Source organism: Anabas testudineus, chromosome 5, assembly GCF_900324465.2.
Source record: "Anabas testudineus chromosome 5, fAnaTes1.2, whole genome shotgun sequence".
NCBI classification, from domain to species: domain Eukaryota; kingdom Metazoa; phylum Chordata; class Actinopteri; order Anabantiformes; family Anabantidae; genus Anabas; species Anabas testudineus.
In genome coordinates, this window is record NC_046614.1 from 26,189,169 (window position 1) to 26,701,234 (window position 512,066).

The 512,066-nt window shown below is 43.5% G+C and overlaps 29 protein-coding genes, 2 long non-coding RNA genes and 3 pseudogenes across 68 annotated transcripts in view; 21 read left to right on the plus strand and 13 right to left on the minus strand.

The window, feature by feature from the left end:
* The window catches only part of LOC113155072, a 36,446-nt gene extending 29,355 nt beyond the window's left edge, over positions 1–7,091 (minus strand). Inside the window, exons 1-2 of the long non-coding RNA XR_003298098.1 lie at positions 7,044–7,091; positions 6,364–6,545 (exon numbers count right to left, since the gene is read on the minus strand). This is a non-coding gene — a long non-coding RNA (uncharacterized LOC113155072). The remainder of the gene's footprint in view (positions 1–6,363; positions 6,546–7,043) is intronic.
* Positions 7,092–10,767: 3,676 nt separating this feature from the next.
* LOC113153560 lies at positions 10,768–19,331 on the plus strand (annotated as a pseudogene).
* Positions 19,332–41,391: 22,060 nt separating this feature from the next.
* On the plus strand, positions 41,392–61,041 carry LOC117152806 (NLR family CARD domain-containing protein 3-like). Its single transcript, XM_033325995.1, is given in 12 exon segments — positions 41,392–41,901; positions 43,271–43,400; positions 43,508–43,624; positions 43,932–44,054; positions 46,739–46,817; positions 46,980–47,208; positions 51,860–51,960; positions 51,962–53,679; positions 54,909–55,082; positions 55,294–55,467; positions 60,284–60,330; positions 60,490–61,041. Coding segments are annotated over 11 exon segments (3,369 nt in total). The 5' UTR covers positions 41,392–41,901; positions 43,271–43,311; the 3' UTR covers positions 61,008–61,041.
* Positions 61,042–73,758: 12,717 nt separating this feature from the next.
* LOC113155156 (E3 ubiquitin-protein ligase RNF123) lies at positions 73,759–182,239 on the minus strand. Of its 4 annotated transcripts, none has more exons than XM_026349710.1 (40): positions 182,036–182,235; positions 181,212–181,325; positions 179,812–179,896; positions 176,032–176,111; positions 175,180–175,277; positions 175,033–175,087; positions 174,511–174,596; positions 174,245–174,331; positions 173,828–173,895; positions 173,628–173,753; positions 172,820–172,934; positions 172,396–172,500; positions 171,856–171,981; positions 171,536–171,628; positions 171,198–171,271; positions 170,951–171,068; positions 170,746–170,845; positions 165,810–165,871; positions 164,835–164,906; positions 164,374–164,494; positions 163,534–163,635; positions 157,782–157,882; positions 156,689–156,881; positions 154,208–154,353; positions 152,399–152,482; positions 149,840–149,947; positions 149,566–149,743; positions 148,974–149,048; positions 148,190–148,277; positions 147,742–147,829; positions 146,127–146,211; positions 139,850–139,989; positions 139,007–139,063; positions 138,560–138,691; positions 137,779–137,854; positions 137,307–137,391; positions 99,203–99,417; positions 88,134–88,228; positions 74,996–75,081; positions 73,759–74,116 (listed from the first exon to the last, which is right to left on the minus strand). In XM_026349710.1, exons 2-40 carry the CDS (start codon positions 181,291–181,293, stop codon positions 74,017–74,019), a joined length of 3,987 nt encoding a protein of 1,328 aa, XP_026205495.1. In that variant the 5' UTR covers positions 181,294–181,325; positions 182,036–182,235; the 3' UTR covers positions 73,759–74,016. The 4 variants fall into 4 exon arrangements, 3 of the variants coding, with proteins under 3 accessions (XP_026205495.1, XP_026205494.1, XP_033181885.1); XM_026349709.1 differs by having other exon boundaries at positions 181,212–181,328; XR_003298108.1 differs by lacking the exons at positions 73,759–74,116; positions 74,996–75,081; positions 88,134–88,228 and adding an exon at positions 122,509–122,657 and having other exon boundaries at positions 99,285–99,417; positions 181,212–181,328; positions 182,036–182,239.
* On the plus strand, positions 74,130–77,838 carry LOC113155286. Its single transcript, XR_003298116.1, has 3 exons — positions 74,130–74,501; positions 74,940–75,103; positions 77,213–77,838. It is a non-coding gene; the product is annotated as an uncharacterized LOC113155286 (long non-coding RNA).
* amigo3 (adhesion molecule with Ig-like domain 3) lies at positions 109,044–114,112 on the plus strand. Its single transcript, XM_026349770.1, has one exon. It carries the CDS (start codon positions 110,889–110,891, stop codon positions 112,548–112,550), a length of 1,662 nt encoding a protein of 553 aa, XP_026205555.1. The 5' UTR covers positions 109,044–110,888; the 3' UTR covers positions 112,551–114,112.
* A 2,723-nt stretch (positions 182,240–184,962) lies between the features above and the next one.
* On the plus strand, positions 184,963–192,153 carry aldh4a1 (aldehyde dehydrogenase 4 family, member A1). The gene is made up of 15 exons (XM_026349769.1): positions 184,963–185,130; positions 187,201–187,294; positions 187,375–187,467; positions 187,563–187,610; positions 187,698–187,853; positions 188,737–188,886; positions 189,062–189,136; positions 189,220–189,407; positions 189,529–189,602; positions 189,985–190,181; positions 190,527–190,574; positions 190,657–190,809; positions 190,962–191,083; positions 191,312–191,430; positions 191,532–192,153. The coding sequence occupies exons 1-15, from the start codon at positions 185,090–185,092 to the stop codon at positions 191,642–191,644; spliced, it is 1,671 nt and encodes a 556-aa protein (XP_026205554.1). The 5' UTR covers positions 184,963–185,089; the 3' UTR covers positions 191,645–192,153.
* Positions 192,154–200,478: 8,325 nt separating this feature from the next.
* Positions 200,479–201,823, plus strand: LOC113155260 (achaete-scute homolog 5-like). Its single transcript, XM_026349890.1, has one exon. It carries the CDS (start codon positions 201,175–201,177, stop codon positions 201,697–201,699), a length of 525 nt encoding a protein of 174 aa, XP_026205675.1. The 5' UTR covers positions 200,479–201,174; the 3' UTR covers positions 201,700–201,823.
* Positions 201,824–202,360: 537 nt separating this feature from the next.
* On the minus strand, positions 202,361–209,125 carry LOC113155187 (protein phosphatase 1 regulatory subunit 15B). Its single transcript, XM_026349759.1, has 2 exons — positions 206,544–209,125; positions 202,361–204,661 (listed from the first exon to the last, which is right to left on the minus strand). Exons 1-2 carry the CDS (start codon positions 208,383–208,385, stop codon positions 204,449–204,451), a joined length of 2,055 nt encoding a protein of 684 aa, XP_026205544.1. The 5' UTR covers positions 208,386–209,125; the 3' UTR covers positions 202,361–204,448.
* A 795-nt stretch (positions 209,126–209,920) lies between these two features.
* On the minus strand, positions 209,921–242,110 carry pik3c2b (phosphatidylinositol-4-phosphate 3-kinase, catalytic subunit type 2 beta). 2 transcript variants are annotated; one of them, XM_026349703.2, is made up of 33 exons: positions 241,805–242,110; positions 237,122–238,065; positions 235,970–236,070; positions 235,495–235,655; positions 234,465–234,585; positions 232,726–232,837; positions 230,663–230,742; positions 230,488–230,551; positions 229,176–229,322; positions 229,052–229,085; positions 228,164–228,359; positions 224,991–225,113; positions 224,691–224,858; positions 223,779–223,893; positions 223,223–223,365; positions 222,415–222,603; positions 222,237–222,330; positions 221,824–221,918; positions 221,527–221,707; positions 220,992–221,099; positions 220,774–220,866; positions 220,540–220,669; positions 219,103–219,239; positions 218,836–219,005; positions 218,571–218,727; positions 218,160–218,269; positions 217,600–217,798; positions 217,146–217,270; positions 216,908–217,025; positions 214,263–214,338; positions 213,975–214,081; positions 213,440–213,565; positions 209,921–212,309 (listed from the first exon to the last, which is right to left on the minus strand). In XM_026349703.2, the coding sequence occupies exons 2-33, from the start codon at positions 237,977–237,979 to the stop codon at positions 212,118–212,120; spliced, it is 4,830 nt and encodes a 1,609-aa protein (XP_026205488.1). In that variant the 5' UTR covers positions 237,980–238,065; positions 241,805–242,110; the 3' UTR covers positions 209,921–212,117. The 2 variants fall into 2 exon arrangements, with proteins under 2 accessions (XP_026205488.1, XP_026205487.1); XM_026349702.2 differs by having other exon boundaries at positions 213,440–213,568.
* A 1,924-nt stretch (positions 242,111–244,034) lies between these two features.
* On the minus strand, positions 244,035–249,769 carry LOC117152852 (annotated as a pseudogene).
* si:ch211-236d3.4 (protein FAM107B) lies at positions 249,169–261,836 on the minus strand. The gene is made up of 5 exons (XM_026349887.1): positions 261,144–261,836; positions 256,439–256,514; positions 252,231–252,432; positions 250,984–251,143; positions 249,169–249,983 (listed from the first exon to the last, which is right to left on the minus strand). The coding sequence occupies exons 1-5, from the start codon at positions 261,165–261,167 to the stop codon at positions 249,867–249,869; spliced, it is 579 nt and encodes a 192-aa protein (XP_026205672.1). The 5' UTR covers positions 261,168–261,836; the 3' UTR covers positions 249,169–249,866.
* Positions 261,837–262,358: 522 nt separating this feature from the next.
* Positions 262,359–266,886, minus strand: mkrn2 (makorin, ring finger protein, 2). The gene is made up of 10 exons (XM_026349809.1): positions 266,778–266,886; positions 266,170–266,298; positions 265,974–266,104; positions 265,400–265,525; positions 265,106–265,281; positions 264,849–264,914; positions 264,241–264,389; positions 263,280–263,390; positions 262,766–262,910; positions 262,359–262,680 (listed from the first exon to the last, which is right to left on the minus strand). The coding sequence occupies exons 1-10, from the start codon at positions 266,801–266,803 to the stop codon at positions 262,522–262,524; spliced, it is 1,218 nt and encodes a 405-aa protein (XP_026205594.1). The 5' UTR covers positions 266,804–266,886; the 3' UTR covers positions 262,359–262,521.
* Positions 266,173–272,967, plus strand: LOC113155240 (MKRN2 opposite strand protein). 5 transcript variants are annotated; one of them, XM_026349857.2, is made up of 8 exons: positions 266,173–266,305; positions 268,257–268,566; positions 269,024–269,070; positions 269,240–269,408; positions 269,490–270,972; positions 271,054–271,103; positions 272,017–272,185; positions 272,252–272,967. In XM_026349857.2, exons 5-8 carry the CDS (start codon positions 270,758–270,760, stop codon positions 272,532–272,534), a joined length of 717 nt encoding a protein of 238 aa, XP_026205642.1. In that variant the 5' UTR covers positions 266,173–266,305; positions 268,257–268,566; positions 269,024–269,070; positions 269,240–269,408; positions 269,490–270,757; the 3' UTR covers positions 272,535–272,967. The 5 variants fall into 5 exon arrangements, with proteins under 5 accessions (XP_026205642.1, XP_026205641.1, XP_033181856.1 ...); XM_026349856.2 differs by having other exon boundaries at positions 269,490–269,639; positions 270,834–270,972; positions 272,017–272,967; XM_033325965.1 differs by having other exon boundaries at positions 269,240–269,639; positions 270,834–270,972; positions 272,017–272,967.
* tsen2 (TSEN2 tRNA splicing endonuclease subunit) lies at positions 272,621–284,228 on the plus strand. 5 transcript variants are annotated; one of them, XM_033325963.1, is made up of 14 exons: positions 272,621–272,707; positions 272,969–273,134; positions 273,740–273,911; positions 277,941–278,007; positions 278,098–278,137; positions 278,225–278,470; positions 278,815–278,989; positions 279,724–279,798; positions 279,989–280,039; positions 280,212–280,356; positions 281,109–281,145; positions 283,661–283,772; positions 283,850–283,939; positions 284,012–284,228. In XM_033325963.1, the coding sequence occupies exons 3-14, from the start codon at positions 273,741–273,743 to the stop codon at positions 284,069–284,071; spliced, it is 1,269 nt and encodes a 422-aa protein (XP_033181854.1). In that variant the 5' UTR covers positions 272,621–272,707; positions 272,969–273,134; position 273,740; the 3' UTR covers positions 284,072–284,228. The 5 variants fall into 5 exon arrangements, with proteins under 5 accessions (XP_033181854.1, XP_026205589.1, XP_033181852.1 ...); XM_026349805.2 differs by lacking the exons at positions 272,621–272,707; positions 272,969–273,134 and adding exons at positions 273,403–273,481; positions 273,562–273,626; XM_026349804.2 differs by lacking the exons at positions 272,621–272,707; positions 272,969–273,134 and adding an exon at positions 273,390–273,626.
* Positions 284,229–284,334: 106 nt separating this feature from the next.
* LOC113155205 lies at positions 284,335–286,631 on the plus strand (annotated as a pseudogene).
* A 254-nt stretch (positions 286,632–286,885) lies between these two features.
* On the plus strand, positions 286,886–296,180 carry LOC113155200 (RNA-binding protein 39-like). 3 transcript variants are annotated; one of them, XM_026349777.1, is made up of 15 exons: positions 286,886–287,036; positions 289,322–289,416; positions 291,874–291,923; positions 292,086–292,256; positions 292,411–292,464; positions 292,549–292,669; positions 292,920–293,072; positions 293,147–293,293; positions 293,380–293,445; positions 293,602–293,806; positions 293,882–293,968; positions 294,331–294,454; positions 295,349–295,451; positions 295,685–295,763; positions 295,846–296,180. In XM_026349777.1, exons 2-15 carry the CDS (start codon positions 289,366–289,368, stop codon positions 295,947–295,949), a joined length of 1,515 nt encoding a protein of 504 aa, XP_026205562.1. In that variant the 5' UTR covers positions 286,886–287,036; positions 289,322–289,365; the 3' UTR covers positions 295,950–296,180. The 3 variants fall into 3 exon arrangements, with proteins under 3 accessions (XP_026205562.1, XP_026205563.1, XP_026205564.1); XM_026349778.1 differs by having other exon boundaries at positions 292,552–292,669; XM_026349779.1 differs by lacking the exon at positions 286,886–287,036 and adding an exon at positions 289,763–289,827.
* Positions 296,181–297,249: 1,069 nt separating this feature from the next.
* Positions 297,250–301,814, plus strand: cnbpb (CCHC-type zinc finger, nucleic acid binding protein b). 2 transcript variants are annotated; one of them, XM_026349862.1, is made up of 5 exons: positions 297,250–297,713; positions 299,134–299,249; positions 299,595–299,660; positions 300,208–300,406; positions 300,914–301,814. In XM_026349862.1, exons 1-5 carry the CDS (start codon positions 297,478–297,480, stop codon positions 301,029–301,031), a joined length of 735 nt encoding a protein of 244 aa, XP_026205647.1. In that variant the 5' UTR covers positions 297,250–297,477; the 3' UTR covers positions 301,032–301,814. The 2 variants fall into 2 exon arrangements, with proteins under 2 accessions (XP_026205647.1, XP_026205648.1); XM_026349863.1 differs by having other exon boundaries at positions 297,605–298,947.
* Positions 301,815–303,782: 1,968 nt separating this feature from the next.
* isy1 (ISY1 splicing factor homolog) lies at positions 303,783–307,547 on the plus strand. The gene is given in 12 exon segments (XM_026349838.1): positions 303,783–303,929; positions 304,487–304,509; positions 304,943–304,994; positions 305,412–305,477; positions 305,563–305,605; positions 305,679–305,779; positions 305,781–305,792; positions 305,898–306,015; positions 306,099–306,221; positions 306,459–306,580; positions 307,108–307,197; positions 307,339–307,547. Coding segments are annotated over 12 exon segments (861 nt in total). The 5' UTR covers positions 303,783–303,926; the 3' UTR covers positions 307,447–307,547.
* zgc:77375 (uncharacterized protein LOC402927 homolog) lies at positions 307,384–315,294 on the plus strand. 2 transcript variants are annotated; one of them, XM_026349812.1, is made up of 10 exons: positions 307,384–307,467; positions 307,614–309,297; positions 310,147–310,338; positions 311,043–311,155; positions 311,737–311,830; positions 312,091–312,124; positions 313,269–313,440; positions 313,569–313,745; positions 314,367–314,544; positions 314,880–315,294. In XM_026349812.1, exons 2-10 carry the CDS (start codon positions 309,241–309,243, stop codon positions 315,060–315,062), a joined length of 1,200 nt encoding a protein of 399 aa, XP_026205597.1. In that variant the 5' UTR covers positions 307,384–307,467; positions 307,614–309,240; the 3' UTR covers positions 315,063–315,294. The 2 variants fall into 2 exon arrangements, with proteins under 2 accessions (XP_026205597.1, XP_026205598.1); XM_026349813.1 differs by lacking the exon at positions 307,384–307,467 and having other exon boundaries at positions 307,624–307,753; positions 309,203–309,297.
* A 920-nt stretch (positions 315,295–316,214) lies between these two features.
* pcif1 (PDX1 C-terminal inhibiting factor 1) lies at positions 316,215–327,656 on the plus strand. 2 transcript variants are annotated; one of them, XM_026349753.1, is made up of 17 exons: positions 316,215–316,307; positions 318,433–318,585; positions 318,682–318,806; positions 319,158–319,283; positions 320,837–320,970; positions 321,054–321,208; positions 321,464–321,611; positions 321,685–321,768; positions 321,853–321,952; positions 322,038–322,197; positions 322,359–322,528; positions 322,814–322,900; positions 322,990–323,174; positions 323,280–323,373; positions 323,634–323,809; positions 324,098–324,437; positions 324,561–327,656. In XM_026349753.1, the coding sequence occupies exons 2-17, from the start codon at positions 318,465–318,467 to the stop codon at positions 324,582–324,584; spliced, it is 2,229 nt and encodes a 742-aa protein (XP_026205538.1). In that variant the 5' UTR covers positions 316,215–316,307; positions 318,433–318,464; the 3' UTR covers positions 324,585–327,656. The 2 variants fall into 2 exon arrangements, with proteins under 2 accessions (XP_026205538.1, XP_026205539.1); XM_026349754.1 differs by having other exon boundaries at positions 316,221–316,307; positions 318,437–318,585.
* Positions 327,657–328,308: 652 nt separating this feature from the next.
* LOC113155227 (deoxynucleotidyltransferase terminal-interacting protein 1) lies at positions 328,309–336,553 on the plus strand. Its single transcript, XM_026349834.2, has 13 exons — positions 328,309–328,727; positions 329,054–329,124; positions 329,222–329,318; positions 330,501–330,599; positions 330,687–330,746; positions 332,516–332,572; positions 332,653–332,711; positions 332,792–332,834; positions 333,157–333,215; positions 334,466–334,526; positions 334,881–334,952; positions 335,268–335,323; positions 335,405–336,553. The coding sequence occupies exons 1-13, from the start codon at positions 328,653–328,655 to the stop codon at positions 335,511–335,513; spliced, it is 918 nt and encodes a 305-aa protein (XP_026205619.1). The 5' UTR covers positions 328,309–328,652; the 3' UTR covers positions 335,514–336,553.
* A 435-nt stretch (positions 336,554–336,988) lies between these two features.
* Positions 336,989–338,422, minus strand: LOC113155276 (DNA-directed RNA polymerase II subunit RPB11-a). Its single transcript, XM_026349904.1, has 3 exons — positions 338,204–338,422; positions 337,628–337,736; positions 336,989–337,183 (listed from the first exon to the last, which is right to left on the minus strand). The coding sequence occupies exons 1-3, from the start codon at positions 338,344–338,346 to the stop codon at positions 337,082–337,084; spliced, it is 354 nt and encodes a 117-aa protein (XP_026205689.1). The 5' UTR covers positions 338,347–338,422; the 3' UTR covers positions 336,989–337,081.
* Positions 338,423–348,214: 9,792 nt separating this feature from the next.
* On the plus strand, positions 348,215–351,367 carry ube2c (ubiquitin-conjugating enzyme E2C). Of its 3 annotated transcripts, none has more exons than XM_026349888.2 (7): positions 348,215–348,370; positions 348,782–348,902; positions 349,255–349,282; positions 349,759–349,845; positions 350,001–350,205; positions 350,947–351,006; positions 351,220–351,367. In XM_026349888.2, exons 2-7 carry the CDS (start codon positions 348,796–348,798, stop codon positions 351,255–351,257), a joined length of 525 nt encoding a protein of 174 aa, XP_026205673.1. In that variant the 5' UTR covers positions 348,215–348,370; positions 348,782–348,795; the 3' UTR covers positions 351,258–351,367. The 3 variants fall into 3 exon arrangements, with proteins under 3 accessions (XP_026205673.1, XP_026205674.1, XP_033181896.1); XM_026349889.2 differs by having other exon boundaries at positions 348,282–348,370; positions 348,794–348,902; XM_033326005.1 differs by having other exon boundaries at positions 348,296–348,383.
* A 116-nt stretch (positions 351,368–351,483) lies between these two features.
* Positions 351,484–356,742, minus strand: zgc:109913 (regulator of G-protein signaling 9-binding protein). Its single transcript, XM_026349871.1, has 5 exons — positions 356,687–356,742; positions 356,096–356,312; positions 355,449–355,652; positions 352,416–352,558; positions 351,484–352,281 (listed from the first exon to the last, which is right to left on the minus strand). The coding sequence occupies exons 2-5, from the start codon at positions 356,295–356,297 to the stop codon at positions 352,117–352,119; spliced, it is 714 nt and encodes a 237-aa protein (XP_026205656.1). The 5' UTR covers positions 356,298–356,312; positions 356,687–356,742; the 3' UTR covers positions 351,484–352,116.
* A 2,604-nt stretch (positions 356,743–359,346) lies between these two features.
* LOC113155279 (E3 ubiquitin-protein ligase RNF182) lies at positions 359,347–367,568 on the minus strand. Its single transcript, XM_026349906.2, has 7 exons — positions 365,687–367,568; positions 363,679–363,829; positions 363,435–363,588; positions 363,010–363,077; positions 361,279–361,390; positions 360,983–361,206; positions 359,347–360,897 (listed from the first exon to the last, which is right to left on the minus strand). The coding sequence occupies exons 2-7, from the start codon at positions 363,724–363,726 to the stop codon at positions 360,715–360,717; spliced, it is 789 nt and encodes a 262-aa protein (XP_026205691.1). The 5' UTR covers positions 363,727–363,829; positions 365,687–367,568; the 3' UTR covers positions 359,347–360,714.
* A 119-nt stretch (positions 367,569–367,687) lies between these two features.
* snrpb (small nuclear ribonucleoprotein polypeptides B and B1) lies at positions 367,688–370,952 on the plus strand. Its single transcript, XM_026349866.1, has 7 exons — positions 367,688–367,826; positions 368,588–368,739; positions 369,711–369,822; positions 369,932–370,084; positions 370,163–370,292; positions 370,604–370,735; positions 370,817–370,952. Exons 1-7 carry the CDS (start codon positions 367,824–367,826, stop codon positions 370,855–370,857), a joined length of 723 nt encoding a protein of 240 aa, XP_026205651.1. The 5' UTR covers positions 367,688–367,823; the 3' UTR covers positions 370,858–370,952.
* Positions 370,953–371,835: 883 nt separating this feature from the next.
* ctsa (cathepsin A) lies at positions 371,836–379,630 on the plus strand. Of its 2 annotated transcripts, XM_026349790.1 has the most exons (14): positions 371,836–371,940; positions 373,301–373,464; positions 373,674–373,785; positions 373,863–373,913; positions 374,004–374,090; positions 374,163–374,318; positions 374,529–374,705; positions 374,813–374,904; positions 375,377–375,455; positions 375,536–375,684; positions 376,320–376,395; positions 377,747–377,836; positions 378,467–378,568; positions 378,722–379,630. In XM_026349790.1, exons 2-14 carry the CDS (start codon positions 373,301–373,303, stop codon positions 378,803–378,805), a joined length of 1,419 nt encoding a protein of 472 aa, XP_026205575.1. In that variant the 5' UTR covers positions 371,836–371,940; the 3' UTR covers positions 378,806–379,630. The 2 variants fall into 2 exon arrangements, with proteins under 2 accessions (XP_026205575.1, XP_026205573.1); XM_026349788.1 differs by lacking the exon at positions 371,836–371,940 and having other exon boundaries at positions 373,262–373,464.
* A 2,096-nt stretch (positions 379,631–381,726) lies between these two features.
* LOC113155155 (ral GTPase-activating protein subunit beta-like) lies at positions 381,727–398,677 on the plus strand. Of its 4 annotated transcripts, none has more exons than XM_026349704.1 (31): positions 381,727–381,898; positions 382,148–382,350; positions 382,885–383,051; positions 383,165–383,339; positions 383,420–383,551; positions 384,004–384,125; positions 386,090–386,167; positions 386,271–386,315; positions 386,446–386,493; positions 386,587–386,738; positions 386,862–387,030; positions 387,172–387,301; positions 390,778–390,945; positions 391,056–391,176; positions 391,280–391,415; positions 391,499–391,572; positions 391,647–391,713; positions 391,803–391,936; positions 392,013–392,195; positions 392,279–392,427; positions 394,002–394,171; positions 394,382–394,485; positions 395,517–395,672; positions 395,861–396,046; positions 396,133–396,291; positions 396,376–396,499; positions 396,570–396,716; positions 396,856–396,987; positions 397,526–397,580; positions 397,659–397,801; positions 398,267–398,677. In XM_026349704.1, exons 1-31 carry the CDS (start codon positions 381,743–381,745, stop codon positions 398,437–398,439), a joined length of 4,158 nt encoding a protein of 1,385 aa, XP_026205489.1. In that variant the 5' UTR covers positions 381,727–381,742; the 3' UTR covers positions 398,440–398,677. The 4 variants fall into 4 exon arrangements, with proteins under 4 accessions (XP_026205489.1, XP_026205491.1, XP_026205492.1 ...); XM_026349706.1 differs by having other exon boundaries at positions 397,662–397,801; positions 398,267–398,676; XM_026349707.1 differs by having other exon boundaries at positions 397,659–397,767; positions 398,267–398,393.
* A 139-nt stretch (positions 398,678–398,816) lies between these two features.
* LOC113155175 (potassium voltage-gated channel subfamily KQT member 2-like) lies at positions 398,817–430,664 on the plus strand. 5 transcript variants are annotated; one of them, XM_026349741.1, is made up of 19 exons: positions 398,817–399,370; positions 411,008–411,158; positions 411,469–411,559; positions 412,239–412,365; positions 412,662–412,837; positions 414,859–414,984; positions 415,618–415,728; positions 415,827–415,922; positions 417,000–417,094; positions 418,937–419,005; positions 420,998–421,027; positions 422,057–422,136; positions 422,476–422,709; positions 424,292–424,339; positions 425,428–425,536; positions 427,231–427,362; positions 427,437–427,557; positions 427,646–427,821; positions 428,650–430,664. In XM_026349741.1, the coding sequence occupies exons 1-19, from the start codon at positions 399,238–399,240 to the stop codon at positions 429,272–429,274; spliced, it is 2,730 nt and encodes a 909-aa protein (XP_026205526.1). In that variant the 5' UTR covers positions 398,817–399,237; the 3' UTR covers positions 429,275–430,664. The 5 variants fall into 5 exon arrangements, 4 of the variants coding, with proteins under 4 accessions (XP_026205526.1, XP_026205527.1, XP_026205528.1 ...); XR_003298109.1 differs by lacking the exons at positions 427,646–427,821; positions 428,650–430,664 and adding an exon at positions 425,686–425,711 and having other exon boundaries at positions 427,437–427,554; XM_026349742.1 differs by lacking the exon at positions 424,292–424,339.
* A 170-nt stretch (positions 430,665–430,834) lies between these two features.
* Positions 430,835–440,827, minus strand: ddx27 (DEAD (Asp-Glu-Ala-Asp) box polypeptide 27). 3 transcript variants are annotated; one of them, XM_026349750.2, is made up of 21 exons: positions 440,598–440,827; positions 438,680–438,829; positions 436,921–436,980; positions 436,637–436,835; positions 436,389–436,429; positions 436,216–436,302; positions 435,744–435,849; positions 435,487–435,660; positions 435,201–435,351; positions 434,458–434,557; positions 434,243–434,384; positions 433,986–434,139; positions 433,802–433,883; positions 432,860–433,037; positions 432,593–432,699; positions 432,281–432,371; positions 432,102–432,196; positions 431,653–431,773; positions 431,483–431,579; positions 431,044–431,103; positions 430,835–430,955 (listed from the first exon to the last, which is right to left on the minus strand). In XM_026349750.2, exons 1-21 carry the CDS (start codon positions 440,679–440,681, stop codon positions 430,937–430,939), a joined length of 2,298 nt encoding a protein of 765 aa, XP_026205535.1. In that variant the 5' UTR covers positions 440,682–440,827; the 3' UTR covers positions 430,835–430,936. The 3 variants fall into 3 exon arrangements, with proteins under 3 accessions (XP_026205535.1, XP_026205534.1, XP_026205533.1); XM_026349749.2 differs by having other exon boundaries at positions 431,483–431,576; positions 436,377–436,429; XM_026349748.2 differs by having other exon boundaries at positions 436,377–436,429.
* Positions 440,828–442,639: 1,812 nt separating this feature from the next.
* Positions 442,640–464,343, plus strand: pltp (phospholipid transfer protein). 6 transcript variants are annotated; one of them, XM_026349785.1, is made up of 15 exons: positions 442,640–442,830; positions 449,875–450,010; positions 452,291–452,390; positions 452,489–452,617; positions 452,703–452,858; positions 453,016–453,079; positions 456,680–456,835; positions 456,921–457,097; positions 457,870–457,929; positions 459,183–459,347; positions 459,433–459,500; positions 462,519–462,561; positions 462,687–462,750; positions 462,844–462,920; positions 463,041–464,343. In XM_026349785.1, the coding sequence occupies exons 2-15, from the start codon at positions 449,896–449,898 to the stop codon at positions 463,131–463,133; spliced, it is 1,467 nt and encodes a 488-aa protein (XP_026205570.1). In that variant the 5' UTR covers positions 442,640–442,830; positions 449,875–449,895; the 3' UTR covers positions 463,134–464,343. The 6 variants fall into 6 exon arrangements, with proteins under 6 accessions (XP_026205570.1, XP_026205567.1, XP_026205571.1 ...); XM_026349782.1 differs by lacking the exon at positions 442,640–442,830 and adding an exon at positions 446,256–448,339; XM_026349786.1 differs by lacking the exon at positions 442,640–442,830 and adding an exon at positions 446,256–446,545.
* A 2,593-nt stretch (positions 464,344–466,936) lies between these two features.
* On the minus strand, positions 466,937–486,892 carry khk (ketohexokinase). Of its 4 annotated transcripts, XM_026349825.1 has the most exons (9): positions 486,694–486,892; positions 484,910–485,026; positions 482,572–482,706; positions 482,273–482,407; positions 477,666–477,738; positions 473,551–473,697; positions 472,225–472,313; positions 471,999–472,156; positions 466,937–467,667 (listed from the first exon to the last, which is right to left on the minus strand). In XM_026349825.1, exons 1-9 carry the CDS (start codon positions 486,789–486,791, stop codon positions 467,573–467,575), a joined length of 1,047 nt encoding a protein of 348 aa, XP_026205610.1. In that variant the 5' UTR covers positions 486,792–486,892; the 3' UTR covers positions 466,937–467,572. The 4 variants fall into 4 exon arrangements, with proteins under 4 accessions (XP_026205610.1, XP_026205611.1, XP_026205612.1 ...); XM_026349826.1 differs by lacking the exon at positions 482,572–482,706; XM_026349827.1 differs by lacking the exon at positions 482,273–482,407.
* Positions 486,893–492,213: 5,321 nt separating this feature from the next.
* Positions 492,214–493,449, minus strand: LOC117152853 (extensin-like). Its single transcript, XM_033325984.1, has 2 exons — positions 493,306–493,449; positions 492,214–492,702 (listed from the first exon to the last, which is right to left on the minus strand). Exons 1-2 carry the CDS (start codon positions 493,447–493,449, stop codon positions 492,214–492,216), a joined length of 633 nt encoding a protein of 210 aa, XP_033181875.1.
* Between the last annotated feature and the right edge of the window lie 18,617 nt (positions 493,450–512,066).

Consider the following 512,066-nt stretch of genomic DNA (forward strand, 5'->3'; position numbering starts at 1 on the left):
ATTTAACTTCTAATTTCTTTTTCCATCCCCTCTCTCTGCAGAAAGTCCCTCACCTCTTCTGCTGCCCTGAGCTGGATTATCTTCCCTTTCTGACACAAAAAGAAGCCCGGTAATGACAAATATTTCAATATTTGAACGTTTAATTTGAGATAAGCACAACCTCGTGGCAAGGCAATTAAAAAGTGTGAATGGAAATGAATGGTTTATCTGAACAAGGCATCAAGGGCGGCTGAAAAGTGACAGAGCTGCAGAGCTGAAAGGCGACATCATCACCAGATGAGGAACAAAAGCCAGGGATTTGACACGGTGACAATAAAAGCTGCGTACACATGCAATGGAAGTTATTGCTGTATAGTGGTTCTTTGGCTCCCCACCATCAGCGTTTTTACACTTGATGAGGTTCTCTGTGCTATCTGCTGAGAGATAGCAGGTGTCAATGGAAACCAATTTAAGGCGTCCAGAGCAAAGCAAGTTATTAACCTGGCTACCAAAGAACTGCATCTCTCTCTCACTCTGTCCTCCTCTTCTCTGCATTAGAAGTAAAGAAAGAGAGAGACAACAAAGGAAGAGCGAGAAGCTCAACCACTGGTTGAAAAGGAGAGTAATCATTAGATGGTTTTGCTTTTTAAATGCTCAAGTTAATACCAAAAAACTTGAAGTTTCCCAGAGGAGATGAACACAGCAGAGTGAAAGATGCACATTTCATTTTTACACATTTCATGTCCACATGTCTCCAGAACAGACATTTTTCTGCCTTTTAGCTTCAACAGTGAGGATCAGTCAAGAACTGCTACGCGGGTTGATCCGAGCTTCAATGCTAGGAACAGGTAAGCTGACAACTCCAGGGAGTTCCTGCAAAAGAGCAGATGCAAGCTCCTGCAAACTCAGCCCAGAACTTCATCAGAGCGAAAAAAAAGTACGGGTTTTTAGATTGGACAAGTCAATCACCAGACCTGAACAGGGATTTCACCTGCTGAAGAAGGAGAAACCCCCAAAACAAACTGACAAAACTACTTAAGGAGGCTGAAGCAAGAGTCTGGAAAAGAAATTTAAACAGAGAAACATCAGTTTGGTGACGGGTGCGTTACCAGCTATTAAAAACAAACATTAGGTTTTTATTTCGAACCATCTGTTTCAACAATTTCACTCACTTCTGTAGTGGTTAATGTATTAAGGTGTACATGTACCTGATTCATTATCAGCAGCACTGGGTAGCTGAGCGTCCAGGTAAACTCAGGCCAGATATGGTTCAGACAAGTAGCTACTGTTGAAGGACTGGTGTCTGGATCAGAGCCAAAAACACCTGATCAGAATGTCCCTAATTGTATTTTTTAATTGAACAGGTTTTTATACATTAAGCAGCTCGTTACAGACCAGAAGAACCAGACATTTGCACTTTTGATCTCATAATTAGCAGGAGACGGAGACCATCCTCTGGTCCCGGCCCAGTTCTTTAGTCCTCACCAGAGTCTGAATGTGAAACTGTGCCCAACTGCCCAAATCAAGCAGGTTAGATATGAGAGCATCCATCCTGACCTCGTCCCTACACAGACTGAGGCTCTACAAAAACAACATCAAGCTGACAGACATCGTTTCCTGCCTGTAGGGGTCATAAACATGGTTTCATGCTTATTCACAAACAACTGATGCCCTCACGTCTCCAGAAAGGAGTAGAAACGAATGCAGCTCCAAACTCTACTCTACAATTTCAATTAAATTCATATGAATGCTAGTTGGCTGTTGTCTGTTTCCTACAGCTCACGGCGAAGAGTTGAAACATTCAGAAGCATTTTCACAGGTTCACGTTTATTTAGAGCCAAACCAACGAGTTTTAGAGCTCAATCAATCTTACTACTTTAAATGTCCAACCTGAAACAGCTGTAATTCTCCTATGGCCTCAGCAGTCGGTGCTGTCGCTTTCAATGTCTCACAACATCCCAAAAACCTTGAAAACCCGAAACAAAAGCCACACCACATAAAGCACCACAACCTCCACTCTTTCTGCTATTAACATCAAAATTGACGGATTCTCCCACTGTGCAGTATCCAGCGCGGCGACGCCTCACACTCCCTCTAAAAGCCTTTAAATCTTACAACAAAACCACAGCATCAGCCAACCCCATTTGGGCCCAAACACTCTATTTCTTTGTTGTTATTAACATGAATATTGACAGATTCTCCCAGCGAGGTGCATCCAGCTCGCCGGCGGCCGCGGCCCCCTCATCCATTCTCCTATCCTCACAGCGCACACATCATCTGTTTTGGGCTCCAGGGCGATACATCACTGTGGCGGGGCAGAGAAAAGCTCTTTAAGTTGCATAAACACAATGTCGCCCAGCACCCACCGGCTGCCGGTGATGGATGGGGACCACACGCTGCAAAGAGAGAGTAGGATTCTTTAGGAGCTCATGACGGAGCAGCACCACCCATCTGTCATTATGCTGCACTTTTAACTGGAGAGGCTGCTCTGGTCACTGACGCAGAACAATGCAGGTCATTTGTCTTTACAGCCCAACTGGGAACGGACAGTAACTAAGTACATTTACTTAAGTACTTAGTAGTAGTTGTGCAGTTAGGATCTTTGTCATGTCTCGAATGTCTGTGACCAAGTCAATCATCATCAGGTGAGGGCTGGAGGGGGGAGGATCCCAAAGAGTGCATCACCTGACTTGAATATCACATGCTGCAGGGAAAAACAAGCAGGAAGTGAACAGTTTTAAAACACTAAAGTTGGATGAATAATTAGTTATTACTACACGTCCAATGTCGTCGACCCGCTGACAACACACTTAAATGTGGATTGTTTCATTTCAAATCCACCGTGTTGATGAACAAAACCATGTACCGAATATGGACCACATCTCAAAGCTGGTACCATAACCATCAGCAAACCACAGGGCTCCACCTGAGCTCCACCTGAGCTCCTCACAGTGAACATTAGGAAGAGAGGAATGTCACAAACACTGTTTCCTTTGCAACATGGTGATGATCCACAAAAAGGGATCATATATACATATATACACACACACACACACACACACACACACAGGTGCTGGTCATATAATTAGAATATCTTCCAAAAGTTGATGTATTTCACTAACTCCATTCCAGAAGTTTAATGTATACATTTATTCCACACAGACTGATATACTTCAAGTGTTTATTTCTCTTAATTTTATATTATAACTGACAACTAAAGAAAAACCCAAATTCAGTATCTCAGAAAATTAGAATATTACTTAAGACCTATACAAAGAAAGGATCTTTAGAAATCTTGGCCAACTGAAAAGTTTGAGCATGAAAAGTATGAGCATGTACAGCACTCAGTACTTAATTGTGGCTCCTTTTGCCTGAATTACTGCAGCAGTGCGGCGTGGCATGGAGTCGATCAGTCTGCGGCACTGCTCAGGTATTATGAGAGCCCAGGTCGCTCTGATAGTGGCCTTCAGCTCTTCTGTATTGTTGGGTCTGGCATATCACATCTTCCTCTTCACAATATCCCCATGGCTTTCCTATGGGGTTAAGGTCCAGCGAGTTTGCTGGTCAGTTAAGAACAGGAATACCATGCTCCTTAAACCAGGTACTGGTAGATTTGACACTGTCTGCAGGTGCCAAGTCCAGTTGGAAAATGAAAATGAAATCATCTCCATAAAGTTGGTCAGCAGGAGGAAGCAGGAAGTGCTCTAAAACGTCCTGGTATAGAGCTGCGTTGACCTTTGCCCTCAGAAAACACAGTGGAGCGCCAGCAGATGACATGGCACCCCAAACCATAACTTTACACTGGACCTCAAGCAACGTGGATTCTGTTCTTCTCCTCTCTTCCTCCAGACTCTAGGACCCTGAAAATTTACTTTGATCAGAGAACATAACTTTGGACCACTCAGCAGCAGTCCAGTCCTTTTTGTCTTTGGCCCAGGCGAGATGCTTCAGACGCTGTCTGTTGTTCAAGAGTGGCTCGACACAAGGACTGCGACAGCTGAAACCCATGTCTTACATACGTCTGTGTGTTGTGGTTCTTGAAGCACTGACTCCAGCTTCAGTCCACTCTTTGTGAATCTCCCCCGCATTTTTGAATGGGTTTTGCTTCACAATTCTCTCCAGGGTGCGGTTATCCATATTGCTTGTACACTTTTTTCTACCACATCTTTTCCTTCCCTTCGCCTCTCTATTAATGTGCTTGGACACAGAGCTCTGTGAACAGCCAGCCTCTTTTGCAATGACCTTTTGTGTCTTTGTCCTTAGTCTTTCCCATGATTGTGTAGCCTACAGAACTAGACTGAGAGACAGTTTAAAGGCCTTTGCAGGTGTTTTGAGTTGATGATTAGAGCTGATTAGAGTGTATAAAAATAATTTCTTTGTATTGATCTTAAGTAATATTCTAATATACTGAATTTGGGTTTTTCATTAGTTGTCAGTTATAATATAAAATTAAGAGAAATAAACACTTGAAGTATATCAGTCTGTGGAATGAATGTAAACATTATACAAGTTTCACGTATTGAATTGAATTATATATATATATATATATATATATATATATATATATATATATATATATATATATATATATATATATATATATATACATACAAGTTATACAAGTTTCATGTCTTGAATTGAATATATATATATATATACACATATGAAAATATCTGAAGCCAAATCAGACAAGCTCATCAGCAGTTTGTCTCTTCCAACATCAGAGAGATTTCAGAAAGAATCCTGAGACTAGGCTCTCGAGGCTCCGTCCAAAGATGTAACGCCGTCTCCTCCGTAAACAGACAGAACACGGTGTTTTCAGAGCTAAGTGTCCATTCTCTGCGCTTACTCATGTAAACATTCATAGGTCAGTAAGTGTGTCGCCCTTTTCTCTTCTTCCATTTCCAGAAGATTCAGCCATCATGAGGAGCTGCAGTTACCATGACAACACAAACCCCAGAGGTGCATGGTGTATGCTTTTGTAACTTATAACACTGTGATATTCATATATAGTGTTTATGTGAGTGCAGCAGTTAATAAAGAGCGTGCTGCAGCTGGCAGAGTATCAGGTGGGAATATGTTGAATTGGTTGATGGTAAAACTGAGCAGGTTTCAAATGGTTTAATGCAGATGAATAACAGAAAAAATGTAACTACTGTCAATATTTCATCTTAGGATTACTCACCAGCTTCACGTGTACTGAATCCTCTGTGTTTGTCTTCACTTGTGTATGAAACATTTAAAGACACATTTTGGTGCAATAACTGTGGTGGGGCACAAAGAATCTTTTATCACTAGAGAAACAGCACAGTTGGTGCTGTAAACACAACAGTTTCATCAGACATGAACTCTGTCTCTGTCCTCACACAGCCCGTCTTCCTCCACAAACATCCTGAGTGTGCAGGAGCTGCCGGTGACTCAGCAGGTGTAGAAACAACATGAATGAAAAGTAATGTCTGCTAACAGAGTTTCACCTGTTCAATTCTCCACAGCGCTACAGAAGTTATCACGTGGTCAGATTAACAGTTTGACACTTTACGTACAGTGTGTGAGAGCACACATGAATAATCCTCCTTTCACACAGCAGAAAGTGGCAAATTCAAAAGAGGATTTACAGCAGAGATTACAACAGCAGGAGCCGCACTCTTTCCTAATTAACAGGAATAAAATCATATCTGATTAGTGGTGAAAAAACACTGAAAGAACCGAATTCTCTCTTTTTGTTTAAAACTCTTATGTAGCTGAGCAACAACAAGAAACCTGTTCGTTTGTCATTTTTAACAGCAACAGCAACAAATCTGCGTCGGCTCAGCGAGGCGAGCTGCTCAACGTTTTATCATCTTAGCTATGAACCACATCAGAAGTCAATCATTCCACTGCTGCAGCCACACAACTGTTCACTAGAACCCACAGCAGCAGCAAGTTAAACTTGAGTGTTTCAATATCAGATCGGTCGATAAAAACCACTGTGGATCAACAACCACAGTAAAATCAACAGTTCCTCCCCAAACGTCCAGTGTTCCTTCAATCAACCAGTTAACTTCCAGCTGAACTCTTCAAATACAACAAGTGAGCAAACAGAAATGAAATCTGTCCCAGCCTACCGCCCTGTCACTGTCAGACAAGCAGCAGGATCCACTCCAATCTTCAGGCTCACTAATAATGATAAATGTTAAACTGACGTGACCCTGTGTCGACCATGAACCGAGGCCTCAACAGCCCGGGATCAGCATGGGAAAATGTGATGCTGTCCATAGTCAACAGGTGTAAGAACACAAGGTGAATCACAGCTTGGTGCATACAGAGCTGCGCAGGTGCAGAGTGACAGTGTTGACCCCTGTCCAACAGTAAGCAGCACACTTCAGGGGTCATGAACCCACCTACCTTCCTTTGAACTGGACGTTCTCATATTTTCCTGTTTTCACGTGTCCCGCTGCAGGAGCCCTGTAGATGGTGGCGATGAGCTGGTGGAGTCACCAAAGTGTCACCGCGTCCCCCAGAAGATCTTCTTCCATTCATACAGAGCAGCTGGTCCGACCCCAGGGGCCTGATGCGCAGGGACCAGCCTGAAATGAATAAAACTTTTAATTTAAAGCCTTAATTCAGCAAACACCATTAACAGCTCTGTTTGCAGCCAATTACCACTGAATTACAGATGGAGGACGTCCTCCGATGACTCACTGTAGAAATACTGTTCACAAGTAAACAGTGACAACAATTTGTAAAATATCCAATAAATCAATTAATTACAATCTAATTTGAATATTGTACTAAATAATGGTGAACTGATATACTTTAAAAACTGAATTTACTGTGTCACAGTTCAATTGTTGGTTAAATGTTCAGTCTGTATCTATAAAGTCAGTAAGTACAGAAATTAATAAATAAATAAATCAGGGTTCTACTGGCGTTAGCACGATGCTAGCTCTATATTGATAATCCCATTGACATGCTAACTCGATTAGCGCCGTGATGTTTTTGTTTGTTCGTGGTTATAGAACAATGTCCAGCTGAAGGGAGAATCTAGCACAGAAGTATTTCAACAAATATCTCATCGTACTTACAGATAAACGTTCACTGAACTGACAGAGAGAGGCACAGGTGAGCAGGTGAACAGGTAACTAACTACGGTGCGTCACAACGGACAAAAGACATTTTAGCAAACACAGCTTCTCCCTGAACTTTTAAAATTTGTAACATAATCTGAGGGTTTAGAATAAAGACAGGTGTTTTAATCCTCACAGTAGTTCTTACTTCTCACCACTAATGATTAAACCTCAGCTGTTCTAATAATTCTCCTGCTAATTTCTCTAATTTTCACATTAAGTGTAAAAAAAACTTCTTCTTCTTTGATTGAAGTTTTATTCTGTGGTTGCCTAGCAGCCAACATGGAGTCTCTCACTGTCACTTTTGTCCTGACCATCATCATCATCATCATTTGTCTCTTCTCCCTCCTCTCTGCCTCCTGTCAACCTGCAGTCCGCCCACCAGGTGTCTCTGTCGCCTTCCTTTCCCTTTCCCTGCTGCACACCTGGTCTGCACTGAGCCATCACCTGCAGCTGCAGCATTAAAGCCCTGTTTGCCTGCTCTGGCTGCTCCTCCTGTTTTGCTCAGGTCATTTTTTCACCACCTCATCTCCGTGTGAAGAGAGACACTTTCTACACATCATTTTTCACAGTAGCTGAAGCTGCAGCACGTGTTTCACTGAACTGAAGAAAAACCAAATGTGCTGATACCAACATGAAATAAATATGTTTTGTTCTCCAGTGTCTGTGGGGAACATTTCCTCTCTTCGCCCTTCCTCATGTTTGCATTGTTTTTCTGTGAGTGCTGCAGTGAAGTGACACACTGATCTGTTTCCCTGTGTGAATATTTTAGAGCTTTCCTCATCTCCCACATTAAAGTAGACACTGTGGTTTCTACTTTGTCCTTATTTCCTCTTTACATCTCTTCACTTTGTTGCCTCTGAACTCACTTTAAAAACATCCAGAGTCTTCGCTCGATTCTCCAGCCGATCTTTTCTCTTATATTTTACATTTATATTTTATTTTTTATAAGGGTCAAAAGGAAAAATGTTCTGAGGAGAAGACGTTTGGGGGGTAAAGGTGTTTCAGTGAATCCGAATCACATTACTCGGGCAAGAAAAGGGTGAGTTCCAGTTCCTCAGTCAGCCACTGCAAAGTGAAAATCATCCTACATTTACATATGCAGTATTAATACCAGAGCCTGTGGTGGAGGAGCCAAGTAGGGCAGCATCTTCACAGGCTGATCCATGGTTATAGGTTCCATACGGGAGCAGGTCTCGACCGGCCCGTCTTACAGGACACACACGATCAAACACACAGTGAAGTTCTCTCAGTCCAAATTAACCCCATTTACAAGTTGTGAAGTAAAGAGTCAGCGTTACAGATATCCTTCCGCGGTGAGGAACTACTTTAAGCAGAAACTGTCCGACTGCTGCTGAGTAGACACAGATTTTTCTATTCAGTGTGAAGAACTTGTTCCATCTCTATAATTATATAGATGTATCTGTAGCTCTGTATGTGCAGAACCTGAAGATCATGCTGTGTTTAGGTTCCAGTAGTCCACTTGTCTAATGGTCCACCCAGTAAACATGTATTCTTTATGCTGAAGTGCTGATGAGATGGCGGTGGTTGGATGGAGCCACGGATCGTTTGACTCTATTTATTGTCTGAATCACACGCACACGCCAACACACTTCTCTCTGAACATGTATGATGTGCTTCAGTGAGTTCAGTGTGATAAAGGGCTCTGAAACAGGACATGAGCTATCAACCTTTCCTACCTGCAGCCTGAGGTCAGTGCATTAACCCCCGGTCAGAGCTGCAGAGTGCGGTTCACATGTCTCATGTCACACTGATCATAAAATATGTTCCTGTCAGTCCATCGTGAGAACAGGCTGTTGATGGGCGACATGGAGGAAGTAAACACATCACTTCTTCTTTAGCTTGTGAGGATTTCAGTCTGGTGTCATTATGTCCTCCACTAAATGTGGTCAGATTGACAAAACTCACATAGAGTCCAGTTTATTAGGAACCAGTCAGTCGGTTCAATGAATCAGTCCAGATGTTTCTCAGTGTTGATCGTGATCATCAATGTACGACTGTACAATAAAAAGCTGAAATCAATAACAACGAGCTGCAGTTGATTATGTGCAGTAAATAAATTATATGTGACTGTTCAGTTCAGTTCCATCCGTTGTCAGTTGCAGTATTTAGTTTCCTGCATGCTCATCATATTGTTGCACATGGTCCATCCTTCCTCCCACTGTCCTGTTCATGTCTGTGCTTCTGATTGGTGGCTGTGTATGTCATGGACCTAACACTGATTGTGAACACGTACATGCTGTTTTACACCTCTAACGTAGACCACATGCCTTTTTCATAGACAGTTAAACACATTCTTGGTTACTGTGTCTGCAGACTTTGGATTTACTTTACACATTGAGGACTGTGTAACAGCAACATGTCTGTTTAACTGTCTTTTCTGCTTAAGCTTGTCAATGTTAGAAACACCTGACGTTCACCTTTGTTAAGTCCGAATTTAGAGCAGAACGAGCATCAACTTTTCAAGTAGTCGCTTGGTGTACGTTAGAGCTGCTTCATGTTTCACAATGGTTGAAGTGTGTTTATGGAACCACCAGTCCAGCTCTGGTGGTTCTGTATTTGGATCTGAGGCTGTTTTCAGGATCTTACCCCAGCATCATGACAGCACACTAACCGGCAGCTCATGGTTGAATCCGTGTGTTACGTTACAGTTGAGAAGCACGTGGTGAACATGTTCCAATAAGACGAGCTAAAATACAGAGTGGTGATTAGATATGGAGTTATAGATAGATGTTGTGCAGATTGCTGGTGTGGATTAAGTCACGTCACTAATCAAACTAATAGAACCCATGTGGCTACAGGACTTAGTCACATCACACTAGCACAAATTCTGCCTCCGTGCATTAGAGTAAAAGGCGACTTAACTCAGGAAAGTCTTACGACTTATCTGTGTTTTAGAGAAACAACACCCAGGAGGTTTGTGTGTTCTGCAGAAACCCCCCACCACCACCACCTCTGTCTCTGCCTCTTTCTGTGTAAATGAGTGTACGTCAGTGAGGAACCGAGATAGTCACAGTTATCTGGGGAACAGATGGCCAGTGTTTGACAACAATTGGTGATCTGTGGGATTTTCTGCTGCTTTAAAGCAGATTTACAGAATGAGAGAAGACGTTCGAAACCAGGCTCGTCCCTTATTTACAGTTTCTGTCAGCAGCCCGTATCTGTTCAGCCTGTCCTCCAGCTTCTCATGGGTCAGTACAAGAAGGTGGACTCCAAATTATAGTCAGTATCTGCAGATGCACATTATCTGTGGCATTTTTTATATATATATTATATTTATTTATTATATAACCAACGTGGTGCAAACTTTTTCTCCGCTTTACTTATTTTATTTGTGATTTTTTAATTAGTGGTCCGACCTGAGCAGACACCTCATGTAAGTTTGAGCAGTTCATTTAAAATTAGGTGAGTTGAGGTGAAATGGTGGAGTCACAGGCTCGTAGCAGCACGATGGTAGAACAGCCTGCGTCATCATTGCTGAAAGACACTCAGGTAAAACACTGCACCAACACACAGCTGAGTGGAAAAGACTCACACAAGATGATCATCCAGAGCCAGCTTCAACCAGGACAGAGAGGAAATGTGAGAACTGTTGAAGTAGTCCAAGCCCTGAATCCAGAGTGACAGAAGGGTTGGTTTGAGGGTGTACACAAAGGTCAGGATGGACTTTGAAAGCCAAAGGGTCATGCTGGTGCAGAAGTACAGAGATGGAACAGAGTCCGGATCAAGGAACCAGGCAGGAAAAATTAAGCCGAGGAGTCGCAACAAAACTAGTCTGACAGCGTGAGGAGAAAACTAAACCTGGTATATAAAGGCAAAAAAATCCCAGCAAGTAGACAGAGCCCAAGATTTCAGTCCAGATAATATTTTTATTATCGTGACAGTTCAGCCACTTTAATAAACTTGACCATAACCGACATCTGTGAACATCTACCCGATGTCCAGAATAACACTATTACACTGACCTGCAGCCACAGCTCATGTACAGGACCGGGTATGTCCTCTGTGTAGGACCCAGCACACGAGCACCTCTGCTCAAACATCTCCACAGAAAAACTGTCCAGCTCAGGCAGCAGTCCGTGATGACAAAACACCTGTTCCCTGCTCGGCCCATATAAGACCCCACGCTGAGCCGCTGTACAGGGAACAGGAGCTGATGTGTTCTGGTCCAGGCTTTGATCTGCTGTGTCCACATGTTCTGACTGCAAAACAGGGACCTGACAAACCGACGGCATATTCACAGCTGGACTACAGCAGCACAGGGAGTATACTGGGCCAGTAAATTTACATTTTCATGTTTTTAAAGACATAATCAAATTTATTTTATTATTTTCACACATTCAAACTTAGTTTTCTGACACAAATTAAAAGGAAAAGGACAAAGCGTTGGATAGCAGTTATTAACAACTTTATACATTTTTATGAAACCAAAAATGATGTAGTAGGTACGTCAAAAAAGATTTGTGACACTCGGCTATAACTTAACAGGATCTTTTTAACTGTTTCACTATGTGCAGCACACTAAATATGACCACTTGTTAGATTATAATTAGGACTGAACCACAGATGAAAATCAGGAGAATCATAAGGTAGGTGGGCACTCAGGGTGGATACATGGATCAACAAAACATCAGAGGAGTTTGCTTCCTGTTTCAATCATCACTTCATCAACCAACCTGTGACAAAGGCAGATAATGACTCACGGAAAATAACTGGTGTTAAAGTATTATTAAAGTATCACGTAGTTGCACTGTGAAACAGATCAGCTGTTTCTGCACACTGACAGGCCCTGAGGTACTCCGGGGACAGATGTTCGGTATTTTGAGGGCAGGCTGGACAGACAGCTTATGTATGACGGAGTTCAGCAGCAGTACTGCAGTGTATATATGACATCTATAGCTATTCATCCAGTTATTGGTGATTTCACAAACACTGTCGTTACTAAAACACATTTTAACCTTTTTAGTTTGTCGTGTTGAACAAGGTGCTGACAAACAAAAGGATGTGGAGGTACTTTAAGTGTTGGTACCACCAACCACACCGACTAAAATAACAGCTTATTTCCTACTTCCAGGGAGGCACCGACATCACAGGACTCCTGTGAAAATAAACAATAATTATTGTTAAATCCATTTTTATTTTAGGTAGAGATCTATCAAAGGTGTGTCTCCAGATCGGTTCAGTGCATACTTGAGTTATCAGTACTACATTTTTTAAAGCAGAAAGTGATTTATGCACCGTCTATGTCCGGGGTTTTCAAAACCGGTCCTCAAGGACCCCCTGCTAGTCTTCCTACTATGTATCTATATATCTATCTGACTACCTGGACTAGGTGTGTTCAATTCAGAAGTGTGTGATGGTGTAATACATGAACACAGCCAGGTAAAGGATGTTAATAAAATATTAAAAAACAACATACATCTGAAGTTATATTCTGGAATTCTAATGAAAAATGGGACCTTTACTCCCAGTATCAAGTATTAATTATATTAATTATTAATATTAAGTATCAAGCATATGAATAATTAATCCAGTGTGTTTTTATCAGCATTAAGTTGCTATGGAAAACGACTAGCCCTCTATTATAGAAACCAAGCTAAATGAAGTTCAAAATCATCATAAAATATTATCAAAATACAAAATATATAACCTACTTAGAGCCAAGCTAACATTATGCTCCACTACTTTGAATGTATAGTGTTACCAACCAAAATTCCTATTGCTTACCGTGTTTAGCATGAGCCACAGTCACAGCCTCGCATAATGAAACCAGTGAGCCTCAAACTCCCAGGGGGACAAGAAGGACACTTTAACACTAAAAGGGGCTCCTGGTCACACAAATGTAAAAGCCCCCACCTCCACCTCTATACAGGAGGAACTACTGTGTTAGACTATGTCTGTATGAGACACTTCGGCTTGATGTATTTTCTCCCAGCATTGTTGAGGTGAATGTTCTGATCACACAACCCAGAATAAATCTTGTTGTACATTAGATTGTTTCTTGTCATCATCTCAAATTTCATTTAAATGTTGTCCTCTGAAAATCAGGTGTTCTTCACTTATTTGTTGTCAGTGACATGATCAATCCACAATGGCTGTGATATTAACATTTGGTTTCATGGCTCCAAATGATTCAGATTCTATGTTCCAGTTACTTAAAGCTACTAATTAGAGTTTGTTCATTAGGATTTAGTGGCCACATCATACCGTTGTCTGTCTGTTTAATTTAGCTTCATCTCCCTTCAATGTAATTTCATGGCTGACAAAGTCTAACTGTGTCGCCGTCAGTGTTTTTATGACTTGTTTATGTCACAATAGTTTTCTGATGATACAAAACCCAGTGAAGCCTCCACAGACCTGAGTGATGAGAGGAGACAGAGATCAGGTGAAAAACAAAGTGATGAAGAGAGAAGAGTCTCTGATTTATGGACCAAATTAACAGTCAGAGTTCGTTCATTCTGTTAAATGCTGCAGTCCACACATTCTGCAGACTCACAGTTGTTCTATAAAGTGAAAGCACACACAGTCCACAGTCCCTGAACTCAGACAGAAACTATTTTCCTTCCAAAGTGGAGGTTTTGCTGTGAGGTTACACAAGTTAGCAATTTTTGTCGGGAAGCGAGAAAGAGGGGTCAGGGGCACTAAAACGATTTCTCTTTATTTATTTATTAGGGTTATCTTCCACAAACTAGCCTGCACAGAGAAAATGAAGTTTCTTCCTCACCAATAAAAAACATGAGCTTCTGCAATCTTTCACAAAACTTTTTTTAGCCTTGAGGACAGAGAAAAGACATCAGGTGTAAAACTTTGTTAACCTGAGCTGTCAAACAGCTCCTGGAAACTGTGCTGAGGTTTAAGAGAGATACAGACGACTGTGTCGTCACATAAATGCACAATGTGTGTGTTCACCTGAGCTGCAGCTAATAACTTATTCCATTCCTCGTCAATCTAGAGTTCCTAGAAGAGGAAGAGGAGGAGGCCAGGATGGCTGCACTGAGGGAGGAAGAGGAGCACAAGAGTCAGGTGCATGTACTGTTGTAACAGCCTGAACAGGTCAGCTTGGTTTATCCAGCTTGTTCTCCAAGTACCACCTGGGAGAGGGGCCAGTTTAACCCTCAGCCACATCTCCTCATTCGTCAGTATTAATCTACAGTAGGTAATACGTGTGATGAAAAGTTAGTTGCTGTTGTTACCGGATGTAAACGTGTCACTAATGTTCATTGGTGTTTTTCAGTTATATAAAATTGTGGCTCTTGTAGCACCATTATATTACTTTTTAGTTGGGTCAAATACTGAACTACCTAAAATGAATTTACTCACAGATATCACTAGTTCATCTCATATTATACCAAGTACTTTATCCAAGTTTCTAAAAATACCTGGTCAAGTTAACATCTCCATGTGTTTCACATGCACACACCTGAAAAGTCAGGTTTTGTAGTCCAAGTTAGCAAAATAAGCCAAACTCTCCTCGTTAGCCTGTTGGCATTGGGGTCAAGTATAAGTCTCTATACTTTTAATTACATCCAAAGCCTTTAATATAAGCAAGGTAGAATTTAACGCTGGCTTTATTTTACAAACCAGCAAAGGTGCCATCACCACGCCCACAAACCAAGATGGCTGTTGTTGAACTGGCCTCTTGATTGACTTGATGTTTCGAGGGACACTGTTGTGTGGTCTCTTCATCCATGTGGGCTTCAAAGTCGTCATCCAAGAAAAGCTACAGTACATCAAAGCCAGACTTAGGTCGGTCTTTTGGTCTAATGAGACCAGACGCGGGCTTTTTGAGCACACGGATGCTGCTTTTGTTTGTCGAAGGAAGGAAGAGGCCTTTAACCCTATTCCACAGTTAAACATGGTGGGGGCAGCGTAATGCTAAGGGGCTGTTGAGCTGCTTCAGGCACAGGGAGCCTTATTCAGGTGCATGCGATCATGAAGAAAGAAGATTAGGTTGACATTTTGAATAATAAAATGAAGAAATCTGCAGCCAGATTGGCCCTAGGTCACCGCTGGGTCGTCCAGCAGAACAATGACACAAAGCATTCGTCCAAGTTGGTCAAAACTTTTTGATTGACAGCAGAATTAAAATCCTGGTATGGCCCTCTTACAGCATAGATCTCAGTCCTATTAAATATCTGTGTCTGAAGTGATAATGTCCGTGCTCGAAAACCACACAATCTGGATGAGCTGGAACCATTTACCACTGAAGAACGGGCTAAGATCCCTCAAGGGACATGTTTGATACCAGCGTTGAACTGTCATAAGACCTGCTGCTAACTGAGTATCATCCTACTACTACATAATACTACCAGGACAAGCTCAGCAACACCACAGACACCAGAAAGCTGTTCTCAACTTTCAAATCTCTACTCTATCCACCCCCACCTCCACCACCCACCTGTCTCACAGCTGACGACTTTGCCTCCTTTTTTACCAACAAGGTGGCAGCCATCAGCTCCCAGTTCACTCCTCCTGACAATGACATTCTGCTTACTAAACCTGACGATGCATCTCACTTCACTTTTTCAACACTGTCAGAGGACGATGTATCCACCCTCCTCCTCTCCAATCGCCCGACCACCTGCTCTCTGGATCCGATCACCTCTAGTCTTCTTCAAGCTATCGCACCAACACTAATACCAGCCATTACACAGATCATCAACACCTCTCTCACAACAGGCACCTTTCCCACCTCGTTCAAGCAGGCCCAGATTACTCCACTGTTGAAGAAGCCTTCTCTGGATCCCTCCCTTGTGGAGAACTACAGACCGGTCTCTCTTCTTTCATTCCTGGCCAAGACTCTGGAACGTGCAGCCTTCAATCAACTCTCTGACTTTCTTTCCCGGAATAACCTCCTTGATGTCAATCAGTCTGGCTTCAAGAGTGGTCACTCCACAGAGACGGCACTTCTGACTGTTGTGGATTCCCTACGGGTGGCAAAAGCTGCAGGTAACTCTTCTGTCCTTATTCTATTAGATCTATCTGCAGCCTTTGACACTGTGAACCATCAGATTCTCATGACTGCACTCTCAGACCTGGGCATCTCTGGATCAGCTCTAGTCTGGCTTCGGTCATACTTGTCCGAACGAACCTTTAAGGTATCCTGGCAGGGCCGTGTCTCTGACTCTCATAACCTCTCCACCGGTGTACCGCAGGGCTCAGTCCTTGGTCCTCTTCTTTTTTCAATCTATACTTCTTCTCTAGGCTCTATCATCCATTCTCATGGCTTTTCTTATCACTGCTATGCAGATGACACACAGCTCTTCCTGTCTTTTCCGCCGGATGACTCAACTGTCTCATCTCGCATCTCTGCCTGTCTCTCTGACATCTCTGCCTGGATGAGAAAAAGACACCTTCAACTCAACATACCCAAAACTGAACTTCTAGTCTTCCCTGCCAGACCTTCAACTCAACACAACATCAGCATTAACATTGGATCTGCAGTGATTGCCCCTACTAAGTCAGCCAGAAACCTGGGGGTCATCATTGACGACCAGCTGACCTTCACAGATCACATCGCCACAGTCGCTAGGTCGTGTAGATATGCCCTCCACAATATCAGAAAGATCAGACCCTATCTGACGGAGTACACAACCCAACTCATTGTACAGGCGTTGATCTTATCTCGCCTGGATTACTGCAATGCACTACTGATGGGTTTACCGGCATCCACGACCAAACCCCTCCAGATGATCCTAAATGCGGCAGTACGCCTCATTTTTAATCAACCAAAAAGGTCTCATGTCACACACGCTCTTCAGATCTTTGCACTGGCTTCCTGTGGCTGCAAGGATCAGGTTCAAAGCTCTGTCTCTTGCCTACAGAGTGGTTAACTCCACAGCTCCATCTTATCTCAATTCAATCGTTCAGGTCTACATCCCCTCCCGTCCACTGCGCTCAACCAGGGAACGTCGTCTGGTGGTACCAGCACCACACAGTCGACACCAAGGAAAACTGTTCAGCTCAGTGATCCCACGATGGTGGAATGAGCTGCATATCTCTGCACGCTCAGCCACCTCACTTGCAATCTTTAAAAAACTGCTGAAAACAGAACTCTTCTGCATCTCCTTGCACTAAAAAAAAAAAAAAATTTACCCTTCATCTTTGAAAAGAAACACTTTTGATAGCATGCTTTGATGTTGTTTCTTCTTGACTAGATTTTGTTGCTTGCTTGTCCCACTTGTAATGTTTGGTAAAAGGTCTGATGATAAGTAATGTAAATGTCATAAGAGGTTGTTGTCAGTTGGGAGTCAGAAAGGTTACACTATTAGATTGATTACTTTACATTTTGGCATGATGTAATAACTCCTTGCCAAGAACCTGTGGTCAACTCAACAGCATTTTAGTTTTTCAATGCAGTACAGTAGGAAAATATTTTGATCAAACTTCCTGGATGTTGTGTCTTTGTTCTTTTGGAAACTATAAAACATGTTTACTTATTGGTTGTTTGCACAGAAACATTAAGAGTTGTGTTTGCTTTCATGAAGAGAGTCATTTAGATCTCATCATTCATTTAGAACTTTATGGTGTTGGCATCAGTGTTTTCTTCTTTTCTATTACTCTCTTATTTAAAACAATAGATAATTAATAGTAAAAAATAATTTGCTCTCGTTTTGCCATTTTCTTACTTCTTAGTGATGTCATCATGATTTAGAGACTTGATCATCACTTGAAACTACTCACTTCTGAAAGTCTCTCAGACAAAGCAGGAAGCTAGTTGTTCCTGTTCAGTTCAGACGCAGAGGTCTTCAAGGTCAGAACCACCTCTAAACCGGGTCTTAAAGAACCTGTGTGAGTCCTTGATACTGCACAGAGACCAGAGAGAGAGTTCAGATCAGAGATCTTCAGAGACTCTCTGCAGTCTGCACTCTGAGAAACTCAGACTCTACTGTCTGGACCATCAGCAGCCAGTTTGTCTCGTCTGCAGAGATTCAGAAAAACACACCAACCACAGGTTCAGACCCATCGATGAAGCAGCTCAGGATCACAGAGGGAATCTGCAGAGATCCCTGAAGACTTTACAGGACAAACTGGAGCAGTGTCAGAAAGTCAAAGTGCAGTTTGATCAAACAGCTGAACACATCAAGGTCCAGGCCCGACACACAGAGAGGCAGATTAAGGAGCAGTTTAAGAAGCTTCACCAGTTCCTAGAAGAGGAAGAGGAGGGCCAGGATGGCTGCACTGAGGGAGGAAGAGGAGCACAAGAGTCAGAGGATGAAGGAGAAGATGGAGGCTCTGAGCAGAGAGATAGCAGCTCTTTCATATACCGTCAGAGCCACAGAGGAGGAGCTGAGAGCTGGAGACGTCTCATTCCTCAACAACTACAAGGCTGCAGTGGAAAGAGTCCAGCAGCGCCCCCTGCTGGAGGATCCACAGCTGCCCTCAGGAGCTCTGATAGACCAGGTCAAACACCTGGGAAACCTGACCTTCAACGTCTGGACCAAGATGAAGGATGTGGTCTCCTACACTCCTGTGGTTCTGGATCCAAACACTGCTCATCCAGAACTGAACCTGTCTGAAGATCTGACCAGTGTGAGACGAGGAGAGAAACAGCAGCTTCCTGAAAATCCAGAGAGGTTTGATGAATATTTCTGGTCTGTTCTGGGCTCTGAGGGTTTTAACTCAGGGACTCACAGCTGGGATGTTGAGGTTGGAGACAGTTCATACTGGGAACTGGGTGTAGCAGCAGAGTCTGTCCAGAGGAAGGGAAGCATACAGTATGGATTATGGATAGTGTGGTTCCATGAAGGTAAATATTTAGCACAGTCATCACCAGCTCCATGCGTTGATGTCTCAGTGCAGAAGAAGATCCAGAGGATCAGAGTGAATCTGGACTGGACCAGAGGAAAACTGTCGTTCTCTGACCCTGATACTAACACACACATACACACCTTCGCACACACCTTCACTGAGAGGATGTTTCCGTACTTTAACACTGGTGATAACATCCCAGTGAAGATTAAACCAGAGAAGTGAGCGAGGACCAGAGCAGGTACTGATAAACTGGATCATTACATTTGAATCTGTCTAAAACATTGTAAATGATTGTTTATGTCAATACACATGAGATTATTAAAACATGATTTCCAGTTTGATAAGATGAAGATTCTGTTCATCATTTGTCTTAAGAAAGAAAAAGTTTTAAATGATTTCAGTCCTGATGACGGACGTGTGTTCCTGTTAACTGCTCTATTTTCTGTGTAAACCAATAAATGTGTAAATGGGTTTCATGTGATTTATCATCCTCATGGTTTAGTTCCTCTGTCTGTGGAAATCCAGCCACAGCTGAGTCACTCTGACGTATCACTGGGTCACAGATTCACTTCCACTTTATAAATTCTGTTTTCCCAGTTTCTGATCTCTTAGTTCTTACACATCAAACTCTCGGGGTCCTATTTAATGTTAATATTGTAAAAGTCTTAATTTTAAATAATTTAAAAATAACAACTCAGTTTTTTTACTGAATAACCCACATGGAGCTGAATGAAATCAGTCTTTATCCATGGGGTCTGGTCTGGGACAACCTGAGAGAACCACTAAACTGTGAGACACCACCTACTGTCAATGACTCACACACTCCCAACTAAGAACTCCTCTGGTTTCCAAAGACTAGTTAACCTACTAGTTAACCTACTAGTTAACCTAGCCTGCCTGTTGAAAGAAAGAAAAGAAGTTGGGTGAAACCAACAGAAGCAAAAGGTGAATATGCTAATGTTGCACAGACAGATCTGAGGTACATCCAAATTCCCTTTTCCATAAAGCGCCAGTCTCCCGAGGCAGCATGGGGCTCCCAGCCACTTTTTAATCTGTGGAGTTCGTGGAACTGACATTTTTGGTTCTAATTCTGTTTTCTATGTTTTCTATATAAAAACAGGAAACATGCAGTTTGTGGAAGCAGCTCAGACAGATTTTTGGTCTTGGATCCTCTTTCTGTGGTTTTCTACAGAAACCATCAGTGACTTATTTTCAGACACAATAAACCCGATTTATTCCGTTTCTTCTTCAGAACGTTTTATATATAACAAAATGCCTTTTTTTAAACAATGTACTATGCATTTTAAAACAGTCTGTGTAAATCTTGTTGCCTTCAGTGCAGGGTGATGGTGGCTCTGCACACTGCTTTAAATATGATAGGAGAAAGGTGGAGTGAGACAAACTGTGCATGTGCAAAATCCCTTCCTGAACCCAGGTGGGGGCCATAGACACAATCCATCACGCGTATCTTTCATCCACACCCAGCAGGAAAGTCACAGTTAAAAAACCCAACTCAACTGGCATTGAGGAGGTTGTCAGAGGTGTGATTATCACAGATAAATAAATCCTGGACGACGGGGGGGGGGGTGGGGGGGGGGGGTGGGTTGACTATGACAATTAGAGGGAATTGTGATGCAACTACAAGGCTGCAGTGGAAAGAGTCCAGCAGCGCCCCCTGCTGGAGGATCCACAGCTGACCTCAGGAGCTCTGATAGACCAGGTGAAACACCTGGGAAACCTGACCTTCAACGTCTGGATGAAGGGTAGAGTGTGTCCAGCAGAAAGAAAACTTGTGGTCTGGATTATGGATGATATGGTTCAGTGAAGGTAAATACTCAGCGTTGTCTCCACCTGCTTCATCCTCTTCAGGTGCAGAAGAAGATCCAGAGGATCAGAGTGAATCTGGACTGGACCAGAGGGAAACTGTCGTTCTCTGATCCTGATACTAACACACACATACACACCTCCTTGTACTGTATGTTATCCATCTATAATTAGTGACAAAGTTTGGGCCACATCTCTTTGGAGGAATCTGTGGAACAGTATTTCTGCCATCTCTTATTTTAAAGTATTATTGATACTTTATTAATTTAGCTCCATTTAAGCTACTCTGGGTTTGGGGTACAGTGTCTTGTCCTAGTGTGGCTAGGAGAAAGCAGGATTTCAGGGAGACACAGCATCACAATAAAATGAAACACAGATTTTAGAGAACATGCACAAAGACAGAACAGTTTACAGAGACAAAGTAAAGTGTGTTAAAACGAGGCAAGAGTAATAATTAAAGAATATAAATGTCTTGAAAATTTTAACCTTAACAAAAATGGGATTCTGTGACAGACTGTCCCTAAAGTGGTTTCTCAGTGAATATCACATCATTAACTGAATGTGGCAGTGACTGTAAGCATCAACATTTACACACTGTTTGGGTAAATCGAGTGAGGCATGTGTGACCTGTCGCTCAGCAGTCGGTCTGAAACACAGATTCTGCTGAGGCTGCATGATAACCAGAGCTGCAACTTATTTTTAGATGGTGTCATATTCTGTACAGATTGTATAACATGTCTTTCACATATTTTATTGTTAAAAAAAAAACAGTGAACCAGGTTCAGGCAGCAGGTCAATATGGTTGGTCTGTGACTGGTTCTAAAAAGTAGCTCATGCTGTGACAACACAGTTTAAGGTTTGGTTCTGGTTAGGGAAAGACCATAGATTGAATTGGTTCTGACTTATAGTTATAACCTTGTTCATTGACAGGTGAGAAGGAGAACAAGGAAGAGACAGAAAGTCCAGAGACATCTGGTGGTAGAATGGAGGAACTGGCAGATGTGGAGACACGTTGACTGATCGGATTGGTTCACAGCCTGGCACTGGCTCTGGTCTTTTCTAGATACCAAGAGGTCAACAGAGAAATATTATTAATTCTTTAGTAATGGTAGCATGAATCCTTTAGAACCAGAACCAACCAGCAGAAACATCTGTTCTATTAGCAGCTGTTTGTGTCACATCACTCAAACCTGAAACCTCATTCCTACTGCAGGTTAAAACTAGCTCATTCCTGCAGGCGGGAAGAAGTTTTGTTCTAACTTCCAGCTCATGTTTCAACACTGCTGAAGTGAAACTAATACAAGACGTTCTGGGATTTTTATGAAACTGTTCAGGTGAGAAGAAGATACGAGAAAACGGTTCCAGCAGACTGAGTTCTGTAGGTGAGCAGGTTTCTGCTGAGTCTGTGCAGGAGGCACAGCGGGGACGTCTCTCCGTGAATCATTTGCTGAATATGTCTGTGGAGGAAGAAATGTGTATTTCCTGTAAATGCCAATATTCAGAGGTGATGGAACAATCTCAGGAGGAGAAGTTAGTAAGGATAAATCTGTGATGGCAGCACTTTATCACGTCATCTTCCTCCAACCTGCCTCGAGAAGCAGCAGCATGAAAAACAAACTTCAATCCCAAGCAGATCGAAATCGCTCCATTTTCCTGTTTCCTTCGGCGGGTGCATGATTCTACCCCAGGGGCCAGATGTGTTAACGAGTACGCACAAAAACTACGGGTACAACACAAGAACCGTCCACGGTGTACAGACAGTTTTCAGGACTACAAGATAAATCTTCCTCATGTTCCCTGTTCATGTTTCTCTGATGAAGTCAGGAGTAGAACCACCACACTTTACACTCATTCATTACTCCATTTGTCAAATACTGTATCACTCAACAGCAGCCGTACATAGATTGGTCATAGTTTGGAACATATGATTTTTGACCTTTGGCACGTGTCATGATTCATTATCGACCCGTTTAATGAAATGTTAATGAACTGATTTTCTGTTAAATCTAGTTTCAAAGCTACGGTGCAGTTTTTGTTCTGTAAATAGAGTCAGATTCAGATCTCAGAGCTGACAGGATGGTCAAACTCTGTATTTATCTGACTTGTGAATTCCCGCAGGACATTTTCTTTCAGTTTTCGGAGATAAAATCTTCCCCTGAACTCAAACTTTGTCTCAGACTGCTGAGGAGGCTGTTTGTCGCCACGTCTCCTTCCTCCCTCGCCTCTTTTGCTCTTTTTGGCTTTTCTGGGCTTTTGCTCTAAAGTGTCTGACTTTGTGATGGTGTGTGTGGGTGGAGGAGACGAGCTGTTTGTGCTCTGCTCCCTTGAATCAAAAATGAGGGGAAGGCTGTGCTTTAATCATATTTCACGCCGACCTCACTTATCTCACTCGCCCGTTGTTTAAGGCCTGTCACTGCGGATGTATCGGCCTCCGCCTGACGGCTACAGTATGGAGAGTTCAGACATGCAGAATTCACAGCCCGTTCTGTATTCATGTCTTCACACACACAGGGAACAAATTATGTAGTCAAGTAAAAAATAGCTGAGGGGACGACAGCCTGTTCAAATCTGCAGCCATGGGACTATGGGACGTAAAGAAGTCAGAATGTGTTAACATTTTGTCGGGAAATGCCAAGGTCTAACATTTGTCACATTTGTGAAGACAGCAGGCAGTCGGGCCAGTGTTTAATTTGTTCTGTGACAGTGCACAGCTGAAGGTTGCAGCCAAGGGCGTCTGACCTGAAGGATGCTGCTGAGCAGCCTTGGAACGAAAAGTGGAGGAGAGGACAACAAGCGATGGTGCTTTAAACAAGCAGATAGCACACGTCTCCTCTGTGGCCCGGTCGGTAACAGGAAACAGGAGGAAAGAGGATTTTATTTCTTAACTGATCATTTTCATTCACGGATGAAATAAGGATCAGTTTCACCTGTTTGAAAACACAATGAAACAACCTGGAAGTCACAATAAATGGGAACTGGACGCTGTGGAGTCGGGCCTCTCTCCAGGTCTGCACAGTAGAGAGCAGGTCATGTAGCTCAGGTCTGTCTGTAGCAACTGAATATTGCTCGACGTTAGCCCTTTAATTCCATTGGGTGCAGATCTGCAACATTGAATCTCTGTTCACACTGGGCAGCACCATCCACAGTGGTGAGGTAAAATCGTTCTGCTCCACCAGTCAGTGACGTTGTTGTGTAAGAATAGTGGATTCAGCCAGCCTCAGTTTGTGCCCCCCGTCACTGACCGCACATTCAAGTCACAGTGAGCTGCTGCAGGTCGGCTGTGGATTCCAGCTGCACCATTTCCACATTCTGTGATGCAGTTCAGACCAGGTCATCGACTGTGAAGCTGATGCTGTTCACACACGTTGTCATGGCTTCGGCCCGGCCTTGGTTTTCCTCCCTCACTTTCCCTCTGGACTCCGCCCACCAGCCCCTTCTCTCCCTCTGCTCACAGCAATCAGCTGAACATTGGACTCACCTGTGTTCCCCTCTGGCTACAAAAACTCTCCTCAGTCCTTTTTCCCCTGTCAGATCGTCATCATTTCTCGACCTGTTCTTAGCCTGTTTCCCATGCCTGCTCAACCCTGCCTGCTCCTGCTCGTCCTCCTCAGCCCTGTCTGCTTCCCCCCTGGATTCTCTGGAATATGTTCCACCCTCTGAATTCTGGACATTATTACCTGTTTTTCTCAGTGAGTGTTTTCCTGCCATCGTGCAGTGGTTTAGTTTTGTGCTTTGGTTCCTGATTTGTTACTTTGTTCCACGCCATTTTGGTAGTTTTCTGTTGTCACTTTGTCTTCGTGTGTCCGTGCCTGTTTTTGTAGTGTCAGTTGACACCCCCTTTCACACCTTAATTCGTTTGCTTTGGTCCGAATCAGTTGGTGACTTTGTGACATTGGAGCAGTTTCTCTTCGGTTCGGTTTCGTTTCACATCGAGTAAAAATCCAAACGAACCAAAACACGTCACTTCAAACCACGTGAGAACGTCCTCTCCGTTAATTGGTCAGATTGTTTCTGCCGCGGGAACAAAAAAGGTAAATACAGGAAGAAGGTGAAGTGTTGTTCTACTGTACGTTTGTGTGACAGGAGAGAGAAGATTTTTAACTATAAATGTTAACACAGATTGGTCCTTGATCCCGTTGATTGTTTTTTACGTTACATCGCCTGCAGAGTCTTTAGACCTGGTCTCTGTGAGACACTTCACCTCCTCACGTCTCCACATTTGTCCTCCATTAATCAAACAGCATGTTTTTGGTGGACAAACAAAAAAGAGGAAAATCTACAAACTACCCAAAGTCTTCAAATCATGAGATTCATAACGTTTGGTCCCGTTTTGGTTCGGTACGCGTTCTCACCAGGAGGAGATGATGCGGCTCGAGACCACCTCATTTTGAGGGTCTCGTGTTCATACCGGACAAAACAAACCGCACTAAGAGGGAAAACGAACTTGAGTCCGATTTAATCAAACTAAATTCTGTAGGTGTGAAAGCAACCTTAGTTTCTGTTTTTTTTTTTTTTTGTAGTTTCACCCAATAAATCCTGTTTTCATTCCTGCCTCGTTCCCCTCCTTAACCGTGACGTTTCTCATCAAGGAAACTGAGAAAGTTTAAAATAAGTGAAACGGTCACCAGAGGCTGATGAATCAGCTTCAAACCTCCAAGGCAGCAAGAATAAGTGTGTGAACCCTTTTGACTTAATAACTGGTTGACCCTTCTTTGGCAGCAATAACCTCAACCAAACGTTTCCTGTAGTTGCAGATCAGACCTGCACAACCATCTGAAGTAATTTTGGCTCACTCCTCTTCACAAAACTGTTTCAGTGTAGAAATATTCTTGGGATGTCTGGTTTGAATCACTCTCTTAAGGTCATGCCACAGCATTTCAATCGGGTTGAGGTCAGCACTCTGACTGGGCCACTCCAGAAGGTGTATTTTGTTCTGTTGAAGTTATTCTTTTGTTGAATTACTTGTATGCTTTGGATCATTGTGCTGTTGCATCACCCATCCTCTGTGGAGCTTCAGTTGGAGACAGATGGTCTTACCTTTTCCTGCAAAATGTCTTGATAAACTCTGGAATTCATTTTTCCATCAATGACAACAAGCCGTCCAGGCAAAGCAGCCCCAAACCATGATGCTCCCTGCACCATGTTTTACAGTGGGGATGAGGTTTTGATGTTTGTGCTGTGGCTTTTTTCCTCCACACATAATGATGTGTGTTTTTTCCAAACAACTCAGTTTTGGTTTCATCTGTCCACAGAATATTTTCCAGTAGTGCTGTGGAACATCCAGGTGCTCTTTTGTAAACTTCAAACATGCTGCAATCTTTTTTTTTTGGACAGCAATGTCTTCCTCCATGGTGTCCTCCCATGTACTCCATTTGTTTGATGTTTTCCTTATTGTAGATGTGTCAACACAAATGTTAGCATGTGCCAGAGATTTCTGTAAGTCTTTAGCTGACACTCTAGGATTCTTCTTTACCTCGTTCAGCATTCTGCGCTGTGCTCTTGCAGTATCCAATATCATCACACTGATTGGACTCAAGGTTGGCTCAGTCCTGGCTCCAATTAGCTTTTGGAGAGAGGGGTTATACTTTACATACATACTTTTTCTACCCTGCACTGTGAATGTTTACATGTTATGTTCAATAAAAACATGAAAACACATAATGTTTGTGTACTATTATTCTCAGCAGACTGTGTTTTTCTATTGTTGTGAGATAGATGAAGATCAGAGCACATTTTATGATCAATTTATGTAAAACTCCATGTGATCCCAAAGGGTTCACATAGATTTTCTTGCCACTGTATGTTTAGGATCATTACAGGCTGTTTGTTCACAGGCTGGACCATCACCCTATATTTGATTCTCTCCAACAATAATTTTCTCTAAACACTAATGACTGATAGTCCATCACTGCTCAGCTAGGATTTTTTAATCAGGCTGCTCAGTTTTATTTCCTGTGTTGCTAATAATGATGGCGAAAGCCATTTGTCACAGCAGGTTTACCTGTGCTGGAGGAAAAAGGATGTTTTAAAATAAAAGATTGCCATGTTGATCTCAGCTGACCACCAATCCTCCACTCAGCAGCTGAAAAGCTGTGGCACAGACAGGCCACTGAAATCCATACGTTTCAAATGAGACAGCCGTCGTTCCCTGAGATGAATGTCTCGATGGTGGTAATACACCAAGGCTTGATGTTCCTGTCAGAAAAATGAACAACTGAAGAAAGAAACAAGTTTATATGATCTCTGAGTGCACTAAGGTGCACAAGCTGCCCGTGGAACCAAACTCATGAATCCACACTCTGAGTTCACAGCTGTGCTGATCAGACCATAGGAAAATTAAACCCTGTTCTGTGATACAGATGTTTCTGTCACAAAAATAGGGAGGCTCAAGGCAGGGGTGAACGGAAAGCACATTAATTAACAGGTAAACTCAAAAACCAGGAAACTAAGGGGGGTGTCACAAAACTGACAAAACACCAAAACAAAGTGACAACATGACGACCTAAACACAGCGGGGTACCAGGTAGTAACAGAAACCAGGGATGAAAGTACAACTGAAAACCAGTCCCGAATTCAGGGGGCAAAGTCCAGGGGCAGAGAACAGGGCAGGGGAGGATGGCAGGCAGCAACCATGACAGTTTCCAGTGTGATGGTGAAATGTTGTACAGGTGTTGACCAACTGCAGGTATTGATAAAAAAAAAATACAGGAAGTGACTTAGAGGACTTCACTAATCCCAGGGACAGTGTTTCAGTTGAGTCTGTTTTAACCTTGATCTCAGCAGTCGTAATGGCAGGTATTACAGGGTGGCTGTGGCAAATGGGGTGGCTGTGGCTCAACAGGTAGAGCAGTTGTCTGCCAAACATAAGATCGGGGGTTCAATTCCCTGCTCCTTCTGCCACATGCCAATGTGTCACACACAGCAAGATACTGTGTGTGAATGAGGTGAATAAGATGCAGTGTAAAGTGCTTTGACTCTCAGTTAGGCAGAAAAGTGCTATATAAGTGCAGAACATATGATGCAAACAGTTTGAGGTGTGTTCATGCTGGCTGCTAGTGAAATGTTTCAGTCTGGACAATACATGTTTTCAAGAACCTCACCGTTCATGTTGGCTTGCTACACCCATTAAGTACATCGTCCCACAGGTCTCAGGTGAGCTTCCACCACTCACAGCGAGTGCTGGTTCCAGTGTTTGTGCAGAGGATCACCAATAAAGTAAAATATGTACCTGAGCTATCATTTTGAGTTTTTATGACGACTCAGATTATGTTACAGTTGGTTTGGATGTTACTCTACACGCTGTCAGACAGCTACTGTGTTTTTAAAAACATGTCCTACGCTGCACAGTAACAGCGATATGTGTTTGTGTTCACTACAAAAGTGTGTTTCTGGTTCTCAGCATGGCTGTAGTTTGTTCCCTCGTATTTTCTACACGTCTTAAAATGATCATGTGCTTTTTAGAGGAACAGGAGGTCACGGTGCCAACATTTACTCCTTCATCTAAATAACTGAAAGTGAGCAGCAGGACAGGGTCTCCTCAGACCACCAAGGTAAAATCTTCACTTCCCTCCTCGTCTCACACTGGTCAGATCTTCAGACAGGATCAGTCCTGGTCCAGCAGTGTTTGGATCCAGAACCACAGAGTGTAGGAGACCATGTCCTTCATCTTGGTCCAGATGTTGAAGGTCAGGTTTCCCAGGTGTTTGACCTGGTCTATCAGAGCTGCTCTCTCTGCTCAGAGTCTCCGTCCTCTCCATCATCTGACTCTTCCTTCCTCAGTGGATCACTGGATTATTTAGGGAGCTGGAGTCTTATCCCCCATGGACCCTGCATGAAGCGATTGTATTTCTGGTTGGAAGTCAAAGAGCTGTATAGAGAATCAACATGAATGTTCCCGTTCAACCTGAGGTTCTTACATACTTCATGTCTCATGAGCTGCAGGATGGACTCCATGGCCAGAGATCAGACAGGACAGAACTGGGTAGTCAGTCTTTATTTATATTGACAGAACACAGTAAACCAATGAATGAATGGAACAGTCACTAGATGCAAGGAGATGACGTCGGGTGATTATGGTGGACTGGGTGAAAACCGGAAGTGACATTGTGACCAAGATGGCCGGCCAACAGAGAGCACATGGACAGAATGGAGGACAATGTCAAAAACCAGGACGGCTGACCAACAGAGAGCACAAGAGTCACACAAGCACCACGAAGAAATAGTCCACAGGGCTAACTCAGAGGTCGAGGGTAATCCGGGTCATACACAAGAAGGCAGTTCAGGGATAAATCCAACAGGCAAAATCCACAACAGTAAAACAATCCAGGTCGACACACAGGGAGATCCAAACGGAAACAGAGCAGGGAAGGGAACAACGAGGGAGAACACAGAGCAGAGGGAAAACTCATTGAACCAAAGGGATAGCCTGGAAGCAGGGTCAGGTCAGGCTGGTCCAGTGAGGGGGAATCCAGGGAATCCAGGGTAGACAGGGTGAAAGGGGTACAGGTCCAGGAAAGGGAATCAGGCAGGTCCAGGTACAGGTCTGGTACTGTGAGCAGGGGGAATGACAGGGAATAAACAGAACTCACAGTACCAGGGGGTCAGGCAAGAGACGGGGTCCAGAACAGGCAGACTCAGAGAAATCCAAACAAACAGTCCAAGGAAACGTGCGGGATGGTGTCCAGGTAAAGAGAACAAACTATCCAGCAGGGAAAACAGGTGAGCAGGCCGGTATTTATAGTGTGGGGGAGACCAGGTGTGGTCAATTAGGTAAGTGAAGGCAATCAGACTGGGAAGAGGAAACAGGAAGTCGCCAAAATAAAAGCATGGGGGAAACACCAGCGGCAACGAGGCTGGAATCATGACATCATGTGACCGAAGGTAAAATCAAGTATCAATATGTAATATAGTTAAAGTGTATGCTGGTTAAATCCAACTAAAAGGGGCAATTCACCACCTGCTGGTAAAATATCGCACCTACATTTGGTAGTAAATGCAAGTTTTACCAGCACTACGAGGCTGATAGTAGCGGCTTGTTACTTGTTTTCGTTGTGATTTTGTTCGACTTGTGAACCATTTTGTGTGTTTTAGCTTGAAATGTCGAAGCTTTAGCCTAAGCTAGTTAGCTAACTATAATGGTGCTATCTCTCCAGATGGAGCGCACATGAGCAGATTGCCCACAACACATGATCCATTCTGCCTTTCTTGTGAAACTACAGGTATGTCTTTGTATATTGCTTGATAATGATTATATTGTAAATATGTGTTTAAGATTCTATTTGTTATCTGGCTCAGTTACATGTTTTAAGTGAAGCTGTAACTTGTTGAAGTGTTTCATATTGTTAATGAAAATGGTAAATGAGAAAGGTAACAGTCCAGTGTACTGTAAGCTACACTCTAGGTATATATACCACCTTCCATGTGGGAGACTGCGGTTCGAGACTTTACCACTGAGACTTTCTTTGGTTTAATCTTCACTGAGTGGTTACCCCAGGTGTTAAAGTACAGAAACATCCTCTCAGTGAACGTGTGTGTGAAGGTGTGTATGTTAGTATCAGGGTCAGAGAACAACAGTTTCCCTCTGCTTCTTAAACTGCTCCTTAATCTGGGCCTGGACCCTAATGTGTTTGATCAAACTGCACTTTAACTTTCTTCCGAACGTTGTCTTGTGACAGGTTGGTTTGCACGACCCCACTCTCAGCTGTAACAGCACAACAGTACAAATACCAGGACGGTGTCAGGACGGTAGGCTACAGAATACGTCCATAATTAAACTATTAATGCAGGAATCGAGCACATAGTCGTCACCCCATCAGCAGTGAGTCTTCAGTTCCGATAAATGTACTCTCACTTAGTAACTGAATGGAACATATTCTTCTGTAAAATATATCACACCAACAATAAAAAGCCGCATTCACTGCACTTTGGACTCTCTTTACAAGGACTGTGACAGAGTGAATTGTGGGTTTTATGGGTCATACGTCAGTACACGTGTTCAGAAGTGCCAGTCCATCTTTCCTGTGAGATATTCACTGTTAATTATAGTTATATATCTGTGCTCAGGAGTCTATTGTCTCTCATAATCTGTCCATAAGAACTGAACATCAACCAGTCCCTCACCAACCTGAGTTTGTTGGAGCGTCACTGACCATGAGCTGTAAGTTCAGTCACTGCTGATCGGACTCTTTGTTCTCTCAAATCTAGTTTTACAGTGAGGGTTTCCAACAATGCTCTGATAACTGATTGATTTGACTGACAGATGATTTTTTAGCACATCCTTTCTTCTAGATGCCTACTGTTATCTTATGGTTTCATGTATTTGTCTTGGGTGTGCAACTGATTCCTTGCAGCATCTGTGTCACATTAATCCTTCATTTCATTTACAGTCATGGTTGTCCGCTCTTGATGTGGAAGCTAGTCTAAGCAGGGAACATTTTGTCCTCGTAGTTGTTGTGAGAATCATGACTGACAGTCGATGGCGACTAAAACCTGCAAATGTTCTGGTCTAGATCCTGAGACTCTGAAAAGACCTCCTCCCCCAGCATGCTGCAAAATGCTGCTCAAGGTTGATTGGGCCACATTATTTACCAGTGTGTCTCCTGAGGTGCGAAAGTAGCTTTGAACTGTGTCCCTGACATCTGGATTTGGACATGAAGTGAAAAGATGATGCACACTGCATCTTATTTTGTCCTCAACTATCAAACTGGAAGTAAAATGTGTTCCATCAATAGCTTGTGATTATTAGCATGTTTGAGTAAAAAGCATTTGTGATTGTGTCTGGTCCTGCTGTTTTGGTCTTTGGTTCTGCTTCTATTCAGCCACCAGGTGTCCTCATTCTCCTTCCCTGTACCTGACCGACCTGCTCACCTGCCCCCCCCCCCCCCTCCTGCTGTCTCTGCCCAGTCTTCCCTCGATACCGTTAGTGGCTTTCAAACAGCCATATTATGCAGTTTGTGGTTTCATGTTACAAATACAGTACAGTGCTCTCTCAACATGCTGTACACATTCAATTCAATTTTATTTTATTATTTTATTTTATTTGTATTGCACCAAATCCCAACAGAAATCATCTCAAGGCTCTTAACAGTGTTTAAGACCTTACAGAGTATAATTATACATAGAAAACCCAACAATCTCATTTGAGCAAGCTACATAGATGGTGTCCCTCCCTCCCTGTAAGAATTACAACCTAAACCAGCAGCTGGGTTAGGGTTACCCTATCCCTAACCCTAACCCAAACCAAACGTTCACCTCCACTTTCATATCATCAACTTACTCAGCTGTTAATTATCCTCATTAGTTAATTACATTAAATACAATTTACAGTTTCTGTGTTACAAACGAGTAAGAAACAAATAGGTTTAATAAACTAAACACCCGGTCCAAAATAGGGGACATGGGGAACCAAACAGGACAGAGGGAAACTAAACAAGCACAGATATTAATGAAGCAAAGTAACAACGAAAAGCCACATACTAATAATTAGACATAAAGTAACAACATCAAGGCTCTAACGACAAAAAGACGAACCAACAAACAACTAAATACAAACAAAACACTGCTTCAAGGCAGGTGAAACAGCACCAACATACAAAATGTATGTACAAGGAACAAAAACCACAACCAAACTGGACACTGAGTCCAACGGGAAGAAAACAACAAATGAACGAAGGAGGTTCAGGTTTTACTGTTCAGGACCCAGCGTATGATTCCCACATGCTGCAGGTCACTTGACACGTGCAGCTAGTTTTTAAATGAGGAAAATAGAAGGTTGATCTTTTCTTTGGTATGAGCCTTTAATATAAGCCGTTAGAGCTCTGATGAAATAAATGTGTTCACTCAGTATTGTTGTTATAATAGAGGAGCAGAGTGAGGAGAAGATGCTGTGGTGACGGGGAGGGGTACAGATCCCAAAGAGGGAGGTACGTGGGTCCACGAGGTCCGCAGAGCCTGAACCAGGATCCTCCATAATAGGCAGCAAAGGCGCACACGCACACACACACACACACACACACACACACACACACACACACACACACCCTTCCATTTCTAAACTGAAACCTCCATTTTTTAATTCATTATTCATTTTTTTTTATTGCTGGTGTGAAAGGTAACAAGTCAAACCTCATTTGCGGGCTCATTTGCGGGCTCTGCTGGAAATGTTGGGGGTTCTGTGTATTTTGATAAATAATATCTGGATGAAATGCAAATCCTTCTGGAATTAAGCAAAGGTGAAGCTTTATTTTGGAGATGATGAGGTGCAGAGAGGTTCATTCAGATGATTAAGGACAGGAAACCGTCTACTGTGTAGTCTGTGTGAAAATCATGGCAGCTTTAATACAGGTTTACTTCACGTCTGTTCCGTTGTTTCCTCCTCTTTGAGCTTTTATCTTGTAAAAGCACAATTTGCATCTTGTCTACAGACAAATCAGCTTCCTGTAACACGCTGTGGGGTTCAGACTCTTATAAAGTTAGAAGCAGTTTAATCTGAGTCTGACTTGATGATCAGCAGCTGCAGCTGAGACACACTGATCGCGTGGGGTGTGTGCTCAGCCCCGTTCTATACTCCCTCTACACCTGCACTGCACACCTGCACGAGTTCACTGGAGCTGATCACTGCGCATCCAGATAGTTTGAATAGGACAATTTGACTGAATGGAAACAAATATAACCTTAAACAACAGCAGAAGTCAAGTTCCAGTAACTGGAACTGACTGAATCCGTCCTATTTACCTTTTATAGGAATTAAAAAAACATATTTAACACAAACGCTGTTTTTCTGCTATTCACACAAAGATCATCACGATCAAAGATCAAGCAGCTGCTGATCTACAAACCTGTCTGTGTGTTTATAACTACTGTGCTAATAAGAAGCTTTAAACACATATGCTGGGTCTGTCCTTCCCGCATTACATTAAACACCCCCTCCCCACCATCACCAACAGCCCCCGTGTTGTTTTAATGTAAAGTAAATGTGTTTGTGAAAGCAGTCTTACATCAGACTGAAGTGTTCGACTCTCTGCTGCTGTGTTGAGAGCTCCTTCATCACAGTGAGAGGTTAATCACAGGCTGCTGCAGTCAGACACAACACACACACACACACACACACACAAAGCAATTACGATGCTGCCATATCCAAGGCTGAGGTGTGCGATTCATGATCAGAGAGGTGCTGAGAGACTCAGCAGCAACACTCTGTCTCTCTCTGTGCTCAGGACATTGGACAGAGAATCAGACAAACAGGACAGTGTCTAACACCTCAACCACCAAATGTTCTTTTTTTTATTCTACTAAAGGCAAAAAGACCAACACAGGAGAGAAACAACATCTTCTTAGATGTCATGTGCAACAAAGGTGATAAGGAACAGATGTGAACCACTTCATCAACCTGCTGCTGCTGCTTGTGCTTCCTGACAGAGCTCAGTGTGATATCTGCTGTTCCTTCCACCTACAGGACAAATAATAATTCAGTTGGCAGCTTTAAACATGCACCTTACAAGTCCGTCCTCCGTGTAGCGTATTAATAAAGTTCATCTTATCCAGTAAATCTGGACAATGTGCATAGTGGAGTCAATAATACTGAAATACAGAAATGGAAGACTGTTCTCCTGTAATCCAGTGGTCAACTCCTTGGACCTTTAATGCTGATACAGCATTGCTATCAGCAGTTCTCATTGTTACAACAGTAACTTCAGACTGAACAAAACTATTATTATTATTTTAAAAATCACTCAATTTCGAACCAATTGACGTCTTGGTGGCTCTGGACAAGATTCACCTCCGACTTTAGTTAAAGGTCCACTTCCTCTGAGTCTGTCCTCATTGGTCCAACTAAACCCGGTATAAAAGAAACTCCAGCCAGTACAGGTTGTTTAACAGTAACCATAGGGATATAACAAGCTGCTGCACAGTCTCTGGCAGAGAGACTCTGGCAGAGACTTCACCTGGGTGTGATGCTGCCCCACAAGGATGGAAAATGAAGGACCACAGACCAACACTCAGTGGTCTCTTATGAGAGACGGCAAAAATACACAGAAGTAAAAATGCAAGTACTTGACTAAAAACTACCTCCACTGCAAGTAGAAGTACCACTTCAAATTCTTTACTCCAGTTGAGGTACAAAGTATTGTAAAGTGTACTTTAAGTCCACAAATAGCAGTGTTGCAATAGGACGGTGATTTGTCCACAGGAGTGTTTGAGCCTGGTTCCACATTAATTCACATCAATTAGTATTAGAATGAAAATATACTTCATGTACAGAGAGTAAAGTTACAAAGCACCTTAAATGATAGCACTACAAATTCAATTAAACATTTTTATTTGAAAAGACTCCAGTAAAGTACTTAGTTACATTCCAGCACTGCTGATGTAGAGGTGTACCTAATAAAGTGACCAGTGTGTGTTACAGTAGCTTATGTGACACTGAGTAATACTGTGTTATTGTACTACGGTGTATGTGGCTGATACTCTCTACACTGAGGATTCAGAGTCCCGAACATTTAATTGTGTGTCAGTCAAAGCTTCAGCTCTGAATGAGCGTATTGATTCGTGAGGAGCTTCCTGGCAGGGATTCAGTGAGAGATGGAGCAGAGTGACAGACTCAGAGCGTCTCTGATAACAGAGTCCGAGTCTCTGGAGAGTCAGACAGACGCTACACCAGATCCACTTCAGGATAAATTCACACAGGTGATGACTGGTGGGATTCTGACACCGGGTCGGACTTCCAGGTGGTCCAGACCTGTAGAGTCCTGAACAGACTGACTCTCCTCACTGAGATCAACGGGTGGTCTTCATGAGTCTGAGAGTTTGCTGTTCGTCCTGAGCCAGAGTCACAGACAGGTCCGATCCTTCATCAGCTCCTGGTCGAACATGTTCGATTTATCTTCCAGATAAAGAGTTGACTGCTGTTGTTTCTGGGACTGGGACAGTTTGATGTTACACAGATCTGGGCCCAGTTCACAGTAATGGTCCCAGTCTAGAGGAAGGTTCACTGGTGTCTGAGTGTATCAGTCTGCTCCACAAACCCTGATCTCTCTTTCCTCTGTCCCACACACCAAGTAGTTCAGTTCTGTCTATTTGAAGCTTCTGCTGAGACCAGTTTGTCTTTACACACTGCTTCAGCTTCAATTAATAAAGTACGAAGCCAGAGTTTAAACTCACTGCTCCTGGTTTAGAGAAATGAACAAAGTACATCTACTTAAATACTACACAGTATGTATAGTGCTGTAAGTATTTTCTTTTAGCAACACTTAATACCTTTACTCCGCCACAATTCAGAGAGGAATGATAAACTTTTTACCCACTTTTCCTAAATAAAATCTAAAATGTTTGAATCTTTATTTACCTGAAAATTAACGTCATTATTTTGTGTGAATGTCAAACTGTAATGTAACTGTTGATATTTAAATGTGCAGCCTGAGCTCAGCAGATCATCACAGGGCGCCCTTAAAACGCAAACACACAACAAACCTGAGGACTCACCTGCTGCTGCAATACAGGTGAGACAGAAACCAGTGAAGCAGCATCATCTGACACACAGTACAGCTGGAGGACTTCAGTGATACAGGGAGACTCAACTCAATTCAATTTAAAAAGTACCAAAATACCAACAGAAGTCATCTAAAGGCACTTTACAGTGTTTAAGGTTTAAGACCTTATAAATATAACTGTATATAGATTTATAGAGAAAACCCAACAACCCCACTGAGCAGCACCAGGAGACAGTGGAGAGGAAAAACTGCCTTTAGAGGAAGAAACCTCCAGCGGAACCAGGCTCAGGGTGGGCGGCCATCTGCCTCGACCGGTTGGGGTGAGTGGAAAAGAGAAGAGAGAAACAAACAGCAGGCAATAAGACAACAGCAAGCAGCTAAAACAGCTCCAAGGAGGAGGATACCTACAGAGGAGAGGAGGAAACACAACTACAGAGAAACAGGACAGTATAAAAACTGTAGAGAAGGATGAGACATCATCTTCATATCTTCTGATAAACCATTACATTTCTTCCCTTTGTCTGTTCTATCATTATATTTTATTTTATATTTTAACTGTTCTATGACGACTGAATCAGCAGAAATAAATCTATATATATATATTTGTAGACAAACACAAAAATGTGTGGTTAGAAGAAGAACCAAATATATATACAAATATTTATAATATAAAGACGTATCCGATCAATCTGGTCAGACCCAGTTGTGCAGGTAAAGTGATAAGTTTGTGTCACAGCTCATCGATCCACTACAGAAACGGATCAGCAGAGCGATTCTTTCTTTACCTAGCTGACACTGAGGAAACTGCAAATCCTCTAGAGGCTCCTTCAGCTGAAGCCCAAACTTTTTAGTTCATTATGTGGAGTTTGGGACAAACCTCTGAGCTCAGATGCTCCTCTCCTGCAGCCGGTGCAAAGAAACATGAAACAGTGTTTTCAGTGAAAGAATTTCGGATTAAATCATAATTAATGAAAAGCTGAGAGTCGAGATTCGACTCCTGTTATTAAATCAAACTCTACTGTTCAACTTCAACACATTTATTTTACACAAAACAGTCAGACAGCAGTCCGACCTGTGACTGGTTTCTTGGTGCCTGGGTTGGGAATCACTGGTCATCCAGGTGTGCAGCAGACATGTCTTCCTCTGTGGCCACAGTAAAACCAGCTTCCTGAGTCACGGTGTGAGGAGGTGGTGTCGGGTCCCTGCTGTGATCTGTGGTCGACACCTGTTCTCATGTTTCTGTTCCTGTCCACGTCAGAGATACGTCAGCAGCTCTGTCCGTCTGTCTGTGTTCACACTGTGTAAGATAAGATAAGATAAGATAAGATATTCTTTATTGATCCCACATTGGGGAAATTCAATTGCTACAGCAGGTCAGTGCAAAAAGAACAACAGTAATGTGCAAAAAGAATGAAAGGGTGTGCAAAAATACTAAAGTAATAAACATTTTACGAGAATCTACAACTATATACACTATTACGACTTAACATATATAATATGTTATGCGTAATAATAAAATAAATAAAGTAAAAAACAATACAGTCAGGTGGGCTATGGATGCATGATAACCGGTTTTGTACATGTATATTTAAACTGTGGCATTGTACAGTCTAACAGCTGTTGGAATGAATGACCTGCGGAACCGCTCCTTCCTACATGGAGGGTGTAACAGTCTGCAACTGAAGGAGCTGCTCAGTGCCTCCACTGTCCGATGTAGTGGGTGAGTGGTGTTGTCCATGATGGATGTTAGCTTGGCCAACATCCTCCTTTCACCCACTTCCTCCACAGAGTCCAGTGGACAGCCCAGGACAGAACTGGCCCTCCTGACCAAACTGGCCCTCCTGACCATTCTGGACTCATCACCTCTGTTAGACGTTAAGACAGTTCTAATGGTCCACGTTCATCAAGCATCACTTGTTGTTACTATGGTAACAACAGTGGTTGAGCTGCTGCTGTGTTAGATCAGCTGGTGCATCAGTTTCCAGTGCAGCCAAACAAACCAGATAATGTGGTTATGACTGTGGTGTTATATCCCCATGGTTACTGTTAAACAACCTGTACTGGCTGTGGTAACTAAGACGGGAGTAAAGGAGGAGCTCAGGTGACGTAGTTATATGGTTTAGTGTCCTCATACCTAATGCTAACCACCTCACTGATCCACACTAACGACCTGTGTTCCTGTTCAGGCTGCAGGACAAATGAAACCTTACAGTTTGAGTTCATGCGGCACATAGAGCTTTCCACTCACCATCAGGACGTACTGTACCTAATGACAAGTCAGCTTCCAGCTTGGTGGTTCGAATTGAATCAGATTCTGTCTTCTGTTAGGAGAAGAAATGCAAAAATGAAAACACATTAAACTCAATGACACACACACAGGACAGGGCTGATTAGAAGACGTTAGCTGCAAACGTGCGTGTAGATACTGTACAGAGAGGAGAAATTGAGAAACACAAACAGTGCTGCTGCTGCTGCTGCTTCTGCTGCTCATAAATCATTCAGAGAAGAGACAAGGCCTCGGTGAAGCACAACAGCTCCACCTGGTGTCAGACCAGAGACGCTCAGTCAGGTCAGTGATCAGACACTTTGTGTTTTATCAGCTCAGAAATATTGTTGTTGACTTTGGTGAGGACCAGGTCACATTTCAGGACCAATTTATGCAGAAAACCAGGAAACTGCAAACAGTGTATATGTCAGAACATAAACACTCTGGAATCACACAACTGGTCTGTGCTTCACACGAGAATCACACACTGTGTAGAATCAGAAAGAAGAGCTGGATTCAAACTCCAGATGTCATTCATGACAACATGCTGTTTAATAATAAAAGAGACGACTGCACAGCAAAACTCCATCACCGTTAATAATACATCCATCGGCTCCAGTGGCTGTAGTTTTATTTACCATCACTCATAACAGGAAATACAGAACTTACTTCATCTCACCACAGCTACAATTATATGTTCACTGTGTTGCTGCATAAAACATTCAATTCTGTTTCCTGTGGCTTTGGTGAGAGGAGTAGTTCAGCTCAGATGATGTGTTACAAGCAGAGCGCACAATTCTACTACTGCTAACAGACAGACAAGCAGCATATTTGTGCATATTACACAGACTATAGAAAAGATGAGTAGTGCAGCCGTGGATCAGACGATCTAGAATCTGTTTGATTAGAAATTCACTTTCTGTACACATCAGTACAGACGTTCACAACAGCTATAATCAGTTCTACCTTCAGCATTACCCCAGCTGTCGTGTCATTGATTTAGGAAAACCTCACTGATATTAAGAATTGTTCTGCAGGACACAAGACACAATCCTTTAGACAAACAACATAAAACAAAGTGGAACCTACAGAACAAGATTTGCTCGTGTCCTCAGGAAACCACGTTTAAAAAGAGTTTCTGATGCAGGAAATGGGTCAGAATCCCTCTTAGAAACACAATCAAAGGATGTAATGCACCAGCAAACAAATAATTATAACAACCAATATGAACTAATGTGACATTAAAAGGGAACAATGGTGAAGGTGCAAAAGCATAGAACACAAAAGGTACAGATGAGACTGTGGCACAGAGAACTACGTCGCTCTGAACAGAGGGAAAAAGGCAGATACAAAAATAATCTAATGAAAACACTCATTAAAAACACTGTGTGAGGCACAGAACTAGAACTAAACAAAGACAGGTGAGGACAAGGTGAACAAAGACTAAGAACAAAAACTACAACCCTGGAGTGAGTAAAACCACAATCGACAGCCACAGAACAGAAGCTTCTTTACAGCCAACTTCAACCGGAAACAGCTGCGGTCTGAGAGTCCAGGCGTAGAAAGACGTGAGCACACAGGAGCAAACAGGCAGGGGGAGTGTAAGAGGGGCTTCTATACTAACTGAGGGAGAGGGGGGCAGCCTTTCTATTACAGATCAATGTGCGTCTGTCCCCATCTTTTGTAGCATTGGAGTACTGTGGGCTTAAATCTGGTTCTGCAAAAAAAAATTATATGGTTCTTTTGAATTACTACTCACAATAAGTTAAATAAATAAATGAATGAATAAATACATATGTAAATATAGAGAGTAATAAGCAGGCCTAGATAATGAATTATAATATAGGTACACGCACCATTATGTTAACCATTATGTGGCGGCTGGTTAGTGTAGTGGTAACATCACCGCCTCCCATGTGGGAGACTGGGGTTCAAATCCTAGCTATGGCTACCTCCAGTAGGGGTCCTTAGGCAAGACCTCCTCACGCTGCCCTGCCTACCCTTGTAACTTGTAATGACTTGTAAGTCGCTTTGGATAAAAGCGTCTGCTAAATGTAATGTAACCAGCACTCACTGTTTTGTTTCCACATCAACTACGTCTTCCAGTGTTCAGCTGTCAGAGAATTCACTTTAAATAAGATGTTGACATTCTCTCCCTCTATTTTTAAAACTCTGTTCTGGTCAGATTTGGTCAATCCTGGTCCTCAAGAACCACTGTTCCCTTTGTTTTCCAACTATCTGACTATTAGGTGAAGATCCGAGATGAAACTGAGTCAACCGCTTTGGTCACCTCTTGAAAGATTTGATCAGGTCCACTTGGTTATCTAGATCATAGCTCAGGTTGTCAGTGGTGGACAGAACTTTCTAATTTGCCCTGACTCTGTGGCCGTCCTCACCATCTTAACATTGAAAGATATTTTGTGTAAAATATTGCGAGTGCAGTTTTGTGGGTTGAAGGGAGATGTGGAAGTAGACAAACAGGCAGAGCAGGAAATACTGAAAGAGTCAATAGATCTGCAACAACCATTAAGTTAAAGAAGAATCCAATTAGGACATTTAAATTTAAACCACACATTTAAAATAAGATGCAAGCATCTTTCGGCTGTAGGTGGGCATCGGGTCACAGAATCAGTAACATGGTATCATGGATCATCAGAAGTATGATCAGGGAAGGCAGCAAAAAAAGGAAGGTCTTAGAAGGTCTGCATACAAGACTTTGAACCAAGAACAAAACTGGGAATTCCTGGAGGGCTGAGCAGAGATGTGTTCCAGTATCTAGAACAGACTGAAATGTGTTCCAGTATCAATGTGTTCCAGTGAAGAAGTCCTAGAACTGGAATAACAGGTAGATCAGAAGCTATGAGCCACACTCAGCAGCAGGAGGCGCTGGTTGCCAACCGCCTTTAAAAACCTAGGAGAGGAAGAAGAGTCATTTCCAGCCTTAGGTTTTCCTTTCACTTTGAGAAGTGGTCATGCTGCGGTGAAGGTGAACTCAGCGACTCAGTCAGTGTTTTCCTCTTTCTGCTGCTGTTCACACCAACTGTTACTTAGATAGTTTGTTCCAGTAGAAACAGCAGAAACGTGCCGCTCGCAGTCAGTGGATGGTGCTAGTTAATAATAACGATGAAGTGAGTTTATTAGTTGAGCTACAGCAGCTGTTTGAAACAGGAAGTGAACCGTCCTTTGTCTGGTTTTCATCACATTAACCATCAAAACTGAAATGTGTAAATAGTCTTTTGACGAGAAAGATAAGAAACGGTGCAAAGATGCTGAAAGAAAAGGACAGGGCAGAATGAAAAACAGATCACTATGTGTCTGTGTATGTAAATAACATCTAAAAACTGGACACTAGGGGAGAACGGTTGTCACATTGATTATAACTCGGTCCCTAGAGGGCGCTGTTAAAAAATGTTACCCCAGTTACCTATTGTGACATTTCTGCAGCAAGACACTTTATACTAAGGTGAGAGAACTTTTAGTTTTTTTCATGGCAAAATGGACATTTTAAGCAATGTGAAAAATTTCATCTAGTTTATAAGACAATAAGTTCATAAAAAAACTATTATTACCAGTTAAAAGCCTGAAGTGTTAGCTATATTATACATAGTTGTTTTCTATGCTACACTACAAAATGTAGCTGTAGCATAGAAAAGCTTTGATGTTAGCAAAAAAGTCCAGTTGGGGATGCTTCGTCTCCCCTACAGTGTGTTAAATGTACAGATTTGAATGTTGTGCATTCTGTTCCACTTTTAAACCCCTCACATCAGTCAAGTTTTTCCTTTTAATTTGAATCTTTTTTGACTTTTTCCTCTTCTGAATGTTAGATATAGGAACAGTGTGTTACATTTATTTACATTTATTATTTAGATTCATTAAGTGACACTTGGAGGGGCATGACTGGGAGGAACGGCCTCCCTGATCTGAACCTGAGTTGGGTTTTGTTATTGGACTTCTGTGCTAGTCACAGTTTGTCCATAACAAACATGGAGATTGATGGTGTGTCATCTGACCTCCAACCAAATGTCTTGGACACTTGAGTGAAGAGAGAGGCTGACCTTTTAATTGGATCCAGCTCACCAACTCCAGTGGTGAAGGAGAAAGCTGGACAGACTTGGCAGAGCTGAAGATGTTGAGGTTCTCTTTGGGAGTGACGAGGATGGACAGGATCAGGAATAGGTCCATCAGAGGGATAGACCATGTCAGATGTTTTGGAGATAAAGTCAGAGGCCAGATTGAGGTTTGGACATGTTCAGAGGGGAGATTGGGAACATATTGGTGAACGGATGTTGAGGTTGGAGCTGCCAGACAGGAGGTGTAGAGGAAGACTAAAGAGGAGATTTATGGATGTAAAGAGAGAAGACATGAAGTTAGTTGGTGTGAAAGAAGAGGATGCAGAGGACAGGGTTAAATGGAGGCAGATGTTCCTGGATTTAGTTAAAATAGAGTTTTACCTAAGCCGCAGTAACCCCAGAAAGGAAAAGAAGAAGAAGCTATAAGCTATAAATGTTTCTGTTTCATGAGATGCACAATTTCTTTTTCTTTTTCTTAGATGTAAGTGTAGAGAAAGTTGTAGAAGAGTTCTGTTTTTGATTGAAATTGAGAGTGAGGCAACCGAGCATGCAGAGGTGGGTAGATCACTCCACCATAATAGAACCAGCCAGTGCAGAGATATAAAGAGTGGTGTATCATGTCCTTTTTGACTGATGAAAAGTTAGACCTGCTGCTGCATTTTGGATCACCTGGAGGGATGTGATGGTGCAGCTGGTAAGACATTGCAGTAGTTGAGAGTTTTCATTGCAGATAAATGATTCCTGTTTCTGCTCCTCATGAAGGTAGAAAGTGTGTGAGCTGATGTGGATGTGAATTCAGCAGCATGGATCAGTGTGAGGACAGAGAGGAGGGAGTCTGTCCTAATAAAACCACTTTCTGTGGGGACCATGAGAGTCAGACCAAAGCTCAGAGGTGAGATCTATAACTGTCCATGACTCTTCTCCATGTCAGAGCTCGGCACCAGCAATCACAGCTCCATCATAATTTACACTCAAAGCTCTGTGTGTGTTGTGTTGAAGACCAGAGCAGCAGCAGAGACCAGCCTTTCCTGAACCTGAACTCAGCTGTGTGTCTTTAAAGAGTGGCTGGTCAAATGATCACCTCATTGACTTTAAAGAACAACAACCTGCAAACAGGTAAGATGTAAATAATACTTAAAAAAGTGATTTCTGAAGAAATTACAAAGCTGAGACACTGTTCACTTAGAAGTAGCGAAAAGTTTAATTTAGAGGTATTAAATCTAAAAGGAAAAACAAGGCAGGTGACAAGATAAAGGAAGACTGATACTAACCGATTTAAAGGTTAATGCTGAATTGCCAAATCACAATTTTAACCTCGAGAAACAAGAACACCCCAACATCTGGACTGTGATGAACTGATCCAAAATAAGAATAATTCTGGTGGTCTGTCCCGTAATACTTGTAATTCTTCTCTGTCTGTTAGGATATGTGATAAACTAGACTCTGCTGAAACTGAACCTGAATCCAGTTGTGTGTCCTTCAAAAGTGACTGGTCAAATGATCACCTCATAGATTTTACTGGACAACTACCTTCTGCAGCAAAGGGGTAAGTAATACTATATAAAACTCATAAGTTTAATCAATTAACCTTAACTCTTCACAACTGTGTGATTTCTCGGGGCCTGATAGCCAAGAATCATGGAGTCACATTTAATCCTTGACTCTCTTTTGAACAGCACATTAAAGATATCTCTAAGATTGCCTTCTCTGTCCATGGAAGATACAAAGACCCTAATTCATGCCTTTCTGTCATCCAGACTTGAGTATTGTAATGTTCTGTTTTCAGGTTTGCCCCAATCTAGCACTAAAAGTCTACAAATAGTCCAGAATGCTGCTGCTAGAATTTTAACTAAATCCCAAAAAATCTGACCATAATTCTCCAGTCTTAGCTTCCCTCCACTGGCTCCCTATCAAAGTCCAATCAGATTTTAAGGTGCTTCTGATGACATATACACTTTTAAATGTAAGAGTTTCTTCCACCTCACACCCTTTGCTCTCTGAATGCTCTCGTCTGTCCCCAGAGTTAAAAAGAAGTCGGCAGGCTGCAGGACCTTTCCTACCATGCCCCTCTACTTTGGAATAACCTGCACCTGCAGACAGTCTCAGACTCTAGAGATTTTTAAATAAAAACATAAAATGTATTTATATGCCCTAACCTTCAATTAGTGTCAGAGATTCATACCTGTCACCGGTACTTGATTGGTGGGTGGGCTTCAGTTTCAATTAACTAATAAACGCAGTATTCCAGTGTAGCCCAAACAGTCCTGCCCACTGGTTTATAGCATTTACTCTGGCAATAACTGCTTTATCTAACCCACATTGGTTGGCTGTGTGCCTCTCTCCCTTGTGCCTTTTTGTCCGTCCAGTTCCACATCAAGGGAGGAAGTTGAATGTTCCAGGTCCTATTGGGTGGTTGCACCATTAAGTTGCTGGCAATCTCCCTGATCGTGTCCTGTCTGTTGCTTGTTATTGTATATCCTCTTCTCTCTACTGTCCACTCACCCCAACTGGTCGCCCACCGTAAGCCTGGTTCTGCCGGAGGTTTCTTCTGTTAGAAGGAGTTTTTCCTCTCCTCTGTCCCCCAGTGCTTGCTCAAGAGGGATTTTTGGGTTCTCTCTATAAATTTATAAGGTTCTGATCTTATTAAGTAAAGAACCTTGAGATTATTTTGTTGTGATTTGGCGCTATATAAATAAACTTGAATTGAACTGACCTTGAATTATGTCCTTTGGGAACTTAAAACTGGTCCCTGTAGCCCCCAAAATGTGCTTGTACACTGTCATGCTGAAAAAATGAAGTGTCATGATTCCAGCCTCGTTGCTGCTGGTGTTTTCCCCCGTGCTTTTATTTTGGCATCTTCCAGTTTCCTCTCCCCAGTCTGATTACATGCACTCACCTGATTGGTTACACCTGGTTTCCCCCACAGTATAAATACCGGCCTGCTCACCTGTTTCCACTGCCAGATAGTTTGTTCTCAACTCCCGGACACTGTCCCGCATTTCCTTGGACTGTTTTGTTTGGATTTTTTGGACTCTTCTCGGACTTGCCTGACCCCCCCTGGTAATGTGAGTTCTGTTTATTCCCTGTCTTTCCCCCTGCTCACCGTGCCAGAACTGTACCTGGACCTGCACCCCTTTACCCTGGATTCCCCCTCGTTGCACCAGCCTGACCTGACCCTGCTTCCCCTCTGGTTCAGTGAGTTTTCCCTCTGTTCTGTTTTTTTTCCCTTGTTTTTCCCTTCTCTGCTCTGACTGCTTGGACCGCTTTTGTGCTTCGACCTGCATTGTCCTTCCGTTGTGGATTTTGCCTGCCGGACCTTTCTCTGAACTGCCTTATCGTGTATGACCTGGACTACCCTCGACCTCTGAGTTTAGCCTTTGTCTGGACTGCCTTGTTCTTCACCATAGACTGTTCACCCACACTGTGTTTTGGACTTTAGTTTTTGTCACGTTCAGTGACTGTCATTGTACTTCTGCAATACTCTGTTTACACTCCTGGACACTCTACACGGGTTGCCACCGTTAACCATCTCCATTGTCCTCCATTTTGTTCCATGTGCTCGCCGTTAGTCGGCCATCTTGGTTTTCTCGTCACTTCCGGTTTCAACCCAGACCACCATACTCACCCTGCCTCATCTCCTCCCATCTAGTGACTGTTTCATTCCATTCATTGGTTTGCTGTTGTTCAGCCATTTTAAATAAAGATTGACGACTCAGTTCTGTCTTGTCTGCTCTCTGGCCATGGAGTCCTTCATCCAGCACAGGGGTGGCCAACCCTGGTCCTCAAGAGCCTCAGCCCTGCTTGTTTTCCAACTATCTCTGCATTTCCTGCTTCTGATTGGCTGAACACACCTGATCCATGTAATCAGCAGAGGGTAGGGCAGAAATAGTTGGAAAACAAAGAGGCCTGAGGTTCTTGAGGACCAGGGTTGGCCACCCCTGATCCAGCACATGACACAAGTGTGTAAGTCGAGACATCCCTACAAAATCAGAAGCAGTCAGAATCTCAGGACAAATCTTATTATTTCCCAGGTCATTGTTGAGCATATCTATCTATCTCTTCTGATGACCCAAAATACAGCAATACAGCAGCACATCTAATAATAATAATAGGCTAAAAGAACATGTCACAACACAGTTGATACAGTATCTCTCCACTGGCTTCCAAACAGCCATTTGTCTCTGTGTGGACAGACGTACTGTGAGCTAATTCTTGATGATTCCTCCACAGAGTGGACCAGGAGAGCTCAGAGGTTCCCAGTGGTCAGTCTGCCCAGCACCATCCAACACAGCTTGACTCCATATTTCTGGTCTGTACATGTCCAACTTCTACTTTTCCATCTGTTGTGTTCATAATAATCTCCATGCTGCACTTTTTTAGACCAGTGGATTGTCAGTCTGTCCAACATGGATCTGATGTTTGGCTCCATGAGTTCAGTTGGATTGTGTCATTCATATAGTTTCTGTTCCAGCTGCTGGAGGAGAACATTGTCACTTTTGTGAAGAACGAGCTTAAAAAGATCCAGAAGGTTCTGAGTCCAGATTACCCAGAATTGTCAGAGATTCAGAGGGAGGATGAGGAGGTGTTGGACAGTGAGGATGAAGAGCAGAGGAGGAGCAGCAGAGAGTCATTCCTGAAGATCACCATTAACTTCTTAAGGAGAATGAACCAGGATGAGCTGGCTGACTGTCTGCAGAGCAGTAAGAGGATTTCTTTAAGGGCATAGTCACACGAAGTCAACATGAATGACCAGCTAGTACTTCAGCTAGTACACCTGTGTAAGAAGAAATAAATCTCCATACCAGGAGTTGTCATAGTCTATATTCATCATTCAATACAGGGAAGCAGAAGATCTGGAACAGTAGATAAAGTGGCAAGAAGAAATATGTGAACCTTTTGGAGTGTCATGGTTTTCTGCATTGATTTGTCATAAAAAATGAGATCTGATCTTTATCTAAGTCAAAAGTCTTAACAAATATAACTTATCTAAAATAATAACACAGAAAATCTGATCTTTTATGTCTTTATTAGGAACAACCATAAAAACCTCATAGTGACAGTGGAAATGATCTTAAAATAAAAGTCAGGTGTACATAGCTTGACAAAAGTCAGTTTGGAGGTGTGGAAAAAATTCTAAATACTTTTTGAGTTTGCCTCGGTATTTATACTGGGGGGGGGGGGGGGGGATGAATTTCCAAGTGTATCAACAAATTTTACGGGATAATGTGAGAATGTCTGTACATCAGCTGAAACTCTGTAGAAGTTGTGTAATGCTACAGGACAATGACCAAAAACACAGCAACAAATCCACAACAGAATATCTTCAGAAAAACTAAATCCATCCTTTGGAGTGGCCAAGTCAGAGCCCAGACCTCAACCCAACCTCATGCTGTGAAACGATTTGAAGAGAGCCATACAAAACTTATTAATTCCAAGGGTTCAAAAACATTTTCCGCTATATGAGGTTTTTACGATTGTCTAAATAAAGACATGAAACATCAGAATTTTTTTTTTTTATTTTACACACCTTTATATTTTTAATACTCTTGACTTAGATGAAGATCAGATCACATTTTATGACAAACTAATGCAGAAAACCATTACATTCCAAAAGGTTCACATTACTTTCAACATCACGCAGCTAAACAGCCAGCCTGGGTGGTCTCTCTCACCAACATCAAAAATCAAGCCAACGGACACTCACTGACAGACGCTCACCAGTGGTCCAACTTTGGTCAGTGGCGGTGGAAGTTGAAATAGGAAGAAAAAGCAAGGTCTGTAGTTTTCAAGGAGGAAGGGAGACAGGCTCTGAGTGGTCAGGAGGTGTTTTCAGATGACTGGACAACTACAACTAATGTGATCAGGGAGACATGTAGGGGGACAAGGAGACTAGGTGGTGGAATGAGGAATTTCAGTTGGTATACAGAGAAGGAGGAAGTGGGACACTGAGAGGACTGCAGAGAGTAGAGAGGAATACAGGGAAATGCAGCATAAGGTGAAGGTAGAGGTGTCTAAGGCCAAAGGGGATATGACGATCTGTATGATAGGTTGGACAGTAAGGAGGGAGCGGTGGATTTGTACAGGTTGGAGAGGTAAAGAGACAGAGATGAGAAGGATGTGCAGCAGGTTAAAGATAGGGATGGAAATGTATTCATAGGTGCCAGGAGTGCGATAGGAGGTTGGAAGGAGTAGATGGATAGAGAGATAGTTAGGTAGGTAGGTAGGTAGGTAGATACTTTATTCATCCCAGTGGGAAATTCACAAATTCCAGCAGTTACAACTTCAATAAAAAACACAAACAAATACAACTCACAATAAAAGTAACGTGAACACAGTTCACACTCAGTAGTAAATTTTAAAGAGATGTAATAAGGTGTAAAACAGATTGTTAAGGAGCAACCTACAGTGTTTGTAGTATAGTTCAAAGTCGGCATTGTCTTATCCCCCCACCCCCCGGACTTAAAGAGCTGTACGGCATAGTGGAGGAAAGATCTTCTGAGTCTCTGTGGAGCAGGACAGTGACCACAGTGTGTCGCTGAAGCTGCTCCTCTGACTGGAAATAATGTGCAGTGGATGAAGTGGATTATCCATAATCGCTCTGCCACAGATGTTAGACTGTCCAACTCTTGACCAGCTTATCCAGTCGTGAGGAGTCCTTCTTCTTCATGCTGCTTCCCCAACACACCATCGCATAGTAGAGGGTACTCACCACAACAGTCTGATAGAACATCTGCAACATCTTTTTGCAGATGTTGAAGGACGCCAGTCTTCTTAGGAAGTACAAGCAGCTCTGTCCTCTTCTGCAGTGTCAGTGTTAGACCTCCAGTCCAGTTTCTCATCCAGCTGCACTCCCAGGTATTTTTGTCTTTACCAACTCCACACAGTCAGCATTGATGGTCACAGTAACCTAATCACAAGTACTGAGGTCTGCTTGTCGGGTAGTCCGTAATCCATGCCACAAGATGTGGGCTCACTCCCATCCGCTGTCAGTTTGTCTCTGAGGAGTAACCTCCTGTCCAGGTGAGTGAGGAATCGGTATAGGAAGTAGATAATGGCATCCTCCACACCCACTTTCTCCTGGTACGCAAACTGTAGAGGGTCGAGTGCATGGCAGACCTGTGGCCTGATGTGGTGTAGCAGCACCCTCTCCATGGTCTTCGTTACATGTGATGTCAGGGCAACTGGCCTGAAGTCATTCAACTCTCCAGGGCATGGTCTCTTAGGGACTTGAATGACACAGGATGTTTTCCATAGACGCGGGACAGAAGGAACATGAGGGTGGAGGATGTTAGGTGCAGTCTGGTGAGGTGTAAATGAGCTGAAGTGGTCAAACCTGTTAAACAAGTTGTTCAACTGGTTTGCTCTCCCCACATCTCTTTCAATGGTTTCCCTCTGCTTTGAGCTGCATCCTGTGATCATCTTTATCTCATCCCACACCTCCTTCATGCTGTTGTTCTGCAGCTTCTGCTCCAGCTCCTTCTTGTACTGCTCCTTCGCCGCCTTGAACTAGACTTTGAGTTTCCTCTGCACAAGCTTCAGCTCCTGCTGATTACCATCCTTAAAGGCCGTCTTCTTCTGGTTTAGAAGACCCTTGATGTCATTGGTCATCCAGGGCTTATTGTTTGCGTAGCAGCGCACTATTCTTACTGGAACAAGCCTCCCTCTTGGTTTGTAGTGAGGCTGAAGCTAAACAAGGTTGTAGTCTGATTTCCCCAGTGCAGGCAGTGCGGAGGCACTACTGTATATGCATCACTGACATTAGCATACAGTAAATCAATAGTTCAGTTTCCCCTGGTGTAGGAGTCCATGTCCTGGGTGATAGCAGGTAATGTAGTGTCCAGAGTGACATGGTTAAAGTCCCCACAGATTAACACCAGCGCCTCGGGTGCTGTGTTTGTAGTTCAGCAACAGCAGAATGGATTAAATCACATGCTACCTCCACATCGGTTCAGGTACATAGCTAGTCCTCCTCCTTTCCGCTTCCTGCAGGCTTTGGTGTCTCTGTCTGCCCTGACTGTACTGAAGCGGGGTAGCTCCACGTTAGCATCCGGAATGCTCACCTCACCGGGTAAACAGGGAACCTCACCAGATCTTTGTTCTTGGGTCGAGCAGGTGATTCCTCGTATAAACGAGTCTTAGCGTTTTAAGATCCATATCCATGGGATAGAAAATCAGAAAAACAAAAGAAATACCCAAAAAAGTACACAGTACTAGCAATTAACAGCTATAACCCAAAAAAGAGCCAGGTACACACGTAGCTGCTGGATAGGCTGCCACTTGCGGCAGCGCCAAAATGGCCCTGAGTACTTTGAAGAGTTGATGAATGAGGAAGATGAAAAAGATTGAAGGGTCCACCGTTGTAGAGCAAGAAGTAGCAAAGATTAGAGTTTAGTGAGGGGGGGCATTGAAGAGGATGAAGGGCAGTTAGTCCTGATGACATACCTGTGGAGGTATGGAAATGTCTAGGAGAGGTGGCAGTAGGGTTTGTTTCACTAGATCTTGGAGAGTAAGAGGATGAACGAGGAATGGAGGAGAAGTGTACTGGTGTTCATTTTTAAGAACAAGAGAGATGTGCACAGCTGCTGCAACTACAGACGAATAAAGCTGATGAGCCATACAATAAAGCTGTGGGGAAAAAGTAGTGGAAGTTAGGCAGAGGTAAGCATTTGTGAGCAGAAATATGGTTTCATACCTAGAAGGACAGACAACAACAGGACTCCTTGGGAGTGACGAGGATGGACAGGATTGATACGAGTCCATCAGAGGAGAGATTGTGAACATATGGGTGAACGGATGCTGAGGTTGGAGCTGTCAGGCAGGAGGTGTAGAGGACCAAAGAGGAGATTTATGGATGTAGTGAGAGGACATGAAGATGCAGAGGATAGGGTTAAATGGAGGCAGATGATTAGCTGTGGTGAAACCTGAAAGGGAACGGCCCAAAGGAAAAGAATATGATGAATACTTTACCCAGGATCACCCTTTAGTGAAACCAACCTATTTCCCCAAGATCATCTGGCCAGACTATCTCCTGTTGTGTTTTCAGCACCGCACAATGTGCAGACCTGATTTTCGTGACATTGTTTGGAGTGCATATGTGAAAACAGTATCCGACAATGTAGCACAGCTTTGTTCTGAGTAATCTTTCTTGATAGGCCCTCTCTCTTTCAGATCAGAGTCGGGTACTTTTTTTGGATCTATACTGTACGTGTCTGCTTTCTTGGTGATGACTGTTTGGTGTTGATTTTTGTGTCGGTTTCTTTGTGCAGCACCTATAAACATTTGTTGGATCTTTGTGTCTCACATTGTGTTTGCTTTCATACTCTAAACAATCGTTTTTATGTGCTCATTAAGGGAATTTTGCTGGAGGTTGTCAACGTAAACTTAAATCTAATTTGAAGAAGAAGTTCCAGTGTGTGTTTGAGGGGATAGCTAAAGCAGGAAACCCAGTCACTTCTGAACCAGATCTACACAGAGCTCTACATCACAGAGGGAGGGACTGGAGAGGTCAATGATGAACACGAGGTCAGACAGATTGAAACAGCATCCAGGAAACCAGACAGACCAGAAACAACCATCAGACATGAAGACATCTTTAAAGGCTCACCTGGAAGAAAGGAACCAATCAGAACAGTGATGACAAAGGGAGTGGCTGGCATTGGGAAAACAGTCTTAACACAGAAGTTCACTCTGGACTGGGCTGAAGACAAAGCCAACCAGGACATACAGTTCACATTTCCATTGACCTTCAGAGAGCTGAATGTGTTGAAAGAGAAAAAGTTCAGCTTGGTGGAACTTGTTCATCACTTCTTTACTGAAACCAAAGAAGCAGGAATCTGCAGGTTTGAAGAGTTCCAGGTTGTGTTCATCTTTGATGGTCTGGATGAGTGTCGACTTCCTCTGGACTTCCACAACAATCCGGTCCTGACTGATGTTACAGAGTCCACCTCAGTGGATGTGCTGCTGACAAACCTGATCAGGGGGAACCTGCTTCCCTCTGCTCACCTCTGGATAACCACACGACCTGCAGCAGCCAATCAGATCCCTCCTGAGTGTGTTGACATGGTGACAGAGGTCAGAGGGTTCACTGACCCACAGAAGGAGGAGTACTTCAGGAAGAGGTTCAGAGATGAGGAGCAGGCCAGAAGAATCATCTCCCACATCAAGACATCACGAAGCCTCCACATCATGTGTCACATCCCAGTCTTCTGCTGGATCACTGCTACAGTTCTGGAGGATGTGTTGAAAACCAGAGAGGGAGGAGAGCTGCCCAAGACCCTGACTGAGATGTACATCCACTTCCTGGTGGTTCAGTCCAAAATGAAGAACATCAAGTATGATGGAGGAGCTGAGACAGATCCACACTGGAGTCCAGAGAGCAGGGAGATGATTGAGTCTCTGGGAAAACTGGCTTTTGAGCAGCTGCAGAAAGGAAACCTGATCTTCTATGAATCCGACCTGACAGAGTGTGGCATCGATATCAGAGCAGCCTCAGTGTACTCAGGAGTGTTCACACAGATCTTTAAAGAGGAGAGAGGACTGTACCAGGACAAGGTGTTCTGCTTCGTCCATCTGAGTGTTCAGGAGTTTCTGGCTGCTCTTCATGTCCATCTGACCTTCATCAACTCTGGAGTCAATCTGATGTCAGAACAAGAATCACTACCCCAAGAGTTAAAAACAGAAAAACAAACCAAAGATGAAGACAAATCTTCAGAGACAAACTTGTACCAGAGTGCGGTGAACAACGCCTTACAGAGTCCAAATGGACACTTGGATTTGTTCCTCCGCTTTCTTCTGGGTCTTTCCCTGCAGACCAATCAGACTTTCTTGCGAGGCCTCCTGACAAAGACAGGAAGTAGTTCAGAGACCAATCAAGAGACAGTCGAGTTTATCAAGAATAAAATCAGCGGGAATCTATCTGCGGAGAAAAGCATCAACCTGTTCCACTGTCTGAATGAACTGAATGATGGTTCTCTAGTGGAGGAGATCCAACAGTACCTGAGATCAGGAAGTCTCTCCACAGATCAACTGTCTCCTGCTCAGTGGTCAGCTCTGGTCTTCATCTTACTGTCATCAGAAAAAGATCTGGACGTGTTTGACCTGAAGAAATACTCTGCTTCAGAGGAGACTCTTCTGAAGCTGCTGACAGTGGTGAAAGCCTCCAACAAAGCTGTGTAAGTATTCATGTATTTGGATTTATACATATACAACTTTATTTCAAGAGATTTTTTTACTTTTTTAAAAAATAGTAAAAATTTAAATCTGTGATGCATTAATTCACTTGAACCTTTATCTGACAAAAGTACATAAAAAAAACAGTGTTTTCACTGACCACATCTGTACAGACTTATACTCTAAGACTCTTTTTGTATGTGTTTTTCTCTATATATATTATATATATCTTTCTTCTATCTAAGGTACAATACATCCAGCCGCACATATGCATTACAGTTTACACTCATATCTCTTGACTTATATTTTAATGACTGTCCAAACAGATTTTTGTACCAGATGTAATGAAATCCCTTCCAGGTGTTTTTGACATTGCCAAAAATGGGACATACATGAGGTCACAGTGAACTTGAACTTTTACTTTTGAACCTAAATCTAATGAGCTCATCCCTAACGCCAAGGGACAGTTTGTGCCAAATTTGAATATATTCCCTCAAGGAATCAATAAAACATCACATTTACAATAATTAGATGGACATAAGATGACTGTGACTTATATTGACTGTTGCTCACAAAAGTGTAAGCAATTCATCAGAGTCCGAGGTGAGTCCAACTAATTTTAAATGAATTCCTTCAAAGCATTCTTCAAATATCACATTCATAAGAATGGGTCACAAAAACTGGACGAATGTGAAGTCAGTGTGACCTTTCGCAACTAAAATCTAATCAGTTCATCATTTAGTTGATGAAGATGAACTGATAGATGACAGATAGAGAACCCAAAAATATAATGCCTCTAGCCGTGGCTGTTACCAGCACAGAGGTATAAAAACTGGAAATAAGTTGGTGTAATGGTGCATTGGTGCATACATTATGGTTGACTTGCATATGTGTGAAAATACAATTGACACAGAGGCATAAATAGGATTCTGGGGAGATAACGGCTGCATCTTCTCCCAGGAAGTCAGTGGATATTTCAGAAGTTAAATGCACGTCAGTGAAACACTGAAAATGTTTTCTTTGTACTTTTGTCAAACAAAAAGGGCACAAATCACAAATGAGTTATTAGGAAATATAAATACAAAATATAAAATTAGAAATATAATTTAGAAATAGTCCCAACTCTCCTGAAAATAAGGATTTGTTTGGATTTACTAATTATTAAATAGCAATTCTGCTATTGTTTCACCAGGAGAGAAAACTGATTTTTCCTGTTTTAATTCCTCCCCAGACTGAGTGGCTGTAACCTTTCAGTGAGAAGTTGTGAAGCTCTGTCCTCAGTTCTTAGCTCCCAGTCATCTTGTCTCAGAGAACTGGACCTGAGTAACAACAACTTGCAAGATTCAGGAGTGAGGCTGCTTTCTGCTGGACTGAAGAATCCACACTGTACATTAGAAATTCTGAGGTCAGGATTAATCCAACTTTTCAATTGGTGACTGAAGTTAAAATTTGATTTACATTACATACATACAGAGCTAACCACAAGTATGTTTTAGTCACATTCCCAAACATACCTCACATATATTTAACCTGGACCAAAACCCAGAACAAAAAACAAAGAACAAACATGCCAAGTGTTCCAAAGGTTTCCTGTGTGTTTTTTGGTCTGTCTGCAGACTGTCAGGCTGTCTGATCACAGAGGAAGGCTGTGCTACTCTAGCTTCAGCTCTGAGCTCCAACCCCTCCCATCTGAGAGAGCTGGACCTGAGCTACAATAATCCTGGAGAGTCAGGAGTGAAGCTGCTCTCTGCTGGACTGGAGGCACCACACTGGAGACTGAATACTCTCAGGTATGGAGAGGTCTACTGGAGCCACAGACAGACTTTTATTATATTATTATTTTACAGTGTATGTGTGTAGTATGTGTGCTATGTGTGTAGCCACTATGTGTGTGTGTGGTATATATAGGTGTGTGTGTGTATATAGAATTATACAGACTATATGTATATATATGTGTGTGTGTGTATATATATGTGTGTGTGTGTGTGTATATATATGTGTGTGTGTGTGTATATATATGTGTGTGTGTGTGTATATATATGTGTGTGTGTGTGTGTGTGTGTATATATGTGTGTGTGTGTGTATATGTGTGTGTGTGGTATATATATGTGTGTGTGTGTATATATGTGTGTGTGTGTGTATATATGTGTGTGTGTGTGTATATATATGTGTGTGTGTGTATATATAGTGTGTGTGGTATCTATATGTGTGTGTGTGTATATATATGTGTGTGTGTGTGTATATATATGTGTGTGTGTGTGTATATATGTGTGTGTGTGTGTATATGTATATATATGTGTGTGTGTGTGTGTATATGTATATATATGTGTGTGTGTGTGTATATGTATATATGTGTGTGTGTGTGTGTGTGTATATGTATATATATATGTGTGTGTGTGTGTGTGTGTATATGTATATATATATGTGTGTGTGTGTGTGTGTGTATATGTATATATATATGTGTGTGTGTGTGTGTATATGTATATATATATGTGTGTGTGTGTGTGTGTGTATATGTATATATATATGTGTGTGTGTGTGTGTGTGTATATGTATATATATATGTGTGTGTGTGTGTGTGTGTGTGTGTGTATATGTATATATATGTGTATGTGTGTGTATATGTATATATATATGTGTGTGTATTGAATTAATAAATTTGAGCTTTCAAGCAGTTAGATGGTAAAATTAACATCACGTCCATACTAAACACTAATCATTGGAACAATTTGACCAAGACAAATAGTTACATCAGCCTCCATTTCCAGAGAAGCAGAGCAGCGCAAACTGGTTGTCAGAAAACTGTGGACAAACTCTCCTCTTTCCACTCAACCCAACTGGTCGAGGCAAATGGCCACCCACCCTGAGCCTTGGTCTCCTGGATGTTTCCTCCATTAAAGGGAATTTGCTTCTCCACTGTCTCTTAGTGCTGCTCAGTAGTTGGTTTTGTATATATTTCGGTATACATTTATATACAGTCAATAGTATAAATGTTTTTGTCCTTCAGGAACTGCTACTTAACTATCCCCTGAAAGGTTTGGCCAAACTGTGTTTTTGTACTCCTTGATTTTATGATAAGTTGGCATCAGGCCACACATCAAAAGTCACCTCATGTTCATCCAGTTCTTGTGGAAGCAGCCCTGCAGCCCATTCAGCCCATGATTGCTGCAGCCCAGGGGAGGCAAAATGTTTTGTGGACAATCAGCAGACCTGTGTCCTGTTTGCCAGCAGTAAGGACACCTTTCCTCTGCGGATGGGCCCTCATGTGACCAAGTCCACCCTGACCACATCTGTAACATACATTGAAACTAGGCAGTCATGCCTGTAAACTATGATGTATACAGTGGCTTGTGAAAGTATTCATACCCTTTGAACTTTTCCACATTTTCTCACATTATGACCACAAACATAAATATATTTTATTGGAATGTTATGTGAAAGACCAACACAAAGTGGCATACAATTGTGAAGTAGAAAATAAAAAACTGAAAAGTGCAGTGTGCAAAAGTATTCAGCCCCCTTTTCTCTGAGTGCATCCAGTTGCCTGTAGAAGTTGCCTGATGGTTGCTGACTGATTGAATGATCTAATGACTGAATAGAATCCACCTGTGTGTAATTTTAATCTCGGTTCAAATACAGCTGTTCTGTGACAGCCTCTGTGGTTTAAGAGAATATTGGGGAGCAAACAGCATCATGAAGTCCAAGGAAGACACCAGACAGGTCGGGGATAAAGTTGTGGAAAAATTTAAAGCACGGTTAGGGTATAAAAAGATTTGAACATCTCACAGACCACTGTTCAGTCCATCATCTGCAAATGGAAAGAGTATGGCACAACTGCAAACCTACTGAGACATGGTCGTCCACCTAAACTAACAGGCTCAACAAGGAGAGCACTGATCAGAGATGCAGCCAAGAGGCCCATGGGGACTCTGGATGAACTGCAGAGATCTACAACTCAGGTGGGGGAACCTGTCCATAGGACAACTATCAGTCGTGCACTGCACAAATCTGGGCTCTATGGAAGAGTGGCAAGAAGAAAAGCCAATGTTAAAAGAAAACCACAAGAAGTCCTGTTTGCAGTTTGCCAGAAGCCATGTGAGTGACCCAGCAAACGTGTAGAAGAAGGTGCTCTGGTCCGATGAGACCAAAATTGAACTTTTTGGCCTAAATGCAAAACGCTATGTGAGGCGAAAACGTAACACTGCACATCATTCTGAACACACCATACCCACTGTCAAACATGGTGGTGGCAGCATCATCATGCTCTGGGGCTGCTTCTCTTCAGCAGGGACAGGGAAGCTGGTCAGAGTTGATAGGAAGATGGATGCAGCCAAATACAATTCAATTCAATTTTATTTGTATAGCGCCAATTTACAACAGAAGTTATCTCAAGGCACTTTACAGTGTTTAAGGTTTAAGACCTTACAGAATATAACTGTATATAGATTTATAGAGAAAACCCAACAATCCCATTTGAGCAAGCTTTGGGCAACAGTGGAGAGGAAAAACTCCCTTTAGAGGAAGAAACCTCCAGCAGAACCAGGCTCATAGTGGGCGGCCATCTGCCTCGACCGGTTGGGGTGAGTGGAAAGAGAAGAGAGAAAAGAACAGCAGGCAATAAAGACAACAACAAGCATCAAGAACATTGGGCAGATGAACTGGATTCTGGAGATGTACAGCTCCAGGCCGAGGATACCTGCAGAAAAGGACAGAGAGAGGGAGACAGAGAGGAGGAAACACAACTACAGGAGAGAGAAGACACAAAGTTAATGACATGCAATGGTGGACTTGCATTGATACAGGAGAAAGGAGAGAGGAGAGGAGCTCAGACTAAGCTATATCAGCATAACTAAGAGATGGTTCAGAGTCACCTGATCCATCTCTAACTATAAGCTTTATAAAAAAGGAAAGTTTTAAGTCTAGTCTTAAATGTAGAGAGGGTGTCTGCCTCCCGAACCTGAACTGGGAGCTGGTTCCACAGGAGAGGGGCTTGGTAGCTAAAGGCTCTGCCTCCCATTCTACATTTGGAAACTCTAGGAACCACAAGTAAACCTGCAGTCTGAGAATGTAGAGTTCTGCTTGGAAGATATGGAACTATGAGGTCTTTAAGATAAGATGGAGCCTGATTATTAAGGGATTTATAAGTTAGGAGAAGAATTTTAAATTCAATTCTGGATTTAACAGGGAGCCAATGGAGAGAAGCTAACGTTGGAGAAATATGATCTCTCTTGCTAATTCCAGTCAGAACTCTGGCTGCAGCATTTTGGATTAACTGGAGGCTCTTTAATGAGTTATTGGGACAAACTATTAATAATGAATTACAATAGTCCAGTCTGGAAGTAACAAATGCATGGACTAGTTTTTCAGCATCACTTTGGGACAGGATGCTCCTAATTTTAACTTTAATGTTTCTTAGGTGAAAAAAGGCAGTTCTAGAGATTTCTTTTATGTATGAAGTGAAGGAGATATCCTGATCAAAGATAACTCCGAGGTTTCTTACAGTATTACTTGAGGCCAGAACTAAGTCATCAATGGTGAGAATGTGTTTAGACATAGTGTCTCTGAGATTTTTAGGCCCAAACAGTATAAATACAGGGCAATCTTGGAGGAAAACCTGTTGGATGTTGGAGTCTGCTAAACACTTCTAATCTGACTCAGCTTGAATTGTTTTGCAAGGAACAATGGGTGAAGATTTCAGTCTCTAGATGTGCAAAGCTGGTGGAGACATACCCCAAAAGACTTGCAGCTGTGATTGAAGACAGTATGGACTCAGGGGGGCTGAATACTGCACACTGCACTTTTCAGTTTTTTATTTCTACTTCACAATTGTATGCCACTTTGTGTTGGTCTTTCACATAACATTCCAATAAAATATATTTGTTTGTGGTCATAAAATGTGGAAAAATGTGGAAAAGTTCAAGGGTTATGAATACTTTCACAAGCCACTGTATATGCGGCTGAATTTAGTCTGAGCCTTCCTCAGGTATGAGAGAAATAAATACAAAGTATGTCACTGGCCATCATCTGGATTAAGAAGGTCTGTGCCAGATTTTGGGGAACCAGGACAATCCTAACTCAGAGCAACTGAGGTTGTGAAGACTTCCACAACTTAGTTCTGAATGCAGAACTACAATTCACCAAATAACACCTCCACGCTGAAAACAGTCCACAGTGTTTTATTCATTGCTGCTGTCTCCTAAACACTTCTCTCACAGTCAATTGAAAGCATCAGCTTTGCAGCAGAAAATCATCCATCTGATCATTATCTGAAAAGTTACTAAATAAACATGTTAAATCAATAAAAGCAGAAAACAGCACACATTGGAAATACATAGAACAGCAACATTCAATATCTAAACTATTTTATCTAACCATCAGCTTAGTGATCATCTACTTAAAACTTGATACCAAAAATTATTGACATTGACTTTTTAGACTTTCTATGACCAAAACAACGAGCTTGTGAATTTTACAGCATGTACACACGGTCAGTAGGCCACTGAAATAAACAACTGCATCACAAAATTTGCAATATGAGAGCCATGTAATGTCCATGTGTGCATGCTGAAAGAGAATGTGCTGCTCTGACCCCCTTCCTCCTTTCAGGGTGGAGCCTGGTGGAGTCCAATGGTTGAGACCAGGTCTGAGGAAGTGTAAGTGTGTTTTTAATGAGACTGATGAAAACAAAGCAGCAACATTCAACCATCTTCAAACTGTCACATCACTCCTTCAAATCCCTGATGTCATGAGTCCTCATCAAACTGATGATAGATTAATAACTGCAGCTGGATTGTGTCTTGTTCTCTCATCAGATTTCTGTCAACTCACCATCGATCCAAACACAATATTCAGAAACCTCAAACTGTCTGACAACAACAGGAAGGTGGCACGTGTGGAGGAGGATCAGTCATATCCTGATCATCCAGACAGATTTGACCCTTGTCCTCAGCTGCTGTGTAGTAATGGTCTGACTGGTCGCTGTTACTGGGAGGTGGAGTGGAAAGGAGGGGTTTTTGTATCTGTGAGTTACAGAGGAATCAGAAGGAAAGGAGACAGCGATGACTGTATACTTGGATGGAACGATCAGTCCTGGAGACTGAGCTGCTCTGATGGTGGTTACTCTGTGTGGCACAATATGAAAGGAACGCCCATCTCGTCTTCTGTCTCTAGCAGAGCAGCAGTGTACCTGGACTGTCCTGCTGGGACTCTGTCCTTCTACAGAGTCTCCTCTGACAAACTGATCCACCTCCACACCTTCAACACCACGTTCACTGAACCTCTTTATGCTGGTTTTAGAGTGTGGTTTGGTGCCTGGTTTTCTCTGTGTTGAGATTAGCATCATTTATTTTTATTTTACCACATTTGTCATAATTTATCACAGATTACTTACGATAGTTACAGTTGCATTCAAATGATTGAATCCCCAATGCAATTTGGGTGTAGTGGAAGAAATTACAATATTTCATTGTAAAGATTGAACATTGTCAATAGCTCAACCCAGAAGCTTGTACGTTTGTACTAAGCCTGTGTGCCAGCTTGAAGGGCAGTGGGACATAGTGTCAGACATCATTTACGCAACAGAAACCCTGTAAACGTTCTGTTTCTTCAAACCTACAGCTGCTGTGTTTAGTGTTTGAAAATAAATTGTTCAAAGACCGAAGGACAGATATGGTCCTTTCTATACTACACAACACAAGGTCGAGTCAGACTACATTTATTGCATAGAGCTAGAAACTACTACTACTACCATGAGACAAATGTGGCAAGATGTTGAAAACATACCATTCTTAGTAATGTAGCAGAACGTACTGTATGTGTTAAAAGTTTATAGTGATGGAATGGAAAAGGGAATGTGTTGTTAAAGTAGTGTAGTATAGTAAAATCAACAGAGAAGACTTAATAAATAATAATAAATTGTGAAAACGTGTAGTCATGAACATGAAGTGCATGAAGTGTGCAAAAAAATATAACTTAAACCAGTCAAAGGTGAATGCTTTGGAATTAGCAGACTGTAAAAAAAAAAAGTTACCTACATTTGAAATTTGATAATTTCAACTACCTCAGCCTCCCTGGGAAAGTCTATTCCAGAGTGCTGGAGAGGAGAGTTAGGCCGCTAGTCGAACCTCGGATCCAGAAGGAAACAATGCGGTTTTCGTCTGGTCGTGGACACTGGACAGCTCCATACTCTTGCTAGGGTGCTCGAGGGTTCATGGGAGTTCGCCCATCCAGTCTACATGTGTTTTGTAGACTTGGAGAAGGCGTTTGACCGTGTCCCTCGTGGCATCCTGTGGGGGGTACTCCGGGAATACGGGATTCGGGACCCTTTGTTAAGGGCCATTCGGTCCTTGTATGACCGGAGTAGGAGCTTGGTTCGCATTGCCGGTAGTAAGTCAGACTTGTTCCCAGTGCATGTTGGACTCCGACAGGGCTGCCCTTTGTCACCGATCCTGTTCATTATTTTTATGGACAGGATTTCTAGGCGCAGCCAGGGGTCGGAGGGAATCCGGTTTGGGAATCACAGGATTTCATCTCTGCTTTTTGCAGATGATGTTGTCCTGTTGGCCTCATCAGACCGGGACCTCCAGCAGGCACTGGGGCGGTTTGCAGCCGAGTGTGAAGGGGCTGGGATGAGAATCAGCACCTCCAAGTCCGAGGCCATGGTTCTCAACCGGAAAAAGGTGGCTTGCACCCTCCAGGTTGGGGGGGAGATCCTCCCTCAAGTGGAGGAGTTTAAGTATCTTGGGGTCTTGTTCACGAGTGAGGGAAATAGGGAGCGTGAGATTGACAGACGGATTGGTGCATCGGCAGCAGTAATGCGGTCGGTGTACCGGTCCGTCGTGGTGAAAAAGGAGCTGAGCCGAAAGGCAACACTCTCGATTTACCAGTCAGTCTACGTTCCTACCCTCACCTATGGTCATGAGCTTTGGGTCATGACCGAAAGGACAAGGTCGCGGATACAAGCGGCCGAAATGAGTTTCCTCCGCAGAGTGGCTGGGCGCACCCTTAGAGATAGGGTGAGGAGCTCAGTCACCCGGGAGGAGCTCGGAGTAGAGCCGCTGCTCCTCTGCATCGAGAGGGGCCAGTTGAGGTGGCTTGGGCATCTGTTTCGGATGCCCCCGGGACGCCTCGTAGGGGAGGTTTTCCGGTCCTGTCCCACCGGGAGGAGGCCCCGGGGAAGACCCAGGACACGGTGGAGGGACTATGTCTCTCGGCTGGCCTGGGAACGCCTCGGTGTCCGCCCGGAAGAGCTGGAGGAGGTGTCTAGGGAGAGGGAAGTCTGGGCATCTCTGCTTAAGCTGCTCCCCCCGCGACCCGGCCCCGGATAAGCGGAAGAAAATGGATGGATGGATGGATGGATAATTTCAACTACATTTTTATGTATTTTGTGTTTTTCTTGCAGAAAGTACCTTCATACAGAAATGTCTGGTATTAAAAAAAAAGACTTGTTTTAATATTATATTATTGTGAAGGAGTCATGTTGAGTTCAGTTCAGGTTTGTTCATTTCAAGTTTGTTATTCATACATGTAATGTAAAAGATGAATGTGTTAAACTTTGTGTAAACCATCTCTTAGTTAGTGCTTTCTTGGAGTGTCTTAATGAACCTGTAAGTTGTCTTTTGGTATAAGTCTGTCACACAAATCGTGGTGACGGTCTGAAGGAGGCTGTCAGGCTAAAGCAACAGATAGTTCCCGTAGGCCAGGCGAGCTGCAGCTCGTGAATGCAGTCATGAATGCAAAAACGTTGGTGTGGGAGACGTTTAGATTAGTAAAGGTAATCATTTGGATTTAATATGAAAGAGATGAGTTTAAACTAAATCAATACGTCCAGTTTTTTGTTCCCTCTTAGTATTCAGAGAAAATCAACAAGACAAACCAAATCTGAACCAAAACATTGTTAATTAACTGAATATTTTTTCATGAGCAGAAAATGTGGGTTCTTCTCACAGGCTTCACTAAGATCCCTCCAACAATTGGAGCATGCAGACGTGTCATATTGAACCTGTGAATTTGAACTATTAAAATTCACCTTGGGTGACACTATGATGTACCGGTTAGCACCGTCGCCCTAGTGTTATTCTTGTGTCTCGTGTATTGTTGTGTAGATAATGTTACTCAATGTTCAAATGTTTTTGTGTGTAATGGCTGCTGCAACACCAAAATTTCCCCTTGGGGATCAATAAAGTATCATCTATATATATCATCTCTATCACTTATCTATCTATCTATCTATCTATCTATCCATCTATCTATCTATCTATCCAAAAGAGCCTGCATCCAAATCTGGGTCTGCCAGGACCTGTGGTCAGAGATCTTAAAGGGACAGTCCAGCTGAGTTTCATCAGCATAGCAATGAAAAGAGACACCATGTTTACAAATAATATGTCCCAAAGGAAGTATATACAAACCTGAAGACCAAACGTCACTAATAGGAGGTTTCACTACGGGAACCATCCAGGACCGTTGTTCTACCCCACCCCGTTTCAAGTTTTCCTTTCACTTTGTGAGCTGGCAGTGCTGCAGTGAATGAGCTCCATGTGTTGAAAAGCAGAGCTGCCCAAGACCATGACTGAGATATAGATCCACTACCTGGTGGTTCAGACCAAACTGAAGAACATCAAGTATGATGGAGGAGCTGAGACAGATCCACACTGGAGTCAGGAGAGCAGGAAGATGATTGATTTGAGCAGCTGCAGAAAGGAAACCTGATCTTCTATGAATCCGACCTGACAGAGTGTGGTATCGATATCAGAGCAGCCTCAGTGTACTCAGGAGTGTTCACACAGATCTTTACAGAGGAGAGAGGACTGTACCAGGACAAGGTGTTCTGCTTCATCCATCTGAGTGTTCAGGAGTTTCTGGCTGCTCTTCATGTCCATCTGACCTTCAAGACCTTTCAGAGTCCACATGGACCTGTTCCTGAGCTTCCTCCTGGGCCTTTCACTGCAGACCAATCGGTTTCTCTTAGGTAGACAGAAAATGGATCAATAACAAATCAGGAAACAGTCCAATACATCTAGAAGAAGATGAAAGAGACTTCCTCAGCAGAGAAAAGCATCAACCTGTTCCACTGTCTGAATGAACTGAATGATGGTTCTCTAGTGGAGGAGATCCAACAGTACCTGAGATCAGGAAGTCTCTCCACAGACCAACTGTCTCCTGCTCAGTGGTCAACTCTGGTCTTCATCTTCATCGTCATCCAGGAAAGTTGTGTAAGTGTAAAGATAGTGGAATTTATTCATCATTAGATCCACAGCTACTGTATTTCAACAACAGAGTGACAATTTGTTTTCTTGCTTTACAAATTAACACAAATGTTTGTCATTTTTCAGACTGAGTAGCTGTAACCTCTCAGAGAGAAGCTGTAAAGCTCTGTCCTCAGTTCTCAGCTCCCAGTCCTCTAGTCTGAGAGAACTGGACCTGTGTAACTACAACCTGCAGGATTCAGGAGTGAAGCTGCTGTCTGCTGGACTGGAGTCCTCACTGTGAAGGGGAAACTCTCAGGGTAGGATTAGTCTCAGAGACGGGACTTTTTCTTTTCTTGATAATGTTGTTGTTTAAGATCAAGTGGCAAGAAAAATGTTATGGCACTGCATCAGTTTCTGTTCTCACTGTGGAGTCATGTTGATGAACACTGCACCAGAAAGTTGTTTTCTCACAGCTGCCAGGTCTATCCATCCATCCATCCATCCATTTTCTTCCACTTATCCGGGGCCGGGTCGCGGGGGGAGCAGCTTAAGCAGAGATGCCCAGACTTCCCTCTCCCTAGATACCTCCTCCAGCTCTTCCGGGGGAACACCGAGGTGTTCTCAGGCCAGCCGAGAGACATAGTTCCTCCAACGTGTCCTGGGTCTTCCCCGGGACCTCCGCAGCTGGCAGGTCTAGCTTTAGTTAAATGAGGCTCATGCTAATGCTAAACTTCAAAAGTGAAGAGCGCCACTAAATCTCTGGTGCTAATGTCCTGGATCAGCTGATCTGATTAAACCTGCTTCAAACATCGTCAACACAGAGTGATGAAGTGATACTTCCTGCTCTGAGTATAAATGATTTTTACTGGTCACAGTAATGGCTGAAAGATCTACTGCGCACGTCCATTATGAACCTATGAAACTAAAAGTGATTTGAAAATTCTGCTACATAAACTGGATCCTTCTGGATCCCGCTGGACTTGTTTTCAGATTCAGATTGAGTTGTTTTTAAGACTGATAGTTGTCGGGAGGGGGGGGTTGTGGGTTCAGGAGAAACAGTATTCTGTCATCAGCATATAGACTTATTTTATAATGTACGTTTTTCGTTATTCTAGTCATTTCTAGTTTCATACTCGAGACAATCTCTTCACTTCCTATACACTCTTCCTAGACACTTCTTCCTTCGGGATTATTCCTACAGCGTTCCCTCACCATGGTAGAACCGTTTGAATCCACCTCTGATGTTCCTTACTGTACTGCCCCTCTCCCTTTACCTGTAACAGCGCCAACATTCACGACTCCTACTTTCACCTCCACTCCACTCTCTTATCCTTTCTCCTGTCTCTCCTCCAACACGTCTTCCTCTTCTCTTTCTCTTACTTTGCCCAACAGGAGCACAGTTTCCACCGATACCCTGTATGTCACCAACCCAGACCTCAACTAAGTAGTATGGAACGAGTTTGTGAGCCACATGTCAGATTTGGTCCCCACCAAATGGTCTCCTGACCACTGAACACTGGCTTGTGCAACCAAATTGTAATTTGTGGTTACTGTCATGGTTTTAAAGTTGAATTCAGTCAAATCCAAAATCCCCTGATAGATTTAAACATGTTTAAATGTTTTGATCCATTGACTGGATTTTCATCAGTAGTTCCGTAAATCAGTCCATGAACAGTGTGATACAAGTTCAGGTCACCAGGTGGAGACAGACTTCTGTCAGAAACCGTCATTCACAGTTATTCTGTCGTCATCTGTTCTTTACAGCACTTTAATTCCTAAGTCTTCATGTCGCCGTGCTGATGTGACACAGAATATTATAAGTTACTGTTTCACAAATCATTTATAGCTCACAGCTCCTCGTTCATCTCTAAGTGAAAATGTCAGAGTGAGATTAGAACAAACTCAGATCATTGTCAAAGAACGTTTTTTTAAATAAAGTTCAAATGTGCAGAGAATCCAGGGAACTGAAATCAACAGTGACTCCATCAGCGTACGTCTGAGATTTCATTTCCTCCAACACGTTTCTCTTGGAAACTTGTGAACATTTGTTCCCACCGCCCTGTTCTGTTAATGAATGACGCCCAAAGCAAATGTTTTCCTGGAAATCCAGAAAATAATTCAGCTTAACTAGTCAGATGGGTTTAAAGCAATTCCTTCTAGCTCAGAGCACAAACAGCTGCTCTGCTCTAAACTCACCTTTTGTGGTTTGTACCAGCAGGAAGCTCGGTTCACTTCAAATCTTAAAAACACATTTAATTTCATATCAGAAATAGGTTTAAATATCCTGTTTTCTGCCTCTTCGGTAGGGACATTAAAACCGCTTTACTTCAACTAAACACCAATTACATTCCTCCTGTTTTGACGTCTCAGTGTTGTTCTTACTCGACACGAACATCCGAGGATGTTAATATCACAGGTTTTCAGTTGGTTCATCCACCAACACAAACTGAAATCTGAAAACAAGTCCAGCGGGATCCAGAAGGATCCAATTTATGTAGCAGAATTTTCAAATCACTTTTAGTTTCATAGGTTCATAATGGACGTGCGCTAAACCAGCCAATATGTTTTTAAGCAGCAGCCACAAGCTCCCTGCAGCAGTTTAGATAACAAATCCAACCGTCTGGGTGGGTTTGCAGCAGGTCTGAGCTGCACCAACTCTCCCCTGCATCTTTCTCTTTGACCTATTTATTCTTTGTCTGACACACAAACACAGCAGGGTGCCAGTGTGCTGTTCAGCTCGTCCATCGATCAGGGAGAAACAGAAAAGGCTCCTGTTCCACTATAAATACACTTGGTGCTCTCAGTGTCCTTGTACTGTCCTCCTCCTCATCATCATCTTTCTGTCCTGCTGCAGTTATTTCTGTCCTGATCTATAAACTCAGCCTGGTGTCAGGTTGCAGGACAGACCAGCAGGTCACACACACACACACACACACACACACACACACACAGTGACAGTTACAAACGGCATTTTCTGTCTGTCGGCTGCTTTTACACCTGAGGTACATAAAGTTGAACGTATGTCCACACATACTGTGTGATGCGGTGGAGCCCCTCCCACAAAAGCACACACACAAACACAATGTGTGAAAATGTGTGGATCCATTAATCTCAGTCGGTGGGTTGAACTGTCCTTGGGAAACAAGCTGAACTCCGAACTGCTTCCAGACCAGCAGGTAGCAGCTGTAGTTACTTGAAAACTGATGTTTGTTGAACACAGAGTGAAGAAGAGCAGGCCCGTTGAACTTGACCCTTTATTTAAAAAGAAAGATAAATAACAATTCTATATATAGTTGAACTGAAGAAGAAAGAAATTCTTTTCAATTTTTGTCTTTGTAATTTGTATTTGTAAAAACACTCTGGATCATTCCAGAATCAGCAGGTTTCCTCAGGTTGTGAGGAGATTATCAATCGGAGCAAAAAGGATCTAATGCCATCTAATGCCCCTGAGCATTAGATGGCAGAAACCACTGCTGAGTGTGAATGGCCTTCGAAGCCTCAGGCAGCACTGCATGTCATCATACTTTGGAAAACACACAGTCCACAGAACCTGAAACTTTCAGAACCTGAAACTCTGCAGACTTTCCTAAAGTTCACAATCAGTGTTCAGGGGCGTGAGGCCCCGAATGAAGGCACCAATAAAGACGATGATCTGGGCTTGATGTGCTGTGTTGTCGTAGCGAAGGAAACTTGGAGCAAAGATGATCAGACTGAACCCAAAGTGCTCCAGTTCTCAGACCTACTGCTTTGTCACCAGCTTCTTGAAGCTTCCTGCTGCTGATAAACACTGATGGACACAGAGTAGAACACGAGCACCTGATGGTTCCCATCGGAGAAATTCACCATGTCCACTTTTACCTTCTTTTGCTGAACATTTACAGAAAAACAAGAATAAATATTTATTTCTGTTAAAGTAGGACTGAAGGCTGACTGAGGCTGAACAATCAAATCACTTCAGATCAGTAAACGCACGTCTCCACAGGCTGCATGTGAGACCTGCACAGGTGGTGAGCATGGACAAAGAAAGGTCTAAGTCATCAAGAATCTAAATGTACAAACTAACCTCAGACAACACACTACTGGGACGTTCTGGTTCAGGATAAATAATTTACTGCAGGTATATGGTCTTTATAGTGCCTTTATAGTTCCGTTCATCATCCCAGAATAAGAAAAAGAGGAAACCAAAGATAAATATGTGGTAACAAACTAATTTAGGTTTCAAAGCTAAAACTAAAAAACCAAAACCAAATTTTATTTTTGCATTTACTTTAAATTTTCATTTCATTTCCTTTTTCCTGTTTTCTACTTTCGGATAAAACATCAAACTATGCTGTTTATTAGAACAGAAAATAAAACAGAAAAAAAAGTTCAATTTAAAATGCTTAAATAGAAAATTTTGAACTGAAATGTGTGAAATATGATGAGTTATAAATAATAAATAAATATAACTAAAACGTTCCTAAAGTTCCCAATCAGTGACACCAACATCCCATAATAACAAGTCGTCTTCCCTTCTTTTTATTAAACATAGTCATCAGTGCTGCGGTAACGAGGAGGACTGGAAACATCTCAGGAACGTGGAACTGTTCCTTTACAGAGCCCAAACTATGAAAAATCCACTTCCTGGTACATGTATGTGACTCTATGGGTCCTGTGGACACACACCAGCTATGTTAGAAGTGCACTCACCTTTTTTTGTATTCTGGTTTTGAAGAAACCAGGTCCTGATTAGTCCACTCAAAGTCTGCTCTTGTAATAACATATGATCGAGCCTCAGGGACCCAATCCCTGCTCAGGCTCGGTCCAAACCAAACCCATGACGTTGTCGTTCTCAGTGTGAAAACAACAAAACAGCAGCAGCAGAGCACAAAGCACGGACACTGCTCAGCTTTTGGGTGTACGGACCATCTCCATCCTCCCAGGCTCTGAACATCTGTGGATCCATTTGTTTTTGAAGGAGCGGTTCTGTATATGTGTGTCTATGTAAAGGTCCAACCAGTTTTGGATGCTGGGTTCATTTAAGTACTGAATAAACCAGTTGGCACATTTCCAGACTTCCTGCTCACTATGATCTCCACAACTTTACAGCATAAAATGGGCGCTTTAAAGATAAAGATAATAATGAAATACTATAAAAATAAAGAGAAGCCGACAGCTGAGCACACACACTCACTCAGATGTGTAGAGAGTGTTCTCTACACATCTGAGTGAGTGTGTGTTTAAAGTCGGGATCATCATCTTTACAGTACATCACTTTTCTGCAGGGTCACAGATGGACTGAGACAACAGGCCTCTGGACACAGACTCTGTGGTTCCAGCAGAGGCCGTCTGAACCACAGAGTCACACGAGGCCCATGTACAGATATGATGATGAAGTACGAGTGTCCACAGAAGTAAAGCTGAAGAGGTGGACTGATTTGTTGATCTAAATCTCGTCACACACGAGTATGACTTTATACTGTGGAGTCCCAGAGTGCTGCTGTCTCTCCTCGACTTCATCCTGTTGGATGTTACATCTGTGTGTGTGACTCTGAAACTCAGAATGTAACTGAGCGGTTCCTTTTCACAGTATCACTCAGTTCATTCAGATGTACAGTGGCAAGAAAAAGTATGTGAACCTTTTGTAAACTTTAGTTTTCTGCATTAATTTCTCATAAAATTTGATCTGATCTTCATCTAAGAGTATTAACAAATATAATTACCTATAAATAATAAAATAATAACAAAAAAATCTGGTCTTTCATGTCTTTATTAAGAACAACCATAAAAATTTCAGTGTGATTGGAAAAAAAGTATGTGAACCCTTGGAAAAATGACCTCATGAAAGCTAATTGGAGTCAGATAACATAAGTTAAAAAAAAATGTTTGTAGATTGTTGGTTTACATGAAGCTGGAAAGGGTTACAAAGTGATGTCAAAGACTTGAAATTCACCAGTCTACAGTTCAACAATCTACAGATGGAGTCACTTTGGGACTGTAGCTTTTCTACCAAGAAGTGGGTGTGGACAAATTAATACAGAAAACTATGAAATTCCAAAAGGTTCATATACTTTTTCTTGTAGAAATCTAAACCATTTCCAGTAACTGCTGCTCTGTAAGCCTGTTACCACAGTTTCTTTGTCTCATGCAGACATCTGACCCATGATTATATTTTCCCCTCAGTGTGTTCCTCGTCTTGGCTAAAGTTTCAGTTTGAGCTGATGTGGTCTGTAGTGAAGCTGACTGCAGTCAGGATGTTCATGTGGTGGGTATTTATTTAACAAACATCCTGTCTGCAGTTTCTGGACTGGTTTCTAACTCTCACTGCATCTTCACCGGCGTGCCGCAGGGTTCAGTTCTCGGTGCTCTACTCTTTTCCATCTATACTACATCCATAGGTTCCATCATCCAGCCACATGGTTTTTCCTGTCATTGCTATGTGACGACGCACAGCTCTTCCTGTCTTTTCCACCAGATGACTCCATTGTCTCACTACACATCTCTGCTTGGATGAGACAGAGGCATCTTCAGCTCAACCTCTCCAAGACATAAGTTCTTGTCTTCCCAGCCGGTCCTTCAATACAACACGACTTCAGCATCAACAAGGGGTCCAGTAATTGTTCCCACTAAGTGTTCCAGAACCTTGGGGTGATCATTGATCATCAGCTGAGCTGAGACTGTACAACACATCTCATTGTTCAGGCTCTGGTTGTGTCTCAGCTTCACTACTGCAGTGTCTTACTGACGGTGTTACCAGCTGCACCATCAAACCTCCAGATGATCCAAAATGCAGCAGCACGTCTCATGTTTGATCAGTAAAAAGGACACGTTACACCACTTTTCAGATCTCTGCACTGGCTTCATGTAGCTGCTGCATCAGGTTCAAAGTCCTGACTCTTACCTACAAAGTGGTCAGATCAACAGCACCGGTACCTGAACTCCCTCATCCAGGTCTACAATCCCTCCCGCTCAAGGTGCTCTGCCAGTGAACAACGTCTTGTGGTCCCCTCACCTCAAAAGATCCCAAAACCTTTCAGCTCTGTGGTTCTACAATGGTGGAATGATCTAGCCACCTCTGCACGCTCAGCTGTTTCAGTCTCAGTTTTCAAATCTGAAATCTTTCTCTGCACTGAAAACCCTTTAGATATCTATATATCTATAGATATATTGCTAAAATCATTTAAGTTCATTTTTTTCCTCATTACTGTTCACAGAGCACCCATACTGACAGAAAAATACAGAAATTTTGAAATTTTTGCAGATTTATTAAAAAAGAAAAACTGAAATAGCACATGGTCATAAGTATCTAGAACATTTGCTCAGTATTTAGTAGAAGCACTCTTTTGATATAATACAGACATGAGTCTTTTTGGGAAAGATGCAAGTTTTTCACACCTGGATTTGGGGATCCTCTGCCATTCCTCCTTGCAGATCCTCTCTAGTTCTGTCAGGTTGGATGGTAAACGTTGGTGGACAGCCATTTTCAGGTCACTCCAGAGATGCTCAAATGGGTTTAACGGGCCACTCTGCCATAAAGACCCGACTGGTGGAGGGCTGCAGTGATGGTTGACTTCCTATAACTTTCTCCCATCTCCCGACTGCATCTCTGGAGCTCAGCCACAGTGACCTTTGGGTTCTTCTTTACGTCTCTCACCAAGGCTCTTTTCCCCCCCGATAGCTCAGTTTTGCCAGACGGCCAGCTCTAGGAAGGGTTCTGGTCGTCCTAAACGTCTTCCATTTAAGGATTATGGAGGCTTGTCTGCTCTTAGGAACCTTAAGTGCAGCAGAAATTTTTTTGTAACCTTGGTCAGATCTGTGTCTTGCCACAATTCAGTCTCTGAGCTCTTCAGGCAGTACCTTTGACCTCATGATTCTCATTTGCTCCGACATGCACTATGAGCTTTAAGGTCTTATATAGACAGGTGTGTGGCTTTCCTAATCAAGTCCAATCAGTATAATCAAAGACAGCTGGACTCAAATAAAGGTGTAGAACCATCTCAAGGATGATCAGAAGAAATGGACAGCTCCTTAGTTAAATATCAGTGTTACAGCAAAGGGTCTGAATACTTGTTACCATGTGCTATTTCAGTTTTTCTTTTTTAATAAATCAAATTAAATTAATTATAAATTAATAAATTTCTGTGTTTTTCTGTCAATATGGGTGCTGTGTGAACATTAATGAGGAAAAAAACTTAAATGATTTTAGCAAATGACTGCAATATAACAAAGAGTGAAAAATTTAAGGGGGTCTGAATATTTTATATATATATATAGAGAGAGAGAGAGAGAGAGAGAGAGAGAGAGAGAGAGAGAGAGAGAGACACATATATAGATAGATAGATAGATAGATAGATAGATAGATATATAGATAGATATATAGATATATAGATATATACATATATAGAGAGAGATCGATAGATAGATAGATAGATATATAGATATATCTATCTATATATCTATAGATAGATATATAGATATATACATATATATATAGAGAGAGATAGATAGATAGATAGATAGATATATAGATATATCTATCTATATATCTATATATCTATCTATAGATATATATATATATATCTATAGATAGATATATAGATTTACAGATAGATATATAGATATATAGATAGATATATATATCTATCTATCTATCTATCTATCTATCTCTCTCTCTATATATATGTATATATCTATATATCTATCTATAGATATATAGATATATAGATAGATATATAGATATATAGATAGATGTATCTATCTATTAAACTTTTACAGACTTCAAACCAACAACTGCTGCAGGTTACAGGACTCTTCTGTGTGAGGCGTTCACAGGTTGTCGTTTCTACATCTGGTCCCAGATGTAGAAACAGTAAAGTTCAGTAATGTTCCCCTGACAAAAACACACACACTCAACAATCAGGAAGTGAACAAGTGTGTCAACTCTGAGCTGAAACTGTGTCTTTATTATCTGAACACAGTAACAGGACACGTGTGGGTCACGCTGCTAAACCTCTGTCTTCATTCATCTGTTCAGTGGATTACACACACACAGTACAGTACCGACCTCTGAGAGAAATCTTTGGGTTGTTGATATGTCATCTGATGTACGAAGGACTTCACGTTATCTACACAGGCTTTTTTTCTATATGTTCTTTGTGTGTGTGTGTGTGTGCGTTAGAAGGCGGCCGGCTTGCTGTAGTCCTCGACCCCGGTGATGGTGGCTTTGCAGAAGAAACAGTCCTTGTTGTTCATCAGGTGCTGGTTGATGCAGGCTCTGCAGAGACGACACAGACAGAGGCTGTGATGAAAACTCACAGAGTCAAATACACAAAACCAACTATGTTAAGAAATACAACAGATAAAGCAGAGTAGGTAAAGACAGAGAGTGTTGATCAGAGGGTTGTGTTACTGCAGGAAATGAATAAAGACACTAATTCCATGATTCCACCATCGAGATTGGATTGAAAAATTTCAGTGAACTTCTTCTTTGTTCTGTCCTACTGCTAAAATCCACGGACGAGTCAGTCCAGGTCTGCCTGTATCAGATCATCATCATCACCTTCAGGAACTGTCCCTTCCTGTTTTCTCTCCTTTTGGTTAAATGTGAGCTTCTTCATCTACTACACAATGAGGGGCTGTAGAAGAGTTCGGCCTTACAGGTGATCATCAACTGTTCAAATCCTCTGCTTTATTCAGTATTTAATCTTTTCTGGTTGTTTGTTGACAGAAACTAAATCAAGTGTTCGCTTGGTATTTCATAGTCATTCATTTTAATCAACCTACGTCTTGCTTTATTTATTGCTCATTGATTTAGTGATTATTAAAACACTAGGACCTGACGGCTGTGTAATAGTAATAAGAGAAGTTCTGAAATTCGCAGCGTAGATGCCGAGCAGAGAGAGAATCTTGTATGTTTCTGTTTAACTTTCTGACTGAGGCCGTGAACCAATTATAGTCGATGACTTGTCTTTGATCTGATGAATTCCTTATTTAATCAGTCAACTGCTAATATCTGTAATTATTATTTATTATTAATGTTTTGTAGCCGATGCTGTTTCTCCTTTATAATAAAAATAATACTTCCCTGCACGTCACAGACGTGACGTGTGTGTGTGTGTCTATGTGTTAGGTGGAGAATCGTGTGTGGACTCACTTGCAGGACTTGTGGGAGCAGGGCTTGAAGATGGCAGAGATGGAGTGAGCGTAGCAGATGGGGCAGAGGTCTTCTTCACTGGTCGGCTACGAGACAGCAACAAAACAGGTGGGTTTAGAAGCTGCTGCTTCTTCTCTCAGAGTCAGATGTTCACCACTCAGTATAAATACATAATATACAGTGATGACGGTCACAGCTGGGTCACGGTACTCTACACACTCCGGTATGATCCGTACATGTATGTTTTTTCTATTACCTACTGATTTAAACGCTAACTGGAATCAGGAGCTGACAAACCTGAAATGACTTAGAGCTACTAGAACTTACCACTGAGTACTTACTAATAATAATGGAGTAATGTTTCAGAAATAATCAAATATGTAGCTAGCTCCAAAGATTAATAAAGTAAAATCATGGTAGTTACTAAAGTAATTACTTGTTAACCTCCTATTACCTGGTTGTTACTTCAGTAACTACTGTGACATTAGTTTAGAGAGGAAAAATAATTGTGTCCTACAGGATAACCTGTTTCCATCTGTTGAAACTCAGTAGAACCTGAAGCAGCAGGACAAATCATCAGAGGAGCTGTGGCATTAGTTCAGAGCCATTCACACACTCAGTGTCTGGTCTGAGAATAGTCCAAAGTTCCTCCTGGACACTGTGCAGGTCTGATCCACAGCTACAGGAAGCTGGTTTGAGGTTCAACCCGTTATTAAAGCCAAGCTTTCACTTTCTTTATCCACCGCCACACTTTCACACCGCACATGGTGTACTGTGCACTGTACTTAGATCCCTGTGTTTTACCTAAATGTTGAACTGCTCCTTTAACCATTTCAGTATTTTCCCGCAGCCACTGCATTAAAACAGTCGCATGTCATCTTCTCCTCCCTGCATGAAGTAGGAAAAACTCCCCCACCAACTGTCCTATTAGCATGTTTAGCCCCGGTGCATTATGGGAGGTCTGAGCTAACACCACAGGTGCAGAAGGAAACACTTCGGCTGAGGAAGTCAACATCACACTCGCTGCCTTCTTCCCTGCTCGCTTCATCCCATCTGTTCACTTCATATGTTTTCACTTTACAACCTCTCCTCATTTCCTGCTCCTCCACCCGTCATCACTCCTTCCTCCCACTTCGTCACCAAAATAATCTCCAGCTGCAGAACACCTGAGGGTCAACCTGCCGGTTCCCTCCTCCACTTGCTGCAGCGTTCTCTCACCTCCAGCTGATTCTCTAATTCTTTGTGCCACGTCGGAAAGCTCTGCCCCGGTATTTTCGTTCCTCCTGAGATCTGCGTCTGATCCCAGCCCACCACCGCCCCAGAGGAACAATTTAGAGGCTGCTGAACACACCCCTCACACTGTGCATCTAAAGGTTCACCACTGTTAACTCAGTCTGATGCATTTCTGTGCATTTTAATCAACAATGCACCATCACAGCACTGTAACTGCAACTTTCACAGATGACCCAGTCTAAACAGACGACTTTTGATTTTAGGAAGAATCAGACATTTCCCCTGTTTTATCAACCTTCAGTGCAACAGTAAAAATCTCTGGATACTTGACAATAAACCGACTTTTGAGTTGGAGGGAACGTTCAGCGTAAACTTCAAAGGTCAGATGTTTCGATCTTAGCTGGTTCCAGCCGTCACTACATTTAGTTTAGAGTTTAGGTTGCTCCTGCGTGGTCGTAGATATAATCCAACATTACTTGATCCTTCACTAATAAAGGATCTTGAATGACAAACAGAATCCTCTTCTTTATGACACCAGTTTTACTTTCAGATGGCACACATCACAGATCTAACCAAACATTCAGTCTGTAGAACAACCTACAGCCAAGTTAGTTCACTTACTTGATGTTACCTCAAGTGGTGGTAAAGAAATTAAAGCTCGATAAACACGGTGAAAAGAAGCTACTTTGGCTTTTTAAAGTTCACACTGAACATTTTCTTTTTCATCATCCCGGAACCAGGCAGAACCCAAACACAGGTCTGGAACAAGCAGCGAATAAATTAGGGAAAAAGACCAGAAACAAACCTGCTGACAGAAATGTCTAGTTTCACATTCAGTAACAGAAGGTGCAGAGAGGAAATACACTGCTGCTTTCTGTGAGCCGACACACAATTAAAAAGGAAAATGGATTGAAGATTAGTGAAATGAATTCAGTTTTATATTCAACTTCAGTTACGTCAGTTCCATCTGTGTCACGATTTCAGCATCTTCTTCCAAGAACGAGGAAGTTGGAAGATGAATTTTGGCCTTCACTGCTCCTCTGACTGTGAAGTTTGACAGACCTGAACTTGTTCCCTGACAGTTGAACCGCTGCAGGTTTCACAGCGTTTCAGACTCTTAACATCGTCCAGCTGAGTTAGTGATGTTTTCCAACAGATACTCAGTGCTGCCCAGGATTGTGTCGCAGCCCCTGGTCACCTTCCAGACTAACATCCAGAATCCAAACATCTGCATCTGAACAACAAGCTGCTCCACACAGGGTATAAATGAGTTGTACTAAAACCAGGTGAAGAAATTAGTCAGAGTCTGCAGGTCTAATAAAGGCCTCAGGTGGTTTCAGAAAGTCTTGAATATGCTGCTTTTTTCTCCTTCATTTACTCGTCTCCTTCCTGACAGACGACCGCTGTGTGATAAACGTCGGGGCACCGACCTCATTTTAAAAGCACATTGAAATGTTGTGACCTGAGGCTCAAATAAGAAAATGAATAAATGTGCAGCTGTTACTGTTTCATTTTGTTTCCTGTCTGACCAACATCTTTACAGTTTGCTACAAAAACCAGCAAACGTTTGATATTTTACTCCACTATTATTCTTTATTATCTTTATTATGCATTCATTTTATTTATTACGTCATTAGAAATTCTCTTGCTGGTGTGTGTGTGTCTATCTGTGATAAAAATGTGTGACAGTCCACTTTGATCATACTGGTTTTACTGGTTTTAATTAACAGGTCATTAAACATGTAACTGCACAAACTGTGATTTCAAGTTAGAGACACATTTCTTAAATCTCTGGAAAACGTTTTCATCTAAGTAAATGTTTTTTCTCTTCTCTCTCAGTTTAACATATAGTGACAGGAGAAACCACTACAGAATCACCAGTATACCTGACATTTGCTCTAACCACGGTAACCTCACCAAATCAGCTAAAACCTAAAGATTTCTCACTTTAAATTAGAAATTCAGTTTTATTCACCGTTACACTCTGGTCTGCTCCATATTTGCTAACCACAGCTGCAGCTGTAAGATTTCTGTAGCTGCTCGAGTTGCCTCAGCACCAACAAACACACAGAGGAAACAGCAGGAGGAGGATTTCCAAAGGAAGCATCCAAATTAAACAGGCTCAGAAAACTGCACAACATTAACGTGTTAGAGGAACCTGAAGTCAGAAACACTGATGTCAGTGATTCTCCAACCAGAGCAGCAAATGATCAGTGGAGCCGAAACTACAGAAGGCGATATATTCACATTTCAAATATGAGCAGTGTGGTCCCAAAACAAACATCACACGGTTTACACACATACATACACAGGTGAAATCATCATTCAATCCAGATCCTGCTGTCAAACACAAATAACTGGACTTTTATAAGTTTCCAACACTGTTCGGGGCTTTTACATCACAGTGTTCACACAGACACACACATACATTTTCATATGGCAGTCACTGTGACACTACTGTCTCATAGACCGTGTTAATCTACTCTGTTTCTATTTTTAATTTATCACCTGTTCTGCCTCGCCCTAACCACCCCAGCAACCTGCCTTGCTCTAACCCTAACCATCGCAGCTAACTGCCTCACTCTTACTCTAACCATACGATAATGATGATGTATATTTTATATATTTTAGTTGATCTGGCAACAGAGCACAGATTTAGTAAACACCCCTAACCTTTAACTCCCCCTAAAAACAAACTAAACTATTCTCTCTCCCCTGTTTATGCTTCACTGCTCGTCCTTTGTCTGTCACTGTCTGAGTCTTCAGGCTACGACTGGATCTTTGCCAAACAGAGACTGAAACTTTAATCCCCTGCCTGACGCTCCGCCTGAGCTCCTCTGATGCTTCAAGGAAATTAGGAACCTTTAAACTTGTCTTCTACAGATCCCACACTGAAGTTTATACCAGAGAGGTCTGTGGATAAAGGTTAATGTTGTTACTTTACCCTAAACCACAACCTTTCCTAAACCTAACTTAGTAGTGTTTGTACCTAAACCTGTTGATGGAGTCCACCAACCCACGTCTATGCTTAGTTTCTGCTGCTGAACTTTAGGCACCAGTTGAAGAGAAGATGCCTTTACTGCTGCAAGTGTATGAGAAGAAATATTAACCAGCTACAAGCTGTCAGCTCAACAGAAGAATCACTGATTCAGTGACTGCAGCAGCAGCAGAAGCCAGGAGGAGTCAGAAAGGTAAAGTAGATACAGACAGAAAGCTCCACTCTCCTCTTCACTGCTCCTGTTGAAGTACAGACTTCATCATGAGCCTGAAAGACAAATTGTGTCCTACAACAGTTTGCATCTTCAGCAATGTTCTCATAGCAGGAAAATATAAATATAAACCTGGAGAGTTATGGCTGCAGAGCAGGCACAGCTGAGTTCAGACAAACCGATGAGAGCAGGAAAAACATAAATATCTAACACAATCTGTCACAAGAAGCAAGCCAGGAAGGTCAGTGTGTGTACGGATGTGTGTCTGCAGGCTGCATGTCGGGGCCAAAAACTCCTGATGCCAGACGAGTTGCGAGGCGAAGAAACCAGAGGACGGTCAGGGAGCCAGCCATCATCTGAACCCTGAAATACCGGGGAGGAGAGAATAATGTGTGTGGTGTCAGGGTGAGCTGAAGAATGCCAGAAATAAAGACGTGTGACAGCTTGTGTGGGAGAGAAGGGCAAAATTCAACAGCAGGGTGAAGGAAGGAAAACTGAGAGATAGCGACAGAGGGTTGGAAAGAGACGAGGGACAGGGAGGTTTTTACAGGAGGAATCATCGCAGGATGAAAGGGCATCTGCATTATTCACCAGATCATTTCAGTCATTCATTTATTCTAGAAAAATGTGAGAAAAGACATTTACACACTTTAGACTGCTCATATTGTGCAAAGAGAGAAACAGAAGAAGACCAAACCAGGGAGGAAACGTCATCAGGGATGATCACACTGCTGTTCTACTGTCATCATCAGTGTCAATGTTGATAAATGAGGTGAAGAACGTTGAGTGTGTCGTCTGGAAAAGGTTGAAGGTTTAATCAAATGTGAAGAAAAAAAACAAAGAACCAAATTCCTATGAAAATGAGCGGATTCCTCTTATCCCTCTAATAACCAGGATCGGTCTGCCTGTTCCATCAACAGTGGACAGTAAACACACAGTCTGAGAGTGTGACCACAGAGGATTTAACATTCAGTGAGTTCCCAAGTTGATTCCATTTCTTACAACTAATTTACAGTGTGAACGTCTTCTTGCTTCTATAACACACACACACAGAGACACACAGCAGCGTACAGTGTGGTAATCAGAGGTCATGTGGAGCTGCAGTCACAGCTCACTTCCTCTCAGGCCTCTTTTTTTGTGGAAATAAAGAAAATTAGACTGTCTCTTAGAAGTGTAATTACTCCAGACGTCAGCGCTGCAGATATCCCACCCCGCCCCCCACTCTGCTTCATATGCTTTAGTAAAATTATTAACTACTTCAACATGTAAACTTCTCAACTCTGTGGACGTCTAGTCTCCTTCTGTTGGTTTGTCTTGTTTAAAAAGAGAGTTCAACGTCATCATTCGCCAATAAATAAGGTTCATGTAACAGTCTCAGTCTCGAAGGCTGAAAGATTTCAGGCTCTTGATGATCTTTGTTTCATTCACATCTGCTGATTTTGTGTTTGGTGGATTTCCAGCCATCAGGGCAGAGATCTACTGTGTCACAGCACAGTAAATCCAAACTTTATAATTGACCTTTCACACATTTTAGAGTAAATCTACTCATGTTACATCACATTACATTGACACAGGGCCGTGCATGTGTAAGATGATGGGGGGTGGTTCACAGATGTAGCAGCAGCAGGACGTCCTTTCTCTGACCTCACAGTTCACAACCTGTGTCCAGATGACAGGAGGGAGCTGATGGGAGCTGAACGCTGCACTGAACCAGAAGAAAATCACAGCTGATGCTTCACTAATGGCTTTCTGTCCGTGGTACAGCTCCTACTGCAGACCAACACCTCACCTGACAGGTAAACTGCCTTCCACTGCTGTCTAAACTAAACTCCAGTTCTCTGATCAACAAGTCAGACCTGGTCGGCCAAACATGTTTTAACCCTGAACTGAAGTCAGTTTAGCTGTGAGAGGACTGATCCACTTCTATTTCAGTTTCAGGACAGACTCTGTTTAAACTGGGCTGCGTTCAGGTGCTACCACGTGTTAACAGTGAACACATCACACACAAAACACTACGACAGTGAACACAAAACACTATGATGATTTATTTTAACGCTGGTCCGTAAACATGCTAAGATCGTGTCCAGGTGAAAATTGATGCGTAAATCTCAGCAGCTTTAACACAAAGGTCAACACCAGCGAGCAGAAGCAGAAGCTTCTGAACAACACACACATCACCTCCTGTTTATCTATAAGCAAGCGAAGAAGGTGTGTGTACAACTGTTAATCGTCTATGGAAACACTGAGAGGTACTCAACCAGTCTGATAGCTTTTCAAACAGTCCTGTGATTTAACAGCAGACTGCTGCTGAAGAGGGGGGCACCAGGTACTGGGGACACTTAGTATTAGCATTAACAGCAGCACAGGCCCAGGAGCTGTAGACCTGTTCAGTAATCCACACAGGTCCACTTTTAATTATGATACTGGGATACAGGAGGATTATTGTTACATCCAGCTGGGACGTAAACATATAAAGTGCTGAATTACAATAGGAACTAGGGGGAATGGGTACAGCAGTAGTTGGTCCAACAACACTGTCCCCCCCCACCCCCCCCCCCCCCCCTTAGAAAAGACCAGTGTGGTCCTGGTGGACTGAACGTCACCACATGAAGTAAAATAGTAACAGACCATGTTCCTCTACGCTGGCACCAACTATGTTTCAGTACTGGTTTATGTCTACGCCTGTCAGGACCCAGACTCTAACCATTCTACCATTAACTTTAAACTGTGACATACTGAGGACCAGACAAACATTAGTGTTAATCTTCATCTTCTCCCAAAAAGGAACCCTTCAACATCTTCCCCCTCCCTGATGAAGGGTCGATGGACTGCCAATGAAAGAGCTCTTGAAATTCACTGATAAATGTTTAACAGTCAGATAAGACGTTTAGTTGCACAAAACCTGAACAGTCACGAAAGAGAAGCTTGTTCTGGGTCCAACACAGCTGCATGGGTTCAGGAAAACAGACACTGGGTGTAACCATTACCAGGCAGTTCAATTACTGTCTTTAATTGTCCTCAGTAAGATCAGATCAGCTGATCTTACTGAGGACGGCCGGAGTAAAGGATCAAACTTTGTCCGGGACTTTAAACATTCCAGAGGAGATCAGAAGAAGGACAACGAGGGGATGTAGAGGAGGCAAAAAACAGCAAAAAGGAAATAAGGAACGGAGAAGAGCGATGCGCAGAGAGAAGGTGAGAAGATTCAAACCTCATCTCCCCTCTCTGATTATGGGTAATGTGAGATCACTGGACAATAAGATGGACGAACTGACAGCTCTGGTGAGGATGGAGAAAATCTTTACAGAGTGTAGTTTGATGTGTTTCACAGAGACATGGCTGCATGATGGTATTCCTGACTCCAGTGTTAATATAGACGGTTTTAACACCGTGCGCTGGGACAGGAGGCGAGAGGAGAGCGGTAAGAGGAGAGGAGGGGGGCTCGCCGTTCTCATTAACAACAGGTGGTGCCATCCTGGTCATGTCACTGTGAAAGAGCGTGTATGCAGCCCTGATATTGAACTTTTGGCTGTGGGACTTCGTCCATATTATTTGCCCAGAGAGTTTTCACACACCATATTAATCGCCGCTTACGTTCCTCCATCCGCTAACGCCGCTGCTGCGTGTGACGTCATTCAGACGGTCACCTCCAACCTGCAGACCAGACACCCTGACGCCTTCTTTATGATCTCTGGAGACTTTAATCACGCCACCCTCAATAAGACACTTCCTACCTTTACCCAGTTTGTGAGCTGCCCCACCAGGGAGGAGAGGACATTGGACCTGATGTATGCTAATGTTAAAGATGCCTACAGCTCCACTGCCCTCCCCCCTCTGGGAAAGTCGGATCACAACCTGGTACATCTCCTCCCACAATACACACCTTTGGTTCAGAGGCAGCCTCCCACCATTAAAACTGTAAAGAGGTGGACAGAGGGGGCACACCTTGCCCTGCAGGGATGCTTTGAAGAGACAGACTGGAAGACTCTCTGTGAACCTCACGGTGAGGACATTGATGGACTGACGGACTGCATCTCTGACTACATTAATTTCTGTGTGGACACCCAGGTACCCACAAAAACCATTTGCTGCTTCCCAAACAATAAGCCCTGGGTCACTAAGGACATTAAAGCCATCCTGAATGACAAAAAGAAGGCATTCAGATCAGGAGACAGGGAGGCAGCAAAGAGGGTCCAGAGACTGCTGTCTGTCAAGATCAGGGAGGGGAAGGAGACGTACAGGAAAGAACTGGAACAACGCCTTCAACAGAACAACACCAGGGAGGTTTGGAGGGGCATGAGGACCATCACTGGCTACAAGTCCAGCAGCCAGGAGAATGTGGGGACTGTGGACCGAGCCAATGAATTGAATAATTTCTTCAATCGATTCCAGGCTGATCCACAGAGCCCACTTCAGTTCACTAACTGCTCCTCAGTCCCTCCCCCACACGACTCAGCCACCACCCTAACAATCTCAGCTGAGCAGGTGAGAAGAGAGCTGAACAGGCTTCATCCCACAAAGGCTGCAGGTCCTGATGGGGTCAGCCCAAGGGTGCTGAAAGCCTGTGCTCCTCAGCTATGTGTTGTTCTCCAACACATCTTCAACCTCAGCCTACAACTTGAGAGAGTTCCTCTAGGGTGGAAAAAGTCGTGCCTTGTTCCAGTGAATAAGACGCCACGTCCCAGAGTCCTCAATGACTTCAGACCTGTGGCTCTGACATCACACATCATGAAGGCTTTTGAGAGGCTGATCCTGGAGTCCCTCCGACCTCTGGTCAAACCCTCACTTGACCCCCTCCAGTTTGCTTACCAACCCCATATTGGAGTGGATGACGCCATCATACACCTTCTCCATCGCACCTACACCCACCTGGACAAGCCTGGGGGCTTAGTGAGGATCATGTTTTTTGATTTCTCCAGTGCATTCAACACCATCCGGCCTGCACTGCTGGGAGAGAAATTAAAAAACATGCAAGTCAACACTCCCCTGATTTCCTGGATCATGGACTACCTCACCAACCGGCCACAGTACGTCCGCCTGCAGAACTGTGTGTCTGACACTGTGATCAGTAGCACAGGTGCTCCACAGGGGACAGTTCTGTCTCCATTCCTCTTCACCCTGTATACCTCAGACTTCAGGTACAACTCAGAGTCCTGTCATCTTCAGAAGTTCTCTGATGACTCTGCAGTTGTAGGATGTATTAAGGGTGGAGATGTCACAGAGTACCGTGGAGTGGTGGACAGTTTTGTGAACTGGTGTGGACTCAACCATCTGCAACTTAACATCAACAAAACAAAGGAGCTGGTGATGGACTTCAGGAAATCTGGGAGTCCTGTCATCCCTCTCTCTATACAGGGGGAGGAGGTGGAGGTCGTGTCCGAGTACAAATACCTGGGAGTGTACTTGGACAACAAACTGGACTGGACCAAAAACTCATCAGCATTGTACAGAAAGGCTCAGAGCCGGATGTACTTCCTGAGGAGACTCAGGTCCTTCAACGTCTGCAGCACCATGCTGCGGATGTTTTATGAGTCTGTAGTGGCCAGTGTCATCTTTTATGCTGTGGTCTGCTGGGGCAGCAACATAAAGGTGGCAGACACTAACAGACTAAACAAACTGATTAGGAGGGCTGGCTCTGTTCTGGGGGTGGAGCTGGACCCTCTACATGTTGTTGCTGAAAGGAGGATGCTGTCCAAACTCCTCTCAATCTTGGACAATCCCTCCCACCCACTGCACAGCGTGTTGGTTGGACAGAGGAGCACGTTCAGCCAAAGATTTATTAACATTAAATGTTCCACCGAGCGCCACAGGAGATCCTATCTACCTGTGGCAATCAATCTGTACAATTCCTCCCCCCTCTGTAAGGTGTGGGGGAAGTGATACTGTCCCAATTTCATTTATCTATTTACATATTCTGTATATATATTTTTTTTCGGTATTGATGTTATTGTGTATTTATGTTTGTGTATTTATGTTGGTGTTGGATCTTTCCTGGTTGTGGTTCCTTTTCTTTCTGTCTGTTTTGAGAAAAATGGTAATGAGGCAAAACAATTTCCCTCTGGGATCAATAAAGTTTTTTGAATCTTGAATCTTGAATCTTGAATCTAATCAGGGAAGATTTCTATGACCAATGCAGCTTTCAGCAGGGCCTGACCTTCACTGATCAACACACAGCAACAGCAAATTCAACACAACACTAAATAACATAAACACAGACACAGCAGCCTGCCGGTGACCAGAGTCCAAGATCGTCACACAGCAGATAGAAGCATGTAGACACTATCAAGTTACAGAAATGTTAAAATTCATAGAAAATGTCCAGTAAACTGAAATAAGCAGAACTGCAGAGAGAGAAGATAGAAACATCTTATATGTGATGAGTGAAATTATTTTACTATAGGATACAGATCTGTGGTTTAAGGGACACACCTGAAGATCTGACAGAGAGAAAACCCCATAGACAACACACTGAGCCACTGATTGCTAACAGCTAGAAGTTCTGGCAACAGAAAAACCTGCAAATCCTGCAAGAACAGAAATTCTCATGTTCCTGTTACTAAACAAACATAGACAGAGAACGTCAGCTTGTACTGTGGATATCATGGACGTATTAAGTAGAACTTGATTTGTGTGCTGAAGGTGTGAACGTCGTTGACAGTAAAGTCTACACCTTTAGCCTAAATGAGCATTTTCATCTTTATCACCTGACATGGGAAAAAGAAACTGACGAGAGGAAGTCGTGGAGGCTGGTTTTTACTCTGTAAATGACTACTTAATTTGTAGTAAAGTAAACTTTTAATAAACTACTCAAAAACATACAAGTACACAAAACAGTGAAGAGAATAATTGCTTAGTTCCGTTTCTGGTTCAGTCACTGACATCATTGGTAAATATCAATTGTGTTTAGTTCAAAAAGAAAACAGAGTTTAATTCCCATTGCTCGTGCTGTTTCTCAGAGTGGACAGAGGAAACATTCCCATCAAGAGACACAACCTTCCATCAGAGAATATCTTATCTCTGCAGAGAACCATTAGTGGGTTTGTGGAAACACAGCTCAGGCTGTGGGCTCACTGCACTGATTCTATGTCCAACTTTGGTTTATTTTCTTCAACCTCATCACCAGTTCGTCTTACAGGGACTAATAACCGATTGTCCACAATTGGTCACTACAGTACCACTAATTACACTGTTGAAGAACTTTGTGTTATTGGTCCTTTAAGCATGATGAAGCAAAAACAGTGATTTATGGATCTCTCCTCTCTCCTTCCTCTCACTCCCTTATCAATAATAAATCCTCTCTCTGGCCAGTTCAGCTCTGTGGTGGAGTCTACAGGGAAAAGTAAAAGATCTGGTTTCTGCTGCGGAGAAAAAGAGCAAAACTGACAGGGAGAGGAAATGGGTTTCTCTCTGACCAGGTCCACTCTCAAGGGCAATGATATCAGTTTGTCCAAACCACCAAACTTCAACTGGGCCTCAAGAAGCAGCATTTTTATATACTTCTCATAAATGTGCTGTCTTACCTTTGATCAGCACGTCCATATCAGATCAATCTATCTTTACAAATAGGCTATGTACCACAGGCTTTTAAGGTTGCTGTAGTCAAACCTCTACTCAAAAATTCTACTCTGGACTCAGGGCTTTTAGTGAATTATAGACCAATATCCAATCTACCATTTATCTCTAAAATTCTTGAAAAGCTAGTTTCTAAACAATTATATGACCACCTGCACAGTAATAACTTGTATGAAGATTTCCAGTCAGGATTTAGAGTACATCATAGTACAGAAACAGCACTGGTAAAGGTTACTAATGATCTTCTATTGGCATCAGACAATGGACTACTCTCTATACTCGTCATGTTAGATCTTAGTGCTGCATTTGACACTATAGATCACAACATTTTATTACACAGACTGGAACATGTCATTGGACTCAAAGGAACAGCACTAGAGTGGTTTGAATCGTATCTATCAGATAGATTCCAGTTTGTACACGTTAATGATGAGTCTTGCACAGCATGCACACAAATGTTAGTTTTACAGGGTGCAGGATAATGTCTGCACTCATGCCAGTCAAGTAATAAAAAATGTTTGCAGATAAATCTGTAACTACAGGGGGATCATTTCACACGTGACTGAAAATTAAAGCATGTGTATAGATAGACATATAAATATAGACAGTTTAAAGTTTAATAGTGTTTATCCTGCAGCCAGAGTTCTGACTGGAATTAGCAAGAGAGATCAGATGTCTCCTACGTTTGCTTCTCTCCATTGGCTCCCTGTAAAATCCAGAATTGAATTTAAAATCCTTCTCCTCACTTATAAATCACTTAATAATCAGGCTCCATCTTATCTTAAAGCACCTCCTCCTGTGGAACCAGCTCCCAGTTCAGGTTCTGGAGGCCGATAGTGGAAAAGAAAAATTCGCTTTAGAGGAAGAAACCTCCAGCAGAACCAGAGTCAAGGTGGGTGGCCATCTGCCTTGACTGGTTGGCGTGAGTGGAAAGAGAAGAGAGAAAGGAACAGCAAAAAGACCACAATATGATCAGTAAGATCAGCCAGCTTCTCTTTTGTTCCGACAGCCGATAACACCACACACTCTCCTCCCAGACTCTAGTAACAGTCTGAAGAATGAGCTTTTCTTTCTTTTTGTTTCAGCACAGAAAACTTCACAGGATCAACAGTTCTAATACTTACAGCTATGCTGGCTGCAGCCTGTTTGGATTCTTCTGTGAGAAACGCCAACATCAGCTCCACCTTCTGTTTTTCCTCCTCGCTGATGTAGTCGGTGTCTGTTGGCAGGAAACACACAAAACACCTGTGAACACACCGTGCAGTGTGAAGGCAACATGTTCTGTAATTAGGTTTGCTGCCACAGAACAGATACAGGTGTAATTATCTCTTAGCAACAAGGCAAAAAAACTAAAATCCACATTTAACACTTTTCTGTATATTAACTAACAAAATCATTCAGTTTTTACCTAGTTTGCTTTTCTTTACGTTCACAGAATAATGCTCAAAACTGAATTTTACAGTTTCTTTTTTCATTGGCTGTGTTTGTACTGTAAGCAATGTTTTTCTTCTAAGTATTCTTAGCATGAATAAACAAAGAAATCTGCACTTTGAATCTAATCATGACTGATGTAAACTGATCCGAGGTCTGATACAGATTCTACACGAGGTGGAAACACTGTGCTCCTGTTACAGCTGAAGCTCCAAACACAGACCACAAAGGTAAAGCTGAAATACAAAATGTTTGGGACTGCTATTTAATGACATCTTTCAACCACAAAACTACACCAACAATAATTTTTCCACCACAGTATCGGATTCTGTTCAGAATAGTTCTTTTTAGTTCACTGAGACTGGCACATTTTCTACAGCTGCAGTCAAACAGTTTGGAACAACATGAGAACAACCAGGGTCTCAACACCACTTAACCTTTTTCACCAGATTTCAACATGTTCAACCTGTCTCTGAAGACTCTCAGACGTGGGTCAAGTCCAGGTCATGATTTACCTAGAGGGGCAGTGTAAAGAGCAACTGGAAATACTTGTGCTCTTATATCAGTCAGGTGCATAAAACTCAATGTCATACAAGCATGAAGTTGCTGAAAACAAAAGAACAAGCAGAAAACGTACAGGAACCCCAGGCACTGTATCTTGAGGCACTGACACGCTTGTACTAGGATGTGGATGGTTCTGGTTTTTGATGATATATTCTGAAGGTGGTTCTGATGTGGTTGGTGTTAGAACATGTAAGGGCGAACAACAGGATGGAGTAGGTTTACTGTACTGTCTCTGAGGAAGTTTGTCAGTGCTACACTGCATCATCTGTGGTCACAGAAGAAAAACGTCTTGGAAGTTGTTGGAGACCATGAAGAAGAATTTTGGTAATCGCAGGATGACCACGGTAAAGAGTCCACTTTATAGCCTTAATGGAAGATGTGGAAATGGAGGACATTGGGGAATCATTGTCCATTTCCCTGCTGGACACTGAGGTCGGTGATGTGGTCAGAAGGAGCCACTTAACCTCCCTGACTGATGGCAGGATACTGGAACAGTGGAAAAACTCATTCAATCCACATTCAATCCACTCAACAGCACACAGACTCCTGCTCCTTGATTTGTCCTGTTCAGGATTCACAAGATACAACTCTGGGCTTTGAAGGTCGGACTCACTGGAACGCTGTATAGTAAGAAGGTAAAGGTCAGGCTCTGCTTTTGTTACCACTGTCCTCCAGTTCCAGGAGCTAAACTGTGGCACGTCTCAGGACACAGTACTAGATCTACTTCCAGGTACTCACAGGGGATGTGGTGGTAGCCTGCAGCGCTGTTGCCCACGGCTGGTTAGACAGATGCATTATTCACATCCCAAGTGCTGATATAACAAGTTTTATAAGCAAGTTGGTTTAGTGGCTGAAGATGGAGAAGTGAGGAAAGATGTGCCGAGACATCACACATCAGCAGGTTTGTTTCCTGTTCTCCTTGTTAAATGGATGTGACTACTTTATAAGAACAAGACAAACACATTAAACTGAGTCTACAAAATGCTTTTCCCCAAAACAGTTGATTCCTTTTTGTTTTCTGATGTGTTGCTGGAGCTGTTCCACCATTTCTTAAACTTTTTAATGAATCTGGTTAAATACCTGTAAACATCAGTGAACTGTGTTTCAGTTCTTCCACACTTTAATGTGTATAAACTTCTCCACATTGTAAAACAAACCACAAATGAACGTCCACCAACCTCTGAAGAGATAATAGGACATTAAAATAATCATCTTTAGAATTAGAACTGGAAGCAGCCTTGATTACTGTATACGAGGCAGCTACAGTTGTTACAGCACCCGTTCATCTGTCTGACATTTCTGCTGCTGCCTTTTGTTTAAACTGAATCTTATTTTCCAGATTTCTGCACTGAATCTGTTCTCAGTTCAGTGGTGTTCTCAGATTCTGCTTCAGCTTCATAACTTTGAGTAGCAGAAATAAATTCAAAGGCTCTTCCTCACATCAATAAAAGCAGATGTTCTGTAATCTCTGTCTAGCAGCTCTAACTTCCCTCTGTTTAGCCTGCCCCCCTCCCTCCATATTCCTGCAGATTGTCATGTGTAACGATTGTAATCTCTCACTGCAGATCAACATGGCAGCTCTCCAACAGGCCAATATCACAGTCTAGAGCGGTGCTACCACTCCTCCACTGAAAGAGGATCTGTCTGACTGTAGGAGAGAGGTGGAAGGAGGGAGGGTTAGAGAGGGGGAAATGGAAAGACAGATCGAAAACCATGAAGTGAGAGAGTGAATGTGGAGAGTAGAGAGAGAAGGCAAGAGAAGAATAGATGCAGCAGAGGAGAGAGAAAGTTAAAAGGAAAACTGGAACAGAAAAACAAAGTCACTTTCTGCAGCTGGTTAACACAACCTGTTTCAGATGGGAGATTTTCACCTGTTCATCAGTAACTGTAATTACTACACAGTTTTAAGAAAAATGTCACAAGAAGAGACAACTTAGATTTGTGCAAATTTTAAAAAGGAAAATCCACAGCTCGAAGCTGTGATAGGAGCTAAATACTAAAATGCTGATGTTTAGCAGGTGTAATGTTTTCCATGTGAGATTTGACTTAAAGTACAGCTGAGGTTAATGGAAATGTCTGATGGGTCATTAACTAAAGTACAGGGCAAATACTGTATCTGAAAACGAGGCTAAAGGAAAATAGGGGAACGCCAACGTCTGAGCCACATTTCACCATAATCCACTGAACAGTTGTGGAGACTGTTCAGTATGGACCAAAGTCGAGCTCAGACACATCTGTAACATCAGGACAGAGAGGACTGAACTCTGTGGGTGTTTTTAGACAGCAGAGCTTGCAACAGGAACACAGCTTTTATTTTCTCTACAAAGAACAAATAAATACTTGATGGGGGATTGCTTTAAGTTGTGGATGCAAATGGAGCTGCATTACTCATGTCGTAATGACTTCAGCTCTCTACAACAGAAAAACAGACTGAGTTGAATTTTTAAGTGCAGTAACAAAGTGGCTGCAGAATAAACACATAACGAACATGAACTACCTCCCTTCTCCTGTAGACCTGTACTGACCGAGTATTACCTGTGTGGAAATGAACAAGTCTTTTCTCCTTCATTTCTGTATCAGGTGAATAATAATGTTTTTTATTGTCAGCTGTATTTAAGCTACAAAAGACAAGAATAAGAAACATCTTCAAGGTCGACAACTCTGCACCTGCAGAAAACTTCAGCAAGGAGGAAATTAACATCTGTGATTTAACTTCAGCAGAATTTTAAGTATGTCTGAAGGTTCCACTGAAGAGGAGCAATCCTGTGAATTATCCTCAACAAATCAAGAAAGTTGTTTTATTCAGAGAAGTAATTCCCTGCTGCTAGTGATCTGCTAATATTCTGGCCAATAACATTCTGACTGTGCTGATTGTCTATTTTACAGATTCTAATTACTAATTATAATCAGTAAATAAATTCTGACCGACTCAGCAGTGTAGAAAGAAATTTAATTATTCTGCACCAATAATTAGAATACTTTTTTTTTAATTTAAGGTACATTTAGGTATAAATACATTTGTTCTACTTCTCTTACTTTTTGAGTACAAGACTACAAACAAGGCGTTGTGTCCTTTATGCTTATTTTATGTCTTTGTTTCTTGTCTTTTGTCTTCGATTAGTCCATTTCCATCTATTTGTAGTTATCTGTAGTTATGCTATCTTATTATTGTTATTTTTCCTCTCTTTCTTTGTCTATTTGTATTCATTTGTCTCTTTTCTGTATCTTTGTGCATTTGATTTTGTGTATATTTCTTATTGTTTTGTCTCTTTTTGGTTCATTTTCACCTTGTTGTGTTATTTGTTGTTTCATTTTCTCTTTTTCTGTTCATGTTGTGTCCTTTAACTGAACTCTGGGACTTCTAAACTAAATAATAGCCTATTAACACTCACTTCACACAGCAACCTCTGACCTCTTGGGCCCCTGAGTCTATGCCCTGCAGGCCGTTAAATAATCCATCAATGCAAGACGGCAAACAGGAAGTCCCTAATGGCTGCTGGTCAGTGTTGAGCTGATCAAGTCATGTACAGATAACATGCGCATGAACAAAACCCAACTGTTCCCGTGCACCAGGGTTCACCAGGTGTGTTTTTACACCTGCACTGTTGCAGCCTGTGTGTGTGTATAAAGGTTTTTTGTTTTCCCACGCTACAGACACTTACTCGTTAACACCAACTCCCACACACAGTCGTCTGGGTCATTCTGAGGATCTACACCGTTCCCAGCTGCTCTCTAATCTTCAGTAACTGCTACAGAGGATTCTTCTGAATGTTTGGACCAGATTTGTCCAAACAGACAAACACAGACACTGTGTCCACTGAGGTGATCATGGCCCCAATGGGCACAGAGTGGTTCTATAACAGATGTCACTGTATGGTAGCAGACCTCCTGCAGAAGGAGACGGGGAGTAACTGTGGTTATAAAGACTTAAATCCAAAGCATGTGCTGCATCATTTATAGAAAAACTAAATGTGCTTAAAAACAATAATGAATAATTAAATAGTGATCAATATTAGGCACATCATCACCCTAATGGGCAGAGTGGTTTTGTACATCTGTAACAGATGTTACTGCACAGCAGCAGTAAATGTACACACTCCAAGTATAAAGTACAGATGGAGTTCTGATCCAGTTCCAAATCCCACGGAATGTGTTCTCGTTATTATTAACGCCTCATCAGGGTTAGGGACCATCTACTTACATGTAACATCACGTATCGTACTGCGGAAAACAGACAAAGGGCAAGTAACAGTATTGCACCGACTGGTAACATGTTTAAATCAGACTCTGTAAATTTGAAAATGCAAGAGGTCATTGTTGTGTCTACAAATAAAATTCAACTGAATTGACTTGAATTCTGCATGTGTGGGTGGATTTGTGAGTGTTGTCATGTATTTTGTGTGTGTGTGTGTGTGTGTGTGTCAGTGTGTTTAAACATCTGATGGAGGAAGAAGCTGTTGCAGAGTCTGGCTGTGTGAGCGTGACGAGTGGGGGGGGGGATCAGGAGGAATTCATTACTAAAAGCAGAGGTGGAATGTAACTAAATACAGTTACTACAGTTACTTCGTTGTTTAGTGTAATTTTGATGATACGTTTGTTCTGTCTTATGTAAAAGTAAAGTAGTTGTAGTATTTTAGTTCTTCTGGTGTTGGTTTTCTACTTTTAGTTGAGAATATGAGAACTTCTCTAAAAATACTAGAAAAACTTCCTGATACGTCAACAGCAGCAGCTGCTTCACTGTTATCACGTCCAATAATATCCAGTCTACTGGTCGCAGCTCATCTGTAGCCTTTATTTACTGTAATAAACCATCTGTAGATTCGGCAGGTGATCTTAATAAGACAGGGGAAACTTCTGTGTGTGAAATATTCCCCTCTCTTTTTCCCCCTCTGCCTCTCTGCTTCTAAAAACAGAGCTGGACTCTACTACATCAGTGTCTCATCCATAAAACATTGAGCGCTGGAGGGACGTGAGTTCTCCACCAACACACACACACACACACACATCAACACAAACCAACAAGGCTTTGACAATAATCAGGATCCCTTTCTGAGGTGTGTCACAGCACAGACTCAGGTTTTCTTCACAGTGACAAAAACAGAAAGGTCACAAACACGTTTCTTAATGATTACTGATGTAACAGTCGCTGGATGATGTCGCTGAACAAAACTCAACTCAAAACATGCTTCTTTCGCTCAGAACTTAGACTGATCCCAAGCTCAGTACATCTGTTAGCCTAGCCTAGCTTCAAGGGATAGTAATTTTTAGTACAGGTGTACCTTAATGATTAGTTCCTCAGACAGGTATTCTTCTATTTATACCACAGTCAAAACATGATGGTGACCTCTTCAGCAGGGAGGCGACAAACAGGAGGAAGAGGAGGAGGAGGAAAAGAAGAAGAGAGTTTTCAAGTTTGTTGTATTTGTCTGAACAACATGAAATCTGGTCCTTGTTTTACTAAACTCTGAGTTAATGACTAAGTATCAGATCAGTAGATACCAAATATTGAAGGAAGCCTGAATTGATGTGAAGAGGATCTGGTAGCTGGATTTTCTTACTGAACAGAAACAGAGGAAAAGACGGGAGCCGAGTAACTAATGAATAAATAACAAAGATAAGAGAAGAAGGGAAGAAGAGAAGCAAAAATGACAAATATCAGATAAGAGGACGGACCACAGACAGATAAGAAGCAAAAGAACAAAGACATTAACAACTGTAGGACAAAGAAGAGGCTGCAGACAATATAAACCCTCAGCAGAACTTGTCACTGACACAGAAAATAGACCATGTGCCATTCAGTGAGATTTCAGAAGGAATCAGCTGGAGAACAGACACAGACTTTACATCCCATAATTAAACAAAGACGGATAAAAATCCTGCATGTGAAGAAGTCTGTTGGTCCATTAACAGTATGAAGTGTAGATTAGAGCTGAACACGACTCGCTGGCGCAAATCCAACTGTGATAATGAAGCGGGAGAAAAGAGAAGGTGCTCTCCAACCATTCTTCACTTCTGTGCACGTGGTCAATGTGCACAGAAATGTTTCATGTAGTTTGACATGTAAAAATAACATGTGGGCAAAAACAGTCAGAAATACATCAGAAATGAAATAAAGTGACTTTTCTAATATGAACAAGGATCATACAGAAAAAATCTATCAATCATTCACTGATTTGGAAACTACAATCTACAATAGAGTTATAAGGAGCTGGAGTTTCATGGTGGGTTACACAGCACACAGCTAATTCTAAGTATTCTCACTGTCTGAGGAAACCTTTACATCATGAACTCTGACCTCCACTCAGTCTCACACAGAACAATAATCGACAGGTCTATTCAAAGAGGAAAAGAGGAATGACTTTTCCTGCTCTTATTTCTTGTATTCTAACATATCTGCAGGAAACATTTCCCAGTACGTTGAATTCAGTCCACAGTGATCAGAGCTGAACAGTTTCACACGTTTCCCACAGTCAGAACTCTGTGTGACAAACCAGGTGTTCAGTGTTTAAACTGAGGAAACCTCAGGAATCCTTCAAATCCTCCAAGTGGTCATGGAAACAGCTTCTGTTGCCATAGCAACAGAGGAGGATGCATCAGTGACCCGGTCAGTGCCTCTAGCAAAAGCTGAACTCGGGGTCACCTGGTGTGTTTTATCTACAGCTGTCAGGGACCGAATGAGCTGACATCACATGGACAGGATTCAGGAAATACAGAACAGACACAGACACAGACAGAGGAGGATGCTGTGCAAACTCCTCTCAGTCCCTCCCAACCACTACACAGTGTGTTGCTGGACAGAGGAGCTTGTTCAACCAGAAACTGATCAACATCAAGTTCTCCACAGAGAACCACAGACTACAACTGGATCAGGAACCGTTTCCTGACTATTACAGATCATTAGAATGGTTCTTGTGGCGCTGGGATGAATAAAGATTCTTTAAACCTTGAATATTGACTGTGACTGAACTGTTCCATCCACCTGTCTGTCACAGTGAAACCAGATGAAACTGAGGATAACGTTAATTCTGCAGGAATATTTTGAACTGTGTTACTGTGTGAATATGTTGTTACTGTTGTGTTTAATTCTTAATCATCCATGTCACTGTGTCACTGTCATGTCTCTGTTGGATACATGATACATATTTGTAGGACAGGAGATGTTAGTGTATTTACACTCTTAAAAATGTGTGAGCTTTTCCTTTACTCAAATGTGCTACAACTCTATCTAGTAAATATAAAAATATTAGAAAATGTATTAATAATAATAATAAAAATACATTTATTTATACAGCATAACATATGTTACAAAGTGCTTCACAGAAGAGACAAAAACACATGTAGCCCAACAAGACCAACTTGAGCAAGCACTAGGCAAACAGTCCCCTAGAGAAAGAATCCTCCTGCAGAACCAGGCTCAAGTTAGACGGCCATCTGCCGACCGGTTGGGGTGTAGGAAACAATAAACAATAATACAAACAAAACCTACAACAACTACAACATCAGTCCTTTAGAAAACCAGTTCTAAAGGAAAGACATTCATCTAAGTTAATGGGAAGTCGTCTCTGTTTTAAGAAGATCAGAAAAGACTCTCCAGTAAGATCTGTTTTAAGGACAGATTTAAAAGATGTTAGTGAATTGAGTCAGCTGAGTGACATGATGCTCAAAGTTTAGTTTACTATCACTATCACTAACGACTTTTTGCAGTGGGCTCTTAATTATCTAAAAGAGAATCCGTGCAGGGCAAAATTTGTTTGGCAATATGTTGTGGACTGATAACAACTATTTCTGTTTTGTTAGAATTTTTGAGCCATCCAATTTTTTATCTCAGTTATACTCGTTTAAGGAACTCAGTCCTCCGTGGTCAGAGATCTTAAAGGGACAGTAAAACAGAGTGTCATCAGCATAGCAATGGAAAGAAACACCGTGTTTACAAATTATATGTCTTAAAGAGAGCATGTACAAAGAGAATAAGATTGGCCCCAGCACTGAACCTTGTGGGATTCCGTACTTTACAGGAGAAAAGGATTATATTAAATATGCAATTATTAACGCAAAACGATCTATTGGACGGGTATGAAGAAGACCAGTCTAGTGCAGTACCTTTTATTCCAGCCCAGTGCTTTAGCCCGTCCAAGAAAAAGTGGTGGTCTACTGTGTCAAAAGCAGCACTAAGATCAAGGAGGACAAGAATAGAGCACATACCAGCATCAGAGGCCAACAGAATATCATTAGTTAGTTAGTTAGTAGGGCGGCCTCTGTGCTGTGGTGTTTGTGAAAACCAGACTGGAATTCGTCAAAAATGTTAAAGTTGTCTGCAGTTAGAAATAAGTGTTTAGACACGTACTTTTCTAAAATCGTTGATATGAAGGGTAGTTTGGAAAAAGTTTTTTTCAAAAGAGGTTGCACAAATGGACAGAGTGGACAGAGAAGTATTGAAAATATTAAAGAGAGAGGGAGCAAGCGAATCAATGATCGAGATTAAGAACTTTGTTGGAATGACGTCAACTGCGCAGGAAGATAGTTTCATACTTGAGACAATTCGTAGTAGCTCAAATACGGACATGGGAGGAAACCAACTTAAAGTGCATTCTCTAAAAGGGTGTGAAACTATGACTGGTGAGGAGTTGGGGATAACAGAAGCTCTGATTAATTCTTTCAGCCGGGATGCTGGGAGGGGTTGGGTTTACTAACCGTTTACTAACTTGTCAACAGTCTGAAATAAAAACTTAGGCAGTGAGCAGTGATCAGGTCTGAGAAGTATTTAGCTCTTGCATTCTTTACTGTCGTATTGTAGTGGAGTAATGCTTCTTTCACAGCTTCATAATGCACTTGAAGTCCAGTTTTCTTCCATCTCCGCTCAGCTTTCCTACACTCAGCTTTACAGCTACGTATGCTGACATCTATCCAAGGCTGTTTGTTGGTGTCTTTACGGGACACATTTGCAGTTTTTAAGGGAGCAGCAGCCTCTAGCGTAGAGGCACAATTATTATTGAAAATGCGAACGATATCATCAACATGTGATGTGCAAGACGTACCCTGCTTCAACATAGAAAAGGTGCTAGTGAACTTTGCTGCTGACTGGCTGTTAAGTAGATGGCGTTTAACTGTGATATTTCGAGGTACAGTGGTTGGATGGAGACAAGTCAAAATAAACATAATTATGATCAGAGATGGATCCTCTAACTCAATGGAATTTAGAGTCAATCCTAAAGTAAATATCAAGTCAAGGGTGGGGCCCTGGTTATGAGTGGGGCCTTTTGACGTTGAACCAGGTTAAAAGATTCCGTAAGACTAATAAAATCTGTTTTATTAAAGTAAGTATTAAAGTCTCCAGCGATAATTACCTTAACCTACCTAACAACAACGTCAGCAACATACTCGGAGAATTCTGATAAAGAGTTACTGTGTGCTTTTGGTGGGCGGTAGATGAACAGTGCAACAAACAGGAAGTAATGGAAGTAGATGGCAGCAGTGAGAACTGAGCCTGGTTCACTGCTCATGTTCTCATCTCTGATGTACAAGCTAAACACTGGGACTGTGATGTGACGCTGCCGCTGCTGCTCTAAACTAAATTAAAGTGAAGAAATCACATCAAGAAAAAACAGAATCATCCCAACTACTTATTCACTGCTGAACATCTGTGACTGTCCTGATGAGGCGGCTGGTTTGGTCGTCTGACAAGTTGCTGTGTGTGTATCAGAAATAAATGTGGAGCTGAACTTTGACTCCTGTTTCAGAGACACACAGAGCACGTGTGACCTCTACACAGTCGGTTTCATTTGCTTCTTTCGGATGAAACCAACGGATGGTCGTTCACTTCGTCAGCTGTTTGTTTCTTTAACTAAGCGAGACGGTGTCTGGAGGCTTTTCTGTCACTGATCTGTTAACAATGACTGTGTGCCGGTGTTCACCTGAACGCTCATGTGTCTGTTTGCATTAACGCTGTTTTTTTCTTTAACTGTCATATGCAGAAAAAAATAAGACTAAACAATAAATCGCACAAGTCTCCATGAAGTGTTAAGATTTGGACTGGAGGAGACCCCCTTTACGTCCTGATCTACACTCATTAGAGCTTTACTCTCCTAAGTATGCAGAGGTTACAGTCAGTCGCCAACACCTGGAGACACAAACTCAACATATTATTTGCTTGTGAAACAACCATTGACCCAGTTTCTCAGGTCCAGTGGGTTTTACTCACAGGCGTGCAGAGAGAAGTGCTTGCGTTCTGGGTTTCCAGCTGAAAGGACGGGAGGGGTCACGGACGAGCCCAGAGACGTGACTACAGGACGGGCGGTGGTGGAGGCGACTGCTGCTGTGACGCTGGAGGACTCTCCTCCCTCTCCCAACAAGTGCTGGATGGAGTGAAGCTGAAAACAGGGATCAGACAGCAGGACGGAGGCAGCTCGAGAGACCCTGTGAGGGGGGAGAAAGGACAAGGGAACACTGCTTTAAAAGAGCATCAGCCTGCAGCAACTGGACAATGGACACAACAGAGCAGTCCACTCCACATGTGATATAAAAATGAATTAAATAATCACCGCCAGTCCGCACATGGATGAACAAACTACTTCTTACTTTCTGTGACAGACCAAGCTGGGTCATCTGTGTACAGGGTTTCAGAAGGGGCAAAAGAACGGGCCGCTCTGTGTCAGTTACTGGTTTTAGGTTCAGGTTTTTATGTTTCATTCTGACATATTCCGAGGATCTGCAACTTTTTATAGTGAATGTTTCTCATAGTTTCTTCACTGTGTCACTGGAGTTCTGGACTGTGGGTCTGACTTTACACTGAACAAAAAACACGTATCGTCTGATCAAGAACAGAAAAACAACAAAAACAGAGCTTGGACACTAATCACTAACACTAATCTTCAGTTGAACCTGTGATAAATCTAAAAATAAGACCATCAAAATACTAGTTCCACTGGCAAATAGGCTGGTTTTACTTCCTACAGTGACTTTTGAGGACTTGAGAGAAAACACAACTGAAAAATGCAGATGCAGCTTTTTCTACAGTTAAAGTAATAACATAGTTATGTCTAATATCACAGTGAGAGCATGTCTGAGTGGATTCAGGGAAGTGAGGTGTGACGACACAGAACGTGTTCTTTATACATGAGAAGTGTTTAAGAGCAAACATCGTAAAACCACCAGCAGGAATCAGACTCAGCAGGTGTGATCTAATGGTGTCCGTTATCAGTGTGTCAACATCGCACCAGCTGTGAGCAGCATTAGCGTTACCCAGCAGCAGTCGAGCGACCAGAACCAGACCGACATAGGATTTCTCCTGAATTTCTTTCTACGCTGCAGCTTTCTATTTTCACGTCTCAGTGCTGCTTTTTACACGATCACAGTTTGACTCAGGCTCAATCTTCTAACAACACACAAGCACCATGATCATCAGCCCATCGTGTCCGAGCATCCCTCTCTCTGTCTGATCCATCCAGCTAATCAAAACCCACCTCGGCTTTCTGCTTTCCCCTGCAGCGCCACTCAATCCAACCTCTCTGCATCAATCTTTCATAGCGGGACTTTCCACAACAGCCAACTCCCACTCACTCTGTCTCTGAAAAACCAATCTACTCTCTATGTGCTCCTCTCTGTTTTACTCTTCTTAGCGCTCGTACTCTGCTCTTTCCTGCTATTTTTAGCCGCTTTTCATGACGACCTGCTACAGTCAAAGTCAGACAAATAAACACAACTGATTCCAGTGGGGTTTGTCACAACTGTAGTTACAAATTAACAGGCACTTTTTAATACTGGTGAGTGGTTTGTTCTAATTCTTTATCCACACTGCACAGGCTCCGAACGGGGGCCCAGGGCCACTGTAAAAACTGGGTGTGTTTTCGCTTCAGTTCACTGTGTGCATTCACACGGTTTGTGTCGCTGTGTGAAAACTCACAGCAAACCAGAATACATCACTACACGTCACGTGACAGCGTTCTTGTTTGTTCTTTGCTGAAATGAATCGGTGACGTAAACTAGAACTTCTTTGTGGACTGGTGAATACAACGAAGTGGCCTTCGTTCACAACTGTGGTGGTTGTTTAATCAGCACTAGATCAACAGCACAGTACTGAAAACACTTGAAGAAAACACTTGTGCTGCTTACAGCTGGGACAGATCCAGGCTGGATCACTTTCCCACCACAAACAAAGAGGGTCTCTGTTCAGATGTTTTTGCTGTGTTCTTATATTAGTGTTATATAAGGAGAATCATTAAAATACAGTACATTTTTTTCAGCATTTTTTTCAGTGTTTCTTTCAGCATCTGAGGTAGAGTAAAAGCCAACAGTCAAGAGATTTGACTAAAATGTTTGTCATAACTTCACCCTTAAATCAATGTCCTGCGACTGGTGATGTTTACATCATAGGATTAACATGGAAAATCACTTGCATGTGATAGAAGTGTACTGTCAGCTCTGAAAGGACGCATACAGCTTGAAGGTTGTAGCCAAGACAAAAAAAAAGAGGTATATCAGTATATCACACCCACCTACACACACACCCACCTACACACACACACACACACACACACACACACACACACACACACACAGACACACAGACACACACTGTTGGCTGAAAGATGTCTCTTCCTACCCACCATCTCTCTCAGATTCTGCACAAGAAAAAAAAGCAAACACACACCTGAAAAACAGAGACTCCTCACAGCTCAGCTCACTGAGCAGAATCATGGCGACAAGAAAATATCGGCTGAGGTTGTGTCAAAAATCACTGACACTGCTCAGGCCCCACCAGGATATCACCCACTCTCTGGTTTATTGTGGCCGAATATGATTTAAAAAAAAAAAAGATTTTTTCAGATGCTCTATTTGTTTTGTGACTTGTTGGAAGTGAAAACAGCAAAAAGAGATGTAGTCCTGATCGATCTGGAGTCTGCAGCCTCTGTTCCGGTGATTAGTCTCTGTGGTCCCTGGGTTCCAGTCTTTCCAAGTATGTACTGCATTTTTTGCAGTGCAACACAAACTAGTTCTGGTTCATTGCTGGTTCAACTTGCAAACCTTCTAAGAACCACTTTACTTTACCACAGATCAGAGAGCCACTGTAGATCTACATCGCTATGTTGCAATATACACCTGCATATGTCTCCAAAGTCACAGCAACAGTAACGCTAAGGTTGTTGGTTCACTGACTGTCAGAACTGGTTTGGTGGAAGAAAAGGTACCAGAAGTTCTAGGAGTCTCATAAATTCTAAACAAAATCCCTGAAACGGAACATTTCTACTCTTCTTGTCATTCGTCTTGTCGCTGCAAATAAGAATCTACGTTTGTCTACTCATGTCTGAAGTCAGAAAACCATAGTTTACTACAATCATGTTGGGAAATCTGTTATGACAACTTAAATATGTGCCATGCAAAAATAAACAGCTTTAAATGGATGGTTACTGTACATTAGTACACCCAAATATCAGACTCTGTATCTACCTGTCTGAGACTAAAGCTTCGAACATCTAAATATAGAGCTTCCCGTATTGAGGAAGGTTCAGTGGAACACTGGAATAAAATCTGTCTTTGTCTCTTCCTTTCAATGCCCTCTTGCTGTCAGATGGCATTTTTCATTTTCCGCCTCTTTTTTTCTTCATTTCTGTTTCCTCCATCCATCACTTTTTCTTTGTCCTCCAACCCTCCAACTCCTCCTCTGTTTGTGAGGAGTAAAAATGAAACTGTCCAAACTCTGAGACACAGACAATTAACCATAAAATAGCTTATTTATGGCTTCATGCATACAATTGTCGTATTTATGATATAAAATTATGAGATGTACAATATTAATAAAATGTTGATAACATCTGATTCTCAGTCACCCAAGTCTTGGTTATTGGTCCGTTTGGCTGCTCTTTTGTCTAAATGACTCCTTTATATGGCTTAAAAGCTGTAATAAAATAAATTCCACCTCTTGGAAATATTCACTGGCTGATATGTCATCTGTGTCCTTCACAGCATGAATCCAGAGGGACTGATGTAAAACATGGTGACATTTTCCTGTAAAATCTCCTCTGACCTTCTCATTATAGCAGCCATCACACTTCACGCAGAGAGACTCTTCTCCTCTGTCCTCCACTGACCTCTCATTTGTTTCCACAGAGCAAGTAAAGTCATAAATCCATCAGCAGCTGGATCCAACCCGGACTCATCCAAACACAGAGAAAAGAGGGAAAAATTAAAAGTGAACATCCTGTGAGTCGTCGTGATAAAAATGATTGTAAAGAGGAGCAGCGTGAGTCACAGCGTGTGGCTGGAAAATGTCAATGACTGTGTCGTTGTCAGAGGCCTGTGTTTCAAGTCAACACGAGTCCATTGTGTTCCCTCTTTAATTAGGAACTAACAAAAGGCCAAGTGTTTGGACTGACAAGGAAAATTATACACGGGCAAATTACTTCATCATGAATGAAGAATAATCTGCAGGGAAATTACTTTGAAAGACAAAAGACAAACCCTGTCCAATGTTTCAGCACATGATGGATGACCACCGGTCAAAGAGGCTTTAAACTGGACACACGCCTGCATTAGTGTTAGCTAACATTTGGCTGGAAGTTAGTCAGTCAACATCCTGTTCAACAGCAAATCCATCAATGAAAAACACATCAACTGATTGTTATGTCTGTATGTATATCATGTAAACTTCCATCGTTTCTTTGCTTGTGTAAAGCTGCTTTGTGACAATGACAATTGTTAAAAGCTCTATAAAAATAAAATTGAATTGAATTGAATTGAATTTTTCAAAGATCAGGTCAAATCAATTCAAGATAATTAACCTGTGGTAATTTAAGGAGAACTTGGTTCTGCAGCCTGGACTCTGAAATGTGAAGACATCACCTCAAACTCTCAGTGATCATTAAGAAAATAATGAGATAATAATAATCATCAAATGTTTCACCACAGACAGAGGAGACCTGCTTGTGAACACGGTGAAGAATTTAGCAGATATAGATCAGATATTTCCCTCAGGAGGTGGTGAAGACTAAAAACTGAGCTCAAGGAGGAAATGCCGGAGGCAGACAAACACCAGTCGAGATTATCTGAAGTGCTGAGTACATCATCGTCATCAACTTTATAGAGAAACAAAATCAGCTGTTGCAGATTTTAGCCCGAGCAGACATCTATGACCTGGATGTCATAACAAAACTACCATTTAAAAACAACTGAGTTTAATGTTTATTCTGGAATATTACAGCAATAACAGCAGTCAGTCCACCTACATTTTCGTGTGTAACTGCAGGAGTCCAGGACTGCAGCTCCCTGCAAACGGCATGGATGGACTCTTATGTACAACAGCTCTAGATTAATTTGTCAGAGCTCACTCGATCATTCTAAATTACCGTATTTTCCGCACTATAAGGCGCACCTAAAAGTCTTAAATTTTCTCAAAAGCCGACAGTGCGCCTTATTATCCGGTGCGCCTTATATATGGATCAATATCGAGTCAGTCACGCAGTAGAACAGGTGAATAGACGTTTAACATTAACGAATCAATGGTGCGGAAGTGGAGGCAGCAACAAGATGGCTAAGTAAAGAAGACTAAACAGAGTTTAGAGGGAACAAAGTGAGATGGCCACACTCGGAGGACAAACTCCTATCTATTCTTTATGTAACTGAAAGAAACTAAATGAACAAATAATACACATCGTTACACATTTGGTATGTTACACTCGCACACGCTAGCTTGACTTGAATGAAGCTAATTACAATAACACACACGTAATTTATCACATGTAACAGGTAACAACTAACAAACTTCTAATGACAATAAACATGTTAATACTTACAAAGACAAATGCTTTCCAAGGCACAAACGTATAAAGCACACTCAGCATAGACATGAACCAGTTCCTTTTACTGTGGAAACTAAACTAGCTTAATTTACCGACGGAGAAAATACATCAAAGCTGTACTATTGAACAGAGAGTGGAAAGAGCGCTCACTCTGCAACTAATTATCTTAACAAAGATCAACTAAAATACACAACTCTCACTCTGATAAATTTTTAAGAACAATACTATAATACTTTTTAGCTGCCTTTGTCACAACTTATTGTTATTCATTTATCACTTGAACTGAAAGGCATGATGGCAAGCTGTTAATAAAGTTTGACCGACCTCTCTGTGTGAGGATCCGCCGAGTTATTTTGAAGGTCCCGTTTCCGGGCGGAATGGTGTTCATGCAGCAGCTTGGTATTCGTTAAACCGATTGATTGCACCTGTTGTGCACCGGACAAACTCATGACAAACTAGTGTGGAGGACTTAAAGTACTCGATGGCTGAGGATTCTGCTACATGGATTATTGCTTTGGAGTATGGACTGTGGTACTTTTTCCCGGTTTGTGTTTTGTTGAATGCCGGTGTTTTTCGTTGGATTATTTTGGATTTCCTATTGGATTTGGATTATCTATGTTTCAAGGACTTTTCGCCAGGTATTAATATTGACTCCTTTTGTGTTTTTCTAAAGAAAAGACTGCTCAGCTGATGCTTGCGCTGTAGCTTTGTTTGTGTTCCGCAATAAACACACTGAACTGAGTAGATTGCTTCGGCCTTATTATTGGTCCTACTAACTCCTGACACTCTGACTGTGTCAACAAAACAGAGTGTCAGGAGTTAGTTTCCTTTAGCGCAGCTCCATCTAATGTTGCATAACTAACGCCAGCCTCTACTGTAGCGTCTATTCTATGCGCCTTATTATGCGGTGCACCTTATATATGAAAAAAGTTTTAAAGTAGGCCATTCATTAAAGGTGCGCCTTATAATGCAGTGCGCCTTATAGTGCGGAAAATACGGTAATTTCATTAATTAATTCATCTAAACCATCAGCATGTCTCTTAGACCCCATCCCCATATTTTGTACAGCCTTCAACCTTAAACACTGTAAAGTGCCTTTAGACTACGTCTGTTGGGATTTGGCACTGTACAAATAAAATTGAATTAAGTTGAATATGTTTCTACATCAGTGCAGCTGCTCCCTACTGAACTAAATGGGCAGAAAGACAACACAGTTTTTACATGTTTATTTGTTTTAACCATTACAATCCCAGTTTCCTCCTTTCAGGTTAGAAAACACAGTCTGTGTGAGCAGGACTGAACAGTATGCTACTCCATCCTTCTCTAGCAACACTGAAGAGGATTTAAATAAATTCCAGCGGCCTGTAAGTCTCAGACTCGGTCCATAATCCTGCGTCTGTTTCTCCACCGCTAAAGGTTACAGAAAGGTTAGACAGTGAATAATTATGCAAATAAGGAACGTCAAGATATTTATTCAGAAAATATTCTGTCTTCATAAACCGTTGGAGCATCTGTTGATGCAAAGAGCAGCTTGTTAGTGTATTTTCAATCACCGTGGGGGGGGGGCACAATTTGAATATCAATTGCTAATGATGTGAACGAGACGTGGAAAACGACAACCTACATGTGTAGCGATGCTGTTTGTGAGCTAACAAATTAACGAGACTAAAGAGGTTCGGACAGAGACACCAGAAAGTGAAATATTATCTAAACAAATTTACAGTCAGGCGGGAGTTCATCATAGTCACTGGAGGAGGTGGAATAGGAGATAATTGGAATTGGAAGAATAAAGTATAAGGAAAAAGTATAGGGGCACAAATTATACAACCAAAGAGACCAGGTGTGTTACCTGTGTAAATGTTGGGATGCTTGGGAAATACCAACAAAGGAAAGGCCCAAAGTAAATATACAACCAATCAATATTTGCAGATGGTATGGTTTTAAACATATTACCTTCATGCTGCCTCTTTCCAATGCAGTTTATTATCTCTCAGTTCAGGCAGCAGAACTAACAGCAGTGTGTGCAAACCTTACAATACACTAAACATCAAACCAGAAACCCACTCCCTTCTGCAATGAGCTCTGCTCTTCATGGGAAGATTGGTGTAAATACCCTCTGATGCAGTGTGCGTGCCATCCTGAGAAGAGCCAAGTAGATGACAGATTAGCTCTTCCCTGGACCATCTTTCCATTTTTTGACAGATCCACAATTGGGTCTCTGTTGCTGCAATTTCAGCAAGATAGCAGCTAACTTCTTCTGGGGGGTCCTAAGGAGAGTATAGGCTGGTCCCATCCCAACCAGTATTACATCCATAAATCTCCTCTTTAGTCTTCCTCTACACCTCCTGCCTGGCAGCTCCAACCTCAGCATCCGTCCACCGATACGTTCCCAATCTCCCCTCTGAACAAGTCCAAACCACCTCAATCTGGCTTCTGACTTTATCTCTACCGTCTGACATGGTCTGTCCCTCCGATGGACTCATTCCTGATCTTCAGTTCTGCCTTCTGTCTTTTCTTCATTGCCGCTGTCTCTGAGCTGTACAGCATCTCTGGTCTCTCCCCCATCTTGAACACCTTTCTTTCATTCTTACTTCTTTCCCTCTGCTCGCTGTCACCTTACTGTTCCACTTGGCTCCCTCTCATTCACACACACATGTATTCTGTCTTGCTGCATCTAACCTTTGTTGCTCTGCTTTCCATAGCACACCTCCACCTCTAACATACTTCTCTGCCACTCCAGACTTCCTCATACAAACCACAGCTCCTTTCTCAGCATCCTGTTAGACGTTTTCTCTAGATCTACAAAGACACAGTACAACTTTCTTTGCCTATCTCTATACTTCTCCATTAGCATCCTCAAAGCAAATACTGCATCTGTTGTTAACTTCCACTACTCTATGGCTCATCAGCTTTATTCGTCTGTAGTTGCCACAGCTCTTCACGTCTACCTTGTTCCTAAAAATTGGCACCAGTACACTTCTCCTCCATTTCTCTCGCTCTCCAAAATCTTGTTATACAAACTAGTCAGAAACTATACTGCCACCTCTCCTAGACACTTCTATACCCCCACAGGTATGTTATCAGGACCAGTTGCCTTTCCACTCTTCATCATCTTCAATGCCCTCCTCAGTTCACTCTTCATAATCTTAATCTTTGCTACTTCCTGCTTCACAACAGTCACCTCTTCTACTCTTCGTTCTCTTTCACAAAACTCAAAGTGGTGCTAAAGTGATAGTCTGAGGATCTCGAAAGTAATTATAGCTCATCCTAACAAAAAATTATCATTACCATATTTTATCATAATACATCCAATAGCTGTAACTTTCAGTCTGCCATAATAAAGCCACAACATACAAAGCATTGAAAAAGACAAGAATAGTAGTATAACTGTACACATACAACTGTAGTATAGTGTTTACCATGAAGAGAATGAAAGAGAAGAGAACGAAAGACAAGAGAAGATAATGAAAGAGAAGAGGATGAAAGAGAAGAGAAGATAATGAAAGAGAAGAGAAGATAATGAAAGAGAAGAGAATGAAAGAGAAGAGAAGATAATGAAAGACAAGAGAAGATAATGAAAGAGAAAAGATAATGAAAGAGAAGAGAAGAGAATGAAAGAGAAAAGAGAATGAAAGAGAAGAGAAGATAATGAAAGACAAGAGAAGATAATGAAAGAGAAAAGATAATGAAAGAGAAGAGAAGAGAATGAAAGAGAAGAGAATGAAAGAGAAGATAATGAAAGACAAGAGAAGAGAATGAAAAAAGAGAAGAGAAGAGAAATACTGAAGAGAAGATAATCAAGAGAAGACACGAGTAATGCAATAGAAGAGAAGAGAAGAGAAATACTGAAAGAGAAGCATAATGCAAGAGCAGAACGGGAGATCCAAGAGAAGACGAGATGAAAGAGAAGAGAATGAAACAGAAGAGAATGAAAGAGAAGAGGATGAAAGAGAAGAGAAGAGAATGAAAGAGAAGAGAATGAAAGAGAAGAGAAGAGAAGAGAAAATAATGAAAGAGAAGAGAATGAAAGAGAAGAACGGAGAATCAAAGAGAAGAACGGAGAATGAAAGAGAAGAGAATGAAAGAGAAGAGAATGAAAGAGAAGAGAAGAGAAGAGAAAATAATGAAAGAGAAGAGAATGAAAGAGAAGAGAATGAAAGAGAAGAGAAGAGAAGAGAAGAGAAGAGAAGAGAAGAGAAGAGAAGAGAAGAGAAGAGAAGACTTTCTCGATTCCATCTGTCTGTCCAATCAAATTACCTCCAGAATCACCCTCATTAAGCTCCTCCTGTGTAAACATGAGAGAGAGAGACAGAACAATACAGAAAAAAGAGAGACCGTGTCAAACGAGGGGAGAACAGAGATGTGGCAATGAAAACAAAGTGTGAGTGTGAGAGACAGGAACAGAAATAGAGAGGTGAGTGGAGCAGTGAAAAAGAAGAACAGGAGGAGGAGGTTGGGAGATGGGCGGAGGATGCTGAGGAGAGAGAGCGAGCGGAGGGGGAGGAGGATTAAGCTCGACTGGATGAGAGGTGGAGCTGGGAAAGCACCAGAAGCAGCAGCCACGGCTCGGCAGGCAGCAGAGGCTAAAACAGCTCGACCTCCTCTGCACTCACATCAGGAAATAACCTGGACTTGCACCCTCCAGCATCTGCAGTGGACTAATGACAACTTTCCACTTTGTACCGGTGCTTTGTTTTCTTCTTTTTCTGAACCTCTGATCAGAGGACAGAAAAATAAAGAAAAGAAGACAAAGAGCTAGATGATCCATGTTTGGGATTTGACAAGATGAACTAAACAAACCTTCTAAAAAATCTCCCACTGCTGGAGGAAAAAAGGAGAAAGAAGAGGAACAGTTCTGCACAGAGGAAAGAGACAGAGCAACAGAGCGGTGAAAATGAGAGTGTGAAACCTTTAAGTAGTTACCACTGCCTGCGTATGAAGTGGAGTGGAGTGGACAGGATGCTGACTTGTTTGAAAATGTGATCTATGACTTGGGGTGGGCGTTAGACGACTGGGGCCGTAATTCACAAAACCCAACTTGCCGTGAAAACAAAAGAGAAGCTACAACAAAGAGAGAGAGAGAGAGAGTGAACCCGTGGATGAGCCGGTCTGTTCACTAAATAACTTTCATTTCTCCAGCTGAAGGCAGAGTTCCACTTTTTACAGGTTCAAACAAGACACCTTACAGACTAATTGAGGATCTAAAATCAGCAAAGGCCAGTACCTCAGTACAGAGGTGCTGTTATGGGATATATGCACTATCCAGCTCAATGTTCTGCTCAGCTGCTTTTATTTCCTCATGTTTTTCTTGGAATTAAGACCAACGGCAAAGAAGAATGTTTTTTTTCCTCGTGATTCCACTTTTCCAAACAGCTGGATAGGTTTTAAGAAGACAAAACTTTTTTAATTTACATTGATTTATCCATCAGTGTCTCCATCATCTTTTAACCTGGGTGGATTTTGGCTGTGCTCCACCTCCTTCTGCTTTAAGCAGAAGGAATCTGTTTTAAGAAGCCACTTTTATTTCTGTTTTTTTTTTTTGGCCACTCCAGATTACAGCCATGTTAGCAGGTGGATGGAATTGCAATCTCCCCAATCGACATTTGGGTCAGACCACATAAACAATCTGATCAGAGCACAAGCTGAAAGCATAAACGCAAGCAAACAACTGAGCATGTATTACGGTGACATTTTCTCTGTGCCCTGTAGCTTAAAGGCAGCAGATCAAATAAGGCTTCCGTCTTAAATGTGTCAAGAAAGTGAGCAGAGACTGAGGGGTTCAAACATTTACACTGGCAGATTTGCCTGGAGACAGAACACAAGCGAAGGGAAAAGACTTCACTTCCATAAGTGAGAAAAGGCCTGGTACAAGACAACAATGAAAAACATGCGTATACAAGATCATGTATTAGTTTGTCAGGAGTCTATTTATGTCTGGTGCAAGTTACGTCAAAATGAGATGAATCACACAACATGAAGGATGTAAATAACAAAGTAAAGAAGGGAAAAGTAACAGAGCACTGAGCTGGGTCAAACACAGGAAACTGTAAACACATTCTTGGCTGCTGATGCCCACAGCCTGCTCCTGGCATCATGTCGTATGTTGGTGGTAAAACTGGTTTTCCGCAGGGCGTGGTGGCACCAGCACTTAGATCAGCATCACCGTCATGGTGCACTGTGGTTGTGCTGCTAGTTTGTCTCCAGCTCCACCAGATGTGCTTCATTCAGGCCACCATCTGCCCATCTCAGGGCTCGTCACATGCAGGACAATGTCTCTGTGCCGCAGACATCATCAGCTGCTCCGGCCTGGATCTAGAGCAGGTCCCCGGAGAAATGCCCATTTCCGCTGTCACTCTGGATCTCAGCCACAACCGGATTGATCAGTTAAAGGGGGGTGCGTTTGAAGGACTTTACAGATTGGAGACATTACGGTTAGCACACAACCGGTTGGCTACCATTGACATGGGGGCATTTCAAAACACCTCCGGGGCACTGCTACAACACCTGGACCTGTCGTCCAATCAGCTTCATGCTTTGAAGCCACACTATTTCCAAGATTTGCCTGGACTGGAGGAACTGCTGTTATTTAACAACCGCATCGTACAGGTGGAGAGCAGAGCCTTGGCTGGACTGGGAAACCTACGAAAGGCCTACCTAAGTCACAACCGTCTTACTCACTTCCCCTTCTTCTCCATCCAAGAGCACAGTCACCCTCACCTCAGCATGCTGGACCTGTCCTCAAACCGCCTGCTCAAACTCCCCCTGGAGGATATTTCAAACTTACCCACTTTAGTACAGAGAGGACTCTACCTTCACAACAACTCCCTAGAGTGTGAGTGCTCAATGTACACACTCTTCAGACACTGGGAACAGAGGGGCTACGCCTCAGTGAGTGACTTCAGACAAGAGCACACCTGTCGGGTCTATGGGATTCAGAAAGGTACTGTGCGCTTCTTTCAGCATGCACGCTACTTTGAAAAATGCAACTCGACAGGAATGAGCGAGCAGCTGAGAGAGCAGGAGAGTAGCGTTTCAGTGAAGGCAGGGAAGGCATTGCTGCTGCACTGTGTGACCACTCTCACCAGCCACAGTGTCACTTTTCTCTGGGTGTCACCAAATCAGGAGTATGTGGCGCCGCCAGGGAACAATGGGTCTTTAAAGATGTTCACTAACGGCAGCTTGGAGATCGTGGCAGCACGTGAAGAGGACTCTGGTGTCTACTGGTGTATGGCTCTGGACCAGCAGCAGCAGCGTAACGAGACCCGGGAGGTCAATGTGACTGTGGTGCTGCACCATGACAGCGAGCCTCATGAGTCGTTCAACACCGGGTTCACTACACTGCTGGGCTGTGTGGTAAGCCTGGTGCTGGTCCTTATGTACCTCTACCTGACGCCCTGCCGCTGCCCTCCCTGTCCCAAGGCCCCGACTTCGGCCACAGCCACCGCAAGTCTTGGGAACGAGACTGGGCTGGGGAGCGCCCAGTCCTCCATCCTCAGCCCGACCCCTCCAGCAACCACTGAGGGCCCGGGCCGTAAGGTCAGTACCAACAAGCATGTGGTCTTTCTGGAGCCAATCAGAGAGCAGCAGAATGGCAGACTCAGGGCAGGGCCGGGAACTGGGGCGGTGCATGGACACCTGGGTACAGGTTTACTGCTAGGGCCAGAGCAGCACCCAAAGATCCACAATCAGTTGCCGCACAGGGTGGGAGAAACAGACTCCATCCTGTTGTCAGACACAGCCATCACGTTACCATAGCAACGGGACAAACCACAAGGGGCACTGTCTGGCACCATCACCACCATTTCCTCACCCGATTCCTCCTCACCACCTCCCTCTGCACCCTGTGTCCCACCTGTGCAGAGAAGTAATCCAGTAGATGTCTGTAGAGATTCTCAGTCACACAGGTCATGGTTATCCCAGAGGTGCTGCTCAGTGAATACTGGACCTTCATTGGTTCTGGCGACTGGTTTCATGAGACCACAGCATTTAAAAGCCTGGGGCCCCGAACCAGACCTAGACCTGATCAAGACATTTGGATGATAAGTTAAACATAACAAAGTCCAGTTGCTCCTGAACAGTCCGTGTGGGACAGAAATCCAGAACTGACCAAGAGCTTTTCAAACCTTCTCTGCTCTGAGGCTGTTCAACTGCCTAATAAAACAGATCAAGTGCAATTCTCAAAGATTGAAAACTGTTAACCAAATTACTAGACAGCCTGCCCACTAAGCCCTACAGCCATGAACCAATGCACTGTGACAGGGTGGGCTCTCTCAGATGTACAGGGTTGGAATGGTGCAGGACAGAAAAGAGCAAACCAAGATGTAGGCAGGACTGTGCAGCTATCAGATCTACAACAGACCAAAGACAGACAGACAGAGAACTTGTGAGAGAGCTGTGAAAACTCTCTTCTCTCAAGTCTGAGAGGTGTTTCAGATGAGGTTTAAAGAGAAAAAGGATGTCAGGAATGCAGGAGGTGGAGAGTGTGATCCTACGACCACGCTGAGCATGGACTGCTACTGAGAACCAAGTGCAATAGGCTCTCCCTTTAAGCACGGCTTGTACCTTTAATAAACATTTGCTACAGATGCCTTCTAGTCTCACACAGAGATGTATAATGCAGAAAAGATCTTTTCGTAGAGCTTTTTAGCATTCCTGTTTTGTTCTTCCCCCAGAGTCGGTGTGTCAGCTGATTAGAGCCAAATAAATCTGCATAGTGTAGCTCTGTCAAAATGTGAAATGCTTTAGAGTAGACATGCTAGAGATGAAGAGCTTTTAGCAAGTAAAAATAGAAACTTTGATTCTGAACTCCTGTACCCACCCCCACCCCCCCTCCAATCCTTGCTCCCCATCTCCCCTGGAACTTGATTACTGTCATCATCAGTCAGAACAGAAGTCGAGCATCAGGAAAACAAAAGGGAAATAAATTAATTAAATACCTCTGAACCATCGACTGAAATTATTTATGGAGCAGGAGCAGAACCATTGTTCAGGGAGACAGTGGAACTTTTTAAAGGTTTATCAATAAGCGTTTTATTTCTCACTTTGTCTGGAAAATAAATGTGAAAATGAATCTGTGACAAAGAAAAGATTTGTCTTCGTGTGGTGACTGACAATGACAATCAGGGCAGTTGGTGTTTTTATTGTCTTCACTGTATTCACTGCATCTTCCTCCCCCTCCTGGCACGGCCTCCCTCTCCTCCTCATCTCCTGTCCTCTGTGTGTTAATAAACCTCTGTATCTGGACTGTTCAGGTGAACGTCTGCCTTCTTATTGTGACTCAGACAAGAATTCTGCTGCATAATAATGTGACCAGTATGTTTGTGTGTGCATGTGTCCACCTGCACCACTACAGTCTCCACATATTCAACCAGGTGAAGAATCACAGTTTCCATCTCGTTCAACCTCGACTGTTTAATCATCACAACAACAAATGCAGTTTGATCTGTTTTCTTGGTGAAGAAGCTAGAGCTAAAAGCACCGAGATACTCAGTTGTTCTGTCTGTGGTAAACAAGTTCTGTCGTTGAGGTTTTAAAAGAGAAACTGCTGCAAATCAGACGTAGGCCGACAATATGATGCTGAATAGTCCAGGAAGGATTTAAGGGACTTGTCACAGGAGAGTAGCAGCTTACTACAGCATAAAAACCAGACTCCAAAATAAATTGGGCAGGAATAAATACACTGACATGGACTTCCAACCAGTAACACTTCTGCTGTTCAATTTTTACAATCTGAGATTCATGTCTATATGTGAGAGTTCAGCTGGGACCCCAATACACTGGAGATAAATTACTTTTTGTTTGTGTCCAGCAGTGTAAGAATATCTGCAATATTTACTGCTGTGGACAGATCCTAAACCAGAACAATTAAAGACAGCAAATAACCTAAACCAAAACATTTAGATTTAAGGTCGTCAAACTGAACCAACCTCATTCTATTTTCTGATCAAATCAACGTAAATCTTTTTATTACAGTTGAGTTGAAGACTCCAGAAGAAATTAACATTGATCAGTAGTGTTTGACTTACTAAGGTTCAGGTCCTACTATCTACTACTACTACCTACTACTAATAAAGTAATAAACACGTAGAGTCCAGGACCAGTGAGTGAGTCGAGGGTGAGGTGCTACGACAGGAGGTTGTAAGAGATAAAAAGACATAAAAGAAGGAAAAGCAGCAGAGGTGATGATGTTTCCAGAAACTACAGACACACAGCAGCAGCTCAGTCAGTCACAGATCAGCACTGGAAACATCAACACCTCTGTGTTTGCTGATATTTCTGCCACATCACAACCAGCACCGACCCGTCACTGCTGTCTCCATCTCTTTCATCATCACACTCCTGCAGAGCCACAACTCTCACTGCACTATGAGGTTCCGGTGCTGCCCCCCACCCCCCAAACAGACCATTTCAGTACCGCGATGGGGGAATGAGACAAAGGCTGCTTCGTCCTGCCTCATTTCAGAGCTGAACGTGCAGAAGGAGTCGATCCTTCTCCAGGCACGACACCGATATTCTTACCAAGCTTCTATCTGGAAATTCTCCATTTTCCAGTAATAAACTCATCTCGTCTGGTTATGGAAATTTTTTACTGGCAACAAACACAGAGAAACTAGAAGAGCATTTCACAATATGAGGCATTTATTTCCTGGGGATCGATAATAGAAGTCTGTGGTGTTTCTGCTAAAGATTCATATAGCAAGAATAATATTGTCCACAGATGTTTGTTCTCCAGCTCAGTTCTGGTCACATCAGTCTCAACACTTCACTGTGAGTTTTAGCAGTTACTTAGGGCAGGAACATCAAACTGCAACGCCAACTGATACAGAGTTAAACGGTGTCTGGAAATGTCGTACTGCACTTTCATTCCAACGCCACTTTCTAGTAACAGCTGGTTCTGGGAGTTTTCCACATATTAGCAATTAGCAAGGAAATAACAAAAATGAGATGAGGTTTATGACAATGAACTGATAACATGGTCTGGTTTAACATTGGTCATTTAGTTTTGGGTTTCTGGTTCCTCGGTGTCTGCTCATCTTTAGAACGACTTTGTTTAAGCTAGTTGTACCTATTCAACAGCCAGGAGAATTAGGACATTTAGCATTAAGAGTCAATAACGTCACCATGAGAATGAAAGTGTGTTTAGTTGCAGTGAGAAGTTCTGGTCTTGGTTTCTATCTCTGTCTGGTCTGGTTCCAAGGGTAGCAGGGACTTCTCACAACTGATGAAGTAGTCACAATTAAAACTTATAAGCTCATAAGCATTTTTCTGGAAATGATAAACGTGAGTTGAACAAGTTTCTATCCTCCACCATGACAGGTGGGCAGGATCCTATAAAGCCAGTCTACAAACCAAACCACACGTATGTTCTGAGTTAGCTGGTCTGTGATTTTCATTTCTGGCCCCAGTGACAACAAAACAAAAGAGAACATCCGTGTCCCACAACACAACATGAGATTCTCCAAAATTGTGCAGTCTGCTGTTGGCGTGTTTGTAGAACGCAGCCGTAAAACCTGCTCAGTGAAGGTCGGAGCTACGTCACTGTAACTCTGTAACTTTCTCTGTGATCCATCATTTCAGCTCAGCTGCTACAATAACCTGCTTCTATCTGATCTGAATTTCCTAACTTGACCGTTAGGAAGTTCTGATTTTATCAGAGTTCGGGAACAGCTGCACATTAACCCGTCACGTCTCCTGCTCTAACAAGGAGAAAAATGTGGAACAAAGGACAAGCACAGTTTGTACACCGATTTACTAAATCTAATTCTAGAGCCGCTGGAGTCTTGATGACTGTCAGGCGACACCCAGCTCAGTCTCAGCACGTCGGCTGTGATGCAGTTCTGTTGTTGAAGGGAGATGAAGAAGCTGAGATGTTTTGTTCTCAAGTAGTTTGAGACTGTGCTCCTGTAAAACATCAAGGTTTTGTACTGTGATTAACAGTAACATATTCTGGCTCGACAAAGAACCGTAATAATTATAGAATGTTTGTGACGCTGTAAACCACGTGTTTATTATAGTAACTGTGACATTAAACCAGCATCTCCTCACTAAACCTAACCTCGACGTGAGGAAACAATTGTATTTAAGTTGTTATCTCCGGTTACGCTGAGCTGTGTGTGTCTGAGCATTGGGAGAGGACCGAGAATAAAATCTAAATGGGTAATGGACTGTGAGACGGAGGAAATGAGTCTGGCCCACATGGATTCTGCGCGCGTTTGTTAGCTGCAGAATTCTGGTGCGAAACAGGAAGATGAGCAGATAAACAGAGGGAGGAGATCAAGCACCAGGTCGACATTTCCCACTAAACTGCTGCAGCCTGCTTTCTTATCGCTCCATGGGTTTCAAATGTCAGCATCTATCTAATCACATGCTGCATTAAATCTATTCCAAACACATTTAGTGAAACGTCTCATGAAGGCAGAGGCTCACTTCAGACACTAAACAAACACGGTCCCCAACAGCATTGTAGTGTTCGAGTCCTAGTTAATGCTGCAGACCTCAGCTGAGTTCTGAAAGGTTTCTTACTACACAGAGACAGTCTGATATGAAGTCACAGTGAACACATGATGTTCATTGGGATCATCAGGCTGAGAACGCAGACACACTGTTAAGAGGTTTCTCTCAGATGAAAACACACAGTAGCGTAGAACAAACACATGATGTAATGTCACCGCCAGCGTCTGCTTCACCGAGTCCTGTTTGCATCATCACAGCCACAAACGTGTCTCCTGTTATGTAAGAGTCCAACACAACCTTTATATGCAGACACACAAACAAAGAAGAGCACGGATACGTAGCACAAACCCACCCCCCAGTATACATGGATCATTAATCTCCCCGTGGTCATTTCCTGTGTAGCCTTCATGCTATTATTCAAATCAACACGATATCGCTGCACATCACAAAAGATCCTGAGCAGCCATAAATTACCAGAGCAAAGTGCTGATCATTATGCAGACGGCAGAAGGTGGTTGAGACAGGGAAGAAGAAAAGGCCATTATTGTGAAGTACGACAGCCCACACGGCAACGATGCCGAAGGACAGAGGTAGGAAGTAAAGAGGCGGAGGGAGGTGGAGCACTGCAGGTATTTCACACTTCATTAAGAAGGTCTGCATACATCAGTCAAATTATTTACAGCATGGAAAAACAGATATTCGAAGCTCATCTGTGTCCGAAACCACAGAAAACCACAGGTTACAGCTGGAGAACATCCCAACAATTAGTGATCCAGTGGTAGGTGTCTGCTCACGGCTGATTCAGCTGCTTCATCATTTTACTGGATGTAATCAAAAACTGAATGAGGCTCAAGAGAGTTGCTCTCAATACTTAGACACCCTAAAAACCTGCTTCCTTCCAACTGGACATTTCACTGAGAATCAGTGAAATGTGAGAATCACTCCAATCTGTGGACTATGGGAGAGATTAAAAGAGGAAACACAAATGTTCCATCAGTTTGGAGCAGAAACTGGCGCAGCGTCTGTATCTGTAAATACGCAGCAGTTAGCAGCCATCTCTGACATGGTTAGATCTATGGATCTATGGATGCTATCCCTCTTTTACCAGCTGCCCTGAAGAAACATGGGTGAAATGCTGTGAGCAGTTTGTGGATCTGAGAGCTGTAAAACCAGCCTGACTTGACAAACTGAAGAGCAATTAATTACTAATTTACATTCAGGGTGAGTTAAAGGATAAAATTACTAGTTAGTCAGAATGATTTCAACCAGATCCAAACAGAGATTCTGTGTAAAGACACAGGTAAGGGAAGATAATTCACATACAGTGGAAAGAAAAACTGTGAACTTTTTGGAATTTCATGGTTTTCTGCATAATTTGTCATAAAAAGTCACAACAATACAAAAACACAGTCTGCTGAAAATAATAGTACACAAACATATTTTTTCATGTTTTTATTGAACATAACATGTAAACATTCACAGCGCATGGTGGAAAAAGTATGTGAACCTTTGGACTTAATAACTGGTTGATTTTTTGATTGAATTTCTTGTATGCTTTGGGTCATTGTCCTGTTGCATCACCCATCCTCTGTGGTGTCTAGTTGGCGGACAGATGGTCTCACGTTTTCCTGCAAAATGTCTTGATAAACTCTGGAATTAACTTTTCCATCAATGACAACAACCCGTCCAGGCCCTAAGGCATCAAAGCAGCCCCAAACCATGATGCTCCCTCCACCATGTTTTACAGTGGGGATGAGGTTTTGATGTTGGTGTGCTGTGCCTTTTTTTTTCTCCACACATAGTGTTGTGTGTTTTTTCCAAACAACTCAATTTTGGTTTCATCTGTCCACAGAATATTTTACCAGTAATGCTGTGGAACATCCAGGTGCTCTTTTGTAAACTTCAAACGTGCTGCGATATTTTTTTTGGACAGCAATGTCTTCCTCTGTGGTGGCCTCCCCTGTACTCCATTCTTGTTTGATGTTTTCCTTATTGTAGATGTGTCAACACAAATGTTAGCATGTACCAGAGATTTCTGTAAGTCTTTAGCTGACACTCTAGGATTCTTCTTTACCTCATTAAGCATTTTGCGCTGTGCTCTTGCAGTCATCTTTACAGGACGACCACGCCCAGGGAGAGTAGCAACAGTGCTGAACTTTCTCCATTTGTAAACAGTCTGTCTTACCGTGGACAGATGATTATCAAGGCTTTTGAAGATACTTCTTTAACCCTTTACAGATTAATGCAAGTCAACAATTCTTGAAGTTAGTAGGTCTTCTGAGAGATCCTCTCTGCGAGGCATGGGTCACATCAGGCAGTGCTTCTTGAAACCAGTAAACCCAAAACTGGTGTGTGTTTTTAAAGGGCAGGACAGCTTTCAGCAACACATCCAATATCATCACACTGATTGGACTCAAGGTTGGCTCACTCCTGGCTCCAATTAGCTCTTGGAGAAGTCATTAGGCTAGGGGTTCACATACTTTTTCCACCCTGCACTGTGAATATTTACATGTTATGTTCAATAAAAACATGAAAACATATAATGTTTGTGCACTAATATTTTAAGCAGACTGTGTTTTTTATTGTTGTGAGTTAGATAAAGTTCAGAGCACATTTTATGACAAATTAATGCAGTAAATCATGAAATTCCAAAAGGTTCACAAAGTTTTTCTTGCCACTGTAAGACAGAAGTTCAAACCCTGCTCACTTTCTCAGCTCAGTTCATAATAATCCTCATAGTCTAATACTGTACGTAACAGTTCTGTTGAATGTGATTTTGTTCACATTTGGTTATTCTTACATAGAATAGCAGATAATTTTCTGTCTCTACCATCTTTCTGTAACCTGAACCAGAAACTGTGACAATCCAAAGAGAACAAGAAACATAAAATAAAAGACGACAGACTTCACTGAAAGGAGAGGATGGTTTGCCTGCTACAGCCTCACAGAGGCAAGTTGGGAGGAACAAACCCAAATAAGACCTCTATAGAAACTAACATCCTATTAGTTGGTTGAATATTCTGCAGTAGTTTAAATGACTCAGTTGAAAGGGTTAAAGTGAGGCGAAGTAGACGATGTTCTCAAAGTGATGCACTAATGTGAAACAGAGGAGCAGAGCACACGTTAAATATTTAAGAGGTGTTCCCTCATGCTCGGCTTCCACTTCCAAACCAGTCAGCGTTTGACAGAAACTCGTGAAACAGAACAAAACGGTTCTGTTTGCGACTTTATTGCATAGTTAATTAGATTTATGTCAGAGAGTAATATGTGTTTTTAAAATAAGCATAAAAATTATTCCAATTTCAATCCCTTCAACCCATCAACAGTAAAGATGTATAAATAGTTTATTGGTGTATGAACAGGAACTGGATTTCTAACTGGTTCCATTTGCCTTGTGGGCAACGCTACGTTTTGACATTTAGGAAGAATGGGAGGAATAAAAAAAAGACATGACCTCTGGCTCCAGCTATGTCCCTGAGGAGGAGACAAGAGAAGCATCGTTTTAAAACCAACTACAGTAAAGTCTCTTCAGATCACCAGGTTCAGTCAGGAGAACAGCAAACACGGCAGCAGACTGAAGACTGTCCGATGATACAGCTCTGCTACAGAAGATGAAACTGACGAGTTGCCGTGAGCGACTGTAGCAAAAGTGCAGCTCCATACACAACACGCTTTTACAACAGGCGCGCCCTCCTCTTCTTTGATTACGTAACATTTGACTTATGGCAGAACATCTTTATGCTTAAATCACATTTTCACCTGGTTGTCCTTCATCGATACTGTTCTACCTCCTCACACATACTGTGCATGTTTATTTCTGTAAACACCAGCACAAAGGTAAAGCCTGACAGTCCAAGTGTGCAGTAAAACTTAATGACGTTCAGTACGGCATAAAGTCAAGAGCTGCACAGTCGACGTCCATCTGCTGAGAAAACTATTCAAACTATGACTGATTGAACTGCGACTCGAGCCATGTTTGGTTTTTCTCGACAAAATCCACATAAACAGACCAGATAAATATGTTTCTGCAGCCACGAGATGATTTGAGTGTGGAGAAGATGGAGGTCAGAAAAGGTAATGAGGAAGACTCACGCGGAACAATTACGAAAAGATGGTGGAGAGCTGACGCTGAGCAGCTGTTATTGTTGTCGTGTCTTAAATAAAGTCCCCGTCAGGTTCCAGCAGCTTGTTGTAAGACAGGAAGACAGAACATGAAGATGTGAAGAAAGCTCCTTTTTTCCTTTGCGAGGAGTTAGTGCTGTATAACAGGTCAGTTCCAGGTCTGTAAATCCAGTCCCGTTCCTCCGTCTGTGTTCAGGAACCAAGCTGAAACTTGAGAAAATAGTTTTGTCCTGTAGTATTAAAACTTCACTCAGTTGGATCAGGAGCTATTTTTAAAAAGCACAGCACTGTTTTCAATGATAACTAACAGACCTTAAACAACAAGTTTGAATTTTGCATGTTAAACATCCATGTCGACCACTAGTCTGTCGGCTGATGACCTGCTGTTTTTCTTCCTACATTACTGGCACTTGTCAATAAGAAGACCTGCTCGATTTAAATTCTGGCTAAAACATTTCATTCACAGTATATTCATGTTTCTTACATTTAACATTTGCGGTTCTTGTTAAAACTCAAATCCTGTTTTGATGTTAAAGTGAGCAGTGATTTAAATTCTGACCTGAGCAGACAGAGTTTGTGAAGTTAATAAAAAATGAAGCACACTAATAAAAACCACGGGACAGAGAAACGACAAACCTGCTTTAAGAAAGATCTGATGCTGCTCTCTACTAAAACGCACCACATCAATTATTCATATACTCCACAGTGTAAATAAAGCAACGCAGAAACTGTGAACTTAAGACTTTCAGTTTGATCTTTAGTAGATACTGTTTTCTAAAACACGTGAGGATGATATGACTGAAACAAGAACAGCTTGTCCAGTCATGATGAAATGACTGTGTGTGTGTGTGTGTGTGTGTTTGTGTGTGTAGAGAGAAGGTGATTTAAGGAATTTCTGTTTTAATAGTTAAATGTATTTATAATATATATTTATATAAGATCAACTGCTGGTCAATAGTTTAAACCACAAAACACTGTTTATCTGTCAAATATAAATGTGCAGGTCTAAAACACAGCAGGAAGAACTGCAGAGGTCACATCTGATCCCAGGACCACAGAGAGTTCAACATTGGAGCAGCCTGCCCCTTCCTCTGCTTCATCACGACTGAAACTGCTGTGACAGATTAGTGGTGTGTACCTGACATAGCGGAGCTGTGATATCCCATAATGACAGTCCATCAGCGTTTCTGGAACTCGCTCAGATCATTTATAGACGTCTACAGATGGTGTTAGCGTTTAGCGCGTCTCCACCTCGGTCCTCTAATACCCACACAGACACCATCACATCTACAGCGAGTCAGGAGACAAAGTACAGAAATCAGACTTTTCATTTTCTGTTCTCTTAATGACGTTCGTCTGGAGCTGCAGCGCTAATCTAACGAGGGTCCGTGGACCCGGTGCTGAGGTGTTAAAGACCTCTTGTGAGGAACAACCGCAGCCCAGATGAAACTTGGATCTGGTTCCAGATCTTCTACAGTTTCTACAGGAAATCCTCTGGTGGCTGTTTTGTTACCTGAATAATCATTTTAGTGATTTTTAAGAAGCTGAGGATTTGCTGCTAATAAACAGAGATTCTGAATCATGGAATAAAATCACCAATCATCCATTCAGCTGATAAAGGGCCCATCGGTGAATATCTGCAGAATTATGGAATTAGAGAAGAGAATTTATATTAAAACCAGTAAGAAATCACTCAGTTCTTTCTGTGACTCGTGTCCTGCAGCTCAGTGAATCAAACAAATGTGAAACGGGTCAATGAATGAATTACTCTGAGAGGTATTAATGAGGCTGGATGTGATCAGACCCCAGTGTTCATTTATTTAGCATCTTAGCTTGTTTTCTGGCTCCATCTGTGCAGTGACGGCTGAGCCAAGTTCTTGTTGACTAGGTGCCAAACTCATCATCATCATCATCATCATCATCATCATCGCTGAGCTGCACAGACGCCACTGAGGACGTATGAACTTATTAAACATAATGATCTGATTGTTTGATTCACAGGGAACCTGGACGAACTGAAATCCTGTAACTACACCATTTTTTTAATGAGCTTGTTCTTAAGATGACTGATTATAACATTTAACCACAACTGTGGTTTAAACCAGACGATGAGAGAAAGACAAGAGTCATAAAGGTCTTAATTACAGGCCAAACTGACAAATCCAAATCAGAGCATCAACATCTGATGAGTCCATGAACTCCAGCACTCAGACCGAACCCCAGGAACAAACAGACACAAGCTTCTAACGGCAAACAGTAACATGAGCTCAGTCCTGAACACGTCCTGCAGCTTTTTAAGACGTCAGACACCCGTTCACAGCCTCCTCCCCGTTTACTGTTCACATATTGTTCAAAAATCAACAATCACAGAGTTGATGGTTTCAACATTAGCGTAAATCTAAAAAGTTGTTTTATAAAAAAGTTGTTGTTGTTGACTCTTTCATTTTTACTGACAGTATCGCTCCACCTGTTTCTCATCTGACTCTCACTCTCCTCCCTCCTTTTCCTTATTTCCTTCCCTTGTTTTAATCCCCCCCCCGCCCCATGTTGTTTTTCTTCCCCTCAGATCTGTCTGCCCAACATTTACTCTCTGCTTTCACACTGATCTCCACTTCCTCCACATTCTCCTCTTTCTCCATGTTTTTCCTCAGAACTTCATTCAGACTGTCGGCGTCTCCCACCCTCCATCATCCATCCATCCGGACTCCATTTACCCCGAACCCTCGTTTCCATGGTAACAGAGACCACCACAAGCTGAGGAAATCTGCTCCAGATTCAAACATGACAACATGCACACGCATGTACAGACTGATAAACATCCAGTCGGACACTCTGGGACTGATTGTGACACTGAGCCATAGGGACGAGGAGACAAAGACCATAACAGAACCAGAACTGAACCACTCACTGTGTTAGTAACACTAACTATTGTTAGTTAACCAGCATTAACCACTGTTAGTTAACCAGCATTAATCACTGTTAGTTAACCAGCATTAACCACTGTTAGTTAACCAGCATTAACCACTGTTAGTTAACCAGCATTAACCACTGTTAGTTAACCAGCATTAACCACTGTTAGTTAACCAGCATTAATCACTGTTAGTTAACCAGCATTAACCACTGTTAGTTAACCAGCATTAATCACTGTTAGTCAGCGTTAACCACTGTTAGTCAGCGGTAACCAGTGTTAAACACTGTTGACCACTGTTAGTCAGCGTTAACCAGTGTTAGTCAGTGTTAACCAGTGTTAAACACTGTTAGTTGGTGTTAACCACTGTTATTCACTGTTAACCACTGTTAACCACTGTTAGTCAGCGTGAACCACTGTTAGTCAGTGTTAACCAGTGTTAAACACTGTTGACCACTGTTGGTCAGCGTTAACCAGTGTTGAACACTGTTAGTCAGTGTTAACCAGTGTTAAACACTGTTGACCACTGTTAGTCAGCGTTAACCACTGTTAGTTAGCGTTAACCAGTGTTAACCACTGTTAGTCAGCGTTAACCACTGTTAGTCAGCGTTAACCAGTGTTAACCACTGTTGGTCAGCGTTAACCAGTGTTAACCACTGTTAGTCAGTGTTAACCACTGTTAGTCAGCGTTAACCACTGTTAGTCAGCGTTAACCAGTGTTAACCACTGTTGGTCAGCGTTAACCACTGTTAGTCAGCGTTAACCACTGTTAGTCAGCGTTAACCAGTGTTAACCACTGTTGGTCAGTGTTAACCAGTGTTAACCACTGTTAGTCAGCGTTAACCACTGTTAGTCAGTGTTAACCACTGTTAGTCAGCGTTAACCACTGTTAGTCAGCGTTAACCAGTGTTAACCACTGTTGGTCAGCGTTAACCACTGTTAGTCAGCGTTAACCACTGTTAGTCAGTGTTAACCAGTGTTAAACACTGTTGACCACTGTTAGTCAGTGTTAACCAGTGTTAAACACTGTTAGTCAGCGTTAACCACTGTTAGTCAGTGTTAACCAGTGTTAACCACTGTTAGTCAGCGTTAACCACTGTTAGTCAGTGTTAACCACTGTTAGTCAGCGTTAACCACTGTTAGTCAGCGTTAACCACTGTTAGTCAGCGTTAACCACTGTTAGTCAGCGTTAACCACTGTTAGTCAGCGTTAACCAGTGTTAACCACTGTTAGTCAGCGTTAACCAGTGTTAACCACTGTTAGTCAGTGTTAGACACTGTTAACCACTGTTAGTCAGCGTTAACCACTGTTAGTCAGCGTTAACCAGTGTTAAACACTGTTGACCACTGTTAGTCAGCGTTAACCAGTGTTAAACACTGTTAACCACTGTTAGTCAGCGTTAACCACTGTTAGTCAGCGTTAACCACTGTTAGTCAGCGGTAACCAGCGTTGAACACTGTTGACCACTGTTAGTCAGCGTTAACCAGTGTTAAACACTGTTAGTCAGCGTTAACCACTGTTAGTCAGCGTTAACCACTGTTAGTCAGCGGTAACCAGCACTGAACACTGTTGACCAGTGTTAGTCAGCGTTAACCACTGTTAGTCAGCGTTAACCAGTGTTAAACACTGTTGACCACTGTTAGTCAGCGTTAACCAGTGTTAGTCAGCGGTAACCAGCGTTGAACACTGTTGACCACTGTTAGTCAGCGTTAACCAGTGTTAGTCAGCGGTAACCACTATTGATCAGCGGTAACCACTGTTAGTCAGCATTAACCACTGTTAGTCAGTGTTAACCAGTGTTAAACACTGTTAACCACTGTTAGTCAGCGTGAACCACTGTTAGTCAGCGGTAACCACTGTTAGTCAGCGGTAACCAGTGTTAAACACTGTTGACAACTGTTAGTCAGCGTTAACCACTGTTAGTCAGCGGTAACCACTATTAGTCAACGGTAACCACTGTTAGTCAGCATTAACAACTGTTAGTCAGCGTTAACCACTGTTAGTCAGCGGTAACCAGCGTTGAACACTGTTAACCACTGTTAGTCAGCGTTAACCACTGTTAGTCAGCGGTAACCACTATTAGTCAACGGTAACCACTGTTAGTCAGCATTAACCACTGTTAGTCAGTGTTAACCAGTGTTAAACACTGTTGACCACTGTTAGTCAGTGTTAAACACTGTTGACCACTGTTAGTCAGTGTTAACCAGTGTTAACCACTGTTATTCAGTGTTAAACACTGTTAACCACTGTTAGTCAGCGTTAACCAGTGTTAAACACTGTTGACCACTGTTAGTCAGCGTTAACCACTGTTAGTCAGCGGTAACCACTATTAGTCAACGGTAACCACTGTTAGTCAGCATTAACCACTGTTAGTCAGTGTTAACCAATGTTAAACACTGTTGACCACTGTTAGTCAGTGTTAAACACTGTTGACCACTGTTAGTCAGTATTAACCAGTGTTAAACACTGTTATTCAGTGTTAAACACTGTTAACCAGTGTTAGTCAGCGTTAACCAGTGTTAAACACTGTTGACCACTGTTAGTCAGTGTTAACCAGTGTTAAACACTGTTGACCACTGTTAGTCAGCGTTAACCACTGTTAGTCAGTGTTAAACACTGTTAACCACTGTTAGTCAGCGTGAACCGCTGTTAGTCAGTGTTAACCAGTGTTAAACACTGTTAACCGCTGTTAGTCAGTGTTAACCACTGTTAGTGTTAACCAGTGTTAACCACTGTTAGTCAGCGTTAACCACTGTTAGTCAGTGTTAAACACTGTTAACCACTGTTAGTCAGCGTGAACCGCTGTTAGTCAGTGTTAACCAGTGTTAAACACTGTTAACCACTGTTAGTCAGCGTTAACCACTGTTAGTCAGTGTTAACCAGTGTTAAACACTATTAACCACTGTTAGTCAGCGTGAACCACTGTTAGTCAGTGTTAACCAGTGTTAAACACTGTTAACCACTGTTAGTCAGCGTTAACCACTGTTAGTCAGTGTTAACCAGTGTTAAACACTGTTAACCACTGTTAGTCAGCGTGAACCACTGTTAGTCAGCGTTAACCACTGTTAGTCAGTGTTAACCACTGTTAACCACTGTTATTCAGTGTTAAACACTGTTAACCACTGTTAGTCAGCGTTAACCACTGTTAGTCAGCGTTAACCAGTGTTAAACACTGTTGACCACTGTTAGTCAGCGTTAACCAGTGTTAAACACTGTTGACCACTGTTAGTCAGCGTTAACCAGTGTTAAACACTGTTGAACACTGTTAGTCAGCGTTAACCAGTGTTAAACACTGTTAACCACTGTTAGTCAGTGTTAACCAGTGTTAACCACTGTTATTCAGTGTTAAACACTGTTAACCACTGTTAGTCAGCGTTAACCACTGTTAGTCAGCGTTAACCAGTGTTAAACACTGTTGACCACTGTTAGTCAGTGTTAACCACTGTTAGTCAGCGTGAACCACTGTTAGTCAGCGTTAACCAGTGTTAAACACTGTTGACCACTGTTGGTCAGCGTGAACCAGTGTTAGTCAGCGTTAACCAGTGTTAGTCAGTGTTAAACACTGTTGACCACTGTTAGTCAGCGTTAACCACTGTTAGTCAGCGGTAACCAGTGTTAAACACTGTTGACCACTGTTAGTCAGCGTTAACCAGTGTTAAACACTGTTGACCACTGTTAGTCAGCGTTAACCACTGTTATTCAGTGTTAAACACTGTTAACCACTGTTAGTCAGCGTGAACCACTGTTAGTCAGTGTTAAACACTGTTAACCACTGTTAGTCAGCGTGAACCACTGTTAGTCAGTGTTAAACACTGTTAACCACTGTTAGTCAGCGTGAACCGCTGTTAGTCAGCGTGAACCGCTGTTAGTCAGTGTTAACCAGTGTTAAACACTGTTGAACACTGTTAGTCAGCGTTAAACACTGCTGACCACGCTGCTCCAGCTACCAACGATACAGACAACACGTGTCCCTAAACGCAGAGCAGAAAAGTCCACACACCTGCCGTTTGTGGACTCCTGCCTGGTCTCTGCAGACCCTGATCCATCAACTGATTTCATGTCCCTGAGCCTCAGTCACATACACAAGGATCTGTGTCTTATTAGCTGCACTGTGTCACAGTTACACTTTGACTCAGAGAAAACATGTATGTACTGTACATCTGTAAATCAAACTGTAAGAACAAGTGTTTCATTCCACAATCATCGTTTCAACAAAAACTAATCACTTCTTACAGATTTATTTTGTCAGGTGGATTTGAGTCTCGTCACCTGTTGAGCACGCTCTGTTTCAATGCTAACATGCTAACAGGAAGTTAGCACTGACAGTGGATCACTGATGTTTAAAATGTAGAACAATAAAGGAGAGAACTGACTGATGAGGAACACAAACATATGTATACGTTATTTACACAGATTTCATGAAATTATTTAATATCTGTGACTAAAAAAGACATAATCAGATAAAGGTCTGGTTCAGAATAAAATTACTTTATGTTTTGTGTGAACACGTGTCACCATCACACTGTAATATACTTCATTTGAACCACTGTAATATTCAGCAGCTGTGTTAATAAAATCTGTTTGTTCACTGTCTGTCTTCTGGTTTATTGAAGATTATTGAAGTGTTACTGTCACTGCTCAGAGACAAGGACCTAAGTTTAGTTTAATGATTATTAATCTAGGTCCATAGTAAAGTTCTGTGGCTCCACAAAGAAACGTGTTGCTGTTGAACTGAACTTTATTATCAGTTATGAAGTACCTAAGTACATTTACTCAAGTACTGCACTGTACTGTATTTTCTTTTCACATTACTCCACTACACTAACTTAAACACAACACTTTTTTTACCATTTTAACTCAGATCCTTAGTAGGATCCACAGTAGTTTGGACTTAAAGCACACTTTACAGCATGTACTGAAGAGCTACTACTGTTTGTAGTGTAGTTCTCTTTTACGTAAGTTCTTGCACTCTAGTACTGAGTTTGTATATTTCTACCACTTATGTGCAGTACACAAAGAGATGTGTTAATTAGCCTTAATGATGTAAATGTGGTAGACAAAATAATACACATTGTGCTACTGTTAAGGTGTGGAGAACTGGGTCATGTTTGGGCTGAGTCTCATGCAGCCTTTAATCTAGCCCATTATACAGCAGAGGTGCTGTGATGAATTCAATAGGAGACAGCAGGAGCAGAACATAACGACTCAAGTCTGCAGCTGTTACAGGACCTGCAGGACGGACGAAGACAGAACCTGCCGTATCAACCAAACAATAAAACCACAGGCAGGAGGTTCAGACACAAGAATCCACCTGAAGTCCTTCCTGGAACCAGGCCTGATCTGTCCATCTATTATTGCAGGTAATGCAGCTGCTGCAGATGATTCAAGCCAAACTGACCCTGAATGTTAACATGCTCATAAACCAGTGGGCCAACAGTGACGTATCAAGTACGTCTGTACACTGTGGTCAATTGATAATGTTTAGAATAAAACCAGGGAGCTGAATATTTAATGTCTAGAAGCCTTTTACTGCTGAATTCTGCGTAAAGCTCAAATAACTGAAAACATACTTGTGTATTACAGATAGTACACCTGTGTATTTGTACTTAATATTTTAAATGGTGGTGTGGAGAATGAAGGGTTAGGTTGTGGAGAGGCTCAGAGATGCTCAGATGATTTTTTTTTAGTTCTGCTCATTAATAAAAAGATGTGACAGAAGGCAGCAGTGATGCAACGTGAGAGAAATCACCACGCTAACAGTGAACTGTGTGTGGAGCCATGAAGCATCAACACAGGACTGAACACAGGAACCTGCTGGAGAAGCCGGAGTAGATCTGTCTCCACGTCGTTCAGCTGCTCTCACATATCTGGTATGTTCTAAAATAAACTGAACGTCAGAACATGAGACATGAACATGAGAACAATTTATCTCCCCCCCTCCCTTCAGCAGGGAAGCAATGCTCACACACAGACCAATAAAAATTGTGGTGTGGTGAAAGAAACAACGTCCCCAGAGCTCAGGCCTCTCATGATCCAAAGCTGCTAAGCTAATTAGCCTCGGCCTCAATCTAATCTGTGGAAGGCTGTGAGCTGCATCCTGGGTCTTTCAGCCGAGGTAATGGACAATAATTAGCACCATTGATTTTCTACACGGGGAGGGGGGGGGGGGGGGGGGGTCTGGTAATAGTCCTGATCCTGATGTGGACAGAGCGAACAGAGGGAGACAGGCAGGTGATGAACACGTGAAATCCACCGCTAATACCAGACTGAACAGAGAGAGAAGCTACGGGCTGGAAGCTGAGAGACAGACTAACACCTGGAAAATCCTTCAACACTTATCAGAAGAAGAAAGCTCTGACTGCAGCAGAGCCGCACTAACTGAGGGACTTTTATTTTTATATCCCACCTGGTTTCATTATGAGAACATTTTTTATCAGTTTGAGCAGAGCAGGTGTTCAGGAAAGAGAAAATCCAGTTAGATGGTTCTACCAGAGATTTACTGGGACACTAAACTAAACTGGAACAAGCACAAGTGGCCAAAAGCTTCAGTAAAGACATGAAACGGGTTCAGAACACAGCTGGAGGCTGTTCAGAAGGCGACCGTTGGTCCATTCACTTCATTAGTGTGAAGAGCAGCAAAGAAGAAAAACGCACAATTAAACCCTGGACAGAGGCGGCGGACGTGTCCGCGGGTAGTTCATTAAAATGCAGAGCTTTGGTGTTCTCTGCAGCACCTGATTCACTTTCTGTCCCCTGTGGTCAGTCAATAAAAACTAAAGATGGTTCACAATATTTCTGGTTTTCACAGTTTATTTGTTATTTAAACTGTCTTACAGCAAACAGACAAAGATAAGCTCCAAACTACAGCAGGCAATGTGCCATTAGCATCACAGCACATTGCCTCACCGACACATCTCCCTTGGCCAGTGCACCAGCTCATTTCTGCAGTAAACTCATGAATGTGTTAAAGACACGTTACAGGACAAAGTACACTAACCACCAAGAAACAAACTGACATCAGATCTGTTGTCCAACAGGGGACTTGAATCTATGTGGGTTTAACTGCAGCACAGATTTTTGTTTCTCTGTCAGACACAGTCGCATCTCGTCACAATCAACACACAGCTGAGAATGGAGCAGGTGATGAGAAGTTTAACTCCACCCAACAGTGCCGTCAGGGTGTGTTAACCAAACTGGAGCAGGCTGGTTTCATGTGGTCATAAAGTAGGTGGAGCTGATCTAAACACCAACAGCAGATAGAAAAATAACTGGGTCTGCAGCTGGTGTCGAGTTACAGTCCAGCCCGTCCTGCTCTATTTACATAGTTCCTTGTGGAGTCAGCAGGTTCAGATAAGACACAGAACGATGCTAATGTGCTCAGTAAACAGCTCTGTGTGTGGACACTAATGGTGCAGTATGAGGCAGGACCTAACCCTAACCCTAACCCAGGATAAGTTCTAGACGGAGTTCGATCACGGGCGGAGCGGTTAGGCACCACGCTGATGTTCTCTGAGAGTCCAACCCCACAAACACAGAGCACAGACGCACATTAAACCTGATTCATCAGGTTTTGCTATCTAAAGTTTAAATTAATTCTATAACTGCTGCTTTTTATGTGCTGGTGGTTTGATTTAAAGAAACAGTTCGTCATTTAGTCAAATGTCTACACCTCAGAGAGCAGCACAGACCTGATTTACTGGTTGGATCCATTTCTTTCTGTAGACTAACACTGATGATGGATGTCTGTCAGAGTTTAAAGGTCCAGCTGACCCAGCTCAAAGTTCGTTTGTGGGGAGAGCAGGTGAGAGTGCAGGTCTGGGTTCAGTGTAGGGTTTAGGGTTTAGTCAGTGCTGATCTCCCTTAAATTCAGCTCTAATTAGTGTGATGATGAAATCAGACAAGTTCAAACCAACCTCCTTTCTGCCGTGCTCCTTCACTCTGATTAACTTATCTACACCTTTCAGTGATGAACAGACATTCGTTTAGCGTTTCATCAACTGACAGTGAATTCACCTGATGCTGGTGCACTCGGCTCAGTTCATGTTGTCGGCTGTCAGTGTTTTTTCATTATAGTTTTATAGAGTGTTAATTTCATCAGTGAAAACTTTAACGAGAAATAAGTTGACGTTTCATCAGCTAACACAACGTATATATTATAGTCGACCTGAATCTTCCTCTAGAAGTTGACAAAAGAATCACACTATGCTAATGTTAGCAACCATTTAGCTTCTGAACAGGACGTCGGTCCAAACGTGACACAATCAGCTCCTGAACTGAACACCTGTGAACATGGAAATGCAACAACAAATGTAAAACTAAGAAATGATTCAAATTTAAAGACTAATATTAAGAACTACCACATTTTTAAACAGTCAGCGGATTTAACATGCTGTGTGATCAGTGGTAACAACTGAGGAGGAGCACCGTCCGTCTGTCTGGAAGTTTAATTAATGGCCTGGGATGGACGCCGTTTGCAGCAGCGCAGCAGAATAGTGCAGTGATGGGATTCCACAGGAAGGCTCCCTGCCCATTAATGGACTCTGTGCAAGCAGTAACGTAATTGTTGAAATGAATAAAAGCATTAGTGTCCTCCGCAGCAGGCTGAGCTGGCTCCTGCAGGGCGAGGCCGGCGGAAACACTCACTGTGTAAACACAGGCACACACTCGTGTTCTGTGTCATTACACACGATGTGAAAACCTGCAGCTCACAGGTGAGAATCAACAAACTTACAGAATGAAATACATTTAATTAACGTAATTAAAGGACCACATGAACACATGAACCAATCCTCTGAGCTCTCACTTATTCAAACCTGAGCTCCACGTCTCTTTAACTCTCCAAATACTAATGTTCAACGCTGCATCTTCGCACAAACACTCAGGTCAGAAGAAGTCGATCAGAGGTAAAAGGTTTAGTCTGTGAATCCAATGTTTCCTGCTGGTTTTCTGGAAACATGTTGGAATGAAACAAACACGATAAAACAGCATCGGAGGAGCTGGAGGAGGATTTACAGGGACGTCGGCAGCTTTTTGTTGGTTTTAGTTTCAGAACTAAAGACTAAAAGCTGTTTCAGCCCAACAAAAAAGAAAAATAGAAAAAAGAAATCATGACTCATTAAAGTTGAAACATTAAACAACACATGGATGTGAAAGCAGGTTGGTGTGTGGGGCGTCAGTAGATGGCTGGTGGTCCTAACTAGATCTGGATCCAGACAAACATGGGTAATATGAAAGAGAAACATGTAGCAGCTTTTTCAGTTTTTATTCTACGTCTGTTCTTCCATCATTTAAATAAACGGCTGAGGGATCAGTTGCTGTTGGACCAGACTCTGGTATGATCCAGTCGTCATGTTTGCTGCAGGTCGTCCATAAAGTGAAGCTGGACCTGTCTCTGTCCCTCTGTGCCAGAAAATCACTTCTTCAGGACTCACGGCCCACGTCATGTTTTTCTCATATGTAAATTTGTTCTGCTCTTTTTCAAGTGCAGTTTGACTGAAGGTGGCCACGGTCCACAACTCTCATCAGTCTTATTCAGAAACACACACACAACAATAACAGCTATAATCAGAACTTTAACATCTGGGAGACTCCTCGTCTCCTGTTTCTCCCTCAGTCACATGTTCAGACTGAAAGCAGCAGAACCCCGAGTCTGGCTGTCACTCAGCAGCGGCGACAGAAAGTCACAGTCTGACACCGTGAAAGATAACTAGGTGGATTTTGTTCATCTGGAAGGAGACAAACCAACCTCCAGGCTCCACGCTCCAAACTGTGAATTCAGATATGAATGAGTCGGACACCAGCAGATGCTAATTTACCAAGAAGCAGCAACAGTGGAAGCTCAAACATCGTCCAGAGCAGTTTAATTGGCTCATCTGTCAGCGTGGAGACGTCGACTTCAGCTGAATGTTTGTGAAGCATTTTTCATGAGCAGTCAATCACACAGGAAAGGTCGGTGCTCTGCCTCCCGTTACTGTGGCCTTGCTGCTCTACTCGAGGTTGTTAAACTTGCGTGATAAGATTCAGGTAAAGTGGCACCAAGTCCTTGCTGGTCTAAAACCAGGAACTGCTTATGTACAGGGCTGGACTGTCATGACCAGCAGGACCAGGTATACTTAATGTGTTGTAAAGACAAAAATCAGCGTCTCGTGTATTAGATTTGTTTACCTGTTCCGCAGCATAGCTGATGCAGGTTAATTAGCTGAAATGACACCACTGTTCATATCTCCGACTTCCTGCAGCTGCTGCATCAGCTTCAAAGCTCAGACTCTCACCTTCCTGATCCAGCTCTACATGTTCTACTGTCCCTGAGTCTGGTCCCTACACCACACAGAAAAAGATCCAGATCCTAACTCAACTTCACTATTCAAAACACATCTGATAAAGGTGAGACATTTCTTCTCCTGACACTTTACTTTCAGTGAACTCCCTCATTGGACGTTACTTTGGATAAAAACAGATAAATAAGAGTCAATCAGCTTTTTAAAGGTGAGTCTGAGAAAGTCAGAATATTGTAACAAGAGACTAAATATTATAAGAATAAAGTTGAGACTTAAAATTGGTTAAATTAAATTTAAAATGTTAATTTACACAACATAACACACACAGAAAGTTAAACAAAAGCTGTCCCACAAGAAATCTGAGAGACACAGTGGGACGCCACGGCACGCCGGAGCAGCTTCATATATTTCCATGGATCACGATCGTTGTGCTGTGACTCAGAGATAAGCAGCAGGATTTCAAAGTGCTGATCCAAAGATTTTAAGCAGCGAAGAACAGGGACAGACAATCAATCAACTTCCTGTTGTGGCCCGAGAACAACAGTGGAATACTAAACATGTGTCTGCTGCAAATACGAGCTGAAGGTGTGACGCAGGAGATAAACACAGACTCCGCGCTGAGCAGTGGACGGGACAAAGCTGAGAAAAACCTTTAAGAAGTTCAATGAAGCAGGTGAGGCCTGGGGGCTGTGTCCGTCTCCCAGATCAACCAGCTCAGCAACTCAGTAATGACTGCTGGTTGAAGACAGTGAGGACGACCACAGAGGGCAAGAGGTGACTGAGAGAAAAGAGAAGCTGCCTCTTCCTCCCCTCATTGGAAAAACGAGCTTCACGGCATTAACTAATTACGTACATCACTGCACATTAAGTTAAAAAACACAAAGAGACCCAGAGAGTAAAGACGAGACGCTGCAGAGTCCAGAAACAGGTTCAGTAATATGGCTCAGTGAAAACATCACTCCTGTCCTTAAAGCTCCTGATACCTTCTTCTGTTTCAATCATGCATCTTGTTAGTTTCATATTGATGAAATACTACAGATTAAACTGTAGAATCAAACACACCGAGGTCTCAGTCCAGTCCTTTAACATGCTCTGACATCTGCTTGTCTTTACTGTAACTGAGGATTAAATCTGTCTGTGACCCTGTAAAATAACCGGAGCTATTTGATCCAGATCCTGGAGGTCCTGGTCTCAACAGATCAAGTTTATCAGCTTCAGTTACTGTGTGACAGAGTGGAGCTCCTAGGACAACAGACAGACTCCATTTGTCCTCAGGCTCATAACAGCATCTGAACCTGAACCTGTTACAGGTGCTGGGACTGCTCTGTTTGTCCAAACCAAAGTGTTTGACTGATCCTGACTAATGGGAGTTGTTATATAATCAATTCAATTTAATTCAATTCAATTTTATTTGTATAGCGCCAATTTACAACAGAAGTTATCTCAAGGCACTTTACAGTGTAAGGTTTAAGACCTTACAGAAAATATTTATACAAAAAATTATAGAGAAAACCCAACAATCCCATTTGAGCAAGCTTTAGGCAAGAGTGGAGAGGAAAAACTCCCTTTAGAGGAATCACAAACTAAATCTGTCTTCGTTTGTCACAGAGAAGCAGAACCTCGTCTGGGCCAAGTTCATATCTAACATTAAGCTGTTTCCTGAACCATGTTGATCACACCACGAGCTTGTGTGACCTGTTGTGGATGAATAATAATTATTTCTTTTCATGATTCTACTTAAAGTCTAACTTAAAGTCGGCACAGCGAACCACAAACCATCAACTCTGAGACCTCTAAACAGGCACCGGGAGACATTTGGGGGCGAACCACACACAGGCTGTCCACAGGCTTTTCAGTGTGACTAAGTACCGGATGTTCTAGTCTGAAGTCCAGCATTAGGAGAACTTATGTGGTACCGTCCACCTCTTCAGGAGAAACTAGAGGACTTCATGAGGACCTGGTCCCATCCATCAGATGGAGGAATCTGCTGGACGCTGCTGTCGTACAGACTGTAAAACTGACGGAGATTCCAATTTGTATAATTAAAGTGTGGACCCCAGAGGAGCAGCTGTAACATTTGAAGCTTCCAAGCTTCAGTTTATCTTTAAAGAAGCACAGGCTGCAGACGAATTTTGGATTTTTTAATATCATCATAATTAACACTGCAAGATGGAGCTTATTTTCTTTCTTGACTCATGTTAGAGTCGAGCACTGAGCTGAAGAACTAACAAACACTTTAGAACAAGTAAGAAAATCCCTGACGCACGAGTCTAGAGCTGAACCACAAACGTTCACGTCAGAGTCTAACTTCTAACATCAGGTCTCAGGAACCTCTGACAGCAACGACTTCCACTGGTCACTGTAACGTCTCTGATCCCCGACAGTCACAACTAATAAAAACCAGCATTACACCGACACAGTGCTAGTTTCTGCTTTCACTGCTGCAAACATGTAAGAAGGAAACAGCTCAGCTTATTGATGAGTCCAAGTCGAAGGTTTTTCTGTTCTTCACTGTGTCCCGTTCTGTGAGAATCAAACATCAGCTGCTGCTCCGGCACCAGTTTTACCAGAATTACAAAAATATTTCTGCTTTTCTTTGAAAAAAAATTATTTTACCCTTCTAAATCATTACTGGAAATAAAGCAGCCAACAACACAACAATATATGATTTTTAAAGAACAACCTCTGCAGTCACGTCTCCGAGCAGCTGAGTGCGGGAGTCAAACACAAAGTGGAGATGAGACGTCTTACCCCTGTCTGTCTCCATCCACCAGGATTCGAACCAGGATTCCTGTAACAGCTACCAGAATGGGGTAGTGGTCAACACTCTCCAGCCCTGCAACACAGACAGATTTACACCATTACCCATGAGATGCTGCACTGACAACATCCTGCAGGTCATGAACAGAGATTATTTTAGTTAGGCTACAGAAACGCTGGACAGCTGAGGACACAGTGACGATACTGCCAAGAGTTTATAAGTGAAGTGAATCCAAAACAGTAAAATCACCCAAATGTCTGTTTTAATTATTACAGTGACCTGAGGGAACAGAGTTACAGCAGTTACACTGAAAAGTTAACTGGTGTCTGATAATAAAATACTGTAGGTCAAAATAAGGTGAAAAATATTTCAGTGTAATGTGTAGATGATGTTATTATAGTCTTATTATCAACTGTAATCAATAACTGACCAGGTTGAGGTTAGGGGGTGGGTCAGGGTTACCTGGCAGTCTCAGGTTGACGACTCGATCAAACAGGTTCTTCTCTGCAGTCACTCGGTTCAGCACCTGGTTCAACAGCTGCACAGGAAACACACACACACACAACACACAGCATTTACAGGTAAGACGGGCGCCCCTGATTGGTCAGTTCAAATATAAGCAGCTCTCTGCTAAAGTAAGGCCGTCTGTATTGATAACAGCTGAAGACTCCTAAGTGCCCCCTCAAAACCAGAAGGAACAAAGGAAGCCTCCTCCTCCGTTGTTCTGGCCTGGTGATGATCCTTAGTGTGCACACGGCCTGACAGTGAAACATACATCCGACACTTGTTGCATGAGACTAGAAGCAGCGTAAAGCTACACTGAGCACAAAAAAACAAAGTCCTCCAGCAGCCCTGCTTCTCCCTGCTTCTCCCTGCTTCTCCCTGCTTCTCCCTGCTTCTCCCTGCTTCTCCCTGCTCACAGGTCAGGACTCGTGTTCATTAAACGTCTTTATTTCTTCTCAAGGAAAAGACTTAACTAAATAAACAGTGAATAACAGAACAGATTTATTCTATTGACGTATTTTACTGTACCGTCACGTTGATTTCAGAACAGAACCAGATGTAAACAGGCTGTGCGGTGACTGTACAAACCGTTTCTGTTTAAAGCAGCTGATTTGTCTAATTAAAAATAAAGAATAACACAGAAACAGCCCCGTGGCTTTTGTCCCACAACAGCTCAATAAGGGGATCATTTTCCTTTAATCCATCACACACCGGTTTCCTGGATCCTGATCTGAATTACCTGAGCGAGTCGTCTGAGGAGCAGCTCTGCAGAGGGACGGGACCAGTCCAGGAAGATCTCAGGTACCAGAGTGACGGTCATCTCCAGAACACGCAGCAGACTGACGGACAAGTCGAAGCAGGTGGCACACACCTAGAACAAGGTTCTGCATCAGAAACAGAGCAGCTGATACCTGCGGGAGGCAGGTGAGTCCCCAGCACAAGTCACAGGAGAATTAGATCGAGGTACTCGGGGATCGTTTGGAAGCAAGAAACTCAAACCTCCATAAAGTCGCTGTATTTCCTAACTAACTATTTAACAGGTCACATGATCAGATGCTTAGGTCTCAGTTGGGACTGGACTCTGGATTAGAACTAGACTTGGAGCATGTTGGTCTGGAATTGGGATGTGCTGCTCTTGGAACTAGACTTGGGACTCTCGACCGACCTGTGCAGTTTTTGTTCTTACCTTCAGCTGACGAGTGTCCACGAAGTTCCTCTCTGGACGCTCTGCCGCCTGCTGGATCTGACAGAGACAAGCACAAGTATTAGCTTGAGTATTCCTGTGTATCTGTGTACACAGAGTTTTAACATTTAGACAAACTCTGATACAGCTCAGGTCGAGTGTGTTGACTCCTGTTAACCCTGTAGTCGGATGTGACTGTTTTATCCACCGAAGTGTTATTGTGGACTTGGATTTAATTTAGGAGTATTTATGTAGTTTTAGTGCGTTTCAGCCACGACACCAACTGCTTTACACTGAGATATCTCGGCTATCATAATCAACACCACCATCACGTTCATATTGGGAGTTTTAAATTTAATATCTCTGTGAGAACTTAAAAATGTTGCAGTACTTTGTTCCAAATATAAGCATGTTGTTAATGTGTTCGTACGAAACATCTGTTGCTCTTTAACACGTCTGTAACTGTAAGTATTATTCTGTGGTGTTCCTGCTCAGTATTTTCTGCTCCTCTCTGGCCTGTTGAAGGAACAATAAAAGACGCTGCTGTGGTTAAAGCCCCGGATGTTCCCACAAGAATATGAATTAGAAAACCAAGTGCTGTTAAGATGGATGATCCACAGCGTCTTACTGCGGATTTTTCTAAATGCCAAAATAATCTTATTAGAAGAAAACAAACAATATGCCTTCCTCCATTTTTAAATGTGAGCTGCATCATGCATCGTTAGGCCGCCCATCAGAACTGCAGCGACTAACCCATGTGTTAGCGAAGACCCAGACGTCTCCACAGAGGACAAACATGTCAGAAGCAGCCCTTTGCTCACAGAGGAGTCTCCCCCTCTCTCTCACCTCTTGGATCATGCCGATGAACTCGGAGAACGCCCAGTTGAGCTGGTTCAGGACACTGTTGAGGAAAGAGGCGGCCATGTCTTTGTCCATACTCAGCAGCTCTGCCATGTGTCTCTGCAGCAGCAGTGACGGACACGGCTCTAAAACAAGAAGAACCTAAACATTATGAAGCCATTGCTGCCTCTGGTTCAAAAAAATAAGAAAAGCTCAGCAGAAAACTTTATAATGAATCTGTCACTGGGTGGAAAAGCTGCTGAACTGTGTCAGGAGATGAACTGCAACCTGTGTTCACATCCACAAACAATCATTACCACAGACGCACAAAGTAAAAATGCACCACAATGAACCGACTTCAACATCTTACTGAGAGAAGATGAAAATAAATTTGATCACAGAGTCAGGAGAAAATGAAAAAACTGGACAGATGTTAATTAGGTGGTCCAACCCCCCTGAGATCCGCTGTGCTCCACACACAGCTGCAGCTCAGAGTGAAGACCGCTGATCAAACTAAAACCCAGCAGGAGAAATTTAGTCTCATGCTGCAAAAGCTGGAAAGATGAACAGCTGGAGCGACCATGACTGCAAGTTCTACAGATTTCTGTCAGTTACAGTCAAACCTCAGTCACTCAGCTTCTCTCCTCTTTTACCTGCAGTTAGAAAACAAACACTGGTTCCTGTAGAGCTCAGCCCCACCTCAGCAAAAATACACTTTTTATTACATGTAATAAAATCTACATGAAGAATCCACCACTGAAAACTCCTGCTTAGAAGATGAATTTGTTTTCACTCTGTCTTCCATTAGGTGTGTGTTAAATTCTCTTAGTGGAGATGGAAGATGTACGACTGGAGGAACACATTATTCACTCAATCATCATTTTCAGGAGACAGGAATCACTCGCGACACACAGCAGCTTCACTTTCAAACATTTATGAGTAATGACAGAAAAGTCCTCTGGTTACACGCTGACCACAGGTGGAACTGAACATAGGAAGTGTTGATTTATTCATGATTAAAGCAAAGATTACTTGTTCCTAGGGGAGGTTTACAAATGTACCTTACTGCAATTCTGTCGTTAACCTGGGCTGCGACTGATCCGGTACGGAAGTCGTGCTGATAATTCACGTTTGGTTTTGCATGTTTTACGTTGGATGGCCTTCCTGACCCAACCCTCTGCATTTATCAGATTTGGGACGGGAACATGATGACACCGTGCCCCCTTGTGGTTGCATTTTTACTGCAGTTCTGTAATGGTAAAATGTTTCAGTTTAACTTGTTAGTGTTGGAACTTGCTGCTCTTCTATGCTGTGGTCTGCTAGGGCGGCAACATGAAGGTGGCAGGCACCAACAGGCTGAACAAACTGAGCACGTTCAGTCAAAGACCCATTAACATTAAATGCTCCACAGAGAACCACAGGAGGTCCTTTCTGCCTTTCAATTCCTCCGCCCTATGTAAGGGGTGGGGGAACTAACAATATAATTGTATATATTACAATGTATATATTATCCTCAGTTTGATCAATAGGGTAATTAAAAGGAAAGGTGACGTAACACTGCTGTGTGTGATGTGAATGATCCAGTCACGTCCCATAGCTACTGTAATTCAGAGGTGTCCATTAACACAGAGACTAAAGGCAAAAGACAAGGGCGTAAGATCAAACAGAAAAGATCTAATCTACCACAGGTTGAAGGTGAATTTAACAGTAAAAATGTTTGAAAGAAAGAACAGGCGGAAAAGAGGACAGAGGAGGGAGGACAAACAAAGACAATTAGAAGAGGTGAAAAAAGTCTCTGGAGTTTCAGGCTCCGTGGAGTCCAGAGCTGATGAAGTCTAATAATCTGCATAGCTGTCATCCTCCTTTTTCTTCTCTGCAGCCCACAACAATAACATGGCTCCATCTGCTCTGTTTTTCACGTCTATTATCTGGAGATCACAAAGTGTCAGCTGCCGGAAAAGCTCCTCTGTCCTGTACTGCAGTAACCACAGTCAGTTATAGGATTAATCCAAAGAAACCGATATCAGACTGTTTGGTAACTGAAGAATCAAGTCAATGATCAAGCCACAGATGTTTTCTCTACTACTGCATGTTTCACGGTGAACTGAATATTTTCACTTATACATCCTTGTGCCAACCTCACACTGCACTCTGGTAATGTTGCACTGTTTTCTGCCAACGTTACATAGCAATCTGCCATGTTTACACTGGATCCTGAAGGTGTTTCTCCATATTCTGGCAGCTTTACTGCATCAGATTCTGTGACCTTCACAGAATCTGAGCTTGATATGGTTTAATTTGAAGTTAATTACTGACATTAGTGTCTGCATCAGAGCCGTCTGGTGATTGGTCCCTAAAGTACATTTAACAACTGTGGTATCTCCACTATTCTCTTCTAGTATATAGTTTGTTACCGAGGGAAATGCATGAATACAAATTAATGAATAATTAGATATCTGTACATAGCGTGTGAATATTTGTGTCCATTCAACCACTAACATAATAAATCATTATTTAATAGATTTAACAAAAGAAAGGAGGATATGGGGGCACAGAAAAAAAAATCTATCACAGGGCTGTGTCGATAAGGGGAATGTGGGGAACTTCTCCTGGGAGAGTGGGTCGGAAAATGTACTTATTACACAAACTACTGATGTAGACTGAGGAGATGAAGGAACACTGAACAAAAAGTGGGAGTGATGGATAATAACTTACTTTGGAAACTAGCAATGGACAGATCCCCTGAAAGGCATGGAAATGAGAAGGCACACGGATGAAAGTCAATTAACATGCAGGAGAGACGAGAAGAGAGAGAGAGAAAGCAGAAAATCACAATTAAGTGGAAAAAGAAACAGCTTTGAACCAAAGAGGACAATGACACACAAAACAGGCTTATAAAGGAAAATTAATTACTAAAGCAAAACACGGTGGAGAAGATGTGGCCCATGGGCAGGAAGAGCTTAGCTTAGCTTCACGTGGAACGTACATTTAGTCATTTATAAGACACCTTTATTCAAAGCGACTTACTGTGAGGTACAAGGTAAAGACAGGTTAAGTGTAAGGAGCTCTTGCCTAGACCCTTACTGGAGGTAGGACACAGCTTTGAACCCCGGGCGAAGATCTTAACAATACACAATCCACCCCACATTTCCAATAAAACCTTTAACTGTTCGTGAACCTTTTTTATCAGATTTCTGCAGTTTGGGACATTTGGGACCTTATACTATAACTAGCTGAAGACACTGAAACACGCTGCTGCTGTCATTTTATTTAATTTAGAAAGGCGACTCAATTCACACAGCACGTTTCTGTGTTTACATCTTAGTCTTTGTCATGTTACTGTCATCTAAAACAAAGTCGGACACACAGACACTGAGGATTAAAGCCATAAATCAAACAGAGATATAGTAAAAATAAACCTGCTGCAGACAGGTAGCCATGGCCTCTATTTATTTATGGAAATTCATGAAAGATGTTGTGAAATGAAACTGGAGCACTCACAAAAAAACAGGAAGGTAGAAAAAAAGGTAGATAGAGAAACAAAGACAGAAAAAAATAGATGAAGGACAGAGAGGAAGAGAAAGTGAGACTGTCCATTTTGACAAAAATCAGAGAGAGAGACAGGCAGAAGAGAGAGACAGAAAAATAGATGGACAGAGAGGAAGAGAAAGTGAGACTGTCCATCTTAACAAAAATCTGAGAGAGAGACAGGCACAGGAGAGACACAGAAAAATAGATGAAGGACAGAGAGGAAGAAAGTGAGACTGTCCATTTTACAAAATAAAGAGAGAGAAGAGACGGAGAAGAGAGACAGAAAGAATAGATTGAAGGACAGAGAGGAAGAGAAAGTGAGACTGTCCATTTTAACAAAAATCAGAGAGAGAGACAGGCAGAGGAGAGAGACAGAAAAATAGATGAAGGACAGAGAGGAAGAGAAAGTGAGACTGTCCATTTTAACAAAAATCAGAGAGAGAGACAGGCAGAAGAGAGAGACAGGCAGAAGAGAGAGACAGGCAGAAGAGAGAGACAGAAAAATAGATGAAGGACAGAGAGGAAGAGAAAGTGAGACTGTCCATTTTAACAAAAATCAGAGAGAGAGAGACAGGCAGAGGAGAGAGACAGAAAAATAGATGAAGGACAGAGAGGAAGAGAAAGTGAGACTGTCCAAAACGTTAAATAAACAGCCTGTTACACTAAGAAGCAACGAAAAACTGGTTCAATCAAACAACAGAAAGGATTTAAAATGGACACAAACGTGTTAACGGCCATTTTAAATCCTGTGAGAATTGGTGTGGTTCACTATATGTTAGGAACATTATATAACATTACATATACATATGTAGGTAGGAACCATCGCGCACACACAGGTGTTCCTAGCTAACAGTTTTTGAGCGCTTCGCTGCTCATTGATGCGCTCTGTGTTTTCACGGTTTGCTCTTCATCCGCCATGCCAGGTCTGTTTGTTGGTAAATTGTTGAATTTATGGAAAGTATACGTATTGTGTTATGGACTATCGACGTCAAAGACTGGACCCTTTGTATGTCATGTTAAAACAATCCACCAAAACAGCAGAGCAACGCTTGGACAATATATTTAAATATGACTGCGTCAATTACTATTTTTTCCCGTCCGCAGCTCCTCAGTGGGGCTCAGGCTTCGGTGCTACAGCAACAGCGCTGGAGGTGTCAGGGGAGGATTAGAGATTACAGTGTCTGCCCTGTGACAGAGTCCGTTCTTATGTACGACCTTTACAAACAGAACATAAAGTGACTTCCTGTCTATGCCATGCAGAGTCTCCTTGTCCTTAAACCCTTAAAAACATTGTAATGATGCTGAAAACAGTAAAAACGATCTAACCTAGCCAGCAAAATAATGTTATCTCGCAAGCAAGACCACGTATACTGTCTGTTCCTCTATCATCCTGTGTGCAGTTAAAATCACCACCCACAAACAGAAAAACCTCAGAGTTGCACGTGTTCAGTTTGTTGGTTGAACACTAGGTTGAACTGTCCACACTGAGCTAATAGCAGCCTCCTTTTACCACTTCTTCTACTGTGTATGAAGAGGGAATGAACCTAGAAGAGAATAATACACCCACCCCCGCATTGTTGGTACCATCATGACAGGAGGACCTGTCCCCCCCATTCTCAGTTCCAGTCTGCAGTGTTGCCCACATCACTATGAGTCTCCTGCACCAAAAGTACATCAAGACATTTCAGTCGTATCAGTTCGTACACTGTAGCTCTCTTCTTCATCTCCCTGGACCCATTTAAGTTTAAAGAGCCAATCTTAAAGTTATTCATGAAGAGAAGAAAGAGGCTCACAACAACAACAAGTGGGACAATGAATGAGTTAAACCTCATCGTTCGCTCTGCTGTCGTCATGAGGATGAAGGTCTCGTTTAACTTTGAGCACTAGTTTTTTAAGTCTGTAATCCTCCTGGTCAGTAAAAACACCATCCTCATTGGACCTCAGGTAGGACATGGCTAAGTCATAAAAGCCTTTCTTTTTGCTAAAATGCTCCTCTAGTTTTACACCCTTCATGTTTTTGGTGTCTTGCAAGAACTGTTTAATCAGTCTGGCGGAGTAGGCCATCTTTTCATGTGAGGCAGGTTTTGTCCCCTCTGAGGCCAGACTGAAGTCAGAGTCACAATCGTCACTGTGCTCACACTGAGAAGAGGTCAAAGCTGAGTCAACATCTCTAGCGATTTGACTCTTCTTAGCTTGAACCGCACTGCTCACACCTTTAGTTTTCCTTTTCTGTTTCAGGACTGGTTTGATCGCTCTCATATTACTCATGTCTGCATCCTCCAGGTCCGTTCCCTGGAGTGGAGCAGTTTGTTGTTCACCGTTTGTGTCTAGAACCAAATCAAGAGTCGCACTAATCAACCCAGTGTCTACGCTGTGGTCTTTATCCTGCATAGATTAGTTAGCTTTATCCACCTGGTCCATGGAGATCACCATAGCACTGTTCAATCTGGCAGCAGACTTAATGCTGCTGTGTCCAACAACTCGCCAAACTGAGGTTTCCTCCACCGTATATAGGATATTTTAATACCGAAGACTGGTCGACTGAAAAACACACAAAAAACGGAAAAAAAAAACTGTTCTATGTACACACAACTGACAGAGACGATCACAACCCAACAAATATTTACAACATTCCCAAATGTGAGAAAGTTAGAAACAACAACCGGTCAACACACTCACTCCCAGCATGCACTCCGAGAGAGAGAGAGAGAGAGAGAGAGAGAGAGAGAGAGAGAGAGAGAGAGACACCTACTCTGCAGACTGGGCAGGTTGGCGTCCTCAGGTTTGGTTTTCAGGAGGTGGGGCAGCCGAGTGTATCTGTAGCCAAAACCACAGCCCTGAAAAACAGCAGCACTGAGTTCAGACATGCGTTAGAGAAGACACATGACAATGTTACGTTAACTGAGGCTGACGGGCGACAGAAATAAACTCAGGATATTTCACAGAGTTGAAACAAGACCCGTCGCCCCAGTCTGAGGTCCAGAGCGCTCTGGAACAGGTTTTCATAAAGCATGTCTTTGTACATTGCTGCATTTATCTTTGTCTCGAAACTAGTCTCCCAGAGTCCTGGTGGTTCCAAACGTCTTCCATTTATGGCTTATTGAGACCACTGTGCTCATTGGAACCTTCAATGTTGCAGCAATGGTTCTGTACCCTTCCCCAGATCTGTTTCTTGATACAGTCTTGTCTCAGAGTTCTACAGACAATTCGTTGGATTTCATGGTCTGGTTTGACATGTACTAGTAACTGTAGGACCTTATACAGACAGGTGTATGCCTTTTCAAATCATGTCCAATCAACTGAATTTCCCACAAATGGACTCAACAAGTTGTAGAAACATCTCAAGGAAACACCAGAGCTCAATTGGGGGTGTCATGGCAAAGACTGTTTATCCTTATGTACATGTGATCTTTTTATTTATTTTTTTGTTAATAAAATTTGCAAAGACGATGTGTTTGATTGTGTTTTGAAGAAGCATTTCAAGTAAAAACATCACTTCAAACAACACTTCAACTACCTCAACAACCAGTTTCCACTAAATTCAGATTTTGAATCAATTCCTTCATCCTCCAGGAACTGTCTGTATGCACTAGCCCCCAGGACCCACTGCGCCAATGTAGGGTCTGACAATTCATCCAAGGATTTCATCCACATACCTAATTTTGTGGTCCCTGCACATCACCATAAAAAGATCCCAGGCTCGTTTCAGCTCAGTGGTTTCACGATGGTGAAAGGACAACAGCTCTTCCTAGAGTACTTTACTTTAAAGTTCTTCTCTTTGATTTACATGTTTTACCTTGTTCCTCACTTGAACAAAGGAGCAGATACTGGTCCTGTTGATGGTTTAAGTGAAGCCCTGTCTAGCTCTCCTAGACTGACTGTCTACTGGAATCTTTTCTGTGCCCTTGAGACTGTGCTGGGAGACACAGCAAACCTTCTGACAATGGTACATTCTGATGTGCCATCCTGGAGGAGTTGGACTGACTGTTTAAGCTCTGTAGGGTCCAGGTATCACCTCATGCCACCTGTAGTGACACTGACCCTAGCCAAATGCAAAAACTAGTAAAAACGGTCAGAAAAGATGAGGAAGTGTCCTCTACCTGCAAAACTATTCCTGTTTAGGGGGTTGTCTCATTGTTGCCCCTCTAGTTCACCTGTTGTTAAGCAGCTGAAACTGATTAACAACCCCCTCTGCTACCTAACTGACCTGATCAATACCCCAGAAGTTTAACTAATTTTGTGTTAATGGAATTACCAACAGGTGACCTGATGTCGAACACTTTTAATGTGGATTTCTAGTTAGGGTTAGTGTAGGTGTGATGTTAAGGAAATACATCTTTTAGAAGCAGTAACGTGTACGTGCTCACCCTCCACAGTCTGACCAGTATCCAGTTGGTCTGAGCCCAGGGTCTCTGTTCATAAGGGGCCAAAAGATTCCTCATCATGGCAACACGTCTGAAATCACAACATCATCGCAGCTGGATATGAGGAGGGGTACTTCACTGCACTAAAAATACATGTACAACCACACACATATAGTACCAGAAGTACACAGATAAGGTTAAGGGTTAGAGACTGGACTGAATGACGCGAGCTATGAGAAGTCCAAGTCTGCTGTCCTGAGCCAGCTGGTGGTTTTAATTCAAGACAACAAAGTTTAAGTAAGACAACAGAAAGAGATGAAGCTGAGACTGACCCTTCTCCATAGAACCTGGACAGCTGATAAGTTCCTTTAAAACCACATCATCTAACTGAGTGTATGAGAGAACCAGTAAGGATGATATGGTCTGACCAATCAGAGGAATGAACACTCACTGTTCCTCTGGGATCCTCTCCACTGCCCTAAGGGATTGTGGGTAGCAGACATAGCTGGCCAGGGCCTGCATCAAAGAGTCTTTGATATCTGAGAGGAAGACAATACATTTTACTGTCAGTGTACACGGCAGCAGAACATAGAGACACGCAACACGGCAGCAGAACATAGAGACACGCAACACGGCAGCAGAAGATAGAGACACGCAACACGGCAGCAGAACATAGAGACACGCAACACGGCAGCAGAACATAGAGACACGCAACACGGCAGCAGAACATAGAGACACGCAACACGGCAGCAGAACATAGAGACACGCAACATAGAGACAGGCAACACAGCATTAGTAAAGAAAAGAGCAGAGAAAAACAACACACATGTAGAGCGATCTGTACTGCACAGCACACAGAAAGAAAAGACATTTACAATGAGATTCTAATTTCATTCAAAGCAGCGACACAAAAACAGGAAAACCACATGATAATGATGTTGTCATCCGTTCACTTCCCTCACATTTGTGAACTAGTTGTCAGACAAAACCAGAGTTCAGAGAACCAACTGATCCTGAGCATCCTGGTACCAATGTTAAGACCACTGAGATAGGTCTGAAGACACATTATCTGTTTTTATCAGTTAACAAAAATAATCCTGCTGAAGGAGTTTTACCGACATTACATCTCCTTCCTCATCCAGCCGTGATCTACAGTACTACAGTAATCTACTGTAAATAGTATGAAGACACAACAGAAACAGGACGACGCTCCTCTGTCTCTCAGTGTGTGTTACCTGTTCCAACTATCCGTGGGTCTGCAAAGTGCTTAGCGAGGATAGCAGCCAGCTGAGTTAACGTTTCTTCGTAGCCTGAGGAGAAGAAGCAGAAAAAAAGTTGTGCTCCAGTTGTGTCGACCTGGATTCTGCTTCAATTGACACTGAGGAGCTGAAACAGCAGGTTGAGTCTTCATTTATAATGTCCATGTTCACATTCAAACTGACTGACTGCCACTAGACTAACTTCTGATGTGATACTATAGAAAAACTTCTTCTCATCATGTTGTTGTTGAGACATGGTTCATGAGGTGACGTCTCCTCTTCTGTAAACTGTTGAATTCTGCAGGACTGGACCCTAAATAAGCTGAGCTGTGAACTGGTTCAGAAGATGGTACTGAAGCAGATTTGTTCACATCACTAATGTACTGCTGTTACTGTTTTCATTGTGCACTGGCTGTCAGGACGTTTTCCTGCTAGATCTGTCCATTTTCAAACCCTGTGGACATTAACGCTTGTACAGGTACTAGATAAAGCGACACTGACTGTGATGCTGACTGGCTTCTCCCAACATGAGCACTGAGCTACAGGGAGGTTTTCAGTGTGTTTTCACCTGGCAGCTCCTCCATGCTGTTCACAGGGCTGAAGTAGTTCTTCAGGGCGCTGTAAGCGTTCATGGCTACGTTGAGGTAGAACTCTGGAGCGAAGGCAAACAAAGAGCCGGTGTTGTCGGCGTGTTCAATGGTTCTAATACAAACACACAGCAGCCAGTACACGTCCAACATCTTTTCCTGCACACAGACAAAGACAGAGTGAGAAAAAAAACAGAAGAGAAGAGAAGAGACGAAGAAATGACCGAATACACAGGAAGCAAGGAGCTGGATCACCTTGGAGTAGATGGTAGCATTGATCCAGGCTAATCTCCTGCTCAGGTGGTTCAGCTTCTCCGCAAAGACCTTCTGGCTTTTCTGCAGCTCCTCCTGGATGTCTGGTCTCTGGAGGACAGAAAACCCACAAACCATGAGCCTCTGAGTTTTTATTTTCTCTGTATGTCTGCAGCCATAGGCCCAGCAGCTAGTCATATCCTGTTCATTTTGCTGGTGACACTCATGTCCTGGGTAAAGCTGCAGCTAGAAGCAAGATGTTAGATCACACCGTAACTCTAGATGGCCTTTCCGTTACATCTAGTGCAACAGTCAAAGACCGTGGTGTGATTCTAGATTCCAGTCTTTCATTTGAAGCTCATGTAGATAATGTCACCAGGACAGCTTTCTTTCACCTCAGAAATATTGCCAAGATAAGGAATATTTTGTCACTAAATGATGCAGAAAAATTAGTCCATGCTTTCATCACCTCTAGGTTGGACTACTGTAATGCCTTACTGTCTGGCTGTTCAACCAGGTGCATAAACAAGCTTCAGTTAGTTCAGAATGCAGCAGCGAGAGTCCTCACTCGAACCAGAAGATACGATCCCATCTCGCCTATCTTATCTACACTTCATTGGCTCCCCGTGAAATTTCGCATTGATTTTAAAATACTACTTTTGACATTTAAAGCATTAAATGGTCTTGCGCCGCATTATCTAAGTGAACTGCTAGTGTCTTATGATCCACCACGCCTACTTCGCTCAAAGGATGCTGGCTGCCTGTCAGTACCTCGTATCCTAAAAACTACAGCTGGGGGCAGAGCTTTTTCTTACAAAGCCCCAAAGTTATGGAATAGCCTTCCAAATAGCGTTCGGGACTCAGACACAGTCTCAGTGTTTAAGTCTAGGCTGAAAACCTACCTATTTAGTCAAGCATTTGAGTAAATAGATCTGGGAAGGACTCATGGACGTAGAGCATTATGGTGAACTGGTATGTTTAGATGCTGTCTTCCCAACTCTCACTGATCACTCAGGTTTGTTGATGGTGAAGTGTTTGGTTGCTCTACATCCCAGTGCACCCTCATGTCTGTGTTTTCTTCTGAACCCACCCTTTTAGTTAGGCTGTCATAATTAGTCCTGCCGGAGTCCCTGCTGCACTACACTAAATATACATTCACCTCAAACTTTATCTGACTGTGAATACAACTAACTGCAATCTCTCCTCTTTTATTCAATTCAATTCAATTCAATTTTATTTGTAGAGCGCTTTTTACAATTGACATTGTCACAAAGCAGCTTTACACAACCAAAGAACAGTACATGAACAGTGTATGTGTATGAGTCATAATAATGTGATTGTCCCTGACGAGCAAGCCGAGGGCGACAGTGGCAAGGAAAAACTCCCTGAGAAGGCAACAGGAAGAAACCTTGAGAGGAACCAGACTCAACAGGGAACCATCCTCATATGGGTGATTACATGCTGTGTAGGCAGCAGTCCAGTATAACAGTTAAAACCTGTTCTCTCTCTTTCCCTCTCCCTCTCTCTTTTCCCTCTTCCTGTCTCTCTGTCGAGCTACACGTCATTCCACCCTTTGCCCTCTGGACCTGTCTGACTCGTCCTGATGCCCAACTTCTGGCTGGAGATCTCGTCGCCTGGATCCACCGTCTGCCCAATGGGATGCGTTTGGAGACTGGATTGGTCACAAGCTACTATGATGTCGGTCCCGGCCTCGGCGGACGTCGGAAGCTGTTTCTTGGAGGTCTCGACTCAACGCTCGATAGTCAAGGAATGGAACTAGTCTGCCTGCAATAACTAACTGGACTCCACATTACCTTAAAGACATTAACTGTTATACTGGACTGCTGCCTACACAGCATGTAATCACCCATATGAGGATGGGTTCCCTGTTGAGTCTGGTTCCTCTCAAGGTTTCTTCCTGTTGCCTTCTCAGGGAGTTTTTCCTTGCCACTGTCGCCCTCGGCTTGCTCATCAGGGACAATCACATTATTATGACTCATACACATACACTGTTCATGTACTGTTCTTTGGTTGTGTAAAGCTGCTTTGTGACAATGTCAATTGTAAAAAGCGCTCTACAAATAAAATTGAATTGAATTGAATTAAGCTAATAAGACGAGCTACAGTAACGAGCTGACGGGGGTGTTGACTGGACCCTGGCCAATTATCTTGAGCAGCTACAAACAAAAGGAAACAATTTTAATTTAACAAGTAGAACAAATAAGCACCAACAAACTGAGCTGAACAAACTTCAGTTAAACATGATCAGCTGAATTCTCTCTGGATTATTTAGTGCGTAACTCAGATTACACCTTAACTGTTTACTTTTTCTCCAACTCGTCCGGGTGAATTATTTGTTTTTGTTCTGAGAAGCTGGATGTTCTTCCTGTGTAAAGTGAAGCTGTTTGACTGAAGTGTAGTGATTTAATGCATTTACTTGTTCACATTTTGCAGGAGTCGATTTTTCTTCTTCTCGTTCCCACCCATCTTAGTCCAGGTGTGTAAAAGCTCCCTCTTCAGGATTCAGTTCATGTTAGCTCTTGCTAACCAGACGGTTCTTACCTTTGCTGGGCAGCGAGCGATCTTCTCCTCTGTGTCCTTCAGAGCCACAGCGTATTCGTGGACGTCGTCGGAAACCACAACCATCTGGAAGGAACACGAAAAAACACTTTTTTCAGGCCTGAACTTTCGGTCAACAAAACACTGCTCATTCATTGACGCTCCTTCAGATTTTTAACCTGAACATTTGATTCAGATTCTAACAAACCAAGTCGTCTTTTTCTTTTACTCTGCCGTAATCACAGCTGGCTACGGTGCTTCAGTGATGATTATACAGTAACCAACTACATCTCAGGTTCAGGTTTCTTTTACAGGAACCAGGTGATAACGTTTAACACACTAAGCTTTCCTGGTGTGGTGGAAAATATTTCAGTAAATGAAAATATGAACAAATATTTGTTATTTCAAACAAATAATCAATATTCAAACTGTATTGATTGTTTGAATCTGTTCATTCAAACAGTCTATAAACTCTGTTTCCTAAGTAGGAAAGGTCAGACTAAACTAACTGTCTGACCTATTGCTGCCCTGTTCACCAATCAATTAACTAAGCCAATCAATAAAAATGGAGTAAAATCACAACACTGAGTCGTCTTCAAATGAATTTAAACTGTTTTAGAGAAAACAGAGCCCAATCGACAGTGACATCAGGAATCCAACAAACATAAATATCAACCTGTCAGAAAGTCTCATTAAACAGAAGAAATCGAACAGCATCAATAATCTCTGTTGAACCTGATCCTGAAAACCGGTTACTGATCTGGAAACAGCTTCACCAGCAGTCTGAGGAGAGGCAATAAACCAATAAAAAATCTTTTAAAGGCTGCGGTTCTTAAATCAGGAGAGACGCGGTAACAACAGAGACGTGGAGAGGCCGGGCTGTCAGAGGACAATCAGTCAGAGTGTAAAATATTTTATTTTGCCTGTGTACAAAGATCCTAAAATTCCAGTTAATATTTACAACCAGCAAGTCCAGACGTCACTTGGTCACAATGTTCAGAATTATTAATTATTAATGATAAACTAACAGGTAATTTTAATCCTTAGTAAACCAGAGTCTGTAGGGAAGATGCTTCACTTTGTTATCCCTTTGTAAAATTGAGAGTCCAGAAAATCCATCTGCACTCTAAAGGATCCCATCATGTCAATGTCAGAGTCCAATTCTCCCAGTTCCTCTTTATCTAAAGCTGATCAGCTTCGTTGAAATCAGGACCTTCAGGATCTGGATCACCACAGTGAATCAGATTCAGTAGGAACCAGCTGTTTTTTCAGGGTCAGGTTTAATCCACAGTTAAGTACTGGTCTGGATTTACAGAACCAGGTTGTGACTGTGCAGTAATGAGTCCTCATAGTAAACAATGTGGTTTCTGCAGCTGTGTAACAAAAAGACTCCTCATCTTCCACCGATACATTGAGCGTCACCCTGAGTCCAGTTGTTCCTGATGTTGGGGGTCAGAGAGCTTCCGTCTATCACAGCTGTCAGTGAACACTGGGGGCAGCTGCAGACAGACCCATAACCTCATGTTGTTATCCTCAGCCTCACTGAGTGAGTGATTTCAGACCCGTCAGCAGGCGACTTCTCGATCACATGACTGCCTCTGTGTGAAGGTCACATTCTTACAAATTCCTAAAATAGGCAGCATCAACCTTACTGAATCTCTGTCCCTGTTCAGACCTGCTCAGGTGTCTGAAGGCACAGATCTGATACCTGCTGTTACTCTACTCGGTTAAACTGTTTCCCTGATGCTCACTGACCTCAGATTGTCCTCCAACACCCTACAAGTCAAGACACTTGTGCGAAGATAAACTCACCTTTCCCAGCTGCTGATGAACACTCAGGTTGTACATCATGACGATACCATCAACTATCTCCAGCAGGGACTTGTCTGCAAATGACTGATCCGGCTCCTCCAGCGGCCGGCCCAACAGCAGGCCGTCGTTCCCGTGACTCCCCTCGACTTCAGGAGAGAAGACAAAAACATTAGAACAAAACTCTGAGCCCACAGGTGCAGAGGCCAGTGGGTTGGATCCACAGCTGGCAGGAGGGTTTTCATTGTCATTTTTCTGCTCTCCTGTTGGATAACTAGCACCACACTGTTTTTTTCTAAAAAAGTCAATAGGCTGTTATGGGACTCTGAGCTGAACACCGGTCTACAAAACTGAACACAGGACTGAGTATAGATCGGCAATCCCAGCAGGAGAAGACATATCATCAAAATCCTTACTTAGAAATGATAAATGTCATGAATGTGTGTCACACAGCTGTTTCCAGCTATGTGCAGATCACAGATCTAAGTACACACTGGTGTCGACCAGAGAACGGTCGAGGAGATCTGTCTTTAAAGTGTTCCACTGTTTAACTCAGTGTGCAGAGATATTATCTGTAGCTTGTGTTTCTGTTTCTGATGCTCTGTTACTTTTTACTGATTGATATTGGTCTCTTCATTATGTCGAAGTACTAAGTACTAGATATGAGGAAGAAGAATTTACAGCTGATTTGTGATTCAGAAATTATTGTTTCAGTGTTTTATTCACAAAAAAAGGTAAACTTCAGGTGTAGAGGAATGTTAATAGATAAACTACAGTGGCAAGAAAAAGTATGTGAACCCTTGGGATTAGGTATAGTTTTGCATGAATCGGTCATAAAATGTGCTCTGATCTTTATCTAACTCACAACAATACAAAAACACAGTCTGCTGAAAATAATAGTACACAAATATTATATTTTTTCCATGTTTTTATTCAACATAACATGTACAACAGCAATAACCTCAACCAAATGTTTCCTGTAGTTACAGATCAGACCTGCACAATGATCTGGAGTCATTTTGGATCACTCCTCTTCACAAAACTGTTTCAGTGTAGAAATATTCTTGGGATGTCTGGTGTAAATCGCTCTCTTAAGGTCATGCCACGGCATTCCAATCAGATTGAGGTCAGGACTCTGACTGGGCCACTCCAGAAGGTATATTTTGTTCTGTTGAATCCATTATTTTGTTGAATTTCTTGTATGCTTTGGATCATTGTCCTGTTGCATCACCCATCCTCTGTGGTGTCTAGTTGGCGGACAGATGGTCTTACGTTTTCCTGCAAAATGTCTTGATAAACTCTGGAATTCCTTTTTCCATCAATGACAACAATCCTGTCCAGGCCCTGAGGCAGCAAAGCAGCCCCAAACCATGATGCTCCCTCCACCATGTTTTACAGTGGGGATGAGGTTTTGATGTTGGTGTGCTGTGCCTTTTTTTCTCCACACATAGTGTTGTGTGTTTTTTCCAAACAACTAAATTTTGGTTTTATCTGTCCACAGAATATTTTCCAGTAGTGCTGTGGAACATCTTTTGCAAACTTCAAATGTGCTTTTTTTTGGACAGCAATGTCTTCCTCCGTGGTGTCCTCCCATGTACCCCATTCTTGTTTGATTTTTTCCTTATTGTAGATGTGACAACACAAATGTTAGCATGTGCCAGAGATTTCTGTAAGTCTTTAGCTGACACTCTAGGATTCTTCTTTACCTCATTCAGCATTCTGCGCTGTGCTCTTGCAGTCATCTTTACAGGACGACCACGCCCAGGGAGAGTAGCAACAGTGCTGAACTTTCTCCATTTGTAGACGGTCTGTCTTACCGTGGACAGATGAACATCAAGGCTTTTGAAGATACTTCTTTAACCCTTTACAGATTAATGCAAGTCAACAATTCTTGAAGTTAGTAGGTCTTCTGAGAGATCCTCTCTGCGAGGCATGGGTCACATCAGGCAGTGCTTCTTGAAACCAGTAAACCCAAAACTGGTGTGTGTTTTTAAAGTGCAGGACAGCTTTCAGCAACACATCCAATATCATCACACTGATTGGACTCAAGGTTGGCTCACTCCTGGCTCCAATTAGCTCTTGGAGAAGTCATTAGGAAGTCACCCTGCACTGTGAATGTTTACATGTTATGTTCAATAAAAACATTAGAACATATAATGTTTGTGTACTATTATTTTCAGCAGAAAAAGTGTTTTTGTATTGTAGAGTTAGATGAAGATCAGAGCACATTTTATGACCATTTCATGCAAAACTCCACGTAATCCCAAAGGGTTCACATACTTTTTCTTGCCACTGTAGTTTATCTATTAACATTCATCTACACCTGAAGTTTAACTATTTTTGTGACTAAAACACTGAAACAATAATTTCTGAATCACAAATCAGCTGTAAATTCTTGTTCCTCAAATATAGAAAAATATCTTTGCAGGACAAAGAACCGGTTTTCTGTCCTCAGAGGACCAGGTGGTGTCACTAACTACTTACTGTCCTCCTCAGTCCTCTGCTCCACAGCCAGGGTCCGGACCTTCACTTTCTCAGGCTGAGTGAGAGGTCGTCTGGGAGTCATTAGACTGACAGCAGCCGTGCTCAGAAACCGGTTGGCCCGACCCAGAGTGGGAGAACTCAACCAGCTGGGCCTCGCCAGAGCTCCACCCATTGCTGCTGCACCAAACGGCCTCTGATGTTACGAACATGTATTAGTATGAATCATCAAGGACGACTGTCAAAATCAAACTATCCAGAGATATCTTCCTGATGACCTATTATAAACATTTTCACTTTTTTGTTTTTTCTGTACACTGCCTGGATTTGACTAAGCTAGTAGATTGAGAAATTATTGGGTTGAATCAAGCAAAGAAAAAATCTAAGGAGAACAATGAAACTACTAAAACTGGGTTAAGAACTGTCCAATGGAGGAAGCTCATGTGGTCTGATAAGTCCAGATTTACCCCGTTCCAGAGTGAAGGAGCATCAGGGTAAGAATAGAGGAGGTGAAGTGATGCTCCCATCATGTCTAGTGTCTACTGTACAAGACTGTGGGGGTAGTGCTATGATCTGGGGTTGCTGCAGTTGGTCAGGTCCAGGTTCAGCAGCGTTATGAGTCTGAAGAATGAGGTCAGCTGACTACCCGAATATACTGAATGACCAGGTTATTCCATCAGTGGAGTTTTATGTAAGGGCATATTCTAAGACGACAGTGTCAGGATTCATCGGGTTCAAACTGTGAAAGAGTGGTTCAGAGAGCAGGACTCATCATTTTCACACATGGATTGGCCACCACAGAGTCCAGACCTTAACCACAATGAGAATCTTTGGGTTGTGCTGGAGACGACTTTGTGCAGCGTCCAACTCTCCATCATCAAAACAAGATCTTGGTAAAAAATTAACGGAACGCTGGACGGAAAATAAATGTTGTGACATTGCAGAAGTTTATTGACGATGCTACAGTGAATGTGCTGTAATTTAAGCTAAAGTCAACGAAATATTAGAGTGTGAATGTTTTATTGGACGGGCAGGGTTTTCCCTAAATGGAACAACGTGCATTTGTATAAACATCCACACAGAAAAAGAATCGAACCTGTGCTGCTCCACTCTCCTCGTCCTCGTCCAGGTCGTCCATAGACGTGGCCTGGATCTCTGCTGGGTCAATGATGATGTTAGCTTTACTGGCCAAGTCATCTGGAGGACAAAAGACAAAACATCATCTTAAAAAAAAAAAAAAAACCCAGGTTTCAGCTTCAGTTACACTGGTTTTATTTTACTAGACATGCTGCTGGATTACAGCACCAAAAAAAGAACAAAAAGAAACATGACAAAAAGATAGGAACCGATTCTTCAGTCTAGACCTCTTCCAGGTCACATTCAGCCTCGACAGGCAACAAATACCATGTCATCATCAGAGCAGAAACATTTTGGACATTAAGACGTAGTGGTTCTCACCATTTCCTTACATATTAAGGACTAAACAAATCTTTTAAAAACATATTTTAAGAGAAATGTAATAATAACTTCTTAAAGCCTAGACCAGCTAAGGTGTTTACTTCCTGCCTCTCTCCTGTTCTTCATGCAGATGGAAAAAGCTGCCTGGCATTCAACCAAATTGATCAGTGAGCTAATCAATAAATGAAGTCAGGTTTGCTTGACGACAGATGACACGACTTCATGGGCTGCCGATTTACTGAGTTAATGATGGGGGCGTAAATCAAGCCCTGATTTAATGCAGGTGGGGAGATGCAGACTGGACACAAATACTGATGAGAAGGAAGGAAAAGAGAGACAGAGAGAGAAACATGAATAAATAAAAAGGAGGCAGAGAGAGGAAGAGTAGTGGGAGGAAACGGTCTCAAAATTAAATTGGAGAATTGAAGATACAGACTGTAGTCAGTTTGTGTCTCGCTAAATGTTATGACATTTTTGTGTCTCTGAAGTTTTTCTAAGATCTACATTTACTGAAGTCAAGTCCATCACCACCATAGGGAAACATTAGGTGACTTCACCATGAGCTACAAGAGGGAAGTAAGATTACAAGGATACAACAGTCCCTGTGGAACGTGAAGCAGATTTAGTGTCTGTACAGTTGGTGTTCTCTCAATGAAGAAAATAATCAGCATCGACCAATAGTACAGGACTGATGAACTGGTTAGAACCCACACTGAGCTCCAGCTGCTCAGACACAAACACGTCCTGAAAGTTAGAGGGTATTTTTCTTCTTATGGACAACAACTCAGTAGCAGTAATGAGGTAGTCGGGGTTGTTCTGCATGAAACTATCTATTTAACAACTCTGCTGCAGTCACATCACACTTAACAGAAAGTTCCTGACGTGCTCGGAGCAGCCGGGCAGTTTTATAAGACCAAAATAACCTGGACTCTGTTAGGGGAACATGCAGATAATAAAAAACATCTTAACAGACGTCAGAGCAGCTGCAGAGGTATCAGTCGGACTTTTTTGGGCTGGAAAACAATAAATCCAGTAAAGTAACAGTAAACTCCAGTTTACTTTACTAGACAAATGGAAAATATTACCCTGTCCTCTTCAAACAACACAAAGTGAATACATACAGTAGTTTAATTATTTATTCGAAATCTCAATTTGTCTGTCATTTATGGAATTATTAAGACCAGCTCAGTGTGAATTCAGTTCTGTGTAGACCCCCCTTTGGCAGCAGAACACCTGAGCTCAGTCTTTCTGGTCTTGGACACTTGGATGTTAAGGTCTTCCTGACAGATCCGGTCTCTATCAGACTGGATGAGAAGTATCCGGGGAGAGGTCTGAAGATCTACTTCAGGGGGTTAAGGTCTGGACTCTGGTTGGACCACTCAGTCCAGTGTGGTCTTAACTGTTTACTTCAGGTCAGTGTCGTACAGAAAGATGATGAACTATATGAACCATCATCGCTGGGTACTTTATCAACCAAGCCCTGAAGTAGCAGTGAGCCAGAGGCCTTCTGGAAATTCAACAGCTGCATTTGTGGACCTGCTCCTTCGCAGCGTTGTGACAAAGCGGACCCATTTCAAAGACTCCTTCAAATGCAGCCTTCTTTCCCCAGACCACAAACGATGCACCAAAGCTACATTCTTTGTACACCAGTGCCGTAAGCTGCATCCTTCGAAGACAGCAGCCACTGAACTGAGACACAGCTAATCTGTCATGTTGTTTACATCCAGGGGGCTGAGGGGACCCCACAGTATACAGCATTCACAGTCCCTCTGATCCTCCTCCTCAGAAAAGCTGCCCTTAAAAGAAACATCTTCCAGTGGTTGTGTGGATCAGATGGTTTCAAAATCTTCAACAGTTAAGTGACGTTTGAAGGACACGTCGTGAAACATCAGCGTCCTCTATCCAGCTCTAAATAAAACTGACAACCGGCTTCAGCTGTGAGGAAAAATCGAAATGAATGAGCTGCTGCAGCAGGTAACTGATTCCAGCCGTGCCACTCGGTCTTCTTTGGTACCGAATGAGCAGCAGATTGTCTGCAGAGGGAATATCAATCCACATTACACACGTGTCTCCTACATCTGCTGACGACTGGAAAACACAGCGCTGCGGATTTTCACATCAACAGGAAAGTGTGGAAGCACAGCAGAGCTTCTGCCTGAGAACATTCATCCAGGTTTTATTTTAGTTTAGTTTAATATTTTTGCAGCTGCTTCAATAAAACCTGTTGATTGTAAAAATACACTAATACTTTTTAGTGTATTTGTACAGTTCAGAATAGTTTGTGTTTATAGAGTTAAAAACATAAATAAATCAGAATGATGAAAGTTTAAACTTCCATTATTTCATAGTGGTAGTTTTATTATCAACTTTAACAGGGAATAAATCCACTCATCATGAGCCTTTCACCATTTCAAACATGTAAAGAGGAGTTTCTGATGAGCATAAAGCGATTCCTCCCTCTAGTGAAGCTCGACTGTGTCACTGAGGAGATAGAGGTCAAATCATCTCCACACATGAGTTCTCTGTCTCTCTCTGTCACAATGTCCTACTGAACAGTCCTCATGAGACAAATGTCTTTGGTCTTCACCAACCGACTTTATCTCATCATTAGGCTGATTTCAGGTTTGTAACACACACACACACACACACACCTGCTCATCGCATTCACCAAAGAAAAAATAAAATGCAATAATGACTTTAATAAATGCCTTACTCTCTCAGACTGAGCATTTACTTTTGGGATCATTGTGAGACCCAGATCTCCTCGGTAGCTGGATACAGCACACAGTACAGGTGTGTCTGATCAGAAAAGAAAATACAGGAAGAAGGTGAAGTGTTGTTCTACTGTACGTTTGTGTGACAGTAGAGAGATAAGTTCACTCTGAATGTTAACACAGGTTGTTCATCCTGTTGATTATTGTTTATTATTATTATTATTGTTAAATTAGACCTGGTGTCTGTGAGACACTTCACCTCCTCACGTCTCCACGTTTGTCCTACATTTATCAGACAGCATGTTTTTGGTGGACAAACAAAAGAAATAGAAATCTACAAACTATCCAAAGTCCTCAAATCATGCGATTCATAGCGTTTGGTCCCGTTTTAGTTCAGTACGCCTTCTCACCAGAAGGATCGCACCAGAGTTCGCCAAGTGATTCGGATCAAGACCACCTCATTTAGGGGGTCTCGGTGCGGTTGTTTTGGTGCAAACCCGAGTGTGATTACCGTGTTCACACTGGACAATACAAACCAAGAGGGAAAACGAACTTAAGTTTGATTTAATTAAACTAAATCCTGTAGGTGTGAAAGCAACCCTTAGGCACCATTTGCTTTGTTCTTTTATGACTTTTATTTATTATTTTTACATTAGGAACACATAAAGTGGTTTCTTGGCTTCTGCCTTTCCACAAAAAACATTTCTGGTCCAGCTTCTTTAGGCTGTGGAAGGACCAACTTGGCATCCACATGAAGCTGCCAGATGCTGAACCAGGTCCTTGCTGGGCTTCTGATCTGTCACAGAAGAAACTCTGGGAAACTTCTCATCAGATCTTCCACTTCTGTTTTTGATCTTTCCAGATTTCTCTACAGAGGTTACTCTTATTATTTCTCACTTTAGCCACATAATGTTAAAAAAAAGCATGTTTATTCTGATATTTTTGTGTTTTTATCACTGTGAACATATTTCCTATGAACACTAGCTGTATTCTAATCAAGTGACTACAATATAAATAGGCATATAGTTATAATAGCACTGCCAAACCAAAGAAAAATGTAATGGTGCCCAAGACTTTTGCACAGTACTGTATGCCACATAGCACAAAATGACAACTAACTAAACTTACAGTGGCAAGAAAAACTTTGTGAACCTTTTGGAATTTCATGGTTTTCTGCATAATTTGTCATAAAATGTGCTCTGATCTTCATCTAACTCACAACAATACAAAAACACAGTCTGCTGAAAATAATAGTACACAAACATATGTTTTCATGTTTTTATTGAACATAACATGTAAACATTCACAGTGCAGGGTGGAAAAAGTATATTGGACTTAATAACTGGTTGACACTCCTTTGGCAGCAATAACCTCAACCAAATGTTTCCTGTAGTTACAGATCAGACCTGCACAACAATCTGGAGTAATTTTGGACCACTCCTCTTCACAAAACTGTTTCAGTGTAGCAATATTCTTGGGATGTCTGGTGTGAATGGCTCTCTTAAGGTCATGCCACAGCATTTCAATCGGGTTGAGGTCAGGACTCTGACCGGGCCACTCCAGAAGGTGTATTTTGTTCTGTTGAATGCATTCTTTTGTTGAATTACTTGTATGCTTTGGATCATTGTCCTGTTGCATCACCCATCCTCTGCGGCGCTTCAGTTGGCGGACAGATGGTCTTACGTTTTCAAAATATCTTGATAAACTCTGGAATTCATTTTTCCATCAATGACAATTCAACTCAATTTTGGTTTCATCTGTCCACAGATATTTTGCCAGTAGTGCTGTGGAACATCCAGGTGCTCTTTTGCAAACTTCAAACATGCTCCAATATTTTTTTCAGACAGCAATGGCTTCCTCCGTGGTGATGGAGGCATGGTTCACATGAGGCAGTGCTTCTTGAAACCAGTAAACCCAAAACTGGTGTGTGTTTTTAAAGGGCAGGACAGCTTTCAGCAGCACATCCAATATCATCACACTGATTGGACTCAAGGTTTGCTCACTCCTGGCTCCAATTAGCTCTTGGAGAAGTCATTAGGCTAGGGGTTCACATACTTTTTCCATCCTGCATTGTGAATGTTTACATGTTATGTTCAATAAAAACATGAAAACATAAAATGTTTATGTACTAATATTTTAAGCAGACTGTGTTTTTCTATTGTTGTTGCTATAAGTTTTTCTTGCCACTGTAATCTTGAAAAATTAGCGCTAAGTGTAGGACTGACTGGATCTTTATTTGTAGGAGGTTTAGGTTTCTAATGATGTGGGAGCTACTTTTATCCTTTTATCCAGGGTATTTTGTGAACACAACCCTGGAGACCAGGAACAGACAAAGTTTAGGACTAAATCCTCACAACATGCTAAACTCTCTGACTGATACTCAACAGCTTCAGCTGCTCAGCATTTCTATCTTTTTCTAGTTTCTATAGTCAGAGCTGAATAAATCCCCGTCAACATGTAGAGACTATTCATATCATGTATTTATGGGCGGCTGCTGACTCCAGTTCACGTTAGCAATGATGGAAAAATATAAATTAAATAACTCATAACTCTTTTTTTCTAACAACAGACAACAGAAATTTCCCCAAGGGGTTCAATGAAGTATTCATTATTATTATTATTATTATTATTATGAGAAATCCTTGTTGAAACCTATTTGATTACACATGTACCAACCTTTGAGTGTTTTCTTCAAGTGGGAGAGGAGGCCCCCCAATCTCTGCAGGTCAAAGTAGTCCACTTTCCCATTGTAGAAGAGTTGGGGAGGGACGTAGGCATCTGGAGGCAGAACAGCCAGAAGGGGAGAGTACAGGTCAGGACAAATGAGGAGACGGTTTGCACAAACAAATGCAGGAAGGTGAAAAAGTGACGAGAACGGAGCAGAGTAGAGAGGAGTAACGGAGCAGAGGGCAGGAAACAAGTGGAGCAGAGATAACGGGGGACAGGGGAGGGAGATTAACTAACCTTGGTTATAATTCAAGAGCAGTAAATCATCATTACTCACACATACAAACAGACACAGGCAGTCACTGGTTTAAACATGCTGGTCTTTTCACAGAGGGAATGAAGTGAAGGAGATTTCCAACAATCGATAACTCTGAGATTCCTCGGTTACATGAGGCCAATGCTAAGTCATCGAGGATAAGAATGTGATTAGACATAAGTGAGAAGTGACTTATTGAGACGTCTACGTGTTGGTTTCAGTGTTTGGTTTTTAGTTGGACTTGATTATAAAATCAAGGCAGCGTTTCTTGTGTACCGACCCCCCTGCCACTACCCACTAACCACAGAAACCAGGTTCCTGTTTACATGACAGTTTAATCAGCTTACTACTTGAGTGCAGGTAAACTCACTCACTTAGTTTCTCATGCAGTGATGCCTGAAGTCTCAGAGGTGGCAAATAGTAAGACATTTAAGAGGAAAGTCTAAAATGTATAAAATGACTGAACATCATCACCCGAACTGGTCTAATACTGGTTTGTGTTCGAGTATGAGGAGTCCTGCCTTGCCCTGTACCTTCACTGCTGATGCTGCCCGGACTCTTCCTGTTGCCTTCGTCCCAGCAGAGTCTCACAGCCGTTATGAGGCGGTGCAGGAAACACACCATGTACTCTGGAGGACACAGCGCTGTAGGATGCTGCTTAAACACACGAAACATATGTGTTTTCATACGTCTATATTTTCATTTAACAACCTGCACAAACAGTTCTATACAGGGAGGGCAGATCTGAACCTGGAGTCCATAAATTTCCTACAAACGAAATTAAACTATCAGCAAATCAGACCATAAAGATTATCAATGAGAAGCTCGGTATAGTCACATATACCGGTACATGATGTACACCGTGCTGCTCTCTGAATATATGAGGGCAGAAGTCTGAAAACAAAAAAAGGAGTTGTACCTGAGTAAAAGTACTCAGTTACTCCACACTGCTGCAGACTGGTTATCAGCTCTTGGTGCTAACAGCTGTTCTTACCCCTCTGTTGCTGGCATTTTCTTGGAGAAACTTCCTGAACTTATTGAGGAAGATGTACCGTGAGGCCTCCCCCTGAAACAGAATAATTCATCAGGATGAACAAATACAGTGTGTGAGCAGAGTTACAACAGAAGCAGAAGAGAAAGAGACGCAATTATCTGTGTTGACTCTGACAAATGTTAATTAAACATCAGCAGCACAAACACCATCACGGGGGAAACGTCCCAGGGTGTTTTAATTAACTCTGTCACTGAGGAGTGGAGAACTCCATCAGCTAGACTCGAGCATCTTCACCATTTAATCAGACTCCAACCAAGCAGAGACAATAACACGGTACAGTGCAGCACCCTAAACTTCAACACTTATCACTAACACACAGCTGAGGTCAGACGTAACATCCATTCATTCACACTCTGCATCTCTGCAGCCAGAAGTCAAGCAGCTGAGCCAGGTTTGTGGGCCTGTTAGTACAAAACTGCTTAATCTGTTCAGCCCACAAATGTTTTACTGGACTCAAGTCAGGGATTTGCGATGTCACGCCAAAACGTCTACTTTACTTTGTTGGTCTTAAGTCGGTTTGTTTTAACTGTGGAGCACTTCTTCAGATCACTGTCCTGCTGAAACATCCATGTGGTTTCAAGCTTTTATTTCCTGGTTGAAGTTTCAAAACAGCCTGATAAATCTTCTTCATGATGCCTTCAGTTTTTTGAAGTGAACTGGTCCATACTGTCCCCTCTTCGTATATCACGCTGATCATTAAGCCTCAACAGTTATGACCAGAAAACGTTCCTCCATAACGTGAGATCTCAGTCACACCGCTCATCTTCCTCTTTGGGCCGTGATGATACAGGCTCCGTTGTGAATCAAAAGTAAAACAAACTGTGACAATGGTGGGTAAACAGCAGGAGATCTGGATCTCCAGTCATTCAGCCTGTGGATAAATAACATAATACACATAAATACAAGTGTACATACCGTAGCTTTGTCTTTGTTATTGAGCAGCAGCCTCAGGATCTGAACCTGCAGCTCTTCTACCACTGTGAGGAAAACAGAGACACCAAGTCCACAGGGACAAGAGTTTTACTTTCACTGATCTGGGAGTTCAATCGGTGCTGCGCAGATGTAAATCAGGTTTTTGTTTCGTTAGCCATCAAATCATCACCTAAAAATGCAAATAGGAACTTTAACATTACAAAGGTAACCTCCAAAAGTATTGGAACAGTGAGTTTAGTTCCTTTATTTTTGCTGTGGACTTTTGGATTTGACATCAAAAGATGAAGATGAGACAAGAGATCAATGTTTCAACTTTTATTTCCAGGTGTTTACGTCTGAAGATAGCACCTTTTGTTTGAACCCACCAATTTTTCATGTGAGCAAAAGTATTGGAACAACACTGGAACAATAGTTTAAAGTGAATAATATTTAGTTACAAATTCTTTTGTTTGCAATAACCGTATTCAGCCTGTGTCCCACTGACATCACCAAACTTTACATTCTTCTTTTGTGATGCCTTTCTAGGATTTCACGGCAGCCTCTTTCAGTTGTTGTTTGTTTTTGGGGTGACTCCCTTTAGTCTCCTCTTTAGTGGGTAATATGCTGTATAGGATTGGAGTCTGAACAGACCTGGTACGGTCTAAATCCTTCCACTTCTTTTCCCTGATGAACTCCTTTGTGTTTTGGGTCATTATCTTGCTGCATGATGAACAATCTGCCAATCAGTTTGGTTGCATCCTTCTTTAAATCATCAGACAAAATGTTTCCATAGACTTCACGGTTCATGTTGCTGCTGCTATGATGTGTTACGTCATCAATAAAGATTAACAAGCCTGTCCCAGAAAAAGCCATGCAGCCCAAGCCATGACATGACCTCCACTGTGTTTCACACATGAGCTTGTATCTTTGGAGTCATGAGCAGATCCTGTCTTCAAACTTTAATCTCTCCATCACTTTGGTAAAGATTCATCTTTGTCTCATCCTTCTTCTTCTCTTTCGGCTTTTCCCATCAGGGGTCGCCACAGCGAATCATCCTTTTCCACCTCACTCTATCATGAACATCTTCTACCCTAACATTAGCCAACCTCATGTCCTCTGTTAAGACATCCATATATCTCCTCTTTGGTCGTCCTCTTGCCCTCCTGCCTGGCAGCTCCATCTCCAACATCCTTCTACCAATATACTCACTATCCCTCCTCTGAACATGTCCAAACCATCTCAGTCTGGCCTCTCTGACTTTGTCGCTAACACAGGCAACGTGAGCCGTCCCTCTGATGTACTCGTTCCTTATTCTGTCTAACCTGGTCACTCCTAAGGAGAACCTCAACATCTTCATCTCTGCTACCTCCATCTCAGCCTCTTGTCTCTTTCTCACTGCTACCGTCTCTAACCCATAGAGCAGAGCTGGTCTCACCACTGTCTTGTAGACCTTTCCTTTGAGTCTTGCTGACACTCTTCTGTCACACAACACTCCTGACACTTTCCTCCACCCGCTCCAACCTGCCTGCACTCTCCTCTTCACCTCTTTTCCACACTCTCCATCACACTGAACTGTTGACCCCAAGTACTTAAACTCCTGTACCTTCTTCACCTCAGCCCCCTGTAACCTAACGCTTCTACCTTGATCCCTCTCGTTCAGACACATGTATTCTGTCTTACTACGACTGACCTTCATGCCTCTTCTTTCCAGAGCAAACCTCCACCTCTCCAGCTGTTCCTCTACCTGCTCTCTACTCTCACTGCAAATCACAATGTCATCCGCAAACATCATTGTCCAGGGAGATTCCTGTCTGACCTCATCTGTCAGCCTGTCCATCAACATAGCAAACAAGAAGGGACTCAAAGCTGATCCTTGGTGTAGTCCCACCTCCACCTTGAACTCCTCTGTCTGACCTACAGCACATCTCACCACCGTCATACTTCTCTCATACATGTCCTGAACTACTCTGACGTACTTCTCTGCCACTCCCGACGACCTCATACAGTACCACAGCTCCTCCCTCGGCACCCTGTCATACGCCTTCTCTAAATCTACAAAGACACAATGCAGCTCCTTCTGACCATCTCTGTACTTTTCCATCAACATTCTCAAAGCAAAAATGGCATCAGTGGTGCTCTTACGGGGCATGAAACCATACTGCTGCTCACAAATCTCCACCTTCTTCCTAAGCCTGGCTTCCACTATTCTTTCCCACAGCTTCATTGTGTGGCTCATCAACTTTATTCCTCTGTAGTTGCTGCAGTTCTGCGTGTCACACTTGTTCTTAAAGATCGGAACCAGAACACTTCTCCTCCATTCCTCAGGCATCTTCTCACTCTCTAGAATCCTATTGAACAAACTGGTTAGAAACTCCACTGCTGCCTCTCCTAAGCACTTCCACACCTCCACAGGTATGTCATCAGGACCAACAGCCTTTCCACTCTTCATCCTTTTCAGAGCCTTCCTAACCTCATCCTTTCCAATCTCTGCTATTTCCTGCTCCACAACATCAACATCTTCCTCTCTTCTTTCCCTGTCATTTTCCTCATTCATCAGATCCTCAAAATACTCCTTCCATCTTTTCTGCACACTCTCCTGGGTTGTTAGCACCTTTCCATCTCTGTCCTTAATCACCCTTACCTGTTGCACATCCTTCCCATCTCTATCTCTCTGTCTGGCTAGCCTGTACAAGTCCTTCTCTCCTTCCTTTGTGTCTAACCTGTCATACAGCTCATCGTAAGCTTTCTGTTTGGCCTTTGCCACCTCCCTCTTCACTCTACGCTGTGCTTCCTTGTACTCCTGTCTACTTTCCTCAGTCCTTTCTACATCCCACTTCCTTCTAGCTAACCTCTTCCTCTGGACACATTCCTGTACTTCCTCATTCCACCACCAAGTGTCTTTACCTTCTTTCCTCTTTCCAGATGACACACCTAGCACCTTCCTACCTGTTTCCCTGATAACCTCTGCTGTAGTTTCCCAGTCATCTGGAAGCTCATCCTGACCACCCAGAACCTGTCTCAACTTCTGTCTGAATTCCTCACAAGTTTCTTCATTCTTTAGCTTCCACCACTTGGTCTTCTTCTCTGTCTTCCCTCTCTTCTTCTTCCTGACCTCCAGAGTCATCTTACACACCACCATGCGGTGCTGTCTGGCTACACTCTCTCCTACCACCACTTTGCAGTCACTAACCTCTCTCAAATGACCTCGTCTACATAGGATGTAGTCCACCTGCGTACTCCTACCTCCACTTCTGTATGTCACTCTATGTTCCTCTCGCTTCTGGAAGTAAGTGTTGACTACAGCCATTTCCATCCTCTTAGCAAAGTCCACCACCATCTGTCCTTCCAGATTCCTTTCCTTCACACCAAACCTGCCCATCACCTGCTCATCACCTCTGTTGCCCTCACCAACATGCCCATTGAAGTCTGCTCCAACAACAACTCTCTCTCCTCTGGGGATACTCTCTATGACCTCATCAAACTCACTCCAGAATCTCTCCTTCTCTTCTAACTCACAGCCAACCTGTGGCGCATACCCACTGACTACATTCATCATCACCCCTTCAATTTCTAGCTTTATGCTCATCACCCTGTCTGAGACTCTTTTCACCTCTAGAACATTGTTCACAAACTCCCCCTTCAAGATCACTCCTACCCCGTTTCTCTTCCTATCAACACCATGGTAGAACAGTTTGTATCCTCCTCCGATACTACGTGCCTTGCTGCCCTTCCACCTTGTCTCCTGCACACACAGAACATCTACCTTCCTTCTCTCCATCATGTCTGCCAGCTCTCTGCCTTTCCCTGTCATCGTACCAACGTTAAGAGTCCCTATTCTCAAATCTATGTCCCTGCCTTTTCCCTTCTCTCTCTGACCACGAACTCTTCTGCCTCCCCTCTTTCTTCGACCAACAGAAGTCAAATTTCCACCGGCACCCTGTAGGTTAACAGCATCGGTGGCGGTCGTTGTTAACCCGGGCCTCGACCAATCCGGTATGAAAGTCTTGTGAATGATTCGCATGGTTATTTTGGCAATTTTTACGCCGGATGCCCTTCCTGACGCAACCCTCTCTATTTATCCGGGCTTGGGACCGGCACAGAAGTCACTGGCTTGCAACCCCTATGGCTAGATTTCATCTTTGTCTCATCAGTCATTAAAATTTTGAGGCTCATTTCTGTACTTCTTGGTAAATTCCAGCCTGACCTTTCTATTCTGTTTATTAATGAGTGGTTTGCCTCTTCTGATGTTGTCTGTACATTTGTTCATGAAGTCTTCTGCAAACAGTAGATTGTGATACATTCACTCTTGCCCTCTGGAGCAGTTGACTTTACAGCTCTCACAGCATTTCTGTCATCAGCTGCTGTTGTCTTCCTTATTCTATTCCACCTGTTCAACGTCTGTTACTTAGTGCTCCAGTGGTTTCTTTCTTCTTCCGAACTTCCCAAATGGTTGGACCAGGCATGACCAAGTATGTTTGTGCAACGGCTCTGAATGATTTTAAATCTTCTCTCAGCTCCACGATTGCTCATTTTTCACCAATAGACAGCTCTCTGGTTTTCATGTTGGTTACACCTCTGAACTACAAATGCAGTCTGAACAGGCAAAACCCAAATCTGAAACTGAGCATAGACATTCAGTGCTATTTATTGTTTGACAAATCAATGTAATGGGACATACCTGTTCATCACATGTTCCAATACTTTTGCTCACATGGAAAATTGGTGGGTTCAAACATAAGGTGCCATCTTAAGACGTAAACACCTGTCCACAACAATAACAATACAGCAACTGAACTCACTGTTACACTGTTACTGTTGTTTATTTTTAAGTCGGTTCCAGGAGCCCATGTGTACAGTGCGTTGTACACATGGGTTAATGATCCTGCTCATAAATAGGTGGATGAAGACGCTCAAACTAAAAGTAACCTTCAACTCTGACCTTCAATTCTCTTTTTGAGTCTCTGACAACCTCTCTCGTAGGCTCGACGTCTCAGTCGTTCATCTGAACTTTCGTCTTTGGGCTCCCACTCATCTTTACCCTGGACAGAAAGACAACAAACAGATCTGTCAGCTGCAGCCTCCACAACAAAGCCAAAGACCCAACATAATGAACATGCAAAGACCCAGACAGACACGTGTTTTACCTCTTTGTCAAAGTGCGTCGGCCACCAAGTGGTGGGGATGAGCTCCTCGAGCCCTGCCTCCCTCACCCTCAGAGGAGTCTTGATGTAGAAAAACACGACGGAGCGCAGAACGTCAAACGTGATCTTTTGTTAAGGAGACAACTTTCAACCACTAAATGCGAGTTTAAACATAACGTCATTAAATCGTTACGAGGTTTCTCCACTTTACAGGTGGATTTCAGAGGCTTCACTAGCACCATCAGGATATAAGACGTTGTTCAGCAGGTACTTTCTGGACTTCTCATGATGCAGGATGGCTGTGGTCAGACGCAGATAGTGGATCTGAAATTGAAATCAACACCAATATAAATCAGCAGCTGGGTGGAAACTTTAAGGGGTCTACCCATAATCTACATTCAGAATAACATTACAAGCACCAACATAACATCAGAAAATCTGTGAACCCTGAACCAAAGCAGGTGTTAGGTCCAGGACCATAGGGCTCCCTTGATTTTCTTATACAGGAACACGGGACAGGTCCCGTGCATCAGAGCCTAACTAAATTTAGTGGGTGTGAGCAGCCAGTTGAGGTAAATCTAGTCCTACCTGGAAGCCCAGGTCAGGGATGATGGGGGAGAAGCGGTAGGCCCTCAGCAGGGACATCATCAGCTGCTTCAGACACTCGTTCACTTCATGGTCCTACAGACAAACAGGGGACACAGGGATCAGCTGAATGCAGGTCAAAGCTCTAATCTAGTGCTAATCCTTTACATTCCCCCTTGCTCTGGGGACTTAACAGTGTCTCAGTGTGAGGTGAAGGGACACAGAGCAGGTTCCCATGACGTAAACCTCAGGGTGTGGTTAAAGGTTTAGAAGGTCAGAGTAATGAAGTTGATGTAACGTTCTCTGAAGTTAAATCAAATTACCTCCATCAGCAGCCAGAAAAGATCCAGAAGCTGTTGAATGAGTGGATGTTCATTGACCGACCCTCCCCCTTCCAAAATCCCCAACAGGAAGTTCATCAGCACATCCTCCACCAGGTAAACTTTACACTGAAAGGACATTCAGACAGACAATCAAATACAACAAATGTCTCATTTTAACCAGGCAGGTTACGTTGGAAAGGCTTGTGACAGGAAACAGGAACCAGGTGTGAGCAAAATTTGGGCACCACTTCACAAATAACATCTTCTGCTGATCTTTATTTAAGTTGGGAATCTATCATGTGGTGGAGCCGTGCTGCAGGAAACACAGCAACACTAAAAAACAGCCAGTGTCTAAACACTGAAGCTGAAAAGACTGGGTTTTACAGCAGGATAAGGATCCTATATACAGTGACTGTATATAGGATATATGTGATTAACTGGTAGATAAATGTAGATTATGAAAATCTGTCCTATTCCCCGTTTCTCTGACGTCACAGTAAAGCGGCACTGTCACGAACGCAGAACTATGATGTGTTTCACCATGAGTGGAGCGAAGTGGTTGAAGACGTGAGCCAGAGTGATGAGGACCGTGGGTTCTCCATGAAGCCTCCACACTGCACAGTCTCTGTCCACCAGCCGCTCCTCCTGCAGCATCAACACACACATACACACACACACACACACACACACACACACACACACACAGTAAGTTCAGAAACGGCGTCCTCTGAAACTCTGGCTTTGTTCCCACATGAGGGACACAGCTGTTGAAAACTGTTGATTAGAAATATGAGGGCAGATTAATTAATTAGCTGTTCTCTACAAACAAACAAGGTCAAAACTGCAATTACGATTTGATTAATCTGAAAAAGCATGTACTGGTTTCGTTTCAGATGAGCCAATCAAAAATAGTCACAAACCAAACAGAAACACTGTTTATCAATGCTGCATGTTTAACTCCAACCTGTGTATCGATGGAGGTGGACAGGACGTTCTTGATGTAGCCCAGGAGTTTGTGAGCTTTCATCAGGTCTGCAGTCGGTGGGTTCTGGAGGGGCAGGTAGCCCTCCACAGGGTACGTGAACCAAAATCAAGTTAAAGAAAACAACAACATGATTAATCTGCATCAGCTGACTCACAGACACCAGTGTGAAGGTTGAGAAACTGACTTCATTCATCCAGAACTAGTTGCACATACATGCTCCAGTTTAGAAGGAGACAGAACAGCCTATCAGAACATTTACGAAGGACAAAGAAGCACAATACCTCAGTAGACTGAGGTATTAATAATAATATATATGGCACAGATGATAAGAGAAATACACTATATCTTCTTCTTCTGTCAACAAATTGGTTGTTTGTATGTTCAATAAAACAGTTTCTTTATATTTTTGCTCCTGTTGATAAAAATCCTTCATCCACCAGCTGACAAACGTGTTAGGAGGCACCAGTTTCCTGTTTATGAAGGTGAACGTTGTTTGTTTCTTTTTTTTTTTTTAAATCCATGCTGGTTAAAGCCTTTCCTTATTTTTGGATATCTGACCTGCTTTTCCAGCCTGACGTTTGTCTTTATGCTTCTTACATTTAACATTAAAGCAAAATACAGCTACAGCTGTCTTTGCACGCTCTCAATAAACAAGCCTCTCACCTGTCGGTGTCTGCTCTCCTACCTGGTCACCAAAAGACCAAATAGCTGTACAAATACAGCATCAGGGTCAGGAGACAGCAGGAGAGTCTGTACCCGAGTGTCTCCTGTGGGCTGGAAAGGATATCTGAGAGGTCTGCTGCCAAAGTTGAAAGCCACCGACTCCTTAAAGGAGAGGCTGATGGCGGGAAAGTAAGCTACACCTGGACCCATCTTGATGTTGATGAAGGCAGTCCCCAGAGACTGGCCGTTGCTGAGGACGTGCAAACACACACAGGTCAACAGCTGCAGCAACTCACTGAACAAGGAGTTTAGTTTGTTACTTACAGACAGAACGTGATGGTTCCCTCATCCAGGTCTATCAGACAGCTGACGATGTCTCCAGCCGCCCATGACTGACAACACAGAGAGTGGGTTTAACATCAACCTTACAGCAATTCAATTCAATTCAATTCAATTTTATTTGTAGAGCGCTTTTTACAATTGACATTGTCACAAAGCAGCTTTACACAACCAAAGAGCAGTACATGAACAGTGTATGTGTATGAGTCATAATAATCAGATTGTCCCTGATGAGCAAGCCGAGGGCGACAGTGGCAAGAAAAAACTCCCTGAGAAGGCAACAGGAAGAAACCTTGAGAGGAACCAGACTCAACAGGGAACCCATCCTCATATGGGTGATTACATGCTGTGTTAAAATCTTTGATTTTAATTTGAAAATCCAGGTGTGTCAGCCAGTGTCACCTTTCCATAGTTCGTGGTGGTCACATTCCACTTTCTTACTCTGTTTCCATCATAAGCGTACGAGTCAGGAGTGTCGCCGACTCCCTCCTGAGGAGCAAACACACAACCAAAGATAAACCCCATCATCTACAGAGTGACAACAAAACTCTGAGTAGAACCAGGTTCAGGTTTAGGATTTGAGGGGACAGACATTCAGTTCTGAGGTTGAGGTTAGGAAGGGGGCTGTGGAATTACAGAAAGACCAGCGTGTGCATTTGTGCGTTTACCTCCTGGTTGAAGCGACAGTTGAGAGTACACCACCCAATCTGCATCAGCCCCTGGGAGGAGATCAGCACCTCGTAAGCCCATTTCCCTGCAAACAAACAAAATAAACTCTGTTAAATACTAAACACGTCCTTTTTTTTGTCGATTATAAGAAAACTGAAGTGAAACTCGCACATTTTCTCTGGAGGTATTTGTGGTTTACAGGAGTTTCTGTGAGATCAGCTTAAATGATTCACATTCTGGATGTTATTCATGATTATTAATAAAAAGCAGATATAAGCATGAGACACGGTTCCTGTTCAGTCAAGTTTACCTTTGTACTCCGACCACTGACTAAACCGTTTTCAGTCACGTTAAACACAGACACTATACAAGTTCAGACTCTGACACCTCATTTTTGATGGTTTCAACAGTTAGATAAAAAATGATGCAATGTTAACTTTTACCTTTAATCTAATTTGGTCTCGATATTCACAGTATTTGTATACTTAATATTTAATGGCTGTAAGATGTGTTCTACTCACCTTTATAAACACATGTGGTGGCTCTGATGGAGCTGAAGTTGCTATGGCCGATGACCTAAAGCCAGAAGATTAAAAATCATTTGATACAGAAACATGATGTTTCAAGTCTCTGCTGCACAACTGTGAAAGTTTGAGATGTTGGCTCACCCCTAACAGGTCGTCGTCTACAAACAGGAGTCCTTCAAAACCGCTGGTGTGATCCAGGACGACTGGCTGGGGGCCCAGTCGACCCTCAGTAGCCTCATCTGCACATCCAGAGACATTCAGACATTAGGTATTTATCTGTCTTCGTGCCTTCACAGACACTGTGGTACACATCCTCTCACACAGACTGAATATAGCTGCATCTTTCTCACTGAGCTTTTCAGATGTCTTATTTATCGTGTCTTTATCAGACAGCAGCAGAGAGATGAGCTAACCCCGAGTCAGACCAGGACATACACTGTTCATGGTCGGCACTAACCCTAATATAATGTCAGCGGTTTGGTTTTAAACTGAGCTGGTGAAAATGGACACTGGTGCCATTCAGCATTGTTAATCTAAACCTGAAGGTAGTGAATAAGTTTCATACTAACAGTGATTAATTAAACCTAATTCTAATTCTTAAGAAATCATTACAATCAGTTTAGTTCCTGCTCTTCTGCTGGAACAAACGTCATTGAGTTTTTTTTTAATCAGAGAGTCAAATTAAAGCTTCAAGACCTGAGGAGGGCTGCGTGAAGGTGTTTGGTTTAACACAACATTGGGATATGACACAAAAAACTACTACATGCTAGTCCTCACCAGAGTCCCTTTAAAAGACACCAGAAACAAGTTTAGGCCACTTACTAACAGCAGGTGAAAATTAAACACGTCATAAAAATCATCACAGAATAGTCTCAAACCACCTGGTGTTGGTGTAGCACGGGGGGACACCAGGTTGGTACAATTTATACAGAACAATAATTCACAAGGAACAGGCAGAGAAAAGTACATTTGTATTTGTGGGTGCAGCTTTACCTCGACTGTCCTCAGTGGGTTCTCCCTCTGACAACAGTCTCTCCAGGTGAGAACCCAGATCCTGGAAACCCAGAGGTTTCCTATGTGAGACAAACAGAAACACATGCAGGGTTAGAGAGCCAGTAAACAATCACATTCACTTTTCTTTTCTTAAATTTTTTAATATTCTTATGTCCCCCACTTTTCCTTTAAGCTGCATTTAAAGCACAAATGTCTTGAAAAAAAAAACTTAATGAGGAATTTTAGATTTTTTTTAAACCAGAAACTGTTTAGTAGATCTGAGAAGGTTCAAAACCTTACACACTAAAATCTCAATTTTCAACTACCAAACTCACACAGACAATTACTTGATAATACTGCAGCCTCACTCTGAATAATACTCAATACCATTATTCCTCTGAAAAAGTATATGTACAACTGCTCTAAATTCATTTGTCAGTCCTCCCCGTAGATCATTCTGAATTAATTTCAGTAATTAATTCATTTAAACCTTCAACATGTCTCTTAGATCCCATCCCGACTAGACTGCTCAAATATGTCTTCCCTTCTATCCTAATTCCCTAATCTATCCTTACTAACAGGCTAAATACCATGGACCTTTATGGTTGCTGAAACCTCTACTCAAAAAGCTACTCTGGACCCCGGGTGTTTTAGTAAATTATAGCCCAATATCCAATCTACCATTTATCTCTAAAAGTCTGGAAAAGGTAGTTTCTAAGCAATTGTACGACCACCTGAGCAGCAATAACCTGTATGAAGATTTCCAGTCAGGATTTAGAGTGCATCATAGTATAGAAACAGCACTGGTAAAGGTCATTAATGATCTTCTATTAGCATCAGACAATGGACTACTCTCTATATTCGTCATGTTAGATCTTAGTGCTGCATTCAACACTATAGATCACAACATTTTATTACACAGACTGGAACATGTCATTAGGGTTAAAGGAACAGAACTAGGCTGGTTTAAATCTTATCAGATAGATTTCAGTTTGTACATGTTAATGATCAATCTTCTATGCACACCAAAGTTAGCTACGGAGTTCCACAGGGTTCTGTGCTTGGACCGATTCTTTTCACTCTATATATATGTCCCCCTTAGGCAATATTATCAGGAAACACTATAAATTTCCATTGCTATGCAGATGATACCCAGCTATACTTATTATTACTATTTATCTATCCAATGGAAGGAGGTCATGTGGTCTGATGAGTCCAGATTTACCCTGTTCCAGAGTGATGGGAGCATCAGAGTAAGAAGAGAGACGGGTGAAGTGATGCACCCATCATGCCTAGTGCCTATCGTACAAGCCAGTGCTATGATCTGGGGTTGCTGCAGTTGGTCTGGTCTAGGTTCAGCAACGTTATGAGTCCCAATAATTAGGTCAGCTGACTAGCTGAATATACTGAATGACCAGGTTATTCCATCAATGTTTTTCTTCCCTGATGTCACGGACATATTCCAAGATGACAAAACCAGGATTCATTGGGCTCATATTGTGAAAGACTGGTTCAGGGAGCAGGATATCATTTTCACACATGGATTGGCTCCATCTTATCTTGAAGACCTCATAGTTCCATATTTTCCCAGCAGAACTCTCTGTTCTCAGACTGCAGGTTTACTTGTGGTTCCTAGAGTTTCCAATTGTACAATGGGAGGAAGAGATTTTAGCTATGAAGCCCCTCTCCTGTGGAACCAGCTCCCAGTTCAGGTTCTGGAGGCAGACATCCTCTCTACATTTAAGACTAGACTTCAAACTTTCCTTTTTTATAAAGCTTATAGTTAGAGATGGATCAGATGACTCTGAACCATCTCTTAGTTCTGCTTCTATAGGTTAGTCTGCTGGGGGAACTCTACTGATAAACTGAGCTCCTCTCCTCTCTCCTTTCTCCTCTATCCATTCAAATGCCACCATTGCACATCATTAACTTTGTGTCTTCTCTCTCCTGTAGTTGTGTTTCCTCCTCTCTGTCTCCCTCTCTCTCTGTTCTCCTCTGCAGGTATCCTCCTCCTTGGAGCTGTATATCTCCAGAGTCCAGTTACTGGTTCTACCAACCTGTCCAGTGTTTCTGCTGCTCGTGGTTGTCGTTTTTGTTTTTGTTGCCTGCTGTTCTTTTCTCTCTCCACTGTCCACTCACACCAACCGGTAGAGGCAGATAGCCACCCACCCTGAGCCTGTTTCTGCTGGAGGTTTCTTCCTCTAAAGGGAGTTTTTCCTCTCCACTGTCTCCTGGTGCTGCTCAGTGGAGTTTTGTGGTTTTCTATATAATTCTGTTGCATTTTGTAAGATCTTAAACTTTAAACTGTAAAGTGCCTTGAGATGATTTCTTTTGTGATTTGGTGTAAAACAAATAAAATTGAGTTGAACTACCTGCACTGTAAAGGTAGAAAGTGAAACTTCAAAATAAAATCTCCAGAAATGTGCTCATTTCAAAATTAAGCTGTTTTTTATACTTTTTAATTTATTGTTGTGTCACCTCAAATTAAATCTGTGACTCGTGACTCACCAGTTGTTGTACTGAACTAAATGTCTGCTGGTGACTGGGTCACAGTGTTCTGTAATAAGTTCATGACGTTTTTTCAGTGTCTCCAGGTTTTATTTTTACACTGGAGCTGTGTTGTTTGGCCCCGAGACTTCGTCAGCCGGTGAAACTCGAGCGGCTGTCAGACCCTGACCAAGAGCAAGAGAAGCCTGCTGTCTATGTTTAGAGCTGCTGAGGGTAACATGAGGCACTGAAACACTACTCCAGGTCAGTGTATGACAAACATACACACACAGAGAGAGGCTTTAGCAACTGCGACTGAGATTTCCACAGACTTCATATAACAACAGCAATATCCAGATCCAGACCATCAAACTGTTGTGAAGGAGCAGCTTTTCTCTCCTGACGTGAAGCTGTAACAGCCTGAGAACTGTTGGTGCAGAGCAAACAACTAAAAGTGTGTATGTAAATTGTTTTTGCTTCTTCTTATTATTATTAGTTTTTGTTGACTGCTCTTCTTTTCTCTCTCTCACCACTCACCCCAACCGGTCGAGGCAGATGGCCGCCCACCCTGAGCCTGGTTCTGCTGGAGGTTTCTTCCTCTATAGGAAGTTTTTCCTCTCCACTGTCTCCTGGTGCTGCTCAGTGGGGTTGTTGGGTTTTCTTTATAATTCTATATACAGTTATATTTTAATATTTTAAATGCCTTGAGATTACTTTTGTTGGGATTTGGCGCTATACAAATAACATTTGATTGAATTGAATAATCCTTTAGAAACTGTGAATGGTTAATGTACCATTCTGTTTTTAAATGGTAAATGTTCTGCACTTACATAGCACTTTTCTAACTGGTACTCAAAGCGCTTTACACTGCATCTCGTTCACCCATTCGCGAGCACACACACTCACACTCCGATGGCAGAGCTGCTATGCAGCTGATCTGACTCACCGGGAGCAACTTGGGGTTCAGTATCCTGCCCAAGGACACTTTGGCATGTGACATGGCAAAGTGAATAAATTATTCACATTCGTTTTTGTTAAGTTACAGTTTGAAACCAAGATTTGTTAAAGGAAATTAATTTGGATTTTCACAATAAAACCCTAAAAAAGGATTTTGTTCTTTAAATCAGATTCCTGAACAAAAAACGTCATATGACTGATCCATTATTAAAACTGTTGTAAGATGCAGCCCCAGAAATTATCCAAACACACTTCTCATTACTGCGTTGGAATTTTACCAGTGTTTGAGTAAAATCAATCTAACTTGGGTGATGCAAGTGTCAGGTAAGAGGTTACCTGAGGGAAACCAGAGCAGGACCCTGCTTGGTGGAAGGAAACACATGATGCAGGTAGTCACTCAGCAGCTTCTCATTCACTACACCTGAAAAACAGCAAACACATCAGAAGCTGAGGAGAAACATGTGACCCGTTGGAGATTCAGTAAAATCTTTAATAAGCCTGCCCTAGGCCTCTCTGATCTGGAGAGTACCTTATTTAGTTCAGTGGGGTTAGATCTTTAAGATAAGATACTTTTTTTATTGTCATTGCAACATCGTACAACAAGATAGAGGTGCCAACCAGTCTGTGGCATATATAAAATTAAAAAAAAAAAGGAAAATAAAATTGAATAAACAATTAGAAACTGTATAAAAAAACATCAAGTAAACAAAAGAACCTTGCTTAAATAGAGCAGACACTGCCTATACCCATACAAGTAAGCATTCTGTCACAGTTCCGTTCTATAGTCCGTTCTTTACAGTGTTTAATGTAGTTATTGGTACTTAAACGTTTTTATCCTGTAGCAATAGGCCACTTAAAAATCAACTGCTGGCCTCTGTTTCATGTGTGTTCTTGGTCACTGTGCTGCTGGAGGACCCATTCTGCTCTAAACACCTCAGTATCGTCCTGATTTTGTGATGCCAGAGACAGATTCTAAAACATGAGCCAAAGACCAGCTGGGACCTACCTAACTGGAAAGACTGGATGAGTCGAACTTAGTTTCAAATGTCACAGACTTCTAGACTTTGCACAGACCTTAAAAAGCTTTGGACAATGGACTGCAGGATAAAAGTTCTGTTATTAAATCAACAGAAATATTCATGGACAGAAACTGGCTACTTGTGATGTTTATACAGAACCATGTGTCCTGGAAAGACCTTCGGACGGATCAACACAGACTGACGCAGACTGGAACAGACTGATGGATCAGTTGTCCAGATCACATTCAGAAACAGAAATAACCATGTATACAAAACACACTACACTATTTTACACACATTAACACATTTGCTCAGTGTTCTCTGATAAAGTCTGATCAGCCTGCAGAGTGTGTTACAGGGCCCAGCTTGGTTCTGTCGTCTAATTACAGTGTGATAAATATGAAGTGATCAGAGACAGAACTACAATGAACCAGAAACAGTTTGACTTTGTCCCTTTAACATGTTCCGAAAAACACATAAAATCAAAATGGAAGTAAACACGACATTACAGAAGCAACAGTCCTATAAAATAATCAACTAAAACATTATCAGTTTTTTTCAGAACCTGTCTAAACTGTGACTGAACTATGGACTTCACAGAAACCCTGGTCCACAGGATCAGGATTCAGCTGCCTTTATAAGAAGATTGTTTCTAGTACAACCCCAGACAGATGTGAGAGCATCTCACCCCTCTCTCATGTAAAGTCCTGTATGTACCTGTGGCTTTGGGTTTGTCTGTGTCTGAAGACAGTCTGTAGTTACGGCGGGTCAGGGCCGTGCCGCCTCCTCTAGAGCTCATTGTGTCAGACTGGAGCCAACTGGTCCCAGATACTGCTAGGAAACACACATTGAGAACCTGGGTCAGTCAGTCGGTCATTAAGTAGTAATCATTTGTAGTAGTGCCATTCCTACATTGGAAAATACACAAGTATTACCAGCCCAAACATTATACCTCCTACTAGGTGGGAGCTTTTGATAGTAAGACAGTAACTATTTGAATCTGATAACAGCTGAAGTTTTTGTACTAATTTTATCTGCATGAACCTGTAATACTTTAATAACTAGATGAAGCTTAAAGATACTCATGTACTTTTACTGAAACTTTTACCACATGAAACTAAAAATATTTGTGTACTCTTACTACATGAAAAGGATAATATTAGTACACTTTTACTGCATGGAGCTGATAATACGTGTGTACTGTTACTGCAGTAAGTGTATATTCCAGAGTTTTTACACTTGCAATTATATTAGTTGATTTAATCAATCAAACCAAATTAACCACAGCTGTTAGCTGTTAGCTGCTAGCTCTCTCCGGTAGCACCACTACAGAGCAGTACCGGTACCGGTACCATTGGCTTGTCGTTATATAATCCGTTTATGTGAATTAAAAACACCAGTAACGTTTTTAAATAACCCTCAGCGTCTCTGTAACATGTCAGTGTTAGCTCTCTGGCTAACGGCTCACTGACACACACACACTGTTTTCCCTCGCTAAGCTAGCAGCTAGCAGCTAACGACGGGCTGACAGTAATACTTACCGCGTCCTTTGGTCTAAAGGAGCCCGTCCTTTAGCTGTAACCCCTTGGTATGTCCGATTTTCCAAGCGGTAAAAAGAAAATGTGATGTTCAAGATGCTGTCGTGAAACAAAAGCTCATTTCTCCCAAAACAGACTCAGCTCCTGTCAACGCCTCTCACGGTACGGAGCCGCAACTGGGACAAAATAGGTCTTGGCAGCAAATCGCGAAGTCCAAAACTGTCACCGATTGGAAGGAGGAATGTTAAAGACTGTTAAAAAGCTGCCTTATTAAAAGTCTTTATAACAGAACTCCTCCAAACCTTAACCTGCACTTAAGAAAACCTATGAAACCTCATGAAACTAAAACATCTCTTCCTACAGCACTTTACTGTAAAGTTCTTCTCCTTGGCTTTGGATAAAGGCGTCTGCCAAAAGACTAAATGTAAAACAGTGATATTTAGCTTCTAATGGTCAGTGTTTAATCATTTCTGTGTATTACAAGTATCAGATGTGTAGTTAAAGTTTTGCCAGTATTTAAATGGTTCTCTCTCAGGAGCCTCTGATGCCTCAGGTAGGACATTTGAACGCCTCATACTGATGCTCCTGGGCCCGGTAGAGCTGTTCGGTACCGTTCGGTAGTGGTGGAGAAACTGAAGCTTTCTGGACCGCTGAACCAGTACGAAGCAGTTGAAAAAGGTTTGGTTTTTTGGAGCATTTAACACAGTCACAAATGGAAACATCTGCAGTCCAATTCTCAATAATAAAAGGAAAGAGACGACCCAGTTAGGCAGAATGAAAGCAGCTGCTCCAGGTGTTATTTTGTTCATTAAATTCTACTATCTACTAACTACTATCTACTATTACCTACTATCTACTATTACCTACTATCTACTATTACCTACTATCTACTATTACTTACTATCTACTATCTATTATTACCTACTACCTACTATCTACTACTATCTACTACTACCTACTATCTACTACCACTCTGAATGAGCAGAACGAGAATATACCTGATAGTACAAACCAGATTCTTCTACTTTGAAAGGTCGATACTATGTCGAGTCGTCTACTTCGAGTGTAACTTCACTACTGTTCTGGACCCGATTAACATAAGGACCAGTTCATGTTTACTGCGGTGGGTGATGGAACTGGCACCTGATTCTGAACCTCTGTGCGACTCCTCGACCCTTCACTCAACAATAAGAAAACCAACGTATGTACAAGTTGACCTCTGACCCTGATTCCTCCAGTAGAAACACAGGAAGAAGAACTAATGTCCTCAAGGGGTTCTTGGTCCTTGGTAAACATTTCCGCGGTGGAAACGGGCCTGTAAACACTTTTTAAAAAACAGTCCAGCTCCAATCGATAAATATCTCCTCAAGTACTGTGAAATGTGCAGGACACAGTTTCCTCTTTGTGAAAGAGTCGGTTTCACAGTTTTCCTTCAGTCAGATCAGGAGGTACAGGCGTAAAACCACGACACCACAAACTGTAACTGCTTAGATCATTCCACAGTCTTGGTGTTGATGTAGTCCTGGTGTGTGGATCAGGTCTACACATCGCTGTCGATTCTCGTCTTCATGAAACCGTTGATCTGAGGTTTAGTGTCCTGGTGCAGTTCAACTTGACGATTTCAGAAACCCAAACGTTCTGGAGAGGAACCAGAACTGCAGGTTCACTGGTGAACGGACGTTTGGCTCCATCTACTGATCACAGTTGATGTGTGCAAGACAGGAAGACAGACAGACAGAAAACTGACAGACAGATAGACAAACAGAAAGATATACAGACAGACAAATTGACAGACGACAGACAGACTGACTGACAAACAGAGAGAGAGACATATCGATAAACAGATAGACAGGCAGATAAACAAACAGAAAGATAGATAGACAGACAGATGAAGAGACAGACAGACTGACTGACTGACAGATAGACAGATAGATAGACTGACAGATCTGTAAACAGACAGACAGATAGACAGATTTATAACAGTCTCCCTGACAGACAGAGAGAGAGACAGACAGATTGATAGATGACAGAATGACTGACTGACTGACAGACAGAGAGACAGATCAATAAACAGATAGACTGACAGACATAGATAGATAAATAGACGACAGTGTAATGTGAAGATCGCCACCTTCCATCCAGGCTCCTCAGGAAAGACCCAACACTTTTGGGGCTCACAACTCAATCAGCACAGTTTAGTGATTATCAATTATTAAAATGTACTGATCGTGATTTGTTGGCGCCTGTGACCTGCTTCTTTTTATCAGGTAACAATTCACCACATTGGGCTGAAAACAAAACTAGACACTCTAGAGGCCCTGAGCCGTAAATGATTTAATGATTTAGTAAACAGGTCTACAGAGTCCAGGTCCTGGGTCAGGTCCTGAATGACTCAGATTAAAGATGCTAAATGACAGTAAAGAGACAAACAGCTGGAGCTGAAATACGAGTTCAAAACAACACACGACTCTTGAATCGAACACAATTGTGTCATTGTTAGTTCAGGGGCCTGAAAAAGAAGCCTGAGTCCACTTCTGAACTCAGAACCCGTTCTGAGAGTCCATCCCAGAGCCCAACACGGGTCAAAGATCAACACGCTTTAGGTCACGTCTCGTTCCAAATGTTCACATCTGCTCTGTGATTGGCTGAACATGTTTCCCTGCTCGCTGATTGGCCAGTCACAGACCCGCCTGCGGAGCGTTCTATTTCTCATGGACGGGGGGGTTAGACAGACATGCTTTGTAAATAAAGTTTCAGATTTTATAAAATTCAAACAAACACCTCGATAATTATCACAACAGGTGTAACACGCTGCTACATCACCGCATCTGACTAATCAGAACATTAAAGTTAATCAATAACCCCCCCTCTCTCGGCCGCCGACCCCCCTGTGATGAGTGAGTCCGGTTCGCCCTGCAGCTGTTCCAGGTTCTCTCCGCTCCTGGATCACAGACTGTCTGATCGCTTATCGATCAGGTATCGATCAGTGCGTCAGGTGTGCGTCAGGTGTGTTAGACGATTTATCGGCTTCACCTGTTCTCAGGCCGTGGTAGGAACATGCTCCGTGTGAGGGCGGCAGTGTGTCGGTCCTGGAGGGGGTAGGTGGTCCCAGAGCTGCACGAGAAGAGATACGAGACTTTACAGCAACTGGCTAATAAGCTAATGACGCTAATGTTAGGCTAATGTTAAGCTACTGTTAGGCTATTAAAGCTAATGTTAGGCTATTTAAGCTAATGTTAAGCTAATGTTAGGCTATTAAAGCTAATGTTAAGCTACTGTTAGGCTATTAAAGCTAATGTTAGGCTATTAAAGCTAATGTTAAGCTAATGTTAGGCTATTAAAGCTAATGTTAGGCTAATGTTAAGCTACTGTTAGGCTATTAAAGCTAATGTTAGGCTATTTAAGCTAATGTTAAGCTAATGTTAGGCTATTAAAGCTACTGTTAGGCTATTAAAGCTAATGTTAGGCTATTTAAGCTAATGTTAAGCTAATGTTAGGCTATTAAAGCTAATGTTAGGCTCATGTTAGGCTAATGTTAAGCTCATGTTAAGCTAATGTTAAGCTAATGTTAGGCTATTAAAGCTAATGTTAGGCTAATGTTAACCAGGTAACTTATTTCTATTTGATCTGCAGCTTCAAACACTGCAGCTGTTCACCTGGTTTATGTAATGGTTCTTCAGGGTACACCTGGACTAGCAACTTGTTAGTTTCATATGATGAACTTGTGAAAGTCTTCAGTCATTCATCTTTCTCTCCATCAGCTGTGCACTCTGATCCATCAGAGCAATAATCGATTAGTGATCAAACCTCACTTATAAAAGTTCACTCTGAGTCTAGAAATGTCTCAGAAATCATTATGATAAAAAATTCCCTATGTAACAGTGAGAAACTGCTTAGTCACAGAACCAGAACCAGCACGTGATTCTGAGAAAGAAAAAACGTCTGCTGGACTGTGACACCTGGAAAAACACCCGGAGCTTCCATATGTTTGTTGCTCTCTGTTGGTGTCCGGCTCCATCAGAGCCAGAAGGAGTACTTTTACTTTTAGTAATTGAGGTATTCTTCAGCTAACACTCTTACTTGAGTAATTGCTGCTATAGGATATAGGATATTTATTTTCGTCTGTTCAGTTTCTTTGTTTCATCTGTTTTTAGTCGTCATGCTTGTTGACCAGCTCTTTGAACTGGATGAACCTGGTGCACAGCTAAAGTTTGGTTGCCCCCTCCCTCCTGCCGACTGTCATCAGCTCAGTGACCTTCAGTTCCCACAGTTTACACAGCTCGAGTTAATCATACGTGGAAAAGATCCTGCTGTTCTTCAGCTGGAACAAGTTCTTTACCAGCACAGAAACCAGTTCAGACTGTAAATGAAAGAGAACTGGTTCCTGATCTGAAGGTTGATCGGTGAACAGATTCAGTTCAGTATTTTTCTCTAATGCAACAAGCTGCAACATATCCCAGCTGGGTCAGACTGGTCGGACTGAAACTGTCCACACACCGGGACATTTTATTCTCTGTTTATGTGATTAAATTGTCTCTGAATAAGTTTCCTGGAGGAAACAAAGTCAAATGTTGTTTTGTAGTTTAGTGTCAGTAACAACTGGTCCTCAGGTCAGTGCAGAGCAGCTCAGTAACATGGACGTGGATCCTGTAAAACCTGATCTGTGCTGACAGTAACTGTAATAATCAGAATAAAAGAAATGGGGAGGGAGAGATTACAACAACAAAGACCAAAGTTTGTTCATCAGTGAAAGATGAAAGGTGAAAGAAACAGCGCTGACGTCAGAAACATAATAACGACTCGCAGCAGGTGAAAATGAGACGACAGAAGATTTTAAAAAGAGATCTTGTGATCCCACCGCCCTGCCGGGAGCAAATCCAGCTCTTTTTGGGATCACTGTGTGGATTGTGTTGAAACGTGAAGAAATATGCAGCTCAGGTTCTTCATGATATTTTTCTCTTTTAGTTTCTGCTACTTCAGACCAGAACAGACAGAAACAACCAAAGAGGATTTATCCCAACATGAATTTATGTCCTGTCACTGATGAGGAGCTGCAGTCTGAGCTCTGGCTGTCGGATGAAGGACTTAGTCTGAGCTGGTTTACCTCGAGCCCCCAGGCAGAGTTTCTGTGGAAGGGGTCTCTGAAGCTGCTGTGTTTATCTTTAAAGGTTTCGAACGTCCCCCTGTGCACCTGTGGACGTGCAGAATGAGCCTGTCCTGGGCTTCACAGAGGGCAGTCCAGAGAGGACGGAGCTGCTGAAGGTGAGAAGCAGTGTGGGGTCCTGAACTCCTGAACTGGGACTCGAGCTTTAGCTCATTGTCTTCATGTGGACTTTGTTTAGGCCTTGGACAGCATGAAAGGGAGGATGGAGGAGATCCCGTGTGTAGTTGGAGACGAACACGTGTGGACGAAAGACATCAGATATCAGCTGTGTGTGAGTCACCGGGGGCTGGGGGGGGTCTCTGATCAGACACTAGTAACATGAAACTTCAGGATTTTCATCTGTCCTCCGTGTGTTTCTCCTCACAGCCGTTCAACCACGCACACAAAGTGGCAAAGTTCTGCTACGCTGACAAGGTGAGTTTGACTTGTTACCTGATGATGTCAGGTGGTCGCTGTAAACACAGTAAGGTTTATTCACCTGCTGATGTCGCTGTGATGCAGGAGCTGATCAACAAAGCTATCCTGGCGTCTGTGGCAGCGAGGAGGGAGTGGGACCTAAAGCCAGTCCAGGACAGAGCCCAGATCCTCTTCAAGGCGGCCGACATCATCAGTGGCCCCAAGAGAGCAGAAATCCTCGCCAAGACCATGATCGGACAGGTACAGAAGAGTTAATAGTTAGTTTATCACACATTCAATTCAATTCAATTTTATTTGTAGAGCGCTTTTTACAATTGACATTGTCACAAAGCAGCTTTACACAACCAAAGAACAGTACATGAACAGTGTATGTGTATGAGTCATAATAATGTGATTGTCCCTGATGAGCAAGCCGAGGGCGACAGTGGCAAGGAAAAACTCCCTGAGAAGGCAACAGGAAGAAACCTTGAGAGGAACCAGACTCAACAGGGAACCCATCCTCATATGGGTGATTACATGCTGTGTAGGCAGCAGTGCAGTATAACAGTTAATGTCTTTAAGGTAATGTGGAGTCCAGTTAGTTATTGCAGGCAGACTTGTTCCATTCCTTGACTATCGAGCGTTGAGTCGAGACCTCCAAGAAACAGCTTCCGACGTCCGCCGAGGCCGGGACCGACATCATAGTAGCTTGTGACCAATCCAGTCTCCAAACGCATCCCAAAGGGCAAACGGTGGATCCAGGCGACGAGATCTCCAGCCAGAAGTTGGGCATCAGGACGAGTCAGACAGGTCCAGAGGGCAAAGGGTGGAATGACGTGTAGCTCGACAGAGAGACAGGAAGAGGGAAAAGAGAGAGGGAGAGGGAAAGAGAGAGAAGAGGAGAGATTGCAGTTAGTTGTATTCACATTCAGCTCAAAGGTCTTGGTCTTGGCACCGGACCATCCTGTGAGAACGTGGAGACTCTTCTAGAAAATAACACGAGGAAAATGATGCAGATGTATTTAAAAAAGACTCGGAGGGAGAAAAGAAAACCTCCTCAGACCCTCAAATGAGGAAAAACTAAACACAAAAACAACCAAACCGTGGATTTGGTGAAGTGTCGATGACCTGGTTTCTGTTCCAGGGTAAGACGGTGATCCAGGCGGAGATCGACGCTGCTGCAGAGCTGATCGACTTCTTCCGATTTAACGCCAAACACGCCATTGAGCTGGAGAAAAAACAGCCGATCGATGCCGGGGGGAGCACCAACACCATGATCTACCGCGGACTGGAGGTAATGTCTCACACTGGTGTTCACGTCTTTTCCTGTGCCGGATGTCAATGAACCTCAGTGATGTGACTAAAATCTGTCTTTGTCTCTAGTTCAGCGTGACCATGATGAATTTGCATCGCTTCTCTCGTCTTTAATGTTGATTAGGGTCCAAAAATGTGTCCGCTTTGTTCCTCAGGGTTTTGTCGCAGCTGTGGCTCCGTTTAACTTCACTGCTATCGGTGGAAACCTGGCAGGTACGCCGGCTGTGATGGTGAGTGACAACATGTTACTGTGACCACAGTAAATAACAAGGGGTGGAGTGTTTGCAACTGTGCAGCTGTTGGTGTGTTGCAGGGGAATGTGGTTCTGTGGAAGCCCAGTGACACAGCCGTGTCTGCGAGCTATGCTGTCTACAGAGTCCTGAGGGAATGTGGTCTGCCCCCAAACATCATCCAGTTTCTCCCGGCCAACGGGCCCGTGTTTGGAGACACCGTCACCTCCTCGGAGCACCTGGCGGGAATCAACTTCACCGGCAGCGTCCCGTAAGCAGCTTCGCAACGCCAGTGTTCCTCCCTTTTATTTCTTTTTCATACACACAAGTTTGTCCACTAACCTGCTGGTCGGTGCACAGACGTGACTTTCATTAACATCGGTTGTTTTCAGAACATTCAAGCATCTTTGGAAACAAGTCGGTCAGAACCTGGACACCTACAGAACCTTCCCCCGACTGGCAGGAGGTGAGCAGCACATCTGAGACACAGTGGGTTCTTCACACATATCCACCCGGTGATGCACAGTAACTCGCAGTATCCATCACAAACGTGGTTTCAAAGGAAAGGTTTGATGTTCTCTCCTTAAAATTTCCACGTCTGATGAAAGGCTGCAGGTCCAAACGTTGTTCTGAAACTGTGACGACGACACAGTTTAGAGTCTCGTATTTCAGCCAAACTTTAGGACAAACTGGATCCAGATCAGTGTTCCAGACTGTGACGAGTGTCAGAAGTTGAAAGTCTGTGAATCACAGATAAAACCAAATAGCAGTTAAAGGTCCTGATAAAGTTATGTTTGATGATTAACTCGGACGTCACAGACTTAACTCTGACTCCTTTCTATTTCCAGAGTGCGGCGGGAAAAACTTCCACTTTGTCCACAGGTCTGCAGACACTCACAGCGTGGTGACGGGGACGATTCGCTCTGCGTTTGAGTACGGAGGTCAGAAGTGTTCTGCCTGCTCCAGGATGTACGTACCAGACAGCATGTGGCCGCAGATCAAACAGGAACTGCTGGACATTCACAGACAAATCAAAGTGGGAGATGTGAGTCCACAGAGAGACGGAGAGACTCAGAGAATTATCTGTAACCAGGAGCAAAGTGATGAGTCACTTCCAGTTTGTTTTTATGTGTTAAACTGTGATTTGAGCAGTAAATTGTGTTAAATAACATCATGTTTGTGAGATCAGAGTCAGAATCTGGAACCACAGAATTTTTGAAATCAAGGCTGGAAAAACAACAAATCATTTCCGGATGATGGACTAATCATCATAGTTGCAGAAAACAATGCTATCGTGCTAACAGTGGTGACTTTGCTGACTGAAGACATGTCAAGGCTTCTGGAACTGGACGTACACTTTGATTAATGAGGTCTTCTCTTCTTTCTTCAGCCTGTTAAAGACTTCGGCACCTTTTTCTCAGCGGTGATCGATGATAAGGTACCGTCGGTCGTTCACGTCCTGTGTTTCTAGCTGTGGATAAAGTTTATCTCTGAAGTCGCTCATTCTGTTTCTCCTGTAGTCGTTCGCTCGGATAAAGAAGTGGCTCGATCACGCCAAGTCTTCTCCAAACCTGAAAATCATCGCTGGAGGGAAGTGTGACGATAAGACGGGCTACTTCGTGGAGCCGACCATCGTCGAGACCACAGACCCGCGAGACGCCATCATGAACGAGGTACAGATGTTGAACGCTACGGTTTTCACTGCAGCAGGATGTGTGTCAGAGTTTTTCAGGTGTGTCTCTATGTAAATGCATCAGGCCTAAACCCAGGTGTACCCAGGTCCACATGTGTTCCCTGTCCCTAACCTGCTGTTCTGTGTTTTCAGGAAATTTTTGGACCTGTTCTGAGCGTCTATGTTTATCCTGAGAACAGCTACAGAGAGGTTCTGCAGCTTATCGACAGCACATCTCCGTACGCTCTCACAGGAGCTGTGTTTGCTCAGGACAGGTACAACGCGCTTGTCCACACACTGGTGGTTCTCTGGGACCTGCAGGGCTCAGGTTTATCAAGTCTCTTTCTTTTTCTGGACTCTTGGTCTGGATGAGAAGTAGAGCGTTTATCCAGACTTGAGATGCAGGTTTACCTGATGCCCTCAGGTTCCTCATCTCTGTTATAGACTCAGACTGTAGAGGAGCTCAGGTGTGCAGATGGTTTTTTGTCTCCTGTTTTTTGCAGGAATGTTCTGGATGAAGCAGCTAAAGTCTTGAGAAACGCTGCAGGAAACTACTACATCAACGATAAGTCCACCGGATCCATCGTAGCTCAGCAGCCGTTTGGTGGTGCCAGAGCTTCAGGTGAGACGTGTTACCTGTACTCCTCTGTCTCCACCTTTCTCCAGCTGGGTTGGCCTGTCTCTGTCTCCACCTGTCCTCACCTGTCCTCTCGTCTTCATCAGGGACCAACGACAAACCCGGAGGTCCACACTACGTCTTGAGGTGGACGTCCCCGCAGGTGGTGAAGCAGACCTATGTCCCCCTCGGAGACTGGAGGTACCCCTACATGGACTGAGTCCTGCTGGTCCGATCAGGGCCCCCTTTCGTCCTTCTGCTGATTCTCTAATCCCGACAGAGTCCCGTCCCTCTGACAGAACCTTTGCACTGAACCTGGACATGAATGTAGGAGGTCGTCTTCCATCCGCAGCCTGGTCGCCTGATCCAGTCTGAGTCCAGCTGCTGCTGCAGGAAAATGTCTGCACACTGATCTGTATCGATCGTCCACATCATGGTCGATTGATGGACCGCGTCCCATTTTTTTAGTCTAAATGGAAAAAATCTGGAAAATAAAAACTAATGAAAGCTGCAGAATCATGAGAATGAAAAGAATCAGTTCAAAGATGATGTTACAGTAAAAACAGTTTTTATGTGAACGAGCTGTAGATGAATTAAACTGAGAGTCGTGAGTTTTACTCCTGGATCTTAACTGTCAATGTTGTTTTAGGTCAATATCAGTGTTTGTGTTTCATAGATTTTCTTTGATTTAACAATTTCATTAAAATACCAGATGATTTAACACCAAAACAGATGTTTTTGATGTGTTTCCTTTTCGTTCTCTGGTAAATAAAGGTTTGCTGCGGTTTAAAGTAGCTGAGTTTCAAGCCCACATGTAGTCTTCCAGTCACATTAAAGCTGTTTAAAGCTCTGATGACAAACTCTGTTTCCTTCCTGCCTCAGCAACTCTGTAAATTCAGAAGCATTAAATTATTATTAAAACTGGTTCTGTTGTTTCCGACCTTTGACCTCTGAAAGAACCTTTATTGCTTATTAAACAACTGTCACTGTTTGGTAATTTATAGAGAAAAAGTCCCTTTGAAAGTACTCCATTGAAGTACTTTTACTCAGGTCGACGCACAAAGTACACGCTCCAAAACATATTTAAAGTAGAAGAACATCTGATAAAACGTGTTTCCTATAATAGACTCAGGTGGAGCTCTTACAGGTCACTCTGTACGAAGGACGAAGGAGGTTTTCTGATAGACAGGAAAAGGCCGTCAAAGAAAAAACATTGTCAGGAATCTTTTTTCAGCTCCAGTCGGCAACAGCAGCTACGTTCACCATTCACAGAACCCGAACATGGACCTGGGCCCAAACCCGGCTCACTAACTTGACACAGGCCTGTTTACCTGGAATCAGATGTGTCCAGTGAAAACGGACAGTTGCAGGTACAAAGCTAGAAATAATCCAATAAAATAACGTCAGGTACAAAATAAAAAATAATCCTATAAAATAACTTCAGGTACAAAATTAAAAATAATCCTATAAAATAACTTCAGTTACAAAACTAGAAACATCAGCACAACAAAATAATGTGACAAGACAGAAGCAGAAAGTGACCTCTGATGGGTCCAACGTGTGAACCCACCATATGGGGTACTGAAGTACATTTGAAGTACTAGATGTAGACAGAAGAAGTTGACATGATGATCTGAACTAAAGAACTCATTGTTCTTTATGGCAGAAAGAGACAGTAGCGGACCTACGCTCCCCTCGTGATCAAAGGGACCACTGTGGAGAGAGTGGGCAGCTTCAAGTCTCTAGGAGTGAACATCTCCGAGGTGGACTGGGATTTCACCAGCAGTCCTGAAGATGTAATGTATGAAGGTTACAATACCAGGGCCCTTCAAATGGCAGCTGCTGAATGCCATTTGAATGCCATCCTGTGCCTGAAGGGGGCACTGTGCAGGTGGAGGTATGCTGATGACGTAATGAAGTTGGTTAGATATGTTAAATATGTGAAAATGTGTCTGCTGTGTTAAGAGTTCATGTTGAAGAACTGGAAACAGGGACATCAACATTAGAAACATGGCCAAAATGTTTTCTTGTCAGTTTTATTGTTTCAAAAAATGTCACCTGACCAGATTGTTGCAACCAGAAAAGAAAACGCCAGGAATCATGAGACAGTTTTGGTGAACTGTCAGGTCAACATCAACTCATAAAAGATACACAAAACAACATAGCTCAACCCAAGGCCTCACTGTGTGTTAACTGCATATAAAAAGAAAGTCAGGGTGGAGACGTCACAGAGTACCAGGGGCTGGTGGACAGTTTGTGGACTGTTTTGGACTAAACCATCTTAAACTCAACATCAGTAAAACAAAGGAGTTGGTGATGGTGGAGGTCGTGTCCGAGTACAAATACCTGGGAGTGTACCTGTACAACAAACTGGACTGGACTAAGAACTCAGCAGCACTGTACAAAAAGGCTCAGAGCTGGATGTACTTTCTGAGGAGACTCAACGTCTGCAGCACCATGCTGAGGATGTTTTATGAGTCTGTGGTTCCAGTGTCATCTTCTATGCTGTGGTCTGCTGGGGCGGCAACATGAAGGTGGCAGAAACCAACAGGCTGAACAAACTACAAGGAGGGCTGGCTCTGTTCTGGGGGTGGAGCTGGACCCTCTACATGTTGTGGCTGAGAGAAGGATGCTGTCCAAACTCCTCTCTATCTTGGACAATCCCTCCCATCCACTGCACAGTGTGTTGGACACAGGAGCACGTTCAGCCAGAGACTGAACCACAGGTGATCCTTTCTACCTGAAACCATTAAACTGCACAACTCCTCCCCCCTCTGTAGGGGATGGGAGAACTGACAATTTATTGTCATATATCTGCTGTCATTCCATCTTGGACTATTATTGACCCATTTTCAATCATCTTAAACATTCTGTGTATATACTGACTTTTCTGTATTTGTGTTGATGTGGATCTTTCCTGGTTGTGGTTCTCTTTCTTTCTGTCTTTGTTTAGAACAACTGTAATGAGGCAAAACAATTTTCCTTTGGGATTAATAAAAAAAAAAGTTTTTTGAATCTTGATTATTCACAGGTTTTCTCTGACAATACTGATTACATGTGTCACTGTAGCCGGAAGCTTTAGAACATATTTCATATTTTTCTGTAGTTTTCTCCACTTGAACCAGTGGGAATGTAGGAACTGTAAGGAGAACAGTAGGAGTGGGAAACACAAGACTCACTCCAGCTTTTTGTGATGACCACACATCAGAAAACTGAGCCCAGTGAATTTATTTACTGGATCATCAGTGATGTCTGCACAGCATTTATCTGACAGCAGTAGTTACTTCTTAAATTTAGGACCCCTGTGGATCAGTTGGTAAAATGGTTGTCCATGAACCCACAAGGATTAATAATATATTCTATTATTATGATTATTAATAATAATGATTTCCCTCCAAACATTTCACACAGAGCCACTTATAGTTTGAGGAGTAAAGTTTAAATACTGCATTAATATTAACGATCTGAACATAAACTACCAGGCACAGACTGGTTATAGATTACAAAAAGAACAACAGAACAACAACAGAGAGCAAGATGTCAATTGACCTGAAAAGAAACTGTCCACTGCCCGGTCAGTTTTATCATGATAACAAACATCAACAAAGCAGCCGTGGGAGACATGAGGCTCTGGACTGGTTCTTCCACAGGTCCTGTGAACCTCAGAGAAGCAGAGCTTCATCCAGATTCTAGTGTCTTCTCTCATTTCGTGGGTCTGCTGCGCGTCAAGTCTCTGCACGCTGACATGTTGCTTTTACCAGATTAAGATCCTCAGTTCATCTTTGATGTTGCACTTAAACAACAGAGGGAACAACACACTCCTGCATGTGCATGCCTTTATTAAAGCACACACACTCTGATAAACCACAACAAATAGATGTGTGTGTGTCTGCAGCAGCTTCCTCCTGCAGGAACACACACAGACAGAGATTAGAGGAGGAAACATCGGATCCAAACACGTTCAGCTGGACGTCACACTGGACCTGAAGCCCGACGTGAACACCACGGAAGTAAAACTAAACTGTCACATGTTCACATTTAACCGGAACCTGAGCCAGACCGTGCTAAACCGAGTCACAGGTTTCCTCAGAAGCTGCTGGATACAGTTTTCCTTCCTGTTTGTCCTGAATAGAAGCTTCTCCATAAACGTCCAGCACATGTTGCTCTGGTCCATGTTTATTTTTAGCAGCTGTAAGAAGCTGACACTGAACCATGACCACACGTGATCTGTGCAAAGAAGTGAACCCTTATCTGAGTGTTCTGACCACAGCGGCGGACTCAGATCAGATATGAAGCAGTTCCAAGACCACATATGGAAACGGACCAGATCAGATATGAAGAAACCTGATTTGGTTTGTTCACAGTGCACAGAAATAAAATCAGACACGAGTCACTTCAGCTGTGATGTGATACTGAGGACAGACTTTAGTCCCCTGCTGACAGATCAGGTGGTTTTTTAAACTAAGCTACTTGTTTCACTGTGTAGGTAAAAAGAGTTTTGGCACAAACACATAATTATTCAGAGATGCTGCCATCGTGCAACTGACGCTGACAACACGGGGCTTAAAATACATGTTTCCATCAATAGAGTCTGGCATGTGTATGTCAGGCGGCTTGTTTTCATTCTCCAGGTGCCGACCGACAACTTCTCCTCAGAGTTAAAAACCAAAAACAGACCCGACGCTCTTGCTGGTCTCAGGTCTTAAAAACAGAGTGACCCCTCTCTACAGCCCGGCGAAATCTCCTAAATGTTTACAACATAGATCAAGTCGACTTTTGAAATAAGTCGGTCTCAAATCACAGGTCCCAAAAAAAAGATGAGTTTCAAGTCAAAAGTAGTCACTAAGGAAAAATAGGTTCAGGTTCAGAGTCTGTAGTGAATTCAACATGTCCAGTTCAAATGTAAAACTAAGGCACATTTTGTTTTAGTCAGCGATTGAACCCGTTTGTCAGTATGACCCTTTAAAAATAGGATATTAAAGAACGAGTGTGGAAACCATGTCTACTGCCTTATCACACAGGTGGTATCAGAGAGTCTGAGACAGCAGCTCAGGTATCAGGTGTGTGTGTGTGTGTGTGTGTGTGTGTAAACAGTCATCAGAGTGTGTTGTGTGATGAGAGGCTGACAGGAAGGGTGTGTGTCGCTGATGCCTTTCATCTGGAAGTACAGGATTTAGGAAGAGGAAACTGCAAACACTCATTTTTACCTGAGTCTGCGCTCTTTGATGTTTCACAACCTCAGGACTCGGAACCCTGAGAGCAGATTTAACCCCCCCCCCCAGTTTGTGTTGTTTTTTTAACAGTTTGTTGTGTGTTTGTGTTGTTTGTTGTGTGTTTGTGTTGTTTTTTTAACAGTTTGTTGTGTGTTTGTGTTGTTTGTTGTGTGTTTGTGTTGTTTTTTTAACAGTTTGTTGTGTGTTTGTGTTGTTTGTTGTGTGTTTGTGTTGTTTGTTGTGTGTTTGTGTTGTTTTTTAACAGTTTGTTGTGTGTTTGTGTTGTTTGTTGTGTGTTTGTGTTGTTTTTTAACAGTTTGTTGTGTGTTTGTGTTGTTTTTTAACAGTTTGTTGTGTGTTTGTGTTGTTTTTTAACAGTTTGTTGTGTGTTTGTGTTGTTTGTTGTGTGTTTGTGTTGTTTGTTGTCTGTTGTTTTTTAACAGTTTGTTGTTTGTTGTGTGTTTGTGTTGTTTTTTAACTGTTTGTTGTGTGTTTGTGTTGTTTGTTTGTGTTGTTTGTTTGTGTTGTTTGTGTTGTTTGTTGTGTGTTTGTGTTGTTTTTTTAACAGTTTGTTGTGTGTTTGTGTTGTTTGTTGTGTGTTTGTGTGTTTGTGTTGTTTGTTGTGTGTTTGTGTTGTTTTTTTAACAGTTTGTTGTGTGTTTGTGTTGTTTTTTTAACAGTTTGTTGTGTGTTTGTGTTGTTTTTTAACAGTTTGTTGTGTGTTTGTGTTGTTTTTTAACAGTTTGTTGTGTGTTTGTGTTGTTTTTTAACAGTTTGTTGTGTGTTTGTGTTGTTTGTTGTGTGTTTGTGTTGTTTGTTGTGTGTTGTTTTTTAACAGTTTGTTGTGTGTTTGTGTTGTTTGTGTTGTTTTTTAACTGTTTGTTGTGTCTTTGTGTTGTTTGTTTGTGTTGTTTGTGTTGTTTGTTGTGTGTTTGTGTTGTTTTTTTAACAGTTTGTTGTGTGTTTGTGTTGTTTGTTGTGTGTTGTTTTTTAACAGTTTGTTGTGTGTTTGTGTTGTTTGTTGTGTGTTTGTGTTGTTTTTTTTAACAGTTTGTTGTGTGTTTGTGTTGTTTTTTAACAGTTTGTTGTGTGTTTGTGTTGTTTTTTAACAGTTTGTTGTGTGTTTGTTTTGTTTGTTGTGTGATGTTTTTTAACAGTTTGTTGTGTGTTTGTGTTGTTTGTTGTGTGTTTGTGTTGTTTTTTAACTGTTTGTTGTGTGTTTGTGTTGTTTGTTGTGTGTTTGTGTTGTTTGTTGTGTGTTTGTGTTGTTTGTTGTGTGTTGTTTTTTAACAGTTTGTTGTGTGTTTGTGTTGTTTGTTGTGTGTTTGTGTGTTTGTGTTGTTTGTTGTGTGTTTGTGTGTTTGTGTTGTTTGTTGTGTGTTTGTGTTGTTTTTTTTTTAACAGTTTGTTGTGTGTTTGTGTTGTTTTTTAACAGTTTGTTGTGTGTTTGTGTTGTTTTTTTTAACAGTTTGTTGTGTGTTTGTGTTGTTTCTTTAACACTTTGTGTTGTTTTTTAACAGTTTGTTGTGTGTTTGTGTTGTTTTTTAACAGTTTGTTGTGTGTTTGTGTTGTTTGTTGTGTGTTTGTGTTGTTTTTTTAACAGTTTGTTGTGTGTTTGTGTTGTTTTATAACAGTTTGTTGTGTGTTTGTGTTGGTTTTTTAACAGTTTGTTGTGTGTTTGTGTTGTTTTTTAACAGTTTGTTGTGTGTTTGTGTTGTTTGTTGTGTGTTTGTGTTGTTTTTTTAACAGTTTGTTGTGTGTTTGTGTTGTTTGTTGTGTGTTTGTGTTGTTTTTTAACAGTTTGTTGTGTGTTTGTGGTTGTTTTTTAACAGTTTGTTGTGTGTTTGTGTTGTTTTTTAACAGTTTGTTGTGTGTTTGTGTTGTTTTTTAACAGTTTGTTGTGTGTTTGTGTTGTTTGTTGTGTGTTTGTGTTGTTTTTTTAACAGTTTGTTGTGTGTTTGTGTTGTTTGTTGTGTGTTTGTGTTGTTTTTTTAACAGTTTGTTGTGTGCTTGTGTTTCCTACTCATTTCTTGTTTTGTTTTTGGTTCTGATTTTAAATCAAGTTTATTAAATATTAAGTGTTTAAGTGTTTAACACACACTTGCGTGATTTGAAATACTTGTTTACCTCCACTTAGGTACATTTAGTCAGGACTAAGAAGGTGCGGTGTTGATGAACAGTACAGGACAATTTATGGTCTGTGATGTCTCCACCTGGGCACCCAGGTAAAAACCGAGTACATGAATGTATGTATGGAACACTTCATGAACTATAAGGACTTCACCAGAAATGCAGAAAGTAAGGGATTAAAAGCCTCCTGCCACTAAAACTGACCAGTTTCTGTAGAGTTCCAACAGTTAAATTTACTTTGTTATGATTTTATCATGTCTCTTCAGGTAAAGTGCCCCCTCCTCCTCCTCCTGCTTTTACACTGATAAATTATGTTTGAGTGTTTTGTTAACATCAGTTAGTTGGTCTGTGTCTGTCCCGCTGGTGACGCTCGCTTCACGTTAAAAATGTGAAGGTTAAGAAATCCATCACCAAATGTCATATTTAATATTCCTGAGACTTGATGCTGTCTGTCTGTGCACTTCTCTCATTACCTGGGGTCCCATCACACACCTGGGAGGCGGAGCTTTAGCAGGTAACAGCAGGTAAATCCTGAGCTTTTCATTGTGCAGCTTCAGTCAGAGTCAGAGGAGGAGACGCTGCAGCTGCATCAGAAGGTGAGACAAAGACAAACAGCTTGTATTACCTTTGTACTTCTTACAGACAGTTTGTCCTGTACATAAATCGAAGTCAATACTAAAGTAAAACTCTAAGTACTTGGCTACTATTAGAAATATCACCTCAAACTCAAGTTCTTAACTTAAGAGATCCTCTTACATCCTGATCAGCGAATAGAGTTTGGTTAAAACGTTTGAACAGACATAAGAACACAGACTCTAACTAACTCACTAACACAACATAAGGGTCCATCTCATATATCATATATGTATATAATATTCATCTCTACACGTCAGCCTGTGTGCGCTTCAGTGTTCCCACCGTTTACGCTGCACAGTGGAGCTCTGTAAAACTGGTGCACTTTGATCTAACAGAGTAGAACCGGACTCAGTGTACTTCAGTTAATACTGATAGAGTTTATCTGAGTGTGTAGATGTATCAGATAGTAGTGGTGGAAGAAGTAGTCACATTGTTTACTTAAATAAAAGTAAGTGTAGAAATACTCTCAGTCAACATATTACTTCCTCTTTACACTGAATGTCTCAATCACATCAGTAAATATTATCGATTCTAATTATTGATCATTAATGTGTCGCTTTATTCTAATATTACATTTACATGTATTCATCTAGCAGACGCTTTTACCCAATGCGACTTACAAGTAGGGTACACTGGTAGGCAGGGTGAGCATGAGGAGGTCTCGCCTAAGGACCCCTACTGGGGTGAATATTATAACTAATTACAATTTTCTTTACTTTAAATGCTGCTGAGTAGTTTGTTTCCCCCCAGGATCAATAAAGTCTGATGGTTCTACTGTGTTTAGTTTGATTAATGTGAATCTGAAAAGTAACCAGAGATAAGCAGTGACTAAAAGTACATTAGACACGCAGTGAAGTTCAAGTGTGCAGAACATAATAAATGTACTTAGTTACTTTCTACCACCGGCGCCCACGACAGAATAACGACAACAGACAGACGACAGAACTCTTCATCATCTTCCTTTGCACTTAAAAAACAAAAACTTTTCTACTCTTTCATTCTCACATCTCTTAAAACAGAAACACTTCTTTAAATATCACTTTGATGTTGTTTCTTCTTGACTTAGATTCTGTTTTCTTGCCTTGTTCCTCACTTGTAAGTCGCGTTGGATAAAAGCTAAATGACTAAATGTAAATGTAATAAAAACGTAACGTTGACTGTTGCTCTCTGCTCAAACCGAGCTACATGATGTACGTTTACGTCCCCTCGGTCAGATTTCAGAGGAAGACTGGACGTCACAAAGAATATTCAACAAGCAGCATCAGTATTTCCAGCAGCCCGGCTGTGACCCAGCAGAACGTGTTCCTCAACCAGTTTACCACTCAGGACAAAATCAGAAACGAACCCCAGTCTGGAACGAACCGTTCTCATGCCTGTTGTCACTGATATCAACAGCGTGGACAAGATACTATGAACACCTGGTTCAGAACCACCTGGACCTGTTATAGAAACGCCTGAACTAAGTCTTTACGTCTCGTCCACCTGCGGCTGAACTAGAAAACTGTAGACCTGGTCTAAAGGACGAGGAAAAGGCGTCTGCATGTTTTAGTGCATGTCTATTGTGTTTTGGGGGGGGACACTGAACAGATTCTGGTGGTTCTGATCCGACTGAACTGGACCTAGCGTCTCAGGTTGTGTGTTTTTCCTCCACAGGTCAGCAGGACTCCGAGTGTCGAGTGATGATGAAGCTTCCCTGAGGTCACTGGGCTCTTTAGAGGACTGGTTCTGTTTAGACCAGGACACCCGTTCAGGCGTCGTCAGTCCAGGTCACATGATGAGCTCCACCTTCTCTGCTCAAATCATCGACCAGCGTTTCCGTCTGTCTCCCTCTTCTGGACTCTCCGAGGGAGACCGCAGCATCTCTCAGCACCCAGACTCTCGGTCCGGCTCTGTCCCTTTTGTCCTCTACCCCCCGACCATGGATCCTGCCGGCTTTGGCCTGTACAAAGGTCCTCTGAGGGGCCCTGGCCCCGGGCTCCTGCCCTACCTGACTCCCTTCCACCACCACGGACACTTCAGCGTCTACGAGTGTTCGTTCGAGCCGGCGTTCATCCAGAAACGAAACGAGCGGGAGCGTCAGAGGGTGAAGTGCGTAAACCAGGGCTACGCCAAACTGAGGGACCACCTGCCGGGTCAGAGCGCCGACAAGAGGCTCAGCAAGGTGGAGACGCTGAGGGCCGCCATCAGCTACATCAAATACCTGCAGGGACTGGTGGAGCTGGAGGACGCGAGGGCACCCAAAACCTCATGTCCTGGACGGGACCGTGGAGAAGAGTCTGGGGGGTTCACATGTTAAACGCACACTCAGTCTTCATGTTGCACCAGCTGACATGCCCACAGAGGGTCCACCCAAACCAGGGGGTGGGGGGGGCCCTTCGGGTGCTCTGTGAGCCCCCTGAAACTGAGGTAGAACCTGATTCTCTTCTTTCTGCAGAGTCAGTCCAGAAACCACAAACCAAAGACAGACTCTCAGTCAGTTCAGGGGACATGTGGGGGTGCTCTGTGAGCCCCCTGAAACTGAGGTAGAACCTGATTCTCTTCTATTCAGCAGAGTCAGTCCAGAACCACAAACCAAAGACAGACTCTCAGTTCAGTCAGGGGACATGTGGACGGTCAAAGTGGTTTTTTGTCTTTGATTAATCACGAAGACATCGGTTCCTAAAGCCGGTCCAGTGAGACTGATGGGGACTAGTCCACAGTGTCTGTTCAGTAAAATTCCCTGCAGAGCTGAAGTGAAGGAAAGAAAAGACGTCAGCATTAAAAAGGCTGCAGCCGTTTTTAAATGAACTGAAAACCGTCATTTAAAAATGAATTCTGTAGTAAATCAGAGGATTTGTCTCTTTAAAACTATTGAATGACTTCATCTCAGACATTTTCAGACCTGGAGACACAGATTCATTCAATATTCATGTCAATAATAGAAACTGTTGAGCAGAAAAAGCAGATGACCCAGTGTGTGATCATTAAATATTGATTTTATTTGAATATTTCTCATATTTAGTTTGTGAGGAATTGAAGCAGAATGAGTTACCCACCAAACGAAGCATTAGAAAAATAAAAAGCTTTGTTTCACTAAAATTACACCAAACTCCTTCAGATTTTGAACTAAAATCGTGGCGTTCCCGTCGACTGCATTTAATTCAACACTGTGAGGTGATTCATCTGTTGTTAACATTAAACATGGGGGAGACACTTTCTCTCTCTGACTCGGCTGCTGTGGGGGAGAGGATCATGCAAATACTTTACACTGGAAACATCTGGCTGGGAACCCCCCTCTGATTCAGAGTCTGTTGAACTGAACATCCTGCACTTGTGACCACATTAAAGGAAAAGTCTGCTGAATTTTCAGCCTGTGGAGCCTCAATGTTTAACTGACAGACAAATATTAATACGCAGGACTCGAGACTTCGTCCAAGACAAAAACAAAGATCACGTCTGTGATGAGATCACCTCTGATTTAAAGAACATTTTAAGGTTATTGTGCAGATGATTTAAACCAAATCAAGCTGATTCCAGTTTCAGTCCAACAGTCAGCAGCTCAGAGAGTTCATCAATTAAAGGGAATTTTATTTGAATACACAGTGATACTACCATCATACTGACCAGAAGCAGAATACTCTGAGTAATGATTATTAGTAATTAGTCTGAGCAGTTACAAGGAACATTTTTACCTTAACTTGTGACAATCACCCAGATTCCTCCTCCTGTCAGACTGTAACACGTCAGAAATCTTTGGCTTTTAGGACTAAAACGAAAATGCAAACCAAATGTGAAACTGGATTCTTCAGGTTTTACTTCAGTGTGGGGGGGTTGTTTGACTTTTCAGACAGGAGCTGCCGTTTCCATCAAAAACAAACAAATCAATTAACAAAGCTCACTGAGTTTCACGTCAGTCGATCAATCAGACTCAACAATTCAGGATTTTAATCTTTAGTTTTAAACAAAAACTACTGAAGATGACGAGTTTCTGATTTTTTTTTTTTTGTCCTCTGATTCATTCGTAATAAAAATACGGTTTTTGGGCATAAAAACAAACACTAGAAAAACATTTTGGGGCTTTGCAGGTTATTATTCCAATTTTTCACCATTTTCTAAAACTGGAGACCAAACGACAGCCTCAGCTCGATTCATTTCGATTTTTTTATTGTTTGTCAGTTTTGGGGTATGACGTCCTGGTAATCATGCTTATAATTAATGTTATCAGCAGCTCATTCGTGGATCACAGGCTGGAAACAGATCACTGAAGTAACGAGCAAATTAATGATCTTAATTTCAGATCAGAAGACAAAGTGTTGAGATGGTCAGTGAAGACGACGGCAGATAAAACCGAGAGCTCAGACATCCAGGGTTCTGTCTTTGAGTCAAAGCTTCTTAAAACTGAAAATTTCTCTGCCCAGCTGATAGAAGGTTTAAGGACAAACCACACTTTCAATAATCAACTGACGGTTAATTCTACTTTTACATTTCTTAAATATTTTTGCTTAAAGATGTGTGGAAACTTCTGAAATGTCAATAAAAGATTTTGATGATTCTTTCTTCTTGTTGTAACCTGCTTCTGATTTTTAATGAGAACAGCAGCTTGTGTCTGTTTCAGATGGAAACTGTAAAACTGACAATAACTGAGGTGCAGAGAAGATACTGAAACGGGCAACAGGAGACATCACTCTGTCTCCAGGAATAATAAATAAAGACCAACTCCACCACGACACAGTGACGGCTTCTCCACCAACTGGTTTCTCTCACAGTGAAGCCACACATTCAGCCCCTCACACCACAAACACCTTCACAACACTCACCGATCAGGTTTTACTATGATGCCCTGAATCTTCTGAATTAATTGACTGAGTCCAAAGAGACAAAGCTGCAGAAACAAACGCATATGGACTCAGTTTGAGGCTGACCCACTTCAGAAAGAGGACTAGAGTCAGTCAGTTAAGAGTTCAGCAGTTCAATCAGTCCACCTGCTGCCTCAGTCTCTGAAGTGTGAACAGATTTCCCCGATCATGTCTTGTCCTGGATGTAGAGGATGTGCGCTCCGCCCTTTCTCAGGCGTCCTGGACATAGAGGACCATGAGGCGGCGGTACACCAGGTTGCGGTGCTGCGGCTGAAGGCAGTAGGCGATGCTCTGCTCCACCTCCTGGCAGCGCCGTAGGAATCGGCAGCGGTCACGGGCCAGCTCCTCCCAGGGACCCCGCCGGTCCTCCTCCTCCTCGCCACAGCTGGCAAAGAACTCCTCCACATCATCACAGAAACGAACCTGGGGAGAAGAAGAGTCTGAGTCCTGGTGGATCACACCTGAATAACCTCAGGAACAGTTTGAAGAACTAGTGACTGACTTTAACAAACTGAGGCTGAAACTGAGCTTCAAGTTAGAATCAGTGAAACTATGCTAAGTCTTAACTCATCCAACATCATTTGTCTTAAAAAAAAAAAAAAAAAAAAAAATCCACGTGCAGTAATGTTAAAGTGGTCTGATTTTCTACTGAAAATACTCAGCCAAAAGGAATTAAAAGGAGAAAATGGTGATAAAAAGCAAGTTCACTTTTTCAGTTCTAGCAAAGTTGAAATATAGAATGTAATAAAAAGAAAATATTCCAGTAAAGTAAAAGTCCCTCAAATGTGTACTTCTTAAGTACAGTAGCTGAGTAGATGTATCTGCCAACATGAGTACTAAGAGATAAGACAGGAGAAGTAGTGCTGACTGTCAGAAATATTCGATTTTCATTCCAGTTTAAACTAAAGCGTTACTGTCGCTGCATGTTTCACCAAGTTAAAAATATAAATAAATTCTAACCTGCTAATCTACAATAAAACAGAGCAGGTCACAGAGCAGTGGTTGGTGTTAGAAGACAACAGCAGAACCAAGCTGCTGGAGACAGACGCTGTATTTTAACTTCACTGTCTGATAAAACTAACCAAACAGGTTCATGACAGCAGCTGTGATGTCAACATGAGAAGGCTTCTCCTCAACATCCCTATCCTGTGTTTTAAACGTGGTAAAAGGTGATATAACCAAGAGGTTTCAGTTTGGTCTCATTTCACTGACAATCACACTGTGTCTACGTAAAGTCTCTAACCTGTAACATAAACATTAATGAGAGGGAAATCCATCAGAACTCATATGTAACCCAGAATCCTTCAGCTCTACTCCAAGTGAAGTCCTGCATGTTTCAGTTCTAGTCCACAAGTTTCATCAGGTGCAAAGCTGCAGTAAAACGAGACACTGTAAAACCACAGACAAGGTACAAAAACCCACAGGGAGGAAAAGGGAGGCTCCATTTCCAAATCAGGATACACCTGATCACATTACTATTCCTCACCCTCAAGCAACCAGGTTACTCTGAGAAATCAGATAACAAGTAATCAGGGAGCAAGTTTAACACGTGCATGCTTTCATTAATATACGGTGAGAGCTCTTACAGGTCACTTTGTGTTAGTGTCAGATTTAATTGGACTTTGGCCAGTCTGTTCCCAGTTACACATATCCATGGCAGAGAAACCAGAGAAACCTAGAGGAGATCAGGAATCTGTAATTACATGAAAAAGAAACCACCTTTGTTGATATTATCGTCTCCTGTCCTAAGTACAGCGTCTCGCTGCCCAACCCCACGGCTAATGCTTAAAAGTATGACTGTAATGTGACGCTTGGGAAAAATGTTTTCTACGCAACTGTTCAAAAGTGAAACTATGTCATCACATCTTCTGTGATGTGGGGAAACAACTAGTTGATTATTGATTAGTCAGCTGACAGAACATATGAAATGGATCAGTTATTTGTCATAGCTTCCCTGGTGTATCAGTTTTGGACTTTTGGTTGGACAAAACGGGACATAAAGACATCACTGACACTAAATGATTAGTCGCCTAATTATTCAGCAGGTTAACCAGGAGGATCTCTAGAATGACTTGACCTCTCAGCGCTCAGAGGATCCAGTGTTTCAGAATAAACATTTTCTTTCTATGACTGATACGTGAATTAAATGCCACCATAACAACCTTTTTCATATTTCAATGCTTTTCAAGTTCAAGTCCAGTGTTACCTGTGTTTCATCTGTCCTGAACAAACACTCTTCTCCAAAAATTGTGTCTGGTTACTGATCAGACAGAGAGAATAGCAGAAGAAGAGGGAACAAACTGACCTTTTTGGTTGGAGCAAAGCTCTGGGTGGTGGAGGGGCCAGGTGAATGCTCCGAGAAGCCGCTGTCCAGCCTCTCCTCAGCTTCCATCTTCCTGTACTCAGGTGGAGAGACTGCCTTATGGTGGGGGGAGTGAGGGGGAGTTTGGGAAGCTTTCTTGGACCTGCATTTGGCCCTGGGAGCAGCCTCGGAGGGCCCTCGAGTCCTGAGTGGCCCCTGGAAGTTCAATGGACTGTAAGGGTCTGAGGAGCAGGTGAAGGAGGTCCACAGGCGAAGGCTTTCAGCTTCGTCCACCTCGCTGGCTGAGGTTGAGTCATCCCAGACATCTAGGGTGCAGGGAGGGGAGGAGGAGGCCATGAGCTGAGGGGAGGAGGCGGGGGTAGACTGAGCAGAGGATGGTGTTGTGGAGGAGGTGGGGATGGTCCTGGGTGGGGAGCTGCTGGTATGCAGCCGGGCAGTGAAGTTTCGGGGGTTGTACGGGTCCACACTTTGGCACAATGAGCTCCAAAGGCGCTCAGCCTCTGTGTCTGCCTCACTGTCCGAGTCTGAGTCTGAGTCTTCATCTTCATCAGTTGACTCAGACAAGTCAGATGAGCCCTCGCTGTCAAAACCATCATCATCTCCCTCGTCGTCGCTGGACTCCCTGTCTGACTGGCTGCTGTCATCGTCGCTGCAGGGACAGCCGATGATGAAGGCGATGGCCTTGTTCTGGCACTGGGGGATGGAGATCGCCAACTGCCCCGCAGGCTGAGCCTCCTGACTGGCTATTGGTTCTCCCTGCATCCCCTCTTCCTCTTCCACCTTCTCTGATGTAGATCCTCTCTGCTCAGAAGCTTCTTGCGCCATCTCAGTCTGTAAGCTGGTTTTGATCTCTTCACCTGAGCCCTTCACTACAGACAGGTGAATTATCTGTTCCTCTTCCAGACTGGAGTAACCATTGTCCTGATCTGGGGTCAGAAGAGCCACCTCGCTGCAGGTGGTGGCAGCTCCTGAACTGCACAGGCGGTCACTGATTTTGAGCCGGTGGTCTGGTGGTGACCCCTCGCTGTTCTGGACTACGTGAAGGCCTCCATTATTAGGTGGCTGGTCTTTGTGTTGAGTCAGTCCAGTGTTTTCTCCCAATGTCGATTCCCTGTCGCTGCTCTGGACAAACACAGCGGTTGTTTCTGCAGCTTTTGTCTCTGGTGGTTGAGGACAAAGCTGGTCTGTCACCATCCCCTCCTCAGCCCAGGAGAACTCTGACAACAACCCGCTCTGTGATCTCTCTTCGCCTCCCCAGAAGCTGCCCCACCACGTTCTGGTTTTACCACCTGGCCCCCAGTCCTTTCCCACTGTGGGTTTTATTTCCTGAGATGAGCTCCATACAACATGACTGAGCAAAGTCCTGAAAGAAGAAAAATGTCCTGTCCGGTTTAGGTTCACTTCCTCTGAACTTTGAATCCCTAGTTCCCGCAGAGAGTCTGCGGTCAGCCACGGCACAGAGCTGCCGGGCCTGGGCTCCAGCAGGCCGGCGGCTCCGACGTTGTGCTGACACTGTAGGTAGGTCAAGGGTGGAGCCGGCACCATGTCGTCCAGACGGCTTAAAAACTCACGGTCTTCGTCAACAAAACTGGCTTCACACTCTCCACTGATCCACTCTCCTCTCTCAGACAGAGCCGGGTTTCGGCCTCGGCCCGTCACATATTTCTGCAGAAACGACAGCGCGGGCCTGGACACCACGGAGAGGAGGCCGATCCACGAGCTTTCCTGACTGTCGAGCGCGGCAGAGACGACTCCTTGCCCGGTGGGAGAGGGCGGCTTCGGCCCGCCGGACAAATGTCCCTCATTTCTCCTATTTCTGAACATTTTCCTTAAATCGAAAGGGTGAAAATAAAGTTTCAGACATGAACTGAGCCTCAGACAAAAACTCAGTCGTTAGTGATTCGTTTCCAATTTGACAGCTGTCAAAGTGCTGCGGCCACAGTCCACGTTAACAGGAGCGATAATTAACGCTTTCCATTTGAACACTTGGAGTCTTTTTGGAAGTGAAACATCCTTTTTACACTGACTCACACATGTTATCCATATTACCACAACCAGAGGAAACCCAGGAAATATCGTCCGTGACCCCGGCGAGCTTCGCGGCGTTGGCGCTTTGCTGAGAATGGTGGTTGGACTTCTTTCTTGTGGTGAATTTGGTAAAAACAGAAGCGGAGCTGGATGAGAAAGTAAAACCAAACAGAGGCAGGGGAAGATCCAGGTCTGAAGATGACAGAAGAGCCATTTTGTCTGATTTAATCTCCGAGGAAAGGCGGCGGCGGCTGGATGTCTTCGCTCAGCGGTAGCCGGTGGAGCTAGTGGGTTAGCTTAGCATTAGCAGTTAGCCTGACGGTTAGTTAACTACAAAGCGACGAAATATCTAAAATATTCACTCAGAACGCAGTTTATTATCTTCTTTGTCCAGATTAAGCAGTTTTCGCTCCTCACTGTGTTAATACTGTTTCGGTTTATCTATTAAAATAAAGATTTAACCGCCGAGTCGTTTCCGCCTGTGTCCACTTAGAGATTTCATCAGAAAGTTAAGGGACCGTCAGCGGTGAGCCGTCCTCTCTTTAACGTCAAGGCCGCGGCCAGGGAGCGTCGCGGTGTTACTCCGACGGAGGGAGCGTGGTGCAGCAGAAACGTGTGGTCCTACAGTTACATAAGGAAAAGTGCACGGTCTCTGTGTCTGCACTACTGCTCTTACATAACCAGTACTGCAGTCCAAGATCTGTGTGTGCAGATCGGTGCTGCTGCCACGTGTTTATCAGCCCCAGGCTCCCACATGGTCCCTCATTAGAGGGAGAGCAGAGGCTGCAGGGAAATCAGCCCTATTTCTAAACTAGTGGAAATTAATCAAATCATTAATTTATCCAGGACAAAAGAACTGGGGGCCATGATGTCAAATCATCAGCCTCTGTGGTTTCAACTGTGATAAGTAAAAATCTGAACTGAACTGAACTAAATTAAATTTTAGTTTTGTGAGTTCAGATTTACAAAGTGTATTTTAAAGACTAGTGAACTCAATGCTGTTGATAACATGGATATTTAAGCCTTGTCCAGATTATCAGAGAGAAAAATGGCAACCTGGTTTCTGAACATTCACAAACTGAACCTTTAGTTAGTAGAAAAAAAATAGTATTTTTGATTTGTGTAAATTAGTGGTTTATGTAAAACCTAAAAATACATCTACATTTATGAGGTCATTAGATTAGAAAAGTAACCAAAGCTGTCAGATACAAAGATAAGTAAAAAAAAGCTTAATGGAAATAAATCAGTAAAGTCGCCATAATTTGTATTTAAGTAGGTGTACTTAGTTATTTATAAGGCAAGATTAAGTGTATACAGAAGAACAAAGGAAATGTGTTCCTTTTTTCAATTCAAGTTTATTTTGTAGTGCAAATAATAGAAAACATGTTACACATTAATAACAGCTTCTCTCTACGTGTGGAAAATCAAGTCACATTTTCATCAAGTTCAGTATGTACAGTACAAATCAAGTTCATTTTGAACTTACATTCGGTCCCTGTAGTCCCAGTTTCTCAGGGATGGGGGTTGTGGGGGTGGTCCTCAAACGTTACTGCACCAACACTTTTTAACAAAAGAACAACATGGTAAATCTGACTTTTCATCAGTTTAGGTTTCTACTGAACTCCATTTAAACTGCTGAAGATTTTTTATTCAGAAACTGCTGAAGGTTTAGATGAGAGTAAAATTCATTTTTGCAGTGAATCGGTCTCTGTGAAGCCGTACCGACTCTACAGACAACTTGAGCAGTACAGATGCTGAAAACCACCATGAGAGAAACTGATTCAGTCATCAGGTCTAGGGTCAGTTTCCTGTAAAATGTGAAGGCTGCTGGCAGCTCTCCGCTCAGCACGCAGTGTTTTCACATTGCAGCTGGTCTGTGTGGTTTTTAAACCCCTCACATCTGCATTGTAGCTACATGCTAATGCTGCTGCATCTCAGAGGCTAAAACAGCATTTCTGACCAAACCCAGTAATTGACCCATTGCATCTCGTGGTCTTGTTGACAGAAAAACAGACGTCCTGCGTCAGTGTTCGTAGAGCTGTCACAGAGTCTTACAGCATTATGATCAGTTTTAAATCTAACGTGGATCAGATCTGATGAAGCCTCAGCTTCAGAGATAAAGATTCACCAGACTTCCATGTTGTTCTGCTCACAGAAGTTTTAACATGTTTTAAATTTGGAAAAAAGTGCCGAACAGATGAGTTTGTCTTGTGTACAGCGTGAAAACGAAACCTGTCTCCCTTCAATATTCACTGCAGTCTGGATTAAAACAAACAGAAAAAAAGTCCAAAGGTCCAGGTAGATGATGGTTCAACAAAGGAATAAGAAACACAGAGCCTGAGATGGGAGGATGAGTAAGAGGAAAGAAAGACAAACACAGGGTTTCTCTCTGTCAGAATGTGAGAAATTCACCTCAAAGATTCAAAATAAAATCCATTCCTCACTAAAAAAATATCTCCAGACCAATTAGAGCTGGATCTGAAGAACGAGACTCAAACTGAAAGACTCCGTCCGGACATTAAGTCTGAAGCGCTGCACGAACAGAAACCGTCTGTGGGTCTGCACCAAAAAAAGAAAGAAAAGTCCTGGAAAGTATTTAATGTGTCATTTCTGCAGAAAGATGGAAACAAACGGCTTTTTTTGCATTCCGAATAAAAATGTATAAAATGTGAACCAGCTTCTGAACATGTGCCGTTTCTTCTTCATTGTCCCTTTTCTTTTTTCTGTTATTTGGTTCTGACAGAAATTAGCTTCCACTGATTTCACATCTAGAAATTCACCGACGTCTCAAAAATGTGGGAAATATTTATTGTTTGACAGATAGATCAAATTTCAAACCTGGATCCTGTTGAATCTGTTGCCTGAAACACAGACAACAACAGAAACGCCAGGAATGAACTGAGTGAAAACAGGACAGACACATGAGAACTAAGCAGCTGAAATGTTATTTTACTGACTGTGGGACGTTTAAAATGTGTTGGTTGGTAACAGAAGCAAGTTTTTTCTTTTCACTTTTTGATTCTTCTCTGAATCTTTGGAGTCAGACAGGAAACAGACTCAAGAGGAAGCAGAGATTCAATAAAGGATTTGTTCGCTGAAGAGCTTAATGAATCTGGATACTTAATGAACTGGACTAAATCCAGATTCACTTCACAGGACACAGTCATGTTAGTCCACGGGTCTCCTCTGTCCACACATTTTAACACGTCAGTAAAAATATTGTGATCGTGTTCCTACTGTTAAACTGTCACATAAAACTACTATAAGTCATTTGTCATTGTGCATCTAAAGAAGAAAATTCTTCTGCTCGTTCACAAAATGGTTTAGTTTTGATCCGATAAAGGAAAAATTAAACATCCAGGTTCAGCCTGTTAGACGTCAGTTTAACGTTAAACTCCTTCACACACAGTGGGAGGATCTGCCACATGGGCTTTTACTTTGAAAGGGGTTTCCTTTGTTCTGTCGGTCCTCCTGAGTAGAACCAACTGTTCTTCTTCTCCTTCTCTTCTTTTCAAACCTTCCCGTCCGTCAGCGGGCCGAATCGGAGCCACCGGCCCCCAGCTGGTGCCAGTCCACCCAGTGCTGACCTGGGACCAACCTCTTCAGCGGGATGAAGGTCTCACCCAGCAGGGTGTTCTCCCAGAATGCCCCGTCCCCCAGAACCCGCAGGTGGATCACCCTCTGGTCCAGGTCCCCCCGAGGGATCCGCTCGTACACCAGCTGCAGGAGAGGGGGAAAACAAAACGTAAACAAGACGTGTAGAACTCAACACGTGAACTACAAAACACAACCTCGAACATGTGAAACCCCACCAGGGGACAGACATTTCCGTGACAACAGGAACCTGTGTCTGCTGCTGACAGAAAGAGAAGCTGTAGTTTTTGGGGCAGACGGAGCTGCTGGTTCTGATTCAGTCTGCTGGTTCAGATGACCCGTGGGAAGTAAACCACTGTGAATTCAGTTTGGATTCAGTCTGCTGGCTGGATGCACAGGTGTGAGCTTCCAGCTCCCCCTCCACTTGATCCTGATTTGTCCTTCTTGACCTTCACCTACCTGGTGAGATGTGATGGGCCTGAGCAGGTCCTTCATCTTAACAACGCCTGTGGAAACAAACTCCAGGTCCTGTCTGACCATCAAAACAACATGTGGACCCCAAGTGGGCCTTCAAAAAGCAGCATGCTAATATTAAAGATGCCTACAGCTCCACTGCCCTCCCCCCTCTGGGAAAGTCAGATCACAACCTGGTACATCTCCTCCCACAATACACACCTTTGGTTCAGAGGCAGCCTGCCACCATTAAAACTGTAAAGAGGTGGACAGAAGACTCTCTGTGAACCTCATGGTGAGGACATCGATGGACTGACGGACTGCATCTCTGACTACATCAATTTCTGTGTGGACACCCATGTACCCACAAAAACATTTGCTGCTTCCCAAACAATAAGCCCTGGGTCCCTCAGGACATTAAAGCCATCCTGAATGACAAAAAGAAGGCATTCAGATCAGGAGACAGGGAGGCAGCGAGGAGGGTCCAGAGACTGCTGTCTGTCAAGATCAGGGAGGGGAAGGAGGTTTACAGGAGAAAACTGGAACAACGCCTTCAACAGAACAACACCAGGGAGGTTTGGAGGGGCATGAGGACCACAGAGCCCACTTCAGTTCACTACCTGCTCCTCAGTCCCTCCCCCACATGACTCAGCCACCACCCTAACAATCTCAGTTGTTCAGATAAGAACCGTCCCATCTCAGAGACCACACCTGTCCCCGCCCCCACCCGTGTGACCTGATTCTGTAAGTCAGTGTCTACTCAGCTGACAGCCAATCAGAGCACAGGCAGCAGGGATCCGTACCATCTCGTTGTAGGTGGGGTTGCAGGTGCGTCGTGCCGCCTTGGTCTTCCTCTTGCTGGTCTTCTGAGGGTCTGGAAGCAGGTACAGCTTCACGTAGGGGTCTGGGTCTGTCCCATCCTGCAGAGGCTGCTATAAGAACCACACACACACACACACACACACACACACACACACACACACACACACACATTTGTCTCACTATACTTGTGAGGACACTCCTGGACATAATGCACTCCCCAGCACTAAAGCCTCATACCTACTTTTATCCTTGAAATGCTCTTTAAATGGACTGGCTAAAATGTCCTCACAAGAAAGGTACTTGAAGAAAATATGTCCATATAACAATATAAAGACATGCCCACACACACTCACACTCACACACACACACACACACACACACACACACACTATGTGACATGAGCTCCACCAATCAGAAGATCTATGTGAGAACATGTGACTGAGTCGGGCCCTGTAATGTGTTCACTGTACAACACGTCAGTTGCCTAGCAACCAGTCTGAACAAGCACACACTGACCAGGCCTCGGATGTGCATGACCATGATGAAGAGCTTGTCGTTCCTGTAGCTGATGGACAGTTTGACTTCCCCCAGTTCTGTGCCCGGAGCCGGAGACCACAGCAGCTCTGCAACACACACAGAACCTTTTTGGTACAAGTTGATGTGAAGCTCGTGATCTTCACACTGATCTGATCCAGACTGGACTTTGACGCGACACTTTATTGAATCAGGACCCTGCTGTGAACAACGTGTGTGTGTGTGTGTGTGTGTGTGTGTGTGTGTGTGTGTGTGGGGGGGGGGGGGAACCTGCAGGTTTGCTGCTCGTTGTTCCCGGTGTCTCGTCTCTGGGCAGAGGGTGGAAGAAGGTGTAGACCAGGTCACTCTGCAACACACACACACACACACACACACACACACACACAAACACGTTACTGATGTTACTACTGTACTACTACTACTACTACTGCTGCTGTACTACTACTACTACTGTACTACTACTACTACTGTACTACTGCTGCACTACTAATACTGTACCACTGCTGTACTACTAATACTACTACTACTACTACTACTACTACTACTACTACTACTACTACTACTACTACTACTACTGCAGTAGTAGTAGTAGTCTACTACTAGTACTGCTTGAGACCTGTGGACCCCAAGAAGGCCCTCCCCCCTCTGGGAAAGTCAGATCACAACCTGGTACATCTCCTCCCACAATACACACATTTGGTTCGGAGGCAGCCTGCCACCATTCCATTCCAACCACTCTGCCCTGCAGGGTTAAAGAGACAGACTGGAAGACTCTCTGTGACCCTCACGGTGAGGACATCGATGGACTGACGGACTGCATCTCTGACTACATCAATTTCTGTGTGGACACCCATGTACCCACAAAAACATTTGCTGCTTCCCAAACAATAAGCCCTGGGTCCCTCAGGACACTAAAGCCATCCTGAATGACAAAAAGAAGGCATTCAGATCAGGAGACAGGGAGGCAGCGAGGAGGGGTCAGAGACTGCTGTCTGTCAAGATCAGGGAGGGGAAGGAGGCTTACAGGAGAAAACTGGAACAACACCTTCAACAGAACAACACCAGGGAGGTTTGGAGGGACATGAGGACCATCACTGGCTACCAGTCCAGCAGCCAGGAGACTGTGGGCCTAGCCAATGAATTGAATAATTTTTCAATCGATTCCAGGCTGAGCCACAGAGCCACTTGGACAAGCCTGGGGGCTTAGCGAGGATCATGTTTTTTGATTTCTCCAGTGCATTCAACACCATCCGACCTGCACTGCTGGGAGAGAAATTAAAAAACATGCAGATTAACAACCCCGATTTCCTGGATCATGGACTACCTCACCAACCGTCCACAGTACGTCAGCCTGCAGAACTGTGTGTCTGACAGTGTGGTCTGTAGCACAGGTGCTACAGGGGACAGTACTGTCCCTATTCCTCATCACCCTGTACACCTCAGAAGGTACAACCCAGAGTCCTGCCATCTTCAGAAGTTCTCTGATGACTGATGTCGGATGTATTCAGGGTGGAGATGTCACAGAGTACCGTGGAGTGGTGACAGTTTTGTTGACTGGTGTGGGGGTGGAGCTGGACCCTCTACATGTTGTAGCTGAGAGGAGGATGCTGTCCAAACTCCTCTCAATCCTGGACAATCCCTCCCATCCACTGCACAGTGTGTTGGCTGGACAGAGGAGCACGTTCAGCTAGCAACATTAAGTGCTCCACAGAACCACAGGAGGTCCTTTCTACCTGAGACCATCAATCTCTACAATTCCTCCCCCCTCTGTAAGGGGTGGGGGAAGTGATAGTTGTGTCTTATAATTGCTGTCATTCCACCCTGGACTATAAATATTGACCCATTTTCATTCATCCATTTTATATATACTGTATATATTTATTGAGTTTTCTGTATTGATGTTGGTGTTGGATCTTTCCTGGTTGTGGTTCCCTTTCTTTCTGTCTGTGTTGAGAACAACTGTAATAAAGCTTTTTAAATCTTGAATTTACATTTAGTCATTTAGCAGACGCTTTTATCCAAAGCGACTTACAAGTGAGGAACAAGGCAAGCAAACAAAATCTAAGTCAAGAAGAAACAACATCAAAGCAAAGTGCTATCGAAAAAGTGTTTCTGTTTCAAGAGATGTGAGAAGGAAAGGGTAGAAATGTTTTTTTTTTTTTTTTGTTTTTTTTTTATTTAAGTACAAAGGAAGATGCAATGAATCTTGCACTCCAAAACAAAATATGAGCAATATAGTGTATGTGGTACAGTGAGGACACCCTGAGCTGCTACACAAGAGGAGTAACACCTCAGGACACATGAACCAGGTTGGACACACTTAACGACCCATTTTAGTTGTTAAGAGGGGTTGGACGAGGTGTGACTATCACATCCTTCGTTTCACCTGACGAGTCTGTTCAGTCCAGGGGTGGAGTGAAACCAAACCTGGAGCATTAGTTAGTGTCTCTAACCAACTGTCTTCAATTCAATTCAATTCAATTCAATTTTATTTGTAGAGCGCTTTTTACAATTGACATTGTCACAAAGCAGCTTTACACAACCAAAGAACAGTACATGAACAGTGAATGTGTATGAATCATAATAATCAGATTGTCCCTGATGAGCAAGCCGAGGGCGACGGTGGCAAGAAAAAACTCCCTGAGAAGGCAACAGGAAGAAACCTTGAGAGGAACCAGACTCAACAGGGAACCCATCCTCATATGGGTGATTACATGCTGTGTAGGCAGCAGGCAGTCCAGTATAACAGTTAATGTCTTTAATAACAGTTGATGTCTTTAACTGAAGAAGTTACTTGATGAGAAGCTTCTTAACCCTAACCCTAACAAAATGAAGTCCAGTTGCCATGACTCAACTTCCAGATACTACTGTTGTATTATTACTACTACTGTTGTACTACTACTACTACTACTGACCTGCGCGACCTCTGGCACGGCATGGATCAGATGCCAGACGTAACCATTCAGCTCATCTTTCCTCCTATCAGCCGTCGCCTCGCCTCGAGATCGGCCTATCACAAAGCGGCTAGGAAAACTGTGGGCGGAACAAAGAGGAGACACTTTAGACTCACCTGTCCACCTGCAGGTGACAATGTTTTTTTGTGAATGAGATGCTGAGCATAATGTGGGAGGTGGGGTTACTGTGCACCTGTACCTGGGCAGTTTGGATGAGGGGAAAACGAGTCTCAGTTTACTGTGAAGTTCGTGAAACTCCTCAAACGTCCTCTGAACCAGCTGCACCTCCTGCTGAGCTTCTCGCTCCACCTTCACCACAAACACCTGAACACACACAGTAGTTCTGATGTTAGTTGTTCAGCTGTAAGGACAAGTGTTTTCCCTGTCAGGGGGTTCTGGTTAGAAACCAGCAGGTGTTGGTACTAACACAAGTTCAGTGTGGGTCCACCATGGTAATCAGATCCTCAGGTATTCATTACTTTTATTTCTAGTTTCATAAAAGACATCAACAGACTCTTGTTCTGTGGATCAAAGCTGGATTCTCAGGGACTCAGAGACTCGGAGCTGGACTCGGATCCACAGAGCTTAGGGACTCGGATCAGCCGGATCAGTAAATACACCGAGGACACAGACTGACTTGCTGCTGGACTCACGTATCCCTTGCTGGTGGACGTGCGGAGGTGTCTGCAGATGTAGAGGCTCCTGATGAGGCCATCGCTTTTCACCGTATGAACTCTGGGAGCAAACGACAGTGTTGGCCGATCCTCCGACGAGGCGAACTTCATCTGAGCCAGGTTATGGATGAAGAAGTTTAGTTTGGTGGCGACGCTGCCCAGACTGGACTCGATCAGCCTGCCCAGGTCACAGAGAGAGAGGAGAGGATCAAAGGGCCGCGTGACTTTAAACATCAAACAACAGCAGCTGTCCGACTGTTCAGCAAACACTTCAGCAACAGGGACAATAAACCAGCAGCTCTGTGTCTGACGGAACCTGAACTAATCAAAGAGCTGCAGCGTAAACATCAGTTTCTCCCTCCTGTTCCTGGTTCTCTGTGACAGCAGGTCATCAGACCTGACGGACTGCGTGATGTTGAACAGGAAATCACATTCCTACTATAAGTTACTGCACAAGGCTGATCTGCATGTGGGAGATGGTGGAGTTCTCCTTTAAAGCACTTGTTCTAGTTAAGTCTGGACGCGGAACCACCGTCTACCTGGTGAAGTACATGGTGGCGTCAGCTTCAGACTCGTGAGGTCTCAGGGCATCGTACACGTACTTCAGATCCTCCAGATCTGACAGCTCAGGGATCCCACAGGACAACATCTGTACAACACACACACACACACACACACACACACACACACACACACACACGTCTTCAGTTCTATGTTCAACAGAAACAGTTCAAACAATCCAAGACTCTGAGACCATGAGAAGAATCAGTGACATTTTCATGAGTCCTGAAAATAATCTGAAAGTTTAATTCAGGTGGAAACTGGATCAGTTTTATCCAAAGTAGAAACCAACAGTGACCACATCAGATCATCAAGTTTAGTTCATGCACCATAGATCCAGGTTTAAATGGAAGTCCACCTTTACTTTGTATGTTGTGTGTTGTACCCACCAGGCCCAGCAGGTTCAGGAACAGGTGTGTGTGTTTCCTGATCAGGTTGTACGCCTCACAGCACAGATCCACAAAGTCGTGGAAGCGACTAGATGGTTTGTCTCCTCCGTTGATGACGTACGCCATGTCGGAGGTAAAGACAAATGGGGCGCGGTCCCTGAACATGACATGATATCATGACCCACATGATGATTTGAGTAATTCAGACTAACAATGATGTCCACAGTGAGTAACTGTGGACAGGTGCTTCACATCTGTCTCTTACCGTTTGATGTTTCCAAACATCTGCGCGTGTCCGAGGAACTTCCCGAAGTCAATGTGGAACATGTGGCCGCTGGTCTTCAGCATTATGTTGTCATTGTGGCGGTCGCAGATTCCCAGGATGTAGGTCGCCACGCAGCAGCCAGCGCAAGAGTAGATGAAGTTTTCCACGGCCTGGATGCAATCAACAGGTCAGACAGGTAAGACAGGTCAGGTAGGTGAGGAATCAGGAATCCTACAGAGTGGATGAGTAAGTACAGTTGTGTTTTACCTTGTCATACTGCTCGTCAGTGGGGTTGTGTTTCTGCAGCCAGTCAGCCAGCGGCCGGTCTTTGAAGGATCCAGTGACTCCATGTTCCACCTGGATCTTCCTCAGAGTGTCAGCATGGGGTATCATCTCCACCATACCTGAGAACAAGTATCAGTAACATCACTTTCTACACCTGTCTTCCTGTGGTATACACCTGTCTTCCTGTGGTATACACCTGTCTTCCTGTGGTATACACCTGTCTTCCTGTGGTATACACCTGTCTTCCTGTGGTATACACCTGTCCCCATTGTGGTACACCTGTCCCCATTATACACTGTCTAACCTGTGGTATACACCTGTCCCCTTGTGTATACAACTGTTCCCAGATAACACTTGTCTTCCTGTGGTATACACCTGTCCCATTATACACCTGTCTACCTGTGGTATACACCTGTCCCCCTTGTGGTATACAACCGTCCCAGTATACACTTGTCTTCCTGTGGTATACACCTGTCCCATTATACACCTGTCTTCCTGTGGTATACACCTGTCTTCCTGTGGTATACACCTGTCTTCCTGTGGTATACACCTGTCCCATTATACACCTGTCTTCCTGTGGTATACACCTGTCTTCCTGTGGTATACACCTGTCCCATTATACACCTGTCTTCCTGTGGTATACACCTGTCTTCCTGTGGTATACACCTGTCCCATTATACACCTGTCTTCCTGTGGTATACACCTGTCCCCCTTGTGGTATACACCTGTCCCATTATACACCTGTCTATCTTTGGTATACACCTGTCCTCCTGTGGTATACACCTGTCCCATTATACACCTGTCTTCCTGTGGTATACACCTGTCCATGATACACCTGTCCCCCTTGTGGTATACACCTGTCCCATTATACACCTGTCTATCTTTGGTATACACCTGTCCTCCTGTGGTATACACCTGTCCCATTATACACCTGTCTTCCTGTGGTATACACCTGTCCATTATACACCTGTCCTCCTGTGGTATACACCTGTCCCATTACAAACCTGTCTTCCTGTGGTATACACCTGTCCCATTATACACCTGTCTTCCTGTGGAATACACCTGTCCATTATACACCAGTCCTCCTGTGGTATACACCTGTCCTCCTGTGGTATACACCTGTCCCATTATACACCTGTCCATTATACACCTGCCTTCCTGTGGTATACACCTGTCCATTATACACCTGCCTTCCTGTGGTATACACCTGTCCATTATACACCTGTCCTCCTGTGGTATAAACCTGTCCTCCTGTGGTATACACCTGTCCTCCTGTGGTATACACCTGTCCCATTATACACCTGTCCATTATACACCTGCCTTCCTGTGGTATACACCTGTCCATTATACACCTGCCTTCCTGTGGTATACACCTGTCCATTATACACCTGTCCTCCTGTGGTATAAACCTGTCCTCACCTCGCCCCCTGCCAGTGGAGAAACATTTGAAGATGACCATCCTCATGTCTAGACCCTCCTGGATCCAGATCTTGTTCATGATGCGGATCATCTGCAGAGTCAGCATGTCCTGCCGCAGGTCATCTCCTGACTGGACAGGGAGATCAGTTAGGGTCAAAGGTCACAGGTCAAACAGTCACCAAGACTTAGTTTTCAGGTAAGGAGATGAATCAAAAGACAACAGAGGCATCTGACCTTGAAGATGACGTTGACGTTGTCTCCCACAGGGTCTAGGTTTTGGAAGGACAGCTTGAGAGGAACCGCGTTGGAGTTGAAGAAGGAACACAACTGTAAAAGACCACAGAAGAAAAACGTCACTGTCGGATCAGGTTCTCCAGAATCATCATTCTGCTCAAGAGAAGCCTCCACCGATCAGCTCCTGTGAACCCCGGTCAGGAGGTGTGTGTTGTTACCTGGATGTTGATTCCTTTGACGAGCAGTGCTGGGTTCAGAGGAAGTCTGCAGCTCGTGTTCATGAGAAAAAACTGCTTCATCTCGTCCAGACTCTCTCTGAGGACACACTGTAACACACCAACAGTTGGTACCGTGAGGAGATGCTGTACATTAAAACATCAGCGACAGGCTTCACACTGAAACAATATCAGAGTCCTGTGGAAGATAAACACTTTATTGAGCGTCCTCTGATTTTCATCATATCCTCCTAAACCTGTTTATTCTCCTGTCAATCATGTTTTCATCCCGTTCTATAGTGAATCCTCTGTTCTTGAGCTGGTTAATTTACAAGTGACTGTTTCCTGGGCTTCAACATCACGTCTGAAGACATCACCACTCAGAGGAAACCAACATTTTTCACAAGTCGACAGCTCAACTCCTCAAAAAACTCAAATCCTGAAAAAATGAAAAACAGTTTTCACTCATTTTCCAGGACAGTTTGTTCTCAGAAAAAGAAAACATCCAACGCCATCACAAGGACAATGGTCTCCCCACCTGTCTGTTGGATGGCGTGGCGTCCCGGACTTTCTGGGCCACTTTGGTGAGGATGGAGACGAGCCAGCACTGCCGGTCAACCTCGTCCCGTAGACCTCGACCGACGCAGCAGAGCAGAGCAGCCAGGAGGTGCTGATAGCGAGCGCTGAACTGACTGTCCTGCAGGTTGTCCTTCAGCAGCCTGAGAGACACAGGGAAAATCTGTCTCATTAGTCGACCTCACTCCTGCTGAGTTTCTTACACAGGGACGATGCTCTGACACTGAGCCAGTAAAACCACACCAGACCAAAAACTGACCAGAAGAGGTAGTGGGCGATGCGAACGTCTCCGATGGCTCTGCGTAGGAGGAAACGGACCAGAGAACTGTCCAGGTAACACTCGTACTTCAGGGCCTGAGACAGAGCAAGAGGCTGTCAGTATTTTACACCTGATCAGGATCAGTTCACATTTCCTGTCACCAAGCTCCACTTTGAAGTGTTAATGTGTAAATGTGGTGTAATTAGCTGCTGAGAGCTCCGTGTGTCTGATGGGGAAAATGAAGATTATTGTGGTTTAACAGTACGAATAAATGAACCAGCAGACAGCAGGTCACACCTTCCTCAGGTAGAAAGCTGCTTCCTATGAGGGTGAATGGTTTTAGTGTGACGTCACATCATGAGAAATGAATCAGTGAGTCTGAAAAACTCACATGCTGTAGGTGAACACTTTACCTGGACCAGCTGTGGCAGGACGTCCATCAACTCTGGGTCTGAGATCGAGTCCATCCACTGCACTGCCGTCCTCCTCAGCTCCTGGTCTGGGAACCTGAGACACACGCGATTATGTCAATCAGATGATACTGGCGATGTTACCTAGTTGTTCAGACATCCAGACAGACAGGTGACGTACGAGGCGTGGAGGAGTCCAAGGGCATCAAGGTGACCCAGACAGGCCCACTGCCTCAGCAGGGCATAAATCTCAGGCAGGCAGGCCCATTCCCAGCAGGGAGCGCTGGCCAGAACTAGGGGAAGAGCGGCACTCTCCGACTGACAGAAGGACTTCTTCTCCCAGAGGAGGCGCTTGTCCTCCACCGTCAACCTGTAGAGGTACATACAGGTCAGGGGCGGTTCTAGGATTTCATGCTTAGGGGGGCTTAGCCCTCAATACTGTACCATCCACTGATGTTAATCTCCGTTAGCGTGTTTATGGGGAATTCCATTATGTATTAGCATCGAGCTAACAGGCTGGTATTTAGCACATCATGACAACCTGTCATTTGATGGGAAACATGTCTGTTGTAGATATTTTAATGTGCTGTCAGTCTTGATATGGTTAATTTATAAATCTTTTCTATTGTATGTTTCAGTTTTACAGTGTTTTTATTTGGGGGCCAAATAAACCACCTGAACAAGCAGCTGTTGTCTCTCATTTGGGAAACTGTTTATTCACCTTTCAAACTGGACGCCCACATTCAGGGAGGGCAGGATTTGCAGAATAACAAGGAGAATAAAAAAAGTTTTACAGTTGATCACTTTAGGGGGGCTGAAATTACAGACAGGGGGGCTAAAGCTCCCTAAAAAGGTCTAGAACTGCCCCTTATACAGGATTCACACCTGCACAGGTAAACCTCAAGTTACAAAATCATTAATTTATTTCCAAATGTAACCTGAGAAAGTGAAATAAAGTTTTCAAATTGGTCAGTATTGGTGTCTCTGACCAGAAGAAGGCCTTTTTGTGCAGGACGTCCTGCAGCTGGATCTGACTGATGGTGTCCAGTCTGGAGAAGTCGTACTGAGGACAGAACTCTGCTGGAGGAGGCGTACTGAATAGAACCTCGAATGACGAGGTGGGAAAGTCCACCTGAGAGACAGACAGAAGGACAGGCACTTTGAATGAGAAATCCTACTGAAACACATTGACAGGAGAAAAACAAACATTAAAGTTTCCAGCAGAGGGCTCTAACAACATCCACTGACCATCAGGTCCTGTTTTGGTCATTGTTCTTTTGGTTCCAGCTTAACAATGTGAGGATTTTATTTATCGTTTTTATTTATCACAGTAAAATAAAAAGTCGTCCAGTTCAGCAGACAGCTCTGTCTCTACAGAGGGCACATCATGTGATCAACCACCTCTCTGGTTCCCCAGAACCAGACAGACAGATCCTCTCACAGCTTCTGTCTTTTACAGTTTCCACTACACTATGTCCTCGAACCACAGCCCATCAGAGAAATCACAGATGACCTCACAGCTACAGAAAGACCAGTGTGTCTCACCTGCAGTATGACGCTGTCTGGTTGGCTGAAGTTTGACGAACTCGCCCGGGCGTTTCCACTCTGCCCCGGGGCTGAAGGCCACAGACCAAGTAACTTCCGGCCACATGTCAGGATGCTGCAGACACACACACACACACACACACACACACACACACACACACACACACACACACACACACACACACACACACACACACACACACACACACACACACACACACACACACACGTATCAGTACACACTCTTCCTGTTGCTGTGAAGGAAATAAATTATGTTTTAAAGACTCAGCTGTGGGAGGTGGGGGCGACCCCCCGGGGTCTGAAACCTTTTTCTAAACTCGGACTTTCAAAAACTGGTTAGTGTAGTGGTAACATCACCGCCTCCCATGTGGGAGACTGGGGTTCAAATCCTAGCTATGGCTACCTCCAGTAGGGGTCCTTAGGCAAGACCTCCTCACGCTGCCCTGCCTACCCTTGTAACTTGTAATGACTTGTAAGTCGCTTTGGATAAAAGCGTCTGCTAAATGACTGTAATGTAATGTAATGTAAAAACTAATGTTAAAACTCTTCATACAGCAGCTCAGGACCTGGCCCCAACCTCTCAGACCATCAGACCCGTCTGTTAAACCTTAGGTGTGGTTCCAGTTCACTGGTCTTTTGTTGTCGATAAGAAGAAGTGACACCTTCACAGATCACTGGAGCTTTGTCCTGACGAGGAACCGAAGCTGACACTAAACCTGTTTGAACCTGGTTGTTTTCCTGCAGCAGATGGAACCAGGACGTTCTGTTCTAAAAAGTCTGAACTTGTCTTTGACTCACAGACTCATTATTTCCTTCTTGATTATTTTAATGTTGTCCTTCATGATCTCCTAAAACTCAGATCATCCTGTTGGATCTGTTTTGTGGACTCACTGTCTGAAGTTGAAGAGCGGCATTGTGACCCAGCCCAGAGCCTCAATGCTGCGACGCTGCTTCCCCTTGTCCTCGGCTCCTCCAGGGGGCGGTAGACAGCTGGCGTACAGCGTCACTGTCAGCTGAGACTCTCTGGGCAGCTGGTTGATCTGCACAGGGAAACACACCCTGCAGATGGGAGGAATAGAATAAGACCTTTATCAGCTTTTCACATCTCTGAAGAGTAAAACAGAAATTGAAAATGGATCTACAGATGTGTACAGGTAAGATGTGATGTCATCACTCATCTGGGATACGTACCTCTGGTCCCACACCACCAAGTGGAACAGGTATTTGCTGACTGACTGTTTGCTGGTGTGCTGGGGTGCGCAGAGCTCAATTCCCCCATGGGTCAAAGAGCAGGACAGGAAGAAACCCTCATAACTGACCAATCAGAGAGCAGAACAGGGACATGATGTCATAATGATGTCAGAGATTCACCTGAAGTAAAAACTGTCCACAGGTGCTCACTGCTCCAGTTCTCGTACCTCTCTGTCGTCTGTCTCTCTCCTCTCTGTCGTCTGTCTCTCTCCCTCTCTGTCGTCTGTCTCTCTCCCTCTCTGTCGTCTGTCTCTCTCCTCTCTGTCGTCTGTCTCTCTCCCTCTCTCCTCTCTGTCGTCTGTCTCTCTCCCTCTCTCCTCTCTGTCGTCTGTCTCTCTCCTCTCTGTCGTCTGTCTCTCTCTCCTCTCTGTCGTCTGTCTCTCTCCTCTCTGTCGTCTGTCTCTCTCTCCTCTCTGTCGTCTGTCTCTCTCTCCTCTCTGTCGTCTGTCTCTCTCCTCTCTGTCGTCTGTATCTCTCTCCTCTCTGTCGTCTGTCTCTCTCTCCTCTCTGTCGTCTGTATCTCTCTCCTCTCTGTCGTCTGTCTCTCTCTTCCTCTCTGTCGTCTGTCTCTCTCCGCTCTGTCGTCTGTCTCTCTCCTCTCTGTCGTCTGTCTCTCTCTCCTCTCTGTCGTCTGTATCTCCTCCTCTCTGTCGTCTGTCTCTCTCCTCTCTGTCGTCTGTCTCTCCTCTCTGTCGTCTGTCTCTCTCTCCTCTCTGTCGTCTGTCTCTCTCTCCTCTCTGTCGTCTGTATCTCTCTCCTCTCTGTCGTCTGTCTCTCTCCTCTCTTCGTCTGTCTCTCTCCTCTCTGTCGTCTGTCTCTCTCTCTCTCTGTCGTCTGTATCTCTCTCTCCTTGTCGTCTCTCTCTAGTCTGTCTCTCTCTCTCTGTCGTCTGTATCTCTCTCCTCTCTGTCGTCTGTATCTCTCTCCTCTCTGTCGTCTGTATCTCTCTCCTCTCTGTCGTCTGTCTCTCTCCTCTCTGTCGTCTGTATCTCTCCTCTCTGTCGTCTGTATCTCTCTCCTCTCTGTCCTCTGTCTCTCTCCTCTCTGTCGTCTGTATCTCTCTCCTCTCTGTCGTCTGTATCTCTCTCCTCTGTCGTCTGTCTCTCTCTCCTCTCTGTCGTCTGTCTCTCTCCTCTCTGTCGTCTGTATCTCTCTCCTCTCTGTCGTCTGTATCTCTCTCCTCTCTGTCGTCTGTCTCTCTCCTCTGTGTCGTCTGTCTCTCTCCTCTCTGTCGTCTGTATCTCTCTCCTCTCTGTCGTCTGTCTCTCTCTCCTCTCTGTCGTCTGTCTCTCTCTCCTCTCTGTCGTCTGTCTCTCTCTCCTCTCTGTCGTCTGTCTCTCTCTCCTCTCTGTCGTCTGTCTCTCTCTCCTCTCTGTCGTCTGTCTCTCTCCTCTCTGTCGTCTGTATCTCTCCTCTCTTTTGACTGAATCTCTCCTCTCTGTCTCTGTTATCACCGTCTTTCTTTATTAATTCCTTTCCAACCCCGAACTTTCTCTCATCTACTGTTGAGTCGCTAAATTTACTGCCCGTCATCCACAGAACCGATTGGCTAAGTGAAGTCACATGGGACGGCTTAACTCGCATTCAAGTGGCCCATGCGTTCCCACGTCCACTAAATAAATACCGTAAAGATCGCAATATCCGCCCCAGTTAAAATTAAGGTGTCCCGCTAGATTTGGAATCAAAACATTCGGTTTGGTCTGTAGCTCGGGTCCGTATGGGACAGTTTCTGGGTCCGGGTCCAGGTCCGGACCGCGATCCGCCTTGTTAGTGACCCCTGTTCTAGACCATAAATGTCAAAATGAGCTTTAGGTAGTAACTGAAAGAAGGAACCTGAAAACCACCCTTCTCTGTGGGACAGGATCTCTCCCACTACACAGTGTTCTGCTGGACAGAGGAGCACGTTAAGCCAGAGGCTGATCCACAGAACGCCACAGAAAATCCTTTCTACCTGACACCATCAAACTGCTACTCCCCCCTCTGTAAGGGGTGGGGGAACTGACCATTTCTTGTCATTGATCTGTTGTTTATTTGTTGGTTATAATTTTTGACCTATTTTCATTCATCTCACATATTCTGTCTATATACTGAGTTCTCTGTATTGATGTTATTTTGTATTTGTGCTGATGTGGATCGTTCCTGGTTGTGGTTCCTTTTCTTTCTGTCTGAGTTAAGAGCAATTGTAAGAAGTCAAAACAATTTCCCTAATTAATAAAGTTTTTTGAATCTTTAATCTCTCCAGACTCCGTTTGAAAGTGGGTCTCTTCAACAGATGGTGTGAGCTGCTGACAGCCAGGTGCCAGGCAGATCGGCCAGGCCTCCTCTTAGAGGTCAAAGATCAGGTGTGGTTCCCAGGCAGTCGGCCCTTTGTGAGAATAAAACCTTGTCCCAGTGAGTGTTGATGGGGGAGGGGAGGCGGGAAGCGGCTCTCGGTCTGAGCTGCTTTTGTTTCAGGATCACACAGAGTCTCTGTGCTGGTCTGAGAACAGCTGAATCATCAGTCTGTTTGTTCATACTAAGGCTGTACTGAAGCCTGTGGCCTGCAGGGGAGGCTGCAGGGACTGTGACGTGGTCAAAGACCGTTTCATTCACACTGATTTACAGAGTCTGATATCTGGACCTGTCAAAGAGCTGCTATCAGACAGTATCCGACAGAGTCTGGATCTCTGCTGACGTAAGAAGTCCAGGTTCTGTGGACTTGAATTTTAGAAGTTTTCTAAATCCTGTCTTTGAGACAAAAAGGTCTTAAAGACTGCAGGTTTAAAAATGCATCAGAAGCCTTAAGGCTGCACAGTGTTACACAGAGGGTCAGGGGTCACGAGGAGAGTGAGCAACCATGGCTCAGAGGAAGAGCGTTATCAGTGACAACAATATCCAGGGTTAAATTATTAAGGAAAGTTGTTCGGCTGATCACAGGAGGCGGGAGAGGTTTACTGTGAGGGGGGCCAGTCAGTACTATGGCTGTGAAATTTGTCTGATCAACACTTTGAGTTCACACTGGGGGAAACTGAACAGGTCTGACACGCTCCAACAAGTCCAACCTGTTCTATAAACTCATGAAGCTGCGAATTGGGCTTTATGTGCCGGTGTCTGTCTGTGGCTGTTTGCTGTACCTGGCAGCCCAGGTGATGGGGATGCGGTGGGCGGCGTACACGTTGAAGGACAGAACGTTGGTGACAAGCCCGGCCTCCTGGACTGGCGCCATACAGCTGTGGCTCTGCGGCACTGTGTGGAAGTTGGCGTTAAATGTGCTGCAGTACAGCTCCACCAGATCCAAGATGGCTGCTGTCAACTTCTCCACCACTTTCTCTGTGAAAAGAGATGTCAGAGGTGTTACCTTTCAGACAGAACTGAGGGCATCAGTGCCCAACACGTCTCCACAATTTTAGTACTTCCTGGGTCCAGTTTCATGTGTTGACCTCACAACACGACAAGTCCTCATATCCTGTTGACCTGTCTCACTGTACAGGTAGGACAGGTGGGACAACAGTTGGAGACAGGGGACAACAGGGAATTGGACACATGTTGCCTACAAAGAATCCAAGTGTGAAGCCACTGGGTCGTGAGTCTAGGTCATGGTTCTGTGCCAGATCTATGGGGTCTCTATCAGACTCCAGCAGCTGCATCACTGCTGCCAGGAAACTCAGTAACTACCGACTGTGCAGCTCACAGTCTCCCATCACATGCTTTATTAAATCTCCAAATCAAACTATATAAGTTCCTAATGAATAATAATCAGATGTCACTGTATTGTCACATCTTCTCTCTATAGCTCCACACGTTACACACAAGTCCTCAAATGCAGCATCACTGTGTGTTACTGTGACGAGCTACAGCTGACAAAACTCTCACACACTAAATATGATGATGATTCACTTGTGTGAATGTGAATATCATCCTGTTCACTTCTTCTGTCAGACTTGACAGAGTCGTTGTTCAACTGTGACGTCTCCACTCTGTTTACACTTCATGAATTTCCCATCAGAAACATTAATACATACCTCTGTTCTCTCTGATGGCCAGCACTGAGGCATCCTGGAAAAACAGAAACAGAAACCAGGTTCAGATTCTCTACAGATGTTTCTACGGCTCAGCTGATGTGGTCTACAGTACATCAGGACTCACTTTCAGGACTTTGGGCTGCAGGCGACAGGGGCATGCTGGGAGCTGGCTGAGAGCAGCAGTCACATCAGGCGTCTCCACAGCTGCTAACGAGCTGCAGAGCGCCTTCACTGATTGGACGAGACGCTCTACGTGCAGCGACAGCTCCACCTTCACAAACAGGAAAGTAGAGGAAGAAATGAGTTTGACCTAACGGGGACGTTTTACTCAGGGTCTTGCGGTGCATCGATACCACCTCTACTCATGTTTAATTAGATTTTTCACCAAGTTTCTTCTGTTACTGACACCACCTGGTGGTTCCTGTGTTGTACCTGTAAATTCATACAGTGCATCCAGAACTTTTCCACATTTTGTTATGTTACAGTCTTTTTCCAAAATAGATCAAATTAGTTTGAAATCTTTGCAAATTTATTTAAATAATAAAAAAAAAACCCTGTAAAGTGCCTTGAGATGACCTCTGTTGTGATTTAGCGCTATACAAATATAATTTAATTTAATTTAATAAAATCATCCTTGAGATGTTTTTATTTGGGAAATTCAGTTGATTGGACACAATTTGAAAAGACATACACCTGTCTATATGAGGTCCCACAGTTAACAGTGCATCACAGAACACAAACCAAACCATGAAGTGAAGGGATTGTCTGTCAAGATTGTATCAAGGCACAGACTTGGGGAAGGGTACAGAAACATTGCTGCAGCATTGAAGGTTCCAATGAGGACAGTGGCTTCCATCATCTATAAATGGACTCTGGACCTCAGAGTGGGGCAACGGTTCATCTTTCAACAGGACAATGACCCTAAGCACACAGTCAAGATAACAAAGAAGTGGCTACGGGACAATTCTGTGAATGTCCTTGAGACCTCGGGTCCAGCCAGAGCCCAGACTTGAACCCAATTTAACATCTCTGGAAAACTGGAGATCTGAAAAAGGGTGTGCACGGACGCTCCACATCCAATCTGATGAGAGGTTCTGCAAAGAAGAATGGGAGAAACTACCCAAAAACAGATGTGACAAGCTGGTGCTAATGGTGGTTTAACAAAGTATTGAGCAGACTGTGAATAAGATTTTTATTTTTATTAAATTTGCAAAGATTTCAAACAAACTTCTTTCACTTGGTCATTATACGTTAATGTTTGTTGAATTTTGAGGAAAATAATGAATTGAATCGATTTTGGAAAACGGCTGAAACAGAACAAAATGCGGAAAAAGGTCAAGTGAATACTTTCAGGATGCACTGTATGCAATCAGAAACAAACTGTTTCAAAGATTCTTCATGTTAGCGAGAGTCCTCACAGGCCAAGAGAAAGTTACCTCTGACAGCAGGAAGGACTCAGCTTCGTTATGAAAAGTGTCCAACAGCAGCGTCAGAGCCTCCCTGATCCAACACAGAAACAACAGCACAATACAGAAGTGAACCAAGTCTGGTCTCTGAGTGTGGGACACTTTTAATTCTGCTGAACATGTTAGATGAAGCCCTGCCTCTCACCTGGTGACCGTCTGTTTGATTGGACGCTCCTGCAGCAGGATGCTATGGTTCATGGTGGACAGCGTCTCGTCATCTTCTTTCTGTCAATCAACAGACAGGAGTCAGAGGACAGAGGCAGAGATGTGTCCACCTGTTGGTGTCAGACTTCACACAAAGAAACTCAGTAAGTGAAACAAAGGCAACTATGTCAGATGAGTTTTGCTGATGTGTGACTTTAACACCAGAGGGTCCTGTTTCCTTCCAGTTGTTGGTAACATTTTAACTAACGTGGATTTCCTCTGTGACAAAGTGCAGGATCAGAAACGTGTGAATTGCTGCCGTAACAAACAACCTGCACCGTTTAGTTGTTTCCCTCAGAGCTGCCCACTGCTGGGCTGTGAACACACTTCCTGTTTATATCTCTGTGTTAATCAGGAACAAAGCGTCTCCACACTGAAGCTGCAGTTTGTGTTCAGTCCTGCAAGAGTCTGAAAACTACACAAAGCAGATTCAGCATCTAACTGACACCATTACAACAAAAACGTGGTGTCCAAATAAGTTTGTCTAAAATACAAGAAAAACTAAAATCTGAACTGCGACTGTCTTTGTAAATCAAGTTGGGACAGAGGTTAAATAAAGTCAAGTGGTTATGAATGATTCTGCAGGTTAACAGGAAACAGGTGAAGGGATCATTTGTTCATCACTTTGTTCAAAAAATAAAAGAGTATAAAGGCTTTCGAACTTTTACCACCTCCAGTCGTGATGTTGTGGAAAGATTTGAGTGTCAGATCATGTTTACGAAGGTCGTTCTGTAAAAGGACTAAATATCTTTCCTTTGAATTTATATTTAGCCAAATACATAAAGGTTCAAATGACTACTTCATCATCATCATCATCACCATCATCACCACCAAAACAAAAATAATAAAGTCAAGTGAAGACAATGATGTTAGTAGAACCCAAATGTTCTATCATAGAAACGCTACTTCAGAGAACAGAAACCCATCCCATCATCTGCGTCTGTCTGTCTGTCTGAATTATATGACCACCTGCGCAGCAATAACCTGTATGAAGATTACATCATAGCACAGAAACAGCACTGGTAAAGGTTACTAATGATCTTATACTAGCATCAGACAATGGTCTACTCTCTATACTCGTCTTGTTATATCTTAGTGCTGCATTCGACACTATAGATCACAACATTTTATTACACAGACTGGAACATGTCATTGGAATCAAAGGGAACAGCACTAGAGTGGTTTAAATCATATCTATCAGATATATTTCAGTTTGTACATGTTAATGATGAATCTTCCATGCACAGCAAAGTTAGCTACGGAGTTCCACAGGGATCTGTGCTTGGACCAATTTACTTCATATATGTCCCCCTTAGGCAATATTATCAGGAAACACTTAAATTTCCATTTTGTTATGCACATGATACCCAGCTATACTTATCTATGAAACCAGAAGAAACTAATTAATTAAATTAAACAAACTTTAAGCTACTTAAAAGACATAAAGGCCTGGGTGTCCTCCAATTTCCTTCTCCTAAATTCAGACAGGACATAGGTTATTGTTTGGTCCTAAAAACCTCAGAAACATGATTGACAAATCATATTCCTACACTAGATGAAATATTGGCCTCAAGGAACACTGTGAGTTCTCTTTGAGAAGGATATATCCTTTAGAGATCCATATTTCTCCTGCATCAGCTTACATTCTCTGTAAAATCCAAAACACAGTTATGTTGTCTGCTGTTCTTTTCTCTGTCCTCTTTCCACTCACCCCAAACCGGGCGAGGCAGATGGCCGCCCACCCTGAGCCTGGTTCTACTGGAGGTTTCTTCCTCTAAAAGGAGTTTTTCCTCTCCACTGTCTCCTAGTGCTGCTCAGTTGGGTTTTATATAATTCTGTACACAGTTCTATTTTGTAAGGTCTTAAACCTTAAACACTATAAAGTGATTTGAGATGGCAACTGTTGGGATTTGGTGCTTTATAAATAAAACTGAATGGAACTGTGTCTGTCTGTGTCTGTTTGCATCTGTCTGTGTGTGTGTCTGTCTGTCTGTGTGTTCTGACCATTCGGACCAGTTCGGTGCTGATGGTTGATCTCTTGGTGAGAATCAGTCGAATGTCCCAATCAAATTTCAGACACTGCTGAACAAACTCCAGACTGGCCAGAGTCTGAGAACTGAGAGAGAGAGAGAGAGAGAGAGAGAGAGAGAGACAGACAGACAGACAGACACACAGACAGACACACAGACAGACAGACAGAGATATATTTAGTAAAGTTACTTAGCAACCACTACACAAATCATCGACAGTTCAACCATTTCAAAAGAGGCAAGACCCTGCAGACTGGATCACCAGACTCTGGTTTCCTTTTTAAAATTGACTGATATTTTAAATACTTATTTGATATTGTACAATATCCAATTGTACAGTTTACGCACACACTTATAATCAGATCATTAAATAAATAAGTGAACAGGTGTGATGTTTCCTTCTCATTTGTTTAACTGCTCCTGTTATCTAGTTTTAGGAAAATCACATCATGGCTGATCACATTTGTAGGACGAAGAGCAGTAAGTAAGGCGAAGAGCAGGAAGTAGGAGGAAGAGCAGGACGAAGAGCAGGACGAAGGTTTCTGCAGTTTGCTGCTGCAGGAATCAGAACATGACAGTTGGTGTTTGGCAGCAGGAAGCTTATCAGACTGAAACACACTTCCACTGACTGCAGCTCTTCTCTGGACACGGTCCTGACAATAGAACACAGCTGGTGGCTATGTGGGGGCCGGCGGAGCCGTCTCTCTCTGCTCCACACTGGGTGATGAGTGTGTGCAAACACTTGTGTTGCTGGTTCAGCTGCAGCCGCAGTCGAGCTGCAGCCTGTTATTACGAGTCTGAACCACAGACCACAGATCAGTGTAACTGTTATTTTATTATTGTGCTGCTTCCAGTTGGTTCAGCAGCTGGTTTCACTGAAGGCGGCGACGAGGACACGAAGTGCCCTCCCCCACGTTTACAGTATCAGTTTGATTTATTGAATTAAATCTCTCTAAATTAAATGTGCTGACTGTGCAGCTGTCGGAGTCCAGACCAGAGAAAAGAGCTAGTGGATTGATCTGCAGTTCAGCTTCAACACTCGTAAAGGTTGTGAAACTGGCTTTTCGCAGAAATGATGACGAAAATGTGCCAAGAAAATAAAAACAGAAACCACATTTACAGACGGGGGTTCCCATCAGAGACACAGATGAGATGAGATGCAGAATAAAACCGAGAAGAAACAAAGACGCTTCCATGTGTGCACACGCTCAAAAGCTGAATGAGAGGAATGAAACACCTGGACCAGCACCGCAGGTTGTCTGAGCACATGGTTCTAGTTAAAAACAGACAGATCCAGTTTCATAATGAGCCTCAGTTCAGACAGAACAAGCACAGCTGCTGGTTCACATCACAAACCGGTTGTTTCTGACCTGACCCAAACGCAGCAGCAGCAGCAGCAGCTGTTTCACGTCCCACTTTACTGGACTTAAATAACAAAGCAGTTTCTTCATGAACTGAACTGAAAACGAAAAATGAATCTGATGCACCAGAACCAGGAGTTCCAGTAATATTCAACACACATCAATGGATCTAATGTTAAACTGAAAGTCGGACCCAGTTCTTTAACTCTTACATTACCCTGATACGTGTCAGCCGACCCAGGTCCAGACTTTCTACTCCGAATAAAAAAACGCTGCCTTGGAGCTAACAAGGGGCACACAGACCAGAGAGACTCCTCAGGATCTCAGGAGGTCTGAGTATTACGGTTCTTACTTGTTGAGGAACTCGTCGTGTCCGCAGATCTTCAGCAGGTAATCGTCCACGTCCAGGTGATCCAGATCCTCCTGAGCGTAGCACAGAGTCTGGTAGATCAGCAGGTCCACGGTGGAGGAACCTCAGACACACACAGCAAAAAACTATTGAACTATTTCCAGTTTCTGGATGCACTAGTCCTGAACTGAGACCCGATCTTCACTAAAGTCAGTCCTGATCTTTCATGTCTTTATTTGTGTACAGCAAATGACATCAGAATTAGTTTGTCAAAATGAACAGCTGATTTTTTTTAAATATATATATGTATACATATTTATGTATGTATATATACGTATATACATATATACATATACGTATACATACATATATGTATATACATATATATACATATATGTATATACATATAAATACATATATACATATATATACATATATGTATATACATATATGTATATATATGTATATACATATATGTATATACATATATATACATATATATACATATACATATATACATATATATACATATATATACATATACATATATATATACATATATATACATATATACTATATATATACATATACATATAATACTATATATCAGAGATATACATATATATTACATCTTCTAATAAATACAATATATTACCTAGATATCTTCTACATATATATATTATATAATATATATATATAACATATATATATAGGAGAGAGAGATATATATACATAATATACATATATATTATATACACATTATATATACATATATATATATACATATACATATATACATATATATATATATACACACACACACACACATTCATGTTTTCATACTGATAACTGAAAAAAAGGATTTATCTGGTTAGATAAAATCTGAAATGACTTTTATGATTCTGGATTCAAATCCATCCCATCTTTATTTCTGGAACATTATGAGTTCCTCCTCTCATTTAACACAACATTTAATTCAGATTGTTGTTGTAGATATGTAGATTTATTCCTTTATTTTGAAGGGTGGAGTTACCGTCACAGGTGAAGGTGAGAGGTTCTCTGAAGTGTTCGCTGCTGATGGTGACCTTTACGCCAACTCCCAGACCCTGAAGAAGCTCCTCGTGACCGACTGACGGAGACCAGATGAAGCCGCCGTTCTTCGAGCGGTCGCTGTGGGGGTACGCCGAGCGCAGCCTGAAACGCAGATTACCTTAGAATAAATCCTGGTCCAAGATTTGACACGTCCTCTACAGCGAGCTGGCTGATTAGCTAATTAGTCATCTGATCAATAATCACATTAGAACAGTTTTCACTTTTCACTGCGTAAATCTTTAAGTCCGGCTCTACATGAGCTGGACACCACAGCACAGGTCCAAACACCCATAACTGTCAGAATGTAGTCCAAATGTTCAGGTACGAAGCAGCAGAACGGGGCTTTAAAAACCTGTAGCGTTGTCTGTCCTTCAGACCATCACTACTCTGAGCCGTTACCAAACCCAGTTACTTACACGTCCAGCATGTGGCAGAAAGCCGCCACCTCCTCGTCCATCTCCTCCGACACCTGGAACAGTACACATCCAAATCCATTCATCCTGGAGCCCAGAGACACCTGTCAGTCACACAGAGACAGCCAGTCAGAGCAGAGCTTGTTTAGAAGGAACCAATCAGTGGAGAGTTCCCCAGGAGGACTACTAATCAATCTAACTGCTTTTTCTGGTCTCCAGTCTATCATCTACGGACAACTTAGAGTCGCCTATTAACCTAATAACGTCTTTGGACTGTGGGAGGAACCCGGGGAGAACATGTAAACTCCACACAGCAGGAAACAGGTCGACAGACACAGACTCTTTAACTCTGTAGGTTTTTTTTTTTTTTACAGAGACAATGACCGAAAGACTTGACGGAGGAAATGTCTGCAGGAGGCAGATTAACTCAAAACCTCCTCCTGACGTGAACATGGACATGTGGTCTACATGTGGTTTCATTAATTGGTATAAACTGTAACTGGATCAACACTCACAATCACAGATTTAACTCAACACAAGAATCATTTAGTTTCATCATGTGGATCAACGGTCTCCACGGTGTTCCTGTGGTACGACACAATACTGGTCAGAAGTCTTAATTCCAGGAAGACTCTGTATCAGAGGACGCTGCAAATGCTACAGTGACACGACCCTGAACTGGATCATTACTCAGAACACCACAGAATAAATCGGCCTGAGCTGAAGGACGATGAAACTTTAAATGAGCCTGTGTGAGTCTTTAGATTACAGCTGGTTGAACTGGTCTGGCAGCTGACGTAGGATTCCCATTTGTCCTCGACAGTAAACTTTCAGTTTAAGACTCGTGTCACTTCCTGCTGATGGAACCTGCTGAACTCAGTCACTGGACACAAACAGTTTCAGTTTGTGTTTCATGGATAAATGAATGTAACTTCAAAGATAGATGAAACCAAGAACCTTCCAAAACACCACAGACTTTTAAATATTCATTCATTCATTTTCTTCCGCTTTAAAACATTTCATAACAAATATAAGAAAATATTTATATAAATACTACATTTGACTTTTATTGTAGAAATAAGGAAAAACTGAAGCAACTAGAAGTAGTACTAAACTTTGAAAGTTACCAGAAAAATTCTTAAAACAAATTCTTACCGGGTCTGCAGAAACCCGCCGCTGGTTCTTGTTGCTCTTGGGTACAGGCATGTACGTCCTGGGGGGCACCTGAGGAGGAAGCGTCTTGCTCCGAGCCACGGGCTTCCCCGGTTGGTCCCCGTTGGCCCCACGACCACGTGGCCCCTGACGACTCCCGTTGAGTCTGGACAAAGAGTCGTTGATGTTGTCATAGTTTAGTTCTCCTGATGTCAATTTTGGCTGATCCACATCAGGAGTGAACAGGTTCACGTCACGAGTCACGGTGGACCCTCGAGCTGGCAGGAAGGGGTTCTCCGAACCTGAAGATGGGGGGATGGGGTTTCGTGGGGGGATGGCAGGAGGGACATCATCTGGAAAAGAAGGGAAGCCTTTGGGAAGGAATCCTGATCCAGATCCAAAGGAGTCCCCAATGCCGGAACCAGAATAATCCCTGAATTTGCTGACCTCTGGACTCTCCAGGATGTAAAGGGACTCTTTAGGGTACCCTCCCTGGTGAGGGAGTGCCCTGGCTGGGATGGAGGGTGGCGACTGGGACCCTCCAGGCTGGTTCAGGGAGGAGTCTGATCCAGAGAGTCTCCTCAGAAGGCTCCCTCCTGTGGGGCCAGGGATGGGCTGACTGGGGATGGATCTTGGAAGTTCAATGGAAGGATTTGGTGTCTTGGACCGGGCCTGGCTGGGAGTGCTAGATCCGGTCTGGCTGGTTCCTGTACTGTTCTTGTCCTGTTTGTGTCTAGAGAGGGCGTCATACTCCATCTGCAGGGCCTCAGCGAGGACCAGCTCCTTCTGGCTGAGACCCAGACCTTCCAGACAGCCCCAGCCTGCCTCGTTGTTCTCCTTCTGGGTCTGAGCTGCCGACATGATGCCTCCACAGCAGAGACAGAGGTAACAGCTCGGCTATAGAACTGCTACGGGTAGCGAGGACACATGGAGCTGCTGAAGACCAGCTGAGGACAGAGAGGACATGGGTTGATTTGTGTACTTCTGATGTTCGGTCTTTGTGGAGAATCTCAGAAGCTGGTCTCTGGTCTCAGCTCGTTTTAATGGGACAGTTTGAGCCAGTGTGAATAAATAGAACAGAAGAATAGACAGAAAAACGTGGAGCCTGCAGCAAGTAGCTAACTCAACATTACACTTCCTGTTTACGTCCATGTCAGGACTGAGAACTCCACGTCACAGTTACCCCAAAAGGGCCTTTCAGTGGAAACTGGGGTTCTGTTGCTGAAGATGTTTGTTAACATAATTAAATAAATGAATGCTGCTCTGGACAGAACTAAGTGTGGTAACGTAAACTTATCAAAACGCTGCCACAGCGAATGTGTGCTGTAATCAAAGCAAAAGTGCTTGAGATTTTAGAGTGAGGGACTTTTTATTGGCCAGGCTGTGCGTTCAATACCGGTTTGTTTCCATAACAGGAACTGAGCAACAACCCTGGTTCTGTAAAAGAAGGAAGGAAACACAGAAACACAATGAAGAGGAAACCAGGAGGAAATGAAACATAAAGACACCCTCTGAACAACCATGTGCAGGTTATTAATGTCACAATCCTGACAGGTCCTGACAAGGTGGACAAAATGAGAGAAACAACTTTAAAAAACTGGGGAGATCTGAGACCTGGATTGGAATCTATGCAGTGGTCCGGAGGCTGCAGTGGTGCGACTTCACAGAGACACAGAAAGTCACATTGACAAGAGGAGTTTGTTTTACAGACTGTGTTCAGCAACACTTCAAACTCCATCTCATTAAACAGTAAGAGGCATCAACCAGGACGAACAGACAGCTGCGACTCACGTCCTCGTCTTCTGCATCATCTGCAGTTAATTGATGACATATTAAACTGCTGACATCACTAATTAGAATTAATGATGAAAAGACAGAGCAGACTGCTGCCTGATGGTCTGATTCCTCCGGCTCCATTTCAAACCCCCTGTGGGATCACCACCCACCAACACGCAGAGCGAGGAGGGGGAGTGGGAGGGTGATGGGGGTGGGTATAGACAGAGCGCACCCCCCCCCCCCCCCCCCATCTCCCTGCAAGTCATCATGTGTCCCCCACAGAGAGGAATTAAACCCTGATATACTCAGCACAGACCGGCTGTGTCCCAGTTTACAGCAGTAATATCAGTAACACCCCCATGATTCGTCTTTAGTTCGTGTAGAGAACAATAAAAACAATCTCACACTGAGTTGTTTATGATTTTCATCGTCGGACCAGGACACAGAATGTTTCCACATCAGCGCGATCACTGCTGTTCGAGCAACATTATATCCACAAACACATTCGATAAGAAGAGAGCACTCAGTCTGGTGGCAGCCAGGCCCCCAGACCCCCCCGCCCCCACCACACAGAGTAAAACCCTTTCAGTCAGAGAACAAAGAGCTGATCTCAGTGTGTCAGTCATAAACCCCCAGAGACTCACAAAGTGGGGGTGGGACCACTATCACCACACACCAGGCTCCTTCCAAACCCACCTTTTTTTACTGAATCTCTAACCAAAACTAAAACCCGACTAAAGTCTAGTTCCCAGATTAAAAACTAAAATGAAACTGTGAGCTCTGTTCTCCCCAGACATCATGGACTCAGAGTTGAATAAATACTGTCAGTAGATGAGAAACAGATGTTTCCACTTATTCAGCGCCAAACACGACACATCTGCAGACACAGCAGGCAGCAAACTTCTTATCCCAACCAGAGACGTCACATTAATACACTTAATGTTGTCACGGCGACAAACGGAGCTGTAAATCATTATGTCGTTAGCACTGACTGATGTTTACACCTGAAAGATTGGTTCTCTCGCAGTGATTTTATCAAAGCTTCCTGCCATTGTCAGGTTCAAGGTGACAGCAGCTGTGCACGTTTGACAGGAAAAGACCACAAGGACTCAACGACTGTCCAGGATCCACAGATACAGTCACAGACATGATGTTTCTGTGTGGTGGTCCTGTAGCCTCTTGAACCCAGTAGACCTGTTCCCTAATCCATCCCTGATTCTGAACCTACACACAATCTGAGCTGTGAACACACCTGCAGGATATGAAGCTGTTATCTCACCATCTCCATGGTGACCTGACTGCTGAGATCTGAGTATTTGTTCTACTAGGGCCGATATGACGTCTCCATCACACACTGAGCAAACACACACAGCTGGAAACAGCTGGAAAGGTGCAGCTGTGAGTCCCAGCCGGCAGAGCTTTGCTTAACGTGTCACTGTCCATGGGTTTAAAAACTGCCAAAAACATCATAACTGAGAGAAAAGTGACAAAACATGATGATCTGATTCTGTGTAAATTCAACTGTAAATATCTGAGAAACCAGAGAAACAGAAGCTGCAGAACTTCATTCAGAATCTTCATATTTTTAGATTTTCTTCCGTCTCATAGTAAAAAGGTGACAGTAGACTGAAGATCCACTAACCACTGCAGACAGGAGCTGGTCTGACAGTTCAGCTCGTTTTAATGGGACAGTTTGACCCAGTGTGAACGAATACAGACAGAAAAACGTGAAGCCTGCAGCATGTAGCTAACTCAACAATACACTTCCTGTTTACGTCCATGTCAGGACTGAGAACTCCAGCTCCAAGACTTATTATTATTATTATTATTATTATTGTTATTATTATTATATCAATGGATTTTAGAACGGACTCCTGCATCTGATCATCTGGACAAACAAAACTAGTCTCACAAAATCTTCCTTTTGAAAACTGCACTCAACCACCAGAATCCAAAGATTCTGTGACTCCTGTTCAAATCTGCTTTGACCCTGTTTCAAACACATAGACTGATGTTCATGGAGCCAAGTGCTGCACCTGGTGGAGACCCACCTTTTAGAATCTTTGAATTTAAAACAACGACCTCACCTGTGCTTATGACCACGCCCGCTGGTGTGACGTCAACTTTTAACGAGTTGTAGACGGATAAAGTTGAAAGTTTTCAGAAAATTAAAACCATCGTAAAATGTCCTACACAACCGAGACTCCACCTGTCTGACAGGTGTATCTGACGTCACGTGCTTTAACCTCACACAGGTGGACAGCGTGAACACAGCAGCAGAGACGGGTACTGCGCAGACTCGCATGGGAACAGGTGTTGTGGAGTGGGGGGGGGGCAGGAAACGAGTCCAAATGTCTCTGACAGCTGCCCAGTCCCACGGACACACGAACCCACCAAACTCCATTCAGAAACTTGACACTTTTGTTTCTGCTCCACTGCTGCTTTCACGCCGACTCTTTTCCGACTCTGAGTGGGTAAATCCCCCGGACTCTGGACCCCGGCAGTCCGCTGGTCGTGCCGGGGTTTTTCCACTCGCAGCCTGTCGTGGAGGTGGAGGTGGAGGTGCGGTGGAGAGCAGCCCAAACACTTGTGAAAGGTTAAATCCACAGCGAGAAACTGCGCTTAGGTGGATTATAAGTGAGCCGAATTCACCTGCAGACCCAAACGACTGGTTAGGAACCAACAGTAACGTTCGAACTGGACCGCGGATCCACTCAACCGCCTGTGTGTTTGTCTCGTCGTCTGTTTGAATAGAGTTTGGTGGGACCTCCTCTGCGAGCGAGCAGCTCCTGCAGCAAGTGAACCGCCCGCAGCTTCACCCTCCACTCAGACAAATGCGTCAGAACCTGCAAATTTCGCCGCAGTGTTCGAGTCACTTCGGGTTCGGGTCCTTGGCTGGACCAGTCTTACCTGGCTCTGGGTCTACGGTCGCCGGGAACGGACGGTTAATTTTCTGGCAGAAATCACATCGGTGCCGCTGAACTGCCGCCTCCTGCTCGGTGACTCCAAACGCACCTACGGCCTCCGGTCGCCGGTTCGGACGGTACTCCTCGCGTCCAGTCGGTAGAACCGGATCGTCGGCTCGGCTGAGTCCGCCTCTGTCGCCGGGTTAAACAAAGCAGCCCGCGGTGAGGCGGCTCCGGCGGCTCCGGCGGCTCTGCAGCCCGGTCTCTGGCGACGGTTTCGGGTTTGCGTCAGCGGCTCCTCGGCAGCTGCGGAGCGGACAGGGCTTCCGCCAAGCTTTTCAAAATAAAGCTACGGCTGTTGGTTCTGGTGAATTAGACTGTTGGTGCCTCTTATGATGCTTCATTAATATATAATATAATATAATAATATATTTAAATAGTGTTTATTAATATAGTGTTTAATTCTTCAGTTAGCTGTTTTTAACTCAGCTGAACTGGTCCTGGACCGGAGCAGGTTTTACTAACTGGATCACTGAACCCAGGACAGAGTCTCTGTCTGATTAAAGTGTGTGTGTGTGTGTGTGTGTGTGTGTGTGTGTGTGTGTGTGTGTGTGTGTGTGTGTGAGAGAGAGAGAGAGAGAGAGAGAGAGAATGTTGTCACCTTTTAAAAACCCACTTGTGGTTCAGTCCCTCTCAGTTTGCGTCCTATTCCTCACAGTCCGTCTTTTGGGTCCCATGCTCTGCAGCTACTCAAACCTTTACTTAAGTAAAATCACCAGTACTATAGTGGAAAAATACTCCAAGTACCAGCTGTAAAATAACTGTAACAAGTAAAGGTACACATGTATATTCAGCTGAATATACTTAGTTTGTAAAGTTACAACTGTTAAATGATAAATGTGGTGAAGTAGAGGTTTAAAGTATGAAAATACTCAAATTACAAACAATTATTTTGTGTACTTGAGTAAACCAATATATTTTCTACTCATGAACTAACGAATACTGAAACATAATGAAATCAGACTTGGTTAAGGTTCAGATTAAATTTAAATTTGAATCAGCTGAGCTTTACTGACCACATCTCCTCTGTCTCCACATCATGCAGATTCACCCTTTTCAGCATCACAAAGATCAGACCCTACCTTCTGACTATACAACCCAACTCATTGTTCAGACTCTGGTCATGTCTCAGCTTCACTACTGTAGTGTCTTACTGATGGTGTTACCAGCTGCACCATCAAACCTCCAGATGATCCAAAATGCAGCAGCACGTCTCATGTTTGATCAGTAAAAAGGACACGTTACACCACTTTTCAGATCTCCGCACTGGCTTCATGTAGCTGCTGCATCAGGTTCAAAGTCCTGACTCTTACCTACAAAGTGGTCAGATCAACAGCACCGGTACCTGAATTCCCTCATCCAGGTCTACAATCCCTCCCACTCACTGTGCTCTGCCAGTGAACAACGTCTTGTGGTCCCCTCACCTCAAAATATCCCAAAAGTGTCCAGTTCTGTGGTTCCATGATGGTGGAACGATCTACTCACCTCTGCACGCTCAGCGGTGTCATTCTCAGTTTTCAAAAACCTGCTGAAAACAGATCTCGAATCCTTCTCTGCACTTAAAACCTTAAAATAAATAAATAAATAGATTATGTACTTATACCCTATGAAACTGAAACAGCTCTTTCTTAGATATTTATCTTCGTTCCTCACTTGTAAGTCACTTTGGATAAAAGTGTCTTATTAATAACTAAATGTAAATATTTACGAACCAGTTAACACACCTGTCACCAAGGACCCAAACTTTAATGGTTTACCGGTGTCAGATGAAAGAAAGGATCCAGAGGGACTGATGGTAACTGGACTGTTGGAGTCCAGGTTTGTGTAGTTTCCTGAAAACGTTGTCTTGTGTAAACGCGTGTGACATTTTAAATTAGTCCTCTGTCAAAGTCCAAACTTTTCATTTTGGAGAGAAATGCACAGGTTCCGTTTTCAGTTTAATTTCTATAAAACCGACTGCTCGCTGGCTCCTGAACTAGGAAGTTAAACCAGACGTGCAGGCAGCAGAGAGACATCACAGTAATTTACAGAAGCTTTTATCCAAAGCGAAGAACCAGGCAAGCAAACAAAATCTAAGTCAAGGAGGAAAAACATCAAAGGAAAGTGCTATCAAAAAAGTGTTTCTGTTTCAAGAAAGGTAAGAGCAGAAAAGTTTTTTTTTAAATGTAAAGGAAGATGCGGAAGAGTTCTGTTTTCAGCAGTTTTTTAAATATTAAAGTGAGGTGGCTGAGAGTTCAGAGTTTGGAAGCTCATTTCACCATCGTGGGATCACTGAGCTGAACAGTTTTCCTTGGTGTCGACTGTGTGGTGCATGTTATTCACTGGCCGCCTGCAGTGGACGGGAGGGGATGTAGACCTGAATGATTGAGTTAAGATAAGTTGGAGCTGTACAGTTAACCACTCTGTAGGCAAGAGACAGAGCTTTGAACCTAGTCCTTACAGCCACAGGAAGCCAATTCAAAGATCTGAAGAGCGGTGTGACATGAGACCTTTTTGGTTGATTGAAAATGAGGCGTGCTGCTGCATCTTGGATCATCTGCAGGGGTTTGGTCGTGGATGCCGGTAACTGCAGTGCATTGCAGGAGTCGAGACGAGATATGATCAACGCCTGTACAATGAGTTGGGTCGTGTACTCCGTCAGGTAGGGTCTGATCTTTCTGATGTTGTGCAGGGCATATCTACACGACATAGAGACTGTGTGATGTGTTCCGTGAAGGTCAGTTGGTCATCAATGATGTTTCTGGCCGTCTTAGCAGGGACAATCACCGCAGATCCAATGTTAATGCTGGTGTCGTGTTGTGTCGAAGGTCTGGCAGAGAAGACTAGAACTTCAGTCTTGGGAATTTTAAGTTGAAGGTGTCTTTCTCTCAACCAAGCAGAAATGTCAGAGAGACAGGCAGAGATGTGAGACGAGACAGTAGCGTCATTAGGTGGAAAGGACAGGAAGATGATGATGGATGATAGAGCCTAGAGAAGAAGTATAGATTGAAAAAAGAAGAGGACCGAGGACCGAGGACTGAGCCTTGCGGTACACCAGTGGAGAGGTTATGAGAGTTGGAATCACGCCCCTGCCAGGATACCTTGAAGGTTCTTTCGGACAAGTATAACCGAAGCCAGGCTAGATGTGATCTAGAGATGCCCAGGTCTGAGAGTGCAGTCATGAGAATCTGATGGTTCACAGTGTCAAAGGCTGCAGATAGGTCTAATAGAATAAGGACAGAAGAGTTACCTGCAGCTTTTGCCACCCGTAGGGATTCCACAACAGTCAGAAGTGCCGTTACTGTGGAGTGACCACTCTTGAAGCCAGACTGATTGACATCGAGAAGGTTGTTCCGGCAAAGAAAGCCAGAGAGTTGATTGAAGGCTGCACGTTCCAGAGTCTTGGCCAGGAATGAAAAAAGAGAGACCGGTCTGTAGTTCTCCACAAGGGAGGGATCCAGAGAAGGCTTCTTCAACAATGGAGTAATCAGGGCCTGCTTGAATGAGGTGGGAAAGGTGCCTGTTGTGAGAGAGGTGTTGATGATCTGTGTAATGGCTGGTATTAGTGTTGGTACGATAGCTTGAAGAAGAGTAGAGGTGATCGGATCCAGAGAGCAGGTGGTCGGGCGATTGGAGAGGAGGAGAGTGGATACATCGTCCTCTGACAGTGTTGAAAAATTGAAGTGAGATCCATTGTCAGGTTTAGTAAGCAGAATGTCGTTGTCAGGAGGAGTGAACTGGGAGCTGATGGCTGCCACCTTGTTGGTGTTGCTGAGCTTGTCCTGGTAGTACTCAGTCTTCGCCCTAGTGACACTTTAAGAGAAAGATTGAAGCAAATCCTGATAATCAGTTAGAGCAGGTTGAGACTTGGATTTGCACCACTTCCTCTCAGCACTCCTGAGCACCGTGCGTTGTTCACGGATCTGGTCAGTGAGCCACGAGTTGGAAGCTGAAGGACGAGCAGGTCTAGTAGATGTCACGCACAGACTATCCAGGCAGAACGAAAGAGTATCGCAGAGCCTGTCCATGGCTGCGTCGGTGTCGTAGGTGGATAAAACCTGCGATGAGGGCAGCGCTGCAGAAACCAGGGAAGAAAACTGATCCGGGTTGAGAGATCTGAGGTTGCGGCGGAATGTTTCCAGTGCAGTGGAAGAATGAGACGGTCTAGAGATGAAGACTGTGAGCTGAAAGAAGAAGTGATCCGACAAATGCAGAGGAGTGACAGAGATGTCATCCACAGTACAATTCCGGATCAGAACGAGGTCCAAGTTGTTGCCAGCTTTGTGGGTTGGAGGAGTTGAGACTAGTCTAAGGTCAAACGTGTTCAGAAGAGCGAGCACGTCGGTTGCCTGTGGTTTGTTGAGGGGGATGTTGAGATGACCTAAGACGACAAGAGGAGTGCCATCTTCAGGGAATTGAGACAATAGCATATCCAGCTTGTCACAAAAGTCCCCCAGCTGGCCCGGCGGTCGGTAGATCACAATGATGTGGGCTGTGATCGGTGCTGTAATCCTAACGGCATGATATTCTAAAGAAGACAGATTACTAAAGGGTGCCATAACTTCCAGGTATCGGCTATTAGGAGACAAGTCCCGCCCCCCCCGGCGTGATGGGCGAGGAGTGTGAGAAAAAGCAAAGCCGGTGGAGAATGAAGCTGGGGTGGCCGTGATTTGTGGAGTAATCCAGGTCTCCGTAAGTGCAAGCAGCTGAACAGCTGAGGTTGTAGCAAAAGCTGGAATGAAGTCCGCCTTGTTCACCGCCGACTGACAGTTCCACAGGCCAAGAGGAAAAAGAGGCCGGCGGCAAGGTGTTCTGGGTGAGGGGCCACAGGTGGGAAATGCATCGTCCTCTCGGAGAACGCCATGTCCTTTGTCTGCGGAAAACTGGCATCTGCTGAAAACACATGGAAAAAAAGAAACAGAACAGGCTTTCCAAAGCGGAAAGGGGTTAAAGTAAAGAAAAGAGATCGAAAGTGCAAAAAGGTTGGAAACCATGCGTCTTGCGGTGTCCTTGCTCGGTGGACTTGCGCAGGTAGACTCGCAGGTCCAAATCGGTCTTCACCCAAAGAGGACTGAACAAGGGCAGATGCTCCACGGCTGAAACCAAACTAATTTATGTGCCTTTGTTAGGTCAAAGGTGTGAATGCTCGGTGATTACTAAGCTGAAACTACCACCAACAATAGAACAAAACTCTCTACCTACAGTTCTTAACACTTATTGAAACAGGCAAATTGAACAAATTTCAAACGACCCTTACTTGTTCAGTAGATCTCCTGTCTTAGTTTGGGGCTTTGTCCTAATTTAAACTTCTCTGTGGTGTCATTTGTTTTTATATGGTTCATGGATCACATGATGCTCCGACTACTAAAGCAACAAAAACAGGAGGATTAGTCCTTTATTGGTTCTGTTTCCAACAGGAAACAAACAGGAAATAGAACCGAAGGAAGAAGAATCTGAATCTGCATCAAAGTTTTTGTCGATCATAAAAAGCAGACAAACGTTAAGGTGACGTTTTTAATTCAACAGAAAAGACTCTGATTTACACTGTACGTAGGTCACGTCAGTATCAATGAATGATTCAAGTTCTGTTACTGTCTCATTAAAGCAACTGTCGAAGCTTTCTGTGTAATTAGTTCATATACATGATATTTTAACATTATATGACATTTGTACAGAGAATCTTATTTTAACATATTGTGCAAGTGTATGTGCCTTTACATGACCCAAACAGGTCAAACATTTGTTTATTACACATTAATATTTCAATACTCACAAAAGCTGAAGATTTAGGCACAAGTTCCGTTATTAACACACACACACACACACACACACACACACACACACACACTTCTTCTTCCTGAAAATTAAAACCTGTGTTTTTCTTAAATAAAAAGATGAGATTCTCTACAAGTCATAGAAAAGACAAATGTAACACATATCTGATTCACTAAATTAAAACAAAATATTTTTTTGTCAGATGAATGTAAAACACACGTTTGATACATAACTTCTGTGTAATTTAAACTTTAATGATTATCATAATTTGAGCCTCAGTCTACGATAATATGTTTACATTACAGATCATAACAGACCAAAACTGTCAGATAGGAATAAGAAAATTAATTAAAAAATAATTATGAAAATATTTATAATTTTAACTTAAAAAAAGTGAAATAATTTATTTTATTTTAAGTTTCTATCATTTACAACTTCTCACAATAAAAAATTCTTCACCTGTTATTTTTTGTTATTGCAATGCATTTTTCTCACATTCATGACTTCCACATAATTTTAGTTTAACATGACCTAAAAACTGGTTAATACACATCTTTTCATTATTGTAATTAGCAGTTATTTAAAAAAATCAGCCGTATCTTTGGATATCATCTGAATAAAACGACGTGATGATCGTTTAACACGTCAGAAATTCTGAGGTTTCTCTTTGTTGTTATCACTTATAATAATTATTAAAAGGAAATTATTTGTGTCATCAAAGTTGTTTCTACTTTAATTAGCATCATTCATGTCCCTAATTACTCATTTAAACTTTTCCTGCAATCAACGATGTCATGTCTCAACAACTACAGTGGCAAAAAAAAGTATGTGAGCCTTTTAGAATTGTCAGGTTTTCTGCATTCATTTCTCATCAAATGTGATCTGATCACATTCTATTTGTTCTATTAACAAATAGAATGTGACTAAAATAACACTAACTAAAACTCTTTATTGAGAACAACCATGAAAACCTCCAAAATGAAGAGTGTGAATAATAAACCTCAAAACAACAAACAAAAAAAGGAGCTAGAGCTACTTCGACTGACAAAAACCACTAACTTTATGAGTATTGCTCCGCTTATGAATAAGAATACGCTTATGTCAGCCACGCCTCGCCAAAGGAGGATCAGAGGATCTATGATCAAAAATAGTTGATTTACATAAAGCTGGAAAGGGTTACAAAGTGATGTCAAAGACTTTAGAAATTCACCAGTCTACAGTTCAACAATCTACAAATGGAGACACTTTGGGACTGTGGCTACTCTACCAAGAAGTGGGCGGCCAGTCAAAATGGCCCCAAGAGCACAACACATGCTCATTAACAACCCAGAGAGACAGATAAAGATTAGAAGGTATCATTAGAACTAGCTAACATCTGTGTCCATGAGTCTACAGCAGGTAAAACATTGAACAAGCAGGGTGTCTATGGCCGGACACCACGAAGGAAGCTGCTACTTACTAAAAAGAACATTACTGCAAGTAACTGAAGTTTGCCAAAGAGCACATTGACACTCCACAGCAGTATTGGCAAAATGTTTGTGGACTGATGAAACTATACTGAATTATGTGGAACACACAGCACTACATCTGGTATAAACATGTCACTGCATATCATCATGAAATCATCATCCTAATTGAACTTAATTAAGAATGGCGGAGGAAACATCATGATGTGGGCCTGCTTTGCTTTAATTGGAGGGAAGATGAATTCTCAAGTGTCTCATGTCTTCAGAATAATCTGAGAATGTCAATGTCATGCAACAGGATAATGATCCAAAACACATACTTTTTCCAATTTCACTATGAAGGTTTTATGGTTGTGCTCAGTAAAGACATGAAAGATCAGATTATTTTTTGTGTTATTTTCTTAGGACTTGGATAAAGATCAGAGCACATTTTATGACTAATTAATGCAGAAAACCATGAAATTCCAAAAGGTTCACAAACTTATTTTTGCCTCTGTAAAGATGTTTTCTTATAATCTGCATCTGTAAAAAACACGACACAATTTTCGAACAAAATCAGTTCTCACAGTAAAAATTCTGCAGTTTTACTCGATACGCGATGAATCCTCCTGAGCAGAGAGTTGCTGTTCCATCTGAAGTCATACCTGTCCAGGTGTGTTTGTCTCAGAGCCAAGGTCATACCTGTTCATCAGGGCGTTTGTGTCATATTCATGTCCTTGGATTGTAACGTGTTCTCAGTTTATTCTCAGGTCGGGTACCTTCTGGTACTCAGTCTTGGCTGCGTCCCTACACCTCCTTTTCTTCTTTACTGTGAAAAGACGTCCGTCTCAGATTCTCCTTGACTTTGACAAACTCTGGAGCTTTCAGGTTTTCCTCCTGCTCCATCTCCAGCTGCTTCTCCAGCTGTAAGACGAAGACAGAAAAACTGAGCGGAGACAAGACGTCCAGCGTTTAAAGACATTCACAGGAAATAGAGAGAGAGACAGGGAGGGAGACAGGGAGGGAGAGAGAAAGAGAGTCTGTCTCTCCATCTCTCTCAGTCTGTCTGTCTCCCTCTCTCCTCGTTCTTCCCTCCTCTCTCCTCGTTCTTCCCTCTGTCTCCTCTCTCTCTCAGTCTCTCTCCCCCTCTCTCTCTCCTCTCTCTCTCTCGTCCCTGTCTGTCCTCTCTTTCTCTCTCTCTCTCTTCTCTGTCTCCCTCTCTCTCTCTCAGTCGTCTCTCTCTCTCTCTCTCTCTCTCAGTCTGTCTCTCTCTCTCTCTCTCTCTCTCTCTCTCTCTCTCTCTCTCTCAGTCTGTCTCTCTCTCAGTCTGTCTGTCTCTCTCAGTCTGTCTCCCTCTCTCTCTCTCTCTCTCTCTCTCTCAGTCTGTCTCTCTCAGTCTGTCTCCCTCTCTCTCTCTCTCTCTCTCTCAGTCTGTCTCTCTCAGTCTGTCTCCCTCTCTCTCTCTCTCTCTCTCTCAGTCTCTCTCTCTCAGTCTGTCTCTCTCTCTCTCTCTCTCTCTCTCTCTCTCTCTCTCAGTCTGTCTCTCTCTCTCAGTCTGTCTCCCTCTCTCTCTCAGTCTGTCTGTCTCTCTCAGTCTGTCTGTCTCTCTCAGTCTGTCTCCCTCTCTCTCTCTCTCTCTCTCAGTCTGTCTCTCTCTCTCAGTCTGTCTCCCTCTCTCTCTCAGTCTGTCTCTCTCTCTCTCTCTCTCAGTCTGTCTCTCTCTCTCTCTCTCTCTCTCTCTCTCTCTCTCTCAGTCTGTCTCTCTCTCTCAGTCTGTCTCCCTCTCTCTCTCAGTCTGTCTCCCTCTCTCTCTCAGTCTGTCTCTCTCTCTCTCTCTCTCAGTCTGTCTCTCTCTCTCTCTCTCTCTCTCTCAGTCTGTCTCCCTCTCTCTCTCTCTCTCTCTCTCAGTCTGTCTCTCTCTCACCTCGTCCAGTTTCTTGTGTCTCTTCAGCAGCTCGGCCTCCAGAGGAGACATCTTCCTCCGAGCTTCCTCTTCCTGTTTCCTCTGTCTGATCACCTGATCCCGTTTCCTGGACTCCAGGACTCTCTGCAGCTCGGGCTTCATCTCCACGCTCGCCCCCCCTCTGTAAGAACACACACGTCAGACCTTGTCCGACCCCTCCCACCGTTTGACTGTGTAGAACAGTGGTAGGACGCCCTGGTCCTGCTTGTTGTCCACCTATCTCTGCCCTTCCCAGGTGTGAAGTGCAGGACTGCAGCAGCCTGGGACCAGGCCTTCCTACCCCTGCTGTAGAGTGCGTTTCAGTGCTGAACCAGCAGAGGGCAGTCTGCTCTAATGAGCCAGTCTCTCTCAGCAGCCTCACTCCCAAACAGAACTGCTCCCAACTTTCTCTGCACTTTAATGTTAAATCACGACTTTAATGTTTTTCTCCTTCACTTTGATATTTTGCCTTGAACCTCATAAAAGGAAAAATGACTGAATGTAGCTACTTGTTAAATCACTTTCATTTATTTATAACTATTAATACTTCAAATACTAAGTTTAGGATAAGTTTCACTGGTGGATCAGACGAGCGGTCATTTGAAAATACGAATGTGCTTTCATTTTGAAAAACACATCCTTTTAGCACTCTATCACTGCATATGGCCTTGAGCAGCATCAGTGTATTTTGAAGATGCTGATCCACCCCCACCTCCCCCCGGCCTCACGTCTCCTCTTGAATGAAAAAAACAAAGAGTCGACCCTGTTTTAAATCTCTGTGACTGAATGAGGTGAAATGTTCCCAGCGTCCTCGGCGGTCGGGGCCTGTGAGGTGGGAGGTTGTTGCTTAGCAGCGCCGACTTTAACAACCGAGAAGACAGAGCAGAGCCAGAGGACAGCAGGAAATCCTGCTCTCTGATTGGTCTGCAGGTGTCAGTGAAATAATGATGTGGGCCAGTTGAATTTCTTTTCTTTTAGTTTAGTTTAGTTTAGAGGTGTCCGGAAAACTGGTTAGAACTCTGTCTGCACCACGTCTGTCCTGAACCAAGTTCTGATCAGACGTTTCTCAGATTTCACATTGGTAAGATTCGGACTGACGTGATGTCACAGTGAACTTTAACCTCTGAAAAATGCCTTGTGATAAACATCTTGACTTTGTCCTTGTTTTGAGAAACTGTTCTGATGACTCTGACCCCTGATGCCCGACCCCTGACCCTGACCCCCGTTACCGTTTGTAGCTGCTCAGCAGCTCTCGGTGCAGCTCTTGGTGACTTCTTGAGGCTTTGACAGGATTCACCAGTTTCTTGGGTTTGATGAGGTCCTCGTCGTCCCCCTCCAGGTAGTCGGGCTGGGGGACGTAGCTGGACACCGGGGACGGTTTCCGGTGGCCGCCCTCAGACCGGTGCTGCTGCAGGTCTGCATACGCTGAGGCTGCGGACACAGATGATAGAAACTTTACTTTCACACGTTAAAGGTCAAACTTTACATGTTAGTGTGACCTCTGCTGCAGCGCCACCATCGGGCCGACCGGCCACAAAGAACCAGATGTTGGTAATAAACTCTCTGGGCCAGGGGGATGTGAGTAGGACATCAGACATTGACTCTGGTTGTTATCGTGACGGGACGATGAAGGCGGCTGACTCCGTCGTTCCAGTTTGTCTGGGAAGGAAAAACAGATTAACGGGCATCTGATCCGAGTCCTCAGATATTCTGGGAGACAGAGATCAGATGTCATAGAGTTCTCTTCACACAATGACCTCTTTCTCAGGTGCAACCAGAGCCCAGCTTCCAGCGCTGCTTCATATTTCAGAAAAATGAATAGATGTTTGGTGGCCGGCTCATCTGGGACAGCTACAGGTCTGTGGATGGCCCTGAAACCACGTCCACTCTCCTGCTTTCAGTCCTTCCGGCTGCAGGGATTCGTTCTCATTCAGTTCTGGTTCTGGTTCCAGTTCTGAATTTCAGTTAAGTAAAAGTACATAAGTACAATCAGGAAAGTGTACGTAGAGTACGTAGAGTATTAAAAGTAAGTACTTTTCCTGTGCTGTTACTACATTGGAGATTTACTACAAACACACTCTGTTCAGACCCTCTCAGCTCTTGTTGAGGTTCAGGAAGGATGGTGATTTGGTTTAACACAGTCAAGTCAAAGTCGCTTCACCAAAACCACCATCTCTCCTGAAGCTAAAACAAAGTGGGACCACGTCCCTGTGATCTGGGAAACCAGTGCAGTGATCCTCGGCAGCCAGTGGTACTCTAAACCAGTTCTAGCAGTACCACCTCACAGTGTGAGTCAGGTGAACTGGACTCTGTGCAGTTCTACAAACCACAACCTGTCTCCAGAACTGTTGCATCTCTCAGATGTGTGCTCGACAACTCTGTGGTCCTGACTGTTCTACTGGTCCGGATACCGAACTCAAACTCTGTGAATATGACGGTTCTCTGCAGCTTCCCCAGGACTCACCGTGAAATGAGCAGCTGTGAGGCAGGAGCCCTGGACAGACTTTGAGGTATTGTGTGGTTTTGTATTGATCTGAGACAAGACGTGCAAACTAAACCTTGTGTGTAGTTTATCGACATCTCTGAGTGCCTGTTATCTGGTTACAAGCTCATTCATTCTGATATCTCTGCAGAGGAAGACTGTCTGCCTGTGGCTCAGCGAGAGCTGTGATCATGTTACACAGTAATGTCAGGAATTAACGTCTCTTCTCTTACTTCGTTTCAACCTGAGCAAATCAAACTTAGTCAGAACAAATGTTCTGCTGCAGAGCTCAGAGAATCTGCAGGTTCCACTCCACCATCTGATGAAGCCAGAATTCATTTGCCCCCTGGAATCTAAACGATATTTTCATTTCTAAAGTCGACTGAATCACACCCACAGATGGGATCACTGTTCAAACACAGCAGGTTGAAGTCTGGACTCTTACATAAACACAGAAGGCAAACTGATCTGCTCCCTATAAGAAAAACAGGCAGAGGTTCTGTCACTGGCTGAAAACTGGAACCTAAGCTCTGGAGCGTATTCGACCAAACTGAGAATAGTGGACAAAAGTGAGACTACAACAGTTCTCCGTTCCTTGTATTAGATAAAAATCTCAGCAGTGACTTCATGTTTTCAGTTTCTGCCTACGCTCCTCAACTCGTCCACTCAGTCTTCACACTGCTTTTTGAACAGTTCGACTCAGGACGTGAATTATTCATGAAAAGCAGATTATAAAATGTTCCTTTATTATGCAGGAACTATAAACTCTGCTTATTAAAAAAGATTTTTTAAGACATACAAACTAATATTTTATCTCTTCTTCTCTTCACATTTTAGCTTTATTTTAACTGTTGAATTTCTGCCTTTAAAGACACAAAATGCAGAATACTCATAATAATGTCAAATACTAAAATAACACTGTTATTATATCACACTGTCTGATAATGACTAGAAAAACGGTTTAAAGCGTCACTTAGTCATTTTCTACTCACTTGATTTGATTCACAGATGTATAGTGACAGATTTATCCATAAAGACAAATAAACCAAATTCATAATCAAATCCAAGTAATGTGTTTGTTTCTACAGAGTCCGCTGGTTAAGAGCTACAGGATCCTGTGGGATCCGAGTCTGGGTCTTACCAGACTTCACCATCCCCTCCCTGGCTGTGCACGGCTGCTGAGGGCTCCTGATCCTCCTCTGATCCATCTGATCTGGTCCTGATGATCCTCATGTGTTTCAGTCTGTGTGGCTCCCCGCTCCTCTGAGTGTAAAACCCTGGTCACGTGATCCTCTGTGTTTCCCTCCCTGCTCCCTCACTCTCACTCCTCCTCTCTGACCTGCTCTCAGCCGTTCCCACACTTCTTTTTCCTACAACACTTGACAACACTAAAGAAGAGTTGAAGCAACGAGAGTCTGAACCTGAGCTGAAAATGTGTCCTGTTTCTCTTCTCTGTCCTCTCTCCATTTCATGTCATTAACTTTGTGTCTTCTCTCTCCTGTAGTTGTGTTTCCTCCTCTCTGTTCTCCTCTGCAGGTATTCTCCTCCCTGGAGCTGTATATCTCCACTCACCCCAACCGGTCGAGGCAGATGGCCGCCCACACTGATCCTGGTTCTGCTGGAGTTTTTCCTCTCCACTGTCTCCTGGTGCTGCTCAGTGGGGTTGTTGGGTTTTCCATATAATTCTGTATACAGTTCTATTCTGGGTAGTGTAGTGGTAAGATCACTGCTTTCCATGCGGGAGACTGGGGTTTGAATCTCCTACCTTCAGTAGTCCTTAGGCAAGACCTCCTTACACTTACCCTGCCTACCCTTGTAAGTCACTTTAGATAAAAGTGTCTGCTAAATGACTAAATGTAAATGTATTCTTTAAGGTCTTAAACACTGTAAGGTGCCTTCAGATGACTTATGGTGTGATTTGGTCCTTTCTAAATAAAACTGAATTGAAATATCTGACCACAGCAGATTACTCCACCAATCAGAGGATCAAACTCTGGAGAATGTCGGACTAAACCTGAGGGAAAACGTGACAAAATATGACCTAGTGGAGGAGATGAAAACAGCATGTGCAGCATGTGCCGACGATCAGACTGAATTAAAACCTGCTGTAGGTTGGTACTCCTGTAAACAGTCTGGATTACCACCGGGTACCTATAGAGGGGCTCCAGACCAACAGGGGGCCCCTGGATCCTAGATCTGTGTGTTAGTTGGTGTTGGATTGTTGTTTGGCAGGAATTTAAAGCAAACGCATTTCCTATGGATCCTGAGCTGTGAGTGTTCATGTTAACAGTCGAACAGCTGGATCCAAACACGGTGAACCAGAGGTTGGGGATAATTAATGTCCCTCCACAGTCGACACAAATCCCAACAGAAAGTTAAATAGTATTCAGCTAATGCTCCTGATATCACGTACACTACTCCCATGTTCTGGTAAAATGTCCAAACGTCCAAGAACAAATCCCACTGTGGTTCCTCTAAATTCAACATGTAACATTTCTCCCGGACAGAACCCCTCATGGACGAACACGGGGAATCAGGTTTGTCTCAAACACACATGGTGTCAGTGATCAATTAGTGGCAACGTCCCGGTTAGCCGAGTAACCAGGGGTTACTCTCCAGCTCGGGCGGAGAGTAACCCCTAATTATTACACATTATTATTTTAGTGTGTTTATATTTCTACATGTTATTTATGAGCCACTTTGAGTTGTGTGAAAGAAGCTGTACAAATAAAGTTGTCATGCACTCAGCTTTTAACGTGCACTAAAAACACTCTAAATGTGCATGTATCTCTAAAAGCTGCCACATGTCCTGATGCTGTAATCAGAGCAGACAGCAGCTGATGGTTCAGTGAGTCCACAACAGGCTCATTACAGCCTGATCCGCACTGAGAGAGCAGTGATAAGGCTGAGCGACCATTCACCGGTCAGACGGTCACCTGAGAGGGACAAACATACCTCGGCCATTTGGGTGTTTTCCGTTTTTCACACACTGCTGCTTTGATGGAGGTTCGTGGTCGATGCTGTACCCCTTCTGGAAGAGAGAGGAGATACAGACCGGACCATGAAAACGGACATTTACATGATAACGACACAGTCGAGACAGGTCCAGTTCAGACTTTCAAGAAGGGACAGGTAGAGGACAGGAAGGCTGTGGGACCCTGTGGGAGTCTAGGCCTCTGTGGGAATCTGTGGGACCCTATGGGACTATGCGGGGACTCTGTTGGACCCTGTGGAACACCCCCCTCCCCCTCCGGCTGGTCCTCCCCCGTTCCCCTCCAGGTCAGCTGCTGGACGTCGTCCTCTCTGACTGAATGGACTTTGTGTTGGTTGCTAGGAGACACTGGATCGGGCCTCAGTGGTGACAAGGCCCCCACTGTCTGAGAGACCCCACACCACCCCCCCATCAGGGTGGGGGTGAGGGGACGGGGGTGAGGACCCTTTTCAGCAGGTTAAAGGACCAGTTTACTGTAAATCAGACAGAACCAGAGCTGCTGCTGGTCTGGTTCAACATTCAATGTGTAAAATACATGTTGAACATTATTACAACATAGAACATGTTAACACTGATCATGTTAATATTGAACATGTTAATATTGAACATGTTAATATTGAACATGTTAATATTGAACATGTTAATATTGAACATGTTAACACTGATCATGTTAATATTGAACATGTTAATATTGAACATGTTAATATTGATCATGTTGAACATTATTTGAACATGTTGAACATTATTTGAACATGTTGAACATTATTTAAACATGTTGAACATTATTTAAACATGTTAACACTGATCATGTTAATATTGAACATGTTGAACATTATTTGAACATGTTAACACTGATCATGTTAATATTGAACATGTTAATATTGAACATGTTAATATTGAACATGTTAACACTGATCATGTTAATATTGAACATGTTAATATTGAACATGTTAATATTGATCATGTTAATATTGATCATGTTAATATTGATCATGTTGAACATTATTTAAACATGTTGAACATTATTTGAACATGTTAACATTATTTGAACATGTTAACATTATTTGAACATGTTAACATTATTTGAACATGTTAACATTATGTGTTATGTTAAAACTGAACATGTTAATATTGAACATGTTAATATTGAACATGTTAATATTGATCATGTTGAACATTATTTAAACATGTTAACATTATTTGAACATGTTAACATTATTTGAACATGTTAACATTATTTGAACATGTTAACATTATGTGTTATGTTAACACTGATCATGTTAACATTGATCATGTTGACTACATGGAATCAGACGTGTGTTTCAACACCATCAGAAACAGAACAAGACGAAACAGAATAATTAACGTACATGTAGTGAACTGTAAGAATCACCTGGATGAATAAATTGGACCAACAGAATTTCTAATCTGATAAAACACAAACAGTCCTGATCTTTATTAAACTCCCAGAGAGTTGGTGAAAACAGGAAGTGAACAGTGTTTTGTGACGCTCTACAAGTTCTTCCTGTACCTGTGGATCCGACCTGAACAACCATCCTTCCTCACAGAACCTGTTCTCAGGACGTCTGGTGTGAACGTCTCTCTTCGTGTCAGTCCACAGCAGCTCCGTTGGGTTCAGGTCTGGACTTTGGGTCATTGTCCCACTGTTTCAGCCCAACATGGTCCTGTTGGCTAAAATTTGATTTTCCCTCCACAGTGGCAGGTATTCCAGGTCCAGAGTCCCCATGATGCTGCCCCCATTTCAGTGTTGACACCATCACATTCCTGACTAGGAAATAGTGGTTCGGTGGGATTTGAACCTGTGATCTTCACGGCTTGGTGTCGTCTATCAGAACTGGTGTGAGGAGCCCGACACCTGCTGGACTCAAAGCAACGTGACACCTCCAACCAGAAAATATGTTGAGACGCAGAGAAGCTGCCGACCTCTGACCTTTATGTTGACTTTCACATGCGGTGCCGTCTGTGACGTTTCAGCTGTTTCTATTCTGCCATATTTTATACATAAGCCCCTTGAACATGGCCCAGTTGGGCCCAGATCTGACTCTTTCTGTTGCTTCAGGTGTGTGACCATCGACCTGTTCTACAGTGATCCAGAGGCCACGAGTCATTTAACTGAAACCATCTAATGATGTGAGATGAAAGTGAGTACGGAACTCAGTGGTTCTTCATCACAAACATGCAGATCCTCCAAAATAAAAATCTACATTCATGGTTTCAGTAACTTAACAAAGAGCAGACGGTTCACTGCTCAAAATACTGTAACAGCTCAAATATTTTTTATTTTATTACACTGAAATCAGAACTACTTTTTTATTAAAATACATGAAAATCTGATTAATAAGGATTATTATTCAGACAAACTGTTTATTAACACACACACACACACACACACACACACACACACACACTTCTTCTGTAGTTTCAGTATATTTAGCTACAGGGATTTTCTCTGATTGTCTTAATCCACCTCTCTGGTCCAAGCTGGATTTACTCGACTGAGGATCCAGATCTACACGATGAACCCACAGACCTGTTTTCTTTAGCACAGGATGTTGTGTGTTGGCCTAACCCTAACATGTCTGAGGTCTCTCTTCTTGTTAATAAGCGTCCTTATGTAACTGAAGCTGAAAATACTCTGCTGCTATTTCAGACCTGATTCAGTTTCTCACACATGGTTTCACAGAGAACAGGATCTGAGCTCTGACTGGTCGACATAGAGCGTAATGGGACACAAAGCACATAAAGCTCTAACTTTGAACGTGTTCAGTAAAAAACACTTCAGGTTTCCACTGTTGGACTAATTTACACACATTTATTCAGAGCAGATAAAACAGCTGATCACTGGAACACACTGCACTGAACTAATCCTGCTGTGGTTTTGGGTCTGCTGGACCTGTTCCTGTCTGAGGCTCCTCCAGGATTCAGAGCCAGTTGACAACCTGGTTTTCTCTGCAACTTCTCTAAAGGCAAGACACATGAATATAAAGTACTACTCCCTGCACTGAGTACTACTTCGTGCAGCGCAGTACTACTCCCTGCAGCGCAGTATGGTCCAAATACTACTTAAGCGGTTGCAGTAACCGTCTGCTCTAACAGAGGCTCTGTGAACCTTTTTAACCTCTTTTCATTTTTGTAAAGATCTGTTTTAATGTTGTAAGAAAAAGAAACCTCTGAGGGGGGGTGACAACCACCAACTGAATCTGGGGTCGTGACCCATTCCTGTCCCCAAACAGACTCAGAGCTCAGACAAACATTACTGTACCATGTGATGCACTGATCCGTGGTGTTTGGACTCAGTTAAGGTTCGGCAAAGGCTGATCTGGTTGAATAGAGAAAAATCGTACTGTCCTTTCAGACTAACTGAACCTTTAAACTGAACTATTATCTCTTTCTAACCTTAACCATAGTGCAACTCTGTAGTCCTCCACCCTCCCCCTCCACCTCCTGTGGCTCCGTTCTTGTTAATAAATGTGGTTTCTTTAAAAAAATGAGCCTCACAGTCGGTGAGTCCTAACAAACCAATCAAAGGCTGCTTAGTTTTACAGACAGAGGTGGGGACGAGAGGCAGGGAACAAGAATCCGCGTGGACCCCGTCAGGAATGACTGAAACCTGGAAGGTACGTTTCTACAGATAGAAGAACATCGGTTCTCCTCGGAGACGAACACTGACCGAAACTCTCCTCTAAAAATAGTCTAGACGAGCACACACACACACGACTCCTCTGATTCACACACCCCTGCTGTCAGCTGTTGGTCACCAAGGCAACAAACCCGTCAACAGGTGTGTCTCATCTCATCGCTCAAATATTTGTCTACTAATCTGCAAATGTGGACTTTCTCTGCTTAACCACATTTCTCTGAGCAGACAAGCCGTCAGTGTGTTAAGAATATAATTTGATTTTTCAAAATAAAATTCTTCAGACTGGTTCTGTCTGTTTGTAGAGGAGGCATCACTCCCCATTCCCTCAGTCTCCTGACGAGACTAAAAGGAGCTGCACCGAAATTCAATGCCACAGAAAATCTCACACAGCACAGCACTGACTATTTAAACCTTTTATAGAAGTGACTGTGGTTTCTACTTTTCTACTGTCAACCTGAAAGTTCACAGAACAGAAACTAAATCATCATCTTCCCATGGAGGTAAAGTGCAGAGACGTGCAGCAAACTCCAGGAAAGGCAGGGAGGAAGATGATTGCCAGGCGGTAAACATGGATTTAAAATAATGTTTGTACATTTGTCCGCGATTCACAGTAAATTAACTGAAAGGAAAAGACTTAGGAGGGATTTACACAACTGGTTCCTCAGAACAAACTGGGTTCCTCCATGTTTGTCGACAGTCCTCTTCTTTCCTGCTGGTACTTTATCCCCACCTGTACGGGACAGTGACTGTGGACCACGTAAAACGGGAACCAACAAAACCCCAAACTACACTATATTTATGTTTCTGCAGCTGTGATCCAAGTGTCTGTCAGAAACACACTGATGGATCTAATTTTTTATGTTTTAGAGAATAAATCAAACGTGAGGATTTCCAACTGATCTTATGGGTCAAGAAAAATCTTCTGTAGAACTAAATGACCGCCACACTCCACAGGGTCTAAAACGGGAACTGTTCCCCACTACACACAAACAAAGCACTGCACTCACCTTCTTTCCATAAGCAGCTCCCATTCTTGTCAGTCTTTCTTAGTGGTCGCAGGTTCACGTTCTTCTTACTCCAGCACTTCTTTTTCCCAAAAGCCTCAGTGCCCCCCCATCCTGGCAGCCTGGGCACTGGGGCCTGTTAGCCCGCCAAACTGCGAGGTGTCCCGGCCAGCTTCATATTACCAAACCACAAAAAGGACAGAGCCGCCGGACAGTGTCGGAGGAGGAGGAGTCCCTGCCACCTGTTCCAGCCTGACTCCCTGCTCCCTGTGAGGAGTTAAGGTGCTCTGACTGGATTAATGGAATTAGTGTTGACAAGCAGCAATGTCCTCAGAACAGACGTTTCTATTAGGTCTGAACCTGAGAGAAATCAGGTGCAGGACTCACAGTCCGGTTTCTGTCAGGCTATGAGGTTGAAGACACATTTACTGTAAAAGTCCCTTTGAAGACACAGCAAGACCCAGAGAGGTTGGTATTGGCCAACCCTTGAGATACTGTAGGCAGGATGATAGAGGACTGCAGGTTTACAGTCAGTCCAGGTACAGGAAACAGCCAGAGAATCCAGAAACAAAGACCAAATCCAGGAACAAATAAGAAATCCAGGTGACAGCAGTAGGTGGGGAAGGGACGAGGAGGCCAGAGGACTTTGTTTGGGACCTGAATGTGGGACAGGTGTGCACACTCTCACCAAGGCTGTCAACAACAGGTATTATTTTCATGAATGTATTATGATCTGTTCCACCTTCGATTACTGATGCATTGGTTTTTTATATTACAGCCAAAGAGAGACGACGTGATCTTCTGTTTTGTTCTAAACATCACTAATTTGGTTCATATTCTCAGTTGAGCTCAGTTCTACCTCGACTGGACCTTTTGAGACACATGCACCACTAAACACAACTGTCTCCTGTTTCTGAAATGAAAACTATGAAATCTGTTTCGGCATGGACCATGCAGTGAAGTGATTTATAAAAGGAAACAGATCAATGAAAGAAATGTTTAATAATTAGAATTAATTATTGAAATGATTGCCACATCTCCATCTGTGTGTTTCTATAAAGAAATCTACCAACTGTTTTTTGTTTCTTATTTCCTGGTTTTCTTCTTCTTGATGTTTATCAATGATGATGTTTCTGTCTCACACACACACTTGAGGCTGATTTTTGGTTTGGTGGTCGGATAATGAATAGAAAAAAAACTTAACACAGCAGCACCAGCTGACATCACAACGACTCTGTATTTACTTATTTACAAAATAAATTAAAGGTCAGTATTTTGCAGACTGAAACACACCAGAGCTGCAGTGATCACATGATTTAATGATCACATGATTTCTTCCTCACAAACGTCCTGTCACCAGTTACCATGGAGACCAGGGTCTCTATTGGTCTGCAGCGGACGGGGTCTCCGGCCCCTCGTGGCTCGGTCCGGACATCTGCATGAAGAGTTCCCTCAGCTCAGAGATGTCATCATCGAGGGACGGGATGGCACGCTGCTCGCGTTCCTCGATGAAATCCCACAGACGGACGCTGTTCATGAACTGGACAAAGAAACAAACAGAAACAGTTTACAAAGCACAAAACCCGGGACCAGACCAGGAGATAATGGCAGATGTAGATACTGACCCGCACGTTCCCCTCAGAGCCCAGCTGTTTCCGTGGCCGGTCGGGTTCTGCCCGGGTTCCGTCGGGGAAGGCGTGAAGGTACAAACACTTTCCTCCAAACGGACACGTACCTCGACCCTGGTCGAAGTACTTACAGGCCTTCTTACTGCAGACACAGTGAGAAAAGTACAGGTTAGGTGTACTGCAGATACTCATCACCCTGAACAAAGTACACAAAACATAAAATTAAATGTGACGTTTGTCCTGAGAGTCCAGATTTAGATTTAGTCATTTGTCAGACGCTTTTATCCACAGCGACTTACAAGTGAGGAACAAGGCAAGCAAAAACTAAATCTAAGTCAAGGACATGTGGACTCTTTTCTTTTGGTGTAACTCAGTGAAAGAAGCAGGTAAAAACAGCTACCAATGAGATGAGAGTGTTGAGAGAAGAAGCCGTTTTGAAAAGCCACTGCAATTCTATTGGTTGGAGCGCTGCAGGTGGACTTGGCTGCTAGCACACAGACAGGCAGCTCACCTGACTCCAGATTTGAAGAGTTCTATGAGGTGGTCCTTGTCATCCTGGTCTTCCACCCAGTAGACTGAGGGGATGACGAACTCTGAGATGACCCGACACTCTGGACATGATCTGAGACAGAGAGACCCTGTTACCTCACAGACCGGGTTTTGATGTCATAGACCCTGAACCCCGGGCCCAACTGTGTGGACTCACAGACTCACACAGTCCCATATTCACAGACCTCACCGACCTTGTCCTGACTTTCAGACAATAATGTGAGCTCATAAACCCTGTCTCACAAACTGGTCCTGGTGCCAGACAATAAAACAAAAAACCTGCAGAAGCCTTTTCTCACACATAAACTGGTAGAAACAGTTTATGTGTGAAAACAGTGAAAACATACGAAACTCACAAAGACCTGGAACAGCTGCTTCCCTAAACACAGAATTTGTACAGAAGTAATTCTTAAACCACACTTAAACCACGTCTTAGCAAATTTTTTCAAAGGCTGCCACGTGGAGAACAAGACGAGAATGTGGACAAACAAGAAGAGGAGTGCAGAGGGTGAGGTGAAGGCTTAGTGAGTTCTGTGATTATAATAGATTTGGTTTATATTACGGGAAGACACCGTTTGTTCATTAAAATGCGTGTGCTGCTGAGCTTCAAACCTGGTTTATTTCATTTTTATAGTTGGTTTTGTCTGTTTATAACCATTCTTTTATTTTCATTTCACAGACACTTTACTGTGCACATGCCAAGTGTGTAACACCGTTCTGTAACAGCTTGTTCCAGTTTCTGTGGCCCTGAACATGTTGTACAGTGAAAACGAGGCCAGTGCACGTGCTCCTAGATTTACCAGGTGTAGGTGTGGCTCTAAATATCGGATTGAAACTTAAAACATTTTAAGTGCGTCTGCATGTTTTAGTTTTAGTCATATTTGGCCCCAGGACTCTGGACTCCTATGAACTCTGACTCTTACTTGATGATCTTGTTACTGAAGTTTCTGGTGCAGCGCCACTGTCTGATACAGGCCAGACAGAAGGTGTGACAGCAGGAGGACAGAATGCCGAACCTGCGGTCAGTCGGGTTCGCCTTCAGCACCACCACCTCCATACAGATGGAACACACCTGAACAACAACAGAAGGTCTTTTTTTTTTTTTTTACAGGTGTGACAACAGCATCTGGTTTACAGCTCTCTACAGCACAGAAGACAGGACTTGAACAGACAAACATATACACCCTGGTAAATGAGAACTGTACTCAGGTTCAGGCAGACCAACTGTGCACGTAACAGAAGAAGGTCACGTTCTGTGGTATATTTTATCCTGCAGTCTGATGCATGGATGGTTGTGTAGCTTCTGACAGAGGGTAGATATACACACAATCCAAGTGAGGTAGCTGTGTCCTGACCCCTCTTTATGCTGCATTTATTACTCTGTGCAGGTTCAGCCTGGGAAGCCCAGGGTAAGAGGAAGCTCTGTGGTGTAACATGTGGAGCATGTTAATGAGGTGTTGCTGCAGTAACTGAGCCTGTTTTAACAGTTACTGCCTCAACAACCACCAGATCAGGGACCAACTTAACCCACCTTGTCCTGGCTGAGCTGGGCTGCAAACGCTTTCTCCATGTCGGCTTCAAAGGCCAGCAGACACATCTGCAGACACACACGTTGATCAATCTTTTTTCCCTCAAACTGTTACAGATTTTCACCGTAAAAAAGGAATTTCCCCTGTAATAAAAACTATTTTCACTGTTATAAAAACAGATTTCAGAAATAAAAATAAATCCCATTAGGACGACTACCAGACTTTACCTCAGTTCATTAAATTAAATTCACATGCACACCTTCTCATGCGCTCTCCTCTGCTCGGGGTCGTGGGGGTGAAGCACCTGCAATCCACACACCTCACACAGGTCCCCATGGAGATAAACACAGCTGTCTTCATAGTAACAGTGTCCAGCGACGGCATATGGACACAGCTGGGGGAGGTCCTGACAGGCCCCACCCAATAGAGGGGGGGCTACAGAGAACACAAGTAAACATAATAGACAAACAAATATGACGTTGATGGTTTAACATTTATTGGTCAGCTCCCCAAACCATGAACCAATCAGAAGCCAGTATTTTATCAATCCAACCTTGATCTTGTGCTGACGGGTCCAGGCCCGTCCTGATGGCGTCCACATATGACTGAGGAGCTGCCGCTGCGACCTCTGACCCCAAACTGTCTGCTGGACTCCCAAACACACTGTCAGCACCGAGAGCTGAGAGACAGACGGTCAGGAGGAGAGGTTACCAGTGTACCACTAAAACCACTCAAACCTACATCTGTGGGCAAATTATCACGAGTGGAACAAGCTAGTGGAACAGGTGAGCAGCAAAGGGAAGTGTTGGTGCTTCATAAATCCACACACCACCCTACCTCACAACAAACAGGCAGTCCTTCCAAACTAAACCCTAGAAGGAGAACATGTCCAAGGAACTAATACCTAGGAACTGATGTTCAGGAACTTTCCAGTGGAGTAAAAGTTTCTTCAGCACATTGGAATCTGCGTTTTCACAGTAGAACCCATGTCCCGGGACAGTGGAACCATTTTCCTCTATGGAACCCAGAAGGAAGTCACATACCTCCCTGAAGTTTACCTGGTCCACAAGTGGTGGACCTGTGATTTATAACACACTGAGCATGTACTGTAGTCCGTGATCACTCACCTCTGTCTCTCAGGACCAGCGTCTTCTTCCCTCCACCTCGGACTGAAGCCCCACCCCGAGCTCCTCCCACACCTGGCTGATCCTCTGAGGCTCCTCCCACTGCTGCACTGGATGGTTTGATGTGGTCATACCTGCACACAGGAAGTGATAAAGCTACTGTGTAAGTGTCAGATGAGTGTTACCTGTCAGGTGTTACCTGCAGCGGTCTCCGTAGGCACACACTCCTCTCTGGTAGAACTTGCAGATCGTTGAGGGTTTACTGTTGTTCAGGTCATGAGAGAACAGGCAGCGGCTGCCCTCTCTGCACACGCCGTGGAGGAAGTACCTGAAACGTACGTACCTGTTACACCTGATGCACGTAAAGTCACATCAGCAGCTTCCAACAAACGCACATTCATCACCATGCCAACAGAAAACGTCCTGCTCTGTGATTGGCTCTCTGTTGAAGCACCTTAACCATGGTTTCAATATGGTCACCTCTACAGAAGGACACCGAGTTCACTGTGGTATAAAAACAAACCCCACTAAACCACACGTTTCTTAAACAACCAGTAGCTGAGCAAATTTCTACGATGACTCAGACAGAGTTGGTGGGGCAGTGAGATGGTTAAACTAGTTAGCTAGCTGGTTAGTTAGTAACTGCATTGATGGCGGGACACAGGCTAACAGCTAACGGCTAAAAACATTAGCACACGGCTAACGCGTCCGCTTTGATATAGGCCAGAAACGGAGCCCGAGACGGAAACACAGACAGGTAACACACCGACAGGTGAGCGACAAAGCGATAGGGACTCACAGACTCACCTGCAGGTCACCTGTTTGGTGCTCATCGTCCTCAAGGAGTTTCTCCTGTAACGACTGCTTAGGAGTTGTCACTACGGTTCCCATTCAAACAGTTCCGACTGAGAACTGCAATCACAGCACGAAGGTTCCTAGGTTCCAGGAGTACGTTACCAGCGTATGTTATTATGATACTACTTTATACTTCGAATCACCTACATTTCATTGGGGAATTTTGTATTTGTATACATTAGTGTGTACTTGAGTGTAACAATTGAATTCTTCTGTTGTATTTTCAAACCAGGTCAGAAGAACTGAGGAAGGGTGCATAGTTTAAGTATTTAATTAATAATGGCATTTTTAATGAAAATAATTTTAATGAATACATAAGTAGGTTCAGATTTTGAATAGATAAATCTTCTCAAGACCCATTTTAACTTCCAGGAAGTTCCTAGGGGCTCCGAGGTACCAGTAGTTTACAGTTTGTTTTGCCAGAGTACAATCTCTGTTTCAATTTAATTTTATTTGTATAGCACCAAATCACAACACAAGTCAACTCAAGGCACCTTACAGAGCATAACTGTATACAGAAATATATAGAAAACCCAACAACCTCACGGAGCAGCACCAGAAGAGAGTGGAGAGGAAAAACTCCCTTTAGAGGAAGAAACCTCCAGCAGAGTCATCTGCATAACAATGGAAACTTATAGAGTGTTTCCTAATAATATTGCATAAGGGGGACATATATAGAGTGAAAAGAATCAGCACAGAACCCTGTAACCCTCCATAATTAACTTGTGCATGGAAGACTCATCATTAACATGAACAAACTGGAATCTATCTGATAGATACGATTTAAACCACTCTAGTGCTGTTCCTTTGATCCCAATGACATGTTCCAGTCTGTGTAATAAAATGTTGTGATCTATAGTGTCGAATGCAGCACTAAGATCTAACAAGACGAGTATAGAGAGTAGACCATTGTCTGATGCTAATAGAAGATCATTAGTGACCTTTACCAGTGCTGTTTCTGTACTATGATGTACTCTAAATCCTGACTGGAAATCTTCATACAAGTTATTGCTGCTCAGGTGGTCGTACAAACTATCTTTTCAAGAATTTTAGAGATAAAGGGCAGATTGGATATTGGTCTATAATTCACTAAGACCCCTGAGTCCAGAGTAGGCTTTTTGAGTAGGGGTTTAACTACAGCAACCTTAAAAGCCTGTGGTACGTAGCCTATTTGTAAAGATAGATTGATCTGATCTAATATGGACGTGCTGATCAAAGGTAAGACATCCTTGAGGAGTCTAGTCGAGATGGGGTCTAAGAGACATGTTGATGGTACCTACATTTACTCATTTACATTTACTACTAAGTATAAATTTGATGTAAGTGTATTAAACTTCATATAATTGAATGTTCTGGGTGTTCGTTTCACAGCTGAGAATATGTTTTGAATATTTGTGATGATCTGCGTCTTTTCAAAACTTCACCTTTTAGCGTACAGGTCAGACGTCACAAAGACTCCGCCTCCCCCTGTCACCCGGTCTACTTCCTGTTGTACACCTGTCCACCTGTCCAGAGTCCTGATGGAGCTCAGAGACTTACTGCGGTTCAGACACTGCAGCCGGACCATATACACGCTTGTTTATCCTGCGGGTCCTGCGTGGCTGCGGTGCCCGGTGTGCGGTCAGGTGGTGCGGCTAAGCTTGACGGAAGCTCCGGTCCGGATCCGGACCCCAATCACAGATGGACACCGAGCGGCCTGCAGCTTCCTTATCACGTCCCAGCACGGAGCAGCCGGATTCAGGTACAGCCGTCAGTTCAGTCTCTTTTTTTTATCAGGTCTCTTCTGTCCAGACTACAGTGGTCCCACCTGGTCTGGTGCTCTTTGGTGTTTTTGAAAATAAAAAAATCCAGACTTTTCAAAGAACCCTTTAAAGCTCAGTTAGAAACTGAGAATAAAAATGCAGCTGATTTAAAAGACAAAAATAAATGTGAAATAAAGACTGTAGGTAAAGGTGGAGGGAAACGTCACTGTCCCCACTTAAACACATTTTAAGTGTGTGACTCCACACCTGTTCAGGTGAGTCTTCAACACCTGAAGTTCAGGCAGAGTAGCGTCAGACCAACAGGAGTTTTTACATGAGCTCTGTTCACTTTACCTGTGTGACATCCATGACGCCTCTACACCTGTTCATTTCAGTGTGTTCTACTGTATTTGAATCAGGATGTTTTCAAACTGATTCAGCTGTTTGTCTCCACAGTGAACTGAACAGGTCTGAGCTTCATGTCGGCATCTCCAACTCTGAAGGTTAGAAGGTTACACCCGTTCACACCCAGTTTATTGTTTTATTTCTAACTTATTGTATTACAATATTTTTACATAAATATGACTTCCATTTAATTGAATGTTTATACAAATAAATTTTTATATAGAGAATGTATTATTTCTCTGATAACCTTATTGTTTGTTGGTGCAGGTTCCGTGTTCAGTTACACAGAGTCGGGGATTCAGTGTCAGCTAGTGGGGTGGGAGCAGAGCATCATCATCCCTTTGGTCGCCCCTGGCAATGACAGCCTCTGTTTCAGGACAGTGTGGGACAAACATCTGAGGAAGTTTAGTCATCTGAACACCTGGACAGCAGACAGGTGGGACCAGGTGAAACCTCTCTGACTGTTGTTTGAACACCGGGTCACCATGACGCTGTGACGGCTCTTTTCCCACCATAGGTTTCAGGAGGAGCGGGAGTTTGGGTCTTGTTGTTATGGTTTCGCTCTGAGCTTCATCAACCATGTGATGAGATCAGAGGGCAGCGAGCCAATCAGCAGAGAGTGTTTCACCTCTCAGTATGTCCTGCCCAGGATGGAGGTGGCCTCCAGGTATCTGTCAGTGCACCAGCACATCTGTCTGCATGGTTACTACAGCACCTCCGAATCCCAGGGTCCAGGAACTACCCAGAGCTTGGTCTTTTAGGAAACAGTCAGGTCCCCCAAGCACTGTGAACTACCCACTGTGCTTGTCACTGCAGACTGTACAGATGTTAAAATTGACAGTGTTTATTTTTCATTCATATTATTTCTGGTAAACTGCTTTTCAAACAGATTATTTTATCGAAACTCATGTCATCATTAAATGATTTTACTCTGCGGGTAAATCAAAGGGGGCAGGCTGCTCAGGTTTCTATACAAGCGGTAAACCAACAGCCTGAAAATAAAAAGTCGGTAAAACTGCTTCGTGGACTTAAGTTGTTTGATGTTACAGTGCAGCTGCAGGTGAGCGTCTTGTTGCTGTGTTATCAGAAACACCTGAGCCGACAGGTTGGGTCACAGTTGGATAGGTGAGATGGAAAAAGGAGTGACCTACATTCAGAGTAAAAGTACAATTACCACAATATAAAAATACTGACATATACTGTGAGTAATAGTGCAACATTACTAGCAATACAATACATGTATCAAAGTGAAGTTACTCATGCAGAATAATAAATATATTACTGGATTACCTGCAGTTCAGTAGAAGTTGAGAATCTATTGTGAAGTAAAAACTATGATAAATATCAAATTAAAATATTCATGTTAAGGACAGGTACCTCAAAACTGTACTTAGTTGAGTACAGTACTTGAGTAAATGTACTTAGTTACTTTCCACCAATTTTAAACTAACTATAATTAGTTTCAGTTCATATTTGGTTTTTATTAATAATGAAACTCTCATGGAAACACTGGTTCCCATAACAACGCACCAAAACAGTCCAGAGGTCACCTGTTCAGAATGATACTGCAACAGGTGAGCCAGGTGACATGACTGTCTTTCTGACACTACTAGCAACCAGAGAGGCTGGAACAGGAGAGTGGTGTCATCTGATAGGTTGTTACCTGGAGACTAGGTGTGTTGAGTCAGAGAGGAGGATCGAAGGAGAAAACCGGAGCACCAAGAAAAGTGAAGGAGTAAAAGGACGACTGGAGGAGCCAAAAGGAAGAGAGGACGTGATGAGCAGATGGAGCAGCCTCTGGAACCTGCCGTGATCCGTTTCAGTCACTGTCAGAAGGTGATCTTCTGCTTCTCGTTGCCAGAGCAGTGTCCCAGCTGTGGTGAGGAGCTGAGGGGGAGCAGGCTGCAGGAGGCGCCGGTCAGCCTCCCCTCCCCCCTCACCAGCGCACACAAGACCTCCTGCTGCCTGTTGGTTGCACCTGCACACGACAGCAAGGACAAGTAAGTACAGAAACAGGTGAACTCAGTCTGACCACTATAGTCCACAATAACCCCAGTCTCACCAGTGTATTTGTTCCTCAGGGATGTTGATGGGATGTCCGATCTACACACTGGCATCTCCAGCACCAAAGGTACCTATACCTGATACAACGGTAATCCACTAGAACCACACATTTGTGTGTCTCCTTAAAGTGAACATATTCTAGTAGGGTCTTCAACTCCGAACTCTGTTCTGAAGTGTTTTCCAGCTAGATCACGGTGCTAGCTGGGTCAGAGGTTCCTGCAGAGGTCGATGGACGGACTCGATGTACACTCGTACTTAGACTACTTATTCCCCGTAGATCATTCTGAATTAATTTCAGTAAATAATTGATCTAAACCTTTACATGTCTCTCAGACCCCATCCTGACTAGACTGCTCAAAGAAGTTTTATTTTGACGTCAACATTAGAGGAATATCTGTAAAATTAGGAACATCCTGTGATGCTGAAAAACTAGTCCATGCATTTGTTACTTCCAGACTGGACTATTGAAATTCCTTATTAATGGGATGTCCCAATAACTCATTAAAGAGCCTCCAGTTAATCCAAAATGCTGCAGCCAGAGTTCTGACTGGAATTAGTAAGAGAGATCATATTTCTCCTACGTTAGCTTCTCTCCATTGGCTCCCTGTAAAATCCAGAATTGAATTTAAAATTCTTCTCCTCACTTATAAATCACTTAATAATCAGGCTCCATCTTATCTTAAAGACCTCATAGTTCCATATTTATCCAGCAGAACACTTCAGTTATCAAATTCTTAAATATCAGCTGCACGTCCTTCTCACAGAAGCTAAACTTCGGTGATTCCACTGTTGATACTGTCTCACATCCACAGCTACACCCTCGACTTTCTTTCTTTACTCAGTAACTTCATGGAGAAACTAAGATTTTATTTAACATAATCAAGTAGTACTTTGAATTGCTGTGGTATTACTGGTTAAATTGGTTTAATACACCAGTTAGTACATCTTTACTTACAGTATAATGTTCTCTCTGTGTGCAGGAGTTGTGTATAACTACACTCGGAATGGGGTCTGCAGAGACCTCACTGGCTGGGAGCGCTGTGTCAGTGTTCCTCTGGTCCGACCTGACATGTTCCACCTGCTGGCTCAGTGGGACCAGTACCTGGACCGCTTCTCTGATGGACCCATGTGGGACCCTGCCTGGCACAGGTACACCTGTCTCTCTTTTTTGTCTCTCTCTCGTTTCTCCCTCTCTGTGACCTATCTGTCTCTCAGGTTCGACGAGGACCACCACAACTGCTTCAGTTTCTGTCTTGGCTTCATTAACGGGGTCCTGGCCATGGAGGGCCGGAGTTCTCTGAGCAGAGAGACCTTCACTCACACCTTCATCCTGCCGAAGATGAGAAGGGTTTCCAAATACACCACGCTCTACCAGCACATCCAGAGACACCGGTTCTACCTGGTGGACCGGCAGGAGGACACACAGGAGGACACACAGGAGGACACTGATCTATCCAGAGTCCAGTTTCACAAAGACTCACTGGACTCAGGTCATTAACAGAGACACAGTAGTGAAGAGCAGAATCTGCAGTTGAGGCCGGTGCTCACTCAGTTTAGACCCTGTGTCCACAGCTGGTCTGGATCCTGCTCTGAGTGGAACCCTGACTCTCAGACTGAAGCTTCAGCCTGATTCACCCTGAATCTGTCGCCTTGGAATCATTTTAAACTCAGGTAAAATATTTTCCATCAACAGTGTCCCCAAGCGGATCAATAAAGTATTTAAAAGTGACATCATCACACAGACAGAACCATGGAGCAACATCTGGCATATAAACAATATATGTACATGTACATGTGAAGTACTGTGTGTACTTGTATATTTTTCTTGAGTGGATGATTATCAGTTATCTGTGACAACTTTATGATAAATAAAGTGGTGTAAAAATGTTTGCGAGATGTTCAAGTAAATTAAAGTTTTATTTCATTGTGAAGCTTTGAACACAGGACCAACTACTGAGGGGAGCCGCAGACACGCAGTTTATGTGTCCAGGTCTCAGGTCCACTAACTGTGGCTGCTGCCACCAAAATACTGAAGCCTGCATTCTGTTCCAGTATGCTCCCAGAACATGATGACTGCGTGTGACTACTGACAGCACATGTAAATATACTATAAATAAATCATGTTCTCCACTTAAACCAGCTCACATTACAGTAATAAAAATCGAGACGATGACACGAGAGGACAATATCGAAGAATTTTACGTCATTCCTTATATTTGAAGATTTTAAGAGTTAAAAGAGTAATTAAATGTTTTTAACAGGATTATACCTGGAACACAAAAACAGGAACTGGTTGAACGGACAAAAGAAATCGATAGTTCCACCCGGACACGAATTCTGTGACACGGCAGCGTGCGACAGAAAAACAATTCCGACTGGAATGAATTGGCTAAATGTGTATAAGCAGAAACTGTGAATACGAACTCAAACCGAGTCAGCTAACAGGTTAAAAAACTTACAAGTTAACAGGTTAATAAGCTAACAGAGAAACTACAAACGAAGGTAAAAAGCTAACTAGCTAACAGGTTAAAAAACTTACAAGTTAACAGGTTAACAGGTTAATAAGCTAACAGAGAAACTACAAACGAAGGTAAAAAGCTAACTAGCTAACAGGCTAGCTAGCGACACCTATCACTTCTCAGCAGCAGAAACATCTTCACAGCTCGGATCCTGGTCTGACCCGGTCCCATTCACTCCCATCAGCATGCAGGCGGAGTTTCGGCCTCCCCGCCGACGCACTCGGGTTCGGGAGGAGTACGAGGCCCCGTTGCCGATCAGTCGCAGCCCCGGGGAGAAGATCGACCTCCGGGCGGACCTCATCAACCAGCACGTGCTGGTCTGTGATCCGGACCACATCGAGAAGATCTACAACCAGGTGAGAAACGATCCCCCTTATTTAAAACCGGTTCTTCTGAGTTATTCCACATCACCGAAAACTAGGTTCAGTTCTACCATTTAAGGTTTGAATTGATCCACATTCTCTAAAACCAGGTCTGAGTTAATCCACATCACTGAGTATCAGTCCTCCAGATATGCATGTCGATGATGTGACATGAAGCTGGATTTTGAGGCTGGTTTAAAGTTTATCCTGGAGCTGTTGTCATAGCAACAAGTCCCGATAAAGTCAGGTTTATTCAGAGTTAACTGGATCGGGACTAATGGTTCGGTTTCCTTAAGGTCTGACAGGATTGAAGGATTGTGACTGTTGAAGGACCAGTGGAGCCAGAACGCATTAAAGCTCTTTTTAAAACGATGAGTCTAGTTTAGAAACATTTAAAATTCCACAGCAGAGGTTCGACGTGGGCTCCAGACCGGAACCAACATGATTCGTGGGTTAGGGTTAGGACTAGTCTAACTCAGTACTACTCTGCTAAAGCTGCCGTCTCAGCAGCAAGTCATATACTCACATCCTGTGATGTAGGTTAAATTATGTTATTTTATGACTGTTTGGTTTGTTTGTGGTTTAAATTCTCTATTATACCAAATATTTCACATGTAATGAGCTTCAATTATAAGAAACGCATCCTGTCATTTTACTGATTAAACTATAAATGTAAAACTTAAATCGGTAAAAAGAAAAGAAACACAAGGCATTAATAATATTTACATTTTTACATTTTACATTTAGTCATTTAGCAGACGCTTTTATCCAAAGCGACTTACAAGTGAGGAACAAGGCAAGCAAACAAAATCTAAGTCAAACAAAACAACATCAAAGCAAAGTGCTATCGAAAAAGTGTTACTGTTTCAAGAGATGTTAGAAAGAAAGGGTAGAATTTTTTTTTTTTTTTTAAGTGCAAAGGAAGATGCGGAAGAGTTCTGTTTTCAGCAGTTTTTTAAAGATTGCAAGTGAGGTGGCTGAGCGTGCAGAGATCTGCAGCTCATTCCACCATCGTGGGATCACTGAGCTGAACAGTTTTCCTTGGTGTCGACTGTGTGGTGCTGGTACCACCAGACGACGTTCCCTGGTTGAGCGCAGTGGACGGGAAGGGATGTAGACCTGAACGATTGAATTGAGATAAGATGGAGCTGTGGAGTTAACCACTCTGTAGGCAAGAGACAGAGCTTTGAACCTGATCCTTGCAGCCACAGGAAGCCAGTGCAAAGATCTGAAGAGTGGTGTGACATGAGACCTTTTTGGTTGATTAAAAATGAGGCGTACTGCCGCATTTAGGATCATTTGGAGGGGTTTGGTCGTGGATGCCGGTAAACCCATCAGTAGTGCATTGCAGTAATCCAGGCGAGATAAGATCAACGCCTGTACAATGAGTTGGGTTGTATACTCCGTCAGATAGGGTCTGATCTTTCTGATATTGTGGAGGGCATATCTACACGACCTAGCGACTGTGGCGATGTGATCTGTGAAGGTCAGCTGGTCATCAATGATGACCCTCAGGTTTCTGGCTGACTTAGTAGGGACAATCACCGCAGATCCAATGTTAATGCTGATGTTGTGTTGAGTTGAAGGTCTGACAGGGAAGACTAGAAGTTCAGTTTTGCGTATGTTGAGTTGAAGGTGTCTTTTTCTCATCCAGGCAGAGATGTCAGAGAGACAGGCAGAGATGCGAGATGAGACAGTTGAGTCATCCGGCGGAAAAGACAGGAAGAGCTGTGTGTCATCTGCATAGCAGTGATAAGAAAAGCCATGAGAATGGATGATAGAGCCTAGAGAAGAAGTATAGATTGAAAAAAGAAGAGGACCAAGGACTGAGCCCTGCGGTACACCGGTGGAGAGGTTATGAGAGTCAGAGACACGCCCCTGCCAGGATACCTTAAAGGTTGAGAGCTGATCCAGAGATGCCCAGGTCTGAGAGTGCAGTCATGAGAATCTGATGGTTCACAGTGTCAAAGGCTGCAGATAGATCTAATAGAATAAGGACAGAAGATTTACCTGCAGCTTTTGCCACCCGTAGGGATTCCACAACAGTCAGAAGTGCCGTCTCTGTGGAGTGACCACTCTTGAAGCCAGACTGATTGACATCAAGGAGGTTGTTCCGGGAAAGAAAGTCAGAGAGTTGATTGAAGGCTGCACGTTCCAGAGTCTTGGCCAGGAATGAAAGAAGAGAGACCGGTCTGTAGTTCTCCACAAGGGAGGGATCCAGAGAAGGCTTCTTCAACAGTGGAGTAATCTGGGCCTGCTTAAACGAGGTGGGAAAGGTGCCTGTTGTGACAGAGGTGTTGATGATCTGTGTAATGGCTGGTATTAGTGTTGGTGCAATAGCTTGAAGAAGACTAGAGGTGATCGGATCCAGAGAGCAGGTGGTCGGGCGATTGGAGAGGAGGAGGGTGGATACATTGTCCTCTGACAGTGTTGAAAAAGTGAAGTGAGATGCATCGTCAGGTTTAGTAAGCAGAATGTCATTGTCAGGAGGAGTGAACTGGGAGCTGATGGCTGCCACCTTGTTGGTAAAAAAGGAGGCAAAGTCGTCAGCTGTGAGACAGGTGGGTGGTGGAGGTGGGGGTGGATAGAGTAGAGATTTGAAAGTTGAGAACAGCTTTCTGGTGTCTGTGGTGTTGCTGAGCTTGTCCTGGTAATATTCAGTCTTTGCCCTGGTGACACTGTAAGAGAAAGATTGAAGCAAATCCTGACACTCAGTTAGAGCAGGTTGAGACTTGGATTTGCGCCACTTCCTCTCAGCACTCCTGAGCACTGTGCGTTGTTCACGGATCTGGTCAGTGAGCCACGAGTTGGAAGCTGAAGGAGGTCTAGTAGATGTCAGGCACAGACTATCCAGGCAGAACGAAAGAGTATCGCAGAGCCTGTCCCTGGCTGCGTCGGTGTCGTAGGTGGATAAAACCTGCGATGAGGGCAGCGCTGCAGAAACCAGGAAAGACAACTGATCCGGGTTGAGAGATCTGAGGTTGCGGCGGAATGTTTCCAATGCAGTGGAAGAATGAGACGGTCTAGAGATGAAGACTGTGAGCTGAATGAAGAAGTGATCCGACAAATGCAGAGGAGTGACAGAGATGTCATCTACAGTGCAATTTCGGATCAGAACAAGGTTCAAGTTGTTGCCAGCTTTGTGAGTTGGAGGAGTGGAGACTAGTCTAAGGTCAAACGTGTTCAGAAGAGCGAGCACGTCAGATGCCTGTGGTTTGTCAAGGTGGATGTTGAGATGACCTAAGACGATGAGAGGAGTGCCATCTTCAGGGAATTGAGACAATAGCATATCCAGCTCGTCACAAAAGTCCCCCAGCTGGTCCGGCGGTCGGTAAATCACAATGATGTGGGCTGTGATCGGTGCTGTAATCCTAACGGCATGATATTCTAAAGAAGACAGATTACTAAAGGGTGCCATAGTGAAGAACTTCCAGGTATCGGTTACTAGGAGACCAGTCCCGCCCCCCCGGCGTGATGGGCGAGGAGTGTGAGAAAAAGCAAAGCCGGTGGAGAGTGCGGCTGGGGTGGCCGTGATTTGTGGAGTAATCCAGGTCTCCGTAAGTGCAAGCAGCTGAACAGCTGAGGTTGTAGCAAATTGTAGCAATATTGATCTGTCAGGGCTGAAACATGCAGGTGTTGCACACTTATACATGTGTGTGTGATTTGAACTAAAACCTGAATGTTTTCAGTTTTTTCTGATAAATCACAACATTTATTCGTTAAAAAAACAAGTGATCACAGTGAAAACTCTAAGTAATGAAATCAAAACATTTCAAAGTAAAAGTTTTGTTGATCCAACACCTGAACCAATCAGATCTTAGATCAGGTGTGAGCCAGGTGTTTCCCATCATGCCCTGAGGTTGCTTACAGATGCATGACTTGATTGTGCAGTTTGAAGGTACTTTAAAATTAATGTGTACCTGTTGTCATAGCAACAAGTCATTGACACCTAAAACTAAAAACAGGTGGCAGGTAAATGTTTTTTTGGGGGGAGTTTTGTGTCTCAGGTTTATTGTGTTTCAGGGTTATTTTGGAAAAGGCGTGCTGTCCAGAGCCAGACCGGATCACAGCCTCTCTGATCAATGGGAGCGTAAGTTTACACCGACACACAGTGACATCATCATGAGTCTGATCCAATCAGGGGTTTTGTTGAAGTCAGTTGGTCTGGTTTTTGTTACAGAACACGAAGGTTTTTTTCTACCTGTCGTTTCACAGTCCAGGTGAGTGACATCACAGCCTGTATTTTCATACAATGATATTACATCCTGTGCAGTCACATGATTATGTCACATCCTGTCCTGCCCCAGGTATGAGGAACTGCTCAGGTGGGCAGGGACTGCTCTCTCTGCTCAGGGATTGGATGAGGAAACTGTCAGTCAAATGCTGCTCCAACTCTCCCAGCCAGTAGAGATGGAGGATGTGAGGAGGGAGGTGGCAGGGGGGAGGGAGGGAGAGGAAGGAGAGGGAAGACAACCAGAGAGAGGGGTCAGACCCCCCACAAAGAGGCTGAGATCGGGGTCAGAGGTCAGCCCAGAGCCCAAGAGAAGCTGCAGGTAGTTTGGTTCACCTCACTCAACAGACTCCACTTAAGAAACTTTTGTTTATAAACTAAAAATATTTCAGTTTTTCTGGTGACATATGTTTTTGTAATGTATATATTGAGGGGTCCTTGTAATCCAAGATGATTTTCAGAAGGTTCTGACACTGACGTTCAGTATGAACTAATCCAGGTTTAAAGGGTCAGTTCCTCCAAATAGAGTCTTTCTGTTCAATTGAAGAGTTTCTGTCCAGAGTTTTGGTTCCATGTGTCCAGTTGGAGCTAAAAACATGTTTGTGTGCTGTGGGGGAAATATGCGAAAATCTGATTAAAAAATCTTTGTTTGTTTAAACATCTCAGCCTTGACAAACAAGAACTGGAGCCTGACACCAACTCTGATCCGAGCTCAGACAAAGACTTGGACTCCAGCCCTGATCCTGAGCCTGTGTCTGAGCCTGGCTCTGACTGTGATCCTGATCCTAAGCGTTTAGTTCCAGGTCCTGGGTTTGTCCTGGTGGTCTCTGACCTCTGTGAGGTGAGTTAGCTGTTATCTGTTAAGTGAATTTAATGAATTTCACATGACTATGATAAGTTAATTTAATGAATTTAACTTGACTTCGGTAAGTGAATATAATAAATTGAACGTGACTTTGTTAAGATACTTTATGAATTTAACGTGATTAGTTAAGTTACTTTAATGAATTTAACTGACTTAATGAATTTAAAGTGACGTTGCTAAGTTGCTTTATGAATTTAACGTGACTTTGTTAAGTTACTTTATGAATATAACGTGACTTTGTTAAGTGAATTCAATTAATTTAACGTCACTTTGTTAAGTGAATTTAACGTAACTTTGTTAAGTTACTTTAATTAATTTAAAATGACTTCATAAAGTTACTTTAATGAATTTAACGTGACTTTTTTAAGTTACTTTAATTAATTTAACGTGACTTTGTTAAGTTACTTTATGAATTATGATTTAAGTTTAAGAGTCAGCTGTTCCTGTTGCCTTGTAATTAATAGACACACTGAGGTTTTGGGAATCTAAAGTAAAGTGAACAAAAACTTGCTGTGAGCTTTATTTGAAAAATCCTCGATTTTCAGATAAACCAGCTGACGTCACTATGTTGCTGGAAAATAACTTTTTGAATTGAGGGAGCATTTAGCTCAGCTAAAAGAAGAAAAGCTGCTGGGCTCATATTTAGTTTCAAACATTAGTGAATCCCTTGAACCTTCAACAGCTGCTGAGTTTTTGTTATGTGTCTGCAGGTTGGTGGGGGGTTCAGGGAGGTCAGGCGGACCCCATTCTCTCTGTCAGAGTACCTGCAGCTCAACCTGGAGGAGGTAACACGCCAACACTCTGTCAGCAAGGGACACCAGGACTCGACCTGAGCAGCAGAACATCCGCTCGTCCACTTAAACCTGGAGCTTTGTTACCACAGCTCAGAGTTCTGCAGCCACAGTGTCTCACTTGTTGATCTCACCTGTGCCTGTATGTGGCCCCTTCACTGTCTCTCTCTCTCTCTCTCTGCAGGCCTTCTTCCTGGTCTACTGTCTGGGCTGCCTGTCTGTCTTCCTGCACCAGGTAACTATCACATGTCGACTCAGAAAAAGTCCAACATAAACCTGAGGAGGGAGCTCTGTCCCAGGACACCCGGGACAATGACACTGTGTAGATCTACGTTAGATCAGAACCGATCAAATCTGTGCCTTCTGATTAAATTACCTCATTGTTGTCCTGTGCTCTGATTGGTCAGGAGCCCCTGTCAATCATGGAGCTGTGGAGGAAGTTCCGCTCCCTGCGTCCTGACTTCATCAGCTCGTATGCAGCCTATCACCACTTCCGCAGTAGGGGCTGGGTCCCTAAAGGAGGGGGGGCGGCCAAGTACGGAGCCGACCTCAGTAAGACACGCTTAAAATACACACTTACAAATGCACACCTAAAATACACACTGAAAATACGCACTTACAAATGCACACCTGAAATACACACTTAAAATACACACTTAAAAATGCACACCTAAAATACACACTTAAAATACGCACTTACAAATACACACCTAAAATACACACTTAAAATACACACTTAAAATACACACCTAAAATACGCACTTACAAATACACACCTGAAATACACACTTAAAATACGCATTTGGAAATACACACCTAAAATACGCACTTACAAATACACACCTAAAATACGCACTTACAAATACACACCTAAAATACGCACTTACAAATACACACTTAAAATACACACTTACAAATACACACTTAAAATACACAATTACAAATACACACCTAAAATACACACTTAAAATACGCACTTACAAATACACACCTAAAATACACACTTAAAATACACACTTACAAATACACACCTAAAATGTGCACCTAAAACTTAGAAATACATATTTAGTATTTAAAGTGTGTATTTCTAAGTGTGTATTTGTCAGTGGACATCCTTAACTGGACTTCCAGTTAAGGATGTTTTGGTATTCATCAAGTAGTCTGCTTCAGACTGAAGAAGCTACTTGATGAGTAGCGAAACGTGTCCAGTGACCAGGATTCAAGTTCCAGAGAATCTTCACCGACATATTTTTAAATGCACACAGACTCGAACTGAATCTGATGATTCACTTTTCTGGTTTCAGTGTTGTACAGGAAAGGACCTCCTTTCTACCACGCCAGGTAACACACAAGTCCTCAGTTTGTTATCTGTCCTGAGTTTGTCTTCTGTCCTCAGTTTGTTGTCTGTCCTCATTTTGTCTGTCCTCAGTTCTTTGTCTGTCCTCTGTTTGTCTGTCCTGTTCGTTGTCTGTCCTCAGTTTGTTGTCTGTCCTGAGTTTGTTTTCTGTTATCAGTTTGTCTGTCCTCCATTTGTCCTCTGTCCTCCGTTTGCCTTTCCTCAGTTTGTCTGTCCTCCATTTGTCCTCTGTCCTCCGTTTGCCTTTCCTCAGTTTGTCTGTCCTCCATTTGTCATCTGTCCTCATTTTGTTTCAGTTCTTTGTCTGTCCTGAGTTTGTCTGTCCTCTGTTTATCGTTTGTCATTTGTCCTCAGTTTGTCTTCTTTCCTCAGTTTGTCTTCTTTCCTCAGTTTGTCTCAGTTCTTTGTCTGTCCTCAGTTTGTCAACTGTCTTCATTTTGTCTCAGTTCTTTGTCTGTCCTCATTTTGTCTGTTCTCTGTTTGTCGTCTGTCCTCCGTTTGTCTTTCCTCAGTTTGTAGTCTGTCCTCAGTTTGTCTTCTGTCCTCAGTTTGTTGTCTGTCCTCTTTTTGTCTGTCCTGAGTTTGTCTGTCCTCCGTTTGTCATCTGTCCTAATTTTGTCTCAGTTCATTGTCTGTCCTGATTTTGTTGTCTGTCCTGAGTTTATCTGTCCTCCGTTTGTCATTTGTCCTCAGTTTGTCTTCTGTCCTCAGTTTGTCTGTTCTCTGTCGTCTGTCCTCCGTTTGTCTGTCCTCAGTTTGTTGTCTGTCCTCAGTTTGTTGTCTGTCCTCAGTTTGTCTTCTGTCCTCCGTTTGTCTGTCCTCAGTTTGTTGTCTGTACTCAGTTTGTTGTTTGTCCTCTTTTTGTCTGTCCTCAGTTCTTTCTGTCCTCTGTTTGTCTGTCCTCAGTTTGTCGTCTGTCCTCCGTTTCAATTTCAGTTCAATTCAATTTTATTTGTAGAGCACTTTTTACAATTCACAAACCAGCTTTACACAAGCAGAGGGCGACGGTGGCAAGGAAAAACTCCCTGAGAAGGCAACAGGAAGAAACCTTGAGAGGAACCAGACTCAACAGGGAACCCATCCTCATATGGGTGATTACATGCTGTGTAGGCAGCAGGCAGTCCAGTATAATAGTTAATGTCTTTAAGTTAATGTGGAGTCCAGTTAGTTAATTGCAGGCAGACTTGTTCTATTCTTGGACTATCGAGCGTTGAGTCGAGACCTCCTAGAAACGGCTTCTGACGTCCGCTGAGGCCAAGACCGACTTCATAGTAGTGCGTGACCAACTCCAGTCTCCAAACGCATCCCATTGGGCAGACGGTGGATCCAGGCGACGAGATCTCCAGCCAGAAGTTGGGCATCAGGATGAGTCAGACAGGTCCAGAGGGCAGAGGGTGGAATGACGTGTAGCTCGACAGAGAGACAGGAAGAGGGAAATAGAGAGGTAGAGAAAGAGAGAGATGGCAGTTACTTGTATTCACAGTCAGATAAAGTTTGAGGTGAATGTATATGTAGAATAGTGCAGCAGGGACTCCGGCAGGACTAACTATGACAGCCTAAGTAAAAGGGTGGGCCAGAAGGAAACACAGAGATGAGGGCTCCCTGGGATGTAGAGCAACCAATCACTTCACCATCAACAAACCTGAGTGATCAGTGAGAGTTGGGAAGACAGCATCTAAACATACCAGTTCACCATAATGCTCTACGTCCATGAGTCCTTCCCAAATCTATTTACAAAAATACTTGACTAAATAAATAGGTTTTCAGCCTAGACTTAAACACTGAGACTGTGTCTGAGTCCCGAACGCTATTTGGAAGGCTATTCCATAACTTTGGGGCTTTGTAAGAAAAGGCTCTGCCCCCAGCTGTAGTTTTTATGATACGAGGTACTGACAGGCAGCCAGCATCCTTTGATCGAAGTAGGCGTGGTGGATCATAAGACACTAGCAGTTCACTTAGATACTGCGGCGCAAGACCTTTTAATGCTTTAAATGTCAGAAGTAGTATTTTAAAATCAATGCAAAATTTCACAGGGAGCCAGTGAAGTGTAGATAAGATAGGGGTGATGTGCTCATATCTTCTGGTTCTAGTGAGGACTCTCGTTGCTGCATTCTGAACTAACTGAAGCTTGTTTATGCACCTGGTTGAACAGCCAGACAGTAAGGCATTACAGTAGTCCAACCTAGAGGTGATGAAAGCATGGACTAATTTTTCTGCGTCATTTAGTGACAAAATATTCCTTATCTTGGCAATATTTCTGAGGGGAAAGAAAGCTGTCCTGGTGACATTATCTACATGAGCTTCAAATGAAAGACTGGAATCTAGAATCACACCACGGTCTTTTACTGTTGCACTAGACGTAACAGAAAGGCCATCTAGAGTTACGGTGTGATCTAACATCTTGCTTCTAGCTGCAGGTGATCCTATAACTACTACTACAAACTCTGTCCGTTCTCAGTTTGTCGTCCGTCCTCAGTTTGTCCCTCTGCTCTTGCTTAGTTATTCGGTGGTAATTGAGCGAGTGGATGATGTGTTCAGGGGCTCAGCGTTGCGTCCCTTTTCGTGGCGTTCACTGGCGGCTCTCAGCAGGATCACGGCTAACGTCTCCAAGGTAACGAGTGTTCAGCTTTAGTCTGCTCAGACCTGATTGTTTTTCTTGCACAAACACTTTTTCTGGTGGTTTTACAGGAGCTGATGTTGTGTTACATCATCTATCCAGCTGTCCTATCAGAGGCTGAGCTCGACTCACCTGAGTGCCTGAGCAGACTAAAGGTTCAGGTAAGAAAAAAATCCGGTTTAATATTCATATATTTTCTTTCTGGACGAATAAAGATTAATTTTTCTCTCCAGGAAGTGATCATTAGCCGATGGGTTTCCTCCAGAGAGCGAGCGGAGCAGGACGATATCTGATGATGTCACAGGGTGGTGATATGATAAAGAAACTGATGACATCAGAGAAGAAATCAGGAGATAAAAATGGATGCCCTGAAGAGACAATCAAATTATATTTATATATAAAGAGGTTCAGAAGGTTTGTTTTTGAATTATTAAAAAGGAGGAAACAAAGGAACACGTGTTGTGACTTACTGATGAAAACAAACCAGAGCTGCACATTTAAACACACGTCTGTGAGCTAATAATAAAACACACGTGTGATCTATGGGCAGCACACAGTCAGAGGCCAACCTCCACAATCCAAAGACATGTGGTTAGTTTACCTGTTCAGTCTCGTCCTTAACCACTAAGCTCCTGTCATCAGCTGTTGTTGTTTTCGCTGTGTGTGTGCTGCTCAGTACACCAGGGGCTTCCTTCTTTGTCAGGACATTGTAAATTGTTATATTGAAAATTGGCACAGGAATCCCACAGAATGGGCAGAGTAAAACTGTCTATTTCTAATGTCTGCTGTGTTTTCAGCTTCACTCAGAGACTAAATGGCTTCCAAATCAGTGGAGGATTTGTGCTGTCCGGTCTGTTATGAGGTCTTTAGAGATCCAGTTCTTCTGTCCTGTAGCCACACCTTCTGTAAAGACTGTCTAAACAGCTGGTGGAGAGAGAAAGTAACACAGGAGTGTCCAACCTGTAAGAGAAGATCTTCAAGGTCAGAACCACCTCTAAACCGGGTCTTAAAGAACCTGTGTGAGTCCTTGATACTGCACAGAGACCAGAGAGAGAGTTCAGATCAGAGATCTTCAGAGACTCTCTGCAGTCTGCACTCTGAGAAACTCAGACTCTACTGTCTGGACCATCAGCAGCCAGTTTGTTTCGTCTGATTCAGGATCACAGAGGGAATCTGCAGAGATCCCTGAAGACTTTACAGGACAAACTGGAGCAGTGTCAGAAAGTCAAAGTGCAGTTTGATCAAACAGCTGAACACATCAAGGTCCAGGCCCGACACACAGAGAGGCAGATTAAGGAGCAGTTTAAGAAGCTTCACCAGTTCCTAGAAGAGGAAGAGGAGGGCAGGATGGCTGCACTGAGGGAGGAAGATGAGCACAAGAGTCAGAGGATGAAGGAGAAGATGGAGACTCTGAGCAGAGAGATAGCAGCTCTTTCATATACCGTCAGAGCCACAGAGGAGGAGCTGAGAGCTGGAGACGTCTCATTCCTCAACAACTACAAGGCTGCAGTGGAAAGAGTCCAGCAGCGCCCCCTGCTGGAGGATCCACAGCTGCCCTCAGGAGCTCTGATAGACCAGGTCAAACACCTGGGAAACCTGACCTTCAACATCTGGACCAAGATGAAGGACGTGGTCTCCTACACTCCTGTGGTTCTGGATCCAAACACTGTTCATCCAGAACTGAACCTGTCTGAAGATCTGACCAGTGTGAGACCAGGAGAGAAACAGGAGCTTCCTGAAAATCCAGAGAGGTTCAGATACTGGTCTGTTCTGGGCTCTGAGGGTTTAAACTCAGGGACTTAGAGCTGGGATGTTGAGGTTGGAGACAGTTCATACTGGGAACTGGGTGTAGCAGCAGAGTCTGTCCAGAGGAAGGGAAGCATACAATCTGGATTATGGGGAATATGGTTCAACAACAGTAAGTACTTGAGATTGCGCAACAATTTTTTCAGAGTGAAGAAGAAGATCCAGAGGATCAGAGTGAATCTGGACTGGACCAGAGGGAAACTGTTGTTCTCTGACCCTGATACTAACACACACATACACACCTTCACAGAGAGGATGTTTCTGTACTTTAACACCTGGGGTAACCACTCAGTGAAGTTTAAACCAGAGAAGGTCAGTGACAAGACAACAGGTTTATAAAATGAAACTGTAAATGAATCTGAACAGTGTTTACATATAACAGAATAACAAAGGTGAAATTTCTTGTAGTAAATAAATTTAAGTGTTTTGGTATTTCTGCTCATGAACTTATCTGGCCTCATTGATTCTGCTGATCCAGTTCGTTTACATCTGTTCCTCTGAGTTGATGGCCACAGCTTCACTTTTTAAACTGACTTATTGCTTGATTCTCAACTGTACTCTGACCTGCTTAAAGGCCCTACGAACGCGGGCTGATGTTAACCCTCATGCTTTGCCATTTGTTTGGAGATCCATAGAAAATACACAGAGTCTCTTTGGTGCAATAATTTACTGAGAAATGTATTTTAGCTGCTGGAGGTGAATCTGCTTGTTGTATTTAGCAGCCCATAATAATACCTTCCACTCACCTTACTTACCAGTCCTTGTTGTTAGTGATTAATTCATGAGATTGATAGTAATGATACAAATAGAGATTTACAATCCTAAACGTCCGGGTTCAAACGGATGAAGTTGATCAGCTTCAATTATTGATCTGATGTGAATGAAAGAAGAACTGATAGAATGGGGCTCTGATACTGAATGACAGGGTCCTCAGAGTAAGACATCACTAATCTAACATCAATGTGTGGGTTTAACTGAAAACCGTAACAGACTGATGAGTAAAAAATATTATTACATATTATTTAAAATATGAATTATTTCGATAATAGTTCAGGTTTAGAGAGGGCAGGCTTTGTCATTGTATTGTCCCCTGATCAACAGCCCACAAAAGTTCAGCTCAGAACAGAAAACGATCCAAGACGGATTAGGAAAGGATCAACAGCGACAATCTCAACAAGGAACTACAGATTGTAGCTATGAAATGTTGCTGTTTCACACTCTGAGCTGCACTTTTTTAAAGATCCGATTTAAATCGGTGAAGTATTATTTGGAGTCGTGCACCTGCTAAAGTTGTGTTATGATCTCGCGGTAGTAAAGTCTCGCGATAACAGCAGGGATCCCTGAATTCGCCATTTAAAACGCGGAGTCGCGGGCAGCGAGCGAGGAGCTGACGTTTACCGGACGGAGCCGCGGTTTTCTGCATTTTTACCCACAAACTCGCTGTGTATCCAGGTAAAATTCCCTCTGTACACCGGTAACAACCATCTACGCTGTGAAAGAGCCGGCAGATTCCGAAGAAACCCGGCGGGAGGCCTACTCGGCTCCGGTTAGCCGCTGCACGCTGTTAGCTTGCGGAGCTCGCTGCTTGTTAGCTGGTAATTGTTGAGGCCTCAGATGTGTTTCACCTGGATTTAAACCACTGGGGCACCGACACACCGGACACATTAACGGTGGTTTGCTGGTGGTGTCAGATGGTTGTTCACGTTAGCTGAGCGGCTAACGTAACCGCCGAGCTATAACCGGGTTCTCTGAGTAAGCAGCTGTGAGTCTTTATAGTTTACGGTCATAAAATCACCTGTGCAGGTGTGTGATGAATGAAAACTGATCGCGACGTCGACTCTGTTTCATCCCTTGACCTACTGACGGTCACAGGTTTTGCTGGTTGTGGAGCGGGGGTCGTCACCTTAAACACCCAAAGAGCCATTTGGACCCGGTTTCCACGGAAAAGAAACTTTGACATCTAAAATGAAGAGAACATGGATTTATAGTTTTTTACCTTTACGCTTTGTATAAACAACTGTAGTGTGTTGCTTATGAAATCCATGAAGTGCTACAGAGAAAATCAAATTGTATTTATGTAATGAACACGTTTAGAAACAAAAAAAAAACAACACAACAACACGTTCTCTTTCAAATGAATTAAAAAGCTGAACTTAAATTATCCACGTAGCCAACAGAAGATGCCGTGAGTCGTCATCCTTATATCGCCTTTGAGCTATCGGAGCCTTGACATGAATTAAAAGAGTAAATTGGAAAAAACACTATATCACTAAACATTGAAAAATTTATATTTGCAAAATATCTGCATAAATATTTCTTTTACCTGGTTAATGGGACTAACCAGCTGCTGCTGAACCTCTGACACAGCGTCTGCAAATCGTGGCTGTACCAAGTCACTTTCATCTTTACGCAGGACTGTGAGCGGTGTCATGGTGGAGAATAGCTAGAACTACAATTTCAAAAAAAAGAACTAACACCAATAAAATACACTTCAATTAAATACTATATAATTTATTTTCCCAAGCCACACGGAGCCCCGGGGGTTGCCGACCCCTGCTGCAGAGTCAAGGCCATTTATACCAGTAAATCTGCAGTTATTCAGCCTAAGAACAAAGTTGTCTTGTTTTTATTTGGTTAAACACAAAACACATAAAAAAAAAATGCAATGCAGGTAGTAGCCACTTTTAACATGGTCATATATATATTAATCATTAGTATGAAGATTTGGTCAGACAGGTCTTTACCACAGTGTCTTCACGTCCTGCTGCTTTACCAGGATTGTGCTCAGCTTGTAGTGAAGGGCGCATCTCTTTGGCAGTTATTTAAAAAAACATATATTAGTTACAGAAGCACGTTTTATTTATGCATTTATTTATACTACATAATCACAAACACGTGTGAATATTCAACAGATATTGTGACTAGAGATGGGGAACAGCTGATGATTCTGGGAGATGGCATGTTAGACTGGAGAGCAGCTGAATAATAATCACAGGAGGATCATGGGAATGTGCTGTCATCTAAGTTAGCCGTTAGCTTAGCATAAACTGCTGAACTGTGGGCAGAGATTCTGAATTGTACTGTGATGATGGTGCTATAACTAAGAGCAGGGGAAGAACCAGGGTCTAGGCTCAGATCTGGTCTGGGGCCTCTTTTTAAACTATGCAAAAAACTACACAGATGCGCCAAAGAGTACGAGCATTTTGGAGACAGATTTGATTAAAGTATCAGTAAATTGCTGAGCACCTGGTATTATTTATTATTATTATATTATTATTCATCAATTCATATTAATGAATAAAAAACGGGCCTGGTGGCTCACTGCTACAGCACAGGGTTGCGGCAGGAAGGACATCCGGTGTAAAGTGCGCCACATGCCAAATCAATGTGTGGGACACAGGGACAAGCCAAAAGCCACTGACTATTTTCATTTTGATGAATATATGTACTTATCACAATCTCCATTTATTTTGAGAAGATGCTGAAAACTGCCCAAAACCTGTCCCCTATCTTGTTGAAAATCATCATCTTCATGTCTCAGACAGAATATTTTACATCCGGAAGGTTAAAAGAGCCTAGAGTCTAAAACCTTATGCAACATATGATATATGCAACACAGAATCAGGATACTGCTGTGCAATGGAATTAAAATTCAGAGCAGCATGAGTGACATCATTGCTTAATTATCTTTTAGAGAACCTAAGTTTCTTCATTGACTTGAGTATCTTCTCCTACAGCAACACACTGAAGCTGATACATCATCACCGTCAGCAGCAGCAGGATGGCAGACGACCTGGACATCGAGGCGATGCTGGAGGCTCCATATAGGAAGGTGAGCGTCCATCTGTCCTCAGTTACGAAGCCTCTCAGCCCGACTCTGCTGCTCCTCACACAGCTGGTGTCACCGAGTCTAAACTCAATCAGTCAATCAGAGCCATATCTGCAGTGCTGAGAAAATCACTGTATAGGTGACTAAAAGTAATAATTAGTGGCAGCAACATGTTTGTGTATCAGTGTTTCAGAGTTTAGTGGCTGTGGTGGTCGTTTATCCTCTGTGATCTCAGCTGGTCTGTTTCTGTCTCCGAGCAGTACAGTCAGGCTGATTATGATGATGATAATGATGATAATAATGGCCTTCCTTCACACACTGTCATGATTAAATCTATCTCTCTTTGTAGACTTGCCTAACGATTTCTCACCTCTACTCCCCTGAATGCCAGTGTGATCTGTCACAAACATGAAGGTAGTAAACAGCCCCCATCATGCTTTGCTGTACTGTGGTCCCCATAGTAACATGACTGTGGTTCCCTTGGTAACTGTAAACTATCACCTGGTAACCCCCCACTCTTGATGGGGAACAGCTGAGGAAGTGTTAGACGGGAGAGCAGCTCCATGAAGGCGTTTTCTATCCTCTGTGTGCTTCTAAATGTTTGATTGGATTTAAAGCACAGTTTCATAAACGAGGCATCTTTTTAGAACTGGTCTGTAGTAGGATGTAGAGCAGAGCAGGATAGGGTGGGCGGGGCTGCAGGAGAGTTTCAGACTGAACTGTGATTGGCAGCTCTGCAGGAATGTCAGGGCTGTGAGGTCACTTACGTTTGACACAGGTAAGAAATTGTGCACAGGTGTGTTTGACACGTTTCAGTCTAAATTTATTACATCATCAGTTTCATCTGGTTTCCTTCTGTTCACGCTGCATGTGACTGGTCACGGTTCTTTGTCTGAGGCTAGACCCCAGCTACAGAGACACTTTAACCAGAGTTACTGTTCATTGGTGAAGCTGAAACCACATTTTCATGTGAAGCAGTAAATGCAGAAACAGAAGAAGCTGCTGCTGAATGTTTTCTACACTGATACTTAGTGAGGACAGAGTTTAGAGAATCACTGGATTTTACTGAGCTCAGACTCTCTCTGAGCAAAGCCATTTCTAAGGCTTTGGGATTTCAACAAATATGCAGAAATGGAGAAAAAGTGGTAAACCTTCCCAGGAGTTGCTGGCCTACCAAATTATTCCAAGAGCACAACAACAACTCATCCAGAAGGTCATAAAAGAACCCAGAACAAAGAAAGATTCACAGGCCTCACTCACCTCAGTTAAGTACAATTAAATTTCAATTCATTTTTCTGTAAAAAGGAACCAAATCACAACAGAAGTCGTCTCAAGGCACTTTACAGTGTTTCAAACCTTACAAAATATAACTGTACACAGAATTATATAGAAAAGAGGAAGAAATCTCCAGCAGAACCAGGATCAGGGTGGGCAGCCATCTGCCTCGACCAAGTGGAGATATACAGCTACAAGGAGGAGGATACCTGCAGAGGAGAACAGAGAGGAGGTAACACAACTACAGGAGAGAGAAGATACAAAGTTAATGACATGAAATGGTAGAATTTGAATGCCGAGAGGAGAGGAGCTCGGTGTATCAGTAGAGTTCCCCCAGCAGACTAACCTATAGCAGCAGAACTAAGAGATGGTTCAGAGTCACCTGATCCATCTCTAACTATAAGATTTATAAAAAAGGAAAGTTTTAAGTCTAGTCTTAAATGTCTTAAATGGAGGCTTCTGCTTGGGAAATATGGAACTATCAGGTTTTTAAGATGGAGCCTGATTTTTAAGTGCTTTATATGTCAGGTCTATTCTGGATGTTAGAGGGAGCCAATGGAGAAATTTCAAGCCAGTGTTGAGATTCAACGGTAAGACATAGACTGGGCAAAAATGGCATCAATGGGAGAGTTCCCAAAGCTACTGCTGACCAAAAAACACAAAACATGGAAGGGTGGTAAATACTTTTCACAACACTGTAGTTTATCCCAGTTCCTGAGATCCGCTTATCAGTGTTATCATGGGGGGGATCTGAAACGTGTCAAACTGCCAGGTGTGTTCTCAGAACAGGTGAGGGGGTGTCTAAGGTTCAGTGTGGAGGGTGTGACCTTGGTTCTGGTTCTGGGCTCAGTTGAGTGACTAAGACTCCTGTCTGCTTCAGGGCCCAGGAGTCCCAGAAGCCAAAACCAGCTCAGCATCCACATGGCTGAAGAAGAGCTGGACTGTGGAGCATCTGCTGCCGGAGCTCCAGCCACACTGACCTACCCCCCACCCAGACGCATGCCCGGGCTCCACCTAGGCACTGACTGACTGACCCAGACTCCCCTCTGACCCCCCACATCCAACAAACAGCCTGTTTGAATGTGACTGATTAAACTGCTGTTTATATTCTCTCTTTACCCCCCTCCCCTCCTCTCCGACTCCTGAATGTTTCCTCCTCATGCTGTTCTCTATCAACCCTGATAGGACGACTCCAAGGCCCCAAGTCCCAACGGACAGGATGAGCGCACCAAGAGGTAACCACGCCTGCACTGGTCTGTTTGCCTGTCTGGCAGGTGGTGTCGTGTCATCCGTCATGTATTGTGTATTGTGAACCCCCCCGCACAGGTCCTCTGTTGTTATGTAGCTGTAGCTACTGTAGTCCAGCTGTGTTGTGATGGGCTGCATGTGTTTGACAGGAAGAAGCGCAGTCGCAGCCGTGACAGGAAGCGCAGCAGGAGTCAAGACAGAAAAAGGACTCGCAGTAGAGAGCGAAAACGCAGCCGAGACAGACGCAGAAGCCGCAGCCGAGAGCGCCACCGCAGCCGCAGCAGAGAGAGGGGGGGGCGCTACAAAGACCACCACAAGCAGTGAGTAACTTTCCCATGTTCTGGTACCACCATCCAACACCTTCTGTCACTCAGTTTAATACATACACGGTTCCACGAGCACCACAGCTGGTTCTCTGTGAGCTGTCCACATGTCCAGAAACCCAAGGTCAAACCTGTGACTGTTTGTTTCCAGTCGGCGGCGGTCGCGGGATAAAAGTCCCTTGAAGAAGGAGAAGAGTCCGATCAGGTGAGACAAATCACAGCCATGTTTGCCTGATGTTTATGTTCTGTAGGGAAGAACCGGTGTCTTTACTTGGCTCCAAACACTCAGCAGGCCGCCGATGGACAACCTGACTCCAGAGGAGCGAGATGCGCGGACCGTGTTCTGTATGCAGCTGGCAGCCAGAATAAGACCAAGAGACTTGGAGGAGTTCTTCTCTGCTGTGGGGAAGGTGAGACACACTAGTAATGGTTCTACAGAGCAGGAACCCGATCAGCTGGAGCTGCTGGAGGCTTTTGTCAGGCGTCACTGCTTTTTATTGATGGTAGATTTGTCCTGTTATTTAGTGTAGTGTCATAAAACCCTGCTGATCCACTGTGGGGACATGAACAAACTTAACCCTCGTGTAAGTATCAATAATTTTGATTAGTCTTTGATTCATCAAAGACATTTATCCAGAACCCACTACGGTCCCTCTGCAGGTTCGGGATGTCAGGATGATCTCGGACAGGAACTCCCGCAGGTCGAAGGGTATTGCGTATGTTGAGTTTGTGGAGTCGAGCTCGGTTCCTTTGGCCATTGGACTGACGGGGCAAAGGCTGCTGGGAGTTCCCATCATCGTACAGGCCTCACAGGTAAAACACACACGCAGTGTTTTTCTTACTGTAGCTGTGAGGACACTGCAGTTCACTGAAGCGTGTGTCTTCAGGCAGAGAAGAATCGAGCAGCAGCAGCTGCAGCAGCAGCGAATAACCTGCAGAAAGGAACATCAGGACCCATGAGGCTGTATGTCGGCTCCCTGCACTTCAACATCACTGAGGAGATGCTGAGAGGAATCTTTGAACCGTTCGGACGGGTCAGAATACACACAGATACGGATAGAACCCGTCTAGACACACATACAGACACACAGACATTTGACTGCTGGTTTGTGTTTCTCAGATTGAGAGCATCCAGCTGATGATGGACAGCGAGACTGGACGGTCTAAAGGCTACGGCTTCATCACTGTGAGTTTCTCAACTTCGTCATCTTCGTTGTCAGGGTCACATTAGCTGAGAAGTTATTAATTAATAATTAATAACGAAGGATCAGTAGTAGTAGTACTAGCAGTAGCAGCAGTAGTAGAAGACAACAGCAGTAAAATAATACTACTACTGTGTCAGTTTGCAGATGCAGAGTGTGCTAAGAAAGCTCTAGAGCAGCTGAACGGCTTTGAGCTAGCTGGTCGACCCATGAAGGTGGGACACGTGACGGAGCGGACTGACGCCTCCACTGCTTCATCTTTCCTCGACAGCGACGAGCTCGAACGCACCGGCATCGACCTAGGAACAACCGGAAGACTGCAGCTCATGGCCCGGCTTGCAGAGGGTGAGATGATGCTTTATACTGACTCCTACAGGACATCGTCTGTAACATCCACCCTGACAGTCGGCCTTTTTGCAGGAACAGGTCTACAGATCCCTCCTGCTGCTCAGCAGGCTCTACAGATGAGTGGAGCCATCGCTATAGGAGCCATGGCTGCTGTGTCAGGTACATGCATAACTCATCCAGCTGCTCCTCAGCTGACAGTAGTAGAGTGGTGAGTGTCTGCAGCCTTTGTCCTGAACATGATCTCTGGTAATAAGATTAATAAAGAGTTTACATGTCAGAGTGATCAGAGTTCTTTGGGATAAATCAACTTCTGGAAGTCAGGTTTCTCTAATACCCTACCCAGATTGCAGAAACCAGGTTACATGTTTACATGACAATGAAGAAATCGGCTTTCTTGAGAAATCCGCCTGTAAACTGATTACTAAAGTGCAGGTGAACATGCTGAGTGTCGGAGCTGCTGATGTTTTACTTATCTTTTCTGTGGTTCAGTTGGTAACAACGTTAAAATGTTTGTGTTTCAGCTGCTATGAATCCGGCTATGAACCCAGCTCTCAACATGAGCATGAACTCTGCTGCTCTGAATCTTCCCTCTCAACCCCTCGCCACACATTGCTTCCAGCTCTCCAACATGTTCAGCCCCAACAGGTACGCTCACCTGCTTTTGTCTGTCTCTTGGGTAAATGTGTAGATCGTAAATATAATAGATGCAGCAGCTACATGAAGCCAGTGCAGAGATCTGAAAAGTGGTGTAACGTGTCCTTTTTACTGATCAAACATGAGATGTGCTGCTGCCTTTTGGATCATCTGGAGGTTTGATGGTGCAGCTGGTAACTCCATCAGTAAGACACTGAAGTAGTCAAGACCAGATATGACCAGAACTTGAACAATAAGTCGTACAGTCTGAAAGGTAGGGTCTGATCTGTGTGATATTGGAAAGGGTAAATGTGCATGATGTGGAGACAGAGGAGATGTGGTCGGTAAAGCTCAGCTGATCGTCAATGATCACCCCCAGGGTTTTGGAAGACTTAGTGGGAACAGTGTTGATGCTGAAGTCGTGTTGTATTGAAGGACCGGCTGGGAAGACGAGAACTTCTGTCTTGGTGAGGTTGAGCTGAAGATGCCTGTGTCTCATCCAAGCAGAGATGTGTAGTGAGACAATGGAGTCATCTGGTGGAAAAGACAGGAAGAGCTGTGTGTCGTCACATAGCAATGACAGGAAAAACCATGTGGCTGGATGATGGAACCTATGGATATAGTATAGATGGAAAAGAGTAGAGCACTGAGAACTGAACCCTGTGGCACACCAGTGAAGAAGCAGTGAGATTTAGAAACCTGCCTCTGCCAAGATACCTTGAAGGTTCAACCAGACATGTAGGACTTAAGCCAGGCCAGAGCTGTACCAGTTATGCCCAAATCAGAAAGTGCAGACAGGAGGATCTGGTGGTTCAGTGAACCACTTGTAATATTACACGTGTAGGAGGAACAGGAACGCTGTCTCTGTGTGTCATTGTGTAGTTCAATGTAGTGTCTGTGTTTCAGCGAGGAGCCTACTGGGTGGGAGCTCGACATCCAGCATGACGTCATAGAGGAGTGTAACAAACACGGAGGAGTCGTTCACATATACGTCGACAAGAACTCCGAGGTACACTTCACCCTGACCTCTGACCCTCAGGTGTCCTCGGGGTGTGGAGCTGTCAGATAAATGTAGTGCAGTAAAATGTAAAAGTAAAATAAAATAGAAGTACTGAAGTAAAGTACAAGTACCTCAAAATTGCACTATAGTGCAGTATTTTATTTTCCACCTCTAAGTCTCGGATCCCCTCACCTGTAACTGCATGTCGCCTATCTGTGTTTTGACCTTTTGCTTGTTTCCAGGGTAACGTCTACGTTAAGTGTCCGTCAATCCCAGCCGCCATGGCCGCTGTCAACGCTCTGCATGGGAGATACTTTGCAGGTAACACTTCCTGTCTTCTGACGTGTGTACCTTACTGTGGGCCAATCAGAGAGCAGCTCTGATGTCTCGCCTGTTATTTCAGGTAAGATGATCACTGCAGCGTACGTCCCCCTGCCCGCGTACCACAACCTGTTCCCAGAGTCTGTCACCGCCACACAGCTGTTGGCTCCGCCTCCTCGGCGGTGACTTGCTGTCGTCTGATTGAACACTGGACATTAGAGCCTGCCTCTCTCTTTATATTCTCCTCTCCTATTGGTCAATGGCTTCTGAGTATTGTCCAATGACTGAGCTCTGTGAGCTGTGAGGAGGCGGGTTGATGAAAATGGTGCCAGCTGATTGGTTGTTTGGTATTTAATTGTTTTTCTAATGAAGATTTGATTTTGTAAAAAATGTTGATTAAATTTTATTTTGCAGTCACTCAGAGCTGCTGCCTCTTTATTTTCCAGATTTATACACAAACCTCATGAACAGAAAGGTTTTCTGAAATACTATTAAAAAATAAAATTTGCTTAATGTAAAGTTCAACGAAAAGATTTTCGGTGTCTTACTGAACAACTTTAGAAGCAAGTGGAGAGTTTAATGCTGCCATTGTGCTACTAAACTTTTCTTTTTGATGACCCATTTTAATTGTGTGTGACCCGATGACCCTGATTGTTGAGTTGGGAATATTAAGACACTCATTGGATAGAAAGTGGATTAGCACCTGTTAATGCAGGTATAAACTGTAGAGCAGAGCTGCAGGTTGTCGAGCTACTTTTATCTGTGACCACCAGACTGACTTAGAACTGACCAGATAATTCAAGTGCACATGCCACATAACTGCAGCGTCCCCAGTTTCAATCTGTATGATGCATGTTGAAGCATGTTTTTAGAAACAATACTTCAAACTTTTTGAGTGAATGGAGTTTGCAGTCATTTTCTCGACATGTCTCTTTTATAATTAAAGCAAACCGGATACAAAGCAAAGGGTCTGATCAGATCACAGAAAACAAAAAGCTATTGGTTTCATACAAAGTCAGCCAAGTATGTCTGTACTTCATTTATTAGTTAATGTCATGCAAAGTCAGTAGCCTTCAGGAAGCCTTCTGAGCCCTTCACTTGTACATTTGATTAACTTGAAACATGATGGTTTAGGTTAAAGTTACTTTAGTTGAGAACATCCTTCATCTACAGCTTCAGTCACAACCCTGTTATGGAATACACACCACTTTCCATTAATGGTTATATTTTAGCTGTAATACCTGAGCTAAAACACACCTGTGTTTTAATAAATTCATGTTGAGATTTACAGAATTATAAATACCTTGTATGTGACATATCTACAAAAATAAATAATATGAACTCATTTATTTCCACGCCGATATTGTGATATCACTCTTCCCTAAATTGTCTGATGTGGGTGATATATATTTAGATTTAGATATATATATATTTATCTATGTTTTATTGTTTTTCAGCACAGACACTCTGTTTTTGTTTAGATTAAAACTGATACAGATGTTTCTAATAAAACCTGTATTTTAACCCTGAACTTCCTGTTTACTGACGTCACAACGACTGTCAGCTAAATGCTAACAGATGCTAACGCAAACACAAAACAGCTGTACGTGCGCGGCCCCGCCTCTCTCTGTGCGCGACCACCCCCGGCCCGAGGCCGTGTGCACATGACGCATTCAGGAACTTCCCCAGAGCTCGTAAATTGACGTCACGCAGCATGTTGTTTATAAGAACTGACACTGCTCCGGGTCTCTGTGTGTTGACACTGGTTCGAAGCAGGTTCGGGTGTCGAGTTCCTGTTTGTGCTGGTTCTGGGTCTGTCAGTGACGTTTTGCAGATAAAGAAGGCCAGATGTGACCGTCGGTCCCTGAACGCAGCACGATGTGCGTGCCGTGTGCAGACCGCGTGTGGCGCAGAGGATAGAAAACAAACATCCACAGTTTCGGGTCTCAGGTGAGTTTCTGCTCCGACCGATCGATCCGCTCTTTTCTCCCTGAAGGACGCTCACTGCCCCCGGTCTGCGGCGCCGCTCCGTCCCCGGGTGACGCACCCGGAGCAGAGGCGCAGCGGAGCGGGCAGTCTGCTGCTGACTGTCCACGGTGGAACTGTTAGCATGTTAGCTGACAGCAGGACCGCGCTGGGCCTGTGGACAGGCCGCCTCTGTCCGGACACCCAACCGGCGAACCCGCAGGGCCGAGCTGGAGCTGGAGCTGGAGCCGTCGGCGCGGGTGACGCGGAGCCTGCGACTGGTTCCCGCTCAGATCCGCCTTTTAACGGCGTGAGGCCGCGGACAACCCGGGGGGCGGTGCAGCTCCGGAGGCTGGAAACGGAACCAAAGCACAGAAAACATGAGGCAGCAGTTTGAAATAATCACAGTTTGTGGTATTTTCTAGAATAAATAACGCGCATAATACGTACTTAAAAAGTACGTATTATGCAGACTGATGGGCAGAATTATTGGAGCATTGATGTGGACAAAATGATCAGCAGATTAATCGTGATTTGAAAAAAAAAAAAAAAATCAGCTCCAGTTCAGCTCTAGTCATTTTATTTAGTAAATGAGAAGTAGCAATAAATTAAAAACAGTACAAGTGGTTTATTGGTTAATTACACATTAAAGTCTAACAATTCCTGCTGTCTGCTGGTCCTGACAGTCACTGCTAAAGGGCAAGTTCAGAGTTCCTCTTCATTCTGGGTTTATTCAGTTTGTCATCAGTCTGTTAGGTGAAAGAGGTAGAAATAATCAACAACCATCTTAATAATGAAATAGTTGTTTCTGTCGTTTGAGAAAAACTAGTTCAAAACAGTCTCACAAGTGTGTTGGCTGAAATCTGAGCTCTCGCTGACTGATGCGATGAGGAGGAGAGGCCCAAACTTCCTTCACACATCACCTGAACTAGTCCAGTTCAGCTCTGCAGGACATAAACAGCTGTGTTAGGGTGTCACAAAGGAGTAGAGCTGGGTTTCCGCTGAGGTTTCCGTGGCAGACCTTTTTTTTCTAATGGATGCTGGTGGTCCCTGTATCAGCCTCCTACTGAGAAACAGGATTGTACTCCGAGCAGACCTGGACCTAAACACGTGGGGGACACTGCATCATTTACTTCTCCTGTGTTCCAAGTTAGAGGGGATAATTATGGTACAGGCCCAGGTCCAAGTATTGATTGTGTTCAGCTGGGCGGAAATACAGGTGTGTTGAGGTTTTCATCTTCTACGATCTTCTACACAAACTATAATCATGTTGGTGCCGGTGTGGACAGGTGGACTGCACGACTCAGCGTGCTGACGATACACTGGTCGTGTTTTGAAGGTTTTGTTTTCAGTTTGCAAATGGATAAATTAATTGAAAATATAAATTCTGTATGTGTCTGTCCAGTGTCCCCGTGGCCATGAGCAGTAATGAGTGTTTTGGTTGTGGCCGTAGTGGCCACTGGGTGAAGAACTGTCCGAGCGCTGGCCGAGGGCGAGGGAAAGGTCGCGGCAGAGGCAAAGGTAACTCTTACTTGAACCACTTTATTAGGTACACCTGTACAATCGAATACGATGCAGTACAGCTTTATGTTTCCTTAAACTGTAAAGGTGTACCTAATAAAGTGGCCAGTGAGTGTACAGTAATGTGAAACAAACTCGTTATGTTTACGGCACTTTCTAAGAAAAGAGCCCTTGACCTTTACAGTAAGAGATAAAAAGACAGAAGTTGGCTACTTTCTCCAGGCTTGAGAACATTTTCTATTGTATGTTTTATCGATTTCACATTAACATTTATAACGTCAGACGTCCTGATGATTACGTGTTTTTCATTACAGAAATATCATCAGCTGATGTTTCCTGTTTCAGATCTGTTCTGTTACCGCTGTGGAGAACTCGGACATGTCGCCAGAGACTGTGAGAGGACTGAGGACGGTGAGGACACACCTGAACACAGTGTTTTGTACCTACCTGCTGTTTCTGTCAAATACAGATGGAAAATCCCTGAGCATTTTTTTAAAAGACCTGAAAACACATAAACCCTTTAGTCCTGTTGCCAAGCTGATAATATCCAGTGTTTCTGGTTGTTCCTGATCTGAGTGTGGTGTACAAACTCCCACAGCACCTTTCAACATCAGGGCAGTTTCTGGTTTCACATAAGTTGTAAAAGTCATCAAAGCATAAAACATAAGTTGATTGAGAATCATGCTCAGATTGCTTTTAACAGACGTTATACAATAAAGTTTTATAGAAGATATAAATTAGCTAAACTACATTAGGTAATATCATTGTTGATGCTGAACAGGAGAGGCCCCAGGATGGAGACATGGGACACTCCTTTTTACTGATTAAAACAAACTAGTCCCTGTTCTCAGTGAGTTATAATATTTATCTTTAAAGCACCGTGATGTGAAGTTAGTCGAGGTGAGGACATAGACCCAAACAGTGGTGTATTTACCCCGAGCCTGGTGTTGCCCTGCAGCCTGCTATAACTGCGGCAGAGGAGGTCACATCTCTAGAGACTGCAAGGAGCCAAAGAAGGAGCGAGAGCAGCTGTGCTACAACTGTGGGAAGGCCGGACACATGGCACGGGACTGCAACCACGCCCACGAGCAGAAGTGCTACTCATGTGGTGGATTTGGACACATTCAGAAGTGCTGCGAGAAGGTCAAATGTTACAGGTCAGCTACTTGCTTTAAATCTTTCGCCTTTTACTGCCTTCCCTTGTAAGTCGCTTTGGGTAAAAGCATCTGCCAAATGACTAAATGTAAATCTTGAAAGTGTGTTTTTTCCTACAAGTCACAGCAGTCTGGTTGCCCACTTACTACACATGCACCATGTAATGGGTTGTTATTAGCATTAACCTTCTTCTCCTCCAAAATATTGGTTCTTGTGACATCCTTACACCTGCTGCAGGTAAACTAACAGCCACAGGTTAGCTACCTGCTACAGATGCTGCATCAGTGGTTCTGTTGTCACCTCCTCCTGACCACATGTTAACATGTGCCACATGACTAAAACCATGTATCTGACAATAAATGCAGCTGATGCCGGCCCAGGCTTTTCAAACAGTATGTGTGAAGCACCACAAGAAAACTTTTGTTTTCAGTAAATTAATGTTACAGGTAAACAGCTTTTACACTGAAGCTAATTACAGGTGAACCAGTCTAACCAGCGTGTGTCTGCAGGTGCGGGGAGATCGGCCACGTCGCTGTGCACTGCAGCAAGGCCTCGGAGCTGAACTGCTATAACTGTGGGAAGTCGGGTCACCTGGCCAAGGAGTGCACCATCGAAGCCACGGCCTAGCTGACGCTGCCCTACCCCCACCCCCCTTCATCTCTTTCTTTTCTTTCTTTTAGCTTTCTCTTTATTCATTCCCTCTGATCCTCATTGGTCCAGAGGCCTGTCAGTCAGCCTCGCAGCAGCCAATCAGAGGGGCTGGAGGTAAAGGAGGGGCGGACACTAAAAAAAACAAAACTTTCTTCTTCTGCATTTTTAAAAGTAAAAAATCAGTTTTTAGGTTTGGTAGCGGCATCATGACGTATGAAGCTTTGTTTGAGAATCCTTTCAGCCCAGCCGATTGGCTGAGAGAGTACAGCGCTTTAAAATAAAAGCCCCTCCCCTCCGCGTTTAAGTGGGCGGAGCTATAACTGCGGGGGAAAATAAGCAATGGAAGTTTTTTTATCTTCCGCCATTAACTTTATTTTAATTTGATTGTGTGAAAGAAGTGTGATTGGTTGGAACTCCAGCAAACAGCCAATCATGTGGCCAGACAAACGAGCCAATCAGAACGACAAAAGAAACATTAATCATTCATGTTTTTAAAGGTGCATTTTGTTGCTGTTTGGACCTGATGGTACAGACCAAGACAAAATCGAATAAAAACATTAATAATGATAAAACACATAAAAAAAACAAGTTTAAGTTTGGAGAAAGGAGAATGTTTTCACAAAAAAATCCAAATGTTATTTTTGTACAATATATCACTTAGAGCTACTGTTAAAAATGTCATTTGGTTGTTCTGCAGATTGTAAGTTTAACCTGACAATAAAAACATGGAGGAGGAGGAGGAAGATGATGGAGCTGAGATCAGTTTCTCTGTGACTAGCTTATTTCACAACAAGTGCTGCAAGACTTCATTCAACAGGTCTGTCATTTAAGATAATCCCAGTTATGTGTAGAGGCTTGTTTCTGCTGATAAAAGATAGGTTTATCTATAAAACACCTTCAAACAGGTACTCAAAGTGAATATTAGCTTGGGAGAGACAGAACAGACATGAGACAGAATCACTCCAAGGACACAATAATGGAATTTAAAAGACAAACTAAGTATACTCACTCTGGAAAATACTAAAAGACTACCATATCCAATTGTGCGGGGGAAATGCCAAGTAATTCACACAGAGATGAGATCTTAAAGCAAATTACGAGATAATTTGAACTGTGAGAATGTCAACACTTAAAGATTGACTTTACTTGAGTATTTACATCATATGGTATGTTCCATTATTGAAGGAAACTTTATTCTGAGCATTTGTGGGATATAGGACAGACACAGGACGTCACCTCCATGATTTTTAGAGGTAGTATTATTGTTTTTATGATTTGACCTGATTGAGTCTTGTCAGTATGACAAAAAGATGCTGAAGGATTGACACCTGAGGAACTCCACTGACCCACTGTGATACACAGCAGCTGCATTAAACACAAAAGTTCAAAACAATTTTAACTCCCAGACACTGTGACATCTTACATTAGCTTTCATTAGCTAGGACCTTCACCACATTTCATAACAACTAACTGTGGTTATTGGCCAGACTGAGGCATCTCCAAGAGAATGGCAACAGTACAGGGGACAGAATCCAGTGTAACCAGGTCAGAAACATACAGCAGCTGAGAGAAGCTACTCTGTGAAAAACAAATTCTCAGTGAATGACCCTGTCTCAGTGTAGGGAGGCCTCCTGGACATTACCAACCACAGGAACCATCAACTGGCTGAAGACCTGAATGCATTCTTCTGCAGGTACAACACACTCCACATAGACCTGGTGTCTGCTCCACCCCAGACGTCAAACATCATCACACAGTCTCCGCCCACTGACCCCCACCTGTACCAATGATGAAAGGAATGTGTACCCGTTCCTTCGGTTACAAAAGTTGAGTTGGTGCTGACCCCATTTTTAGACAGATCTTTGGAGCCATTTGGGTATTTATATTCTATAGTTTATACAGAATTATATAGAAAACTCAACAACCCCACTGAGCAGCACCAGGAGGAAAATCTCCCTTTAGAGGAAGAAATCTCCAGCAGAACCAGGATCAGCGTGGGCGGCCATCTGCCTCGACTGGTTGGAGTGAGTGGAAAGAGGAGAGAGAAAAGAACAGCAGGCAACAAAAAACTGCAAAAACACACCAAAACAACCCCTGATTCACTAACTTCAGTATCGAGTATTGTTCCAAGTGAAGCACCAGTACTATTAACAAGATAGTCCACTTGTGCTGGAGTAACGTTGAAATAACTGCCTTCCTCTGTTTTGGTACATGGCTCTGAAATAAAAGATGGAATCAGTTCCTTAAATTTGTTGACAGCATTTTCACATAAACATCTACTGTAGTGAATCTTATCTGTAGGTTTAGTAAAGTCTGGTAGTGTAAATTCAAATGTAATTTAAAAATGGTCAGATAAAAGAGGGTTTTGGGGAAAAACTATTAACTGATCAACTTTCACACCGTATGTCAGAATAAGATCAAGGGTGTGATTAAAACAGTGAGTGGGTTTATTTACATTTTGGGTAAAACCAATGGAGTCTAATAGTGAATTAACGTCAGTGTTGAGGCAGTTATCATCAACATCTACATGGATATTAAAGTCACCCACTATAATGACTTTATCTGCACTAAGAACTAAATCAGATAGAAAGTCTGAGAATTCAGTTAAAATTTCAGAGTAATTCAAATGAATTAAAAGTTAATTTTAAGTTTAAATTAATCTGTTTATTTTGTTTCGTTTACATGAGCAAGTGTTTCCTCCCCCAGCAGGTGGCAGTAGAGCGAAAAATCCGTGAGGAAACCGGAAACGTGAAGAAGTCTGTGAAGTACTTCCTGTGAATGTCGGCGTGTTTTGATCGCTGGAGGCTTTTCTCAAGTTTTCTTCACCTTTCCTCCCGATTCTTCGTAGAAATATAAAATCGAGCAGCAGAGATGGTGAGCAGTGGAGCATAGTTTCAGTCTGACTGTTTATCTTGGTCACAGATACGTAGCTAGTTAGCAGGCTAACTCATTAGCCGGAGTTCAGCGTGTGTTCATTTAGCGGTTCACATAAAGTAACAGATTTTCGAATAGAGTCTGGTGTGAGACTTCAGATACATTCAATGTGAAAATGTAATAGTTATAAGAGTAACGGCATTAATCTCCCAGATTGACTGTGACGTGTTGCTTATTCAAGTAGCAGATTTTTGAATGGGGTTAGGTTTGAGCTGTGCACAGTTGTCTTGATTCATTTTTCAGAATAAATTCAGGCTCCAGATTAAATTCTTCAGGATCAGTGAGTCCTTTATCAAAGAAACACTATGTCCACATCAAGTGTGTCATTTATCAATCAAACATTTAGACTTTTGATTTAGTTTATTACCGAGAAGAGAAGAAAAATGTAATATTTTACCCTGTGTCCAAACTGAATGTGTGTGTGTGTGTGTGTGTGTGTGTGTGTGTGTGTGTGCGCGTGCGTGCGTGCGTGCGTGCGTGTGCGCGCGCGTTTGCAGGCGAGGAACGCTGAGAAAGCCATGTAAGTACTGGGAACACACGTTTATCTGTTTTTGCTGGTTGCAGTCTTTGTGTTGGCTTCTTAAGAGTCGAAGACGTCCTGCTGTGGCTTGCCGTTTAAAACACTGTATTATAATAATCAGATTTAATCTGTTAAAAGCTGCTGCAGCCCATCATAATACACACATGAAACCAGTTATTTCCCATGTCGTTAATTATCTCTTTATCTTCCAAGTATGATTTTTCCATCATTCAACAGTGAGTAATTTGACTTTCTGCCTACAGAAATAAACGGCACATTATTGGATCCAGGGTCGTTCATGGCGTCTGTAAAAATCTGACTAGCAGCAGTGCAATTAACGATTTGGTTTATTTAATAATTTCACTGCGATACACAAACAGTGAAAACAGTTACTGTTGTTCTCCTGATTCTAACCGCCTTCTGTGTCTCTTAGGACGGCTCTGGCCCGGTTCAGACAGGCACAGCTGGAGGAGGGAAAAGTCAAGGTCAGGTTCCACTCAGTGTTCTCCTTTATCTCCTGACCTGTGACCTTGCTGGTTCCACGGGTTAAAGGCCATTGTGTTTTAAGTCGTATTTGTGTAGAAATGTGATTTAAGGTGACACAGTGACAAATAATGAGGGAAACATTTTAAAATAACCTAATCACAGGTTTGGGGACAGCAGAGTGCCATTTGGGATCATCCTGGTTCCACCTGAAACTGAAGCAGAGTCAGTTTAATACTCGACATGAATCTTAAACCAACCAGAGGAAAAGCTGATGATTCTTTAGAGATGGTGGTGTAAACATAGTGTCAGTTTAAACTACGATGATCTGCTGACTCCAGAATCCTCCATTTGGTTTTTATCTCTTTATGTTTGTTTGACTCCTTCTGTTTCTCTGTCTCTGTCCTGTCTGTCTGCAGGAGCGGAGACCTTTCCTGGCGTCAGAGTGCAGCGAACTTCCTAAAGCTGAGAAATGGAGAAGACAGGTACTGACTGTCTGCAGAAGTAAAGAATAGGTTTTCTGTGTATTGTTGAAAGTACTGATAACATTGTGTACTGTGTGTGTTTCAGATCATCAGTGAGATCTCAAAGAAGGTGGCTCAGATCCAGAATGGTGAGTGTAAACCGGATCTCTACCTGTTCGTGTCTGTCTCCCCCTCTGACCTGTGTGACCTACCTGTCTTCAGCTGGTCTTGGAGAGTTCCGGATTCGGGATCTGAACGATGAGATCAACAAGCTCCTCAGGGAGAAAGGTCACTGGGAAGTTCGGATCAAGGAGCTCGGAGGACCCTGACTACGCTGTGAGTAAAGATAAATCAGTAGACGAGGGGAAACCAGTAGCGTGTCAGTCGGATCCCTGAACTCTCATCATCGATCGTTGTGTTGTCGATGTATTTGTGTCTCAGCGCGTCGGCCCTAAGATGTTGGATCACGAGGGGAAGGAGGTTCCAGGAAACCGGGGGTATAAGTACTTTGGAGCAGCCAGAGACCTGCCTGGAGTCAGGGAGCTGTTCGAGAAGGAGCGTACGTAGACTTTATATTTACATTACAAACTATCTGCCACTGACTAACTGATCATTGGTTCTAACTGGTCATGTGACTCCCAGCTGCCCCGGCACAGAGAAAGACTAGAGCGGAGCTGATGAAGGACGTGGATGCAGAGTACTACGGTTACAGAGACGAAGACGATGGAGTGCTGCTTCCTTTGGAAACACAGTACGAGAAACAAGGTGGGATTATTTTGTCAGCTAATTCTCGTTAACGTTGTGCTGAACCTGGTGCATTCAGGGACAGTTTGGAGTGTAGATCATCTGTTAGCAGAAACAGTCTGAGCCCAAAGACCTACCACATGCAGAAATCATAACTTTTGTGATGAATACATTAGTGATTATTATTTAAGCATTTAAAAAAAGAACCACTAGATTAATCATTTAAAGTTTTTAATGTAAATGTCACCATGTGTGCAGCTTTGATGGAGGCCGTGCAGAAGTGGAGAGCAGAGAAAGAGTCTCGACTATCCGGAGAGGAGAAACAACAACAGGAGGAGGAGGACGACGATGAGAGCATCTACGCTGTCCACAACGAACAGGTGAACTGTCCTTTAATGCTCCACACCCAACCAATCACTGAAAAGCCTGGCTCCGTCAGTTTGTGCAGTGATGAATCCAGTAGCGTTTATTACTCAGTTTTGATGATTGAGTTTGTGTGATGCTGTGTTTAGAAGAGATTAGAACAATCTGGATCTGTCTCCCATCAGTTCTGGACCAGTTGCAGCTGCAATGTAAAGTCGTCCAGTCGTTTTAAAACTAGTAAAACTACAGTTAGTAGGTGATGTTTGGAGCTGCTGCCTGTAGTAATTGTTCAGGTGATTGATCGGGTATCGAGCCTCTATCAAATGATAATGATCTTAAAGAAATCCAGCAGACCGCTGCAGCACTAGGAGTCCAGATCCCAAAACCCACATGTTCTTTACAGATGAGTTTATGATTCACTTCAAAACCACCGAGTTATGGGAGAAGTGAGTCTGTTCTCAGCAGTAGCGCTACACTCCAGGTGTTTTCAGGAGTCCTTGCCGTTGTCAGTAAATGTGTCTGTTTGTTTCGTGTCCCTGTGCAGCCTGATGATGACGAGGGCCGGGAGGACCAGGAGGGAGAGGAGGGAGGAGTCTCCTTCATCGCTCACGTACCTGTTCCCTCACAGAAAGAGGTGAGATACATGTGCTGGTTTTTCTGCTCTTCTGTGGACCATTACCAGGACCCTGAACCTAATTCTGACCTTTAAAAGATGAGACCAACACAGACACAGTGTTGTCACTGCAGTGCTTAAACCCTGGTCTTTGTCTCTCAGGTGGAGGAGGCTCTGGTCCGTAGGAAGAAGATGGAGTTGCTGCAGCGTTACGCCAGTGAGACTCTTCAGGCTCAGAGTCAAGAAGCCAGAACTCTGCTGGGACTCTGACCTGTCTGTCTGTCTGTTGATGTAAATATGGACTTTTGTACTGTTTCTTATTAAACGTTGTTCAGCTCAGTATGGTCTGAGGTGTTCTCCCCGAAACATCAGCCCAGATGTTCTGTTTCTGTTTTTTCTTTGGTGCCTACATTACCCACGATGCATCTGAACCTCAGCCAGCAGCTACAGAGGTCACCTTCACAGGTGTCATGAGAGCAAAGCTGATTCTGCCTTTAAAACGTGCAGTCCTTCTCCAACACGTGAAAACTGGGACGAGGAAAATCAGAGGTTCTTCACGTCAGAGTTTTTCTCCTCTGTACGACGGCAGACGTTTGTTCTCCTGTTTCATTATTTTCTCAGCTGTAGCTTTGTGCCTCTGTCAGGATCTTGTGAAGGTGGAGTCACAGTGAATTCTGTATATATATATATTTTTATACCAAATTTAATGTTGAATAAATGAAACCACATCAGACTGTTTATTAGAGGGTCCTGGTTAGAAACCTAGAAACGGCTGATAGATCAGTTCTGTGCAGAGACCATGGTTTAAGGTGCTTTTATTCTCATTTACCAAATCCTGGAACAAGAAATATCTCTTATCACAGCTGAAGCACTTCTTTCAGTTTTTCCTGTGAAACAGAACTGAAATCACATACTGTGTGATTACAGGAAAACCCGTTGTTGGCTTCTGCTGAACTGAAGACCAGAGTTTTGTTTGCTGTGTTCACCGCGATACGTTAACATTAGAGACTGAATCTTATTGTGAATGAGGAACACTATTAGATAAAGTCAATAAAACTTTTTATTTATTTAGGTTTAGGTTGAACATGTTACACTGAAGAGGAAATTAAAAGGCAACTGAGAGAGGCTGCAGTGAAAGGCTGGAAAAGCAAACCAACAGTTTGATGGAAATAAATCTAAAGTTAGGGTTAGTGAGGTTAGTACACTGTGCTGACTGTTCGGGAGCAGGACTGAGTCAGGTCCACAGCTGGAAATGCGTTTGCCATGGAGGAAAAACACGAAGCGAGCGTTATATGATTTTATTACTGTCCAACATGTTTCCATCCAACAGTGTCTTAAAACAAAAACTATGAAAACACGTTTTCCTGAATCAAAAACTGGTTCTGGGTCAGATTCAAGCATTCTAAACACAGAGGACCAACAGTCTGTCTCTTGTCCATGTTCCTCTGAGCGTTTCTGTCTCGTCTCGTGCTTTCAGTCTGGCAGTTGATTGGTTGATTGGTGGCAACTGCTGCAGCACGTGATTGGCTAATTAACAGCTGAACGCTGCATGTGAGAGAAGACGTCTGTCAGCCGATTTCAATTAGTGTGTGTGTGTGTGTGTTTGTGTGTGTGTTTCTGTTTTAGATCAACAGCAGCTTTGTAAGAAAATTCCAGGTTCAATTTAAGTTCTTGTTCAAACTGTAGAAACTTTCTCAACATTTAAAAATCAGCACTGAGAGAACCTGAGATCTGTCTGAACAACAGAATCTGATGGAAAATGGCTTAAAATGAGTAAAACTACATTCCCGTGGAGGCGTCAGCTTTGGGATTCTCTCACTATAAACACTTTGGGTTTGCCTAAAATGTGTGTTTAGGTCCAGACTCCACCAGGTTGTTTCCTCTTTCTTTTTCTTCTGATGTTTCGTCTGTCTGCTGATGCTGCCGTAATGAAAATGTTAATTTGTGTTTATAATTAAAACTGTCGAGTGTGATGTCATTGCCCCACCCCACCTTGATGATGTCACATACTGTCATTATAAAACAGCCGCCAGTGCTCAGCAGCTTTTTTGACAGAGAGACGTCATGTGGTGCCGAGGTTTCCTGCAGCAGACGCTCCGCCTCATGTCCACCAGCGGACAGGTCAGTTTGTGGTTTATGGGGACTTAGTTAATGTCCACAGAAAGTTTTAGGGTTTTGAGCAGATTAGCTCAAAGAATATGTAAGAAATGTCCACTGAGAGACAGTTTAGACCTCCAGTCTACTCACTGGTGAAAAATAACTAAAAACGTTTATTCATTATTTGAAATACTAGATTATAATAAAAAGTACTATAATAAAGAACTATTTTAAGTTGCCTGTAGTTTACATCAGTATTTATGTTTCTTTATACTTCTACTTCTATATTATACTTACCTGACAGCCATAGGTACTACTTCCTGTACTTTACGTAAATTAGGAATTTCTTCATTAAAACATAATAAGCTTTGCAATAAAAAAACTCTGTTTCAGAGTTTGTACACTCTTGGTAGTTCTATCAAAGGCTGAGTCCACTCTCAAGTAACTGTTTTTTTATATAAACCATCCCAACTACACTGCTCAGAGTTGTTTTACCTTCAGTCAGCATGGCTACATAAGATCCGTATATCTTTACTGTCTTTGCTGCTTTTTCTTGTTGTTTTTGTTGCCTGCTGTTTGTTTCTCTCTCCTCTTTCCACTCAACCGGTCGAGGCAGATGGCCGCCCACCCTGATCCTGGTTCTGCTGGAGGTTTCTTCCTCTAAAGGGAGTTTTTCCTCTCCACTGTCTCCTGGTGCTGCTCAGTGGGGTTGTTGGGTTTATTATATAATGTCTAGTTGTGTTGTTTGTCCTGTTTTAAACATTACATTTTAAAGTGTCTCAGGATTTGGCACAATATAAATAAACTGACTTAAAATAAAATTTATGTCTCTGTTTACCTGTTTACTACTCACCTGTCTGTCTTACCTGTCAGGCGGGCATCCTCTTTGATGTGGACGGCGTCCTACTCCGTGGCGGTTCTGTGATCCCAGCTGCTCAACGAGCTTTCCGGAAGCTTCTGAATAGAAACAACAATTTTCTCTTTCCTGTTGTTTTTGTTACCAACGCAGGAAGTTGTCACAGACATCACAAAGCCCAACAGCTGTCTCACCTGCTGGACGTCCAGGTAGGACAGACAGGTGAAGACTAACAATACATAGATGTGATGTGGCTACTCACGGTACTGCAGCTAGAAGCATTCTTGCCATAGACTTGGAATATAAACTTTAAACAAGCTTGTGATGGATGTCATGGATGTTAGTAAATGCAATATTTTACCCTGTTACAGAAAATCTTCCCCAGGTCACAGATCATACAAACACTTAATTGTTATTTTCCATGTCAGATTTCTCTCTTTTAAAACTGGTGTGATGAGTCACTGATTCCACTCACTGAGAGGTTTTACTATAGCTTCCAGTTTATGTGCTTGCTGTGGTTCAAGGTTGCATATTTTTCTTTTCGTTCTTGCGCAGTGATAGGAAAGTCCAAATGGTTCTGGGAGTCTCTGATGGCCAATTCGAAAAGACTTTGTGGCGATGTGTTCTTAATTCGAACTGATGTTAGTGCCTTAAATAACTAATCCAAAGGTCTCAGTTTTGTGTAATCACACAATTCAAGTTTCTGTGTAGACTGAGCCTTTTAGGTTCTGATTGTGTGTTTGTATTATTTGAACAGGTCACCGTGTTGTTTAGTCTCAGGTCTTAGTTTTTCTATTCTGTCATTTTATGACCAGGTATTCTTTGTTTTGGGGGGTTGTGACATTTGTTGAGACCTCTGTCTGTGTCTGCTGTGATTGGAGCACACAGTCATGTGACCTCTCTCTCTCTGCAGATTGCCCCAGAGCAAGTGGTTCTTTCCCACAGTCCTTTGCAAATGTTGAAGCGTTTCCACGATAAATGTGTCCTGGTGTCGGGACAGGGACCAGTGACCGACATCGCCAACACGTATCCTCTGCCTGACCTCTGACCCGTGAGGGTCAAAATAAGCACAGTTCAGTTCATTAATCATGTCTGTCTCAGTAGATAGATTTTAAGTCCATGGACTGAGCTGCAGAAACATGGGTGAAGGATTTTCAAGACATCTGTGATCTAACTGGATGATTGTTCAGATTAAATTGGTAAAATTTAAATGTAAAACTCAAAACTAATTTACGTCAAAATCCCACTGAACACATAAGACCTACGTTGTTAATTGATTAATACAAGTTGATCACATTTTTTTTTTTATTCTGTATTTTAGATTCCAGCTTTTAAATCAAACCATCTTTGTTAAATGTGAATTCATTATATAAATGAAAAAATAAGCTTAATTGTATTTTACATTTGTATAGTATAGTGACAGCTCCACTTCAAATTGGGAAAAATGTCTGTAGATAATTAGTCAAGCTCCGTTTTCCTGTCTGCATTAACACTTTTATACTTCATAAAAAAAAATCTGCTGAGCGAACAGAGTGGAATTAAATAACTTTTTCAGTTTGAATAATTTGTCTATTTGAGTGTTGAAATCTTGACCAAGTTGTGATCAGTCTGGGTTTTCAGAGGGTTGTGAGCATTGAGCAGCTTAAAGAACATCACCCCCAACTGGACATGGTGGACCATAACCGAAGACCTAGACTAGCTGTGAGTACCTGTCACAGGTTGTGCTAGCTGCTATATCCCTCACTACGTTGTAAGTTTAGAAGATGAGTAGACTATTTGGAATATTGTCACAGTTTACTGTTAGACTAAATGCTTTTCTAAACTCAATGATGTTTTCACTGTTTCCTCCATGCAGAGCCTAATAGACCAGGTCCAGATCCAAAACCATTACCACTTGTCAGAGGTGGACTTTTAGTGAAGTTCAGTTTGTTAGTAATCTGACCGTGTTTTTTGTGTTTCAGTCGTCTCCTCTCCAGCCTCTCCCCACAATAGAAGGTAAAACAATAGTACACAACACTGTCAATAGTTGAGTAGATGATCTTCATTAATACACTAATGTTTTAATGGCTCACTGAAGCTATGCTCTCAGAAAGTAAATGAAGACTCTTTCAGTTTGTCTTCCCCAAGCAAGGTGCAACGATTTTTGATTTTATTTCTTTGAAAATACACTTGGATTACAGTTTTGTTTTCTTTGCTGTAGCCAAGATAACGTGTCTTTCTCCAATAAGTAAAACTAATTCAGCAGTAAACTAAGCATTGCACTCTTTACTAATTTTTTCTGTTAATTTAGGGATGGGAACATATTGATGAACGTTGCCATCAAACCCTACTAAAAACAATTACACATTCTGTTACACTCAGAAAGACAAGAACAAGATATAAAAACAGAAGAAATATTAGCTGTAGGCTATGTCCTATATCACTACCTAATAGCTACAATGTAGTAGCTAGTAATGTGTAGTAGAAGTATTTGAGTATTTGAAGTATAGTATATAGTATTTTTTTGTTTTTGCATATTTGTGAAACTTAAAGGACTCAATTTGATCTGAATCATTCATTTGTGAATTATGAATGAACTGTGATTAAGCACTTTTTTTTTTTTGGAAGGCCGAGTTAAATTTCACTCACTACACACAGGCCTGGTTACTTACCCAAAAATGTTGAATCAAGAATTTACTTAAATAGAAGCTGTCTGACAAAGTCAAGCTAAAAGATCTCAAAAAGCAACAAATCATGCTGCGATCTAAAGAAATTCCAGAACAGATGAGAAACAAGAAGTAATTTGCATGTACTAGTCTAGAAAAGGCCACATCTAAGGCTTTGGAACTGAAAGTGAACAAAACAAATTTGAATATTACACAGCTGTTGTATTTAATGCACTACACTTACAATCCACCATTTTCATTTTGTGTAAACGTGTCTACTATATAGTTCAATCCAAAATTACACCAACCTAACTAAACCAAACTATAGTAGTATCAGTTCCAGTACTAGTTATAGTAGTAGTATGACATGTACACTACGGTCTGCTAACACCACAGTGCAATGCTGCCCATTATTACACGGGGACTAGTGACTGTGGGAATAGAGTGATTTCAAACACAGCCATAGACTCTGCAAACTTCCTGTGTTGTCTTAGCGGTCATTCTGTTCGGGGAGCCAGTCAGATGGGAGACCACCCTGCAGCTATTGATTGATGTACTCCTGACCAATGGGAGACCTGGTTGTGAGCATGCTCAGGTGTTGGCTCACCTACCAGTTCTGGCCTGCAACATGGACCTGGTGTGGATGGCTGAGGCCCCATCACCACGGTAACCAACCAATCATGAGTACATCAATATCATAAAATAAAATAAACATCATGTTGCTCTGTCACTGTGATCGATGTCTCCCTCTGTCAAGATGGTGGTGCTAGTTTGATCCTGTTATGTTGCCGTAGGTTCGGTCACGGGATGTTCCTGTTGTGTTTGGAGTCCATCTACAGGAAGCTGACGGGACAGGAGCTGCAGTACGAGGCGCTGCTCGGAAAACCTAGTCTGCTGACATATCAGTATGCTGAGCATCTGCTGAGGCTGCAGAACCACAACCGCAAGCTGACCACCATCTACGCTGTCGGGTAACCAAACCACCTGTGACACTGTCAGGTAACCAAGCCACCTGTCAGGTAACCTGTAACGTGGTCAGGTAACCAAGCCACCTGTGACACTGTCAGGTAACCTGTAACGTGGTCAGGTAAACAAACCACCTGTGACAGCGTCAGGTAACCTGTAACTTGGTCAGGTAACCAAACCACCTGTGACACTGTCAGGTAACCAAGCCACCTGTCAGGTAACCTGTAACGTGGTCAGGTAACCAAGCCACCTGTGACACTGTCAGGTAACCTGTAACGTGGTCAGGTAAACAAACCACCTGTGACAGCGTCAGGTAACCTGTAACTTGGTCAGGTAACCAAACCACCTGTGACAGCGTCAGGTAACCTGTAGCGTCGTCAGGTAACCAAACCACCTGTGACAGCGTCAGGTAACCTGTAGCGTCGTCAGGTAACCAAGCTGTCTGTAACACTGTATAGAGTTTCTCTTTGTATTTTTGAAGCCACGAGAACATAATAGAAAAGGTATTAAAAGTTGTTCATCAGTGACAATGTCCAACCAGGCAGCAAACTCGCAAGTAATGAGACATGACAGCTTACACCCTGAAATACGTTGTCATGTAACATAATCTTTCTCTTGTTGCATAGTGACAACCTGATGACTGACATCTATGGCGCTAACCTTTACAACCGTTACCTGGCTCAGCAGCACACTGCCATGGTAACAAGCACAAAGTTGGTTGCCGAGGGAACAGGGAGTCAGGTGACGATGACAGTGGCAGCGGAGGAGCTGGTCTCGGTTGCTGCTCAGTGTCGCTCCATACTGGTTTGTAAAGTTTCTACAGCTTCTGTTATTTGTTTTGTGGGTGACAATAAATAATACTGTCGCCCTCAGCAACACAACTTTCTCTGAAACATAACATCAACACAGTACAAGAATAATTCACTGGGGACTAATTCACCTTTGAAGCTAAATTTCAGAGCTCTGACTGAGCAGGGCAGACTTGGTGGGACAGGTATCTGCCTGTCAGCAGTATTCCCCCTGATTCCTGGCCACATGTCCTCGAATGATTGGCGCTATAAGGGGGCTGCCTGCCCACAAGAGTTTTCCCTGGGGGATTAATAATTTATTAATTATTATTATGTTGTATCTGTCCTCAGGTCTGCACAGGTGTTTACAACGCTCGCTCCCCGTTACCTAGTGACCAGACCAGCACCATCACAGAGACAGTTTTCCCTGGTCAGAGAGAACTGGTCCTGCAGCCAGATCTAGTGGAGCCGAACCACGTGGTGGACGATGTGGAGGCTGCCGTCGACCTCCTGCTGCAGGCGGAGGCAACATGACCTCTGACCTGCAGAATGTTTTTACTGGGTTTCGTCGTTAATGACCAAATAGTACAGTACAGTTTGACCCTTTAACTCTGTGCATCGATGAATTTGCTGTTTTATAAATGATAAAATTCACAAATCAACAGGGAGCATCTCATTCTAGTCTAACTCTGTGATTTCATCTGTGGACTGTACACATCACAATTTTATATTTTAGTGAAATAAATAAGCAGATGTCTGAAAACCAGTGAACATTTTCCTGCCGTGCTTTTTCAGAAAATAAATCTGACCCAAGTGACAGTAAACATGAACGTTTTAAAATAATGTTTTTGGGGTATTTTGGCTGTTTGGATAGAGACTGTACTAAGTAACAAACCATCACTGAGCCCATTAATAAACTCTGCCCTTGATTTACAGCAGATTGAAAGAGTATTTTTGTTTCATCAGTCTACACACAATAACCATAATGACAAAGCAGAAGACTTTGACCTTTATTCAAAAATCCCTAATCATCACACTAAAACCTTTTACCCTTAATTCTTCAGCTGTAATAACAGCTGAAGAATTAAGCTGAAGAATGTTGTGAACTTTGGTTGAACCACCGAAGCACTTGTGTCATATTTACATTGGGCAGAAGCTTTTATCCAAAGTGACTTACAAGTAAGATACAAGGCAGCACAATAACTAAGGTGGGTATATTGTTCCACCATTGTGAAACCACTAAGCTAAAAACCTTTGGGATCTTTTGAGGTGAGGTGACCACAAGACATTGTTTGCTTACAGAGCACAGTGAGTGAAAGAGATTTTTTCTTTAAAGAAAGCTGCTAAATGAAGAAATCTAATTAATTTCCAATAATACATTTGTGGTTTTGATTGTAAAGACAATATTTATGCTGTACATCCTACAAATATGGTTGTATTTGTACTTTTAATGAAGAATAAAAAACTATATAGATCACGGAGCTGAGACTCCATTATAATTCTATCATATTTAATATGTTAGGCCAGAAGCGGGTTTTAAAGGTTTAAAGGTGTTTTACATTATTCTTTAAGCCAGCTTTCATTTCGGCCTCTTCGACCTCCTCAACATGGCGGCAGAAGAAGGCCACCTAGGAACAGGAAGCGGGTAAGCCGCTGCGCCTGCGCAGTGGCTCATCCCGAGACCCTGTAAAGATGTCTGAGCAGGCGGGGAGGGAGCGGAGCGGAGGACCCGAAACAAACGTACAGAATCCACAACTCTCTGCAACTTAACTGGTCAAGGTAAGGGCATGCGACCCCGCAAAGCATCTCCGACCGCAGCGACATACGGCGGAAGGTTTCGGGCTTCATTTGGACCAGGTTCCCGGCGCGCAGGGCAGCTGTGTGAGTTATAAGAAGCAGAAACGTTGTGCGGGACGCGCCGCGCTGTGACAGGGGCGTGTCCGCCATCTTGTGTGAGAAGTGGCGCCGAAACAGCACCTCTCGCTCCGAGCGGAACGCGCAAAATGGCCAGAAACGACGGAGCTGACTGCGGCCCGGCTGCTTCTGTATGTGTTTGAATCACTTTAGCTTGGTTTGAGCCCGCTGGAGCTGGGTACCGAATGCCGCGCTGTCCGTGTGTTGAGCTCGGACTGAGAAGGAGCAGCCGCAGCCTTTTGTTGTCCTCCCCCCGCCTCCTCCCTCTTCTTCTCCTCCTCCGTGTTTGTTTGGAAACCCGTCCAGGCGCATGCGCGCAGTCATGGCGCTCGTTTGTGTATTTGAGAAAAATCGCAAATCAAGAAACGTAATTTATTTATTTAGTAAATTTTACTCTTATTCTGTGCAGTTTCTTAATGAAGCCCTGATAACTCGGGGGTTTCCCGCTGATTGTCGATCCTCATAATCGGGTTTTCAACAGGAGAGGGTTCATTCTGCCGTTAAACCGCCTGCACTTTCATTTTCTCTGATGTTTACTCGTCGTTTTAGTAAAAATACGTTTTATTCTTTAGTATTTTATTAAGTACTGGGTTTTATTTTGTCGTAACGTTGAAGAATAAAATCACAGATGTGTTGTGTCTGTAGCAAGGGCTTCTGCTGACATACAACTTTATAGACTGTTGCAAAGAATTATTGTCATTTCTACTCAACTCTATCTAAATGGTTGATCATTTGAGCATAGTGGAAAAATCTTTTGTATATTTAAACACGTTTTGTCTGAAAACTGAGAAAAACAGAAAAAAAAAGAATTGATATTTAGATAATTTCCTGTTGATAGATAAATCTGACTTTTACCAGCTCCAGTTCAGCCTGTTGTTATAACAGAAATTTCTCATTGCCGTTTGTGTTGAGGTTGTAAAACTTGTTTTATTAAAGCTTATTTGATTAAAGCAAATTTAGTATTAACGTGTTGTTATAACAAGAAAAAGATCCAGTCAGATAGAGTAACCTTTAATTTAATGCAACTTAAATTTCATCTCTAACTTATCTGATGATTGGGTTGTGTTTTGTCGTATTTTAAGCTTCTCTTTGTTTTCTGTCATTGTAGCTGTGGGTTTTGGTCCGTTGATCTGAATATATTTAATAGAACAAACTAGGAATTTGTGCAGAACGGGAGAAGTTGTTTTGCTGTGGTCCTAAATGTGTTCACAACAGAGTCAGATTTCACCTTTTCTAACTCCGTTGTGCACAAACTAATTTTCATGACGCTATGTAGGGCTGATGAGGTATGAAATTACAGTTGTTTTTTGTTACTTCTAAGCCATTTGTAAAAAAATTGAATCAAATGTTCCTGTGAACCGAGTTATGAAATTACCAGTTAAATCACAGATCTGCAGAATTTCAATAAATTTAGAAATCCACTATTTCTCCACAGTTTCAACAAAAACTGCAGTAGTTGGTCGGTTTCTTGATTAATGAATCAACAGTGTATTTGGTTTGTGAATGCACTAATTTCATTCTTCAATAATCTGTTATTTTCTGACTTGAAAATAGAAACTGTGACAAAAACATAATCTGCCTTTTACAAGAGATCATGTTCAGGACAAAGTCTACTGACACTCACCACTCTACTACTATTACCTGGATGAAATTAGATATAATTTCACAGAGCTATGCTGCCTTGTCTATCTCTAATTCAGACAGTCTGGTGCGAGGAAGCAGTCTCATCTGTCTCCATAGAGTTAAAATTGGCCCAAAGTACAGGAGATCCAGGTAATTGGCAGTGAGTAGGGCAGGAAAATATGTAAAACAAACAGGGAATGGTCGTCTGAGGACCGGGTTTGGTAATCACTGACTTACAATTCAGTTGATGAGCCTGAACAGTAGACTGGGCTGTAGTTCTGTTGGTCTGTGTTAAAATCTGAGGATTGTCAGGAAGTCAGACAGGACTTATTTAACTTTGACAGTTACAGTGGTGCTTCCTGTCCAGGCAGGTCGATGTCATTCTGACGAGCAGCTGAGATGTCCAATGACAGCCAGGGATCGGCAAAGGGGGATGCGGCCACTATGCTGTCTCCTTCTGGCCCTGCCTCCTCTCAGGGACCACCCCTGTCTCCACCGGCAAAAACACCTGAGCTCCCAGGTACACCTGGTACACCTGCCTGTCTGACAGATTAACTGGTCTAGGTGGGCTGGTCTTTGTGTTGGTCTACATCTCTGATCTGTCTCTCTCTCACAGATGAACTGGTCCAGGCAGGCTGGTCTAAGTGCTGGTCTCGAAGGGAGAACCGACCGTATTATTTTAACAGATTCACCAATCAGAGCTTGTGGGAGGTTCCGGTTCTGGGTCAACATGACGTGATTGTGAGTTGCTGAAAGAATAAACTCTGCTGTGTCTATGGATTGAATGAATTAATGAGACCTGGATCCTGGGTTCACAACAAAACAATGTACAAACTGATCCTGTCAGTCCCGTCTACCAGACCTTTCTGTGGGGAAACTGGGAAACGGGGGTGGAACTGGGTGGAGAACATGGATCCAGCTCAGTTAATACCTCTGTAATTAATGGTCAAACTGGGATTTTTCCATTTTTACTGTGTTTTTTTCCTTCAAATAATTTTAAGGATAAATGGTTTTGTTTTTAAATTACTTCAGGTTCTGTTTCAGCTTCTGTCTCCCTCTGACCTGTCTGTCTTTCTGTCTCTCTCCCACAAGTCTGACCCACTGGGTCTGAACACAGCCCCGGAAGAGGGGGGGGATAGTAACCTTGGTAACGGTCAGAGGAAGAGGAGGAGCTCTGAAGAGCAGGGGGTGGGGCCTAACAGCTTCAAACGAGCCAAGGTAAAAGTGTCCATCTACGCCTGCTCAGGTGATTACTGAACATGGTTTAGAGCATATAAGTGTGGGAACCTGTTGGCGTCGGACTGTATTTCAGAGAGAGAGCTGTGGTTGGCTCAAACCCAGAGTTCATGTTGTTCCTTCTGCTGTGATCAGTCTACAATAGGAGTATTCAATCAAAAATTTAAAGAGGTCCGGTTACACAAATATTTTGGAAGCAAAGGTCCAGAAGATTATAATGTCTAACTATTTACTGTGATATGTTATTAAGTAGCCTGCATATAATCAATACTTGACTGTCAAATCAAATTAATTCAGTACAATTCAAAAACATTTTCACAAATTTATTGTTATGCAACATCAAACTGAGCATGTGGCTCAAGATCCTGGTGGACTGGTCTTATTTGGCTCTGAATCTAGCTTTCTGTGATCACACTTCAGATTTTAGTGGGTATGTTTGTTCAAAACCTTTGTGTTTTGTCTCATAATGACGTTTGACATTGGCTCTTTTAATAAGAGCCACAGTTTCTGAACATATCAGACACACTGGTTTAGTGCTCCCAGTGGTAATATGAACAGAAAGGAGTCTGTCTATTGTGGATTAAAAACTCTATTCTATCTATTCTATTCTATCTCTCCTATTCTATCTCTCCTCTCTGTCTTCTGTCTCTCTCCTGTCTGTCGTCTGCATCTCTCCTCCCTGTCGCCTGCATCTCTCCTCCCTGTCGTCTGCATCTCTCCTCCCTGTCGTCTGCATCTCTCCTCCCTGTCGTCTGCATCTCTCCTCCCTGTCGTCTGCATCTCTCCTCCCTGTCGTCTGTCTCTCTCTCCTCCCTGTCGTCTGTCTCTCTCCTCTCTGTCGTCTGCATCTCTCCTCTCTGTCGTCTGCATCTCTCCTCCCTGTCGTCTGCATCTCTCCTCCCTGTCGTCTGCATCTCTCCTCCCTGTCGTCTGCATCTCTCCTCCCTGTCGTCTGCATCTCTCCTCCCTGTCGTCTGCATCTCTCTCCTCCCTGTCGTCTGCATCTCTCTCCTCCCTGTCGTCTGCATCTCTCTCCTCCCTGTCGTCTGCATCTCTCTCCTCCCTGTCGTCTGCATCTCTCTCCTCCCTGTCGTCTGCATCTCTCTCCTCCCTGTCGTCTGCATCTCTCTCCTCCCTGTCGTCTGCATCTCTCTCCTCCCTGTCGTCTGCATCTCTCTCCTCCCTGTCGTCTGCATCACTCTCCTCCCTGTCATCATCGTCTTTGTTTATTAATTCCTTTCCAACCTCCAACTTTCTCTCATATACTGTTGGTCCACTAAATAAATACCGTAAAGATCAAAATAGCCACGCCAGTTAAAATTAAGGTGTCCCGCTAGATTTTCAATCAAAATGTTTGGTATGTTCTGTAGCTCTGGGTCCACATGTTAGTGACCGCTGGCCTACATTAAGATCAGGTCAGAGTAACAACTGCCTTTACTTTCCAACACCACCTAAACGCAGCTTTAACAGGTGGCTAATAGGAAATTGGGTCCTATAACTTTGTGTAAACTGACCAGGTGTGACCTTGGTTCCAGGTGGAGCCCACCACACCCATCTCTCCCAGCACCCCTGGTGTTAAACCTTGGAGCTCCGCCTCAGAGGACAAACAGGCCCACTTGGCCACGCCCAGCACACAATGCCCCACCCCTGCACCATACAGACCAACAGTGTGAGTACAGAAGCCACGCCCTTTTATGTTAGCATCTTTAGGATGGTTTCATCTTTGATTTATTTGTTTTATGTTGTTTCTAGGATCTACTGGGACCTGGACATTCAGACCAATGCTGTGATCAGAGAGCGCCCCTCAGCCAACCACCTACCCCCCCACCCTGAGATTGAGTTACAGAGAGCTCAGCTGGTCACCAAATTGAGACAGCACTACCACGAGCTGTGTCATCAGAGAGAAGGTACCAATGCACACCTCTGCTGAAATCCACTCCAAAAAACACACGAAGATTCTGGGGTTCACTGAACCAAAGTAAATTTCTCATTCAGATCATATTTACAATATGATTAAGACTTCATATGTTTGAACCAGGACATCTATGATCTGGATCAAGTAGTTCCTGAAAATCACAGAGAGTCATGTCTTCAGGACCTGTTGCATCATCAAACTACAGTAAAGGTTTTGTTATGTTGACATGTGTCTGTCTGTGGTTCAGGTATTGATCCGCCCCGGGAGTCATTCAATCGTTGGCTACTAGAGAGGAAAGTGATCGATAAAGGCCACGACCCCTTACTGCCGAGCGACTGTGACCCCGTCATATCCCCGTCCATGTTCAGAGAGGTGATGAACGACATCCCTATCAGGTACTTGTTTGGACAGTTTGAGCTGCTGACACAGGAGTTGGCAGAACAATAAAGTTAACACTGTGTGTCTCAGGTTGTCTCGTATCAAGTACAAAGAGGAGGCCCGGAAGCTGCTGTTTAAATATGCTGAAGCTGCCAAGAAGATGATCGACTCAAGGTAGGTCACAAAAGACTAATCACACTGTATTACGCTGCGGAGGAGAACAGAGGAGCTCTGACCTCTGACCTTTGTCCTCTGCAGGAATGCTAGTCCAGAGAGCAGGAAGGTAGTGAAGTGGAATGCTGAAGACACCATGAGCTGGTTGCGTCGAGATCACTCTGCCAGCAAAGAGGACTACATGGTAACTCTGACCAGCAAAATGAACCAAGTCTTTAGTCCCAGGTGAAGGTCTCCTGATGTAATGTAGTCCACATTTGTTCTTGTAGGACCGTCTGGAGCACCTGAGGCAGCAGTGTGGTCCTCATGTCACTGCTGTCGCCAAAGACTCTGTGGAGGGAATCTGCTCCAAGATCTACCAGCTGTCTGCAGAGTACAGCCGCCGCCTGAGGCAGACGCACCTGAGTCTGCTGCAAGACCTGTCTACAGGTAAAGACACACAAATATACCTAAGCCTGCTGCAGGACCTGTCCACAGGTACACACAAAGACACCTGAGCCTGCTGCAGGACCTGTCCACAGGTACACACAAACACACCTGAGCATGCTGCGGGTTCACAGTATGTGTGTACTGTGTGTTTTTGAAAACAGAGGTGTGTGCGTCCCCACCACAGTCCCGGCTGGTCTACTGTTACCCGGTGCGCCTGGCCTCCCCATCACCCCCCCTCCCTCGGGTGGAACTTCACTTTGAAAACGATGTTGCCTGTCTGCGCTTTAGAGGAGAGATGGTCAAAGTCAACAGAGGTCACTTTAGTAAACTGGTCAGTACTGGTAGTGGTTCTGGTGGTAGTACTGAGTGTATTGACAGATACAGATCTGTATCTGTCAATGCAGATACTGCTCTGATGAAGCCGTGCTGTAGTGTTGATGTATTTACCACATTTGTCACTCATTCACATTATTTCTGTCAATTCTACTTTATCACTTCCTGCAAATCTTTCACAATGAAAGCCCTCCAGGGGTGTAAGCTTTTTAAGCCACTGAAAGGATTATATCACCAGCAGAGGGAGAGGTTTACCTCAACCTTTCTGTTTTTGTCTGTCCAGGAGCTGTTGTACAGGTACAGCTGTATAGACGATCCTCGTTTTGAGAAGTTCCTGTCCAGAGTCTGGTGCCTCCTCAAGAGATACCAGGTCAGTTGACTGTCTATTAACTTATCAGCTTCTCACCTCAGAGCGTGTTTCTGGAATCTTTAGTGATTTAAAGAGCTGTATGTGTGCAGGTAATGTTTGGCAACGGCGCCAACGAGGGGACGGGCCTGCAGGGGGCGCTGCCGGTCTCTGTGTTTGAAGCGCTGAACCGTCAGTTCGGCGTTTCCTTCGAATGTTTTGCGTCGCCACTGAATTGCTTCTTCAAACAGTTCTGCTCGGCTTTCCCTGACACTGACGGCTTCTTTGGATCCCGAGGGTGAGAAATGTGTTCCCAGCACCACAGCAGTGATCAGATTAAAGTACTGCAGTTCTACTACTGCAGTATTACAAAACTGTGTTAGTAACTGAGTTTTTGTTTTAGGCCGTTCCTGTCTTTCTGTCCAGTCAGTGGCTCATTTGAAGCCAACCCTCCGTTCTGTGAAGAACTCATGGACTCCATGGTCACACACTTCGAGGTTAGTCCAGGAATAACTTTGTACTTTTCTGTATTTATGAGAACAACACACAAATGAGCAGGAAAGGTCAAACGTTAGTCTGAAGTCAGAAAAGTCTAAAGTCAGACACATTCATACAGCCTGTACCAGGTTTGCCTTGTCTGCATGGGCTTGCATCTGAACCTGGTCTGAGCCTGACCAGCTGAATATAGGTCTGTACAGGTTGGTACTGACCCCATCTTGTATATCCAGGTAAACACATTGTGGTCTGTCTCTGCTAGGAGCTCTTGGATCAGTCATCGGAGCCTTTGTCATTCATCGTCTTTGTCCCTGAGTGGCGAGACCCCGTGACTCCAGCTCTGACCCGCATGGAGGGAAGTCGGTTCCTCCGCCACCAGCTGAGCATCCCAGCCTACGAACATGAATATCGGTCGGGGAGCCAACACATCTGCAAGAGGTACTAATACTACTGAACTACACTGATACTACACTGGACTTCCTTCCTGTTATTAAGACTTGCTAATAAGGAGGAAGTCCAGTTACCGTGACTCAACTTCCAGATAACTTCACACCGACCTAAAACTACCATTGTGTTACTCTATTCAGTCAAGTCGATGTTTGTTGCGAGAATATGTACTACATACAGTAGTACTGTGGTAGGAGTGATGTTAAACTTTACAAGTCTGTGTAATTTAAGGAAATTTACTCTATAGTATCATACTAATGTAGATCTGTGTATTTACAGAGATGAGATGTACTACCGGGCAGTACACGGTACTGCAGTACTCTTTCTTCAAAACGACGCAGGTTTTTCAAAGTGGGGTCCAACTCCGGAGCGTCTGGCTGAACTGACTGCGGCTTACCGCCCCTCCTCTTCTCGCACCTCTTCGTTGTCCTCTCCTGGTCCTGCTCACATCACCCCTGGAGACAAAGACTCCGTCCCCAAGAGCTCTGATAGGACACAGAGCAGTGTGATGTCACCAGGTGGTCATGACAACAACAACAACAACAACAACAGTAACAACAGTAGCAGCAGCAGTAGCAGCAGCAGCAGCAGCAGCAGCAGCAGCAGTCCTCGAGACAAGGTGGCTGTCATGTAGAGAGACGGAGTTACAGTGTGAGGCTGTGTCCTCACCTGTGGGACAGGTGTTTAAGTCTTGCCTGATTTTCAGCATTAGTTTGTTCTGATCGTTGTCTCGTCTGTTCAGATTGTCCCTCATCAGTACCTGTAGCACACCTCAGCCTCCTACCGCTTACCCACAATGCCGCTGCGGCCGTGGAGAGGGTGGGGCCTGAGTGTGCCTCTAACACCTGATTTAACCCTTGGAGTCATTCTATCACTGCATCCCTTCAATCAGGTTTGTCCCTGCTCTAATCGGTTGTTGTGATTGGTTAAAGCTCTCTGACATTGTGGTTCTAGAGCTTTATTTCACCTGTAGCTGATTCATTTCCAGGGATGGCTGTTGCTTAGCAACAAGCTCTCAAGACAATGAGAGATTTAACAAGAGAATTTATAATTGAGCAGAGACGTGTTGGAGCTCCAGCAATAAAAACCTCTTCATTCACCTGTGATATCATCTGTGATGTCATCACTGGAAGACTATGTTCTGATTGGTCCCCACACCAACAGGGCTTGGTGATTGGTTGATAAGGCAGCTATTGTTCCTCCTGGACTTGTCACAAAACCCAGCGGTGTCCTGCTTCAGGCCCACCTCCTTAGGATGGCCCAGCCGATCAGTTTGAGGCCACAGTGCATTGTGGGAGAGCAAGCTTTCAGTGGAAAGGAGTAGGAGTAGGTGGGGCTTTTGCAGGGAGGTCATATTTACAGGAAGTGGTCATGGAAAACAGACGGGCTCAGTAAACTGAAGTCTGATCAGAGACGTGATGGCAGAGGTGTTTACAAAGGTGTGTTTGGCAGCAGGTGGTGCTGTTGGAGGTGGTTCTTTAGCTCAGAGTTGTGAAGTGTGAGGACTTACGTTCTGCGTACACACAGAGAACCCAGTGTGATTAGGACATACATTTAACTACTTTAATGTATTAATGGGATTTCTTTTCTTTTATTTTTTTTAAACAGTCAGTTCTTCCTCTGTATGTTATGTAATCAATCACTTTTAATGCTCGATTGTGGAACAAAAATCTTGAGCGTGATTTCGGTTTACGAACATTTCGCATAATTTTTCAGCGGAGTCGCTCCTCACACTTCGTGACTGGCAGCTGCCAGCGAGCTCTCTGATTGGCTGATAGGTTGTCCTATCGGGCGTCTGTTACCGTGTAGATAGTGTACAGCTGAAGTCTGTTGATGTCATTTTCCTCATCTGCTGTTAAATTGATTGGTAAAAAACAGATTTAATTGTTTAACTGTTTATGTTGAACTTTTTTTATTTGATTTAATTTAACAGTTTTTTAAGAGACGGTCCGTTTGTGTATTATAAAGCTTATGATAATTTGTTTTAAACTAAACCAAAGTGTTATTAAGAAAATCTATATCTTGTAAAAGTAGACATGTGTATGCATCAGTAATGCTGACATCTAACCAGCAGAATATTCCTCCACCTTATTTTTATAATTCCTCAGCTCAGCTGTTCTCTTCTCTGTAGGTGATATGTTTTTTTGTTTGTTTTTTTTTGTGCATGAAACTTTTTGACTCTAAATGATGTTCGTATTCCTGAATATGTTTTTCAGACCAAGTCTTTGGACCAAGCGGCGTCAGACCTCACACCCCCTCAGTCTATGAATTTACCTGTAAAGGAACAGTCCAGTATTTAGGAAGTGTTGTGGATTTATTTATCTTTTAATAGGTCAGGTCGCCCTGCTTTCAGTCTTTGTGCTATGCTAATGTTGGACTGTTCCTGCAAAATTGGAAACGTGAATATTTCTGAGGAGCCCACATTGACATCAACCAAAGAAAACAAACTGGAGACATTTCCTTGTATCTAGTTACAAGGTTAATATATAAAATCGTTATTAGATGACAGTCTGCTCGTCTGATGCCAGCGTGAACTCTCGCATACCTGTTGACATGATTGAGCCCAGTCCACAAGGTGATATCATAAATCACTGAAAGCTCTGGGTGACGCTGTCACGGAAACGCCCAGTTTTAGTCATGACACCTGTTTACCTAAGTTTGATCTGCTCGTGTCGTCAACGCGTTCATGTTCGTGTGCTTGTGTAAAGCATGTTTGGGGCCTTACAGGGTGAACTACTAGTAAGTATGGCCACATTTTGTTACCAGTTCCTAATTAATTGTCAAACCTAATTAGGACAGGTGTTTTCATAAAATTGACATTTTCTGTATTATTTGAAGAACAATTTGCTTTACTTTTTTCATGATTTAAGAAAATATTTAGATTTCTTCCTTGTAATCTTAAAATTTAAAGAAAACTTTTGTTGTTGAGATGACAGTTCCTGTAAATGTGAGATAATGTTTTGTTGGCAGATAAATATCTTTTTCTACAAATTTGGAGATATTTCCCCTCTATATTTAATGGTGAGATCAGCATCTCATTTTTGAGATAATTGTTTTGAAATTTGCAGTTTAACTTAATGACAGTCTCCTTCTATATCATAATTAAAAGGAAACAATTTCTTCGATTTGTCCATACACAGTGTCCAGTTCATTAGAAACACTTGTGTCTACTAAGTCTAATCCAGCTGAAGTGAAGGCGACGGTAATCAGTTTGTATCAGTGATGTTAAACAACTGTCAGACAGTTCAACTGTGACACACAAACTAAATCACTGAATTTAACACCTGTAGAAACAGGAACTGAACATTATCTTCCTGAAGGATGATGTCTTAGCCTTGTGTTCCCTATAAATTTACCACTGTTTATCTCAGCACTCCAGGGGAAATAAAACATAATTTGTGTAGTTAACAGCACTATCTCGATATGAGGAAATGTCTTTAATAATTATAGCGACTGTGACTTCCACAGTCACAGTTTGTAAATGTAAATAAATGTAAAGGTTCTTAATTTCCATTTCTGATGATAAAATTTGCCTTTTTCTGAGACTAAAAATGAGGAGGAGGATGAGGCGACGCCGCTGGTGGATGAAGGCTTGGCTGTTTGTGGTCATCACAGCTGGAGAATGTAAATAAACTGTCCTTCTTCCCTCTGCAGACAAACTGCAGTAAAATATATCCAACCCAGCAAAACCAGTACAGTTTGTGTGTTTGTTTGTTTTTTTTTTTTTGTGCTTCTTGTGTACACTGTACACCTTGGTCACAGGTTCTCCTGAGAACACAAGAGACATCTGTCTTCTGATGTCAGAGTTGGACCATCTAATAAATACATTTGAATTACACACAGATATTCAACCTTTCTTATCTCAGATCTTCACCATCACATGTTGTTTGGTTAGTTGGTTTATGATAAAGATTTTTAAAGTTGAATTTTTTTGTTAGGTTTTGTAATTATTGGTTAAGGACATAATCACAACCTTTTAATATAATGATCAGATGTAGTAACAATTTTCATAGTAGTTCCACCCATCCATCTTCTTCCACGTTTCTGGGGCCAGTCCAAGCAGGGATGCCCAGACTTCCCTTTCCCTAGAGACCTCCTCCAGCTCTTCTGAAGGAATCAAGAGGCGTTCACAGGCCAGCCGAGACACAACGTGTCCTGGGTCTTCCTTGGGTCCTTGGAACAAATGCCCAGGCCACCTCAGCTGGCTCCTCTTGATGTGGAGGAGCAGAGACTCTACTCTGAGCTAGTAAGTTAAAAATATTACATATAATAAATGTAAACTACGGAGCTTGGGAGGTGTCGTGAGCACGGATGATAACTTTGATTAAACTTTCTATTTTCGTGTCAGACAGACAAGCTCAGTGTGTCTGGCTGACAAAAGCACTTTAGTTTATAGGTGATATAAATCTTTCATCGGAAAGCATCAACTAAAGACAATGAGTCCCGATTCTGCCACCGTTTGTGGTTTTATTTTGAAAAGTGCTTTTTGACATTTTCACGTGTCTTTATTTTGAAATGTGACCGGAAGAAGTGTTGTTGCGGCTCAAACGCGGAATCCGAGTGATTTCCTGAAAACAAACATTAAACAGTCGGTGTTGATGATTGATTATCGATTACTCGGTTTATCAGTGGTCATCTGTCGTTTTCCCGCTGTCTGTCTACGCCCTTACTCGCGGTAACAATCCGGTAACGGTGCTGTTAAACATCGGTTCAGGAGGTAAAACGCCATTAGCTACCCACTGTTAGCTTTAGCTGTTGTTAGCCTAGCCTGACAGAGTTAGCTCGGTTGCAGTCGAGCCAGATCGGGCTGGATCGGATCAGCACCGTTTCCACCATGGGAGGCCACCGTAGTGAGGGAGGCCGGGACTGGCTGGAGCAGGTCGGACCGGAGCCGCCGGAGCAGAGTCCGGTACGAACCATAGCTAATGGCGGCTAATGGACTAGCTTAGCTCAATGTTAATGTTGTATTCAGATATTTGAAATTAATCTAATCTTTTGTTATTATATCTATCGTCTTATAGATTTATATCTAATACGAAATGTATAGCTTGTTATAAGTAAAACGTTTTGTTCCCATATAGTCAGAAAGTAATAAATAGATTTAGTAACTAAATAAATATAAGAATAAAAATATTTTTTTTAAAGAAGTCATTGAAAAACACTTTTGTAGTGCATCTCATTAATCTGACTCATTTTCACCAGCTGTTGTGTATTTCTGTCTGGTTCTCTGTGCAGAAGCCGTGGAACCTGATGATCAAACACAGACAGATTCACCGACGAGGACGACGCTCACACATGACAGTCAGGTCAGTGCTGCTTTGGACAGTAGGTTTTTCCTGCACAGGTGCTCGCTCACCTGTTTGTGTTGTTGATAACGTGTGACGTGTGTTTGCGTGTGCACAGCTACACGGATCCTCAGGTGTCCATGGACCTGTTGAGGGCGGTGCTTCAGCCCAGCTTTAACGATGACATCATGGCTGTGTTCAGGAAGTATCACAAGGTCAGGGGTCACACCTGAAACACAGGTGTTAGATGTGTTCCTGATGGGTTGTCAGTTTCAGTTAAACACATGAAGAATAAAAAAAGAATTTAATTTGTCATGAATTTAGTTGAATTCAATTTCAATTCAATTCAATTTTATTTGTATAGCGCCAATTTACAACAGAAGTTATCTCAGTTTAACTGTAAACTAACCTTTAGATTCTTTAATGCATCTATTTATTTACATTTTAGTCATTTAGCAGATGCTTTTATCCAATGCGACTTGCAAGTAGGGTACAATGATAGGCAGTGTGAGCGTGAGGAGGTCTTGGCTAAGGACCCCTACTGGTGGTAGGCCATGGGAGACGGTGATGTTACCACTACACTAACCAGCTGCCTATTCATTCATCTATTCATAATATCGTTGCTGGTGGTGGAAAAAACAGCTGCACCAGTATACAGAGATCTTCATGTGATTCCTGTTTTATTTGGAATAATGATGATACCATTATTATCTTGGACAGTAACCTTTAAATAAATGATTGCAGAAATTGTTTTCGTTGAACAAATTAGAAACTGTTTTGACGGACGAATGTGTAAAATGTCTTCCTCTGAAAATAAATAAGAAAGTTCATAACAAGCAAAATTAGAATACGAATCTCTCTTTAGAAATAAATCAAACTGTTTCAATCAAATGTGTGATCAGTTTGTACAAAATTACAACAATTGTGAGAAAAGTCTTCAAAGCAGATCTGGACATTATGAGCTTTGTGTTATTTTAAGAGAACATATCTGATACTATTTGCTGGAATCCGGCATGTGGAAATAGATTTACTTATTATATCATTTATTGTTTAATTTTATGACTGATTTTCGGTCTTCGTTTACGACTCGCATTCTCCAAGATAGCTCAACATGTTGGATGTGTTTACACATGTTTACATACAGGATATCTGTCCTTGAAGGCAAATCCATGTTTGTTCTTGAAACCTGACTTACGCATTATTGGGGGGTGGGTGGAGACTTAGCACATGTTGAGTCTGACAGGTGAATCAAACAGGTGAGATTATCTGTCCTGTTGGATTTCCTCATCAATACCAGTAAGAAGAAAATGCAGATGGTATGATATCAATATTTATACCATGGTACACTGCTGCAACCCCACTGTGAACAGGTGTGAACAGGTGTGTCTGTGTTGCAGTTCTTTGAGAAGGCGGCGGAGAACGTGAAGGAAAATGTTGGAGATGATATTCAGACGGATCAGCTGATCAAAGACACATGCAGGAATGTCCTGGAACATGTGAGCTCACTTCCTGTTCTCTCACCACCTGTACTCATCTGTGTATATCTACATGGTTACCATGGTTTCCTCTGATATCATCACTAGGCCAAACAGCTGTTTCCAGAGGGGGAGGGTAAAAGGGCAGGGCCAGAGGTCGCTATCAAGGTAAGGACCCCCAAACAGGCAGTAACCTCGTCTGGTTCTGCTTCTGATGTAGTTGATGATTTTTAAATATTTGAGTCGACATTTACTTTTTAAAAATGTAATATTTCATGTAGACTATTTTGTCTTTAACACTCACCTAACTTTAACGAGAACGAGGTCACAGCACAACGGGGTAAAATACACGATGATGATGATGATATGACCGTCACTTGAATTAGTCTCTGATGCCACTTGCAGACATCAGTTCAACTTTGTCTGCGCTCCATGATGTGCTCAGCGGCTACTCAGCAAACACCCTGATGCTGCCCTGATCGTCATCATGGGAGACTTTAACAAAGCCAGCCTCCAACAGGTCGTGGCAAACTTTTATCAGCACATTACCTGGCTAACTAGAGGGGAAAACACACTTGATCACTGCTATTTTCAGTTCAAGAATAGCTACAAAAAAGCCCCCTGCTGGCTTTTGGAAAATCGGACCACGCCTCCATTTTCCTCATGCCAGAATATAAAGTGGCTTGTTGAAGAACCTCTGGTGTGTAGGGAAATGAGATGACGGACCACTCAATCAGAAGCCATCCTATAGGTGGCACTTGAGACATCGACAGGGACATGTTCTGGGCTAGTTCATGCAATGAACTAAAGCAGGTAAACATAATCTGTTTACCTCCATCTTTAATGAGTCCCTCGCCACATCTGTGGTTCCCAACTGCTTTAAAAAAATTCCGTCATCATCCCAGCGCCTTACTGTATCGAAAGCTTAGCATTTCTATTGAAAGCTCAGCTTTCAATACGATAGCACCCTCAAAGCTCACCTGTAAACTTAAAGATCTTGACCTGAATTCTTCACTTTGTTACTGGATCCTGGACTTCCTCACTGGCAGACCTCAGGTAGTCAGGTACTCCTACACTGAGTGTTCCACAAGGCTGCATCCTGAGCCCCATTCTTTACTCTGTCTACGCACGACTGCGTGTCCTCTCACAGCTCCACCTCTATGGTGAGATTGGCCGATGATTCTGTGGTTCTGGGCCTCATAACCAACAGCCAGAGACTGTCATCATGCTGCCAGGATAACTGTCTCTCTCTGATCGTGAGCAAAACTAAAGAACTCATTGTGGACGGCAGAAAGAGACAGCAACGGACCTACGCTCCCCTCATGATCAAAGGGACCACTGTGGAGAGAGTGGGCAGCTTCAAGTCTCTAGGAGTGAACATCTCCGAGGACCTGACTTGGTCTGACTACATCCAGGCCCAGGTGAATAAAGCCAGGCAGAGACTGTACCATGTGCATCAGCTGAGGAAATTTGGGGTTTCACCAGCAGTCCTGAAGATGTTCTATTTAGGATTACTTATAGAAAGTAGATTAAATCGGTGCATTACCGATTTAGTCAGGACTGCAAAGCTCTGCAGAGTTGTACGTGTGGCTGTGCACATGTCAGAGGCTCCTCTACCCTGTCTGCAGGACATCTACCTCAAACTCTGCAAAAACAGGGCTGCTAAAATCAGAAAGCACTCAAACCACCACAGCAACTGTCTGTTGGTCTGGTTTCCCTCTGCTAAGCACTTCTGCGGTCTAATGGCCAAAACTGAGACACAGAAAAAGCTTTTTCCTCCAGGCCATCGGCTCGTGAACTCTAACTAACTCAGCATGTAGATACATTTGTTTCAGTGTGTCTACGCCTGTGGGTCGAATATTTTTAACTTCCCAGCAAATATTAAATTTGACATCTGGCCCATCCTAGTTCTGATTTGGTTCTTTGTATCCTGTCAGAGATCCAGACCTGCTGATGAAGACTGCAGTCAAAGAGGAAGCCCCCTCCTCAAGAAGGTAAAGTCACCTCAGACCTCAGGTGTGTTACAGGTGTCAGTACTGATAATGTCATTAACTCTGATCATTCTCATCCTCAGAGGAAACCTCGTCCAGGTGCTGCCTTTAACTCTGATCGACCTTTGACCTTCTCCTCTCAGTAAGAACCTGACATGCATGTGACATCAGTATCCAGGTAGATTATCTCACCTGAAACTCACCTGCTACCTATGTCCTCAGGGTGAAGCCAAAGTCTGATCCCATCAAGAGAGAAGGACCAAAGGTGAGTAAAGGTGAAGCATCATTGACAGGTGACCTCGACCTGTATGAGCACATAGTCAAGTTATTACAGAGGAAACTGGCGTGTGTTATGGAGTCAGGTGTTCAGTGGTTTCTGTCCATCACACACTGAGAAACAGGATTAAATTCAGGCCTGAGTCACTGAGGGGTGTGTGGATGCAGAACATTTGTAGGATGACGTAGTTTAGATGTGGTGACATTGATGATTCCAACATCCAACAAACCAAGATGTCTGCAGGTGCAGCTGCAGGTTAAATGCCTGCAGCGGAACACTGTTTACCTGAGTTTGCCTGTGTGTGTTTCAGTGGGATCCGTCCAGACTGAACGACAGCAGCACGTTTGTTCTCGGCTCCAGAGCCAACAAGTGAGTCCCCAACACATGAACATGTCTAAAGCTGGTTTATTCCACACTGAGTGGAGAACTCACCTGTGTTCAAACTGAGCACGCTCAGTCACCACATCTGTGAGTAGTTACTCAGTCAAACCACTAAAACCCAGCTTCTACCTGCATTACCCGTTTCATTTTAACTCATGAAGACAGAAAAGACGCCTCATCAGCTGAATAGTGACTTATTCAGATGGCTACAGGAAACCTGTGCTGGTGCTGGTTTCAGTTTCACAGAAACCAGGTTCCTGTTTACATGACACTTAAGAAATCAGCTTAGTGGAGAAAATCGACTGTAACCTGGTTTCTGAAGTGCAGGTAAATAACTTAGTGGTACCTGTAGTTTAAAGAGTGCTGCTACAGGAACAACCCGTCACACACCTGAGAACAGGTGAAGCTGCAGGTGGAGCTGTTTATCAACACACAGTAACACAAGATGTATACGACATTTATATTTAGTTATTGGGCACACACAAAGTGACTTTTAAGTGAGATACAAAGCAAATATCTAAGCTAAGGAGAAGAACTTTAAAGTAAAGTGTTCTGTTTCAGCTTCATGAGGCGGAAGCACAATATTTTTTGTTCAAGATTTAGGTGCAGAGAAACTTGTGGACTGTAACTGATGTAGTAATCGTGACAGCTTCGTACTCTGCGAAAACTTCCATGTGTCACAGATGAGCAATCCTGCCCCACCTCCCCGTCCTGATGGGCGAGGAGTGTGAGATAAGGTGAAATTAGTGGAAACCCAACTAATTTTGGTGCCTTTGTTAGTACTAAGGTGTAAATGCTCAGTGATTACTAAGCTGAAGCTAACGACAACAGACCAAGTCACCAGAAGTGAAAAACTTTTAGCACTAACAACAGATTAAATCTCAGGACTCTATGTCAGAGCAAAATCTGTTATCCACGGAAACAAGCAAACATATTTAAACGGCACTTAATTTCCAGTACATGTCCTGTCCTAGTTAGAGGCTTGTCCTCAGCAGTAACTGATTTAAACCTGGGACTGATACAAGTTACTGTGTTTCTACTGTGTTCTCTGTTGTTGCTAGTCAAACATTAAGAATTTACACATCGAAGTTAATTAAACAATTTAATCAAAAGGCTCCTGTGGAGAGTACAGTTCTGTGAGGGCCCGAGTGGACTCTTTGAGACGTCCTGGTTTTGTCTTGCAAAACAACAACAGTCAGGTTTAGGGTTAAAGGTCAACTGTCGCTGTGATTTCACAGGGCGCTGGGGATGGGCGGGACCAGAGGGCGAATCTACATCAAACATGCCGACCTGTTCAAGGTGAGATCTCACACACAGCTAAACTGCTTCCCATTTGTATCAGAGTGAAGCAGGAGAAGTTCCATATTTCTCATTTTCTGTCTTTTGTACTTGTACTACAGTTTTCTGGTGTACTTAGTACTTCAATTCATACTAACCCCACCAAAAGAATTTTTTCCTTATTTCATGTCAGGTCTGGATCTAACTCGACAGCTTTGGTGTTTTGTTTCTCAAATTATAAGTTAAACCGAAACTGGAAGCAGTTGTAAAGTGTAAAGAAAAACATGCACCTGTGTTACCTGGTCAGGTGCCTCCACTCTCATGTCTGGCGGTTGACTGACCTGTGTTCTCTGTGTGTGTAAAACTATACGTCAGTACGCAGCAGATGCAAAGGACAAGCAGTGGCTGGCAGAGAGACACCACATGAGAGCGACAGGAGGGAAGATGGTGAGAAACCCTAAACTGTTTATTATCTTATCTTATCACCCAACATTAAACTAATTCACCACATTAAAGGTTTAGTTCTTTCGTATTTAGGCTTTTAATTTGAAAAGACAGGAAATATCTGGAATCAGGGATTTTAGTGAAGTTCAGCTTACAGGAAATGATCAGTCGGTCAGCGATTCAGGGTCTAATCCCAAATGTTGCTGTTCACCACTAACTACACTGACTTTCAGTCCTTGTTCTATGGATCAGCCAGTTTTTGGGAAAACCCTGACCTAGATCACTGAGACATTTAGGCTCTAACATTTCTGTCTTCAGGCCTACCTGTTGATTGAGGAGGACATCCAAGATCTGTCCCGGAGTGACGAGTACAAGTGAGTCTGTCTCCACTGCAACCACTTGCACAAGTGTGTGTGAGTGGTTACCATAGTAAAGTCTGTGTGTGCTGTGTTCAGGGACTGTCCAGATGTCAGGATGGATGAGCTGAAGCCATTTTCTGTTCCTGTGTGGATGGTGGAGAAGATGAAGAGAGCCATGGAGGCCCAGAGAGACCAGGACCCCTGACCCACCCACATGACCTATGACCTCTCTCATAAAATAAACAGTAGTTGTTAAAACCAGTGAGCCCATCAAAGGGAAGATGTTGATCATGTGGCTCCTTCTATAGTTTTTATTTTTACAGCTGTTTTTATGAAATAAAGTCAAATCTGATTGGGATACAAAAAACAGTTTCTCTTCTTATGAACCAGTACCACAGTCCAGTATTTAGGAAGTGTTGTGGATTTATTTATCTTTTGATAGGTCAGGTCGCCCTGCTTTCAGTCTTTGTGCTATGCTAATGTTGGACTGTTCCTGCAAAATTGGAAACGTGAATATTTCTGAGGAGCCCACATTGACATCAACCAAAGAAAACAAACTGGAGACATTTCCTTGTATCTAGTTACAAGGTTAATATATAAAATCGTTATTAGATGACAGTCTGCTCGTCTGATGCCAGCGTGAACTCTCGCATACCTGTTGACATGATTGAGCCCAGTCCACAAGGTGATATCAAAAATCACTGAAAGCTCTGGGTGACGCTGTCACGGAAACGCCCAGTTTTAGTCATGACACCTGTTTACCTAAGTTTGATCTGCTCGTGTCGTCAACGCGTTCATGTTCGTGTGCTTGTGTAAAGCATGTTTGGGGCCTTACAGGGTGAACTACTAGTAAGTATGGCCACATTTTGTTACCAGTTCCTAATTAATTGTCAAACCTAATTAGGACAGGTGTCTTCATAAAATTGACATTTTCTGTATTATTTGAAGAACAATTTGCTTTACTTTTTTCATGATTTAAGAAAATATTTTGATTTCTTCCTTGTAATCTTAAAATTTAAAGAAAACTTTTGTTGTTGAGATGACAGTTCCTGTAAATGTGAGATAATGTTTTGTTGGCAGATAAATATCTTTTTCTACAAATATGGAGATATTTCCCCTCTATATTTAATGGTGAGATCAGCATCTCATTTTTGAGATAATGGTTTTGAAATTTGCAGTTTAACTTAATGACAGTCTCCTTCTATATCATAATTAAAAGGAAACATTTCTTCGATGTGTCTGAAATCGGCTCTAAGATCTTTGTCTCAGTTTTGTTAAAAGACATACAGTGTCCAGTTCATTAGAAACACTTGTGTCTACTAACTAAGTCTAATCCAGCTGAAGTGAAGGCGACGGTAATCAGTTTGTATCAGTGATGTTAAACAACTGTCAGACAGTTCAACTGTGACACACAGACTAAATCACTGAATTTAACACCTGTAGAAACAGGAACTGAACATTATCTTCCTGAAGGATGATGTCTTAGCCTTGTGTTCCCTATAAATTTACCACTGTTTATCTCAGCACTCCAGGGGAAATAAAACAGTTTCTCTTCTTATGAACCAGTACCACAGTCCAGTATAATAACCTAGAGCAAAATCAGTGTGTCATCGTGTTTCTGACAGATGGGAAACAGATTCTTCCACTGGCCTACAGGTACATGACACACCACACCTGCCGCTGGTGGCATCAGACTTTATTTATAAAAATACAAACAAACTGGGGGGCAGGGGGGTCAGAATAACAGGAAGTGACTTCATTGGGGGTGGGGCATCACTCAATTCCTTCCTGTTTGTCCTTGATGGCAACTCTAAATCGTTCCTCCAGCAGAGATAGTTCACTGATCAGGTCGGTGATGGCGTTGGTAAACGCTTCCTGTCAACAGAAGTGGGACAGGTGAATTACCCGAGGGCTGAAGTGAGGGGGGTGTGTGTGTGTGTGTGTGTTACCCGAGGGCTGTAGTCAGGTGTGTGTGTGTGTGTGTGTGTGTGTGTGTGTGTGTGTGTGTGTGTGTGTTACCCGAGGGCTGTAGTCAGGTGTGTGTGTGTGTGTGTGTGTGTTACCCGAGGGCTGTAGTCAGGTGTGTGTGTGTTACCCGAGGGCTGTAGTCAGGTGTGTGTGTGTTACCCGAGGGCTGTAGTCAGGTGTGTGTGTGTGTGTGTTACCCGAGGGCTGTAGTCAGGTGTGTGTGTGTTACCCGAGGGCTGTAGTCAGGTGTGTGTGTGTGTGTGTGTGTTACCCGAGGGCTGTAGTCAGGTGTGTGTGTGTGTGTGTGTGTGTTACCTGAGGGCTGTAGGCAGGTGTGTGTGTGTGTGTTACCTGAGGGCTGTAGTCCGGTGTGGTCTGGACTCTGATGACAATCTTGTGCTCCAGAGGATGAGGAACTTTATAACCAGCAAACAGAACCTGGGGATCCTTCAACAGCTGACTGACAAACACAAACACACCAGGTGTTGATCAGGTGATTCTATTGATCAAATCTGTTTAGAAACAGCTGAAGAGTAAAAACGTCAGTGTGTAAATATAACAGCAGCAGCTGATTGGAGATTTATTTTCAGGTGTATAATTCTAATGAGATATTCATTAGAGCTAAATCTGAGATGTTCTCTTTTCGTCTTTAAATTTCCAAATAAAAATAATTTCTATCTGTCGACTGAGATTTTTTAGTTCATTTAGTTTGTAGAAAATAATTTTTAGACAGGGTGACATTTACTGTTCATCAGTTCAGTTTTCCGTAAATCTCATCTTTCTTAAATGTAACTAGTCTGACAAACAGTTTTTAGTAAAATGCATTAAGAGCATTAATCTCATCTAAAGCTGCAGAACGACAGTTCTGTTTAGGTGCTAGCTAACTAGCTATGCTAACTGAGCTAGCTGTGCGTGTTAGCCGCTTACGCTCGGATGATGTTACCCAGCGTGTGGTCCTCCTTGTTTAAGGTGAACAAGCAGGCGTTGGGGACTTTAGTATCTTTACTGATGCTGATCTTTTTCTCTCCCTCAAACAACAGGAACGACTCGAAAGCTGGAGGCGCGTTCATCTTCCCGGTTTCAGCCCAAACAACACCGGGTACTGACCGGAAACTATCCTTTAAAGTAAGACGGTAACTTCCGGCTTCTTCTTCTTCTTCTTCTTCTTCTTCTTCTTCTTCTCTGGGGTTTTAAGGCAGCCGGCATCCAAAAATGTCGCATTGCTGCCATCTGTAGGAAAGCTATTATATTTCGTTTTTAGGAAGTTGAAGACTCTGCGTCTATCCAAGCCTCTACTATTTAAAATATGACTTAAATCAGTCGCCTGTAAGCCTCTCCTCCTGAAGTCCTCCATCATGACCCCTCTCTTGACAATTTAATATCGATGTCTACGTGTTCTTGATTAAAACCTTGCTTGGCTAACTTATCAACTTTCTCATTTTCAGTTATGCCTGCATGAGCAGGTGTCCACACAAATCTAATGTCCAAACCCTGACTTACTGCTTCTGAATATAATGGCAGTAGTGTTAACCGCAGGTCCAGCCTGTTCTTAGATGAACGGGATCTAATGCTGTACAGGACAGAAGCAGAATCACTGCATATTAACACCTGACCTGGCTTAATTTGCTTTATCCATTCCAATACAATGGCATACATTTCCACTGAATATACACTTAAATCATTCAATGTTCTTTTGAATATGTCCCTTCTATAACTCAGCACTGTAACTGCAGCAGAGATAGTTCACTGATCAGGTCGGTGATGGCGTTGGTAAACGCTTCCTGTCAACAGAAGTGGGACAGGTGAATTACCCGAGGGCTGTAGTGAGGGGTGTGTGTGTGTGTGTGTGTGTGTGTGTGTTACCCGAGGGCTGTAGTCAGGTGTGTGTGTGTGTGTGTGTGTGTTACCCGAGGGCTGTAGTCAGGTGTGTGTGTGTGTGTGTGTGTTACCCGAGGGCTGTAGTCTGTTGTGTGTGTGTGTGTTACCTGAGGGCTGTAGTCAGGTGTTTGTGTGTGTGTGTGTTACCTGAGGGCTGTAGTCCGGTGTGGTCTGGACTCTGATGACAGTTCCGTCAGTCCTGGGATCCTTAGATCCATCCATATATACATGGGTGAACCCAGGGTATCGCTGTTCCACATGCTCATGAAACTCGATCATTAGATCCCCAGTGTTCCTTTCCTGTTTAATCCTTAATACTTCCAAATCTACAACTGGACTCTCCAACCTCCATAGTAGAATCACATGCCAAATCACAGTTGGACAAAAAAAAACCCTCTCCAGGACTTCCATCTCTCTTGCTGCCTCATCTCCCACCGTCCAAAACTCTCTTTATTCATGTCCCTTCTCTCCCAACAGTCCTCCAAAACCTCTTTTGTGGGGTAGTCCCCCATATACCCTTTTAAACTTAACCAGTAATTAACTACGAGCTGCTTTCTCCTTTCACCCATGTATATATGGATGGATCTAAGGATCCCAGGACTGACGGAACTGTCATCAGAGTCCAGACCACACCGGACTACAGCCTTCAGGTAACACACACACAGTGGCATTTCCCCTATTTCCACCTGCACAGCACACACAGGGGATTGTTGGCTTACACACCGGTGTAGAGTTTCGCCACCTAGCGCATTGGAGCAAGAACCAGACTCAGACTGGAACATGTCATTGGAGTTAAAGGAGCAGCACGAGGCTGGTTTAAATCATATCTGTGACATAGATTCTAGTTTGTTGTACATGTTAATGATGAGTCTTCCATGCACAAAAAAGTTAGCTACAGAGTTCCACAGGGTTAGTCAAACTTCAAGCTGCTTAAAAGACATAAAGGCCTGGATGTCCTCCAATTACCTTCTCTTAAATTCAGACAAGACAGAGGTTATTTTGTTTGGTCCTAAAAATCTCAGATTCAAGATTCAAGATTCAAAAAACTTTATTACCTACTCATTACCATTGTTCTCAAAACAAACAGAAAGAAAAGGAACCACAACCAGGAAAGATCCAACACCAACATAAATACACAAACAGAAATACACAATAACATCAATACCGAAAAAATCAATATATATACAGAATACGTAAATAGATAAATGAAATTGGGTCAATATATTCACAGCAAGTTTATGACAGTTTCACTTCCCCCACCCCTTACAGAGGGGGGAGGAATTGTACAGATTGATTGCCACAGGTAGAAAGGATCTCCTGTGGCGCTCTGTGGAACATTTAATGTTAATAAATCTTTGGCTGAACGTGCTCCTCTGTCCAACACACTGTGCAGTGGGTGGGATGGGTAGTCCAAGATTGAGAGGAGTTTGGACAGCATCCTCCTTTCAGCCACAACATGTAGAGAGTCCAGCTCCACCCCCAGGACAGAGCCAGCCCTCCTGATCAGCTTATTTAGTCTGTTAGTGTCTGCCACCTTCATGCTGCTGCCCCAGCAGACCACAGCATAAAAGATGACACTGAAACCACAGACTCATAAAACATCCGCAGCATGGTGCTGCAGACGTTGAAGGACCTGAGTCTCCTCAGGAAGTACATCCAGCTCTGAGCCTTTCTGTACAATGCTGATGAGTTTTTGGTCCAGTCCAGTGTGTTGTCCAAGTACACTCCCAGGTATTTGTACTCGGACACGACCTCCACCTCCTCCCCCTGTATAGAGAGAGGGATGACAGGACTCCCAGATTTCCTAAAGTCCATCACCAGCTCCTTTGTTTTGTTGATGTTCAGTTGCAGATGATTAAGTCCACACCAGTCAACAAAACTGTCCACCACTCCACGGTACTCTGTGACATCTCCACCCCTAATACATCCTACAACTGCAGAGTCATCAGAGAAATTCAGAAGATGACAGGACTCTGAGTTGTACCTGAAGTCTGAGGTATACAGGGTGAAGAGGAATGGAGACAGAACTGTCCCCTGTGGAGCACCTGTGCTACAGATCACAGTGTCAGACACACAGTTCTGCAGGCGGACGTACTGTGGGCGGTTGGTGAGGTAGTCCATGATCCAGGAAATCAGGGGAGTGTTGACCTGCATTTTTTTAAATTTCTCTCCCAGCAGTGCAGGACGGATGGTGTTGAATGCACTGGAGAAATCAAAAAACATTATCCTCACTAAGCCCCCAGGCTTGTCCAGGTGGGTGTAGGTGTGATGGAGAAGGTGTATGATGGCGTCAGCCACTCCAATATGGGGTTGGTAAGCAAACTGGAGGGGGTCAAGTGAGGGTTTGACCAGAGGTCGGGGGGACTCCAGGATCAGCCTCTCAAAAGCCTTCATAATATGTGATGTCAGAGCCACTGGTCTGTAGTCATTGAGGACTCTGGGACGTGGCGTCTTATTCACTGGAACAAGGCACGACTTTTTCCACCCTAGAGGAACTCTCTCAAGGTGCAGGCTGAGGTTGAAGATGTGTTGGAGAACAACACAGAGCTGAGGAGCACAGGCTTTCAGCACCCTTGGGCTGACTCCATCAGGACCTGCAGCCTTTGTGGGGTGAAGCCTGTGCAGCTCTCTTCTCACCTGCTCAGCTGAGATTGTTTGGGTGGTGGCTGAGTCGCGTGGGGGAGGGACTGAGGAGCAGTTAGTGAACTGAAGTGGGCTCTGTGACTCAGCCTGGAATGGATTGAAAAAATGATTCAATTCATTGGCTCGGTCCACAGTCCCCACAGTCTCCTGTGACACTATGTCTAATCACATTCTCACCCTTGATGACTTAGTATTGGCCTCAAATAACACCGTAAGAAATCTTAGCATTATCTTTGACCAGAATATCTCCTTTAGTTGGCCACTGTAACCCACAGGGAGGAAAATGAACTTCGGACGGAACTTTTCTCCGTTTGAAGACATCTGTGAAGCTAATTACAGGACACACTTTAGTCACATGTCCCCATGGTCAAATTATTTAACATCTTTCTAGGGGTACCATCATTTTTGTCGAGGCCAGTTTAATTTACCTCTGTTAAAAACCTCTGTTAAGCCACAATTCAAAAGCAAAGTCTGATTTTCACAAGTTATTTTGTGACTGTGTGTTTTGTGACTTTTTCTCCTGGTCCAGGAGAGTCTATTCAACAACTTTGGTGACGCTCACATATTTAGTCACATTTCCTTCATAACTGACAAATAGAATGAGAAGAATAGTAAAAATGTCCTGATGAAATATTCAGTTCTAGATTTACATTTTCATTTTGTCATTTGGCAGATGCTCTTATCCAAAGTGACTTACAAGTGAGTAACAAGGCAAGCAAAAACATCTAAGTCAAGGAGAAAAACATCAAAGCAAGATGATTGGAGACAGAATCCATAAAACTCCTACCTAAACCTAAAAATCCTCATTTCCATCATTGGCTCTTGTTTCCAGTGGGAGGCAGAGGAGGCTGCCATCAGCTGCTCTACTTCTACTATCAGTCCACTAGATGGAGGCATGAAGCTGCAGCCCAGCACACACAGGATTCAAGATTCAATTCAAGAACGTTATTAATCCCAGAGGGAAATGCTTTTGCCTCCTTAGTCGTTCTCAACACAGACAGAAAGAAAGAAAAGAGGGTCCAGCTCTACACCTAGAACAGAGCCAGCCCACCTTGTAGTTTGTTCAGCCTGTTGGTGTCTGCCACCTTCATGTTGCTGCCCTACTAGACCACAGCATAGGATGATGGACCAACATTTCCAGTCAGTGACACATAGAAGCACTAAGATGCACTGATTTGATCAGACACAAGTACTCCGTCTACAACGTCCCTGGAGAAAATAACTTGATCTAACAAGCTACAGCTGATTTCACACACACACAACTAGACTGAAGTTAGTTCAGCTCAAAGTGAACAACACAGCAACAGTCACTCAGCTCACTGACGTTAGTGTTTCTAACAACAGTCACACTGGTTCATTGCAGTGCTTTTATGAGCATTTGATATATTTTCTTTCAAAACTCTGAATAAATCTCTGGCCTCAAATCCTCCTCCTGCCTCCTGCCAGTCTGGACAATCTGAAAACCTGAATCTGTGGGAAATAACAACCAGTGGAGGATTTGGAGCCAGACTAGATCCTGGTGTAGAGAGCAAAGAACGACCCAACTCTTACTTTTTCTGAGGAAGGACTGAGCCTTATTTTACCCAACAACCCCAGAATGTGAAACTAAAGGTCTGTCTAGCATTTAAGCTGTTGTACATCTAGTGATGAGCTGAGAAGATTCAGCATTTCTCCTTGTTCTCTTTCTTCTTCTGCTGCTGACACTGTAGCTCAGTTATTACCTCCACAGGATGTTATTTAGAGCAAGAGCCCTTTATATTTTAGTGTACAATAATTGATCCCTGAAGGGCTGTACAGACTGGACTGACTTCTCTCCTTAGTGCTAGCTTAACTACTTACATAGTAAGTTGTTAAGCTAGCAAGCTAGAGTAGTAGTTAGTAAGCTAGATGCAGGTGAAACCTACAGCAAACAGACAAGTGAAGTCCTAGGGTTAAACAAAGTTATTTAATGCATAACGTGCATGTAACAAATTCAATTTTAATTCAATTTTATGTGAATAGCGCCAAATCACAACAGAAGTCATCTCAAGGTACTTTACATATGGTCATATGTAAAGTACCTTGAGATGACTTTTCAGGTGCGGAGTGGCACCTGAAAAGTTGAGCGGTCCGTTTCCGCTTCTTGGAGGACGCGCGTGTTTTTTTTTTTTTTTTTTTTTTTTTTCGTCTGAGAGCAACAGCGGGATTTTTAAACTCTACACAACATTTCTTCTACATTTCTACAACTCAGGTACGTTTAAGATGACTAATATTCAGCTTGTTCAGTGTGTGGAGTGCAGGATGTTTAGACCGTCTTCCTCCGTCGTTAGCGACAATTTTACCTGTGACAGGTGTGTGTTAGTTAACACACGTTAGAGGAGCGCATCCAGACTTTAGAGAGGGTTAGAGAGAGTGAGAGTAGTCTTATTTCTTTAGAAGACAGTCTGGGTGCCGCTTTAAAGCTTTTGAATGTCTTTATAGTAACATAACAGGTATAGATACAAATATAAAGTCTGCTCAGCCGATCCCGCTAATTATCATTTACAGACCCCCAGGGCCCTACTCTGAATTTCTTTGTGAATTTGCAGATTTCCTCTCTAACCTAGTTGTTTCTGTAGACAAAGCATTAATTGCTGGAGATTTTAATATTCACTTTGAGAATCCAGAAGACCCTCTGAGAATAGCATTTATGTCCATATTGGACTCGCTAGGAGTAGATCAGTGTGTAGAAGGACCCACTCATAAAGCGGGTCACACCTTAGATTTAATAATATCATTCGGTTTAAGTATAAGAAATTTACTTACGCTCCCACTGTCTGAAGTTATCTCAGACCACTATCATGTTTCAACTACAGTGTGTCATATTAACAATGTATACTCAGCGCCGCGCCATCTCATTAAACATACATTTACATCAACTACCGCACAGAGCTTTATTAGTAATCTTCCAGAGTTATCAACTTTGATTGGATCACCGTCTGACACCACAGAACTAGACCAGGCGACTGAATATCTCGAGTCGTCATTACGTTATACCTTAGATAATGTAGCTCCAGTTAAAAGAGAAGTCATCAGAGATAAGAAACTTGCTCCTTGGTATAACGATGACACGCGCGTCTTAAAACAGACTACTCGAAAGTTAGAACGTAAATGGCGCCAAACTAAATTGTTAGTATTCCAGATAGCGTGGAAGGAGAGCATCCTGAACTATAAAAAAGCTCTTAGTGCAGCTAGATCAACGTATCTCTCCACTCTCATAGAAAACAACAAAAACAACCCTAGATTTTTATTTAATACAGTAGCCAAATTAACTAGAAAGAAGAACTACTGCAGATATCTCCACAACAACGTTGTGCAGTAGTGAGGACTTCATTAACTTTTTCAGTAACAAAATTGTAAATATAAGGCAGAAAATTCAAGCTTTAAAACCAGACAATTTAGTTGACGCAGGTGACGAGCTAACCTCAGCAGATCAGTACCTAGATTACTTTACCCCTCTTGAAGAGAATGAACTAATTTCACTCATCTCTTCTGCAAAATCTTCAACCTGTACATTAGACCCTATACCGACACACTTTCTAAAACAGATAGTGCCAGAAATAATAGAACCCCTGCTGACAATCATAAATTCCTCACTCAGCTGTGGGTATGTCCCAAAGTGTTTTAAATTAGCAGTTATTAAACCGCTAATCAAGAAACCTGATCTCGACCCTTGTCAGCTGTCAAATTACAGGCCGATATCAAACCTCCCCTTTATCTCAAAGATTCTCGAAAAGATAGTAGCTGGGCAGCTATCCTCGTATCTTCATAGTAATAACATACATGAACTCTATCAGTCAGGATTTAGGCCTCATCACAGCACAGAGACGGCCCTTGTTAAAGTAGTAAATGACCTCCTATTGGCCTCTGATCACGGTAGCGTCACTATGCTTGTGCTACTCGATCTCAGTGCAGCTTTCGACACCATTGACCATAGTATTCTCCTTCACAGACTAGAAAATGTTGTTGGAATTAGGGGAACGGCCCTCTCCTGGCTTAGGTCCTATTTGACTGATCGTTATCAGTATGTAGATCTAAATGGCGATTACTCCACATGCTCTCCAGTGGAGTTTGGTGTTCCACAGGGTTCAGTTTTAGGCCCCCTGATTTTTTCCCTCTACATGCTTCCTCTGGGCAACATTATCCGTAAACATGTTATTAACTTTCATTGTTATGCTGACGACACACAGTTATATGTTTCATCAAAACCAGATGAGATCAAACTGCTTAATAAAGTTGAGCAATGTGTAAAGGATATACGAGACTGGATGCTAATTAACTTCCTTCTGCTAAATCCTGATAAGACAGAAGTACTAGTTATAGGATCATCTGCAGCTAGAAGCAAGATGTTAGACCACACCGTAACTCTAGATGGCCTTTCCGTTACATCTAGTGCAACAGTCAAAGACCTTGGTGTGATTCTAGATTCCAGTCTTTCATTTGAAGCTCATGTAGATAATATCACCAGGACAGCTTTCTTTCCCCTCAGAAATATTGCCAAGATAAGGAATATTTTGTCACTAAACGATGCAGAAAAATTAGTCCATGCTTTCATCACCTCTAGGTTGGACTACTGTAATGCCTTACTGTCTGGCTGTTCAACCAGGTGCATAAACAAGCTTCAGTTAGTTCAGAATGCAGCAGCGAGAGTCCTCACTCGAACCAGAAGATACGATCACATCTCGCCTATCTTATCTACACTTCATTGGCTCCCCGTGAAATTTCGCATTGATTTTAAAATACTACTTTTGACATTTAAAGCATTAAATGGTCTTGCGCCGCATTATCTAAGTGAACTGCTAGTGTCTTATGATCCACCACGCCTACTTCGATCAAAGGATGCTGGCTGCCTGTCAGTACCTCGTATCATAAAAACTACAGCTGGGGGCAGAGCTTTTTCTTACAAAGCCCCAAAGTTATGGAATAGCCTTCCAAATAGCGTTCGGGACTCAGACACAGTCTCAGTGTTTAAGTCTAGGCTGAAAACCTACCTATTTAGTCAAGCATTTGAGTAAATAGATTTGGGAAGGACTCATGGACGTAGAGCATTATGGTGAACTGGTATGTTTAGATGCTGTCTTCCGAACTCTCACTGATCACTCGGGTTTGTTGATGGTGAAGTGTTTGGTTGCTCTACATCCCAGTGCGCCCTCATGTCTGTGTTTTCTTCTGAACCCACCCTTTTAGTTAGGCTGTCATAATTAGTCCTGCCAGAGTCCCTACTGCACTACACTAAATATACATTCACCTCAAACTTTATCTGACTGTGAATACAACTAACTGCAATCTCTCCTCTTCTCTCTCTTTCCCTCTCCCTCTCTCTTTTCCCTCTTCCTGTCTCTCTGTCGAGCTACACGTCATTCCACCCTTTGCCCTCTGGACCTGTCTGACTCGTCCTGATGCCCAACTTCTGGCTGGAGATCTCGTCGCCTGGATCCACCGTTTGCCCTTTGGGATGCGTTTGGAGACTGGATTGGTCACAAGCTACTATGATGTCGGTCCTGGCCTCGGCGGACGTCGGAAGCTGTTTCTTGGAGGTCTCGACTCAACGCTCGATAGTCAAGGAATGGAACAAGTCTGCCTGCAATAACTAACTGGACTCCACATTACCTTAAAGACATTAACTGTTATACTGGACTGCTGCCTACACAGCATGTAATCACCCATATGAGGATGGGTTCCCTGTTGAGTCTGGTTCCTCTCAAGGTTTCTTCCTGTTGCCTTCTCAGGGAGTTTTTCCTTGCCACTGTCGCCCTCGGCTTGCTCATCAGGGACAATCACATTATTATGACTCATACACATACACTGTTCATGTACTGTTCTTTGGTTGTGTAAAGCTGCTTTGTGACAATGTCAATTGTAAAAAGCGCTCTACAAATAAAATTGAATTGAATATAGTGTACATAGTATAACTGTACCCAGAATTATATAGAAAACCCAACAACCCCACTGAGCAGCACCAGGAGTGGAGAGGAAAAACTCCCTTTAGAGGAACAAACCTCCAGTAGAACCAGATTCAGGGTGGGCGGCCATCTGCCTCGACCGGTTGGGGTGAGTGGAAAGAGGAGGGAGAAAAGAACAGCAGGCAACAAAAAACAACAAGAAGCAGAAACACTGGACAGGTTGGTAGGACCAGTAACTGGACTCTGGAGATATACAGCTCCAAGAAGGAGGACACCCGCAGAGGAGAAAACACTAGTGCTGTCATGACAACAGCTGTAATTATTAAGTAAAGGTGTTCGTGTTTATCCAGCAGACGTCGCCATGTTGACCGTCTTACGTTAGAAACTGTTATCTTTTTAACTCTGTGACGTCAACATTAAACGTAGTTTGGGCCGTTTCGTCACGACCCGGATGGTTCTCCTAACCAGTCACATTGCAGTTACCTCCTTTTAGGTCATTGTCATTGGCCAAGAGGAGCTGGTTTGTTTTTGAAAGTCGAGCCTTGATTGGCCGAGAATGAGAGGAAGCGTGTGTTTAAACCGGGGGGCGGGAGTGTGTTCAGTTTGAATCAGAGAGAGTCGCTCCGGTTGGACGCTAACACACCGACATACGGTGAGTCCCGCAGGTAGATTTAACACCTGGTTTTTACACCTGAATGTGCGTATACTGTGTTTACCCGCTCCTCTGAAGCCGCTCTTTGTTTGTGTCTTTGTCTTCTCCGTGGGTTCACTAAGAACCAGACTAACCGCAGAGCGAATGGTCAGTTAGCTGAAGGAGCTAACATCTTTAGCATGTAGCTAAAGCAAAACCGGATTTAAAAGCAGCAGGTTTTGACAAACCGACTGTACCGGATCACCGACCGTTTTAACCTGTTACCAACAATGGAAGGGTTCTATCGGTTGATAGTTTTCAGTGCTGTACCCGGGAGCTAACGCTTAGCCGCTCTTAGCTAACGGGACAATATGATGATCCGCAGTCAGTGTGCCCTGTGTACGGCCCTGTCTGTCTCACCTGTCTGTCTAGCTCCACTTCCAGTCATGGCCTCACAGAACATGGATCCCGCAGCGACTGCAGCTTCCTCCACAGCCGCGTTGAAGGGCAGTGAGAACGGCAGCAGCGCGGCCAGAGGCTCGGTGTCCAAACGGTGAGGTCCCGGTCCCGTCCTTCTCTGACGTTATTCACTTACTGACTACCAGTGGAAGAAGTGTGGAAACTGAATATTTAAGTAAAACCACAAGTACTCCACCTCACCAATAGAATTACCACTTGAAGTGGTTTGCTCCAGCTGAAGTACTGCCTGCTCTAAAATGTACTTTCAGCATCAGTACTGCAGTACGACAAAGTATTTTAGCCACTGTTGATCTTGATTTTGTTGTTTAGTTTGGATCCAGATTTTTTCCATATGCGGAAATCTGAAATCTGATGAGTTTAATTCAGCAACAGACTGACGTAGACATGGTTGATAGGCGTGTTATAACGTTTGTCTGTGTCTGCAGGCTGCAGCAGGAGCTCATGACTCTGATGGTGAGTTTCACATGTTACTACACCACCTGTAACCACGGTAACCCAGTTCACACACTGGTCCCAGTATGTTCCTGTTAAAGCCACAGTCAGTCCACTGTGTCCAGGTAGTTTTAAAGTTAGAGTAGGAAACTACAAAACCTGCTGACTCCTGTAGTGAAGGAATTGGTCAGATTTACATCCAGTATCCTTTCAAAGTTAAACACCTGGTGATGTCCTCTGTCCCCTGTTGTCAGAGTTGACCAGGTTTTGCAACTGAAAGGCACCTAAATAAAAACACCTGCAGACATTTTGCCTGTAAATGTGTAATTTTTAAGAAGCTGATTGCTGTTTGTATTAAGGAACAGTCTTTTTAGGCTCTGGACTTTCTGTCGTATGTGATGTGGACTGACTTTTGGCCTAGGTTTGTTTGAAAATGTTTTGCACCCACCTGTTGTGGTGATGCAGTGATGATATCATCTACCTATCTCCTGATGTAGATGTCAGGTGATAAGGGGATTTCAGCATTTCCAGAATCTGATAATCTCTTTAAGTGGATCGGAACCATCGACGGAGCTCAGGGCACGGTAAGGTCTCACACACAGCCACACAATCACACAGTGATTGATTAATAATTGATTATGGCTGTATTGTGACTAAGGCCAAATCAGACAAGCTCAGGGCAAAGATAAACCCAAATGCCCCTATTACAAGTTACACTCGTCTGTCTCGCCTTTCTCAGGTGTACGAGGGTCTCAGGTACCGACTGTCCCTGGAGTTCCCGGCTGGGTACCCGTATCAGGCTCCTCGTGTGAAGTTCGTGACTCCGTGTTTCCACCCGAATGTGGACGAGCAGGGATTCATCTGTCTCGACATCTTGAAGGACAAGTGGTCTGCGCTGTATGACGTCCGCTCCATCCTGCTGTCTGTCCAGAGCCTGCTGGGAGGTAACCAGTTCAAACTAGTCTCTCAGCCCTGGACCAAGTCTTGTTCAGGACCAGGTCTGGTATATATGAGCCCAGGTGGTTTTAACTCTGCGTTTACCTGATCGAAGGAACCTGGTAAATGAAAATCTGAGTATAGATGCAGTAAAAGTAATCTGATTACACCTCTGCCCTAGTCTGGTTCGCTCCTTTTTACAGCACTCTGAATAAAATAAATACACTGTGAAAAGTCACTTGTTTTCACATCTTTGTTGCAGTTATAGAACTGTTGAACTTTATTTAAATCGAGGCAGCATCTCTCCGTGTGATGATCTCTGCTTTCACCCAGCTGCTCCTCAGCTGATGGTAGTAGAGTGACGAGTGTCTGCAGCCTTTGTCCGGAACATGATCGCTGCTAAAAAGCTTGTTAGAAACCTGGTTACATGTTTACATGTCAGTTAAATCGGCTTACTGGAGTGTAAGTCTTTCAGAGATTCAGTGATCGTTTTTATCAGCTCACTTTGAAACATTCCCTCAGATAAACTAGTCCAGTGTGATCCTCTCAGATTATCCCCTGTACCCGTGAGACTCTTATCAATAATAATAATAATAATAATAATAATAATAATAATAATAATAATAATAATAATAATAATAAAGGGATTTGTAGAATCTTTAATAAAAGTGAATGTGGAGCTGCTGGTCTGAGAAACCGGGCTCTCTGTTAGACCAGAACAGAACCTGATGTTGGGTTTTTGTCCCCAGAACCAAACAACGAGAGTCCTCTGAACACGGCTGCTGCCGAGCTGTGGGACAACCAGGAAGGTGAAACCTTACAGCACCACACACAAACACCTGCTGTTTGTGCCACTAAGTACAATTGCTCTATTGCTCTGATAAAGTACATACTAATGTACTTGTACTCATTACAGTGTTTACAATTCTTGAGAAATTCTTGTTATTGTTGTCAAAGCTTTCCCTTAGGCAGCAGAGGCTGATGGGAGTTGTAGTTCTAACAGCTTTTTTGGTCTCTTGCAGCCTTCAAATCTCATCTCCATTCGACGTTCCAGAAGTGAAGCTGCTCCATGTTTTATTCTTTGTCTGTCGTGTTTGTAAAATATTTCTATGTTTGTTCTCTTTCACTGTATCAATAAAGTTCTTAATTCAGCACAGACTGACTCTGCTCCGTGGTTTTATCAGTGAGGGGCTGTTTACGGTATGAAATGTTGGTGTGATCATTTGAGTCAGTTTTAATGCAAACAGATGTGAATTGGGACTTAACGGAACAGTTTCTAAGGGGAAACGATCTGACCTTTGTGCTGATGAAACCATGTGATATGAGTGAAACCTCCAGAGCCAGTGAGCACAAAGATCTGTAAAAGAGTTTAAGTCCAGCTCCCAGTGGCAACAGGACACGTGTTTTTTATTAAAAGATAAAGTTCCATCCATGACTTTAACTTAATTTGTGGTTTTAGTCCGGTATTAACAGAACCCTGTTCTGTTCTGTGAAAAACGGGAGCTTTTATTTTCACACAGTAAAGTGTTGTTGTGGAACAAAAAATAAATGTGAGAATATAGCGTCAGATTTTGTTTATTTTACCTTTACTGTAATAAAACGTATATCTGTCACAGTGGTAAAACTTCCATTCCAACATTTATTGTAAAAGTAAAACTTTGTTGATACAAAACAATTTTCTTTTGATGTTACTATTATAGATAATGACTTTTATTTTGAAACTACAACCTAATCTGTTTGGTCTCAAAAAATGTAATCTATTTCACTTTATTTTGAAAATCTCAAATCTCAAAGTTTCAGAGTCCAGTTCTGTTTGATCCAGACTCAGTTTCTGAGTCTAATAATCTGAGATCAAGACTATTATGAACAATTCAACAATTATGTTCAAGTCCGCAATCTGACTCCCCCGTCCTTCCCCTCTACCCGACACAGCCCACTCCGCAGCAGGTGGATGTCGTCTTGATCTCGGAGAACGCATCAACCTCCATCAGGTCTTCCAGGCTTTCATCTCGCTCGTCCACGTCCCTACGAGCTTCAGCCCATGCTGGCTGGGTCGCCTCCACTGACCAGAACGGCACAGGAACCTGCAGAATACCCACATGTTCAGACACAGCTGGAACCCATCTATCCAGGTACAACACAGGTACGAGGTACAGACCCAGTTCTAACTTCGGTCCAGAGGAACCTTATTCTTATTCGTTCTGTGTTTCTTTCTCACCCTCAGCTGCATCTCACTCAGCATGGTCTCCAGTCCTGTAATGTGACTGGTCAGATCAGGACTCTGTTCCACCTCCAAGGTGAGCCACGGCACCTGGACCAGAAGTACCCGTGCAGCCATACCCACCGTGCCATCGACACATCCTGCAGAGACAAACGGGCAGTTAGACGGCAGTTTGGTGAGCTTCCTGTGGTCTTTGGGTTGAAGGAACCTTGCAGGAGCAACAAGAGGCTGCGAAACAGTTTTGTTACTTTGTGTTTGACTAAATGTAAATGTGTTTCTCTCAAGAGACACCGGACCAAAAACAAAACGGACACTTCACTATTCCATATAGCTTGGCACAAAGTCTAAACAAGCCAAGCAACAAAACAAAAGGAACCAGGAAAGGGGGCTGAATGGTGAAAGTGAAATGGAAACAGGTGTTTGAGACATGAGACCACCTGAGAGTCGGTAACTCTTCACATGGTTCCTGGGATGTCTGACGAAGCCCTCAGAGTCCTTAAAGGGGCCACATTCTGCTTTTTAGTATTTTTAGTTGCACCTTGACTGGAGTGACGATGGTGTCCACTGAAGTTTTAAAACGTAAGCAGAACATATGAAATCACACAGCTGTTGTCAGTCTTCACCTTTTGTTGACATATCTACAATAAGGAAAACATTAAACAAGAATGGAGTACATGGGAGGACACCACGGAGGAAGCCATTGCTGTCCAAAACAAATATTTCAGCACGTTTGAAGTTTGCAAAAGAGCACCTGGATGTTCCACAGCACTACTGGCAAAATATTCTGTGGACACATGAAACCAAAATTGAGTTGTCTGGAGTTGTCATCCCCACTGTGAAACTTGGCAGAACATGGCATCATGGTTTGGGGCTGCTTTGCTGCCTCAGGGCCTGGACGGATTGTTGTCATTGATGGAAAAATGAATTCCAGAGTTTATCAAGACATTTTGCAGGAAAACGTAAGACCATCTGTCCGCCAACTGAAGCTCCACAGAGGATGGGTGATGCAACAGGACAATGATCCAAAGCATACAAGTAATTCAACAAAAGAATGGATTCAACAGAACAAAATACACCTTTTGGAGTGGCACAGTCAGAGTCCTGACCTCAACCCGATTGAAATGCTGTGGCATGACCTTAAGAGAGCGATTCACACCAGACATCCCAAGAATATAGGAGTGGTCCAAAATGACTCCAGATCGTTGTGCAGGTCTGATCTGCAACTACAGGAAATGTTTGGTTGAGGTTATTGCTGCCTTGTTGACGGGTCAACCAGTTATTAAGTCCAAAGGTTCACATACTTTTTCCACCCTGCACTGTGAATGTTTAGATGTTATGTTCAATAAAAACATTTAATATTTGTGTACTATTATTTTCAGCAGTGTTTTTCTATTGTTGTGAGTTAGATGAAGATCAGAGCACATTTTATGACAAATGCAGAAAACCATGAAGTTTTCTGCATTTTTTCTGAAGTTTTTCTTGCCACTGTATATTGAGTTCTCTGTTTCTCTATTGATGTTATTGTGTATTTGTGTTGGTGTGGATCTTTTCTGGTTGTGGTTCCCTTTTTCTTTCTGTCTTTGTACAATTCTAATGAGGAAAAACAATTTCCCTCTGGGGTTAATACATTTTTTTAATCAGCTTGGGGAAGCTGTGCCTCAAAAACAACCCTAACCCTGAGCTGTATATCTCTGACTCTAGAGATATACAGCTCCAAGGAGGAAGATACCTACAGAGGAGAACAGAGAGAGATGGAGACAGAGAGGAGGAAACACAACTACAGGAGAGAGAAGACACAAAGTTAATAACATGAAATGGTAGAATTTGAATGGATAGAGGAGAAAGGAGAGAGGAGAGGAGCTCAGTTTATCAGTAGAGGTCCCCCAGCAGACTAAGCTATAGCAGCAGAACTAAGAGATGGTTCAGAGTCACCTGATCCATCTCTAATTATAAGCTTTATAAAAAAAGAAAGTTTTAAGTCTAGTCTTAAATGTAGAGAGGGTGTCTGCCTCCAGAACCTGAACTGGGAGCTGGTTCCACAGGAGAGGGGCTTGATAGCTAAAGGCTCTGCCTCCCATTCTACATCTGGAAACTCTAGGAACCACAAGTAAACCTGCAGTCTGAGAACGGAGAGTTCTGCTGGGAAAATATGGAACTATGAGGTCTTTAAGATAAGATGGAGCCTGATTATTAAGTGATTTATAAGTCAGGAGAAGAATTTTTAATTCAGTTCTTAAGGCGTTATTGGGACAAACTAATAATAATGAATGAATGAATAGTCCAGTCTGGAAGTAACTAATTCATGGACTACTTTTTCAGCATCACTTTGCGACAGGATGCTCCTAATTTTGCTAATATTTCTCAGGTGAAAGAAGCAGTTCTAGAGAGTTCTTTTATGTATGATGTGAAGGAGATATCCTGGTCAAAGATAACTCAAGTTATAACTTTTATAAGTTAAACTTATTGACATCAACAGTAAAATTAGGGTTAGAGTTACACTTCAATGTGTACCGCCCTATATATTGTTGAAATGACGATAAAGCCTACTTGACTTGACTTGACCTCAGTGGCTTCTGCACATACTTCCTTACATTGTACTTCGTAAACCCAAAAAACAGTTCCTTTGGTATTTCCTCTCCCTCAAACTCAATTCTTCTTGTGATCGTCTGTCCACCTTTAACACCTCTGTTCCTCACTCTAAGATTGCCAATCAAATCCTTCATGCTAACACTAAGGGGGACTCCACTAATCACACCCTTTCTGCCAACATTTTTCCTTTCTCCTACTTTCACCACTCTCACAACTTTAACTTTCCTTTAACAGTATCCAACTTCCTACTTGAAAACTTTTTCTAATAGACGGACTTAATCCTTACTCTGAGTGGGCTCTCAAGATCACAGGTGTTTCCAGGATTCCTGGAAGAGGATCTCAGGATGTTTACAATAGATCTAACACAGTGGGAAGGAAGGTAGGAAAGGACGGAAGGGAGCGAAGAACAAGTGTATGAGGCTCGGTCAATAGGGAGCTGACCTGTGCTGACCAGTGAACGCCTGTTGTTGTGCTGAGTCACAGGGAACCGCCTAATCAGATTGCTAGCCTTACGCAGGTCAGAAAGAAAGTTTTCTATGGCTGACAGGAAGAGAACCCAGAGACGCTCTGACGCCTGTCGATCCTCCACACCTGAGGTGGGGGGGTCAGAGTCCGAAAGGAGTAACAGCAGACGTCTGGACAAACCTGCAGACAGGGGAGAGACAGGCTGGTGTTCCAAAGAGACAGACAGGTAAATAGGTTGTGTGTACTAGTGATGTCCATCTGACACCAATACAAGCTTCGAACTTGCAGCTGAATTTTCCATGAACCACTGATTCAAAAGACACGTGACTTGAATGAATTATGTGATGCTGTTATCATCACTGCTTTAAAACAGCTAGGAGGAGAAGCTAAATCCCTCGTACAACTACTGACTGTCAATCAGTCGTACTGATTGGTTATTAATAAAATATATGTCCATCATTCACACAAGCACTAGTTACACTCTACACACAATGTTCTGCTGTTTCCTATTTCCCACTAGATTTCAATGAAACAAAGCTTTGAATGAAATAACCCATTTTCGAGGGGAAGTGGTTCATTTACACATCACTAGTGTGTACAGGTGTGTCACCAGGTGTTATTACCGCTGCAGATCCGGTAAGCCAGCGCTCTCGTGCCCTCTAGCTCGTCTCGCAGGAAGCTCCCGTCAGCTGAGCTGCCGAGTGAAGCCGCCAGCTGCTGGAAACAGGAAGTGGCCCGACTGAGAGCCTCCTGAGCACGCTCACACTCACGCTGCTGTCGACGCCGTGCCGTCAGCTCATCCACCGAACGACGCCACCGACTCATGATGTCATCACCCACCTGACAGGTGAGGGGGACAGGGGAATGGGTGTGTTGTTCTATTACTGGCTTTGGTTGGTAACACTCTTTATGAAGTATTTGGGGAGAAGCTAAAACCTCACTTTACTATGTTTATGACTCTATGCTGTTACACCTGACAGCTTAGTTGCCTTATACATCAGGTCCAGATCATGACAATGCTTCCACCATGATTCACAGATGGGATCGGTTTCTTCTGGTTTTGTCATCACCAAATATAACCTTTCTCATGCAAAACAAAAACCAACTATTGTTCCAGCAGCTTCTAGTTTATCCATGTCCCTGAACAACTGCTCCTTCACATAGTTTTTAGAATAATTTTTTTCACAACAAATAAAGTAATTTTATTTTCTTACCTATTTATTGTTGTTGTCATCCTGTTTACATTTAGTCATTTAGCAGACACTTTTATCCAAAGCGACTCCCAAGGGTAGGCAGGGTAAGCATAAGGAGGTCATGCCTAAGGACCCCTACTGGAGGTTGGGGTTCAAGCTACTATGATGTCGGTCCTGGCCTCGGCGGACGTCGGAAGCTGTTTCTTGGAGGTCTCGACTCAATGCTCGATAGTCAAGGAATGGAACAAGTCTGCCTGCAATAACTAACTGGACTCCATATTAACTTAAAAGACATTAACTGTTATACTGGACTGCCTGCTGCCTACACAGCATGTAATCACCCATATGAGGATGGGTTCCCTGTTGAGTCTGGTTCCTCTCAAGGTTTCTTCCTGTTGCCTTCTCAGGGAGTTTTTCCTTGCCACTGTCGCCCTCGGCTTGCTCAATAGGGACAATCTGATTATTATGATTCTTACACATTCACTGTTCATGTACTGTTCTTTGGTTGTGTAAAGCTGCTTTGTGACAATGTCATTTGTAAAAAGCGCTCTACAAATAAAATTGAATTGAACTGAATTGAACCCAACCTCCAGTAGGGGTCCTAGGGGTCCAGTTGTGTTAGTTCGTATTTATCGTGATGCAGAAAATTGTAAAGCGTTCACAAACCTTTAAGCTCCACCTCAGTTAATTCAGAACATGTGATCAAACGGGGTATAAAGGGTTCAAATCAGCTACAACACTACAGTGAACACATTAATGCATTTTTTGAGCTAATACTTTCCCTTCATAAACCTTTTGAATATAGAAATTTTACTTGTAATGGAGTATTTCCACATTGTGGCAATAATATTTTTACTGAAGTTAATGATCAGAGTACTTCTTCCTTCAGTTGTCTCTGTCCTGATGTTATTGATACATTTCTGAACTCTAGTCAGGCTCTGGCTCTAAAAACAGTTTTAAAATTAAAAAGATGTTTGAGCTGTGAATAAAGAATAAACCTATCGTCCTACCTGCTGCTGGTTCTTCTTCTGAATGGAGGACTGTTCAGCATCAGGCAGGTTTCTATAAACACTTCTTCTCTCAGGAGATCGTCAGTGTTTTTAATTACCACTCAGAGGCCAGCTGAGCCTGAATCCTCCCAGAAGACTCCTTATTTATTCTCAGTTTTGCCTCGTAGGCAAATTTGGGCAGAGATTCACCTGTACAGGTGCACTGCATCATATCAGGGTTATTTATAGAATTTAAGTAGGTGTTCACGGGTAGATAGTTGTTCCAGTCTTTACCATGCAGAAACAAAATGTCATTATCATGTTTGAGGATAACAAGTTTATTAAACATCAGTCTGTCAACTTAAAAATGATTTAGGTGTCCATGCATACTGATGTTTGATACCATCACCTTTGTCTATAGATTATCGTTCTAGCAATGGTAATATGGTTAACAACTTATCAGAAAGTGCTGAGTTGTGTTGTCCAGACCTGATTTACTTGCTGCAGAATTATTATTCAAGTTACTGATCAATTCACTGTAAAGTAAATTTGAGTCTTTTTTTGCAGTACAGTAGTAGTAGCATTAGTAGTAAAGTAACAGTAATATACTAGTCTGAGTCTGTCTCTCAGTGTTGGAAGTTTATTAGGTTCATTACTGAAACTAAACACAGCTAATTGTTCACATGCTTCGCCCACTACACATACAGGAAGTGACATAACAGGTCAGCAGACATCTTCCTACAAGACTATTTTTGTTCCACTGTTGAAGCTTTGAGTGAACTGTATAATTTTTATAGGTTTACACCATTCAGACACCACTACAACAACTATTTTCCATCTATACTACATCCATCATCATTGCTATGTGACGACACACAGCTCTTCCTGTCTTTTCCACCAGATGACTCCATTGCCTCACTACACATCTCTGCTTGGATGAGACAGAGGCATCTTCAGCTCAACCTCTCCAAGACAGAACAGACACACACAACACGACTTCAGCATCAACACAGGGTCAGTGATTGTTCCCACTAAGTCTACCAGAAACCAGGGGATGATCATAGATGATCAGCTGAGCTTTGCTGACCACATCTTCTCTGTCTCCCCATCATGCAGATTTGCCCTTTTCAACATCACAAAGATCAGAGCCTACCTTTCAGACTGTAAAACACAACTCATTGTTCAGACTCTGGTTGTGTCTCAGCTTCACTACTTCAGTGTCTTACTGACGATGTTACCAGCTGCACCATCAAACCTCCAGATGATCCAAAATGCAGCAGCTTATTGTTGATCAGTAAAAAGGACACGTTACCCCACTGTTCAGATCTCTGCACTGGCTTCATGTAGCTGCTGCATCAGGTTCAAAGCCTTAAATCTTACCTACAAAGTGGTCAACTCAACAGCACCGGTATCTGAACTCCCTCATCCTGGTCTACAATCCCTCCAACTCACTGCGTTCTGCCAGTGAACGACGTCTTGTGGTCCTCTCACCTCACCTCAAAAGATCCCAGGTGATCTACCCAACTCTGCATGTTCAGCTACCTCAGTCTCAATTTTAAAAACCTGCTGAAAACAGAACTTGAATCTTTCTCTGGACTTAAAAGCTTTTATGTACATATATATATATATATATATATATATATATATATATATATATATATATATATATATATATATATATTGTACCTCACCTGTAAGTCGCCTTGGATAAAAGTGTAAAACGTCACCTCCCTGTATGCTGTGGCACAGAAATAGGAGAATTCAGACACAGATTCTTACGTTAAACAGTTTGTTGTTTGCTCCAACAAGTTTAATTAGCGTTTATCATATTTGAAGTGTGTGTCAGTCTGCACAGTGCAGCGGTTCAGCTTTGACGTCCTGTGATAGGCTGACAGTTGGAGCATGCGCTGTGTCTGAAATCACTCACTTATTGTTTGAGCTGTTTTTAAAACAGGAAGCAGTGCATCGTGGGATTGTTGGCATTACATGCCACATACAATACTATTTTTGTTCCACTGTTGAAGCTTTGAGTGAACTGTATAATTTTTATAGGTTTACACCATTCAGACACCACTACAACACACACAAACACGCTGTGTATTAAACTGAGTGATTTCAGACACGGCCATGTTGTTTCTCAGTTTGTCCATCAGGACAGGAAAATGTCAGAACCCCGCACCCCTGTTTTGATGTCATCACGTCTACTGATCGGCTGTCACCTACAGGGAGGGAGGAGGGCAATGCTGGTACTCAGAGGAGGGCGGGGCCAGAGTAAACAGGTGTGTCAGTTTACAGGTTCTGTTGTCCAGGTTTTAATCACACAGAAAGTTGCTCAGTCTTTGTTCTCAGTGTTGTTCTGTTTATGTTCTTCTGGTGTTGAGCAGTTCTCGTTGTCATGGCAGCAGATTAATTTTGGCAGCTGATCTGGGTTTAGTCTTTGTCCCCTGGAGAAAATGTTTATTAGTTTTATATTCTCTAGTATGTCTATGTCTGCTCCAGTTCAGGAGCTAAATGGTCGCTAACATTAGTACAGTGAGATTCTTAATCCACTAATCTTAATCTTCCAGAGGAAGATTAAGGTCGACTGTCAACTTTAATTCTGAAACTGATTCTTCCTTTAAACAGCAACAACAGATGTGACTGTGTTCTTCTTTTAAAATGATTTTCAGAAATGTCTTTGATGCAGTTTCAGACTCTCAGCTCTGTTTGCTTCTGATTCTCAGTGGATGGAAGCTTGTTTCTTCCAAGAAGCTTTGACGTCAGACCACAGAGACATAACATTACAGAATGGAAAAAGCTTCTAACAGTCAAGCTGATGCGTCAACTGTTGAACCAGATTTTACTGAGGAGGAAGCTTCAGTTTGTAATTCCAGACATGGTCCATGAATCTGACTCTGCAGTCAGACGCTGATAACTTCTTGTCCGTTCACCTGTTTTTCACATCATCCTTTAGATTTTCTAAGCTGATCAAACATGTCAAACATTTTGTCACAGTTCTCATTTCTAAGCTACTGACGTTGCTGTCCTCGTTATTGTCGTCATGGCAGAATGTTGTGATTGTCATGGCAGTGTGCTTGTGCGAGTGGCCATTGCCTCTATCACCTCATGGCACAGACACTGACAGAAGCCATAAAGGACGAGCAGCAGCAGCGTGGAGGGAACCAGGCTCACCAGGACCACCCCCAACCACAGCTGACCGATCATTAGCAGGTAAATCCCCAGAGGCAGGGAGCTGAAGTACACCTGTACACAGACATAACGACACACCTGTGAGGACAGCACACATCACTGACATTGGACTGGTCTGACTGGCGTTACATGCACTGACCAGGCACAGTGCCCCCAGCAGACAGCGGGGGAAGCTGCTGGACGTCCAGGTGTGACACTTCTGAGCCGGCAGGTTACAGGGCAGGGAATCCAGGCTGGGCGGCCGGTACAGACCCACTACATTGAGCATGCTCAGTGAGTCTGAGGACGGAGACTCCTCAGGGAGCTCCATGATGGTGATGACAAGGCAGTCTGAGGAGCGATGGGACGCATCCACGCCTCCTGCTGACAAACATACCACCTTATACCTCTGCAAACATTAAATACAGACATTAATGTTCAGAAAAATTAACTTGCCTGTCAGACTACTGGGACTCAGCACCACCTCCCCCCCACCTCCACCTCGCCGGGCCCGGTCCTGACATGACAGAACAGCCAGGATGTGTCGGTCGTCCTCCATCAACCACACCTGAAGGCAAAGAAGAAAGTTTTAATGTGTTCTGTTTAACCTGTAATTAAAGGCTCACCTGTGGTTAACAAGAATTTTTTACCTGTTTGTTAAACGTTCGTTTCACATGTCCAATAAGAACAAAAGCTCACCTGTAGGTTAAAGCTACAATAACTAATTTCACATGCTTTCTTTGAACCAAAACACACTTTAGACTATTGCCACAACTCTATCCTGTGAGTGCCCCAGTACAAAGTCCAGGTAATGTCCACTGTGTCACGTCCGTTCTCCCACATGTTCTACACAGGTGCCCCTGCCTCTCACTGAAATCAAGCAAATTTCCCTCCTGTGTGAGAACATGTCTGACTTAGACAATTTCTACATGTGTGAAAGCACCGTTCTCCTGAAATTAGGTTTAGCCATAATGTCGAGGGACGAGGTTGAAAGTTCAGTGACCTGTGACCTTCAGAGTTTATACAAACATCTAACATGTTTCCAGAGGATGTGTGAACTTTGTGTATGTTTTGATAATGAGATGGTTGTAACAACAGCAGCTAAGCTAAGGCTGCACCACACTTCACCTGGCATGTGGCTGCAGTGGGCTTCTCTACAATTTCCTTCTACATTTGATTGAAATAAAATTTTTTGATTGGTTCTGCTCTTTTTATAAGTTTTGCTAGGTGTCAAGGTTGTAGGTCGTAAAAGAAACTAATTGAAGGCTTGGATCTGCGGTGATTGTCCCCGCTAAGGCAGCCAGAAACCTGGGGGTTATCATTGACGATCAGCTGACCTTCACGAAACACTTCACCACAGTCTCTAGGTCGTGTAGATATGCCCTCCACAATATCAAAAAGATCAGACCCTACCTGACGGAGTACACGACCCAACTCATTGTACAGGTGTTGATCTTACCTCGTCTACTGCAATGCACTACTGATGGGTTTACCGGCATCCACGACCAAACCCCTGCAGATGACTCAAAATGCGGCAGCACGCCTCATTTTCAATCAACCAAAAAGGTCTCATGTCACACCGCTCTTCAGATCTTTGCATTGGCTTCCTGTGGCTGCAAGGATTAAGTTCAAAGCTCTGTCTCTTGCCTACAGAGTGGTCAACTCTACAGCTCCAACTTATCTCAATTCAATCATTCAGGTCTACATCTCCTCCCGTCCACTGCGCTCGACCAGTGAACGACGTCTGGTGGTACCAGCACCACACAGTAGACACCAAGAAAAACTGTTCAGCTCAGTGATCCCACGATGGTGGAATGAGCTGCAGAACTCTGCACGCTCAGCCACCTCACTTTAATATTTAAAAACTGCTGAAAACAGAACTCTTCATCATCTTACTTTGCACTTAAAAAAAAAAAAACTTTTCTACCTATTTTGTTTGCTTGCCTTGTTCCTCACTTGTAAGTCGCTTTGGATAAAAGCGTCTGATAAATGATTAAATGTAAATGTAAATGTAAATGGATGTAACAGCTGACAGACCACACATCTCATCCTATTTCCACATAATTTCTCAGAAAATTTGTCAAATATGAATTATTGCAGCTTTCAAAAAAAATTCACCTGCTCATTAATTAAAGTCTCAGCTGTTTGTTGAGTAAAGTCTCATCTGTCTGTTAATTAAAGTCTCACCTCTTCGTCAGGGATGTGGGTCTCGTGGCGACAGAACGGACAGCTGATGACAGATGGCGAAGACTCTCCTGAGAACAGACCCACATGACACTATAGATGATGTCACAATTATGGGATCTTACTGGTTAATGGTGGATCTGACTACTGCACAGACTGGTTTGTGTGGGTTGGTGACTCTGATATTAGGTTATAAGACCAAAAATTGGGATTTAGATACAAACTTGACATAGTGTTTTAATTTCTCAATTCAGTGGTTTGTATTCAGAACACAGTCCAAGTCTTCATATTTGAACTCACTGAAATCTCAGGTCTGTAACTGATCACTACGCCAGGTTTCTGTATACAATGAATAGCTGCTGTGGCTGCGCCATTTGCCACTGGTGTGAACGCAGTGTTAGTCAGTTTACCTGACAGTGTGAACTCACCCATGTCGACCATCTTCTTCAGACACTTGGCACAGACTCGGTGCAGGCAGCCCAGCAGTTTGGGTTTCCGGCTGCGAGTGTCGTATCGGTTGTAACAGATTTTACACTCAAGCTCTTCCAGAGTGTAAACCAGAGACTGGGCCCAGGTGTGCACCTGAACACACCACACCAAAGGGTGTTTAAAACATCGGTTTGTACCAAAGTTAAGGGTGATGCTGCAGTGAGGGCTGATGGGAAATCTCACCTTGCCCTCCACCTCTCGTCCTGGCTCCGCCTCCTTCAGCTGGTTCATCCTATGGGCTGTCAGTACCACCTGGATCGCAGTTGGGGCTTAACTCGACTTGAGGCCGTCACCTTACTGACAGGTAAAACACATCCCGATGAGCCGCGTTCAGCTGCAGAATAAAAAAACCCAGATTTTACCTGATGTGCTTCTGCTGCTAATGACTTGTAACTGATTCCAGAGCGACCAATGTTCGACGGTTTAAGAGGACGTCCATCTACAGAGAGACAGGTCACTGTCCACATCAGACAGGATTTCCCTAACCTTAGCTGATCCTGAGCTGGTTCACAGATTTTAACTCTACAGAGACAGAAAGATATAATTAAAATATATAAAATCTAAATGTTTGAACCTACGTTACGTAACGTGTTAAACACAGTAAATAATCCGGGATCTGAGAAGGTGTTTTTCTTTGTACTGAGCTGGCTCTTCTGATGGTACCTGTACCAACTGATTGAACCCCACTTTACATGCACATATGTTCTGTATTTACCTCATCAGTGTAAACCTTGAACACATTAGAACATGGGTTTTACTGTGTCGTGTTTCTGTTTTACATTATTTATTTTACATTGATGTTAATTTATTGAGCAACTACGCACAGCAACACAGAACCAGTGCTGGGTGTATTTATAGACTGCAGCTGTTATATAACTTGGGGGGGGGGGGGGCACTGGGGATGCTGATGTAACTATGGCAACGCTGATACCTGTGGCTGAACCTCACTTTGGCCAATGAGAAGCGTCAAATGTGATCAGCTGATTCATTGATCAGAATCTCAATAATAAAACACTGATTTTAAAGGTTTGTCGTCCTCAGTCATTTCAGCAGGATGAAGACACACAATCTTAACAACCCGGCTCAGCTAGAACCACAGCAGCAGCAGGTTACAGCCCATAATATCACAGTGTGGAGAGCTGCACAGGGTAACCGCTCTCACTCTCACACTTCTCGTCCATCTGAAAGTTAAGGTCAGTGGCTGTCAGGTTCCCCTTCTCTAGTCATGCTGGGAGACAGTCCTTGGTTCTAATCCTGCTAGTCTGTATGCAGATTCTAAAACTGTAAACCACCAGATGGTTCAGATCTTTGCTGGTTCAATTCAATTCAATTCAATTTTATTTGTAGAGCGCTTTTTACAATTGACATTGTCACAAAGCAGCTTTACACAAGCAAAGAACAGTACATGAACAGTGAATGTGTATGAATCATGCTGGTTCAGGTTCTGCCTGTCTAGGTGAAGTGTCCATCTGTTATTGTCTTCCCACAGGTGTGCAGCAGGGCTCAGTTCTTTAACTTCTTCTCTTCTCCATCTATCCAACATCATCGCTACGCAGATGACACACAGCTCTTCCTGTCCTTTCCATCAGATGACTTCACTGTCTCATTATGCGTTTCAGCGTGTCTCTCAGAACAGAAAACCTCCCACACAGCAACAAGTCTGCTGGAATCTGGGATCCTCACTGATGACCAACTGAACTTTACCAAGTACGTCTCTTCGTCCTGTCAGACAAAAGATTGTCCCTGTACAACATCGGAAACCATACGTCTGAATATTCCACCCAGCTTCTTGAGTCCAGGACCAGTGGCTCAATCGAACCTCCAGATGATCCAAACTGCAGCAGAGCACTTCCTGTTTGACCGTAGAAGGACTCGTGTCACCGTTCATGTCTCTGCTCTGACTTCCTGTAGCTGACTCAGCACCTTTCTACCTGAACTCCCTGTATCATCTCCTATGTAAGACACAGATCGGACTGTCTGTGGATCCTGGAGCTTTAAAGACCCTGTTCAAACATAAACCTGGACCACATATACGAAAGAAAGTGTAAATACAGTAAACACGGTGCATATCTAGAGTATCTGAGTACGTGTACTTTGTTAATTTAAAGTCTGTAAATGATGACAACTGTTACCGAACCAGATGGTTTCTGACAACACAGTGATGTCATTAAACACATATGTTGCTGCTCACCTGAGGTTTCACAGAGGTTAAGTTGCTGGTTTCTGTAGATTTGGTTGCAGAAACATCAACAGTCTGGTCACCACTTGCTCTTCATGTAGTTGCTGGCGGCCTTGTTGCGGTAGTTGTCCTAAGGTTGTACAACATGATTACTGAATATTAGAAGTTGCTCATCAAAATCTTCGACGTTCTGTTGCCTTGTATTGATAGGTGTAGTTGCTGTATAGAAATATGTTTCCTGGTTGCTTTGTTGTTAAATTGATCAATCAGTCAAGTTGTTGCATTCTTCGTCAGCTTGACAGCAACATGATAAACATCAGCAGTCTATTTGCAGGGATACTGCTGCGGCTGCTGGAGGTCTCTGTGGCAAAAGCCTGGTTGCTGTGGTTGCCTGAGGTCTGTGTCTCTGCAGCAACACTCCGGTTGCTGTGTCCTCTCAGGCTGAAGCAACACTGCAGCTGTTGCACATTCCCAATCCGGTCCGGTTGCTGATGGCGAAGCAACACTGCGGTCGCCACCGTCGCCACGGTCCGTCGAACCTCGTCGCCCAAGCTAACGGTCTACGGACCTGTCCCAGTCTCCCGGGTGTCGGTCCGTTGGTCTCCGGTCTCGTCCTCGGTGACTCACCGTCTCTCCTCCGCTTCACTGCGGCGCGCGGCCGACGGTGGGAGCCCGGGTTGCCATGGTAACCGGCCCGCAGCGGGATGACGGGAACAGCTGATCAGAGGACGGAGACCGGATCGGTAAACACAGACTGTTCAGTCTGTGATTATTAACTAACGGACATGACTGTGATGTTGAAAAACTAACCGCGATATGGATTCAGCGGCACCGGAGCCAGCAGAGGACAGAGAATGTGGTACCGGATCGGTTCGTTTCTCCAAGATCCAGCTTAATTTCCTTTCAAAATAAAAGCCATTACAGAGAGTTTTTAATTAGAAATGTATATTCAATGTTCTTTGTTGTCTGTTAGTAAATCTACATGTCACAGGTAACAAGTGAACCGACCCCCTGCTGGGGCAGGTTGTCACACCTGCACTGGGGAGTTTACCCAGAGCTCTGCACTGACATGTTATTTCAGACGGCCCCTCTGAAGAAGGCTTCAGTCTGAGCTCAGACACAGAGAAAGCATCACGTCCTCAAAGACTGGGCCGATCAGAGCAGAGTAGGGGCATGGATGGACAGGTGAGTGGTTGGACAGGTGAGTGGTTCCCTCCCTGCAGAATCTGTGTACAGCTCAGCACTCTGAACATTTGGCAGCAGGATAAAGAAAAAGTTAAAGACAAGTGACGAAATAATAAAGATTTAGTCAGTTTAAATTATTTAAGAAATGATTTATTCCACCTGTCAAACGAGGCTGAGAACGAACTGTTGCTGCTAAAACATGGAAATATAATAAATGTCTATAAACATAAACATGATCGCATCGGAAAAACTTATTCTTATTCACTCTCAACCAATTATCAGCAAATCAAATTTGACCTGACAAATCATTGACTCACCTGCCCTGTGCAGTAAACATAGCTGATGATGGTGGAAAGACTGAGAACACTGAAAACACTGGGAACAATGGGGAGTAAAAAATAACTTGTTTTCTTTTAGAGTACACTCAGTGTTTTTAATGGGAGAAGTTTCATAATAATGTCATTTCATTACATTAATGTCTTTCGAAATGTCATGAATTCGGATTCTTCAGCATGATCCTGAAACGTTCAGTTGCTCCACATGTTTCCTGGGAACAAACAAAGGAGAGCATCTTGTCATTTTTTGTCCTTACAGTATTTTGTTTGTTGTCAGTTTTGTTTCGTTTTGACTTTAAACGTGTTTCTGTCATTTCTTTATAAAAAGTATTATCAAGAAATATTAACGACAAAAGATAAGGTAATACAAATATGAATACACCGATGCGCAGCAAATCCTATTGTCAGCAAATCCAAATCACAGGAGTAGGAACATTGTTTCTTGTGTTAGGGTCGGAACTCTTAATGGTTTCTGTGTTGGACTCGGACTAGGTCTGGTGAGGCACGCTCTCCCTACGTCACTTCCTTTGAGTCTCTGATAAAGACGGGCCTGGCGGGAGCGCCGCGGGTCAATTTTTTGGGTTTGTTCGGTGAATCCGGCAGGAATCGGAGCCATCAGAACCGCAAACATGGTGAGTGTTTAACAGGCAGAGAGCCAGAAGGCGGCCCGCCACAGTACTGTTCGTATTTGACCGATTTGTGGTTTTATTGTAACGATGGCGGGAGTTTGAATGAACGTTTAGTTTACGTCGCTGCTGAGCAGCCGCTCGGTTCGGAGTCAGACGGTTTAAAATCCTCAGTCTAGACAATAATAGGTTCGTACCGAGTTTTACGCAGGTCCGGTCCGTTTACGGCGTCTGGGAAACAAAATACCGGTGAATTACTGGGACGTATAGTTGTGATGTTAGTTGTTAGCTCTGCAGCTAACTCCAGGTGTTACGGTCGGTTCGGTCGCTGAATTAATGTTCCTGTTGCTGCATCCGTGTTACCGAGCACACACAGAACCGTTTATTTCTCCGGAGCACAGAGAACCCCCGGATTATGTGAGGCTTGAAAAACAAAGTCGTCTAAACCCGGTTTGCGGGTCTGACCGGCAGGAATAGGGATAAAAATCTTGTGAACGGGCCTCCGTCTGAACCGAGCCTTTCGTAAATACGAAGAGTTCACGTTTTAAATGATTAAATCCGTATTCCGTTACCGTGTTCACTTCTGTTCTGTACCAGAAGTTCATGTATAACTTCCTCAGTTTCAGGTGGATTCAGCCAGGTAATTATTTCCTGAATCCACAGGTACAGGTGTATTTTCAGTTGAAAGCTGCAATTTATTTGAGCCAGCTGATTGGATGTATGGATTGCTAATGTCTTACTAACTTCTGTCTCTGATTGGCCAACAGACGGTGGGAAAGAGCAGTAAGATGCTGCAGCACATCGACTTCAGGATGAGGTGCATCCTTCAGGACGGTCGCATCTTCATCGGCACCTTCAAGGCCTTTGACAAACACATGAACCTGATCCTGTGTGACTGCGATGAGTTCAGGAAGATCAAGTAGGTCCTGGTTTTACCTGTGGGGGTATCAGCCTGTAATCCTGTGACAGTGACATGTTCGTTGGTTATCATAAGCAGCAGCAGCTGCAAAAGTTTTACCTGCTTGTGTTCAGCTCTGTTCACCAGGTTACAGGACTTCTGCACACAGCTGCTGCAGCGCTGTAATGCAACTGACTGATGATTTTTAACCCGACTTCTCCAGACCACCATGTGATTCAGTTTTATGTTTTAGATGGATTTGATTCAAAAACTAGGGCCACTCAGCTCGTGTAACGGTTTCATGCAGCTGCTTCGCTCCACTACTCTAGTCTGTTCTGCACATGAGGTGACTGTGGCTCAATAAGTAGTTTGATTCCCGGCTCCTTCTGTCACATGCTTAAGTGTCCTGGGGCAAGAGACTGAACCCCAAGCTCTGCCATCAGTGTATGTGTTTGAATTAGATGCAGTGTAAAAGAGCATCGAGTACCAGTTAGCTATATAAGTGCGCACCATTTACTGTTTATATTCTGCCAATTAGAAACTTGGTCACATGGAAACATGTCGGATCATTTTTCTCCAGGTAAAATCTAACTAACTGGTTTTAAGAGTTAGATTTGTGTTACACACAGTCAGTGTGTTTACTGCCTGTAAAACACACTGACTGATTTAATCTAGTTCTGAGAGGAGCCAGGTTTGTCCCTGTGCTGGTGGTTTGGGGTACCAGGTGAATCCTGTGTAGTAGTGAACCGATCTGCAATTCTGAGATTTGATTGGGACACAGATCTGGGTTTCCCCATTGTATTTCCCATTTTGTAGTGGTGTCTGATCCCAACCCCTGTATACTGCACAGAACCGCAATGCAACACTACAAGTAGTAGTACAATGTAATCTCAGTTTGAATAGAGAGGGATTTCTCTACTGGGGCATGCTGGGTAATGAGTCTGCCAGCACTGGGGCATGCTGGGTAATGAGATCGCATTTTTCCTCCACAGGCCGAAAAACTCGAAGCAGCCCGAGAGGGAGGAGAAGAGGGTTCTAGGTCTAGTTCTGCTGAGGGGAGAGAACCTGGTCTCTATGACGGTGGAGGGTCCACCTCCTAAAGACGTAAGTGTCGCCTGCACTTGGTAAATTATTATATTTAACAATAAAGATCTGTATTTCCTGCCCCCAGGTGTAACTTAATGAATATTACTCAACTATTTAACTTTTTCAGACGGGCATCGCCCGGGTGCCGTTAGCTGGCGTGGCTGGGGGTCCAGGTGTGGGACGTGCAGCAGGTCGCGGGGTCCCTGCAGGGGCTCCAATGCCTCAGGCTCCAGCTGGACTCGCGGGTCCCGTCAGAGGGGTGGGCGGCCCTTCACAGCAGGTGACCATGGCAAATACACATCTTGTAAAGGTGCATGTGTTCAGGGGATGACTGTTGTTGTTTTTTGCGCATCTCCAGGTGATGACCCCCCAGGGCAGAGGGACAGTTGCTGCAGCAGCAGCAGGAGCCAGCATCTCGGGGGCTCCCACACAGTACCCGCCTGGACGGGGAGCCCCACCTCCAATGGGCAGAGGCGCCCCCCCTCCAGGTGAGACCTGATTCAAACTTTTGAACCTCAAAAAAAAAAAAAATCTCCCTGCGCCCTCCTGATGACTCGCAGATCAGGTCTAGGACCGACTCTTCTCCATCTGACGCTTGAAGAAGGAACGTTGAACTATAATAATCCTGATGATTGCTGTGATGATTCCTGCTCCCTCAAACTGAGTCTAGTGAAAGTCTGGTTCTGGACCAGAAGAGGCTGCAGTGCTGCGAACTCCACACCCTGGCAACTCATTGGTTGTTATGTCTCCCTTTTTTTCTTCCTGTGTTCCGATTGGTTTTTTTCCTGTTTCTTTGCAGGTATGATGGGTCCTCCCCCTGGCATGCGGCCTCCAATGGGCCCTCCAATGGGGATGCCTCCTGGTCCGGGTCGAGGAGCTCCGATGGGGATCCCCCCCCCAGGCATGAGGCCACCACCCCCAGGGATGAGAGGTAAGCTGTTTCCATGGAGATGAGTTTGGTGGGGCCAATCTATTTGTAGCAATAATCATTATCCCCTCTGCTCCGTTTTAGGACCGCCTCCTCCTGGGATGAGACCACCACCCCGCCCCTGAAGAAGCCCCGCCCCCTCACACTCGCCTATTGTATAGTTGTTTTTTTTTTAAACTGTCTGGTTGTTTTTTAAATAAAGTTCCTCCGTTTGAATTCAGCTGTGTTGTGTTCACTTTCCAAGTGTGGAGCAACAGTCAATTATAGTTCAGATCACCTCAATATTTAAGAGGTAGGCGCTGTTACTGTTCCTCGTACTGATTCTACTTCAGGTAGAAACTTGACACATTTGTTTGACTCACCTGGACAGAGATTGTAGACCTGGATCGGGTAGGAGGGTGCTGAGTCGGAGCTGACACTGTCAGTCACTGTCAACAGCTTACTGTTTGAGACAGATGTGTTCAGTTTGACAGATATGGTCTCACTGGCCTGGTTGGAATAAAATGTGCTGGAGATGAAAACTGTCACTTTACTGCTGCAGGATGTGGTTTCAGGGAGCCTGGACACTGATGAGTGGAGAGAGACGGAAGACATGATGGGACAGAGTCCATGCCCCAGGTTCAGATGAGAACTAGGTCCAGCTTTGTGGGTTAGGGGAGTGGGGCCCCGTTCTACATCAAACAAGGTCACGAATGAAAGGACTTTGTCCATGTGAGTGTTCCTGTCTCCCGAAACAATGAGAGGACCGTCAAAGAGCTAGGGAAGTGGGACAGCAGACTAGCTCCCAGACCGGCACAAGACCTATATGTGGACCAGGTCTCATTTGTTTCACTTTGATGCATGAAAGGTGAAAATGCTGAGACTGAACACAAGGTCCAGTCCACCTCAGACCAGTTGGATCAGGCTCGGTCCAGTCTGCCTCAGACCAGATGGACTGCATCAGATCTGGATCAGGATGATGTCACGTTCCTGCTCCGACATTTAGTGCTTTTTATGACGTCGTCGTCAGACGTTGTAACTTGTGTTTGTGACGTCATAATTATGTGTAAAACGTGAAGATATACCCCGCCCCTCCCTGTCATGTGACAACAAAGGAAGGGGTCATGTGACCTGTGTCATATGACCTGCAGTGAATCTTTACTGTCGGCAGCTGCAGCCACAAGTTTACCTGCTGAACGTGAAACCAGGTGAAGTCGGACAGTAACAAGGTGAGAGGAGAGTTTGAGTTTGACGGAATCTCCGTTCAGAACCACGTTTAATTCTCGCTGTTTGTCTCCGTTAACGATGTTTCTGTTTGTTAGCCTGAGTAGCGTTTCCGGGTTTAAACAAACAGAATCTTACATATTCAGCCGCCAGGTTTTAATTAGGTGAACGGGTGGTAAAGTTCTGTAGTTACTGTCTGTCACTCATCACTATTAAGGTCAGTGTCAGATAAAATGTAGGTTACATGAACTGCTCCGCGTCTGTCGATGATTTTTTTTGCCAACCCTCATTCAGAAATGCCAGGATTTAACTTTTTTTCCTGAGACTAACTTCGCCATACAAGTAACGACCAACAAAATCAGAGATCGATGAGTTGATGTAACGAAATGTAAAACGAAACCACAAACACGGACTTCTGCTAAAATCACGTTTTTAACCCAGTAGCGCCATCTGCTGCGTGTTTCACATCTGTTCTGTTGTTCGCCAAACTTAATTCATAAATCCAACATTTTAAGATGTCTCCTTTCAAAGGGCGAAAGGTCATTTAAAAAGTCCTGGCTGAGACATAGCGTCAGTTTATCTGAAATGTGTAAACTGATCAGTTATCAACAGCTTAAAGTGTGTCACGTGTTGTCTGCCCGGTGAACTTCCTGGAAACCCCCTTCCTGTGGATCAATAGGTAGAGCAGTTGTCTGCCAATCACAGGATTGGTGGTTCGATTCCCGGCTGCCAAAGTGTCCTTGGGCAAGATAAGAAGAAGGTTTGTTGAGGTGTTTTAATGCATTTACATTTAGTCATTTGTCAGATGTTTTTTTCTAAAGCTCATTACAAGTGAAGTGCAAAGCAAACATGGAGCAAACATCTGGATTCACAGCCATTACCTTTTATTTAAAACACCTGAAATTGCTAAGTCATCACATTAGTGACATACAGCACATTTCAGTGTAACTTTACAGATTTCTGTGTTTTGTTGATCCTGCCACACACTGGCTGCAGGACAAACCTGAAAGAAACCTGCCATCTTTTCTGGCTCAAATGTGTTCCTATTAGCAGGTGAGTTATCATGTGAACCATGACTGAAGTGGTATTTATGGTGTCAACTGCAGGTAGTTTGGTTAGAATACGAGCAAACAATATGAGAACATGTAACATCCATAGAACATTAGAAGTCATTTTAAATAGAGGCTCAGAAAATCATCGGATCAGCTGGCAGAGCCCCAGGGTCACGGGTTTGACTTCTGGGATTAACAGATTCGCTGGTTGGACCTGGATCTGTATACCAGTGTTTGAAGAACAGGACCCATCTCTGAGGAAGCTGTTTGCATGCAGGTGTTGTACATGATGTCACTTCCTTTGTGCTACCAGATGCAAGTGGTGGTGTTGTGTTACTTCCTGTCGTTACTGCTGGGTGGCGACGCAGCTCCGTCAGCAGACGAGGTGACTTACCTGCCTGGTCTGCAGAAACAACCGAGCTTTAGGCATTACTCTGGATACTTGACTGTGGCTGATGGAAAACACCTGCACTACTGGTCAGTACCTGTACCACACCTGTATCTGATGTGACACACTTGATGCATGTTGATTTTCACCTGAATCCTAAAATATCAGACCCCAGGTTTTTTTATTAGAGAAGACTTTTCCCTAAAGGGACAACTGTCATTTCCTGATTTTTTTACTTGAGCATCAGCTCATTATCTGGTTAATGCACCTTCCTCACCTGAGAACCACCTGTTTTCAGGTTTGTGGAGTCCCAGAATGACCCGTCCTCAGACCCGGTAGTGTTGTGGTTGAATGGTGGCCCAGGCTGCAGCTCAATGGATGGATTCTTGACTGAACACGGACCCTTCTTAGTAGGTGACTTTACCTGAGCCACTTTCACCTGTGGGATGTCACAGCAACAACTGCTGATCTCTGACTTATGTTTTAGATCCAGGATGATGGCGTGACACTTCACTATAACTCAAACTCCTGGAACAAGGTCAGGAAATTTTTAAATCTCCTGCACATAGTCATGTGACTCAGGTGTTGGTGGTTCTTGAAAGCTGATTGGTCAACTGTTTCTGGGCAGATTGCCAACATGTTGTACCTGGAGTCTCCAGCAGGTGTCGGTTTCTCGTACTCGGATGATCAGAAATATGCTACGAATGACACTGAGGTTAGTGACACACCTGAAACTCAACTGCTGATTGGCTCACAGGTGTTTACAGGTGTGTATTCTTTTCCCCAGGTATCGATGAACAACTACCTGGCTTTGAAGGAGTTTTACCGTCTGTTCCCAGAGTTCAGCAAGAACCAGCTTTTCCTGACAGGAGAGAGTTATGGAGGAATCTACATCCCGACACTTGCTGAGAGAGTGATGGAGGATGCCAGTCTCAACCTGCAGGTACTGCAGCAGTACTGCTATAATAGATATTAGATGTAGATAAAAATACATAAACTGTATTAGAGAGAATAAGGATGTTTGCCTCAAACTGCAGTAATGCTATTATACTGCAGTACTATTGTAATACGACACAGTGATGATATCTGTTGGCTTGTGCTGTGCCAACATTAGTAGCCTTTTCGTGTTACCTGTGCTTCACCTGTGGTGCAGGGCATAGCCGTGGGAAACGGGATGGCCAGTTACGAGCTGAATGACAACTCTCTGGTTTACTTTGCCTACTACCACGGCCTGCTGGGAACCAAGCTGTGGACCGAGCTGCAGACTTTCTGCTGCAGAAATGGGACCTGCAACTTCTACTACAACAAGGACGAGAACTGCACTAACAGAGTGAGTCTGAGCTAGGTTTTGGTCCCCAGGTGGTCTGAGTTCTTTAATGCTGACATTGGCCTCGACCGGGTTTTCAGAGTTAAACTGTTGTTCTGTTTCCTCTGCAGGTGTATGAAGTCCAGGAAATTGTCTATAGTTCAGGATTGAACATGTATAACCTGTACGCTACTTGTCCAGGTGGAGTTGGCCACAGAGTCAGGTGAGTTGTGACCTTTGACCTCTTACAGGTAAAACTATTGAGCTATGAGGAACGACAAAAAGGAAATCAATGTGTTTTGTTTACAGCGCATCAGTAGAACAAGTGACTTGACTAGAAATGATGCGTTATGTTAGAGCTCGATCCAACAACGGAAAGATGTGATGCATGATGTGCTGAAAAAATACGCTCACTCACTTGCTGTGAATACTCCGCACTATTACCTGCTTGCATGCATGCATGCATGTGCTCGCACATGAGCTCACTCTGACATTATTCAAGCTTTTTACTAGTGGTACAAAGCTCACACTTTACCCAGCTCACCCGGGTAAAGTCCGGACATGTTCAGGATGTCGGTGCATGCAAGAAAGCAGCTTTAGATTTTACACTCAACCTTAAACCAAGAGTCTGCTGCTGCTGCAGCAGGTGTACTTTGACCAGAGACAGGTGTTGACTTCCTGTTATTGATTATCAGTGTGGATCGTGGAGAGCTGGTGATCAGAGATCTGGGAAACTCCTTCATCCACCATCAGTGGAATCAGCTGTGGAGCAAGGTGTGTGTGAGTCACCTGAGCATTTACCTTAAAGCTCTTACCTGACAGATGATTTACACCTGTTTTCTGTGACCTTGCAGAAGTTACGAGGTCTGGCGTCTCTGCACCAATTTGTCCGCCTGGACCCCCCCTGTACTAACTCCACCCCCTCCACACTGTATCTGAACAACCCATATGTCAAGGCCGCTCTTCACATCAGCCCCAAGGCCTTGGACTGGGTAATCTGCAGGTAATACTACACTAATTATCTACATCTGTCTAACTGCACATCTATACTACTGAATAAACACACAACCTGAAGTCACCTGTCTGACTACAGCAGTACACCTGCAGATTATTGGCAGGTTGAGCCACTTTCCAAGGTCTTTAAAAACTTGACTGAGTTATCAGCATATTTACAGAGTGTAGGAAGATTTTTACTAACTGTGCTCTTCACTTTGTTGTTGTTGACTGGACCCAAAGTTTAGAATTTGGTAAAAGAGCCTTTATGTGTGCAGCTCTCTGCAGAATGAGCTAAATGATAGGGACTGTAACTTTACTGTTAAGTTTCTTAACTGCTTTTCATCTTGATTTCTTTCTTTTGGTTATTTGTGATTTCATTATAGTACTGTAACAACAGATTGAGAGACATCTGTGTGTATTTATAGTTTTGTTATTAAAAACAGAAACTTTATGTTGGTGCTCCTTTTGCCAGGATGTTCATATTTAATCTGAGTTTCTCTTGGTAAAATAAAGGTTTAATAAAACTATTTCATGTAATGTGGATCTGACATTAGCTTAGACTGTGTTACACACCTGATTCCTCTGCCTGTCTGATTCTGATTTGTCCGTGAAGTTGTTAAAACCCTCTGACGTGTTTTGCAGCGCTGAGGTGAACCTGAACTACGGTCGTATCTACATGGACGTAAAGAAACAGTACCTGAAGCTACTCTCTGCTCTGGTCAGTGAACAACTGCTCTTCTTCACACCAGACTTCATTCACAGTTTAAAAGTTTTTACCAGCTCAACATCTGTTACAGTCACAGAGGAACACCAGTTCTCGCATAATAAATTCAATAGAACAACAGAATGGATTCATCAGTACACGTGATCAGACTATTCAGGTCAATTTAATTCATTTAATTTATGAAGCACCAAATCACAACAGAAGTCATCTCAAGGCACTTTCCAGTGTTTACAGTTTAAGACCTTACAGAATATAACTGTATATAGAATTATATAGGAAACCCAACAACCCCACTGAGCAGCACCAGGAGACAGTGGAGAGGAAAAACTCCCTTTAGAGGAAGAAACCTCCAGCAGAATCAGGCTCAGGGTGGGCGGCCATCTGCCTTGACCGGTTGGGGTGAGTGGAAAGGGGAGAGAGAAAAGAACAGCAGATAACATAACTGTTTCGAATTTTACAGGGAATGTGCGCTGATGCAGGAGAAATATGATCTGTTGCTAATTTCAGTCAGAACTCAGCATTTTGGATTAACTGGAGGCTTTTTAATGAGTTATTGGGACAAACTATTATTAATGAATTACAATAGTCCAGTCTGGAAGTAACAAATGCATGGACTAGTTATTCAGCTAATTTTAACAATGTTTCTCAGGTGGAAGAAGCAGTTCTAGAGATTTTTTATGTATGAAGAAAAGGAGATATCCTGATGAGAAGAGAACTCACAGTGTTACTTGAGGTCATGTCATCTAGGGTAGGAATATGATTAGACATCATGTCTCTGAGGTTTTTAGGACCAAACTACATTTAACTACTACAACTACTACTACTACTACTACTACTACTACTACTACAACTACTACATTTAACTACTACAACTACTACATTTAACTACTACTACTACTACTACTACAACATTTAACTACTACAACTACTACATTTAACTACTACTACTACTACTACTACTACATTTAACTACTACTACTACTACTACTACTACTACTACTACATTTAACTACTACTACTACTTAACTACTACTACTACTACTACTACTACTACTACTACTACTACAACATTTAACTACTTTCATCTACACAGCTGCCATTAGTGTTGCTGTTACATTAAACTGTGTCTGTGTGGCTTCTGGCTATGTTATAAAAGTTCACAAAATAAAAATTGGTTAGTCAGGGCTGATCTTCCCCTAGTCTGACCCCCTTCATGGCTAAACTTTTAAATTGTTCAGACACACACAATGTACGCGAGGAAGTGAACAACAACGCCAGTCACAAGTGTCTGTGTGTTGGCAAAGAGCAAGAATGTCCTCGGCCTTATGATGCTGTGTCTCTGCAGAAGTACCGAGTTCTGGTCTACAATGGGGACGTGGACATGGCCTGTAACTTCATGGGCGATGAGTGGTTCGTCGAGTCTCTGCACCAGCAGGTAATCCCACGATTGACTGTTAGCAAGGTGCGATAACCTCATGTTTTCTAAAATGCAATTTAAAAACTAAAACATGTGATTTTATAATTTTTTGAACTTTTATTTATCTGACAAGTGTAAAAAATATTTTCAGTGTTTTCACTCCACACACTGAAAAAAAGTGACGGAGACAAAATAACTAAAACTGAAAAGTAAAACATTAAAGTTATTGTGGATGATTTTAAATGCAAAGGTTAGTTGGTAACAGGAGGATGGGGATTGTGATTGGGGATAAAAGGAACCATGAACAAAGGCTCAGTCTTTGTAAGCACATATGGGTCATGGGTTTGATCACTTCAAAAACAATATTTCTCAACAGAAGACTACAAAGAATTTAGATTATTCATCAGCTACAATCATAAAATTGTGGAAAGATTCAGGGACTCTGGAAAATCTCGGTGTGAAAAGAGCAGGGACAGAATCCACTGTTAAATGTCTGTGACCTTCGGGTCCTGGGGCAGCAGAGAACACACTTCACCTCTGAATCTGAAAGTCTACAACTCAACGAGGAAACCGAACATCGCTTTTTAGAAAAAGTCCCAACTTCTTTGGAAGTGTGTCTCAGGTGTACTCACGTCATGTGTGTCTCAGGTGGAGGTTCAGAGGCGCCCGTGGCTCTACGACGATGGTGAGGGTCGACAGGTTGGAGGCTTCGTTAAAGAGTTTGACAACATCGCCTTCCTCACTGTCAAGGTAAACACCTTCAACATCACTGTCAGCTGAGCTTGTGATGTTATCAGCTCATGGCAGAGCGCTAGTGCTGCTCACATGAGTTTGATCCACATTCTGTTTCTGTTCATGTTGCTGCTGATCTATGACCTTTGACCTCTGTCCTCCGTCCTCCAGGGTTCTGGTCACATGGTTCCATCAGATAAACCAATCGCTGCCTTCACCATGTTCACCAGATTCATCAAGAAGCAGCCTTACTGACCCCTGACCTTTGACTGACCTTTGACCCCTCCTCGATCCTCTATTTTTTTTTTTATATCATTGCCAGCTAATCAGCGCAGCTCTCTTACCTCCCGGCAACCATATTACTGTTGCAGGAGATGGACAATGTCAGTCAAGCCAGTTAACGAGTTGCCATGGAAACCTGCACTGCCATCTGTCGGTTTAATGTGAAACTGTTGATTTTAAAGGGAAAAATAAAAGTCCTGTTGTGATGTCTCGCTGCCGCTTTCTGTCTAACCAGTCGCCCCGTGACCAGTTCTCTCCCAGTCCGCTGACCTGTAACCTGAGTCAGTGTGAGATGCTACATAAGAGTCGTAAACGACCCTCAGCTGTCAATCTGGATAATCTGACCCTTGAACTTCTTTTACTAAAACTGCATTTTTATATGTATTACAGTGTAATACAAAAAAGTATGTGAACCTTTTGGAATTTCATGGTTTTCTGCATTAATTTTTTATCATAAAACATGATCTGACCTTCGTCTGAGTATCAACAAATATCCTCATAACCCTGACACTGAATGTCTCTCTCTTTCTCCCTCTATCTTTCTCCCTCATCTTTCTCCCTCCATCTTTCTCTCCCTCCCCCCTCTCTCTCTCTCTCCCTCTCTCTCCCTCCCCCCCCCCTCTCCCTGCTACCCAGAGCTGAACAAATCCACAATATTAGAGCTCACATCATCCCCGTGACACACAGTGTTGAAGGTTTCCATCATTTTCTGTTTCTCATTATTCACCTGAAGATAGTTCTACCAACTACTAGTATCTATGTTCAAAACCTAATAAAAACCCAACTGTTCTCAACTTCTGTCCTGTCTCAAAAATCCCCCTCTGCCTCTGTCCAAACACAGCTGGGATAGGCTGCACACTGTACTATAGGTAAATATACTGGTAAGAAGACTAACAGCAAGGGTTCAGACCTGCTGAGCCCAGAACATCACATCACCGACCGCAGATTATGTACAGGTAATTATTCTGACTGCCACAAGTTCAATTCAATTCAATTCAATTCAATTTTATTTGTAGAGCGCTTTTTACAATTGACATTGTCACAAAGCAGCTTTACACAACCAAAGAACAGTACATGAACAGTGAATGTGTATGAGTCATAATAATGTGATTGTCCCTGATGAGCAAGCCGAGGGCGACGGTGGCAAGGAAAAACTCCCTGAGAAGGCAACAGGAAGAAACCTTGAGAGGAACCAGACTCAACAGGGAACCCATCCTCATATGGGTGATTACATGCTGTGTAGGCAGCAGTCCAGTATAACAGTTAATGTCTTTAAGTTAATATGGAGTCCAGTTAGTTATTGCAGGCAGACTTGTTCCATTCCTTGACTATCGAGCGTTGAGTCGAGACCTCCAAGAAACAGCTTCCGACGTCCGCCGAGGCCGGGACCGACATCATAGTAGCTTGTGACCAATCCAGTCTCCAAACGCATCCCAAAGGGCAAACGGTGGATCCAGGCGACGAGATCTCCAGCCAGAAGTTGGGCATCAGGACGAGTCAGACAGGTCCAGAGGGCAAAGGGTGGAATGACGTGTAGCTCGACAGAGAGACAGGAAGAGGGAAAAGAGAGAGGGAGAGGAAAAGAGAGAGAAGAGGAGAGATTGCAGTTAGTTGAATTCACAGTCAGATAACACAAGTTATATAATATGCAGACCCATCACTTGCCTTTGTCTTTGTTAAGAAGGTAACATAGTCACAGAATGAGCAGCCTGTGGAGCTGCTGTAGGTCAGTGTGTGAACAGGTGTCACTTGTGTTTTGGATCTGTCCCCAGTGTTAATAATCTACAACTTAACCAAAGGTACCAGACAAATGGTTGTTGACCATATGTGGTCCTGATTTTATCTTTAAAACTATCTCAAAGTGATGCTGAAAAAATAGTCCATGCATTTGTTACTTCCAGACTGGACTATTGTAATTCATTAATAATAGTTTGTCCAAGTAACAATTAAAAAAAGCCTCCAGTTAATCCAAAATGCTGCAGCCAGAGTTCGGACTGGAATCATATTTCTCCTACGTTAGGTTCTCTCCATTGGCTCCCTTCAAAATCCAGAATAGAGTTTTAAATTCTTCTCCTCACATATAAAGCACTTAATAATCAGGCTCCATCTTATCTTAAAGACCTCATAGTCCCATATTATCCCAGCAGAACAAGATAATGCAAAAAGATAAATTAACATAACATCCTGAAAAATAATTCTACAAAATACTACAAAGTATTAAATAAACATATCCCAACATATGGCCAAAAACACTCACATACTATAAATGTAGGAGGTTAGAAAATGAGCACTGGTGTTTCTGAGCCAAGCCTGAAGGCAGCAGCAGGTGGAGGTGAGTTGGAGTTCAGAGTTTTGACTTTCAAAGTCACCGCTCTGTTTTCACTGTTTGTGGTGTTGGCTTACCTAAGTGTGAAGAGACGATTCAGCGACTCACCTGTGCAGGTAGGACATTTTCATCTGTGACATGAAATCGGTGTGAGACCCAAAAAATAAATACTGTGAACGTGTGTAAAGTTTAAAAATGAAAAATGATGAAAAGACAATATTACTGAAGAGCTGATGTCCACCATATGTGCACATATGAATGTCCCCCAACCGTGTATACATCGACTGATTTTTTTACCTGAACTGTGTCTCTGGTTTGTGACAACAGCTTTTAGTTCTTACATCACCTGTTGTCTTGTCATCACCTCGATTGATGACTTTATCGAATTGACCTTTTTTGGCGGTGTTTCTAATAAACTGACTACTGAACATACATTGCGTTGTGGGAAATGTAGTCTCCTGGTCAACTAAGCAAAAAGAAGACAAAACGGTGACCCTTTAACCTTAGTGAAAAAAACCTGAGAGCAAAGAAGAAAATCATTAACTAATTGTTTCTGACTCAGGTGAACTGTGATTGGTGGACAAATGGACCGATCACTCTCCAGTAGGCGGGGCCCTGTTAGTGTGCTCAGTTGTTTTCCACCACCTGTGGGAAGAGATGTTGCTATTGCGGTGTTAAAGCCCCTGAGAGCTGCCGTGGGAAACCCCAACAGGCACAGCTTGCTGCACACAGACAGACAGGTAAGTGTGTTACTCACACACTCAGGTGTATGAATCTAGAACAGATCCACTAACGCCTCTCCTTCACGTAACATTCACAGAAACAATCTTTACCTGCAGGTAAGTGAAGGAAGATTTTTGCTGTTTGAGTCTGACACAACTGTTCCTCAAAAACTGGACGCTGAAAGTCACCTGTCACCAGTCATCCACTCACCTGGATACATCAGACACTGTGATTGGTTAGCAGATATTTTACTTGTGTGTCTCTAGGTACGATGGACAATGGAGGTGTTGTGTTATGGTTTGACTCTCCCATTGGAAGGAAACACTGTCAGACTCTGTGTTGATGTCTACACTGATTGGCTGACGGCCCTGGTTTCACCAAGAGACTCCATCCCTCCACCTATCAGCAGAGAGCCCAACCTGTATGTCCAGAAGATTCTCCAACACCTGTACAGCCTGTTTCTGCCCAGGTGACTGTCACACCTAATCTCCTGATCTCAGACCAGATCCAACCACACTCTAGCATTGTCTCTAGACAATGTTACAGCCTCTAAAGTATTGAAAGAAGTTAAAGGATGTTCTCGTGGTTCTGTGGGGAGTTCTAGGATTGGATAAATTATCTGGGTAATTTACATCTTTAGTTAGACGAAAACAGGAGCACGCTCTCTACCATCATTATCAAAGTGAGGCACTCTAGGTTCTAGTGGTCACTGAGAAGGCTTCAGGAGTTCTTTAAAATGTTTTACTGTTCACTGAATGGATGACATGGGTCCATGATTGTCTTGTATAGGTTCCAGTGGTCACTAATGGATTTTCAGTAGGTTTTTGGAATCCTTTGGGAGGTTCTAGTGATACTTTGGGGAAGAGTTATATTGTTATAGTAATTATCTAGATGGTTCTACTGATTAGTATTTGAGTTATTTTCCTGCTGTCCCATAATGCCTTTATCTGTCTTCACCATAATTGTTTCTTTAATAAACAAACGTCTCTCCTCACCTGGTCAGGTCAGACCAGGTGAGCCCTGTCTACCTGTATCTCTATCAGCAAGTGCTGTGTGCAGTTCGATCAATGGCCAGAGAGAGTTCTATGATGAGCAGAGACACCTGGGAGTCTCTGCTGCTCTTCTTGCTGCGCATCAATCATGCCATGCTAGCCCCACCCACTGCTGCAGGTAAAATAGTCACCCTGACCCTTTTTTCCCTTACACGTCTGCCTCTCCCTTATTCATCTATCAAATGTTTTCTCTCAGGTGGTACCGAACCTGCCTCTCCTGTCTCTCCACAGGTGATCTGTCACAGCTGTCCATGGAGGTACTGTTGGAAGTGTGGCTGCTGTCTTGTGCTCGGTGTTTCCCGTCCCGCTGTCTGTGGCAGACCTGCGGACAGGCATTGAGTGGGTGGAGACACCAGCCTGTGGTGGTGGAGCAGTGGAGCAGAGTTGTTGCAGCTTTAACCTCCAGGTTTAAATTACTTACTGTTGTTCACCTGGCTCAGTAACACACCTGGTTGTTTCCTGAATGCAGATGTGCTGTGTGTTCAGGTTGTTGCTGCTGAGTTTTGGTCCATCCTTTCCTCGGTTAAAAGTCCCAGATGTAGATGCTGCTCTGATCCCTGCAGACCTGGATGATGGCTGGGTCCCAGAGACCTGGTTCAGGATCTTGCACATGTTCAGGTAACGGCGTCTGAAATCCCCCCCTTTTCACAATATAGGAGGTTCGCCATTTAATAGTGGAGTCTGAATGTTGCATGACAATCCTCATGCCCTATACAGTGGACTGAAAGTATCCCACAATACAGTAAAAAAAAGGTAGTGTACATGACGGGTACACTACCTTCTGCTGTCAATCCCACAATGCACTGCTCCCTGTTTTAGAAAAAAAGAAATGTTTGTTTATGATGCTGATATTGAATTTCCGAAATTTCAATTTGCTGCTCACTACTGAGTGGTGTTACTTTTATAATAGATAGTAGAATAAGGAGTGAATAGGCAGCAACTTCAGACACAGCAGTGGTTAAACCTCTGTAATGTCTGGGAGTAGCACCCTGTCATATATCTAATAAAGGCTAAAATGCAAACACATCTTTGTAGCTTCTAAGTAGACAAGACGTTTGTTCCTCCCCCAGCAACCCGGTGGACCTCACTCGCCCGTCCCAGGAAGAGCTGTTAAGTCGACGAGATGGTCGACTACCAAACATGTTCTTCAGAGCCATGAGAGAAGTCAGCACACTGGTTGACGCCTTTCTAGGTACTCTGATCTCTGACCCCTAGACTGCTGTGTCTCCAGATGCCTACCAAAACCCTACATCCATCCTTGGTTTCAATTGCAGTAGCATGAACTCAGTTCACATTAGTGCTGTTTACTTACAGATATTTTCGTTCAGAGTTCCGGATGTAAGTAATAATCATCAGCTGGAGTCGAAGGAGGAGGAAAATTAATTTTTATTCCAGGTCCAGACTACAAAATATTTTTGTCTGATATGATGGTCAGATTAGATAAGAGTCAGCTGTGAATGGGCTGACAGACGACACGTTATTACTGACCATTCACAGTCCTGGTGACGTTGATTGATGTGATCTGACATCATTCCTATAAGGGTGTCTACAGTATGCAGACATGCTCTATTCTGTAGAGGACAATCCAACAGGTGAAGTCCGGGTTGATTTTTTTTTTTTTTGAGCACCACAACAGCTCCACAAAACATTCCTTTGTTTTATTGTTTCCGCCTTGAAGCCCTAGTAGCAACAACATATTCAATTCAATTTTATTTGTATAGCGCTTTTTACAATTGACATTGTTGCAAAGCAGCTTTACACAACCAAAGAAACTGTGGAAGTTTACATGAACAGTGAATGTGTATGAATTATAATAATCAGATTGTCCCTGATGAGCAAGCCGAGGGTGACGGTGGCAAGAAAAACTCCCTGAGAAGGCAACAGGAAGAAACCTTCAGAGGAACCAGACTCAACAGGGAACACATCCTCATATGGGTGATTACATGCTATGAGTTAGGCAGCAGGCAGTCCAGTATAACAGTTAATGTCTTAAGTTAATGTGGAGTCCAGTTAGTTATTGCAGGCTCTGGTAGACTTGTTCCAGTGCTGGACTATCGAATGTTGAGTTGAGACCTCAGAGAAACGGCTTCCAACGTCCACCGAGGAGAGGTCCGACTTCATGGTAGCATGTAACCAACAAAACTAGTCACCACACGCATCCCATAGGGCCATACGGGGGATCCAAGTGACGAGATCTCCGCCCAGAAGTTGAGTACCAGGACAAGTCGGACAGGTCCAGAGGGCGAAGGGTGGAACGACATGTAGCTCGACAGAGAGACAGGAAGAGGGAAAGGGAGAGAGGGAGAGCAGAAGAGGAGAGACAGTTAGATATGATCATAGTCACATAATGTATGAGGTGAATGTATATTTAGAATAGTGCAGCAGGGACTCCGGCAGGACTAATTATGACAGCCTAACTAAAAGGGTGAGCCAGAAGGAAACACAGACATGAGGGCTCCCTGGGATGTAGAGCAACCGAACACTTCACTATCAACAAACCTGAATGATCAATGAGTCCTTCCCAAATCTATTTACAGAAATGTTTGACTAAATAAATAGGTTTTTAGCCTAGACTTAAATACTGAGACTGTGTCTGAGTCCAGAACCGTATTTGGAAGGCTATACCATAACTTTGGGGCTTTGTAAGAAAAAGCTCTGCCCCCAGCTGTCGTTTTTATGATGCGAGGTACTGACAGGCAGTCAGCATCCTTTGATCGAAGTATGCGTAGCGGATCATAAGGCACTAGCAGTTCACTGAGATACTGCGGCACAAGACCATTTAATGCTTTAAATGTCAGAAGTAGTATTTTAAAATCAATGCGAAATTTCGCAGGGAGCCAATGAAGTGTAGATAAGATAGGGGTGATGTGCTCGTATCTTCTGGTTCTAGTGAGGACTCTCGCTGCTGCATTCTACAACCTAAATTGTTGTGTAAGCAGAACAAATCTGGCAAGCTGGTGTTGGTGCTAAGACATTTTGAGGTGTCCAAAACACACCATCAATTGTCATCAACAGTGACACAATATAAGAAATGAATCAGTCAACTTCTATCACATTCATATGTGGCATAGTTTAAACTGGGGTTTACTGCTTGAATATCATTTTTGTTTGAACAAACGTTGAGGAGTACATTATTACTGTAACGTGTTTCTGCAGGTGTGACTGTGGTCAATAAAGAACCAACAGAGCAGCTGCTGCCAATCATGGGTACACGCGCAGCATCTACCTACGCCGGTAGGATATATACACCTTGCCTAGTTTCAGTTTTTTCTCTGATTGCTGCTGTTGATTTTCTGTTACTGTTGCTCTATTTTATTTGTTGCTGCTGTATCTCCAGGACTCACAGCTAGGATCCATTTCAGAGACCGGCTGCCATCTCTCGGTAAACCAACTAAATTCTTAGATCAATGAACCAATAACAGCAGAGCCAATGTTAGCCCAGAACTAAATCAGAATCTGGTCTGCTGTCTGTCACAACTTCACTCTCACTTGTGACATTTGGTGTTCCGCAGGTGTTGCTGTGACCAGGAGCCCCTTTAAAGACCACCTCCCCTCATACGGTAAGTCCCCACCTACACCTCCCCGGCCCTAATCTGACTGGTTGATTTTGATTTGCAGCAACAGACTGCACACCTGTTCAATTGTCTACTCAGGCATCTCTCGGCCTCGCTCTGGCAGTGCCCCACCCACACCGGTGAACATACTGAGCATGCCCAGTGCCCCTCCCTACATCACTTCCCCCCCATTACACAAAAGACAACTGAAACCTACGGATGTTTCCAAAACAACCATCAAACCTCCTATGGTATGACATTTTTACCTGTCCAGGTACACGTGGCTTTATCGATGCCGGTAATTTTATTCTGTGCAGGTACGTATGTCTTGTCTTGCTATGTTTAAACCAAGACATATACTTCTTTCATCTCAGATGACCCTCCACCATCATTGGAAGTCCTCTTCCCATCCTGCCACCCACACTCCTCCTCTGTCTACCTGCTCCCGACCCTCCCCCTCCCCCCTCAGGTGTAATGTGGACTCACTCCTGCACCTATTTGGCTCCTGGCTGTTTGATGCTGCTCTCATCAACAGAGACTCTGGTAAGCCGGGCAAACTCTACTGTGCTGTGAAACAGCTGTACTACACATTATACACACAGTACTACATACATTTTACGCAAAGCACAGTACATCTATGCAGCTGCAGGTAACCATCCACACGACAAACCATGTCTCCTGCAGCTAGTGAGAGCGATGTCCCTGTGATCTCAGAAAGGTGGGCAAGTGGTCAGGCTGAGGCCTGTGGCACACTCTGCAGAATCTTCAGCTGTAAGAAGACTTCAGAGGACGTCCTGCCTGTCTACCTGTCCAGGTACAGACCAGAATGTTTCAGTGCTTTGACTAGTTGTTTGCTTATGTCGGTAGTGATGGGCAAATGATAACGATGCTTTGTCTCTCTTCCTGAAGCGGAGTGATTTAGAGCACTGTGTCGGAGCTTTTATCTACACACCACTGTCACATGACCGATGTTCAAAGCTTTGGACATCATTGCTGCTGCTGCGCTTCACACTTTATTGGTTCAAAATGTTTTGAAGCGTTTCATTGACTCAGAGTGTTTCATTTCTTTGGTTTCTTGGTTTGACAGCTTTGAGTGATTTAGCGCTAAACAAACTATAAGATAAGATCCATCATTATTACTAAAAGTTGAGTTGTGAGGAGAGAGAGAGAGAGATTTAGAGTGTAAGAGGTAAAAGGCGTTCCAAGGTTTGCGATCGTTCTGATCACCAAATAAGGTAGAATGTTTTCCTTCCTATGCCCTACATGTTATGTTTTAGGATTGAATTGTATTTTTCATTTATAAATTTGTAGGTGCTGGTTTCTCTATGCACACAATAATTGTCTTATTGCAGCAATACTTCATCCATGCTGGGAGGCCTTGGTGCACATGATTGTTCTATGGTTGAGGATTAAGAATTTAGAAACTTAATTAAAATCCTATAACAGGATCAGGACCAGTTCACACCTGCACCAGGTTGAACACACATAACGACCCTCTTTAGGGGATAAGAGGGGTTGACGGGGGTGACATCCTTTACTCCTTACATCCTATTACAACCTAAACGCAAACACTGCAACAGAGTCTAGCTCAAAAACCTAACAAAAATAACATGTACATGGGCATTGTGACAAAGACATATACATTTACAATACACACCACACTTATTAAATGTGTATGTGTGCTGTGTTGTGAGAATACACCATTAAACAATCAAAGAATGTCACACAGTGAAGTAGTGGGCTCAGGCTAAGACCCAGGAACCAATTTTTAGAATGTTCCTGTAACTTAGTATTTAACTTGTTACCAGGTTTTCCTTGTGCTTGTACCTATTGAATATATTGCACAGATGATAGACTGCGAAGGTGCATCCAATGGGCCAGCAAGCGCTGTCACATTATTAGCAGTCCTCTGCATCAATCTCCTGGTATGGCTGCTAAATCATGTTGATCATTTAATAAGACCGATTACGAGAAAAGCCCTTTGCAATTGTGTTGCTCAGCTGAGTTGAGTACAGTTGTACTAATGGAGCAAACAAGGGAGCATGGCATTCTTTAGATTGGTTTAGTATCTGAACATCAGCAGTTTGTTTACAGGTTCCAATAGGTACCAACAGCCTGAAAGAAATAAATTTAATTAGAGACCCGTCAGACTATTGTTGTCCTTAAAAAGGAAGGCTTCTCAATGCAAGAAATTACAAGGAAACTTAAAATGTCATTTCATGCTGTTAACTACTCCCTTCAGAGAGCAGCACAAACTGGCCCTAACAGGGACAGAAATAGGAGTGTGAGGCCCCGATGCACAACTGTGCAATAAGACAAATATCTGAGAGTGTGTAGTTTAAGACAAAGACGCCTCACAGGTCCTCAACTGGCAGCTGCCATAAATAGAGCACGTCAAACACAATGTCAGCATCAACAGTGAAGAGGAGACTTCACGATGCTGGAAAAGCCGTATCTTAGAGTGGCTAATAAAAACAAAAGATTGAGATGGGCAAAAGAGCAAAGGCATTGGATGCTGGAAGAAGGTGTTGTGGACAGATGTGTCAGAGTTTGAAGTCTTTGAATCAGACAGAAGAACACCTCTGAGTCGCAGAACAAATGAAAAGATGCTAGAAGAGAGCTTATTACCTTTAACCAAGCATGGTGGAGACGGTCTGATGGTCTGGGTGCTTTGGAGGTTGGTTAAGATTTGTACAGAGTGGACGGGACATTGAGGAAGAAAAGCTATCTAAATTGACAACGAGAAAGTCTAAGATCTGCCAGGCTCTAGGTGCTGCAAAAGGTGTGTGTGTGTGTGTGTGTGTAAGTAACACAGTCATCATTTTATTTATTTTAATCATTATTTCTAACTCTGACAATGTCAGCATGTCCTGTTCTTTTGCTATATTTCCTATTCAGACTAATGTCATGTGTGTTTCTTTGGAAAACAAAATATCTATGTGATCCCACACTTTTGAGTGGTAGTGTACATCCAGACACATTTATACACACATACCAGTCAAACACCTGAGAAAATAGAAACATTTTCTTTTAAATATGCAAACAGTATAGGCTGATCTCAGGTCATGTAGTAGTTTATTCCAGAGAGCAGGATCAAAGTCACCAAAAGCTCCTTGTAAAGACCTGTTTCTTATCCTGAGTAAAGTCAGAAGACCTGAGGGGCCTGATCTATCTGATCTCAGTGATGTACAAAGGAGCAAAACCATTAAGTGTCTTATAGACCTTCAATTGAAGTCAATCATATTTATGTGTTTGTGTAAGGACTCCTGCATTCCGAATGAGCTACAGCCTTGAGATAATCTGGTGTTGGGAGTACAGCAAAGGGAGAACTACAGTAATCCAGTCAACTGGGGGACAGGAAAGGTTCTACTAGGCAACAAGGCATTAATAATATTTAGGATGTCATATGTAAGACAAGGAACAGATTTGAACCGAGCAGCTTGATTACGTCATCAAGATCAACATTAGTTATTGCTAAGAAATTACACAGCAGTTGTTTTACTATGCATCTGTCTGAAAAAGACATGGCAAAGATATTTACACAGACTATAATGTTATTTCTGATATTTACAACATTGTCATAAAAAAACTGAGAAAAAACTCAAAAAAGTACAGTTATGGATCGAATAGAATTCTTCAGTTACTGAATTTCTGAGTTTTTTAGAAATGTAAAAATGATAAAAAAGGAAGGAGGCATTTTTCTGATTGTTGGTAATAACCAAAGTACAAAGTAAAAATGATCAGGCAACATCCAGTAAGACTGTTAAAGCAACATTGGGACCACTGCAGAAAATAAGATTCAGAGTGTGTCTAATTTTCATGTTTGTGACCACTAACTTGCTGTTTGAACGCAAATGAGACTGTGAAATGGTTAGTTCCTATATGAAGCCTGATTTCAGTTTTGAAGAATGGTTGACGGTATAAAGAAGAATACTGGGTGTTGCAGATGGGACAATGAAGCTTAAATAATCAAAGCTCTGATTTACATTTTTAAAAAGTTACTGTAGACAGCAACTCTCTCTCCACCCATCTTGTTTGTCCTGCTACAGAAAAAGAAACAGAAATCTACAGGTGTAACATGTAATCATACAAATAATTGTGTCATTATTAAACACATACAGAGGGATAGTGGAAAAAGTAAGTGAGCCAGTGTTTTAATAACTGGTTAAAACTTTGGCAGCAAAAATCTCAACAAGTTCTTCCTGTAGCTGTGTATTAGACCTGAACAACATCCAGGAGGACTTCACCTGTCCCCATCCTATTATAATTATGATCACTCTCTACTGTCAGGTTCTACCAGGCTCTGCTGCAGGGTCTCCAGGTGTGGGAGGGGGCATGTCTTCCTGTTCTGGCCTCCATCCTTCTGAATTCCACCTGCCTGTTCTGCTGTGACCTGACAGGAATCAACCTGCTTCTTCCCTCCTTCGTCTCAGCTCTGGAGATCGTGCTGCTTGACAGGTAAAAGTACTGTTCAAAGGAGCTTCTGCTGCCTGATCTCAGGGAGTCTCTTCTGTCAGGTGACTCGGACAGGTGTAAATGCAGGTGTAAATGCTCTCTCTCTCTCTCAGCAGCAGAGAGCTGCTAAGATTTAAGGGTTTTGTGAGTCTGGTGGACTTGAGACGAGCCTCTATCCAAGTCATGTTGTCCCTGTTACCCCTGCCTCTGCAGTTCGGATCCATCCGGTTAGAGGTAACCGCCCTCCCACCTGGTTAAACAGCTACACACACCTGAGCAGCCCTGAGCTGCAGGTGAAGTTGGAACGTAACGTGTGTGTGTGTGCTTGTGTGCTCAGGTGTTACCGGACAGTCGGTTTAGTGGTGATAATGTGACTGCAGGAAGCTTTTTGGGCCTGAAGCCCCGCCTCCTCAGTGTTTTAATTGGAGCTCTACAGACAGAGACCGATGCCTCCAACACCCAGGTCATCCTGGGTTAGTCCCTGATCCTAAATTCTGTTTACACTTTATACATTTTAGCTTGGGTTAAACTGGATTAATGTTTTCTGTCTGTGCAGCTGCCATGTTGAACCTGGTCCTGGACTCGGCTGTTGTACAGGCTTCAGGACAGGCTTCAGGACAGGCCCAGAAGGTGAATCTAGTGACTCTACTGTCATTTACTGACATTTACTGAGATGTACTGACACCTAGCCCCCCTCTTCCCAGCTTGGTGAATCCAGTTTATCCAAGTGGACCAGTGGGACCAGTACATCTAGACGAACGACAGGAACCAGTAATTATTGTTAATCATTTAAAATAATGTTAATGACATTGACATGTCACTTATCTGACAACAACAATGTGCGCTGCCATGGTAAACAGCTGTTCAGTCCAATGAGGCCGGGGTCCTGTGGGTTCAGGTTGTGCGTCTGCTGACTCAACGCCTGACAGCTCACTGGAAGAATGAAGCAGCAGTTTGTCTCTCTGCACTGGAAGTACTGGGAGGACTGGCCAAGGTAGTTACACACACACACACACACAGAGGCGCACTAAAGCTCCCTGTACCTGTAACCCTGTGCCATGGTTCTGCAGGTGGAGGTGAGGGTGGAGGAGGCTGAGAGAAGACGAGCGATTAGTTCTGTCTGTAGTTACATCGTGTTTCAGTGCAGTCGTCCTCCTCCTCTGCATTCCCGAGATCTGCACTCCATCATCGTCACTGCCTTTTACTGTCTGAACGTCTGGTTGACACAACACCCAGCTGTTCTCAACCACCAGGTAACCTACCTACCTACCTACTTGTTATGTTTGTATGCTGTCGATGTCTGTGTGTATGTGTTTGTTGTACATTGGGTTTTCAGGACTGTCTTCTGGAGGTCCTGGAGATCGTGGAACTGGGGCTTTCAGGTAGCAAGTCCAGACAGGAACAGGAAGTGAGGTGCAAAGAGGAGAAAGACCTGACCCCGGTGTCTCTGAGGGTTAAGGAGGCAGCTGAGGTCACTCTGAGCTGGTGAGTAAAACAGAAACACCCAGAGGCATAAAACACCTGAAAGATTCCAAGGTTCTTTATTGTCATGTCAATCCTATACAGTCGTTTAGAGAGTGAAACAAAGCAAATGTTCCTCTGGGATTATGGATCACCTATCACAGGTTGTATCCTGGGGAAGCCACTCCTTGCCTTTATGGCCTTCCCAAGATACACAAATAAGGAACCCCCATCAGATCCATAGTCAGCAGTATTAACTCGGTAACTTACAACATTACAAAATACCTAGCTACTGTATTAACTTCACTAGTTGGACACACGGACCACCACATTTGCACTTCAGAGGATTTTACTGTGAAGGTCAGGGACCTGAAACTGGATACTGATAAACCATGGTATCCTTTGATGTCTAACCCTAACCCTAACCCTGGTCTGTGCGGTCATCATTGGGACAGATAGCAGACTGGAAATAGAGATTTACAGGAAACCCACCCACCTTGACCAGTACCTTTTTGTTTGACTGACGTCATCCACTACAACACAAAATAGGAGTCATCAGGACCTTGAACCATAGAGCACAAAACATCCTCATCTCTACAGAAGGTCCATCTTCCTTCAAAAGAAGGAAGATGGACATCTGAGGACAGCTCTCAAGACCTCTGGATAACATCAGTGGGCCTTCAACAAGGCAGCACGCTGTTCCAGAAAAAGAACAGAACAGTCGGAGTCCCAGGTCTAACGCAAAACCTGGTCCTTAGATGGCTGGGGTTTCTCCTTTTCAGAAGGTGAAAAGGATTTTAAGAAAATGCAGTATACCTTTCTACTTCAAACTCACCAACACACTCAGAGACTCGTCCACCCCAAAGACAGGACTCCAAAACACAAGATGAGCAACATAGTGTCTGTGACCCAGTGAAGGCGCTCTGAGCTGTAGATCGGAGAAACCAAACAGCCGCTACACAGGAGAAGTACCACCTCAGGACCTGGATCAGCTGTGGACCTTCATCTTAAGGACAAAGGACACTCGTTCGAGGACTGTGATGTCCACATATTGGACAGAGAGGACAAGTGGTTTGAGAGAGTAGGGATCAAATCAGCACCCCCTTACTCAACAGAGGTGGAGGACTCAACCTGTCACAACCTGTCTCCTATTTATCATGCTGCCCTTTCCCCATAAAGGCCAGGACCAGTTCACACTTGCAACAGGTTGAACACACTTAACGACCTATTTTTGGTGGGGTTGGACGAGGGGTGACTACTACATCTTTCACATCCCTTGTTTCACCTAATGAGTCTATTCAGTCCAACAATGGAGTGTGTGTTGAGGAGTGTGTTGCCTGAGGAAAGAAGCTGTTACTCAGTCTGGATGTGTGTGTCCTGATGCTTCTAAATCTATTCCCAGAGGGCAGGAGGGTGAACAGCTTTTCCTGTTTTAGAAGTTCAGTGTGTTTTATCTGTGTTGTAACTGTTTCTAAACCAAGACTATGGTCGTGAACCCGTTTTTAGCCTCCTTGTATCCACCTATACTTGAGCATATATCATATCACTTTGTTAGATGCAGATCATATTCAGTAGGTCTCTTTCAAATATGGTCTCAGTGTTATGCAGGTTTCAGGGATTTTCCGGTTTGATGAGGGCTCACTGAATGAAGACGCTCTGATCGGCCTCTCTGGTTTGGATTACAGCAGTCTGAAGAAGTTCAGATATTTTGTAGTGGACAGCTCAGTAATCCTGGGCATACTGGAACAACCTCCAGGACCTGAAAACGGTTTGTCTTGACTCGTTGATCGAGAACCAGTCCTGACTTGCACAAACACTGACCCTGACACTGCCAAACCTCTCAACACAACAGATAATATAGTCTCCTTTACCTGCTGTAGTACTGTTCACATATTCTAACTTCACAAATACTGTGATACGCTACAGATGCTATAGTTCCTACAGATTCTCATATACCCTAATTTATTGGTATATGCAGCATGGTGTCCATCACTCACAGTCCTGATTAGAGGACCATCGGGGTGTCGCACCTGGACCCTTCAGCTACACCTGCAGCCCAGAGAGGACAGGAGACACACACAGGTAACTATATTACTGTGAACTATAACTAGTATTAAAATGCACAACAGCACAACAACAATAACAGTAACATCTGCTTCGGTTGAGGCAGATGGCTGCCCACCCTGAGCTTGGTTCTGCTGTTTCTTCCATTAAAGGGAGTTCTTTATACAATCATACACTGCCTGTCCAACAAACACTTCGATTGAACTAAGCTAGTAGATAAGAGCCTCCTATTGGATAATTACTGCATTGGATGATGATGTTTCAGCTGGCAACAAGTTATTGAACCCAAACTGATGCAGTGAGTAGCTTCTCATTTCTTAAACAACCATGTCTGAAGACACATCCTGTGGTCGTGGAAAAGGTGTTAATCTGTTTCAGAAGGGTCAAATTATTGGGATGAATCAAGCAAAGAGAACATCTAAGGAGATTGATGAAACTACTAAAACTGGGTTAAGAACTGTGAAATGGAAGAAGGTCATGTGGTCTGATGAGTCCAGATTTACCCTGTGATGGGAGCATCAGGGTAAGAAGAGACGAGGTGAAGTGATGTACCCATCACCCATCAGGTCTAGGTTCAGCAACGATATGAGTCCAAAGAATGAGGTCAACCTGAATATACTGAATGACCAGGTTATTCCATCAGTGGATTTTTTCTTCTCTTATGTCACGGACATATTCCAAGATGACAAAGTCAGGATTCATTAGGCTCATATTGTGAAAGAGTGGTTAAGGGAGCAGGACACATCATTGTCACACATGGATTGGAGTCTAGACCCTAACCCCACTGAGAATCTTTGGGTTGTGCTGGAGAAGACTTTGTGCAGCGTCCGACTCTCCATCATCAAAACAAGATCTTGGTAAAAAATTGAATGCAATTCTGGACGGAAATAAATATTGAGACATTGAAGATGATGATGAAGGATGTCCCAGTATCAAAACTAAAGGCAATGAAATATCAGTGTGTGACTCTGAATTGAATTGAATTAACAAATAAGCAAGTGTCTGCAGGTATCATAGTTAAATCTCTCCTCTCTGCTGATTTACTGCAGCAAACTCTGATCGCAGAACCCCACGGTATAGTCCAGGAGGACTATGGGATACAGTGTGGGAGCAAATATCAGCTGTTTCCTGAAAGTATCAACAGAGTTCCTTTGGTTAAAGCAGATCTGAGTATTCCACCTCTGAACAAGGCTGTTTCTGAGGAGGTATGAACCTAAACCTGGTCAAAATCTGTCTCAGGTAAAATTTCCCTGGGGTTCCTTCAGTTTTTAGTCCTCTTTCTGTAGCTACGTTCAGACAGGTGTTCTGTACCTGGTATCAGGGCAAGGTTTCTTTGAAATGACTTTGCACCTGGTGTCAGGTGGGAGTCAGGTGTAACATTCTTGTCTGTCAGGTGCAGAAGCAGTTGGAGCATCTGCGAACAGTGCTGAAAAAACAGCGACAGTTCGAGACTCAGCCACATGTGAGTAGTTGTCCAGTCTTCACAACGACCCACAGACCACCACCTCCTGTCTCCAACTGCCAGACAGCAAGACTTTTCCTGTCCCACCTGGGCTTGCTGACACCTGAGACACTGAAGGTACCAAGGACAAGAGAACAGGACAGAAATTGATTTATTGAGACATATCTGGCTTACCCATCTTCCTCTCATTTGTCTATCTTCAGGATCCAGGTACCAGTGGAGTCCCAGCTCAGCTGGTTGCTCTGGATTTGTCTCTTCCTGGATTCTCAGAGGATCTGAGACATTTGGACCAGTTGTCATCCAGAACCTGTGACTCTGCCTTTGTCCTCTACATGAGAGCAGGACAGAGGACATCTGCTGAGGTCATACACACCTTTCTCAACTGTCTGTCAGCTTCTGAAATCATATGCACCTGTCTCACCTGTGTCTCATCTGTCTGTCTGTAGATCTTGAGGAATGTAGAGTCCAGTTGTAGCGTTCCATCGCATTTCCTGGACTTTCTGTCATCTCTTGGTCAGCCAGTGGAGGCAAGTCATCATCAGGGGCGTGGGATCAGCTCCAGCAGGCCAGGTGAGCTCATGGATTGCTCAGATCTTTACCTGAGGTCCCACCCAGTAACTGACTGTTTTCTGTCTCCCAGAATTCCCTGCTGTGCTGGGCAACAGTGGAGGGAGCGTGTTTAATGGAGAGAAGTTTGTACTGAAGTTCACAGACGTTCTGACAGAGATCACATTCATTGTCCCATCATCATCATCATCATCATCATCATCATCATCAGCACCTCACAGTCAGTGTCAAATGATTTAAACGTTAACATGGTCACATTCCCCACGACCATATCAGAACAAGAAGAGTTTTAATTCTGTTTAAACAAGTAAAAAGTTTCCTTTTACCTTTTTGTTAACTGCATTTTTGTTTGTTTGAAGAATTTGATTGGTTGAAGAGGTTGGAAGAGGCAGGACAACTGACTGAGTCACAATCCAACCTGCAGAGACAGCTCAGCCAAGACTCTGAATCTAAGGTCCTGATAGTTTGGGTTGAACTCTTCGAGGATATTGGTAACTAACTAACTAAAGACTAATTAACTATATAGTACATACCATTTAACTTTGTATTACTACAGTAAAACACCACTACAAAAATCCTACATAAAAACAGAATCCAGTGATAGCAATTCTCATATACCCATATATTCTTCACAGAACATAGTCTACTGTGAATAAAATATGGGTTTATGAGATAAAATCATTTTATTCTGCTTTTACATAGATTTTACACAATGTCCCATCTTTTTTGTACAGATGGGGTCAAACCTAAAAAGTTACTTTTAACCATGTAACAATAAAATTACTAGTTTGCTTAAATGACTAACAAACCTACTTTAAAGATGGTGTCAGTGAAAATGAGAATCTTTATCATTTCATGATTGAAGCATTTGAAGAGTCCAAAAGGACTGGGGAGTGATGACAGTAGACCAGCAGAAACTGGGAAGTGACAGCAGTAAATCATCAGACTCAAGAGTGATGATAAACCAGGTCTCATGTATGTGACTTCAATGATTTCTCTCATCATACGTGACAATAAACTGTGTTTCAGATTTTTTTCCTCTGTCTGATCTTCTGTCTGACATGACAACTCAAACACCAACAAGGTAAAAAGTCAAGCACTCAACAAACTCTGTCAGTTCATTTTAATCTAATCAGATCTAAAACCACAGAAATCTGTCCAGCAGTTCATCAAACATCCTGCTGATCTTCATTCATCCTCTGAAAACTGGACTCTATCGGATCTGTTGCCGTAGAAAAACCACCAGCAAGTTCAGCATTATTGTCCCATTGGTCAGTGGTAGTGTGGTCAGCAAGAGGTGTCTGGGTACGTCTTGTGGTTTTGTCTCTTTGTAGTGGTGGTTTTGTTTCTTTGTAGTGGATCTGTCTCTTTCTGGTGGCGGTTTTGTCTCTTTATGGTGGTGATTTTGTCTCTTTTGTAGTGGTGGTTTTGTTTCTTTGTATTGGATCTGTCTCTCGTTGGTGGTGGTTTTGTTTCTTTGTAGTGGATCTGTCTCTCTCTGGTGGCGGTTTTGTCTCTTTATGGTGGTGATTTTGTTTCTTTGTAGTGGTGGTTTTGTTTCTTTGTAGCGGATCTGTCTCTCTCTGGTGGCAGTTTTGTCTCTTTGTAGTGGTGGTTTTGTCTCTTTGTAGTGGTGGTTTGGTTTTCTTGTAGTGGATCTGTCTCTCTCTGGAGGTGGTTTTCTCTCCACCATCATACAGATGAGACTTCTGGACCTTTAGAGCCTGTAGAGTCCTATAATCATTAAGACGTTGTCCTCTCAATCACCAGGTTTCCTTGTCAGGGAGACGGTGATCAACTGTTGCCATCGGCGATGGTTGGAGAGTGACTCTGCCCCCCCCCCTCACATCAGAAGGAAGCACATGATCAGTGACATGATCCTTCGTTACTGCAGCCGCCGCTCAGAGCCTGCCTTCTATTCTTCCCTGTTTCACAGCCTCTGACCCCCCTCCCCACCTACAAGCTCCATCCTCATCATGGCAACAAGCTGATCAGCTGATCAACCAATCAGAGTCAGCAGTTGATTAGTGTTGATTATGTGTTAATGTGTTTTTATGGTGAAACTGCAGGAATTGACTGGTGACAGATGTTTTGTGTGTTTCAGTTCAGGAATCTCAGACAGATGATGATACAGATGTTTGTGATGTTCCTAGTTTCTCAGAGAAAATAAAATAAGTCCTGGAGGATCTCACAATAACACACAGTGGGTGGAGTCCTTGTTTCATTTACCACCATGGCTGGGGAGAAAGCGTCAGCCCCGTAGCTCTGTTTTAAAGAAGAACGAGGGGGAACTAAACATGTTACCTTTTGCAGTAATTAGTTTTTCTTGGGTCCATAACAAACTATTCCAGATTGAACTGCAGAACCAAGTGTTTAGCTTCTTACCTGATCTGTGTTCTGCCCCCCCACATGCTATTTTGCCAAGGTTGCCATGGAAAGAGAGATCATTACCGATGTTATTTTTTGTTAGTGATGAAATCAATTAACTGATCGATCAGTTCTGTTTTAAGCTCGGTGACGTCACTCTGCTTCCTGTCTGTGCGGGAAGTCGGTGAGGAGAACATGAGCTGCTGATCTCCCTCCTGTCTGCGTCTCTGCGGGTTTTGTTTTCCTCCATCCTCCATCCTCTGTCATCCATCCTCCTCCACCAGCGATGCTCCATCCGGGGCTGGCTGGCCGTGGTGCTCTGTGTGCAGGCAGCCAGTAGATCGACAGGTCGGTGCAGGTCTCGCATCTCCGTCATGGTGCAGAAATCCCGGAACGGCGGGGTGTTCCCCGGAGCGCAGGCCGATCAAAAGAAGTTGAAGGTCGGCTTCGTGGGTCTGGAGGCCGGAGGGACCGAGTCCAGCAGGGACGGTGCTCTGCTGATAGCAGGTAAACACGTGGGCGGGGCGGGTGAGCTCCCGGTTAACGGGGGGAGATGAAAAACGTTTATGTGATGATGAGTAAACACGAAGCGGCTGTTTGTGATGTAGTGAATTGATCTGAACTCGAGGATCCGGGAATGTTCCGTGTGTTCTAGGATTAAATCTTTTCTATTCAGACCTAACGGGTTTAATCAGGTTGACGTGATGAATCCGTAATCTGAGCTGCTGTTGTTTAATCATCATCATCATCATCATCATCGTCGTCGTCGTCGTCGTCCTCCATGTGGGTAGACCGGGGTTCGAATCCCAGCTGTGGTCTACCTCCAGTAGGGGTAAGACCTCCTTACTCTTATCATGCCTTTGTATATCACTGAAAGTCGCTTTGGACAAAAGGGTTCAAGTAAAGTAAATGTAATCATCAGCCCTGTACACCTGTTTCTGACCTGAAGAAACTGTATTACCGTCAGATATACCGTAACATTCAGTGTATATATACATATATACACACACACACACACACACACACACACACACACACACACATACATATATATATACATACATATATATATATATATATATATATATATATATATATATATATATATATATATGAAATTATTTGCTGACTATTCATGAAAACAAATATACAAGCAGTAATAAAGATAAACTAGGAAATAAATGAGAAAATAAAGAATTATTAGGGTGAAGTAAGTCAAGTATTGCATGCGATTACTTTCTCCATCGCTGCTGCTAAACTCTTGTTTTGATTCCTTTAAGGCTTAAAGGCATAACTAACAACACTAATAGTAATAATAAAATGCATTCTCATACCACAAAAACGGTATACAGAATTATAAAGAAAACTCAGCAATCCCACTGAGCAGCACCAGGAGACAGTGGAGAGGAAGGTGATGCCCAAATAAATTAAACTTGCTTTCATCACTAAAGTGACCTTTGGGCCAATTCTCCTATGTCCAAATAACATATTCTCAGCAAAGGTTAATCCAACCCTTTGATTCTTTCTGCTAATGAGAGATTTGGTCACTGCAGAGTGGGCTTCAGTCCAAATGCTCTTAAATGTCGAGACACTGTGCGGCAAGCCTTCTTGGAGGACTTGTATGAGTTTGTTATGTTTTAAAGATGCCATACTCTGGAAATCACAGATTTGGTACAATCAACTTCTCTTGCAATGGCTGATAGACTTAATCTGGATAACCTGCTGGCGAAGGTTTGAGTCTTTTTAGAACGGCTCACCATCTCACAAAATCAGTAAAAACTGGAAAGTTTGGCTGCCAGTTAAATAGGGTTTTTCAGGAAATTAGCAGCAGATGCTAAAATAACACCAATGACTGAAAGCTTGCTCTTTTTCTTAATTTATAATATCTAATCAAAGATTTTTATACTGTGCTTAACAATATATGTAACTACTGAAATATGCTTAAAATACTGCTATTTTACTCCTGTTCAGATAATTTCAAATAGGACTAAGCAGGGACCTTGATATTTAGGAAATTGTAGGTTGTTCCCTGATTTTAATCTCCAGTACATAGCATCATAACCAAGAGACTTACCTGATCTGTTTACAACTATAAGCTTTATAAAAAAGGAAAGTTTTAAGTCTAGTCTTAAATGTAGAATGTAATGTAATGTCTTCCTCCAGAACCTGAACTGGGAGCTGCAATCTGACCAATCAATCAGCTTTGGACTTTACTTAAATGAGTTATATTTTGCTTTTTAGGCAAAAGAATATTGGACCTGGATGTCCCAAGAATGTGTCTGTAAATTTTCATACTGAAAAACCGTGTATATCTCCTCCAATGTCCTGTCCGAAAGTGTTCAGGCCCTCTGTCAGAGCGGCTGTTTTTGGGGTGTGTCCCTTAGTATTCAAATTAGATGTGGTACCCATGCCACTTCATGGAAGCGTGGAGGCTGATGTAGTGGAGTTCGGGTCGCAGCGTCCTTGTTTGCAGGGAGTTTTCAGCAGAGGTCCATCCAGATGTACTAATCTTTCCATCAGGATGTTCTGAAAGGTCAGTCAACAAGTTAACCGTGTTTGGTGTTGCATGTTGCTAACACTGAACACAGTTAGCGTTAGCTATTTTGGTTGGTAACACTATAGAAACAAATAGTGGAGTATATTGTTAGCTATAACCAACTTAGAACTGACGTCTGTAAATAATGTTTGCATAGTTCTGTCAAAATCTGCAAGTTTAAGTTTATGTAACTGTCAATGTAATGTTGCTACCAGTAATGCTACTTTTTAACTAAAGTGTGCTTTTGGTGTCTCCAGAATATAACAGATGTATGTTTTTTTTTTTGCAATATTTTATTAACATGCTTTACCTGGCTGTGTTCATGTATTACACCATCACACTATCACAGGAGGCAGCAGGACCAATCCTTCTGATCTGGACTGCTTGCTGACTATGGCCATTTACAGCTAAGAGGAACACAGCAGTAAGTGTGAATGTAAATGTAAAAAAACACTAACTTAACACAATATTTCAGCTAAACGTGAACTCAAATCAGACATGTTTACAGATATTGCGAAGCTTTTATTTGCATCAGGAGTATTTGCACTTTACAGTGTTACCATTGTTTGACCCAACCCCATCACACAGACCAGGGCTTCTCATACCTGGCCCTCAAGGACCTCCTGCCCTGCCCACTGCTGATTACCTGGATCAGGATCTTCCAGCTTCTGATTAATTGAACACACCTGGTCCAGGTAGTCGGATAGTAGAGATAAATGGTAGGAAGACTAGCAGGGGGTCCTTGAGGACCGGCTTTGAAAACCCCGGACATAGACGGTGCATAAATCACTTTCTGCTTTAAAAAATATAGTACTGATAAGTATGCACTGAGTTGATAATAGTAAAGAGCTGGAGACACACCTTTGATAGATCTCTACCTAAAATAAAAATGTATTTAACAATAATTATTGTCTATTTTTTCAGGTTTCCCAGGTTTCAGAGTCCTGTGATGTTGGTGCCTCCCTGGATGTAGGGAAAGTGGTTCACGAATTCACAGCTAGCCACGCCATTGCACCAGAAAATGGCGATGACCTTGTGCTCGTCTTGTTGCTCATGCTGTACACAGAGATCCTCAAGGTCTACAAAAACCTTCTCAAAGATGATTTAGGATCCACAGATGCTCCATAATTCACATCTCTCTGTGAAATGAGACATGGTATTTTTTAATTATTTGTGTGCTTCGCTAAATAATAACTGAGTGTAGAATTTACATATTTTCTCAGACTTAAGACTGAAGCTAAAGTAAACATTCCATTCCATTCCATTCCATTCTCATCCGCTTATCCGGGGCCGGGTCGCGGGGGGAGCAGCTTAAGCAGAGATGCCCAGACTTCCCTCTCCCTAGACACCTCCTCCAGCTCTTCCGGGGGGACCTCCAACGTGTCCTGGGTCTTCCCCGGGGCCTCCTCCCGGTGGGACATGACCGGAAAACCTCCCCTATGAGGCGTCCCAGGGGCATCCGAAACAGATGCCCAAGCCACCTCAACTGGCCCCTCTCGATGCAGAGGAGCAGCGGCTCTACTCCGAGCTCCTCCCGGGTGACTGAGCTCCTCACCCTATCTCTAAGGGTGCGCCCAGCCACTCTACGGAGGAAACTCATTTCGGCCGCTTGTATCCGCGACCTTGTCCTTTCGGTCATGACCCAAAGCTCATGACCATAGGTGAGGGTAGGAACGTAGACTGACTGGTAAATCGAGAGTGTTGCCTTTCGGCTCAGCTCCTTTTTCACCACGACGGACTGGTACACCGACCGCATTACTGCTGCCGATGCACCAATCCGTCTGTCAATCTCACGCTCCCTTTCTCGTGAACAAGACCCCAAGATACTTAAACTCCTCCACTTGAGGGAGGATCTCCCCCCCAACCTGGAGGGTGCAAGCCACCTTTTTCCGGTTGAGAACCATGGCCTCGGACTTGGAGGTGCTGATTCTCATCCCAGCCCCTTCACACTCGGCTGCAAACCGCCCCAGTGCCTGCTGGAGGTCCCGGTCTGATGAGGCCAACAGGACAACATCATCTGCTAGCATGTAATCACCCATATGAGGATGGGTTCCCTGTTGAGTCTGGTTCCTCTCAAGGTTTCTTCCTGTTGCCTTCTCAGGGAGTTTTTCCTTGCCACCGTCGCCCTCGGCTTGCTCATCAGGGACAATCTCATTTCATGATTCATACACATTCACTGTTCATGTACTGTTCTTTGGTTGTGTAAAGCCGCTTTGTGACAATGTCAATTGTAAAAAGCGCTCTACAAATAAAATTGAATTGAATTGAATTTAATCTGCAAAAAACAGAGATGAAATCCTGTGATTCCCAAACCGGATTCCCTCCGGCCCCTGGCTGCGCCTAGAAATCCTGTCCATAAAAGTAATGAACAGGATCGGTGACAAAGGGCAGCCCTGTCGGAGTCCAACATGCACTGGGAACAAGTCTGACTTACTACCGGCAATGCGAGGCCAAGCTCCTACTCCGGTCATACAAGGACGGTTTGCCAGAATTTCCTTGAGGCAGACCGATAGTCCTCCTCCATGGCCTCGCCGAACTTTTCCCAGGTTCGAGTTTTTGCCTCTGCGACCGCGCGGGCTGCGGCACGTTTGGCCTGCCGATACCCATCAGCTGCATCAGGAGTCCCACAGGCCAACCAGGCCTGATAAGACTCCTTCTTCAGCTTGACGGCTTCCCTTACTTCCGGTGTCCACCACCGGGTTCGGGGATTGCCGCCACGACAGGCACCAGAGACCCTACGGCCACAGCTCCGAACAGCCGCATTGACAATGGAGGTTGAAAACATGGTCCACTCGGACTCAATGTCTCCAGGCTCCATCGGGACCTGATTGTAGCTCTCCCGGAGGTGTTGGAGTTGAAGACCTCTCTGACAGAGGTTTCCACCAGACGTTCCCAACAGACCCTCACAATACGTTTGGGTCTGCCAGGTCTATCCAGCTCCCTCCTCCGCCATCGGATCCAACTCACCACCAGGTGGTGATCAGTTGACAGCTCAGCCCCTCTCTTCACCCGAGTGTCCAAGACATATGGTCGGAGGTCAGATGACACAACCACAAAGTCGATCATAGACCTCCGACCTAGGGTGTCCTGGTGCCACGTGCACTGATGGACACCCTTATGCTTGAACATGGTGTTCGTTATGGACAAGCTGTGACTAGCACAGAAGTCCAATTACAAAACACCACTCGGGTTCAGATCAGGGAGGCCGTTCCTCCCAATCACGCCCTTCCAGGTGTCACTGTCATTGCCCACGTGGACGTTGAAATCCCCCAGTAGGACAACAGAGTCCCCAGTCGGAGCACCTTCCAGTACCCCTTCCAGAGACCCTATGAAAGCTGGGTACTCTACACTGCTATTTGGCCCGTAGGCACAAACAACGGTGAGAGACCTATCCCCTACCCGAAGGCGCAGGGAAACAACTCTCTCGTCCACCGGGGAAAACTCCAACACATGGCAGCTGAGCTGGGGGGCTATAAGCAAGCCCATACCTGCCCGCCGCCTCTCACCATGGGCAACTCCAGAGTAGAAGAGAGTCCAACCTCTCTCAAGGAGTTGTGTTCCAGAGCCCAGACTGTGTGTGGAAGTGAGCCTGACTATTTCTAGCCGGTACCGCTCAACCTCCAACACAAGTTCAGGCTCCTTTCCACCCAATGAGGTGACATTCCATGTCCCAGTCGCCAGGTTCCTTGTCCAGGGATTGGGTCGTCGAGGCACCTCCCCACGGCTGCCACCCAATCCACACTGCACCGGCCCCCTATGCTCCTTCCTGCAGGTGGTGGGCCTACAGGAAGTCGGTCCCACGTCGCTCCTTCGGGCTGAGCCCGGCCGGGTCCCGTGAGAAAGATCCCGGCCACCAAGCGCTCGCCTACGTGCCCCAACCCCGGGCCTGGCTCCAGGGTGGGGCCCCGGTGACGCCGATCCGGGGCGACGTAACAGTCCTTGATTTCATTTTCATCATAAGGGGTTTATGAACTGCTCTTAGTCTGGCCCGTCGCCTAGGACCTGTTTGCCTTGGGAGACCCTACCAGGGGCTTAAGCCCCCGGCAACGTAGCTCCTAGGGTCATTCGGACACGCAAACCCCTCCACCACAGTAAGGTGGCAGTTCGAGGAGGGGTACAGTAAACATCACATGTAAATTACACAGCAGTTGTTGATTAAAAAATAAATAAATAAAGGAATATAAAACTTACAGAATGACAGCCCAGTCTTTATTGGTTTGGTTCAGCATTCCTACTTCCTGGTCTGTAAAGGAAGGATCTCCAGCTGATGGTTTTGCTTGTGGTTAGTGAACTTTAACATTGTAATACAGGGTGGACCAGGAAGTCTTAAAGTAAAGATAAAATGAATCAGAATTTTTGTTAACAGCAAACCAAGACAATTTTATGATAAAAGTAACTCTCAAAGTACCTGCACATTTGTTGGGAGCAAAATGTTGGTGGAGGCTCAACATCTTTCAGGATCCTTTTGTTTGTCAGCACCTTGTTCAACACCACAAACTAAAAAGATTAAAATGTGTTTTAGTAACGACAGTGTTTGTGCAACTCTCCAATAACTGAATGAATAGCTATAAATGTCATATATACACTGCAGTACTGCTGCTGAACTCCATCATATATAAGCTGTCTGTCCAGTCTGCGCTCAAAATACCGAACATCTGACAGCACTCAGCAACACAGGTAACAACGGCATGAGCCAAACCCTCTAAACAACAGAACATAAGAAGCTTCACAGAGGGAGGAAATATTGAGAGTCTTTGAATTAGAATTAATTCAATTCAATTCAATTCAATTCAGTTTTATTTGTATAGCGCAAATTCACAACAGAAGTTATCTCAAGGCATTTTACAGTGCAAGGTTTAGGACATTACTGAAAATATTTATACAAAAAACTATAGAGAAAACCCAACAATCCCATTTGAGCAAGCTTTAGGCAACAGTGGAGAGGAAAAACTCCAGCAGAACCAGGCTCATAGTGGGCGGCCATCTGCCTCGGCCGAGGATACCTGTAGAAAAGTACAGAGAGAGGGAGACAGAGAGGAGGAAACACAACTACAGGAGAGAGAAGACACAAAGTTAATGACATGCAATGGTAGAATTTGAATGGATAGAGGAGAAAGGAGAGAGGAGAGGAGCTCAGTGTATCAGTAGAGGTCCCCCAGCAGAATAACCTATATCAGCATAACTAAGAGATGGTTCAGAGTCACCTGATCCTTCTCTAACTATAAGCTTTATAAAAAAAGGAAAGTTTGAAGTCTAGTCTTAAGTGTAGAGAGGGTGTCTGCCTCCAGAACCTGAACTGGGAGCTGGTTCCACAGGAGAGGGGCTTGATAGCTAAAGGCTCTGCCTCCCATTCTACATTTGGAAACTCTAGGAACCACAAGTAAACCTGCAGTCTGAGAATGTAGAGTACTGCTTGGAAGATATGGAACTATGAGTTCTTTAAGATAAGATGGAGACTGACTATTAAGGGATTTATAAGTGAGTAGAAGAATTTTAAATTCAATTCTGGATTTTACAGGGAGCCAATGGAAATATGATCTCTTGGTAATTCCAGTCAGAACTCTGGCTGCAGCATTTTGGATTAACTGGAGGCTTTTTAATGAGCTATTGGGACATCCTATTAATAATGAATTACAATAGTCCAGTCTGGAAGTAACAAATGCATTGACTAGTTTTTCAGCATCACTTTGGGACAGGATGCTCCTAATTTTTCTCAGGTGAAAAAAGGCAGTTCTAGAGATTTCTTTGATGTATGAATTGAAGTAGATATCCTGATCAAAGATAACTCCCGAGATTTCTTACAGTATTACTTGAGGCCAATACCAAGTCATCAAGGGTGAGAACATGATTAGACATAGTGTCTCTGAGATTTTTAGGCCCAAACAGTATAACCTCTGATTTGTCTGGATTTAGGAGAAGGAAATTGGAGGACATCCAGGCCTTTGTCTTTTAAGCAGCTTGAAGTTTCACTAATTGATTAGTATAGCTGGGTATCATCTGAGTGTTTCCTTATAATATTGCCTAAGGGGGACATATATAAAGTGAAAAGAATCGGTCCAAGCAAAGATCCCTGTGGAACTTGTCACTGTGGAAGATTCATCATTAACATGTACAAACTGAAATCTATCTGATAGATACGATTTAAAACACTCTAGTGCTGTTCCTTTGATCCCAATGGCATGTTCCAGTCTGTGTAACAAAATGTTGTGATCTATAGTGTCGAATGCAGCACTCAGATCTAACATGACGAGTATAGAGAGAAGACCATTGTCTGATGCTAATAGAAGATCATTAGTGACGTTTACCAGTGCTGTTTCTGTACTATGATGTACTCTAAATCCTGACTGGAAATCTTCATACAAGTTATTGCTACGCAGGTGGTCGTACAGTTGCTTAGAAACTACCTTTTCCAGACTTTTAGAGATAAAGGGCAGATTGGATATTGTTCTATAATTCGCTAAGACCACTGAGTCCAGAGTAGGCTTTTTGAGTAGGGGCTTGACTACAGCAACCTTAAAAGCCTGTGGTACGTAGCCTATTTGTAAAGATAGATTGATCTGATCTAATATGGACGTGCTGATCAAAGGTAAGACATCCTTGAGGAGTCTAGTTGGGATGGGATCTAAGAGACATGTTGATGGTTTTAGAGGAATTAATTACTGAAATTAATTCAAAATGATCTACGGGGAGGAAGCAGTCTAAGTACGAGCATGGTCTTGAAGATGAATCTAGAGTTGTTGTACAGTCCATGCTTTATGCAGGGAGGATCTGATCAATTTTTTTTTACAAATAAAATTCTAACTATTAAAGAAATTCATAAAATCATTGCTGCTGAGAGTTGAGGGAATACTAGGCTCAACAGAGCTATGACTCTTTGTCAGCCTGGCTACAGTGCTGAAAAGAAACCTAGGGTTGTTCTTATTTGCCTCTATTAATGAGGAGTAATATGAGGTTCTAGCTTTACGGAGGGCTTTTTTATATATTATTAAACTATCTTTCCAGGCTAGGAAATATTCATCTAATTTGGTGGAACGCCACCTCCTTTCTAGCTTACGTGATTTCTGCTTTAAGCTACGGATTTGTGAATTGTACCATGGAGCTAACTTCCTCTGACTCACTAGCTTCTTTTTTAGAGGAGCAACAGTATCAAGTATTGTTCCGAGTGAAGCACCAGTACTATTAACAAGATAGTCCACTTGTGCTGGAGTAACATTGAAATAACTGCCTTCCTCTCTGTTGGTACATGGCTCTGAAATAAAAGATGGAATCAGTTCCTTAAATTTGTCAACAGCATTTTCACATAAACATCTACTGTAGAGAATCTTATCCGTAGGTGTGGTAAAGTTTGGTACTGTAAATTCAAATGTAATTAAGAAATGGTCAGATAAAAGAGGGTTTTGGGGGAAAACTATTAACTGATCATCTTCCACACCGTATGTCAGAATAAGATCAAGGGTGTGGTTAAAACAGTGAGTGGGTTTATTTACATTTTGAGTAAAACCAATGGAGTCTAATAGTCAATTAAATGCAGTGCTGAGGCAGTTATCATCAATATCTACATGGATATTAAAGTCACCCACTATAATGACTTTATCTGCAGGTCTGAGAATTCAGTTAAAAACTCAGAGTAAGGGACAGGAGGACGGTACACAATAACGTAATTAGAGAGCTTTCTTTAAGATGATGATTTGCGAGAAAGTGGAGTAACTCACGTGTCTCAGTCTGGATCTTCCTCCTCAAGGTCCAGGTGACATCTCCGATAGTTTCTTTATGGGTGTTTAAGTCTTTTCAGAACAGTCACCTGGAGAGTTGTTGCAGAAATTAATATTTTATGAAATATGACATCAGAAAAATTCACAGCAACACTGGAAGTAACTAGTCGAGGCTGCAACAGCTAATTATCGAAAACTTTATCTAGAGCAGCTGTAATATATCAGTCTACAGACCTGCACTGATGTGAGGCTGAAGACTCCTCAGAGACAGCTGGGTGTCAAAGGTAGGTAGAGTGTCAGTGCTGGGTCAGTCTGGCAGGTAACCTCCACTGATTCAGGTAAATGGGATGTGCGGTCCTGTACAGGAAACAGCGGTTTACTCCAACGTGCAAAAACAATCAGCAAATATGCAAAAAAATTATTCATTTCCAGATTGAACACAGGAATACAGTGAACAGAATATTTGATGTTGAGCAGAACTTGTGACAAATTTCAATCTACTATGTTCTGTAAAGTTCCCAGTTTAACAATCAGCACTGAGAAGTTAGTGCTGTTTGGAAAACAACACTAGAGGAAGCTGCAGGACGACGACAGGACCGACACAGACACACACTGTGACAGTACTACAGTATTCTGTCAGTAGTAACAGTACTACAGTATTCTGTGAGCACGAATAGTACTGCAGTAAAGCTGATATTATCTGCTCAAAACCATCATTCTTACATCTCAGTCAATGCAGCTTCATGGTATGAAACTAACTTAACTTAAAACAAAAGTTTGAGAGAAAGCTGAGACAGTGACTCTGTCCTTTTTGGAGTAACTCGTATTAGTAACACAGGGTTGCTGTGCTGTCCCTGGCGTACCTCAGGGCCTGTCGGTGTCTGTGTGCAGAAATGGCTGATCTGCTCCACGGTGTAACTACGTTACATAAAAAGGATACTTTAAAAACATTCAAGCAACTAATCCCAGAGAAGCTAACTTTAGCGACATTAGTTGTTTAGCATTACTGCCTACATTCTGCAGGCTAGTCCAGCTTTGAGATTCTTATCTTAAGGGGGATGGTTATTCTGTCGTTTCCCCGTGTTTCAGTATGTAGAACAGCTATATGTTAGATCATTGCAAAACGTCAGGAGACAAATTCTGTTGGAAACCAACCTGGATCAACAAGACAGTGACCTAAAGAATACAAACATTGGTCAAAACTTAGATCAAGGTCCTGGAATGGCCCTCTCAGAGGCCAGATCTCAGTCCTAATGAGAGCCTGTGTTTCTGAGAGGTTACAGTACTGACTAGTCACAGGGCTAAAACATTTGGCCTTGTCATTTGTATTTTTTCTTGTTTAAGTTCAGCTTGTCAATAAAATCAGTCAAGCATAGTGGAGATCTTGTCTTGTTTGTTCATTTGAAAGCAGTTGAACTGTAAACACTTGGTTCTAGTCATTTCCATGGAAAAGTTTGATTTCATGAAGGTGGCTAATAATTTAGAATTTAACTGTCTCTACCTGTGGTCTACATGTTGACCAGGCCAGAATATTTGAAGAAAATCAGTTTCAATAAATTTGTGTTTAATGAAAACATTAAAATATAATCTTACATGTAAGTGTCAAATTTGGACAGTACCCGAATTCAAGGGTTTTTTAATTTAGGTCTAGAGAAACTACGTAATATCCATTAAAAGACAGAGGAAGTCTGTCTGGAATCCAGACTTTTTATTTTTTCAATTTTGTCCGTGTTCTGCTTTTTGACATCCAGGACCTGGAACACTCAACTCCTGACTCAGACTCACATTTGTATTCTCTGAGAGTAAAACAGACAAATCGGCTTCTGCTGCAGCATCTACTCTTTACTCTATTGATTTGGCTCAGGCTTCGATTGTAATAATATATCTGTGTCTTAGGTGAGGGGGGAGGGCCTCGGCGGCAGCGCAGCAGCGTCTCTGGAGGAAAGAAACCCCCCAAAAGGAACGCTCTGTACAGACGACTTCAGAACTTCCTGTACAATGTGCTGGAGAGACCGAGAGGATGGGCCTTCATTTACCACGCCTACGTGTATGTAGACATCTATACCTGCCTACACCTCTTTCTGTACCTATAGATTGTTAAAAACAGTCGACAGCTGCTATAAATCCTGTCAATGTGTTTTTGGTGTTAACAGCTGATTCTGAACAAAGTAAAAACTGGATTAGCTTTTATTTCCAGGAACGTTGTTGTCCAAAAACAAACTACTAGATGACACTGTCACAGTATCTGCAGATTCAATGGATTGTCCCCGAAACACACCCGAGACCAGAGATCAGTTTTCAGGAACAACATCCTGAGGCAGCAGCAGATTGTTTAATGTTTAATGTTTTGTGTGCAGGTTCCTGCTGGTGTTCTCCTGCCTGGTTCTGTCTGTGTTCTCCACCATCAAAGAGTACGAGAAGAGTTCAGAGGATGCTCTCTACATCCTGGTAAATTACAAACACATAATCTGTCGTCAGAGCATCAGCTGAATAAAGCACGCAACATTCTCATAGTTCGGTGTTCTTTCTGACATTCTGCAGGGTGACTCCTGTTCATCATGTTTTCTCTGTGGGTTTGATTTAACAGCTTAAATCTTAGACTATTTGGTTTATGAATCAACAGAAAAGCTGCTGAGTTTTAAGTCTTTTTCTATTAAAACCAGAATATTTCAAAGAGTTTTAGTGGGACGGTGACAGAGAAATGGCAGCAGACAGGTGACTGGGAGGAGATGTGAATAACAAAGTTTCAGACAGATGAACAACCTGCATCCTCAAACCATTAACAAAGACCAGTCAGGACAAGTGAATCCAGAACCAAAAACTGCATTAGGTCTGAGTGTGTGTGAGTGTTCAGTGGGACTGAAGAAGAAAGATTTCAGGTTCTGCTCTTTTTTTTGCTCACACGTTTTTGCTTTATCACCTTGTGTAGATGACATTAATGAAGTGTCTGTCTGTGTGCAGTACATGTGTCCGTGAACTTAACATATTGGCTTTTATTCACACACATGTGACGTGATGTGTCTTTTTCCCGGATGAAAATAATTCCCAACATTTTTAATCAATGAGCAGTTTCTGGGTGTTGAAAGTCGTTCTTCACAGAGAGTTGTGTTATTGTTGTGTGTGGCAGGAGGTGGTAACAATCGTGGTTTTTGGGGTAGAGTACATGGTGAGGATCTGGGCTGCAGGTTGTTGTTGTCGCTACCGAGGATGGAGAGGACGACTCAAGTTTGCCAGAAAACCGTTCTGTGTCATTGGTGAGTCCGAAAACAAGAAAATCTTATTATGTTGACTACTAGAAGTGGAAAACATAAATGTGTTCTAAAACATGTTCAGATTTTCACACAGCTCCTAGAGCTGGATAAAGTCACTTAATGACACAAAAAGTGCATTTATTCATTTAATTATTGTGGAAACTGCTTCGTAAGGAACTTCTGTGACCCACAATTTTTATTTTGAGCTTTTATTAAAATTTAATTTGTGATTTTCATATTGTTTTACATAAAGTTGGAAAAAAAAAACTCAGATCCTCTGTTTGACCTCTCTGTCTTAGACATCATGGTGTTAATAGCGTCCATCTCCGTCTTGGCTGCGGGGACTCAGGGGAACGTTTTTGCGACGTCGGCAATTCGGTCTCTTCGGTTTCTTCAGATCTTGAGGATGATTCGAATGGACCGACGAGGAGGAACCTGGAAACTGCTGGGATCAGTGGTCTATGCCCACAGCAAGGTAATCTTGGAAACGCCTATCTGTCTGTACCTGTCATTATGACATTTACATTTAGTCATCAGACACTGGCTGTTGTCAGCTAAAAGCTCAGTCTGGGAGAAGACACCGAAAGCATGGTGCCATGAGTTATAGTTCTGTCAGATGTGAGATGGTTTTGTGCACATGAATCTGTGGAAGCGTTGTCTTCACCAGTCACTCAATATCAGGAGTGAGGCTGCTGAGTGAGCTAGGAGAGCTAGGAGCTTGTTCCTCCATCATGAAACCACTGAACATAAAATCTTTGCTGTGGGTGGTTTAGGTGTAGGGACCAGGTGCTATTCATTGGCAGAGCACAACGGGACAGAAGGCTTGTAGAACTAGATCAGTAAGCTCAGGTAGGAAGGTGCTGTTTGGTTGACCACTCAGAAAGTGAGAGTCGGAGCTTGGAACCTGATATGAACAGTGGTGTGATATGACCTTTTTGGCTGATCAAAACTGAGTCATGATGCTGTATTTTGGATCATCTGGATTGCGCTGGAATCAGATATTGTATTTTAGAGACGGGGGACAGAGGAAGAATCACAACTATGGGGAAACGAGATGCAAAGTTAATGACATATACTGGTGATGCATAAACGAATAGAGAGTTGAGGAGCTCAGTGTATCAGTAGAGGTCCCCCAGCAGACTAATCTATAGCAGCAGAACTAAGAGATGGTTCAGAGTCACCTGATCCATCTCTAACTATAAGCTTTATAATAAAAGAAAGTTTGAAGTCTAGTCTTAAATGTAGAGAGGGTGTCTGCCTCCAGAACCTGAACTGGGAGCTGGTTCCACAGGAGAGGAGCTTGATAGCTAAAGGTTCTGTCTCCCATTCTACATCTGGAAACTCTAGGAACCACAAGTAAACCTGCAGTCTGAGAACGTAGAGTTCTGCTGGGAAAATATGGAATTATGAGGTCTTTAAGATAAGATGGAGCCTGATTATTAAGGGATTTATAAGTGAGTAGAAGAATTTTAAATTCAATTCTGGATTTTACAGGGAGCCAATGGAGAGAAGCTAACGTTGGAGGAATGTGATCTCTCTTACTAATTCCAGTGAGAACTCTGGCTGCAGCATTTTGGATTAACTGGAGGCTTTTTAATGAGCTATTGGGACATCCTATTAATAAGGAATTACAATAGTCCAGTCTGGAAGTAACAAATGCATGGACTAGTTTTTCAGCATCACTTTGGGACAGGATGCTCCTAATTTTGACAATGTTTATATTGTTATATATAGTCATACATAGTTCTAGATATTTTTTTTATGTATGAAGTAAAAGAGATATCCTGGTCAAAGATAACTCACAGTGTTACTTGAGGCCAGTGTTATGTCATCTAAGAATATGATTAGACATAACGTGTCTAAGGTTTTTAAGACCAAACTAAATAATCTCTGTCTTCAGTGAATTTAGGAGAAGAAAATTGTAGAACATCCTTTGAAGTCTGAACAAATTGAACTTTTAAAATTAGTTTTTGTCTGTGTGACGTGGTACCTGGTAACTATTCTTCCTTATCGGGCTTATAGTTTAGAGACAGCCCCATGTGAGTGTGGATTTTGAATGTGAAAACATCTGCTACCTGCCAATGGTGGGATTTATGTTTTTTTCCAACCTGGTTGGATACTGTCAGAACCCACAGACAAATTCAATGTCACCACAAGGTAGATTAGAAGAATGGCTTCATCAGGTAAGGAGGTTTTGGATCATTCACCACCTGGTGGACAGGAGGTCTCCCTGCATTACCAGCACTCTCCTAATGAACAGGAAAGAAATTCAGGTCTCTGCATCTAAAACAAACATCTGACCCTAAGCATGTCCTCCACTGTCTCCAGCCTGTGCCTTACAGAATTAGCTTAGTGGTTGGAGGAGCTGTTACTGTGGTTTAAGATTTCAAATTTAAATTTAATTCCTGATTGTACAGAACATTTCTCTCTCTCTCTCTCTCTCTCTCTCTCTGTGTCTTTCTGCTCGTATGACCCGGTATCTGTCTCTACCCGCAGGAGCTGATCACAGCCTGGTATATTGGCTTCTTGTGTCTCATTCTGGCCAGTTTCCTTGTTTATCTGGCAGAAAAAGAAGATAATGAACAGTTTGAGACGTATGCTGATGCCCTCTGGTGGGGACTGGTAAGACCAAAATACTGTACTGATGAGACATACACTGTCCGGTGCCACATGACATAGTTGTAAATATAATAAAACAGTATCCTGCTTTGTTTGTCCTCTGTGACACCAACAACACAGCTGGCAACAACCTGCAAATCAAAACTATGTGTGATTGGTGTGTGAGAAGATGCTCGTCACCAAACTAATCAATCATCACCATTTGATTGGAAATTTCTCTGTACCTTCAACTAACAATAGTTAAGATATTTCCTCTCTTCTTGTTCTATGTCTGTTATCTCTTGTTTTACCTTAAAGGTAAACCTGCATAGTGCCTGGTTCTGTCAATAAAATATTGAGACAAATGTTTGTCACACAAAGAAAATATGGTTTACTTTGTCTGATACACCCTTTTGTCTGACAGCCAACTTGACTGGGGGGCTAAAAGTTATTTCAGTCATTCCTCCTCAGAGCTACTGGTATTTGTTGGGAGGGGTCAAAGGAGTTTGTGTACGTCTGTTAACAGTTTAACGATCAGATCACTGCTGATTAGACCTATGCTTAGAATAAGATTGATTAATTGACTGTTACACCCTAATTTTCATACAATGATAAAGACCTTTAGTAATCTAATTGGTCTGTTTCTGTCCTTGTCAGATCACTTTGACAACCATTGGTTATGGAGATAAGTTCCCCATCACCTGGAATGGACGACTGCTGGCAGCAACCTTCACTCTAATCGGAGTGTCATTCTTCGCTCTACCTGCTGTGAGTCACTACAATGTTTTCCTGAACCTACCTGAGTCTCCACCTGTCTCATCAAGCTGACCTGGTCTCCTGTTACTTGTCCGTGTGTATGTCTTCAGGGCATCCTGGGTTCTGGTTTTGCTCTTAAGGTTCAAGAGCAGCACAGACAGAAACACTTTGAGAAGAGACGAAACCCAGCAGCTGGCCTCATACAGGTGAATCAATGCTCAGAAATACTTTCAGAACTTTTATTAAAGGTTAATTAGCCAAACATCTCTGTTTTTCATACTGCTAACATTTATTAATAAATATTAATTAGGAACTGTGTAGCGCAGCTAGTTCTGCTTAACATGACAGAGGGAACTGACTTTGACTCAATTCAATTCAATTTTATTTGTATTGCGCCAAATCATAACAGAAGTCATCCTAAGGCACTTTACAGTGTTTAAGATTTAGGACCTTACAGAGTATAATTGTATAGACATGTACATAGGAAACCCAACATTCCCATCTGAGCAAGCTTTAGACAACAGTGTAGAGGAAAAAACCTCCAGCAGAACCAGGCTCATGGTGGGCGGCCATCTGCCTCGACCTCGAGAGAAAAGAACAGCAGGCAACAGGTTGGTAGGACCAGTAACTGGACTCTGGAGATATACAGCTCCAAGGAGGAGGATACCTGCAAAGGACAACAGAGAGAGGGAGACAGAGAGGAGGAAACACAACTACAGGAAAGAGAAGACACAAAGTTAATGACATGAAATGGTAGAATTTGAATGGATATAGGAGAAAGGAGAGAGGAGGGGAGCTCAGTGTATCAGAGGATTCCGTTATATTTATTGTGCTTGATAACCACAAACAAAACTTGGCTGTGTTTTAACAAAGTCATGTGTTGAAGTACAGAATCGGACAATTTTCTTCCCGAACACAAGTCAGAGTTTGCCCAACCATTCCATACAAGTCAGAATAGCAACAAGCTAAGCTAATGAAAGCCAAAGCTGATCACACTGGCTATAACACAAGAGGCATGACGAGTGCTAAAAGCTAAAGAAAAGCTATTCACTGTACAGTCAGCAGTAAGACTGAAAACACCTCACGACATTATGGTTAAAAACACTGGTACGGTCTCCGTTTTATTCGATTATAGATACATAAAGAATGAGCGATGTAAAAAAGACGTCAGACCTGAAAGTGAACATGAACACTGGAAGCTCCAAAGTTGATCTTTACATTTTTAAATATCCATCAGCTTCTGATCTGTAGCTGTTTCCTTGAATACATTCGTGTGTCTGCAGGCGGCGTGGAGGGTTTACGCCACAAATCTGACTCGGACAGATTTGACTTCAACCTGGGATTATTATGAGAGGACCGTCTCTGTCCCCATGTACAGGTGAGACCCCAGCTGTCCACCTGTACACACCTAAATACAGTGCCCTTTGAAAGTATTGCAAATAATTTATTTTTGCTGTGCACTGAAGACATTTGGGTTGAATATGAAATGATGCATATGAGACCACAGTTCAGAATTTCAGCTTTTATTTGATGCTTTGTACACCTCCACGTTATGGAATTCTTACTGCAGCCTCTTTACCTGTTGTTCATTTAGGCGAGTTTTCTCTTTTTAACTCCCTCTACAGCAGATGAAATCCATATTTGGTTGGGTCATGGGTGGATGGAGCATTTGCTGACTGTCCTGCCCAGTCTAAAATCTTCCTCTGTTTCCCTTCAATGAAGTCCTATGTTGAGTTGATAGTGTTCTGGATCTTGCTGCTTGAGGAAGCAAGGTCATCTATTTTCTAAGTCTGAGCTATTTTTTTCTCTGGTACGTTTATGACATGAGACCAGGTAGAAAAAACTGATGGCTTTGGTAATCTAAAGTTATTTGATAAGTTCTGCCAGGGTCATTCTTATTATCATTTGACAAATTGAAAACAAAATAAAAGTTCCATTTTGTTTTTAATTTGCCACCACTATACATGTTTTACACAGGTCCCTCTAGTTAAATAGTGGTTGTGCACTATTTGGGACAAACTGTCAATTGAGGTTTTAAGCCCAATGTGTGACTAAACAGTTTGTTACTTGGACCCCCCCATTTCACACAAATATTTCTGACAAGTTGCAGTACTTTGTGATACGACTGAATGCATCAAAGCTTAGAGTACTATTTTAGATAGATAACTAGTGGCTGCAACACTTTTCACTTTAGCTAAAAGAAAGACATGATAATAATGTTATACATATACATTTGTGTTTACAGTACACTGAGAAATTATAACACCCTAAAACAGGGGTGGGCAATTAATTTTTATCAGGGGCCGCATGAGAAGCCTGAATTGTGTCAGAGGGCCACCAACTTTCTTTCATTGTAAAATACTTAAATTAAATATTTTGAATACCTGGTACTGATAATCAGAAGAATAAAGCACTCTGTAAATATGTATATTAGGTTATGTGAAACTGTGGTCTATTGGTTAAATAAGAAAAACAATTATTGAACCAGTGCAATTTATTTTTCAACTTGTTAATCTCCACAAACAATAACTTGTAATGCTTTCCACCTCATGTTACCTCGAACAGCATCACCTTCACTCACACACGTGTATACGCGAGTGAAGGTGCTACGTCTACGACGTGCATACGTAGCGACGTAACGCTTTTCAAAATAAAATTTCAAAATAAAAGTTAAAAATAAAAGTTAAAAAAAAAAGTTTAATTTATGGTGTTTATGATTGGCCTCACGCGGGCCGGACAGGGACGTACAAAGGGCCGGATGTGGCCCACGGGCCTTAATTTGCCCAGGTCTGCCCTAAAAGGACACATGAAACTTTTCATTCCTGTTTAACGAGCCTGACCCCCTCTCCCCGTTTACAACATGCTGGAGTGGTGCACTGTATTCAAAATGAGTGCTACAGAAATAAACACTTGGAAGACAAAAAATAATCTGTTTCATAAATTTAATTCAATTTAACTTTTCTCCACCATTTCTTGCACATTGCCAAATTAAGGAACAAGGCAAAACATTTTTTTGTTTTCAGCTCGGCTCAGGTGAAAATAATGAGGAAAAAAAAAACAGATCAGAAATGTTCTCCATTGGCCTTTCTAGGCTTCCATACTTCAGTGCACAATAAACAAATAAATTGGCCTCGCTGTTCCCGTACTTTCACAGGGGGCTGTGTACATCTCCTATAATGATCAATGATATATTATTGTGAATAAATTTGTCTGTCTTCAGGTTGATTCCTCCTCTCAACCAACTGGATTTATTGAGGAACCTCAAGAACAAATCAGGACTCTCATTCAGGTTGGAACACAGAAACTGTAATTACTGCAGTATTCAGATAATATTATCATAACCCTGTCCTATTACCCTACAATGCAATAAAAACAAAAGGCTGTGATTGTTAATTTGCTGGAAGCTTTACTTTGGGTGTTCAAAGGTGTCTTCGAAACCACTGTCCTGCGTGTTTTCTAACTCTTCCTGCCCTACTCACTGCTTATAACCTGGCTCAGGTGTGTTCAGCCAATCAGGAGATGGAAGTACAAGAATGCTCAGAAAACAAGGACTGTGGCCCTCGAGGACAAAACTCCTACTTTACTGAATAAAAGATTTCCAGTGTATTCACTGAACAATTTAAAGCAGGACTTATTAAACTGTTGATGTCTGTGACAGTAACTCTTGGTCACTACTAATTGTGGTGTCAGAAGAGTTTCTGTCCATTCTGAATCAGTCTGTTGTCAGGCTCAACTTATTTGATGTACCTCAAACTGTCTCTCTTATACCTTATTCTCTCCACATCCATGAAGGTGCTGGATTTCTGTTGGGTCTGATCTTGATTGGGTCTTGAACCAAACTTGCTAAGTTCAGACCTAATAGTGCCAAGCAAAGGTCTGAGCAAGCACATTTCTTGCAGTGAGTAGCACTGTAACAGGGCCCGTACAGAGCTCAGAACTGGAAAACCTCCTCATAAGTGCCCCCTCTAGTTTAAAGGCCTTAACTTAAACCCCATTTCTAAGTTAAAACCCTTCTCACTGTCTGATGTCTTCCAAAGCTTTGGCACACGCTCCAGTCTCAGGCTGAGGTTGAAGAGCTGCTGTAGGATCCCACAGAGCTGAGGACAGGCCTTCAGGACTCTGGGGCTGACTCCATCAGGTCCTGCAGACCTATTTTGGTTTAGCCTTTGTAACTGCCTCTTCACCTGGCAGCTGAAAACAGACGGATAGCTTGGGGGAGTGGTGAGGAGGGTGATGGTGGGATCCAAATTTCCATGGTGTCCCCAAGGAGGGATGTAATCTTGTATTGATTGCTGGAGGGGTGTTGGATGTGGCAGGGGAGACATAATGGGTGTGCTGTCTGTGTCTGGATGAGGGGAAGGGGGAGGCTAAGTGTCTGCCAGATGAGGAGGAGGAAGGGGTGTTTGGGGGTCCTACTGTAAACCTTTTTAAAAAGTTGTTTAACTCATCTGCTCTTGTAAGATTCCCCTCAACCTGGTTCTCTTTCTCTTTAAAGCCTGTGATCTTTGTCATTCCAGATTCCTCCTCTAGCATCTTTACTCTCCCTCAGTCTCACTTTCAGGTCCTCTGAACTGTCTTCACCTGGTCCTTGTCTCCCTACAAGAAGGCTTTCTTCTTCCTGTTTAGCAGCTCCTGCAGGTTGCAGTTAATCCAGGGATCATTTTTAGAGAACCCGCCTCACTGTCCTTGGTGATGGTGTACAGTGTACTGTGAAGATTTCAACTGTTGTATTGGCCACTCCTAATGTCCTTGCTAGCTCTCTGGGTATCTGAGCTTTTTTAAGCCTCCTTTACTTTCATAGACACCTCTGGATCTCATGTTGACAGTTCCAGTGAACACAACCACCTCTATAACTTGTATCTGCTTGATTAGTCATGGATTATCAATGGAACAGGTCATACCTGTACATGAAACTGCTTGTCAGCCATTTTATGTGTGTCTATTAAAATGTCTGTAATTCCTTAATGGTTAATGTCACAGTTGTGTTACACCTGTGCACTAAAGCTGTAAGTCTTTGGGGTGGGGAACAGAGGACAAAAAAAAAAAAAAAAAAAATGTATGAACCTAAAACCTGATTGTATTTCTGATCAGCAGGTTAAATCAGCTTCTATTTACAAAATAATTAATTAAATATTAATAATATTATTTAAGTTCTTCAGTGAAAGCACTGGAAACCTTTCTTTTTTTTAACTTTTGTCAGATAAACAAATTTTGTGAATTTACAAATTCCAGATGTCATAATTATCAATAGCTATTAACAAGTTATGTGCTTTGTCTGCAGGAAGGACGTCCAGCCTGAACCTTCTCCAAGGTCAGTGTCCGGTTCTGCTTCTTATACCAGAGTCCTCATTTCTTTCTTGGATCTGGATCCACAGGGTTTTACTCTGATTGAAAACCTCTGACCTTTGATTCCACAACTCCTGATGTGGACCAGGTCCAGGTCTGCATTTTAGGTTTGGAGTTAGAACCAATGATGTCTGCATTCTTAGCGATATTACACAGAGACCTGAGAGAAGAGCAGGAGAAACGGTTTCATTTTACCGACTGGAGCATTACTCCAACTGTTCCCTGAACTTTTGCCTATCTGTGTTTTGGGGCCAAGCGCAAAGGGCACAGGTAGAAGGGCAGAAAATAACAGGTGGGGAGTTTATTCATTTTAAGTAGTTGTTGCTGCACTGAGAACAGGTGTCTTAAAGTGGATGTAGTTATAGCACTGCTGAGATTATATAAAATGACTTTACCAAACAGCTTTTCTTTATTTACTCTATTTCTTTTACTGCTGTTGTTTTGCAGCAGTTTTTGGGGATATTTATTAAATGTGCTGATATGATTTTATTTGTAAAGAAATTTATGAAGTCATTACTTCTGAGAGTAAGGGGACACTAGGCTCAACAGAACTATGACTCTTTGTCAGCCTGGCTAAAATGCTGAGAAAAAATAGTTAACATCTGTAAGGATATTAAAGTATCTCACTATAATTACAGTACTGTAAGGAAACTGTAGGGAAGTGTGTAGGACTGTGTCTCTGCGTCCGGTGCTCCACTTTGAATTCAAGATTCAAAAAACTTTATTAATCCCAGATCATAGATTATAGAACTGCACCATCAGCCCAGGTTTTCTCCCAATTTTTTATTTTATTATTATTTTTATTTTTATAATTATCTCTATAGCCCACATTGCTTGCTGGACACCACGTATATATGGGGATATACATGTCACCTCCCTCCACTAAGATGCCATGGACCTAATACTCTAAACTCGTCCCTGACATGGAATCTACTGTTGTGGTTTTGTCTTGGAAAAAAGTAATCTGATGAAATGCCTGTGTGTCTGCCTGCAGTCAGAAGGTCAGTCTGAAGGAGAGGGTCTTCTCATCTCCCCGGAGTTCAGGAACCAAAGGGAAAGGTTCTCCTCAGCACGGTAAGTATGAGAACTAAAATCTGTCTAAAAATTTTGACATTTGACAGTTTGCAGAAAATAATTTGATTATTGTCATACATTTTCCTGTGAGGTGGCAGATGGCAGGTGGGTTAGATCTGGGCTCAGGTGTGATCCTTCAGGTTGGCTCTCTGTTAGATAATGAAGTGTCCTTGATGAAGAAACATGGAGACAGGGTCACATACCTGATGTTACTGAATCATGTCAGTAACATTTTTGTCAGGAGGAATTGGTCTGGATTAAAACGTACATATGTTTGTTCTGATTTTAGTTGGAACTTGTCCTTAACCTTCTTCTTTCCTTCACCACTTTCTGTCTTAGTGATTCCTACAGCTGTTCCCAGTGTTGCCCCAGGTGTAGGTCCCAATCCTGGTTTGGGTCCTGCAGTTCCTGGAGGCCCTGGGGGAGTCCAAGCCCTGCGACGTTCCCCCAGCATGGAGCCCAATCTTGAGGAGAGTCCTGGCAAAGTTCCAAAGAGTTGGAGCTTTGGAGAACGCAACAGAACCCGTCAGGCTTTCAGGATCCGGGGGGGTGCCTCCCGCCAGAACTCTGAAGGTGAGACAAGTGGAGTCCAACCAGCACTTTTGTCATACACTGTCCATCCAAAAAGAAGTCACACACTCTAATATTTCGTTGCCTTTAGCTTTGATTACAGCACGCATTCACCGTGGCATTGTTTCAATAAACTTCTGGATTGTCTCAACATTTAATCCCGTCCAGAGTTGCATTAATTTTTCACTAAGATTGTGGGGTTAAGGTCTGGACTCTGTGGTGGTCAATCCGTGTGTGAAAATTATGTATCATACTCCCTAAACCACTCTTTCACAACTTGAGCTAGATGAATCCTGACATCGTCTTGGAATATGCCCGTGTCATCAGGGAAGAAAAATTCCATGGATGGAAAAACCTGGTCATTCAGTATATTCAGGTAGTCAGCTAACCTCATTCTTTGGACTCAAAACGTTGCTAAACCTAAGCCTGACGGACTGCAGCAACCACAGATCATAGCACTGCCCCCACTGGCTTGTACAATAGGCACTAGGCATGATGGGGTCACTTCATCCATCCATTTTTTTTTTTGGACAGGCAGTGTATGTCTGGCAGGTGGAGCTCTAACATCCACAATTACGGAACAACTGGAGAATCCAAAGGGTTAGTCCTCTCACAATCACACATGTGATTCAGGTAATCAACACTGGGCTGGCATAGATGGAAAAAGAACAGGACAGTGGCACTCGAGGACCAGGGTTAGCTTCTGACTCTTAGACTCCTGGTCTACAATATGATACTACGGTGACATCATTGTTGAGTGGAAACATTCATTTTGTAGGCTTGAATTGTTTAGTATTTTTATTTTGCAAAGGGGATGTCTTTTAGTTTCTTGAAAAGCACAAATTATTTTTAAATTAATTATAAAAATTCATAACTGAACTTAAAAATTAAAGGACAAACGGCAGCAGGAGACGAAATACAGACACCAGCTGCATCACAGTCTAATATGTATTTACATTTACCTGCTAGAATAACATCATTCTACTCACATCAACCTGGTTTGGCTTTGAAAAGACAATAAAAAAAACTATCCACCACAGGCCTCAACCAGCCAAGGTACCAGCACAGAATCATACTTAGTCAGTAGAATCATCCTGCAAATAATGTGCCTAACGAGAACAACAGACAATGATAAAATCAAACTAGAGCAGGAGGGGAGGAGACAGGATTCTTGAGAGGACACATCAACTCTCATCATTGTCTAGGAACAACTGGTTTATACTGGATTTGTCACAGTTTCTCTGTGCTTCCAGTATTTGTGCTAAGTTATCCTAACAGTTTCCTTCTATTTTTAGTCTTTGTGCTAAGCTAAGCTGGTAGCCTCTTGGCTTCCAATCTTTGTGCAAAGCTAAGCTAACAGTTATCCCCTGCTTTCTGTCTGTTTGCTAAGCTAATAGGTTCCCTTTGCGATCAGTCTTTGTGCTAAGCTACACTAATAGTTTCCCACTGCTTCCAATCTTTGTGCTAAGCTAGGTTAAATGATAGCTGTAAATGTTCTTTTACCTGACAGTTGTTATTTGCTTGATGATGATGATGAGTGTGATGCTCCTCTGATAAAGGTTTGTCTGCTCTATCTCCTCCTTAGTGCTGATAGAGATGCAGGATGAAGAGTTCAGACAGAAGAACTCCCCAGGTCAGCACACACATAATAACACACACATTAACATGCTAACGCGTGTCAAGAAACAGAATTATTACTTCACTTTAAATGTTGACTTCTCTAGTTGAAGATTTGTAAATTGCACTAAGATTTAAACAAATAAACGTTGCACTGATACTCACTCGTGGATGAGGTGACTGAAATCTGAAGCGGTTTAGGTTGATGCCTATGATGTGTTTCCATTCCAAGAATCAGGAACTGAGAATCCTCAGGTGCATCTGAGTGCACTGTGTATCTCTGGGTGAATCTCTTCTTAACTACCTCAGAGACCCCTGCCAGAGATCATCTGAGTCTTAGGCTCTGTCCCTTCCTCCTCCTGCTCCTTAGAGGAGTGTTAGTTGGGTTCAGTTCTTCAAAGTGCTCCTTCCACCAGAGTGCTGTGTTCTTGAACGCTGCAGCTAAGGTTTGTTTTCTCTTATGGAATTAGCAGGTAAATAAACCTAAAACAGTAAACTGTCTCTGGAAATGCATGAAATTCCCCAGGAAGCAATATTGTAAAGAGTACAAAATTTTTTTTACTCAAGTAAATGCTGCTACTATGGTGAAATCATACTTAAGTAAAAGTAAGATTACTTGTGTAAAAATCTACTCAAAAGTAAAAAGTACATATTAAAATTGAATAAAATGTTACTTACTTTTTTGGTCCTCTATGACTGTTGGGTCGTGGGTCCGTACTGAACGGACTGCATGAGACTACTGCAGTTGTCGTAATGCTTTTATTTTGAAGGACTCTTTGCTGCTGTAAAGCAACTTACCGACAGCTAGGGTTATTACCATGGATAAATTCATGATAACCATAACCTATTTTATCGACGTGCTAACGTTTATTATGCTAGATAATGAAGTTGTCTCCTCTTTGCACTCTGATATTCAATTCACCATCAAATCCCCACAGAAGTCATGTCAAGGCACTTACAGTTAAGGTTTAAGACCTTACAAAATATAACTGTTGACAGAATTCTATAGAAAACCCAACAACCCCACTGAGCAGCACCAGGAGACAGTGGAGAGGAAAAACTCCCTTGATGATAATAACAATGATAAAGATGATGGTGTTGCAGAGGCAAGCCTGCCAGGAGAAGACATAGCGGATGACAACAAGAGCTGCCACTGTGAGTTCGTCCCCCAGGATCTGACCCCAGGGTTAAAGGTCACCATCAGAGCTATATGGTACGAACTAGTTCATTCACTAATTTTATCAGTTTTTCATCAGTCATCGCTATACTCTCCTTTATTTGCTGCTTGTTATACACTGAATCATTCTGAGTTTTATTCACATTATTTTTTGTTTACTTTTTTATTTATTTGTGCTCACCCAGGGTCAAAGGTCACCATCAGCTGTTGGGTAAGACCAGTTAGTCTGACCTCCAGGTAGCTTCATAGTTTTCTGTTGTTTCTGCTCCTGTCACAATTGCTCAGACATTCCTTTGTTATTGTCATTATTATTATTGTCCCTGTTGGTGTTCAGTCCACAGATCCTCTTCCATCCGTTATTTTAAGTTAAACTTTCAGAGCTAGCTCTGTAGCTGATTCATAGTGTCTATCTGACCAGACTCTGGTGAGCTGAACAGCAATAACTCCAAACACCAGCAACACTCAGCACACATCCCAAAGTGAAGTTTTAGATTGTCATGGATTCCTAGTTTGGATATGTTCCAGAATAAGTGACTAACCAGCAGACTATATGCAGAAACTCACATCAGGACTGTATTGGCTGGCGGTGATGTTAGCACTACACTATCCAGCCACTGTGACATGATGATGAATTTGATCAGGATTAAGCTAGTCTGTTCCAGTCTCTAATCCAAGCCGCTGGTCTCCATCCATCTTCAGTTTTTTATGAGAACACATGACAGTAACTGTTCACATGAATTTGTGGGGTCACCTACATTCAGAACTCAGGAGGCCAAAGAGCAGTGGTACATGGTTTTATCTAGTGAAGTTGTTAGGTTCACTCATAGTCAAAGACTAAAATGTCTGTGAAAAGGTGTTTATGTTGGTTTGTCTTTGCACAACTGATGGTTTCCAGATTTGTCCCAAGCTTAAATAAGGTAAACCCTTCTCCAAAACCCTTAGCTCCGGCTCCTACTGACGGACACTATATGTTCCCAGACCAGGTATAAAGGATAGATGGTCCCTCAAGGATGTGCAGGGTCTGCTCTCGAGTATCTAGAATATCTCCTCAGGGAGAATGCTAGTCATTTGTTCTACCACATTAGTCTACAGAGACCAGTTCAGACCTATTGTAGGTCTGTCAGATCAATCCCATCTACAGGAAGAAGTCCAGGTCCACTGTAAGATGGCTGTGTACAGTGGTGTGAAAAAACATTTGTCCTATTCCTGATTTAAATTTTTTTTAATATTTATCACACTTAAATGATTTAGATGATCAAACAATGTTTAACATTACACAAAGATAAACAGAGTAAACACAAAACACAGTTTTTAAATGAAGATTTCATTTATTAAAGTAGAGGTCCCCCAGCAGACTAACCTATAGCAGCATTACTGAGAGATGGTCCAGAGTCAACTGATCCATCTCTAATTATAAGATTTATAAAAAAGGAAAGTTTTAAGTCTAGTCTTAAATATAGAGAGGGTGTCTGTCTCCAGAACCTGAACTGGGAGCTGGTTCCACAGGAGAGGAGTTTGATAGCTAAAGGCACTGAATTTCAGCATCACTTTAAGACAGGATGCTCCTAATTGTATCAGTATTCCTCAGGTGGAATAGATAGAGTAGACTAGATATTTCTTACAGTCTGCAAAAACCAGTGTAGCTCCAGGGATAGGTTTGGTGGAGGTCTGTGAGATTATTCCAGTCTACAAAGGCCAGTCTGGACCTGACCTTCTGTTTTCTCTCTTAGCATCATGCGTTTCATGGTGTCAAAGAGAAAGTTTAAGGAGAGTCTTCGTCCCTATGATGTCATGGATGTGATAGAACAGTACTCGGCTGGACACCTGGACATGCTGGCCCGCATTAAGAACCTCCAATCAAGGTAAGATCACTGACCCAGAAACTCACTTAACAAATGTCTGTAATGTCTATGTAATGCTGTCTGCTGATTGACAGGGTGGATCAGATTGTTGGCAGAGGAACACCTATTGCAGAGAAGGACCGCCCCAAAGCAGCCAATGAGGAGCTTCCTGAGGACCCCAGCATGATGGGGCGGTTGGGGAAAGTGGAGAAGCAGGTAATCAATAGCAACCAGTCTGTCAATTTAACATCGAAATTTCCACAGTTTTCATTATGATTGTTTGTTTTTTTTCTGGTCTCTTCAGGTCCTGTCCATGGAGAGAAAGCTAGATTTCCTGGTAAACATCTACATCCAGCGGATGGGGATCCCTCAGGCTGAGACTGATGCGTACTTCGGATCCAAGGAGCCAGATCCGGCCCCGCCATACCACAGTCCAGTGGATCACCTGGAGAAGAGCCAGTCCATCTCTAAGATCCTACAGTCAGTGTCTACTGTTTTTTTAGAAACAACTGGACCATTGTCAGTCCAGGACTAATATCATGAAGCGTCTGATTTCGGGCGGGTGAATTCTCAACTTCCTTTATGGTCTACGCACACACAAATAAATTTGGAAACAGTGAGAGGCATGGCTTTACCAAAAGAAATGAAATTCAATTTAAAAATATGTACAAATACGGATTCAAACAATGTCAGCAACAAACTGGGAAAATTCTGACAAAAAGTTAGCTTTTGGTGGGCGGTAGATGACAGTACAACATACAGGAACAGAGCAGTGGATAAGAAATGACAGAGCTTCAAAGCTGTGAACCTGTTTAAGTGATAGCATTGAGCATTTGAATTGATTTTTAAAAACCACAGCAACACCACCACCCCGACCACTTAATCTAGGGGAGGTAAAATAAATGAAATTAGGGGGACAGAGCTCCTGAAACTGGATAGATTCACCTATCTTCAGCCAGGTTTCATTTAAGAAAAAGAAGTCTAAATTCTGAGAGAGGATAAAGTCGTTTAAGAGAGATGTTTTGTTAGAGAGCTTCACCTCCACCTCCTGCTGTCTCGACACGGGGGGACACGATGTGTAGAGAAACTTTTACTGTGCAGCAAACTAAAAAGTCAGTTTTCCTAATACATCTAAAGATAGTCCACTTTCCATTAAAGGGAAACACCATGGTCACCAATACACAGTATCAAACCACAGCCAGCAAGAATCCAGGACCAGGAGCACAGCTACAGAAATATACCTGTTATTGATAAAATGTTTTTGCTTTAAACATCTTGTTAACAGGTTGTTGTCATGTTGTTGTTCAGAGTTTTGCCCAGTGACCACGTGGAAAAGACCCGTTCTGTAACGAAGATGGTACGGTCCAGCAGCTCTACCGGACACAGGAACTATAATGCCCCTACCTGCCCACCCTCCACGTCTTGGCAGCCAATTAGCTCCCAGCTCCACCAGCAGGCCCCACCTCAGCGTAGCCATGGTAATACACCAAGTCCAGTGGGAGACAGCTCACTGGTTCGACTCCCCCCTCCTCCAGCCGGAGAGAGACACGGTGGGAACAGATCAAACCGTCACAGTGCAGGAGACCGAGGGGGGACAGACAGACCGGAGAGGAGAGGAGAGGGGGCCAACAGCACTGGAGGAGGGGAGGAGGTGAAGCCGGACAGCGACACCTCCATCTCCATCCCGTCGGTGGACCACGAGGAGCTGGAGCGATCTTTCAGTGGCTTCTCCATTTCACAGTCCAGAGAGAACCTGGATTTCCTCAACAATGGTTTCTACCCCTCCACCACTAACCTGGGAGACCACCAAGGGGGTGGCACGGCCCGATGTACTACTGTCCGGCCCTACATCGCTGAGGGGGAGTCCGACTCTGACTCAGAGCTCTGCGCCCCCTCACCGCACTCAGACCAAGCCTGGCCTGGAACCAAGTAGAGCCAAAGGTAAACTGGTTCAGGTCCAAATTACCAGACTTAAAACACACAGTTGGAGGTTCAGGGTGAAGCATCATGGGAACTTTAGGCATCTGTGTTTTTTATTCACAGGAATGTTGTCACATTTGTCCTTACACTTGATTGGTTCACTACTGGGACAGGCTCACGTGTGATGGTTGCTTCTTCTTAAACACATCCTGAGCTTTCAGCTGAAACCCTGGGCTTCTCTGCAGCTGTAGTCTCAGTGGGAATAGATTATTTTGCTCTCTAAAGGCTGAGGCTTTTAACTAAAAGGTTGTTTTAATTTTTGTCTTGCATTCTGATTCTTATAGGCAAGCTATAAAAATGTGAATCTTTTGATTGGATTTTATTTCCTGATTATTAAAATAAAAGCAGCAGTTTTGTTTTAATGGAGAATGTCATGGTTATGTTGCAACCCTGCTTCTCTGAATGAAGTCACTCTCTCCATCCTTTAAGCTGCTTAGAGACAGGTTTCTGATCAGTTATTGGACTGCTTTATGTATTATATCGTCTCTCCGAGAGGTCACTTCACCATACATATGGAATGTGTAACAGCGTGGAGAGATAGTCTCAATCCATAGAGAATGCTGGTGTTTATAATGCTAACAGGCTAATGCTAATAACTTACACCAAAAACAACAATTAATTAATCCCCAACAGACATGCTGCCTAGTTATGGCTGCTAAATTGTGAACGGCACAGATGAACCAGAACATTGTGTGTCTTTATGAAACAATCTTCTAGCTATTAATAAATCATGTATTAATCCCAACAGTTCCGTTTTATATAACATTAACAACAGTACTAAGAATATTTGTTTTGTAGACATGAACATTTATCTGCATCCAGATAAAACCACTGATAATCTGATAAATAACGTAAAACTATAAACAGCATTAATTCAAGTGGAACTCGCATGTGCTGTACGAGAAAATGTAAAGTTTTAACGCAGGACTGTCACGTTCGGTTTCACCTGTTCACCCTGTTTCCTCACAGCGTCCCCTACAGCATCAGTGAGCAACAACTTGAACTAGAGCAGGTGGTTCGATCCTCGGCCCTCTGGACCACATGTCGATGTGTCCTTCAGTTGTAAGAACAAATGCATGACTGACTAAATGCTCAAAGGACCAATCGGCTCTCCGATTGCCTGAAAGTCACTTGTTACACTCATCTGCTGAAGCTTATTGAATGTAAAAACAGTTTTCATGGAGACAGCCCTCATCCTGTCGGATTAATTTCTGAAAGAAACTGAATCATATTAAACTGAGCTTTGAGTTTTACGAAGGATTTCGTCGTATCCGTCCTTCAGTGCGATCAGGACAAAATGGCAGCTCAGACTGTAAAACAAACTGTATGTGTGAATGTTTAATCGTAATTAAACATAAATTTATAAAGCTCATGTGACCTGAACCATCTTCACTCTTTTGTTTTTAAGCTTTACCAGAACCAGTTCTCAGGGATTTATGGCTACAAGGACATCAAACTGGTTTTAAAAGCCTTTCTGGTCTTTGAAGACATCAGTGTTGTCAACTCTGGATTTACAAACTCTAGATTTCTTTTTTTTATAGACACTGAAACTTTATTTATAACCTGTGTACGGAACAAAACATCTGGAGAAGACAAAGAGACGATGCGGTCCAGGTCACTTCTTCTTCTTAAACCTGATAGACAGAACAACCCGTCAGCCATCTTGATTCTGTCTAAATATATGTGGGATACCCAGAGAGAGGAGAGATAGTTTAAACTCACCTGGATCCGCCAGGTCGCTTCCTGTCCAAACCTAGCCGCTTCCTGTCTGCAAAAGAGGGTCTGTAACGAGACACAGAGGTTAGACGGGCTGTGGTAGAGATGGAGAGGTGAGATGGGCATAGTCATAGAGACGGCTGCTTGCTGTCAGCTGGACGTGCTTGAGCTTTTCCCCCATTGTTGACTCGTTGACGTTAAGCTGAACGTCTGTCACAACCTGAGGACATGGTCCTTAATGTGACCCTAACGGTGGTGGGACAATGGTCCAAAGAGAGGTTGGAACTCCGAACCAGACAGAACTGAAAAGTTTAAATCTTTTTGACTGAAACTTCTTCAAGAATTTCAAACTGGTCCAGCTGACACCAAACGGTAACTATCAGATAACTGAGACCCTGATGGAGTGTCCACACACAGACAGACGTGGACAGGTATAGCAACTCACCCGGCTCTGTACTGTTTGAGAGCCTTGCTGCTGGTGTTGGTCAGCTCTTTATCAAACACCGACTTCCTGCCTCCTTTTCCAGTCCTCTGCTTGGCTGCTGAACACAGACACTTTAGGTTAGTGGATCATTCATAGTACCAGTACCAGTACCAATGTGTATTTTTGTGTACTTGAACTCGGTGTCTCGTCCTCGGGCATGGCTCTTGCTCTCTTTGGTCGTCTCTCTCTCTTTGCCGCCCGCTCAGCAAACATCTGAGCCTTCAAGATCTCGAACTGAGCACGCTCCTCAGACTGAGGCAGAGAGTAACACAGATGTGGAGACGAGATACATGTGAAGATGAAGAACAACAAGATTTTGTTTGTAACTAAAATTAAAACCAGTGCTGTCTTGATCAAGTCTTGTAGTGACTCAGTGAGATATCAGCTGTTTCCTCCTGAGTCCGACTCAGTGTTTTTCAGTTCCTGATTTAAACATAAGATTTGTCAGTTTTATCAGCTTATTGATCTTATATGAATGAAATGAGAACTGGGAGAATGTAAGTCTAACATGAAGGGATTCTCTAGAGTAATGATGTATCACTCTGTAGGATTTTCTGGACAGTTATTGATGGATCATTACCGTCAGCTCCTTCTTCTTCCTGCCGTCCTCCAGGAACTTTTCTCTCTTCTTCTTCCCTCTTAAAGCAAGATCGAACTCCTGTAGAGCCTTTGACACTGACAAAGAAGAGAACCAGAGCTCAAAGACTATACTGCGGCATACTGATTAATGTACCGTATTGTGTGTGTATAAATACTCACTGCGACTCTGTTTCCTCTCTTGTTGAGTCTGAAACCAAACTCTCTGTGACTGTACGTCAGAGCCATCTAGACGCTTCTGAGCCACACTCAGCTACAGACAGGCAGACAGAAAAAGTCATCTATAATCAAACTCCAGCTTTATTTTTCTCCGTTTGTGATTAACGTTCAACTTTACTCCACTCCTCTCTATGTTCAAAGAAAACTTGTTCAGTGTCTTCACTATTCTCTTAGACCAGAATAAAAATAATGTGATTACATTATTACTACAAAGTAACAGGTGTACAGTAGCTCAGTAGCCCAAGGCAACTGTACCTTGGCCTCAGATGCTGCAAGCTCTCTTTCTTCTCTCTCCAATTTAATCACAGCTTCAATGTCTTTCTCCAGTTTAGAGATCAGGTCTCTGAACTTCAGGATCACCTCTGAAAGAGAAACAATCACAGTTCATCTTTGGAAAAACTACAACAGATGTTGCCTCCCTGCTGCCCAGACCCGAAGCATTCCAGGTTCCTTTAACTACCCAAGGCCCCTGTGTCTTTTCCTGACCACTGCTGTGTCGAGTGAGTATACTTGCCAACATACCTGGTGGCAGGACTCGAGCCTTCACACTGTTCTTGGCCGACTTCACCACCTCCTTCAGGATCTTCCTCTCAGATTCTCCGACCAGAGACACAGAACGTCCAGAACGTCCTGCTCTCGCTGTGCGGCCGACACGGTGGACGTAGTGTTTAACTGTGGATGGCATCGTAAAGTTGATCACCTGGAGACAGGTAGTGGGGGAAGGGGGGTGGGGAAAGAGATTAATACAATTTTATTTATACAGAGTACCAAATCACTACAAATAGAAGCACTAGGAGACAGTGGAGAGGAAAACCCCTTTAACAGAAGAAACCTCCAGCAGAACCATGGTCAGGGTGGGCGGGCATCTATTTTGTTCATTTACGAAACAGAATATAACTGACCTGCTTGAGTGTTTTCAGATGTTTGAATATTAGATTTCACCCTAGTTCACAACTGGCTGTTCCATTGTTTTACCTAACGAGACTATTCAGGCCAGATGAGAAGTGAAACCAAACCTGGAGCATAAATTTGTGTCTCTAACCAACTGTCTTCAGACTGAAGAAGCTTCTAGAAAAGTGAAACATTTCAAACCGTGACTCAACTTCTAGAATTCTTTAAGGCAGGGGTGTTTCCCACCAACCCAGCACTTACAGCTCCTGATTGGCTGAACACACCTGATCCAGGTGATCAGCAGTGGAATCGGGCAGAGCGAGTTGGGAAATAAGCAGGACAGAGGCCCTCAAGAATCAGGATTGGACACCACTGCCCTAAGGTCTTAAACATTTTATGTAAAGTTAAAGATTTTTGTTAGTTGAATGGAGTTAAGAGAATTTGACATAGAAAAATCTAGGAAAAACAAGTGAAATCGCACCAAAAAAAAAAAAAAAAAAAAAAAAAAAAAAAGAAAAAAAAACAGGAGGGGTACTCTCCCAAAAACTCTACAGTTCTTCCTCAGTGACTCACTGTTTTGACTCCATCAATGTCGAGGCCTCTGGCTGCCACGTCTGTCGCCACCAATATATCAATCTGTTCATCTTTAAAACGCCTGCAGAACGGGGAGAATACAGAACACAGGGACAATGAGAGGAAAAATGACATACAGTTTTTTTTATTTTTTTTATTCCAGTCTGTGTTTCTGTGCGAGTACCTGAGGTTCTCCAGTCTCTGTTTCTGGCTAAGTTCTCCATGCAGTTCTCCGACCTTCAGGCCCATCAGTCCCAACAGGATGTGCAGTCTGTGTGCCTGCTTCCTCGTCTGAGTGAACAACATTACATGATCCTGGAACGTCCGAGTGAGCAGAGCTAACAGAACACAGTCCGTGTTCAGTGGTCAGTACCAGTAATGCAATACACTCAATGGTACCTAGTAGTTAATTAGTAGTACTGTAGTACTATTGGTACCTACCAGCCACCACAGCCTCTCTGTCTCCTTCTCTGTTTGGTCGGATTCTGACAAACTCCTGACGCAGGAACGGAGCCACATCAGTGTTGCTGTTAACGAAGACCCTGACTGGTTGTTTCAAAGACACCGCTGCGAGGTCCTTTACCTAGAGACACAGGTACATGACACACCTGGAGACACAGGTAGGTACACGTACACACACACACGCGGGTACATACCTCGTCCGTCATGGTGGCGGAGAACAACATGGTCTGTCTGTTGTAGGAACACATCCTAATGATCTCCTTCATCTGTTCCTCAAAGTACTCATCCAACATCCTGAGAAACAGAACCAGACAGGTGACATAGGTGACACCTTCCTTTTCCACCAATCCAGTTTAAGGGTGGGTACAGAGCCTTCAATTAAATTTGAACCAGTTCTTTGTGTTCTGAGGGCCAAAGAGCCGGACCTCTGCCAGGAATGCTGGTTCCACAGTGCCACCAACTCATTGCTGGTCTAGAACCAGAAACAACAACATTGAGCAGAAGAAGAACTACAATGTTGATAAAAAGTAAAAAAAAAAAAAAATCAGGGTATCATTCATTAGATTAGTTTAACTGCAGTGTGACTGAAAACCGTTACAGGCTAACGCTCACAAAACTTTAGTTGCTCTTATTGGTCACAATAGTCCAGCCTCTAGGACCTGATGCAATTGGTTCTTAGTGCTACACTAGCAAAGAGTTGGTGCCAGCCAAGTTGCTTTGGATAAGTGTCTGCTAAATGACTAAATGTAAATGTAAAACCAGTTTTCCTGACAGAGAACTAGTTCTTTGGCTGTTGAAACACAAAGAACTGGTTTAAAATTCAGTACTAGCTATGAACCAGCCCTGGAACTAGCTTGGTGGAAAAGGGGTATTAGATGGTTTGCAAGTCTAACCAAACCTGAACCAAAAACCAGTTCATGCAGGGGTCAGAGTTTACCTGTCGGCCTCATCCAGGATCAAGATCTCAATGTGAGTAAGCTCAAAGCTTGGCGTGTTGTGAAGGTGATCGATCAGACGACCAGGCGTAGCAATCAGGATGTCTGGCCCTGCCCTCAAAGCAGACTCCTGTGATTTTAGGTCCAACCCACCTGGAGACAAGACAGGACAGGTTTCTGAGGACTACACCTGAGTCTGAATCCAGAGACTGTGATTTTAATGCAGTGAGCTTTGTGCACTGTGTTTTAACAAACAGACAGTAAAGAGTAGCCAGTAACCAGTCGTACCAACAGCCAGGCAGGTGGTGATGGAGGTGAACTGAGCGAGCTGTCGAGCCACAGAATGAACCTGGATCCCTAACTCTCTGGTAGGAACCAAAACCAACACCCGAGTCACCTGAGAAGTCCTGGGTTTATAAACCAAACGCTCCAACACTGGCAGCATGAATGCTGCCGTCTTCCCTGAAGAGAGAAAGATTATTGCATCTACCAGTATAATAAACTGGTTCCAGTATGATGAACTGGTCCGACTATATCAATGTTACCTGTCCCTGTAGCAGCACAGGCACACAGGTCTCTGCCCAGCAAACCCACAGGAACACAAGCCTTCTGTATGGGGGTCGGCTGCTTGAAACCCAGAGTTGTGATGGCCTACGGGGACACAAGAAGTCACAAATAAGACCAGGACCAGGACCAAGAGGACCAACAGGACCACCAGCCTGCCTGATCTGAATCTGGGGGAGTTTTATATGAACATCATCTACACTTTTTTTGAGTCAACCTGGGGCCAGAACAGATGGGGTCCGCGTTCAGACTTTAGGGTCATATTGTTAGGCCTTGGTCATTCAGGTAAAGAGAGGAGCTGAAAAACCGTTAAGAACCAGGTGGTTTTAATAAATGGAACAATCATTGCTGGAGACAAGACCCCATTTTCTGTTTCTCTAACAGACGCTACAATGGTTTTTGGTCAACAGAACTCCAGTCGTATTTCTGCTGATTTTAAAAGACAGGTTTTACCTTCAGGATGGGTCTGGACAGGTTCATGTCATCAAACGTCAGCTGATCATCGTACTGAGACGCATCTTCATAAAAGGCTTCTGTGGCCTGGACATAAACACAGCTGTTACCGTGGTAACTAGGTATATTAACCTGTGATGCCATCATTTGCCCTTCCTCACCTCCTCTCCCACCTTCTTCTTCCTCCCTTGTCGTCCTTTCTCTCTCAGGGTGTCTAAATATAAATTACAAATAATTGTTGTTGTATATAATTATGTTATTTACACAATTCATAAAAATAAACCGTTAAAATTTAAACATGAGAAATGTGATTAGATTTCAGCATTTTCTTAACTGTCAAAGTTTCAGTTTATTGAGCAGATTCTTAAAAATGCTTATGCTTCCTGTTACACTTCAAAAGAAAAGTTTTTTCTAGACTCACCTGATTTGGTGAGAATCTGCTCATCACTCGAGTCAAATTCTTCACTTTCATCATCATCATCATCATCCTCGTCATCCTCGTCATCGTCATTACTTTTATCATCATCTGCTCCTGGTTTCACATCCTGCTCTTCGTTATCAATATCTTCATGGTTCTTCTCTGCAGAACCTTCAGCAGCTTCACTCTGAACTGACTTCTCCTGTAACAGAAACTGCATCTTACACAGGAAGTAGAACCTAAGCAGACAGGAAGTAGAACCTTAGCAGACAAGAAGCACAACGCACCTCAACTTTCCTCTTCTTCCTGATTTTCTCTATTTTCTGGTCTAGAGTTGTCACATTTCTCTGCAATCAAAGAACACATAAAGTTAGAAAAACACAGGTCTGCTGTGTTCCTAAAGCTACATAAAACTGCAGCTTTAGTTACTTTCAATTTAATATACGTTTTAATAAACACTACTGAGTGTTTCTCTGAAGCCAAAAGACAGATCTGAGCAAAACGAGAGAAACAGAAACTTTTTCCAAACACATGAGACTGAATAAAACTTAACCTGGTTTATAAAAGAATCAAAGCTGAAAATCACAGAAACTGTGGACAAAGAATAAATACATTTGTTTTGTTGAATTGAACCATTTCCAGTTCTGCTTTAGTTTGTTGTTAAAAAGGAGATAGTGAGTGTCTGGTTGGCAATAGAAACCAAAAATCTACATTATTATACATTATTATCAAAATAATTCACTGTAAAAACCCTGAACTAATGAACTCAAAGTAATTCAAAGTAAATCAAAGAGGAAATGTTTCTATAAAATGTCCTGTTGTCAATCCAACACCTGAACTAATCAGGTGAGAGCCAGGCATTTCCCATCATTCTCTGAGGTTTTGCAGTTGGTGGAGAGAAGCTGCAGCTCCTAGCTTCAAAATCTGCCGCTGCCTTTGTCTCGAGGTTAACGTACCTTGGACAGAAATCAGACTGGTGAAGGAATCTACGCTGAACTGGATCATCTCGAATGAGCCCTCTACCAACAATATCATTACAGCTACAGAACTTTAGGACTGAACAGAAACTAATTCTGTGCAGATGCTGAGAAAACATTTTAGCTTTATCAGAGAACTAACTAATTCACACACAGACTGGAAAATGTCCTGCTGCCTGTTGTGATTCTACTTTAACTACTGTTTCTCCACCTAACGTCAGCCACACCAACAAGACGCAACAGGTTTCAACAAAACGTTTTAACAGTTTAACAAGTTAAGACTTTTTCTTATATCCACATAGGAAAAAGAACAGAGTAGACTGTGAAATAGAAACCGAAAATTAAAAAAAAATTAAAGTGGAGTTGTTCATGATGAATATGAATAACTTCACGAGTACTTTCTGGTCTGTTTTTAAAGCTCTAGAGTTCAGATGTACAATCACTAAAAGCACCATTTTCAGTCCAGGTCCCATTAAACCTTGCAGTATTAGATAGACATGATGGATGACTGAGCAACTAAACAACAGCAGCAGCATTAAAGCAATAATAATATTTAATATCTTCTAGTTTGACATTTACTTACTTTGGCACCATCTTATTTTCTAGTTTACCTCATTAACATTCTGTTGACGCCGTCTTTCTACAGTATCTTTGGATGACAAGTAGCCTCTAGCTTTTCCCTGAAAGGCACTTCTATAGGTACTACGGTAGTACTTTAGAATACTTTATAGTAGTACCTTTACAACTACTTTCACAAAAACCAAAAAGTCAAACTAACGTGAAATAAAGATGCTACATTAATCATCAATCACAATATGATCAGTAATTTTTAGAACAATCAAATTTATATTTAAAACTTTTTTAGAGTATCAAAGATTTATTAAGGTTTAAAGTTCAGAGGTATTGAATTTTGGACTTTTCAAGGACAAATCCAGGACACACGTCTATCACAAACTTTGTTTGTCAGACTAACGAAACTGGTGGCAACTTTTTTCTTTATTCATCTGAATTTAAATGGATCAGGTTAGAAGACCAGCATTTGTTCTACGGGTTCTGCTGCAGGTTCTACCTTGTTCTTGAGCTGTTTGATGACGTCGGCCATCACCCAGTCATCGTCGTGATTCAATACGTCTCTCTCTCCAAACTCGAAGTCACAGTTGAAGTCTCTTGACCCCGAACTCTTTAACTTCTTCTTCCTGTTCAGGACGATCTGCTCCTCCTGTGACCCACAGACCCACAACAAAAAGAGTTAACACACACAGGTCCAAACGTAATGAAGTAAAGTCCTGTTTTCAATGTGTGGAACTAATCCCAGCTTAAAGACGAACTAGTGCAGCTCAGACGCTGAGGACAGAAAAAACAAAAAAGTTTTTAATGACGAGTGTCTGAAGATTCTCAGTGAGCCAGGTCATAGTTGTTCCAAAAATTACTTGTCAGTACCAGCTGGACGTTTCTTCTTCTATCAGAAGCTTCATCAGTTCTGACTGACTAGAAACTTATAAAACCTGTGGACCCACCAAGTCATTAGCACCTGGTGGTCAACTGAGGGGTGTTGCACAAAAGCAGAATTACGGCTGATATCATTACAGAAAGGGGGAAAGCCTGGGTTAGCTGATCAGCTGAATGAGTAAGTAATTACTAGTAATTGATGCGGGCACGGGTTCAATTCACTGCACCAATGACCTTGAAGCCTGGAACACAAACTAAACTGTGCTTGATGACAATTCTGTCATCTGTAATTCATGTTACCTGCAATAAATCCTCCTTGATGTGGAGCGGTGGGTTACACACTTTGTGGGAAAGAGAGAGCGTGGCTCTGCACTCTCTGCTGTTTAATACGTGAAATATCAAGATCAGTACCTGTGGATCAGGTGTTGCTGAAGGATCAGACCTGTCCCGGAAAACTCTGATGCCTGAATGCTCGTCTGAGTATCAACGTTTCCACTGTCAGGAGAATCTTGTGAATAGAACCTGTCCAGTTCATCTTCTAGACTGCATGTTGCCCACTTTATGGACTTAACTGAAACTGCCTGTTTCTAATAAACTCAACAAAACATATATTCTTCAGATCACAACCATGTGAACAGCAATCTTCATAAAACTAGTGATCTAAAAATGAATCTGACAGTAATTACGAATAGTTAAAAAATATATTGTATAACATAATTAAATCAGACACTATCTGTTGTATTTTACAGCAGAATATATGAAATGAGGCAGCATGTAGCAGAGAACATTATTGCCTAATACTTCAGACATCTAAACATGAAAATAGGATTAATTTAACCTGCTTTCATGTCACTGAGCTAAATGAAGCCGGGATCAGTGGATAACAACACAGGATAAATCTAGACTGGAATTAATTAATTAATTAATTGATCCAGCTTTTGTGCAACAAGTCAATGATAAATTCAACTAGGATATCTAGAAAATCCCTGATCTTGGTTTTGTCCAACACCCCTGTTGTTTCACCTGGTTTTCAGGTGTGTTCTAGTCAGAGTGTTTACCTGCACGTCACTAACCAGGTAACAGTCGGACTTCTCCTCTAAGCTGATTTCTTAACTTCTTAACGTGTACACTGGAAACGCGGTTTCTGTCATTAGGGTAGTGGATTAGAGAAACCCGATTTACCAATATGTCGGTTAGACCTTTGGCTTTTTACCGAGAGGACTCAGGTAAAGTGCTGTTCAGACTTTTTCGTTCACAAAATACCACAAATCTCCTAAAAGAAACACCTTCAAACACAGGACGCTCAGCTGAAATGTAAATCCTGCAGGTCGTGGTGGCTGGAATGGAAACGGATATGTCTGATGTGGGACTCGAAAACGGATTCGGATTCTATTTTTAACTTTGTCGATCCTAACTTAATCAGTTCGGAACCTTCTGCATCAAACGCCGACAAATCTGCAATCTTCCAGACGAGGTCTGGTTCACTTTCACTCGGTTAAACCGGGGAGAACTCCGGCTGTGTGACTGGATTGACTCACCTCCTGCTCGGATTCGGTGTCGGGTTCCTCCGGACTCTGGTCCTCGTCCTGGATCGTCCCGATCAGACCCAGCTGCTCCAACATGACGACTGTGGTGCTGTACCCGAAACACGGGACTGTGAACAGGGAGTCTAAAAGGATTAAAGAATGGTTCTGGTCGGTTCTCTGGAGCTTTCTCTTTACTCACAGACACACGTGTGTTGACTGAAACAGGAAGTAAAGGCAGTTCGGTTCCGGTTCTTCTTCTTTGTTTGATTATTGTTAGTTATACCGCCCCCTTCCGGACCATTTCCAGCAAAAATCAATCATATTTTTCTTCGTGTTACTCCTCATTAATAGAAGCACATAGAGAGAGCAGCTGTCTCTAAAGCCCAGGGTTACTGGTTCGATTCCTGGTTCATCCTGCTTATATGTCAAGGTGTCCTTCGACAAGACACCAAAACCCCACAGTAGCATCTACTGTGCCTCCATCATTAATAGAAGCACATAAAAACCACCGGTTTCTTTCCAGTACTGTAGCCAGGCTGACAAAGAGTCATAGCTCTGTTGAGCCCAGTACCCCCTCAACTCTAAGCAGCAATGACTTCATGAATTTCTTTATAAATAAAATCATAAATTCTAGAAAAAAAATTGATCAGATTCTCCCTGCAAACGGCATGGATGGTCTGGTATGTACAACAGCTCTAGAGGTAGGTGGCTGGCTGGAAATTGCCTGCATCTGTTACCAGCATCACCCCTGTCTGGGAATATTTTGGCAATAGTAAGACTCTGTGTGGGACAGCAGTAATGTGTTAAGCACCTAATTTAACTGTAAGGTTAGAGTAATAACAAGCCCAAAATAGTCTAGACCAGGGATGCTAAACTCACATTCGCAGTGGGCCAAAATGAAAAACTGGGACAAACTCAAACTATATTGAAAAATTTACTGCAATTATACATGTTTCCCATCTCTCCAGATATGTAATGTTGAACCTTTTCATATGGAATCAAACTTTAGTTTTGCATAAACATTGAATCTGGACCAAGAAAAGTTTAATATTATAAAAAAAAAGAGAAATGAAATTTGAAATAAAACACATCAGTGGTATTCGCTTCTTATTTAAATTATTAAAATAAATTATTATGCCTCTATCTGTAGTATTTCGAGTTCCTTTTTAATCAAAATCTTTTTTCACTGTCCAACAACAAACAACCAAAAATAATAATAATTTACTTCAATCTTTCAACTATTACCAGTCCATGCCTTGAAGTAGAAAAAGTGCATAAAGACAGCATCATTCAAGCTCAGTTTGCTCCACTCTGATTTACTCTGATGCACATTGGTTCAACACAGAAACCTGGTATCTCTTCTCAGATGTCTGGGGTTTGGCTCTGAGCTGATTGAATGAAGGTGTTCATCAGTGAGACGACTCCTGAGTGGTGTTTAGTTCATCTTCATCAACATAGATATGTGCTGCCGAACATAGAGAGCATTTGAGCAGCTTGGGCACTGAGTTGGGGCAGTGTGTCAGGGAGGAAACATGGAAACTGGTTGTTTGGTGCGCTTTCCGCGTCAACTGCAAACGGAGCAGTTCAAATCTGTATTTCTGGGCTTCAAAGTCGGCAAAACGCCAGTAAACTCAGAACAGAGTACGCTGAGTGTTTTGTTTGTAAGTTTGTCCGAGGTGACTGGTTGCATTGATGCTTATGATTGTCAACAGAAAAGGAGGGGGCGCTTACTGCTCTCGACTGACGAGCCAACGCAACAAAACATTCTGGGATTTGTAGTATTAGTGGTGTGTGCGCTGTATAGTGGTGGGCCAGCTCTAATACACATTTGATATGATCTCGCGGGCCAAATATAATTACTCCTCAGTTTGACACTTCTGGTCTAGACACAGGCAGCTAAGTTCTAATGTGTTTTATTGTGCACACACACAAAAGGGCAGGCGTGGAATAGAGGTTTTCTGAGGGGCTTCGACACCAGGACCTCCCGCCCAGCAGGTGGCGCTCAGATCCTTCTCTCTTGAAACAGGTTTTCCAGGTGAGTATGAACCAAGAGAAGCATAGGCAGTGAAGGAGGAGAGAGACAGGAACCGAAGGAGACAACCGAGAGGTGAGCACATGATGGTGGCCTCAAGTGTTGGAGTACACACAGAAAGTAGGACTGCGAAGAGAATCAACAATCCTCTTGGGTTCAGGCAGAGCCAGAAGCAAGTCAGAGCAAGTCCAAATCCAGCAGAATCCCTAAAAGGTAAAACAGGACTGGAGACTTGGATCTGTAGAGGAGAGGCACTCATTATGGAGTAAAGTTGAAGGGAACAGGGGAAGGACCACACAGGAAGTAGTAAAGATTTAAAAATAAAATTATCTGAGCAGGAAGAATCCTGACAACACCCTTAAAGACATTGGACAGGTCTAGAGAGAGTTCAGTACAGTCTTACTTTTGATCAACTGGTAACTATGTTGATCCTGGAAGATGGATCCTATCCCTGTTCCCTTCCTTAGGTTCCTTCCATTTTTTGTGAGTTTGTACTTAATTTTAATTTTTTTAAATTATTTTAAATTTCATGATAGTACCAGCACTTGAGCAGCATCAGCCATGATTCTGTCCTTTATTGTTACCTATCAAACTAATCCATTCACAAATGTATTTTGTATTAAGACTTAAATAGCTGCATGGAAGATAATCATATCATCATTTTAGCTGTGTCACTTTCTTCGTTATGAGAAACAAAAGTGACCACATCAGCTATTTGTAAAGTGTTGCAGTAGGCTGTTGTCTGTAATGTATTTCTCTAATGTGGAGAACATTACTGATCAGGAAACAGAAGGAGAGGAGTTACTGAACCTTATGCATGAAACAGATTTTTACTGGAAACAGTCGTGTCACTCGGTACATTTTTTTGTACCCATCCAGTGCTTTTCAATCACTTATTGTTGTTTGGAGTGTTCTTTTGTCTTCATAGTGCAATGATAGCCAGGAACACTGATTTATTGGGACATCCTATTAATACTGAATTAGAATAATCCAGTCTGGAAGTAACAACTACATGGACTAATTTTTCAGCATCACTTTGGAACAGGATGCTCCTAATTTTACTAATATCAGGTGGGAAAAGGCAGTTTTAGATATTTCTTTTATGTATGAAGTAAAGGAAACATCCTGGTCAAAAATAACTCGGAGATTCCTCACAGTTTTACTTGAGGACAATTATGTCATATAGGGTAAGACAGTGATTAGGCATCATGTCTCTAGGACCAAACAAAATAAACTCTGTTTTGTCTATTATTATTAAGGATTAGAAAATTAGACAATTCGAGGACATTCAGGCTTTTATGTCTTTTAGACCACATTTTTTTTTCTTCTGGTTTCATAGATAAGTATCATCTGCATAGCAATGGAAATTAATAGAGTGTTTCTTAATAATGTTGCCTAAGGGGGACATATAGAGAGTGAAAAGAATCGGTCCAGGCACAGAACCCTGTGGAACTCCATAACTAACTTTTGTGTGCATGGAAGACTCATCATTAACGTGTACAAACTGGAATCTATCTGATAGATATGATTTAAACCAGCCTAGTGCTGTTCCTTTAACCCCAATGACATGTTCCAGTCTGTGTAATAAAATGTTGTGGTAATACAAAAATAAATACATATATATATATATATATATATATATATATATATATATATATATATATATATATATATATATATATATATATAAGAATTTTACAAGAATTTTAGAGATAAGGGCAGATTGAATATTGTCTATAATTTACTAAAACACTCCAAGTACGAGTAAGGTCTGTCAAATGAATCTAAAGCTGTTGTACATACGAGACCATCCATGCCGTTTGCATGGAGGATCTGACCAATTTTTTTTTTAATAGTTCTGATTTTATTTGTAAAGAAATTAATGAAATCATTGCTACTAAGAGTTGAGGGGATACTAGGCTCAACAGAATGACTCTTTGTCAGCCTGGCTACATTGCTGAAAAGAAACCTGGGGTTGTTTTTATGTGCTTCTATTAATGATGGATGCTCAGTAGATGCTACTGTGGGGTTTTGGTGTCTTGTGGAAGGACACCTTGACATATAGGCAGGATGAACCAGGAATCGAACCAGTAACCCTGGGCTTTAGAGACAGCTGCTCTACCGACTGAACTGACTGCAGATGAACAACTACTGTAGTGAAAATTCTTCTTATGTGAAGTAAAGTTTAGTTCAGTAAATTTAAATTTTATAAAAAATCGTCAGATAAAAGAGGGTTTTGGGGGAAAAACTATTAAATTATCAACTTTAACACCATATGTCAGAATAAGATCAAGGGTGATTCTTTGCACTTTTCTGCACAGTTTTCTACTCTCTTGTTCTTGCATCTCATGAAACATAAGCACTTCTTTAATAGCACTTTGCTTTGATGTTTTTCTCCTTGACTTCGATTTTTTGCCTTGTTCCTCACATGTAATTCGTTTTAGATAAAAGCATCTGACAAATGACTAAATCTAAATGTAAAACAGTGAACCAGTGGATGCTAATAGTAAATTAAATGCAGTGTTCAAGCAGTTATCATCAACATCTACATGGATATTAAAGTCACCCACTATGATAAATGAAACATTTCACTACTCATTGAGTAGCTTCTTCAGTCTGAGGATAGTTGGTTAGAGACACTAATTCATCTTCCAGGTAGGTTTCACTCCACCATTGGCCTGAATAGGCTCGTTAGGTGAAACTATAGAAGGGGAGGATGTGAAGGATGTAATAGTCACACCTATTCCAACCCCTTTTATCACCTAAAATGGCTCGTTAAGTGTGTCCAACCTGACCCTGGTCCTGGTCTTTCTGGGGATAGATAAAAGGGCAGCATGATAAATAGGAGACATGTCGTGTATAAGGCCTCCACCTCTGTTGAGTGAGGGGGTGTTTATATGGCAAAGCCCCCCCCCCTAAAACCACTTGTCCTCTCTGTCCAATATTTGAACCTCACTGTCCTTGAACAAGTGTCCTTTGTCCTTAAGATGAAGGTCCACAGCTGATCCAGGTCCTGAGGTGTTACTCCTCCAGTGTAGCGGCTGTTTGATCTACAGCTCAGAACATTTAGGTTTATGATGATTAATACAGTTCTGATTCTTTATTTTGTCAAGCTGAGTTTGATTTAATGCCACAGACCAAGATCACAATGCTGTGTAACTGTAGACCCGTCATCACTGCATTCAGACTATCAGTTGGTGTTGAAGTTGTGGCTGATCAGAGTTTCAAATCCCTCCAAAGTTTTATATATTTTATTTGTTCTTAATGTGTGAAACAACATGTGAGGAGAAAGAACTAAAGTTTGGACCTGGAAACAGCAGTTTTATAACTGAAGTGATTCTTCCCTGAAACAGATTCACAACCAAGCATTAAAGATGACAGTTGAATTTGTTATTATTTTATGTTATTATATTTTTATTTTAGACATTAATATTTCTGAGGGTCCAAGAATAAAAAATATGTAAATCCCACAAGATCCCACTCTGGACTTTAAACATGCCCGGATTGTTTTGGCAGCGTACAGAATCCACATGATGGAAACTTTGGTACTCACAGGGACAGATAAATGGAAAAACACACTCTGTCTCCCACGATGGGGGGATGGGGGTGAGAGGGAGGGGGTGTGGGGTGGGGGAGGAGTTAGTCCCTCTGGATAAAAGTCTCCTCAGAGACGGGAGCACAGGACACATCAACTACAAAACCAACAGATCAGAACCCAGAACCTGACCCTAAGTGGAACCATCTGACCCGGAACCATTTGTCTGCTGATCTGTGAGTTTCATCATGTTCATCTTTCACATTCAGAACAAAGTTCATATGCTTCTGAGTCAGATTCTTAAATACACAGACGGACAGACAGACAGACAGACAAACACACACACACACACAGACAGACAGGCAGACAGACACAGAGACTCGTCATGGACAGGTGAGTAGAATGTCAACATATATCTGATGATTACCACAAATGCCTTTTTGTTGTTCTGATGGAACCAGTGTACAGAACGAAGCTGTAAATTATCAGTAAAACTCTGTGGTGGTGCCAGCTACACCAGCTGCTGTTCTCTTTGAACTGTTTTATATTTATTCACACAGGGTCAATCTGTCCTATTAGAACCTGTTGAACTTTCAGGGACACGCTCCTGTCTGCAGTGGATCAAGATTCTTCAGTCAACTGTCACCGTTATACTGTGCAAGGAAACTTAAAAACACAAAGATTCTGAATGAGGTTCTGCAGCCTCTTTTCCTCTGATGTTTAAGTGGATGTATGGAGTTTTATTCTGTAGGGACATGAGAGGTGATAGTTTCCTCAGGAGGGTGAATTCACACTGAATCAGATCAACATGTTTCATGTTTTTTGGATTCATGTTCAGATTCTGAATGCCTGATCTGATTACTGAATGTCAGCAGTGGAAGAACTACTAAAGGTTTCTGTAAAACTTTGCATTCTTTATGTGGGAAACAGTTTGTTGGAGAATTTAAACACGTGTGACCTGTTAATTGACCCTAACCCTGAACAATACAGATGTGACAGATGGAGCAGAGGTCAGAAGTCAGGCTGGGTGTGGACTTTAAATCTTCTGATCTTTTTAATTAAAGGGTAGCAGTTAGTGGTTAGCCGGACACCCAGATGTGGTCCTTCAGCAGCAGCTGGATCAGCACTGACCTGTAATTACATACAGATTGCAGGGTGTGTGGTCCTGGATGTCTGTATTTGTGAGGACCCTCTGATCCTTCAAAGCTTCAGTCCTGATGATTAATGCATGCGTGTATTTCTCTGTGTGTGTTTCTGTGACCAGTTTCAGTTTTTAACATGTCTGGCCCTCACTCCTTCAAGGGGCTGTTGGCGTTCAGTTGGTTTGGGTCTCAGGCTGGAATCAGGTTTAGGGTTAGAGTTGCTGACGTGCATTTAATTGTGATGTTTAAGCTTTTTAGGGTTAAGACAATAAGTGCATTCATCACTATAAAAAGACCGGTGTGTTGTGTTTCTCATCAACAGCAGGTACATGGAAAATCAGGGGCTACTGGATCTGGATCTGGATTTGGAGTGATAGCTGAGTAAACTGAAACATGTTAGTTGAATTGTAATCACTGAAAGCAGCTGTGTTGAAGTGTTCAAGTTGTTTAAGGTCTAGCAGAGTGAGTGTGGACACAGTTATAGAAGAACAAGTGAAAGCAGGTTAAAGACGGTGAATGTTAAGCTCAGATCCAACATTTGTGGTAAATAAACCACAGGGACAAATTTACACAGTGTCTCTTCCTGTCGCAGCTCAGTTTGTTTTACAGCAAGAAAAACAGGATCAGGAGAGAAAAGACACTGGGGTGGAGGGGTGGGGGTGTTGTGAAACAGAGGTTACCTCAGTTCAAGTTGAGCAGTGTTTATATGGATGAACGGTCAGCTACAAAAACACAGGAGGGACAAAAATCCTCAGATTGTCTCATCACGGCATCAGTCCACTGCTGCAGCTTCCTGTTTACAGCAGAGACACTTTGTCTTTGTGTCATCAGCTGGACACGGTGACAGTCAGACCTCAGAACCAAGAGCACCGAGCGCTTAAAACTCAGGTCAGGTTTTTATTTATGAGCAAACAACCAGTGTCCAAGGAGACGGACAGCAAGCCTGCGAGTCAATGCTCAGGGTAAATTATGGATCAGGCTCAGACCTGTGATACAGGAAGTCTGGTAGGAAGAGTCTCAACTCAGATGATATGGGTAAAATAAGGTATTTATTTCTTATAAGGGTAGAGAACACAGAACCATGGAATCGATCAAAGTACAAAAAAACGTTACAACTTCTATTAACAGGTTTTCTGTGTGTGAAGTTGAACATACAGACATCAACAAACTCAGGATGCTGGCTCTGTGCAGACCTGGCCCTCTGGTTCTCCCTGAACGGCCCGTATTAAGTCATGGAAAATTAAGTCAGTGTAAATTTATTAGAGTAATATGTGAAATTGCAGCAGAAAAGCACTTTTCTTATTTCGAGGGAGCTGCTTTCTCGTAAGATATTTGAAGATGTTGTTGTTGCTTTGGTCTTTAACATGTCACCTTCAAAAAGAGAAAGATTGACCCACCAACTATTAACGTAGTGATGTCAGCGGTGTTTAAGGAGACGAAACATGCAGAGAAGTAGAAAAATGTGACCGGAACGGGTGTCTGAATCTTTGCTGTTAGACTGCTAAAGCAGAAAAGATTTTCACTAAAGCTCAGACATCGAGGGATGCAGCAGTCGAGGCCAGCTTCGAAAACATTCTCCGACAGGGACTTTGTCCGAGAATGTCTAGTGGACTCATAAATAAGGATCACGATGAGGAGTGATTTGTTCTCAGAAGTAAATGCATTCAAGGATGAACTGGGACTGAAATTGGAGTGAATATAGTGACAGGTTTCCAAACTGCTGTCAGATGGCTGAGCCTGGGCAAGGTGGTAAAAAGACTGGGGGATCTGAGTGCAGAGATACATGAATTTGTAGTTGTGTAATTTGTGTTGGAGACAGGCATGGACATCACAGGGTTTTCACATGCAGACTGGATGGCAGACCTGGCTTTTGCTGTCGATGTTACTGAACTAATGACTGAACTAAATACCAAGCTGCAAAGCGAGGGCCTTATTGTACAGGAAATGTACAGTCTGGTGAAGGCTTTCATGACAAAGTTGACGTTTCTCTCAAACCAGTTGGAGGGCAACATTCTTGCCCACACTGAAGAAGGTCACACCATCAGCTGATCACCTCCCCAGGTACTCATCCATGTTGGGGACACTACTACATGGTGAATTTTACAGTCAATGATGCCCAGCTTGAACTCATTGATCTGCAGTCTCAATCTACTGGCAGAGAACTTTAAGTCAGTATCACAGCTAGATTTCTATTCTCTCAAAGAGGAGAGCCTCCCAAACTTAAGGAGGTTCTCTTTGGATCCATCTACATATATGAACAAACATTCTCAGTGACGAAGTTCAACAAATCTATCTATATACAGATTCTCTCTGTGATGATCACTTGTGTGCTGTCCTTCACATATCCACCTCAAGCCCCAAACAGGCTCAATTTCTCTCACTGAACAAATACAAAATAAATGAGGTGAAGCAAACAAAGCTCGGTTTTAATGTGATGCTGGTCTTTAAAATACTTGATAATGCTGGTTAGCACATTTTTCAAACTGTTTTTGTAAATGTTAAATTAAGTAGTGGCGTTGTACGACTGAACCTAGACTGAACAGAACCAGAATCACTGAATTGACTTCTTCTTTGTTTCAGACAGACATCTTCTGGTTCAGAATGACTTCCTGTTTATTGTTCCTGCTGTTCCTCTTTCTGTTGATGTCCTCCATCATGGCCATCTTAGAACCTGCTGGCTGCAAAATCCGCATCACTGACAAAGGACTGGATATGTGTAAGTATATGGATATGTGTTTAAAATGAAAAATTACTATAAATAATATAAATAAAACACAATCTATTGGATCATTTGGCAGGAGGTTTATCAAGGTGGTCCAGAAATCCTCCAGAAAACAGAACATGGTCATGATTATGTTTTGCAACAAAAATGTTCCCTTTGTATGAGCACAGCCTGATGCAGTCCAATCCACTGGTTTCCAGTAGACAAACCAGTACGCCTGTCTGGGAGGTGCTTACTCTCATTCTGTTACTTTACGCTGAGCTGTAAACTCCTCCCTCTCACCAGAGTTTTCAGTCTGATGGAACTGACTGAGACACAAGAGCTGACTGCATGTCAGACTGGCAACATTAAAACACAACCACAGTGAGATAAGTTTTTAGGTTCTTTGTTTTCAGATCCATCATCTGGGTCGTGGATCTGCAGTTCTCAGTGAGCATACATACAGTGAAAATACAGAAGCAGATGTTTGTATTTATTGCTGTGCAGACAGTGATAACTGTGTGTCCTAATTATTATGTGGAGTTTTTGGACAAATATAAATATAGTTTAAATAAATAGAAAAACCTCCAGTCCGACTGACAACTGATCCGGCTGTGCAAGCAGCAGGTGACAGTTCAGAGAAAAGGAGGCCTCGTCTCCAATAGCCCATTTCATATGTGTAACGTTTTCTTAGCAAGTTTTCCAGGAATGGACCCAAAGAGGCGCAGACACCACAAGTTAGGTTTTTGAAATGTATTAAAATCCAAGAGCAGTGAATTGCAGAGGGACTGGAGCTATGTTGGATACCAGAGGGGGGGAGTGGCCCAAAGGTAGACAGGCTAGGTAAGTTAAGGACACACAGCAGAGCAGGTAAGTGAGATCCAGGACTGGACATGTCTTGGAGCAGTTGTACCGCCATGTCTGAAGACATCTGCTGGAGAGGTGGCAGATGAGTATGGTGACTGGAATTAGGGTGATGAAGTGGGGCATGAGGTGAAGGGTGAGTATCTCTATCACACCACACAGTCCAAAATCCTTGTCCTTTGTCCAAATCAAAATCCGGATCTACTAAGCAACAATCCGAGCACTTACAGAAGGAGGTTTGGGCAGACGTCCAGAAAGTTGCTGTGAACAGGCAAACAGACAAAAGGTAATAAATAGAAACTGGAATTTCACATCAGGATGATCAGTGCGGTGAACCAAGACAGAATGGGCTGCACGTATGGGATTGTCTAGGGAAAAGAGGTAAGTAAGGGAAACCTGGATGAAATTAGTAATTAGCTCCTCTGCTGTGGAACAGACACCCTCTCTATATTTAAGACTAGACCTAAAACCTCCCTTTTTTTATTATAAAGCTTATATTTAGAGATGGATCAGGTGACTCCATCTCTAAATAGACCATCTCTTAGTTGTGCTGCTATAGGTTAGTCTGCTGGGGGAACTCTACTGATACACTGAGCTCTTCTTCTCTCTCCTTTCTCCTATATCTATTCAAATTCTACCATTTCGTGTCATTAACTTTGTGTCTTCTTTCTCCTGTAGTTGTGTCTCTGTCTCCCTCTCTCTGTTCTCCTCTGCAGGTATCCTCCTCCTTGGAGCTGTATATCTCTAGAGTCCAGTTACTGGTCCTACCAACCTGTCCAGTGTTTCTACTGCTTGTTGTTGTTTCTTGTTGCCTGCTGTTCTTTTCTCTCTACTCTTTCCACTCACCCCAACCGGTCGAGGCAGATGGCCGCCCACCCTGAGCCCCGGTTCTGCTGGAGGTTTCTTCCTCTAAAGAGAGTTTTTCTTCTCCACTGTCTCCTGGTGCTGCTCAGTGGGGTTGTTGGGTTTTCTATATAATTCTGTATACAGTTCTATTTTGTAAAGTGCCCTGAGATGACGTCTACTGTAATTTGTCTCTTTATAAATAAACTGAACTGAAGTGAACTGAATTGAATTAGGGGAGTAGGATCTGCTCATTGACTGCATAGATAAGCAACCCCACCAAGCTTTCTCTAACAAGGTTACAGGTAAAGCTGTTCCAGCTCTGTTAGTTGGTCGTTACTGGTCCTCCCACCACCTGTTTATATCCAAAGTCAGGCTCAGCAGTTCTCCTTGATGTCTCAGCTCTACTTTATCTTCCCAGGATGTTTGCCAAATCTTCCTTTTAGCAACACCTGGGTTTTTGATTCAGTAACCACAGAGTCTGCAGTCTTTCTGACCTACTGAAGAACTAGCTCAGGAAGTCAGAAAGTACTATCAGTAGTAGTAGTAGTAGTAGTAGTTCTAACATTCTGTGTTCTGCATTCACAGTGAAGTTTGAGACTCAGAAGTTTGTTGAAGAGGAGCTCAGTAACATCACCATGCCAGAGATGAAGGGCAAAGAAGGACGCTTCCAATACACCATCACTGAGTATAAATATTACATACTGTATATTTAAAGTAATACTTTAATTCTGAATACTCAACATGTGTACAAATACTGTCTGTCACGCTCTGATCTGTTCTCAGTGTGAAGATAACAGAACTGAATCTGACTCACGCTGACCTGCAGTTCATCCCTGATGTTGGTTTGTTGTTTGATGTTCAGAATTCGTCGATCTCACTGAGTTTCAACCGACAGATCCTCTACTGGTTCTTGTATGTTATCCTACAGATTTAACTCTAACAGCAAAGTTGGTGGTGATGCTGGGTCATTGATGAAGAGTTATTTTTCATCTCCCAGTTACGACACAGGAAACATTAACGCATCAGCTGAAGATGTGAACATCAACACGGCTCTGAACCTGATCAGAGACGATGAAGGACGACTGAAGATCAATAACATCAGCTGTGATGCCAAAATCAACAAAATGAAGGCAAAGTTCAGCGGAACGCTTGGGTATAACACACTGACGTTAATCTTTTTTTTTTCTTTTAATATGAGCGATCATATAAAAACCTAATGAATCAATAATCATTGATTAATTAAAAATAATTGTTCTCCACACTGTCATGTGACCATAGTGTCAATTAGGAAACATCTGTGTTTCTTTCAGGAGAGTTTATGACTTCCTGGGTCGTTTTTTGACAACAGGCATGCGCTTCCTCCTCAACCAACAGGTCAGTTACCTGTCTCTCTGTCTCACCTGTCTTTCTCCAATAAAGCTCCTTTTACACAGAAATGCTGTCATAATAAGATGCCAAGATGTTGTCCCCCCTCTTTAAGAAGCCCTGTTTTTTACTGCACTTTAAAACTTTATTTCTTCTTCTGGGGTACCCACGATAAATTTGGGGCACTCACTTTTCCTCTTCTCTTTTGTACAATTTTCCTCAGGGAGAGGTGGGTGTCATTTTCTTCATTTTCGACTGCTTTATGTACATAAAGCAGTATGCATGCATGTATGTATGTACATAAAGCAGTCACAACAACACCATAAGGGATGGCCAACTATAACTTCTGTTGTGATTTGGCGTTATACAGATAAAATTGAATTGAATTGAATTTAAATGGTGTCAGAAGTGAGACTAAGCCATTTAGAGGATGCTAATACGGAGCGAAGCATAGGGGAATTGGAGCGTGTAGTCCTGGAGACCAGCATGCTGCTGGATTGCAGGAGGTTGGAGGTCCCCTGACTTTGCCTCCGCACCCCACCCATTGTGCTGCTCTCCTGGCTGTGAGAAAATTGAACAACTCCCCTTCGCACGAACTCCCCATACAGACTGCTGGCTGAGTTCTGGATTCTTGGATGCCCATCAAGCTGCCATAATACAGCATGATAACTCCTCTGGAGCTCTACCTTGCCCAGGCTGATTTAGCTGCCTACCACGGTGAAGGAGCAGCGAGGACACAACAACTCACCTGGCCCTTCTCCTGGAGGGACCTGCCCTTCAAGTGCTCAGCGGCAAGAGCTTTGACCTGTAACTGCTGCACCTTACCGACACTTTTGGTCCGCAACGGGCCTCAGCCAAGCAGAGCCAAGAGCAACAGGTCAGCCATCACTAGTGAGACTGAGAGCCTTGGAGCCTTCACTGCTGGCATTGAGCTCATGCTATGCCTGGCATGGCTACCTCACCTTCCTGGTCCCAGCACAAGAAGAACTGAGCTTCATGACTTACTGGGGGTCTCACACCAGAGCAACTTTGGCAACACATCCACCTGTCTACACCCCGATCGCTGGACAAGGCACTGAGGGAAGGAGAGTGAGCAGAGTAGGTGCTGTGAACTGGGTCGACGAGAGACTGATCACTGCCCTGGCACCCACTAGCCCAGGCAGCTGACTATAAGCTTGATGAGGTGTAGCCAGAGGAGGGGGCCAGCTGGGCTAAGCCAACCATGGCCTCCTGGTGGCGACTGAGGGATGACTGCTGTTACCACTGCAAGGGAGCTGGAGACTGCCCAGCTCTGAGTGCCTGGGCCAGGGCCAATGACCTCACCTCGACCCCAGACAACTCGCCAGACAGACTGCCTCACAGTGGGATGCTGTCGACCTGCCATGGGTGGCGGCCCTGCAGTGCATTGGTGGATGGAGGGTCCACCATCAAACATCATGCTGGTCCACCTGCTACTATGGTGGAGAGTGCTACCAGGGACAGCCTACCACTTGAAAGAAACGTTTGCCTGTGGTGGTGGGGACCCACTGAATGTGCCACAAGTTTTGGCTTGCAGAAATTAGGGATAACTGCATTGTTAGTTTGTACTTGTTGGCCCACTGGGGGGGACGTGTTGACGTTGCTGGGATCTGCCTTTTGGGTGGAGCACCAACGACGAGATCCAGAGATGACAGAGGAAAAACTGGGCAGAGGTTGCCACACCCCAACAGCCACTTCAAGATCCTTGCTGTCCAGCTCTGGGTTCCAGCTGCCCCTCTCCAGCCGCAGAGACACAGAGGGAGTCACACAGCCACACAGTGTTGGCTTTTCTTGTTAACGCTAGCAGCTCGACACACTCTGGGCCACGTGGTGTACGGGGCACAAGTGTTCTCTGGTTAGCCTATATTTTGGCAATTTGTGCTGTGTGGGCAAATTATTTACCTTGAGGTGTTTCCTTTATTACTTTTGAATGCCAGGAATAAACAGAGATATACTCTGTGAACCCAGTGTCACTGTATTGACTACAATACAATGCTGAAACCCACCGGTTACAGTGGCACTCCAGCTTTAGCAGTGTGATGTTCCATTACTGGTGAATGGCCCGTCATGTGCATGTGCTAGATTTGCTATCAGAACACAGTTGATTCACGTAGAGTGCAACATGATCATAAACTGTTATGGTCACAGGTTCCGTTCCTTGCAGCAACATGTACGTGGTGAGAAGGTGGAGGAGAAACGCTACATGGTAAGACTGAGATTAATCGCAATATACTGCCCATCCAAAAAAAAGGCACAACCTAGATCTAACCAAGCTAATAGATAAGAGCCTCCCACTGGATAATTACTCCATGGATGATTATTTTTCAGCTGCCAACAGGTTATTCAACCCTAACTGATGCAGTGAGTAGCTTCTCATTTCTTAAACAACCATGCATGAAGACACATCCTGTGGTCCTGGAAAATATGTTAATCTGTTTCAGAAGGGTCAAATTAATAGCATGAATCTAGCAATGAAAACATCAGCAACAAGGAGACTGATGGAACTACTGTTAAGAACTGTCCAAACCATTATTAAAAAAACTGAAGGATAGTGGGAAACCATCATCTTCGAGGAAGAAATCTAGTTGGAAAATAATATTTTAAACTTTTAGTGAAACTAAATCACCACTATGTTTAATAATGAAAGTAAGAGCATTTCCACATGCACAGTGCAAAGGTAACTCAAAAAATTGGGACTTAACAGCTGTGTAGCCTTAAGAAAGCCACTTCTTAGTGAGGACAATTGGGGGGGAAAAAAGGCTTCAATTTGCTAGTGAGCATAAAGATTAGACTCTGAAGCAATGGAAGGTCATGTGGTCTGAGTTCAGATTTACCTTGTTCCTGAGTGATAGGCGCATCATGGTAAGAAGAGAGGCAGGTGAAGTGGTGAACCCATTATGCCTAGTGTCTACTGTACAAGCCTGTGGGGGCAGTGCTATGATACGAGGTTGTTGCAGTTTGTCAGGTCTAGGTTCAGCAGCGTTTTGTGTCCAAAGAGTGAGGTAAGCTGACTACCTGAATATACTGACAGGTTATTCCATCAATGGATTTTTTCTTCCCTGATGACACGGGCATATTCGAAGATGACAATGGAGTTGTTTCACACATGAATTGGACACAGTCCAGACCTCAACCCTACTGAGAATGAAAGCCCAAGGTGGCCCAAGAAAATATTATAGTGGTTGACTTTTTTTCTTTGACAGGCTTATGTCACCAAATAACTAATCACATTTGTATGCTTGTCTTCATCCAACTACTTGCACACCATAGCGGTGCTTTAATTCTACTCAGCTCCCTGGCATAGTGTTTTGAATGTAACTGTAATCATTAATATACAAGCAAAGTTTATGACAACTGTACTTGACTTAAAATCATGTCATTAAAACAGTTTCTCCTCCAGTGAAACAACCATAGTATCTGATCTCACAATAAAATGTCAAGTTTTACATCTCTTCTCCCTCAAAACCCAACGCCGCCTAAGCCCTTTTACACAGGCAGTGGAGCGAACCTCTGACACTACCTCTTGAGGTACAGTGAGGCAGTGTAAAAAGGGCTTTTACTGATCGGTCTGTCTTTCTCTCTGTCTCTCAGATTTGTCCGGCCCTGAACCATGCTGCTCTGGTCCACGTGAATTCAATGTTGGAGACAATCCCTGTGAGGTCGGAGGTTGATCAGTTTATTGGGATTGATTATTCTCTGATTGATGATCCGGTTGTGACATCCCGTAGCCTCGACATGCACTTCAGGGTCAGACTCAGATTCCATGATTACACCGTCAGCTGATGCTACCTGTGTTACTGTATTGTGAACTCAGACCATGTTGTGTCTGCAGGGGATGTTTTTTGCCCTTTCACATCAGAACCACACGTTGGTGAACTACGCTGTGGACCCTGTCATCAGAGAGTACGACAGGATGGTTTACCTAGCTCTGTCTGAGTTCTTCTTTGACAGCGGGATGTTTGCTTACTACACTGCAGGAATCTTCCAGATGGACATTGTCAACGAGAAGGTCACAATGCACACAGCTATCCAAAATTTTGTCATAGATTGTCATACAAATTAACACTTCAGAAGAACTAGCTATAAGTTAAAGTCACACAGGTTATTTCAAAACCATTTCTGAGTAACTGACTGGAAAAGCAGGATTATAAATAAGAGTGATTAAAAATGTGATGGTCACCTGTCAGTTGTTGTGTGTGACTGTGGCCACCTGAGACCAGAACTGTGAAACCATCTGGATAGTGATAAAAAAAAAAAACTGCACTGGAAACTTCAGGTGCAGAAGTGGGTGATAGATTGTTGTTGTTATTATCATTTCTTCTTTTGAGAGAGTCATTCAATCTTTAATATCAGAAGATTGAATGATAATGTTATTGACTCTATTACTCCACAGGGTTTATATGCCTCTTTTTCCAGCCAGTCAGTCAGAACTGATGAAGCCTTCTTGCTGGATGGTCTTTAAGAACTTAAACAAATCCAGTTGTTAATGAACAGTGGTTTGGGATAACCATGACCTGGATGACGGAGAATCTTCGCAGATATCACGCAGAGTAAAATGGGCTGGTTCATGTTAATTTCTCTGATGTCACATCTTAGGAAACCTCAGACTTACCCTGAATGCAGGTGTGGGGTGGACAGAGACAGGAGTGTATGAATGCACATTGAGTGAACAAAGCTTTTCTATGTGAACACGTCTTATCTTTATATTATTTAGTTGCAAACTGATTTCTTCTGTTCACTAAAAAAACAAGAGAACTGATCTTGTGTGTGCTGTCCTTCAGATGCCCAAAGATCTGGAAATGTTGTTAAGAACCACTTACTTTGGAGCCATCATGATGTTGGTGAGTAGAAAATTGGAGATATAGTACTACAGTAGAAGCCTCTCACATTTTCAGTAAAGGTCTCTTGACATATTCTTTGCTTCTTTTCTTCACTCTGAAATCTACTGATTTACCCAATTAAATTATAACATTTAGGTACAGTATGTGGGAGCAATCCAGTTTAAAATCTAGCATATGGGTCCAGTTTGAACAGTTCAGTGTTTTTAAATCAATCAATAAATAGAATAGAATAAAGTAAAAAGATAAAGTGAAAGGTTTTGTAAATACCAGGCAATTTACTGTGTTGCAGACTCAATGACAGAAGACATATAAAGGGTTAGGGTTAGGAGAGGTTTGAAAGGTTGGGTAGAAACAGCTTTATTATAGCCAGAGGTGATTGGTGGTAGTGGTTATCACTGTCGCGTCACAGCAAGAAGTATGTGAAGACATGTAGGTGTGAATGAATTTAAGAAAAAGCTGCTCAATGTCATGCTTGTTTACTGGGCAATGAACAAAAAAACAAAGCTAAAGAGAAAAATAAATAAATAGAAACAAATGCTGCATAGACAGTACAGTATTAATAGTGGTTTTTCTATTTTTGGATCTGTTGTTAACACAGTCCAAGAAGGGTCTCCATGGTTTGAGGAACACATCCTGAGATTCTGAATGTAACAGAGTTCAGTCAATTATTGCTCAAATGCCAATGGTTTAAACAATTTCCATTGTCTCACTGTCTCCCTATTATCTTTACTTCTACTTTTAAGGGTAGGTGGTAGCATATTGGATAGGTAATTAACTATAGGGACTATAATTTTTTTATGAAGCTAATCCTACCTAATACAGCTATATTAAAATAACAAGTTATTATTAGTTATTATTCGAACAGGGACACAGTTTACATCAACTGTATACAGAATTATATAGAAAACCCAACAACCCGACTTGAGCAGCACCAGGAGACAGTGGAGAGGAAAAACTCCCTTTAATGGAAATAACCTCCAGCAGAACCAGGCTCAGGGTGGGGGACCATCTGCCTTGATTGGTAAGGGTGAGTGGAAAGAATAGCAGGCAACAAAAAACAAGAAGAAGAAGAAGGAGGAAGTGAAGAGAGCTGCAATGAAGGCCTGTGATAATAAGGGGCTCTTATTGTCATCGTCATCATGTTGTTGAATGTTGCCCTTAGCAGAGGTTTAATGTCCTTCACATACTGTAATCATCACTGTAGTACTTTGTTGTGGGTTGTTCTTCGTGCTCTCCCCATGTGTTCTGTGTAGAACCCAGCTCTAGTGGATGCCCCACTTTCACTACAACTTGCTGTCAACTCCCCTCCAAAAACCTCCATCAAGACATCAGGAGCAACAGTTGTCATGACAGCCATCGTCAAGGTGATGGTTTTGCCTCCTGGTCAGCCTCCAGTCCAGCTCAGCAGCATGACTATGGTACATACACAGAACCACACAAAATCTTAGATTAGTTCAAACCACTTTAATAAACTGTCAAAAGTGTTATTTTCTGCTCCTGCAGGAAACAAAGTTTAACGCCAAAGTGTCCATGAAAGGAAAACGCCTGTCTGTTCACGCTGACCTCCGCAGGTACACACAGGGGGTGGGGAGACTGTGTGATAGTTGGTAGTAGTTTAGTGTAACTGTACTGAGGACACCTAAAGATGTGAAAAGAAACACATCAGAATTCACATGAAGACCCAAAGTCATTCAAGAATTCATTAAGTGGACTTTCACAAGGAGAATCCTATCTGACCCTGGTCACTGATGATGCGTGAGTGAAATCTGAGTCTTGTTCTCACTGGGTGTTCCAACTGGACTTGCACTTCACCTTCCATCCAGAGGGCTTTAACAGTTCTGACTGACTGTCTAGAAAAGCAGATTTAAAAGCCTTAATAGACTTGAAAGTCTTATGATACCTGGGTCTTGGATAGTGCAGTGCCTCAACATAGCACAGAAAACCCTCACATAAAGATCAGTATTGACTCGTTAGCTCTTGCCACCCTCTGGAACACAAACTGGGAGTAATCAGAACCCCACACCACAGGGCAGAGAGCATCTCTACTAGGATAGAGGGAAATGAGAAAGAACAGAAACACATTAAAGAGGCAATAAAAAAGTGTCTATCCTAACTGGGCTTTTGTCTGATTTAGAAAAACATAAAATTCAAATCAGTTCAGTTTATTTATATACACACAAACAAAATTGTTGGTACCCCTCTGTTAAAGAAAGAAAAACCCACAGAGGTCACCGAAATAACTTGGAACTGACAAAAGTAATAAGAAAAAAACAGGAGTAAAATTAATGGAGTCTAATAGTGAATGAAATGCAGAGTTGAGGCAATAATCATCAGCATCTACATGGATGTTAAAGTCACCCACTATAATGACTTTATCTGGACTAAGAACTAAATCAGTCTGAGAATTCAGTATCTAAAGTTCAATACAGTAAAGAACGTACAGGCACAACACAGAAGACCCAGCTCCTCAGGAGGGGACTCAGCAGTGCATCTGCATCTGAAAGACAAGGCCCACGCCATTGAAGACAGTAATGTTCACATTCTGGACAGGAAAGACAACTGGTTCAAACAGTTCAAACTGGTGAGGGAAACAGTTTAATGCAAGATGGAGTGACCATTGTTAAACAGAAGAGGTGAACTAAGGAAGCTTCCTGGATGAAATAAGTTGGAGAAGTTGAAGTTGGAACGCTTCTGACCTAAGGCCTAAGGATTGTTTCTTTGTGGTTTTGTTGGTTTTATCAGATGAGACTTCCAGTGAGATCTGAGGCAGTTTACAGCTAAGAGTGAAGCAGCAGGATGAGAGTTAGAGCCTCCCAGTATCAGATTCTGGTTCCCTATTGGAAATCATTGGCTCTTTTCCTTCACTGGGGAGGGATTCACAGCCTTAAATGAAGGAGATTATGGTCTGGTCGATCAGTGGGCGTGTGGGGGCGTGACAGCAATAAAATATAAATAGCTCAGACACTGTGGAGGAATGACAAGAACATGTTTACTGCAGTTCTACTGAGACATTTCTTTGTAGTATATTTGATACATTTCTCTTAAAATGCTTGAGTGGGAGATGTAACTTTGTTTCCAAGCAATAGAAGAGCCATACAGGTTTCTCTGGGAATAGATCTATATTTGATGCACATCTGTTTGCATTACATAGTTCAAAGTGATGGTGGTACTAGCTGCTTTTCTCGTAACTCAATCAACTGCAGCCTGCTTTACCACTTCCCAGATTTAGTTGCAGAAACTTTGTGGTGGTTTTGTGTTAGATCCCACAGTTACATCATTTTCCTGGTTAAAGCGTTTCCAGCAGCCTCCCTGTGGTTTCAGAATAAGCTACTGGAAGAACCCTTATACCCTCTGATGTTGTTGATGTGGTAAGTTTAGAAGGATCTATATTAGTCTTGGCCAGTCTAGTTTTGCCTCAAGTCTCCATTTGCCTATCAGACAAAGATGAACTATGGATCCCTCCTGTAGGACCCTGATCATCATGTTCTGTAAGACTCCTGGTTTGCCACCATCTATGTCACCCTCCAATCTTTTAGCTACAACAACAAATACTAAAAGACTCATCTCACCCTGGGCATTCTTTTTTTGATCTGCTTCCATTAGGCAGGAGATAGACAGAGGACAAATAGATTAAAAAAATGTTGCTGCCTTGAACGCTGCTAAAGCTGAAGTTAGCAATATGTCAAGCTGTTATATCTGCTCTACTGGGGGATTCAATATGGGAATCTGTGCAACAGTTACAGGATGACTAAGTGTATCTCAGATAAAAAGGATTTCATTCAACTTCATTGTACTGGTGCAATGACAATATTCTATTCTATTCTGTATTTTGGCAATAGTAAGACTGTGTTGGACTTTGCACGGCAGTAATGTGTTAAGCACTTAATTTAACTGTAAGGTTTGAGTAATAATGGGCCCAGAGACTCTCAGAGGCTGAAAAATACTCATTAGGCTGGAAAAGGTTAGAGAGAAATTTCCACAGAGTTTGGACTCCATCTGTCGACTGTCAGACAGAACATTTAACAGCACTGTTCCTCCTCAGGAGTGGTTTACTTACAAAGATCACACAAAGAGCAGGTGTGTAACAGTCCAGGAGGTCTCAGGGAACCTCAGGGTAATGTTTAGGAAACAAATGGTCTCTCTGAGAGTAGGTAATATCAGTGTTTGGGTCACCATCAGGAAAAAAACAGAAAAAAATGGAGTAGATGTCAGAGCTGCAGGAAGCTGCTACTCTCCAAAAAGAACATTACTGCCCCGACTACAGTTCATGGACTTGGAAGTTGAGTCATGGCAACTGGACTTCCTTCTTGTTAGGGATGTGGAGAAACCAGAAGCTGCTGGAAGAAAGTTCTGTGGATGGACCTGAGGGAAAGGAAAGCCAACCAACATCCCTGAGTTTGTTTTTCAAAACACACAATTGTTTTTGTCTCATTTGTCTAATTGTGTATCAATTCATGTATTTTCAGGACTGTATTAAAATAATAAGAATATTTTAAAGGTTTCACAAACAGAGACAGTTGGGACTATACAGCTTCCTGTTTCTGTGTTCCTCACATTGCTGTCCGACTAAAACTACTTTCGCCTTTCAGGTTTAAAATCTTCTCCAATCAGTCTGCTCTAGAGTCTCTGGCAGTAAGTATTGCTTCACTTTTACTATTAGTTACTACATTTATCACCAGTGAGTGTATTTACCTGATAATACTTGGAAGAAAGATGGAAGCAGTGATGGTTATTTCTGACTTCTCTCTGTTTGTCAGCTGATTCCTCTGCAGGCTCCTCTGAAGACGATGTTGCAGATATCGGTGGTTCCTTTAATTAACAGTAAGAACCTGATCCATGAGCCCACAGTGACACTGGCTGCTGTTCCAATGTTACCACAGTGACACTAGTAATTGTGTGTATGTGTGTTTTCAGATTGGACCAAACGAGGCGTTCGGATCCCTCTGGCAGATGGAATGGATTTTATTGAAGAGGTGGTTGAATATCATAATGTAAGTCTTAACAACTTTACAGATGATGCTGTATTTTTTTACCCACCTCCATCCCTCCACCCTCTGTCCCTGCTCACAGCTGCCCTCTGGTATTGACAGCTGCTGTGTTGATCTGTGCAGGGTTTCATTGTCATCGGAGCGAATCTTCACTTCAGCAAAGGACTGAGAGAAATGATTGCAGGGAGCAATGAGACAAACACCAACAACATCTAAAGAATATAAACCTGGAATATATATGTATATATTTACACATAATGTAAATGTATACAACAAACACAAAGAACAAGATGTGACCATACACAAGTGTTTACATACAATAAACTCTGACACTGTGTGATTATACACTCAGTGATAACTCTATTAGGAACACTGCACTAACACTGGATCATGTTACATTTGCTTCACAGGGTGTCTGCTCCATGTTGAAATGCCATAATTTCTGCAGATTTGTCAGCTCAACTAATGCTGAGAGTGTTCAGCATGAGTGTGTTGTACTTGATTCTGGTAACTCGGGGTGGGGGGTGGGGGGGTACTTTAACTATGTCACAAGGTGAATTATGTGTTATGTGAAGAAAAACACTCCCCATACCATTGTCCCACCAGCAGAAATCTAGATAACTGACAAAAGGTAGGCTAGGCCATGGACTCATACTTACAATGCCAAATTCTGACGTGACCATCTGTGAGATGCAGATAAATAAGATAGAGAGATACAAATGATAACACTTCACATTACAGCCTGTGAAGTATTAGTTAATTAAACTGAATTTACAGGGTACTTTTTTTGTAACAATGGGATACCTGCTCTGTGTGTACAAATACACTGCCTGTCCAAAAAAAAGTCACCACCCGGATCTAACTAAGCGAATAGATAAGAGCCTTCCATTGGATAATGCATAGATGATTATTTTTCAGCTGGCAACAAGTTATTTAAATCTAACTGATGCATTGCACAGAGTCCAGACCTTAACCCCACTGAGAATCTTTGGGTTGTGCTGGAGAAGACTTTGTGCAGCGTCCGACTCTCCATCATCAAAACAAGATCTTAGTGAAAAATTAATCCAACTCTGGACGGAAATAAATGTTATACATTTTAGGCACGTATTCTATCCACACCACGTAATATTTCAGTACATACCCATTAATTAAAATGTACCTACACTTTAAGTTGCTCCAAAATCCCAAATTGTTTCTTAGCACGTAACAAATGCATATCATGTAATATTAGAATAGATACTTACAGTATAGCTATTTTTTTTTCTTGTTCCCAGGTTGTTACTCCCTTATTTCATCTTGTTACTGTATACATACATATGTGTATTTGTACAGGTACATCATAGTTACAAAACATTTTTGCTGTAAATTTGGTTTTATTGCATGTTATGTTGTGTGCTGTAAGATAAAGCATTACTGAAATAATTCACACTCTGATTGGTTGGTTGGAAATGCAGATGAGCAGCTGTTCGTGATATAGTGCTCCTGTCTGCAAAAATATGATACTGCATCAGACAAGACAAAATCTTTTATTTTTTAATCAATCATATGCGTGGATCCATTTTAGTGTGCCAATCCTATGTCTATGCATCTTTCTCATCTTTTGCACAGTTCCAATTTTGCAAAACCACAACTGCAAAGCTTGGGACCAGACCAGTCCATGATAACTTTAGATTATGATTACGATAACTTTACACATCAGCAACAATGTGAATTCTACCTGGTAGTGTCAATGTTGTCAATGCATCGACCAGAGTCAGTGTGGGCTCTCTGACAGGTCTGCAGCTATACAGCCTCAATAATGTACAGGACTCCCAGACCAGAAACCCGAGCTCAAGTCCAGAGCTCTGTGCCAGGTTGGGTTCTGGCAAGAAAAGCACTGGTTAGGGTTCTGGCAGACAGATTGTGTTTTGGGTTTAATTTTATTACAGATACTGTGTGAAGTTTGCCTAGTCCACAGTCTTTTCCTGACCTCAGCCCAGTGCTGTGGGAGTCTGAACCTAACTATAAAATCTGAATAGTTTTTTCTTTAATAGTTAATAGTGCTGGAGTCACAAAATCAGATGTTGAACTGCAAAATTTGATATTTATGAGAAAAGCAAAACTGGATGTTAGAGATTGGATACTTTGGTGGACAAACATAAAATACAAATATGTTGCCTGTGTCTTTTTAATTGATAATTAAATAAAATTAAAATAGATAATAAAATCCCCACAGAAGTGTATGATTGCAGTTTAGCTGAGGCATATAAAAACATATTTATTAGGAGACTGGGTCGTCATATAGGCAGCAGTTGCTCTGTGTACAGTAAAATGAAACTTTCAGATCATATTTGCATCCTCTTTAGGTGCCAGACCACACGGGGTTTCACAGGGAAGATCTTTTTTCTCTACTGGCCGCATCTAGTACATTTTTACCCATGCATGATTAAAAGTAGCCTTTTGCAAAAAAACATGACTAAAATTAAAACCGAGTTCCACTGACTAAACCTTGACTAAAACGTAAACATAAAGTAAAATAAATGACTAAAATGCAAAATGACAAAGACTAATTACTTTCACCAACAGAAAGTAATTGAAAATTCCTGTCACTGTGGTGCATATACAGTACACTCCCCTTCAAATGATTGGAACAATGAGTTCAGTTCCTTTATTTTTGCTGTGGAATAAAAACATTTGGGTTTGACATCGAAAGATTAATATGAGATAAGAGATCAATGTTTAAACTTTTATTTCCAGGTGTTTATGAAACACAACTTAGAAGATAGCAGCACCAATTTTTCATGTGAACAAAGTAACAGGTGAATATGTGTGTCCTATTACATTCATTATTCAACTGAAAGGTACAGATATGAGCCTAAAAAATTCATATTCATAGTGTATCATACAAGTGTCAAGTGTATTCCCGGGGCCAGAGTCGGCGAAATCCTATTTAAAACTCCTGTGTAAGAATAAATGTAAATACAGTAAAATAATAATAAATGACGCCCGATTAGCACAATAGGAAGTAACTAAAATTAACGTGGATTCGGTGTAACTTTGATAAAATGATGTCAGACTTTTCCCCGGACCCCTTCCCAACCTGACCAGTGACGATAATGTTTAGCCACATGTCGTCATTTAACCGCTGGATGTCTAAGTGGTGTCCCGCAAACAACGTGGACTACAGAGACTAAACCTGGGCTGATTAGAAGAGGCGACATCCATCCCATTTTAGATGGTTCATCTCTACTCTCTAGAAATATGGCAGAGTTTATTAGACGACCCAGGACGCAGAGACACAGTCTTACACACCTCTCTGCAGCTTCCTTATAGCCGTCACCCCCAAAAACTACCACAACCCTAAAGAGACAGTGTCTGCTCCCCGACTACCTAAATTATTTATATCAAAAAACAACACGAGAGGAGTGATTCATAAGAACCTAATACAAATAAATAACAAAATAAAAAGAAAACAATCAAATGTGGACTGTTAAATATCAGATCTCTCTCGTCTAAATCCCTGTTAGTAAATGATTTAAAAAGTGACCATAAAATAGACTTACTGACTTACTGAAAACTGGCTGCAGCAGGATGAATATGTCCATCTGAATGAATTCCTGTCGCCTTGAACCTGTGGTTCAGCATTTTCAGCTGCTTCTTCAACTGGCTGCTGGTCACAGACAAATGGGTGAGAGGAGTATGGGAGAATAAAGCAAATTTGGGGATAAAGGGTAGATAAGTTACAACAGAATGGCCATTGTTCAAAGGAATGTTTAAGATTAGCAGACGTAGTTCATTCTTCAATTCTTTGGGTATCTAACTCAAATATTGGAGAAGACAAATTGCTCCAACAGGATGGAGGTGATCATAATGTTCTGTTGTTAATATTGTCCCTCATAGGTTTTGGTTGGTGACAGCCAGTAAAATTCATCATTGTGGGGTTGTGGGAGGGTAGGTTACAGAGCTTGTAACCATGGAAACTGCCCACAATGGAAAAAGTGGAACAAACTTATAAACTTAATCACCAGTGAACAAATCAATGAGTTAGACATCACTCATCTGACGTTTTATTGTGTAAATGAAAAATTACAGAAGTAAACACTTTATTATCATTTAATTAGCAGCTTTTTAACAGTTCATTATTCATTTTCGTGTTATCTCATTTATGTGTTCAGCACAGTGGTGCAGTTTTAGTTCTGTCTTCTCATCGTAACAAGGTTCTGGGTTTGATCCCACCAGCAGGCCTGGCATGTCTTGTGTGGAACCTGATCTTCTTTTGTCTGTGTGGTTTTCCTCCCACAGTACAAACTGGAGACTGTTTGTCTGTCTCTCTGTCAGTCCTGTGATAAACTGAAGACCTGGTTAGGTGTACCCTCACCCAGTCAGCTGGGATCAGCTCCATCCCCACTATGTTCCTCTGTAGGATCAGGGTTATTCCTGATAATGACTGATTATTTTTGTTGTTCACTGCAAACATGCAAAAAAACAACATGCAGCTCGTTCCCATGTACACGTGATAAATTTGTTTTCTACATTTAAGTCATCATTATTAAAAGTGATGAAATATTCTAACCAAAACACTTTATTTCTATTTTACTCTTTAAAAAAATTAATTTTGCATGCTGGTTCATTTTTTTGTCCTAAAGTCTCTATCAGTTATTAACTTATTGTCAGTTCTAATTGAACTTAGCAATGTCTTCATAACCATGGAAACCACACTTCCTGCCAGCAACTTTGCAGCCAAAAGTCAGGGCATCCTGCAAACATCCACCTGCAAGTAAAAAAGTTTTATTCATTTTCCCATAAGAAAATACTGATTAAAAATATATTAAAGATACATAAACTACACAAAGTCAGAGCATCTAACGTCCAGAGTCCCACACAGTATTTTACTTGTTGATTGAAGAAAACTGTGTCAAAGTGTTTAAAATTTATTTTTAATCTATATTTTGTGGTGGCAGTGGTGACTGATATCCAGGGAAAGAACAATCAGACAGAGTAATTTTGATAATTTTAGCATGTGCTGGTGGCCTGGTTAAACTACACCCTCTTCCTCCAAATACAGATTTATCACTTCATAAAAATAGAAATATAGTTATTTATACATAAAAAAAAGTAATAAAGAGAAAGAGAAACAAGTTGTATTTAAATAAAATACATAACACATGAACTCATTCTTAAACTATTACCCTGTTGCTAACAAAAAAAACAAAACATTCTAATTGAACTAAATCAAATAAATTCTCTATCAAAATGAGACACAAACGAAACACTGAAGAGAACCAGATTATCACAATATTTCACCTCAAACAAAAAAACATTTTCTATGAAGCTATATATTCAGTATTATGAATTGTGGTTTATTTGGTAGTTAATTCCAAAGTGATTGATTTTATTAGTGTACAAACTAACTTTTTGATTGAGTCCTCTGCCCCCACACCTCAAAGCTTTCAGCTGGGAGACCTGAGGTGATGTGCATCTACTCTGACAAGGCTAATTACCCCATGGCCATGCTGGCACAAGATCATTAATGTGACATGCGAGTATGGGATAGGAAACCACTGTTCTAAATGTTATTGTGCCTCTGCTTGGACTACAAGCTGCCATGTTGCCCATACCTAAATCTGTTGCTGGCTTTTTGTGAGATTGACATGAATAAATATAGATTTGGCACAATTGTTTAGGTTTGCTCTGGTTTCTTTGAATATTATCAGAGAGAGGTTAAATTAAAAGCAAACATTTTTAGCTTTGTTAAATTAAGCTTAAGCTAAATTAAGGTTTGCATAACCTATGCAAAGGATGACCAGTTATTTGTCTCCTGCAGGGGTCACTAGCTGCAGAGCAGGGCAATAGATGCCTATGACAAAAAAAGGGCAGGATACATCAATTGGTGTAATTGGTGAGGGCTAGATAGTGCACACTTACTTTTTTAGATGGAAAGATACTGACAACCCAGGAGAGTGTGCAGAAAAGATGGAAGGAGTATTTTGAGGAGCTGATGAATGAGGAAAATGACAGGGAAAGAAGGGAGAAAGATGTGGATGCTGTGGAGCAGGAAATAGAAGGGATTGGAAAGGATGAGGTTAGGAAGGATCGGAAAAGGATGAAGAGTGGAAAGGCTGTTGGTCCTGATGACGTACCTGTGGAGGTGTGGAAGTGCTTAGGAGAGACAGCAGTGGAGTTTCTAACCAGTTTGTTCAATAGGATTCTAGAGAGTGAGAAGATGCCTGAGGAAGGGAGGAGAAGTGTTCTGGATCTTTAAGAACAAGGGTGACACGCAGAACTGCAGCAACAACAGAGGAATAAAGTTGATGAGCCACACAATGAAGCTGTGGGAAAGAGTAGTGGAAGCCAGGCTTAGGAAAAAGGTGGAGATTTGTGAGCAGCAGTATTGATGCCATTTTTGCTTTGAGAATGTTGATGGAAAAGTACAGAGATGGTCAGAAGGAGCTGCATTGTATCTTTGTAGATTTAGAGAAGGCGTATGACAGGGTGCCGAGGGAGGAGCTGTGTTACTGTATGAAGTTGTCGGGAGTGGCAGAGAAGTACATCAGAGTAGTCCAGGACATGTATGAGAGAAGTATGACGGTGGTGAGATGTGCTGTAGGTCAGATAGAGGAGTTCAAGGTGGAGGTGGGACTACACCAAGGATCGGCTTTGAGTCCCTTCTTGTTTGCTATGCTGATGGACAGGCTGACAGATGAGGTCAGACAGGAATCTCCCTGGGCAATGATGTTTGCAGATGACATTGAGTGATTTGCAGTGAGAGTAGAGAGCAGGTGGAGGGAAAGCTAGAGAGGTGGAGGTTTGCTCTGGAAAGAAGAGGTATGAAGGTCAGTTGTAGTAAGACAGAATACATGTGTCTAAATGAGAGGGATCAAGGTAGGTGGAGTAGGTGAAGAGGCGAGTGCAGGCAGGTTGGAGCGGGTGGCGGAAAGTGTCAGGAGTGTTGTGTGACAGAAGAGTGTCAGCAAGACTCAAAGGAAAGGTGTACAAGACAGTGGTGAGACCAGCTCTGCTCTATGGGTTAATAATAATAATAATACATTTTATTTAAAGCGCCTTTCAGAACACTCAAGGACACTGTACAATCAACAATAAATCAAAAACAGACTATACAAGTAAATCAACACAATAAATCAAAACTATACAAGTACAAAAGTAGATTAAAGTGAATATGCAATCTTGAACAGGTAGGTTTTGAGTTTGGATTTAAAGATAGAAAGGGAGTCAGTGTTACGGATGTCCTGTGGTAGTGAATTCCAAGGAGTAGGGGCAGAACGGCTAAAAGCTCTGCTCCCCATGGTGCTAAGTCGGGCAGTGGGGACATAGAGGTGGATGGCGGAGGAAGACCTGAGTGAACGAGAAGAGGAGGCAATGTGGAGGAGATCGGACAGATATGGGGGGGCTAGGTTGTGAATAGCCTTAAAGGCATACAGAAGGATTTTAAAGTCAATTCTATATTTGACAGGAAGCCAGTGGAGTTGTTGTAGAACAGGGGTAATGTGTTCTGATGTGGAGGTTTTGGTGGTGATGCGCGCAGCTGAGTTCTGGACCAGTTGGAGCTTATGAAGTAATTTTTTGGGGAGGCCAAAGAGAAGAGAGTTGCAGGAGTCGATACGAGAGGTGACAAGGCTATGAACAAGGATGGAAGTAGTATGGGAGGTGAGGGAGGAACGGAGACGATTAATGTTCCGTAGATGAAAGTAAGCAGACCTGATGATGTTGTTGATGTGGGATTGGAATGATAATGAGCTATCGAGGATTACACCAAGACTCTTAACCTGGGGGGTGGGGGAAACAGGAAAACTGTCAATATACATGGAAAAACTGTTAACTTTGGCAAGTGTAGATTTTGTGCCAACAAGGAGGAGTTCCGTTTTATGACTATTTAATTTCAAGAAATTTGAGGTTAACCAGAGTTTAATATCAGCTGAACAGTCAATAAGGGCGATGGGAGGGAGTGTTGAATTTGGCATGCTGGAGAGGTAGAGCTGGGTGTCATCAGCATAGCAATGGAACTGTATATTGTACTTGCGAAAGATAGTGCCTAGGGGAAGAAGGTAGGAGATGAAGAGTATGGGCCCCAGGACAGACCCCTGGGACACACCGGTAGCAACAGGGGTTGGCTGGGAGGTAAAAGATTTAAGGCGAACAAACTGAGTGTGGCCTGAGAGATAAGAATGAAACCAGTTGAGGGGGGTGGAAGTGATGCCCATGGAGGCTAGTCGATTGAGGAGAATTGTATGGGAGATAGTGTTGAAGGCCGCACTCAGATCAAAGAGGATGAGGATTGAAAGTAGACCAGAGTCAGCTGCAACAAGGAGATCATTGGTGATTTTTATGAGCGCAGTTTCTGTACTGTGGCGCAGACGAAAACTGGACTGGAAAGGGTCATAGAGAGAATTGCTGGTGAGGTGAGAGTGAAGTTGAAAAGCAACTTTAGAGACGGTAGCAGTCAGAAAGAGACAAGAGGCTGAGATGGAGGTAGCAGAGATGAAGATGTTGAGGTTCTCCTTAGGAATGACCAGGTTAGACAGAATAAGGAACGAGCACATTAGAGGGACGGCTCACGTTGCTTGTGTTAGCAACAAAGTCAGAGAGGCCAGACTTAGATGGTTTGGACATGTGCAGAGGAGGGATAGTGAATATATTGGTTGGATGTTGGAGATGGAGCTGCCAGGCAGGAGGGCAAGAGGACGACCAAAGAGGAGATATATGAATGTGTTAACAGAGGACATGAAGTTGGAAAGTGTTAGGGTAGAAGATGTTCATGATAGAGTTAGGTGGAAAAGGATGATTCGTTGTGGCGACCCCTGATGGGAAAAGCCGAAAGAGAAGAAGAAGAAGATAGCGTACACTTACCCTGCCTTTGCCTTGTACCTTGTACCCTTGTAAGTCGCTTTGGATAAAAGTGTGCTAAATGACTATGTGTAATGTAAGGAGTTTATCATGTGGTACTGAACCAGATGCTAAAATGCCAAAGAATTAAACAGACTAAGGCAAGTTTTACTCGTGATGGAGTAAAACAAAATACAACAGGTCAACAGAGCTGCAGCCGAATAATTATTGTATGACAAACAATTTTAAAGGCAGTCTCACCGTTAGACAGTTTGTAGATAACAGCAGCATTGAAAGTATCTCCGGCTCCGAGTGTATCAACCAGAGTTTCAGGAGGAAATGCGTCGGAATGAACAATAGAACCGTCGGGACCCAAAGCTTCAGCCCCCTTTTCTGCCCAGGCACAGATCAGAACAGCACTGACAGACAGAGACAGGTCAGAGCGTGAGAGACAGGTCAGAGATGCTGAGCTTTGACTTTAACTTACCCTGGTTTGACCCGGTGGTATAATCCTCTCAGAGCAGCTTCAGCTGAGTTAAAGCCAAAGTGACGAGCGACGTCTTTACTGACAAAAACCTGAGAACACAAAAGAAAAATAGATGTTACAGAATTTATCGCTTTCTGTAAAGGTATTTGTCACATTAAATTTAATCACATTCATGTTTTGTAAGCTTTTTAGTAACACTAAGGTTCTTTATCATATTGAAGTTTTGGATTACGTTAAAGTTCTGTCTAATAAAAAATTAAATACTATACTAAATAATAATAACGACCATTACATGTTATCAGAGATTAAAGACACATGCTAACTAGAAATACCTGCTTCTCAGACAAAAGTATTAAAGCCTGTAAATTCCTGTCTGATTCAGGTGCCAAATTTCTGTTTCTGTTTGGACCTGTGTGATCCTGCTCACTGTACATTTGCCCAGTAACATCTGGACATCACAGGTTGCCAGACATTAAACCACTTAGAATGCAGACAGGTTGTAAGTTTTCTTCTGAACAGGTAGACCTAAACATTGACCTTTAGCTAAGGCTAGGTACTAGTAGAGATGGGTAGTTTAAGTAATAGAAAAAGCTCAAGTTCTGGCAATCATACTGTGTGGTCATTGCAATAATACCGTTCAACTGGACGTGCTTTTTCAAGACATTTCGCCTTCTATCCAGAAGGCTTTATCAGTTCTGACTGTCTAGAATAGCAGATTTATAAACCCTGTCGAGTCATCAAATCGTTAGCACTTTGATGGTCACCTGTGTGTTATTGAGACCAAGTATGAACAACTGTGAAACCATTTGTGGTCCTTATGCAGATGGCTTAACAGAGCAATGATTATTTAAAACAGTCTGTAAAGTGATGCAAACTAGTGCTGCATAGTACTGTGATGCTTAATTCATAAGATGAAACTTAATTAGAAATAGAGATTATTTATATGTTGTGTGTGTGTGTATATATATATATATATATATATATATATATATATATATATATATAGTGTGTATAGAGCCAGCCCTGCATTAACCTAATGCTGACAGAGTAATATAACATCCAAATGAGCTGGTTTATAATTTGCAAACAACAAACACTTCAAGTGTATTGATTAGCTGAGCAACTTAACATGCAGTTAGGACCCGTCAATTGTTCACTCGTAAAGTTCATCACAACAAGGTTCTTTATTCCAATAAAGTATTTTATCATAGTAAAATTCTGTATCGCATAAATGTTTTGTGTCACGTTAAAGTTCGTCACCAAGTGAAAGCTTTCATTGTGTTAATGATATGCCAAAGCAAAATCAGATGTCATAGGAACCCTTACCACATCTCCATAAGGAAACAACTGATACAGCATCTCTCTGGTTTTCTCTATCTCCACGGAAATTGTGATCCTCTGCTGTTGTGGTAAGGAGGAGTTATACACCTCCACCTGCTGGATCATCTTCACCTGCTCCTCTGCATTTCGACCCTGCAGAGGTTAAAAAAAACCAACATATATGGATATAATTATATACTTTATTGATCATGTTGGGGAATTTGTGGTTGGATATGTGCTGCCGGACAGTACAGATCGGGGCTATGAATACTCAAAATTATACTGTTGTTCTACTGTTTGTACTGTAACATTAAAATTGTTGTACAGCCTTTGAAATAGAGAGCCTGTTATATATTCAATTCATGAAGAAAGTTTATAAAAAAGTCGGGTTAGTACAGTTGGTCAAATTTTTCTAGTTCTGTTAAGTCAGTCAGAATATTTTGTTGGGTTTAGTTGCATTGTTAACCGTGTTTCTTGATCATATACACACTATTAACTAAACACCAAAAAATTGTGACTGTATTTTGTTTATTTTTTTAGTACAAAGACATAAGAAGTTGTGGAAGAGTTTCGTCATCAACAGCTTATTAAGAACTGTTAGTGCGGTTGCTGAGAGAGCAGGGTTAGACATTGATGGCCTGACAGATTCCATTACTAACCCATTTACACGGCCTTGTCAAGGTGGCTTTACAGTGCCAATACCCTGCCCTATTGTAACATTCCAAGCCTGCACGGTAAGTTGATGCAGACCCTCCTTCAAGCCACCTCAAGAGGTAGTGTCAGAAGAGAGGCGAGTTTGCCCCACCACCTGTGTGATGGGTGTTGGTAGAAGGGGTGTGAAAGTTTGGTAATGTTTTATTGTTTTACTGGAGGACTTGTGTTTTTCTGACATGATTTGAATTCAAGTACAGTTGACATTAACTGTGTCTGTATATTAATAATTAATGTTACATTCGGCTTTGTTTAAGCAGCATGTTTAAGTGATCAGACGTAATGCTATGCTGGAGAATTGAAGAGACTCAAAGATTGCTAACAAGTTGCAAGTCAGGATTCCAATACCTGTGTAAAATGCACACTGGAGTACCCTCACAGCGGCATTTTAAAGTGCAGATGTCTTAAAGAATTTCTGTGTGTACACACAGATAAACCCTAACTAACCAAAACCCTGGGTCATCAAGAACATCAAATCCATCCTGAATGAAAAAAGGTGACAGGAGAGCAGTGAATGGGGTCCAGAGAATGCTGTCTGTTAGAATCATGAAGGGAAAGGCAGCTTACAGGACAAAAACTGGAACAAAGCCATAACACCAGGGAGGTGTGGAGGGACATGAGGACCATTTTCACATACAAGACCAGCAGCCAGGTGACTGAGGGGACTGTTGATAGGTCATGCACACAGATCTGCAATAGGCTCTGCAGACCTTCCGCTACACAACCCAACCACCACCTCTGTATTGACTATCTAAGCAGATCAGTTGAGGAGAGAGCTACTCCAATGCATCTTCAACCTCAGCCTGCATCTGGAGAGATTCTCTAAGGGGTGTAAAAAGTTGTTCTTAGTTCCTGTACATGAAAAGACACAACCCTGCGTCTCCAGTGACTACTAACCAGTGGCTTTGACATCACACATGATGGTTTTTGAGAGACAAATCCTGGGGACCCTCACTTTTATGCTCATCCAGTTTGCATATCAGCCTCAAATTGAAGTGGATGACACCATCATCCACCTTCCCAACCACATCACGTCTATGGAGATGTCACAGAGTACCAGAGAGTGGTGGACAGTTTCGTGGACTAGTTTGGACTAAACCATCTTCATCTCAACACCAGCTGGTGATGGACTTCAGGAAATCTGGGAGTCCTGTCACCCGTCTCATACAAATATCTGGGAGTGTTCTTTTTACATTTACATTTTACAGTCCAATTACATGGACTGGACAACAGACTCACAGCACTGCTTTTCTGAGGAGGCTCAGGTGCTTCAACAGATGTTCTATGAGTCTGTGGTCCCAATGTCATCTTCTATGCTGTGGTCTGCTGGGGCAGCAGTATGAAGGTGGCAGACACTAACAGGCTGAACAAACTGATCAGGAGGGCTGGCTCTGTTCTGGCAGGGGAGCTGGACCCTCTACATCATATGTGTCAAACTCACGGCCCACGGGCCACATCCGGCCCGGCGTGTAACTATATCCGGCCCGCGAGATCATTTCTATATTATTATTATTAATGGCCCGGCGATATGAAGCGCTGGTAACACAATAAACTACAGATCCCATACTGCAGCGCTTCAGCTGCCTTGCCGAACACATTCCGCGTTAATCAAATCTAGTTTATGATGCTGCAAGTTATTATGAAGCTGGTCCTCACGATGCCAAGTAATGTTGAACCATATTGTTACAACGGTGTTCACAAATACGCACTTTGCTGATAAACTGAGTTCTCACGGAGCTTTGGTGACTTTGACGAACAAGAAAATAATTTGGTGTTGCTTCGCAACCCATTTACCGTCGATGTGTAAACTGCACCTGTGCAGATTCAGATGGAACTGATTGAGCTGCAGTGTAATGACTGAAGGTAAAGTAGGACACTGCAGGACCTGCACAGTTTATTCACTCCATTCCCTCAGAAATGCTCCAGCTCCGTCCACATGCGGCTCGAACCTTGTTTATGTTTGGTAGCACATATCTTAGTGAGAAGCTCTTCTCAGTGATGAAGACTAACAAAACAGCACACAGGAGTCGTCTCACTGGTGAGAACCTGCAGTCCATCCTGAGAATTTCCACAACACAGAACCTCACAACAACCATATACGAACTTGTTGACAAAAATAGATGCAGCTCTGATAAAATGACTGAAGAGCAAAGACTGAATGATTTGATTTGTTATTGCTGAAAAGCACAAATCTTATTTATATTTCCAGGTTTTGTTAAGCAGCATGTTCATATTTTGAATTAGTATAATTTTGACAGGAAATATTTTTATGGAGAGTAAAATCTTTTGGGATATTAAAAATTTAAGTTTATTTTTTATATAAAATGAGATTAAAGAAATTTGAAGGTTTGTTCTTTTAATGTTTACTTTATTTCTAACTTGTATAATTTAGACAGGATATATTTTTATAGAGAGCAAAATATTATAAGTTATTTAAGGTTTATGTTAAAAAAAGTTAAGTTTTAAAAGTTTTAGTGTGCTCAATAAATGTTTATCCTGTTCGGCCCGCGACCTAAAGTGTGTTTTGGATTTTGGCCCCCTGTGCAATTGAGTTTGACACCCCTGCTCTACATGTTTTTGCTGAGAGGAGGATGCTGTCCAAACCCCTCCCAATCCTGGATAATCCCTCCCACCCTCTCCAAAAATTCTCCTAAAATCTTTACTTTTGACTCAAATTTAGAAAGATAATAGTATTTGTTTTACAAACCCACATGGTCAAGCACCCATTTACATTAGAGGACAGTAGGCTTAGCAGGTCTCTAAGGTCCTGTGATTACTGCTGTCCCCTGCTCTGATCTATGAATTCAGTGGCAAATTTTAAAAAAGCAGCCCAAAATGATCTGTTTAGCATTTCTGTTTGTTTGTTTTTATTTTTTTTATATAAAGCATTTTCTGATGTCTTAATCTAAAAAGCTGATATATTGAGTAACTTTAATTGTGAAAATATTCTCTCTTGGATCTATAAAGATTTTTTAATTTAATCTTGAATCAAGACCTGGATTAGTGTGTTTGGTTAGGAAGGTGTTGCTGAATTGAGCACTCTAGGGTTAGAGTCAGAGCTTGATGCAGCAGCCACTGGAAGCCAATGCAGAGATATGAACAGTAGTAACCGATGATTTTTTTGGTTAATCAAAATGAGATCTGCTAAAACAGTTTGGATCGTTTGGAGAGGTTTGATTGCACAGGATGGTGGTGCTGTCAGACCCACACTGCAGTGTTCAATTCGAATGATGACAAAGAGCTAGGTTGTATATTCAGAGATCTAGGGTCTGATTTTTTAATGTTGTAGAGAGAAAATCAGTTACCTGAGAGATGGAGATGTGAACAGCAAAGTTTAGTTGTTGTCAATGATGCCCCCAGAATGAGTATTGGGTTTGTTTGATATTTGGTTTGGTTTGGAGTTTACTCACCTCCCAGTGGATCCATTTGAACTGACAAAGGTTGACTTTGGAAAAATCCTCAGGTGTTACATCCGGAAGGTTCCTGACAGACAGAAAATGAGACCAGTGTTCGTTTCCAATAAATTACCAAAGCAAATTAACAAGTTAGCAAATTAGCATAATTAAAAATTATTTTTATACTCTAAATAGATTAATGATGGAGTCTATCAGCACTTTAGGGATGTGAAAACATCTCACAGTTCCGAACAGTTAGATATCAATAACCTAACACAACAAATATTTGATCAGACTGAAATCTAACCAGCCGTTTATTTCTATTTCTGAAAGCTGTTTTACTAATTGCATCAGATCAATAGTTCAGACTGAAAGAAAAATGTCCAACAGTCAAAATAACAATTAGACATTAATAATTTGCATTTGCAGACACTATTTAATCAATCGTTTTTCATTTGTTCATTCCTTTTTCACAGTAAACGTTTTTCCATTTTCATTTCCAAAACCAAAATGAAAAAACGGATAACAATTTTTTTTTACCAATTTTGTCCAAATCAAAAGCGACAGCAACACCTGTACAGACTGTGGAGGTAAGCTTTAATAGTAGATTAATAACAATTTGATACTGGAACATGTTGATTCGAAACATCAGAGGCATGAAATTAATTTGTAATTAACTCCAACCCACTGAAAAGACTCAAAGTGATCAAAAATGTCATCCAATCTTTAAAATCACAAATATCAACAAACTTCCATCTTTCTAAGGTAACAAAACCAAAGCTGTCATGATATTTCATGTCTTTATTGAATACACCTGTTAAGCATATAGAGTGATGGTGGACAAAATAAGTAAAACAGTTTTAAAACCAACAACCTCAAGCAAACAATTCCTGTAGCTTTGGATTAGATCTACACAACATCCCGGAGGAAGAATTCTTCTTCAATTAACTGCTTCAGCTCAGACATATTCAAGAGGTCTGGTGTTAACGACTCTCTTCATGTCATTCAATTCAATTCAATTCAATTCAATTCAATTTTATTTGTATAGCGCTTTTAACAATTATCATTATCGCAAAGCAGCTTTACACAACCAAGCAGCTTTACACAACCAAACCACATTCCACAGCATCTGTATTGGACTGAGGTTTGGGATTTGACTTGACCACACTAAAAGGTGGATTTTGCGTCTCTGAAGTCATTCTGTAGTAGATTAACTTTGATATTTAGAATCATTGTTCTGCTGCATCGCCCAGCTTATTCTGACACCCTGGCTTCATCTTGTAGGACACTTGGGTAAATTTAGTAATTAATTTTACCCTCCACAATAGCAAGGGAGCCCCACATCGTTATGGTGCCCCTTACTGTACTTTACTGTTGTTTGTCACAGTTGAGATGATATTTATGTTGGTATGCGGTTCAGATTTTCCTGCTATAGTGCTGTGTGTTCTTCCCAAAAATTTCTACCTTGGTTTCCTCTGTCCACAAGACATTTTTCTAGTTGTGTTTACCTAGACTGCTTCTTCCCCATAGGTCTTGCTGAGTTCATTTGAAAAATTAAGTCATCTAAACCATCACCCCATCCCAGCTAGAATGCTCAAAGATGTCTTACCTTTGATCAACAAGTTCACATTAGATCAGATCAATGTATCTTTACTGGCTACGTACCACAGGCTTTTAAGGTTGCTGTAGTCAAACCTCTGCTCAAAAGGCCTACTCTGGGTTTTGGCCAATTTTATAACCCAATCTCTAAAACCTTGACCTTGTAATACTCTGAGGAATCTCAGAGTTATCTTCGACCACAATATCTTAAGAAATCTCTAGAACTGCCTTCTGCAGTTAATCCAAAATGCTGCAGCCAGAGGTTCTGACAGGAATTAGCAATCTTGAGAGATCATATTTCTCCTACATTAGCTTCTCTCCATTGGCTCCCTGTAAAACCCAGAATAGAGTTTAAAACATTTCTCCTCACATATAAAACACTTAATAATCAAGCTCCACCTTATCTTAAAGAACTCATAGTTCCATATTTTTGAACTGTACCCACTATACCCACTTCTATGGGGTATAGTCACAGTAAAATGTCTTCATTATAAACAATATGTCTAAATTTGAACTAATCAATATTTACTGTAAACTCCTTTATATTACTTTGTAACATGTTACACTTACTAGATCCTAGTTTTTCTGAGATCTCTTTTTTGCAAGGCATAGCTCACATGAGCTGATGCTGCATGTGAATAGCACACTAACACTGTACAGGTGTTTTTATGAGGGAAGCTAAACCACACCTACATTGTTGTTTCATTGATTGAGAAGCCTAGTGTTTCACTTTTCCCTTTCAATAAAGACATGAAAGACCATGAGTGTCTGTGTTTTATCAGTTTGTAAATATTGCATTTGTTTATATTTTATGACTTTGGTGGAGATCCTGAGCAGTTCATTCAGAATAGTTAGAACAGTTAAAGTTCTACCATCTCAGACTGAACAGAACAACATCATCAGCTAAAGTTCAATTGTATTAAGTCTGTTTAAAAACATCAGTCTGGTGTTTGTATGAACACTGAAACACGTTTTTTGTGCTGTATGTTCAGCATCAACATCATGAGTCCACAGTGATTGTTCCCACTAAGTCTGCTAGAAACCTGGGGGTGATCATTATTGATCAACTGAGCTTTACCGACCACATCTCCTCTGTCTCCACATCATGCACATTTGCAATTTTCAACATCACAAAGATCAGAGCCTACCTTTCAGACTATACAACACAGCTCATTGTTCAGGCACTGTTCATATTTGGTCTTGACTACTGCAGTGTCTTACTGACGGGGTTACCAGCTGCACAATTAAACCTCCAGATAGTCCAAAATGCAGCCACGTCTCATTTTTGATCAGTAAAAAGGACACTACAACAATTTTTCTCACCTTATCTCAAAAGTTCCCAGGCTAAACCTTTCATCTCGGTGGTTCTACGATGGTGGAACAATATTATTATATATATTATTATATAAATATTTTTTTTTCTTTTTTATATTATCTATATGTATAAAATGTATCGTATGTAATGTATTTTTTGCCTTTTATTTATGTTATATATATATATATATATATATATATATATATATATATATATATATATATATATATATATATATATATAGTTCCCCTCCTTGGCTTAGACATTTTGCTTTGTACCTCACTTGTAAGTTGCTTTGGATAAAAGCATCTGATAAATAACAAAATGTAAATATATATTTATGTTCATATGCTGTACATGATTTTAAATCTACCTCAGACATAAAATTTCAGAAGGACTGTGGCCTTTCCCATGAAAACTCCATGGGGGCACCTTCAACACATAGATGCTTATTTATCAGGCAACTTCACACTGATGTATTTTCCGTGTTATAAGGGTACTATAAAAACCCCTTTGTATATGAAAGGACAGTGTGGAGATAAACATAGGGGCTTTGGGTTAGTGAGGTTAGGATAATCAAAGCAATAACAGGTTATGGCTATTTCATTGTTGTGCTCTGTAAATTGGTGACAACTGCAGTGCTGCACAAATATCTTTTAGAACAGAACTTGTTTTCCTGTTGAACAAGAGAAATTCATATGTTAAGCTTGAGGCCTCCTCTTTTTAATACAGTTGTAGACCGACGGAGGAGTCTGGATTTTGTTCACCACTTACAGTTTTGACCTGTTTCAAGGTTCATATGGATTATCCAGACTGCTGTTTTAAGACTTTACTAAAAGCTGGTGTTATCGTTGTCAATAGCAAATTTGATTCAAGACCTGGTTCAAACACATACACCTTTTTTATAAAAACAACTCAATCTAATTGGTGAATGTGATCAGGTTGAGAGTCTTCATGCTTTGCTCTGCAGTGGCTCATTAGATGAGGGCTGTGTCAGAAACCACTCCCTGTTCACTATATAGTGCACTACTTAACGTGTTTGTCATTTAGTAATTGTGTCTGAATGTTGACAAAGAATAGACATACCTTTCATAAACTACTTTATGCTAAAAATGTAACAATGTACTGCTCCCCATTTTAGAGATAAGTAAATTACCATTGTGTAGTTATTAGTGATGATGCAATATGACTATGTCAGAAATCTTAATTTACTGCTCAGTACTGAGTATAGACTACTTAGTATATGTTATATCAGGAGTAGTGAATAGGGAATAATATCAGACTTAGCCCAGTTGATTCAGAATGAGGATCAGGTGTTCATGCTTCCTTCAGTTGGGTCAAACAGTGTTCACTAAAGGCATTTAGGCATTTTGTGATTTCCACCTGTAGCACAAGAGTGGAGATTCTGAGGATTTGGGGTTTGGAGGGCAAACCAGTGAACATGTAATCTAGCTCAGAGAAAGCTTTGATGGCTCCTCCCATGTATATTAAACTGGTCTAAGGTAGTGAAGCTTCCTGGTCATTTGTCACTAACATAACTACATTCAATCACTTTAATTTTACAGTGAACTTAGTTTTAAATGTGATGAAATGTTCGCAGCTCAGTTTTCACAAAACTCCTGTTGATAGGAGTAATGGCTCAATGTTTCCATGGTAACAGCGTTTTCAGTGAACACTGTTTGATGTGGCTGCTCATTGGTCGTCTTACGTGTCGTAGAGAACAACAGTTCGTGTCCCGCTGGAAGGACAAACTACACAACATGCACATGGAGTTTGACCTTCATTCTGGAAGACAACCGCAGACACGTCGATGGCACGCTGTGCAAAGTCGGCTATGATGAAACTGACAGAGGGAGACAGGAGTCAGCTCTGCCCCGTCACAATAAAACCACTGATAGACAGGATGCTGATTGGTGAAACAGGAAAAGGTTGGGGCCGCTCCATTATGATGCTGTTCCTGAAATGGGGGAGGAGGGGTTAGGGATGGACACACGCACCTGTTCACACCTGTTCATGTGCAGGATGGTGCGACTTCCTGTGTTGATGTTGCTGATGACCACAGAGGTTGGGAGGACACACTGAGCATGCTCAGAAACCAGAGACACATCGATGTGGAACTTCTGAAAATCCTCCAAAATAAAACTAAAGACAGGAAACTGTTTACATCTGCTCTACTCTTCAAAATAAAACTACATACTGGAGACTATCTTCTAAACCTTAACTTGATCAGATTGATTTATAGTAAATAAACTCTCGATAACTGTATTGAGGGGGTTATACTATAGTATAGGATAAGGGGAAATACTGTGTATCTAAAGTACATATATAGAGTATAAGCACAGTATACACAGAAAATACTGCATATCTAAAGTAGCCTTCATATACAGAGTATATTCACAGTATATTTGTCTATTTTATTTGATTTTTTTTGTAAAACTATTTATTACAATAACTGATTGTATGATACCCTCAGTGACTAATTGATGAAGTCATTGATCTATGTATTGATCAGTGTATTGTAGAATGTACTGGCTGTACTAAAACTACTAATAATCAACATAAACTGAACATGGAAATGGATGAGACTGGCACCAGAGACAAAAACCTGCAGAAAGAGTTTCTAATATTTCAAACATGGTTAATGCCTGTAGAGGAACAAATGCTGGAGAGTGACCTGTGTTTATGGCTTAGCTCCCTATGACAATAGAATTATTTAACATTAAATCATTATCATACCAGTTCATTGCTCAAAATTATTAATGTTGAATATTGTTGAAGAAATATATACAGATGGCCTTTAACACTAACTCCAATCTGAATGTTCTACGCTTCATCAAGAGTAATAACATGTATTGTTATCAATCCAACATCTCAAGTCAGTCAGATAAGTAAGACCTAGTATTAGGATGCCTCTTGGGCAGTCGGATCACAAGTGGTCGGCCACTCATTACTGCTTTGTTCTTTCCACTCAATAGATTAGTAACAGGGGATATAAAAAACTAAATTATACCAAATTCTTTTATGTACATAGTTTCTTGACTTTGTGACATCTTTTGCCCTGTGTATTACACTACATGTGCATATGCATGGGTTGGGGGCAGCATGGTGGTGTAGTGGTTAGCACTGTCACCTCACAGCATCAAGGACCCAAGTTTGGAGCTTGCATGTTCTCCCTGTGTCTGGGTGGGTTCTCTCCAGATTTCTCTCCTCAATACCATCCAAACGACTGCATGTTTATGGTTAAATTTAAATGCGTTGATTCTAAATTGCCCATAGCCCATGTGACTGTTTGTCTGTCTCTATATGCCCAGCCCTTTGATACACTGGAGATCTGTCCAGGATGTACCCCACTTCTCGTCCAACGACACCTGGTTTAGGCTCCAGCACTCCAGCAACCCATAACAGTGGTTAAGAAATTTATTTATGGATGAATTGGTACCATAATTTTTGTCATAGGTTTTTTCAGTAACCGTTGTGGGTTTGTATTTCCTCAATGGAAGGGTACCAACAATTTTGGTACAGTTGTCTGAAGTCTGTTAGCTCAGTGATTAGCTCCTAGTACAAAGTCAGTTTAATGTCAGCATGAGCCCATGTGTTTATACAGCATCTAACTATCCAGATTTACGGAGAGTGAGGATATGTTCCCTTTCACATCAATTTGCTCAGCACAATACCCTAAAGTATGGGAAATATTTGCTTTCTGTTAATGTATTGCGCATGTCTGCTTCAAGAAAATTAGGTTATAGACATAAGGAATTGTTTGTTACTGGTTCTACATCCATGTGCTGTAACCAAACACTGTACTTTTTGTGTTGCGCTGTTTCTCTTGCAAAGTGACCACCCCTCCACCCTGAAATTAAATGAACTATCTCCCCAAATGAGATTGCACGTCACCCAGATTTTCTCCTCCTCTTCATCTCTACACAATGTTGAACATGATTCCAGAGACACTGTCTGGAGTGTGTTTGTGTAGACGACTTAAGAGATGTGTTCACGTGGTCAAACTTGACATCTGTTAATTTCCACCTCTCATCTGATTGACTCATTGTAGTACCAGGTGTAGTACCTGTAAACAACACCTTGTGACAGCTTTGTGGACTAGTCACTAGTAAATGATTCTGTTTAGAACTGATTCATTTTGAAAAGTTTTTTCTTATCACCTGCCTCTACCTGAGCACCAAAAGTGTTTTTATGTATTTCCAATCCAGCCACACCTTTTCTGTTCTAAACTGTGACAGATTCACATACAGATTTATGTGCTGATTTGTTTGTTGTTGAATGTACTGATTACTAATGTAGCAACAAATCTGTTGTAGATTTGATTAATGTGTTGATTAGTACTCACTCGGCCACAGGTCCAGCTGACAGTGAACCCATAAAGGCGCATGAAGCTCCAAGCAGTGACAGCACCGTGCATGAATTGGAAGCATTTCCTCCTCGTTGCCAACGCTGTGACAAACACCTGCATTTAAAGAAAGAGAAGAGCGAATGCACCACTGCACCATCGATCAGTATCAATAGGATATTACTTTAACTGTCAGAACAGTACTGTTACACACTACTATAAACAGTAATAGTGTGGCCACAGTGCTAAACTGTATTGTATTGGCAGAGAGCTCCGCACCCCAGTCGACTTGGTCTTTGGATCGCCGCCAGAACCGGAGATCGCTGGCGGCCCGGAGATGGACTATTACATGCGCCTGAGAGAGAGACTCAGACTGGTGCACGATTTTACCTGACGCGCACAGAAGGACGCTGGGGTCAAACAGAAAAGAGCGTATGACACTCGCTGCCAGGGGCGCACATTTGTACCTGGGGACAAAGTGTGGGTGTATTGCCCGGTGAGAAAGAGGGGGATCTCTCTGCAGCTCTGCAGCCACTGGCAAGGGCTGGGGGAGGTGTTGGAACGGCTCTCGGAGGTGGTCTTTCGGGTTCAGATGCCTGGTCGGAGGCGGAGGGTGGTGCTGCACTGGGACCAGCTGGCACCCTACCACCCGCTTGCCCCGACTGGGGATGATGACGAGGGTGAGGACGACCCTCCACCTGTCATTACCGGTGACAGTGACAGAGACACTAATGGACTTGGGACATTTTCGGACTCTGGGGGTGGGGATCGGGAGAGACCGGTGCGTCAACGGCGCCGGCCTGATCATTTAAGGGACTTTGTCACAGGAACTGAGGTTAGTGGGGACACGTAAACCTCTTAGCGGGGGGCTGTGTAGCGACCCAGAGGTGGGGCACATTGTTTTGTTGGTGTTTGGCTGTTCCAGTTCCTGTTATGTGTTATGTGGTTCTTTTAATTGGTTCTTTTATTTTGTAGTGTATATAGTTGCGTGATGTCAGGTGTGCTTCCAGCGGGGGGGGCGGGGGGGGGGGGGGGGGGGGGGGGGGGCGGGAGAAACAGGTGGGAGATTTAGAGCTTCCGGAGTGACTGAATGGGGGAGCTGAGACCTGTTGTCACTGTGTGTTGGTTCTTATAAAAATAAAAAGAGTTGTTCACTCTGAGGCTCGTCACAGTATGATTCTAAACACCAATAATTTCACAACTTTAGGTAGTCCAATCTCTAGTGCAAATGTAAAAAAAAAGCCTCAGTATACAAATATTATATGGACCACAGGATTTAATAAAACTGCAGTTACCAGATTGACTGACATATTTGTAAATACAGAAGTCATTGTGGTTAGATAGTGATTACTGTATAATTACAGGGAGGCCTGGTGCGATAAGTAACCAAAATAGCCAATACATCATACAACAGTAATGAGGGAACAGGCCATATCAGGCTTTCCAGCAATTTGTGTTATTACTAATGAAATGTGTGTGTTTGAAAATTACTCTATTTCATGGAACCTTGAAAACAACAAGTTCAAAGTTCAAACACATCAGACACTTCTGCATAGAGAGCAAAGCAGCAGTGGCTAATTTGCATTTAAAGCTACAGATGCCAGCTTAAACCAGACATGAGCTAGTTCAGAGATGCCAGAGGCTTGAAAGAGGAGCAGGAAGGGGTGAAGTCGTGTGTGTTTTTGTCTCATTTGAGGTGAATCAACAAATGATCAGACCAGTGGGATAACAGTGAGGTATCCATAAGCAAGTGAAAGATCGTCAACATTAGCTAGTGTGCTAACCTGCTGTCAGTGTCTTCTTCAGGATATTTGTCCACGACGCTGATGATGTCGAGACAAACCAGACCCACACACAGAATCTTCTTTTCCTGTTGTTCCATCTTAAACCTGACACTGGGTTTTTAGTTTTCAGTGTGCGATGAACAAACACTCGACTGCAGTCTGGACTTTGACTCACAGACATTTCCTCATCTCCTCTTAGTTGCATTACAACAACAAGACACAGCGCTTCCTGTCACTACAGATTACAAAATAAGAGTCTCAAAGACTGCTGCTCAATATAAACTAGAATTGAATACTGAAGCTAGGTCATTAGCAGACCTGAGTGTTCCTTTAGAGGCCATGCTCTGTAACAGAGTTAAGAAAATGCAATCTGTTACAAATTATCATTTCTAAAAAATGTTGTAAATTTTATCTCATTAAGTGAAAAAATGGAGATGGCTGACAACAGCTTCTCACATGTACTTGGTTTCACATGTAAGATGACTTACAGCCCATCACTGAAGTGACTGTTAGATCACGGAAAAAACTTGGAGTTCCTTTAGCAAAGCTTTATTCCAGCATTCTGGATAACGACCATGTTCGTGTGTGTGTGTGTGTGTGTGTGTGTGTGTGTGTGTGTGTGTGTGTGTGTGTGTGTGGTTTCTGACAGAAATATAAAAATCCAAAATCAATGATAGGTAGAAGAATTACAACTTGTTATGAAGACGTTTGCTATTAACATTCGGCAGGACTGAATATACCGTTCACATGTTATACATATCACTGCCACAAGATGGAGCCCTTACATCACAACAATTCTTTCTACTAAATCAGGGGTGTGAAAACTTAAACTCGCAGTGGGCCAAAATTAAAAACCGGAACAAAGTCGCAGGCCAAACTCAATATATATTGAAAAATTTACTGCAATTGTGCATGTTTCCCATCTCTCCAGATATGTAATGTTGAACCTTTTCATATGGAATCAAACTTTAGTTTTGCATAAACATTGTTACAGTTCCTCCCTCTGCCCTGGTCTGTGGGTTTTGTTTTGTTTTTGTTCTGTCTCACTCTCCTGCCACACACCCATATATGGACTTCCTCTTCCCCCACTCTCCACACTCTGGACTAATTACTGACTCATGTCACCTGGTCATCCCTCTGGTTTATAAGCTCCCCTCAGTCCTCTGCTCATTGCTGGTTTGTCACATTGACTTTCACACATCATTCACTTCTGCGTATTCATTCATGCTGCACACTACTCCTCCACATATCTGGTCAGTCTGTTTGTTCGTTCGTTTGTCCGTAAGGCACCTGTCTGTTTTTGGTTTGTTAGTTTGAATTGTTTGGCCTGCCTTTTGCAGTGTATTGTTTGTTGTTACTTTGTACATCTAGTTTGTCTGTTGGTTTCTCGTCCGCTTTAGTGCGTGGTTTTTCGTTGATACTTTGTACTGTTGGTTCGTCTGTTTAATAATGTTCTCCTGCCTTGTGCAGTGCTCTTGGTTTGTTGCTTTGTACTTCTGCTTTGTCTGTTAGTTTTTTCCACATTAGTGTGAGGTTTTGTGTTGTTACTTTGTATGTCGGTTTAAGATTTTGTTTGTACTTTGTAGCACCGTGTGTTCGGGTCTCTTTCTTTTGATACTTTGTTCATGTTTGTTAGTTCCCTGTGTCCACTGACCTTTTTTGTTAATAAATATCTATTATTGTTCCAACTCGTTCGTCCCGTTAGTCAGTTTGTAACAAACATTGAATCTGGAGCAAGCAAAGCTCAATATTATAAACCAATGAGAAATTAAATTTGACATAAAACACATCAGTGGTATTCGTTTCTTATTTAAATGAATAAAATAAATTATGTCTCTATCTGTAGTCTTTCGAGTTTCTTTTTAATGAAAATCTTTTTTCACAGGCCATCAACTGTTACAGTTCCTCCCTCTGCCCCTGTCTTTTGGTTTGGTTTTGTTTTGTTCTGTCTCACTCTCCTGCCACAGCCCTGCATGGACTGCCTCCACTCTCACTCACCTGACTAATTACAAACTCAGTTCACCTGTTACTCCCTCTGTTTTATAAGCACCCCTCAGTCCTCAGTTCATGGCTGGTTTACATTTACTTTACATTTAGTCATTTAGCAGACGCTTTTATCCAAAGCGACTTACAAGTGAGGAACAAGGCAAGCAAACAAAATCTAAGTCAAGGAGAACCAACATCAAAGCAAAGTGCTATCGAAAAAGTGTTTCTGTTTCAAGAGATGTTAGAGAGAAAGGGTAGAAATTTTTTTTTTTTAAGTGCATAGGTGAGGGTTAGGGTTAGGTTAGGGTTAGGGGTAGGGTTTAGGGTAGGGTTAGGGTTAGGGTGAGGGTTAGGGTTAGGGTTAGGGTTAGGGTTTAGGGTTAGGGTGGAGGGTTAGGGTGGAGGGTTAGGGTTTAGGGTTAGGGTTAGGGTTAGGTTAGGGTTTAGGGTTTAGGGTTTGGTTAGGGTTAGGTTAGGGTTTAGGGTTAGGGTTGGGGTTTGGTTAGGGTTTAGGTTATTGGTTAGGGTTAGGGTTAGGGGTGGGTGGTAGGTTAGGGGTTGGTAGGGTTAGGTTAGGGGGTGGGGAGGGTGGTAGGGTGGTTAGGGGTGGTTAGGGTTAGGTGGTTTTAGGGTTAGGTTTAGGGGTTTGGGTTAGGGGTTAGGTTAGGGTTGGGTTAGGTGGTTAGGTTTAGGGTTGGGTTAGGTTGGGTTAGGGTTAGGTTAGTGGGGTTTAGGGTTGGTTAGGGTTAGGGTTGTTGGGGTTAGGGTTAGGTTGGGTTAGGGTTGGGTTGGTTGGTTAGGGTTGGGTTGAGGGTGGTTAGGTTTAGGGGTTGGTTTAGGGTTAAGGTTAGGGGTTAGGGTAGTTAAAGGGTAGGGTTAGGGTAGGGTTAGGGTTAGGGTTTAGGTTAGGGTAGGTTAGGGTTTAGGGATAGGTTAGAGGGTTGGGTTTAGGGTTAGGGGTTAGGGTTGGGGTGTAGGGTTAAGTGTTAGGGGGTTAGAGGGGTGTTAGGGTGGTTTAGTGGGTGAGGGTTTAGGGTTGGGGTAGGTTAGGGGTTAGTGGTTAGGGTTAGGTTTGGGTAGGATTAGGGTTAGGGTAGGTTAGGGGTTAGGTTAGGGTTAGGGTGAGGGTTAGGGTAGGGTGGTAGGGTTAGGGTTAGGGTGTAGGGTTAGGGTTAGGGTAGGTTAGGGTTAGGGTAGGTTAGGTGGTTGGTTAGAGGGTTGGGTTAGGGTTGAGGGGTTGGGTAGGGTTGGGTTTAGGGGTAGGGTTTAGGGTTGGGTGAGGGTTAGGGTTGGTAGCGGGTTAGGGTTACGGGTTACGGGAGGTTAGGGTTAGGTTTAGGGGTTCTGGGTTAGGGTTAGTGTGGGTTAGGGTGGTTAGGGACGGGTGTGAGGTTACGGATGGTAGGGTACGGGTTAGGGTTTGGGTTATGGGTAGCGGTAGGGTCGTAGGGTTAGGTTTCGGTACGGGTTCGGGTTGAGGGTTATGGGTTCAGGGTGAGGTAGCGGTGGTAGGGTTACGGAGTTAGGGTTAGGGTTGGTGGTTGGGTTGTCGGGTTAGGTTCGAGGGTTTGAGGGGGTCGGGTTACGGGTTAGGGTTCCGGGTTAGGGTTAGGGTTAGGGTGGGTTACGGGTTACGGGTTAGAGGGTAGGGTTAGGGTTAGGTTGTTAGGGGTTAGGGGGTTAGGGGTTAGGTTTGGGTCGGTTCGGTCTTGGTTCGTAGACGGGTTAGGTGGAGTCGGTAGGGGGTCGTGAGGGTTAGGGTTCTGGTTAGGGTTAGTCGGTTCGGGTTTAGGTTAGGGTTACGGGTTGGGTTAGGGGGTTAGGGTAGGGTTAGGGTTAAGGGTTAGGGTTCGGTTAGGGTTAGGGTTAGGGGTCGGGTCGGGTTCGGGTTGGGTTTCGGTGCGGTGGTCGGGAGGGTTCGTTAGGTCGGGTTAGGGTTAGGGTTAGGGGTGGGTTAGGGTTAGGGTTCGGGTTGGTAGTTACGGGGTGTTCGTTCGGTTTGGTAGGGTTCGGGTAGGGGTATCGGTCGGGGTTGCGGGTGGGTTCGGTTAGGGTGTCGGGTTGGGTTACGGGTTAAGGGTTCGGTTCGAGTTGGGTTAGGGTTGTTGGTGTTCGGTTAGGGTGCGGGTTCGGTGGGTTGGGTAGGGTTCGGGTTGGAGGTGGGGCGGGTTGGCGGGTATCGGGTTAGGGTTCGGGTTAGGGATCGGTTACGGGTACGGGTTCGGGGTCGGGTCGGTTGGTACGCGGTTCGGGTTACGGGGTTAGGTCGGTGTGGAGTTCGGGTACGGGTTGGAGTTCGGGTCAGGCGGGTTCGGGTGTTCGGTCGGGTCGGTCGTTCAGGGGTTCTCGGGGTGGTTCGGGTTCAGGGTTCGGTCGGTTCGGGTTCGTTAGGGGTTCGGGTTTCGGGTTCGGGTTGGGTGTTTAGGGGTTCGGGTTCCGGGGGTTCCGGCGACGGGTTCGGTGTTCGGGTTCGGGTTCGGGTTTCGGTTCGGGTTCGGCGGGTCTGTGGTTCAGGGTCGGGTTCGGGTCGGGTTCGGGTCTTCGGGTTCGGTTCGGGTTCGGGGTGAGGGTTAGGGTTCGTGTGGTTCGGGTTCGGGTTCGGGTTCGGGTTTCGGGATTGCGGGTTCGGGTTCGGGGTTCGGGTTCGGGTTCGGGTTCGGGTTCGGGTTCGGTTCGGGTTCGGGGTTCGGGTTCGTTCGGGTTCGGGTTCGGGTTCGGTCGGGGTTCGGTTGGTGTCGAGGGTTCGGTTCGTGGTTCGGGAGGTTCGGTGTTGGGTACGTCGGTCGGAGTTCGGGTGGGTTCGGGTCGTTCGGTATCGGGTTGGGTTCTGGTTCGGGTTCGGGTGGGTTCGGAGTCGGGTTCGCGGGTCGGTTCGGGTATCGACGGGTTCGGGCGGTCGGGTTCGGTTCGTTCGGAGGGGTTCGATGTTTCGGGTGTCGGGTTCGGGTTCAGGGGTTGGTCGGGTTCGAGGTTCGGGTTCGGTTCGAGGTTTTCGGGTTCGCGGTTCGTGTTAGGGTTCGAGGTTCGGGTTACATGGTTCGGGGGTTCGGGTTCTGGTGGGTTCGGGGGGGGGATCGGTGGTTGTCGGGTTCGGGTTCGGGTTCGGATCGGATTCGGTTAAGGGTTCGGGTTGGGTTACGGAGGTTAGGCGGGTTCAGAGGTTCGGGTTCTGGGTTCGGGTTCGGGTTCGGGTTCGGGGTCGGGGGTTCGGTTCGGGTCGGGTTCTGGTGATGGGTTGGGTTCGGTGGTTCAGGGTTCGGTGTCGGCGTTCGGGTTAGGGTGTTAGGGGTTCGCGGTAGTCAGGAGTTCGGGTTTCTGGTCGGGTTCGGTGTCGGGTAGGTCGGGGGGTCGTTGGGTCTCTCGGGTTCGGGTTGGTTCGGTGGTTCGGGTTTCGGGTTGAGCGGGTTCGGGTCGGGTCGGGTTCGGGTTCGGGGTTCGGGTTCGGGTCGGGTCGGGTTCGGGTTCGTTAGGGTTCGGTCAGTTTCGTTGGGTTCGGTGGGTCGCTTAGTCGGTCGGGTTCGGGTTCGTCGGGTTTCAGTGCGGGTTCGGTTGTCCGGGTTCGGGTCGGGTTTGGTGCGATCGTTCAGGTGATCGAGTTCGGTGAGTTCGGGTTCGGGTGTTCGGGTGCGGAGTTCGGGGTTCGGGTTCGTAAGGTTCGGTTGGGCGGTGGGTTCGGGTTCGGGTTCGGGGTCGTGCAGGTTCGGTGGGTTCGACGGTTACGTCGGTTCGGGTTCGGTCGTTGTTCGGGTTGGGGTCGAGGTTCAGTCGGGGTGAGGGTGTCCGGTTGTCGGGTTCGGGTTCGGGTCGGGTTCGGGTTCGGGTTCGGGGTTTCGGTTTTGAGTTGGGTATTGGTCGGTTCGGGTTCGGGTTAGGGGTTTCGGGTTGCGGTTCCGGGTCCGGGTTCGGGTTTCGGTTCGGGGGTCGGTTCGGTGGTCGGTTTCGGGTTGGTTCGGCGGTTCGGGGTTCGGGTTCGGTTAGGTTCGGGTTACGTCGGGTTCGGGTTCGGGTTACGGGTTCGGGGGTCTTCGGGTATCAGGGTTCGGGTTCGGGTTCGGGATGCGGGGTGGTACGAGGTGTGCGGGTCGGTTCGGGTCGTGCGGGTTCCGGTTCGGGTTCGGGTTCGGTTCGGGTATCGGGTTAGGGTTCGGGTTACGGGTTCGGGTTCGGGTTCGGGTGACGGTTCGGGTTTCGGGGATCGGGTTCGGGGTTCGGGTCGGTTCGGTTTCGGGTTCGGTTTTCGTCGGGCGGGTGTTCGGGTTCGGTTGTTCGGGTGTCGGGTTCGGTGGTTCGGGTTCGGGGTACGGTCGGAGTTCGGGTTCGGGGTTCGAGGGTTCAGGGGTTGGTTCGGGGTTCGGGTTCCGGGTGTTCGGGTTCGGTTCGGGTTCGGGTTTCGGGTTCGGGTTCGGGTTCGGGTCGATCGGGGGTTCGTGTCGGTGGGTTCGTTCGGGTTAGGTCGGTTAGGTTCGGTTCGGGTTCGGATTCGGGTTCGAGGGGGTTCGGGTTCGGGTTCGGGTTCGGGTTTCGGGTTCGGGTTCGGAGTCGGGTTCGGGTTCGGTTCGGTTCGGGTTGGGTTCGGTTCGGGTTGCGGGTTCGGGTTCGGGTTCGGGTTGTTCGGGTTCGGGTTACGGGTTTTCGGGGTGGGTTCGGGTTCGGGATTAGGCGGTAGGTTCGGCGGTTCGGTCGGGTTAGTTCGGGTTCGGGTTCGGGGTTCGGTCGGGTCGGTCGTTCGGGTTCGGTTCGGGTTCGGGGTGGTTCGGGGGTATAATTCATCGGGTTCGGGGTAGGGTTCGGGAGTGGGTAGGTCGGGTTACGCGGGTTCGGGGTCGGGTTCGGGTTCGGTCGGTTGCGGGTTCGGGTTGGTCGGCGTCGTCGGGGGGTATCGGGTTCGGTTCGGGTATCGGTTCGGGATTCAGGGTTCGGGATATCGGAGGTCGGGTGGTTACAGGGGTTCAAGGGTTGTCGGGTTCGGGTTCGGTTCGGGTTCGTTCGGGTTCGCGGTGGGGGTTCGGGTACAGGTCGGGGGTTCGGGTTCGTGGACGGGTTCGGAGGTTCGGGTTCCGGGTTCGGGCGGTCGAGTTCGGAGTTCGGGTTCGAGTTAGGTTGGTTGGTGGTCGTCGTTCTCGCGATTTCGGGTTCGGTTGGTTCGGGTTCGGAGGGTGGGGGGGGGGGGGGAGGGGGAGGGGCGGGTATACGGTTCGGGTTCGGGGTTCGGGTTCGGGTTCGGGTGGGGTCGGGTTCGGGTTCGGGGTGGTCGTAGGGTTCGGGCGTCGGGTTCGGGTGGTCGGGTTCGGGGTCGTCGCGATCGGTTTCCGATGGTTCGGGTTCGGGTTCGGGGTCGGTTCGGGTTGGAAGAGAAGAACGAGGGGCCAGAAGAGTTCGGGTGCGGGGTCGGTTCGGGTTCGGGGTGTTCGGGTCGGTCGGGTTCGGTTCGGGTTCGGGTGTTCGGGTTGACGAGGTTCGGGTTCGGGTTCGGGTTCGGGTTCGGTTCGGGTTCAGGGTTCGGGTTCGGTGCGTCGTTCGGGGTTGGATGTTGTCGGGTCGGGTTCGGGTGTTCGCGTTACGGGATTCGGGTTACGGGTAACGGGTTACGGGTTCAGGGTTGGTGGTCGGTGGGTTCGGGTTCGGGGGGTTCGGGTTCGGGTTCGGGTCGGTCGGTTCGGTTCGGTCGGTTCGGGTTCGGGTTCGGGTAGTCGGGTTCGGTGTTCCGGGTTCGAGTTCGTTCGGTGTTCGGGTTGGTTCGGGTTCGGTCGGGTTCGGTTCGGTTCGGGTTCGAGGTTCGGGTTCGGGTTCGGGTTGGTTGGGTCGGTCGGTTCGGGTGGTTCGGGTTCGGGTTCGGGTTCTTCGGGACGGTCGTTCGGGTTGGGTTCGGGTGGGTCGGGTCGGTCGGGTTCGCGGGTTCGGGTTGGTCGGTTCGGTCGGGTTGATCGGGTTCAAGGGTTCGGGTTGTTCGGGTGAGTTCGGGTTCGGGTTCGGGTTCGTCGGGCCGGGTCGGTTCGGGGGTTCGGGTCGGTTGTTTCGTTAGTTCAGTGCGTTCGGGTATCGGTCGTTCGGGTTCGGTTCGGGTTCGGGTTCGGGTTGGTGTTCGGGTTCGGGTTGGTCGAGGTCGGGTCGTCGGGTTCGGGTTCGGTGTTGGTTGACGGGGTTCGGGTTCGGGGATTCGGGTTTCGGTTCGGTTCGGGTTCGGTTGGTTCGGGTTCGGAGTTCGGGTTCAGTGGGGTTTGGGGGGTGGGTACGAGGGGTCGGTTCGGGTTCGGTTCGGGTTCGGGTAGGTGGCGGGTGGTCGGTTCGGGTTGGTTACGGGTTGGGTACGGGTTCGGGTTAGGCGGTTCGTCGGGTTGGTCGTTTTTCGGAGTGGTGTCGGGTTCGGGTGTTCACGGGTGTCGGGTTCGTTCGGGTTCGGGTTCGGTGTTGGCGGGGGGCTCGCCTCTCACCACCCCCCCCGCGGCGGCGGCACCCGCGCCTCCCTCCCCGCCCACCTCCCCCCCCCCCTCCCCCTCCCCTCCCCCTCCCCCTCCCCCTCCCCCCCCCCTCCCCCCCCCTCCCCTTCCCCCTCCCCCCTCCCCTCTCCCTCCCCCTCTCCCCTCCCCTCCCCCCTCCCCCCTCCCCCCCCCCCCTCCCCCTCCCCCTCCCCCCTCCCCCTTCCCTCCCCCTCCCCCTCCCCTCCCCCCTCCCTCCCCTCCCCCTCCCCCTCCCCCCCCCCTCACCCCCCTCCCCCCCCCTCCCCTCCCCCCCCCCTCCCCCTCCCCCCCCCCTCCCCCTCCCCTCCCCTCCCCCTCCCCCTCACCTCCCCTCCCCCCCCCCCTCCCCCTCCCCCCCCCCCCCTCCCCCGCCCCCTCCCGCCTCCCCTACCCCCTCCCCCGCCCCTCCCCCTCCCCCATCCCCCCCCCCCCCCTCCCCTCCCCCTCCCCCCCCCTTCCCCCTCCCCCCCCCCCTCCCCCTCCCCCTCCCCCTCCCCCTCCCCCTCCCCCTCCCCCTCCTCCCCCCCTCCCCCCCCTCCCCGCTCCCCCTCCCCTCCCCCTCCACCCTCCCCGCCCCTACCCCTCCCCCTCCCCCTCCCCCCCCCCCTCCCCCCACCCTCCCCCTCCCCCTCCCCCTACCCCCCTCCCACCTCCCCCTTCCCCTCCCCCCCCCTCCCCCTCCCCCTCCCCCTCCCCCTCCCCCTCCCCCTCCCCTCCCCCTCCCCCTCCCCCTCCCCTCCCCCTCCCCCTCCCCTCCCCGCCCCTCCCCCTCCCCCATCCCCCTCCCCCTCCCCCTCCCCTCCCCCTCCCCTCCCCCTCCCCCTCCTCCCCCTACCCCCTACCCCTCCCCCTCCCCCGCCCCTCCCCGCTTCCCCCTCCCCACCACCTCCCCCTCCCCTCCCCCTCCCCCTCCCCCTCCCCCTCCCCCTCACCCTCCCCCTCCCCCTACCCTCCCCTCCCCCTCCCCGCCCCTCCCCCTCCCCTCCCCCCTCCCCCTCCCCCTCCACCGCACCCTCCCCCTACCCCTCCCCCTCCCCCTCCCCCTCCCCTCCCCCTCCCCCCCCCCTCCCCTCCCCGCCCCCTCCCCCTCCCCCTCCCCCGCCCCCGCCCCCGCACCTCCCCTCCCCCTCCCCCCTCCCACCCCCCCTCCCCCTCCCCCCTCCCCTCCCCCGCCCCTCCCCCGCCCCTCCCCCTCCCCCTCACCCCTCCCCTCCCCTCCCCCCTCCCCCTCCCCCTCCCCCCCACCTCCCCCTCCCCCTCCCCCTCCCCCTCCCCCCCCCCGCCCCCTCCCCCTCCCCCCTCCCCTCCCCCTCCCCCTCCCCTCCCCCGCCGCCGCCCCCTCACCCCTCCGCTCCCCCTCCCCCATCCCCCTCCCCCTCCCCCTCCCCCCCTCCACCACGCCCCCTCCCCCCACCCCCTCCCCCTCCCCTCCCCTCCCCCCTCCCTCCCCCCTCCCCCTCCCCCTCCCCCGCCCCCCCTCCCCCCCCCCCTCCCCCTCCCCCTACCCCTCCCCCTCCCCCCCCGCCCGCCCCCTCCCCCTCCCCCTCCCCCTCCCCCCCCTCCCCCGCCCCCTCCCCCCCTCCCCCTCCCCCTCACCCCCCCCTCCCCCTCACCCCCCCCTCCCCTCCCCCTACCCCTCACCCTCCCCCTCCCCCTCCCCTCCCCCTCCCCCTCCCCCTCCCCCTCCCCTCCCCCTCCCCCCCCCCTCCCCCTCCCCTCCCCCGCATCCCCTCCCCCTCACCCCTCCCCCCTCGCCTCCCGCCGCCCCCGCCCCCCTCCCCCTCCCCCTCCCCCTCCCCCCTCACCCCTCCCCCTCCCCTCCTCCCCCTCCCCCTCCCGCTCCCCTCCCCCGCCCCCCTCCCCCCCCCCTCCCCCTCCCCCTCCACCCCCCTCCCCCCCCCCCTCCCCCTCCCCCCCCCCCCCCCCGATCCCCCTCCCCCCCCCTCCCCCTCCTCCTCCCCTCCCCCTCCCCCCCCCCTCCCCTTCCCCTCCCCCCCCCTCCCCCTCCCCCCCCCCCTCCCCCCTCCCCCTCCCCTCCCCCCCCCTCCCCTCACTCCCTCCCCCCTCCCCCCTCCCCCTCCCCACATCCGCACCTCACCCGACCCCTCCCTCCCCTCCCCTCCCCCACCCCCTCCCTCCCTCCCTCCCCCTCCCCCCCTCCCCCCCCCCCCCCCCTCCCCCTCCCCCTCCTCTTCCCCCTCCCCTCCCTCTCACCCCTCCCCCTCCCTTCCCCCTCCCCATCCCCCGCCCCTCCCCTCCCCCTCCCCCTCCCCCTCCCCCTCCCCCTCCCCCTCCCCCTCCCTTTCCCCCATCACCCTCCACCTCCCCCTCCCTCCCCCTCCCTCCCCTCCCCTCCCCTCCCCCCTCACCCTCCCCCTCCCCCCTCAACCCTCCCCCTCACCCCCTCCCCTCCCCCTCCCCCTACCCCGCCCCCTCCCCCTCCCCTCCCCTCCCCTCCCGCCTCCCCCCCCCCTCCCCCTCCCCCGCCCACCTCCCCCTCCCCCCCTCCCCCTCCCCCCCCCTCCCCCGCCCCCCTCCTCACCCTCCCCCTCTCCCTCCCCCCCTCCCCCTCCCTCCCCACTCCCCCCCCCCCCCCCTCCCCCCTCCCCCTCCTCCCTCCTCCCCCCCTCCCCCCCCCCTCCCTCCCCCCCCTCCCCTCTCCCCCCCCCCTCCCCCTCCCCCCCTCCCTCACCCCCCCCCCTCCCCTCCCCCCCTCCTCCCTTCCTCCCCTCCCTTCCCCCCTCTCCCTCTCCACACTTCCCTCATCACTCCTCCCCTCCCCCTCCCACCTTCTCTCTCTCCTTCCTCCCCCTCCCGCCTCCCCCTCTCCCTTCCCCCCTCCCCCTCTCCCCTCTCTCCCTCCCCTCCCCCTCCGCCCTCCCCTCCCTCCTCCCCCTCCACCCTCCTCTCCCCCCCACCTCCCTCTCCCTCACCCTCTCCCCCCTCCCCCTCCCCTCCCCCTCCCCCCCGCCCCCCTCCCCCTCCCCCCTCCCCTCCCCCCCCCCTCCCCCTCCCTCCCCCTCCCCCCTCCCCCTCCCCCTCCCCCTACCCCCTACCCCTCCCCGCCCCCTCCCCCTCCACCCTCCCCTCCCCCTCACCCTCCCCCTCTCCCCTCCCCTCCCCTCCCCCCCCCCCCCCTCCCCCCTCTCCCCCCTCCCCCCTCCCCCCCCCCTCCCCCCACCCCCCCCCCCCCCCCCCCCCCCTCCCCCCCCCCTCCCTCCCCCTCCCCTCCCCCTCCCCCCCCCCTCCACCCTCACCTCCCCCTCCCCCCTCCCCTCCCCTCCCCCTCCCCTACCCCTCACACCCCCCCGACCCCTCCCACTCCCCCTCCCCCTCACCCTCCCCGCCCCCGCCCCCCCTCCCCCGCCCCCCTCCCCCGACCCCCTCCCCTCCCCCCTCCCCCTCCCCCCCCCTCCCCCTCCCCCGCCCCCTCCCCCTCCCCCGCCCCTCCCCCTCCCCTCCCCCTCCCCTCCCCCTCCCCCTCCCCCTCCCCCCTCCCCTCCCCCCGCCCCCCCTCCCCTCCCTCCCCCTCCCCCCCCTCCCCTCCCCCTCCCCCCTCCCCCCTCCCCCCCTCCACCCTCACCCCCCCCTCCCACTTCGCCCCTCCCCCCTCCCCTCCCCCCTACCCCCAACCCCCACCCCTCCCCCTCCCCCCTACCCCTCCCCCCTCCCCTCCCCCTCCTCCCCTCCCCTCCCCCCCTCCCCTCCCCTCCCCTCCCCGCACCCTCCCTCCCCCCTCCCCCTCCCCTCCCCTCCTCCCCCTCCCCCTCCCCTCCCCCTCCCCTCCCCCTCCTCCTCCCCTCTCCCCCCCCTCCCCCTCCCCCTCCCCCGCCCCCTCCCCCTCCCCCTCCCCCTCCCCCTCCCGCCGCCCCCCTCCCCCGCCCCCGCCCCTCCCCGCCCCCTACCCCCTCCCCCTCCCCCTCCCCCTCCCCCCGCCCCCTCCCCCTCCCCTCCCCTCCCGCCTCCCCCGCCCCCTCCCTCCCCCTCCCCTCCCCCCCCCTCCCCCTCCCCCTCCCCCTCCCCTCCCCCTCCCCCTCCCCTCCCCCCCCTCCCCACTCACCCCCCCCCCTCCCCCTCCCCCTCCCCCTCGCCCCTCACCCACCCCCCTCCCCCTCCCCTCCCTCCACCTCCCCTCCCCCTCCCCCTCCCCCGCCCCCGACCCCTCCCCCTCCCCCCCCCCTCCCTCCCCATCACCCTCCCCCCCCTCCCCCTCACCCGTCCCCCTCCCCCGCACCCTCCCCCTCCCCCGCCCCCTCCCCCCTCCCCTCCCCCCTCCTCCCCCCCCCCTCCACCCTCCCCCCTCACCCTCCCCTCCCCCTCCCCCCTCCCCCGCCCCCTCCCCCTCCCCCTCCCCCTCCCCCCCCCTCCCCTCCCCTCCCCCCCCCCTCCCCTCCCTCCCCCCCCCCCCCCTCCCCCCTCCCCCCTCCCCCCTCCCCCACTCCCCCCTCCCCCCACCCTCCCCCTCCCGCCCCTCCCACCCTCACCCTCCCCCTCCCCTCACCCCTCCCGCACCCTCCCCTCCCCCCCCTCCCCCCCTCTCCCTCCCCCTCCCCTCCCCTCCCCCTCCTCCCCCTACACCTCCCCCTCCCCCTCCCCCTCACCCCTCACCCTCCCCGCCCCCGCCCCGCCTCCACTCCCCCTCCCACTCCCCTCCCCCGCCCCCTACCCCCTCCCCCTCCTCCCCCTCCCCCTCCCCCTCCCCCTCCCCCTCCCCCTCACCCTCCCCCCTACCCCTACCCCTCCCCCTCCCCCCCTCCCCGCCCCACTCCCCCTCCCACCTCCCCCTCCCCCTCCCCCGCCCCCCTCCCCCTCCCCCTCCCCCCTCCCCCGCCCCCGACCCCCACCCCTCCCCCTCCCCCTCCCCCTCCCCCTACCCCGCCCCCTCCCCTCCCCCTCCCCCCTCACCCTCCCCTCCCCCTCCCCTCCCCCCCCCCTCCCCTCCCCCCTCCCCTCCCCTACCCCCCTCCCCCTCCCCCTCCCCCTCCCCCTCCCCCTCCCCTCCCCCCCTCCCCTCCCCCTCCCCTCCCCCCCCCTCCCCTCCCCTCCCCCTCCCCCCTCCCCCTCCCCCTCCCCCGCACCCCCTCCCCCTCCCCTCAACACACCCCCTCACCCCCCCCTCCCCTGCCCCCCCCCCGCACCCTCCCCCCCCCTCCCCCTCACCCCCTCCCCCCCCCCCTACTCCTACCCTCCCCCCTCCCCTCCCCCCCCCCTCCTCCTCCCCCCCACCCTCCCCTCACGCCCCCCCCCGCCCCCTCACCCCCACCACTCCCCCTCCACCCCCTTCGCCCCTCCCCCCCCCCCCCCCCCCCCCCCCTCCCCCTCCCCCCCCCCCCCCCCCTCCCCCCCCTCCCCCCCCCCCCTCCCCCCCCCCCCCCTCCCCCCCCCCCCCCCCCCCCCCCCCCCCCTCCCCCCTCCCCCCCCCCCTCCCCCCCCCCCCCCCCACCCCCCCCCCCTCCCCCTCCCCCCCCCCCCCCCCCCCCCCTGCCCCCCCCCCCCCCCCCCACCCCCCCCCTCCCCCCCCCCCCCCTCCCCCCCCCCACCCCTCCCCCCCTCCCCCCCCCTCCCCCCCCCCCCCACCCCCCCCCCTCCCCCCCCCCCCCCCCCCCCCCCCCCCCCCTCCCGCTACCCCTCCCTCCCCCCCTCCCTCCTCTCCCCCTCCTCCTACATCCTGTCCCCCTCCCCTCTCTACCTCCCTCCGGTTCCGCCCCTCCCTCTACGGACCCTGGGTCGACCGACCCCCCCCTTGGCTTTCTCGGTTCCTGCCCCCTCCCTGTCCTTTCTTTCGCCCACCCGCCTGGGAACGGCCCTCACGTGGGGCGAGTAAACTCGTTGACCTCAACGCCGGTTCATTTTCCGACACTCTTCGTTGGGACCACCTCTGCCGGCTGGGGTTCATTTTTTTTGTTGTTTTGTGCCCTTGCCTGGAGCGTCGGTCGCACGTGGCGACGGGCACACATTTAGTTTGTTGTTTGTATTTTTTGGGTTTTTTTTATTTTTTTCCTAAATTCATTTTATTTTATATTTTTTTTTGGTATAAAAATACACACATTGGATACAGAAAATTTCATTTTATTTTTATTAAAAACATTAAAAACATTTATTATAGTTTTCCTGGAAACAGGGCCTACAGGAGTGGACGGAGGTCCACAACAAGAGACGGGACAGCGTCCCCGTTACATTCAGGGTCGGGCCTGGGGAGAGGCAAACAGCGGGATTCCTGGGGAGGGCCCGTGCATTCCCGGTCCCTCGTGAGGGGGGAACGGCTCTTCCCTTTGTTTCTAACCGGCCTGTGCCTCCCTGGGTTTATTCTGCTTCGGTTCGTCCTCTGATGCCGTCAAGATATTCGGGACCCCAAACACGGTCATACCGGATGTCGTCCGGCAACTAACCCTCAACGTTTTGGAGGCAGTGTTTTATGGTTTTCAATACCAAGGGGGTGCAAGTCTGCGAAATGGACGTCCCTCCAGCAGCTGGACGGCAGCAGTTTCCACCTACTGATCCCAAGTTTGCGACATTGGTGCGTTCCTTTACAAGGTTATCAAGATGGTGCATCATCTTCAGAATGTCACTCCAGAACCAGATCAAGCGGGTCCGCGGATGGAATTGGCTCGTATGGTGGACATTCTGGCCTCTATGATCAAACCTGCTGTTCCGACCCAAACTACGGTGGATATGATAGCAGGGAGCTAAGAACTGGGGCTACACCACCTTGCTTATTTTGCAGGATCATACAAGGATGGGCTGGAGACCATGTTGAAGGAGTTGGACAAGCAGTTGGACTCCAACTGGAAGGCTGCGTTTGAGGTGGCTACGAGATGGGCCAGGAGAAATTTGGCCAGGATAACACAGGAGGTCTTGGATCATGCGGAGGCTTGATTACGTCTTGTGAGAAGGCTGAGGGGGGACATCATGGGGACCAGGTACACTCAGTGGACACCCCACAACAAGAAGGAGTGCAACAATTGCGTAGGGGCCGTGGAGCAGTTCCCAGAGTCCCAGACACAGTTTCTGGAGGAATAACAGCTGTTACCCCGGATCCTATTCTGGTCTCTCCAAGACAGACAGCTCGTCCAGGATTGAGACGAATGTACAGCGTACATCAACAAAGGGGGTAGTTCATGTTGGAGTGGTGGAGAGTCCCTACTCACGTTCAGAGTTGCCAGTGCCACGGGTTACATGCACAGTGGCCACAATGACTGTGCAGGACAGTTGAAGCCAGTGCAAGGGAGGATACAGTTGATGGGGAGCAGGATGAGGATTCCCTGCCGTGTGGACAGGGCTCGCCGAAGTCACAGCGAGTTCCACGGGAATTTCGGATTCGGTTGCTTTGCAGATTGACCCCTGCTTGACTTTGGGAACGGATGTGGAACAGTCAGAGGGGGTGGTAGAGGAACCCCCATTGTTGGAACAGGATCACTTGATAGATCTGGACAAAACCCCCGCTGAGGCCCCAAGTCCAATTGCATGTGGCTCAGGTGCATAGAGATGGGGGATCGTTGTTGGACTCTTCTGGATGATCTGCAGATCCACGGACCAGGGTTTGACAGGAAGTCATGTTTCCACTCCCAAACCTCAGGTCTACAAGCCAACACAGACATATGCTACAGATCGAAAGATGGAGGATTGGACCTTACAGTCATGAAGAAATGGGTCATTATTGGAGATTCCAATTTATCCCGGTTTCCAACACACTCCATTGCCAGTTTGCAGATCGACAGTTACCCTGGTGCTATTTTCGACATGCGGAGGCCATTATGGCGAAGGCGACCAGCCAGGTTATGGTGGAGAAGGTGGTTTTGGATTTGGGTTGAATAGCCGAGCACAGAAGGCCAAAGCTACGGCGATTAAGCAACGGCAAACGGCGGTAAGGATGGCAAAAAGACAGTTCCTTATGCTGAGATCTGGGCCGGTGATCAATTTTTCATCGGCCTTGCCTCCTCAGCAACGGGAGACTCTCGCACATTGAATGGGTATATTGTTAAGAACATGCCGTTCATCAGTGCCCTAAAAAGGCTGACTTCCGGACGGAGAGTGACAATCTACACTGGTCTAAGGAAACAGCTCAGGTTATGCTTGATCATTGGGTCTCATTTTTAAACTTGACAGCCCATAAGCCCCTGGAGGAGGGGCAGAGGGGTTCTCAGCCCCTTTCTTCACAAAATGTTCTTATATTAGCAAAGAATTTCCATCCGACTAGAGCACACTTGACCCTTTTAAATAAGGGTTTAACATTTATACCTTCAATGAACAGGTAAGAATCAAAAGAATCAGTTGCAGTTGGGATATTCAAACTTATCATATGGAGGATAAAACTAGCAGTTTTTTTATTAAGGATAAAAGTGATGATGGGGACGAATTGGTTCCATTTATGCCGAAATCATTTGGACACCACCGGAAGATAAATTACCTGAGGAAATTAGGTGTGTTAGAGGCCAAAGATCGGGAAGATTTCCAGAAGGGTTTAGATTTAATAAGGAGCAGTTGAATTTGAACACAAGAAGAAGTTGGGGCACTCAAAGATTTACGGAATAATAAACATATTGTATTAAGCCGGCAGATAAAGGTAGTACGGTGGTGATAATGGGGCGGGATCAATATATTTTTGAAGTGAAACGTCAATTACAGGATACAATTATTATAAAAAGTTAAAAGAACCAATTTATTTGAAACGGTACCGTTAGTTTCATTCAATTATAGATACTTAAAGGACAAGGGGTTCATCAATAGCAAACAAAAACAATATTTAAAGGGGATAGGGAACCCAGGGAACGTAGATTTTATATTTTAACCCAAATTCAAAGGATCCTAAAAAGTGGACGGTGCCACATGATATACCCCCGGGAGGCCAGTGTCTCTGACTGTGGGTCTGAAACATATCAAACGGCGGAGTTTATAGACTATCACCTTAATCCATTGTCTGTTCTTCATCCTCATATGTAAAGGATACATATCATTTCATTGACATAGTTAAAAATCTTAGTATCCGGAACAATCTATGTTTTTTAGTTTGGATGTGGATAGTTTATATACAAACATAGACATTAAGTCAGGGTTGGCTACAGTTAAAAAGATTTTTGAGAGATACCCAGACCCCAACAGGCCAGATGAGAGGTTTTAACAGTTATTGGAAATTAATTTGACCAGGAATGATTTCTGTTTGATGGCGAATATTATTACAAATCAAAGGGACGGCAATGGGCAAGAGTTTTGCCCCGGCGTATGCCAATATATTATGGCAAACTGGGAAGAGGAAGTTCTCGCCAAGTGTTTCTAAGAACCCGCTTCATTATTTACGGTACTTGGATGATATCTGGGGTGTCGGGTCATTCAGAGGATGATTTTTATGGAGTTTATGGACATTCTTAATAGTCATGATCCTTCAATTAAGTTGAAACATACAACAATTATCAATCTATTGATTTTTTGGATACCACGGATAACAAGGGACCAGGATTGAGGTTAACAAGAAGTTGGATGTTAAGGTTTTCTTTAAGGAGACGGATACCCATGCTTTGTTGTTTAAGACCAGTTTTCACACCCGAAACATACGTTCAGAGGTTTAGTTAAGTCACAATTGTTACGTTTTCATAGGATATGTACACAAACAATGTTGTTTTTGGGAAGCAGTCAGGATTTATTTGGGGCCTTGAGAAAACGAGGTTATTCGAGGTCATTTTGAGACAATGCCTTAAAACATTTAAGGATGTTAAGGTTAGGTCAGATAAGGACATTATTCCTTTAGTTACACAATATTCACTATGAGTTCATTGTCAATAGTAAGTTTAAAAACCAATTATGCAACTTTTATCAGCGATACCGGAGTTTTGGATAATTACCATGTTATTTCAGCATACAAGAAAATAATAATTTGAAGGAATTTGGTTCGGGCCAAACTGGAACCTTTCAGAGAGGCCAATCCGGGAATCAGCGTTTGTTCATTTTCAGTTTTAAAATAGTTTAGAAATAGACTGAATAAAACAATATATAAGATTGATCAAGCATTTACGCCACAAACTCAAAATTGTGTTTAATTATATTGTGAAAAATGCGGTTTACAATATGTTGGAGAAACAAAAAATTCAATTAGAACACGGATGTGGCAACACAGATACAATATTGGACATAAAAGGAGGCAAATACTCCTTGGTAAAACATTTTATTTTTACACGGTCTACAATCACTTAGAGTGGCAGGAATACAGAGCAATTCATGTTGGACAGACAAACAACGGAAAAGTCATGAGAGATGGATTTACAGGTTACAAACGAAAGAACCAACTGGTTTAAATGTTAAGAATTGTTAAGCAGTGGGATGTAATTTCATATTTATTAGAAATCCATCATCAAAATCTTAGTAGGAGTCAGAGCATATGGACGGGCGGGGATGACGGTTACTATTGGGGGGTTAACTAACTCTAGCCCTAACCCTAACCAACCCCTAACCCAAACCCTAACCCTAACCCAACCCCTAAACCCAACCCCTAACCCAACCCTACACCCAACCCTAACCCCAACCCACCCCTAACCCCAACCCTAACCCTGACCCCAACCCTAACCAACCCAACCCCTAACCTAACCCTAAACCCAACCCCAATCTAACCCTAACCCTAACAACCCCACACCCTAATCCTAACCCCAACCACCCAATCCCAACCCCTAACCCTAACCCCAACCCTAAACCCAACCACAACCCTGGCCCTAAACCCAACCCCAACCCCAACCCCTACCCTAACCAACAACCCTGGCCCTAAACCCAACCCTAAACCTAACCTTAACCACAACCCGGGCCCTAAACCCAACCCCTAACCCCAACCCCTAACCCTAACCACAACCCTGGCCTAAACCCAACCAACAACCTAACACTTAACCACAACCCTGGCCCTAACCCTAACCCCAACCCTAAACCTAACCACAACCTTGGCCCTAAACCCAACCCTAACCCAACCCTGACCCAACCCCTAAACCCAACCCTAAACCCTAACCTACCCTAAACCCAACCCCTAACCCCAACCCTAAACCCAACCCTTAATCCAACCCCTGACCCCAACCCCCAATCCTAAGATAAAACTAATAAAAAAATAATATAAAAATAATAAATAATAATAATGTAACAATAAAATAATATAATAACATAATGTTACTAAAATAACTATAGGAAACTGGGGTAAGAAGAAAACAATTTGGCATTTATAGGGTGTTAAAACTAAATTTACTTTATTAGAAAAAACGAATGAGGAAAGGAAATAAAGTGGGAGGGTATAAAAGGATTGAATTAACAAAGCCGGTTCATTTCGACTCTGACTTTTGAAGGAACAACATCTCTGCCTGCCTGAGGTCAATAATTTTATTGTATTGTTTTGTGCCCTTGCCTGAGGAAGACCGTTCAGGTCGAAACGTTGCGACGGGCAACATTTAGTTTGTTGTTTGTAATTTTTTGGAGTTTTTTATATTTTTTTAAAAAACCTAAATTCATTTCATTTTTAATATTTTATTTTTGGATAAAAATAAAACAATTGGATACAGAAAATTTCATTTTATTTTTATTAAAAACATTTAAAAACATTTATTATAGTTTTCCTGGAAACAGGGCCTACATGGAGTGGACGGAGGTCCACAACAAGAGACGGGACAGCGTCCCCGTTACATTTCAGGGTCTGGGCCTGGGGATAGGCCAACAGCGGAGATCCTGGGGAGGGCCCGTGCATTCCCGGTCCCTCGTGAGGGGGAACGTCTCCCTTTGTTCCTAACCCTAACCCCTAACCTAACCCTACCCCTAACCCAACCCCTAACCCTAACCCCAACCCTAACCCTTAACCCTAACCCTAACCCTAACCTAACCCTAACCCCCTAACCCTAACCCTAACCCTAACCCAACCCTAACCCCACCTAACCCTAACCCTAACCCTAACCCTAAACCAACCCTAACCCCCTAACCCTAACCCGGTAAACATTAACTCCATTTGACACATAAAAAAGACAGGGAATTTAAGGGTTAACTACTATTATTATTATATAATACAGGTAAAATTCATATTGGGCTTTTCATTCAGTAGGGATAATAAATAGTTTAGTATAAAAAGATAAAGTAATTCATATGGACATAAGTTAAAAAGACGATTGAAAAACAGTAAAGTTAAAAAATGGTTAAAAAGTTAAAACTAATTTATGAAGATATTGGGATAGTTAAGACCATTGAACATTACAATGCACACTAGCGAATAGTATAAGGGAAACACAGAAGGAACTCATTTGTGGTTTAGGCGTCGAAGAGAACAGACCTTCCTTCTGACAGCTAGTTTAGCAAGCCATTTCAAGTTTTAGTGTGCCGTGACCGATGAAGACTGTTTAAGTCGAAACGTTGTCTTGTTTTTGTTTTTTTTGGCACACCTTCCTTAGTTCATTATAGATTTTATATTTACATTAAAATTTGGCTTTTTTTTCAAGACTAAATAAATAAATAATTTTTATTCATTAAATAAATACTAACAACAACTAACAACATTTGAGGTCCACGCCAGGGAGACGGCTGGACCATGGTGCGTTATGGCCGAGACGCCAACGCGCCCTTTTTGGGACGGGTACAGGGGGGTCTGATGGGTGGATGGAGCGTGCACGTCCCCTCTCCTCTAGGAGGGGGGTTCAGTTCCCTTCCCCTAACCCCTAACCCTAACCCTAATGCAAATTAATTTATAACTCTTTTTGAAACGCATTTTTCTGGATTTTTTTTTTTTGTCATTGTGTGTCTCACTGTTCAAATAAACCTACCATTGAAATTATAGCCTGATCATTTCTTTGTTAGTGGGCAAACTACAAAATCTGCTGGGGTTCAAATAATTTTTTTCCCTCACTGTATAATAAAAACGATTCTGTAAAGGACAATTCCAAAACTGATGCAATGTCCTTACCTATCAAAACTTTTTTCTCCCACCTCCATCCAACTATGCCGGCTGGAGAGAGGTCTGACTGTCACTCTTTGGCCCTCATCTATTAACATGGCATCCCAAGTGGTCTCAGCTCAGCGTTGAAGTCCAGGGGCTCATTGAAAAAGACAGTGTCTTTCCCTGTACCAGCCAACAGCAGACCGTGCAGATAATCCCTCGGTTAGCGAAAAAACATGCACTAGGCAACTAGAAAATCATCCCAAAATTATCATGAGGACAAATAGTGATAATGGACAAACAGCAGTTTGCATACAGGTTAGGGTCTTTTATACAGAAATATACAGATAAATACATTAACGCAAAGCGGAGGGATTACCCGTACAGCTCAATGATCCTAAAGCCAGACAGTGTAAGTTCTGCCTAAAATACTTAAAGAATCAGAAACTTAGACAATCCCCCACGAAGTACCCTTCAGCAGACCAATACTTTCAGATTTTAATAGTTCACTTACCTTATTTCTCAATATATAGACCATTTCCTGGGACCTCTCTCCGAGGCACCCCAGCTATCTGAAGAAACCTATCATTTCCGGACATTGTTCAGCCCATGGTGCTCCCCTGCTCTGCCATGTTGTTTACTATTGATGGTGAAAAGCCTCTATACAAAATTAATAGGGTTATGGGTCATCAAAATGGGTTAGGGTACAAACAATCTTACCAGATATCCTGATCCCAAGAGGCTGGACCGACATCTCTTAGAACTTAAAAAAAATCTGATTCATAACAATGATTTTCAATTTCATGGTGAACCTAACCTAACCCCTCGTCTCCCATTGCAATCGACATTATTCAAAAACAGTCGCAGGTTAACAGTTTCCCCGCTGCCACCAGCTAGGGGCGCATCCTGTCCACAGAATGGCAGACCTCTCTTGTACCACTGGTAACCACTTTCTCCCACAGACACCTGGATTTGCAGCATAACATAAAACAGAACTTTCAGTGCTTTGTATTGCAGCTTTGTATTGAGTTTCAAGACTACAGAGTTAATCTGCATACAGAAAAAAATAAAATCACAAGACTTACGTCCATGTGTACCGGCCTGCACTGACAATTCGTCCTGGGCTGAAAAATAACCTGCATTGTGTTTAACTGATGTCAAAACAGGACATCGCTGTCTGCCAACTGATAGCAGATTTATTTATTCTCATCCAATGCTCTGGGTAATAAAATAAAAGAAAATAAAAAAAACAGTATGCAACTTAATTTGGCCGGTCTCTCACATGTACACCTTTCCTCAGCGAGGCCTCTAGCTGACTCAGCTACACTGTGCATGACACTGCTATAATACATCATACCAAATTCAATAAATCAAATAAACACAGGGTGACCATATAGTTTCAATTCCACATTGACTCATTTTAAACAGCAACTTGCTCTTAAAAACTTTAACCTACCAGTGGCAGATTTCCAATATATTTATTTTTGTGAGACAGTGAGGGAGTAGACATACCTATATCAAATAAAATAAAAAGTACAGCAACTTCATTTGACCGGTCTCTCCATGCAAACCTTTAAAAAACACAGAAACGCAGCATGAGAAACCACCAGCGTGCTGTCCTCACAACACGTTAGCTTTGTGTAGCTAGACAGCCAGCTAACAAAAAATAGAAGACTCCATACAAGGCTTCCTTTTTTATTTAAACTGGAGTTCTAGTGACTGAGGAGTAAATTGGTCTCTATTATATTCCTATCGTTCTTGTAACTGAAAGAAACAGAAAGAAACTAAATTAACAAATAATCATAACGTAACACATTTCGTGTGGTTACACTCAGTAGCTTGAATTGAATGAAGGTAATTCCATACATGTACACCTTATCTGTCACAGGTAACAATTATAACATTCTTCTAAGTGTCCATAAACATGTCCATACTTACAAAGACAAATATTCCCAAGGCACAAACGTATAGAGAACATCAGCACGTACGTGACACTTTCGTTTCACTGTGAAAACAGCTACTGTACTGACGGAGAAATACGTCAAAGATGTACTATAAACAGAGTGGAAAGAGCGCTCACTCTGCAACTAACTATCTTCACAAAGATCAACTTAAATACACAACTCTCACTCTTGACAAGTTTTAGAACAAATACTTTTAGCTGCCTTTGTCACAACTTACTCATTCATTTATCACTTACGAACTAAACCATTAACTATTCATGCTTTGACTGAAAGGCAAAACAACCAGCATGCTCCACAAGCCTAGCATGGGAACGGCAAACTTTTACATTAAAACACATAAACTAATACTGACGCTAAAAAAATAACAACCGTTTTTTACCGTCGAAATAAACGTTTAGAACTATTATTTAACTTTAACACGTTTTAAAACGTAATGACCGGGGCACCCGCATAAACTCACCTGTCCTCAGGGAGGCCTCGAGCCGACTGAAGGAAAGTAGGCGCGAATCTACAGGAAGTGACATCACTGACAGGTCAGAGGTCACATAAAAAATACATTTGGAAAATAAAACTTACCTCAAAATAAAAATCACATATACTGTGCACATAAAATCCAATGTGAAGAAACAAATAACATTGTCCAGACACATTGGACGGACACTTGGTGAAATATAAAACACAGTAATGCACCTGCTAAGCGGCAAATTCGGACGGGAGACGCAGGTGACAGAAGCGCGTCACAACACTACAGGAAAAATCACACACAATTCTAATCCTCACACCGGCGACCTGTTCTGGGCCTGGGCAATGCACATTTTGGACAAACAATGTGGTTTACTGTATAACTGCAACCTTCGCAAGAAAATGTAACATTAGCGAAACAAATTAAGAGATATCCACTAGACTTAGGCAGCACATTTTGTGACATTTTTCAAACGCATTCATTAAAGCATTTCACCATTTCCGGCCTGGAGTCGCAACTCACCTGGACGAATGGACAGCAGAAAAGGAAAGAAAGGCACTGGAACACTAAGTACAATGATTGCAACAGGCCTAAATGATAGATAGCTTAAGGACAAAAATAACCAGGAATATTAAACCTATAATGGGGGAGGGTTTTTTAAAGGAACGGGAAACAACATGGTTTTAAGGTGAAACGGTTTAAGATGATCTTAATGACATGCTGGTTATTTCTGTGGAGAAAGAGAGGAGAGAAAGAAAGAAATTATTATTCTGTGTAATTATGTGGACTCCAGGATGAATTTATTGTTGCTAAGAATTGACTTGATAAATTGTGGTGAGATATATTTATATATATAATATATATATATATATATATATATATATATATATATATATATATATTAATATATATAACTCCATAGGGGTCCTTAGGCAAGACCTCCTCACGCTGCCCTGCCTACCCTTGTAACTTGTAATGACTTGTAAGTCGCTTTGGATAAAACGTCTGCTAAATGAATGAATGTAATGTAATGTAATTTCTGAGATCAAGATTCCAAACTTTATAATCCCAGAGAGAAATGATTTGGCCTCATTACAGTTGTTCTCAACACAAACAGAAAGAAAGAAAACCAGAGGGTGGTAGATAGAGCGAGTTAGGTGCAAATCATAGGATTAGTGGTTCGATTCCCGGCCCCTTCTGTCACATGCCAAAGTGTCCTTGGGCAAGAACTGAACCCCATTGGTGTGTTGTGTGTGAATGGGCTGAATGACATGTAAAAAGCACTTTGAGTACCAGAGACCATTTACAAAAAGGAAAGAGCCACACCAACATAAATACACAATAACATCAATACAGAGAAGTCAATATATTTACAGAGTACATGAGATGAATGAAAAGGCAATAGTGGAATGACAGCAATTATAAAACATAAATTGTCAGTTCAGGAATTGTAGAGATGATGAACTCTGGTAGAAAGGACCTCCTGTGGTTCTCTGTGGAACACTTAATGTTAATAAGTCGGTTGGCTGAACATGCTCCTCTGTCCAGCCAACACACTGTGCCGTGGGTGGGAGGGATTGTCCAGACTGAAAGGAGTTTGGTCAGCATCCTCCTCTCACTACAAT

What these genes read in the sequence shown, in the direction of transcription:
- amigo3 (XM_026349770.1), top strand. Translation starts at nt 110,889, where the DNA reads ATGTCGTATGTTGGTGGTAAAACTGGTTTTCCGCAGGGCGTGGTGGCA.
- LOC113155156 (XM_026349710.1), bottom strand. Translation starts at nt 181,293, where the DNA reads ATGAGCTCTAGAGGAGGCGGCACGGCCCTGACCCGCCGTAACTACAGA. An exon ending in ATAACAAAGACAAAGCTACG is followed by an intron (nt 164,907 to 165,809) that starts GTATGTACACTT and finishes ATTCTGTTTCAG; the next exon opens with GGGGAGGCCTCACGGTACAT. An exon ending in TCATCGGCATGATCCAAGAG is followed by an intron (nt 139,064 to 139,849) that starts GTGAGAGAGAGG and finishes TGTCTCTGTCAG; the next exon opens with ATCCAGCAGGCGGCAGAGCG.
- aldh4a1 (XM_026349769.1), top strand. Translation starts at nt 185,090, where the DNA reads ATGCTCCGTGTGAGGGCGGCAGTGTGTCGGTCCTGGAGGGG. An exon ending in AGTTCTGCTACGCTGACAAG is followed by an intron (nt 187,611 to 187,697) that starts GTGAGTTTGACT and finishes GCTGTGATGCAG; the next exon opens with GAGCTGATCAACAAAGCTAT. An exon ending in GACAAATCAAAGTGGGAGAT is followed by an intron (nt 190,182 to 190,526) that starts GTGAGTCCACAG and finishes TTCTTTCTTCAG; the next exon opens with CCTGTTAAAGACTTCGGCAC.
- LOC113155260 (XM_026349890.1), top strand. Translation starts at nt 201,175, where the DNA reads ATGATGAGCTCCACCTTCTCTGCTCAAATCATCGACCAGCGTTTCCGT.
- LOC113155187 (XM_026349759.1), bottom strand. Translation starts at nt 208,385, where the DNA reads ATGTTCAGAAATAGGAGAAATGAGGGACATTTGTCCGGCGGGCCGAAG. An exon ending in GCTTTGCTCCAACCAAAAAG is followed by an intron (nt 204,662 to 206,543) that starts GTCAGTTTGTTC and finishes TCTTCTCCCCAG; the next exon opens with GTTCGTTTCTGTGATGATGT.
- pik3c2b (XM_026349702.2), bottom strand. Translation starts at nt 237,979, where the DNA reads ATGTCGGCAGCTCAGACCCAGAAGGAGAACAACGAGGCAGGCTGGGGC. An exon ending in CCGCTCTTCAACTTCAGACA is followed by an intron (nt 223,894 to 224,690) that starts GTGAGTCCACAA and finishes GTGTGTCTGCAG; the next exon opens with CATCCTGACATGTGGCCGGA. An exon ending in ATGTTTGGAAACATCAAACG is followed by an intron (nt 218,728 to 218,835) that starts GTAAGAGACAGA and finishes TGTCATGTTCAG; the next exon opens with GGACCGCGCCCCATTTGTCT.
- si:ch211-236d3.4 (XM_026349887.1), bottom strand. Translation starts at nt 261,167, where the DNA reads ATGGGAGCTGCTTATGGAAAGAAG. An exon ending in GAGCTGCTTATGGAAAGAAG is followed by an intron (nt 256,515 to 261,143) that starts GTGAGTGCAGTG and finishes TCTCTCTTCCAG; the next exon opens with AAGGGGTACAGCATCGACCA. An exon ending in GACACAAGAAACTGGACGAG is followed by an intron (nt 249,984 to 250,983) that starts GTGAGAGAGAGA and finishes TTCGTCTTACAG; the next exon opens with CTGGAGAAGCAGCTGGAGAT.
- mkrn2 (XM_026349809.1), bottom strand. Translation starts at nt 266,803, where the DNA reads ATGAGCACCAAACAGGTGACCTGCAG. An exon ending in GCCTACGGAGACCGCTGCAG is followed by an intron (nt 266,105 to 266,169) that starts GTAACACCTGAC and finishes TCCTGTGTGCAG; the next exon opens with GTATGACCACATCAAACCAT. An exon ending in GCTCTGAGGGGAACGTGCGG is followed by an intron (nt 262,681 to 262,765) that starts GTCAGTATCTAC and finishes TTCTTTGTCCAG; the next exon opens with TTCATGAACAGCGTCCGTCT.
- LOC113155240 (XM_026349855.2), top strand. Translation starts at nt 270,758, where the DNA reads ATGGAGCAGCCTCTGGAACCTGCCGTGATCCGTTTCAGTCACTGTCAG. An exon ending in GCACACGACAGCAAGGACAA is followed by an intron (nt 270,973 to 271,053) that starts GTAAGTACAGAA and finishes TTTGTTCCTCAG; the next exon opens with GGATGTTGATGGGATGTCCG. An exon ending in TGGCATCTCCAGCACCAAAG is followed by an intron (nt 271,104 to 272,016) that starts GTACCTATACCT and finishes CTCTGTGTGCAG; the next exon opens with GAGTTGTGTATAACTACACT.
- tsen2 (XM_033325963.1), top strand. Translation starts at nt 273,741, where the DNA reads ATGCAGGCGGAGTTTCGGCCTCCCCGCCGACGCACTCGGGTTCGGGAG. An exon ending in TGGTCTCTGACCTCTGTGAG is followed by an intron (nt 278,990 to 279,723) that starts GTGAGTTAGCTG and finishes ATGTGTCTGCAG; the next exon opens with GTTGGTGGGGGGTTCAGGGA. An exon ending in TGCAGCTCAACCTGGAGGAG is followed by an intron (nt 279,799 to 279,988) that starts GTAACACGCCAA and finishes CTCTCTCTGCAG; the next exon opens with GCCTTCTTCCTGGTCTACTG.
- LOC113155200 (XM_026349777.1), top strand. Translation starts at nt 289,366, where the DNA reads ATGGCAGACGACCTGGACATCGAGGCGATGCTGGAGGCTCCATATAGG. An exon ending in AGCCATGGCTGCTGTGTCAG is followed by an intron (nt 293,969 to 294,330) that starts GTACATGCATAA and finishes TTTGTGTTTCAG; the next exon opens with CTGCTATGAATCCGGCTATG. An exon ending in ACGTCGACAAGAACTCCGAG is followed by an intron (nt 295,452 to 295,684) that starts GTACACTTCACC and finishes GCTTGTTTCCAG; the next exon opens with GGTAACGTCTACGTTAAGTG.
- cnbpb (XM_026349862.1), top strand. Translation starts at nt 297,478, where the DNA reads ATGTTGTTTATAAGAACTGACACTGCTCCGGGTCTCTGTGTGTTGACA. An exon ending in AGGTCGCGGCAGAGGCAAAG is followed by an intron (nt 299,250 to 299,594) that starts GTAACTCTTACT and finishes TTCCTGTTTCAG; the next exon opens with ATCTGTTCTGTTACCGCTGT. An exon ending in CTGTGAGAGGACTGAGGACG is followed by an intron (nt 299,661 to 300,207) that starts GTGAGGACACAC and finishes GTTGCCCTGCAG; the next exon opens with CCTGCTATAACTGCGGCAGA.
- zgc:77375 (XM_026349812.1), top strand. Translation starts at nt 309,241, where the DNA reads ATGTGGTGCCGAGGTTTCCTGCAGCAGACGCTCCGCCTCATGTCCACC. An exon ending in GTGACCGACATCGCCAACAC is followed by an intron (nt 311,156 to 311,736) that starts GTATCCTCTGCC and finishes AGTTGTGATCAG; the next exon opens with TCTGGGTTTTCAGAGGGTTG. An exon ending in ACCACCATCTACGCTGTCGG is followed by an intron (nt 313,746 to 314,366) that starts GTAACCAAACCA and finishes CTTGTTGCATAG; the next exon opens with TGACAACCTGATGACTGACA.
- pcif1 (XM_026349753.1), top strand. Translation starts at nt 318,465, where the DNA reads ATGTCCAATGACAGCCAGGGATCGGCAAAGGGGGATGCGGCCACTATG. An exon ending in TGGGTCAACATGACGTGATT is followed by an intron (nt 318,807 to 319,157) that starts GTGAGTTGCTGA and finishes CTCTCCCACAAG; the next exon opens with TCTGACCCACTGGGTCTGAA. An exon ending in AGCCAACACATCTGCAAGAG is followed by an intron (nt 323,810 to 324,097) that starts GTACTAATACTA and finishes GTGTATTTACAG; the next exon opens with AGATGAGATGTACTACCGGG.
- LOC113155227 (XM_026349834.2), top strand. Translation starts at nt 328,653, where the DNA reads ATGGGAGGCCACCGTAGTGAGGGAGGCCGGGACTGGCTGGAGCAGGTC. An exon ending in AGCCGCCGGAGCAGAGTCCG is followed by an intron (nt 328,728 to 329,053) that starts GTACGAACCATA and finishes TTCTCTGTGCAG; the next exon opens with AAGCCGTGGAACCTGATGAT. An exon ending in TCAAGAGAGAAGGACCAAAG is followed by an intron (nt 332,835 to 333,156) that starts GTGAGTAAAGGT and finishes TGTGTGTTTCAG; the next exon opens with TGGGATCCGTCCAGACTGAA.
- LOC113155276 (XM_026349904.1), bottom strand. Translation starts at nt 338,346, where the DNA reads ATGAACGCGCCTCCAGCTTTCGAGTCGTTCCTGTTGTTTGAGGGAGAG. An exon ending in CTGGGTAACATCATCCGAGC is followed by an intron (nt 337,737 to 338,203) that starts GTAAGCGGCTAA and finishes TGTGTTTGTCAG; the next exon opens with TCAGCTGTTGAAGGATCCCC. An exon ending in CACCGGACTACAGCCCTCAG is followed by an intron (nt 337,184 to 337,627) that starts GTAACACACACA and finishes TTCTGTTGACAG; the next exon opens with GAAGCGTTTACCAACGCCAT.
- ube2c (XM_026349888.2), top strand. Translation starts at nt 348,796, where the DNA reads ATGGCCTCACAGAACATGGATCCCGCAGCGACTGCAGCTTCCTCCACA. An exon ending in TCGACGGAGCTCAGGGCACG is followed by an intron (nt 349,846 to 350,000) that starts GTAAGGTCTCAC and finishes CGCCTTTCTCAG; the next exon opens with GTGTACGAGGGTCTCAGGTA. An exon ending in GCTGTGGGACAACCAGGAAG is followed by an intron (nt 351,007 to 351,219) that starts GTGAAACCTTAC and finishes GGTCTCTTGCAG; the next exon opens with CCTTCAAATCTCATCTCCAT.
- zgc:109913 (XM_026349871.1), bottom strand. Translation starts at nt 356,297, where the DNA reads ATGAGTCGGTGGCGTCGTTCGGTGGATGAGCTGACGGCACGGCGTCGA. An exon ending in GGCTTACCGGATCTGCAGCG is followed by an intron (nt 355,653 to 356,095) that starts GTAATAACACCT and finishes CCCTGTCTGCAG; the next exon opens with GTTTGTCCAGACGTCTGCTG. An exon ending in GCGTTCACTGGTCAGCACAG is followed by an intron (nt 352,559 to 355,448) that starts GTCAGCTCCCTA and finishes TTGTCTCTGCAG; the next exon opens with GATGTGTCGATGGCACGGTG.
- LOC113155279 (XM_026349906.2), bottom strand. Translation starts at nt 363,726, where the DNA reads ATGAACCAGCTGAAGGAGGCGGAGCCAGGACGAGAGGTGGAGGGCAAG. An exon ending in GAAGAAGATGGTCGACATGG is followed by an intron (nt 363,078 to 363,434) that starts GTGAGTTCACAC and finishes GTCTGTTCTCAG; the next exon opens with GAGAGTCTTCGCCATCTGTC. An exon ending in CCCACATCCCTGACGAAGAG is followed by an intron (nt 361,391 to 363,009) that starts GTGAGACTTTAA and finishes CTTTGCCTTCAG; the next exon opens with GTGTGGTTGATGGAGGACGA.
- snrpb (XM_026349866.1), top strand. An exon ending in TGGGCGGCCCTTCACAGCAG is followed by an intron (nt 370,085 to 370,162) that starts GTGACCATGGCA and finishes GCGCATCTCCAG; the next exon opens with GTGATGACCCCCCAGGGCAG. An exon ending in CAGAGGCGCCCCCCCTCCAG is followed by an intron (nt 370,293 to 370,603) that starts GTGAGACCTGAT and finishes GTTTCTTTGCAG; the next exon opens with GTATGATGGGTCCTCCCCCT.
- ctsa (XM_026349788.1), top strand. Translation starts at nt 373,274, where the DNA reads ATGATGTCACTTCCTTTGTGCTACCAGATGCAAGTGGTGGTGTTGTGT. An exon ending in ATGCTACGAATGACACTGAG is followed by an intron (nt 374,091 to 374,162) that starts GTTAGTGACACA and finishes TCTTTTCCCCAG; the next exon opens with GTATCGATGAACAACTACCT. An exon ending in TTGGACTGGGTAATCTGCAG is followed by an intron (nt 375,685 to 376,319) that starts GTAATACTACAC and finishes CGTGTTTTGCAG; the next exon opens with CGCTGAGGTGAACCTGAACT.
- LOC113155155 (XM_026349704.1), top strand. Translation starts at nt 381,743, where the DNA reads ATGGACCGATCACTCTCCAGTAGGCGGGGCCCTGTTAGTGTGCTCAGT. An exon ending in AGACCGGCTGCCATCTCTCG is followed by an intron (nt 386,316 to 386,445) that starts GTAAACCAACTA and finishes GGTGTTCCGCAG; the next exon opens with GTGTTGCTGTGACCAGGAGC. An exon ending in ACAAGGCTGTTTCTGAGGAG is followed by an intron (nt 395,673 to 395,860) that starts GTATGAACCTAA and finishes CTTGTCTGTCAG; the next exon opens with GTGCAGAAGCAGTTGGAGCA.
- LOC113155175 (XM_026349741.1), top strand. Translation starts at nt 399,238, where the DNA reads ATGGTGCAGAAATCCCGGAACGGCGGGGTGTTCCCCGGAGCGCAGGCC. An exon ending in TTCATTTACCACGCCTACGT is followed by an intron (nt 411,159 to 411,468) that starts GTATGTAGACAT and finishes TTTTGTGTGCAG; the next exon opens with GTTCCTGCTGGTGTTCTCCT. An exon ending in CAGCAGCTGGCCTCATACAG is followed by an intron (nt 415,923 to 416,999) that starts GTGAATCAATGC and finishes GTGTGTCTGCAG; the next exon opens with GCGGCGTGGAGGGTTTACGC.
- ddx27 (XM_026349748.2), bottom strand. Translation starts at nt 440,681, where the DNA reads ATGTTGGAGCAGCTGGGTCTGATCGGGACGATCCAGGACGAGGACCAG. An exon ending in ATCCTGGATGAGGCCGACAG is followed by an intron (nt 434,558 to 435,200) that starts GTAAACTCTGAC and finishes TCTGTTTCTCAG; the next exon opens with GATGTTGGATGAGTACTTTG. An exon ending in AGAGAGGAAACAGAGTCGCA is followed by an intron (nt 432,197 to 432,280) that starts GTGAGTATTTAT and finishes CTTCTTTGTCAG; the next exon opens with TGTCAAAGGCTCTACAGGAG.
- pltp (XM_026349785.1), top strand. Translation starts at nt 449,896, where the DNA reads ATGACTTCCTGTTTATTGTTCCTGCTGTTCCTCTTTCTGTTGATGTCC. An exon ending in TGGACATTGTCAACGAGAAG is followed by an intron (nt 457,098 to 457,869) that starts GTCACAATGCAC and finishes GCTGTCCTTCAG; the next exon opens with ATGCCCAAAGATCTGGAAAT. An exon ending in GGTGGTTCCTTTAATTAACA is followed by an intron (nt 462,751 to 462,843) that starts GTAAGAACCTGA and finishes GTGTGTTTTCAG; the next exon opens with ATTGGACCAAACGAGGCGTT.
- khk (XM_026349825.1), bottom strand. Translation starts at nt 486,791, where the DNA reads ATGGAACAACAGGAAAAGAAGATTCTGTGTGTGGGTCTGGTTTGTCTC. An exon ending in ACTGTTGTTCTCTACGACAC is followed by an intron (nt 477,739 to 482,272) that starts GTAAGACGACCA and finishes TCTGTCTGTCAG; the next exon opens with GAACCTTCCGGATGTAACAC. An exon ending in TGTTTCCTTATGGAGATGTG is followed by an intron (nt 472,314 to 473,550) that starts GTAAGGGTTCCT and finishes TTGTGTTCTCAG; the next exon opens with GTTTTTGTCAGTAAAGACGT.
- LOC117152853 (XM_033325984.1), bottom strand. Translation starts at nt 493,449, where the DNA reads ATGAATTATACCCCCGAACCACCCCGAACCCGAACCGAACCCGAACGA. An exon ending in CGAACCCACCCCGAAAACCC is followed by an intron (nt 492,703 to 493,305) that starts GTAACCCGAACC and finishes TGATACCCGAAG; the next exon opens with ACCCCCGAACCCGTAACCCG.